The sequence below is a fragment of the Stenella coeruleoalba genome (assembly GCF_951394435.1).
Source record: "Stenella coeruleoalba genome assembly, chromosome: 2".
In the NCBI taxonomy this organism is placed as follows: domain Eukaryota; kingdom Metazoa; phylum Chordata; class Mammalia; order Artiodactyla; family Delphinidae; genus Stenella; species Stenella coeruleoalba.
The window spans coordinates 178390967-178898390 of record NC_137147.1 but is presented as its reverse complement, the minus strand read 5'-3'; the positions used below and the strand labels follow the sequence as shown (position 1 = coordinate 178898390).

General features: G+C 41.3%; 2 protein-coding genes and 1 pseudogene across 16 annotated transcripts; 2 read left to right on the top strand and 1 right to left on the bottom strand.

Moving 5' to 3' along the window:
• The first annotated feature begins 29231 nt into the window (after window positions 1-29231).
• Window positions 29232-100386, top strand: NSUN6 (NOP2/Sun RNA methyltransferase 6). 4 transcript variants are annotated; one of them, XM_079914403.1, is made up of 11 exons: window positions 29232-29725; window positions 32073-32228; window positions 33406-33506; window positions 50682-50791; window positions 51561-51714; window positions 62512-62593; window positions 65539-65658; window positions 71323-71467; window positions 85060-85208; window positions 94941-95066; window positions 96700-100386. In XM_079914403.1, the coding sequence occupies exons 1-11, from the start codon at window positions 29651-29653 to the stop codon at window positions 96910-96912; spliced, it is 1431 nt and encodes a 476-aa protein (XP_079770529.1). In that variant the 5' UTR covers window positions 29232-29650; the 3' UTR covers window positions 96913-100386. The 4 variants fall into 4 exon arrangements, with proteins under 4 accessions (XP_079770529.1, XP_079770527.1, XP_079770526.1 ...); XM_079914401.1 differs by lacking the exon at window positions 33406-33506 and adding an exon at window positions 36952-37028 and having other exon boundaries at window positions 96700-100378; XM_079914400.1 differs by lacking the exon at window positions 33406-33506 and adding an exon at window positions 36949-37028 and having other exon boundaries at window positions 96700-100371.
• Window positions 100387-100546: 160 nt separating this feature from the next.
• Window positions 100547-502315, bottom strand: CACNB2 (calcium voltage-gated channel auxiliary subunit beta 2). 11 transcript variants are annotated; one of them, XM_079914389.1, is made up of 14 exons: window positions 501438-502315; window positions 491402-491494; window positions 241191-241310; window positions 146060-146182; window positions 144029-144165; window positions 140351-140427; window positions 135158-135291; window positions 131388-131468; window positions 130872-130930; window positions 121943-122052; window positions 106807-106958; window positions 105336-105431; window positions 104142-104327; window positions 100547-102788 (listed from the first exon to the last, which is right to left on the bottom strand). In XM_079914389.1, exons 1-14 carry the CDS (start codon window positions 501555-501557, stop codon window positions 102321-102323), a joined length of 1956 nt encoding a protein of 651 aa, XP_079770515.1. In that variant the 5' UTR covers window positions 501558-502315; the 3' UTR covers window positions 100547-102320. The 11 variants fall into 11 exon arrangements, with proteins under 11 accessions (XP_079770515.1, XP_079770523.1, XP_079770516.1 ...); XM_079914397.1 differs by lacking the exon at window positions 501438-502315 and adding an exon at window positions 501027-501096; XM_079914390.1 differs by lacking the exon at window positions 501438-502315 and adding an exon at window positions 500563-500653.
• Window positions 468899-471898, top strand: LOC307182593 (signal peptidase complex catalytic subunit SEC11C-like; annotated as a pseudogene). Its single transcript has one exon. The product of its transcript is annotated as a signal peptidase complex catalytic subunit SEC11C-like (transcript).
• Window positions 502316-507424: the final 5109 nt, after the last annotated feature.

Sequence of the window (507424 nt, the reverse complement as noted above, 5' to 3'; positions counted from 1 at the left end):
TATTTTGAAAAGACCCATGCACCCCAATGTTCATGGCAGCTCTATTTACAATAGCCATCATATGGAAGCAACCTAAGTGTCCAAAAATAGATGAATGGATAAAGAAGATGCGATATACACACAATGGAATATTATTCAGCCATAAAAAAAGAAATCTGTCATTTGCAGCAAGGTGGATGGACCTAGAGGGTATTATGCTTAATGAAATAAATCAGAGTAAGACAAATACTGTATGATATCACTCATATGTGGAATCTAAAAAATTTTTTTTAATGAATGAATATACCAAAACAGAAACGTACTCACAGATATAGAGAACAAACTAGTGGTTACCGTGGAGAGAGGGAAGGGGGGAGTGGCAAGATAAAGGTAAGGGATTAAGAGACACAAACTACTGTGTATAAAATAAATAAGCAACAAGGATATATTGTACAGCACAGGGAAATATAGCCATTATTTTGTAATAACTTTAAATTGAGTACAATCTATAAAAATGTCAAATCACTATGTTGTACACCTGAAACGAATATAATGTTGTAAATCAACTACTCTTCAAAAAAATATCGTACTTACTAAAAATATTTCAGCATTGCATGGATTTATGAGGTCAAAAAGGGACTGGAATAGCTGTAGCAATAGAAACACAGTTGGTAAAGCCTCTGGATTAAAGTATGAACCTGGACAATCATAGAGAGAGAGACGAGAATTTTCTGTAAGAGATCACTACAGCTTCCATACAAGAAAGACCATTCACTGTCATGGAACATGAATCATTATTGGAATAAAAAAAGCGTCAGCAAATAATTCAGGCCTAGGATGACAAAGGAAGAGCAATTTAATAGGATCAAATTGTAAATTATTTCCCTAGCTCTATCTAGCTAAGAATTCTTATGAGTCCTTCGTGTGGAGGGAGTAGGGTGGATGTTAACGACAGAATCTACACAGGGGGTTTATTGTATCTTAATATTTGGTCAGTTATTCTTAATGGATCCTACTCTCTATATTGTATAGCATTAAAAGAACACGATAGGCACCGTCATAAGTTAGATTTGGGAACTGAAGAACTCTCAACTGACAACTGCAATCAAAATTCTGGTGCTCAGAGTAGGTGGTGAAGAGACCAGCACCTCTTACAGAAAATGTGCTTTTACAAAGCTTATTCCTGTCTGGCTGGGTTAACACCTTACGGGGCCTTACACTGGAAACAGGGGCCTTGATTTTGCTAATTAAGTGTAACTAGTAAAAGAGAAACAGTTTTTGCAAACCTGGATTGCTAGTGTGATAATTCATTTCAATCTTTTGACCCTTGAAAGAATCATTATTTGACACATATGTGAGATAAATAAGTAAATAAATAAATATATATATATATTTATATTCAACAGACTATTATCCAATCTCAAATCTAGCTTTCAGATTTTCTTATTGATAAAAATAAGCAACAGTCTAAGTGACCTTTACTCTTTTTTGCATATTATTCTCTTCCCTTGTATTTATTTTCTTTCCCAGATGGTGAAAGTAATATAAACTCATTACCAGCCATTTGGAAAAGGTAGAAATGTGTAATGAAGACCATACTAACCACCTGCAGTCCTGCTTCTTTGGGTCTCTTTCCAGTGTCTTTCCTTGTACTTCTTTTTGTGTTGGCAAACTTTCAGAATAAAGGGTGCCAAATCAGAGATCCCTATTATATAATTGAACAAGTATATATAACAGCAGTCACAAAAATAACTCAGACAGAAATGATTACATAATTAACACAGTTGCACCCTGCCTTGATAAAGGGCAGAGATTTTGCAAGAACTGTCCCTTCTATAGTTCTAAATCATTTGTAAAATCACAAGTATAAACTACTTTTTTTTTTAATGTTTATTGATTTGTCCATTTTGGCTGCTCTGGGTCTTAGTTGCGGCATGTAGGATCTATAGTTGCAGCATGCGGACTCTTAGTTGCGGCATACATGTGGGATCTAATTCCCCACCAGGGATGGAACCCAGGCCCCCTGCATTGGGAGCATGGAGTCTCACCCACTGGACCACCAGTGAAGTCCCAGTACAAACTACTTTAAAAGAAATAATCAGATTGCTCTTTTGCTTCCTAATCATTTACCAAGATCATCTGAGCTGAATGAATGGGGTTACATGGGAGTGAATGTTGAAGACAGGGCTAACTTTGGGGCAATGAACACTTGGCAAACAGGGAAAGATAGCCAATGGACAAAAATGAAGATACGGGATTCCTTGGGGATGAGGGAGAAGACGTGTCCGGAGAGGGAGCTGGGGCATAAAATAATATGGGACGGTGCCGAATAGGGTGACCAGATAGAGTAAAACCCAGAACATTTTCAAGAGTGAGAACGGGGGCTTTCCTGGTGGCGCAGTGGTTGAGGGTCCGCCTGCTGATGCAGGGGACCCGGGTTCGTGCCCCGGTCCGGGAGGATCCCACGTGCCGCGGAGCGGCTGGGCCTGTGGGCCATGGCCGCTGGGCCTGCGCGTCCGGAGCCTGTGCTCCGCAACGGGAGAGGCCCCAACAGTGAGAGGCCCGCGTACCGCAAAAAAAAAAAGTGCGAAAACGGCACCATCGGGCTTCCCTGGTGGCGCAGTGGTTGAGAATCTGCCTGCCAATGCAGGGGACACGGGTTCGAGCCCTGGCCTGGGAGGATCCCACATGCCGCGGAGCAACTAGGCCCGTGAGCCACAACTACTGAGCCTGCGCGTCTGGAGCCTGTGCTCCGTAACAAGAGAGGCCGCGACAGTGAGAGGCCCGCGCACCGCGATGAAGAGTGGGCCCCGCTCGCCGCAACTAGAGAAAGCCCTCGCACAGAAACGAAGACGCAACACAGCAAAAATAAATTAATTAATTAATAAACTCCTACCCCCAACATCTTCTTTAAAAAAAAAGCAAAAAAGAAAACAGTAAAAAAAAAAAAAAATGGCACCGTCAATAATTGCACTGGGACAACAGGCTGGATTACACAGGGTAAATCAGGAAATGTGGTCATTTTATGTAAACTTTAAAAAAACAAACCTACAGCTCTGGTGGCAGTCAACCGTTGGCTGCTCTTACCATATATAGGACAAGTTTGATATTACCATCCTTAATTTTTAAAATAAATTTATTTATTTATTTATTTATTTTTGTCTGTGTTAGGTCTTCGTTGCTGTGCTTTCTCTACTTGTGGCAAGCGGGGGCTACTCTTCGTTGCGGTGCACGGGCTTCTCATTGCGGTGGCTTCTCTCCTTGCGGAGCACGGGCTTAGATGCGTGGGCTTCAGTAGTTGTGGCGTGTGGGCTCAGTAGTTGTGGCACACGGGCTTAGTTGCTCCGCAGCATGTGGGATCTTCCCGGACCAGGGCTCAAATCCGTGTCGCCTGCAGTAACAGGTGGATTCTTAACCACTGCGCCACCAGGGAAGTCCCACCATCCTTAATATTTGACCCCCCATCATTCACCTCTTATCTATTTTCACAAACAGAAGGAAATGCCAGGTGGGTTCTATAGATCCTCACTGAGGGTTCTTTAAAGAGATTGTTTTTCTAGGAGTTATTGTAAAAGGTTGACGAGGCCAAGATCAGGTTTCGGTCGTCAGGAGAGTGGGTTAGAGTCCCTCTATTTTAGGGTCCAGACTTCACTCTCAGAACTGCTGGTAAAGATCTGTGCTATTAGCTCTTTATTTATGGTAATTTTAAGCCGGAAGCTGGCATGATGGACTCTGTCTTGGCCTCTCTGTAGTGACTGTTGCAATATATTCAGTGTCATCATACAAGTCTTAAAATGTAATGTCCACTAACAGATATCTTAAGCTGTTTGTATTTTCAAACCAGTTTGCTGAGTCCATTGTGCATGTTTGGAAACCAGTACATCAAACCTGAGTTTGCAAACCATAATTTGAGGGATACATGCAATTGGAAACAAGACTAAATTCTCTTCTGCTTTGAACCAATCCTGAAGCAGTGCTTCTGGACCAGATTTCACCCTGGGAAGTTGAGGCATAGGGGCTGAACTAACAGGGATAGGGTTGCAATAAGTACAGAGAGGTCCTCAGGTCACCTGCTTTTTTAGGAATACCCTGTGGTGGGATTTCTCATTGAGAGCTGCAACCCGTTAGGATTGGGACTCTGAGTAGACTAGGATGCTGGGAATTTGCTGTTGCCAAAAGAACCCCAAAGAGCCTTCGGGAAGCCCGAGCCCCCTGGGCCAGCATGTGGCTACTGGTACCATCAGAAGAGATGTATTGTACACGTACCTCTTCCTGCTGTTCCTCTCTTTCCCCGGTGGTCTGTATCAAACTAGCACTCACTCTAGCTGGATTCCCCACCTCCAGGTGCCCCAGAGAGCCAAGGGTACACGAGAGAAAGGGCTGGAACCTTGAAGGAGTGTGGGTGGTACTTGGGAGACTTTCCACTCTTACTAGCTGGAGATGCTCCAGGGCTTCCTGTCAGGCAACAGACTGGGATAGGATTGAACATCAGATTATTTAGAAGTCATCTGCTCACCTGCTTTTTAAAGAATATTCTGTAGTGGGATTTCTCAAACTAGAGATTCTGGTGTCTGTGAGCTCACCGTGAAAATTTTTAAATTTTTCATTTTCATTTAAATAATAACTTAAAAGATAATACGAGCAGGTTCTGGATCATCTAAATGATTTCCCTATAACCAAGCGCTACCCTGCAAGTTTAGTTTTGGGTTTGTGTTTGTAATTCAGTTAGCACTGAGCAGTTCTATTTTAATCAGGGAGCTAATGAGAAAGAACCAAAGCAGATTTAACATGCAAATGATGCGTTTATGCCAAGCGAAGGGCACATAATATCACAACAGGCTGCAGGAATAAATGGTTTACAGTGATTTGAATGAAAAAAAAGTGATAGAGAATTGTCATCTCACAGTACCTGGTCGTCACCTGGTGACGACGAAATTCATGCTACAACTGTTGATGAGGAAAACAATATCATCTGTCACATTAAATTAAACTTTTAAAACTTTCTGGTTTTATTGCTTGGTGTATATTCACTTTATAGCCTGATATTTTTTTTTGCGGTTCGCGGGCCTCTCACTGTTGTGGCCTCTCCCGTTGCGGAGTACAGGCTCCGGACGCGCAGGCTCAGCGGCCATGGCTCACGGGCCCAGCCGCTCCGTGGCATGTGGGATCCTCCCGGACCAGGGCACAAACCCGTGTCCCCCGCATCGGCAGGCGGACCCTCAACCACTGTGCCACCAGGGAAGCCCTAGACTGGTATTTTTTATAGTCACATAAGCTCTATAAGTAGGAGTTTACATCTAGTTGCATGTGAGGACCGGGATGGTTAAAGAGAATGAACTCGGGGCCAAATTTCTGGATATCAGTCTTAGCTCTGAGTAACCTTGGGAACGCTCGACCTCTTTGTGCCCCAATTTCTTCATCTGAATAGGGATAATGATGGTACCTACTATTATTCCGAGGAGTAACTGAATGCATGTAAGTTATTAGTGCAGTGCCTGGGCCTGCTAGGTATTCCTATGGTAAAAATAATTTAGCTCATTAGCATGCTAAGTGAAGTAAGTCAGAAAGAGGAAGACAAATACCAGATGATATCACTTATATGTGGAATCTAAAGTATCTCACAAATCAACATACCTGTGAGACAGAAACAGACTCACAGACACAGAGAACAGACTTGTGGCTGCCAAGGGGGAGGGGAGGTGGGGGAGGAGGGATGGAGTGGGAGGTTGGGATGAGCAGATGTAAACGATTATATATAGAGAGAGAATGGATAAACAACAAAGTCTTACAGTATAGCACAGGGAACTGAGGTCAATATCCTGTGGTGAACCGTAATGAATATGAAAAAGAGTGTATATATACGTATAATTGAGTCACTTTGTTGTACCGCAGAAATTAAGACAACATTGTATATCCACTATACTTCAATAAAATAAATTAAAAAAAAATTTAGCTCAGGGCTTCCCTGGTGGCGCAGTGGTTGAGAGTCCGCCTGCCGATGCGGGGGACTCGGGTTCGTGCCCCGGTCCGGGAAGATCCCACATGCCGCAGAGCGGCTGGTCCCGTGAGCCACGGCCGCTGAGCCTGCGCGTCCGGAGCCTGTGCTCTGCAACGGGAGAGGCCACAACAGTGAGAGGCCCGCGCACCGCAAAAAAAAAAAAAAAAAAAAAAAAATTTAGCTCAGAAATAAGTGAAGATCCAACAGTGTGAGAAGCCTTCTTTATTAGATAAATTAAGGTATATAAAATAGTAAGTAACACTTACAAATCACATCACATTTATAAGAAAAACTTCTCCAAATATATTATTCTACTTAGCCTTCAACGTCTACCCTGGAAGCTAGATGATATTTTTGTTGTTGTTATCAAGATGAGGAGACTAAAGCTTGGACAGTTGAAGTGATATGCCCTGAAAAACGTGTTTGCCATGAGCATTTGATATTTTTTTCCCTCATGGAGAATGAAGGAATATTTTGTAACTGAACATTTTCCCCATTTTCTTTTGGGTTGCTAGGAGGCCCAGAGCTAATTTCGTAGTTGGTCCACATTAGTACTTGTAGGGTACTTATTGCTGTGGACAGCTATGTTAGATTTTCTCTCCTGGTCTTGATTTTCTATTCTAATTTATATCTTCTCTGATTCTGAAAATGTATGCATTGTTTTATTATTTGGAATTCTTATAATCTGCCTCATGTCCATATTGGAAAACTTTGAGCATAAACCAATAAACTGACCCGTGGTTACATAACTAGGAAGATTCAGATCTTGACCTGAGCGCTTTCGGCTTCGTGGAGAAGTCACATTTATTTAGCATCTAGTATGTCCTGGTGCTTTACATGCACAATCTTATGCAATCCACACATTAGCTGGTGTGAGGTCGCTCAGTCACTGCTGTCTTTATTTTCAGATGAAGATACTGAAGCTTATAAAAGTTTGAAGACGTTCCCAAGGTTAATAAATGTTGTTCTAACTTCTGGTTCTGTAAATTGTTAACAATTTAAACGAAAACACACAGTTCCTCTTCTACAGCTAGATCTTTATATCCATCTCCCCCACCTCTGTGCCCCCCGCGCCCCTCCCCTACCCCTGCCCCTCCACCACAGGGCTTTTCCTCTTATGGCTTTGCCAAGAACAAAATTACCATTCCAACTATCTGCCGCTTAGATAAGCTATTTATCATTTTTTAGTTAGATTAATACTTTCTATGACAGCAGTAACACAAATATCCAGCAAAGATGGTCCCCAGCTTACAGTAGCCTTAGTGGACTTTCAGGGTTTCCCAGAGCACTGCTCTTTTTGTCACGGTTGTACACTTGCCCAGGACACTTTCTAGAAAGAGCCGGAAAAAGGGAAACTCAGAGACTGGGGTTCCAAGGGTGAGGTGGCATGTGAATCTATGCTCCCTGATCCTGGCCAACTTGCCTGTTTCTTTATTAGGGTTAATTTTCTGGCCTTTACAGGGCTTGAAGTCTGTCACCCAGTTCGGCCCCTGTCAATGTATTCCCTGGCCGTTGCAAACCTGTGATAGGATTTCTTCTCTAATCGCCAGCCAGCGACGGAGGGTGGTGAAGTCAGCCCTTGGCTGGATTAAGGCAGAACAGAAAGTGTAGGATTGGCTCTTGCCATTGTGACCTAGATCTAAATCACAAGGAGGCACAGGAAGTACCATTAGAGAACAGAGTAAATGCCAGTGGAATCTCAATAGCACAGCCATAATTATGCACCAGTCTCTATAGTGTTTCCCAGGGAGTGAGGTTTCACAGACTTCAGTCATTTGATTGTCAGTTTTTTGCCATATCCTCATATCATCTTTACTATCATATATTTCAATGTTCTTAAACGATAGTTTTACTTAAATATGTTATTTTAAAGGGAGACTTTATGTTGCCACCATTAATGAGAGAACAGTTTCACTTATTACGATGATAGAAGATTATCTTAAAACTAAATATAATGACAATAAAACAATACTATTAAATCCTTTGCAGACACAGGGATTAGGAATTAGGAGGCCTGTTGTTTATTCCTAACTATCACATAAACTACTACGTAAACTATTGAACAGTATGCAAGCACTATAACTTTCTGTGCCATCGCTTTCCCCATTTGAAAAAGCTTCAAAACCACTTGCCTTTTTCATTACAGGCCATTATCTGTGAGGAAAAGCAGAGAGAGTTCCCTTTGCCAGTTGCAAGAAGTAACTGGAGACTGTAGGGCATGAGGCTATGGAGGGAAGGGGCCAGTAGAGGTTTGAAACCACAAGGGTGCCTCAGCAGCTGACACAGAGCTGAGTCCAGAGGATACCATGTTTGGTGAACCCAACTTGCAGATTCTGAGTAGTAAGACCAGTAGAGAAATGCAAAAACAGTGTCAGTTTAGAACAAAGGGCTTAGAAGCTGTTCAGATGAGGAGAGGAATCACAGCAGTGGAGAAATTAAAAGTGGAAGAAAGAAGGATAATACATGTTCTTGGTGGAAAACTGACAAGTCCTGATTCCTAAGCAAAATTCTGCTTCATTTCACATTCATCTATTGATTTTGGAAATATACACACATCCTGAAGGGTTTCTTTCTTTCTTTCTTTCTTTTTCTAGCCTCGTCATGCAGCATGCCGGATCTTATTTCCCCCACCAGGGATCAAACCCGTGCCCCCTGCAGTGGAAGTGTGGAGCCCTAACCACTGGACCGCCAGGGAAGTCCCTCTTTACTTTTTTTTTATAGGTTTATAAAATACTACCTGGGTTGCTTAGGTGGTAGCTACACTTGTGGATATTATTGATCACTGGATGAGCAAAGAGAGGCCAAGAAGTCTCTTAGGAAATGTACGCAGATCATAGTACCATTCAAAATATAATTTTTTATTCAAGGAAGTTCAAATAAATCATCTATTGCCCAAATATAGGGATTGTTTTATGAGAGCCCTGATTAAAATGCAATTGGGAATGAGTTTCAGACATATTCATTCAAGGGTTGCGCTGCCAAAAATGAAGGAATATAACTTGGTTAAACCTTGGATAACTTGCCATGGAAGAGGCAACTTGTGATTTATTTTGGAAGAAATAAATGGAGAACAAATGAAAATTGCTAGTTAGATATTATAGCAATTCTATGAATTGGGCTGAGAATAAGGCATGTTTACATATAATTATGAATGGAAAAAGAGCTGCAAAGATGACAGAGTAGCAATGAAAAAACGTTAGTAAGTCTCTTTAAATCAGTTGAGTAAGATCTGGGTGTGGGGACTTCCCTGGCGGTCCAGTGGTTAAGATTCCGTGCTTCCACCGCAGGGGGCACGGGTTCGATCCCTGGTCAGGGAACGAAGATCCTGCGTGCCGCCCACCCAAAAAAAAAAAAAAAAAAAAAATCTGGGTGTAAATAAATGTGACGATAATAATGATAAGAATAAGTCATCAACCTTGAGCACTTTATTACAGAGCAGTGCTGCTGTGAATATATCAGCAGCCACATAACTCCATTAAGTATGGATCTAGAGAACAGTTATGTACATGTTACTTCAAGATTAAATTGCTTCCTAGAAAGCTAAGTGAGAGTTCAAAAACTTTTCTGTGATTAACATTTTTTGCATCCTGTGGCAAAGGACGAGATAAAGAAAGAAATCTCATTTTTCTTTTTCCCCTTCTCCAAAGTGACAAAAATCCAAATGTCCCCCACCAGTTTAGGTCCCATAGCTATAAGTGTGGTTGCAGGCTCACATCATTTTGAAGGGGCAAAGAATCTCTTGGGGAATGGGAGGCTTTCAAAAATATCTGCTACGTAAGACTAAAAGATGGGATACGAGCTCAGGATCTCAGTACGATTGAATTTAATCTAAGGTTCAACATTTTAAAGAAGACAGTTGACTTTTCCTGCCTTCTGGAGGTGGACACCTGTCATCATTGGGTGTCACCACCTCCTCGGGGTGAGCAGGGGGCTTTTAATCACATATCAGCAAATTTGACTTGGGTCAGTTTTCTCAAAAATATGGGTATAAGCATGGAGGCCCCTCACCTCCAAAAGTGCTCTAGCCACAGAATGGTAGCCACTTGGTATCAGAGGTATCTGATTCAAATATATAAAGCTAAGGCTTTCTGGAGTAAGCTGACATTGGGACAGATGAAAAGACCACCACCATAGCCGGGGACATAAAGAATTCTGACTTTTCCTAGATATGTTAGCAAGTGACCTATGAATGGTCTTTTGTCCCTCAAAACTTGCGGATACCCTTAAGGGTCGATGGTGTTTCACTCAAGGAGTCTTTTGAGTCATACTTACTTTACTGAATTTAACATACCTACATATATATATATACGTGTATATATATATATATATATATATATATATAAATTTAAGAGTATATCTTGATGAAATTTTTAAAAATGAACAAGACACAGATGAAGAAATAAGATATTATTAGAATTCTGGAAATCCTCATTACAACCTCTTTCAGTTACTCCTCGACAAGTAACTACTATCCTTACTTCTAACACCAAAGACTGGTTTTGTCTATGTTTGAACTTTATGGAAACCGAATCATACAACGTATACTTTCACATTTGGTTATGTTTGTGAGATTCATTTGTGTTGTTGCATTATTCATTGCTGAATAATATTCCACTCTGGAATCAATCACAATTTATTTATCAATTCTGCTGTTGGTGGACAGATGGGCACCATTTTGATCACTTACTAGATAGACTTGGCCCAGAAATTTGACTTCGGGACTTTAAAGAAACACTTCTAAAAGTTGGCTTAGATAAGGTATTGTTTGAGGAAGGCTTAGATGAAAGATTAGCTGTGAGCCAAGGAGGGATCCAGATTACCATCAGGATTTGCTAAGTCCTCTCTGTCTAAGAGGAAGTAAAGAATATTATTCATATATTGGAATTCTGCTGAGGTCTTCCAAGCATAATCAAACATTCACACTCCACACATGTCTCTAGGGTAATTTCCTACCTTTCCTCAAAAGCAGTCATGCGACCTTTAGCATTTTGTAAATTGCAGAGCCTGTTATACATCATCACTACCCTGAAAAAGTCAGAAACTATCACTATTTATGTCTAAAAAGAATACCAAGACCTTTCCTAGGGAGGATGAGGGCCTGATAACCCTTTTTAAAGGTATTCTTGTCTTTATATTTGGTCCCCAAGAGCCTGAGCTCTCATTAGAAAAGCTTCAGTGGGGAGGCATTGTTCTTGGCCTCTTGTGTAGGCTTCTTTTAACACAGCTACGGTGGCAGGGTGGTTGATCACGGACGAGCACGTGAGTATGAATTAGGAGATACGTAACTGTGGAGCCCAGATGGGGACACTGCGGTGGCAGCGGCCACAGCATCCTCAACCATAATCTCATTGTCTGTGGAAGAGCCTCCATAGTTCTCCTTGAGACTGTAGTGAACAGAGGCTTTGCGTTGCTGCAAGAAGCACAGACAGTTGACTCTCCATTTCTCTTCCTATTTGGCGTTGGGAAACAGTATTGAACCCTTCCCTTTGAGTAAGCCTTGGTTTTTCTTGAACGATCTGTAGGTGAGAAGCCTTTAGATGGAATTAGTGCCTTTCTCCCTCCCTCTCTCCCTCCCTTCCTTCCTTCCCTCCTTCTTTTGTTTGTTCATTCGTTCTTTCATTCGTCCATTCCTTCCTTCCTTCCAATTCTGTCACTCTTTCTACCCATTCTCCTCCCTCATGGAATCCCTGAGGCTGAGGGGGCAGCTGGCATGGTAGACAGATCAATTACACACAGGGACATTGAGCAAATAAATACACACCGTTTCTCACTGTTGGAGAAGGGACTGACAACTATGGAAGGAGAGGGACTTCGCTGGTGGCGCAGTGATTAAGAATCCACCTGCCAATGCAGGGGACACGGGTTCGGGCCCTGGTCCGGGAAGAGCCCACATGCTGCGGAGCGACTAAGCCCGTGAGCCACAGCTACTGAGCCTGAGCTCTAGAGCCCGTGAGCCACAACTACTGAAGCCCACATGCCTAGAGCCTGTGCTCCACAATGGGAGAGGCCACTGCAGTGAGAGGCCCGCGCACCGCAACAAAGAGTGGCCCCCACTCACTGCAACTAGAGAAAGCCCGCACACAGCAACGAAGACCCAATGCAACCGATAAATAAATAAATTAATTTAAAAAAAATATGGAAGGAGAGAGGCTGAAGAGAACCCTGAGGTGCTGGATTGGAACTGAAAGCACTGGTGTGTAAACTAATGAGTTTAAAAAATAGACACACTGAGAGGTAGGGAAACATAGCTGTCTGTGGGTCAGTGTGCACACATGCAGATATTTCCTAGCTCGAGTCTCTGAGAGGTTTACAAACGACAGCCCAGTAGAAATAAACGTTCTGAGTGCCCAGACCTTGGTTTCCAAATATCAACATCCACTAAAAGGAACCAGGACTTGTTGGAAATGGTTGGCCTCAGGGTTGAAGCAGAGGAAGTACAAGATGATTGTGGCTCTCAAGAAAGTAAGGAAGGGCTCAAAGAATCATGGACACTTGTCAAAGAACAGAAGCCAGCTTGAAGGGATCCCCACTGGCCAAATCTGGATCATTTTAAGCATCAAAGTTAAGTAGTGGTAGTAACAGATGACAACACATTAAATAAAATGGGAATCCACACATCCACACAGAGGTCAACACACACATATGTAGGGAGAAGGAAAGCTTTCCTTACAGTAGAATGTCAAATTTTCTATAAATCTGAAATTATTTCAAAAAAGGTAATCTATGCACTGTAAGCAAATATTCTTTCTAACGCAAATAGAGTTCCAAAATTGTACAGTCTTAAAAAGACAACAAAGTGAATCTTGGCAGGATTACAAGAAACACAGCCACAGAAAAACAACTCTTAGATGAGATAAAGGGGCGTATTTTACTTTTTCAGGAGGAACGGGGGTCTCTCTTCCTTTCGCACTGAGAGGTCCCAGCAGAGATTCCTTCCATGCAGCCCCCCACTAACACTAGTACCCGGCTTTCAGCAAACATCACTCATGGTGAGAAAAATGAAGGGCTATATTATCATTTCCTTTAGACACATGAGGGAGAAGGCAAGTAAACATTGAGCTATTTACTTATTTTAAAAAAAGGAGAAGTTGCCGGACTTTGAGCTAAACTAGCAGGAGAGAGAGAAAATGAGAGCAAGAGAGACAGAGCGAGGAGAGGGAAGCTTATTTCTTCTTTTGTGCCCTGAGGTGCAAATATACAGGCCGTACTAGTTACAAGTCCTGATGTGGGTGTGGACCACTGGGGTTCAGGCGGTAGCTGGAAGAAGCCTGCTCTCTCCCCACCGGCGGAGGCTCTGTTTGGTGCTACGAGTCGGTGGAAAGGGGGAGAGAAGCACGAGCTTCCAGCGGGTAGTGCCCCAGCGCCAGGAGGCTGCATGTCGTCAGGCAGAGGTCCACCGCCTCGTGTGCAAAAGTGTGCGAGCTCTCGTCCCTGGGTTGCCAGGACTTCCAGAAGAAAGAGTCCCCGCATGCCTCGGTGTATTTTTGAGTAATACTTGCTGTCTTCCTTACTGCTGAGGGCCACCACCCGTCTCGACAGCCTATGCTGAGTTCACCTGGGTTCTGCTGACTGGGACCACGAGCTCCCGTGGAACCCTGCGCCTCTTAGGGCACTTCCCAGGCCTTCGATTACTTAATATCGGTCTTTGCCTTGAGCTCTGGGAAAGCGATGACTGCCTTGTTTCCTACTCTGGTTTTAGGCTTAGCACAATACCTGTGCTACGGTATTATGACAGATATTCAATGTGGACCGAATTTTCTAGTACCTGAGGAGGGATGTGTTCTTCCACTGTCTGTCCCACATCATTGATGGTTGGGCTCCAGATGCCAACCTTCTCCAGTCTGTTGTGCTACCTGGAGAAACTGACTTACCTGGCTGTGTTCTGTAGTCGGAAAGCTACAAAGACGGCATCCGAGATCAGATTCTGATTACCTGAACCACTACTGTAGTTTCAAAACAACAGACTTCTGGAAAGTAACCCTGTGATTCTTTTTTAAATTTATTGATTGATTTTTTGGCTGCGTTGGGTCTATATTTGTGGTGGGCGGGCTTCGCATTGCGGTGGCTTCTCTTGTTGAGAAGCACGGGTTCTAGGTGTGTGGGTTCAGTAGTCGTGGTGCGTGGGCTCTGTAGTTGTGGCTCGTGGGCTTAGTTGCTCCATGGCATGTGGGATCTTCCCAGACCAGGGATCGATCCCGTGTCCCCTGCATTGGCAGGCGGATTCTTAACCACTGCGCCACCAGGGAAGTTCCTACCCTGTGATTTTTATTAAGGCTGAAAAGGATGTTTGCCAAGAGATTCAATCTGATCAAGAGGATGTTAAACTGAATATTAAGGGAGAGAGAGAGAAAAGAATTACTTATTAAAATAGTTAACTAATATTAATAGCTACTATTATCCAGCGCTAGGTTCTGTCCGAACTGATTTACATGCATTAGCTGTTTAAACCTTGCAGTAACCACATGAGTTGGGGATTCTTATTACGCCCATTTTAAAGATGGAGAAAACCAAGCCATTTGAGTAACTTGTCCAAGGTCAAGTCAGATGCTAGTTGGGATTCAAATTGGGGCAGTTTAGGGTCTGTGCTTGTAACCTCTGTACTAGTCTGCCTTTCAAAACTGCAAAGCTTAATGCTCTGAAAAAAACATTGTATGAGAGAGACAAAAAAATTAATATTTCTTAGAGAGAGATAAATACTGTATGATTTCACTTATATGTGTAACCTTAAAAAAAAAAAACAAAAAAAACTTGTAGTAGCAAAGAGTAGAATGGTGGTCACCAGGGGTTGGGGGATGGGGGAAATGAGTAGATGTTGGGCAAAGCGTACAAAGTGGCAGTTGAAAGTTCTGGGGATCTAATGCACAGTACTGTGTTCATAGCTAATAAGACTGTATTATATACTTGAAGGCTTCTAAGAGAGTAATCTTAAACATTTTCACTACAGAAAGGAAATGGTAATCATGTGACATGATGAAGGTGTTAGCTGAGGCTGTGGTGGTAATTATAGTGGGGTGTGTAAGTGTATCAATTCAATAGATTGTGCACCTTAAAGTTACACAATGTTATATGTCAATTAGCTCAGTAAAGCTTGGGAAAAACATTGTAACTATAGTTGTGCAGCAAGGAAACATTGATCATTAAAAATCTTTCAAAATCATCATTAATATGTTTTAAAAATTGATCTATTCAGCTGATGATTTAGAAAAGGCTATGTGATAGCTTTGAAATAGTAAGTTACTAGGCTATGACGTATGAACTTTCATTGCTTTCATCTTTTCTAGATGCTTTCGGCAGAGGCCTATACCTATACAAGAAGGGACATACAATATGCTTTCAGGCTGGTATTTCTGTTAATAGTGTTTACAGTCACTTTTTAGTAATGTAGAAGGCAAATGTGATCGACAGGGAAAGTACAAACAGTACCAGAGGATACTTTAAATAAGAAAAAAAGTATATACCTAGAAACAGTTAATGGAGTAAAATCGATTTGCAGTCATAATGCCTGGATGCTTCCATGTAAAGCGTATTTTCAGGGGCAGTTTTACCAAGTATAATATATTAATTATTATTCAGAAAATATTCACTCTACCCATCTCCACTCTCCGCCCATTGACTTTCTCACTCCATTGACATCGGACTTGGTCAAAAGTCTTCCCCTGGTTGATTCAATAGGGCGAAAGTGATAGCCCCCCAGTTCCAAGTACAAGTTGAGAGATGTTATGCTTACCGTTTTTCCCCTTGGGCTCCTACCACCTGCCGCGCTCTAGGTAATCACCGATCATTTAACCTGAGCTCTGGGATGAGAAGATACGGGAGGCACGCTTGATCCCAACCTTCAGCCTGGAGCCACGTCCAGATAAGTTAGCCAAGTGTATCTGAACCAGAACTGACCTGTGGACCTGAGAGTGAGAAATGAGTGTTCGTTATTGTAAGCCACTGCAACCTGGGGGTTGTTTGTGACGCAGCATCATCACAGCAAAACCTGATGAATGCATTTCCCCAAATTTAGTAGTATCTTTTCTATTTTTATTAAAAGAAAAAAACAAACAGAAAAACAGAGGACTGTGGGAAACGGTCAGCCTTGAGAGCAAGCTGCAGACATGCCAGGCACGCCGCCGCCGCTCGAAAGGACTGTGCCTACTTGTTCCCCTCCTTGTTCCATTCCATGGGAGATAAACCACCGGGGCCCAGAGATCAGAAAGAATGTAAACTGAGACAAGCAAATCTGTCTCCCCCCGGCACGTGCAGGTTATTTTTGATGATTCTGGGCTTATGGGTTTTCTCCCAGGGAAGTTAACCTTGAGACGAGACAGTCTGTACATAATGTAAACCATCATCTGGCAACCAACCTCCCTTTTTCTAGTCTAGATAATCTGCAACTGTAGCGCAATAAAAGTTGCCTTGCAGCCGTCAGTTGTCTTGGCCCTTCTGACCCCATTCATCGGTGCTACTTCAGTTCCTTACTCCTTCCCTCCTGACCCTGGGCGGTGAAATCCTCTTTCTCTGGCTGGTCCGCGGCAGAGGACTTGTTCCAGTTGCTACTTCTTCCTTAAACTTATTTTCACACATGACCTATAAAATATTAGTCAGTCTTCTCCATGCTGGATACCATCTGTTTGCCCCTCCGAATGCACTCTCCATTCTCTCCCACCAGGCTCTGCGCTTTAAGGGGCTTAACGTCACGTTTGGCCAATGGGGAGCATTGACAGAAGAGCAGAAGGAGAAACAGAGTGTGGGAGTGGGAATATTTAATTCCCGAACCTTCTCCCTGCTGGGTCGCTGCAAACTGGCTGCTTCCAGTGGTCAAAGAACATAGCCTCAGCCAGGCAGCCCTCTCTCTGCATTTCAGTCACAGCTCACTCCCTTTGTCTCCACGGGGGCCTTGGGGTGGGTGGTTAAATCCTGGTCACTAGCCCCAAGGTACTGCACTGTCCCTTGTGGTTTCCTCATGCCCTGCCCTCACCTCCACGAAGAACCCCTTCTTAAACTTCCTTCAAAGTGCTCAGTTTGAACGTGACATCTGTTTCCTGCTGTGATCTTGACAATACAACTTCCTTGGTTAAATTTTATAAAAAGGATTGAAGTGGCGGAAGTTCAATTTAATCTGGTGTTCTGACTGACACACTTTATATCAAAAAGAAAACTGAAACCCACCTATGTGGAAAATGTGCACGGCTCCCAGCCTTATTTTATTTTCCCCTGGAGACTCATTTTGCACCTGGTCAGGTGCATGAGACCTTTTTCAGGGCCCCCTTTTCTGTCAGGCACCTTGATATTACTTCCAGCTCCAAAAGTTTATGCTAATTCACTCAAGAAACTCTCATAGCTTTTCCCTGTAATTTCCTCCATAATCGCTAGACTAACTTAGCTTTCAAATTTCTTCCCAGGATTCATAAATGAGAAAGACAAGTGAAACTAGAGTGGGGGAGGTAGAAGAATAGTTCTTCTCTTAATTCTCTAAACTTTCGTTGTCATGACCCTCTTTTTTTTTTTTTTTTTTTCCAGTAATAGGCAATTCTATTTGCCTAGACTGCTGAGCAGCTGTGAGACCTTAGACAACATATTTGTCCTTTCTATACCCCAGTTTCCTCAGAACTAACATGTCAAAATCCGTACTAGAATAGCTACTTTCAGGTTTATTGTGAGAATTTAATACAACATATGTAGAAGTGATGAACCTGTATGGGGACCCAACAAATGCCCATTTATTCTTTCTTCCAACTGCATACTTTAAAATAATGCATTTCATGTACTTTTAAAGTTCATTCAGTCCTTCTGCAACTGCTTTTCAGAAAGTCTGGGTACTTGGAGGATTTCCTTTTCCCCCCCTTACTTAATATATATTTTTTAATTGTGGAAAAATATACATAACATAAAATTTACCCTCATAAACATTTTAAAGTATATGGGTTCAGTATTGTAAAGTATATTCACATTGTTGTGCAACCAATCTCCAGAACCTTTCCATCTTGCAGTTTTGAAACTCTATACCAATTAAACAACAATTGCCCATATCCCTCTTCCCCAGCTCCTGGCAACCATGACTCCACTTTTTTTTTCTCCCCCAAACTAGAGTCTTTTTTTAAAAATACTGAATGGTAGTTGATTTACAATGCGGTGTTAGTTAGTACAGTGCAGTGTTTCAGTTATACATATATATAACTGAATATATGTATACACACACACACACACACACACACACACACTTTTTCAGATTCTTTTCCCTTACAGGTTATAACAAAATATTGAGTATAGTCCCCTTTCTATACAGTAGGTCTTTGCTGGTTATCTATTTTATATATAGTCGTGTGTATCTGTTAATCTCAAACTCCTAATTTATCCCTACCCCCTCCCATACCCTTTGGTAACTATAAGTTTGTTTTCTATGTCCGTGGGTCTACTTCTCTTTTGTAAATAAGTTCATTTGTATCTTTTTGTTTTTAGAATACACATAGGAGTGATATCATATAATATTTGCATTCTACTTTCTGTTTCTATAAATTTGACTATTCTAGATGCCTCAGGTAAGTGAAATCACAGAGTGTTAGTCTTTTTGTGACCAGCGTACTTCACTTATCATAATGTCCTCAAGGTTCATCCATGTTGTAGCATATGTCAGAATTTCCTTTGGTGGACTTCTTTTTTTTTTTTTTTAATTTTTTGGCCGCATTGCACGGCATGTGGGATTTTAGTTCCCCCACCAGGGATTGAACCCACGCCCCCTGCATTGGAAGTGCTGACTCTGAACCACTTGACTGCCAGAGATTGGTGGGCTTCCTTTTAAAAATGAATTTTCTAAGATATACTTACCAAAGTTCCTATGTATCATTTAATATTACGTTTCTCCATGTGTTCAAAGTGCCCCCAATGCTGCATTATGGTGAAACTGCAGAAAGTGTAATATGTCCTTAGAAAGCATCCTTTAGTTACTAATATACTCCTTATGAATATGGTAAGTGTCCACATGGGGATATGTATTATCCTGAATCAGCCAGCATTCACTTCCACAGCCTCTTCTTTGTCAGCACTCTTGCTTAGAATTGTTTTAAGAAGTTTAACGAACAGAAAGGATTGCTGTAAAAAAGCATATTTCAAACATTAACTATATAGACCCTCCATTGATTCTGGAATTCCTGAGCAATTTTAATTTAAAACGCTCATTTTCCGCACTCGTGCCTCCAGTGACTAGATTCCTTTCCAGGCTCCACTTCAAGCCTGGATTACTGTGTTCTTTCTCCCCGTTTGGAAAGTTCAGCTTCCCAGAGTTCCTGGATCTCTTCCGAATGTAAAGATTTGGGTCTCTTCCAAGACCTTCGCTGAATGCAGATGCGCCGCTAACTTCTCCAGAGCCCGCCCCTGGGAAACAGGCACAAGGCAGTCTTGGTGGTGAGTAGAAAATACTCTCTCGGAGTCAACCTAGAGCAACTGTTATTCACTCTTTGTAGCTGTGGGAACAATTTCTGTTCTCTCTCTGCTTCATGAGGAAGTGGAGGTGCAGTGTGCAGAAGGAGGGTGACCCAGCTGTGGAGAATGCCCCCAATAGGGTCAACGTTGCCCCTTCCCCAGTTTTATTGAGATATAGTTGACATATATCATTGTATTACCTTAGGGTTTGAACACGATGATTTGAAATATCTGTACATTGTGAAATGATTACCACAGTCAATTCAGCTAACGTCCATCGCCTCACATAATCACAACTTCTTTCCCTTGGGATGAGAACCTTTAAGATTCATTTCCTTAGCAACTTTCAAATATACAAGAGTATTGTTAACTACAGTCACCATGCTGTACACCACATCCCCAGAACTTATTTTTCTTCTAACTGGAACTTTGTACCTTTTGACCCCCTCCACGCCCACCTCACGCCTCTAAGCACCAATCTGTCATCTGTTTCCATGAGTTGGATTTTTTAAGATTCTCCATATCAGTGAGATTGTACAGTATTTGCCTTTCTCTGTCTGACTGATTTCCCTTAGCCGAATGCCCTTAAGGTTCACTCATGTTGTCACAAATGGCAGAGAAAAAAATCGATGTCACACACACACAGAATCTCACATTTTGTTTATTCTTTCATATGTTGATGAACACTTAGTTGTTTCCATGTCTTGGCTATTGTGAGTTATGCTGCAGTGAACCTGGGGTGCTTGTATCTCTTGGAGATAGTGATTTTGTTTCCTTTAGACATACACCCAGAAGTGGGATTGCTGGGTCATATGGCAGTTCTATTTTTAACTTGTTCAGAAACCTACCTGCTGTTTTTCATAGTGGCTGCACCAATTTCTATTCCCACCCACAGTGCACAAGCTCCCTTTTTCTCCACACCCGCACCAACACTTGGTATCTCTTATCTTTTTGATGACAGCCGTTCTAACAGCTGTGAGGCCATATCTCATTATGGTTTTTTATAATTTTTTTTTTTTTTCTGTTACGCGGGCCTCTCACTGCCGTGGCCTCTCCCGTTGCGGAGCACAGGCTCCGGATGCGCAGGCTCAGCGGCCATGGCTCACGGGCCCAGCCGCTCCGGGGCGTGTGAGATCCTCCCAGACCGGGGCACGAACCCGCGTCCCCTGCATCGGCAGGTGGACTCTCAACCACTGCGCCACCAGGGAAGCCCTCATTATGGTTTTGATTTTTGTTTTCCTGATTACTAGTGATGTTCAGCATTTTCTCATGTACCTGTTGGCCATTCGTATATCTTCGTTGGAAAAAAGTCTATTCAGTTTTTTAATCAGATTGTTGTTTTTGTGTGTTATGGAGTTTTATGAGTTCCTTATATATATACTTGGATATTAACCCCTTATTAGAAATATGATTTGCAAATATTGTCTCCCTTTTCATTTTGTTGATGGTTCCCTTTGCTGTGCAGAAGGTTTTTCGTTTGGTATGGTCCCACTTCTTTTTTGTTTTTGTTGCCTTTGCTTTTGGTGTCATATCCAAAAATCACCACCAAAACACATGTCAGGAAGTTTACTCCCATGTTTTCTTCTAGGAGTTTGTGGTTTCAGGTCTTACATTGAAGTCTTTAATCCATTTTGAATTTGGGGCGGAAGGATGATCTAGCTGTGGAGAATTTTCCAAGTGTATGTCTCTTATACTTTATGTCTCTTAAACTTTCCTAAGTTTCCCAGTTTTAAAAGTTAATTTATTTTTAAAAACTTTTTTTAAATGAATGACCTTCATCCCTGGCCCTCTTCCATAGCCCCACTTTTCATTTTCTTTTAGACTTGCCACGAAAGGTATTTTCCTCATCCAGAATGATTTACCCAAGTCCCTCTCTACCATTCCATAGGTTTCCTGTCCTTTAAATTCATCTAAAACTCACCTACTTCAGGGATCTTTCCCTGATTAAAAGGCACTGCTCTCTGTAGAAATCTGTTTACAAGGAAGTGCATTGTAATTTATATAAGAGAACGATTCCTGAAATGCTTGCAAATTACTTTCTTTATAGATGCAGTATTTTAATGCACAGTCAAGCTCTGTGCTTAAAAGAGCTCTATAATGGGATTAATCACCCTTTTAATTTCTCTTTTGTGTTGTAGGAATGTATACATATGTATATATAACTTAAATATAGATGTTTATACGTATATATCTTAAAGTGAATTATAATGAAAATTAATTAGTAGTACTTGTGTTTAATACTCTTAAGATAAACTGCCTTGCAAGTATTTTGGTTGTGATATGTGATTAAGTGCAAGGACTCTGCTACAATTTTGTGTTCCTCAAAAGCAACAGGCACACTGCTCAGGCTATGGTGGACGCCTAATCCCATAAATTTTGTGTTAACAGTTGCTTTATTTTAACCAAGTTTTTTAAAAGTTTATTTATTTATTATTTATTTATTTTTGGCTGCACTGGGTCTTTGTTGCTGCGCACGGGCTTTATCTAGCTGAGGCGAGTGGGGGCTACTCTTCGTTGTGGTGGGCGTACTTCTCATTGCGGTGGCTTCTCTTGTTATGGAGCACGGGCTCTACGCGCACGAGCTTCAGTAGTTGTGGCACATGGGCTTAGTAGTTGTGGCTTGCGGGCTCTAGAGCGCAGGCTCAGTAGTTGTGGCCCAAGGGCTTAGTTGCTCCGCGGCACGTGGGATCTTCCCGGACCAGAGATTAAACCCACGTCCCCTGCATTGGCAGGCGGATTCTTAACCACTGCACCACCAGGGAAGTCCCTAGATTATAACGAGTTGAAGGTAAATGACAGGTAAGGAACTCAAGATGGTAAGTGTAGATTATTCTTTGGATTATAAAATGAAAAAGGCATATAAAGTATTAACTAGAGGAAAACTGAAGTTGGAAAGGAAGGGGTGTGTTAAGGTAGGAAAATTCCTGAAGAGACAGAATAATTGAATGAGTAAATGATCAATGTTTAGACTCTCCAGTCACGAATAATTAGGTTGAAATAGTCCTCTGCCACTTACTGCTTATATAATGTTAGGCAAGTTATAAAACCTCACGATAGCACAGTTTTCTTATTTGTAATATGGGGATAAGAATAATAATATTTACCTCATAGGCAGGCATAGATCCCGGTTTTGTGGGACCTTGAAATTCATACAATTTGGGGGGTCTTTTAAAGAAAAGGAATAAAAGATAAAAAATTAAAAATTAGACAATGCTTTGGATGACTTGTACAATCGAATGCTTTGAAATTTAAGTTTCATTAGTCTCACAGTAAATCTGCCACTGCTCATAAAGTTTAATCTCAGAGGATTAAATGCTATAATGAGGTAGACCATAGCCTAATGCCTGGCACCTAGAAAAGGCTCAATAAATGTTGCTGTGACTATTATTTGAACCTGTTTATAGAGTGGTGGGTAGAACCTCTTTAAAGGGAGAGCATGAAGATACAAGTGTGAGAGAGAGAGAGAGACAGAGACAGAGAGAGTGAGTGAGTGACTGAGAGAGAGAGAGAGAGAGAGACAGAGAGAGAGAGAGACAGAGAGAGAGAGAATTACCAAGGGAGGAAGACACAGGTGGAAATGAGATGTTAGAAAATAGAGGCAGGTGAAGAGAATAAGTTTTCAGAGAGCAGAAGTTCTTAGTTTGCTGAAAAGGAGGTTACATGTATGCACAAACAAAGTTTTTAGGTGTATAGGAGCTCTTGATTCAAGAAACTCACGATTAATTGCCTCTGTCTTATCTGTAGGTTAGAGGCAAAATCACCTATTGTGCGTAGAAGAACCCAGGTTGATGATACATTGCTTTAAAGAGCACCTGCATTAGTTCCTTATTGCTTTCATAAGGAACTACCACAAATGTAGTGGCTTAAGGCAACACAGATTTAATATTTTGTAATCTGCAGGTCAGAAGTCTGAAATGCATCGGCAGGGCTGTGTTCCCTCTGGGGGCTCAGGGGAGCATCTGTTCATTGCCTTTTCCAGCTTCTAGAGGCTGCCTGCATCCCTTAGCTCGTGGCCACATCACTCTGACCTTGGCTTCCATCATCACATCACCTTTTCTGATTCTGACCCTCCAGCCTCCCTATTATAAGGGCCCTTATGATTACACTGGGGCTTCCTGGTTAATCCAGCATGTTCTCCCCATTTCAAGGGTCCTTAACTTAATCTCACTTGCAAAATCCCTTTGCCATTCACAGGTTCCAGAGATTAGGATATGGACATCTTTGTGAGGGAGAGAGGAGGCTCTTATTCAACCTACCACATCATCTAGCTGAAACAGTAATCAATATTGATTGACTACTGACCCACTAAAAACGTAACCCAACAAAACGGCTTGTTTGTAAACTTTCCATTGGTGTCCTATTTGTCCTTTTTTAAAATTGCCTTCCAAATGTAAATAAGCCTATTAGAGAACAGTTCTGCTCTAGCTCATTCTTTGTTGCAATTTGCAAAAACTTTCATATGTAGTACATAATCTTATTTAATTCCTAGGATAGAACTCCATTGTCAGAAGAAACACACACCACAAGTATAAAATTCTGGAAGATAACGAGTAATGCATAAGGCTCCCCAAAGACAGAAGTATTCCAGACAATTCTAGAAAAGAGTTGAATTAAAATGATTACAATAACAAATCATCTCCATGATTTATGTAAGTTGATAGGTAGGAAGGCAGAAATATGGGTGCAAATGCTGGTGGGTCCATAGAAAGTTGGAATTTCTTCTTGATTCTTTCTTCCCCTGTCCTCATGCATCCACCTAAGTCACTAGGTCCCACCGAATTCCATGTGTTAAATGTCTTTCACATCTACCCACCTCCCTCCGACCCCATTGCCTGGATTACTGGAACTGCATTCTGATAGGTTTTTCTGCCTCTGTTCTTGCATCAATTGGAGACCTTTTCCAACAATCATCTGGCATGATCTTTTAAAAATGTTACATGAATCTGAGCCTGTTACTCTTCTGCTTTGAAACTGTTTAATGACTTGCCATTGGCCTGAGGACGAAGTTCTTCCTTGCTTACCAGGGCTAACAGGAAACTTCAAAAATAGGGCTGGGGCTCTGTCTCTCTCTCCATGCTATACTCTTGCCACTCAACCCCTCCCCTACTATGTACCAGTTTTGTACACGATAATTCCTTCTGCCTGGAATATTCTCATTTTGGTCTTTTCCTCTTCTTCCCCAGTGTCCCTCACCCCTCCTCCCTGGTTAACTCCAAGTCAGCTTTCTGGTTTTAATGTAACCATCTCTTCTGGAAGGCCACGTCTCCTTTCTGAGAGGTTTTTGTGCTCTTTGATTCAGTTTTAGATGAGATTAAATTAGATTTTCTTGCCATTTCCTCTGCCTTGCACCCCATATTTCCCTAGTTTTAACATTCATCATATTTTTCACTGCTTAATAATTTTCTCTACTTCCAAAATAGACTGTGAGCTCTATGACGACAGTTGACTGTTTTCTCTGGCCCCTATGCCTGAGTACCCAATGCAATGCTTGTTGCTTACTGACCCTAAATAAATACTTGCTGGATATGAAGGATAAACTATTCTTATAGGTTCAGTTATTCACCTATCAATATATACCGAGTGCCTAATATGTGCTAGGTACTGCCCTAAGGCTGGGTCTACAAAGGTAAGTAAGACTGACGTGGAACTTAATGTTAGTTTTCATCGTAGCCTAACCTGTATTTTGGGTAATTATTTAAGCGACTCCATCTCTGCCACTGCGACTACTTCTTTCATGTGCCCATAGTGCCAGGCATGGGGTGGCTGAAGACAAAGGTGGGCTAATATCAATGGGCTGAATCATTCTGTCCACTAAGTTGTTCAGTGCTTCCTCGGTGGTGGATGCCTTCTAGTAGGCAATTACATGTGATGTGAAAATTCTCATATGTCCATCCACATGCCTCTGCCTAAGATCTTGTCTCTGACCTTTAAGCCTATTTTCTTCCATGCCCTTGATGAGCAGGCCAAGCAATTTGCTGCCGCCCAGGAGTCAATATATATTCTCATCCTGAGCCATTTCCTCCATGCAAAGTGGGTAGCAAATACACTGCTCACAGATTCTCTCATCAGGAAAAATTTCCCTTGACACTGTCATTCAAGGTCACCCCTAACTATGACTGTAGTCCCACCACTATCTAGTTTTGTCTTCTACCCACATACCTAGACAACTGAACTGAAAACCAACCTCTAAATTTTTTTTTCTCATTCAGCTGGTAGTAGAAAACCCCCATAGAGCCAGAGATGTGAGCTGAGGCAGAAGCAACTGTGGTGGGTGCAACTGTGGTGGGTGACATGGGGGTACAGGTTACTTCCTTATGTAGATTATTCTTGTTCATGCTTAATCCCAGATGTACCTTTTCCATCTCATGATGGGTTGCTGCTGGGTTCACGTCTATTTATGACTTGGTGGATCTAACAGAACCCAGCTTGTGATGGGCAATTTTTTTTTTTAATTTGCTAAAGGAAGGTTTATTGACTACCAAGAATTGACAACATTTTCTGTAGGGTAATCAGATGGGTCATCATATTGTATGTGACATTCTTCCAGATGAATGGGAAGATACTATCCATAATGCTATTGATTGCCCAGATAGAGATTATATTTCGGTAACAGCAAGACAAGAGGACAGACCTTTTTCTCAGACTTGCTCACTTTTCCAGACAGATATTTAATGCCTTCTCTTCTCAGAGAGTATTTGGCACATGCTCTGTCTTGTGTATCACATTAATTGCTTTGAGATCTCTCTGCCACGGAGTGCAGCCTGGTGTAAGTATTTTGCTGCATTGGTCTAACCTCCTCAGGACCTCTCTTAACCACTAATTTGGTTTCCCACAAATCCAGGTCCATAGTCTTTCGACTTGTAACCTCCAGACTTGCAAGCTCCATCATCTCCATCGATGAGGAGAAAGTAGGTCCCAGCTTCCTTTTCCAGGTGGACCTTGATGTTGAGGGGCTGCTCATACTGCAGTTTCTGGCCCTCGGTCTCAGTCCTGACCTGGTACAGCTGCTCCTCCAGGGCCCCGATCTGAGGCTGGATCCGGGCGAGCTGAGCACAGTAGTTGCCCTTGGTGTAACAGGCGTTTTCTGACACTTACTGTGCTGGGGTGGGTGGGTGGGGAGATAAGCTCTTCGAGACTCTGGGACCCACCACTTCAGTAAATACTTTAGAGGTCAGGGGCATGTTGGAACATCCTTTTCAAGGGATGTCATTTTTTGTTCCGTCTTCCCTTACAATACATTGATTTTCAAGCTTGTTGTCATTAATGCCCTGCTAAGGAAACTTTTAAGGTATTTTTTTTTTGTCTAACAACTTCCCCATAATGGAATATTAACAGTACAGGTATACTGTATATTTGTTGAGGTTACTGTGGCCTTTGGAGGACCACAAACCATTGTATTGTATACATTTTTTGCCCCCTTAGAACCACCTTTTGCCCCCATTACGATGACATCACCCCCAGTAATAATGCACACCCTACTACAAAGAAGGAAGTACAGTATCTGGCTGGTCTCTTTGGCTTCTGGTGACGATACATCCCACAACTTCGAGTACTGACCCAGCACGTCAAGCATGGGATGTGGAAGACGGCCACATTTGAGTTGGGCCTTTGGCAGAAAAGGGGTTTGCATCGCAGGTCCAGGCTGTGATGTAAGCTGTATTGCTGCTTGGGCAATACAATCTGTCTTTATTTATGGATTTGGAGCTGTCAGTGATGGCAAAAGATGCAGTGTGGAGATGATGGCGAGCCCAAGGGAGACAGTCACAAATTTGAGGGGGTGCTCTCAGGGCTCACACGTGAGAGCGAGGGCCTCCTTAACGGTGCACACTAGGGGCCTCTCTTGCCTCATCATAATCCTGTCCCGGGGGTCAAGTTCTCTTGACTGCTCCTCTGACCTTGTTGGCTGTAGGGTAACTCTGGTTACTCCTATGTTTTATTCTAGAAGCTTTATAGATTTTACATGTAGGGACGTCTAGGATCCATTCTGAGTTAATATGTACTTATGGAGGTTAGTCTCCAGATGAATTGAGATTGATAGATTTCCAGCCTTTCCTAGACTTTTTTTCCCAAATCCTCTCATGCCTTCTTCATGAAATTAAATATTGAGAAATAGGGTTTTTATGTTTTTTTGGGGGGGGGGATAAAAGGAAAGTTTTGGAGCATAACAAATTGAGATTAAGATTATATGATTATATCTAAGATTTTGTTTTGCTCTCCCCACATTGGGGGCCATATGACCCCATCGAGAATACAAAACCCCAATGACCCTTATATGGGTGTATTCTTATAGGGGTCTTCCTCGTTTTTTTAAAGCTTACATTTTCTTTTTATTTATTTATTTAGGCCATACTGCACGGCATGCAGGATCTTAGTCCCCCCCACCAGGGATTGAACCCAGGCCCCCAGCAGTGGAAGTGTGGAGTTATAGGTGTCTTCTTTTGCTTAGACAATATGTATTTAGTATGCCAACTTCAGATCTGTAATATGGACCAACTTTAGAACACCAAGAGACCTCATCATCAACATAACCGTCACTTCAGTGATGTCTAGCCAAAGATTGTCTAAATGTCCTCAGCACTGTTCACAAGTGCTGAACTAGTGAACTAATGTCCAGCAGATATCAATATATGCTTTATCAGCACTTCCTTTCTCTGGTTTACAGAGCTGTCCATCCACTTATTCATCTACTCCTTCAATATTTGAGTGCTTCTTACGTGGTAGGCACTGGGTCTGCAGCAGTGAGGTAAAGTCTCTACCTTCTCAGAGTTTACAATCTAGTTCACCTTGTTCCTTCCTCTCCCTTTTCTCCTTGATATCGATTCCAAACATTATCGGTGCTGTGGTCACAATCTTGAGGTTGCAAAAATTCCTTTGGAAATGGCTGGACTAGACATTTTCCTGATCACTTTCAGATGATTTAGCCACAGAAGAATTCCATAAATTTACCAAAGAAATAGGCCGTGGTGGAAAAAGTAGGTATTGGTTTTAGAAGCCAGGTGGCTACGGTCTTTATCCTGACGTTCTCACTCATTGTGAGAGAGTGTATCGTACTTCTAAAAACACCTCCGTGTGAGATTTAAACAGAAAAAGACTTAAGAAAAAATTTCCTACAGTTCTGTATTAATGACAACGGTGTGTTTCAAAAAACACTGTCTCGGAGACAGAAGAATTATTTCTAGTTTCCTATTTTAATCACAGGAAACTAAGCGACTTTCATTAGGTCCCTTCTCCCTTTGAATCTTTCCTCACCTGAAACACACAGATTACGCCAAAGGTCTCCCGAGCTTTAAAGTAGAAATCAGCACCGATACAGGGAACCTGTTAGTCTTATTCAACTAATTGTAAAAACTACCTGTGCGTTTTAAGGTTTTACCTGAGCATGTATGGATATTACAAGACCATTAACCCAGCTTTTAAAAATGTGAATAATGTTTTTTCACAACTGAAGTCAGACCAGCAAGCCTAAGAGAGGGAAGGTAATTTCAGAAAATCAAAGGGTGGATGATAGGCCCAAATAAATTCTGGTTTCATTCTTGCTTTGGAGATCACCCAGCAGGTAACTAATTGACTCCTCACCTTATTCAGGTTAGCACGACCCAACCCTCCCCAATTAGCACCCAGCTCTGCCCGCCCAGCTCCGCCCAACAGCTGGATCTGTTTGCAGGTCCCGGAGGCAGCTCCGCCTCCATCCCCTTAAAGCACCCGCCCAGGCCCGCTGCACGTGGATGCGCCGCGGGCGGAGCTGGGAAACTCCGGAGACGTGACGTAGCGGCAATCTGCGGCTGCGGATTGGAGGGCAGGGGAAGGAAGGGTGGGCCGCATTGCCGGAAGTGACGCATGCCGGAAGCGGCTTTCTGCCGAGAAACTGGGGCCGAGGGACTGGAGGTTAGGCCGTGGTGATCCCAGCCTGGTTTCCACATCTCCGCCCAGTTCACGGCGGTTTCACTCCTCACGGTTTTTTGTTTTGTTTTGTTTTTTTTTCTCTGCAACGTGAGTGGCGTTGCCTCGCAGTGATTTCCGTGGGCGTCGCTAAAGAAGGACCTGGGAGGAGAGGAAGCCGCTGCAAACTGGCCAAGCTCCAGAAGGCGTGGAAGTACCTCCGCGTTTCCCATTTTAACTCGGCGTGAGCAGCGCGCTCTTCCCGGGCATCGGTGGTCCCGGCACGTTGTGGGTGGTATTCATTGCCCAGACGCTCCGTGTAATTAGGAGAGAGAAAAACCACCGTTTTCCAGCATTTCTCGTGGAGGAGGAGAACTAAGCGATAGGAAAATGTCTATTTTCCCTAAAATATCTTTGAGACTTGAGGTTGAAAGCTATCTGAAAGCGGGCTTTATGAATGAGGAGGTAGGTCAGATAAACACGTTAGATGCTATTTGCAAAAATTCAAATATTTACACGCTCTAGAGAAATAGAAAAATAATCTAAAAGGCAATCAAATGTGTACAGCCGTTGTTTCTTAGTATTCGTCTTTCCGAATGTAAAATATGCTAATATCTTTCTGCAGGTATTTAATGTATGCTTTCCGAGCTAAGAGGTGTATGGGGTGTATGTTTTAACATTTAGGAATGGGAAAGGAGGGAAGGGTAAAAAGCGGTTGTGTGTCTGGCGGCAAGAATGCACTGAAGGGATTACAAGGGGCAAGACAAGATCCCCGTCTCCGAGAATTTAAGTCCCGAAGAGAAGAAACGCCTGTACTCTTAGAGCGCCTGCCCTGGCGCTCAGGTGAAAGGTTTACTATCGTTCCGTGAGTGCTGCTTAAATGCCACCGGTTGTGCTAGATGAACCGCAGACCTTTACATCTTAATCTGCGCAGTCTTGTTTTGGTAGAGATTTCCTCCCCAATTTTTATAGATGAGAGAACTGAGGGTCCAAAGAGCGACGTTAAGTGAATCAAATTGACACCGCTGTCATGTAACAGTGTTGAAATGTGAAGGTAAAGAGCTCAGGTCCAATGGGAAAACGAATGGATTTGGGACCCCAAGCCCCTGGTTTGCATCCTAGTGCTTTGAGTGAATTACTTCACATCCCTTAACCTTTCTTTCCTTTTCTGTGAAATTTGAGGACGGTTAACAGTACTAAAATTTCAAGGTGGTTGTTTTAACGTATTAATCGTAAGTGCAAGCACCTGGCATCGTTTTGGCGCCTAATGGGTCCTCCACAAATGTTCCTTCTGTGCGCTGCTGGCAGTGCCGAGCCCAGAAGTCCTCAGTGAATGTTGATCGTCTTTGATTGCCAAGCCTGTGCTCTCTCCACCTTACCATCCCGCCTGCAGGCAATTTTGTATTTTCCAACTCTTTGATTTTCTATTCGAAATGAAGCCGCATAAATGTTACTCGTTTTCAAAGATTTTGGTGAAGCCATGACTTCTAGGTTTGATTTCTACATTTTATTTCCAGAGGTTATGTTAAGGGGCAAGACAGTACGGAAAGAGAAAATACCTTCTTGATTTCAAAGAACTTATAGTATAAGGGGCGTATTAAGAGAAATAGAGGCAGTCAGCAGTTTTTTTTCCCAGCAGTTTTTAAAATGGTTAACATTGTTTTATAAAAAAAGATTCAAATGTCTGTCTGACACCACTTCTGCCGCAAACCCACTAACTATACGATTTTACAAAAAGAAAACCCATCCCTTTGTAAAAAGTATCAAAGGTAATGGAATATTCAGTTAAAAAAAACAAACCTTGAGAGAGTACGAATATTTTTAGGCTAGTGGATTATTAGGCTGGCAAGTGGTTTATGAAGATTCTGTGAGGCTGGGTATAGTCAAAGATGACAAAAAAAAGGAAATACTTGTCTCAAAAGCTTTAGTTAATTACAAGGAAACTCGGTTGTTTGAGTCTTTATAACTTTATTTCTGACAGGTATCTTGCTACCTGTCTTTTTTTGGACAATATCTTTTACATTTAATAATACTATATTAAGAAGCTGATGTTATGGGGGCTCTTTGGGTGACGGTATCAATGTTACTTACTGTTCAAGTATTGGTGTTTTAAAACGTTACTAACCAATTTGCTCTAGGATACGGGGTTAGCAAGGAACTAATTCTACAGAAGTGATGTAACAGTTAATGTTTTTAGAAATAAGTAGAATGAAATCCTGAATTTATATGAATAAATGTAGCAGATATGTTAATAATGCTTTTTGGCTGTGTTGGGTCTTTGTTCCTGCGTGCAGGCTTTCTCTAGTTGCCGCGAGCAGGGGCTGCTCTTTGCCGCGGTGCGCGGGCTTCTCATTCCGGTGGCTTCTCTTGTTGCGGAGCACGGGCTCTAGGCGCGTGGGCTTCAGTAGTTGTGGCTCGCGGGCACTAGAGCGCAGGCTCAGTAGTTATGGCGCACGGGCCTAGTTGCTCCGTGGCACGTGGGATCTTTCCGGACCAGGACTCGAACCCGGGCTCGAACCCGTGTCCCCTGCATTGGCAGGCAGATTCTTAGCCACTGCACCACCAGGGAAGCACGAGGCAGCGTTTTCTAAGCCCTTTTTGTCTGGTGTTTCACTATGTGTTTATTAGCATAACCCTGTGAAATAGCGCGATTCCCGTAGCGTTATTAACACATAAACAATGCAGAAAAGTGAAATGGAACCGAATAATTGCCGAATGATGTTTCATTAGTTGGAACAAATGTATAGACATATATCTTAATACTTTTAGTTTGTATAATGAAACTGAAACATTGTTCTTTTCTTCTTTTCAGGTTGTATCTGTTTTAGGTAAAGAAGCAGCAGAAAGGAAGTTTGAAACTCTGTTACATAAGTTGTCCCACCCTCCATCATTCACTACTGTCAGAGTAAATACGCATCTAGCCTCAGTACAACATGTGAAAAGTCTGTTATTTGATGAGCTTCAGAAGGTTCGTGCACATTTTTGTCATTATGTACAGAATTAGATTTCTACAATCTGTGTCATGTCACTCCTCACTAATATCATGTGAGCGATATACTATTACAAGTTTACAAATAAAGAAATTGAGGATCATGAATGTTGTTCAAGATTATGTAGTGAGTGCTCATGCTAGAGCTTGAACCTAGTACTTCTGATTCTGAATTAATTTAGTGACTGGATAGGTCACTCGACCCCTCTGGGCCTCCGTTGCTTCGTCATTAAAATACATAAGCGGTCCATTCTAACCCTAAAAGTCTGTGATATTGTAATAAGCAGCATATAACGACCATGAGGGCAGATCACGTAGCCAAGGTGAACCCAGAGGTAAGGAGGTGCCTACTGATTACCTGTAGGATTATATTTTTTATTTTAATATAATAATTTAATTAAATATAATAAAAGGAGGAAAATAATGTAAAGATATGTTTTAAAGAAAACAACACAAATTTTTTTTTGTTCAACCAATAAAATAGTTTTGGCATAATACTAATTTTCTGTAAGTGAAAACAGTATTATAAAATGGCATTTTTAAAGTTCCATGCAGAAAAATAATATTGGAATTTTCTTGTTTATATTGTCTTCTTTGCTTTCAAAAGCTGTACTTTTTTTTTTTTTTTTTTTTGCGGTACACGTCGCCTCTCACTGTTGTGGCCTCTCCCATTGCGGGGCACAGACTCCGGACGCGCAGGCTCAGCGGCCATGGCTCACGGGCCTAGCCGCTCTGCGGCATGTGGGATCTTCCCGGACCGGGGCACAAACCCGTGTCCCCTGCATTGGCAGGCGGACTCTCAACCACTGCGCCACCAGGGAAACCCCAAAAGCTGTACATTTTATAAGTGAAATAAGTCAGATAGTGAAAGACAAATACTGCATGATATCACTTATATGTGGAATCTAAAAAATACAACTAACTAGCGAATATAACAAAAAAGAAGCAGACTCAGATACAGAGAACAAACAAGTGGTTACCAGTGGGGAGGGAGGGGGAGGGGCAGTATAGGGGTGGGAGTGGGAGGGACAAACTATTGGGTGTAGGACAGGCTTAAGGATGTGTTGTACAACATGGGAAATACAGCCAATATTTTGTAGTAACTGTAAATGAAAGGTAACCTTTGAAAATTGTATTAAAAATTTTTTTAAACCAGAAAGAAAACCCCAAAGCTGTGCATTTTGTGTTTCATACACTGTGTACTGAAACTTGCCTCCAAAGAAATGTAAGATGGAGGAAAACAGATGCTTGGAGAGGGTACGTCAAGTTGTATTTTGTAGTTATTAAATCTCTTCTAACAAATAACCATGATGGGTGTCAGCAGACCTATTTCTACGTAATTGCCTAAATGAAAAGGAAGAGGTAAGCATGCTTAAAAGACTTGGATTTGTATATCACAGGCTGTGATCAGTTTACTCTGGATATAACTTAGAGAAATTTTCAGAGAATTTTCACTGGTATTGATTCTTTTTTTAAAATTTTATTGATGTATTGTTGATTTACAGGGTTGTATTAATTTCTGCTGTACAGCAAAGTGACTCAGTTATGCATATAAATATTCTTTTTTTTTTTTTGGTACGGGGGCCTCTCACTGTTGTGGCCTCTCCTGTTGTGGAGCACAGGCTCCGGACGTGCAGGCTCAGCGGCCATGGCTCACGGGCCCAGCTGCTCTGCGGCATGTGGGATCTTCCTGGACCGGAGCACGAACCCATGTCCCCTGCATTGGCAGGCGGACTCTCAAACACTGTGCCACCAGGGAAGCCCTAAATATTCTTTTTCATATTCTTTTCCATTATGGTTTATTACAGGATATTGAATATAGTTCCCTGTGCTGTACAAATAGGACCTTGTTGTTTGATTCATTTATTTTTTGTCTTTAATCTCATTACATTTATGGAATGTTTATTGTACTCTCTTTAAGAACAATTCTATGAACTTCCAGTTGTGAGGAGATGACCAGGTTATAAGAACCAGCTACGATTTCTGGCTGTATGAGAACAAAACTTAGTATAATAATTTTAAATAAGACTTGTAGAAAGGTTAATCTGATTTTTAATAAGAGCAGTAATTTTGTTGAGAGTAATGGCATTAGGCATAAAATATAAGCAGTTCCTCTAAGCAACTAAGATTATTACTTTTATGTAGTCATGCATGTAGGTTTTCAGTATGAAGGAAACTGTTCTGAGTCCCGTAAGGTGTCCGTAAGTCAGGCAGATCCAGATTGTTTTCTTTTCTAGAAATTATTCCTAGAGCTTAGGTAATCTAGGATCCCACTGTGATGGGAATAGAAGAACTCAGGAGTTGCATCTAAGAGCAGGCAGACGAAGTCACTCTGGGCTTTTGAGTCCCTTTCCTTGAAGGTTAAGATAAGACTGAGGAGGTTGGGTCGTGGGCACTAGGTAAGTATCTGGTGGTTTGAGCAGTGCCTGTTTGCAGCAGGAAAGGAGATTCGCAGGAGGTTTTAGATTGTACATCTCCTTTCTTTTGCCATGTCCCAAGCTCGTGTGTGTCCTAAAGACATATCCTGAATGATATATGAGTGGGTGCTTTGTCTCCAAATATCTCTGTGTCCCATGTTGAAATTTAATCATTTAAAATTTCATTTGACTGGTGAGCGATGTGGAGAAACGGACCTTTATACGTTGCAGATGGGAAAGTCAAGTGGTTTGGCTTCTTTGGAAGACAGTTTGGCGATCTCTTAAAAAGTTAAACATAAATTTACTGTACAACCCAGCAGTTCCACTCCTAGGTGTCTACCCAAGAGACATGAAAACATACGTCCATGCAAAGGCTTGGGCATGAACATTAATAGCAGCATTGTTCATAATAACCAAAAGGGAGAAGCTGTGCAAATGTCCATCGACTGGTGAATAGAAAAACAAAACGTGGTATGTTCACACAGGGGAACAGTACAGCAATGAAAGTGGTGAACTGATACGTGCTACCACTTGGGTGAACCTCAAAAACACTATAGTGAGTGAAAGAAGCCACACACAAGACAGTATGATCCTTTTTATATGAGATGTCTCGAAAAGGCAGATTTCTAGAGAAAGAAAGTAGGTTAGTGGTTGCCTGGGGTTGGAGCTGGGAACAGGCATTGGCTGCAGATGGACATGAGGAATCATAGTGTGTTGATGGACAGGATCTGAAATTGGATTTTAGTGGTGGTCACACAATTCTGTAAATTTACTAAAAATCATTGAATTGTGCATTTAAAATGGGTAAATTTTATGGTATGTAAATTAACCTCACTAAGGCTGTTTTAAAAAGGGCACGGGGTAGAAACAAACAGAAAGACAAGCAGGTGATATGCTTGGTTTAAAAAAAAGTTTGTGGTGTTTTATGGAAGTTACAGACGTGTGGTTTTATAAAAGTTTTATTTCTGTATCATTTTAATATCTGATAAAAAGGGAGAGAAGGGAAACCTTGGCCTGAGGAGGATTGATCTCTCTGTAGACTATTTCTATAGTATAAAGAAATAGTACTTCCAAAGCAAAACAAAAACAAATGGCAAAATTCATTCTCTTCTCCTTGGAAGGATCCATAGTCTGGATGCTGTAAGGTATCAAACTGAGAGCACATGAGGGAGAGAGGGAAAAAAAAGGGAGAGAGGCTTGTCTGAATGAGTTTGCCCTTAAGGTTTCTTACTATTCTGTTGGATGTGGTTAGTTCACAGTATCCTTTGCCTGGAGGAAGCAGAAGGCAGAAGAGCTGTTGACTTGGTAGAAATATAGTCAGATTTCTAAAATCTGAAGAATTTTTTTTTCTCTTTCCATCAACTTAGAAATAGGTTGATTTTGGAAGTTTTCTGTAGGTAGTGTATGGATACTACAAGGCAATGCAAATATCTGTTATGGTCACTGCTCTTTGGTGTATTATGTGAAAATGAATGAGTTGATAATCCCTAGCTTACATGGCAGAGACTTGTTCTCCACTATTTGCGTGCTGCCCTCCGATAGGGTACACAGCCCTTGCTGTCCAGTCCACTGTTCCGCGTGGAGTGCCCGGTTGTCTTCCGCCTGCAACGGTGGTGTGCTGGTGCATACTGCACAACCCACTTTCTGGGAAAAATAATGCTGGTGTGTGGTGTTTGCTGAGTTTTGCGGTGTAAACGCTCCCACTCTGGTCGATTTCAAGCTACCAGCATGACCATGGAGTTGGGAAGAGCTGCAGAGTTGGCTCCCATGAGACTGGGAGTTGGCCCCAGCACCTATGCCACTGGCCCTGCACTTATTTCCAGTCTGAAGGCCAAGTACGGTAGAGGATACTGAAAATCCTGAGCCTTTGCCAGGAAGCATCATCCAACTGACATGGCATCCAGTGTTGATAATATATAATAAATAGCGTTTAGTAATCTCAATCTTTAATGTCCTATTCATGCAATCCTATATTGGATATGTGTTTTCAGAGTAAGTCACGTAAGGTCAACAATGGTTCGTGTTTCCAAAGTCAAAAACAGTAAGCAAAATTGAGCCTTTTACTTGTAAAGAAGTTAAGATACTTGAGAATCAAATTATAGAGAAAACGTTGTTGTTTTGAAGTCTTTGATTTTTTATAGTATCCCGTGGAATAAAGTGAAAATACCCTAAATCAAGCTCATTACCGTGCTCTGCTAGGTAATGACACTGAAAAGCTCTGTAACTTGAAATTTAACCAATATACTGATTGCTTTGTAATCCTGTGTGTTTATTTTTAACAGCAGTTTAATGGATTAAGTTTTCCTATTCTTCAGCATCCAGACCTTCAGGATGTCTTACTTATTCCTGTTATTGGACCTAGGTTTGTAACTATTTCATTTTCAAATTATATTCTTCTAAATAAAAATGTCACAGGTTCTTTTTTACTGTTAGTGACAGTACTAAGTTTCTCCATTATTAAGATAGGAATTCACAAACTTGGTAAATGCTGACTCTATAGTCTTTCATGGAAAATATTACAAAAGAACACTAGGAATGGGCCCAGATACCTTGAGAGTAATGCATTGTACTTGCGTTTAGTGCAGTGATTGATTTTTTTTCTGTGTTATATCATGTTTTCTTTTCTTTTTAAACATCTTTATTGGAGTATAATTGCTTTACAATGTTGTGTTAGTTTCTGCTGTGCAGTGATTGATTTTTTTCCATTCTGTAAGAAAATTACTTTTACATTTGTTTACTTGTATATCTTGATTCCACTGCTCAGTTAAAACTTTATTGAGCTACAACAAAAATACAAAGCACCGTTTCCTACTTTAATAATTGATATGTTTGTAAAATTTTATTAATTCACAGTTATGTTAAATTACTGTGTTTGTTCTCTGAGTAGAACAGACACTATGTGTTTGGTGGGATGTGTTTAAAATTTGAAAAAATCGGCTTTCATATTATAATGGGTGTTGTATTGAAAATCCCTAATTGTGATAAAATTTTTTTAATACCCCTAAGACTTATAATAAACATAAAAATGCTCATTTTGTTAAAGCTTTAAAGTAATTTAGTGGTCAACAGTAGAGCAGTGGTTTTTGGTTTATCCACGCAGTGGATTATTATATGGCCTTTATTATTATTATTTTTATATGGCCTTTAATGTGGGAGAATTATATGTACAAAGAAAAGGTGATGTTCTCGATAAATTAAATACCAAAAGCATGTTGCTCTGTGTAGGAATGTAAGAAATCACATTTCTTTTGCGACTAAAAAACACACACAACTACAGATTTATATATATATTTATTTATATACGGAAAAAAGTCTGGAGGGTATAACATACCCAACTGTTGACAGGGATTAACTCTGAGGAAGTTGGATTGGGAGAAACTGAGTAAGAGGAGATTTTCACTTGTAATATTTCTGTCTTTTTTTTTTTTTTTTTTTTTTTTTTACCATAAGCACGTATTACTTCCGCAATTAAAAAAGTTGATTTTGTAAACTCCCCCCTTTTTTTTTTTTGGCTGTGTCGGGTCTTAGTTGCGGCACGCGGGATCTTCATTGAGGCTCACGGGATCTTTCGTTGCAGCGTGGGGGCTTCTCTGTAGTTGTGGTGCGTGGGCTCTGTAGTTTGCAGCACGCGGGCTCTCGTTGAGGTGTGCGAGCTCCGTAGTTGTGGCGCGTGGGCTTAGTTGCCTGTGGCATGTGGGATCTTAGTTCCCCAACCAGGGATTGAAACCGCATCCCCTGCATTGGAAGGCAGATTCTTTACCACTGGACCACCAGGCAAGTCCCGATTTTGTAAACTCCTTCTTCTAGCTCTTTGTTAAGGGGGAATTTGCAGTAGTGAAATGCAGAGATCTTAATTAAGTGTACTATTTGCTGAGTTTTGGTAAATTCATACAACTGTGTAGTCAAGACTCACCCCCATCAAGATATACACCATTTCCATCACCCAGAAAATTCTCTGCATTCTGCCCCTCTACCAGGAAACCAGTGTTCTGATTTCTTTCATCTCCTAGTTTTAAACCAGTTAGTTACTACAGTTGATGACAGTCACAGGTCTTTTGAGACCTGTGATTCATTTCAGAATGTACTGTGGCCTCCGTAGTTTTCCATAATCCTATATAACACTATTTCATTCTTTTTACTGGCTATGTAATAATTCTTTCATCTGTTCTTTGTAGTGAGCTAAATTACTCATTAAAACATTAGTGGGGACTTCCCTGGTGGTGCAGTGGTTAAGAATCCGCCTGCCAATGCAGGGGACATGGGTTTGAGACCTGGTCTGGGAAGATCCCACATGCCGCAGAGCAGCTAAGCCGTGTGCCACAGCTACTGAAGCCCATGCCCCTATATCCCGTGCACCACAACAAGAGAAGCCCGAGCACTGCAACAAACAGTAGCTCCCGTTCACTCCAACTAAAGAAAGCCCGCGCACAGCAACGAAGACCAAAAACGCAGCCGAAAGTGAATAAAAAGTTAAAAAAAAGTTAAAGCATTAGTGAACTATAAAACACAAACGGTGAGTTACTACAGGAAAGCACTAAGAAATCTTTTAGCATTGTGGATTCATATACCTACCTTTTGTTTCTAAAAGGAGCAGTTCGGCTCTTTTTTGTCTTTTAAACTCATCATCACTTTTATTAGGTATCTTTTGACTTTCCACTATGAAAATGGAAGAAATTCTTATGCTTAAATTTGCCCTAAAACCTCCACCAACCAATTTTTATTTACTGTTAGTTTTTTAACCATGTAAAGCTTTGTAACATTTTTATTCTACAAGCATAATACAAATGAATGCAGTGCTTGCTTGTAGCCCTATTGGTAGTTTATTTCTGAGTTCTTTATCTTAATTGATCTCTTGGTTGATCGAATAGCGTCATGTAGCAGGTCTCCAGCACCTGCTTCCCTTCCCCCAAGTATGTCTCTTGTATGCTCTGTTTCCTTTCTCGCTTGAGAATTGCTTGTTGCCTTTATATTTAAACAACAACTTATGGGCTGATTATAGTCATTTCAAGTCACATGTTATTTCCCTCAGCCCTTTGTAGACACTGCTTCTACAATCTTAGGGCCCCACGTGTTGCTATGAAGAAATCTGAGGCCAAAAAATATTTTCGCCCCTTACAACAGAATCTTGATTTTTCACTTGGAGATCTATGGGATTCTTAGGCACTGGACTTTAGAAACTTCACTGGGGTATACCTTATAATAATAATAATAATTGTTATTAATATTTATAATAATAATTATTATTCTCCTTAGTTTTCATTGAAATGCAATGTAATTTTTAAATTACAAGTCTTCTGGTAGTTCTTTGAATATCTTTGTTACATATTCCTGCCCGATCTGTTAGGAGGACACTGGTGGTCCATGTGTTGGTTTTCCAGGACAGATGCTCCCTGTGTTGGGACACCCCCAGACAGCCCAGGGTCTTGTGACGGGCTGGAGGGACTCACAGGACTCAGCATCTAGTCAGGCTCATGGCGGGGATTTATTACACGAAAGGGGTACAAAAGCAGAAACAGCAGAGGGAAAAGGCATGTGGGGTAAAGTCTGGAAGAAACCAGGCGCAAGCTTCTGGGCGTCTCTCCCCACGGAGCTACCAGGACAGGCTTCATCCTTCAAGCAGTCAGTTGTGACACGTATAGAATCATTGTCTATGAGAGGAGCCCATTAGAGACCCAGCACCCAAGGTTTTAGTTGGGTGCTGGTCATCTGGGCGCCCTCTGCCTGGCATGTAATGGAATTCCAGGCTCCCAAAAGGAAAGCAGGTGTTCAGCATAACCACACAGCTTGGACGAACAGTTTAGGAACAGTAATTCACTCTTAAGAGGTGGTTTTATGTCAGTGCTGGGAACCGTTGGCCAGTCAAGGTTCCAGATGCTGCCGAGGGCCAGCCTTCCCAGCAGGCCTTTCTAAGAATAGCTGTCGCAGGCCTGTTACATTAACTCTTGAATTTCACAGGGTTTACTATCCTTTACTTGCTGAGCTGGGCTAGTTCACTTTTGTTCTTTATTTTTTAATCTTGTTGTTGTTATTATATCCCTTTTCTAAGGTTCTTTTTAGTTTCTTTGAAAGTATGCAGAGGTTATTTGAAATTCTGCCCTTTTTTGGTCTGTACATTTTGTACTGCCTTTTGTTTATTACAACTTTGTTTACTACTACGGATGTCCCTTGGTATCCATGGGAGATTGGTTCCAGGATCCCCCGCTCCCCGCCAACATACCGATAATCACAGAGGCTCAGGTCTCATATGCAATGATGTAGTGTTTGCATATAAGTCATGCACACCCTTCAGTATGCTTTAAATCATTTCTAGATTACTTACAATACTTAATACTGTGTGAGTAGTTGCCAGTGCACAGCAAATTCAAGTTTGCTTTTAGGAATTTTCTGGAATTAAAAAAAAATGTTTTTTCATCTGCGGTTGGTTGAATCCATGGATGTGGAACCTGAGGGTAGACAGGGCCATCTGTATCTACACGTAGTTCCCAGTTGAATGAATCCTTGAATGAAAACTTTCACATAGATTCACCTAGTTTGCACTTCGGGTCAAGTGTATACCTGGACAACTCATCAGATGTGTCTTTCAAGATACTTTCACCAGGTCTTTCCTAGTGGCACAACTCTAGTCCTGGTGAGCTGAGCTGAAGAAGACTAAGGCTCTGTGAGGGGATCCGGCTCATAGCTTCTTTGTTGGGGGCTTTAATTTTTGTTAACGCTTAGTGAACTCAGGGGAGGAGTGACAGAGTTGCTTGCGCTTTCCCTTCTCTTCCCTTAGCTACTTCTAGGCAGTTTGTCCAGTTTTGTTACAGAAAGCAGAGATTGTCTGCTTGTGCCAATTTTGCCAGTCCAGTCCTCTTTCATCTTTATCTGCAGGGCACAGGACACTGACAAGACGCTCCCAGATTCTCCTTTTTTCTGTCTGACCCTCTGGTCCTGGATCTAAGCAGTAAATATTTGTTTAGGCACCCAGAAGCCTTTCCTTTACAGAAGCATTCATACCCTGTTGAGGAACTAGGTTTGATCCAAATTTTACTGTGTTAGCTAATTATTCTTAATCATTTGGGTAATAGCTGTTTCTTAGTTTTCTTGCAAATGGAATTTTCTTTTAGGTTTTTCATTCTCCATTTCTGTGGGCTTTAGAAAAAGGAATATATTTATACTTTTATTCTTTGACTAATCTTTTACTAGAAGCTCAACATCATCCAGTTATTTAAGTTATCAAAACATAGGTTACAAGCAGCTCATGCAGCTTAATAACAAAAAAACAAACAACCCAATCCAAAAATGGGCAGAAGACCTAAATAGACATTTCTCCAAAGAAGATATACAGAGTGCCAACAAACACATGAAAGAATGCTCAACATCACTAATCATTAGAGAAATGCAAATCAAAACGACAATGAGATATCATCTCACACCAGTCAGAATGGCCATCATCAAAAAATCTAGAAACAACAAATGCTGGAGAGGGTGTGGAGAAAAGGGAACCCTCTTACACTGTTGGTGGGAATGTAAATTGATACAGCCACTGTGGAGAACAGTATGGAGGTTCCTTAAAAAGCTACAAATAGAACTACCATATGACCCAGCAATCCCACTACTGGGCATATACCCTGAGAAAACCATAATTCAAAAAGAGTCATGTACCAAAATGTTCATTGCAGCTCTATTTACAATAGCCCAGAGATGGAAACAACCTAAGTGTCCATCATCGGATGAATGGATAAAGAAGATGTGGCACATATATACAATGGAATATTACTCAGCCATAAAAAGAGATGAAATTGAGCTATTTGTAATGAGGTGGATAGACCTAGAGTCTGTCATACAGAGTGAAGTAAGTCAGAAAGAGAGAGACAAATACCGTATGCTAACACATATATATGGAATTTAAGAAAAAAAAAAATGTCATGAAAAACCTAGGGGTGAAACAGGAATAAAGACACAGACTTACTAGAGAATGGACTTGAGGCTGTGGGGAGGGGGAAGGGTGAACGGTGACAAAGCGATAAAGAGGCATGGACATATATACACTACCAAACGTAGGGTAGATAGCTAGTGGGAGGCGGCCGCATAGCACAGGGAGATCAGCTCGGTGCTTTGTGACCGCCTGGAGGGGTGGGATAGGGAGGGTGGGAGGGAGGGAGACGCAAGCGGGAAGAGATATGGGAACATATGTGTATATATAACTGATTCATTTTGTTGTGAAGCTGAAACTAACATACCATTGTAAAGCAATTATACTCCAATAAAGATGTTTAAAAAAAAACAAAAACATAGGTTAAACTATTTATAGGCAGTAAACAATTTAAAAAGTAATTTCTCACCATAAAATTCAGGTTCCCTCATTTTATTTAACATGCTATTTAATTTACTGATCAAATATATTTTAATGTTAGGAAGGTTTTATCACTGGTAATTAGATTGAACATAAGGTTGTAATGCTGATTTTGATGGTATCAGTGTCAACTTTATTGAAAAACTTAGAGAAAATTGAATGCCAGGCTTTTCTTAATGCAAGAGTTTTTTTTTTTTATCAAATTATAGTTGATTTACAGTGTGTGGTTAGTTTCAGGTGTACAGCAAAGTGACTCAGTTAAATATTCCTTTTCAGATTCTTTTCCCTTATAAGCTGTTACAAAATATTGAGTAGAGTTCCCTGTGCTATACAGTAGGCCCTTGTTGGTTGTCTGTTTTATATATAGTAGTGTGTATATGTTAATCCCAAACTCCTAATTCATTCCCCCCCACTCCCAACACAAGATTTTTTTTTAATTGAAGTATAGTTGATTTACAATGTTGTGTTAATTTCTGCTGTACAGCAAGGTGAATCAGGTATACATCTACATATATCCACTCTTTTTTAGATTCTTTTCCCATATAGGTCATTACAGAGTATTGAGTAGAGTTCCCTGTGTATACAGTAGGTCCTTATTAGTTATCTATTTTATATATAGTAGTGTGTGTATGTCAGTCCCAATCTCCCAATTTATCGTTCTTCTCCCCCCATGACCATAAGTTTGTTTTCTACATTGATACAAGAGTATTTTTTTTTAAAGTTTTTTTTACTATTTATTTTTATTTTTGGCTGTGTGCAATTAAGTACCTTCTTACTATTTTTCCTCCAATCTTTATTACTGTTCAATTGGAAAATCATCTTTCTTTAATGTTGCTTCACTCCTTTATTTAGAAACAGTTCAATAAAAATCAAGCTTTTAGTATTTTTTATGGCCCTATGTCAACTTTTACATTTCCTTGCTGAAATTTCCGTGAAGCGGACATACACCCTGACACTTGCATATGCTATCTTACATTTTTATACGATTACTTCTTGTGTTGAGGGATCCCCAAGACCACTCCCTGGCTCTGTGATTCCCTAGGAGGGCTCAGAGGACTCAGCATATAATCATATGCGTGCCTATGATTTAATCAGTGAAAGGATCTGAAGGAAAATCAGCAAAATAAAAGGTGCGTGGGATGAGGTCTAGGGAAAACCATTTGCAAGCTGTAGGGTCTTTTTCCAGCGGAGTCATACACGGTGCACTTAACTCCGTCAGTAAACGAGCTTGACAACATATATGTGAGATGTCACCAGCCAGGGAAGCTCTAATGAGACACGGCATCCAGGATTTTCATTCAGGGCAGGTTGTGTGGGTACCTCCTGCCTGGTATTTACCCAGATTCCAGCCTCCCAGAAGGAAACTCAGTGTCCACCGTAAACCATATTATTTGTTTACAAATACATTGTTACAAACAGTGTAGGCACAGTGAGCTACCCTTATCAGTTCATAGTGGGAACTCCCCTGATTCTAAGTTCCAAAACACTAGCCGAGGACCAGCCTTGTCACCAGGCCTTCCAAAGAAAGGATAGCAGTTCTGGCCCCCTGTGTTAAGACTCATCTTTGTGGTCTCCCATTCTCTTCTCGCCGTGAAATGGTTATTCTCATAAAAACTTTCTGATTAACACTACAGGGTTCCATTTCACAAGATATTTTTTGAATTGGTGCTATGCGTGAGACCCAAAGATGTTATAAAGATGGATGAAACATAGTTTCTAAAAGCAGGGACTATTGGTACAAGTCAAAATGCAATAGATGCCGTGGTAGGGGTATGAATTAAATACCATTAGAGCATAGAAGAAGAAGGGCTGAGTGCAAAGAAGTGGGTAAAGGTTTTCTCCAAATAGATGTAACTTCAGTTGAGCCTTGAAGGTGAGTAAGAATTAGGTGGATGAGGAGATAAAGTAGGTAAGGGTATGTGAGATAGAGAACATATGCAAGAAGTACAGAGGTGTGAAAATAGATGGTGGTTCATGACAAAAGTGATCAGTTTGGCTAATCAGTTCTCAGATTGGTGAAAGAAGATGCTGAAGTAGTTAGGAGAGGTAGATGTGAAATGTAAAGGGTTTTTGCTTTTAAACTAAGGAGTGTTTTTTGCATAGAATATAGGAGCCAAATAATTTTTATTACAGTCATGATTTTAGAAATACAATACTGGTAGTAGCATAAAGGTATGTTTTCCAAACTGCATGTAGATCATGACCCATTAGTAGGTTGTGAAATGAATGTAATTGGTTTTTTATGGGCTTTTTTTTTTTTTTGCGGTACGCGGGCCTCTCACTGTTGTGGCCTCTTCTGTTGTGGAGTCTCCGGACGCGCAGGCTCAGCAGCCATGGCTCATGGGCCCAGCTGCTCTGCGGCATGTGGGATCTTCCCGGACCGGGGCATGAACCCGTGTCCCCTGCATCGGCAGGCAGACTCTCAACCACTGTGCCACCAGGGAAGCCCTATGGGCTTTTTTAAAAAAAAGAAATGGGGTATTTTATAATATATTGGATTGTACATAATAAGGTATTTTGTGAAATGTTTGCTATAAATGTATGTGTGTGTATACACATGTGTACTGGGATGTGATTTAAGTGCATTTCTTACCCTGGGTTACAGCCAGAAAAGCTTAAACACTTTTTTCAAAAGAAGGTGAATTGCAAAACTGGAGCCAATTTAGGGAACAATTCAGTCTTTTATTCCCAGCAGTACAGTGAACTAGATAACTTGAGGATGTTTCTGCTACATAGGACTAGGAATACTGACTGAAAGGTCATAAAATGCACAGTGGAGTGATTAAGAACGTAAGTGAAATATTCAGTGGTTAGAATGAAGAGTAACTGAAAACAGAGCAGTAAGTGTGTGAGCTAAGATTAAGGGTTGGGGGATTTGAGGGAGAAAATGCTTGGTCCCCTGAATTTAGGGGCTTTGGCTTTTTAAAAAAATTTAATTAATTAATTTTTGGCTGCATTGGGTCTTCTTTTGCTGCACACGGGCCTTCTCTAGTTGTGGTGAGAGGGGGCTGCTCTTCGTTGCGGTGCACGGGCTTCTCATCGCGGTGGCTTCTCCTGTTGTGGAGCATGGGCTCTAGGCACACGGGCTCGGTAGTTGTGGCTCGCAGGCTCTAGAGCACAGACTGAGTAGTTGTGGCGCACGGGCTTAGTTGCTCTGCAGCACGTGGCATCTTCCCGGATCAGGGCTTGAACCCAATGCAGTCCCCTGCATTGGCAGGCGGATTCTTAACTACTGTGCCACCAGGGAAGTCCCCTGGTGGGTGTTTGGTTTTAACAAGAGGATTCTGGTGCTAGGAGGTGAGAAACGTCCAGCAGTCAGTACAAGGCAGTAATTAGGATTTGGATCGCTCTTGCCTTGGAGTTTTTAGTTGGAGGAAAAAAAATCTCTGAGATGCAGAACTCAGAGGTTTCATACCTATAAGGGCTTGGAATTCAAATTCATACCACCCAGGTGGTCTGGAAACCTGCAGTTTGGGAAATTAACATAAAAATTGGATCCTAAGCTAGTTCCTGGGATGCTTGAAACCACTCTGGAGTGACACCCGTCAGCCCAGGCCGTGCACCTTTGAGGACCAGTGTATACAACAAACTGAAGGGATTAGATTCCCCCAGAACTGTAGCAAATAGAACTAACTGGTAGAGACTGTAAAATCAGTCTCCTTGAAATGATAAAAAACAAAGGAAGAATCTAAAACATAAAAGACCCTAAGAGGGAAAAAAAGAATTGAAAAAGAATTTCTAGAAATAAAAATAGCATTAAAATTAAAAACTCATTCAATGAGCCAAACTGAAGATTAGACCCAACAGATGAGAGAATTAATGAACTAGAAGATGACTCATAGGAAATTACCCAGAATGCAGCAGGTAAAGAAGGTAAAGCAGTTGAAAGTATGAAACTGAGTCATGGAAAAAAGAATGAAAAGGCACTACACGTTTCTAGTGAATCCCAGATGTATAGATTAGAAATAATGGGGAAAGACAGTATTCAAAAATATAATGACAAAGAATTTTCCAGAATTGATGAAAGTCAGATTTAAGGAATACAGTGTCTGAAGCCAAAAGTAAAGATAAATCCATATCTAGGTACTTGAGAATGGAACTGAAGAACACCAGAGACATCAGGAGCATCTGAAAGCAGCCAAAGGTAAAACGTGGAAGCTAGCTCAGTGATCAGGTTAAGAGGTGACGCACGTCTGATGTCAGGGGATGGGCCCGGAAGACCTGTCAGAGAATTAGAGGTGGCATCACTTGGTAACTCAGTGAATGTTAGAAGTTTTAGGAAGAAGAGATTTAAGATGATGCCAGGCTTTCCAGTCTGGCTATTCAGATAGATAATGGCACTTTGTTCAAGACTGGAAACATAGGAGGATGAGAAGCATTGGGGTGTTAGCAAGGATTTGAGGAGTGGGTCAGAGAATCATAACGTTGTTCAGGACTTGCTGAGTTTGAAATAACGGTGGGACATGTATATATAGCTACCTGCAGGTAATCAGTCTGGAAAGGCTAATCATTAGAATATGTGGGTTAATAACAAGGTCCTGAAAACATAGGAAGAACACTCTTTGACATAAATCACAGCAAGATCTTTTTGGATCCACCTCCTAGAGTAATGGAAATAAAAACAAAAATAAACAAATGGGACCTAATGAAACTTCAAAGCTTTTGCACAGCAAAGGAAACCATAAACAAGACAAAAAGACAACCCTCAGAATGGGAGAAAATATTTGCAAACGAATCAATGGACAGAGGATCAATCTCCAAAATATATAAACAGCTCATGCAGCTCAATATTAAAAAAACAAACAACCCAATCCAAAAATGGGAGAAGACCTAAATAGACATTTCTCCAAAGAAGACATACAGATGGCCAAGAGGCACATGAAAAGCTGCTCAACATCACTAATTATTAGAGAAATGCAAATCAAAACTACAATGAGGTATCACCTCACACCAGTTAGAATGGGCATCATCGAAAAATCTACAAACAGCAAATGCTGGAGAGGGTGTGGAGAAAAGGGAACCCTCTTGCACTGTTGGTGGGAATGTAAATTGATACAGCCACTATGGAGAACTGTATGGAGGTTCCTTAAAAAACAAAGTAGTGCTACCATGTGACCCAGGAATCCCACTACTGGGCATATACCCAGAGAAAACCGTAATTCAAAAAGACACATGCACCCCAATGTTCACTGCAGCACTAGTTACAATAGCCAGGTCATGGAAGCAGCCTAAATGCCCATTGACAGACGAATGGATAAAGAAGATGTGGTACATATATACAATGGAATATTACTCAGCCATAAAAAGAAATGAAATTGAGTTATTTGTAGTGAGGTGGACAGACCTAGAGTCTGTGCTACAGAGTGAAGTAAGTCAGAAAGAAAAACAAATATAGTATATTAACGCATGTATGTGGAACCTAGAAAAATGGTACAGATGAACCGGTTTGCAGGGCAGAAATTGAGACACAGATGTAGAGAACAAACGTATGGACACCAAGGGGAGAAAGCGGCGGGGGTGGTGGTGGTGGTGTGATGAATTGGGCGATTGGGGTTGACGTGTATACACTGATGTGTATAAAATGGATGACTAACAAGAACCTGCTGTATAGAAAAAAAATGTGCTGTGTTGATAAAGTGTTTAAAGAAAAATAACAGGGTCCTACTGTATAGCACAGTGAGTTATATTCAGTATCCTCTGATAAACCATAATGGAGAAGAATATGAAAAAGAATATGTATGTGTATAACTGAATCACTTTGCTATACAGCAGAAATTAGCACAACATTGTAAATCAAATATACTTCAATAAAATTAAAAAAAATATGTGGGTAATTTTTGTGATTATTGAGATCATGAGATTGCCAAGGTTTAGGATTCAGAGTGAGATGAGCTGCTTGGCATGCTTTAGAACCTGGGGGAATGAACCTCTTCTAGAGATAGCTAGAGAATGGGCAGTGAGTGTGGGACCAGGAAGGAGGATAAAGCTGAGAAGTTTACGGAGGTTTGATCATTTGGAGATCATGGGAAGAAAATGCACTTAATTCCCCCAGCAAGGAGTTATGACAGCACATGTGAAATGTTGCCAACCAGGGAAGCCCATCAGACATGCAGTGCTCAAGATGTTTGTTTGGGGTAATCACATAGGCACTCCTGACTTTTGAAAAAGGCCGCTCTGAGTGTTGGAAGTGAGACCCAGGCTTCAGTGATTTGAGGAATGGATGGGAGGTGAGAATTTGGAGAGCACTCAAAAAAGCTGGATAGTAAAGGAAGAAAAGAAGACTTACCTTTGTCTAGTTTAAAATATTAATAACTTACTGTGCACCAATCTACCACTTTAGAAATACTTTTGAATGCCTTGTATGTTGTTTGTTTTAGTCTTTGAAGGCAGGGACTTTATTTCTCTTCTCTCCTAATGCTGTTATGAAACAGTAATGCTTGTTAAACGATGAAGCAGTTTTTTTTTTTCCTTTGGGGGTTGTGATTTTAATCCACATAAAGCTTCATTGGGTGATTAGAATAGAAACACTTGATCATGTCCATTCTAACATGAAACGCATCAGAGCTGGGCCCCAAGGGGTCCCTTTTCCTGTTCTAGCCTGTGTGTCATTTCCTGTGACCTCAATCCTGCCTAATTATTTTTAAATTGAGGTATAGCTGATGTAGAATATAAGTTACAGGTGTACAGTATAGTGATTCACAATTTTTAAGGGTTATGCTCCATTTATAGCTATAAAATATTGGCTATACCATTGGCTATTTTGCTGAAATAATGCCATTTGCAGCAACATGAATGGACCTAGAGATTATCATACTAAGTGAAGTAAGTGAGAAAGAGAAAGACAGATACCGTATGATATCACTTACATGTGGAATCTAAAAAAAATGATACAAATGAATTTATTTACAAAATGGAAATAGACTTAGAGACATAGAAAACAAATTTATGGTTACCAAAGGGGAAAGGGGGTGGGCGGGATAAATCAGGAGTTTGGGATGAACAGATACACACTACTGCATATAAAATAGGTAACAACAAGGTCCTACTGTATAGCATAGTGAACTATATTCAATATCTTGTAATAACCTATATAGGAAAAGAATCTGAAAAAGAAATATCTATATCTGTATATCTATCTATATAAAACTGAATCACTTTGCTGTACACCTGAAACTAACTCAACATTGTAAATCAACTATACTTCAATAAAGAAAAAAATACTGGCTATATTCCCTGTATCATATAATAGATCCTTGTAGCTTATTTTATACCTAATAGTTTGTACCTATTAATCCCCTACTCCTTTCTTGCCCTTCCCCACTTCCCTCTCCCCGCTGGTAGCCACTACTTTGGTCTCTGTATCTGTGGGTCTGCTTCTTTTTTGTTATATTCACTAGTTGTATTTGATGAAGCAGTTTTTGGTGCCACTTACTATCTTGCAATAGGATCCTCTTTCTGTTTTCTTTTTCTCAAGTGTCCATCTTCTTTGTAATTTTTTTAAAAAACTATTTCTTCCGTATTTATCTTTTTTCAGCTTTTTCTCATTTATTCATTAGTGGCATGCCTATGGGACGGTGAAGACCAAAGAGGTTATTTACTTAGGGTTCAGATTGAAACTGAAAAGGTTGATAGGCGTTGGAGGTGTATCACTGTTCACTTTCTCTCATCTCGCATCCCTAGGAATAATATAAAACAACAGCCCTGTGAAGTTATTGTTGGAGCCCAGTGTGGCAATGCAGTCTTACGAGGAGCCCACGTCTATGTTCCAGGAATTGTGTCAGCCTCAAAATGTGAGTATAACGTTTAGGTTTCTCTGTAGAACAGCCACTAAAATTTATGTGTATCATCAAATGGAAAATTTATTAAATCATCACTCAGATACATTTCAGATTTACTTTAATAAAGATATTTTCCAAGTTTTGCATTTAGTATAGCCGGTTGAGAGAGATATCTGATAAGGACTAACAAGTTAGGCATCCGTATATGGGTTTTGTGCCCATTTCTTTTATTCCCTTTGAGGACGTGTGTGATGATGTTTACAGGATCAGGACTGATGAATAGAGCGTAAGATGTCAGTGAAATTTTGTTTTGTATTCTTTACTCTGTTGCCCTAAAACCTCAGGCTGCTGTCCTGTCATTTGTGAGGGGAACATTCGGAGCCTAGAATCTTAAATATTGGGATGAATCTTAGCATTCTTAATTTACCCTCTTAGGGAATGTTAGGTTTGGGAAAAATAATTTAAATAGAAGATATCCTTCCTTTTCTGCTCAGCTAAAGACTTCCAGCTGAGGTCAGATGTTTTGAAGACTGTTCTGTATCTTTCTTTTCCTAGGGAAAAAAAAGCATCAGTTCGATTTATTGTTGGCAAACGTTTGAAAGTAAAAAGTTACATTTTCTATTAGGGGTTACAGTGAGATGGGTCAGTCTGCTTCATGCCCACTACTGATGCCCCTAGGCGTCCCCAGTCTTAAAGCTTGAAGACTTAAAGCTTAAAGAATTTTCACTATTCTGCTACAGTACAGATAGATCAGTGTGATATGATTTTCTTCTTTCTCTAGTTATGAAAGGTGGAGATGTTGTTTCCGTGTACTCTGATATTAAAGGCAAATGTAAGAAAGGAGCCAAAGAATTTGATGGAACAAAAATATTTCTTGGAAATGGGATTTCTGAACTAAGCCGCAAAGAGATCTTCAGCAGGTTCCCTGAACTGAAGTATGTCAGCAAATGCCATTTGGGGGAAATAAGCACCTGTGGTTCAAAGAAAATGAAAAACAACGTAAAAAATATATCTAGAAAACTTTAATGAGCAAGGGGGTTTTTAGTCCAGATATAGATGTGACTGCGTTAACTCTGTTTTCTATTAATGGAAATATACTTCACTGACCTTAAAAAAATTTATCTATCTGTCTATCTATCTAGCTGCATTATATGAATGATTTTTTTTTTTTAGTATAAATTCAGCTGGAAAATACTTTAACCCATATTGCCATTTTTGAGGGGGAGATATCCTTTTAGGTAAAAGAGTAAATGCTCAGGTTAAGGAGCCTATTGTATATTAAGTTGAAAAGTTTTGTATCTTTGGAAAACATTGCTTATCTTGATAAAGGATGAATTAGACCACCTCTCCAGATCTTTTTTTAACAGTCTGTGGGCAAAGAAAAGCTTATGGCTTTAATATTAAAAAGAGAAAAAATATTTAACTAAAAAATTTACCAGGAAACCAGTACTCACATGAATACTTGTGGTCCAAAATTAATGTTCGGACTTACACCGAATTAAAATCCAAGTTATGTTAAAATCATCTCCAGTTGCTACAGGTGCTGAATAAATTAAATTGGTGGACAGTCCAGTTACTTATAATTTTTAAAAATTGAAGTATAGTTGATTTATAGTGTGTTAATTTCTGCTGTACAGCAAAGTGACACAGTTATACATATACATTCTTTTTTATATTCTTTTCCATTATGGTTCATCACAGGATGTTGAATATGGTTCCCTGTGCTGTACAGTAGGACCTTGTTGTTTATCCATTCTGTATGTAATAGCTTACATCTGCTAACCCCAACCTCCCAGTCCACCCCCTCCCCAATCCCTGCCCCCTTGGCCACCACAAGTCTGTTCTCCATGTCTGTGAGTCTGTTTCTATTTTGTAGGTAGGTTCATTTGTGTCTTATTTCGCTTCGTGTTTTCAGGCTGTTTTAGGAATTCTGTGGACAGCTCTGTTACTCCAAAGTTGACAGCTGATGGAAACATGCTGAAAGCTGTGAATTTATCCTGCTCGGACAGAGCCACATCCCTGATTCCTGGGACAGTTTTTTATATTAAAACCGTTTGGATTTATAGTTGAAATTAATTCTTCTAAGGAAATAGGCTATTCTCTCCACCTAGAGATAGCGGTACTTTCCAAATGGCCAAGAACAAATACTGTCTTCTCCTTGGAGCGCCTTCTGAAGATTATGCATACATCTGCTGTGTTAACCTTTGGGTCTGTAATGGGGAGTTGATAGCTTGACTGCTTCCTTTAGCTCGTTATTAGTGGTACTTGCTTTATCCTCTTATTTGACGTGGTTCCAGTAACTGGGTCCACAGATTTCTGAGTACTGTTTTCTTTGTTGGTGGGAGTAGGAGGCAGCCATCTTTTAAGAAACTGTTGAGTTTAAAAAAAATTTTATTTTTTATTGGAGTACAGTTGATTTACAATGTTGAGGTAGTTTCAGGTGACAGCAGAGTGATTCAGTTATACGTATACACATATCTATTCTTTTCCAGACTTTCTTCCCGTGTAGGTTATTACAGAGTATTGAGCAGAGTCCCCTGTGCTATGCATGCAGTAGGTCCTTGTTGGTTATCCGTTTTAGACATAGTGATGGGTACATGGTAATCCCGACCTTCCAATCTTTCCCTCCCCCCACACCTTTCCCCTCTGGTAACCATAGGGCATTCTCTAAGTCTGTGAGTCTGTTTCTGTTTTGTAAATATGTTCATTTGTATAATTTTTTTAGATTCCACATATAAGTGATATATGAAATTTGTCTTTCTCTGTCTGACGTACTTCACTTAGTATGATAATTTCTAGGTCCATCAATGTTGCTGTAAATGTCATTATTTCATTTTTTTTAATGGCTGAGTAATATTCCATTGTATATATATGCCATATCTTCTTTATCCATTCATCTGTCAGTGGACACTTAGGTTGCTTCCATGCCTTGGCTGTTGTAAATAGTGCTGCAATGAATATTGGGCTGCGTGTACCTTTTTGAAGAATGAGTTCCTCCAGATACATGCCCAGGAGTGGGATTGCTGGATCATATGGTGGCTCTATTTTTAGTTTTTTAAGGAACCTCCATACTGTTTTCCATAGTGGTTGCACCAATTTACATTCCCACCAGCAGTGCAAGAGGGTTCCCTTTTCACCACACCCTCTCCAGCGGTTATTGTTTGTAGACTCTTTGATGATGGCCATTCTGACTGGTGTGAGGTGGTACCTCATTGTAGTTTTGATTTCTCTAATAATTAATGATGTTGAGCATCTTTTCGTGGCCATTGGTATGTCGTCTTTGGAGAAATGTCTGTTTAGATCTTCCCATTTTTTGAATGGGTTGTTTGTTTTTTTGAAATAGAGCTGCATGAGCTGTTTGTATATTTTGGAGATTAATCCCTTGTCGCATCATTTGCAAGTATTTTCTCCCATTTTGTGGGTTGTCTTTTCATTTTGTTTATGGTTTCCTTTGCTGTACAAAAGCTTTGAAGTTTCATTAGGTCCCATTTGTTTATTTTTGTTTTTATTTTCATTACTCTAGGAGGTGGATCCACAAAGATATTGCTGTGATTTATGTCAAAGAGTATTCTTCCTATGTTTTCCTCTAAGAGCTTTATAGTATCAGGTCTTACATTTAGGTCTTTAATCCATTTTGAGTTTATTTTAGTATATGGTGTTAAAAAATGTTCTAATTTCATTCTTTTACATGTAGCTGTGCAGTATTCCCAGCACCACTTATTGAAGAGACTGTATTTTCTCAATTATATTGTCTTGCCTCCTTTGTCATAGAATAATTGACCATAAGTGCTTGGGTTTATTTCTGAGCTTTCTATCCTGTTCCTTTGATCTACAAGTCTGTCTTTGTGCCAGTATCGTATAGCTTTGATGACTGTAGCTTTGTAGTATAGTCTGAAGTCACGGTGTCTGATTGTTCCAGATCCGTTTTCCTTTTTCAGGATTGCTTTGGCTATTTGGGGTCTTTTGTGTTTCCATATAAATTTTAAAATGTATTGTTCTGGTTCTGTGAAAAATGCCATTGGTAATTTGATAGGGATTGCATTGAATCCATAGATTGCCTTGGGTAGTATAGTCATTTTGACATTATTGATTATTCCAAGCCAAGAGCATGGTATATCTTTCTATCTGTGTCATCTTCGGTTTCTTTCATCAGTGTCTTATAGTTTTCAGAGTACAGGTCTTTTGCCTCCTTAGGTAGGTTTATCCCTAGATATTTTATTCGTTTTGTTGCAAGGGTAAAGGGGATTGTTTTGTTAATTTCTCTTTCTGATCTTTTGTTGTTAGTGTATAGGAATGCAAGAGATTTTTGCATATGAATTTTGTATCCTGCAATTTTACCGAATTCCTTGATGAGCTCTGGTATTTTTCTGGTGGCATCTTTAGGATTTTCTATGTATAGTGTCATGTCATCTGCAAACAGTGACAGTTTTACTACTTCTTTTCCAATTTGGATTCCATTTATTTATTTGTTTATTTTGGATTCCATTTATTTAGTTATTTATTCATTCATTCATTCTTCTCTGATTGCTGTGGCCAGGACCTCCAAAACTATGTTGAATAAAAGTGGTGAGAGTGGATATCCTTGTCTTATTCCTGATCTTAGAGGAAATGCTTTCAGCTATTCACCATTGAGAATGTGTTAGCTGTGGGTTTGTCATATGTGGCCTTTATTATGTTGAGGTAGGTTCCCTCTATGCCCACTTTCTGGAGAGTTTTTATCATAAATGGGTTATAAATTTTGTCAAAAGCTTTTTCTGCATCTATTGAGATGACCATATGGTTTTTGTTCTTCAATTTGTTAATGTGGTGTGTCACACTAATTGATTTGCGGATGTTGAAGAATCCTTGCATCCCTGGGATAAATCCCAGTTGATCATGGTGTATGATCCTTTTAACGTATTGTTGGATTTGGTTTGCTAGTATTTTGTTCAGGATTTCTTGCATGTATGTTCATTAGTGATAATTGGCCTGTAATATTCTTTTTTTTGTGGTATCTTTGTCTGGTTTTAGTATCACGGTGACGGTGGCCTTGTAGAATGAACTTGGGAGTGTTCCTTCCTCTGCAGTTTTTTGGAAGAGTTTCAGAAGGATAAGTGTTAACTCTTATGGAAATGTTTGATAGAATTTGCCTGTGAAGCCATCTGGTCCTGGCCTTTTGTTTGTTGGAAGTTTTAAAATCACAGTTTCAATTTCAGTACTTGTGATTGGTCTGTTCATATTTTCTATTTCTTCCTGGTTCAGTCCTGGGAGATTGTACCTTTATAGAAATTTGCCCATTTCTTCTAGGTTGTCTGTTTTATTGGCATAGAGTTGCTTGTAGTAGTCTCTTATGATCCTTTGTATTTCTGCAGTGCCCATTGTAACTTCTCCTTTGTCATGTCTAATTCTGTTGATTTGAGCCCTCTCCATCTTTTTCTTGATGAGTCTGGCCTAAGGTTTATCAGTTTTGTTTACCTTTTCCAAGAACCAGCTTTCAGTTTCATTGATCTTTCCTTTTGTTTTCTTCGTCTCTATTTCATTTATTTCTGCTCTGATCTTTATGGTTTCTTTCCTTCTATTAACTTTGGGTTTTCTTCTTCTTTCTCTAGTTGCTTTAGGTGTATGGTTGGGTTGTTTATTTGAGATTTTTCTTGTTTCCTGAGGTAAGATTGTCCCTCTTAGAACTGCTTTTGATGTGTCCCATAGGTGTTGGATCGTTGTGCTTTTGTTTTCATTTGTCTCTAGGTAGTTTTTGATTTTCTTTGATTTCTTCAGTGATCCATTAGGTTGTTTAGTAACATATTGTTTAGCCTCCATGTGTTTGTGTTTTCACAGCTTTTTTTCTTGTAATTTATTTCTAATCTCATAGTGTTGTGGTCAGAAAAGATGCTTGATATGATTTCAATTTTCTTAAATTTACTGAGGCTTGATTTATGGCCCAGCATGTGGTTAATCCTGGCGATTGTTCCATGTGCCCATGAAAAGAACGTGTGTTCTGCTGCTTTCGGATGGAATGCTGTGTACATAATCAATCAAGTCCACCTGGTCTAATGTGTCATTTAAGGCCTGTGTTTATTGATTTTCTGTCTGGATGATCTGTCTGTTGGTGAAAGTGGGGTGTTAAAGTCCCCCTACTATTACTGTGTTACTGTCGAGTTCTCCTTTTATGGCTGTTAGCATTTGCCTTATATATTGTGGCGCTCCAGTGTTGCGTGAATATATATTTACAGTTGTTATCTCTTCTTCTTGGATTGATCCCTTGATCATTATGTAGTGTCCTTTTTTGTCTCTTGTAACAGTCTTTATTTTAAAGTCTATTTTGTTTGATATGAGTATCACTACTCCAGCTTTCTTTTGATTTGCATGGAATATCTTTTTCCATCCCCGCACGTTCAGTCTGTATGTATCCCTAGATCTGAAGTGGGTCTCTTGTAGACAGCATATATATGGGTCTTGTTTTTATATTCATTCAGCCAGTCTGTGTCTTTTGGTTGGAACTTTTATCTACTTACATTTAAGGTAATTATCGATATGTATGTTCTTATTGCCATTTTGTTAATTGTTTTGTTTTTGTAGGTCTTTTTTCTTCTTTTGTTCTTTTCTCTTGTGATTTGATGACCGTCTTTAATGTTGCGTTTGGATTGCTTTTTCTTTTTTGTGTGTGTATCGTAGATTTTTGGTTTGCGGTTCCCATGACTTTTATATATATATACAAGATTGTTCTAAGTTGCTGGTCTCTTAATTTCCAGTGCGTTTCTGGTATCCGGCATTTGTACTCTCCTCACGATTGCTGCTTTTGATATCATATTTATGTGTGGATGATTTCCTACCTTTATGTTTGCTTTTACTGGTGAGCTTTTCGATTAGTAATTCTCTTGTTTCTAGTTGTGGCTTTTTCTGTTCCGTCTGGAGAAGTTCCTTTAGCATTTGTTGTAAAGCTGGTTTGGTGGTGCTGAATTCTTGTAGCTTTTGATTGTCAAATCTGAATGAGAGCCTTGCTGAGTAGAGTATTCTTGGTTGCAGGTTTTTCCCTTTCATCACTTTAAATATATTGTGCCACTCCCTTCTGGCCTGCAGAGTTTCTCCTGAAAAATCAGTTGATAACCTTATGGGGATTCCCTTGTATTTTATTTGTTGCTTTTCCCTTTTTACTTTTAATATTTTCTCTGCCTTTAATTTTTGGCAGTTTGATTAATATGTGTCTCGGCGTGTTCCTCCTTGGGTTTATCCTGTATGGGACTCTGTGCTTCCTGGACTTGGGTGGCTGTTTTCTTTCCCATGTTAGGGAAAGTTTCAGGTATTATCTCTTCAGATATTTTCTCAGGTCCTTTCTTTCTCTCTTCTCCTCTGTGGCCCCTATAATGTGAGTGTTGGGGTTTTTAATGTTGTCCCAGAGTCTCTGAAACATTCTTTTTTCTGTTCCATGGCAGTGTTTTACACCATTCTGTCTACCAGCTCACTTATCCATCTTCTTCCTCATTGTTCAACTCTGTTGTTTAAATCTCTTGGCTCTTTCTTAAACATTTCTTGTATCTTCTTGGTCTGTGCCACCATTCTTTTTCCGAGATCTTGTATCATCTTTACTCTCACTACTATGAATTCTTTTCCTGTCTCCACTTCACTTAGTTGTTCTTCTGGTGTTTTATCTCGTTCCTTTGTCTGGAACATATTCGTCTGCTGTCTCATTTTGTGTAACCCTGTGTTTGCAGTCCCACAGGCTGCAGGATTGTAGTTCCTCTTGGTGTGTGCCACCTTGTGGGTGCAGCTGGTCTAAGTGGCTTGTGCAGGCTTCCTGGTGGGAGGGACTGGTGACTACCCACTTGTGGGTGGAGCTGGGTTGTGGTGGGTAGGGCATGTCAAGTGTTGTGTTTAGAGGTGGCTGTGGATTCAGGAAGACTTTAAACAGTCTGTCTGCAGATAGGTGGGGCTGTTTGTTTTTTGTTCCCACCCTGTTTGTTTTTTGGCCTGAGGAATCCCAGTACTATATCCTAAGGGCTGTTGGGTGGGGTCAGGTCTTGGCTTCAAAATGGTGGCCTCCAGGACAGCTCATGCCATTGAGTGCTCCCCCGTACCTCTGCCACCAGTGTCCTTGTCCCCACAGTGAGCCGCAGTTGCCCCCTCCCTCCCCAGGAGACCCTCCAAGACCAGCAGGTAGGTCTGGCCCAGGCTCCTATGAAGTCACCTCTTTTTCCCTTGGGTCCTGGTGTGCATGAGACCTTGTGTGCGCCCTCCAAGAGTGGCGTTCCTGTTTCCCTCAGTCCTGTGGAGTTCCTGTGATCAAGCCCCACTGGCCTTCAAAGCCAAATACTCTGGCTTCTCCTCTTGATGCCAGACCCCCAGACTGGGGAGCCTGACGTGGGGTTCAGAACTCCCACTCCTGTGGGAGAACCTCTGTGATATAATTATTTTCCATTTTCTGTGTCACCCACCCAGCGGGTACGGGATTTGATTGTATCCTGAACGTGCCCCTCCTGCTGTCTTGCTGTGGCTTCTTCTTTGTCTTTGGAAGTAGTATATCTTTACTGGTAGGTTCTGGCCCTTTTTTGTTGATGGTTGTTCAGCAGTTAGTTGTGATTTTGATGTTTTCATGAGAGAAGGTGAGCTCTGGTCCTACTGCTTCTCCATCTTGTTAGGAAACCAAGAAACTGTTGATTGTTAAACTCAGCATTCAGGTAGGCCATTATGATTTCTTTCTCTGCCTATGTGAGAAAAAGTGTGCTTCCACAGCAAAGAAATGTGGCATTTAGACACCGTTTATTATTTATATTCTTTTAAAACTTAGGACCAACTCTTTTAACAGTACATTTGTACAGTCAGTGAATTTGTGCCCTTTGGTTTCTTGAATGCCAGCTGAGTTGAATCATTAGTAGACTCAGAGATAGATTAGTTTACTAACAGATTGTTCATCCTATGGGGTGTTATATTTTGCAGTATTATGTGGAGATATATGGTACAGAAATAGTTGTAAAGGAAACATGTCAGCCCATACCTGAACAATAACTGGCTTAAATTATTTTGTCACGTTACTTTAAATACTGTACAGATGGACACTCTTGTGCTGGTAGGCGTGGTCAGAGGGAGATAGTGCAAGGGGAGCCAGAGCTTGAAGCACTGGTGGGAACTGGGTTAGGAAGGCAGGTGTATAAGTGTTCGTTTCAGTGTTTTGCAGAGGACTGGAGCCCTGCAGGATAGAGTCACTTGAGCGATGATTCAAGGCATTCAGTAGTGGGTCTAGATGCTTGCACTGGGGGCAAGGTGTTGATCAAGGTAAGTGCCCCAGTTGTCTCAACAAAGGACTGACTTTTGAACGTGAGGCAGTGACATTTCATAAGTTTCTTTTGTGTATTTTCTGCTCAGGGGCAAGAACTATTTAAGAAGTGGTTTGATTTGATCCTGACTGGAGCAAGGACGAGGCTTAACTCTGATGAAAGGTGCAGATTTGGAGATACCAAGTGTTGCACAGATGAGTGAGGGTAAAAGGCATGGGAAGAAGAAGAAGGAGTTAACATTGGTAGTCAGACCCACTGCAGTGACGGTCCACAAATGCCTGCAGAAATTATTTCACTCTTAAGGGTCAGCATAAACTTACTCTGCTGTGGCATAATAAGAAATACATAAATAATTGGATCTAGGTCCCGGGTTGCTGGCATACAGCTCCCAAAGCCCTTGGGATCTCAGGAGCGGTAAGAGTGCCTCTGTACCCCCGCCCGGCAGCTTCAGCACGGGGCTGTTGGCCGGAGCAGCCAAGCACGTGATCAGAGGGTGGCACGTGTGCCTCATCCCAGGCCTCCGGGAAAGAGAGAGGGCATGGAGACTGAGCTAGCCACCAGTGCCCGTGATGTAATCAGTCATGCCCATGTGATGAAACCTCCCTAAAAGCCACTGAACGAGGGGCTTGGACAGCTTCCAGGTTGGTGAACACATCTAGGTTCTGGGAGGGTGGTGGATCCATGCCCCCTCTCACGCCTTGCCCGACGCATCCCTTCTGTTTGGCTGTTTCCTCAGTTGTATCCTTCATAGTAAACTGGTGACCGCAAGTGAAGTCATCAGTTTTTGTTTCTGTTTTTGTTTTTTTACAGAAAAGAAAGTCAAACTTATTTAATGAAAAACTAGAATTAATAAAAATTAGCAAATACACACACACAAAATATACACACACAGCAGCACTGTGTATTGACTCACACAGGGGAAAAGCAGTGAGCCAAGACCTCTCAACATGGCTTGTCAGTTAAAGAAAAAAATACCCAAACACACACACACGCATGCGCACACAAAAAAACAGAACAGAAAACAAGAACCCAATATTTTTCAGCAGTACACTCAATCTACAACCAACACAAATTCAGAATTATTTTACAATGCTTCCTTTCTTAATACAAAAGATGCCCATCTTGGGTGTGTATATATATATATATATATATATATATATTTTTTTTTTTTTTTCAGTGGTTTACTGTTGACTTATTTTTAAATATATTAGTGTTACTACATGTGACTGTTTCCCGTATTTAATAGCCTTTCCTTTTATTTACCTTCATGTGCCCCAAGCTTCCGGTTGGTAGGCAGACAGGTAAATTGTTTTCCTGAGTTCTGTGAGTTATCCTGGTGAGTTGTCGAAGCTGAGGAGGGAGTCTAGGAGCCTCCAAATTCATAGGCAGTCGGTCACAAGGCCAGGTCGCAGCCTGGGAGGTGCAGCTGGCACCTGGAGCGGGGCCAGTCTTGTTGAACCTGTGGATTCTGATGATGACCCCAGGCAGTCTGTCAGAAGTTAAGTGAATTGTGGGACACCCACTTGGTGTCCAGAGAGGTGGAGAGTTGGTGGGTGAGAGAGAAGCCCACACGTGTGGTGTCAGAAGTGTTGTGAGTACGTCACGTAGGGTACACACGTCTGTGTAGGTGCTTCTTTGCCACGGTCAGTTCATAAACTCCGAACTTACCTACGTGCTGTGTCTGCGGGCCCCGTTCTCCTTTCCGTGCCCCTGTAATCCCTGAACAGCACGTTGACTTTCCCGTCTTCTCGCTCGCTCTCGTGGCCTGTGCAGCTGGCCACGCTTGGCTTTTCTCTAACAGTGTGCTTGTGTACCTCCTGTCCCCTTGGACAGCCTCTCTGACTGCGAGGTTTGTCTCAGTGGATCCCCGTCCACCAGGCCATCCTGGGCCCTGGCCCTTCCTGCTCCGATCAGGTCCACTGCCACTCACAGTTGGGGACAGAGGTGGCAGAGGTCATCCTGTGGATGGTGTCAGTACTGGGCAGTTACTCCCTAACGAGATGAGAGGGAAGCAGTGTGGCACGTTTGTCATGGCTTATTACCAGCATGATTCTTAACATATGTTTTTATTTTTCATACAAGTACCGAGCATAGTGCCTGGCAAACTGAAGGGATCACAAAATGTTTGTTGAATTGAAAGGCTCATCACAGTTACCAGAAAGATGAGAATGCATCAGTGAATAAAGACTCAGATGGTCTTCACTTTTTAGTCCGTGCAGATCTCTAAAGGAATGCAGTGGTGCTCAAATGAAAATTTTATGTGACTTTATCCTTTTTAGTGCTTCCAGTGGCCTACTCTACTGTGGGTAAAAATCCAGAAACACTTCACGGGAATACTTTAAAGTATTTTGGTGTTGAGTAAAAAAGGTTTTAAAAAGGCATAACATCTTATATTTGACTTGTTACTTGCGTATATTCTTAGAAATGGAGATTGTGTAGATCGTCTAATTTATACTGAGTAATGTTAGATTTCCTGTTTTTCAGAGGCATTGGCGTAAGAATGACAGACCCAGTGTATCTGAGCCCCTCATTTGACAACGTACTGCCTAGCTACTTATTTTTACAAGTAAGTATTTGTAAAAGCAAAATACTTAGTGACACTGAAATATACTTCAGCGAATTATTTGAAATCTAAGGGTTTGTTTTTTCGCTTCTATTAACTTTTTTTTTTTGCAGTGTATTTATGTTTTCTGATCTACCTTTGGTTAAGTAATAAGGAAAAGCTTAGTAAGCACTTTCTCTTTTTCTCAAGTGATGAACTACCTTTTCTCCCTTCATTTGCCCAGCGGTGCTTATCGTAGGATAATAAGCACAGTACGTAGGGTGAGAAGGCGTGCGCAGGGTGCTGCCGCGACTCCGGCTCACCCTTAGGAAAGGAAAGCCTCCACCGTGTGAGACGGCGGGGTCTGTGTCATTTCTTTCGGGCACCAGTTCTGAGCTGTAGTTTGAGAGCTTCTTCCTGAATGTGCTTTCCTTCCTCTTTCCTACCCTCAAGTTTAATAAATATGGTTGTACTTTTCTCATTATAAAATGTCTAATTGCTGTAAAAAAAAAAAAAACAACCTACTTAGTGTAGCTTATTGTAATGATTGCTTTCCATTTCCACTATTAGCCCCTAAATAAAGCATGCATTTGCTATACATGGAAGTGTTCCATGTGTAAGTCTGAGTGAGATTCACATGGTTTACTACTAGCAGATTTTGGTCAGATGGTTATCGATTGCTGTGATATAACAAGTAATTTATTTTCCGTTGTCCAGTTTATGATGTACTTTCATGTACATTAGCTCATATGATTTGTTACAGTCTGCTTGTTAGGTGGCATTTTTATTATTTTATTATTATTACCAATGTAACATGAAGATACTGAAGGCCGAATCTGGTCAGGTTCTTGAATAAGGTCGCACAATGGGTAGGTAGTAGCATCTGTACCCTAACTTAAGCGTAGATGACATTTGCTTTCTACTCTGATTAGTATGTAACCAAAAGTCATTTTATAAATCCAGAGGTTAATTCTGGGGTGAACAAATAGAAAAACAGATTTACATTTGTCCTCTGATTCTACATTAGTGATGATGTAAGCCGTTAGGATGCATAACCTAATATAAAGTCACACACGGTTACGTAGAATCTTCAGTAGTCTCTGCCAGCCTTTTTTATTACTTTCTATCTTTTATTTAATTTTTATTTTTAAATTTTTTTTAGAGAAACAGTTCCCAAGAGTGCTTTTCTTCTTTTTTTTAATTAATTTATTTTATTTATTATTTATCTTTGGCTGTGTCGGGTCTTTCTTGCTGCACACGGGCTTTCTCTAGTTGCGGTGAGCAGGGGGGCTACTGTTCGTTGCGGTGCCCGGGCTTCTCACTGCGGTGGCTTCTCCTGTTGAGGAGCTCGGGCTCTAGAACACAGGCTCCGTAGTTGTGGTGCACAGGCTTAGCTGCTCCGTGGCATGTGGGATTTTCCCAGACCAGGGCTCGAACCTGTGTCCCCTACATTGACAGGCGGATTCTTAACCACTGCGCCACTAGGGCAGTCCTGCCAGCCTTTTAAAAAGTGTGGTGTTGTGCTGGGCTCTTCGAATATATTATCACAAGCCTGCACTGGCTGTAACTGAAGAACACTGATACCAGTTCTTGACTTGTGAAGATGAGGTAGTTCATAGGGTGATTGGCTGAATACCTTGTAAGCCCCAGAGTTAGGCAACTAATACTTTGTCCATTCTGTGCGATTATTGAAGGTACTTTACAGAGAGGTAGAGTTATATACTTGGGAAAATCCCTGGTGAAATTTGTGGGTTTTTTTTTTTTTTTGATGCCTCTTGCCTTGGCCTTTCTCTGGAAACCATTATCCCCAGATCTGTACTGTTACTTGTTTGCAACAGCTAACGTGGAAGCTTCACATTGTGGGTTCCTTGTTGAGGAGAGGAGGTTGTAAAGGGCTGGTGATAATTGATTATTTCTCATGTAGCAGTTGAAGTTACACAAGGATGTACTTTATAAAGTTAATTGGAGTGTCGCACACAATCATTAAAATTACGAATGTGCAGTATTATTTGGTTTTTCAAAACCACAAAGGAAACTTTTGATTTGTCTGACCACAATCCACAGAACTGCAGAAACACCTTTGATGTCTTTCACGATTGAAATGATTGACAGTGAAAGGTTTAATACTTAAATATTTACAACAGCTGTTTTCAGTTATATTCTAGTTGCATTCTAGGTTATCTGGAATCAAAAATGGTGCTCCAAAGTTGATCTTTTCATTGCCTGGTTTCTTGGAAATAATTGATTTAAAAGCCAGATGAGGTTGGATAATCTGAGAGCTTTAAATACATGCTGCTGCCTGGACTCTACCACGTGAATGGGCTTTAGTTGGTCTGGCTGGGGTGGGGCCTGGGTCAGGATGCTGAAAAGCTCTCCCAGGTGGTTCTAGTTTGCAGCTAAGGTTGAGAATGGCTGTAGCAGTAGCAAGGGTGCACAGCTAGCTGCATGTTAGAAGCACCTGGGGAGATCTTAAAAACACTGATGTCTGGCCCTATTGCCAGAAATTCTGATTTAACTATTCTAGATGACTGCGCATTAAAAACAACAAAAGACAGAACTCACCAGGTGATTCTGTCGTGCAGCCAGGATTGAGAAATACTGTAGAGAAAGGTAGTAGATGAAATTGTTTTAGGGAAACTTTGTCATCATTTAAATATTTAATGAAGCCTCTTCACTGGGACTATTTCATGCTTTCAACTGATTGCATACCAGAAGGTTCTTAACGTATTACGTTGGATTGGAAATTGCTGTCATCTTTGGCCATTACGTTAACGTTATCTTTGTTAGGAGTGAAGCGTCACTGTCATCTCTAGATGGAGAACCACTGAATCTTCAGTGGCCACATACGTGTTTTAGTGTCTTTATATTAGAGTTCAGTTTTTAATGTGTCGTGTCTTTACGTCCTCTGATTCTGAAACTTAAAATGATCTTGAGTCACTGATAACAAATTAGTTTTTTTTTCCTTATAGAATTTGCCGTCTGCTGTAGTAAGTCATGTTCTGGATCCTCAGCCTGGAGAGAAGATTCTAGATTTGTGTGCGGCCCCCGGAGGCAAAACAACACACATTGCAGCGCTGATGCGTGATCAGGTGAGGCCGTCTTGGTGCAGAGCTGCTCTTGATACACTGCATGTCTCAGTGATGGAGGTGGAAGTATGTGTGACTTACGGAGCATTGTACAGACATTCATAATCTGGTCAATTTCGATTCAGCCAAAGAGAAGGCCGCTCAGTGATGTCATTCATCACATATTAAGTTCAGTAGACCATTGTTATTTGGGAAGACTATCTCAAGACCTTCTTGAACCCCAGATTTGCCTAATACATTTATGGAATAGAATTTTTCCCTCAAATGATTAAGTCTAAATGAAACATTTAAGAGATCTTTTCATGTTCTTAATTACAGGACTTGACACTTTTTAAACTATTCAAATAAATTCTACCACTGAAAGTTAACTTGGCAGCCCGTTATTAAAGTGTCCAAATATATATTGTTGATATATATGCAAATATAAAGATGATAATAAATATATTGGGTTGGCCAAAATGTTCGTTCGTGTTTCTCCATAAGATGTTTTTGGCCAACAGAATACATGCACACGTACTGAACGTCTACATGTGTCTGTGTTCTTCTTGCCTTGGGGTTCGTAAAAAGCATGATTTGGCTTAATTAGTAAAGCCTGCTTCATTGTCACAAAAGAGAAGTCTGTCCTTGGATAACTTTAGCTCAAATGTTACTGCTTTTCCTATGTATGCATATTTGCCGATGTGTTTTCTTGCATCGTGCGCTAGTTTTATCTGTGTTCAAAGCTGTGTGGCCTTGTAACCACTGTGCTTCAAATGGGATTGTTCAGCTTGAGAAGGATATGGCCAGTTGATGCTATCCTTCCCGTTTGTTTCAAATTCTGTAAAACCAAATGGTTCCTAAAATGTTTGCACATGCTAGTAGCTTCACCTACAGTATATTTCTTGATCTGGAGTCAGATTTTAATTGATGGACTGATTAAAAAAATACTGATTTATTCTTACTGTGTGCCAAGTACTGGCGTACAGCAATAAACCATAGTGACCACAGTTTCCTTCTTCATGGAGCTTACGTTGCAGTAAAAGGACACAGATGAGAAACAAATGAGTGAGTACAAGATAAGGCATATATAACTGTGGGAGGGGTATGGGATTGGGAACACTGGGGAAGGGAGAGTGAGTTTGCAGTGGGTGGCGAGGGAGAAGCCCACTGGGAAGGTGGCATTTAGGGAAGACTTACAGGTGGGAAGAATGTACCAGCGAGAGGAGACGTAAGTGCAAACGCTCAGGCTGGACGCTGCCCGACTTGCTGGGGAAACCGGGGTCGGGGGAGGGACCGTGGTAGTTTTGCGGCATAGAATAAGTGAGGAGCAGGGTGGGGGAGGGGGAAGAGATCAGAGAGTGGGGGCCGGGGCATGGGCTGAGCAGCTTAGCGGGCTCTTCCGGGACTTCACGTCCGCTCCAGCGATGGGACGTCCTTGGAGGTTTGGGGCAGAAGAGCGACATAAGCTAGCGTGCTCCTTACCTTGGCCGCGTTGTTGCAGACAGGCTGCAAGAGGGCAGCGGCGGAAGCAGAGAGACCGCTTAGGAGACAGCAGTTCAGGGGCGTCATGGAGGTGGTAAGAAGTTGGTCGGATTCTGGGTGTGTTTCGAAGCTGGGGCTGTTAACAAAGAGCTGCTGGTGGATTGGACGTGGGTTGTGAAAATGAGAGGCCAGCGCAGCGTGACTCCTTAGGTGTTTGGCCAGAGGACCTGGAAGGATGGAGCAGCCGGGTCGGGAGGGGCACGTTTTGCAGGGAGAGATCAGCCGTTTAGTTTGGGTTATACTGCAGTGCGGTCCCATTAGACATCCAGGAGGTGGCGTGGAGCAGGCAGTGGGGTAGTTGAGTCCAGGGTGCAGGAGAGAGGTCGGGACTGGAAATGGAGGTCTGGAAGTCGTCAACACGTGGATAAAACATGCGAGGCCGTGAGGCTGATGCGGGCGGAAGAAGTAGGGGAGGCCGGAAGGCGAGCCTTGAGGCTGCGGTGCGCCGACGCTCGGGGCTCGGGGAACCAGGAGGAACGGCCACCGATGCGGCAGGACCACAGAGGCCCGTGATGCCCTGGGCGCCGCGCCAGGAAGGGGTCGAAAGGGGACGGAGCAAGCAGCTGGGTGAAACGTCCCGGCGGGGCCAGTGAGGTGAGGCCCGAGAACCCCCTCCCCGTGGACTCATCACCTCGTGGGTGATGGCGGTGAGTGGAAACGCCTGCTTGGATGGAAAATGAGAGGAAGCGAAGAAAGTGAATCAGGACAACTCCTTTGCGGGGGCAGGGCACGTTTTTACCGGAGGGCAGAGAAATGGGGCAGCGCTTGGAGGGTGGACTCAGGGAGCCCTTCTTCAAAGATGAGGGAAATAGCAGTGCATGCTGATGGAGAAGAGCGATTAGAAGGGGAAATTGGTTACCCCCGAGGGAACGGGAAAATGGCTGGAACAGGATCTTGGGGTAGGTGAAATGGGACAGGATTTGATGCACAGTGGCTTTAGATGGTGGCATGAGACGGTTTATCCGTGGAAGTAGGAGGTAGGGCCGAGGCTATGGGCAGAGGTGTTGGTGGACTGGTACACGTGGTGGGAGACTGGGAGTTGGCTTCTGGTTGTTCCAGTTTTCTCTGAAAAGGAAGCAGGGTCTTCAGAGGGGAATGGGGATGGGGAAGGGGAAGGGCAAGGCAGGGGGTCAGGGGTTTGAGAAGACAGGAAGTGTCGATCTAGGATAAGGAGTGAGGATGGCCTACGGACGCGTCATGAGAATTCAGTTGTGCGCCAGGGCCCCATGAGTACAGCAGTCATGGATTTAGAGTGAGATGAGTTGGGCTAGTGATGTGCTCTTTGGCTGCGTCGGGGGGATAGACAGGAGGTTGGTGAAGGCCTGGGTTTAATCACAGCTGAGCTTTTGTCCCTTGGATGTGCGAGAAACAGACGCACGTGAGTTGAGGATGTATATAAGGGAGTGTATGTAACGTGCCGTAGAATCTCAGCTGGGGAAGAGCAGAGCAAGGACACAGGAACAGTGAGGGCCGTGTGTCCGTTGTCACTTTTCTAATTTAGCTCAGATTTATACAGCAGTAAAAATGCTTATGTGCCTAGGAAACTCAGCGGTTTTCTTCCTAGTACTAATTTATAGATAAGAAACAATTACCTACTGAGGTAAGACTTTCTGGCATGGAAACCTCCATGAGGCTGATTTAGCAAAAGCCTTTCTGCTCCAGCTAATTTGCCTGATAAAAGATACAGTATTTCCCACTCTCGCAAGTGCCAGATGTTGGACTTTTATCAGGTGATACGTTTTTGATCTATATTTGATGACGCTTAGGACTGTCAAGGTATTTACAAGCAATCTTGCACAGAAAATAGTTGGAAATTGTACTGTGTCAAGGATGAAATTATAACTTTTCCCTTTCATTAGTGTAGATAACTTTAATTGTCCAAAGACTTATGATGAAAGTTGTCATTTCTTACACATTCATATTTGACACTATTAGAATTTCTGAAACATTCACAATGTCACAAACGGGGATAAAAATATATAAGTATAAAATTTTATATTTTCAGTAAATACGCTGAAGGCCTAAACCTGTCATCTCTGCACGATAAATGTGCGTGTGTAAAATCCATGCACTGTGTGCTCTCCGCATATACATAGACACTTGCAGTAGCACTAATATAACCTCAATGAGCAGCCTTCAATCTAAGAAAGATCTCCAATAGAAAAAGGTATTTGTCGTTTAAATATCGTGGAATTGATAGTCGTGGTTCATTAGAGGAGATACACTTGCCTATTGACTTACACTACTCTTTGTCAAAAAAGAATTTAAGGTGGTAACTAAAAAAAAACAAACAAAAAAACTCTTTAGGGAAAAAATGCATTAAATACCACCAGTGTGTAAAATGAACACAAAACAGAAGGGTTCATTTTATGGAATTGTGGTATTTAATGCAAATCATTTTTCAGTTTTCCTGAAAGCTCAAATGTAAAGATTATATGCTTTGAGGAAGTGATAATTATCCCCCTCACTTACGGTATGATATTTATTGTGTTTGCTTAAAAGTGTATTCACTCCGAGGTATTTTCTGCTCTCCAGGAGGAAGTCTTTCCAAAGAGAGGCTGGGTATTAGAGGCATGTGCATTCTCTGCTGGTTTTATAACGCGGTGTGAAAACAACCACACAGCCTCGGTGGCCCTGCATCCCCTCCGGAGTCTGGGATTCAGTCGATGGCCGCCAGCCTGACTGTGGCACCTGGTCCCTGTGGGGTGGCCGGAGTTTCTCATGGCCTTGGCTGGGCTCACTCACTTGGGTGAGGCTCAGGTCGGCTCAGCTGAGGCCACTGGAATGTCTTGCCTCTGGTCCCTGCATCTCTTGCCCTCCTGTGGGACTAGGGCACTAGCACAGCAGAGCGCAGTAGCTGAGGGCCAGCAGTGGCAGAGGACAAAGCAGAGCAAGGCCAGCGTTCCGCATCTCTCCTTGCATCACTCCTACTGTCATCCCATCAGCCAGTGCAAACCAGGTGGCCGAGCCCGACTCGGACCAGCCGGGTGTTGCAAGGTCAACGGCAGAGGGTGGGGATACATGGAGACTTGAAGAATTGGGGCCATTTAGGCAGTCTCGCAGCGGGCCAGCACCCAGGAACCTGAACAGAAATATTTGAGCCAGAATTGAATCCCAGATTTTGTTAATACTTTCAGTTTGTCATTGTTGATTTTTTTTGTTTGTAGTTAAGCAGAATTTTGTACTTTTGTAAGAGCAGCCTTCGGCCAGTGCAGTTTCTCCTTCACTGTAGTTGCAGTGGAACCTTATTCTGGTGGGTTTTGCCTACTTTTCCAGTTCAGCTCACTCGAAATGGTTTCCCTGTCCGTCGAGGTATTAACTGGAACTATGCCGGCCGCTAAACCTAGTGTCACATTCAAGAACACAATCAGCAAATCTTCAGTATTGTAGTCTATGCCGTCAATGCGTATGTCACAACAAGGAGGAACAAAAGCAAAAAAAAAAATACACTGAAACGTTTACATCACCATCTCTGCAGAACATTTCATAGTATGTTTTAAAATACCATGTGACTGTCACAACTCATTCACAAAACTGTAGCCTCTTGTCTTTATTGACTTTGACTTAATCGAAGTGTTCCCATGTAAAATTATTTTTGAACTACTACCAGTGCAGAACATTTGCTGTGATATACAGGCTTCTATTTTTCTGTCTTTAGTTGTCAGAATTCACGTGAATTTTGTTACATGTATGTATCTCAGAAAGTATTGGGATGAGGATTCATTTTTTACAAGTAACATTCATCTGTATCTCAGAGGACCAGAAGGCAAATGTCTCAGAACGTTAGTTGATGCTCTTCCAGAGGTGAGCAAGGCACATCAAATTGGCGATTTTTTAATATTTATCTCAAATGGGTATTTTAAAGTTTCTTTAGAAGATTGCAAACGCTGCTTTTGCTTTTGAGTTTTGCGGATTAAAAGTAGATGGGTATTATAAGAAAATTATCTGGCAAGATTGTGTTCTTTAAAAGGTAAGACTTAAGTATTGGATGTAAATTTGATATTCATTTGGATGATGACTTCAGCTTTAAAACTAGGGGTAGGAGGAAAGTGGGGAAGACTATAATTGTCCGTTTTTCTCATTATTAATAACTTTCATGACTGCTTTGGATTTTCACTTTTTTATGTGTTTGTTTTGTTTTTTTAGGGAGAAGTGATAGCACTGGATAAAATATCCAACAAAGTAGAAAAAATAAAGCAGAATGCGTTATTGTTAGGGCTAAATTCCATCAGGGCATTTTGCTTCGATGGAACAAAGGCCCTTAAACTTGATATGGTTAAGGACACAGATGGTGAGTTAAATTTTATCTTTTCAAGGCTTTTATAATTGGCTTTACAAACAGATTGTCAGATTTTGCTACCTGTGTTCTAGCCCCTAAATATCCACAGGGCCTTGGCATGGATCTAAGGTATTTTGCTGTAATAGATGTCTTCTTGCTTTTCATCTCATCTTTGAATATCAAGTTTTTAATACAGAATCAAACCTCCAAGACTTGGTCAAACTCTTTGTTCTTAACCTATTTATTTTATTTTATTTTATTTTTTTATTGAAGTATAGTTGATTTACAGTGTTCTGTTAATTTCTGCTGTACAACAAAGTGATTCAATTATACATATATATACATTTTTTAAAAATATTCTTTTCCGTTATGGTTTACCACAGGATACTGAATACAGTTCTTTGTGCTATACAGTAGGATCTTGTTGTTTATCCATTCTATATATAAAAGCTTACATCTACTAACCCCAATCTCCCACTCCATCCCTCCCCCAACCCCTCCCCTTTGGCAACCACAAGTCTGTTCTCCATGTCCGTGAGTCTGTTTTGTAGATAGGTTCATTTGTGTCATAGTTTAGATTCCACATTTAAGTGATATTATATGATATTTGCTTTCTGACTTATTTCACTTAGTATGATAATCTCTAGTTGCATCCATGTTGCTGCAAATGGCATTGTTTCATTCTTTTTCTATGGCTGAATAGTATTCCATTGTATATATGTACCACATCTTCTTTATCCATTCCTCTCTCAGTGGGCATTTAGGTTGTTGCCATGTGTTGGCTATTGTGAATAGTGCTGCTAGGAACATAGGGGTGCGTGTATCTCTTTGGATTAGAGTTTCCTCTGGATATATGCCCAGGGATGGGATTGCTGGATCATATGGTGGCTCTATTTTTAGGTTTCTGAGGGATCTCCATACTGTTCTCCACAGTGGCTGTACCAATTTACGTTTCCGCCAACAGTGTAGGAGGGTTCTCTTTTCTCCATATCCTCTCCAGCATTTGTTATTTGTAGAGGTTTTAATGATGGCCATTCTGACCGGTGTGAGGTGGTACCTCATTGTAGTTTTGATTTGCATTTCTCTAATAGTTTAGCAATGTTGAACATCTTTTCATATGCCTACTGTCCATTTGTATTTCCTCTTTGGAGAAATGTCTATTTAGGTCTTCTGCCCATTTTTCGATTGGGTTGTTTGTTTTCTTTTTGTTGTTGAGTTGTTTGAGCTGTTTGTATAATTTGGAAATTAAACCCTTGTTGGTTGCATCATTTGCAAATATTTTCGCCCATTCTGTAGGTTGTCTTTTCGTTTTGTTGATTGATTGTTTGCTTTGCTGTGCAAAAGCTTGTAAGTTTGATTAAGTCCCATTTGTTTATTTTTGTTTTTATTTCTGTCACCTTGGGAGACTGACCAAAGAAAACATTGGTATGACTTATGTCAGAGAATGTTTTGCCTATGATCTTTTCTAGGAGTTTTATGGTGTCATGTCTTATGTTTAAGTCTTCAAGCCATTTTGAGTTTATTTTTTGAGTATGATGTGAGGGAGTGTTCTAACTTCACTGATTTACATGTGGCTGTCTAACTTTCCCAGCACCACTTGCTGAAGAGACTGTCTTTTTCCCATTGTATATTCTTGCCTCATGTGTCAAAGCTGTGTGATTGACCGTAGTTCTGTGGGTTTATTTCTGGGCTCTCTGTTCTGTTTCGTTGATCCATATGTCTGTTTTTTGTCCCAATACCATGCTGTTTTGATTACTGTAGCTTTGTAGTATTGTCTGAAGTCTGGGAGGGTTATACCTTCTGCTTTGTTCTTTTTCTTCAGGATTGCTTTGGCAATTCTGGGTCTTTGATGGTTCCATATGAATTTTAGGATTATTTGTTCTAGTTCTGTGAAAAATGTCATGAGTAATTTGATAGGGATCGCATTAAATCTGTAGATTGCTTTGGGTAGTATGGCCATTTTTTTTTTTTTTTGCGGTACGCGGGCCTCTCACTGTTGTGGCCTCTCCCGTTGCGGAGCACAGGCTCTGGATGCGCAGGCTCAGCGGCCATGGCTCACGGGCCCAGCCGCTCCACAGCATGTGGGATCTTCCTGGACCAGGGCACGAACCCGTGTCCCCTGCATTGGCAGGCGGACTCTCAACCACTGCGCCACCAGGGAAGCCCAGTATGGCCATTTTAACAATATTAAATCTCATCCAAGAGCATGGGATATCTTTCCATTTCTTTGAATCATCTTCAGTTTCCTTTTTTAATGTTTTATAGTTCTCAGTGTATAAGTCTTTCACCTCCTTGGTCAGGTTTATTTAGTATTTTATTTTTGGGGGTGTGATTTTGAAAGGTATTGGTTTTTTGTTTGTTTTTTTTTACATTCCCTTTCTGCTATTTCGTTGTTAGTGTAAAGAAATACAGCTGATTTCTGTATGTTAATCTTTTATCCTGCTAACTTCTTGAATTTGTTTATCAGTTCTAGTAGTTTTTGTGTGGAGTTTTTAGGGTTTTCTGTATATAGCATCACGTCATTTGCATATAATGACAGTTTTATCTCTTCCATCCTAATTTGGATACCTTTTATTTCTTTTTCTTGTCTGATTGCTGTGGCTAAGACTTCCAATACTATGTTGAACAGAAGTGGTGAGAGTGGGCATCCTTGTCCTGTTCCAGATTTTAGTGGGAAGGCTGTCAGCTTTTCACTGTTGAGTATTATATTAGCTGTGGGTTTGTCATAAATAGCTTTTATTATGTTGAGATATGTTCCCTCTGTACCCACTTTGGTAAGAGTTTTTATCATGAATGCATGTTGAATTTTGTTAGATGCTTTTTCTGCATGTATTGAAATGATCATGTGGTTTTTGTTTTTTTCTGTTGTTGATGTGGTGTATCACATTGATTTGTGTATGTTGGACCATCCTTGTGAACTTGGGATGAATCCCATTTGGTCGTGGTGTTTGATCTTTTTTATGTGTTGTTGGATTCAGTTTGGTAATATTTTGTTGAGAATTTTTGCATCTATATTCATCAAAGATATTGGCCTGTAATTTTCTTTGTTAGTGGTTTTCATATCAGGGTGATGGTGGCTTCATAGAATGTCTTTGGGAGTGTTCCCTCTTCTGCAATGTTTTGGAAGAGTTGGAGAAGGATGGGTGAGAGTTCTTTGTATGTTTGGTAGAATTCACCTATGAAGCCATTTGGTCCTGGACTTTTATTTGTAGGCAGTTTTAAAATTACAGATTCTATTGATATTTCACTTCTAATGATCAGTCTGTTCAAATTATCTATTTCTTGATTCAGTTTTGGTAGACTGAATGTTTCTAGAAAGTTGTCCATTTCTTCTAGGTTGTTGAATTTGTTGGCATATAATTGTTCATAGTATTCCCTTATTTTTTTTTGTATTTCTATAGTGTTGGTTGTTACGTCCCTTTTTCATTTCTTATTTAGTTTATTTGGGTTCTCTCTCTTTCCTTCTTGGTGAGCCTGGCCAGAGGTTTGTCGGTCTTGTTTATTAACCTTTCAAAGAACCAGCTCTTGGTTTTATTGATTTTTTTTTCCTATTGTTTTTAATCTCTGTTTATTTCCCCTCTGATCTTTATTATTTCCTTCCTAGTGCTGACTTTAGGTTTTGTTTGTTCTTCTTTTTCCAGTTCTTTTAAGTGTTAACCTATTTGTTTTAGTTTCATATTACAGCTGAGAAAGCTGAGATTTGAGACAAACCTTTCAGTTTTATGATTCTTCATTTTTCATTTTTCTTGAGGAATTGGGGATATAGAGCCGGAAGGGAAAAACTGCCACATATCTTGTTTTGGAATAAAATAATACAGTAGTTAAATTACTCTATTTCTCTCTCTTTGTCTCTATTTTGATTTGGTTTCATAAAGTATTCGAGAAACTTGCATATTTTAATGAAGTAATTGGCATTAGTTTCTCTAGAATGTTCACTGATTAAAGATGCTATTTGATTCATGATGACTTTTTAAAAAATGAACTTATTTTTTTATTTTCTTTTATATTGGAGTATATTTGTTTTGTTGTTGTTTTTTTTTTTGCGGTACGCGGGCCTCTCACTGTTGTGGCCTCTCCCATTGCGGAGCACAGGCTTCAGATGCACAGGCTCAGAGGCCATGGCTCACGGGCCCAGCCGCTCCGCGGCATGTGGGATCTTCCCGGACCGGGGCACGAACCTGTGTCCCCTGCATCGGCAGGCAGACTCTCAACCACTGCGCCACCAGGGAAGCCCCTATATTGGAGTATATTTGATTTACAATGTTGTGTTAGTTTCAGGTGTACAGCAAAGTGATTTAGTTATACATACACATGTATTTATTCTTTTCCAGGATTCATGATGACTTTTAAAATGCCTGCTACATCAGTAGTAATGTGAAAATCCACATACCTTTAAGAAATTATTTTGTGACTTCTGCCTAATATGTAGTAAGTCACACGTGATTAAGAAGCCAAAACAAATGAAGCACATGGAATACTTGCCAGAAAAACAGGGACTATCCTGAAGAAGAGTGGGAGCAGGTCGGGTTGATTGCCTGATTACATGACAACAGTGTGTCATGATCAGTGGCTTGTCAGCCCTGAAGTGTTAGCCAGGGGTTTGCAGTTTATATCAGTGTGTAGGCTAGGGGGCTGTACCAGAGAGACCCAAAATACAGTGACTTAGAAAAGATAGAAGCGTTTTTTGGTTTTCTTGTTTATTTTTGTCTCACTGAAAAGTTAAAGAGGTGGACATCCAATGCTGGGAGCTTCATCTCTGGGTCCAAGACAGCTGTTCCAGTTTTTATTCCAGGGCGTAGGAAGGGACTGGGAGATGCACAAGACCTGGAAGTGGGGTGCATATCCCGCTGGCCACAACTTAGTTGTTTGATTAACTTAGCTGCAAGGGGGGCTGGAAAACGTAGTCTTCAGCTGTGTTGCCATGTGCCCAGTTCACACCATTTCTATAGAAGAAGAGGATAATTGTTATTGAAGAACGAATAGCAGTCTGCCAAAAGCTTTGTACTATTAAAAGTGGAGATGGGGCTTCCCTGGTGGCGCGGTGGCTGAGAGTCCACCTGCTGATGCAGGGGACGCGGGTTCGTGCCCTGGTCCGGGAGGATCCCACATGCTGCAGAGCGGCTGGGCCAGTGAGCCATGGCCACTGAGCCTGTGCGTCCAGAGCCTGTGCTCCGTAGTGGGAGAGGGCACAGCAGTGAGAGGCCCGCGTACCGCAAAAACAAAAACAAAAAAACAAAACAACAAAAAAAAGTGGAGATAGTGACTGTTTCCATTTTTTTCTTTTATTCATCAGTAGAATTTTTCTTCCTCCTTTAAAGTAAGTAAAAGAGCTTGAAAGCCTCTGAGTGGGTAAGTGAGATGCATAGTATAAGGTGCAAGGAGTGACCCAGTAGCTGTATGCTAGCATCATGCTATGTGGTAGTTTTCCTACACAATTTGTTCTGATTATGTTCTGTTGTTATCCACATCGTGCCACCACTTAGTGATGAAAACCACAGTAATCATTTCATTATTATTCTTCACAATTCTGGGGGCTGACCAGACCCTCAGATAGATGGTTCTTACTTGCAGTATCTCGTGCAGTTGTGGTCATGTGGTAGTGGAGGGAGATGTCATCTTGAAGGTACTCTCTTTCACATACACATCGGGAGGATGATGGTGGCTCTCAGCTGAGACCTCTCCACGTGTCCTGGATACTCTCAGCGTGTTGGTTGGGTGGGTTTCGAGGGCGAATGTTGGAATAGCCCCAGGCAGCAGCCATGTCCCCATTTATGACCTATTCCAGAAGTCACTTAGCATCGATTCTGCTGTTGCCCAGAATAAATGAGAAGTAATATTACATCCCACCTCTTGTGTCACTGTGGTGTCAGTGTCAGACTGTAAGAATGTATGGAATGGACAATATTGTGGCAGCCATCTTTGGGAAGTATAATTGCTTTCACAGCCGTAAAGTATTTTTATTAAAAAAGAAATTATTTATTTGGCTGCGCCGGGTCTTTATTTGCAGTGCGCCGGGTCTTTAGTTGTGGTACGCAGGATCTTTAGTTGCGGTGTGTGGGATCTTTGGTTGTGGCATGCGGGATCTTAGTTGCGACATGCGGGATCTGACCAGGGTTCGAACTCAGGCCCCCTGCCTTGGAAGCATGGAGTCTTAACTGCTGGACCACTGGGGAAGTCCCAGATTATTTTTATTTTTAGTCATACATTTTTATATGCATAGTGGATTGTTAGCTGAACACAGGACTACTGTAATGTGTAAAGTATTACACTTGTTTATCCTTTGTGGCCACCTTTACACACTTTGCTTCATAAAGAAGAGGCCCGTGGAAGCACAGCACTCTCTCACCCTCCTGGAATTGAGGCTTCGGGTCCTGCTTCAGTGCCATTTATAAGTGATCGCTGCTGCCTCCTTCTCCTGCCATCCCCGACTGCTGCCCCTACTCTCGACCCTGCCCAACTCTGTGTCAGACTTGCCGTCAGGCACTGCCAACTCTACATCCTGGGCCCTACCACATCTTCTTTATCCATTCTTCTGTAGATGAACATTTAGGTTGCTTCCATGTCTTGGCGATTGTAAGCAGTGCTGCAGTGAACACTGGGGTGCGTGTATCCTTTTGAACCATGTTTTTGTCTGGATATATGCCCAGTAGTGGGATTGCTGGATCATATGGTAGTTCTCTTTTTAGTTTTTTAAGAAACCTCCATACTGTTCTCCATAGTGGTTGTACCAATTTACTTCCCACCAACGGTGTTGGAGGGTTCCCTTTGCTTCACACCCTCTCCGGCATTTGTTTGTAGACTTTAAAAAAATTTATTTATTTGGTTGTGCCGGGTCTTAGTTGTGGCAGGTGGGCTCCTTAGTTGTGGCATGCGAACTCTTAGTTGCGTCATGCATATGGGATCTAGTTCCCTGACCTGGGATCCAACCTGGGCCCCCTGCATTGGGAGCATGGAGTCTTAACCACTGGGCCACCAGGGAAGTCCCTGTTTGTAGACTTTGATCATGGCCATTCTGACTGGTGTGAGGTGATAACTCATTGTAGTTTTGATTTGCATTTCTCTGATAATTACTGATGTTGAGCATCTTTTCATGTGCTTTTTGGCCATCTGTATGTCTTTGGAGAAATGTCTATTTAGATCTTGTGCCCATTTTTTGATTGGGTTGTTTGTTTTTTTGCCATAGAGCTGCATGAGCTGTTTCTATATTTTGGAGATTAATCCCTGTCGGTCACATCATTTACGAATATTTTCTCCCATTCTGTGGGTTATCTTTTCATTTTGTTGATGGTTTCCTTTGCTGTGCAGAAGCTTTTGAATTTAATTAGGTCACATTTGTTTGTTTTTGTTTTTATTTCTATTACTCTAGGAGATGGATCAAAAAAGATACTGCTTGAATTTATGTGAAAGAGTATTCTTACTATGTTTGCCTCCAAGAGTTTTATAGTATCCAGTCTTACATTTAGGTCTTTAACTCATTTTGAGTTTATTTTTGTGCATGGTGTTAGAAAATGTTCTAATTTCATTTTTTACATGTAGCTGTCCACTTTTCCCAGCACGATTTATTGAAGACACTGTCTTTTCTCCATTGTATAGTCTTGCCTCCTTTGTTGTAGATTAATTTTGATCATAGGTGCATGGGTTTATTTCTGGACTTTCTGTCTTGTTCCGTTGATCTGTATTTCTGTTTTTGTGCCAGTTCCATACTGTTTTGATTACTGTAGCTTTGTAGTATAGTGTGAAGTCAGGGAGTCTTATTCTTCCAGCTTTGTTTTTCTTTCTCAAGATTGCTTTGGCTATTCAGATATTTTTGTGTCTCCATAGAAATTTAAAATCTTTTTGTTTTTAGTTTTGTGGAAAATGCCATTGGTAATTGGATAGGGATTGCATTGCATCTGTAGATTGCCTTGGGTTGTATAGTCATTCTGACAATATTGATTCTTCCAACCCAGGAATATGGTATATCTTTCCTCTGTTTGTGTCATCTTCGATTTCTTTCATCAGTTTTTCATAGTTTTCAGAGTACAGGTCTTTGTCTCCTTAGGTAGGTTTATCCGTAGGTATTTTATTCTTTTTGATGCGATGGTAAATGGGGTTGTTTCTTTAATTTCTGTTTTTGGACTTTCATTGTTAGTGAATAGAAATGCAGCAGATTCTATGTTTTAATTTTGTATTCTGCAGCTTTACTGAATTCATTAATGAGCTCTAGTAGTTTTCTGGTAGTATCTTTAGGATTTTCTATGTATAGTATCATGTCATCTGCGAACAGTGACAGTTTTACTTCTTCTTTTCCAATTTGGATGCCTTCTATATCGTTTTCTTCTCTGATTGCTGTGGCTAGGACTTCCAAAACTATGTTCAATAAAAGTGGTGAGAGTGGACATCCTTGTCTTGTTCCTGATCTTACAGGAAGTGCTTTCAGCTTTCCATCATTGAGAATGATGTTTGCTGTGGATTTGTCATATACGGCCTTTATTATGTTGAAATGAGTTCCCTCTATGCCCACTTTCTGGAGAGTTTTCATCATAAATGGTGTTGAATTTTGTCAAAAGCTTTTTCTGCATCTATTGAGATGATCATATGGTTTTTATTTTTCACTTTGTTAATGTGGTGTATCACACTGATTGATTTACAGATGTTGAAGAATTCTTGCATCCCAGGGATAAATCCCGTTTGGTCATGGTGTGTGATCCTTTTAATGTATTGTTGGATTTGGTTTGCTAGTATATTTGTTGAGGATTTTTGCATCTATGTTCATCAGTGATATTGGTCTGTAATTTTTTTTTTTTTTTTTTTTTGGTGGTATTTTTGTCTGGTTTTAGAATCAGGGTGATGGTGGCCTCATAGAATGAGCTTGGGAGTGTTCCTTCCTCTGCAGTTTTTTGCAATAGTTCCAGAAGGATAGGTGTTAACTCTTCTGTAAATGTTAGATAGAATTTGCCTGTGAATCCATCTGGTCCTCTACTTTTCTCTTTTTTTTAAATAAATAAATAGATTTATTTATTTATTTATCTTTATTTTTGGCTGCATTGGGTCTGCGTTGCTGTGCGTGGGCTTTCTCTAGTTGCGGTGAGCGGGCTTCAGTAGTTGCAGCACGCGGGCTCAGTAGTTGTGGCTCGCAGGCTCTAGAGCGCAGGCTTAGTAGTTGTGGTGCATGGGCTTAGTTGCTTAGTTGCTCCGCGGCATGTGGGATCTTCCTGCACCAGGGCTCGAACCCACGACCCCTGCATTGGCAGGCAGATTGTCAACCATTGCGCCACCAGGGAAGCCCCTCGACTTTTGTTTGTTGGGAGGTTTCGATCACAGTTTCAATTTCAGTACTTGTGATTGGTCTGTTCATATTTTCTATTTCTTCCTGGTTCAGTCTTGGGAGATTGTGTTTTTCTAAGAGTTTGTCCATTTCTTCTAGTTTGTCCATTTTATTGGCATATAGTTGATTGTAGTAGTCTCTTATCCTTTATATTTCTGTGGTGTCCATTTCAACTTCTCCTTTTTCATTTCTAAGTTTATTCATCTGAGCCCTCTCCCTTTTTTCTTGACAAGTCTGGCTAAAGATCTATTCTGCCATCTTGTCTCAACACCCCTCAAAAGTTGAAAAAAAAAAAAAGTGCTTGTTACTGGTTCTTGTTTCCTCATCTCTCAAGCTGAGAACCAGTTTCCAGTAGGGCCTTGAGCCCACTGGTCAGGGCTACATGGTTTCCCTAGCTGAGCTTTGAGGTGAGAGGGAAAATGCACCCTTCTTCACTCCTCTATTTTCTTCCCCACAACGATTGTGGTGTGGGGTGATTGGCACTGGGGTTGGAGACACACCTCTGGAGCCCCTTTTACCCCTGAGAGCCGCATGCCAAACTGAAGTGACTGAGGCCCTGGCGTCGGGGGAGCCTCTCTGCTCTAATTTTTATTATTTTATTCCTCTGCTTCATTTTTAGTTTGCTCATCTTTTTTCAGTGTCTTAAGAATGGAAGCCTAGGTTATTACTTTGAGACTTTTCTTTCTTCTTTTTTTTTTATTTTAATAAATTTATCTTTTTATTTTTGGCTGTGTTGGGTCTTCATCGCTGTGCAGACTTTCTCTAGTTGCGGCAAGCGGGGGCTACTCTCCATTGCAGTGTGCAGGCTTCTCACTGCGGTGGCTTCTCTTGTTGCAGAGCATGGGCTCTAGGCGGGTGGGCTTCAGTAGTTGTGGCACACGGGCTCAGTAGTTGCAGTACGCGGGCTCTAGAGTGCAGGCTCAGTAGTTGTGGCGCACAGGCTTAGTTGCTCCATGGCATGCAGGATCTTCCTGGACCAGAACTCGAACCCATGTCCCCTGCATTGGCAGGTGGATTCTCAGCCACTGCACCACCAGGGAAGTCCTGAGACTTTTCTTTTTAATGTAGGTATTTACAGCTGTAAATGTCCCTCTAAGCACTATTTCACTACTTCCCATAAGATTTGGTACATTGTGTTTTGTTTTCGTTCACGTCACAGCATTTTAGGATTCACCTGTGATTTCTTTGCCCCACGGTTATTTAGGAGCATGTTTTTAAATTTCCACATACTTGGAATTTTCCAGATTTCTTTCTGTTACTAACTTCTGTTTTCATTCCATTTTGGTGGGAGAAGAAACGTTGTGTGAGTTTAAGCTTTTTCAGAGTTACTCAGCTTTGTCTTATGGCCTTGCATATGGTTTGTCTCCACGTGCACTGCAGAGGAATATGCGTTCTGCTGTTACATAGTGTTTTCTATTAGGTCTAGTTGGTTTATAACGTTGAAGTGTTCTGTTTCCTGTTGGTCTTCTGCCTCTTTGTTCTTTTCATTAGTAGTAGTTCTGTTTTTAATTTATGAGGAACTTCCATACTGTTTTCCATAGTGGTTGCACCAGTTTACATTCCCACTGGCAATGCATGAGGGTTCCCTTTTCTCCACACCCTCTTCAACGCCTGTCATCTCTTGTCTTTTTGATGACCTGTGGTTTTGATGTGCATTTCCCTGGTGATCAGTGCCGTTGGGTGTCTTGTCATGTGCCTGTTGGCCATCTGTCTGTCTCCTTTGGAAAAATGCCTGTTCAGGTTCTCTGCCCGTTTTTTAATCAGGTGGTTTTGTTTTTTTGATATTGAGTTTTGTGAGTTCATTATATACTTTGGGTATGGTATTAACCCTTATCAGGCAGATCATTTGCTACCGTTCTATAGATTGTCTTTTGGTTTTGTTGGTGGTTTCTTTCACTGCAAAAGCTTTTAGGTTTGATTAGTTGTGTATTTTTGCTTTTGTTTTCCTTGCCTGAGGTGAAACAGAATTGCTAAGACTTCTGCAAAGGAGTGTGCTGCCTGTGTTTTCTTCTAGTTGGTGTATGGTTTCTGGTCTTACATTTAGGACTTTTGTTCATTTTCATTTTGTTTTTATATATGGTGTGAGAAAATGTTCTGACTTCATTCTTTTGCATATAGTTGTCCAGTTTTCCCCAAATCTCTTATTGAAGACTGTCTTTTCCCCCATTGTGTACTTTTGCTTCCCTTGTCATAGATTAATTGACTATAAGTGTGCGGATTTATTTCTGGGCTCTCCAGAAGTTCAGGGGCGAGGCTCCCTGGAGCTGGGATTCAGAACTCTAAGGAGGGGGTTTTACCTCGCTGCTGTGCTGCGCAGGGTCCAGCTTGAGAGAGGGGGCTCTGTCCACTTCGTACGGATACTTAAGGGAAAAAGCTGGAAACTGTACCTGTCAAGGCGAAGGGCTGTTACTAGGCTTGTTTTTTTTGTGTGTGTGTAGTACGCGGGCCTCTCACTGTTGTGGCCTCTCCCGTTGTGGAGCACAGGCTCCGGACGCGCAGGCTCAGCGGCCATGGCTCGCGGGCCCAGCCGCTCCGTGGCATGTGGGATCTCCCTGGACCAGGGCACGAACCCGTGTCCCCTGCATCGGCAGGCGGACTCGCAACCACTGCGTCACCAGGGAAGCCCTACTGGGCTTGTTTTGACAGAAACAGCAAGCCATCAGGAAGGATCAAGTCCTGTCCTCTACCCCTTTTATCTTTCATCCTCTTCCCACCCCCATCGCTTCTCTGCCTCCTGTTGGTGAATCTTGAAGCCAACAGGCAAAGGAGAATTGTAGTTCACAGAGTTCCGCCCTCAGCATCACACAGCAGAGTAGAAGTGGGTAAACTTGGAGCTCAGAAGAATATAGCTTAGTAACTAGCATATTTGGAGCAGAACAGATAGTCCTTGAAATAGGTTCAAATGTATACTAAAATTTCGTATATGATAAAATTAGCATTGCAAACCTAGAGGGAAAAGTAAATTAATAAATGGCTCTAAGATGATTTTTTTGTTTGGAGGGCTGGGGGAACGGTTTATACACAAAAGTAACTTCAGGATGGATTAAAGTTTACTGTCAGGAATTAAATGGAAAGTAACTAGAAGCAGGTATAGATGAACATTTATTTGACTTCATAATGGGGAAGATTTTAAAGCATGAAAGCAAAGCTAGAACTCAAGAAAAAAGATAAATTTAATACTCAACATTTATGTATGTAAAAAAAAGCGTGGCAGATGGCAAATAGTGGGAAATATTTGTAAAATAGTTAAGATGAGATCACTATTTTTGATGTACAAAGAGCTCTTCTAATCAATACAAAAAAGACAAGTCTCAGTAGAAAACCAGCAAAGACGATGTGACCATCTAAACAAAAAAATACAGATGGTCAATAACATAATTATCAACTGATGAGGATTTTGGGGAAAGTACACTCATGACACTGGAAGTGTAAATTGCATATACTCTTTCTACAGGATTTTATCAGTATGTATTAAAACCCTTAATAATTGCTTACTTTGGAAAGATATTTCTTTGGAGGCAGTCGATAAGAAAGCAAGGATGGTTGTGGATGGAGATGAGTTAAATTGATAAGAGCTTGTGTCTCACAGTTTTGCAGTCAGAAAAGCAGGTTATCTTGGGGTGAGACCCAGAACGCTGCTGTGGGCACCGTAGGAAATCAGCTAGCTTTGCATGAAAGCAGTCTGCAGTAATATCTTGCCTACAGTTAGATACCATAAATATATGAGCAGACCCGCTTGGTTTCATGATTTTCTCCAGTAACCCTAAGTAGATGAGAAGCTGGAGTGGAGAAAGTTATGTAAGCAAATGCAGAGGGAAACCTGTGGAAGATTGGATTCGGGGCCATGTAGACTCATTCTAGAGCCTAGCCTTGCTGATGGCCACAGAAGCAAGGAAGCCGAGGAACCATAGAACCAGGGTGTTTGCCTAGAAACTAAAAGGTAGTCTCTTTTTCTGGGGCCGTCTGCAGTAAGATTTACTAAGAAAAATACCAGCTCTTAGAATGACTAGAGTTAATTTCATGTCCCAGCCCTGATGAAGTGTGGCTTCTGACATTGGGGGTAGTGGTCTTGTTTGATTAGGCCTTGGCTTGCGCTATATCAGTTAATCCTATAATAATCACATCTTTAACCTCTTTTACCTGTAAGTCAGTTAGCTGAGCCAGCTACCTGATGGAATTGTTGTGCATTACTTTCTGTTCTAGATGATGATGTTAAATTCCAATAATTGCATCTGTTTCAGGAGTTTTCTGTCCTAATAGGGCAGAGAGCAAATAATGTTTATAATTCTCTTTATAGGAGAACCTCCATTCTTACCGGAATCTTTTGACCGAATTCTTCTGGATGCTCCCTGCAGTGGACTGGGACAGAGACCAAACATGGCTTATACTTGGACTTTGAAGGAAGTGACATCGTATCAGCCATTACAGCGAAAACTCTTCACTGTGGTATGTGATAATTTTTTGCTGTGGAAGAAAGGTGACCTTTACTAGTTTGATCTTTTAAAGACTGAGAGCAGTATTCATAGCAGCATTATTCACAGTAACCAAAATGTGGAAAAAACCCAGGTATCCATCAACAGATGAAGGGATAAGTAGAATGTGGTATGTACATACAATGGAATATTACCCAGCCTTCAAAAGGAATGAAATTCTCATACACGCTACAACATGGATGAATTTTGAACACATTATGCTAAGTTATATAAGCCAGACACAAAAGGACCAAATGGTGTGTGATTCTGTTTATATGAGTATCAAGAATAGGCAAATTCATGGAGACGGAAAGTAGAAAAGAGGTTGCCAGAGGCTGGAGGGACAGGAGAGCGAATGGGGAGTTCCTGTTTCATGGGATGATGAAGAAGTTCGGGAGATGGGATAATGGTGATGGTTGTAAACAGTGTGAGTGTACTTAATGCCATTGAATTGTACACTTAAAAATGGTTAAAATGGTAAATTTTACATACACTGTACCACACACACAGAACACCTGGTTTTCCTTTATGTTGACTCACTCTTTCATCTCAGGCAATAATAGAATTTCTTCTCTGAGACATTTAAGGAATTTCAAACATTCTGCTCTGTCTTAAAAATAGAGCATTGTTGGGACTTCCCTGGCAGTCCAGTGGTTAGGACTCTGCGCTTCCACTTCAGGGGACCCGGGTTCGATCCCTGGTCGGGGAGCTAAGACCCTGCACGCTGCACAGCGTGGCCAAAAATAAAGGGGGGGTTGTTAACATAGTTGCTAATTGATGTAAAACATTTGGGTATAAAATAAATTACCTTTTTATAGGGTTCTTGGATCATCTTAGTGAATTAAAAGTGGGAAATCCAATAGAGGCAAACACATTCATAAGATTGGGAAGTGACAGCATCCAGTGTCAGATATAGAAGGACAGTAAAAATGTAGCAAATCTAACTGGTCTACAGTATGTTTCAGAAGAAGCCCAGATAGAACATGTGAGAATTTCTGTCAGTCTTGCCAACGTGATTCCATAGGATGTAGACAGCATTTTATCAGAGATGATCCCACCATTTCCTCTCAGTTCTCTAATTATAAATATACAAGCTACAGCAACAGTGGGTATGCTCTGATGATTCCATCTCTGAAGCTGTTTTTCAGTACATTTCTTTTCAGCACTGCTGGTGTCTCCTTTCCTACACAAAAGCGGCACTAAGAGTGGATTGTTTAAACTTTTATTGTATATGGTCTTCAGAGAACACATCCTGGAAGTTAAAACAGCAAGCAGCAAAAAAAAGCAGCTTTGCTTCTAGCTGCAGCCCAGTTTGATGTGAGGGTAAAATTAGGACCTGTTTTAAGAGACATGGCTTTTTGTTCTTTTTAGCTCATAGCGAAAAGACATTTTAAGAGGCTACTTGGGAGGAGATGTGTTGGTCTCAGTGACAAGGAGCATCTGACCGTGTGCAAGAGAGAGTGTAGGATCCAGTGGGTGTGCCACTGGGTGAGGGTAGGGGTTGAGACTGTGGACCCAGTGCCTCCACATACGTTACTCTGGGTACCTGGGTTTCCATATGGGAGAAGTGGGTAGGGTAACTCCCCCTGATGGGGTACCGTTCTCATGGCGGTTATAAGATTTGTTGAGAAAAGCTGTGTGATGTGCTTAGAACAGCAGCTGGCACCCAGTAGCAAAGTTTAAATTTTGATCCGTGTACTAGGATTAAGAAAGCATAGTATATGCTTTTTTTTTTTAAGATTTTTATTAACTTTTTTTTAAAAATCTGGGGATTTGAAAAGAGAAACTTTCGTTATTTGGGACAAGTTCATTTTCATATTACACCTTATTTCCTGGACAAATACTCATTGGGCACCTCCTATATGTAATACACAACTCTAGGTGCTGATGACATGCTAGTCAACCCCTGACCTTTTACATGGGGTTTCTGTTCTAACTGGGGAGGAAAATAAACAGCTAGTTGAGTTAGAGATTTCTTGTATTCCAAGGCAGTGCCCAGTGAAGCAAACTTTAGGGAGGAAGGGGGATGGGAGCGCCTGATTGGAACAGTTGAAAATTGTACAGGGGCTGGGCAGGGAGGGCGCTGCTGAGACGCTGATATAGAAACAAAGATAAGAGGATGGTGAGGAGGGAGCGAGCACTGCAGGGAAGGAGCAGAGCTTTCCGGGCTGGTGCAGAGGTCCTGAGGTAGGTGTGCGCCATGCACTTTCCAGAGCAGCAGGGGCAGGTGGTGCTCAAGCAGGGCAAGCCAGGCACCTGAGAAGGGAAGGCTGCGAGGGGCCTGCTGTACGCAGGGCCTCGAAGGCCACTCGAGGACGTGGGCTTTGACTCCAAGGGATGACGGGAACATTGGAAGGGCTTTTTTGTTCTGTTTTGCTTTTTGGCTGTGCCATGCGGCTTGTGGGATCTCAGTTCCCTGGCCAGGGATTGAACCTGGGCCGCGGCAGTGAACGCCTGGGATCCTAACCACTAGGCCACCAGGGAGCTCACCATGGAAGGGTTTTGAGCTGAGAAGAGACAGTTCTAAAAGCACCGATCTGGCTGCTGTGTTGAGAATAGATGGTAGGAGGGCAGGGAATGAAGCAGGTAGGAAACTGTTTGAATAATCCAGGCGAGAAATCATGAAACTTGGAGCAGAATGATAGCAGTGGAAGTTGGTGAGAAGTAGCCAATCTCTGGATATATTTTGAAGGTAGAGCCGATGGCATTTGCTGGATGACTGGGGAATGTGAGAACAAGAGGCATAAAGGATAATCTGAGGTTGGGGCCTGCGCCCCGGGGAGGACGGGAATCCGGCTCCAGGAGGGTTCAGAGGAAGAAGGTAGGAGTTTAGTTTGGGACGTGTCACGTCTGAGGGTAAAAATATTGAGAATGCAGTTCAACATATGAGTACAGAATTCAGAAAGGAGTCTCACCTAAAAATGTAAATTGGTGAGTTTTCAGTATAAAAATGGTATCTAAAGCCGTGAAACTGAATGAGCACATTTGGGAAAGTCTTGGTCCAGATGGACTAAAACAGCTACAAGATAATGAAATGCATCTGGCCTGGAACACTCTAATTAAAGAGAGAGTCCTGGTCATACAGACCATCACTTATTTATCCCAGACACTTGAAAAAGGTATCATATATGTATATTTTTTTTCTTTATACACCTTTATTTTGTACACATTTATAAATGTTGTGTGTTACAACAAGCCTGACTTACTCTTCCCATTTAAAAAATAAACCATAAATAATATAAAGGAATCATGGTCTTTTTCTCCTTTATAAATCCTACCCATGAGTCTTTTTGTTTTTAATAAATTGTTTTGGAGTATAGTTGATTTACAATGTTGTGTTAGTTGCAAGTGTGCAGCAAAGTGATTCATTTATACATATACATGTATCCATTCTTCTTCAGATTCTTTTCCCATGTATAGGTTATTACAGAATATTGAGTAGAGTTCCCTGTGCTGTACAGTAGGTCCTTGTTGATTATCTATTTATATATATGGTAGTGTATATATGTTAATTCCAAACTCCTAATTTATCTCTCCCTGCCACCTTTCCCCTTTGGTAACCATAAGTTTGTTTTCTATGTCTGTGAGTCTGTTTCTGTTTTGTAAATAAGTTCATTTGTATCATTTTTTTAGATTCCACATATAAGTGGTATCATATGATTTTTGTCTTTGGCTTATTTCACTTAGTATGATAATCTCTGGGTCCATCCATGTTGCTGCAAATGGCATTATTTCATTCTTTTTTATGGCTGAGTAATATTCCATTGTATATATGCATTGAGGTTTTTTTCATGTCCTGGCTATTGTAAATAGTGCTGCAGTGAACATTGGGGTGCATCTGTCTTTTCTAATTATGGTTTTGTCCAGATATATGCCCAGGAGTTGGATTACTGGATCATATGGCAACTCTATTTTTAGATTTTTAAGGAACCTCCATACTGTTCTCCATAGTGGCTGTATCAATTTACATTCCCACCAACAGTGCAAGAGGGTTCCCTCTTCTCCACACACTCTCCGGCATTTATTGTTTGTAGGCTTTTTGATGATGGCCACTCTGCCTGGTGTGAGGTGGTACCTCATTGTAGTTTTGATTTACATTTCTGTGATAATTAGTGAAGTTGAGCATCTTTTCACGTGCTTTTTGGCCATCTGTATGTCTTCTTTGGAGAAGTGTCTGTTTAGATCTCCTGCCCATTTTTTGATTGAGTTGTTTGTGTTTTTGACAGAGCTGCATGACCTGTTTGTATATTTTGGAGATTAATCCCGTCGGTCACTTTGTTTGCAAATATTTTCTCCCATTTTGTGGGTCGTCTTTTCGAGTTGTTGATGGTTTCCTTTGCTGTGCAAAAGCTTTGAAGTTTAATTAGGTCCCATTTGTTTATTTTTGTTTTTATTTTCATTACTGTAGGAGGTGGGTCCACAGATATTGCTGTGATTTATATCAAACAGTGTTCTGCCTTTGTTTTCCTCTAAGAGTTTTATAGTGTCTGGCCTTACATTTAGGTCTTTGATCCATTTTGAGTTTATTTTTGTGTATGGTGTTAGAGAATGTTCTAATTTCGTTCTTTTACATGTAGCTGTCCAGTTTTCCCAGCACCACTATTGAAGAGACTGTGTTTTCTCCATAGTATATTCTTGCCTCCTTTGTCATAGATTAATTTTCCATAGGTGTGAGGTTTATTTCTGGGCTTTCTGTCCTCTTCCATTGATCTATGAGTCTGTTTTTGTGCCAGTACCATACTGTTTTGATGACTGTAGCTTTGTGTCATGTTTTGAAGTCTGGGTGTCTGATTGATTCCTCCAGCTCCATTTTTCTTTCTCAAGATTTCTTGTGCTATTCGGGGTCATTTGTGTCTCCATACAAATTTTGGTGTCAGGGTGATGGTGGCCTCATAGAATGAATTTGGGAGTGTTTCTTCCTCTGCAGTTTTTTGGAAGAGTTTCAGAAGGATAGGTGTTAACTCTCCTGTAAACGTTTGATAAGGTTCACCAGTGAAGCCATCTGATCCTGGACTTTTGTTTGTTGGAAGATTTTTAATCACAGTTTTAATTTCAGTACTTGTGATTGGTCTGTTCATATTTTCTATTTCTTCTTGGTTCAGTCTTGGGAAATTGTATCTTTCTAAGAATTTGTCCATTTCTTCTAGGTTGTCCATTTTATTGGCATATATGTGTTCATAGTAGTCTCTTATGACTCTTTGTATTTCTGTGGTGTCCATTGTAACTTTTCCTTTTTCATTTTATTAACTTGAGCCCTCTCCCTCTTTTTCTTTTTTTTTTTTTTTTGGTACGCGGGCCTCTCACTGCTGTGGCCTCTCCCGTTGTAGAGCACAGGTTCCGGACGCGCAGGCTCAGCGGCCATGGCCCCCGGGCCCAGCCGCTCCACGGCATGTGGGATCTTCCCAGACCGGGGCACGAACCCGTGTCCCCTGCATCGGCAGGTGGACTCTCAACCACTGCACCACCAGGGAAGCCCCTCCCTCTTTTCTTGATGAGTCTGGCTAAAGGGTTATCAATTTTATCTTTTCCAAGAACCAGCTTTTAGTTTCATTGATCTTTTCTATTGTTTTCTTCATCTCTGTTTCATTTATTTCTGCTCTGATCTTTATGGTTTCTTTCCTTCTTCTAATTTTGGGTTTTGTTTGTTCTTTCTCTAGTTGCTTTAGGTGTAAAGTTAGTTGTTTATTTGAGATTTTTCTTGTTTCCTGAGGTAAGATTGTACTGCTGTAAACTTCCCTCTTAAAACTGCTTTTGCTGCATCCCGTAGGTTATGGATCGTCGTGTTTTCATTGTCATTTGTCTCCAGATAGCTTTTGATTTCCTCTTTGATTTCTTCTGTGACCCATTGATGTTTTAGTAACATATTGTTTAGCTTCCCTGTGTTCGTGTTTCTTACAGTTTTTTCCCTGTAATGGATTTCTAATCTCATAGCGTTGTTGTCGGAAAACATGCTTGATATGATTTCAACTTTCTTAAATTTACTGAGGCTTGATTTGTGGCCCAAGATATGATCTATCCTGGAGAATGTTCCATGTGCACTTGAGAAGAAAGTGTATTCTGCTGCTTTTGGATAGAATGTTCTATATATATGTGAATTAAGTTCATCTGGTCTGATGTGTCATTTAAGGCCTGTGTTTATTGATTTTCTTTCTGGATGATCTGTCTGTTGATGAATGTGGGGTGTTAAAGTCCCCCACTATTATTGTGTTATTGTCAATTTCTCCTTTTATGGCTGTTAGCATTTGCCTTATATATTGAGTTGCTCCTATGTTGGATGCATATATATTTACAGTTGTTATATCTTCTTCTTGGATTGATCCCTTGATCATTATGTAGTGTCCTTCTTTGTCTCTTGTAACAGTCTTTATTTTAAAGTCTATTTTGTCTGTTATGACAAAAGTAGCAAAAAGTATTGCTACTCCAGCTTTCTTTTGATTTCCATTTACATGGAATACCTTTTTCCATCCTCTCACTTTCAGTCTGTATATGTCCTTAGATCTGAGGTGGTTCTCTTGTAGACAGCATATATATCAGTTTTGTTTTTGTATCCATTCAGCCAGTCTGTGTCTTTTGGTTGGAGTATTTAATCCATTTACATTTAAGGTAATTATCGATAATGTGTTCTTATTGCCATTTTTGTTAATTGTTTTGGATTTGTTTTTGTAGGTCTTTTTTCTTCCCTTCCTCTTTTGTTCTCTTGTGATTTGATGGCTATCTTTCGTGTTGTGTTTGGATTGCTTTTTCTTTTTTGTGTGTGTCTATTGTAGATTTTTGGTTTGTGGTTCCTGTGAGGTTCTGATACAGCAGTTTATATATATACAAGGTTGTTTTAAGTTGCTGGTCTCTTAATTTCCAGTACATTTCCAATATCCTGCATTTCTACTCTCCTCTTCTCATATCATATTTGTGTGTGGATGATTTCCTGCCGTTACTTTAAGTTTGCCTATGCCCGTGAGATTTTCCATTTGTAATTTTCTTATTTCTACTTGTAGCCTTTTCTTTTCTGTCTAGAGAATTTCCGTTAGCATTTGTTGTAAAGGTGGTCTGGTGGTGCTGAATTCTCTTAGCCTTTGCTTGTCTCTGAAGCTTTTGATTTCTCCATCAAATCTGAATGTTGTATCTGAATGAGGGCATTGCTGGGTAAAGTATTCTTGTAGTAGGTTTTTCCCTTTCATCACTTTAAATATATTGTGCCTCTCCCTTCTGACTTGCAGAGTTTCTGCTGAAAAATCTGCTGATAACCTTATGGGGATTCCTTTTTATGTTATTTGTTCCTTTTAATATTTTTACTTTGTCTTTAATTTTTGTCAGTTTGATTAATGTGTGTCTTGGCATGTTCCTCCTTGGTTTAATCTTGTATGGGACTCTCAGCGCTTCCTGGACTTGAGTGAGTGTTTCCTTTCTCACGTCAGGGAAGTTTTTGGCTATAATCTCTTCAGATATTTTCCCAGGCCCTTTCCCTCTCTCTTCTCCTTCTCAGACCCCTATAATGTGAACGTTGGTTCATTTAATGTTGTCCATTTCATTTATGGACATTTAATGTTGTCCCAGAGGTCTCTGAAATTGTCCTAATTTCCTTTCATTCTTTTTTCTTTATTCTGTTCTGTGGCAGTGATTTCTACCACTGTCACTTATTTTGTTCTTCTGCCTCATTTTTTCTGTTATTGATTCCTTCTAGTGTAGTTTTCATTGCAGTTATTGTATTGTTCATCTCTGTTTGTCCTTTAAATCTTCTAGCTCTTTGTTAAACATTTCTTCTTGTCTTCTTGGTCTATGCCTCCGTTCTTTTTCCGAGATCTTGGATCATCTCTACTATTGTTACTGTAAATTCTTTCTCAGGTAGATTGCCTGTCTCCACTTCACTTAGTTTTTCTTTTTGGTTCTTATCTTGTTCCTTCTTCTGGAACATATTTCTCTGCTGTCTCATTTTGTCTGACTGTATGTGTTTGTGTCTCTGTTTCTCAGGCCGCAGGACTGTGGCTCCTCTCGCTCCTGGTGTCTGCCCCCTGGTGGATGAGGTTGGTCCTGGGGCTTGTGCAGGCTTCCTGGGGGGAGGTGCCTGCCCACTGGTGGGTGGAGCTGGGTCTCGTCCCTCTGGTGGGCAGGTTCATGTCAAGTGGTGTGTTTAGATGTGGCTGTGAGCTCAGTATGGCTTTAGGCAGCCTGTTTGCTGATGGTTGGGGCTGTGTTCCTGTCTCACTGGTTGTATGGTCTGAGGTGTTCTAGCACTGGAGCCTATAGGTTGTTGGGTAGGCCTCGGTCTTGGTGCCAAAATGGCGACCTCCTGGAGAACTCAGGCCAATCAGTATTCCCTGGGACCTCTGCCACCAGTGACCTTGCTCCCATAGTGAGCCACAGTCAACCCATGCCTCCCCAGGAGACCCTCCAAAACCCACAGGTAGGTCTAGCCCAGGTGTCTACGGAGTCACTGCTTTGCGCTGGGTCCCAGTGCATGTGAAATCTTGTGTGCACCTTCCAAGACTGGAGTCTTTGTTTCCCCTCGTCCTATGGAGGTCCTGCACTTAAGCCCTGCTGGTCTTCAAAGCCAAATGCTCTGGAGGTTCCTCCTCTTGTGCCAGACCCTCAGGCTGGGGAGCCTGACCAGGGGCCCAGAACTTTAACTCTTGTGGGAGAACCTTGCACTGTAATTATTTTCCATTTTGTGGGTTGCCCACCTGGCGGATATGGGATTTGCTTATATTGTGAAAGCGTCCCTCCTACTGTCTTGTTGTGGCTTTTTCTTTGTCTGTGGATATATTGTAGCAAACTGTCTTTTTTGGTAGGCTCTGATCTGTTTTTGTTGGTGGTTCAGCATTTCGGTGTGATGTTGGTGTTTCTGTGAGAGGAGGTGAGGTCAGGTCCCTCTACTCCGCCATCTCATCTGGAATCAAGGGCTGTGTAGTCTGGATGCTTGCTGCCTCTCTCCTCAGTGTGTGCTGGCCGTTATCCACTTGATACGGGCTGTGCAGGTGCGGTGGCCTGTGCGTACTCCCGGTACGGCTGGGGCAGCCGTTGGCACCCTCTCCCACGTCTCCCAGTGGTGGCAGCGGCCCGCGTGCTCCCGGGGATAGCGGGGGTGGCGACGGGAGCCCGCTCGTGGGTCTCTTAGTGCTGGTAGTGGCCTGTGCCTGCCTCTGGAGCCCATGATGGCGGTGTCGGCTCGTGCCCGCCCCCAGTGCTTGTGTAGGCTGTGTCCTGCTGCCTTGGAGCGCGTGTAGGGAGAGACGCCCCTGTGGTTTTCCCACCTCCCCCCAACGGTGGTGCCTTGCCGTCTCTCATGGGCCCAGGCTTCTTCTGAGTGCAGCCTCAGTTGCCCTTCTCCAGCCTCCTCAAGGTGTCTTCACACAGCCAAGCCTGGTCCTTTCCCGGGACTGTCTCTGAAGCCCAAGCTTCAGCACCCAGCGCCCCACCCCCCCATACTGGCAGTTGCAGGAAACTTTCCTTCTGCACAGCTCCCTCTCAGGGCCGCAGGTCCAGTCCTGATTCCTTTCTCTCTCTCTCTTTTTTTCTTCTGTCCTGGCTGGTTATGTGGAGGTTTTCTGGCCCTTCTAGAAGTCTGAGGTCTTCTGCATCTTCATGCAGTAGATGTTCTGTGAGAATCGTTTCACTTATAGATGTATTTCACGTATATATTTGTTTATATACATTATATTAAAAATGTTCACTTGCTCTTGCGATACTCATCATCGATCACACCTGTCTTTAGGCAGTGGAGCTGCTGAAGCCGGGGGGCGTGCTGGTGTATAGCACGTGCACTGTCACCCTAGCAGAGAATGAAGAACAGGTCGCCTGGGCCCTCAAGACATTTCCTCACCTTCAGCTTCAGCGCCAGGTGAGGGCCATTGCCGTTGTCTCTGGGTGATCCGGTAAGTCTTGGAAACTTAAGCATGTTGATAAACACAGAGAGTGATGTGAAGAGACGCGGTGCACAAGGTTTCTCTAATGAGAGCTGTTCCAGACCGCCCTTAGAGGATTTCCCATCCTGACCCAGTGTTTCCAGGCCATCGCTGTCTGCGGTTGTGTTAAGATGCCACAGAGCTCAGGGGTTTTCTGTCACATGTTTATTTGACTTGTGGCTCTTGTTCGTGTTACTCAGAATTTTGTTTCTAAAACCCTTCCTCCACCCCTCGGTCCTATAACTTTCCTGATAGGGCAAATGTTGAGCAGTTTTCTAATATCACACCAAAGCCCAAAGAGGCTTTAATAACTGGGATGTCAGAAGACTAGCCAAGGGGGGAAATGGTTCAGGATTATTGCTTCCTTCTGGATCCTTATATAAGATAGGGGACATTTCAAAAGGTGTCTTGTACTTTATTTTACCTAGCACTGTCTTTCCGTTCTGGTTTTTATTAAAACTATATTTATTGACTAGATTTTTTAGCCCATGATGTTTGAGATTAGGTTTAAATCTGTGGTAATGCTCACATTCATTCAGATAAACTGAACATCTAATGTCAGTTGTTCCAGTACAGAATTCTAGTAAGTAACTGGAATATACAGACAGAAGGCAATCTAGAGATGGTTTCTAGACTCAGAAATTAAGATAAGTGCATCGTAGATGAAAAGGAGACTTGAGAATTCACTTGCATTTGATGTGTGTGTATACACATATACACTCAGTATCTACCTAAAAGAGATGGAACTCCCCCCACACACATGGGTTAATAGACGACAGGGTTTCAGATATAAACCTAAGAACATATATCTTCAGTAACACAAGCGTTTGTGAAATGGTGACAAGTTAGGCTTATGCATCTTTTGTAGTAGTGGTTTGCACAGATCGCTCAGTTCCTTATGATTCTGTATTCCTCTAAACTAATCGAGGCAGCCTTAGTTTTCTCGTCTCTTTTAATATTCTAGTACATTTAAAAACAACAACAAAAAAAGAGAACTTTTATCATCCAATAGGTGTGGGCCAGAGAGAGGCATCTTCAGATGCCCAAGAAACTCCTGTCAGCTTTGGGGAGTCTGACAAATAAAGCTGGGTTTTCATCTCCTGCTGTAACTGATAATAATGTTCCACTTGCTAAGTGCCCACTCTGTGCCAGGCCCGATACCACCCTACTTATTTAAGCCTCAGATCAGAGTATTTCACCTGTTTCATAGATGAGGAAGCAGGTAAGGTAAGTTACTTTCCTAAAGTCGCACAGCTAAGCTGTGGCAGAGCTGTGATGTGAATCCACGTGCTTCTAAGTGTGGAGCCCAGGTCTCCTGCATGTCGTGGGCCTTGAGAAGCATAAGGGCCATCCTAGGGACTCAGTCGTCAAGTGGCTGCATGTTACCACCCTCCCACTTTACTACCCGGAAAAGCAGCATGTCCATTTCACAAAAATAAAAGGTATTTACTCATTTTTCTGTTTCTGGAATTGGTGGTAGTTACAGCTCAGTTTGTCCTTTTACGTAAATGGTACACAGGCAGACTTCCCAACGCGAGGATGGTTGTGTTTATTTGTCTCCCCGAGCAGGACCCACAGGTTGGAGGAGAAGGGATGCTGGGAGCTGGCCTGTCGTCTGAGCAACTGAAACGGCTGCAGCGATTCGATCCCTGTGTGGTGCCGTCACAGGACAGTGACACTGGTTCTCTCAGAGACGCCAGGATAGAAGACACGAGTTGGCTCGCAAATAAGGATTGTATAGGCTTTTTCATTGCAAAATTTGTAAAATGCAGAAGCACGTAGGAGAAGGATCCTTAGAAATGAAAGTTCCAAACATTTTCCGTTTTTTTTAAACCAAAAACTGTTGTCAGGCCACGTGATTGATGCCGTGGTTGCTGAGGAAACAGAAAAGGCTGCCGGCTGTTCCACCAGGAATCAAGAGACTGTACTTCACAGAGGAAGTAGCCGGGGGGGTGGAGGGGGGGCACTTGTGTGTCTAAAATACTTTCCCTTTATGGATTTAGCAGAGTATAAAGAAAAGGAGATGCCTGAAGATGTCTGGAACATTTCATTTGAGGTCTTTGTTTTAATTTGTAAAGAATGCAAGTCATTTTTAATGTTAAAATAAGTGGATTTAACAAAAGGAATAAAACTAGTGGTATTTAATTTGGTTATAAAACACGTTTTCCGTTATTGAGCTCCTTCAGAATTCAGGGTGTGGGAACTATAACTTATTTATCAAGTGCCGGGAACGTAGCTGGGGATTTCACCTGACTTTTTCTGTTTACTATTTGGTAAGTCAACCCTCTTTCAAATGAATTCTGGACTACTCCCAGTAACAGTCTCCCTTCACTATGTTGACGTTTTTTCTTCTGTCATATTTTAAACTAAAAACTAAAATGAATTTTTTTAAACTCTGTAGATTAAAAATGAGACTATTGCACAATTCGGGTACCTTTTAGCATCTAATGGAATACATACAAGTTCCTAGAGACGTGATTGGTGAGAAAACCATCTTGTGAGAGCTGGGAAGTGGCCGGGTGCTCACAGCTGAGCCTTGGTGTTCTCCCTCTGAACAGAAGCAGCTCCACAGAACACCTTCCCCAGACCAAGCAACTGTGACTAGGTCAAGACGAAACAAGACCACTTCACCATCAGACCTGAGATCCCCCAAACTGCAGAGGTGACCAAACACCACCCATGGCGGCCAATATAAGAGGGCGGCCTTTTCAAGATGAACTGTGTAGCTGTAGGCTTGCTTTTCATCCTACCTGCTTTTTAGATAAAATAGATTAAAATACCCAGCCATAGTTTAAAAGCTATCTCGTGTTGTGTTAAGTACATCTATTTTGTTAATTCAAATCACCTCAAAATGCCTGAGCCTCGGACAACTGCCTAATATATTTTTTTCCCTTCATAGGTCTCCATTAGGAACTTCTTGAAACTTCCTTGTATCCCTGAAGAATGCTCATCTCATCTCAGATCAGGTGAGATCCTCAGAGGCCTCTGCTCTGAGGAAGCCTTTCTTGCACACCCTTCTCGGGGGCTGGGTTGGGCGTGTCTCCCTCTACACCCCTCGTGCCTCTGTCTCCTCCTGTCACGGCACTTGACACATCACTCTAGTGTACGAGGCATGCCCTGGACCGCTGCCCCCAGGCTTGGGAACATTCTGGAGGCAGGACTGTGCTTTCTGTACGGCTTCAGAGCAGATCATTGTTACACGCTTATTGAACGAGGGAAAAACCCCATCAGGCTCCCTAAGATTCAGACATGTGACTGACTTCTTTCCGTCCCTCATTCTGCCTGATAGCCAGTAGATGTCATCTGCCTAAAGAGAAACGCTGTTGACCTGTGGTACTTCTGCTTCTAGGGCTCGGCATACTTCCTTGAACTTTCAATATGTTTTTGAAAAATACACAAAATCCATCCCTTCTCATGCTCTCTGCAGAGCCTTAGGTGCTAGGCTGGGATGGAAATGGTAGGGAAGGAGCCTAGTAGCAAATGTGTAAAGTTTTGATTAATACCAATAAATATCAAAATACAAGCAATGCAGGCAAAACAAAAGAAAAATATTTGCATATTGAAAACAGTAAGGACAAATAAAAAATATTGTTAAAATTTGTTTCTTTAACATAGACATTTTTCAGTGGGTTTTTTTTCTTTCAAAAAATAAAACAAATTGGAAAATAAAGCATTCAATCTTAAGGAACACAGACATATAAGAAAAAATATGATAAAAGGACAAAAATCAGGGAAATGTGGAAGAGAATGAATATATTCTCTTTTAACATATTTAATGTTACCATAGTTGTATCTGTGAAACAGAAGCATTTTAATTCAACAGTGAGTACATTTTACTTCAAAACCGTGTATCACATTTTAAAGTACAAATAGTTAAAAATATAACACGATTCAACAACTGACCCAGAGCCCTCTGATTGCCTGTTTTCTCCAACAGCATGACTCTTGACGTGTTAGTAAGATTATCCAGGAGTAGCAGCATTGTGTCACTGAGCAAAGGGCGAGGAACTGAAGATCCATTCTGATGACAGGTTTATTTTAGAAAGGAAAAGTACAGTTCAAAATCGGAGGCAAGAATTGCAGACCATATAAGATGAAGGTGGGAGAAAGTTGGCTTTGCCGTGCTCAGGCCTTCAGAGGCCTTTGACCTGCCGGAAGCTGTCACTTTTCAGGTGTCGTGGGGAGATGACCACAGCCCATCAGTGACGGGCAGCACCCCCCAGGATGATGCGCCCCACACGCGAAGTGCAGGTGAGTATTTAACATACTTTGAGCTGTAAGAATCACTCCTAAAATGGCACTTAATACGACTAATAGTAGACAGTGCAGAAGCCAGCTCTTTATTTGTTTGCTATGAATGAATGACTTTAAACCAGGCTTGTTGAACAGTTCAGTGTAGCTGACAGTTGAAGGTTTAACATGAATGCAGAGCAGACCATGTTAAAATGTGGCATTGTCCCAAAGTACAGAATAACTAAGACATCCTACGTTTAGCAGCACCTTTTTGTAACAGTAACTTAAGTGAGCAGTAGAGAAAGAGCAGAGGAAAGGCTGAAATGGGTGTGACGAGAAAGACACAGAACTATTCAGAACTTTTCCAGCATTTTCTAGGTTAACTACAACAATCATGATTCTACGACTGAGTCTGTTAAGATTAAACCTTTGCTGTGTGAAAAGACTAGAATTTTACATTCCACAAGTCAGTGAATATCCCATTGTCCTTGGGATTATTTCTTCAGTTACATATTTAGTCCACACCGTTTACACATATGCCCACTCTACAGTTTTCACATAAGCGTGCTCTTCTGTCAAATCCTGCAACAGAGATTTTGCGGAATACTCTGATTTGGACTAGTGTGTTTCACAGTAAAGTGAGAAACGAAGAGTCCAGGTCAGAATTTAAAGAATGGAATCCGTTAGCGTGATTCTTTGCAAGGGATTAATGGTAGCAGCAAAGAAGGTACATACCAGTTAGACTTCAAGAATTTACACATTCCAAAGCCATGAACTGGCATGAAACTTCGTATAGGAAGGGTCGGGGCTGGCGATCAGTGATGTGGTACCGTGATGGACAGCTGACTGGAAGTATTTTATAAAAGTAACTTTAGCTGGAATACGGTTTCCCAATGATGTGAATATTTTACATCAAAAATTTATATATTATGCCTACTGTTCTTATATTCAATAAATAAAGGTATGTCAACAGCACAGAGCTAATTAACAAAGAGATTGAGGGAAATGGTTCCTATATTAGCTGATAAAACACTATATACGTTAACTCATTTTTACAACTCTGAGTTTTCTTTGGGGGAGAGGAATAAGGAGTTAGATGTGAAACAGTTGTACTTATAAAGGTCCAAGATATATTTGGCAAGAACCTGGAATAATCAAAGAAGCGAAACAAAAAATAGCTTAACTTATTTAACAAAATAATAATTTTTAATGTCCAGGTCTGAAGGTAGGCAGTCAAGACAGGCGTTTTCCAGGGACAGACTTCAAGTGCCAGGTACTTGCACGCCTAATACTGTCTGTCTTACCTGTCCAGTCTTAACTGGACAGACGGACACTTAGGAGAGACAGGGAAGGTTTCAGGCTCAGCGTGACCACCACCTCGTGGGCCGCGTTGGGCGGTGTCCCTGACGCAGGGCCACAGCATCTTCTGGCTTCCCCTCAGAGCAGGTGTCCGACGCAGGAAAACCTCAACGTCTCGTTCACTTCAAGTCACCTCCTTTTGCCCTGATTTCTTGCGAAGAGCAGAAGCTTTGGTTATAAGAAGCACTTCGAGGTTGTGACGGACAGTGAAAGTGTCGGAGCGGGGGGAACACAACGGGCACGGCGGGCGAGGCGAGGTGAGGAGATGGGGGGAGTCGGGAGCATCTGTGTAAACGCTTCTCTCTCAGACGAGAGGTCGTCGGACATTTCCAGTGAAACACTCATCACAGTGGCCCGTGTGGCCCCTCTCCAGGAGCCAGCGGGGGGCAGCTCTCCGGGGCGTCCCCTCTGGCGGCGTGTGCCCTCCTGGCCCCTGACGGCTCGGCGGGCCACAGCGGCGCAGCGAGCCGCGGAGCCAGGCAGGTGGACGCCTCGGCCCTGGGCTGGCCGCCGCTGTTGTCAGCGTGCACGCCCGTCACTGGCTCGTGTGCACGCGGCTCCCAGACTCCAGGGCCGTGACCTGAGACACTGGGTACGCAGGACGTGGCCGTCACAATCAGTGTGAACGGCACGGAGCGGAGCAACCCTTGGAGTTTGGTTATATTTCCCAGAATTTATGGTCACAATGATTAACGTACAGGGATGGAGGAACATTCAGAAATCAAACCTTTTCAAGTCAGGCAGTCACACGTATTTACAGTATGTACAGACTCTCTACTAGAACGGGAATAGGTGTCTAGACGACGTTATTACAAATTTCCTGAAGGTGGGCATTTCTAGTCCCTGTAATTCAGAAAGCAGATCTGCTGGCTTGGCATTAAGACTCTGAAATAGTGCGATCAAACTGATACATGTATATATATATATATATATATATGTGTGTATATATATATATATATATAATAATTATATAATTATCATAAGAAGGTGTTTGCAGAAATAACATTTACAAACTGTCTATACAGTACACGATGCTAGTACATAGAAAATAGATTCTGACTTTGATCCCCTTGGCGTAAGGCAAGACAGTCTGTCCCCAGGTTTAGTCAGTCAGCCAGAGGTACAAGCGAGAAACAGTGGTCCACGGATGACGATGCAAATCGGGCGCCTACATAGTAAAGGTCGGGAGAACCAAGAAGTTCCACTTTTTACGTGGGCCGCTTGATTCTGGCCCGCTGGATACATCAACCACATTTTCGAAAACATCAGCTATGCTTCTTAAAATCCTGATGCCACCTGGATGGCAACAGATGATATTGTTCAAGTGGCAGCGATCCTAGACCGTTTTCAAAGTGCAGTAGACAACCAGAGGACTGCAGCCTTTCCAGGCGAATTTATATAGCACTTACTTACAAAAGGAAAATAAAAAGTATATTGATACTCTATTTCCTGCTGTTGCTATCCAAGCAACAGCAGTACAAAATATACAAGACAGATCACATATGATTGCAATGTAGACCCCCAAGATTGAGTTGGAGGGTGGTGGTATACAAGACTTACTTAAAAATAAGAAAACCAACGACACAAAAGGGCAAAAGTCACTGGCGGATGTAAACCTCCCTGTTCCAGTCCCCAGCCTCATGCCGTCTCCTGGACACCCCTTCCCCCTCCCTGTCACAGCAGCGATCCTTGGATTTGTGGCGGCTCCACTGTTTGTCGCCCTCGTTGTGGTCCTGCTCTCGATCCGGGTCCCGGGAGCGGTGCCGAGACTCCCTGTGTCTGCGCTCCCCACCCCCGTGGGGTTCCTCTCTGTGGCTGTGATCTCGGTGCGGGGCGCAGTGGTCTGCATGTTCGTGGGAATAATCTTCCTTGGGCTCCGCGTATGCGGAGTCGCGACTCTCCTGCGTTTCTGAATCCAAGGTCTCCTGCCTGGAGAGGCCGCGGCCGGCCCCGCTGCGATGGCTGTGGTGCTGGGGTTTCTTGACTGGGTCTGGGCAGGGTTCTTCTTCAGCTTGGGAAGCAGAATGGGTGGCAGCCGTGCGATCGGTCCTCGAATCATGAGAAGCCTGGAGGCGAAGGAGCAAACACAGGCCTCAGCCAAGGTCGGGGTCTGGGGAACTGTCGCAAAGGCAAGTGTCTAGTCCCTTTTCACAGTCTCTAAAGTGCTGAAATGAAATCTGACCTCGCTCGGGTGCTTAATGTATTCAGTAACATCCAGTAGCATTTACATTGTATTGGACTTTCTGTTAATTTGTAAGCGCCTAGAACAGCACAGAGTAACTTTACAAATTTTTTAAAAATGAATGAAGGAGAGAGGGCATTCTTTTATATGTTCTCTTGTGGTTCAAATATAGATATAGGTCCCTGAGATCTGTCTACACATGGGTGGACACTTAACCACCTCTGCTCGGATACAGGTGGGAAGATTAAAAATTCTTAGGATGTTGGCTTTAAGGGAAAAAATGATAAAATGTCAAATACTTAAATGGCACTTACTGTGAGACCAGCAGTGTTATGAGACTGTCACGTATACTGACTGATTAAATACAACAACCCTGTAAGCCAATCTCATGAGAAAAGTCCCATGACAGCCCCACAAGGTAGGGTCGTTAGTATTCCTGAGGCAAAGGGCAGGTAAGGATTTTATCCAAGATTAAACCCCTGGGAAGGGGTGGAGAGGAGAGGGAATTGAACCCAGGTAGTCTGAGTCCACAGTCTGTGCTGCCGGCCACATAGAAAGTTCCTCTATCCTGGCCCGAACAGAATATGGGGAGAGTGGATTTTACGGTTTATAATACAGTAAGTCCCCTACATACGGACCTTCAGGTTGTGAACTTCCAAAAGATGCAAACATAGCTTCGCATGTCAAATCACTAGGTTAGATCATTTGTCTGGCGTACATTGTCGTGCGTGCATCCTCTACCAGTGGTTGTGCTTTTGTGTTCTTTACCGTATAGGGTACGGTGGTACCGTATCTTTATTTCAAGCTCAGGATGGTCGGAAGCGAGCGTAAAAGCAGTGGTGACCTAGCGGGTACGACTGTCCTTTTTCAAGGGACTGTACTGTAAGGTTAAAAATGTTTTAACTTTTGTTTGTTTCTTCTGTATTATTTGTGTGCAAAGTATAATAAACCTGTCACGGTACAGTACCATATAGCCGATTGTGTTAGTGGGCAGCCTAGGCCAACTGTGCTGGACTTACGAATGCCTTCTCGGAACGGAACTCGTTCGTATATGGGGGACTTACGGTGCTTCATAGGATGCTGTTTACACTCCTCTTACGGGCGCACAGCTCACGCTGGAGACACTTAAGGTACTTGGTGTTCTGTCTCATTCTGGACAGGGCTGCCCGACTGGAACGAGCACCGCCCCGGAGCCCTGGACCCCAGTGGCGCGAGCGAAGGAGGGAGCGCTGCTCACCTGTGAGCTGGGGGCCAGAGCGGGGCTGATGGGCAGGGTCGAGGTGGCCAAGGTCCGGCTGAGGAGAGGGTCGGGGCCACTGCTGCAAGGCGGGTGGGCGGCCTTCCAGTAGGCCTCCAGGTAGTCGGCGAGGTGCTCGCAGGCGTCCTCCAGCTGGTTCTCGTCCAGAATCACGTCGAACAGCTCCTGCAGGGGCAGACAGTGCAGACGGCGTGCTTACGGCACCTTGCCCGTGCTGCCCCCGGGCCTCCCGCACGCCAGGAGCACGAAGGGTGCCCGAGGGCTGCGTGCTGCATCCCTGCCGTGGCGCCGGACTCCTCTCTTCGCGGGGGCTGACCGCCTGCTATGGCCTCACTGCTTCGCTGTGTGAGTGACCAGGAGTGAACAGGTGTGATAACAGTTGCTAGGGGCACCAGAGAAAAGTTGCCCGTAGTGAAAAAAAAGGAATTGATCCTATGTTAGGGGCGAGATGTACAAAAGAAAATGAGAATATAAGCCAGAGACTATGAAAAGCTGAACCTTGGAAACGACTGAGGCAAGGTGAGGATGTGAGGAAGCCGAAGCCACTGACTGGATGTGGCCCAGACTTCATAGTAGTTCAGAGTTCTTACAAGTGTAATGTGCTCCCGGCAATTAGAAGTGGGTCTGAGCCCAGTTCTTAAGGCTTCTGATACACCTTCATTAAAAACAACAAAGCCAGAACAAAAGCCGGAAGCATACAGGCCGAAAGCGTGGTATGCAAAGCAGGGGATTCGCGGTAGGGATGTGTTCAGGTGTCAGAATCTGGTTACTGAGTGCTTTAGAAATGGTCTTAGATCAATTTCTTAGACGGTAATGAAGAGCCAGCAACTCGCCCCCTGAGTAGAAGTGAATAATAAACCAACCCCAAACAGCCATCTTTTCAACCAAAGTTTTGAAACAATGATTGTGTTTCATTGAAGATGACTACTGAGGTGTTAGATTAACAAAGCGAGGTCACCACGGAACACACCGTAGCTGTTCGTAAGCGACGACCATGACCTAGACAAGTGCTCGTGGTAAGAGGTAGACTCTACCGTTCCCGTCTTTGGGAGGAAACCCACCGTTAATGGGCAGGGTTCTCCCTGGACAGGCGTTTACCTGTCCGTCTGGTTTTTGTTAACAGAATGTGGGTGTGAAGCCTTCAAGTGGATTATACTGCATAGAGAGACTTACCGGAGGGCACTGAGCCAGCTTATCTGCTGCTACCATCTGAACATTGAGGTGTTTAGCTTGAGATTTCCCTCGAGATTTTATTAACCTTTGTAAAACCTGTAAAAGACGAGATTCTTCAACTGGGGTATCTGCACTCAGGTGAACAACAAGGTTCGTTATTCGTTCCTTTCTCCGGTGTCCTCTGCATGCAGCACTGATGGTTTACAAATAGATTACGCTAGAAAACAATCTTCAAGATGGTCAGCAAAATTAACACGTTGACATAAATCTCAGTCGCAAGCTTCGTAAGTCACCAGCGTGGAGATGTTTCTGAGTCTTGTCTTTTTTCAAGGCTAGCAGTTCTCAAACTCTGTCTCATGATTTATGTTTTTAAACACTGTGGAGAACTCCCAAGAGCTTTTTATGTGAACTGTAATAGTTATATATTAGAAACTAAAACTGAAAAATTCATTTAAGAATGACCAGTAACCTCTTATATGTTAACATGTCATGCATTCTGATAAAATAGCTAAGTTATTTGCAGGTTTCTCTACCGCCTGGCTCCACAGAAGACAGCTGCTGTGCCCTGCTTCTACAGTGAATCTGCTGCGGTGTATTGTTTGAAACAGGCAAAGAAAATCCAGTCCCCTACAGATACGTAATTAGTAGCCTTTTCAGATAATTGTGGGTATCTTTCTTTGATACTACAGTAAACAAGTGGTAGCTTTTTAAAGACTAGCTCTCATATCACTCAATGAACTTTTCTTACTCTGTCACGTTAAATTCCATTGATCTGTCCTGAAATTTGAAGGACGTGTCAGTTGTTCTTTCCAATAAAAATGGTGTTCCAGGACGAAAGTGGCTACTTTGGTTTATGACTTGAAGAACACACTGGTACCTGCCCTCAAGAAAACGGACTTCGAGTACATAGCTAAAGAACTTGAAGTGTACTTCCCATTTCGTTACATAGAATATTAAAAAGGTTTGTACTGGAGTCAAAATTTAAGCATTTTTACTACATCAGGACATTCTTAAGTGAAACTGGGTTGTGTGGCTTTTTTTTTTTAACCTGGGAGTGCATGGGGAGGGAGAATGCCACAGCTGCTACTGCTACTGTGGTCTTGATTCCTGCTTAGACATCACCCAGTGCTGCTTCTGCACCGCTGGTGCAAAGGTCAAACCAGTGAAAAAGGGGGAGGATGTCTGAGTATTAGATAATGCTTAGATAATAATCATGGAAATGGTTCTGACCTCATGGACCCTCTAAAAAGTGTTTCAGAACCTCCCCCACCAGGAATCCATGGACCACTTTGGGAATCACTCACGCTCCTAAGCCATGAAACTTATCATCACGCTTGCTTATGTGAATCTTAACAATTCTCGGCTACCACGTCTCTCTTCAGACCCTTTGTGATGGATAAAGACACAGCCCGTTTCTAATTGGAAAGCAGACTAGTTCCATTACAGAGCAAACAGTAACCACCCTACTTACCTTAGGAGAAGAAATCTTGACATACACTATAATAGGGGCCAGAGAGGTTTTACTAAGCTGGGCTGGATGATTAATAGTATCTGCATCAAGGACCACCAGTTGCAATGTTCTTGCAAGTTCAAAAATCCTTTCAATTTCACTCTGAACTTCGGCTGTAAAAGGTTAAGCAGAGTTTGATTACTTTACAGCATTTTTAAACCAGATTGAGACAAAGTAAAACGGTACTCAGGTAGGTGAGGTTGCTGTCTACAGGTAAGAGAGCTGGTAACAGGTGTCCTTTGGAGAGAGCCGTTCCTTCATAATACCTCTAGCATTTAGGGAATTCCTCTCTCAACCAGACATCTAACACAATGTCTGTGAGAGTCAACGTTTCTGGCTCTCTGTGCTGACGTGTTTTTGGTGCTATAAAACTTCACTCCATGAAGTCATTTCATTAAAATGTTGTGAAATAGAAACTTGAAGAGAGGTCTTCCCTGTGTGTGTTTCTGACCACGCTAGCCTAGCACCCATCACCAGCCTTCCTGTCACTGCACGGGCTCCTCTGTGTTTATATGCCACCTATTGGTATGCCTTCTGGAGATGATTGAGAGTCTAGAGATGCTTATTACCAAGCTGAACTACAACAGAAAACAGGAGAGATTTTAAGAGTGTTACAACAAACTTCTCCAAAAACACACTTCTCATATTTTCCACCAACAAAAGAACCGCCCTGCAACATTCATGCTTTAAAAGGGCGGTTATATATTAGAGGCAGCATTACAGGAATACAAACTATATAAACATCCAAAAATCTACTTGAATGCCAAAGAAATTTCATGCATTTCATCTGCTTCTCCATTTCTGTACCACTGCTGTCCAGTACGGTAGCCACAACCCCCATATGCCTGTGGAGCTCCTGAAGTGTAGCACATGTGAATGAATGAATGAATTTTTGAAATTTAATTTAAATAAGAGTTAAATAGCCAGAAAGTACTTTACTAGACATCATAGGTCTATAAAGCATAATACGTATTTTACAGTGCCCACCACAGTCATGAAGGGCCAATTCCATGAGATTCCTAGACCTACAGAATACCATTTAATTCCTCTTATGCATTTGCATCCATGCAGAAGATTCCTGGAGATAATTTTAACTAGTACATTATTCCAGAAAAGGCAAGTCACTATTGTCTGCCTTACAATATGTTATGACTAGAGGCCTTTCATTTAACCTGGGTGTCTTTAAAATCAGGGCCCAAACCACTTGAGATACTGGCTTTAAAATAATATTTGGTCACATTACCACCCATGACATAGTTTTGCTAAAAGAAAAAAACAAACCCGTTAAGCTTCTGGATCTATCAGTTTATAAGAAATACAGGGAACAGACATATATAAACTACGCCCGTGTAATGCAGTTAGCAAAATTCACTCTCTGAAAACCCTGCAGAATAAGTGACCCAGTTTCTTCAAAAAACTACAAGGAAATAAAAAAGATCTATGGAAAACGAGATTAAGAGATTTAAGAACCTAGGAAACATTCGCAATGTATGGACTTTATGTGGATTCTGATTCAAACAAATAGTAATTGATACATTTATAATGCATAAAGTAAGTGGATAAAATGTTTATATATATAATGCTTATATATAAGATGTATGTGTGTATATGTATAATACATGACAGCTGGGAAATGATACGTGGCTGAGTGGCAACCTGATATTTGGGATGTACTGTTAAGGTCTGGCGATAATGGCGATATGGTTTAAATAAAAAGAGTCTTCAATGTTTAGAAATACATACTGAAACATTTACAGATAACAACATATGATGTCTGGGATTAGCTTCAAAATAATTCAGAGACAGGAGAGGAAGGCAGGGGGAAGACTGGAAATGAAACAAGATTGGCCATGAATAGATGATAGTTGAAACTAGGTGATGAGTACCTGAGGTTTCCTATAACATTCTTTACTTCATATATATTGGAATTTCCTTAAACAACAGTTTTAGAAATCATAACAGTGTTCTAAAACATTACTGACACTCTTATTTGCTCTCTTTTCTCATGCTCCTTAAAATTTTATTCCAATATAACCTTGCTTCTCTGTGCCCTATAAATGTTTTCACAGCCAATGATCCCCAACAGTCAAGTTCCGATCTAAGTTAATATTTATTGTAAGCATTAAGAAATTTGATTAGTCTACGGCCAACACCACACTCCATGGAAATGCTGAAAGCTTTTCCTCTAAGATCAGGAACGACACAGGGATGCCCACTCACCGCTTCTTTCAACATAGTATTGAAAGTCCTAGCCAGAGCAATTTGGCAAGAAACAAATAAAAGGCATATAAATTGGAAAGGAAGTAAAACTCTCACTGTTTGTAGATGACATGATAGTATGTACAGAAAATTCTTAAAGACTCCCCCAGAAGACCATTAGAACTCATAAACAAATTCAGTAAAGTTGAAGGATACAAAATTAGCTTACAAAAATCTGTTGCAGTCCTATAAACTAATAATGAACTATCAGAAAGAGGAAGGAAGAAAACTATTATTTACAAATTGCATCAAAAAGAATACCTAGGAATAAATAAAACCAAGGAGGTGAAAGACCTGTACTCTGAAAACTGTAGGACACCGATGAAAGAAACTGAAGACACAAATAAACAGGTATTCCACGCTCATGGATTGGAAGAATTAATATTGTCAAAATGTCCATACCCAAGTGATCTACAGATTTATTGCAATTACTATCAAAAATCTAATGGCATTTTTCACAGATACAGAACAATCCTAAACTTTGTGTGGAATCACAAAAGACCCCAAACAGCCAAAGCAATCTTGAGAAAGAAGAACAAAGCTGGAGGAATTATGCTTCCTGACTTCAAACTATATCACAAAACTATAATAAAACAGTATGGTACTGGCGTAAAAACAGATCCATAGATCGGTGGAACAGACTAGAAGAGCCCAGAAGTAAACCCATGCATATATGGCCAATTAATTTATGACAAAGGAGCCAAGAATATACAGTGGGGAAAAGGACAGTCTCTTCAATAAACTGTGCTGGGTGAAAACGACAGCCATGTGCAGAAGAGTGAAACTGGACCACTGTCTTACACCATACACGAAAATCAGCTCACAAAATGGATTAAAGGCTTAAATGTATATCCCAAAACCATAAAACTCCTAGAAAAAAACAAAGGTGGTAAGCTCTTTGACATTCGTCTTGGCAATGCATTTTTGGATTTGACACCAAAAGCAAACACAAGAAAACCCAGAGTAAACAAGTGAGACTACATCAAACTAAAAAGCTTCTGCACAGCAAAGGAAACCATCAACAAAATGAAAAGGCAACCTGCCAAATGGAAGAAAATATTTGCAAGTCATATACAGGCGTACGTCAGAGATACTGCAGGTTTGTTTTCGGACTACCACAATAAAGCAAGTCACATGAACTTTTTGGCTTCCCAGTGCATATAAAAGCTGTGTTTACACTAAACTGTAGTCTATTAAGTGTGCAAAAGCATTGTCTTATAAAATCAGTGTACACACCTTAATTAACAAATACTTGATTGCTGAAAAATGCTAACCATCATCTGACCCTTCAGAGAGTCACAGTAGTAACGAAGATCACTGATCCCAGATCACCGTAGCAAATGTAATGAAAAAGTTTGAAATATTGCGAGAATAAGCAGAATGTAACACAAAGACATGAAGCGAGCGATGTTAGAAAAATGGTGCCAACAGACCTGCTCAAGGCAGGGCTGCCGCAAACCTTCAATTTGTGAAAAACACAACATCTGCAAAGTGCAATCAAATGAAAAGCACAATAAAATGAGATATGCTTGTATAGGATGAGTTAATTTCCAAAATATGTAAAGAACTCTTACAGCTTAATAGCAAAAAACCAAACAGTCCAATGAACAAATGGGAAGAAGACCTGAATAGACATTTTTCCAAAGATGACTTACAGATGGCCGACAGGTATATGAAAAGGCGCTCAACATCACTAACCATCAGGGAAATGCAAATCAAAACCCCAATGAGATACCACCTCACACCTGTTAGGATGGCTATCATCAAAAAGATAATATAACAAGCACGGTGGTGATAATGTGGACAAAAGGGAGCCCTCCTGCACTGTTGGTGGGAATGTGAACTGGTGCTGTCACTATGGAAAATGATGTGGAGGTTCCTCCAAAAATTAAAAATAGAACCACCACGTGATCCAGTGATAGAATCTTGACGGAAATGTGGAATCGGAAAAGAAAAAAAAAGCATAGGTAAAAAGAACAGGTTGGGGGTAGCCAGAGGTGGGAAGTGGGGGGTGGGTGAGGGTGGTCAAAAGCACAAATAAGTCCCACGGATGTGACACACAGCATGGTGACTATAGTTACTAATATTGTATATTTGGAAGTTGCTAAGAGAGTGGATCTTAGGAGTTCTTCTCACAAGAAAAAAACTTGTAACTGTACGTAAACTTGTAACTAGACTTCCTGTGATCATAACACAATATATACATGGGTCAAGTCATGTTGTATACCTGAAACTAATCTAATGGTATGTCAGGTATGTCTCAAAAAAAAAAGAAATTTGATCACAAAGATTTTCATCCATGTACTCAGTTAATAATAACGGTTAATCACAGAGTCCCACACCTTAAAAAAACTTCCTTTTTCTTAGCAGTTTGAGTCCTATGAAAAAAAAAGATTATAAATGTAATGTTTGTTCATTGCATAAAATCTGAGTAACAGATAAACATAAAAGAAAATAATCCATTATCTTATTATGTATACAAAATTACTTTATCAACAAATGTCAAGTGCTTAATATATGTATCATGTATATATGTGTATATATATGCAAATATTTATATCTTCTAGTATTCTTACATACACAAATATCTTAACACTTTTTAAATTAAGGGGGGAAATGAGATATTTAAAAATTTAAAGGAGATTTTTTCAGAATCCCAGTGCAACATATTAGTAAGTAAACCTTAAAAAAAGATGACCAATAAATTCTGAAAAAAATACTTTTAACTTCCAAGTAAAAATGATGCTTCGAAAAGAAATGTATCTGTACTAGCGGTTTTTCTTTGACAGAGTACATCATGCTTAGAACTTATTTCAAAAAAGAAATGTCAAAGACAGCTGATGTTCATTTCTGAAACCGAAAAGCCTTATTGACCTGTCCAAATCCCAATCACTTAACAGCCGTTGAATTAAAACCGGTGCTGATACTATGGAAAACAGTATGGAGGTTCCTCAAAAAGCTAAAAATAGAGTTGCCATATGACCCTGCAATCCAACTCCTGGGCATATACACAGACAAAACTCTACTTCAAAAAGAGACATGCGCCTCTATGTACCTAGCAGCACTACTCACAATAGCCAAGACATGGAAACAACCTAGATGCCCATCAACAGATGCATGGCTAAAGATGTGGTACATATACACAATGGAATACTACTCAGCCATAAAAAAGAATGAAACCATGCCATTTGCAGCAACATGGATGGACCCAGAGATGATCATACTAAGTGAAGTGAGTCAGAAAGATAAAGACAAATACATATGATATCACTTACATGTGGAATCTAAAATATGACACATGAACTTTTCTAGGAAACGGACTCACAGAACAGACTTGCAGTTGCCAAGGGGGAGGGGGTGGGGGAGGGATGGACTGGGAGTTTGGGATTAGCAGAGGCAAAGTAGTGTATGTAGGATGGATCAACAACAAGGTCCTCCCGTTATAGCACAGGGAACCGTATTCAATATCCTGTGATAAACCGTAATGGAAAAGAATATAAAAAATGTACATGTATGTATAACTCAGTCACTTTGCTGTACAGCAGAAATTAACACAACATTGTTAAATCAACTGTACTTCAATTAAAAAAAAACTCAGCTCAGAAACAATCATGTTTTCTGGAAGATGAGAAAGAAGGGAAGTGCCTTCGTTTGGAAAGACATTTCTATAATTGAACAATACTGTAAAAACAGAGGCGGTTGTTACACGTCGTAGCTAGCGTTGGACGACATCCAAGCGGTCAGTCGAGAATTAATAAGACTTGCGATGGCTCTGGTATCAGTGATGTAATGGTAATTCCAACGCCATTTCATAATCACTAAGCACAGAATTCTAGTTTTGACAAGTTCCTTACTTATCCTGAAAAACGAAATCTGTAAAGCCCTCTCTAAGCTTCTTTTCCTTTCCGCAGGCCCAGGGAGGTCTGCCTCTGGGCACCCAGTCCCAAGCACCAAAATGGCTTCCTCACTTCATAGAGTGTGTGATCCTTGGGTAACAGGCTTCATTTCTTGGAGCTCCCTAAGTGTTCTTCTTTGGAAAATGGAAATGAGGGACTAAGTGAATCAACATGCAAAGCATTTATTGTGGTGCCTGGCCCACAGTAAATACTTAACAAATGTCAAGTATTGCTTTGTGCCTACCTCTGTTAACATTTATTGCATTGTATTTTGATGATACGATTGAAAACTTTTCCGACAGGCAGTGAACTGACAGAAAACTGGCAACAGTACATAATTACTTCCATTCCTTCCGTCAGTACAGTACTTGGTACACGCTTGGCACTCAAAAACTGTGTTGAAGGAATGAATTAAAAAGGCAAAGAAAAAATATAATCATTTAATATATATATAATGTAACATATTTTTGCCTTTTTAATTGACTATATATGTATTAGGTAGAAGCTGTTGTAGAAAAAAAATCATTAAATCTTCAAAAACATGAATAAGGAATTTGCCAAAATATATTTAGATGAAGAACTCCCTTTGGGTAGAAATATTGCTATAGCTGGGCCATTGGAGCAATCTTGTGGAATAAAAAGTGCTAATTTATTAAGACAGACATAGCTACGCTGGTAATGGATAGGTCAACGAGGAGGGAAGAAATGAGATTCAAAAGATCAACAGTCCCGTAAATTCCACATCGCGTCGATCTGCAAGGCTAGTTTTAGAGTCTATCATCCGCCCTTCATTCTCCATCAATTATTTTTTTCTCTTCCTCAGAGAAAGCAGAGATGTAATTAGCATCACGACACGGCGCAATGGACTAAATCCTGGACTGGTAGTCGGGACACCCAGGGTCTAGCCTTAGCTTTATTCGTTAGTAGGTGCCTCACCCACACCACACAGGTCCCTTCACTTCCTATGGCTCTCAGATCCTTCACTGAACAGTGATGGGCTTGAACAAGATCGGTAGTTCTCAGACTCTGGCATATGGTAGAATCACCAGGCAGCCTTGTTAAACCAGAGATTGTAGGGTCCCACCTCCACAGTTCCTGATTTTATACGTTTGGATGGGGCCTGAGAATGTTCAGTCTTCACTAATGCCCCCATGATAATGATGCTGTTGATTTGGAGACCACACCTGAGGACCAAATAAGGGGTGCTCTCTCTGGTGTGTCATCCCCGTTCCACAGTCCCTGGTGCTACCAACATAAGTGATGAACTTTCCTTTAATCGATGCTTCTGTTGAGATAACTGTAGGTTCCCAAGCAGTTGTAAGAAATAACAGAGAACACTGTGCCCTTTACCCAGTTATCCTCAATGGGAACATCTTGCAAAACTGTAGTGCGATATCACAACCAGGACATTAATATTAATACAATCCACCCATCTTATTCAGATTTCCCCAGTTTTATGTACTCATCTGTGTGTGTGTGTGTGTACTGAGCTCTAGGCAGTTTTATCATGTGTAGGTTCCTATATCCATCACCACAGTTTAGAGACAGAACAGTTCCATCAGGACAAGGTGAAAGAGACAGACTTTTAACAAATTATCTCTGCTGACTCCTCAATTGCACTGAAAACATTTACCAAGCTGTAAACATTATCATCTTACCACCTAGTTGCTAATATACAAAGTAAATGCCTTCCCCTGCTCCCTGTGTGTTATCTGTCAGTTACAGCTGTTGCCGCGTGCACGGCTAACTCCAGCTTCACTTCCTTTACTGTCAGTTACAGCTGTTGCCACGTGCACGGCTAAATCTAGCTTCACTTCCTTTACTCTCATTTGCTGATATTTTCCCACTTTCGGTACATAGTTTTTGCTATCGTGTGACACAAGTAGATCCCACAACTGCACAGTTGTGTACAAACGGGTGCAAAGATGTAGCATAGTTTCCTAAACTGATTTGTCCCTGGAAAATTGCTTGGGGTAAAACCAAGCCACAGTTCGCAGACAGTATAAAGTTGGGCAGATTAAAGAAACTCTGAGGTGAATTATTTCATAAAGCAATAAGTATCTGAGTTTATTAGTTTTAAAAGTTTGGATTTGGAATTGGCAAATAACTGTATTACCAGGCCCTTTATTATTTTAATTTAAATAATATTTTTGCTTCTAAGACTATAATGTAATTTATGTGCATAGCTAATGTAGATATTTTAAATTATGATGCTTGACCAATATTGCAACTGAGAAAAAAGGTGAGAAGTTTTATGAGCCCATATAAAGACATCCATACAGGCAAGGAAGTCCTGTACCACTCCCAAAACCTGAGTATGTACTTAAAGCTACAAAATTTTCAGGTTTTTTTTTCTTCATGTCACACAGTGGTACATTAGCATAATCAACTCCAAATGCAACATACTATACTTCTGTTTATGCAATGAAAGTTTTCTAAAATCTCATGCATAAAGCAAATTTTTACCTATCAAATTATATCTTCAATATACAGGATCTTTCATCCTTTCATAAAAGAAATAATTGCTATAATTGATCTTGTCTATTAAATTTGAGGTCAATTTTCTCAAATTTAATTTTTTACTAAATGTATACAAGAAAACAATGCTTTTGAAGTAAGCTCCCTGGGACTTCCCTGGTGGTCCAGTAAGACTCTGTGCTCCCAATGCAGGGGGCCTGGGTTCCATCCTTGGTCGGGGAACTAGATCCCGCGTGCCGCAACTCAGAGGTCACGTGCCACAACTCAGAGCTCGCATGCTGCTACTAAGAAGTGCACATGCTGCAACTAAGACCCTGCGTGCTGCAACTAAGACCTGGGGCAGCCAAAACAAGTAAATATTAAAACAAAAAATAAAGTCCCCCAGTTTGCCCCTACCTGCCCTTGGGTTGAAAGACCTTCCAGGATAATAAGTAATGCTTGAAAGAATAAGTTCTTAGCAGTGGTTTCTGCCCCCAAACTCAGTGTCTGGTTTACCTTTCCTCCAGCATACACCTTCCAGCAGTTCACAAACACTGGAAAATAATTTGACTTAGATCTTTGAAATGCTAATACTCTTTAAAAATAAAGCAACATTGCAGAGAACTTATCGTGCAGACTGAGGAAAACATGCTACATAGAAACTGGTTTAAAGGGTAAGAAAAACTGACTTCAATAAAAGCAAAGATTGGAGTGTTGATACTTTAATACAGACAGTTTATCCTCTTATGGGGCAATATAGCAGCAATAATTCTCTCCCCCCCCCAACTTTAATATATCCTTAATGTCAGCACAACTACAGCTTAAAAGAATACCACGATAACTTGTTTTCCCTGGAGAAAATACAGATTTGTGATGTACAACAAACACTGAATGCAAAGCCATTTTCCAAGTCTGCATAAACACAGAGGACAGAAAATCAAGGTGTGGCGCGTTTGGGGAGAGGTTCAGTGTCAAGGTGTGACTACCCACTTAGCCCATATATTCTTACTAAGCACCTACTTCGCGCCAGCCAGTGTGGGGTGTACCCGGGAAGCAGTAATGAGCCAAAAGAGACCCAATCTCTGAGCTCACAGGGCTTATCTTCGAGTGGGGGAGACAGGCATCAGTGATGCACTCACGCAGTGAGGGTAACATGGCGGCCCTTCCCGTGATTCAAAGGGGGAGTCAGGTGAGGAGGGAACGGCAGGTGCAAAGGCTCCGCGGCAGACAAAGGACTGAGTGAAAGGCAATGTTATGGATTGAATTGTGTGTCCCCCCCCCCACCACCAAATTTCCTGTGTTGAAGTCCCAACCCCCAGTACCTCAGAATGGAACCCTATTTGGTGATAGAGCCTTTCAAGAGGTAAAGTTAAATGTGGTCCTACAGGTGGGCTCGTATCCATGTGACTGTATTTGGCCACAGGGCCTTCAAAGAAAATGAGGCCAGTAGGATAGGGCAGGCTACATCAGTATGACTGGTGTCCTCATAAGACGAGAGAGAGAGAGAGAGAGAGAGAGAGAGAGAGAGAGAGAAACACCAGGGAGGTGCAGACAGGAGAGGTCATGTGAGGACACAGCGAGACGGTGGCCGTCGGCAAGCCAAGGAGAGAGGCCTCAGGAGAAACAGACCTGCTGACCCCTTGATCTTGAACTTCCAGCCTCTAGAAATGTGAGAAATAAGTTTGTTTCCGCCTCCTGGTCTGTATGATTTTGTTACTGCAGCCGTGGAAGGCGAGTGCAGACGGCATGCGTGAAGTGGAAGGAGTGAGGCAGAGCAGTGTGAGGTGAGGCTAAGAGCTGTGGACACCCGGGGTCCAGGTCCAGATCGAGGAGTTCTGCTGTCGTCCAAGAACAATGCAGAGACATTTTCAGTTTGGAGCGGGGATGTGTCCGGAACAGATCTGCTCTTTGAAAAGATTTCTTCGGCTGTGGCATGAAGAACTAAGGGATCCGGGTCAAAATAGGTGTGAAGTACTCACAGTGCCTCGGGGCCCTTGGAATGGAGCAGTGGTGTAAACACTGCATGTGATGAGACAGATGGGACAGAAATTCAGGAGGTGAAACTGACAAGACCTGGAGATGTGCTGGGGAAGGAAGTGCGGGTGCTCACGTATCAAGAGGGCCACAGAGTCTCCTGGTTCTCCAAACGGAGATGAGTATCCTGACTGTTAGGACTCAGATAAGAAACCCTGGGAAATTATCAGAATACAGGAAAGCTGATAAATTCTCTTTAGCATGTGCTAAGTTTGAGGAATACACAAGGCAACCCCGTCAAGTAGGATGTGTAACTCTGGAGTGGAAAGGCACTGTCCAGCTTGGGGTACAAACTGTGAGCTGTCTGCATATAGGAAGTAACTGGAGCGATCGGTATGAATAGTTTTGCTGAGAGAGAGGGACCAGAGAGAGGACCCGAGAGGGACAGTTAAGAACCCCTCACAGTCTAAAGAAGATGTGGTCTGTATGTATATGTACATATGACTCCGCCATTAAAAAGAACGCAGTAACGCCATCTGCAGCAACATGGATGGACCTAGGGATCATCACAGTGAGTGAAGTCAGTCCAAAAGGGAAAGACAGAGACCATACGATATCACTTCTATGGGAATCTAACGTACGACGCAAATGAACTTATCTACGAAACAGAAACAGACTCACAGCCATAGAGAACAGACTGTGGTTACTGAGGGGGAGGGGGGTGGGGGAGGGAAGGAACGGGAGTGTGGGATGAGCAGCTGCAAACTAACTGGTATATATGGGATGGATAAACAACAAGGTCCTACTGTGTAGCACAGGGAACTATATTCAATATCCTGTGAAAAAATATAATGGAAATATGAAAAAAAGTATATATGTATAACTGAGTCACTTTCTGAACAGCAAAATTAACACTGTAAATCAACTCCACGTCAATAAAATTAAAAAAAAAAAAGAACTCACATTCAAAAGCCACAGAGCATAAGCCTGCAAAAAAAGGAAAGGCAGGAGGGCCAGAATCGGTGCTGTTGAGGAATCCAAGGGGAGGGGTGCTTCAAGGAGAGGGGGACAGATGTCCTCCAAATGTCACTGCAACGTCACGTAAAACAGACTGCAGTATGTCCACTGGACTAGTGACAGGGAGGTTACTGGTAACTTCTTTATAAACAAATTTGGAGCCAGCTGGAGAGTGAATAATAGTGACTGAAATGGGGACACTAAGTTTGGAAAACTTAGATTTTGGGGGGCTGTGTTCAGCCGGGTGGTGGGGACAGAGAGAGAGGTCGAGGCCACTGAAGGGACTCTGTGGGTCAGGGCAGGGTATTTTATGGCATTTAAATTTTTAAATGGAATTAAATTAATTATGGGAAAAAAATCCATAATTTAGGAAAAACCCCAGATGATAGCACCAAAACACTGAGAAGCTGGCAGGGGATAGGGAAAAGTGAATCTTCTTCTCCAACTGCTTTTCTTACAATGCTCATTTCTCACAATTCTATAGAAGCAGCTTTAAGTATGTTTTGATGTTAATTTTAAAATTAATGTGCAGTGGGGAACTCTCTGGCGGTCCAGTGGTTAGGTGCCTGCGTTCTCACTGCCAAGGGCCCGGGTTCAGTCCCTGGTGGGGGAACTAAGATCCCACAAGCCACACAGCATGACCCCCCAAAAAAAATGTGCAGTGAAATTGACTTTTTGAGGGGTATCCAGCTATATGGATTTTCGCACGAGTAAACATTTGTGTAACCTCCAATTCCATCGCTCCCCAAACTGCTATTCCTTTGTGCTCACACCCTCCCCCCCAGGTAACCACAGCTGTTTGTCACTAGAGTTTTGGCTTTTCTAGGACATCATATACATGGAACCATACCGTATTTGACCTTTCCAGACTGGCATCCCACCTCGGGACCTTTGCACCTATCGCGCCCTCTGCCCAGAACTTCTCTCTTTTCTCAGGTAGCTGCAAGGGTAAAGAATTCACAACACAAAAGATTCTGCTAAAATGGTACCTTCTCGGGGAGCCCTCGCCTGACTCCCCATATAAGGTCACACTCTCCTCCTCAGCTGACTCTACCTGCTGCTTCTACCAGGAATCACCAACCACTGACTGACTAGCTCTAACTGTTATCTGTCTACAGCTACTTCTATTAGCTTCTGTCCACACCTCCTCTGTGGAACGAGAGCTGTATGAGCGTGAGGATGTGCTGTTCTTCACGTCTGTGTCCCCGGCACTTACAGTGATGCCCAGCACATGGGTGGTTCTCAAGTGTTCATCAGTGGATGAATACATGCCTAAAATCTAGTCATGGTTCCGTCGAGCCTTAAGGATGAGCCCCAAATTCCTTAATATCCGCCCCCGTCTCCGCCCTTTATCTCTCTGGTGTCATCTCCCACCTCTCTCTTTTTTAAACCATACACTCCATCAAAGTAAAGCATGTATGTTTTCTAGAAGCCTCTGTGGCTCTTGAAATCCCTATCATACCCTTCACTCTTTCGCCCTTTTTCCTTGGCTAAACCCTATCCCGTTTTAGATCTCAGCTCGGGCTTCGCTCCTTGGAGAAGCTGTTCTTGGTGGATACGCCTCCCTGCAGCCTTAGGTCTTCACCAAGCAGTGCAGTGCACGAACAGCTTTCTCAATCACCCTCCATTTCAATGAGCTGACAACTTATTGGCCTCATTGCTACAAGCTCCTTCATCTTTTTTGTTCCCTGACTTTGACAGTCACTGTCCAGTGTATGCTCACTCTATGGAGTGCAAGAGTCTTGAACAGTAATATATAGTTGGTAGTTTCACAAAAGCCTTGGCAACCGACACGAAACTGTGACGCCATTGATTCAAACGATGAGTCTAAACAAATTACCTGACTTCGTTCATCAGTTGAAACAATGGAACGAGCATTTTGTAACGATTACTGTGAGCATCAAAAATGTATACAAAGAGTTTTAAGGGTCACAGACGATAAGGACAGGAGATCACCCTAAACAAAATGTAGGATTCCATCCCCCAAATATGTTTCTAAAGCTTGATGACTGAAGTTTAGTTAATGAGGGACTGCTGGGGGAACAAAACTGGGTTCCATAAGGTATTATACTCATCACAGATAAGGGTTATTGTTTTCAACAGTTTCTCTATTTTTTATACAATATACTTCAGAGTTAACTAAAAAGTTTGACGTTAAAAGCCAGTCTCTCAAAGATCAAAGATCTCACACAACCATGAAAAAATTTATAAGAATAGAAACCTAATGCCCAGTAAGTTACATGTGTAACAGCGATTAACCTAAAACTTCAAGCAGGTGCCAAACGGATGAAATAGTTGCCAAAGCTCTTTCACTTGATCAAATCAGTGCGCGATAACGCACAGCGTTCAAACGCAACCCTGTAGACACGTTAACTGAAATCTCCAAATTGTTTTTACAAATGAAACAAAAATATGGCTATCAATATTATACAATTATAATTCTTGATATAATTCAAGTATTAAGGGATTTGGGATCATAGCCATTATTTATGGAAGTCATACTATGTTTAATCCTTCTAATAATCCTACAGTTAGTTACTACTCTCTCTCTTTTGCTGTTTAGATGAAGAAATGACACCGTATACAAGCCCCATGTACCTGTCCTTTGAAGTCAAAGGCTTTTGCTTCAGTCTCCAGGCCTCCCTTGAGTCTCTAAAGGCTGGCTCAAGAGTTAATCATTAGGAATGTCAAGATGTAAAAACAAAGGACAGCTGTTAGGCTGGAAAACTGGTAACAATTTAGACTATAAATCCACCACAGAGTCATCAAACTCCCAGTTCCCTGAAAAATAGAGATAAAGGCCTGACACACATCCCTTAGTTGTTTTTAAGGAAGCAGACCCCCTCCGGATGAAAACTGCTGACAGCAAGAACGAGAAGGCTGAAACCAGAAGGTTGATGGTGCTTGAAGCTTGATGCCAACCAATCCAAGAATTGTGCATGAGCCGATCACACACCCTAGGGCCCCCTCCGTCACACTGCCTTTAAAGCCCCCTCCCTGGAAGCCATTGGGGAGCTCGGATCTTTTGAGCATGAGCTGCCCGTTCTCCTTGTTTGGCATCCTGCAATAAATGCGGTACTTTCCTTCACCTCAACCTGGCGTCAGTAGACTGGCTTCACTGCATGCAGGCGAGGGGACCCAAGTTTGGTTCGGTACCAGAAACTGGGCCTTAAAGAGGCTGATGACATTGCTTGTGGTAACAATGATGCAAAGCCAGGAGTTTAGAGTCTGCAGACACCAGGGCTCATGTTCGTGAAAACACAGCCAAAACACTCATGCTGACAGCCTGTGGAATTTTTAACTCAAAACTTTCAAAACAAATCCTTCCATACCATGAAATCACTAAGACGGCAGCAGTGGCTACTGGTGACACGTGTCTGTAGTGTCTCTGCGCTATGACACATGGAATTATTATCTAGTTAGACCTGCTCACCAGCAGCCTCAGGAGAGAAGGGTTTAAATGGCTTCAGCTCACTGGCGAAGCACACACTTACCTAAACTTGACCTTGTGTTGGATCTCTCTATTATGGCATGTTTACTGGGATTGTTCAAGACAGAGCGTTTGGCCAGCGAGATGTCAGCGGTGACCCTTGTGATGGAAATCCTGTTGGGGAAAAAGCAACAGAGGACTCTGAGGTTATTCATTGAATAAAGGGGGACAGAAGTGCATGCCCCAAACTCATCCAAGTATTTTACACACACACACACACACACATACACACACACACACACACACACACACACACACACACAGTGACCATATTTTCAACCCAAAAAATGCTGGGGCACTTAATCATTCATTTTTTGAAAATCCTGCACCTACCTGACTTAGCATCTGCTGGTTGCTTATGAAGTGCCAGGCGTGCACCCCGCATTACCTCATTACCCAGACCACCTCATTAAATCGCTCCAAAACTTTATCTATTTAACTTTGTTAAAAAATTATTTATTTATTTGTTTTTATTTTCGGCTGCCTTGGGTCTTTGTTGCAGTGCGCGGGCTTTCTCTAGTTGCAGCGAGCGGGGGCTACTCTTCGTTGCGGTGCGCGGGCTTCTCATTGTCGTGGCTTCTCTTGTTGCGGAGCATGGGTTCTAGGCACGTGGGCTTCAGGAGTTGTGGCACGCGGGCTCAGTAGTTGTGGCTCGCGGGCTCTAGAGCGCAGGCTCAGTAGTTGTGGTGCACGGGCTTAGTTGCTCCGCGGCATGTGGGATCTTCCCGGGGCAGGGATTGAACCCATGTCTCCTACATTGGCAGGTGGATTCTTAACCACTGCACCACCAGAAGAGCCCTATCATTCCAAAAACTTCAGCAGAGAGGATATCCTCCCACGTTTGCTGATGAAAAAAAAGTGACCCATAGGTAGATTGTTTCTCCATGGCTATATATTTATGAAAAGTGGTGAAGCTGGGATTTGAACCCAGAACTACTGAGAGCCTATATTCTTAGGCCCTGTGCTATAATCCCTCCCACAGTATGGTGCTGTGATAGCCATGAGGAATAAATAAGAACAAGACAAACAAGGTCTTCCTCAGTGCTGAGAGTCTAGTAGCAGATATGGGTCATAAATAAGAAATTAATAAAATGATTACAGGTTAAGATGGCTGTTCTGAAGAGGACACAGGGGGTGCTGTGACAGACAGTCATGAATTGTGGGGGTCATTTTAGACAGGCTCAAAATGAGAGCAACAAAATCTGGGAGCTGGAAAGAGTAGATGACTTAGACTGGAGACTTAGCCGAATAAACAAGCCAGCAGTAGGGAAAGTGCGGAGCAAAACAGAGGACTCACAAAACCTCTGAAGAAGAAGGTGAAGGGGGGACTAAAAACAAGAGATTTGGTTAGAAGTCTGTTTCACAGTTAGATCCCTCCACCTCCCCTCCACTACATCAAGCCACAAGGTGGCCATCCTTTTCCCGTGTGGTGTGAGACCATAAGTTTAGTCTCTCTAGGCAACAAAACAGAGGGCATCTGACCAGGGGATGCCACACAGAGCAGGGACAGAGAGAAGAAAGGATGCTAAATGTTGAGCCCCTAGCCCTCTTCCTCATCCTAGAATTTTGGTAGCCAAGTTTATATCCTCCAGGTGTCAAGAATGGAAGATTCTTCTCTGGGGAATCTGACCACCAAACAGAAAAGACCCAAAGATCAGGACTTTGGTGGTTTCCTATGAAGATCGTCCAGTGAGGTTGTCCTACAGGGAGACCCAAAGGGGACAAGCTGTACCTATCAGCACAGAATTTCCTTTGATGCCCTGTTCTTAAATTTGAGCACAGCAGTGTTCCTTGGGCATCTTAGGGAAACTTCTAACATGAAAGACCAAAACAAACAGAAAAAAATCAACTATGACTAACACCTAAAGTTGAAAGCTATGAGATGATTATATCTACAAAACCAGAACAAACTTCTATATAAAGACTCAGACTAAGAAAGAGTTTTTGGAAACTAAAAATATAACAGTAGAAATGAAAATTCAAAAGAGGGGCTTAGAAGACAAAGTTAAGGAAATCTGCTAAAGAGTAAAACAGAAAAGACAAACTGATGGAAAATCAGAGAAGAAAGGCATAAAAACTAGAGAATTACCCAGGAGGTTTAACTTCCAAATAACAAGAGTTACTGAAAAGAGACAATAAAGAAAACACAAGAGAAGTAAAAAAAAAATAAAAAATAAAAAATCTAGAATTAAGAGTTTGATTTTCCAAATGGAAAGGGGGAGTCCAGCACAAAGGATGAAACTTCCGCATCCAGACATATTCTTATAAATTTCATGACGCTGGGGACAAAGAAAAACCTAAAAGCTTCCAGAGGAAAAGGCAGGTCCCATACAAAGGTTCAGGAATGGAAATGCTTGTGCTTCTCAACAGCAAGAATAATTAACACAACACTGTAAATCAACGGCAATAAAAAAGTATTAAAACTGAAAACAAAACAAAACAAAAAGCACAGCAACAATGGAAGACAGAAAGCAATGGAGCAAAAATCCTTGAAAGTTCTGGGGGAAAGTTTTCTAATCAGAATTCCGTAACTATTTTAACTATCAATTAAATGGGAAGGTTGATCAAAGGCACTTTAAGACATTCAGGGTCTCAAAAAGTTTGAATGTCCTCTTTCTAAGGAAACTGTTGGAGGATGTTTTTGACAGAAACGATGGGTGTAAGCCTTGAAAGAGATCAAGTGATCTAGGAAAAAGGGGTTCACACCCCAAAAGAAGGTGAAAGGCATCCCAAGGAGAATGAGATGTCTCCGAATGACAAATGTGCACTCAGCACAGAGACACACCATCCAGACCCGAGCAGGACAGAACGTTCCTGGAGAGAAGGTTCAAAAAGGCACAGCTGAGGGACTATCGGATGTGTATGAATATATCGCGAGGAACTTGAGACAACCAGGGGAGAATGTGGGGCTTGACTGGTGCCCACTATATAGAAAATTAAGCACATGTAAAAAGCAAAATTATTAATTGCACAGAAACCACAAAGAAAACACACAAGAAAAAAGTAATGTGAGTATACAACATGGCTCATTGAAATTGTATTTACATGGTCATCATGCATCCAGTATACGGAACCAGCCAAAATTATGCTTTAACCGTTGGGAGACTGGAGGATGAGACGGATGCAGGTGCGTGTATGTGAGAGCGAAAGGAGGAATATGCACGAGAGCGCTAAACAGTCTGCACGGCAGGAAGCCCAGAGATAATGCCTAGCACTGAAAACTCAAGCAGCAAATGAAGCACACGATTTAGAGGCAAGAAATAAATACCAAGGGATCCAGTTAAAAGAGGTAAAACTAGTTGCCCTCTGAGAGCAGGACATTCAGTAAAGTGTGGAAAGGGAATCACTGGCTTTTGCAAAAAAAAAGAAAAAAAAGATCTCTTGATCTATATACTGTAAAATCCATCCTTTACTGTGTACACATCCCTGAATTTGGGCCAATTCATGAAGTCCTGTATCCACCATCACATTCATGACGCAGGACAGTTCCATCGCCTGCCCCACCCCACCCCTGTCAACCACGGAGCTGTTTTCCATCTCTATGGTTTTGCCTTTTCCAGAGCATCACTGTAGCCTTTTGAGCTGAGCCTCTTGCACTTTGCATAACGGATCTGAGATTCGTCCACGATGTTGTGTGTATCAGTAGTTCATTCCTTTTTATCACGGAGCGGGACTCCTATTTATAAAAAGTAAGTCTACTTGATTAAGCGTTTTGTACTTTGATGACAGGATTACTGAACGTGGAAAAAACGATAACCAGAAAAGAGATACTAAACACATCAACTTAAACATATTTAGTTTCCTTATGACTTCCCAAGGCATTCCCAAGTGAAACCAGACTGCTTACGTGGTTCTCTCTGTAGGCTGTGGAAGACAGCCACGGTTCTATTGCAACTCCTTAAGTCATTACTAGAGGTTCCGCCAAAAAAAACAGACCTTGAAAGTCCTAAGGGCCAAATTCTGGGGACAATTCAGTGTAGAGGAGCGGTCCTCAACCCTCACGGTGTATCGAAGTTGCCAGCAAAGATTTTACAGTTACACGAAGTCCCATCCTAGACTCTAGGTTTCGCTTAGTCACAGGTGGGATGTAAGTCTGTGGTGGGTTTTTTGTTTCTAAACCTCTGCAGATGATTCTAATATGCAGCCAGGGTAGATAACCACCGGTTTAGAAGAAGCTGTCTCACGTCTAAGTACATTTCCCACCTGACAAAGTGATGTAATATTTTCCAGGATGACTGATTTCCAGGAAGATTCCTTCACACAAGGTCACGGACCCATCCCTACAGAATTCAGTATGCATTCTGAACGCTTCTGTGTCGAGAGCTGACATGTTCAGAATCACTGGAGAGGACAACCGAATTCATCACTGATGGTGGCTTTCCTTCTTGCCCCCGACTTTCTTGTTAATTTACCTGTCGTGCTACTAGGTGAACAGGAAGATTGCTTTGTTCACGGGATGACACAGTTGTTTAGGGTGGATCCGACTGTAAATGGGCTCCTCTACTGCACATAACAGAAAGGATAATGGTTCATCATCTCTTCTTCGACCTGACACACTTAGTGCTATTTTAACAACCAGGACCATGACCCTGACAACTCTCCAGGGCTTCCACAAACGAACCTAACCGGGTTTCAGATGGAAAAGAATTCCTGTCAAGAATCTTTTCATCCTCAGCCCTTCCTTTCCTATTTTCTCCCTCTTGGGCTTTACATTTTTAAAAAAAAAATAAATTTTGTTTATTTAATAGATAATTCAGGAGTCATTCACTTTTCCCTTCTAGAATTACAGGTCTATTTAGAATTAGACACACCTGATACCTGGGATGAATTTCCACCCTCTGCTGCTGTCTGGTGACCAAAAGCAGACACCGAATGATTCAGTAACTCTGCGTGTCTTGCCTTGAATAAAAGAGTTAAAGTTTTGCACGGCTTTTTGAAATTCTCCCTTATGGACCCTCTTGCTTCCTTTGAGGGTCTTTATTTGGTGATCACAGGTCTAGAGTGTTGAACCCCAGTTTTATGAGATCAGATGAGCCAGGGCAGATCCACCCATAAAGCCATATGGAAATTACTTCTGGCCAGAAACAGAAGACGGATACAACATTGAGATATTGCCTTTGTTTGTTTCTTAAATGAGATCAATCTGGATGGCTGATACTTTAGAACATGGGTCCAAGATACACCCTATGGCTGGAATCTATCTTCCAAGTTCAAAACTTAGGTTGAAATAGAAGTGGTAAGTCAGGACACCCCACCTCACTTCCCCATCTTCGGCATTTAGAAAAGGGCAGTAGGTTAACTCAGGCACGGAAAGCAAAGTGCCTATTCTAGCAGAATTTTCTGGGTCAGCACGCTCGTGTAGACAATTCCAAATGGTGATAAATGACAAAGTCAAGAATAAAGAGGGGGAGGCTCTACATGGGCCCGATTAGAGGTATGCCTTTCATACGTGGCCAGAGCCTGATGGCCTTGGATCAAGCCAAGGACCAAGCTGTGTTTCCTGGCCTGAAATAAATTATATTTCATAAAGTTATGAAAAACCAAAGTATCCAATTAGGAGCCTTTGGGTAGGCAGACTTTGATTCTAAAGTCTTTTATTGAAACATAGATTCTATTTTTTTCTTGAAACATAGATTCTACTTTTTGTTTTCTATCTCTGTCCGTCCTTTGCTTGATGACTAACAATACTTATCCTGCTATAAAAGTTGCCCTCTTTGCCCGCCTCCCCTCCTGACTCCCACTGTGGAACAGCTGGAAGAAGGACTTTGGTTCTTGTCTTCTCTGAAGAAAGAATTCAGCAAAGAGACAGTGTTTATTAGAAGCAAAGTACGTGTGGAAGAGCACACGGGCAAACTGGCCGTGAGCTGTGTGCAACTGGGGTGGCTGAGGTCGCTTATATGGGGGCAGTTTTCTGGGTTGTCTCTGGCCAGTCATCTTGCTTGTGCCCATCTTTGGTCTGTCAAAGGGCAGCGGGCAACCAATTGCAGCTGCTCAGCCTAGGGCCTGTCTATCTCCTACCTCATGACCAGAAGTCAATATAAATCAGAAACACGTGTAGGAGCCTGTGTGGTCAAGGAAGGGAGTATTCAACTGAGAAATCTAAAAGAACAGTGCAACCTATAGATTCCATCTACTGTCCTTGTAACTGTCAGGTTGGAGAAGAAAGGGAATGTGGAGAAGAGAGGCACCCAACTTGTCTCATTAAAAATACAGAAGCATACCCTCGCTCTCTGTGCTCCCAGGTCCCTGCTAAGCTATTCTTAGTTTAAATTTGGAAGTTTCCATGTTAGACTCCAGTCCTATCTTTGGTGCTTCAGAAGTTGGCTTAACCTTTACTATGGTGCCCACTGGTTATTCGATTCAAGGCTTCCTTTCAATAGACCCTAAGTAAACTCCACGAAGCCAAGGCTGTCGTCTGATTTTGCGTCTCACGATGCTTGGCTCATAGAATATGCTCAAGAAGTATCTGCTGAAGGGATGGAGAGGCAAAGGGCTGGATTAAGTCCAAGCTGATTAACACGACACACTAAAGATGGGCCCGGCTTTGTTACCGGTCACCCCCTACCCTAGGGACTTCACCTGAAGACCTCTAGGTGGCGTTCAGGATGCACCTTCATGCCTGCACACACTTTAGACCCTCTACTGGACATGCCCTTCTCCTCCTAACTCACTGGTAAAATCTTAGGTACCATTTAAAAACCCTTCCTGGATGCTGACATCCCTAAGTCAGTGTCTTTTCATCCACTTGATGTTTTACTGCTCAAGGTCTCAGTGTATGGTTCACACATGAGCTCCTCACAGGCAGACACGGTGAATGGCTTCCACATCTCTGCATCCCTCCAGCAGACGTGTTTTCAACACCCATCCATTCATTGTTCACGCTGAGGACTGTTCTAGGCCTTGAGAACTGACCACCGTTCACAAAACAGACTAAAACCCTTGCCCTCGTGGAGCTTATATTCTAATTGTGGGAGAATGACAACAAAGGAAATGAATAAATAAAACTCATGAAACAGTTACGGGGAAAAAGTCAGGGAAGGAAGAGAGAACATGTGCTTGTGTGTGTGTGCGCGCGCGTACACCAAGGAGAATATCTGAGGGAAAGTTCCTAGCACAGGGGCTGCAAGTGCAAAGGCCCCGAGGCGGGCATGCATCTGCTGTCTGGAACACTCATAGGACAGCAAGGAAGTGAGAGGCAGGAAGAGCATGAGCAAAGGGAAGTGGAGTACGACATACAGTCAAAGAGAAGGAGCGGGTGGGATGTGGATGGTCAGACCACACAGGGCCGTGCAGGCCACCGGAAGGACTTTGATTTTCACTGAGGGGAAGAGAAGCCACCTGACGGATCCGAACAAGGGAGTGACGAGATCCAGCTCACAGTGTGACAGGGTCGTGAATTGAGAGCAGACTTGAAGGAAGCAAAGCTCGAAGCAAGGATACAAGTTAGGAGGCTGTTTACTGCACTAATCTCGGGAGGAGACGATGGTGTCTCAGACCAAATGGATAGCAGAGGATGCGTGAGAAGTGGGGAGATTCTTGATATATTCTGAAGAGACAGACAACAGCATTTGCATGTGGAACGTAAGGGGAAAAGAACAGTCAAGGACGAGTCCATGTTCCAGGGCGGAAGGTCTTGGACTGAGAGACGAAGAGGTATGGATGGAAAGGTGGAAGACGGAAAGGGGCAGGTCAGGGATGGGGGGAGTTGGGAGGTCAAACTTGAGAAGTCCATGAGACACCTCAGTGTCAGACACCTCAGTGATGATGTTGCACAGACAGTAGGACGTATGGGTCTGGGATTCAGAGGAGAGACCAGCAAAGAAATGCTATTTAAAAGCCCGACATCGAATGGAATCACCAAAGGAGGGAGTGTGGATAGAGGAGAGAAGACAGAGGACAGCCCTGGGCTCTCCAAGATGTCAAGCTGATGAGGAAGAGCCAGCCAAGGAGATGACGGAGCTGCTAGTCAGATAGAAGAAACCCAGAAAAGCATGGCTCTAGAAACCAAGCAGATGAAGTATTTAAAAGAGGATGGAGCAGTCCGCCATGTTGATTAGGAGGAGGGCTGAGGATCCCCTCCTGGATTTATCAACGTGAAGGTCACTGGTGATCTGACGTGACTAGTTTGGGGTAAGTGATGGGGAGGTAACTGGAGTAGGTTCAAAAGACTCAGGAGAGAGCAAGTACACACAACTTGTTCAAGGAGAGTTGCTATAAAGAAAAGAAGGAAAACGGGACAGCTAGAGGGGCATATGAGGTCAAATTTTGCCAAAGGGGTAACAACTCCATTTTTATGTGCTGATGGTGTTTCCATTAGAAGGAGAAATACTGCCGAGGAGAGAGGGAAGGGCTGTGATAGCTGTGTTGGTGTGGGGATGGGGAACTGGGACCTAGCACCCAGGTAGGGGTCATTGCTCACCGTAACAGGAGAAAAGGCGGAGCATTCAGGCAAATACACAAGGGGGGATAGGTGTGTGGTGGGATCGCTTGGACCGTCTCCTCTGTTTGCCTCTGTTTTCTCAATGAAATAGGAAGCAAATTCCCGGGAGAGCTCGAGAGGAGAAGGGTTTGATGAGAGAGGAAGTGGTATGAAAGCCTTTTAGAAGAGTAGAGAAGTGCATGGAAGAGGCATACAGGGTATGATTTCTGGGCAGCGTTGAGGGCCAGCTGATCATGAATTTAGGGTGAGATTCGTCAGCAGGGGTTTGGCCAAGTTCAGCTTACGGATGCAGGTGTAAGAACAGAGAGCTGAGGAGGTGCCAAGCAAATACGACAAATATTGACTGAAGCCGATCGAACTGAACGGAACTTTCTTCCTGTCACCACAGAGACTTCAGAAGTGAGTTTCCTCTTGGGATCACATGCCTGTCCCACCCAGGTTTCATCATCTTCACAACAAAAATCCACAAAACCCAGAATTCTGAAATACTCACCGCCCTTCGAATCTGTGTTTTAAAAAATCGAACAATGCCTTTTGCATCATATCTGTGACCTGCAATTGAGTAAGCAATAAGAGACAATAAAATATTACTAATTATGATAAAACAATTTTACTACCCTTAAGAATGTCTGAAAACCTGGGCTTTCCATTGGGAAAAAGTAGCATGTGAGGTCGCCCCTGTTTTCCGTCGCTGAGCTCTGATACAGTAACAATCAAAAAGACAAAGTTCCCCAGACTAACTCTGGGAGTGACAATTAATGACATCGCAAGGGGTTTCAGTCACTCTCCAGTTGATACTCTCTCTCCAGACTGAGTCAACTGTAGCTCACAAGGCGACAGCCAAGAAAACAAAATAGAACAGGACAGGTAGCAACGTACACTGTGGCTTGAGAACAACATGCTTTACTGCCGCAGCTCTTTTCTAAGTTCAAGAGTCAGGAGAGGGAGGTGGGGTCGCAAAGCAGTTCGGCATGCAAGGTCCAGGGTACTCCCGAGGGCAGCTACCTACCTCGTACCCCTTCAGAGAGGGGCCCACCAGGACCACAGGTCGCATAGAAGGGACCACGTCATAAGGAGGGGTGTGCTCTGTCTGCAGAGAGAGAGGAGATGCCTTCAGACGGTTAAAAGGCAGAAGGAACTCAAATCTTTTATGTATAAACTGTTCTGTCTCAACTCTGCTATACGAGGCAGTACCTTTCCAGACACTTCCTTTTTTTTTTTTTTTTTTCACTTGCCTCTTTTTCTAAATAAACCCAATCCAAGACCGGGTGGGTTTATTTCCTTCACGTTTCGAAGTGACTGAGCTCTCTACAGTTTTCTGGCTCTCCTTAAAAAATGCTCCTCACGTTCCTAAAGCAGGAGGGGCCGCTTTTGAACAGAAGCTAGTTGGTAGGACAGAAACATGCCTCATGCAGGAGAGGTGCTCTTAGGCTTGACTAGAGGTTAATATTGCTTTTCAGGTGGCATTTGAGTTTTCTCAAGAGTCGCGTGATCAGACCTCACGTGGTTAATTACAAGGACAAGAATTTGGGTCTTAGATGTTGGTCTTACCTGGATAAAACCTCATTTCAAAACATTACCAAATACTTGACAGTTTCTGTTTTGCTGTGAGAGTTTAGATGAGCCTGCATGCTTGTTCCGGTAGAGGGAATCACGATCACTATTCACAGCTGAGGGACTCACATTTTTAGATTTTTGGTTTCTATCCCTTGGAACTTAAACACTCGAAATGTAAGGTTTACGTGCCTTGGAGGGAAGGTGGTTTCTGTGTGTGAGATAATATATCCAAGCAGGCCTCCGTGGCCTCAAAAGGTTCATTGTCATCTTGCACATCTCACATGCTTCTTAAGAACTGTTTAGGAGGTGTTTCTGTTACATAACTAATTCATGCCCTCCCACAATAATTTATTTCTTTTTTAGAAGAGCAGGGGGAGGACCTAATTTTGTAGCAATTTCTAAAACTTGCAACAATTTTCAGCTCTCCTGCTTCCAATAAAATAACGAAAATAAAGCTTTTTCCAAAAATTAGATAACTCATTTGTTTGATAATCTTAAAATCCCCTATTTTAATAGCAGAAAATGTTAAAGTGACCCCAAAAATGACTTTTTTTTTTTTTTTAATGTAGAAGAAAGAGCTATGGCCTGAGACACTGGGATAAACAAATCATGGTGACAGGAATCTTCCTGCATTGAGGAGTGTCTGAAAAAATATATATTTTAAGAATCACACAGACCCAAAGAAAAATTTTCTCCAAACTATTTGGAGAATTTGATCACATCGCAAATGTGAACGTCATTAGTGTACCAGGCTGTCGCATGACAGAACATGTCACTGTTGCTTAAAATGGCCCTTCACGAACTTTCTGACTTTGATCGAATTTAACTCACTGGGGGGAAGGGGGAGGGGATGAAAAAGCATTTCAAATTCAAAAGGTTCCATCTGAGCTTTTGCCAAGAGTCACAGACAATCTAATCCAAGGCGACAAAATATTACTGTGACTGGGCTGTCAGATTTTACTGCTGAAAACTTCAGTGTTCAAAGTGAATTTTTTTTTTCTTTTTTTTTCAAAGTGAATTTTAATAGACACAATCAAGGTGGAAGACATTTTTAAACAGAAGAAAAAAAAAAAAACCAAGACAAACATAATACAGTGACAGCACAAATGCCACGCAAGCACCACTCTACAAGCAACTTAAAACGTGGCAAATAATCTCATCGTTGCATCTCAGGTTGTTTCTTTTGGTTTCTGAACTCTACATCGAAGCTGACCACGTCATCAGTAACATAAGAAGAATGAATACCGGTGCCGAAGGCATCATAAGCATATTCGTGAAATGATTACATTAAATTCATTCATCAAATTCATTCATGAAATTATTGCATTTATACCACCTGAGATCATGTTGAAAGTGTTTAGAAACCAAGTCCTTATAACTATGCCGTCTAAGAATACCTTTTCCACTGTTATAAGTTGCACGCACTTTAGGAACAGCTCCCAAGAAATTTTATTTCAGGTCTTTAAATATGCAGTGGCCCAGTATTGGACGGGTCTTGGGTTCCTTTGATTTGTGACTGCCGACTAGCAAAGTGTTGCCCGTGCTGCTAAGTCAGCCTTTTTATCAGTAGGGTAGCAGAAATGACCTTATTTGATGGAATATTGGTACTCTGTGCTCTACGGACCATGACACCATCCTTTTCATCTATCCTTTCCTGCTAAGTGTAATGTGTTCCAATTATTTAGTGGAAGAACTACGATAAACATTTTTCAAGTTCTGGAATTTAAGAGTCAGCAAACTTCAAAAACCTATCAGCGAACGTGGTTTTCGTTCCTGTCGCTGTTCTGTAAAGCCCAGAGCAGCTGAGCAAGGCTGCGTTTCTAGGTTTCTGCTGCTCTGAACACTGAGTCACCTGGCTGCACGTTTTAGCCGTGACAAGAAGACAGGACCAGAGACACGGACCCACTGTCGTGGATGGGCATCCAGCTGGGGCTTCCGGTGTTCACACAAAAATCCAGGTGTTTTAGTCTGTGCCTGGAGTGGCTAGGTCTTCCATGATGAAAGCAACCATAATTTACTTAAAAAATAAAACGAAACACAGTTCAGCATCGGACACCTCACTGATGACTCAGAGTTCCTCCACAGGGCAGAATCCTCGTGCACAGAGAAGAGCTCAGGGCGTGGACAGTCGAAGGGGGAGTAGATTCTACTCCACCCCTGAGTGTCATGAGAGGTTATGCCGGACTTGCTGACGTCACAAAGAATAACTCTAAAAGACAGCACAGCACAGCAGGCGGTGGGCAGTGGCGTGTAAAAGAAGGGAAGGAAAGAAGGGGATTGTAGGGGGGGTATCCTTAGAAAATAACGCTTTGGAGCTACAAAATGTGCTGGAGGAAACAGACTTTGGAATCAGTGGAGCGCAGAAATAGCCTAGTTTCCAGTCAGGGGACGGAAAACATCACTGGGTAGCATGTTGGTCGGCCAGCGGCACAGGCTCTACGCACGCACAGCCACCGTGCCGCCATCCGACGGGGGGATGCTGAGGTCTGAGTAACACTGGGAGAGGGTTTACACGTGACAACAGGAGAAACTCAGAGTAAACCGCCAAAACAAGCCTGCAGTTTCCCACCGGTCTTGTTCATCGGCAGATTTTGCTCCTAGTGGATCAGAAGTTTAAATGCTGACTAAATTAAAAATTGAAGAATTGAAAAAAATGTTTTAGTACAAGCTATGTCTCTGGATATCCTAAACCAGAATATAATGATGGTTTTAATAGGCTTGATTATCAGTTAAATTTCTGCAGAAGAGAGAGAAAGAGACAGAAGCATGCACAGGAGAGGTGCATTCCATGGAGTTGTCAGCGTTTGACGTTCCTTGAATGTTGGAACGAATGCCCTTGGGGGGGTAGATATTATTCCATCAAAAAGGCTAAGTACTGCAATGGTGATTTCACAGGTCACTCACCGAATTTAGTTGGTTGGAAATGCATGGACTCAGTTAGCGGCTTGATAGGTTCTTTTCATAGGACAGAACTGATTGTATCGAATAAAACTGTGGGATTGAATGCTAATGATGCCAGGGGCAGGATAAACACAGCTTATGTCAATGTGAACTTACCGATTTCTGCTTCTGCTTAGCTACAGCAGCATGGAAAAGAAACAAAGAATAACAAAGCATGCATGTTATTGGCTTTATCAAGGACGCAGACAGTCCACAGGACTAGAAATGTGACGTAGTGCAGTTGGGCACGTGGACAGACGCAAGCTTGGAAGTTCATGTTACCTTCTTAAAGAAGGGCATTCTTTTCTCTTTGGAGTGGGGTGACGTTACACTGTTTGCACTGGGTTTAGGGGAGCGGTGGTTTGCTGGAATATCATTGTCTTCTGCATCTAAGCCAGTAGCATCTATGTCTATAGCTATATACAGACAAACAATTCAAAAATCATCAGGTAGACAGGAGAGGAAAAATCGGTTATCAAAAAAATAAAACGAAAAGCAAACAAAACTAACCACAGTCAAAGATCTATCATGAGTGCTCAGCACAGTAAACAAAGTACAATTTCAAGGTAAAGCACATGAAGAATGTAATCAAATCAAACAGAAAGATGCTCTCATAATATCTGTGTGCTTGGACACATCAGTTTCACGCTACATCTCTCGAGTAAGATTTTTCAGAGAAACAAGTTTTTAATTTGTAGTTTTGTTTCAAATATACTATGATATTTTCCAAATCAACTGTCTATGAGTAACAGGACAGAACACCTTCACTTCTTCCCAGAGCTTAAAGCAGCTTTCAGATAACCAGCAACTACATGGGAAACCTTTATCACATTGTGCCTCTGATATCTTATTGCGCTTGGTTTTGTGTGAAAATAAGGGCAGTGTGAAAAGGTTCACCGAAATCACAACAGGCACTTGAGGGAAAGAGAGAATAGAAAATCCTAAACCCAGCAACACAAAGAAGTTATACACAAGGCAAATGATTCTGGAGGGACCAGGATGGACCAGATTAAAATGATTTCAGATGATGTGAGCACCCCCGAGGCAGGCCTGATTGAAGACTAATTGGAAACCCCTGGATCCAATGATGTCCAAATGAAATGAATCTCATACAATGATCGGCGCCTCCCGATGATTTGATATAAACTCACTGGATTACATGAGAGGCAGTTGCAGAAGGGCAGGCAGACCCGAGAGAATATGCCACCGACCTCCTCATCTGGAGAATGAGGGGTTTCGATCTGTGGTTCCACATGTTTTCAACTTTATAACTCTCGGGTCCTGAAAACAGAGCCCTGGAGAATTAAGTCTCCAGTGAAAAAAGATCCAGCATCTCACTGTGACGTTTATACTGTGCATCCACGCGCGATCACGCGCGAATTCGATCCTCGGTGGAATCAGAGCTGGAAGGCATTTGAGAAAATCAACTGCAACTCTCTTGCTTTTCAAGATCGAAAAGAAATTCTCAGAGTTGAAGGGACTTGTTTTTGGTGAAAACTTGGAATCTAGCTCTTCTGCCTCTGTGATGCTGTACGACTCTCCGGCCGAGGTCCCGCCACAATCCCGGTACCCTCATCCAATTGCCTAAGCTTCCCAGGTGGGCTCGTGTCCTCAGCGTCAGGATTCAGGAAGATATTACAGAGCTGAGCTCACTAGGAAGTTATTGTGTCCTTTAGGTGAGGTCACGTAGAAGAAGAGAGGAAGAAATCGACTCGCCCCGGGACAGCATCATATCACACATGTAGCTCTCTTAACAAAAACCACAGTACATTCAGACGTAAGGACCAAAATTACTATTGCGAAAGGACGGACGGCTCAGTGTTGCAAAACCTTAGCTTCCATTCCCTGTGAAACATAAGCTGCCCGGGTGCTCCTGACAGCCGCCTGGAACCTTTCCAAATGACTGGAGATCATCTGACAGGCATCACGTTATTTTTCAGTGTTGAAGTTATTACAGATATTAGATGATTCACTCAGCCTTTCGAAAACTAGGCTCTCCTGTTGAATTGTTCCTCTGCATTTGATTAGGTCGAATCTCTAGGATGGAGCGAACACCTGACATCGTTAGCACAGCGTTGCAAATGTCAGCTCTTGCTTGCATGAAGATGAGGTAAGAATGCTCTTTCTCCAGTGACAGTCATAACACAATGAGTTAATTTCAGGTATATAGTCAGGCATACCTAGTAGGTATGCCTTTCTCTTTGCCCCATCTATGCCTTTGCATAAGCTAAGAGGTTCCGCACGCGTTGTAGAATGGAAACGTTATGAAATGTGCCTAGTGGTTTGAACTGATGCTGACTTGCATACCACCCGATGATGCTTTTCCCTGCATCTCAATTTAGGGAGCATGTTATTCACGTCTTCCTGGGTGAGACGGAGAGGATCTGGCTCAGTTTTTCATTATCCCTATAGTATGCCTTAAGTCAAACCAAATAAGCTTCCCTTCTGGTGCTCAATTCCCATATGCTCCTACCTTTCTAGTCTTTTACGGGGCTGATAAAGGCCACATTCAAGGGACAGTCCCCTTGAGAGCCTCTCTGAAACTGAGGATACCTAATGGCCTGTCACTGTTGACAGGACCCTGGGATGGCAAAGTTCGTGAACTGAATTTTATGATCTGTCCATTGGGTTTTTGATTTAAAGGAAGAGTGGAAACGTGTAAAAAGGTGAGCTGTACCATTGCCCAGATATTCGGCTGCCCCCTCACATAGCCTGAGTCAGGTTTGAAATTTACCTGTATTTGGACACAAGGGCTCAAAATCCTAGATTGAGGACTTTGCCATCTACTACTGATTTTGGCTAACTGAAATCTAAAAGCATCTGGGTTTGTCCTGAGACGCAGAATCCTAAAACACTTGGCTACCTTCAGGACACGTTAAAGAAATGTACTGTGCGTTAAGGGGCGCCTTCAACTCTTTTCATAGTTCTGTATATACTTTATTAGGTTCAGATGGTTCTCCTCGTGCTGAGAGAGGTGAGATGTTCCCCTTTCTCATTTCATACTTGCATTGGCATACCTTGGCAAACCTTAGTATTTACTTGGGAAAAACCGCTTCCTTTAAAAAATAGCTTCTTTTCTTCACTAGCACGCTTTAGTTTAAAAATTATTTATTTATTTGGGCAGAGACCCTTGGGAACATTTCTTGAACTCTAAATTTAGATGTAATCTTAGACAGTTGGGTCGAGTTGAGTGGCATGCTGGGGCAGAGGGTGCAGACACACATGTGTAGGTATGGGGTACGCGCTGTGCAACCAACTACTACCTCATTCCCCAGGGGTGAGGTGGAAATTTTTCCTTTTCCACATCCTGGAGAACCTCCAGTTATATTTCCTCTGGGCAAAGGCTTCTGTTCTTTAGTCTCGCAATGAGTGAGGTGAATTGTAGGTAGGGCCTCGGGAAACAAAGATGACGATGATGATAGGGGACCTATCCACATTTGATAGATTAGGCAGGGTTCCCTGCAGGCGGGGTGGAAGACTCTCTCTGTAGAATTTTCTGATGTCTTCAGTTCAGTAAGTTGTAGTATTGATACGAAAGTTATAGCAGGAGCCTGATGGACCCATTATACATTTTGCAGTTGGTTAAAATTTCCCGTTCACTTAGTCACAGTGTTTTCTACTCTTGGGATTCAGAAAAGTGATTCCAAAGTCCTGTCTCTGTATAAAACTCAGGGAGTGAAGTTTACAATCTCTTTTTTATCTTTACACTGTGGTTTTAATTTTTTTTACCATGTCAACACTTCCACATTGTAAGGCCAAGATGATGGAGAGATTGTTTTCCGAAAACAAAAATTATCCGTGTTTTAAAGAACATACTTCGTAGTTAACTTGTCTTTTTTTAAACTGAAGTATAGTTGGCTTACTATGTTGCGTTAATTTCTGCTGTACAGCAAAGTGATTCCATTATACATATATATATATATATATATATATAACATATATATATATTCTCTTTTATATTCTTTTCCACTATGGTTGATCTCAGGACATTGAATAAAAAAATCATCTGTATTATATGAAACTCTTAATTGAACTTGATGCTTAGGAATGCCTAACATCTGGCTACAAAAATGAAATGTTATTTTCCAGACACACTGACTTATTCTTCAGGAAGCACGTGCCAGGTCTCGTGATGTGGCCGAAACGGTGAGAAGGCTACATTTCGGTTACAGGGAATGGAAAACCCCTCCCGGTTGACGGAAGTGGGGTTGACAGTCTGGGGCCAGAGCTGCCACTTTATCACAATGTGAACTGGCGTTTTCCCATTTCTGGAGCCTCGTGACCGTCCTCAGGACTCTCCGGGACAGTTTTGAAGACACAGAGGAAGAGTATAAGGTTTGTATCATAATCCCTGCAACTCCACCCATTGGAGAAAGGGCACAGATAAGCCCCCTGTCGCCTGGGCACTCAGGGAACATCTACTCAGCCACCATCAAGAGAAGACACCAACCTCACACCGTACCTAAAGGATTTCGATGCTTCCTTTCAAACATATCATTTGACTTAGTTTGGGGCAACTTAGAATTATTGCGAGTTGTCAGTACCTGGTTTTGGAAATCAGTACACCTTCTAAAATTACTTCTCATTGTGCTCAGATTTTGCTCGCTCAACAAGTCCTCTAGTTTTTCCTAAGAAGCCCGGCATCGTCTCTGAAAGCTGCCAGCATCCAGGAACAAGGCATGATCGTCAGCAACGAGGGGGGTCCTGCTCTTGAGGCAGTCAGAGTGCAACTACGTTGTTCCTAGACTTCTCCACGGATGCGTGCTTCTCTGTCTTTGACCTCGTCCCACTTCCAGCTTCCTAGAAATCCACAAAAGCTCCACTGGCCACCCCTTATCACGTTACTCTGGCTCTCAATTGCACCTCTTAGCGAACGAAGACTCTGATCATGGGTTTTCATCCAATTTGACCAATTCGTCTCCTGTGTACATAGAACTCCAAGTTCAACACGGAATGGCAGAGTTGCCAGATTGAGCAAATACAAATTCAGTTAATGAATTTCAGCTAGACGATGAAAAATTTTTCAAGTATGTCTGGTACAATATTGACTTCTACTAAAAGTATGATTCATTGTTTATCTGAAATTCACATGTATGTTGGTGTCCTTCTTCAGCACTTTGGAAAGAAAACAGTACTCACTCTTCCTACCAGCGTGGCTGTAGTGGACTTCCATCCATTTACTGCCCATGACACTGCCGGGGACCATGGTGGTGGTCAGGGCTAGAAAGTCAAATCCGCTCACCACTTTGATCATCTAAGCAGTGAACACACTGACACCGTTTCTTTTCTTTCAAAGCCAGAAAGAAAGTTGCCCCAATGGTCCCTAACTCCAGGTGGCCACACTCATTTCTGATCCCTCTGAACACCTCAAGGGTTAACCTAGTGATTCAGTCTATGGAAACTCACACAACTAGGTAAAGACGGAGGAAAGCATGAAATGCAGTATGTACCGTTCAGCACTTACTACCTACTTACCAGATGACGGAGGTGTAGATTTTCTGGAACTAGGTACTATGTCACCCAAACTGGATGATGAATTTCCTCCTGATTTACTGGAGTAAAGCAAAAATTTATATTACAACTGACACTTATTTCGGAGATTAAAACATCTGTAATGCTCAATAAACATGATTTACTCATTATGTTTTTATTGAACTTTAAATCTGTCTTGCCTCCAAGGAGGCAAAGAGTAATTTCCCAGTGGAGACTCCTAGAGCGCTCGACATAGCCGTGTCAAGGTCTCTGTTGCAAATTCAGGGATTAATTTGAAAAGGCCCTGAGAGAATGGAAGAAAACTTGGGTACTTGCTGCAGTCCTCAAATTCTCTGCCAGGATCCCAGACAGATAAGAGCAAAGATTTCCTCTGCTTCTTATTTTCAAGACTTGGAAGCAGTGTGCAAACCTGCAGGCTAACAGCCAAACGTCTTGTTTAATTCTTGTTGGGTTTCTGCTCCTTTGTCTTAGCTGGCTTCTTTTTTAGTGTACCAAGATGGAACGTATTCAAGTTTTTACAAGCAACCTATTAAAAAAATCCCCAACAACACAGCTATGCTAAAACCTGCCAACCTTTAAAAGACACACGGGGGAACACGAGAAAGTGTTCTATGATTTAACCCTCAGAGTGTATCTGGAACATTCCTCAAGCATGGCTAAACGTGGAGGATTCAGCTTGGTTCATTTAGGAACCATCTGAACAGTGTATACTTCAGAACTACCAAATTCTATCATGAATCCAAGACACGCCTTAGTGTCTTAGAAACTTTGGGGTTAATATTAGAACGGTGGCATTTATGTTTTTACCAGTGGCCAGCATGCTAAATAATACACCACACGGCCCCTTCACAGAGGTGGATAGAAAGGAACATTTTAAAAGAGTGACATGGAATTTCAGCAAGACAGTCTCATGGCCAAATGTTTATTGTCATAGCCAAGCCAGGGTCTAGTGGAAAGAATCCGCTACAGTGTCTATGCATCCAAGGGTGATAATTAATATTCTGTAAATATTTACATGGATTTACTATTTCATGAATATTAGTATGAAAATATAAGTTCCACTAAAATACCAGTGACAGGCTGAATTTTATTGCTACCATTCTGGCATTTTAATGTGTAAAAAAGACAAACATCAAAAGCTTTAAGCAAGACCAGGAGGCCTCTGTATCTTTTTCAGGTTCTTAAAAGATATCCCAGCACGTTTAATAAGGATACCAGATGATATGTAAAAGTAATAAAAAGTGGTATTTAGAGAAGCCATTTCTGGCAGTTATACAAGAATGCCCATTACCAAGCCCAACGCGTTTTCTTCCACAAGTTTTTTTTTTTCTTTTTTTAAACTGCTAAGTCTAATTCCAGTTCAAACTTGGGTTTGTTTTACATTCGCTTCGAATTTCCGTAACAGTCAAAGTATTATTTGAATTGTGTAAAATTGTGACAAACACTGCAAAGAGTTAAAATGTTCAGAATGCAAATTTGCCCTTCATGTTTAATTCTATAAAAATGCTACGTTCTTGAGCTGTTCTCCAATTCTACTGCCTTTGATTTCTGCTGATTTTTTTAATAATTTACACATCTGAGTTTTATAATACTGCTGAATTCTGAGTTTTATAATACTGCCTGAAAGTTATGCCCTCAAAACATAAGTGTATTTAAAATGTTTGGAGACAGATGTAAGAACCTCTGAAAACAAGAAGAAGTATTTTCACCTACTTGGGCAAAAGCTTAGGTAAAGAGACAGGACAAAATAAAATCCAGAAAAATCAAAGGAAAATGAATATGGTTACAGGAAACGTAAACGAGTTCCTTAGAACAGGTATGAGGTGTTACACTACTCAAATACAGATAATTTATAGTTCTTTAAGGAAAAAATGCAATAGCAAAATAACACAGCTAATACAGTAGATAAGAACAATAACGATTCGTTCTGTGCTTGCCTGGACAGGCCCTGGTTGCACGATTTCACAGCACATAGGCCTCTGAAGTCAAGCTACAGACAGATGGATTTTGGTTACCTCCTGATTCTACCTTACTTGCTGTGCAACCTTGGTCAAGTTCCCTAAATTCTCTCAGCCTGTTTCCTCATCTGCGAAGACGAGGCCCAAATACCTACCATTCCTGTACGTTCTTATAAAGCTGAGCTGATCGCTAATGGCTAGACCAGGGATCCCCAGCTGGGAGGCAAAGGAAACCCTACCTTCTTAACAATTTGGCAAAATGTCTCCCATCCTACTCCTTGAGAAGTAGTTTTCCTTTCTCAGTTTGTATATGAAGAAGCAGAGAAAGATTGTATTAACTAGCATTAAGAAACCATTCTCAATACAGAGAATAGAAAAAGATACAATAAAGCCAATACAAGACTAGAAATCAAAAAAATGGCATCAGATCTTCAACGTCCTACAAGAAAGATGCCCGGCTTTGTATATCTACACGAATCTACTTTTATATGACCAAATGCATTCACAGTCTGAGGGTCCCCAGTAACCCAGGGATTAATAAAAGTCAAATATGGGCTAGAGGTCTTGAAAAAGGGAAGAATCCACCTGAACTAAAAGAGCCTGAGAATTATAAAATACTAGTGAATGAAGATGGATGTTCCAAACCACAAAGCATCTTTTTTTTTTTTTTTTTGCGGTACGCGGGCCTCTCACTGCTGTGGCCTCTCCTGTTGTGGAGCACAGGCTCCGGACGCACAGGCTCAGCGGCCATGGCTCACGGGCCCCGCCGCTCCGCGGCATGTGGGATCTTCCCGGACCGGGGCACGAGCCCGTGTCCCCTGCATTGGCAGGCGGACTCTCAACCACTGCGCCACCAGGGAAGCCCGCATCTTCTATTTGACTTGTTTGTGGGCACTTGGAAAAATTCTTGCTAACACTGATATATGGTCATTGACAAAGGATTCTGCATCACTATGGGAAAAAATAAGATGTAAGCTTCAGAAAACAGAAGCCTAGCTATTCACATTAAAGAAAAGACTTGCCAGTAACACACCCTTTCACAGGGAAAAGCAAACCATGTTCCTGGACTTGTCTGCGGGGGGCTCAATTTAATATTCACTCCATATGTGAGGAGCCCTTCTAATGATTCTAGCGAGGGGCAAACAATCTCAAGAATTCTAGGGAAAAAATCAATTGGCCCAGCCTATTACATAACTCATCTAATTGCTACCTCCAGTGACAATTTACTGAGTTTCCCTTTAAGTGTTGAGCAGTGGGGCAGAACTGAAAATTGAGTTTCTTAAGTGAAAATGAAATTAAAAGACCACGAGAGCTGCTCTTTGCTGAAATCTGAGACGGTCATTTCTGAAACGTCTTCCGGCCATGCCAGGCGGCTGCGGACACTGGGATTAGTCACCGGGATTGCTCCATGCCAGGGTATGTTCAGCAAAAGATTAAACTTCAGAATTTCCTCAGCACTGAAGCCTGAATTTAATACTCTATGACCTTAGCTCTTTTCATTCATGGTCATACTTAATTTGACTCTCTCCAGAAGGGGATGAAAATGAGAGGCTGGATGAAGTGTTTTAAATGCAGGATTTGTGATGCTCTCACCAGTCTGCTTTTGAACGCATAACAAAGACTGTAGAATCCGGCAACTGACAGTACACGCATGACAGTACAGTCTGGACTCTGACGCGAGCACTTGGTGCTTTGCTCCTACCTGGAGTAGAACCTCCCTTGCTTGGCCCTCTGTTCATGCTGCAGCCTCGTATTCTCGAGCTTGACTGGGCTTGGAACGAATCCGATTTCACAGCCTTCTTTAACCAATCGCCCTATCCACCAGTCATTGTTAAATTTCTGAACGGAAAATCAGAATTGTCAAAATCAGTGCACAGAAGTTAAACAAATCTTCACATCCTTTTTCTTCCCCATTGACCATTTTCACTGGAGATAAGTATGGTGGCAGTGACAGCGAACTCAAATATTGCAAGTCAGGAAACCCTGTTCCCGTGTTGAGTGTGTGCTAAGAGCAAAGTATTTTCCGGGAGCTCAACAATCCCTCTCCCGCCTGACTCTGCCCTCACTCTCCTGGCCTCGAGACCTTCCTGAATTCCACTGCAGCTGCTGGCACCATGAGTAGGATAAACTCTTCTTGTTCAAAGATGAACGGGTCTTCCTGACAAGAGACTAGCAGGAACTAGGGAGTGTTACAGAGGTCCTCCTCTTATATAATCAGATTAATTAGAAGTATTAAGAGTGAGTGAGAAATATTGACATCGACATGAGATATCTGATGTCAGAGCAAAATTTACCTTTGTGCAAACAGGTGTGTAATGACCACAGTCTGGCGTTCACAAATGACTTCTCCACTTACGTGGATGTCGGCCATTTCTCTCTTGTGCCTGGACTGTCTGTCCTAAATCTTTAGGATACGGTTTGATGTCCCTCGGCTGAAAAGTAGTTTTCAAGCCTGTTCTCGAACATTTCAAAGAAGGGTGGCCACTCTGTTTTTCTTTTCCTTCTTCTCTAAGCATCAGCCCTTGGGGATGAGAGCCTAGATTCATCTAACTTCCTGCTGTAAAGTGAGATTCTAGGCATGCCATACTTCAGAAATTATTTTCTGTCTTCCCTTCCTGGCCAAACAGAAATAACAGCTCTTTTGAAAAGTTAAAGAAATGGCAGGCTCTACATTCTCTCGTCTCTTTTCATTGGCAGTTATCACCACTTGCTCACAGCCTTTAGTGCCTGAGCAGTTAAACCGGCATATGCTCCATCCTATATATGATAGTTTGCCTCTGCTAATCCCCAACTCCCATTCCTTCCCTCCCCTACTCCCTCTCCAAGAATATTACAAAGAATATATATATGTGTATAACGGAATCACTTTGCTGTATGGAAGAAATTAACACAACATTGCAAATCAACTATACCTCAATAAAATTTAAAAAAAATCCTTAGAACCATAAAACATTTTTTTACAAATGCTCCCTAGGAGAGGCCGTCCCCCAGCTAGAAGTGCTCCAATTGTAAATTCCTGCAGGCTCAAGAAAACCTCAGACTCTCGCACCTAGAACACGTAAGGGGAATTTCTGGCCACTTCATACAGTGTTCTGCAAAACAGGCACTTGATAAATGTTGACTCAAAATAAACCTTAATTAAGAGTGAATTTTTCCAGTTTACAGATTGAGTCACTGTTAACAAAAAGTGGAGGCTTTTGGTATGGTGGAAAAGGGATGTTCCCGACATCTGGTTCTTGCCTTGTTGGCTGTGACTGCATCCGTTCCCCCTTCCCCTGCAGAAATTTACCACCAAAGAAGGAGAATGGGCAAAAGTGGCCTGAGTTTAGACCCTGCTAGCAGACAGGAGAGATCATGAATTCTAGATACTATTATTAAACCCTCCCCAGATGGTTAAACTTGGGACACGAGGGAAAAATGTCACACGGTCAAGGTTAAACCTTAACACAAAAAGTACAGGTTAAGTATAAAAAAAGGATCATCTACCCCAGTGGTTCTCAATTTCTGGGTCACAGAGCCCAGGGGAGCCTTGAGGTTATTCCAAGAGGCCTGTGACTTTTTTCTTCTTTAAAAAGGTTATATTTATATTAGAAAAGCTTGAGAGGCACTGATTTCACGTGTATGTTATCCAACCGCAGCTACACGCCATGCTATTTCACAGCAATGAGAAGTAAGAAATGATGCTTCAAGGTAAAAAAATCATGTGGATAGAAATTCCAATTATTCTCCTTACTTCCTTAACATGCAGAAAATCTTTTGCTTCGAATGAGATGGCCATGCCTGGCACTGGGACGTCGTCTTCATGGGCTGCACTATAGCTGACATTTGTCCGGACTGCAAATGCAACGGGCTTTGTCTAAAATGGGAAAAGGAAGGGAGAAAAAGATTGAAAAAAAAGAAAAAACAGCATTCCCTCTCTTTCCCCCTCAAAGTACAAACACACACTGAATAACTGTTGTCACTGCTGTTGCTTTTCCCAACTTTGGTTCTTTATCACAAAACAGCTTATCAATATTTACAAACCTTCGAGCGCTCAGCTATACTACCCATTTCCGAACTAGAAAAAGGCCACTGTGCTCTTTGAAAGCATAACAAGTAATGAAGGTGAAGAGGAACTACTGAAATAGGAGTTTACAACATAATAGCTTGTAGCAAATGGAAATCAAGAAAAAGACACAGGATTGAAATGCCCACTTCTTGTGTTTCAGTGAAAAAGACTTAGCCACTGCCATCTCCACCCCAAACATGTACTTTAATTAATAATAAATGGCATAATTCCAAAAGGTACAATGTTTTGGATGAAGAAAGAACCACGGAATGTATCTTATGACCACAAACACTGTATTCATGGCGGCCGAGCATCGTGAAAGCAATGACCTTTTATTCTATTATTTTCCTCCTTGAGTTCACTCAGCCACTAAAGATGATAACGTTCATTAAGCTATCCTTCATTATTTGATGCTTTGCAAATATACAGATACATATTTGTCCTCTATCTAGGCAACACCTGTTTAATCACAAGGTGAAAAAATAGGCAAACTCAGAAACGGTGAAAAGAGGGATTGCTCTAACTGGCATTGTGTTTCTTTCGCATTGTGGGCACGTGGATTTCTTCTGAGCAGGTTCTTCCTATTCAAAGAGCTCTTCATCGGGACTGCTCATGAAGGACAAGAGGGAATTAGAACAGAAAGAACCCATCTTCACTTCCGAATCTTCAGAGTTAATGCATTCTAGCTGACTACTGTCTGGGTTGAGGACTGAGCTCATAAGAGCCACGGAGTTACTCAGATCCATCCACAACATGTAGAGTGGGAAAGGAGGACCAGGTTCTAGACATGGGCACAGTAGGCAGGAAGTGGACTGAAGACACGAAATGCATTTCTGGGCATCCCTTACGATTTTTTATTAAAAATGTAAGAGGGGCTGCTCCTCATATGGAAATACAAAACTTAAAAAAATAGAAATAAAAGTTGCCTACAGTTCTACCACTGAAACACAATTCTCGATTGTGGGATAGTATTTCCATTTTTTCCTGAAATTAAAAAAATTTTTGATTCCCACAGCTATAATCATAATATTTTACCCAATTCGTACCCAATTTTTACCCAATTCTTAACACAGTTTTTCAGGTGATACACTTTTAAAATTTTTATTTATTTTTTTTAGGGCATCATTCTCTATTTTTAACAAAAATAACTGAGGGCATATTTTGAAGACAGGGCAGAGCCACTTATCATGCATCTGGTTTTAACAGATGATAGACTTTTAAAAATCTACCATTTAGAAAATGACCTCAACCATTCAACACTTTCTGGTGACATCTAGGTTTAAAATTTTTTTCACTATGATAAATATTCTGCTTTGAAAAATCTCTGTATGAAAAGCCTCTATTTAGAATTCTTTCCTGGGGACACATTCCCAGAGGTAGCATGAGCAAGCCATGGGTCATCAAGACCTTTTAAACTTCTGTTCCAAACTACTGCCCAGATGAGCTGTGCCGTTTTAAACTGCAAGCAGCAGTATAGGTTGGTGCCTTTTTCCATAAGATGCAGTCTTAATCAGACTCAGTTTTACTACTAGAAATAGCATTTTCTTGAGTATATTGATCCATTATTCAAGAGAGTTTCTGATCCCAAAAGTATAAATCCAGGATTTTTTTCTATGACATGATCTCTCGTCTCTCTCACGGACCTTTTAAAAAATTTTAAAAAGATAACAGAGTTTAAGTGTATCCTATATATGTAGCACATACATATTTTAAAACCACTGGAAGACATAAATTTTAAATGTACAACTCTAAAGAGTATCCCATGAAAATCTCTTGTCTTTTATCCAAAGACCAACTTTTCAGACACTAGAGTAGGAAGAGGGAACAGTGAGAAAAAAAAAATAAAGGGGTGGTAAAGTTAGCCTATAATAAGCGGGGCCACAGGTAATGATTTTATGCTCTTAGATTAAGACTTCAGTTCAGAATGTGGAATTCCCTTCTGGGCTCACCTCCTATAATCGACCATGCTCCCCTTAGACAAGGAGCTTCATATAGGAACCGGCTTTACAGAGCATACGGGTAGGAGAGAAGCAAGCAGAAGCCCGTCCCTCAGTGTCTTTACTTCAGGAACTATATTTCTAACTTACAATGTAGAACAGACAGGGTGGAGGGAAGATAAGAAGGCTTATCAGCTGGAGAGAAAGAGGCAGGATGCTGACCAGGGGGGATCAATGGACGCCGTCATTTTTGAGTCGCCGAACTCACTTCGGCTCCATCTAGCTTAAGCAGCACATCTAGGATATGGAAGATATCGTCTACATCAATTCCACTCACGTGGGTTCAAGAACAGAGGGTTTTAGATGAACCTGGATTTGAACGTTGATTTATTTACAGGGAGCGTAGTCTGAACAAATTCCTTTAATCTCATGGAGTGTGTTTCCAAGGCTAGGCTACTGTTTGGTACACAGAGTGAGCTCAGTACATGAGCATTTTCTCTAGACTAAAAGAACGACCGTACATACATGAATGTTTCCCAGTAGTCACTCACCTATGAAGGCTCAGCACATGGTTTCCTTTGTGGTCTGCACTGTAACCCACCTCACACCAAACTAGTTAACACAGGTTAATGCCTGCCATGAGATGCATGCTAAACCACTCTTACATTCAAGATATAGCCAAGAGTTCTCTCCAGCATGGACTCTCTCACATTGTCTCAGGTATGAGAAATGGTAAGGTTTCCCATATTCATTTTGCTTATAGGATCCTCTCTACTTGCTGTGTCCGATCTGTCTAGTTCTGATTTTCTTTGTTAGTCCTCAGACACAGAGGCTTCTTTTTCTTTGAAACCAACCTTAGGTCCCAAGGGAACATCCCTCATAGACTCTTTGAATTTTTAATCCCATGAAACTATTTTTTATCAGACGTATCCCGACTTAAGTCGACATCTGCGTTTTGGGCCGACTCTACGCCCAAGTCTTCATGGGACTCTTTCCTGCCGTCATTCAGGGCTCTCCCCCGTGGCTGCCCCTCCCTGGCTCACGTTCGGTCCGGAAGCCTGCTGTTCTGTTTTGGTTTTCCAGTGTCACTTTCCTAATCAGGGCCCTGGGACCACTTCCCTCTCATGTCGTCCGTCATAACAATTTGTGACTCTCACGGACACTCGGGGCATTTATTTTTTAGGCCAGTGGCCATTTACTCTCTTTTTTTTGCTCCCTTATTAAGATAAAGCAAAGTCCTGAGAAGCAAGAACAAATTAAGAGCTCAGAAACCTTGGGTCCTTACAGAGGTCTCACGGGAACACCAGGTCAGAGTGGACCATGGTGACTGACCAGAGCTCTAACACGTGCCAGGACCCAGAAGGTGTTCTGGGCACCGAGGGAAGCGAAGTTGGTCCAAACCCCAGGACTGAAAGTAACCGTGTGCTCCAAGCAGTGGGTTCTGCCCCAGGTCATAGGTTCCCCCCTCTTCAAGAGGTCCTTTGTTCACCCTCTAAAACTCCAGGGCTTCCCAGGTTTGTCTGAAAGGCCTGATCATGGCTGGAGGGGAAGAAAGGCAGAAAACGTCAATATAAAGATGGCTCGCAGCCCTAGGCAGGGTCCCATCAGGACTGACTATTGTGAATGGTACTTAAATCCAAATTCAGATTCAGATCTAGATTCATCCGACTCCACAGAATCATTAGGGTCCCGAGGAGACAATATGACCGCCTTAATTCCACTGTCTTTCTTTTCAGTCGACTCCCTTCATATCCTGGGAACCTTATTCTCAGGCCAGTGCTCTAGCCGGAGTCTGTTTTGCTCTCTCCTTCTACCTGGGTTCCTGGCTAACTTGTCTTGTAGCCGTGGAGGACCGGATACGTGATGGAGACGCACACAATTCTACCAGCCTTCGCTTCTCCCTCTCCTGTGCCAACGAAAAGGGGAACAGATTGGTTCTCTGCCTTTTCTGGTACCTCCCATCCAGTATACGCTACGTAGCCTCAGGGTGGTTGGTAAGCCACCTACCTGTACTTGGTAGTCTACCTTTTGACACAGAATTAAACGCTCGCTGCCACTTAGCTTGTAGACTCAAGTGCCAATAAGTACCAACTTATAGAAGAGAAGCATCTCGTTATCCGCACAGTCATGCAAAAGTGCTTTAAAAACTCTAAGGCTGTGTCATTTCACCCTGGTGTCTGCAGTCTGTTTTCAAGTAACATTTCAGAAGAAGGCAATGAGTGAGCGACACAGGTGTGTCATGGGACAGCAGAGTGACGATAACCAAAGACATCCTCACTCTCCTCCTCCAGGTCCTTCTTCGTCTTGGACGTGGCACGATTTGTGATGAAATGATAAAAGCTACTACTTTGGATGTCTGTGAAGTGCTGTGCTGGGTATTATGCACAGCTTTTTGCATTTAATTTAATCCCAGCAACAACCATTCCTCCCAGGTGAGGAAGCTGAGGTTCAGAAAAACTCCTCCAGGGCCACAAGCAATGGAGGGGATATTCAAATCCGACTATCTCATCTGAAAGCCTGAGTCCTTTCTGCAGTCCTCGCCTGCTTTTCATTCAAAGGGGTACATGGATGGTAGTGTTTGAGCATTTAGATGTCTGTGTGAAATCTGTGAATACCGGAAAGTAATAACTTACAAAATTCTACAAATTGTTTGGTACCAAAAAAAAGGTAAAAATGTAGGCCTCAGTCTGCCTTGTAGCCTAATTTAGTCCACTTTTTCAAATGTAAAACAGTCAACGAGCAGCGTCACATGTTAGAACTCCAGGCATGCATTATAAAGGTCATGTATTGCTGTATCTTTGCCCTTCAATCGGTTTGTGGTCCAGTAAATCGTAACAATATCAAATCATGATTTTTATTTATTTAGATGTGACTTTTCTTTTTTCACGTCTCTTTTTCATAATACATAAAGCTCCCTTTCATTCAAAGAGGGCTGAGATAGTAAAATACACGTGGTTTCATAGTTTCTAAAAATGCCACCAAGGATGTTGCATTGGGAGAATTAAAGCCCTCAGCTACTACAGTCCTAAAAAGGTGAGGAAACGTCGCTCCAAGCTCCTTACGGTGAAATGTTTCGTGGGCTAACTTTAAGGGTTTTTGAGTAGCCTGAGAGTTATTTGGGGAACATTCCAAGTTGGCTTAGTCCGTTCATGACTCTTGGTTTATGGTTCTCAGGATGGACTTCATTTGATGGATGACTGAACTTACTTACAAATACAGCAGGAGGCGGCCGAGGGTGCTAACCACCTGCTTTCCTCACCTCCCTCCTCCTTCCGACTCCAGCACCACTATAGTCTGGCCCAGCAATGCCCACTGAACCCTCCCAAACTCTCCTGATGTTTCTGCTCTGACTCAGGCCCTCTAGCCCCCATTCTGACCCTCACCACGCTGCCACTTGCTCTACTCTGCCTAGAGATGGACATCTGGGCTGGTCATTAACAGACGTGCAGGGGACCCCATCTGGAAAGTTCGGGGGGGATGCTTGTAGACAGCTCTGGGGCCACATGACTTGCTATTTCTCACAACCCAAAGAAGTTCCATCAGCACCATGGAGGCCCGGCCTATGGAAGCTCATAGGCTCCTGTCAGATACGTTTGAAGTTTATAGCAGGAACCAACTTTATCTTTATTTTCTCACAATCTTCTAGAATCACTAGACCTAAGGCTGTCAGAAAACAATAATTGTAAGTAGGAGATAATTAACTTAAAAAGTCACTTTGGATCCAGCAATTCCATTTCTGGGCATATATCCAAAAGAAACAAAAACACTACCTAAAGCAATATCTAGACCCCATGTTCACAGCAGCATCATTTACAACAGTCAAGACAGGGAAACACCCTAAGTGTCCACCAACAGATGAACGGATAAAGAAGATGTGAGATACACACACACACACACACACACACACACACACACACACACACACGAATATTATTCAGCCATGAGAAAGAAGGGAATCCTGCCATCTGCAAAAGCATGGATGGGGCTTCCCTGGTGGCGCAGTGGTTGAGAGTCCACCTGCCGATGCAGGGGACGCAGGTTCGTGCCCCGGTCCGGGAGGATCCCACATGCCACGGAGTGGCTGGGCCCGTGAGCCGTGGCTGCTGAGCCTGCGCGTCTGGAGCCTGTGCTCGGCAACGGGAGAGGCCACAGCAGTGAGAGGCCCGCATACCGCAAAAAAAAAAAAAAAAAAAAAAAAGCATGGATGGACTTTGAGAGGATCATGCTAAGTGAAATAAGAGAAAGACAAACACTGTCTGATCTCACTTATATGTGGAATCTCAAAAGCGAAACAAAACAAAACCCCAAAATTTCTGGTCGTGAAGTAAGATAAAACAAATTATCACAAATTCACGGCACTCGAGTTTTCTTCCTAAACAACGACTTAATGAGTTAAGAGGGAAGCTAATCATCTTAATGGATACAACAAATGTTTACCTTTCTTTCATTTATTAAAAATGTGCTAATGAATGATGGAATACTTACTGTTAAAAAGCAAAATGAAATTCACTCAAATAAGAATAAGACTAGAATTCTGATCATGATGAATAGCTACTGAATTTTCACGCATCGATTTCTTCATTTCTTAATACAGATGCATTTTAATATGCTGAATAGCAAAGTGTGTTTTTCCATTTTCATTCGGAGGTCATTAATAGCTAATAACATACAAGGAAAATCCATAATTTGTTTTAATGTCTACAATGGATTGTCTTAAATATTAACTACTCCCAACTTATAGTATTTTCTTAAAGAAATTGAAAGAAAAATGTAAAGAATTTAAATGACCCAGGTTCCTATTATGAGAGACTACAGAAAAGAGAGCTTTAAAATCTAATGAGATTTTGATCCATTTTCTTGCACATAATAATTTCCTATAAAACTTGCTATGCTTTTCTATGATTTTTTTTTTTTTTTTGCGGTACGCGGGCCTCTCACTGCTGTGGCCTCTCCCATTGCGGAGCACAGGCTCCGAACGCGCAGGCTCAGCAGCCATGGCTCGCGGGCCCAGCCGCTCCGCAGCATGTGGGATCTTCCCGGACCGGGGCACGAACCCGTGTCCCCTGCATCGGCAGGCGGACTCTCAACCACTGCGCCACCAGGGAAGCCCGTTTTCTATGATTTTAAATGACTCAAATGAGAGTACAGCCATTGAGTCTTACAATGGAAATACTCAGAGAAAGAGAAGGTGAGGTACTTTCAGGAATAAGGTCAGAGCTATCGGCTTTATTTATTACATATTAATACTTGCCAATCATTGAACTTTTTGAAAATTTTTGCTTAATTTATTATAAAGTGTCAAGGGTAGTCTGAGAATTCTTTAATAGTAAACCAAAGAAAACCACGGTGATAAAAAGAATGTAACAACCAATTACGCATCCTGCTAACTGAACACTGAATCAGACTGAATAAGCAAATAGTCACAGATTTGTCATAAGATAAAATTTATACAGGCAGTTAACTGATTTGAGAAATTCAAATTTCTTGTCTAGAATGGATTCACTTAATGAATATTTATTAAGTACATGCTTACTATCTCCAGTTCTTATGCTCACATAGCTTAACTTATATTCTAGTAGAGGAGATATAAGTAAGATAATTGATAATTTCAAATACTGAATAAAGTAAAACAAAGTTTTGTGAGTAGAGGGGAACCACAAGTGAAGGATGGATTGGCAATGTGAAATGGGGTGTTTAAGGAAAGCCTCTTTTGAGTTCTCAATGATCTCTTCATCCATCCATCCATCCATCATTTATGTTTCAGGTACTGTTTTAGACAGTTGGGCTACATCAGTGACCAAAAGAAACTGAAATTCCCTGCCCTCTAAGAGCTTAATTCGAGACGGGAGAGACACATCATAAGTAACAGACATAATAAACAATGTATATAACATGTTAGGAGGTGACAAATTCTGTGGAAAAAGGAAAAGAAAAACAAGGTAAGGAAAGCCATAGTAGCAGATGACAGGGCAGGGACAGTTTCACATGGGAGTGGAGGTGGTTTGCCTTGAGGAGGTAACATTTGGACAAAAGCATGAAGAGGTGAGGGAATGCAGGTGCCTGAACTGTGGGCAGAGGGAAGAGCCAGTGCTGAGGCCCCAACATGGGAGCAGGCCAGACGGGCTGGGAGAGGACAAGGGGTCAGAATGGCTGAGTGGAGGGGACCAGAGAAAGGAACAAAAGATGAGGTCAGAGCTCTCAGGTGATGCCTGGCTTTGCAGCTCAGAGTCAAGACTTGTGGCTTTTGTTCTAAGTGAGATGAGAACTCACTGGAGGCTTTCCAGCAGAGGAGTGATGTGGTCTGACATGTTCAAAGGGCTATGATGGCTGTTGAACTGAAAAGAGGCTTTGGGGACTTTGAAGAGGAAACAGGGGAATCAGCTGGAGACGCTTACAGTGACCCACGTGGAGAGATGACGGTGGTTAAATCAGGGCGACGGTAATGGAGGTGGAAAAAATAAATGGTCCCATTCTGCATACGTTTTCAAAGTCGAGTCAACCAAATTTGCTGATAGATTTGATAAGGGCGTGAAAGAGAGTGAACGACGATGCCAAATGTTCTGGGTCTGAGTGATTAGAAGGATGATGTACCCATCAAGTGATACGGGGTGGGGGTGGGGGGCGGGAAGAGGGCTACAGTGCTCAGAAGGCAAAAATAAAAAATTTTACATTTCTTTTAAATTGAAGTATGGTTGACTTACAACATAGTAGTTTCAAGCGTACAACACAGTGGTCTGATATTTTTATAGATCACACAAAAATGTTACATGTTTTGAACATGTAAAGTCTGAGATCCTATGAAACGTCCAAGTAGAATTTGGAAGAGGGCTCAAGTTTGACAGAAAGATCTGGGCTAAAGCTATAAGGTGTCAGGGACTTTCCTGGCGGTTCAGTGGTTACGACTGCACTGCACTTCCACTGCAGGGGGCACGGGTTCGATCCCTGGTCAGGCAACTAAGATCCCACATGCCACGTGGTATGGCCAAAGAATAAAAAAATGGAAAAAAAATATAGTAGTAAAGTCTTGGGCACGTTGATGACGTGGAGATCAACGTACCTGGTGGCACTCCAACTACAAAAGAGCCTCAGCTACAGAAGAGTGGAGAATGACTGCTAAGACCGTGGTTTCCAGGAAGTGTCTCAAGGAGCAGGGAGTGGCCAGCTGTGTCAGATACTGCTAATGGGTCAAGTAGGATGAGGGCTGACACCTGCCATGTGGGTTTCACAACCTAGAGGTCGCTGTTGACAAGAGCCCATTCAGATGCTTGCTGGGGATGAAAGCCATATTGGAGTTAAAAGAGATTAAAAGGAGAGGAATTGGATACAGTTAAGTGTAGACCATTCTTTTAAGGAATTTTGCTATAAAGGGAAAGAAGAAATGTGATGGGTGGTAGGAGAAATGAGTCAAGATTCTTTTCATTTAAAGTAGGAGAAATAGGCTTCCCTGGTGGCACAGTGGTTAAGAATCCGCCTGCCAATGCAAGGGACACGGGTTCGATCCCTGGTCTGGGAAGATCCCACATGCCACGGAGCAACTAAGCCCGTGGGCCACAACTACTGAGCCTGCGCTCTAGAGCCTGCAAGCCACAACTACTGAGCCTGTGTGCCACACTACTGAAGCCCACGTGCCTAGAGCCCATGCTCCGCAACAAGAGAAGCCACTGCAGTGAGAAGCCCGCGCATCATGAAGAGTAGCCCCTGCTCGCCACAACTAGAGAAAGCTCGCACACAGCAATGAAGACCCAACGCAGCCAAAAATAAATAAAAATACATTAATTTTAAAAAAAGGTAGGAGAAATAACAAAAATCGAAGCTGATAGGAATGAGTAGAGAGGGAAAAAACACGATGGTGTAGGAACCAGTGGATAGAACTGCTAGAGCAACGTTTCCGCTTTGGCAGGGGAGACAGTGGGATCCAGTGTTTAAGCACAGGACGTGGCCTTAGACGGAGGCAAGGAGGCAGCATGAACAAGGGCAGATACCAGCTATGGAGGTGATGGAATGTCCACCTTCCCAGTGGAACAGGAAGGTGGGAGTAAAGACAGGGAAGAAGGTCTTAGAGGCTGAGAAGGGAGGAAAGAACTCAAGACAGTCATCCACGAGTGCGGAAGATTAAATGAACAAGGGAAGTATGGTGGGCTTGCTCGGCAGTATTAAAGGCCCGCTTGAGAGTCAAGGTCATGGATTTATAGTAAGCCAGCCATGCCATGTGGGAATGTCAGGAACGTCATCAGAGAGGTAACGGGGTTAAGCCATCATCCTTCAGCTTGAAAAGATCATGGCCTTCACACTACCTTTTTCCATCTTGCTTTGATTCTTCTGCAGCAATTTCATAGAAATGCCTATTACACTCTATAGTTTGATACAAATAGAGTCTATATATTTGGGAGCATTTTAACCTACTTTCCTGATTGATCTCTCAACCAGGTTATAACCCTTTTCAGGTAAATGATTTATACTCCTCTTTATTTTTTATGTCAGCCTCCAAGCCTTTACCACAGTGCTAGGTATACATTAATAACTGTTAAAGGACTCATTCGAGGGATTGATTCGTTTCAGTTAGAGGAATCAATTATCAGGAGCTATCCAGCACCTACTCTAGGCAGAGTTCTGCTACCATGGCTCCAGGGCCCACAAAAATCGAATGGCTGAGTTATTATATGATTAACACGCATGTATGTAAGTGCAAGTGTACATATATATTTATGAAATTGAAAATAGCTCTATTAATTAAGAATCAAGCAAAGGAGCAAATATTTAAAACAAAATTTGAAATAGTATCATCCTAAAAGCTACTGAAATGACTTACGATCTCTATATAAGTTAAATTTATGTGTGAAGCAAAAAGATAAGCATATCTGTTCTTTTTTTTTTCTTTTTCAGTAGATGATTAAAAAGTAGATAAGCTCTTACGAAAGTGTTTTGGGGAGTGAATAATGGTAATTTAAAAAATATTATACCCACCTTAAAAAGCTGAATTGAAATACAACATTTATGAATGCTGACATCAAGGTAGTACTCAAAGTTACAGAATCAACATGCAACGTGAAGATTAGAATAATAATGACATATAGATCTATCTATCTATGTAGAGAGAAACACAGCACCCTTCCAATTTGTTTATCAGAGAATTCTTCACTTGGGATCTGAGGTCTTCAACTAAGGTTTATAAAGGATTAATTACCAGTCACCAGGGAAAGCAAGCATCCATGGAAAAATTTACCAAAGGAGAAACCCTATACAAAGAAGAGAGACACTATCTGAGATTTTGGTGCTACCTGCTATCATTTAGCGTTAGAGCGTTCTCTTTCAGCAAGAGAGTACTGGGTTCATTTCCCCGGTGGAGCTGTCTCTCCCCAGAGCAGTGTCTTCAAAAGGCATTGCAACTCTTCCAGGCCACTGGGAAAGAAACCAATACGGCGAGAAAGTGCTTGATTTTATTTATTCTGGGTTATGAATATCTGTCTCCTTGCCTTAGAAGAAAGGTGAAGTCATTTTCAATCAAGTCAGCCTCTTAAGAAGAACAGAACTGTTTATATTTAATTTTACTACTGATTAGTCTTACCAAGCAGGATAACAGCAGGTCTCAGGTTATTTAGGAGCTAATGGTATAATTCAGGGGCAAGCAATTTTTACTTTAGCCATGTTGTAAAAACAAAACAAAACCCCAAAGCCCAGATGTGTTTTCTTCTTCAGTCGTCGTTATGGACTCAGTGTTTGATTAGAGAAGGTCATAGGGGTGCGGCCTTAATCCAATGGGATTGGTATCCTTAGAAGAGGAAGAGGAGACACCAGAGACGTCTCTCTGGGCGCACACAGAGGAAAGTCCATGTGAAGATGCAGGGAGAAGGCGGCCACCGACAAGCCAAGGAGAGAGGCCTCACCAGAAACACAGACTGTGGTCAGAACTGTGAGAGTATCAACTTCTGCTGTTGAAGCCACGCAGACTATGGTATTTTTATGGCAGCCCAAGTAGACTAAAATAGTGACCTTCACCAAATCAATATGATGGGTCTATATTGCTAATGAAAAACACAGGATTAATCTATATTATTTTGATATCAAAGTCATTCACAACCAAAGATTACTTCTTTATCCAAAATTCCTATAAATGTTTCAGAGAAAATTAGGAAAATGTCAAGTCAATAAAAATTCACTCCTTGTTTCTAACATATGTTTACTTAGCATCTGTCTTGTTTAAAATCCAGCACTGGACACTTCAAAGGACAGGATGCTACAGGATACAGGGTTTCCTTCCTTAAGCCCACTGAGACGCCAGTCAGGGAGCTTATGTCTACACCAGACCAAACAACTTCAGCTAAGAGGTGGCTGAGTTCAAACAGGCGTGTTTACACTCTTTGGCTATTGTGTGGCGACATCGTTTGTGCAGCTGCTGCTTCCAAGTCCTGAATAACAACCTCACATTTCCATTCTTTCTCTTTGCTTATCTGTTAGATTTCACACACATAGCTGTCCCATTTCTTAGCTGTTTTTCCCTAATTCATACTAGTTCTATTTTTCTGAAAGTGCAAAAATTTTAAAAACAAAACAAAAAGCGTGGTGATGTACGACCACCTCAACAGGGACCAAGCACAACATTCTATGAAGCACTTCAGTCCACAATGGACAGCTCAGCAACATCCAGAACCTCTAAATCCAAGTGGTTTTACGTGTCGCCATCATGGTCCTGCTCAGTGCTTTTGTTCCACGACAAGGATAGGAATGAAAGAATTAAGAGGAACCAACAGGGGTATCCCTCCCAAACTACTGCATTGCATTTATTTATTTAATTTTTTAACATCTTTATTGGAGTATAATTGCTTTACAATGGTGTGTTAGTTTCTGCTGTATAACAAAGTGAATCAGCTATACATATACATACATTCCCATATCCCCTCCCTCTTGCGTCTCCCTCCCACCCTCCCTATCCCACCCCTCTAGGTGGTCACAAAGCACGGAGCTGATCTCCCTGTGCTATGCGGCTGCTTCCCACTAGCTATGTTACATTTGATAGTGTATATATGTCCATGCTACTCCCTTACTTCGTCCCAGCTTACCCTTCCCCCTCCCCGTGTCCTCAAGTCCATTCTCTACATCTGTGTCTTTATTCCTGTCCTGCCCCTAATGTCTTCAGAATCATTTTTTTTTTTAGATTCCATATATACACGTTAGCATACAGTATTTGTTTTTCTCTTTCTGTCTTACTTCACTCTGTAGGACAGACTCTAGGTCTGTCCACCTCACTACAAATAACTCAATTTCATTTCTTTTTATGGCTGAGTAATATTCCATTGTATATATGTGCCACATCTTCTTTATCCATTCATCTGTTGATGGGCACTTGGGTTGCATCCATGTCCTGGCTATTGTAAATAGATTTGCAATGAACATTGTGGTACCTGACTCTTTCTGAATTATGGTTTTCTCAGGGTATATGCCCAGTAGTGGAATTGCTGGGTGGTATGGTAGTTCTATTTTTAGTTTTTTGAGGAACCTCCATACTGTTCTCCATAGTGGCTGTATCAATTTACATTCCCATCAACAGTGCAAGAGGGTTCCCTTTTCTCCACACCCTCTCCAGCATTTATGGTTTCTACATTTTTTGATGATGGCCATTCTGACTGGTGTGAGGTGATACCTCATTGTAGTTTTGATTTGCATTTCTCTAACCATTAGTGGTGTTGAGCATCCTTTCATGTGTTTGTTGGCAATCTGTATATCTTCTTTGGAGAAATGTCTATTTAGGTCTTTTGCCCATTTTGGCATTGGGTTGTTATTTTGATATTGAGTTGCATGAGCTGCTTGTAAATTCTGGAGGTTAATCCGTTGCCAGTTGGTTCATTTGCAAATATTTTCTCCCATTCTGAGGGTTGTCTGTTCGTCTTGTTTATGGTTTCATGTGCAAAAGCTTTTAAGTTTTATTAGGTTCCATTTGTTTATTTTTGTTTTTATTTCCATTTCTCTAGGAGGTGGGTCAAAAAGGATCTTGCTGTTATTTATGTCATAGAGTGTTCTGCCTATGTTTTCCTCTAGGAGTTTTATAGTGTGTGGCCTTACATTTAGGTCTTTAATCCATTTTGAGTTTATTTTTGTGTATGGTGTTAAGGAGTGTTCTAATTTCATTATTTTACATGTCGCTGTCCAGTTTTCCCAGCACCACTTATTGAAGAGGCTGACTTTTCTCCACTGTATATTCTTGCATCCTTTATCAAAGATAAGGTGACCATATGTGCGTGGGTTTATCTCTGGGCTTTCTATCCTGTTCCATTGATCTATATTTCTGTTTGTGTGCCAGTACCATACTCTGTTGATTACTGTAGCTTTGTAGTATAGTCTGAGGTCTGGGAGCCTGATTCCTCCAGCTCCGTTTTTCCTTCTCAAGATTGCTTTGGCTACTCAGGGTCTTTTGTGTTTCCATACAAATTAAATTTTTTGTCCTAGTTCTGTGAAATATGCCATTGGTAGTTTGAGAGGGATTGCATTGAATCTGTAGATTGCTTTGGGTAGTATAGTCATTTTCACAATGTTGATTCTTCCAATCCAAGAACATAGTATATCCCTCCATCTGTTTGTATCATCTTTAATTTCTTTCATCAGTGTCTTATAGTTTTCTGCATACAGGTCTTTTGTCTCCTTAGGTAGGTTTATTCCTAGATATTTTATTCTTTTTGTTGCAATGGTAAATGGGAGACTCCTTAATTTCACTTTCAGATTTTTCATCGTTAGTGTATAGGAATGCAAGAGATTTCTGTGCATTAATTTTGTATCCTGCTACTTTACCAAATTCGTTGATTAGCTCTAGTAGTTTTCTGGTAGCACCTTTAGGATTCTCTATGTATAGTTTCATGTCATCTGCAAACAGACAGCTTTACTTCTTCTTTTCCGATTTGGATTTCTTTTATTTATTTCTCTTCTCTGATAGCTGTGGCTAAAACTTCCAAAACTATGTTGAATAATAGTGGTGAGAGTGGACAACCTTGTCTTGTTCCTGATCTTAGAGGAAATGGTTTCAGTCTTTCACCATTGAGAAGGATGTCAGCTGTGGGTGACCTTTATTATGTTGAGGTAAGTTCCCTCTATGCCTACTTTCTGGAGGGTTTTTATCATAAATGGGTGTTGAATTTTGTCGAAAGCTTTTTCTGCATCTATTGAGATGATCATATGGTTTCTCTCCTTCAATTTGTTAATATGGTTCATCATACTGATAGATTTGTGTATATTGAAGAATCCTTGCATTCCTGGAATAAACCCCACTTGATCATGGTGTATGATCCCTTTAATGTGCTGTTGGATTCTGTTCACTAGTATTTTCTTGAGTATTTTTGCATCTATGTTCATCAGTGATATTGGCCTGTAGTTTTCTTTCTTTGTGACATCTTTGTCTGGTTTTGGTATCAGGGTGATGTTGGCCTCATAGAATGAGTTTGGGAGTATTCCTCCCTCTGCTATATTTTGGAAGAGTTTGAGGATAGGTGTTAGCTCTGCTCTAAATGTTTAACAGAATTTGCCTGTGAAGCCATCTGGTCCTGGACTTTTGTTTGTTGGAAGATTTTTAATCAGAGTTTCAATTTTAGTGCTTGTGATTGGTCTGTTTATATTTTCTATTTCTTCCTGGTTCAGTCTCAGAAGGTTGTGCTTTTCTAAGAATCTGTTCATGTCTTCCAGGTTGTCCATTTTATTGGCTTACAGTTGCTTGTAGTAATCTCTCATGACCCTTTGTTTTTCTGCAGTGTCAGTTGTTACTTCTTCTTTTTCATTTCTAATTCTATTGATTTGAGTCTTCTCCCTTTTTTTCTTGATAAGTCTGGCTAATGGTTTATCAATTTTGTTTATCTTCTCAAAGAACCAGCCTTTAGTTTTATTGATCTTTGCTATTGTTTCCTTCATTTCTTTTTCATTTATTTCTGATCTGATCTTTATGATTTCTTTCATTCTGATAACTTTGTGGGTTTTTTTTTCTTCTTTCTCAAATTGCTTTAGGTGTAAGGTTAGGTTGTTTCTTTGAGATGTTTCTTGTTTCTTGAGGTAGGATAATTCTGCTGTAAACTTCCCTCTTATAACTGCTTTTGCTGCATCTCATAGGTTTTGGGTCATCGTGTTTTCATTGTCATTTGTTTCTAGGTATTTTTTTCTTTTCTTTCTTTCTTTTTTTTTTTGCAGTTCGCAAGCCTCTCACTGCTGTGGCCTCTCCCGTTGCAGAGCACAGGCTCCAGATGCACAGGCTCAGCGGCCATGGCTCACGGGCCCAGCTGCCCCGCGGCATGTGGGATCTTCCCGGACTGGGGCATGAACACGTGTCCTCTGCATCGGCAGGCGGACTCTCAACCACTGTGCCACCAGGGAAGCCCTCTAGGTATTTTTTGATTTCCTCTTTGATTTCTTCAGTGATCTCTTGGTTATTTAGTAGTGAATTGTTTAGCCTCCATGTGTTTGTATTTATTACAGACTTTTTACTGTAATGGCTATCTAGTCTCAGAGTGTTGTGGTCGGAAAAGATACTTGATACAATTTCAATTTTCTTAATTTTACCAAGGCTTGATTTGTGACCCAAGATATGATCTATCCTGGAGAATGTTCCATGAGCACTTGAGAAGAAAGTGTATTTTGTTGTTTTTGGATGGGATGTCCTATAAATATCAATTAAGTCCATCTTGTTTAATGTATCATTTAAAGCTTGTTTCTTTATTCATTTTCATTTTGGATGATCTGTCCATTTGTGAAAGTTGGTTGTTAAAGTCCCCTACCATGATTGTGTTACTGTTGATTTCCCCTTTTATGGCTGTTAGTATTTGCCTTATGTATTGAGGTGCTCCTTTGTTGGGTGCATAAATATTTACAATTGTTATATCTTCTTCTTGGATTGATCCCTTGATCATTATGTAGTGTCCTTCTTTGTCTCTTCTAATAGTCTTTAAAGTCTATTTTGTCTGATAGGAGAATTGCTACTCCAGCTTTCTTCTGGTTTCCATTTGCATGGAATATCTTCCTCCATCCTGTCACTTTCTGTCTGTATGTGTCTCTAGGTCTGAAGTGGGTCTCCTGTAGACAGCATATATACGGGTCTTGTTTTGGAATCCATTCAGCCAGCCTGTGTCTTTTTGTTGGAGCATGTAATCCATTTACATTTAAGGTAGTTATCAATATGTATGTTCCTATTACCATTTTAATTGTTTGGGGATTGTTATTGTAGGTCTTTTCCTTCTGTTGTGTTTCCTACCTAGAGAAGTTCCTTTAGCATGTGTTGTAAAGCTGGTTTGTTGGTGCTGAATTCTCTTAGATTTTGCTTGTCTGTAAAGGTTTAATTTCTCCATCAAATATAAATGAGATCCTTGCTGGGTAGAGTAATCTTGGTTGTAGGTTTTTCTTCCTTCATCACTTTAAGTATGTCCTGCCACTCCCTTCTGGCTTGCAGAGTTTATCCTGAAAGGTCAGCTGTTAACCTTATGGGTATTCCTTTGTATGTTATTTGTTGTTTTTCCCTTGCTGTTTTTAATACTTTTTCTTTGTATTTAATTTTTGATAGTTTGATTAATGTGTGTCTTGGCGTGTTTCTCCTTGGATTTATCCTGTATGGGACTCTCCACATTTCCTGGACTTGACTATTTCCTTTCCCATCTTAGGGAAGTTTTCAACTATAATCCCTTCAAATATTTTCTCACTGCCTTTTTTTTCCTCTTCTTCTTCTGGGACCCCTATAATTCGAATGTTGGTTCATTTAATGTTGTCCCAGAGGTCTCTGAGACTGTCCTCAATTCTTTTCATTATTTTTTCTTTATTCTGCTCTGTGGTAGTTATTTCCACTATTTTATCTTCCAGGTCACTTATCCGTTCTTCTGCCTCAGTTATTCTGCTATTGATTCCTTCTAGAGAATTTTTACTTTCATTTATTGTGTTGTTCATCATTGTTTGTTTTCTCTTTAGTTCTTCTAGGTCCTTGTTAAACATTTCTTGTATTTTCTCCATTCTGTTTCCAAGATTTTGGATCATGTGTACTATCATTACTCTGAATTCTTTTTCAGGTAGACTGCCTATATCCTCTTCATTTGTTTGGTCTGATGGGTTTTTACCTTGCTCCTTCATCTGCTGTGTGTTTCTCTGTCTTCTCCTTTTGCTTAACTTACTGTGTTTAGGGTCTCATTTTCACAGGCTGCAGGTTCGTAGTTCCCGTTGTTTCTGGCGTCTTCCCCCAGTGGGTAAGGTTGGTTCAGTGGGTTGTGTAGGCTTCCTGGTGGAGGGGACTAGTGCCTGCGTTCTGGTGGATGAGGCTGGATCTTGTCTTTCTGGTGGCCAGGACCGCCTCCAGTGGTGTGTTTTGGGGTGTCTGTTAACTTTGTATAAGTTTAGGCAGCCTCTCTGCTAATGGGTTCCTGTCTTGCTAGTTGTTTGCAGGGGGTGTCCAGCACTGGAGCTTGCTGGTCATTGAGTGGAGCTTGGTCTTAGTGTTGAGATGCAGATCTCTGGGAGAGCTTTTGCCGTTTGATATTACATGGAGCTGGGAGGTTTCTGGTCGTCCAATGTCCTGAACTCAGCTCTCCCACCTTGGAGGCTCAGGCCTGACACCCGGACAGAGCACCAAGACCCTGTCAGCCACTCGGCCAGATACATGGGGAGTTTCTTGCCTTTTGGGAAGTCTGAGGTCTTCTGCCAATGTTCAGTAGGTATTCTGTAGGAGTTGCTCCACATGTATATGTATTTCTGACGTATTTGTGGGGAGGAAGTTGATCTCCTCGTCTTACTCCTCCGCCATCTTGAAGGTCTCTGGAAGCTACACTTCAGCACCGCTGCGCTTGCCAGGCCTGTCCGAGCTCCCGGCCAGCTCCCGGTCCTTGCATTTAAACTTATAAATATAAACTTATAAATGTTATAAAAATGTCTATTCTGTACTGATTTAGAAAATTATACGCTACAAAGAATTTCCAAAGAAGTATTCTAAACAAATGCAAGGAAAGCCTTTACAAAGTACAGGCTGACAAACAAGGAGAGACATGTTACATTTTGTTTTCATCCTGCAATCTTCACTCCAACAGCTGTGATTGTAGCTAAGGCCACACAGTTCTAGGGATCAAAAGTTATGCAACCCTGTTTTGTGCTTTTGCTTCTCTTCAACAGAGAAGAAGAAGAAAAAACAACCCACAACAGAGCAGAGAATCTCTAGGACCGAAACCAAATGTTTTGGCAGTTCAGAGAGCTGTGGGTGGCAAGTTCTAAACATGAGACCCGGTCTGATCACTCTCTAGAAACTTTGAAAATGTTTGCTGCTACCCGTACTTCACTGCTGTAAGACTCTCCAAAGTAAAGCTTTGTGGCCGACTGCAGCACTGTGCTGGAGAGGGCAGAACAGGGTCCTAGGGGCTCCTACTGAAGGCACACAGAAGTCAGCTTAACGGATGAACATTTTTCTAATCACGAGAAATGCTGACTATTGACTGTCTTGTCTTTTTAGATGAAAAGTTATCATCTGAACACCTACTATTAAACTCTCACAGTAACCTGTGTCACAAGAGAAACTGAAGCACATCAAAATTTTCAAGGTGTTATTTGAGCAAACATCGAATCAGATCAGGTAGCACCAAATCAAAAGTGATTAGGGGCACTCCATCAATAGAAGCTAAGGGAAAGGCTTTTAGAGAGAAGACAGAGAAGCAAAGCAAGGAAATTATCTGGTTGGCTACAGCTTTAGTGGCTGCCTTGTTTGGGAAAGCCTAGCTGGCTGTTTGTGATTGAGTGTTCTTAAATTTTATTTTCTGGGAGAGCCTGCACTCAGAGGTGTGAGGCTCTGGCTTAGGTTTTGGCGTGCTTACGTCGCTTACCAAGGCATTAGAGACACCCCCGTCTAATGCCTCCTGGTTTACTTACTTTAGCACCTGTAATTACTCTAAAGGTCTTTACTAAAGGCACCTCAAATATCTACTCAAGACATTTTCAAGCAAGTCAGGGGATATATCCAACTTCCTGATGGCTTTCTGTGAGTCAAGGTTTCAGAGAAAGCAGCTGGCTCTTGGGTGCAAATGAAGAAGTACCAACTTTGGTTTACTTGAGCATATACTTGGCAGTAGAAAGATGGCTTAGCTTGGTAAACAAACTTATTTTCTCAAGTATTATCAGACCATAATAATTAATAATTGCCTGAATTCATTGAATACTTACTACACAGAAGCAATTGGGCTTAAAGGTCTCTTTTAGTCTCCGTAAAAGCCCCATAGTCATGAGTCTAGTAAGTGAGGATCCAGGATTCCAATCTAGGTATTTGTTGGCTACAAAAGCACATGTTCTTACAGCCACGGTACTGCCATCAAGACAGACCACAGCCTCTTTCATTTTCATTTACTTCTACTCATTCTTAAAATTTCCCTGAGATCCTATTATATGTCCCAATATCCCATGGAAATACTGTAAAGTTTACTTATTTCGTAACTTCTCATAAAGTTTCACTAATTCGTATTTATGATAACTCAATTTAAATTCAGTGTTCCTTCCTTAGGGCTTTTACATTTGTTTCTATTTCCCAGTTGAAATTCTTACCAAAAAAATACACAACTGAATTTTCGCTTTAAAAAACGTAACTGCAAAACAGTAAACCAAAGAAAGTAAATGTCATCTATAATTCAATCACATAGCTAACATTTTAGAGATTATACAAAAGCTTTTTAAAAAACAAAAATACTATCATACTAAACATACAATTTTGTAACTAGTTTTTTTCACTTCAAAAGCTGTTGTCTTTCCACATCGTTTTTAATGGCTGTAAAAATCCACTGAGTAAATAATAGGTCTTATTTAACCCATTAGATAACCTCTCAGTTCCCCAGGAAGCAGGAGCTGAGGCTAAGTGTTTATAAAGGAGAGCAATTCCAGGGAACAGAGGTGAGGGACCGGAGTAAAGCAAAGAAGGAGAGAACGAAACAAGAGGACCCATTATTGACTTGGCCGCCACTAGGTATGATGGATTGCTCAGTCCTTCTGGACCGACCTCTGAGAAGCCACTTTTACCATATCTTGGGACAGTCTGTCAGAAGGAGGGGGCTATTTAACTGCTCTGATCATCCACTGGTCAAAGGTGTGCCCCTTAGAGGTGCGACTCCCCTGTGGTTCCATGGACCTGACACGATGAGGACGATGATTCTACCCTAGGACACCTTGCTGTCATCCAAACGGACAACCTGGAGTGGGGACAGAAGAGAACACCAGGAAGAGTCCTCTCTTCTTCTGCATGGCAAGAGCCCATGCAGAGGGACTGCCACAGAGATGGACGGAACAAGACGCAGGTGAGGCTGAAAGCATCTCCAGGGGTACAGAAGAGGCACATACACTATTAGCAGACGTTTTTTTTTTTGCTGTTTAAAAAACATTATCTTGGGCTTCCCTGGCAGCTGCTGTGACAAAATACCATAAACTGGGTGGCTTATCAACAACAGGAATTTATTTCCCACTCTACTGGAAGTTGGAAGTCTGAGATCAGGATGCCAGCATGGGTGGCTTCCGGTGAGAGCACTGTTCCGGTGGCAGACGGCCATCTTGTTTCCTCATGTGGCCCAAAAGAGGGCGAGAGAGCTCTCTGTGGTCCCTGTGATAAGGGCCCTAATCCCATTCACGAGGGCTCCACCCTTATAACCTAATCAACTCCCAAAGGCCCTACCTCTTTTACTTATTTATTTAATTGGAGTAAAATTGCTTTACAATGTTGTGTTAGTTTCTGCTGTACAATGAAGTGAATCAGCTATGTGTATACATATATCCCTTCTCTCTTGGACCTCCCTACCATCCCCCCACCCTCCATCCCACCCGTCTAGGTCGTCACAGAGCACCGAGCTGAGCTCCCTGTCCTTTATAGTATGTTCCCACTGGCTATCTATTTTTACGCATGGTAATGTATATATGTCCATCGTAATCTCCCAATTCGTCCCACCCTCCCCTTCCCACACCATGTCCACATGTCCATTCTCTACATCTATGTCTCTATTCCTGCCCTGCAAATAGGTTCATCTGTACCATTTTCCTAGATTCCACATATATGCGTTAATATACGATATTTGGGGCTTCCCTGGTGGCGCAGTGGTTGAGAGTCCGCCTGCCGATGCAGGGGACACGGGTTCGTGCCCCGGTCCGGGAAGATCCCACATGCCGCGGAGCGGCTGGGCCCGTGAGCCATGGCCGCTGAGCCTGTGCGTCCGGAGCCTGTGCTCCACAAAGGGAGAGACCACAACAGTGAGAGGCCTGGGTACCACAAAAAAAAAAAAAAAAAAAAAAATATATATATATATATATATACACACACACACACACACACACACACACACACACACACACACACGATGTTTGTCTTTCTCTTTCTGGATTACCTCACTCTGTATATCAGACTCTAGGTCCATCCACATCTCTACAAATGACCCAATTTCATTCCTTTTTATGGCTGAGTAATATTCCATTGTATATATGTACCACATCTTCTTTATCCATTCATCTGTCATTGGACATTTAGGTTGCTTCCATGTCCTGGCTATTGTAAATAGTGCTGCAATGAACATTGGGGTGCATGTGTCTTTTTGAAGTATGGTTTTCTCAGGGTATACACCCAGTAGTGGGATTGCTGGGTCATATGGTAGTTCTATTTTTAGTTTTTTAAGGAACCTCCATACTGTTCTTCACAGTGGCTGTATCAATTTCCATTCCCACCAACAGTGTAGGAGGGTTCCCTTTTCTCCACACCCTCTCCAGCATTTATTGTTTGTCGATTTTTTTGATGATAGGCCCTACCTCTTAATCACTTCACACTGTGGATCGAGGGTTTCAACATATAAATTTGGGGAGAGGGGACAAAAAATTCAGTCCGTTGAACACACCTAAAGTACTCCATCCTTAATTATTTCCTTACATACATTTTTAGATCGAGGGGCATTCATATCCAAAAAGATTTGATGCACATTAACAAATTTCCTTCCAGAAAGATGTGTTAATTCTCTTGCCCAGAAACAGGGGATGAGATTATCGATTTCCTCGTAGCCCTGACTATAGATCCTAAGCTCTAGGAATCAAGATGATAGGCTAGAGATATAAACATTCTGAATTCTGTTATCTGCCGCTGAGCTACTTACACTTCATAGAATTAGCTCAGTAATCAAAAAATTTCTTCCTTAACTGATCATGTATTTATTGAGTTCTTCTATGAGCAATATGCCCTCTTTACGGGAGCTCAAGAGAGAGAAGGCTTTTGCTCTGTGAGGCTGATACCCTAGCAGGGGAGAAACAATGAAGTAGTAACAACATTATTCGCGGCACTTGTGATAAGTTTTAGAAAGGAGCTGCATTATATGTGATGGTACATACCACAGTTAGCGCTTCAACAGAAGGATTTACCTTATGCTAGAGGGTCAAGGAGAATCAGCCTTTTAGTAACCAGATTGGTAACCAAAAGAGAAAAACAACCCCCCACACCTCTAATATTTAAAATACAAATAAAAAAATGAGCTGCGATCCTCAAATGATCCGAGTAATTTTTTTTCTACTCGAGCATATATAAACTATCCAAGTTAGCTGTGGCACCTTCAAGAAGGTATTCTTGGAAAAAAAGTACATTTATTCCAGGGTTCCTTGCACTGTTTGAAATTATTTAAAATGCAATTTTCGAAAGTGTCAACAAAATCAAACGTATACTATTTTGAATGCCATAAATATTGATAACTCACTTTCCTTTGTGGACAAGTTTGTTTATCTGGAACCCAGAGTCATTCAAAGCCAAGTTTAATGGATTGTGATCAACCTGGGAGATAAACTTTTAAAATGAAAAACAACGCTTGACTCTTCAAGTAATGAGTCTTCCTTGTGTATTTCAAGCGTTGCCTCAGAGCACAGTCCTAATAATCTGTCAACACCTTTTGAGAGAAAGTCAGTCCCTACCATGGGTCCCTGAAGTTTTCTTCATTTTTTATTCTCATAAAGCTGTCTTCTTGGGAATTTTTATTAAGAATTGCAGGTTTGCCTGCAGAAATTTATCAGCACAGGGGATCACAGACTCTTGTGGTTATCTGTGTTTACTCCTGGCAGAAAAAAAATCAGGGAAAGCGTTTCAGAAATATACATATATAAAGAGATCTACATCTATATCTATACCTTTATCCATCCAACAAAATTACATCTTTCTACGTTTAAAAAGAAATGCTAAATATTAGCCGCAATTTTAAGCGTCCAAGTAGTCATAGATTTACAGGATTTTTTACACCTCCCGGGTGCAATAGAAGAATTTGGGAGAAGTAGTCATGAAGAAACGAATTACAAAGTACGTCTTTCCTTTTGTGTATCCTGCTCATTTGATTTAAATTCAGGTGTACTAGGTTTCTCATAATTGTTTAGGCTAATAAGGACTTTGTAGTGCACCCATGGAGGGAACAGCCTTGAAGAGAGTTTTCTTTTCTAAGCACCTCTTTATTTAAAATTCCAGCTTTACTGAGGTATAGTTGACAAATAAAATTGTAAGATGCTGAAATGATTTGATATACATACACACTGTGAAAGGATTTCCCCATCAAGTTAATTAACACACCTATCACCTCTCATATTTACTTTTTTTTTTTTTTTGAGAACCATTTAAGTTCTACTCTCTTAGCAAGTTTCAACTCTACAATACTGTGTTGTCGACTAGAGTCGCCATGTTATACGTGAGACCCTCAGGCCGTATTCAACTCGCAACTGAAGGTCTGTGCGCTGTCAGCAACCTCTCCCTATTTCTCCCACCCCTCACCCCCAAATGGTACTTCTTAATGGGTGGGCCCACTGTGAGCTCCGGAAAAGCTACTGATAATCCTGCAGGGAACTTTTAACCTGGATCTTCCTACAGACAAGAAAGAATGAAGAAAAACGGAGTCTCCATTATCGAATGCAAAATATGTCCAACATATCTCGTTGCAACGTAAGAAGGATTATATGTAAGTAAACTACAAATGGTGTATTTCGGGGTTTGATATTAATTGCCACTTATTCCTTCTACGGGCAGATGGCTCAGAAATCTTCTATCCTGATCCAGTATAATGCTGCCTTTTCTCACAAGTCTAGGCTCAGCTGACACATCTCTGTCCAGGATGACAGCTCTTCTCTGTCTATAAGGCCTCTTAATACAACAGCAGCCTGTCTGCAATTGTCTGAAGTTCACTATAAATCTACACTTTAGCAAATTTATGCAAAAAAGGTGTTTCCTTCCAGGGTTCTCTCTTAAAAAGCAAAAGCAAAACCTGATCCAATTTCTCAGAAACCAGAGAATGTCTTTCTTTTCTACTGTGGGGTCCTTATCTCTTCTTCTACTCTGTGTCCTTCCCATATTCCACGGTCTGCCTCAAGCTTAAAAATAGCCCTATTTGTATCCAGATGCTGCCTGTCTTGTGGGAAGAGGAGATTCCCAACTGGGTCACACATGGATTAAAATACGGAGGCCACCATCGCAGGGCTCCCAGCTAACAGCCTCCCCTTACGAGAGGGTAAACAAAGTCACTGCTCATGCAGCGCACGCTCTAAATCAAGTGACTGTGCCAGTGTGCCACCTATCATTCACTGTAAACGCTTAAAATACCCTAATGGAGACCGGAAAATACCCAGCAGTCCCACTCCTGGGCACATATCCAGAGAAAACCATAATTCGAAAAGACACCTGCATCCCAACGTTCATAGCAGCACTATTCACAACAGCCAAGACCCAGAAGCAATCTAAATGTCCATTGACAGAGGGATGGATAAAGAAGATGTGGCACATATACACAATGGAATATTACTCAGCCATGAAAAGGAAGGAAATAATGCCACCTGCAGCAACATGGATGGACCTAGAGATTATCAAACTAAGTGAAGTCAGTCAGAAAGAGAAGACAAATACCATATGATATCACATATGTGGAATCTAAAAAAAATGAAATAAATGAACTTATTTATAAAACAAAACCAGACTCACAGACTTCAAAAACAAACTTATGGTTACCAAAGGGGAAAGGGGGGGAGAGGTAACTTAGGAGTTTGGGGTTAACATACACACACTACTACATATAAAATAGATAACCAACAGGGACCTACTGTATAGCACAGGGGACCCTACTCAATATTCTGTGATAATCTGTATAGGAAAAGAATGTGAAAAAGAGTGAATACATGTATATGTATAACTGAATCACTTTGCTGTACACCTGAAACTAACACAACATGGTAAATCAACCAGACTCCAATATAAAATAAAATAAAAATAAAAAAATAATAAGTATAGCCCTACTTCTAGAATGTGAACCAGGGAATCCCCAGTGGTCCAGTGCTTAGAAGTCCATGCTCTCACTGCCGAGGGCCCAGGTTTGATCCCTGGTCAGGGAACTAAAATCCCACCAGCCGCATGGGACCAAAAAAAAAAAAAAAAAAAAAGAATGTGGTCCCTGGCTGAGCAGCCACCCCAACATTTAGTGGCATCACTGGGCTAGCAAAGCCAGCACTGAGTCTGATCTTCCAAAGGGGATGTCGGATGCTTCCCTCTGCTTCCCAGCTACAAGCCCATCCCCCACCCCCAGGCCTTCTGTCCTGGGACAGTGGCACAGTCCCCGAGTAAGAGGGCATGAAGGGGGAAGACGGGGTGAGCTGGCATCCTCACCTTCGTACAGCCTGACAGTTCACACTGGTTGACTCACGGTGCACGAGCTTGACTAAGCCCCTGGCCTGGTACCAGGAACCGAGCACAGAACAGAGTCCCCAGTCCCTGGCTGTCACCCTGCCTCTCTGTCCCTCATGTCCCTGTATGTGGGGTAACAGCTCTGCGGGTGCTCCTGAATTCTACCACGAGCTGATCCCGCGAGCCGTGGCCAGGTGCAGGTTCGCAAGGTTCCTCTCCCCCTCCGCGACAGCTCCTTCCTACCCAGACAGTCTCATTATATATTTTTCAAAGGCCCGTTTTCTACATGAGAAATTTCAGTGAAATATCTTGACACATAACGTTTCCTCATCTTGATGTTTAGAGCTAAAAGGGCCTTTGTCCAGCAAATCCAAGCCTCTCATTTTCAAAATGAAAACACGAAGCACAGCAATTTGGGGTCTCGCTCAAGGTCACAGATCGTCGCATGGCAGGAAGCCGCGTCTGGGGCTCCGAGCCCCTCGTCCAGGGACACCCCGGCTCCGGTTAGGACAACGTGGAAAACACAGGAGAAACCTCAGGAGATGATTTTTAACTTCACGTGGTAGTTTTCCACTGCTATTTGACAGTCAGAAAAAGATAAGTATTTTGAAGAAGCAGGAACAACTGCAAAGTCAATCTCCTTCCCCACTCTGGCTATTTAAAGCAAGCTGTGTTCATTCTCCACGCGGCTCTGTACTGACAGGGAAGGCACACAATTCTGGCATCACTTCCTAACACACCAGTGCCCCGGATGAGCACTGACTGACAGCTTCAGACAACTAATAAGTCCAGGATCTGTTCCTAGGAAAACGCTTTGCATGCGTCATGAAGGCTATTTTAGGGCTTTGCTGTCTTGAACTGAATGTAAACTAGCACTGGTGACTCTGAATTTAGATGTGACTTCATTGAGGGAAGAAACAAGCATAAACTACTATTTTCAGGGACTGGTGGTAGCAATACTAAAAAAAAAAAAAAAAAAAAAAAAGAACTGGTAGTAAATCTATAGACTTGTATAAGATATTACATCTATACGTCCTTTAAATAACAACTCCAGTATTGCCCTTATATTTACTAACGTATTAACTTAAATCAAATTGGAATACCGCTATCCCAAGCATGCATTTATTTCTACTGAAGATGTATCATACCATAGTATGCCACAGAGAATCACCTGTGGTATTCTTTTTTCTTTGTATTTTTTTATTGGAGTAAAATTGCTCTACAATGTTGTGTTCGTTTCTGCCGTACAACGAAGTGAATCAGCTGTATGTATACCTATATTCCCTCCCTCTTGGACCTCCCTCCCCCCCACCCCGCCCCGTCTAGGGCATCACAGAGCACCGAGCTGATCTCCCTGTGCCCTACAGCATCACCTGTGATACCGATACTTTTAAAAACCTAAAGGTGCCGGACCCCACCTGAAAACCACTGCACTGGCTTGCCAGCAGGTGGAGCCACACCGCGGACAGTTTCCATCAGTGACCCTTAAGAGCACCGTGGCCGACCCTCACACACCTCCAGCTATGTGATCCTTAGAACACAAGGCAAATTCCCCTTTACCATGTTACCATCTCCCCATGTTCAGGGATGGGACTCCCCACTTGAAGAGAGAACGTATTCTACGGCAGTGACGCTCAAATTTTGTTTTGCATCGGATTCAGTTGCTGGGGGGTGGGGCTTGGTAAAAGTACAAACGGCAAGTCTGCCCCAAACCTCAAAACCTGCGTTTTTAACAAAGCTATACAGAATACTCAGAAGCACACGGAGTTGAAGGACGAAAACTTTCTGGAAGATTTCCTAAAAGGCCACATGGTTTCTAAATATTTAAACGAAGATAGTAAACCGAGAAGGCTATGAAGGAGATGTAACTGTCAGACCTAACTGAAACCAAGGTCGCTAAGGCTCTGCTGTCAATTCCCCACATCCTCACTCTCTGTGTTAAGAGGTTAAGGAGGTGCTGGTATCACGGAACCAAGGGGGGCAGGTGGAATGGAAGGATGGTTTGAGTGTCAAAGAAATTGAAACTCCTTATTCAAAAATGGCTCAGCTGGTCAATCATGGGGTTTAAGAAGGTAGAAAAGGAAGTGAAGCCAGGAATGTCTGTTCCATCCAAGGAAATGGAGGAACCTGTACTTCTAAAGTGCATCTGAAAAAGAACAGTTATGGGGCTGCCCTGGCAGTCCAGGGGTTAAGACTCCGCACTGCCACTTCAGGGGGCGTGGGTTTGATCCCTGGTTGGGGAACGGAGATCCCACAAGCCGTGCAGTGGTGTGGCCAAAAAAAAAAAAAAAAAAAAAAAAAATATATATATATATATATATATATATATAAATGAATCACTTTGCTGTACACCTGAAACTAACACGACATTCTAAGTCAAATATACTACAATATAAAATAAAAATTAAAAAATACAAAAGTAAAAAATACAAAAGAAAAATGAGAGTCAAAAAACCAAGTACATCTGAGATCCAAGAGCTGATGTAATAGCCAATGGGTGTGAAGGAGCCATACAGAGACAAGAGGGTAGCTAAACAGGGAGATACTAGAGTTTAACACACCTGGGCTGGGACATATTTCTATTTTACAGAAAGCAGTTATGGAAGTACTCCAAAGGCAGTTAAGCAGAAAACAAATGTGTCGCGTGTTATGATGTTGGGATATGATGTCTGTAGAGGAACTGGGACTCCTAAGACATCTTACCATTTCATCCTTTACTATACACATCTCTGTACCCAGCCATTTCTTCTGTGCCTCGATTGTGAATCGCAAACTTCAAGATCCCTTCTGGGTCAGAACGTCAAACGCTTTTGGTGGGTAAATGATGTATTATTACTTCCACTTTGCAAATGAAGAAAATCAGAGGGCAGGCCTAAAATTGCATGGCTTGATGTGGCAGAGATCAAATTCTAACCCATAATTCCAACTCCAGTGCACCATAATTTCTGCTAACTAGCGCTCCAGAGGAAGTGGAAAATGCAGAGGGTTAAACTAAGGGCGGTTTAATAAAGACCAGTGATAGCCAGATAACGGCTTCTTATCCTGCAGCAGATAATAAATGCTAACAAGAAGAAATGGTTAAGACGTTACGAAACATATTTTAATAACGTTTTGTAAGGGAAAAGGCAGTTCTTTTTTATCGTGTGCAAAGAATTCCTTACTTTTAAGGTCTTCCGGAAATACTCATTTGACCAACTTTCCAATCCTTACACCTAACACCTTACTGTTGGCCACGTGATGTGGGCGGGGCTTTGAAGTGGTGTCCGTCCTACTGTGAAAGTTCCTAGCTGGACTTCTCGACCAGACTGAGTGCCTTTAAGGGCCGATGGTGTTTCCGTTATCTTTTCTTTCTGCCACCGCCACTACCCTCCGCAACAGCATTCAGCAAAGATTTCAACCAACACTGACTCTTGTGAGCCAGACCCTGAAGACGAGCTCAGTGCTTGGGAAAATCAGTCTAAGGAGTGAGCGGCCACAGGGTCACAGGATCTGCTGAACAAACAGAAGGAGGCTCAGAGAAGAAGAAAAGGCCAGAGGAAGAAACTCTGAACCATGTTACTGTATCCAGCCTGTGCCACATTTGAGAAGTCTACATTTAATGTAATGTATATTTAGTGGATATTTAATGTACACATACATACATAAATAGTAGACACAGATGTGCAGAAATGGAGACGGCAGTTTTAAATACATGAAACAAAGTACTGAACCTTCATTTGAAAAAACCCAACAGGGAACTCCCTGGCAGTCCAGGGTTAGGACTCTGTGCTTTCACGGCCAAGGGCCCAGGTTCGATCCCGGGTTGGAGAACTAAGATGCCGTGAGCCGCGTGGAGAAGCCAAAAACAAACAAACAAAAAACAAAACCCAACAAGTCGTAAGATGAATATTCACATCATTACTTAGCATCCTCGATGTATCATTGGCATTTTACCCCCCAAAGATGCTATCTTTCACTGAAAATTTTAAGCTACACTTTGTATTTATGTTAAGGCCATTCATAGAGTCATAAAATTTAGAAGTTTTTCTCCTGCATACACTTAAAAAAGAAAAAGCCTGGACTCTTTTGCCTAGTGTAAGCATCTAGCTTCCTGAAATAAAGAAAATGCATTCCATAAATTTATATCCAGGTGGCAATTCCTAAGATGAACACTTCAAATGTTCATTTATTAATTCACGTACATTTCTGACTGCAAAATGGTTTTATAGTACGACAAGGCAAAAAACACTAAGCACATTCTATGCTGAAGTTGTTGGGCTCATACAAAAATCAACAGATCCCAGACTCTCAACCTCAAGATACCTGTGACTTGTCAGGGTGGAAAAAAATGTTCATCAGTGAGCACAGAGGTGATGAAAGAGGTTTTAATAAAGCACACGGGCAATTGAGAGAAATTGCACCAACCAGTAAACTGATTCTTTTTCTTTAAGAAGGCGCTCTATAGTTACTGAAAAAACTACTGAATAAATAAGTGAAATGAAGGAATAAGGCATTTCCATACTAGGAAATATTCGTTAGAAATTTTGATAAATTTCTTTTCCTTCAAATCTAAGCCAGAGTCCCCCTCCATCCTGCCTGTTCCTTTCCCCAGTGTACAACTCCTTCACTGAATTCATAAACTCCTCCACAACACTCACAGCTTCATTTTTGCTCTAATTGCTCCATATATGGCTTATCTGCTCAAGTAAATTAGAAACTCAAGAGCAAGAGTCATGTTCTGGTTTGTCAATCCTCCCCCATGACTGGCAGAGAACAAAGCACACCAAAGGTATTCAGGAGATAAATGCTTCTTGACTTAATTCCATCTCTACATTTCATGATCCCTCCTATATCATTCTCACTATGATTATCTATGTTACTTTTCTTTTTGAATTTTATTTTATAGTTTTTTAAATAGCAGGTTCTTATTAGTTATCCATTTTATACATATTAGTGTATATATGTCAATCTCAATTTCCCAGTTCATCACACCACCACCACCACCCCTCCACCACTTTCCCCTCTTGGGGTCCATATGTTTCTTCTCTACATCTGTGTCTCAATTTCTGCCCTGCAAACCAGTTCATCTGTACCATTTTTCTAGGTTCCACATATATGTGTTAATATACGATATTTGTTTTTTCTCTTTCTGACTTACTTCGCTCTGTATGACAGTCTCTAGATTCATCGACGTCTCTACAAATAACTCAATTTCGTTCCTTTTTATGGCTGAGAAATATTCCATTGTATATATGTACCACATCTTCTTTATCCATTCATTTTGTCGATGGGCATTTAGGTTGCTTCCATGACCTGGCTATTGTAAATGGTGCTGCAATGAACATTGGGGTACATGTGTCTTTTTGAATTATGGTTTTCTCTGGGTATATGCCCAGTAGTGGAATTGCTGGGTCGTAGGGTAGTTCTATTTTTAGTTTTTTAAGGAACCTCCATACTGTTCTCCATAGTGGCTGTATCAATTTACATTCCCACCAACAGTGCAAGAGGGTTCCCTTTTCTCCACACCCTCTCCAGCATTTGTTGTTTGTAGATTTTCTGATGATGCCCATTCGAACTGGTATGAGGTGATACCTCATTGTAGTTTTGATTTGCATTTCTCTAATAATTAGTGATGTTGAGCAGCTTTTCATGTGCTTCTTGGCCATCTATATGTCTTCTTTGGAGAAATGTCTATTTAGGTCTTCTGCCCATTTTTGGATTGGGTCATTTGTTTTTTTAATATTGAGCTGCGTGAGCTGTTTATATATTTTGGAGATTAACCCTTGGTCTGTTGATTCACTTGCAAATATTTTCTCCATTCTGAGCGTTGTCTTTTCATCTTGTTTGTAGTTTCCTTTGCTTTGCAAAAGCTTTTAAGTTTCATTAGGTCCCATTTGTTTATTTTTGTTTTTATTTCCATTACTCTAGGAGGTGGATCAAAAAAGATCTTGCTGTGATTTATATCAAAGAGTGTTCTTCCTATGTTTTCCTCTAAGAGTTTTATAGTGTCCAGTCTTACATTTAGGTCTCTAATCCATTTTGAGTTTATTTTTGTGTATGGTGTTAGGGAGTGTCCTCATTTCATTCTTTTACATGTAGCTGTCCAGTTTTCCCAGCACCACTTATTGAAGAGACTGTCTTTTCTCCATTGTATAGCCTTGCCTCCTTTGTCATAGATGTGTGGGTTTATCTCTGGGCTTTCTATCCTGTTCCACTGATCTATATTTCTGTTTTTGTGCCAGTGCCATTCTATCTTGATTACTGTAGCTTTGTAATATAGTCTGAAGTCAGGGAGCCTGATTCCTCCAGCTCTGTTTTTTTTTCCCCTCAAGACCGCTTTGGCTATTTGGGGTCTTTTGTGTCTCCATACAAATTTTAAGATTTTTTGTTCTAGTTCTGTAAAAAATGCCATTGGTAATTTGATAGAGATTGCATTGAATCTGTAGATTGCTATGGGTAGAATAGTCATTTTCACAATATTGACTCTTCCAATCTAAGAACATGGTATATCTCTCCATCTGTTTGTATCATCTTTAATTTCTTTCAGCAGTGTCTTATAGTTTTCTGCATACAGGTCTTGTGTCTCCTTAGGTAGATTTATTCCTGGGTATTTTATTCTTTTTGTTGCAATGGTAAATGGAAGTGTTTCCTTAATTTCTCTTTCAGATTTTTCAACATTAGTGTATAGGAATACAAGAGATTTCTGTGCATTAATTTTGTATCCTGCAACTTCACCAAATTCATTGATTAGCTCTAGTAGTTTTCTGGTGGCATCTTTAGGATTCTCTATGTATAGTATCATGCCATCCACAAAGAGTGACAGTTTTACTTCTTCTTTTCCAATTTGTATTTCTTTTTCTTCTCTGATTGCCATGGCTAGGACTTCCAAAACTATGTTGAATAATAGTGGTGAGAGTGGACAACCTTGTCTTGTTCCTGATCTTAGAGGAAATGCTTTCAGTTTTTCACCATTGAGAATGATGTCTGCTGTGGGTTTGTCATATATGGCCTTTATTATGTTGAGGTAGGTTCGCTCTATGTTCACTTTCTGGAGAGTTTTTATCATAAACGGGTGTTGAATTTTGTCAAAAGCTTTTTCTGCATCTATTGAGATGATCATATGGTTTCTCTTCTTCAATTTATTAATATGGTGTACCACATTGATTAATTTGCATATATTGAAGAATCCTTGCATCCCTGGGATAAATCTCATTTGATCATGGTGTACGATCCTTTAAATATGTTTTTGGATTCTGTTTGCTAGTATTTTGTTGAGGATTTTTGCATCTATATTCATCAGTGATACTGGTCTGTAATTTTCTTTTTTTGTAGTATCGTTGTCTGGTTTTGGTATCAGGGTGATGGTGGCCCCATAGAATGAGTTTGGGAGTGTTCCTTCCTCTGCAATTTTTTGGAAGAGTTTGAGAAGGATGGCTGTTAGCTCTTCTCTAAATGTGTGATAGAATTCACCTGTGAAGCCATCTGGTCCTGGACTTTTGTTTGTTGGAAGATTTTTAATCACAGTTTCAATTTCAGTGCTTGTGACTGGTCTGTTCATATCTTCTATTTCTTCCTGGTTCAGTCTTGGAAGGTTATACCTTTCTAAGAATTTGTTCATTTCTTCCAGGTTGTCCATTTTATTGGCACAGAGTTGCTTGTAGTAGTCTCTTAAGATGCTTTGTATTTCTGCGGTGTCTGCAGAATATTATTTTCATTTCTAATATTATTGATTTGAGTCCTCTCCCTCTTTTTCATTTCTAATATTATTGATTTGAGTCCTCTCCCTCTTTTTCTTGATGAGTCTGGCTAACGGTTTATCAATTTTGTTTATCTTCTCAAAGAAGCAGCTTTTAGTTTTATTGATTTTTGCTATTGTCTTCTTTGTTTCTATTTCATTTATTTCTGCTCTGATCTTTATGATTTTTTTCCTTCTAGTAACTTTGGGTTTTGTTTGTTCTTCTTTCTCTAATTGCTTTAGGTGTAAGGTTAGGTTGTTTATTTGAGATGTTTGTTGTTTCTTCAAGTAGGATTGTATTGCTATAAACTTTCCTCTTAGAACTGCTTTTGCTGCATTCCATAGGTTTTGGATCGTCGTGTTTTCATTGTCATTTGTCTCTAAGTATTTTTTGATTTACTCTTTGATTTCTTCAGTGATCTCTTGGTTATTTAGTAACGTATTGTTTAGCCTCCATGTGTTTGCGTTTTTTACATTTTTTTCCCTGTAATTGATTTCTAATGTCATAGCATTGTGGTTAGAAAAGATGCTTGATATGATTTCAATTTTCTTAAATTTACTGAGGCTTGATTTGTGACCCAAGATGTGATCTATCCTGGAGAATGTTCCACGCGCACTTGAGAAGGAAGTGTAATCTGCTGTTTTTGGATGGAATGTCCTATAAATATCAATTAAATCTATCTTGTCTATTGTGTCATTTAAAGCTTGTGTTTCCTTATTAATTTTCTGTTTGGATGATCTGTCCATTGGTGTAAGTGAGGTGTTAAAGTCCCCCACTATTATTGTGTTTACTGTCGATTTCCCCTTTTATAGCTGTTAGCAGTTGCCTTATGTATTGAGGTGCCCCTATGTTTGGTGCATATATATTTATAATTGTTATATCTTCTTCTTGGATTGATCCCTTGATCATTATGTAGTGTCCTTCCTTGTCTCTTGTAACATTCTTTATTTTAAAGTCTATTTTATCTGATATGAGTATTGCTACTCCAGCTTTCTTTTGATTTCCATTTGCATGGAATATCTTTTTCCAGCCCCTCACTTTCAGTCTGTATATGTCCCTAAGTCTAAAGTGGGTCTCTTGTAGACAGCATATATTTGGGTCTTGTTTTTGTATCCATTCAGCGAGCCTGTGTCTTTTGGTTGGAGCATTTAATCCATTCACGTTTAAGGTAATTATCGATATGTATGTTCCTATTACCATTTTAATTGTTTTGGGTTTGTTATTGTAGGTCTTTTCCTTCTGTTGTGTTTCCTGCCTAGAGAAGTTCCGTTAGCATTTGTTGTAAAGCTGGTTTGGTGGTGCTGAATTCTCTCAGCTTTTGCTCGTCTGTAAAGGTTTTAATTTCTCTGTTGAATCTGAATTAGATCCTTGCTGGGTTCCACCATTCTGTCTTTCAGGTCTCTTATCCTTTCTTCTGCCTCAGTTATTCTGCTATTGATTCCTTCTAGTGTATTTTTCATTTCCGTTATTGTACTGTTCATCTCTGTTTGTTTGTTCTTTAATTCTTCTAGGTCTTTGTTAAACATTTCTTGCATCTTCTTGATCTTTGCCTCCATTCTTCTTCCGAGGTCCTGGATCATCTTCACTATCATTATTCTGAATTCTTTTTCTGGAAGGTTGCCTATCTCCACTTCATTTAGTTGTTTTTCTGGGGTTTTATCTTGTTCCTTCATCTGGTACATAGCCCTCTGCCTTTTCATCTTGTCTATCTTTTTGTGAATGTGGTTTTTGTTCCACAGGCTGCAGGACTGTAGTTCTTCTTGCTTCTGCTGTCTGCCCTCTGGTGGATGAGGTTATCTAAGACTCTTGTGCAAGTTTCCTGATGGGAGGGACTGGTGGTGGGTAGAGCTGGCTGTTGCTTTGGTGCGCAGAGCTCAGTAAAACTTTAATCCACTTGTCTGCCGATGGGTGAGGCTGGGTTCCCTCCCTGTTGGTTGTTTGGCCTGAGGTGACCCAACACTGCAGCCTACCCGGGCTCTTTGTTGGGGCTAATGGCAGACTCTGGGAGGGCTCTTGCCCAGGAGTACTTTCCAGAACTTCTGTTGCCAGTGTCCTTGTCCTCATGGTGAGCCACAGCCACCCCCCGCCTCTGCAGGAGACCCTCCAACACTAGCAGGTAGGTCTGGTTAAGTCTCCTATGGGGTCACTGCTCCTTCCCCTGGGTCCTGATGTGCACACTACTTTGTGTGTGCCCTCCAAGAGTGGAGTCTCTATTTCCCCCAGTCCTGTTGAAGTCCTGCAGTCAAATCCCACTAGCCTTCAAAGCCTGATTCTCTAGGAATTCCTCCTCCCATTGCTGGACCCCCAGGTTGGGAAGCCTGACGTGGGGCTCAGAACCTTCACTCCAGTGGGTGGACTTCTGTGGTATAACTGTTCTCCAGTTTGTGAGTCACCCACCCAGCAGCTATGGGATTTGATTTTATTGTGATTGCGCCCCTCCTACCATCTCATTGTGGCTTCTCCTTTGTCTCTGGATGTGGGGTATCTTTTTTGGTGAGTTCCAGTGTCTTCCTGTCAGTGATTGTTCAGTAGTTAGTTGTGATTCCGGTGCTCTCGCAAGAGGGAATGAGAGCACATCCTTCTACTCCGTCATCTTGAATCAATCCTCTCTTAAACTGATTCTTACCAGCAACCAGATAATTCCTTCCATGGATGTAGTTAAGATTTTATAGTAATTGCTGGTTCAAACCATGAGAATTCTATTGAATTTGATTTATTAACAGTAATTCTCCAACTTAGGAAAGTCATTAAATCTAAGTCTCAGTTTGCTTGAATGTAAAATAAAGGGTTTAGAACCAAACTATTTGCCATCTCTTCTAAAGTAATTCTATGAAGTCCCTACTTAGGGTCAGACTTCTAGGTTTGGGTATGTTTTGGAAATTGGCCAGAGTAAGCAAAAGAGCCTTAGGGCACCTAAAATAGCTTTTAAAAGAGCCTCTCAAATCCATGACTTTGATTTTCATTCCAAATAGATTTGCTAAGAACATTTCCTCACACCATATACCAAAAAAACTAAAAAATGCATTAAAACAATAAATACTGGAGAGGGTGTAAAAAACAAAACAAACAACAACAAAAACAAAATATAGTTGCTAACATGTTGGGTTATCTGTTGTCCTAGCCAATGGCACATTAAAAGCAATATAATATATGGTGACGGAGGTTAACTAGATTTGTCACGGTGATAATTTGCAGTATATACCAATCCAAACATTACGTGTATACCTGAAAATATAACGTTATATGTCGATTACACCTCAATTTAAAAAAGGCAGTATGTAAGAGGTCACAAGAGAGGCAGAAATATTAGTGACATAACAGTGATGTCAGGAGATAGGTTAGCTGACATACTGACATGAAGCAAGGAATGAGAAAAACCAATACATCCAATGGTGATGTACCTGGTGCTGACCCTGAACTCCCAAGAGCAAGATCTAACTACGCAAGGCACTTTTTACTTAAGAAGGCAGGAGGGAATTTTACATACACTTCCATCAAAATTTAAAATACTTATATGCTTGTTCACAGCCGCCAGGACCAGTTATCTATAAAACCAGTATGGAACACCTCATTCCCAAAGATGTCAACTAAGTAAGATATCCTTTTATAAAAAAATTTTTAAATTTTATTTTGGAATATTGTTGATGAACATAAATCAGATATTCTTGTCTGTCAGTGATTCTCAACCTTGGCAGTACATCACCTAAGTAGGGAGCTTGAAAAAAAGTCAGATACCCAGGTCTTACGCTTTGAGATTCAGACTTATTAAGTTTGGAGTGAGTCTATGTTATCCATATATTTAGAAGTTTTAAGTAACTCTGAGGCACAGTGAGATGTGAGAACTCCTATTCTATGGGCTACTTAATTTTCTTTATTTCTGACGACGATGTGCCTGATAAAGGTCCTTGTTTTACTGATATAAAAATGCAAGGTTGCAACCTTCCTTCAGGGCTCATCTTGTATCTTGTGAATTCATCCATTTTTCTATTCACTCAGGCAAGAAACACTTTCTGGGGGGCCATTCACAATATTCTAGGTACTACATGGGGCAGGAGGGCTTCAGAGATGAACAGGACAAAACCTACAGTCCCCATGAGATCCGAATCTCGAAAGAGAGACAGATGTACCGACAACTGCCGCGCATCCCAGGTTCTTCAGTACAGTTAAGAAGAAAGAACAGAGGTGTCAATGTTGCCAAGAAGGGATTGATCAACTCTGCCTGGTGAGGGGTTTAGAAGAGGAGCAGGTTGATAGAAAAGCTCCATGAGGTGAAGCCACTTGAGTGGGGTGAGAAGTCCAATGCACAGGGCCCCCAGGCACCTGGCTGCTGCTTCTGGATGGAATAAGTCATTTCCCAACCACTCTTACGTAGCCCAGCAGATTCTCCCCGCTGGGAAATCCTGTAGCATTTAATATGTATTGCTACTCCATTGGTAGCTGACACTGACCTGTTTGTAGTGCTCTGTATCTTCTATGCAGGTCTTGTCTTACTAGACTGGAAATGCACCGGACGGTAAGGCTGTAGAGGTAGGAACCACCTCTTTTTCATCATTGTGTTCCCAGTGGCTGGCACAGGCTGGGCACTCCGTTAATATTTCTTGAGCTCAACGTTAGACTTAATAATCCCTGAGAATACGGATGGTCTTCAAGGATGAAGCATCTAATATTGAAGTTTAAATGCGAGTGCTGACCACCATCAGTAAAGATTTGATGTTTGTGATCAAAGGAGATCGCAATGTGAATTTATCATTTCCTGATTCCTAAATCAATCCATTCAGGATGGATTATTTCAGATTCCCAAAAAATAAGAATGCCTTTCTATGTCATCTTCTCCCACTTAAAACACGATGTCACCATTATTTGGATGTTATGTAAATTCCACATTTTGTTTAGACTTATTTAAACCTAAACTTATTTAAACTTAAAGAAAGACTTATTAAACTTAAACTTATTTAAGTTTATGAACTTAAATAACCTAAAGACTTATTTAGAACCTAAAGACTTATTTAAACTTAAACTTATTTACGTTTATGAACATGTTTCTAATAGTTGTTGATCTAGAACTTTCCCTACCACCAGTAAACCAGAGATTTTTTAGATGAAGATTGTGAAGTCCCATTAAAGTGAGTCTCTTACTCCTTCAGCAATTGCTAATAGCCATGGTGGATGACCAAATTAAGTGGCTACAAAGGAATCTAATTTTCTTCCTTCTGCCCAAACTCCAGGATAGAACCTTCCAGGTGGGACTTTCATACAATTCAAAACTTAGCAGCCATACTCACAAAATGAAGCTTATCAGGAACGTGGGCGAAAGAGAAAAAGACACCCCATCTTAGTGCCTGGATGTTAGAGTTACTTTGACGGCTGGAAGGTTTTGTTTGCCGCTTCGAGATTCTTGGCTTCGTGCACGGTAACGAGAATGTCAGATAAGTCATCCCCAGGGGAGGGAGGTGTAACTGTATTTGTTTGTCAAGTGCTGTCACTCTCCTGTTAGGTCTAGATAATTGAAGATGATTGAGCGCCAAAGTGTTCAACAACAAAACCCTTATAAAGAAAGGGAACGTACGTGCTTATCTCTGTGAATAACAGGCTGGAAAGGTACACGGGACACTGTGTTTCATTTTGCACGCATCCTGGGGAGGGGACAGCCAGGGGTAAATGGAGGGGGTGTGCAACTGGGAGGAGAGGAGACATGGGGACTTGGGTCTGAAAGAAGAAACAGAGGAGAGATAAAAGGACGCAACCACAGGCTCAGAAGCAGGGCTGGCACTGTTTTTTTCTCATCTATACATCTTCCCCAGGTGATTTCATCACTTCCATGGCTTTAGGTATAAACTGTAATGGATGATTCCTATGTCTGTATACTCAGCCCTGAAAGCTTGGTTCTAGTTGTCTATATCCAACTGCTTCCAAGAATATCCATCAGCTTACCCACAGCTTGTTATGTCCAAGGATCAAGTCATCTAGTCAAAACCTTCATAATTACCCCATGTTCCTTAACAGCACCTTAGCCTGGACTCCTTCCTCTTAGTTCTTTCCCACTCCCCACTGGCTTACTATAGTCTGTCTGTCCTACTTGCTAAATACATACATATATATATTTATATACATAAATATTTGTAGTATATACACTATAAATATAATAGATAAATATAATTTATAATAGAAATATATTAACCATAATATATATTTATTAATATATATTCATTGCATCACACTTATATGTTAATAAATACATATAAATATTAATATAATAAATATAATATAACAATATATAAAATATATTATATATTTATAATTACATATATAATTATATATAATATATAATTACATAATATAATAACATAATACATCAATTAATTATATAAATATAAATTATTATTTTATTTGTAATAATATAAATATAATAAATATTAATAATATATAAAATATATATTATATATATATTTAGTGTATCCCTCTCCTCTCCTATTCCTACTGTCCCTGCTTAAATACAGATGCCGCCAATTTTCTCTAGTTTTACGTCTTTAACAAGGTGGAAAGGAGCAAGAATAGGAGTGGAACCCAGACAAGAGATGAGATGAGCGATGACGGCGACTTGGATTCGTGCGGCAGTGGTAAAGCAGGGTACAGAGACGAAAACGAGAGGACATGCTGGGGGCTGAGGCCATTCCTGAGACAGAGAACTTGAGAGAGCAACCCGTTGGGCCGTAGAGGTGGGCGATCAAGTGCTCTGATGTGGACAAGTTGAGTCTGAGGTCTGTGTGAACACGTTAAGTGGAGAAGCTATAGAGGAACTTGCGAAGATCAACTGGAACTCAGAGCGGAGAGAAAAGAAAGAGGCAAGTTCTGAGTGCTGGAGAATTCCAACCTTGAGAGGCCGAGAAGAGAGGGAGGGGCCCACCCCACCGCCCAAAAAAAGAAAACTGGCAAGCGATGGCCAAAAAACATGGTGTCACAGAAGCCAAGAGCAGACATTTCAAGTTGGAGAGCGATCAACCGTGCTGAAGGCTGCTGACAGCCTGAGAAAGGCAACACAGAGCTTATGACATTCGACAGCACAGAGATTGCTGACCTCGCTTGGAGCAACCTGCTGGGGTCGTTGCCACTGCGGGGGTGAAGTGTGGACTGGTGAGGGGCGGGGAGGGGAGAGGTTACGTGCACACCGCTGGTTTGAGAAAGTCTGGCTGGGAAGGGGGGTGGAGATATGAAGCTGTAGCCGGAGGGTCTGGGATGCAGGGTTTTCGACTTTTAGGATGGGCGCCTCCGTGCCACGTCATACGGATGGAACGGTCCAGTAGAGAGGAAAGACTGGATGCTGCAGGACAGAGAAGACGCTGAAGGCAGGAAGTTCTCGGAAGGTGGGAAACAGGACCAGAGGATTCTGACTGCAGGAGAGATGCCTCTTCTGTTCTCGCAGGAAGGAAGGAGGGAAACACGGACGCGGAAGGAAGGAGGGAGACACAGATGCAGAACGAGACTGGTGGTGATAAGATGACGGCGTCACCATCTGCGAACTTGTGTTTTCTCAGTGAGGTGTGCGGTGAGGGATGAGCTAAATAAGTGAGAAGTATTAAAAAAACAACCAAACTGAAAGTGAAGGAGCGTAAGAAGACTGAGGAGAGAGGAGGTGGGAAAATCATCTCGAACTACATGAAAGTGAACCATCTTTGCTTAAATTAATAAAGAGCTCTTATTTGCTGTCTTATGGGCAGGGTGGGAACTATTTCTGTTGTTATACATTCTCATAGTTTCCTATTGTGACTCTCCTGTCCCAGGAGCTTTGGACGTTGTGCAGAGCTCTGGAAAAAGGCCGTACCATCAAGGCTGCTGGGAATCTCATGCTTACTGGTTTCCGCACGTGGAAAATGGCCAAGATGGAGCATTAATTCCCCAGAACTGGATGAGTTCCTGACCGTGAGGGTGGAGAGGTATCTCTTTCTGGAATAAGTGAACATCCCAGATGGGAAGAAAATGAAACCCGAGCCCTCTCTCCAGAGCTCCAGGAAGATTTCAGCATTCTGAGAACGGCTACGTCTGAACTCCTTGCTGGGATGACACGGGCTAGATTGGGACCATTGGCTTTTCCCACCCGTTCTGTCTGAGGAGTTCCAGACTTGGGTAGAAGTATCATGACCCCAAAACAGAGATTTTTATCAATATGCTGAAAACCAAGGACATACAGTCTGAAGATCTAAATTTATCTAATTTAGATAATTAGATAAATTTGGGCACTTGATTCAAAGGGAACTAGATAGGGGGAATGCTCTCAGACAAGGAAGTAAACTTTTAAAAGGGGTCAATCCAGAGAGGAATATGTCCACACCCGCAACATCATTCTGGACAAAGGTCAGAGGGGATGGCTGGACCATCCCCAGCACCCTGAGGGGTGTGGTCTGTAGAAATGAGGGTCATTGGAGAAGGGACTCTAGGGACGAGAAGTAGAACAACCACGGGGGTCCAATCCCAGGAGAGGGTTTCAGACACATCATCATCTGCTGAGAAGAGAATTCTACCTGGAATGACGGCTGAACTCAATCCCCACACGTGTGTGCATCAGAACTCCCAGAGGAAAAAAAGGTGAATAACTTGAAATCTTCCTACAGATATTTTTAAAAACAATCAGTCCTACTTAAACATCAGAGCTGTGACTGCATAAATCCTATATAGTAATGAAGTTGGGAAAGCCTTCCCTCAAAACTAATTTCTACCCAACCTCTGAGAACTCATCACTGAGATGAAGACTACAGATGTGGAAGCAGAGTCGAGCCTATCAGGCTCGAAGACCAGCTCCAGTTCTTCTCAACCTGCTTTACGTTAATATTTCGAGAGCCACAAACAGGGAAGTAAAACGTGAATTAACACAACTCTCCTGATTTCTCTCACACCCTCCTTTTATGCCTTAGGGATTTCCGTGATTTCATTTGCCATTAGAGAAGACATATATATGTACGTGTGTATCTATACATGTGCATATGTGTATATGTACATCTGTATATATGTGTATGTACATGTGCGTATACATATATTTTATTTATATATATTACACACACAATAAAATGTGATTTTCTGAAAAGAACCCCTGAATATGTTACTACTCTAATTTTACAAAATGCTGGGGACTAAGAACTGCCCAATTTATCATGCACAGTGTCTAGAATATTATGGCTATTTTAACTTAGGAATAAATGGATAACAACGTAAAAGGGTGAAAAGATTATTTGCTACGTTTGGTGAATTTCATTCTAACCTTGGTCATGGAACACTGCCCAGGTAAAGGATTTTTGTCTCCTGGACTGGCAGCATTATTGCATGGCCCCCCAAAACCTGAAGGATTTGGTATGCCATGGCCCAGAGGTGACCTGTCAGCTGGGGTCGCCTGCCCCCCGCTTCTAATAAAAAGGTCAGAGCCCAGAAAAGTACATGTTCAGTTGGATGATCTGGGCCACCTCTTTCCTTTAGAACTGTTCCAGAGGACAGTGACATTTCTGCAGAAGAAAGAGCCCATCAGTAGTGTTAGGGTTAGCAAAGTTAGCTGGGAGGGGCACATGACAATCGGTCTCAAGTTCCTTATACCATTTTAGTATCCACAGCTGCAGGGGTGAACTTAAGGTAGCACCCCCTCTTTTCAGAAAAGCCCAAACTATAGGTTTTTTTTTAAAAAGTCACATAAAAATTCATAAAGAGAATCAATCTGCAATGCTAAGTCACCATCAAGAGCAAAAAATTTTTAAAGAGCTCAGTAAAAGTTCACCTTCTTAACTTCTTTCATACGAGCAAGAGTAGGCCTTGAACTAGCTGGTGATCACAGGATGATAATAAAAAGTGGAAAAAAAAATCCATTTTATGGGTATTATTACTTAGGCCCTTTGTAATTTGGGGGTCTTATATAGGACATTTCTTAAAATTCTGTTTATTAATTTCACTTTAAGGCATATAGAAAGTCTACAGAAGAGTTTCCAAATCACACTGCTAGGATAATTCGTTGGTTTGTATCCAGGATCTAATTAGTACCTACTGTGTGCAATAAACGAAACAGACAAATCCCCCTCTTTGTGGAGTTTACACAACCACTTAGAATCAACACAAGTAGAAATTCACTTACGTGCAAATGAGTAGTGGAACATGAAAGTGGTTGTTAGGTTAAAGTTGTCACATGTTTTCTAGACTTACACACTTACTTGTTTTGCCAAATATTTTCCAATAGGAGCTCAATATTTTATCTTGAATTGCTACTGTCTAGGAGGATATGAATTCGCCTGCAACTGAACACCTTACCGGACTTTTTAATTTTTAAATGTAAATGTTTGCACAGCCTAAAATGCTTGTACACACTTAAAGGGAATGCTTCATAAAAGCCAATAAAGTTCCCGAATTGGTAAAATGGTTCCCTTCGGCATCATTAAAATATTTCAAAAATAGTTTGATGACTCAGTGACATGTATTTGTAGTCCAAGATTGGTCATTAACTAGAACAATCAGCCTGTGTTGAGAACAATATAATCAACTAAAAATAAGTTGTTTTTTATATTTAGTTCTCCTAACATTTTTCCCTAATTTTCTTCCACTCTATAAATAAGTGGCTGAAAAAGATAATTATTCTGCCAGGGAAGCTGGTACATATTTAAATTGAGAAGTACTGTTACCTAGCGGCGTTTTAAAATGAGGCATTACATTGTGTACGAGGAACTCAATTTACGCCATACAGTCTAAGGTAAGATAGCCTAACTTTAATGAATATAATTAATAGAGTTTCCTTGAAAAGTGCCCGGAGGTATATTTGTACACTCATGTTCACAGTAGCAATATTTACAATCGCCCAAAAGTAGAAATAACCCAAGTGTCCGTTGACAGATGAATGGATAAACAAAATGTGGTATATACACACACAATGGAAGATTATTCAGTTTTAAAAAGGAAGGGAATTCTGATACACGCTAAACCGTGGATGAACCTTGAAGACATTATGCTAAGTGAAATAAGCTAGTCACAAAAGAATATTGTAGGACTCCACTTATATGAAATATCTAGAATAGTCAAATTTATGGAAGCAGAAAAAAGAATGGTGGTTGTCGGCTGTCAGCGGGGCGGGTAGGGGAGTGGGGCGTCAGTGTTCGATGGGTACAGGGTTTTAGCTGGAGAACACGAAAACGTCTGGAGATGGACGGAGGTGACGATTGCACCGCCATGAGAAGATACTTAATGGCACTGAACAGTATACTTAAAAATGGTTAAAAACATAAATTTTGTTATGTCTATTTTACCACAATAAAAAATTGCACCCCCAACATTATAGAAAAATGAAAAAAAAATTCTTTTCTCTTTTTTTTCCAGCCACGCCATGCCACTTGCAGGATCTTAGTTCGCGACCAGGGATCGAACCTGCGCCCCCTGCAGTGGAAGTACAGAGCCCTAACCACTGGACCACCAGGGAATTTCCGCCCCCTCCCCCGAAAACCTTCTTAGAGGTGAGTCATCATGTTAATAATCTGTGAACTTGTAAGCAAGGGGAAAATTTTCCTAAGGGACAAAATACTGTGTCTAGACGCTCATCTAAACAACTGTGGTCCAATGTCGTTTCTCATTTGTTAGTTAAGTGCTCAAATAACAAATGAGATTTATGTAACATCCATTTATTGAGTGCAGCCACCACGACACATACCTAGTGTGTCAATGTACACAGTAGCAAGCCATCCCAAGGGCTGCAACACTGGTTGTGTTAAAACTTGCTAAGTCTTTTTTTTTTTTTTTTTTTTTTGCGGTACATGGGCCTGTCACTGTTGTAGCCTCTCCCGTTGCGGAGCACAGGCTCCGGACGCGCAGGCTCAGCGGCCATGGCTCACGGGCCCAGCCGCTCCGCAGCATGTGGGATCTTCCCAGACCGGGGCACGAACCCGTGTCCCCTGCATCGGCAGGCGGACTCTCAACCACTGCGCCACCAGGGAAGCCCAAACTTGCTAAGTCTTGAATGAACTCAGGAGGTTAATTTATATAATATCAAAGAAAGACTAAGTAGGGTGACAACTGCAAATTCAAGCCCTGCTAGAACTCAGAGTAAGGGGTGTTCACTTTGTTTTGAAGTTAGTATGAAAGGATTCATTACATATGTAATAAGCCCAGATCTGTACATAGAATATGCCCAGTAATAGAAGGCAGAGGTCGGGGCACTAGAAGAAAGAACAGTAGGAAGGCTATAAACATGTGATCGGGGAGACATTGGGGGTACAGCTAAAGGGAACAGGCATTAAGGAAAAGAAACAGGTTGGACCTTAGCGTTTGTGTTTGGAAAGAATAATGAAAAGGAAAACCTTCATTAGAGAGTAACGTGGGTCCGCCACTTAATGAGTTTAGCAGTCTGCAGGCAATATGGATTAGCAGGAAGTAATCATCACCTAAGTGATGATTTACATTAATCTGTCCAGAAAGTGACGATGACACTAAATAGAAGAGGAAGAATAACTGGCAACAAGGAAGCTGATTCAGTAGGAAATGGAATAAATTAAAGGATGTAGGAACTCTCCTACACTGTTGGTGGGAATGTACATTGGTGCAGCCACTATGGAAAACAGCATGGAGGTTCCTCAGAAAACTAAAAACAGAGCTATCATATGATCCAGCAATCCCACTCCTCGGCATATATCTGGACAAAGCTATAATTTGAAAAGATACACGCACCCCAGTGTTCATAGCAGCACTATTCACAGTAACCAAGACTTTGAAGCAACCTAAGTGTCCATTGACGGGTGAATGGATAAAGAAGGCGTGGTATGTGTATACAACGGAATATTACTCAGCCACAAAAAAGAATGAAATAATGCCATTTGCAGCGACATGGACGCAACTACAGATTATCCCACTAAGTGAAGTAAGCCAGAAAGAGAAAGATGAAAACCATATGATATCACTTACACGTGGAATCTAAAATATGGCACAAATGAACCTATCTATGAAACAGAAACAGACACAGAGAATAGACTTGTCATTGCCAAGGGGGAGGAGGGGTGGGGAAGGGAAGGACTGGAAGGTTGGGATTATCACATGCAAACTATGACATACAGAATGGATAAACAATGAGGTCCTACTGTACAGCACAGGAACTATATTCAATATCCTGGGATAAACCATAATGGAAAAGAATAAAAAAGAGAATGTATATATATATATATGTATAACTGAGTCACTTTGCTGTACAGCAGAAAGTAACACAACATTATTTCAATAAAAAATAACACAACTATACTTCAACAAAAGATAAATTTAAAAAAAAAGCAAATGACATATATATCTGTAAAACCAGTAAGTGTCTTGTCTCTTGGAGAACTGCAAAAGCTATCCTTGGTATAAACAGGAACATCAGCTTTAAAGGAACTAAATGTCGCCCTTGCTGAGCACCCTTCATGCACCATCAGGCTAAGTCATGCCTCATCTCACTGCACATTGGTAAAGTCCACTCCACTTGGCTAATGAAAAGAATTCTGCTAAAGGGACAGAATTAGAAGCCCATCACTTCTTGGGGGTTATGCCCTTCTTATTATGAGAACGAAGCAGAATCCATTGGCAGGTGCAAAGTAACAACCAGAATACAAACGGAGCCTACTACAACGTTCCACCGTTTAACCAACCTTAAGGCTTCAACCTTCTTAAAATTCCTGCAAGATAAGCTAGTGGAAAGCGCTGAGATATAATTAGCCCTTGGGCTAACTTGCACGATTAAAAACTCCTCCCCCACCATTTGCCACTCTGACGCTATACAATCTTTACCCTCCAAGGAACAGCCACTTGGTATTTACCTGTTTTAATGAACAGAATTGTTCCAAACAGAATTCACCTCCAGCTATAGTGACAGGAGGGTGTAAGCCAGGTTACCTGCTCTGTCTCTGAAAATGTTTTCTTATCTCCATGTACCTTCCACACAGAGCTCTCCTACCCCTAATTCTTCCAGGTAACTTGAGCAGCATTCATTTACCGAATAATTTAATTACTACTTCTAAATCATCTCTTAGGCAACACCTTCTTACTAAGTCATCTTCCCAACATATCGCGAAGGGCTCTCAGATTCAACCAGCCCCCATGTGTTCCTTTCCAAACTGTGATCACTGTGCATTTGTCTGTCACATTTTCCCTAAAAATACAAGTTCCTCTGATGCAGCCTTTAACGCTCTTGTTCATATACTGGAGGATATTATTATGTGAACGCTTGTTATGATTTTAACAGCGACTTTCCACTTCAATGAGCACATATATCACATTTAAAAAAAATTTCATCTCTTTGTCCTCCAATGGAAAAAAACCCCACTTTTTAAAAAAAAAAAAAACAGTACCTAGTCCGTTGGACATTTAAAGAGCAAGTACTACAAAGACGTATCAACTGCATTTTCTTCAAAACTTGGTCCTATGATTTATATTAAATGGTCTAATATATACATTTTTAAAAATAGATCTTTATTGGAGTATAATTGCTTCACAATACCGTGTTGGTTTCTGTTGCACAACAAAGCGAATCAGCCATATGTATCCCCATATCCCGTCCCTCTTAAGCCTCCCTCCCCCATCCCACCCCTCCCCCCCAATCCCACCCCTCCCCCCCATCCCACCCCTCTAGGTCATCGCAAAACACTGAGCCGATCTCCCTGTGCTATGCGGCTGCTTCCCACCAGTCAACTATTTTACATTCCATTCAATGGGGGAAATTTCACCTATGAGAGGGTAAAAATTTGGTCTTAGCAGATGAAAAAAATTACTCTTTTTCTGTATAACGCATAGATCTACACAGAATACATAAACAGATACACAGTATATTTGTGGTATAAAATTTCAGTGGGAAGAGGAGTTAGTGATTAGGGAACAATTTGTCCAGAAAAGCCTCCTCCTTAAGGGGATAATGAAAAAAAGGCTGAAAAACACTGCTTTGTTGTAAATATTCTGAGAAATTCATTGGTAACGCTGTAACCTCCAATATAGTTATTTATTTTTGAACCTTGAAATCTCTAGACAGCATTTCCTCTCGGAAGCTTCCTCTCACTCCTAAGTATTTGGTGCTGCTTCTCCAGGCCACTCTAGGAGGCTGTATCCTTTCCCCATCACAGCACCCCTCACACTATATTACAACTGCCCACTGGACTTCATCCCCTCATTCCTCTGTTTACTTCAAGAGAAGGGAGACCGTGAAGAGAGTCTATTTTAAGAAAGGCGCTGGGCTCAGCCCTGGAAGTACAGTGACAAGTGAGTCACATTAGAACACTGGCCTCTTTAAGCATCTTCACTACCCACATTTCTTTATCCCAATGAAAACAGCATGGTTTCTAGAAAGAGACCTCTATGTTAATGCTCAGTTCCGTAGAGCTAGCAACTGCGTTAGGTTTTATTTCCCCCATCCATGACACAGAGATAGGGTCGCCAACCCTGCAGGGATAACGGGAGGATCAGGTATCAGGTGTGTGTGAGCCGTGGCAAAGGTGGGCGGAGGCAGAGCAGTTACCAGAGCCATGCGACTGCAGGGTGGTCCGGCAGCAATCACCGCTTAGTTTTCTTTACATAGCTCTGTACTACTTGATGTGTGAAAAAAATTACTTTCATAATTTACAAAAATTATATAAATTAAAAAAATCAAATAAAGGAAGAAACATGTAAAAAAAAAAAGGACACTGGCCTCCTGGCATTCACATCCTACTTGGGACCAAGATAGATGAGAAAGGAGGGGAGAGCCACACACAGGACATGATCATAAGCTACCCTGGTAAGGTTCTGTGGCGGAAATTACAGAGTGGGAGGAAAGTCAGTGCTGGAGAAGAAACCTCTGAGGTGGCAACAACTCGATGGGACGTAGAGGACAACAGAGCCGGCCGTGTGACAGGGACAAGAGACTCCAAGCCTGAGGGACAGAGTCTGGGCAGCTGACTGTGGAGACAGGGACGGGAGACCGCTGCCGCGGAGGGTGATATAGGGGCTGAGAGGCAATGACACTGGACGGTCAGGCTGACAGAAGCCTTGGAGGCCACGGGAGGAGTCCTGACTTACCTCGGAGCAGTGGAAAGCCACGGCAGGATTCAGGCCGGACAGAGACAAGGTCCAGCTGGAGGGTTAAGAAATTCCCTCTGGCTAGTGTGGGGAGAAAAGACCGGGGGAAGCACCAGTGGAAGCAAGAGGCCGGGTGGGAGGCTAGCCTCGTGCTCTAGCCTGGGTGGCAGCAGTGAGACGCAGAAAAGTGGATGGACGCCACCAGCCCGAGCTGAGGAGGGGGACAGAGAGGAATGGAGGAGGCTGTGGGCCTGAGCAACTGGGTGGTGGCAGGGACATTTGTCGAGATGAGGTGTTTGTTTTTTTTAATTCAAAAAAAATTTTTATTTTATAATGGAGAGTAGTTGATTAACAACGTTGTGTTAGTTTCAGGTGGACAGCAAAGTGATTCAGTTATACCTATAGATGGATCTATTCTTTTTCAGATTCTTTTCCCATTTAGGTTATTACAGAATATTGAGTTTTTATTCTCAGTTTTATCCCTAGCACACTGCCTGACACACAGCTAGCATCCAACACAACTTTCCTGACAGATGAAGCATTATGTCATGGCATCGTCCCAAAATCTAGAGATAGTTATTATTTTTCTGGTCTTAAAAATCAGGAAACTGAGGATCTAAAAATAAGTAACATGTCTCAAATCATACACTTAGCTAATCAGGGCCACAGCCAGCATTTCAACCCAGGCCTGTATCACACCCCCGCTGCCCCCATCTCCTGGCCACGGCCAATCTTTCTTCCCCCTATAAGCCAACCAGTGAGTTGATATATTTATGTGTCTCAGACAAAGACTCTTGGCTGTCTAGGTTTGAGCACTTCCCCGGAGTGTTCTGGGCTTCTCTACCAGACTCTCCAAAGCAGGGACTTATGTATATTTGGATCATCAATACAAGTTGACCGAACGTGACGGAATTCTCTTCAATCGTAAGTGAGAGAGTTTATTAGATGAATTCTTAATTTCTCACCAGGTCTTAAGTTATATTTTTTACTCAGTATGCTACTGAGGTCACCTTCTTCCTAACTCTTAATCCTAAAAGAGAACGGATAAAGCTGTTTGATTTTCTAATTATTTGAAAGTAGATTTCTAAATGTAAATTTTGTTGACTTTCCTGATTGACGCCATGATTCTTCTACGTATTACTCTTACAGCAACCTGACCCCCTAAAAAGTCATTCTTATTCTAGGGACATTCTTATTCTAAAGTCCTAGGGACTTTCTGACAAGGAAATTCTGTTAAACATGGCGTCTTTAAATGATATCAGTAGAAATGTGTGCATTAAGTGGCTGGGATTATTTGAAATGCGGTAATTAAATATTTGGCAGAAATATCTCAACTTCTCCCTCCTCCCAACTATTAATATAACTTCCTTACCAATTTATTAGGGAAATAAATCATCTGCAAAGCTTGCAGCAGCCTATCTCAAAGGCAAGCAAGCGATTGAAAAAAAATACTCTGAAATTTGAAAATTCAATTAGTTGAGGTGGTGAAGTTAAAGTTGAATTTTATGAAGAGATGAAGTTGCACAATAAAGATGACCAGGACCAGAAGATACACAGGGCAGTCACTTCACTAGAGGAGCGCTTCCCAAACATCGGTGCGGATTAAAATCCCCTGGAGGGTTTGTTAAAACACAGAGGGCTGGGCCTCACCCCCGGAGTTCCAGCTTCAGTAGACCTGGGGTGGGGGCCCAAGAGCTGACATTTGTAACAAGTTCCTGAGTGATGCTGAGGCTACTGGTCTGGGAGCCACACTCTGAGGAGCGCCGTACTGGAGAAAATGTTAGGTTGAGGAGAAACATCAGTTGAACCACTGTTTTGATTTGAAACCACTGTTTTGGTTTGATTTGATTTTGTTCCCTAAAAGGGAACATTGCCAGATTGGTACTATCGAGTTGTTTGACCAAAAAGCTCATGTGCACATGCAAAATGTATACAACTGCTGAATTTCAAAAAAAAAGTTTTTTTGTTTGTTTTAAATGTAGTCTATGATACAGGAACAGAGAAGAAAAGGATATTTCTTCTTTTTCTTGAGGTTTCCTTTGTTTCACGATATGGGATCTGCTGGGCTTTTCCCCAAAGTATGAATTTCTGTAACACCAAGGCCTGAACGTAATCCAAGGTACAGAGAAGATAAACCTGGCAGTCTCTGACTAGGTTGTCTTGGTCCCCTCACCGAGCCTGATGTCAGGGTGAAGCCCTCCTGAACGAGACTAGTGTCTTTATAAGCGACCCCAGAGAACTGTTTTGCCCTCTTACTGCCGTATGAGCATAGAATAAGGAAATGGCCATGTGCAGCCCAGAAGAGGGTTCTCACCGGAACCTAATCATGCTGGCACTGAGATCTCAGACTCCCAGCCTCCAGAACTGCAAGAAATAAAGGTTTGCTGTCTATAAGACACCCAGTGTATGGTATTCTGTTACAGGAGCCCAAACACACTAAGATACAGGGGTTAGAACAGGAGTACTGCTGGAAAAAAGGTGTTTATGTGTGTGTGGGGATAGGGGGCAGTAAAGCCAGATGTGAGGTTGGACCACCTCTTTTACCCTTGGTGACCTGAATTTATACAGATGCTAAAAAGCTGAAATGAAAACCACAACAGACTACAAAAAACACAAAATGCTATAACAAAGTGAGCCCAATCTGGATGCTGACCACGACATTATGACCTGGTATTCGATTTGATACATACATGCCTTCAAAGCTAAATGCAATGAAAATGCAGGTTTCACTAGCCTGTCTGTATCTGTCGTGCTGGTAATGGACTAGGCGGCCATCGGTGGTTGTGAGGGGCAGAAATGTTTCCCCGACAGACAGAGCTATGACAAGGCAGAGTATGTAGGTGGAGGAGACTTCGGGGTGAAGGGCTCTTACTTGTGTTATCATTTGATCCTTATTGATCCGGAATAAGGATCAAATGATAACACAAGTAAGAGCCTTTCACCCTTGTTCTATGGAAGAAAAGGTGTTTTAGTGGAAGAACACAGTTTGAAAGCCATTTGGTTTCTTAATAAATACTGAATCAAGAAAACTTCACATTGAACAAATCTTACTCAATCCAGTTTAAAACAGTGCTAAGTCGACATGACAGATTGGATGTATCTTGATGACAGAAACACTCAACCCAGGACCACACCGTCTACAAACAAAATTGGAAACAAAGTTGGGGACAAGTGGGAACTTTTGGGTCTAATTGCTTCAGTAATGCTAGACCCGCTAGAATGACTGTAAACCATTTCTTAGCCTCGCAGCCGAAAATTTATAAGATTAAACCACCCAGATGGCTGCTTCTTCATTTCTGATTCCTCCACTAAGCAGGGTGGGATGAGAGGCGAGGAGAATCTCAAGAAGATGGAGGAACTGCTCAGCTCAAATGTTCCCAAGTCCTACTCATCCCTCAAATCCCTGCCCAACGGGAATCCCCCCCACCCCCTGCAAAATTGAATCCAGGACACAAATGATCTCTTACCACGTTTAGGATTGAGATGACAACATTTGCCACTGATTCCCTAACTATGTGCTACCACAGCTGCAGAAATATGTCCCACTTTCTATGTTGAAGTACCAGGAGTGATTCTTTTTCCCTTCAAAAAAAAGAAAACGGGGGTGGGCTGGGGGAGGGACGGACTGGGAGTGTGGGATTAGCAGAGGCAAACTATTACATATAGGATGGATAAACAAAAAGGTCCTACTGTGTAGCACAGGGAACTATATTCAACCTCCTGGGATAAACCCCAATGGAGAAGAATACGAAAAAGAATGTATACATGTGTACAACTGAATCATTTTACTGTACGGCAGAAATGAACACAACACTGCAAATCAAGTGCACTTCATTAAAAATAAAATTTAAAAAACAAATAAACAAATAAAAAACATTATTTTGCTCCCCTTCCTGCTTACGCTGAAATGCTTTCATAACAGGAAGTGAGAAGGGGCACCCAAATCTTGGGGCTCCCTTGCCACCCACATTCTATCTTCAGCTGCAGCTCTGTGGGCTACCTGATCCCAGGACTCACCGCATCCTCTACGTACTCTTTCTCAATAAATTCCTAAAAGCACCGGTTTTTAGGTGAGGAGGTAAAAATGCATCCAAAAATCCAGCAAGAAAATGAGAGAACGGAGGTAGTGAAAGAGACTACTCTTCTCAACTACTACCAGCTGAAATGCTCTCAGCCTCGTTCAATGCGCTGCTGGCCCCGGGGTAGGAAGAAGCATTTTCTCCATTTAAACCCTGTGATTCAGTATCGCTGGACTTTTATTTTCAAAAGGGCAGATATAAAGAGAAATGTAGCACACGGGTGTGTTATAAGCCAGTCACTCCTTAGGACTGTAGGAGTTGTGTGTTAACAGTCCAGTTCTGGAGTTTACAGGCTTCTTAACTTGAGAAGTACATAGACGCAAGGAACAGACAGAGAAAACAACAGACGTTTTTACACTGAAGAGAACTGGTGTCACTGAGTGGATGAAATGCTCCCTTACCTAATGCCCCTCGCCCTGCCCTTCCATTCTGGTGAGAAGCGGCCCTTTCGAGGGCCCTGGATCTGTACCATGAGTCATTCTGTCCCAACCTGCCTCCTGTCCCAGACCCAGGCACTGGAGTGTGACACTGCAGGGGACCCTTCTCTACTCTGATGGTACATGACAACCAATCGTGTGCAAGTAACTGCAGCTCTGGAACAATCCAGTAAGATGGGGCGCAGCCCCTGGGGTGCACCCCAAAGCCAGCCCCTGGGGCGGGCATTCTTCTCATCAGGCACTGGTTCCTGGGGAAGGGGCCCAGCAAAAGGATGATGCAAAGTCAAACTGCCGAATCAGCTCAGTGAGGTTCTGTCAAGCTCCCCAGAGACTGCGCTTCGATTCCATGCCTGGCTTCGTCATTTACTCATCGTGTGAACTTGGCAAACTACTTCATTTCTCAAGACCTCATTTCTTTAACTGTACGATGGGTATAACAGTACCAACCTCAAAGGGTCCCTGTGAGGATGAAAAGAGTTAATACATGCGAAGTGCGGGGGAAGGCCTTCCTCGTCTCCTCAGACCTGCCTCCCACTCCGCCTCCGCTGAAACACTGATTCAGCCTGATCGCATCAATTCCCTCTTGACTTTCTGTAGTAAAGGCTGTGTGCTCTCTTATGCTTTTTAACTACAGGAGCTTGGATGGTCTTTGCTGCCCCTGATACCAATCCTAAGTCCACAGGACCCCACGATCACGGCCCATTTCACACAAGACCCATTCCTTTCACTCATGCCCACTGCAGGGGACCAGAACATGCCACCCTGAATATGTCACGCTGGCAAAAGGGCTCCTTAGAGCTCGAGGTACATGAGAGTCAAAAGAGGCAGAAAGATGCCTTCTTGCAGCTTCCCTGAAGTGACTGAAGGTAGAAACTTTGGAAAAACAGGGCCTGCCCTAAACCCCCTCTTCCAGGGAAGCTCTAGGGCCATGAAGATGATGGAACGTTGGTGCCAAAATGGACCTGCACAAACAAACCTTACTGCATTAACCTTTCCATATATATTTACCTTCCCACAATTTGTCACCCTAGAAACTCAAACCCTTTTCCTCTGTCTTGTCATTTCTCTGAAAATCTATTGTTTTTTGGTTCAGATGCCATTTAAGCCTAAGTTCTTATCACCCCTTGGAGTTACTCTTCACTGAGGTTTCTCCCTTGTGATGTGTACTGCACATGTTTTCCTCTCGTGAATCTGTCTTCTGTCAACCTCATTTTATAGGGCCCCAGTGGGAGAACCTAGGAGAGTGGAAGGAAGGAGAATTTCCCTCCCCTAAACCAGCTTCCGTAATGGTTTCAGCACTGGGCTCAGAGCATCTTCTTCTATTCCGTCCATCTTCATGGTCATAACTTCAAGATCCACAGTGTCAGCTTTCTGGATTCTACTACGGATTCTTCAATTTCAGAAGCTGGCATCACTGTTCTTTCCCTACTTCAAATGTTTATGTGTCTTTTCTTTTTCTTCAAATTTTATGTGACTTTATTCACTGTTTCTTCCTTCATTTCTGGTCGTTTTCTGACAAAAATGTGTCTTTTGTCTCTCCCAAGGCTCACCTTCCACCTGCAACCTGGGTTCTCCCTTCTCCCTTTTCTAGAGCAGAGGTTCGCAGACCGTGGTCCTCAGATACACAGCATCAGGAGCACGTGGGAACTTGTTGGAAATGCTAATTCTTGAGCCCCCAGATCTACTGAATCCAAAACTCTAGGGTTTGGGGGCTGTGGTTTTGTTTTTGTTTTTTTTTAAAAAAAGAATGTGATTTTATTTTTATCTTTTAAAATATTTACTTATTTATTTATTTGGCTGTACTGGGTCTTAGTTGCAGCAGGCTGGCTCCTTAGTTGCGGCTCGCCAGCTCCTTCGTTGCGGCATGCGAACTCTTAGTTGTGGCGTGCGTGTGGGATCTAGTTCCCTGACCAGGGATCAAATCTGGGACCCCAGCATTGGGAGCGGGGAGTCTTATCCACTGCGCCACAAGGGAAGTCCTGAGGGCTGTGTTTTTAACAAGACCTCTAGAGATTCTGATGCAGGCCAATGTTCAAGAACTACTGATCCCAGGAATTTACTGGTAAAGCAAGGATTTCCCCACCCCCACTGCTCCTTCTTTTCTTCTGCTTAATCATGTTCAGGTCTCCCACATCCTTAGAGAAAAGTCTGAGTCCTACTCCTCCTAAAACGTCCATTAAATATTTATTTCATTGATGACATTCTCTACACAAGGAATATGATGTACTTTCTATTCATGCTTTCTCTTTAAGTCACTCCAAGACTCCTTAAACAGAGCTTCCATCTCTATCACGTTCTAGTCAAACTGTTCTTTCCGAGGCCAGTAACTTATCTTCCAAATTAAAGCTCTCCTTCTTCCTCAATCTCTCTGCAACATTTGACACTGCTGAACACTTCCTGAGCCTTGAAAGTCCCATAGAGTTCTCTCTTCCGTACTGATCTCACCTCTGTGGATTCAATGATCATCTCTAGAGGATAACTCCAAATTCATCTTCCTACCCAAACCTCTCCTCTTAGCTGAAGTTCCAGGAAACACGCAAGCTTCCAGATGCCTCCAACCCGCTTGGTCTCTGGCGCCTCAAATTTAACACCTCCTAATGTCAATGTTATTTATCATTCTAGTCCAACCAAATTCTCACTCCAATCTTCCAGTTTTTATTAATCACATCACCATTCTCCAAATGCAGTAGAGCACGTCCCAAAATAATGTTTCCGAAAATGCAAGATTTTTTAAGAAATCCATTAAAAAAAGATGCTTCTATGGATGAACAAATTTAGGGGATGGGACAAGGCCATCTTCTTCTAGGAGATTCGTAGTGCATGTTAGCGTATTAGAAGCTCTGAGAGAGGCGACAGAGAAGAAAACATACAGGCAGCTGCAACTTGATTTGGGCAAGGTCTTAATTTCTTTGGTGATGCTAAGTAGTGTCTTGGAGAACATCTACTAATACACATTCAGGAAGGCTACCTTTATCACCTGTCTCGTCTCTGCCTCTTACATCTGATTATTTGCCCAGGCTGGTTGATCTTTCCTTGCAGAGATCTCATTCCCAGTCCTGTGGCTGCCTCCCGAGGTCAGGCCTCTGCTACTTAAGCAATGCATCATCTCACTGTCATCCCCTTGAACGTTTAAGGCAGCCTCATGTTTTAAGGTCAGATTACTTTGCTTCAAGTACAACTTAGATCATTTCACTTCCTGGTTCGACGTCTTCTCTAGACTAAAGAATAACTGTCATCATACAGAGAGTACGTTCACGGTCCTTTCTAACCTAGGATAACCCCTGTTTGCCAACCCTGTCCCTCCCTCCATCCTTCAGTTCCCTGTGTTTCATCTAATATGGACCCTGACCTTCACCTTTCCTCACATCCATGCTCTGGATCACACCGTTCTCCTGCTGCATGGTGAGAAGCTCTCCAAAAACATCGCAGTTTCTCAAACACGACCTCTTCTCCCCGCTCAGCTACAACACCGCCGCTTCTGGGAACTTTCCTGATGCCCCCGCCATCACCTGTCACTACTCCTTCTGAACTCCCATAGCACTGTGCTCATTGCTCTTGCTCTATCTGTCTACTGTCCTCAGACAAGGCACGGTAAGGACATAAACTCTCTCTCATACATATTTATCTCCCCAGCTGTATCTAATGCGGTGCCTTGTTCAGAGAGCTCTAGAAATAACCGGAATAAGGATCAAATGATAATGATCTGTCCATAGAAAAGGAAAGGAACGCTCTTAAATTCAGAACCAATGACACTGGAAACCCCTTTACCAAAATGTGACCAGAACACGTGTGATGGAAAAGAAAATTCTCCACGTTCTTCCTTCAAGTGCAAGCCTCTTTTGAATACTAAGTCCTCAATTTTGTTAAATTGAGGCTCTGTTGCTAGCTGTAAACACCATAGCTCAAGATAAACTATCAGACACAGCAATTTGCACCAGTTCTCGGAGTGCCAGCTGCTAGGCAATGTCCTTTCCTGTCCCTGAGAGGGATCGGATGGGGTCAATTTCCCAATAAAACTTGATACTAAACTGAAAAAGAACAGAAGCATGTTAACAGATTATTTTGTACCAAAACCCCCACGGGCAGAGGCAAAACATATAAGTGATTCCACCTTTATCCTCACTACACGAGACGCTTCTGATATGGAGAAACTGGGACGAATTCAATGTTATATAACAAACGAGCCACAGATACGAGGGTAAAAACAAAACCCCAAACTTGGAATTGGTAGTTCAACAAGAGTTTTGAGTCTTTCTAAAACACAAAGGGTCAAACAAGGGAAACTTAGTTAAACGGTTAGACAAAAGTCCCAAGAAGTCTGCTCTTTTTGGTCTGTCTCTCATGACGTCAGTGTTTACGCTTTGCTCCCTCAATTTATGATTCCAAGCACCGTGACCTTTCACCAATACTTCAGCCAGTATATTTGTCACTTTATCCTGTAAATCTATATTTATTTACATATTACATACATCCTCCAAATATATATATATTTATAAATATACATATTTACATATATAATATGTACATATTATATATGTATCTATATTTATACCTATCTATATATGAATTGATGAAATATAAGGCGAAAAGGAAGCTAACATTTACTGAATTCTCACAACAACCACTGTCAAGTAGTTATTATTTGACAGAGTCCAAAAATCCACACCAGAACAGCAGGGTGGATAAGTGCACTGACTCTGGGGGCAAACACGTGGATTCAAATCCTGCTTACTTAGTTACCATATGTGTGATTTTAAGCAAGTCACTTAACAATCCTCCTCTCGAAAACCAGAATACTAAAACGTTAAGTAATTTAACTGCTAAGTATCTGAAATATTTTTCTCTTAAATCACATTTTGGAGTAAAGGTAAAATTTACATGGGGTTTTATTTATTTATATTAATTAAACATTTTAATTAATTAGTTTCTGAATTGAAGTATAATTGATTTGCAATGCTGTGTCAATTACCACTGTACAGCAAAGTGACTTAGCCATACATATATATATACGTTCTTTAATATTCTTTTCCATTATAGTTTATCATAGGATACTGAATATAGTTCCCTGTGCTCTGCAGTAGGACCTTGTTGTTTATCCATCCTATATATACTAGTTTGCATCTGCTGATCTCAAACTCCCACTCCATCCATCCCCCTGACTCCCCCTCCCCCTTGACAACCACAAATCCATTCTCTATGTCTGTGAGTCCGTTTCTGTTTCATAGATAAGTTCATTTCTTCATATTTTAGATTCCACATGTTAGTGATATCATATGGTATTTATCTTTCTCTTTCCAATTTACCTCACTTAGTATGATAATCTCTAGTTGCAGCTATGTTGCTACAAATGGCATTTACATTTCATTTTTTTATTGAAGTACAGTTGATTTATAATGTTGTGTTAGTTTCCAGTGTACAGCAAAGTGATTCAGTTATATATCTACCTATCTATATATATCTACTCTTTTTCAGATTCTTCTCCAATATAGGTTATTACAAGATATTAAATACAGTTCCCTGTGCTATACAGTGGGTCCTTGTTGGTTATCTATTTTATATACAGCAGTGTGTTTCTGTTAATCCCAAATTCCTAATTTATCCCCTTCACCCTTTCCCCTTTGGTAACTGTAAATTTGTTTTCTGTGTCTGTGGGTCTATTTCTGTTCTGTAAATAAGTTCACTTGTATCATATTTTACATGGGGTTTTAAAATGAAACACTTCACAAGGAATGAACTCTTTCAGGGGGCCCACTCCCTCTGTGTGTCCAGTCCCCGCTGCTCCTCTGCTTGGGTCCACACATCCGACAGGTCTGAGGCGCCACAGAGGAAGGCGCGGGGATCATCGAGGGACCTCAGAGAAATGAAGAGGGACCCTTTTCCAGGGTCTGGGCTAATGAGATGCATACACGAGCGGAATCATCTCGTTAGTTCCCTGCACCCAGGTGGGGGACAGAACAGTCTCTTTTTGTTTTTTTGCGGTACGCGGGCCTCTCACTGCTGTGGCCTCTCCCGTTGCGGAGCACAGGCTCCGGACGCGCAGGCTCAGCGGCCATGGCTCACGGGCCCAGCCGCTCCGCGGCATGTGGGATCTTCCCGGACCGGGGCACGAACCCGCGTCCCCTGCATCGGCAGGCGGGCTCTCGACCACTGCGCCACCAGGGAAGCCCCAGAACAGTCTCTTTGGATGTTATACCGAATTTTCTTGGAAGGATAAAGAGCAAGTTCGTTCTCACCAGGACGATATTTACTCAGATGAGTTGATGCCCTTCAAGGCTACCTAGAGAGTTGGGTCTACTCCTTCCCCTTTGGCTGTTCTGGAAACACAACAAAACAACAAACAAACAACAGCAGAAGCCCAGGAGAGACACACAGTGCTAGGAAGACTCCCTGCGCCACTGCTGGTACCACACGTGACTCCCCACTTCTCCGAGGCCCCAGGGGTCACCCAGTCCACCTGCCAATGAGCCCGGGGGACGCCAGGTCAACTTTGCTGGCGGCCATCACGGTGCCTCTCACCTGGAAATGCCTTCTTCCTTCTGCTCTGCTGGGAGGCTGCCTAACTTGCCACTGGCTGCACAGACTCACTGATTCACCCTGAGTTCAGCACCTGTTATGACTCAGCCACTCCACTGGGGACACAAACATCTACAAGACCTACTTCAGCCCCCTTGAGACCTCGCGGTCAGGTGAAACGCAGGCTCCAGTAAAAGAAAAACGGGTAGAAAAGGAAATAAGATTTGTTGAGCCCCGAAGTTGCAGGCACTGAATATACTTAAGCTTTAAAATTTTCTGCATTGCATTTATTTCTCAGAGAAACACTGTCACCTTCATTCTACGCACAAGAAAACCGAGTCTAAAAGGAAGAGCCACATTCAATCCAGGAGTGTCTGCCAGCAAGGGCGGGCCCTTTCTGCTCCCTCACATTGGCTGCGTCCGCGCACCTCATTCAGAGGACTGGTTTTCCAATCACAGAATGTTCCAGAAGGAATTAGGAGGAGACTAGCTTGAAGGTACTTAGAAAATAAAATCACAATTGCTAGGCGTCAGCAAACGCTGATGAACAACAAGTCTCACTAAGCAAACCTTATTCTCTTTTTGAATGGTTACGCAGTTGGTGGGTCAAGGAACGTGCTAACCATAGTTGTCTGGACAACGAGTTCGATGCTTGACTGTTTCCTGCTCAACACTTGCTCCCAATTCCACAGGCTTTCCCACAAAACAGCCAGCGCTTTGCTTTGCTCTTTCCTTTCCCTCCCTCCCTCCGTCCCTCCCTTAACATTTACTAATTAAATCAAATCACATCCCTTTCTTGCTCAACACCTTCCACTGGACGCTCACAGGAAAGCCCGAAGGCTTCCCCTCAGCCTGCGAGTCCCCTTGTGACCTGTGACCCGCCTGCCTTTGTCGTTCCCTCTGCCCCTAACACCATCCTCCACACACCCACACGCACACCCTCACCCCATCCAGGTTTCTGCTCAAGTGCTACCTCCTCAGAGAAGTCATTTTTGATCATTCCCTGAACTCCTTACCCTCTTGCTTTTCTTAATTTGGTTTTTAGCACTTCCTACTAGATCACACTATGTATGTATATGTTTGGGTGTGGCCTGCTTGTCCCCAGTAGACCGTAATCCCCCCGAGGGCAGGGACTTTGTTTAGTTTACAGCTATTCCTGGTGACTGGGGCAGGGCTTGGCACACACTAAGCTGAACGAAGAATGAATGAGTCTGCATTTCAGTCAAGTGTCAGATGAGACCTCTTAGCCTTGTGGAGAAGCTGACAGAAGCTGAATGACTGAATAATCAAGCCGATATATAACTGTAAAAACAAGAGAACCTCCAGGACCCTAATTCGTGCATGATGTGATCATCTGAAGAGAGACTCAGAGCACGATTCTGAAGGCGGTAGTGAGAGGCTGGGGACTTATGCCCCCAGAGGAAAGCAGTACAGAATAACTGGAATGGGGGGCTGGGTGGGGGGCTGGGGGGAGCAGGTCTCAAATTATACCTTGAAGGGAATCAGAAGATGCTGCTCCAAAATACGCCGCTTTGGCAGAAGGATTATCGCGATATGAAGGCAATCCCGCATCAGCAGGTACGGAAGCACCAGCTCTCTGCTCTCCCCTTGCCTGCCCAGACTCAGGGTGTAAATTCTCCTTGTGAAGGTGTCTCCCCCTCCCGAGCCAGGAACAGGAGAGATACTCACCCCCAGACATGGAGATTTGGCCCCAAGATGAGTCCACACAAGCAAACCCGACTAAAATAGCCTTTCTCTTCCATTAGGGTCCCCTATTTGTTTCCTAGTCACTTGCCCCTATTTTATTGGGAGCCCCAACCCCCTTTCCTTTGTTGAAAATGGCATATAAGCCCTTGAGCCTGACCACTTCTTCGAGTTTCACTTTTCTGTGAACTCTCACGCACGTGAAATTAATAAAACTGGATGACTTTTCTGTTAGTCTGTCTTTTGCTACTTTAATTTGCAGGTCCCCAGAATGTAACCCTAAGAGAGGAAAGGTTTTCCCTCCCCAACAACCTTCACTTCATCACCCTTCCACGTGCCTTCCTCGTCCATTTGATTTCGTGCTTGGCCAGATGACAACAAAAGTACTTAATTCAACGTGTGCTCTGCTGTGCGAGCGGTATATATTATAGCGCATTCAGACAGCAGGAATCAGCAGAGGGGCACAGAAACACGTCATAGGAAGACCTGGGGACCTTTAGCTTGGAAAAGAAAAGGTCTAAAGAAGGAGGGGATCATACACTCCACAGGCCCACAGGGGCGAGAACTGCCACCAAAGAGTTTATGTTAAAGCAAGTCAGACGTCACTGTACAGAAACCAGAACCTTCTAACAGAACTGTTGCCAGAAGATCCTGGCCCCTGGCCAAGAGGAGAAGCCATGACCTTTTGGAGAGATGTGGGGCAGGACAGCAGATGGATGACTGGCCTGGATCACTGAAGGTGGACAGTGTAAACACAAACAGTGCACAGGTGGTGCACTGTGCAAAGGTGGGGTCTCAGCTAACACACACTCCCACCATCAATCTGGGCATCAGGTCCCTCATCACTAAAGCAAGGTGGATTTTTTTTTTTAAACTACTAACGTTTACTTAATTTTTCTTTAAGTATTTATTTATTTATTTTTACACTTACATGTATCTATTCTTTTTCAAATTCTTCTCCCATGTAGCTTATTACAGAATACTGAGTAGAGTTCCCTGTGATATACAGTAGGTCCTTGTTGGTTATCTATTTTATATACAGCAGTGTGTACATGTCAATCCCAAACTCCCAGTCTATCCCTCCCCCATACCCATTCTCCCAAGAATGGTAAGTTCATTCTTTAAGTCTGTTTCTGTTTTGTAAATAAGTTCATTTGTATCATTTTTTTGAGATTCCACATATAAGTAATATCATATGATATCTGCCTTTCTCTGGCTGACTTACTTCACTTAATATGATAATCTCTAAGTCCATCCATGTTGCTGCAAATGGCGTTATTTCATTCTTTTTTATGGCTGAGTCATATTCCATTGTGCATATGCACCACATCTTCTTTATCCATTCCTCTGTCGATGGACATTTAGGTGGCTTCCATGTCTTGGCTCTTGTAAACGGTGCTTCAGTGAAAGGTTGCTCTATTTCAGTGGCTGTCAAACCCAGTTCCTCAGAACCCAAGGCTCAGAGGCAATGGCTCAGGGATGCTTTAGTTGTAGATGGACAGAGGAATCCAACTGGACAAGGCTCCAGGCCCTCTTCCCTGAGTACAGCCATCTTACCTGGTTTACCATCGGAGGTTTCATGCGGAAGGGGGAAGAAAAGTATTATACTAACAAGAAGAGTTTAAAAACCACTGGAGTAGATCTATGTCCCTTTCACTTCTGAAATTCTATTCTTTGATGTCATTAAACCAGGTAACAGTTTTGAAAGAATATGGAACTTAAATAATTATTTTTTGAAAATAGAATTTAAAATAATTAAACAGACATTCACTCATTATAGTTTAATGCAACTATATTGAAAAGTCAGTTTTACTACATTTTCATGTTAGTTCTAGGTCAATTTCTCTTGATTACACAAACCCTTTTAAAACCTAGTCATAAATGATTTTCTATGATTTGAGAGTTTTGAGGCAACTGTGATATGTGATCGTGGAGCAGTGGTTAAGAATCTGCCTGCCAATGCAGGAGACACGGGTTAGAGCCCTGGTCTGGGAAGATCCCACATGCCACGGAACAACTAAGCCCGCGCGCCACAACTACTGAGCCTGCGCTCTAGAGCCCACGAGCCACAACTACTGAGCCTGCGCTCTAGAGCCCATGAGCCACAACTACTGAGCCTGCGCTCTAGAACCTGCAAGCCACAACTACTGAAGCCCGTGAGCCACTGCTGAAGCCCGCACACCCAGAGCCCGTGCTCCCAACAAGAGAAGCCACCACAATGAGAAGCCTGAACACTGCAATGAAGAGTAGCCCCCGCTCGCCGCAACCAGAGAAAGCCCGCGTGCACCTATGAAGACCCAATGCAGCCAAAAATAAAACAAATAAAATAAATAAATTTATATAAAAAAGATACTGTGATTTATAATAAGAAATATTGATATGTATTTGGTTTTCATCCCAGTTCCTGGCATGGAGCTCCTAAAAGCCTTAGCATTTTCTAAGTGAAGAGCAGTAACTATGCCTTTGTTAGGTTAATGAGGTGACTTCTGGAAAGACCCAGGAAATCTAAGGATGGAGACTGGTTGCCAAGGGTAACCAGTCAGCCCCATCCCTCCTGACCACTAGGTAGAGGAAAGGGGCTAGAGACCAAATTCGATCACCAATGGCCAATGATTTAATCAATCATGCCTCTGTCATAAAGCCTCCATAAACCCCCCGAATAATGGGGTGTGAAGAGTTTGGGGGCTGGTGAACAAGTGGCAATTCTGGGGAAGAGCGGCACTTCTGGAGAGCACGGAAGTTCCCAGCCCCTCCCCCACCCTTTGCTCTAGGCACCTCTTCCATCTGGCTGGTCCTGAGTTACATCCTTTTGTAATGAACTGTTCATCTAGTAACTAAACTATTTCGGATTAATCAAACCTGAGCGTGGGAACCTCTGCTCCACAGCCTGTTGGTCAGAAGCACAGGGGACAACCTGGACTTGGTCAACTAGCATCTGATGTGAAGGGGGTTGGGTGGTCTTGTAGGACTGAGCCTTGAACTTGTGGGATCTGATGACATCTCCAGGCAAATAGTGTTAGAGCTGATTTAACTGCTTGATGGTGTTGAATATCACCCCCCACCCCCCAACACACACATACATACACTGGAATGCCCAGAGAATGAAATTCCAAGTGTGGGTTCACGTTTACAAATGACCAATTTAAACCTCTTCTTGGCCAACGCTTAGCATCACAGAAGACAGTCAAATGCTGTAACAGAGACTCTAGATGTCCCCTGACCCCCGCTTTCTTCCTCAGAATCTGAACAGCTCCATTTCTAGCCTTCCTTGTAGTTAGGTGGAGCCCAGGTGACGGAGTTGCAGCCAGTGGAATGTGAGTAGAATTGATGTCTGCTGTTTTCCAGCCTGGCAGTAAAATAACTCATGGTCTTACAAGTTGTTTCTCTTTCTTTATAGCAGGTCTGGAAGCTGTGTGTTAAAGATGGCACTGTTGCTGGAAAGATATCCCATGCTCTTGGATTGGAAGAATTAATATTGTTAAAACAGCCATATGGCCCAAAGCAATCTACAGATTTAATGCGGTCCCTATCAAATTACCCATGGATTTTTTTCACGGAACTAGAACAAATAATCCTGAAATTTATATGGAACCATAAAAGACCCAGAATTGCCAAAGCAGTCCTGAAGCAAAAGAACACAGCAGGGGGTATAACCCTCCCAAACTTCAGACAATAATACAGTAATCAAAACAGTGTGGTAATGGCACAGAAACAGACATACAGATCAATGGAACAGAATAGAGAGCCCAGAAATAAACCCACACAACTATGGTCAATTAATCTTCGACAAAGGAGGCAAGAATATACAATTGGGAAAAAGACAGTCTCTTCAGCAAGTGGTGCTGTGAAAGTTGGACAGCTGCGTGTAAATCAGTGAAGTCAGAACACACCCTCACACCATACACACACACACGAAAAAACTGAAAATGGCTTAAAGACCTAAACATAAGACATAACACCATAAAACTCCTAGAAGAGATCATAGGCAAAACATTCTCTGATATAAATCGTACCAATGTTTTCTTAGATCAGTCTCCCAAGACAATAGAAATAAAAGCAAAAATAAACAAATGGGACCTAATCAAACGTACAAAGTTTTGCATAGCAAAGGAAAGCATAAATAAAACAAAAAGACAACCTACAGAATGGGAGAAAATATTTGCCAACAACGGGACAGACAAGGGCTTAATTTCCAAAATATACAAACAGCTCATACAACTCAACAACAAAATAAAAAATAACGCAATTGAAAAATGGGCAGAATACCTAAATAGACATTTCTCCAAAGAAGAAATACAGATGGCTAATAGGCACATGAAAAGATGCTCAACATTGCTAATTATTAGAGAAATGCAAATCAAAACTACAATGAGGTACCACCTCACATTGGTCAGAAATGACCATCATTAAAAACTCTACAAACAATAAATGCTGGAGAGGGTATGGAGAAAAGGGAACCCTCCTACACTGTCGGTGGGAATGTAAGTTGGTGCAGCCACTATGGAGAACAGTATGGAGGTTCCTCAGAAAACTAAATTTAGAATTACCATATGATCCTGCATTCCCACTTCTGGGCATATTCTAAACTCTAATATAAAAAGATACATGCACCCCTACGTTCATAGCAACACTATTCACAATAGCCAAGACATGGAAACAACCTAAATGTCCATCAACAGATGAATGGATAAAGAAGATGTGGTACATATATGGAATACTACATAGATGTGGTACATATATGGAATACTATGGTACAATGGAATACTATTCAGCCATAAAAAAGGAATGAAATAATGCCATTTGCAGCAACATGGATGCAACTAGAAATTATCATACTAAGTGGAGTAAGTCAGAAAGAGAAAGACAAATACCATACGATATCACTTATATGTGGAATCTAAACTATGCCACAAATGAATCTATTTACGAAACAGAAACAGACTCACGGACATAGAGAACAGACTTGTGGTTGCCAAAGAGGAGGGGGTTGGGGGAGGAATGGAGTGGGAAGTTGGGGTTATCAGATGCAAACTATTATATATATTGATAGAACGGATAAACAACAAGATCCTACTGTATAGCACAGGGAACTATATCTAATATCCTATGATAAACAATAATGGAAAAGAATATATAAAAAAGAATGTATATATATATATATATATATAAATATAAAACTGAATCACTTTGCTGTATAGCACAAATTAACACAACATTGTAAAACAACTATACTTCAATCAAAAATAAAAAAGATGGCCGTATTGCAAAACAGAGACTGCACCCCCATGCCAATGCTTGGAGGAGAGTCACTCAGTGGATGTTGGACTGTGACATACATGAGAAGCTAACCTTTACTGGGTTAGACCAATGAGATACCTAGGATCATTTGTTAGAGCAGATAGCGTTACTTGTCCCACCAGAAATGTCTACTTAAAATACAGTTACACACAACACTATTTAAATATCACATTATATATAAATATACAAATATAGAAATATTCATCTTTCCAAACTCTTATTCAGATTTCATAAAACAACCTTTTTTAAACTTTACACCTGTCTCATGGACCTCAGTAGAGACACAGACTCCTCTAATCCCTTTCCAGAGGAAACTTCCATCCAAGTTGTTGGAAACAATACTTTCTGGAGTCCTGAAGTTCACCATAGCCCATATTTATCATTGTGAGGTCATATTCCCAGAAGTAAATGTTAAATTTCTATTTAAATTTTTAAGTCCAATTTATCAGGTGACTTATATAAACACCCCCGAAAAAGATTGATTCAGGCCAATGTATCTTCAGCAAACAATGCATTGTTATTCAAAAGGAAGTAATTGAGAATGTGCTCCCTGCACCAGGAGAGTTCGTGAGGGTTCAAATATAAGGTGACTCTCTTTTCTGAGGAATAATTTTCTGGGAAAAAGCTTCATCTTATATCCAGGGCATATGGGGTAACCTTTGGCAAATTTATATTTCTGAACATTTATTTTTGCAAATTCTCTAAGCGCATATGGGAAAAATAAACACGATGTGTTTTTGTTCCGTTGTATAAACTCAATTTGTTTTGGCAGCTCCATGGAGTGGGAACCTAGTAACATTACGTATGTATAAGAATCTCTAATTATTTTGTCAGGTGCCTTTGTGTTTAAAAAATACCAAATTTGCTGTGCAAGCAACAGTACTTCTGATTATAAAGCCAATATATGTCAGAGAGAATTAATTCACACGTGTATATGGTCTAAGTAGCCCTTTCAAGGACCAACTGTTACCCACAAATCCTGTTCTAATTTTTCTTTACTGGTAGAGGGCAGGCAATGATTAACAGAAAGGAAATAGCACTATTTTGGCTGGGTGATTAGTTTTTATTTATTAGTTAATCTCTGCTTTGTTCACCATGAATAAATTATTCCTGAAGTTTCAAATTTATACTTTCCTGCCAAAATTGCTGGCTTAGCAGAGTATGCGTGAAATGGTTTCTAACATTTTGTTCAAATTTGAAATTAAATAGACATGTCTCAACTTCTCTACCAAAGAGAGGAAAACTCTTTTTTTGGTAGACTAATCATCAATGAACATACAATGTAAATTAATTCACTACCTGTGCCTTACGCTTTTATTGAAACTGGCTTACAGTTTTTCAAGGTAATATCTATTTAACTCTTATCCTTTGAAACATTCTTCATCAAAGGTATGATATTCATTTTCATTCTGAAATACTCTTTTTATTAACCTTACTGATTCTCTAAAAATGATCTAAGAACACTCTAGATTTTTATGATGCTTAAAGAGTTATTCTACACTCAAGGCCTAACCTACAGGACAAGGGCTAATATTCTGGCCTCACCGATGCTACAGGTTCTCGAAATAGGACCAGAATTTGTTGGGCTCTAAGCAGATCTCGATGATTTTCATGTGTGTCTGCAGCACATACACAAATACGTACACACAAAAACAAAATTTCAGGAGAGATAAATCTACTGAAAATTTTCGGTGAAAACAGTGAAAGATTTATTAGGTCATTATTTCATATCTTTATTTCTGTCAAAGACTGAGGCAAAAGGGTGATAATTGGGAAGTACTCTGGGAAATTTATGAAATAGCAAGGATCCTACCCTCATAGAAATGACCCTTCACGTAGCTGCTATAGTGCCAAATCAGGTGGATTTTCTTGGCTTTAAAATGAAATGTTGTGTTGGATTATCTGTTGCCAATTCAGCCGTTCCCCATACTCTCCCATATATCAAAGGGCATGGATGCCTGGGAATTATATTTACAGAACTTCTGCCAGCAAGGAACCTGGTTGGATTCCCGCAATGAAAGGTACTTGTGTGAGACGCAGAAGGCAGGAGAGAAGCCGTATTATTGTTCTACCACCAGCCACTGAGAGGTTTTCCAGGAAAATAGGCCAGCAGTTCTCAACATGTGGCTCAGGACCCCCAAGAAGTCCCTGAGACTCTCTTAGGGAGTCCACAGGTCAAAACTTTTTCCTAACCACACTAAGACATTATTTGCCTTTTTACACTTTCATCCTCTTCCCACTGTACAGTGGAATTGAGACAGGCTGGAACCTGGGATCCTTTGCTGCAGTGCTTGCACCTGGACAAACGTCTCCTCCAGCAAAAAAATACAAAGAAACTGTAAGGGACTAAAAGGGACAACTGTGTGCATTCACAGTTGGGACAAATTATGGACAAGAAGATACAAAAAGACCAAAACCCCAACTGCCATTTCTGAGGAGCCGGGAGCAAAAGCGGGATACTGAGCACGCCCCCTGCACACAACACCACCAAGGGGGTGGGCAGACCACCGAAGCCACCCTTCTGGCCCAACCCCTGGACACACCCCTACCCTCATGCCATACAGGGAAGCAGCTCACCCCCCTCGGGGAGCGAGCGAGCAAGGGAACCTGTTACTTGTTCTCTCTCCCCCCTGCTGCAGCAGGAGCCCCAGGAAAACTTTGCCTGAATTTCTTGTCTGGCCTCTTTTCAATTTCTGTTGATTAGGGAAGGCCAAGAACCCGGGTCGGTAACAAAATTTTCCAGAGGCTACATGACCTGTGATGACATCTCGCCTCTGAAGGCTATGGGGATGGAATGTATATTTGTGTTTTCTTTCTTTCTACATTTTTCTTTTCATTTTTAATGCAATCAATATCAATAGATGTAACCTATATACACAAAAGTTCTTTGAGGTGCTCAGTTTTTAAGATTATAAAGGGGCTGTGTCCTGAGAATCACCCACTTGGTGCCCAGGCAGCTGCAGTCATCAGCAGTGATTTTCTGCTATTTCAGCAATTCCTTAATTCTCCCACAGCTACTAGCAAACCTGAGAACTGGTAGCTTTCTCTAACTTCATTTCTTTAGTTCCTTTACATTTTGTAAATTTTTAATTCCCTGTATTAACTTCTTCCCTCCATGATATATTTAAAGTGGTTTTTGTTTTCTTGACCAAACCATGATAGGATTGAATTGACGCTCGATGCAAGATACTATGAATTTATTTTAAATAAATCTATAACATCATACCATGTGGGAAATCTCTTTCCCTCCTCCACCTCTATCCCCACTACGAATTAAAAGAACCTCCCCTCAAAACATTTCCTTTTCAAGTTGATGGCCCAAACTCTCATTGTTCTCTGTTTTAAAATGGTTATTCTATATTAAACACTCTATGTGCCTATTAGAGGAAGCTCAAAATTAACTGAAAAGCTTTGCAGGCAGGCAACTCTACCAGAGTTCTTGTTGAAATGGATATGAATACTGTAACACAGTGTGTTCTAACACGGTAGTTACATTTCAAGTCGTTCCACGCTACTAAAAAAACAAACATCTGATTAAAAACAATAGTTTTGATTGTGGAAAAAAAACCTGAGGCTAGAAAGTGTCAAACTTGCCATAACAAATTTATTCTTCCCAGTGGGTATTTATATGAGCTTAAAAGTTAAACCACAAATACCACTCACAGCCCATCATCTGATTACGTCTGTCATTTGCACAAGAAAGGGCTTTTCTTGGCGTATCAATACCAGCCAGCCTCCGCATCTATGGAGCCTTAGACGTGCTTCCCACTCTTGACCCATTTTCTGATAAACAAACCCAGTTCAAACAAAGCTGCTGAGTGGTAAAAACAGCAGCTTTTTTTTTTTTTTTTTTTACATGCTTGGTCTTGATCACCACAACAATACTACCAAGAGGTATCTACACAATGCAGACCTCGATGCTTCATCACATGGTTTCCAATAAAATTGAGTTACGAGAAACGTTGGGTAACTTTACAAAAAAACTGGTTCTTGGGGTCTCTCACACAGTTATATTAAACTGCTGTTCCTAAAACCAGTCTTCCTCTCTTGGGGGCACACTGGTCCCCTTGCATGAAATATACTATCTTGATCATCTTTGTAACTATCTGCAGCACTGCACACTGCCTAGTAACAAATAGACTCTCAAATAAATAGGTAAATGTACACACATACACATATATGTGTATGTGTGTTTGCATACATATATATTTTTAAAATAAATAAATAGTATTATCTAAACAGTTACACTCTAATGAGGTCAAAAAATAACAAGTACAGCATCATGTAGCCCAAAGGGAAGAGATGCTTGGACAATAGTATTAAGAAGAGGTTGACACAGGTCATCTTTTCTCTCAATGGCGTTAAAACATTTATTTTGGTTGTATTCCCTGTTGTTTTTGAAACATAGCACCAATGAATTTCTTCTTCCTAGAGACTCCTGAAATTGTTGTTTTTGAAAACTTATTTTTATATTTTTAACAGTTGTACTGAGGCTTAAGTGGTGTACAATTACACACACACACACACACACACACAGTACAATTTGGTAAGTTTTAGCTTGGAGCACAGGCTCTGGACACACAGGCTCAGTGGCCATGGCTCACGGGCCCAGCCGCTCTGTGGCATGTGGGATCTTCCCAGACCGGGGCACGAACCCGCGTCCCCTGCATCGGCAGGCGGACTCTCAACCACTGCGCCACCAGGGAAGCCCCAGCTTTAACTTTTGTGTCTAATACATGTAACTACTGCAATCAAGATAAGCATAAGGTATCAGGAGGCGCAAGAAGGAAGGATGAAAAAGGAGCAAGAGGAAACTTCTGGGGGTGACAAATAATGATCATTTTTATATTTAAAATTTTAAATCTGACTTCAAATAGAATATATGTGGTATTTTTGTTCAATGTGTGGCTAGTTTCAGAGTTAAGGGAAAGTCCTAGTGAGTAGCTTGACATTTTGGCTGATTAAAGAGTTTTCATTTTTTTCCCCACAAGGCTTAGAATCACATTCATTCTAAAATGAATCTGTTCTTCCTTAAAAAGATAAATAATGGTCTTGTGACAGATACATGTCCATAGAAAGGAGATGTTACAGGATTAACAAAAGTATCCTTGGGGCTTATCCATGTTGTTTCTCGACTTTTATCAGATGCACAGACAGTAGTTTTGTCTCGGTTAATTTCCTTGACTTTTTGGCTTTTTCAAGGAGCAAAATATTGCTATTTATGTGTCAAGCTTTTAAGCAAAGGGAAAAAACATGGTTAGCTCTTTGTCATATCATGGATTATCAGAAGGAAAGCCTGTATTTAAGTTGACATTTTCACTAACTCCATGGAAGTACATTCCTGATTTAAATAGAATATATTTGCTCTTAGAAGCAATAACCATAGGAAAAGGCCAAATGGGATTTTTAGGCAGTGTTGGGAAATTGATAAAAAGAGCTCAGGGCCTACTGCAGGCATCAGGATAGAAGGAGACTCATTTTATTGCCACAGACAAATGTAAGTGGATGGGGAAGGCAAACAAGACATTGATGGTAGGTTGTTAAAAGTATATAAAATCTCAGAAAAGGACACAAGCACATATAAATAGAAACATAGAAGCATCTGACCAAACCCAGATATAAATGATTAAGAGATTATCTACTTAAATTCTCCATTTGGTTAACATGAAATACAAATTTACAAATGCTTTTCATGGGGATAAACAGGAACCAAATACATATGTACGTAAACACGCTCCCCCAGCTCCTTTATGCATCGGAATTCCATCTCCTCTTCTTGGTCAATTCTGTTTGGAAATATGTCTCAACAACTCAGATCACAGGTCATAGCACTTCATACTGCCTAGTGCCAGTTGAGACACTGAACTCTAATGAAATACTTTTAGAAGGTGACCAGCAACCATTAAAAAAGTAACTCTTATATGTAAACGTTCTGTGCGACTAGGAAGTTCGAAGGCAGGTTTATGGATTCCTCTGACTTGGACTGATCATTTCAGAGCAGGCTTGATCTCTCCTCATATTACTCCTGACCTACTTAAGAAACAGTTTCTTTTTCCCCGTTTTTTGGGGGTACTAGGACCCTTTTAAAACATATCCTTGATTTTCTGTTTAGGCAGATAAATAATTATAAAATAAAAAGAGGATTTTACCAAAACTCAGATGTAATAATGTAGCATTTCTCCCAAGTCTGGCAACGAGACAAACTTGACATTTGGACAACCATTCCACCAAAGAATAGCTAATAATGCTAGATTAATTATTATTTTCTTGAACTTTCTAGAGATAACTGTTGAGAATTTTCCATTAGTAGAATACTTGAATCCTCTGATTTAAGAGAACAATGAATCCCAAACAGAATTGAAAAAAGAAGGAAAATCTGCATCTTGACAGAGCAGAGTGACACTGCAGAACAGCAAAGACAGGGAGAGGATCTCAGAGCAGCGAGGAGAAAAAGAAAGTGCATACAGAGAATTGACAGTCACGCTGAGAACTGGCTTCTCAACAGCCAGAAGCCAAGAAATGGTAAGATAGCACCATCCAAGTGCTAGGAAAAAATATCAACCTAAAATTGTCTTCAAGCAAAACTATCTTTCATAAATGATTTTTTTTTCCAGAAAAATAAAGAGACTTCCCCATCAAGAATGTTCTCATGGAAGAAACTTAGAAATGATCAACTTCAAGAATAACAATGGTATCAGAAGAATCCTTAATACCCGAAGAAAATGATGAACAAAGGCAGGAGTAGTGAAATGCATAAATCAAAACAAATACAGAATTGTTTTTAAAAGATAAATAGTACTACTACTACTATCTATTATGTAGGATTAAAAAGCAGATAAGGGGCTTCCCTGGTGGCGCAGTGGTTGAGAGTCTGCCTGCCGATGCAGGGGACACGGGTTCGTACCCCGGCCCGGGAAGGTCCCACATGCCGTGAAGCGGCTGGGCCCGTGAGCCGTGGCCACTGAGCCTGTGCGCCCGGAGCCTGTGCTCCACAACGGGAGAGGCCACAAGAGTGAGAGGTCCGCGTACTGCAAAAAAAAAAAAAAAAAAAAAAAAAAAGCAGATAAAATGAAATTATTAGCAGAAATATGTCAGGAAGGAGTTATCAGGTTTAACTGTTCTAAAGTCCTTATATTGCCCAAAAGGAGGGCTAAGTTACTGATTAACTTTAGATTATTTTAAGAATTCATGCTGAAATTTCCAAGGTAGCCACTAAAAAACCAGAACTATAATGTATAACTGCCAAACTAGTAAAAAGTAAAATCAGATTTAAAAAAGAAATTCAATCATCTCAAAAGACAGAAAAAAATATTGAGATGGGAGATAAAATAGAAGACTGAAACATACTAAAAGCACAAAGTAAGATTGTGGTACAAAATAAGTATAAATATGTATAATCTCAAAGTAAGAAGATAAACTGCTATACATATATATATATATATATATATATATATATATATATTTTTTTTTTTTTTTTTTTTTTCTGGTACGTGGGCCTCTCACTGATGTGGCCTCTCCCACTGCAGAGCACAGGCTCCGGACACGCAGGCTCAGCGGCCATGGCTCACGGGCTGAGCCGCTCCGTGGCATGTGGGATCTTCCCGGACCGGGGCACGAACCCGTGTCCCCTGCATCGGCAGGTGGACTCTCAACCACTGCGCCACCAGGGAAGCCTAACTGCTATGTTTTAAAAAGACAAAAATTGTCATGTTGAACCAAATAAATAAAACTGAGCCACGTCCCATTTGAAACAGACCTAAAATCAAAGGACAGAGAAAAGACAACAGTAAGATAACCTGCACATATGTGGGAATTAGCAAATTTCTGAATAACTCACAGCTCAAATAAGAAATCAAAACACTTAAAACTGAACAATAATGAAATACTACACGTCAAAATTTGTGGAATACAGAAAATACGGTTCTTCAATAGAAATGTAAAAAGCATATATGATTAACAGAGGAGAGGATGAGAAATAATAAGCTAAGTGCCTGACTTGAATTAAAGAAGAAATTAGAAGGGAATTTTTTAATAGGGAGAAATTAATGAAATAGAAAACAGAATTAGAAACTAAATTTTATTCTTTGAAAATATTAATCAAATAGATAACTATTACTGAAATTAAGTAAAAAATTGAAAGGGAAAAAGCAAATGTAACTTTAGATACTACAGGGATTAAATAAAATAATGAGAATATTACAAATAAGTTTATGGCTAAAGTAATCTGAAAACACAGATGAAGTGGAAAAAGAATTAGAAAGTTTCTTTTTAACAAAAGATAGATTAATTTTAATTAGAAAGATATTCTATAATAAAGAATTTAAATCAATAGTTAAAAAATCTTCCCATCAAAAAACAAAAACCATAGCATGTGTAGAAATTTTCCCAGTGAATTCTAGAAAATATTCAAAGAAGAAATATCAGAACATAACATACATGCTTGCAGGGAAGAGAAATTAAAAAAAAACAAACACACCAAAAAACAAACCAATTTCATGAGAGTAACGAACTTCAATCTCAAACACATAATAACAGTAGAAAATAGGGGAAAAAAGGGGCGTTTCCCTTGCAACCACACATACAACAAATGTACACACGCACACACACCTTAGAAAGTTAAATCCAGTAAAATATTAAAATAGGTAGAACATTGTAAAAATGTTGTTTATCCCAGTATGCAAAGTCACTTTAATGTAGAAAATCTATTAATATAATTAACTATGAGAAATTTAAAGAAAAATATCATATAATGATTATCTTAAAAGATGCAAAAAGGGGCATTTGATAAAATTCAATACCAGGGCTTCCCTGGTGGCGCAGTGGTTGAGAGTCCGCCTGCCGATTCAGGGGACACGGGTTCGTGCCCGGTCCGGGAAGATCCCACATGCCGCGGAGCGGCTGGGCCCGTGAGCCATGGCCGCTGAGCCTGCGCATCCGGAGCCTGTGCTCCGCAACGGGAGAGGCCACAATAGTGAGAGGCCCGCGTACCGCAAAAAAAAAAAAAAAAAAAATTCAATACCAATTCATGATTTTTTTTAACCCAACAAACTAAAACCAGAAGAAATCTTCCTGTTAAAATCTATCTATAGAAAACCCACAACAAATATTTTACCTAACAGTAAAATAAAAGCATTCCCTTTAAAAACTCACAAACACCAGGATGCCTATTATTACCATGTAGAATACAACCAACAATGCAGTGGAGGGTCTAGTCAGTGCAGTAAGATGAGAACAAATTGAAAAGTTAAAAGAACTGGGGAGGAAGAAACAGAATTTTCAGTATTCATACGATAAGACTGCCCTATCTATGTCTGATAGAAAACCCAAGAATCTATAGAAAATTTATTAGCATTTATTAATTGCTAGAAAGACTGATGAATGTAAAGATTTTTCATAGAAAATCAACTACATTTCCATACATTAGCAAACAGAAACTACAGCTTGAGAGAGAGAGAGAGAAAGGGAAAATGTGAGATGAAGGGAATGTAACAGTGACTAAAAAAAAAATACCTAGGAACAAATACAAAAAGTGTAAGCATGGACCTTTTGACCTTTATGGACAAAATTATAAAACATTCAAGAACTGAGTTAATGGAGAGATATTTCATATGCATGGATAAGATGACTCAATATTATAACAAAGGCATTTTAACCCAAATTAATCTACAAATGCAATCTCAAATCTCAGTTGAGTATGTTTGTATTTGTTTCTTTTTTCTTTTTCAGCTGAATTTCATACATGTTATCTAAAATTTATATAGAAAAGTCCAAGAATAGCCAACTCTGTCATGAAGAATATTAGTGGGTTGACATGCCCAATATTTATTTTAACACTACAGTAATTAAGTAGTATGGAGCTGACACAGGAAAAAAAGCCCAGAAATAGACCTACTCATATGTTGAAAATTGATTTGTGACCAAGCAGGCATTTTAGACCAGCAAGGAGAGAATACACTCTTCAATAAAGAGCTCTGGAACAAACAGATGTCTTAAATGAAATCAGATCCCTATCTCATGCCATATACAAAAGTTAATTCCAGAAAGATTAAGAGCTTAAATATGAAAAGACAAAATTTCAAAACCGTTAGAAATAAAGTTAGAATTCTTTAGGAATTCTTCAGGGTAGGGAAGAATTTCTTAAACAAGATCCCCAAAGCACAAACAGTGACAGACAGGATGAATAAACCTCAATTATAATTAAGAAAGCTATAAAAATGTAAGATGAGCAGCTATAAGCCAAAATCTTTCAGCAAAATAAATAACCAATAAAATAATCAGATACCAAATATATAAAATACTCCTATAAATGAACAGAAAAAGACAACTTGATCAAAAGTCCAAAGCTATGCACAGCCACTTCATAGAAAACGGAGGTCAATAAATATATTTAAAGTATTCCATTTTCTAAGTAATCATGGAAATACAAATACCACCACCCTGAGACTTTTAATTTTTCACCTGCTGGATTGGCAGAAAATAAATATATAAATCTGATGATATTAAATGCTGCAGAGGATGTGGAACAAAAGGAACTCTCCTACCACAATGGTAGGATTGTAAATTAAGACAACCTCTTTAAACACCAACTGCCGCTATCCAGGAAAGGGAAAAACACACATACCTTATAAGCCAACAATTCCACTGCTAGTTATACATATCCTAGAGAAATTCTTGCACACATGGACCAAGAGACAAGTGCAAAAATTTCCACAGCAGGACTGTTTGTAGTCACTTAAATGTCCATTGACAGGCGAACAGATCAACTCAGGCAATTCCTATACTGGGATACCATATATTGGTAAAAGTGAATAAATTACTGTGACAAAACAACAAGGTCCTACTGTGTAGCACAGGGAACTATATTCAATATCCTGTGATAAACCATAATGGAAAAGAATATGAAAAAGAATGATATATATGTATAACGGAATCACTTTGCTGTACAGCGGGAATTAACACAACATTGTAAAACAACTATACTTCAATAAAACTTTTAAAAAAACTTACTGTGACAAAAATCAACATGAATGAATTTTACGTAGGTAACCTTGAGCGAAAAAAAGCAAGTTACCAGAAAACCACCATAATAGGATGCCATTTAAATAATGATTCAAAAGCACAAAAATGAAGCAGTATATTGTATGGAATATAAACATAAGAGATATGACAAAATACAATGAAAAGAAAGAGAATGAGAAACACCATGGGTACATAAGTTTTTACCTTACTGTTGTATGTACTTTTATACATACTATTATTTAATTTATTGAAAAATATAATTGAGAATCTGACATCTATTTTAATACATGTTTATTTTATGATCATATATTTATAGCTAACACCTGCAAAAAATGTCACTATTGCATATCACTCTTCAATTAGAGCATACTTATCAGTACATAAGGGACAAACTCTTTCCAATGACCATGAAGTCACATAATTGTAATTTTTTCATCAGCTGTATTCCCACATTACAGAAGCAAATTGAATTATCTGATAGGCTGCACATGGGAGTACTTAGCCATTTTAATGTCTTATGTTTGAGTCCTTTATATTATTGTCTTTCCTCTTCACTAATTACTCCAAAAAGGAGAACAATTAGACTTCAAAGGGACCAAGAATTCTGGACATCTGTTTGTGGAAGACACACAGTAGATTTTATATATAGACCTCATTTTATAGGAAAGATACCCCGATTTATAGTACAGGACAGCTCCTTGGAAACTGAGCTGGAATACACCCTTGCCCAAGACAGGGAACAGAAAGCCTGAGCAGCTGCTGGTTGGGAATCTGGCTTCGGAGAGGGACCCCTTTCTCCTGCGAAGACCACCTCTGCTCAGATGTGGTTCCTGCTTTCATCCCATCTGTTTCTCTATGAAACAGAAAATTTTCTGAAACGTCTTCTTCATGTTATCTTCAGCCAAGACCAATGATTGTTATTTACTGAAAACTGCCCTAAAGTAACCCAAAGTCATTCTTCATATCACTCACTATACTACCTGGAGGGAGACAGAAATGAACTATACATCCTGATTCCCCCTCCGAGGTCACATGTAGTTGTAGAGACAAGACAGAACCTCATAGAATAGTTACGTTACAAGATGCAGGTGGCAAAATGTGATTACATCCAAAGCTTAGGGTTCCCTTCACACATTTCCTATCACTCAGTAGATCATGTGATTCATTGAGTCCACAAACATTTATCCCACCTCTACCAAGGAGCCAAATTGCTAAGTGTCAACCGGGTAAGTCTCAGTCCAAGTTGCTCCCAGTTTACATGTTGGAGAAGAGAAACATATGGTCTGATAAAGGCCTCAAGAAGCAAGGACAAGTTATTTGCGGCAGGAGGTGACAGGTGAGGACACAGGGAGGGTTGATGGGACAGAGCAATGGACCACACCAGACCAGAGCACACAGCCGCTGAATAAAAGGGAACCTCTCAATGGAATCCTAAATCTTTGGGCAGGAGAACGTCCTGCTCCTGGGAACATTTAATATGTCGTTTATTCTTCCAAGAAGCCAGAAAGATGGCAGGAGATGTCTGTCTAATCAAGGGAAACAGGACAATCAGGCAACAGAGAGCCTTAATGTTCTGTAATCTGCAGGTAGGGTCTCCTCCACACATCTAGTCAACGTCCTGGTTATCCCAATCCAACAGGTAATCTAAGCAAGAATAAACAAGAGCCAATACGTAGATGATATTTTGAGAGTTAACACAAGACAAAGCACGTCAGAAACTCACAGACCAGTACATCAACCACAGAAAGATTCCTTCCCACTATCCGCTAAACTTGAAAGGACTTTTCAGTTCTGAGTCCCTTCATACAGGCCATTGGAAAATCTGAAAACAAAACACAACGTTGAAATCACTCACCACTGACAACTGTTTAAACTAGAACATCCTTCATGGCTCTATAGCACATGAAAGTATTTACAGAGTATCATGTATCTGCCCAACCTCCACTTCCACACTAGACTAAACACTATAGCTGAAATAAGAATCCCAAGAAGAATGTATGTGGTCATCGCCCCAAGTATCTGAGAGCAAAGGAAAACACTTCGCAGATTTAGGGCAACGTCCCACAGTTTTTAAGGCATCAGCCATTCTAACTGGAGGAAGACTGGGATTCTTAACAAAGGTTCTTGTATTTTGTAAACCCTTAGGGTACGTGGATTTGTTTCAGGGGTCTATGAAGGTCACCATCAATTTCCTCATTTACAAAATGGGGTACACATATCTGTCCTCCCTTCCCCACGAAGTAGTTGTAAGGACCAAGCAAAGTAAAACACAAGGAATTTCAACACTGAGACATTGTATAAACATGAGTTACTACTTGCTGATGGTACATAAGCTGACTGTTCCTCTGGAAAAGGCTTGAAGATTTCATCATATATTCAAAGGCATTCATGATCCAGAAAAGATGAAGAAATAGTTTTTTAAAATCCTTAAAAAACAGGTTCCATGTTGATGATGTTAACAATAAACATTTTTTTTTCAGCCAAGGAAATACCATATATATTTCAGGGAAATATAAAAAAATACTTCAAGAGCTAAGATTACAAGGTACCCTACTTGTCTAAGTCAAATGGATAGTTTTTCTTGGACCACAGTTAACAAGTGTGACTGACCTTTATTAATATCAACACATTTTACGTAGATAGGAATTTTTAGGGAAAAAAAAATTCAAACTCCTTTTTTATAGAGTTACTACAATTTACCAAATGCCTGCTTTTTCATTTTACCAAAACATTTAGCAAAGTATAAGAATGGAAACAAATGGTTCATGTTTTGTAAAACTAAGGTATTCCGGAGAAATTTATCGTTTTGAGGTATAAACATGACTATGTTTTTTTGTTTTTGTTTTTTGTATGGTGCGCGGGCCTCTCACTGTCGGACACGCAGGCCCAGCGGCCATGGCTCACGGGCCCAGCCGCTCCGCGGCATGTGGGATCTTCCCGGACCGGGGCACGAACCCGTGTCCCCTGCATCGGCAGGCGGACTCTCAACCACTGCGCCACCAGGGAAGCCGCATGACTATGTTTTAAAATTAAAAATCCTTTTCAGTTCCAAATCCCTTTGGATAGGGTCAAACTCCAACGTCAGACTAAATTCTATACTGAAGATGGCTGTCTGGGTGTAGCTGAGACTTCAAGTAGCTGACTCATGCTCAAAGAACCGGCCTTGGTATTACAGCAAAATATTAGTGAAGTGTACGTTTCTTAATGTGTTAAGCTTAAATAAAATATTTAAGGTTGGGACACATCCCTTTAGCGGAGTTTTGATCACTTGGATAAGAGGAGGCTGAGGCAGTGCGCCCTCTGAGATGCCGATTCAGATGCAAATCACGTGGTAAAATGGACACAAGACATCAGGCGGCTCGTGAACTCTAGCGCACAGTCCGGAGTCGCTGTGGGACCTGGGCTTCAGGGTGATCAACTTCTCTCTTTCATTTGAAAGTGAGGAGGTGAAGAAGACAGTATTGTACATTACCACGGGGCTACTAGTTAAATGTCCTTTTAGACTGCACTCCTGATAATTAGGGATCAAGGCTTAATCATTTTATATCCTCTAGCATCACCCATATGGCAAGGGAGGGGATCAAATATAGGTGTGTTGAATGAATAATGCCTTCATTTAGCATGCGGAGATTTCTGTCTATGCAAAGGATTTTTATACTTCATTGTGTATATCCATTATAGGATTATTATATGTTTCAGATTACTTAACTGCACAGAATTGAGCTAGTAGCATATGCCAATGATCTGCTTTAATTCTGCGTGACTATGTGATACAGGGTTGCCTTGTAAACCAAATGTGTAACTTGACTTGCATCTGCAAGGAATGCTGGTTGACTCAAATGTAGGGTTACAAGGGGTCCAATAAATATTTCATCTAGGGATGACCACAGTTCCTCTAAGAAGACAAAAGTAAGAGTTAAGGTGTTTAAAATCCAGGGAATGGATGTAGAAAGCAGAAAGACTGGACAACTTAATTGATGATTGACTGCCGACATTTTTGCTTCCTTCCTGCCAAACACACTTCCTGGTCCCATCTTGGGAGGTAGGGTGAGCAGAGTATTAACCTCACTTTTTTTTAAAGTGAGGAGAAGAACTGACTTTTTTTTTTTTTAAAGCAATCAATGTTAATCCTGCAAATATCAGTAGAAAGGATTCTTACTAGGGAATCACTAGATCAAAAATAACTTTCCCAGCTAATGTCATCCATCTTCCTTCCTCAAGACAGGATTTAGTTAAAATAAATGAACACTTTCTCAAGCCACACAAGTTTCTTTAAAACCATCACTAAGGCAGTTTCCTAGTTTTTCTTTACAACACATTCTCATCTCTCTCAAGTCAATTATAACATCTAACTTTACATTTTTGGCTGGTATAATTTTTAGACCATTCCTTTCACCATTTTTTTTTCCTTAGGAGGAGACAACACTTATGAAATCTTTTTTCACATAGTTTCATCGTGATTTCAATCCTCTCTTCCTCCCTTGACCTACTTAAACTCAATTTCTTCAGCATTCTTCATCCAACCTGTTTCCTAGATATTTGATTATTTTTCCATTTCTCTATAGGAAGACCCTATTCAAACATTTTTAGGCACATCCCATCTGCATCTCTGTTTAACCAAGAGTACAGTACACAATATATCCTGAAAGCTCCCTTTTTTTTGGCCACACCACGTGGCATGAGGGATCTTAGTTCCCCGACCAGGGATCGAACCCAGGTCCCCCTGCAGTGGATGCATGGAGTCAACCACTGGACCACCAGGGAAATCCCCTGAAATCTCCTCCTTTAATAACATATTAGACTGAAGAAATTTTAGCTCAAAATTTTTGTTTAAAGGGTATTAAAATGTAAAAAAGCATTAATTCCAATCAGTGGCATAAGTACCATAAACTAAACTCTAACTGTACTATCTGGATGCAATAGCTAAAAAAGAAAAAAAAAGAAGCAGAGGTGGTGTTTTTATTTTTAAATTTGTTTTAATAGTTGCCATGCTGGGTTTTTTTTTTTTTTTTTGCTTTTGTTATTTAAGAAAAAAAAAAGTTTTATTCCTTTAATCCTTCCAGAACATGTAAGAAAGAGGCAGCGTTAGTACACTGTCAGTTTATCCTTCGAAGAGGGGCTCACTGATTAGGTGAAAGAACGAAGGACAGAATTCTACCAAACAGAAGCCTGGGTCCTTGTCCTACTTCTGTCACTTAAGAGCTCAATGAGCTTGAACAAGACTCTTCAATATCCACCATCCATTTCTTCATAAAACGGGGTAACCATACCTGCCCTCCTTTCCCCACCGAGTAGTTGCAAAGACCAAGCAAAGTTATACTTTGGGATACTGGGGGCTGCAACACTGAGACACTACATAAACATAAGCTGCTAATGGCTATGGTACAGCTTAACAGCATCATTAAAAAGAAGTCCAGGATACACACACGCACACACAAATTCTTTACAGCATTATTCACAGGAGCCAAGAGGTGGAAGCAGCCCAAATGTCCCTCAACAGATGAACGAATAAAGAAAATGTGGTCTACCTACATAACGGAATATTATTTGGCCTCGAAAAAGAAGGAAATTCTGTCACATGCTACAACACGGATGAGCCTTCAGGTCATGATGCTAAGTAAAAGAAACCAGTCACAGAAGGACCAATACAGTATGATTCCATTTATATGAGGTACCTCGGGTAGTCAAAATCATGGAAACAGAAACTAGAATGGTAGTTGCCAGGGACTGGGGGGAGGAGGAAACAAAGAGATATTGGCCAACAGGTAGAGAGTTTCAGGTTTGCAAGATGAGAAAGTTCTAGAGGTGCAACACAACCACCGGAACATCGTCAACACGACTGAACTGTACACTTCAAAATGGTTAAGAGGATTAATAAAATCCACTTTGGTGTGGTTAGTTTAAGGTAAATTGGAATTAGATGGGATTTAGACAAAATTAAACCAAAATAACAGCCTTTGTTGGACCCTCAGTTAGCAATCTTGATAACCTTAGAAAAAAGCACATCACTGGCTAGCAAAGGCTCTATCCACAAAGAGACATCCACTTCATGGTGGGGCATCTATAATCCCCGTTGCCCTGATTCTGGTCTTCCAGCCCTCTCCCACCCCAGCAGTACCTCCCATCCACCTGCTCCCCATTCCTACAGCCTTTGGCTCACTGCTGTTAGTCTATCACTTATCACCTTATGCTCAGTCAGGACACACATGTCTGGCATCATCATTAATTGGACCAGGAGCTTCTTGAGGGAGAAACCACATCGAGCAGATCTTTGATACTCCTTCTTCTAGCTCCTAGCTCAATAGCACAATACCATCCATCAAATGTTTGCTAATTGAATAAATTCTACTGTCTTACAGTTTTCAACATCTTTCCTTTAGTTGTCGGTGGGGCAAAAACTCAAGAGCAGGGAGAGGTTGAGTGTTTTAACTGCTTAAAGATCTTTGTGTTGTTCCCCGTTCATATCCGGTAGAGAGAAAAAGAGGGAAGAATCATGTATTTATAGCTGTGCTTATAAAGATACCACAAAGATGTTCAGTTACAGCTCTCAATGAAAAAGAAGGCTTGAGCAGCAAAGTTTATAATAATCCTTCCCCAATCCATTTATGGTTTTGAAACAGCCAGAAGTCTGTATTATATTAACAGTCCTTAAAAGGGTTCTTACACAAGAGTGCAGTTTGAATGTGGGCAAACCTCAGCACCCTAGAACTCCCATTAATAAAAACCATAAATCCACTGCAAGAGACTGTTGAATTAGAGTATCGGGTTCCCTTTAAAACATGTTAACTCTTATCCATTGGAAACTTAAAACTCACTCCTGGGTAGACTGCCAAGATAAATATAACCATAAGGAAACAGGGAACGATATGTAATTTTATTCCTAAAATACTCAGGTGTTACTCAGAAAAGAACCCGTGAGAAGAGCAAGAGAGCATTGTGTTAACTTGCTCTTGATAACAGACGCACAAACCTACAGCCACAAGATTAAGAAGCACAGAGCCTGCCTTTACTCTCAAGGGGCTCAAAGTCTAGTGCAGGGGACAGGACACCGCCTCAGTCCCGGGGACGGATAGGAGTGCAATTGGACCTGATCGATGAGCTGCTGTCAACATCACGTAATAGTGCAAATGCCACTCAGGGCAGCTGTCACTGGACAGTACAGATGTGCCACCCAGCACTCACCACCGAGTCAGAAACAGCTCCAAGACAGTAGTGACCATGTGACGGAGCAGAGCCCTATGGGGCCTTCCCAGAACCCCCCACCCCAAGTCCTCCGCCTGCCTCGTCTGTAGAAAAACTTGAGCCAAAGAATACGTTTCAACAGAGAAGTAAGAAAATGCAGATACGAAGGAAAACCATCAAAGAAAACAAAATAATAATAGTTTAGTCATTAAACAAAGTCAAGGACCTTTAGTTCCTCTTCAAGGGCTATGGATAATATTCTGAGCCATGTCCTGTGAGCTGTTGTGCAGATACTGAAACCCCACCAGGTGGAAGAAGTTAACTACATGATGACCAGACTGTAGCTATGTCATACGCTGCCACAATTCCAAAGAAACAGGAACAAACCGATCCTGGAACTGCAGACTAACTGTACTTAAAACAATCAAGATGATGCTGCTCAGACCACCCCACGACCAACTACAAGATGACGGTCAGAACTGACTGTGCTATCCCGCATGAAGCCCCCTCCCTCTACCTACACACCCATGAAACTCCCCTTGAAAAGCTCTTGCCCCCGACTGGCAATGGGGAGTTGGTTCTTTGGGACGTGAGTCCACCTTCTCCCCAGGATTGCTGGCCTCCTCAATGAAGCTATCTTTCCTTTTACCCAACACTTGTGTCTCAGTGTTGGATTCTTGAGCAACAAGCAGTTGAACCTGAGTTTGGTAACAACCATATATAATGGTGTAGGGTGACCTTGCACAACTAAAATGGGAATGAAAATAGTGGTTTCATTGCTTCTAATACAGACTCCCCATTAGACACTGAATTTGAAGGCAGGAGCAGTGTGTTCCAGCCACCTGTGCCCATCCCAGTCCCCTATCTGGGAACTCTGGACTGGACGTGTACAGCTCATGCAGTTATCACTGGAACCAAGAGTGTCACATATAACTTATCAAAAGGTCAAGCAGTCAGTCTACGGCAGAGATGGAATCCAAATCCAGACTTTCCTGAGTTGAGTCGTTGTGACAGAGACCACGTGACCAGCAGCACCTTAAACGTCTCCTATCTGACCCTTTACAGAAAAAAACCTGCTGACCCCTGGACCAAGGCTTTGAGCTCGGGAGGATGAAATTCACATTGACGGAAATAAGAAAATGCAGAGAAGAAAGGGTTTGAAGGAAAAACATGGGGAGCTCCATTTTAAACGTCAGAACTGATAGAGGTGCCGTAAAAAGGAAGATGTGAGATACTAACACTAGGGAGAGAGGCCAAGGGCAGAGGTTTAGACTTAATGTGATGATGTAGCAGTGAGAAGGACTAGATGGTAAAAGGAAAGATGGCAGTGGTTTAAAACTCGTTATGGACGTGAAGCTCTCTATTCAAAAGGAGAGCTTACACAGAAGTCCCAATATGTCAAAAAAGAAAAAAAAAAAAAAAAGGAGAGAGCTGTTTTGTCTGAATCTAGGAAGAATGAACCAGAACTCGAGCTGCTGGACAGCCCTCTGCCTCTGTAGCAGCTCCCAAGAATCCACCAGTTTGAAAACCAAAGGCATGCCTCCAATGATAAAAGCCAGAAGGTCAAGGTTGGTGCATTTGGCTGGATGAACTTCCACACTTTGGTGGAGGGAAACAGTGGAAGATATTGAAAAGGAACAACCAGAGAGGTAGCAGAAATAGGCTTATGTTGTAGCCAGGACCTGCCCGACAAAACTGACTCAGTAGAGAAGAAAAACCCTGAGACCAGGGTGAGCAAGAGCCAGCCAGCCTGCTGGGGGATGAGAGACCACCCAGAGGAAAAGGAGCCACCCAAGCTGACAGCTGCCAACCTACAGACATGGGCAAGAGTCCATCCCAGATGAGCCAGTCACCAGCTCACCTGCCAGCTGGCCAGTGATGCGTGGAAGAACATCGTGACCTAAGCCACTCAACAGAGAGCAGTTTGTTCTGATGTAAAAGACAGTACAGGAATTGATGCTGTAGGTACCGCATGATCATAACTGCTCTAGAGGATTTCAAAAAGCTTTGCTTTTTCCTCTTCTATCTTTCAAATTGGCTATCATGAACAGTAATCACTCAGCAAGTGTCGTCAGTACTGTGTTATTACTATTATTGTCAATTAACACTGGAGATGGGTGGAATTACAGCGCCAGCGTGTATGACTGTACATACCCAGTCATATTTATGAGTTACGCAGACGCCTAACAGGTGCACAGGGCTTTCACATACTTTTGCTTTCTTACAGGTAGAAAATAATGCAACCTAAGTTAATATGTATTTCAACAATAAACGAACTCATGATGTTGGAAATTAGATATATTTTGCCAATTTTCTAGCTGTATTTGGAAGGTAGTTGCTATGAGCAAAAGAGGGCTGACAGTGTTTCAATGCAAAAATTAAGAGACATTAAAATCAACAATGGGAAAATAATTGAGCCTAAAATATTTTCCAAAGAATGTCTCCCATACTTCATGTTTTTGGTGATGAGACCTCTCTGCTGGATTTTATTTCTTACCAATTAAATGTGTTATTTTTCCCCCTATGTGTATAGTATGTGATAAGAGAGTATATAATACAGGCATATATACACACTTCTCTCCTACCTCCCACGTGATTTTCCCAGTAAGATTCATTTTTAAAAACATGTCTAATGTTTCTTGAAATAAAAAATTCATGTTTGGGTTGAAGGTGAATAACCACATTCCTGTTTCTTCTTTCTTCTGAAAAGGCCAGGTAGGGGAATATTTCCAACTGGGTAGGATTCTCCCAGTGTCTAAGGCATTTATGGACTGAGGTAATATGAGAAACATTTCTTTCCTCTTTTATAGTATGTTTATTGATAAATGTGGAGAATAAAAACATGGTCAACTGAACAAATGTTTCCTCCTGAAAGTTTTTTTTTTTTTTAAGTCTAAACCCATAGATGCAAAGAACAAAAAATGAGATGGGAGTAGACAAAAACGTAGGGCAGAGAAAACAATAGGCAGTGGCAATTCACAGAGTAGAAAGAGTGAAAACTAAAGCATCTAGAGACTGTGGACTCTTTTGGGGACACCAATCAGATAAAAAGAAAAGCCCCCCCCACTACCCTATAAAAGACCAGCAGTCCAGAAGCTTCCGGTCAGCTGGATGTCATGCTCTTAATCATGAATGGATAACCCCAAGTCAAACTTTTGAAGAAAGTCTCCAGATGTAAGAATAAAATCCAACTAAAAAGTTTAAAAAACACCGACAGTACAGAAAAATCTTTAAAAGATAATCTTAAGAGATAGAAAATATCATAGCCATGGAATAAGGACAAGAAGCTATAAAAAGGGAGACAAGAGGAAAGTTCTTGGGAATTAGACATTTTCAAAAATAAAAATTTCAATAGGTAGTTTAAAAGTGGAGAAGAACTCGATGACTAGAACAAAAAGGGAGAGGGACGGTAGGGAAACGTGAGTGGAGAAGAAAACTCTAATCAGACACGTGAAAAACTAGAGAACCAGAAAAAAGAGGAAAGAACGGGAGAAGAAATGATCAAAACCAAATAAAGAGACAAATAAACAAATAACACACTTTCCAGAAGTGAAGTGACTGGCCCTTCACACTGAACATTCACACGAAGAGCCGGGCACAAGAAATAATAAGCCTCACACCAAGGCGAAAGTTCAAAATTCCAAGGGAAGAACAGTTCTCAAAATATTAGAGAAAATTATACAGAAATCGAGCTCAGAGACAGAATGACATGGGCAATCACAACAGCAGTGCTGGATGCCAGAAGAAAACAAAACAATGCCTTTAAAATTCGGAAGAAAAACGCTTTTCATACATCAATACTATACCCAGCCAAACTAGCAAGCAAATGTGAGGCTACAATAAAGACATCTTCCAGTTGGTACCTTCCTCTGGAAGGTTCCATGTTTTCTGGCTGCTGAGCCTTTCCTAATGTTAGCCATTACTCACATTACTTATCAGGCCTTCCCTCTCCTCCACTCCCCACTTTCTACTTTACAAGCTAAACTCCATCCTGGAAGGTATAGTTCGAAGCCGTCACCACCTCCGGGAAGGATTTTCTGTTTCTGCCAGAAGGGGGCAGTCTATTCCTCTGGAGACTCACAGACCTCTTTACTCCCCTAAAACACTTCTCCTCTGCTTCTGACTAGTGTGATTTAAGGCCACGACTTTTCTCCCTAAACAAATACTAGAAGTTTTCTACAGCAAAATATCTGCCTGTTTTTCTCTTGTGGCTCTGGTCTTGCAATGCCTTCCCTACTCACCAACTGTGACCAATACACTTTCTTCAATATAGTAGACATTTACTAATAAGAGAGCAATTGACTTAAAATTTAACATTAATCCATTCTGCTAAGAATACCACACCGAACCCATTTCATCTCTGCTCCAATGCCTTCCACATCCAGATTTCCCAACTCAGAGTCTCTGCACGTAGGGCAGGAAGGATCATTTTTGGGGAGTGAAAAGGAAAAGAAAAAAAAAATTCTTTCAATTGAAAAAAAAATGATCTTAGGAACCAGCAACATCCATGCAAAAATGTGTACATGAATGTATGTAAGAGCATTATCCACAATAGCTTAAAAATGGAAACAACCCAAATGTCCACCAACTGATAAATGGAGAAATAAAATGTGATCTATACAGACGATGGAATATTACTCAACAAGGAAAAGGAACGGAGTACCAATACATGCTGTAACAGGAGTGAACATTGAAAATGTTACATAAGTGAAAGCAGCCAATCACAGCAGACCTCCTATTGCATGGTTTCATTTACATGCAATAACGAGAACAGACAAATCTACAGAGACAGAAAAGTCGAGTAGTGGTTGCCTAGGGCTGCGGTGTGTGGGGAGAATGGGACATGACCACTAATTTAGAACATGGGACTTCTTTAGGGGACAATGAAAATTTTCTAAAGTTGGTTATAGCGATGGCTGCACCATGCTAAATATTCTAAAAACCATTGAATTGTACACTTGATTTTTTAAAAAAATTTTATTTAATTTTGTCTGCTCCGGGTCTTAATTGCTGCACGCACGATCTTCTTTTTTTTTTTTAGTTGTGGCACGTGGGCTTCTTAGTTGTGGTATGCGTGCGGGATCTGTTTCCCCAACCAGGGATAGAACCTGGGCCCCCTGGATTGGGAGCACAGAGTCTTAACCACTCGACCATCAGGGAAGTCCCACATTGTACACTTTAAATGAGTGAACTATATCTCAATAAACCTGTTCTAATAAAAAGATCAATGTGGGAATAAACTAAATTCCTATATCATTTGCGTTTAAGACAATATCATTTGTGTTTAAGAGCACTAGCTTAAATAGGGCAGGCTTTGCAAAGTACGGCAAACCTGAACAAGATCAAAATGTGCACCTGGGATCAGAAAACACCAAGTTGAAAGACAAGGTCATATCAGTTACTTGCCTCAAAATAAATATTTAATCTGTTCACTGTAGAGTTTACTAGTTTAAGAGAAGCCATACTAAAGCAGTAGTGAAAACTATTGGGTTTTATGGGAATCACAGACGGCCTGGTTATATAACCTTACGTAGGTCACGTAATTTCAAAAGGTATTTTCTCTAGTTTCACTCCTTGCCAATCACCTTATTTCATGGGCATATTCTTGGCAATTAATGGATAATATATTTCATATTTACCAGGATCTGAAAGCACTGTTGAGGTTTATTCCAGGCATTTGCACACACTTAGGGCACATGATCGGCAGGGTTGGTAAGTTAAAGCACCCACTTAGAAAGGCTTCCTGTTTGAGGGATACTATCATAGTTACAAAACAAATGTAGAAAACGTTTTGAGTCTTCCAAAATGAATGGAAAAAGTGTCTGAAAGTCTCTTAAAAGTAAACAATGATTTCGTATATTTTTGAACTTTAAGGTTTCATTTTGAAATACGTCCCACAAAGGCACAATGATCTACTGGTGGAGGAGAGGAGAGTAAAAATAGCCTAATGAATGGCCCATCTACAATCCTTCTTTTGTATGCCTTCTTCAAAGATATCAGAGTTAAGAAATCAGGCCTACCAAACCATGATTTTAACTAAAAGTAAACTTAAATCCTACTCTCTGTATCTTCTTTCAGAACATATTCCAATTCTCACTCACCCTAGTGTAACTCATTTGAATACATCAGAGGTTTAAGATGTGGGCCTAATTTTAAAGAAGAAAAATGGATGTAGGTAAACTATTTTCATTAAACATACGATACAGCCCTTCAATTATTTTGCCTTTATTTTAAATTCTCTTCATTTTCTTTCATCCCTACTTCACTTGTAACTATAAGCTTTTTAGTCTGTATGACACATAACACGAATCTGGTTTGATTTAGGAACAATATTATGATCCACACTGGGTTGAAAAATATTTAAAAGTTCTATGCAGCTGTGTCACTGAACTCAGAACTTACAGCAGTGAGAGACAAAAATGCACCAATCAGATAACTAAAGACTTTGTGGTTTGTGAAAAGCAAACCTGCAAGACACTGGGTTGGGTGATGATGTGATATGAGCCTGTGAAGCTGTTTAATTTTGGTATGTGAAAAAATCACAATGAACGAGTGCAAATAGAACACTCTTATTTCTGGAATACAGACTCATTTATTTTTCTTGACTTTTCTTTTCACCCAGGTGCAAAATATAGAGTGTAGAATTCAGATTCTAAATTGCAACTTATATTAGCTACACCGCAAATGTGGGGCAATTAACTTCACTAGTCATACATTCATTATTTAATTTCAACGTCATAATTTTTCTATTGCAGTAAGAACATTTGACAAGAAATTTATCCTCTTAATTTCTAAATGTAGATTGTGAACTGCAGGCACAACGTTGTACAGGAGATCTCTAGGACTTAATCATCTTACATAACTGAAACTTTCTCTCCATGGAATAGCAGCTCCCCATCTCCTCCTCTAGCCCCGGGCAACCACCATCCTGCTCTCTGCTTCTAGGAGTCTGACTACTTAAGATACGTCATGTCAGTGGAATCATAAAGTGTCTGTCCTTCTGTGATCTGCCCTCCACTTTCATCCGTATTGTCACAGCATAATGTTTTAAATGGTTCACTTGGGTAGGGCAGATTAGGTGGTGGCAACTGGGCCACACCTTGCTTTATCAGTTTCCTGCCTCTGCCCTTTATGAATCCTCTCACAGTCAAGACTGTGTCGCACCTGGAGATGACTTCCCTGCTCGCTGAGGTGAGAACACTGTTTTGGTGTCCGGAAGTCCTGCTTTTCTTTTTAGAAGTCAAGGTCTCCTGGCAGCTCCTCTGCAAACTACTATGGCAGCTGGGCTACAGGTCACATGCATATTACATAACGGCAGTCCATGCGTTCAAACGAGCATCTCCAAGCCACGATTCCCATAGCAACACACAGAGATTTTACTCATCTCAGAGATGAAGCAGCCAGCAGAAGTATTCTAATGTTAGTTACCCTCGATTTTCTTTCTTTTTTTTTTTTTTAGCAAGATCAACACGGCACTGTTTTCGAAGCAGTCATTTTTTCAAAAGAAAACCGATGAAGACTGTGTTAAAATATGTTCACTTAAAAGTTACCGAGTTACCACACACACCAAGGCCCTTTGAACATGAACAACAGTCGATGCTTTAGAAATAGCTGCTATTTGAACGAATGCATGGGAAAAAGAATCCAAGTCATGGCCATTAGTGCAATGAAACAGTCTCAGCTGAATTCTGTACTTCTATGTTTCGTATGTCTTTTCCAGTCCCCCCTTCCATATATATGCACTTTGTTACTGTGGGATGGAGAAGAAAGTGCTCCAAGGGAACAATTTTAATGAATAAAATCCTTTCTTGCTTTATTTTTGAAAAGCATAATGCAATCCATTTTGTAAATATAAGAAAAATGCCATCATAAAACACCTAGGGAGTAAAATTTGGGAGAAAAATTGTTGTCTAAGAGAATAAACATTAGCTTGAAGAATGTCTGTTTTTCTGAGCAGAGAAATGGTTTCCTGAAAAAACTGAAGTAAAATCCTTTTGATATTAGAAGGAGTTTTTCCTCTTTGCATATTCAGGGATCCTTTCTGTGTGTCTAAATAAACCATCCACCCACGGAAACAAGTTGCCTGGATTATAAAACAACATAAAAGGCAAGACCACCCATATATCACACTGCCTTTCTCTGTCAAGGGAAGAAAGTACATTCCATTTCTCGTACCCCTCTTCCGCCAGAGAGACCACATGTGCACTTCAGGAGGAACTGCCACAGGTGGCCCATCACGGACCCAGCACGACATGCAAAGAGCCTGGCGGAGAACGGAGGGTTTTACCTTTGCTTTCTCCAGCTGGGCCTGGGCCTGTCGTCGTGCTTCTCTGCGCACCGTCTCCCGATCTTCCTCCAAAGAAACATCTGAATCAGAGGGACGGCTGGTGTAGGAGTCTGCCGAACCCTGGAGAGAGAAATCGACCTTTTAAAAGAGATTGCATCGGGCTTCCCTGGTGGCGCAGTGGTTGAGAGTCTCCCTGCTGATGCGGGGGCACGGGTTCGTGCCCCGGTCCGGGAGGATCCCACATGCCGCGGAGCGGCTGGGCCCGTGGGCCACTGAGCCTGCGCATCCGGAGCCTGTGCTCCGCAACGGGAGAGGCCACAGCAGTGAGAGGCCCGCGTACCGCAAAAAATAAATAAATAAATAAATAAAAGAGATTGCATCTATGAGGTCTGCAATGGCCACGTCTCACTGACACGGCAGTCAGCTTCCTAGACTGTGCTATCCATTCCTGAAAAGAGGAGAAAATAATCCACCTGGTGGCAAACCAGCTCCACACATGGCGCTCTGGTCTGCAGACCACGCACTAGGAGAGCTGTGCCTTCCAAATTACCATTCCTTCCCAAACCTTATGGGCCAGTTAGCAGCCTTTCTGGAAGCCAGAACAAGTTCTTTGTATCATCAAACCAGCTCTGTGCTGCAGTGCACCGTAGGGCACAGGCGGGTTTCAAGGAGAGCTTCAAGAACAGTCTACAGCTACAGCAAGAATTTCCAATTAGAAAGAAGACAGGCTAATAAAACATACAGGAAAGTCGAGCGAGTTACCAACTTGAACTCTCTGAAATGTCACTACCATAGATGTCACCCACTTTCATCTTAAGCATCCTTTTGTACCTACCTCCGTATTCACCTGATAGCTCCTCTGACAAACCTGTAATGCAATAGCCGCCAGCTTCCCTCAGTCTTTAAGCAACACATTGTTTTTCAATCCCTTTAAATAGATATTTCATCAAAGCTGTCTACGGAAAACACCTGCCCGGGAGAGCTCCTAGGGCAATAAATCACAGCATAGGAAAAGGAGCTCGGAGGCTTAGAGGACTCTCTCCCGTTCCCTCTCCAGCAATCAACATATTACTCATCACGGGCGCCCCGGACAATCCTCACTGTACCAGCAGCAGAAACAACGACAAAATAACGTCTCCCCTCAACGAGAGCCCTGGAGCTTACAGAGATGTCCGAATTCTTCAGCCTTCCTCCCTTGGCGCGTTTCAGAAGCCTGACCCAGGTGGCCTTCATCAGCCAGACAGCGCCCTTCTCGTCCGCAGCTGCAGCCCCGGGCACCGATCCTCAGTGCGCGCTGAGCCCCGCAGAACCCCTTCTCTGTTCCCGTCCATGCTCTGGGCAAACCCCTCCTCTCCGTCCCTTTCTGCCTCCGGGGCTTTCACTTCCTAGCCCGGAGGACTCCAGTCCAAGGAGATTCTTATTTTCCCATTCCAGCCAGTGGGGAGGGGAAACAAACACTCGAATGATTTCGATTGCTTTAAAGATAACACTTCAAGTGCATCCAAAGGCATCAACTCGTCCTAAACTTCATGCATCTTATTACCCTATTCTCTTCCCGACTCTTGGATCGTTAAAAGACATCAGTTGTAAGAGAGCCTTTAAAACACACACACACACACACACACACACACACACAAACCAACCTAGTGCAAAACGTATGCAGTGACATTTGCAAGTGCAAAGGTCAAGCCTTATCTTCAGAGATCTGGAGGGGGAGGGCGGAGGACGCGCTCACCGCACTGGGCATGCTCCGTGTGTAGCCTTTTTACGCAGACGCTCACATCACATGGTTAGTCTCTGTCAGATTGCCATTTTGCATCCAAAGTGTAAACATCTGGAAAGGGCTTTTTGCTTCTATAGTAACAGGCACCTGTAATGTTTGGCGTGTTTCTATTTCAGATCATTCTCTCAGAAATAAAGTGTAATCTCTCCCTCTTTTTTTTTTTTTCATTTAAGGATCTCTTTCCATTAATGTGCTGCAGAAAGTATATCCTATGCCACTGGACAATTCGTAGATAATAAATACGATATACACTGATGGGCGACCAAAATCAAATCGTGCGCATCCCTCCTAGTATCAAGCCGCTCTTGACGGCTCTCAATTTCCTAAACAAAATGCGAGAGATCTGCCCATTGCATTAGGTCTTGAAAGTAATCACAGCGCTAAGCAATGCGTTTAACGGAGCTCAAAGTGACTTCGAACTGCTTCTGCAACTGAGAAACTACCCTTCCAAATAAAGTCACTGGAATAAATAACAGTGTGAACTGTTATCACGTAATTACGAAGAAATTTCAAAGCCTGGTTGATTTATTAGGTGGCGTTAAGATTCACAGAACAATCTGGTCCAAACTCTTCTTACAAATAAAGTGACTGGGGCTTGGAAAAGGAAGTTACTTATTAATTTCCACTACTAATGGAACTACATTTTCGAAAGTTTATGAAGAAGCACACACTTCCAGGTTTCTTAAAGTAAACATAAAATACTACCACTGCATTCCGAGCTACATTTTTGTTTGAGTGTCCTGGTGGCGATTGTTTTGTAAAGTCTCATGCGAATGAAAGAAAGGATTCTTATGAAAACCTTCCTTACTTTCCCTCCCTCCCTCCCTCCCTTCCAAACCCTCCCCACCCCCATTCCTTTCATTTCTAGGCTAAGACCAATCTTCATGACTTAAACACCAGAAAATACAGTAGAATAGAGGCTTTAGAATAAATGTTGTAGATCAAATGCACCCTCATTGTGGTATCATAACATAAATCAATAAATAGATTACTTACCTTGTTATCAAGTGAATGTAAAATGCATGAGGAATAGGAAATGCATTGCAAGTTTTTCATTCTAGTACAATTCACAAGGGAGATAGGGGTTTTTCTACACCAACACACAGGCTAGGGGATTCCTAATTTTCCCAGAGGGTTTCCTATAGCAGGGATAGCACAGCAGAAAACTACCATGAAGCATGATTATATCCCATAAAAGACATCAGGCCCCGTAGTCACAAGTGCCGGCATTTTAAACCCAGTCACCCTGTCACAGGATCAGGTCATGCCTCAGTGAAGATACAAAGTTTCTGTCATTAAGAAGCCCATAATGAGAGGAAGAGAGTAACACACACACACACACACACACACACACACACACAATTGTGTGTGATCTCATTCCCTTTTGAACAAAATAAGCTTTAAAAAATCCTTTGCTCATAATCAGATGTAGCTTTTAATTACACGGTCATTTTGAGACCTGTTTCCAGGTTGAAATAATTAAGCAGTTTAAGAGCCCCTCTCCACTGAGTTTTGGCAATGATCTTTTTTTTTCTTATAATTTTTTAAACATCTTTATAGGAGTATAATCGCTTTACAATGGTGTGTTAGTTTCTGCTTTATAACAGCAATGATCTTTTGAATACTTGCAACAATATATTAACCTTTGACAATATGATGTGTGACTTCAACTGATGTCCATGTGACCTTCATTCCTTGGATATGTGAAGTACACACTTTCCAACTACTTTTCATTGTAGAAGTTACATGTATCCATTACAGGACAAGAGACACACAGATAACATTTACTTTAAATTCTCCCATCCAAAGAGAGTCACTATTAAATGGTAGCGCTGTTTAGCTTCCAGAGTTCTTGCATTTTTGAAAGTCACCCTCCAAACGTGCGCCTTACAATTAATCTCCTTCCTTCTGGGAGTGTGGATTTATGCAGTCAGAAGTGGTGTATCTAATTACGCTTTTGCCTTTGGTACCATATGGACTTTCTGGGTCATTCTGACTCAAGTAGCCTTCAATCAGGAAGAGCTGGCAGTCACTTCCGTAAATCCAGAAAAGGTTAGCACAAGAGGTACCCCGATCTCTCGGGTTCCTGCAATATGATTAGCTGAACTTTTGTAGTATTTGTCCTGGCAGGTACATCACAGATGTCCTTTTCCACATCTTCATATTCTCATTCCTCATCATGCAGTTCTAAAATGCAACCTGCAGCTAATGTCTACCAATAGCTCACCTGGGATCATTTATTTTTATCCTCAGGAGTCTCACTCCAAATTGTGTTCTTTGCTTACTGGAGACTTGAGTTAATTGGATTAATTGATGCTTCTATCTATTATTCAGTTTCTGGCGTTTTCCAATTTATGCCAAATATTTACACACAAAGCGTCCCGCTTTTCCTTTAACACTTTTTTTTGTAGTTATAATGTTTGCTTTTTTCATGCTGTTCTCTACTGTTTCAATCATGTCTATTTCCAGGACGGTTTTTCTTGAATGTTCTTGTACTTCCCCTCAGCCTATTGAGGACCACCATCTTGGATCCCAAGTGGGTCATCCATTTCTGTAGGAACTCTTCGTATGAAGCCTGAAGCAATGCTCTTGGGCAAAATCAATTTCTCATAGTATCCCAAGGCTACCTCAGTTTTAGACAAAGCTGTGTCCCATCCAAAATACTCAAGACTTCAAATGTATAGGACTCATGCATAAGACTCCTCGTGTACAGGACTATGCTAAGTTCAAAAATGACACGGGCTATTCAGAGGAAGCCCATTTTCATTAATATTGTATACTTTGGTTTGCCAGTGTCACAAAATTACTATTCAAATCCATTCAATCACGAAAATCTCAGATGTGACTCGCCTGCCACTTGGCGAAACTTGAAAATATCAACAGAGGTGACGGTGATAAATCTATCACCATCCCTGTTGTGGGGATGGTGTTCATCCAAGTTCATCCCTGTTATGATTACGTAAAAGCTAACATATTAGCTTCAATTTTCTCAAGAGCATAGGAAAATTTGTAAACTTTGTGTAAGTTTCATAAGTACTGGTGAAGAGATTAAATTTTGCCCTGAAACTAAACCAAACCAAACCGAACAAAACCACACACCACATGCATCTATTCAGTACTTACTGTTTTGGAACCATAAGTGCTACAACTGTAAGTTAAATGCTGGGACTATGACTTAGTTTCCATCATGAAGCTTGATATTCCAGTGAAGAGACCAATTAAAATAATTATCAGAAAAATAACTACAGCTGAGAAAACAGTGAACAGGCTGAGACGAGAAAATGACGATGGGAAGATGCTACTTTAGCTGGGAAGACAGCATGATCATCTGAGATGACATTTAAGCTGAAATATCCCAAAAGATAAAGAAAAAACAAGTTAGCCTTTGGATGTGCTGAGAAAAGCAAGACAGGAAAAGGGAATGGAATATGCTAAGGCCCCGAGGACAAGGAATGCTTCGCAGTTTGAGGAAATGAACAGAGATCAGTGAGGCGAACGTGCTATCTTGCAGGTGTACTTATTTAAGCCTTCTCTCCTTTCCCTTCTTTTTCTCTCTGCAGGTGACACACCTGGAATATGTATTCTGGGAATCCTTTTCATTTATGTGGCATCACCTCACAGAAAAAGTCCTTATACATGTTTGATTTTCTTAATTAGGAGCGGTATTTAAGTTGTCAGTAAATTCCACATTATTGGGAAAATCCTGTCTTCTGAGGTTTAAACACAGTTCTCTGAATTTCTTCCTTCTAAATCCAGGGCTATCTCTTAAAGGCTAACATCGGTATATTTTTGAGATTGTTCTATATTACATTAATTCGAGCAATCAATTTATTAAGGCTAGACCATGTAGACAAGTGATAATAACTGCTAATTTTTAATGAATGCTTACACTGTACTAGGCACTGTGCTGATTCACCAGTGTTACATAATTTAATAATTAATTTTCTCCATTTTTCACTGATGAAGAAACTGACATAGAGAAGTTAAGTTACCTGAGTGAGGTTACAAAGCTAAAAATCGATGGGGGTAGGAATTAACCTTCAGCAATCTGAATTTAAGTTCCACGTGTGCATCAGTTCAGAAAATTAAAAGTCAGAACAAATCCCTACATGCAACTGATGTTTCTATTAATCAAAACCATTTTTCTTTCTTTTTTTTAAATTGAAGTATAGTTGATTTACAATGTTGTGTTAGTTTCAGGTGTCCGGCAAAGTGATTCAGTTTATTTATACACACACACACACACACACACTATATATATATATATTCGTTTTCAGATTCTTTTCCAGTATAAGTTATTACAAGATATTGAATATAGTTCCCTGTGCTATAGAAAACATCTTTTTCTGTCTGCCAGGCACACGTATAAACTTTTCTAAAGGTCGTAATGTGTCACGATGACTCCCAAGTTCTCACCTCTATCTCTGCTGAGCTTGGCACCCTCCCCCTCCCTTCCTTTCTGCCTGTCCCGGTCCCTTCCCCATCCCCTCACTCACCCCCCACACATATACATCCTCACAGATTCTCAAATTTTATCTTCCTCAAAGGCACAATGAAGGTGCAATGAACCAGAGAGTTTCTCATTCATCAGTGTAACACAGTTTTGTGAAAAGTTGCCTGATACCCTGAAATTTTCCTCATTCAGAGTATCTCAGTTGTAAAGTATTCTTTTTTTACTTATCTGCAATGGAACGCAGGTAAGTAGAATAGGAAAACAATGGAAGTCAAGATGGCAGGTATTTAAGTTTTCCCCTTTTCCCTGAAAATGAGCATAACTTTGGCAAGCTGGCCTTCAGCAGCCTCTTTGGTAGCTACTCCGGCCTGAAGCTGGCTGGAATTCAAGGGTCTTCTGACTAATCTTTCAGTGCAATAGGAACAGTTGCTAGTTTTCAGCACTGAAACTAAAGTTACTACAGAGTAAAAATGATAGGTCCAAGTCTCAGAGATGTGACTAACTTACATATTTTTAAGAGTAATATATTAAAACACCGTAATTACCAAATTATTCCTCGAATTGAGGGTATGATGGATGTTTACGTTTCGTAGACGAGTCCAATATTTGTAAAACGTGACACTGTTAAAAAGAACCACTATGAAAAAGCTAATATTAGATGGGAAATTTAACATTATTTTGAGTTTTAGATTTCAAGCATAGGATAAATAATTTCCCTTCACAATTACAACAGTGTTTGTGTATGTTGGGGGAGTTTTTTAGCCTATAATATATATTTACTGATGGTGATAGATTACAAGTGTTTTTTCATGCTAATATGATTTCTTAAAAATTTATTTTTCATTCATGAGAATAAAAATGAACAGGTAAGAAGAAGAAAATTAGTGGCCTGGGAGAGCTGGACTTTCCCAAAATATTGCTGAAAAAAATTAAAGCAGTGAATGAAGCCACATAGAAAATTCTGGGTATAGGAATTCATGATGGGTATGGATATAGCAAGAAACTCTGAGTGGGCATCACTACCTTTAGTCTTTCTACTGAATCATTCCACTCAGCATACACACATGTTATTATTTCCCTCTGCCTATCAATCAATGTGATACACCACATCTACAAAAGAAAAAAAACCACATGATCATCTCAACAGAAGCAGAAAAAGCATTTGACAAAATTCAACATCCATCCATGAAAAAATATCTTACCAAAGTGGGTTTAGATGGAACATATCTAATAAAATAATAGCTAAATAGATATAAAATAATAATAGATAAATCAATATAAATAAATAGATAATAGATAAATAAATATAAACTAATAACAGGGAAATAATAGGAAATATTAATAATAGGGAAATAACAGGAAAAATAATAATAATAGGAAAATAATAAAAGCTATTTATGACAAAACCACAGCCAATATAATGCTCAACGATGAAGACCTGAGAGCCTTCCAGCTAAAATCCAGAATAAGACAAGGATGCCCACTTTCACCACTTCTATTCAACATAGTATTGGAAGTCCTGGCCACAGCTATCAGACAAGAAAAAGAAATGAAAGGTATCCAAATTGGAAGGGAAGAGGTAAAACTGTCATTATATGCAGATGACATGATACTATTATTTCCCTCTGCCTAAGAAAACCTCCCCTGGACTTCATTTTCTCTGCCAGCTTTCACCCCATTTCTTTGCTCTCCTTTGCAGAAAAAAAAAAAAAAAAGCCTATAAGAAGTTGCCCACGCTCACTTCAGTTCTCTACGGATCTCTCTTAAGCCTACTCTCTCCCACCGCTGTCCCCAAAACTGCTCAAGGTCATCAGCAATGAATCAAATCCCAGGGTCAATTCTCAGTGTTCATCTTAACCTATTGGTAGCATTGAGCCTGGTTGTTTAATATCACTCACCACCCTTTATTCACTCACTCAAAGTTGCTTTCTCAAAGCACTCTCTCTCGGTCTTTCTCTTACCCACTGGCTGCTCCTGAGGAGTCTGCTTGGCTGGGATCTCCTCTTCCACCTCTCCTCCATCCTCCCGTCTCACATACAACCTCCTTCTTTCTGCTCCAACCTCACTGATGCTCCTCACAGGCACCAAGGAAAGCTCTCTCCCTAGATTTCCACACGATGATCACTTCCTTCAAGTCTTTGCTCAGCTGGCACCTTTTCAGTGAAGACTTCCTCCACCATCCAATTTAAAACTGCAATCCCCACTGCCCTCCAGCATCACTCATCTCACTTACCATGTTCAACTTTTTAAAAATAGTGCTTTTACCTCCTAGTATACAATATAATTTACTTATTATGTTTATTGTTTAGTGTCTACCTCCCTCCACTAGAATATAACATCCATGAGGGCAGAGATTTTTTTTTTCTGTTTCATTTACTCATTTATCCTAAGTGCCTAGAATAGTGCCTGGCACAGACTACATGCTCTATAAACATGTGTTGAATGAATGAATAGGGTTACCAGAGAGAGAGAGAGCCTTTTCTTCCTCACATCCTAGACCCTGAAGCTATTCTGCTATACAGGGTCCTCCTTAGCATTCCTGAACATTTCTAAACATTCTTAAAACATTCCTAAATATTCCCACGTCTCTTCCTTACTAAAAAAACCCAAACAAACAAAAAACAAAACAAAATAAAAAACACCAACAGCAATCTTACCCATAGTTAATGTCAATAAATATTTGCTATGATGAGTAGAAGAATAAAACAAAAACATCAGCCTGAAGATATACTTGGGATTTTATCATAAACCTCAACAAATACCAAGTTCATTAACGTAGTGTAAATGTCAACTGTCTGATGATTAAATAAACATGTTCCACAACAAGCAAGCTACTAAAAAGAAAAGTCATTACACTTAAAATGTATATAGCATCCTTCCAAGAAATGTAAGAGAGATTTTGACATTTTAAAAATGTAATTAAAGCTTATTTTCTATAAAGCGTCTTCTTTTCCCATTAATTGCACTTCTTCATTCCAGGGACTTAAATTTCCAATTCTAACACTGCTAATGACTCACTGCGTAGCCATAGGCAAGTCATGCAAATATTCCCCAGGCTAATTCCCCCTCTGCAAAATGAGTACCGTAAATCAAAGCTACCAGAAAGAATATTCTCGAGCATTTCCTTACAGATGGTGGAAAATACATTGTAAATATGACATATTCAAATAGACTGTTTACAGACTGTTTCTTCTCATACACTGCTCCTGCTGGTCCTATGAGAATAGAGTTTAAATTCACAGCATTAAAAAACGTGACTGTACATATAACTTCTAGTAAGATGGAATGTTTAAAAAATCAAGTCAGCACAGGAGGAAGATATTTCTTCAAGCAATTTTGGATCATATATTTAAAAGGAAAGCACCTATTAACTGGACAAATACACAACTCTGGAACATCTTAACAGGCTCTCTACTACTAAATAAAGATCATATCAAAAGATATGTCCAGCTGCGAGCTTTTTCTTGAGTGGCAGAACAATCAAACAATGAACCTTGGATCCTGCCTTCCAGAGAGAATTCTCCCAGGTGGCAATGAACCATCAATCCACAGACATTAAAGGACAGTCAGCACATGTATCCTCCAGGGAACCCCAGAGCTGTGAAAAGGGATATGGCTTCAGTCCTTAAAGATTTTACCCTCTAAAATTTTCTTTGCATATACATAAGTTTTTCTCATTGATACGAAACACAGTAAGAGAACAACAGACATAAGCAGACAAAGGTTATGGATGCAAGATTCACAAAAAAAATCAGTTACCCACAAGCATCTGGAAAAAAATTTTCAGTCTCACTAAATTAGACACAATACCATTTCCTCATTAAACGAGTACTCTCTGCAAAGTGCCAATTCACAATGTTATGAGGACGCATTACAACCAATGCTTTCACATCTTGTTCATAGTTTTACTTTAGTACAACCTTTCGGGAAAACCAAGTTCTTTTTGTTTGTATCTAGATATGTATCTAGACTAATATGTATCTAGGCTAATGATTTCACTTCTGGGACCTGTCTTTAAAAAATTCTTAGATTATGGTTCATAAACTTAAACTATTATACAACCTTAATAATAGTTACAGAGACTAAAGGGCATTATAGGCAAATGTTTATCATGATCGTATTTGGTAAAAAAAAAAAAGAAAGAAATTAAAAAAAACCCTGAATCATTTCTATAAATACATACATTCATGTATGTAAAAATAGTGGGAGTACACAAAAATAACAGGAGATAGAGGACTAGATTCATTGTTTTTTAATTCAGGGGACTAATTTTAATTTTTTTCTGTAATGTTACCATTTTTGTGATTAGAACTAAAAAGCTCATGCTTGTTGCAATTGAAATGTCTAACAAAACACTCTGAAAATACTTTTGGTGTTGTAAAAAGAGTGTTTGCAGATTCATATTTTCCCTAATTTTTTGATTTAACCTTGATAGTTTAAATCAAGGTTAAACTAGGGAAGCAAGTTAAACTAGGTTTAACTAGCAAGGTTAAACTAGGGAAGCAAACTTGGGATCTTCTGAAAAACTCCTGATTCAAGTCAAAAAAAAAAAAAAAGAAATAGAGTAAATGTTGATGCAGGAATTGTATCAGGAAAGAAACAAGAATTAATAGAAAAATACTTTGGCGTGAAATGTTAACATTTTAAAGTATTACACTTCTCTGTAGACAATGTATTAAAATGACTATTTGAAGTCTCCACTGAAACACTGGGCTTTTCTCATATGACTGGTTAAATGATTTTTGGTACTAGGTTAGATACTTAAGCAGGCCAAATGACTCAGTAATTGGGTAATACATTATTAATATACTGCTCTAAAAGTCTAACCTTCCAGAAAGATATGACTTTGGTTCAGAGAGATTTAATATTAAAAATAGGCTACACGATCAGGGAGTTGACAGGAAAAGGGCCGGTGGCGTGCAGCACTTGGTGACAAAGCACCACAAAGTACCCTACTGACCTAAAATAGTTAATGCAGCCTTTAAGCAGCTAACCTACCTTCAGGGGGTGATTTAAGAACTAGAGACAATTTGGTTCATTACAAATCTATGTTTAGAAATATGCTGCAAATTTCAGATTGGTTAGCTGGAGATGTGCTGTTGGTTATATTAATATATTATTGTTAGAAAATCCAGACTCTATTCAGACTGTTTCCCAAAACACTGGACATATACAGTTGGTAAAAAGCAATTTATGTAATATTTCCTGTCGCACAAATAAGAAAGCTTTTTTTTGGCCATGCTGCGTGCCTTGCAGGACCTCAGTTCCCCAGCCAGGGACTGAACGCAGGCCACAGCAGTGCAAGCCTGGAACCCTAATCACTAGGCCACCAGGGAACTCCCAAGAAAGCATTTTTTTAATTGCAAATATTCAATACATGGTGCCATTCGCTGAGTGCTTGTGTCCCCCCCAAATTCATATGTTGAAACTGGATCCCCAAGGTGATGGTATTAGGAGGTGGGGCTTTGGGGAGGTAAAAAATCATGAGGGTGGAGCCCTTATGAGTATGATTAGTGCCCTTGTCAAAGAGACCCCAGAGAGCTCCCTTGCCCCTCTAACAAGTGAGGACACAATGAAAAGATGGCCGTCTATGAACCAGGAACTAGACTCTCTGCCAGAGCCTTAATCTGAGACTTGCAGCCCTGAGAACTGTGAGAAATTTCTGTTGTTCATAAGCCACTCAGTCTGTGGTATTTTGTGATAGCAGCCCGAAGGGACTAAGACACGTGGAAATACATGCTCTGCTTTAAGTTTAAAAGTATAATGAACTTCAACGATGATAAAACTTCTATCAGGCAGGGCAACATATGGCTTGACAGTTTGGTAAGAAGACAGTTTGGTAAAGGTTAGAAAAGACCTGCTGACTGCTGGCCATGCCTCTGACCCTTGACCTTTGGCCTGGTGACACTGTTTCATAGATGCTACCGCATGCTTATGCTACATGCCAGAGGCTTCTACTGTTAAAACAGACAGCAAACTTGGGCCCTCCAAGCCAAAGCTAAACCGACTCTGCCTTCCACTTCATTTAAATGACAGTCATTCAATACTGTAGACAGTTAAATGTTATTATCTTCCCTCTCCAACACACACATACATTAGAATGTAATGTCCACGAGGAGGGCAGGGATTTTTTTTTTTTTTTCACCTCTGTATCCTCGGCACCAGTGTTTGTGAGACGAGCTGGGACCTGGGACCCTTGGCTGCAGTGCCTGCACCTGGACAGACTCCTCCTTGAGCCACAAAACACAAAGAAACTATAAGGGGCTAAAAATAACTGAGTGCATGTACAGCTGGGGCAAATTATGGACGACAAGATACGAAAAGACCAAAACGCCAACTGCCGTTTCTGAAAATCCAGGAGCAAAAAGCAGGATGTGCAAAAGCATGGTACTGTGCACGCCCCCTGCACACACCACCACCAAAGGGGTGGGCGATCACCTAAGCTGCCCCTGCAGCTCAGCCCCTGGACCTGCCCCTGCCCTCACCCTTTATAAGGAACCCACTCGCCGCCCCCCTCCCCCCAGGACAGAGTGAGCCAGGGAACCTGTTACTTGTTCTCTCTCCCCGCTGCTGCAGCAGGAGCCCCAGTAAAGCCTTGCCTGAATTTCTCGTCTGGCCTCCTATCAATTTCTATTGATTAAGGAGGCCAAGAACCTCAGTCGGTGACATATACATCCGGGAAGAAGACAAGATTGGGGGCCTTTACATTCCAGTGAGGGAGACAGATGTGACACAGGTAAATAACACAGAAATTATTTTATGACTAGCATGTCATACAAGGTAGCGCTACATGGTCTGGGTACTAGAGACCCTGGGATTCTCTGGCCAGATGGCCATGAGCCCATTTCTCAGGACTGCCTGGGCCTCTTCTCACATTCATCCTTCTCAGGATATACTTCCCCACCTGTGTGCGCACCCCGAGACCCAGGGGTGGCCGAGGGCAGCTGTCTGCTGAGGGGGGAGTGATGAACGGGAGATTGAACGTATAGGCTTGGCTGTCCACTCACATCACGAACCTTGACCGAGCCCACGGGGATATGGGGCCTGTGTGCTGGCTCTCTCCCCACTGCCACGTTCCCACGGAGAACTTCAAGGACAGTTCTGAACTCAGACTGGCCTCCTCAGTCATTAGAAGGGCGTGCACTCCGCTGGTCCTCTCTTGCCCCCATCCAGCAGAGGCGGTCTACCACAATGCCATGGACTTTGTTGTGTTAATATCTGGATCTTCCGCTCCTGGCTGATGACCGGTCACTCACCCTGGTGCGTACCAGGTGCTCAATAAGTTATTCTGGGTAAATGAATACAGTGTATGTCTATCATATCAAACTCTGGGTGATACTGGGTGTTAAACAGGTACAAAGTTAGCCTCTGTGACCTCGGTAAATGTTCCAAAGATTGTTTAGCCAATAAGATCGCATCTATAGTTCCTGCCAATGGGGCATCCAATCATGGGTAAAACAACAGCTGCACCATCCCGTGGTCTGAGAAAACACAGAGGAAAGACACCAAGCAAACTCAACAAGGAATCTTCAGTGCAGAGAAAAGAGAAAACTGCAGTAAGCGGAGAGGAAACCAGTTCCCGAGGTGATAGGCATTTGCAAAGCCCATCAGGGGAGACAATCCTCCTGAAAAACCTGGCAAAATCTGGAAGATGCTAGAAGACAGGAGATCGGCTGAGGCTGGGCATGGTCTTTTCCCTTTCCTTTCCTTTTCCTTTCCTTTCCTTTCTTTTCTTTTTTCTCTCTCCTCCCTCCCCTTCCCCCCTTCCTCCCTCCCTCCCTCCCTTCCCCCCTTCCTCCCTCCCTCTCTCCCTTCCCCCCTTCCTTCCTTCCTTTCCCTAAGAGTTTTAGCCTTCTTTAATACGCTTTAAGAAGGCTTTAATGGCCTTCTTTAAAACACAAATTACTATCAGAGCCCCACTTTATATTATTTATACTTGTACGTAATTTTTTTTTGAGGACCATATGCTCAAAATACACGAAAGCAAACAAACAAACAAACAAATCGAAAGCCTCACTCCGTAATGGAAGTTCAATCCTTTGCAAGTCATCCTTTTGTGATGTCCATGAAGCACTAAAGAATGTTTCCACATAGTATGCAGAGAGATGCCTGGAATGGGCAGGGCCTCTGTGCCTGAGGCCGGCAGGATTTCAGAGCCCCGGGTGACCACACCATGAACGCGTGATTTCAGAGCCCCGGGTGACCACACCATGAACGCGTGGCTGTCCATGTAAACTGTGTATGTTTCCTGAAGGCCAGGCTGACTAGTATGATTCTAGCCCTCCACCTTCCAACCTCTGCAGGCAATTAAATCACAGTAAAACCAACCTCCTCTTAGGGAGGAGGGGTGCGGGCTCCTACCTGTTATTCCCGACAATGCAACCAAAGGACAGCAGCCAGCAGTATAATTTCCCCAGTGGGCACTGCCTCCGAAGATGTGGTCTTAGCAGTGAGGATTAACAGCTCTGTTGATCTCACTTCTTTCTACTTTCAGAGGACCCGCTGCTCTCATTCTCAGACTGGCTTCTGGGGGTGCTTACAAGTAAGGCCGCCCACCATGAGAGGGAAATGTGCTAATTAATATAAAATTTGGATTGCATGGAGAAAAGTCTATACATTTTCTAAAAGTGGGATTCCCCCAGTTGGGATATTATTTCTTGGCTTCCCTATTCATCTTTTCTTTAGTGATCTAAAACATTAAGAATATAGCCTCATGCGTCTTCCTCTAAAAATAACCTGCAAAAATTAGTTTTTCTAATGAATCATTTCTCACTTACTTTGAAAAATAATTCAAAGAGGAACATCCTCAAAAGCGTTCTTGACCCCCACGCAAAGAGTGAACTTTGATTTTCAGAGTTAGTTGTAACACTCAAGGGTTTTCAACCAATAAATCCTTTCATTTTTTTGGCTAAAGCAAAGACAAAATGAAAATGTGGCTTGGTGATTCAGTCAACATTAAAATGTATATATATATTTTAAAGGAATTAGGAACACTGTTGTTCTTGAGATAAAGCTTGAACCGACTGAATTAAAACTAAAATTTTTAATTTAAAAAATTAAAAAAAAATGTAAAAACACAGCTTTTTGTTTGTTTCTCTTTTTAAAATAAATCTTGAAGCTATTATGCTGAGTGAAAGAAGCCAATCCCAGAAGGGTAAGTGCTGTATGGTTCTACTTCCACGAGGTACCAACAGTAGCCACATCCACAGGGACGGAAAGTCGAATGGAGGGTGTCAAGAGCTGGGGACAAGAGGGGGTGGGGAATTCGTGTGTAGTGACGGCCATAGAATTGTACACTTAAAAAATAGTTAAAATGGAAAATTTTGTTACGTGTATTTTTACCACAATAAAAAAATTACCAAAAAACCCCCAACGTGGTTTCTGATAGGGGAATCCGCCCTTAAGCTTCCAAACTTAAAAACAAAAGTGACGGAGAGCGAGAAATTCTATTAAGCCCACACATATAACGAAGTCAGCTCCTGGGATTGACACATACACACTATAGATACTCTATAAACTAGACAACTACTGAGAACCTGCCGTAGAGCACAGGGAACTCTCTACTCGATGTTCTGTGGTGACCTAAATGGGGGAAGGAAACCCAAAAAAAAGGGGGGTATATGTGTACGTATAGCTGATTCATTCTGCTGCGCAGTAGAAACGAACAAAACATTGTAAAGCAACAATACTCCAATAAAAAAACAAACCCAAAAAACCCCCCACCAAAGTCAGCTCCAGGAAAGCAAGGCCTGCTCTCTGCTTTTTTCTTCCAGGGGATTCGGAGGGGAAGGGAGGAAGGGGAGATATTTTTGTGTTTTCTAAGTTGAAGTGTGAAATTCCAATCAGCCTCCAACGGTTCCTACACTGATTCAGGAAGATTCTTACTACCAAAGTCACCGTGGCATCTAATAATTACGGTTCTGAATTAGTAATTGATCTAAGCATGGGCCTCAAATACATTCTGTATAGAGCAATCACACCTAGAGAAAGAAATTCTGCATGTGCTGTATAATTATAAAAATCAGAGCCCTTCGGGTTGTGTCAGTGTTTTAGGTAACAAATAATTTCAGCACTAAGATACCCAATTAACACTCATTCAGAATTAAAATGTTGACATATCACCAAGTATGCTGTCGGGAGTGGAGGAGAATAATTCAAATATAAAAATTGACACTTTTCAGGATTTGTACTCAGGCCTACAAGGAAGTTTACTATAATTATTGGCTGGGTTTTCTTTGTCACTGGTCCCTGTAATTTCAGCCTTCCAGGTTTCTGCACCTGCACAACCACTCCACATCCCCACTCCGCCGTGAAACGCACACACACACACACACACACACGCGCGCGCGCGCTCTTGACTAGACCATTTCTCTAACAAGAATATCTTCCACAAGCAGGGGAAGCATCATGTCCCTGGATCCTAATTAACATAAAGACAATGACACATTCAAACAGCCAAAAGAAAAGAGTTCAAGGATGCTGTGTATTTCATAATCATCATTTTCATTCAGTTCCCGGATCTGGGTGGAAACTGACACATAACATCTGAATTAGGAGCAAAGGGTGTTTGAGTTGGCAAATGTAATTTTCAGAAACCTCAAAGAAATAGCTATCTACCGAGGGACATCTATAGTACCTTCCCAAATTTTATACCAGGCTCAAGGAGAAAGCATGCCACGTTTCCTCATATAAAAATATCTTCAGGGCTCTAACCACACAGATTCTAGCAGGGACCAGCCAGCCCGCGCCTATTTTTGTTCGCCTTGTGAGCTAAGAATAATGTTCATGTTTTTAAGTGGCTAAAAACAATCAACGGAACAATATCTCATGACATGTGAAAATTACATGAAACTCCAAGTTCTGTGCCCATAAATAAACACTTTCCTGGCACATAATCACACTCAGTCAATTCCACATTTCCTGTGGCTGCTTTTGTGCTAGGAAAGCAAAGCTGAGTGGTTATTTCCTATCTGGCCTTTACAGAAAGTTAGTCAGCTTCTGTGTTACGGGATACGCCAGGCTTAAAATTATATAGCTTGCAACAGTAGTGATACCTAATTAATCAAATTATTCTGTAATCCAATTACTTATTTATTTTTTTTACAAGAGCAACTGAAGGGTTTATTTTTGGAGGACATCTATGTGGCACAAGAAATGTCCTGCCCTTTACAGATATTCCCTAATCGAAATTATTTATACTTAAACTAGCATCTTAGTACAGGTGGTTTTCAAACCAGTGACTACTTCAGTGGATGAGAAAAGAGTCTTCTTCTCCAAATCCATGTCCAAGGCATGTGGAAGCAGCTTCATGGTAGTTTTCAGCACTTTAAGAAACCAGGAAAATTAAAGCATCCTTCAGAAAGAGATACAGGCAACACCATTCATTCAGGCATTCGCTATCCCCATCTACTGATAATCATGTCCACGCCCCTGAACATCAAGGTCATCACTCAGAGCAGGGGCCCCTGTGCATCCCCACTAAAGGTCAAGGAGAACTGAATTTTCACTTGCTCACTAGCAGTATTTTGTGACGAATATTGCCTTCCATTTCCCAGTTTCAAGGAACTAGAATACTGAGGAAAAAGTTTTTGTTTGAGGTCTTGATCGATTAAAAGCTGCGTTTTCTAATTTCAATTGCCTGACATTTTCCCAGTGCACAGCTCTGAAAGCTGAATCCAAAGAGTAAACATCTCTCAGAGGATTTAGAAAATGATTCATTTAAGGATGGACTTCATCCCCATTAGCACGTGGAGATTATCTTTACTTTAATAAACGTACCTTTCTCCTTTCCTGCACTGATACACAACGGGGGGTAGGGGTGAAATCACAGGACAAAATAAAAGAGAACAGGATGCATCAGAACACTCACCTCTCTATTACTTTCAGTCTCTAATATCACGGAAAGTAGGAACTGCTCCTCAGGCTACCTGTGAGACACAGCCTTTCTGTCTTTACTAAAGGACCTTTTTTTAATAAAATTTTATATTGAAGTACAGTTGATTTACAATGTTGTGTTAATTTCTGCTGTACAGCAAAGTGACTCAATTAGACATATATATATTCTTTTTCATATTCTTTTCCATTATGGTTTATCACAGGGTATTGAATATAGTTCCCTGTGCTCTACAGTAGGACCTTGTTGTTTATCCATCCTATAGATACGAGTTTGCAGCCGCTAACCCCAAACTCCCACTCCATCCCTCCCCCACACCCCCTCCCCCCTTGACAACCACAAGTCTGTTCTCTATGTCTGTGAGTCCATTTCTGTTGCATAGATAAGTTCATTTGTGTCATGATTTTAGATTCCACTTATAAGTGATATCATATGGTATTTGCCTTTCTCTTTCTGACTTACTTCGCTTACGATGATCATCTCTAGGTCCATCCATGTTGCTGCAAATGGCATGATTTCACTCTTTTTTATGGCTGAGTAATATTCCATTGTGTATATATATACCACTTCTTTATCCATTCATCTTAAAGGAACTTTTCTTTAAGGGGCAGTGTAACAAATGTTAAATCTGATACTTCTTTGTTGGGTGGTGTTGGACAAGCTATAGAACATCTTTAAGGCTGAGTGTCTTTATCTAGAAAATGGGAAGGAGACAGCACTCCAGGCAAAGAGTTGTTGTGATGCTAAATAATACTTGAAAAGGGCAGTGTGGGTGCAGAGGTGCTCAGGAACTGAGTGCCATGCAGCGCTGCTCTGCTCTTCTTGTACAGGACATGAAAGGCGAAGGGAGGTATCGAGAGCGCTAAGCACTTTACACAATAAAGAAAACCTACCTGGGTGACAAAGGATATCCTTTGAAAGACAGCTCAGCAGTTCATGAGCTTTGACTAATTTGATATGGCCTCAGTTTTCTCTCTCAAGCCACCCCATTCTCCTTCACTCCAAACCAAGGAGACACCTCCCTTCCTTATTGATTCAGGATTAACCCCTCAGTTAAGGGTGATCTTGTGACTCTGTCTGCCCCCTACCCCCCAGTTCTACCTGGCGTCTCTTAGCCATGGACCTTCCCCTAAGCCCTCTCTACCTTCTGGAAACCTGAGATAACATCGCGTGCTCAAGTCTTTCTCATTCATCAACTGCCCTGCTTATTAGTAAGGCATTCTGGGTGATCTCTGCATCTCTTTTAATGTCTTCTGAAACATGACTTTATGTTTTGTGTCTCTATATAGTTTCCTTTTCCTCTGTCGTTCTGTCGATCCTGAGTCATAACTCACCCTGATGTACCTGTAATTATTTGTTTTTTCTCTAAATCAATGCAGGCATTAAGATGAAAATGGGGGTAGGGAAGGAGGGAGGCTACTTATTATTATTATTTATTTAGTTTTTACAGTCACTTCTATTCCTCTCAGGGTTGAACACCAGTGTCATCTTGGAGAGAACACCAATGTGAGTGTGTACCAATGACACATGGACTTCTTAGAGCTCTATGGGATAAACACTTCCCCCAAAGGAAATCACAGACCGACTGGCTTAACAATTCTAACACCTTAACTATTATATAACAAAACAAACTTTCTTCAAAAAGGAAGAATCTGAAGGAGCATATCGGCTAACCCCAAAGGCTTAAGAAAGCAAATGGAGAAACCACGAGAGGAGCCGCACAGAGCAATGGAGGGCTTGGATTTTGCCATCAGGTTGACTCAAGCTTGAATTCCGGTTCTACCTCTTACTAGCTATGTCATCTTGGGCACCTGTTTAAACTCTCCAAACTCGGTTTCCTCATCTGTAAATTGTGGATGGTAAAAAGAATTGTTTTGAATAATTAATATATGGAAATCACGTAAATCAACGCCTTATAAATAAACATTCCATTAATAATAGCAGCAGGGCTTCCCTGGTGGCGCAGTGGTTGAGAGTCCGCCTGCCGATGCGGGGGACACGGGTTTGTGCCCCGGTCCGGGAAGATCCCACATGCCGCGGAGCGGCTGAGCCCGTGAGCCATGGCCGCCGAGCCTGGGCGTCCGGAGCCTGTGCTCCGCAATGGGAGAGGCCACAGCAGTGAGAGGCCCGTGTACCGTGCAAAAAAACAAAACAAAACAAAAAATAGCAACTGTCTTTCTCCCCGTCCTCCCCCTCCCCCTTCCCTTCCTCCTCCCCCAAACCAAACCAGTGGCTCTAGGGTGCTTCCTGCACCATCCACAGTGAAAACCTCCAGGGAGAGCTGCACACAATTTGGACTGATGGTGGCCCTGTTAAGAGGGCGCTCAACGGCTCCCAAGAAAGAGATGGCTGTAGCAGAGGATGCTGGAGGTCCCGTGGGTAGGTTCCTTCCCTCGGGAATCATAACAGCAAAGTATGGTGTCTCGGGAGCACTGAGGGACTCAGAAGTTCTGAAGTCAGTTGCACAGAACCAAGTCAGAATTGGGAAACTTTTCATTTAACGAAGTTTCTTTCTGGTTCATGCGTCATAGGGTGGGTAAAAGCAAAAGTTCTCAGCCCATTAGGAGACACCCCCCTCCCCCCCAACCCTACCCGCCCGCTGCGTGGTGTGCAGTCATGGAAAAGGCAACACTCCTGGGAGTGTGAGATTAGCAGATGCAAATTGGTATATATAGGATGCATAAACAACAAGGTCCTCCTGTATAGCACAGCAAACTATATTCAATATCCTGTGATAAACCATAATGGAAAAGAATATGAAAAAGAATGTATATATATGTATAACTGGGTCACTTTGCTGTACAGCAGAAATTAACACAACATTGTAAATCAACTATACTTCAATAAAAATAAATTTAAAAAAAAGATAACAGTCCTCGGGGGGGAGGGATAAATTGGGAGATTGGCACTGACACATACACACTACTCTATTTAAAACAGATAACCAACAAGGACCTATTTTATAGCACAGGGAACTCTGCTCAGTATTCTATAATAACCTAAATGGGAAAAGAATCTGAAAAAGAATGGATATATGTATAACTGAATCACTTTGCTGTACACCTGACACAACATTGTAAATCAACTTCAGTCCAATAAATCAAAATCAAAAAAAAAAAAGGCAACACTCCTACGATGTCAGGTAGGCCTTCTGACCGTACATGCCCCTGATGACCGGGATTACGATCATAGCAGCCAACATGTAACACCTGCCGCGTGCAAAATTACTGCCTACGTGGTTTACACGTTGATTAACTACCTTCATCCTCACAACAACCCATCAGGGAGGTACTACGACTGTCCCTGTTTTACAGGTCGAGTGAGTGTGCCTGAAATGTCACACAGCTCGTAAGTGACAGAGCCAGGGTCTGAACTCAGGCCAGATGGCTCCAGAGTCCACTTCAACCACCACGCTTTCATCAATCTATTTAAAAATTGATACATAATTGACATGTAAGATCGTATTTATTGTAAATGTACCACATAATGATCTCATATACATATCTACTGTGAGTTTAATTAACATCCATCACCGCACGTTGTTACAATTTTTTTCTTGCGATGAGAACTTTTCAGATCTACTCTCTTAGCCAGTTTCAAACAGACAATAAAGTATTGTGAACTAGAGTCTCTATGCTGTACACTATACCCGCAGGACTTATTTATGTTCTAACTGGAAGTGTGTACCTTTGGACCACCTTCACTCATTTCACACCCCATCCCACGCCTGCACCCCACCCCCACCCTGCCTCTGGCAACTACCAATCTGTACTCTCTAACTATGAGTCCAGTTTTTTGTTTTTTTAAGACTCCACATGTAAGTGAGGTCATTTGTCTTTCTTTGTCTGACGTATTTTACTTAGCGATTTCCTTTTTTATGTATGAATATTATTCCATTGCTTCAAATTAACCTTTTTAAAAATGATAGTCTGATAAAGAAGATGTGGTACATATATACAATGGAAAATTACTCAGCCATAAAAAAGAATGAAATAATGTCATTTGCAGCAACGTGGATGGACCTAGAGATTGTCATACTGAGTGATGTAAGTCAGACACAGAAAGACGAATATCATATGATATAGCTTATGTGTGGAATCTAAAAATATGGTACAAATGAACTTATTTACAAAACAGAAAGAGAGCCACAGATGTAAAAGAACAAACTAATGGTTATCGGGGGGAAAAAGAGGGGAGGGATAAATTGGGAGATTGGGATTGACATATACACACTACTGTATATAAAACAGATAACTAATAAGGACCTACTGTATAGCACAGGGAACTCTACTCAATACTCTGCAATGACCTATATGGAAAAAGAATAAGAAAAGAGTGGATATATGTGTATATATAACTGTTTCACTTTGCTGTACAGCAGAAACACAACACTGTAAATCAACTATACTCCAATAAAAATTAAAAAAATAAAATGACAATGATAGTCAATATTACAGTGACATGAACTCAAACACTGCTGGCGGACATCTAAATTAGTGCAACATTTCTGAAAAGCAGTTTGGAAAGACATACTCCTCTTCTAAAAGTACATATTCAGTAAATCTGTTTTTTAGAATCTACGTGAAGGAAATAAAGATGCAGAGAAAATAGTTATATACGAGAATGTTCACCATGGGATGATACACACACACACACGCATGTGTGTACATATACGTACCCGTGTATGTGTGTGCAAAGCAACCTAAACGTGCAACGAGAGAACGGTTAAATTATAGAAAGTACTTTGAAAATTATATTCGATAAGCATGGATGACTTTTTTAGTGCCAAAAGAATGATGGGAATTTTAAATAAGTATGAGCTTTTATTTTTAACTAGCAGACTACTCCCACCCTCACTCAGACTAGCTCCCTGATGAAGCTCTGTTTAATAGAGATGAAAACGTGTGACTAATAGCTTGAGCTCACCCTGGGTTCATTCTTTTTAAAATAGAATTTGCTGAAAAGGAAATTCTGGCTATATTCCAAAGAAGGCCTGCCAGATACATCCTTCCACATTTTCCAAGCAGGAGGGCAGAACTTCACTTTGCTGTGGCCCCAACCATGAGTTACACAGGGGGGCAGAATTTTTAAGACATTTACTGGCTGTTTGGGGGACTCCATAAACTCTAGGAGGGGAAAGCAAAGAGGAATTTTAAAGGAACCGAGAAGAGGCTGCTACGTTCTGGTCTCCCGTTTAAGCACCCTTTGATAGTTCAAAGAGGCTGAGTCATTATTTCTCACTTTCTTTCTTTCTTTCTTTATTAACATCTTTATTGGAGTATAATTGCTTTACAATGGTGTGTTAGTTTCTGCTGTACAACAATGTGAATCAGCTATACGTATACCTATATCCCCATATCTCCTCCCACTTGCGTCTCCCTCCCACCCTCCCTATCCCACCCCTCTAGGTGGTCACAAAGCACTGAGCTGATCTCCCTGTGCTATGCGGCTGCTTCCCACTAGCTGTCTGTTTTACATTTGGTAGTGTATATGTGTCCATGCCACTCTCTCACTTCGTCCCAGCTTACCCTTCCCCCTCCCCGTGTCCTCAAGTCCATTCTCTACGTCTGCATCTTTATTCCTGTCCTGCCTCTAGGTTCATCAGAACCAATTTTTTTTTTAGATTCCATATAAATGTGTTAGCATATGGTATTTGTTTTTCTCTTTCTGACTTACTTCACTCTGTAGGACAGACTCTAGGTCCATCCACCTCACTACAAATAACTCAATTCCGTTTCTTTTTATGGCTGAGTAATATTCCATTGTATATATGTGCCACATCTTCTTTATGCATTCATCCGATGATGGGCACTTAGGTTGCTTCCATGTCCTGGCTATTGTAAATAGAGCTGCAATGAGCATTGTGGTACACGACTCTTTTTGAATTATGGTTTTCTCAGGGTATATGCCCAGTAGTGGGATTGCTGGGTCGTAGGGTAGTTCTATTTTTAGTTTTTTGAGGAACCTCCATACTCTTCTCCATAGTGGCTGTATCCATTTCCATTCCCACCAACAGTGCAAGAGGGTTCCCTTTTCTCCACACCCTCTCCAGCATTTATTGTTTGTAGATTTTTTGATGATGCCCATTCTGCCTTAACCCAGGGATGCAAGGATTCTTCAGTGTATGCAAATCAATCAGTGTGATAAACCCTGTTAACAAACTGAAGGAGAAAAATCATACGATCGTCTCAATAGATGCAGAAAAAGCTTTTGACAAAATTCAACACCCATTTAGTTCTCACTTTAATCCTAAATATATAATATGCAAAAAAAAATCACACCAGAAGACTTCAGACCCTCTTTTCTTTAAGACAGGTAACCTCCATTTGAGACTTTGCGTCAATTTAGATTTGGAAGAACAACATACCCAATCATCTAAGCCTGCTAAGTTTAGCCTGCCTGCCTTACTTTGAAAGGCACAATGTTATGTAATATGCATTAACAACAAGACGAGTTAAAACCATCCTTTACTGAGGGTTTACTCTGTGTGTAAACACTTTGCAAACATTAAGTCAGTTCATCTTCCTGGCAGCCAGACAGGTACCATTTCATGAGCATCCCATTCTTACAGAAGGGGAGCTGAGCCTCCTACAGGTTGATTTACCCAAAGTCACTTAAAGCCAACAAGTGGCATAGCTGGGTTTCATCTTCTTGTCTAACCTCAAAGTCTATACTCTTAACCTCTCTTTGAATGCCAGTAATTAACTTCTCCGAAATGAAAGCATTATAGACCTGAAGAACTTGGAACGCTCATGGCATCTAACCATCCAGTCTGTGTAAGGATGCCTTTTAGACCAGCTCTGCTAAATGATAACGCGCTTATGAGTCGCCCGGCGAATCTTGCTAAAATGTGGATTCTGTTTCAGTACGTCTGGGGTAGGGCCTGAGATTCTGCATTTTTAACAAGCTCTGAGGTGATGCTGAAAATTGGTCCACGGAGCACACTCGGAGAAGAAAAGAGTCTAGTAGAAGCCATTTAGATTTACTTAAAGTTCAGTTCTTCAGCTGCCACATTTCAGCTGCTCAACAGCCCCGCGTGGCTAGTGGCTGCCATATTGGACGGCATCAGTATAGAGAATTTCCATCATCAGGAAAAGTTTTATTGAACAGCACTGGCTAGAGCATGACAAAAGCAGGATACAATACTTCCTAGAAATGGGAAGTTGGTGGCTCATTTCTTAGTGGGTTCACTTATTATTTTCTAAACTGAAAAGTGACACACCTTCCCCCTTCCTCCAGCTTCCACTAGTGGCCCCAGTTCCAACCTCTACCAAGACACGACAAGGAAATATACCTTCCTAAATCAGGTGGTCCTCTCAAATGCAGCATCTTAAGATATTTCTTATTAACATATGGTTCTTATTAAAAATAAAACCACATTTGGGAGGTTGGGATTGACATATACACACTATTATATATAAAACAGATAATCGACAAGGGCCTACTGTATAGCACAGGGAACTCTACTCAGTATTCTGTAATAACCTATATGGGAAAAGAACCTGAAAAAGAATAGATATATGCATATATGTAACTGAATCACTTTGTTGTATACCTGAAACTAACATAACATTGTAAATAAACTATACTCCAATATAAAATAAAATTTTTAAAAAACACCATATCATGGTCTTAAAGGAAAATGGTAATATCACTTTCTCACAAAAATAAAAATTCTGATATGGATGCATTAAAAATATCAAAGTTTAGACTACTGCTACCTATACAATACAAAGCACAGAACATGTTCAATAGTAATGACTCATCTGCAAAAAACCATATTAGCGGCACAGGCAGCATATTTGACTCACAGGGAGAAAAGCAGAAGGACTTCGGAATTAAAATAAATGGAAAATAATTTATTTTTTTAATGCATATAACTGTTCTTTATGACTTCAGTAAAATTGACCAGTTCTGGCAAATTATAAAACCTAGAAAAATTACCAGGGTCCATTTTTGAAATAAGTTATGTAGGTCTCATCTTGCAGAACAAACACACTCAAATCTAAGTAGTCAAAGAATATTCTGATCTAGTTTTCATATTTTTAAAAACATTTCAATACTTAACACAAGAAATGTTCCAAATTTGGTCTCAATAACCAAAGGAGCTTAAAGTAATGAATTTACAGTGACTTTAAATTAATAGCATACTTCAAATGAGCATTATATCCTTTAAGTCTCTGTTGTCACATTTAGAGCAGCATTTTAAAAAAAAAAGAGTGACTCATGCTGTAACTGTTCAACGTGATTGCATACATTAAATGTTTTTATCTTCAGTGCAGAGCATACGGTTTCTTAAATTATGTAAAAAATGATGCAAATTATTCATGAAAAAACTGGCATCTGTGCATAATCACATACAACAGGTGTGTATTTTAAACACATGGTGGGTAATTCATGAATGTTTATGTTCCTAAAATACTCTTTGGGGTGTATTCTAGGAAATAACTTCTGCATTCATTTGTTAAATGAATAATGAAAACCCGGAACTCCTTTTCAGGAATGCTTTCTTTAAAATGTTACCATCGTTCCTCAAGATACGTTTCCTGTTTGACAGCACATGCTTGCGTGCAACACTTAGGTAGCTTGAAAATTCTGCCTGAGCCACGTGCAATGAAGACGGAAACAGTGGAAAGTGACCCTTCAATACTGGACGCAGTTCTGCATTATTTATTTAGTAGGAGTTTCACACGTGTCATTCTGAAAATTTTTAACTTTGCAACCACTTTGAATTCCTGGGAGTATTCGAATGAAGCCATACCCCAGTCTTTAAAAAAAAAAACTTGCTTATTAGGATGGTGACTTGAGAGCAAAGAACAAGAGACAAAAATAACTTTTCTTATTTATAATAATTTATTATGTATTATAATTTATAATGCGCTATACATAATTTTTTTATTATTAAAAGTAATGGCCAGGGCTTCCCTGGTGGCACAGTGGTTGGGGGTCCGCCTGCCGATGCAGGGGACACGGGTTCGTGCCCCTGTCTGGGAGGATCCCACATGCCGCGGAGCAGCTGGGCCCGTGAGCCATGGCCGCTGAGCCTGCGCATGCGGAGCCTGTGCTCCGCAACGGGAGAGGCCACAACACTGAGAGGTCCGCGTACCAAAAATAAAAAAAAATAAAAAAAATAAAGTAATGGTCATGTCAGAAAAGACCATTTTGAAATTTCTAACAAAAACCCTCAACTCTCATTCTGAAATGCTATCTATCGTTAAGAATCCTATTCCGAGGGATGAAAGGAGGAAATCCCATGAAATAGGAAAGTGTGTGATTTCAACTTGCTATGTTTAGAGTTCAGTTGCTTTTCGGGAAATTTCTTCCCTCCTCCCTATCTGACAAGAAGTGAAATCACCTCCCTCTGTTGTGCTCCTACACACACCTAACAGGGAATTTGGACAGTGACCGGAAAGCCAAAATTCATTTTTTCATACAGGGTTATTTCTTGACAGTTAAACTGCGGTATTCTTAACTTTGAGCTTATACGTCTTTCTAAAATTAGATCAAATTATCATCTGAATTCATCAAGATATTAAGGAATCAGTTTACTCTTTATAAACGATCCAAAGAAATCTAAAAAAATGATACAAGTGAACTTATTTTAACACAGAAACAGACTCACAGACATACAAAACTTAGAGTTCCTAACAGGAAAAAGTGGGGTGGGAGGGATAAATTAGGAGTTTGGGATTAACATATACACACTACAATATGTAAAACTGATAACCAACAAGTACCTACTGTATAGCACAGGGAACTCTACTCAATACCTTACAATAACCTTTAATGGAAAAGAATCTGTAAAAGAATAGATATATAATATATGTATAACTGAGTCACTTTGCTGTACACACAAAACTAACACAATATTGTAAGTCAACTATACTCCAACATAAAATAAAAATTAAAAAAATAAATGATCCAAAGAAAGTTTTACCACATATAAAGATTCTCAATTCGATTACTTTCAATTATGTTTAATAGATACAATTTCACCAGGGAATCAATTTCCTTTTTAAAAGAATCTAAATTGCCTTATAAGGACTTTTGAAAAAACCTTTTTAAAAGATGTGATAAGATATTGGGCTTCCCTGGTAGCGCAGCGGTTGAGAGTCCGCCTGCCGATGCAGGGGACACGGGTTCGTACCCCGGTCCGGGAAGATCCCCCATGCCACAGAGTGGCTGGGCCCGTGAGCGATGGCCGCTGAGCCTGCGCGTCCGGAGCCTGTTGCTCCGCAACAGGAGAGGCCACAACAGTGAGAGGCCCGCGTACCGCAAAAAAAAAAAAAAAAAGATGTGATAACGATATTGATAAGTATTTCAAATCCAAGTTCAGGTACAAAAACAAGCTCAAGTACAACAGATAATAAAATTACAAAGTATGTTCGTTACTTTCAAACTTTGTTCTGAACTGTTTCAACATTTGTGCTAGTCCCTCAGAAACAGGCTATTTGTTTTATATTACTGTTAGTGACACCAAGCACTTGGGAGGAAAGTTTAAAAACAAATTCTGAAACGATTAAAAAAACTGATGAAAAATGCTAGACGTCAATGAGCCGGAAAAGAGTTTCTTACCACTTCAGAATGCTCACTGCCATCATGGTGCGCGTTTCATACACACCGTGGCCACAAAGAAGCCCTTTTATAGGAAGCTCGGGTGGATTGTCACAGTGATACTGTTTCCACAGCAGGAATACAGTGCTATTAGTTTCCCGTGCTTGGCAATGCTCTTCAAATAGGCTCTCAGACACCAAAAGGCAAAAAATGACTATTTGCAAGCACTTCGGGAAATGATGGTCTGGCAAACCGAGTGAAAATTCCACAACCAAACAATTCAGTTTCTGATGTAATATATCCACTGATTCCTAAAAGCAAACAGACCAAAAATACTGCTGGGCCAGGGGACATTCATTCATATTTCTGTTAAGTGGCTTGATCACATGACCCAGTATTCAATGGAGGGCTAGCCAACATTATAATAATTATAAAACATTACAGTAAGAATGTACTGAGCAAGATTAATTTCTCATTTATTAAAAGAAGTAGAAAGGGTTTCCCTGGTGGCGCAGTGGTTGGGGGTCCGCTTGCTGGTGCGGGGGGCGCGGGTTCGTGCCCGGGTCCAGGAGGAGCCCACGTGCTGCGGAGCGGCTGGGCCCGTGAGCCATGGCCGCTGAGCCCGCGCGTCCGGAGCCTGTGCTCAGCGGCGGGAGAGGCCGCGCACCGCAAAAAAAAAAAAAAAAGAAACCACACACACAAAAAAGAAGTAGAAAGAGTTTCTAGGAATTTAAAGGAAATTTGAGTGTTAGTTTGGGTAAAATGAAAGGACTTAGTAACTTACTGGATTTTATATCCCGCACAAACCAAATTATCTAACACATTCTTATCTCCACAAAGATACTTGTATACATTTCTTTTCTTTCTTCATCTGCATTTGCTTCAAACTGTGAATAATTTGTGTGGGAAGGCTTACAAAGAACCCCATGAATGATTAATACTACACTCACTGGTCCTCAAACAAAGAAGAAAGTGACTCCTTTGTCCCCTTTCAGGTATGATACAAATGTCACCCTGTTCTGTCTCAGCTTTATGATCCAAAGAAAACATTTCAACAAAACATTTCATTTTCCTACAGGCTTTTGAAAAATAGTAACACACATCTTGCCAAGCACCCTTGTAGTACAAGGACAGGATTTCTGCCAAGGAAGCTGTCACGTTTTAATTAGAAATAATTTAACCAAATACTGGACAAGCTTAATTGGTTGTACAGACTGAAATACAGTGATGTCGCAAAAGAAGTTCAATCTTGGGTGGCATTGAAAGAAACACAAAAGCAAACCACGTGTAAGAATCCAACTCACCCTGTACTAGTAAATAATTGGCCATCAGAGAGTTGTTAAATATGATGAAAGAAGTTTGAGAATTATAAAGATGCCTTGAAGAGGAGATGGTCCTCTGACGAGGAACTCAAGGACAGGGAGGTTAAGTATCTTCTCCAAAGCCAATCAGCTAGACTGCCTGCTGGGAACAAACTAACCCCTAGATAATGTCCTTAATAAACTCTAGGATGGGAAGCACAATACAGTGGCTAGCAAAAGTGAAAAGAAACAAGCGTGGGCCGAACTCCCAAAACAGTCTTAACTATCAACACGATCGGTAATTAACTTTGAGATCCAGGGCAAGTCACTTAACTCCGGACATTTGCTTTCAACCCTAAACCAAGTAGATTGGATTTGAGTTTATCCCCCTCCGGCTACCTCTAACCTTCCAAAATTCTGTGCATACAAATAAAAAAGCACTTGCCTAAAATGCTACCGTAAAAAAACAATATAGACGGAGTGGGAGTTTGGGGTTGGCAGATATAACCTATTACATACAGAACGGATAAGCAGCAAGGTCCTACTGTAGAGCACAGAGAACTATATTCAGTTCTGAACTATATTCAGAACTATTATCCTATGATAAACCATAATGGAAAATATAAAAAAAGAATGTAAAAAAATAATAAATAAAAATAAAAGGTCATTGCCAAACACACACCCCCACACACACACATGCGATAAAACTGTAAAGACTTCCGGATTTTATGGGAATTCTTTAATCTCCGGTCAGTTTTAAACCCTATTATTACATAACAGCAAGAAAGAAAGCTAAAGAAGAAGAAGAAAGAAATACTGCATGGGAAATGAGATTTGACAGAAAGGAAAACTGGGAAAGAAGAAAGAGAGAGAGAAAGCAAGGAGACGAAAGTAGGTAGACACACTTGGGGAAAAGAGGCAGGTCACAGGCAACAGTATTAGAGCAGGCAGGGGAGAAAACATTAGGCTGAGGAGGCAGAAAGAGGAGAGAGACCAGAAGAATAAACTGCACTGAAGGCCACTTGATTTCAAATAGCATTAACAAAAATACTGCCAGTATTAACACTATACAGCGGCTTGTGAAGGAGCTTGTATAATACTTCCTCCAAACTGTTTCCTTGTTCTTAAACCAAACGTACTCATTTGGTATTATTATCCTTATTATTCTACAAAAAAAGGAATTGATGTTCAGAGGTTTTAGATATCGTAGCCAAAGTTGCATACAGGTTCTTGGAGTACATTAAGCAAGGATGTGAGTTCAGACTTCCTAGCTCAAATATTTGAGCTACCGTATCATGCTGCCTGTCTAGTTATATCTTTTATGAAAGCATGCTCTTAAACACTATATGACTAGTACTTACTAGTTAGTAGTCTCAGGCTCAGTACTAGTAGTATTCAGTAGCCTTCAGAGAATACACACTCTTTGACAACCCGAGAGGGAAACATGCAGGCAAATGACTAGCGAGACAAACAGTAAATAGAACTCAGCATCATAGGATGGGCCTCCATGGCGAACAGAGAAGATCCCAAGAAGGAATAGAATTTGAGCCAGACCTAGGGAGAAAGCTAGGGTAATCGGTACAAGATATTGTTAAGTGAATAGACTTGCTGGGTAGTAGCCAATCATTCAATCAAACAGTCAATCAGTTAAAGTCTGTATAGGAACCACAGACATTACATCTGAAAAGCCTGAGCCGCCCCTCCTGGCGAGAGCCCAGAGTGCCACCCTAAGCTTGAAATTTATCCTATAAACAATAAGGAGCCGTCCATGATTTTAAAACAGGGGGTTGAGACATTAGAATCTTTACTTAGGAAATCTATTCTGCTGTTTCCAGGAAAAATGGCCCACGAAGCAGAAAGGCCAGGGAGGAGACTCTGAGATGTGTCAGAAACCAGATGGGGGAAAGGAGCAATGTGTGAATGTGAACAAGAAAGGGGACGGGCAGTGAACTCAGACCAGCAGCCTTTTCCTCACTGGCAAAACCAATCAGCAGCTAGTTTATGAACTCACTTAATGAAGGGTTCACCGAAGATTCTATTCTCATTAGCCGTATTTTAGCAACATTTAGCAATCCTATGCTATAGAAATATTTTTATGGACTTTATTTCTTAATTATAATTGCTTTGCAATGTTGTGTTAGTTTCTGCTGTATAACAAAGTGAATCAGCTATACGTATACATCTATCCGCATATCTCCTCCCTCTTGCATCTCCCTCCCTCCCGCCCTCCCTATCCCACCCCTCTAGGTGGTCACAAAGCACCGAGCTGATCTCCCTGTGCTATGTGGCTGCTTCCCACTAGCTATCTATTTTACATTTGGTAGTGTATATATGTATGGACTTTATTTTTTGTGGACTTTAAAATCTACTACCTCACAGGTTATTATTTTTGCTTTTTTTATTTCAAGAATTTTAAGATCATTCTCTTAGCAATTTTCAAATATACAATGCAGTTATTTTTAACTCTAGTCACCATACTGTACATTACAACCCCAGGACTTAGATATTTTATAACTGGAAGTTTGGACCTTTTGACCCCCTTCACCCATGTCTTCGCCCATTTATTGAGAGAGTATATCTTAAAAGTTCTCACGGCAAGGAAAAAGAAATTGTTACTATGTGTGATGATGGGTGTCAACTAGACTTACCTTGGAGGTCATTTCACAGTATATACATATGTAATCGTTATGCTGTACGCCTGAAACTAATGTAAGGTTATGCGTCAAATATATCTCAACTAAAAAAAATTGTTTTTAATCAATTCCCTTAAGGCTACTTCCGTGTTAAATCTTTAAAATGACTAGAATAGAGTCTTCATATAATCACTTAGGGGAAAAAAAAAAAAACGAGAAAATTGTCATCACAGAGTGTAAAGGAATAATTAGATAAAACTAGTCAACGTTTTATGAATTTTACAAGTATTTATTGCTACTAACAAAACATCTGGAAGAAAAGGTCTTCAGATAAACATCTTTTAAGGAGTTATTCAAAACAAAAATACCCACAGTGCTAATTGGATCAGTATTTTACTGAAACACAAATTAAGTTGATTTTTTTTTTTTAACAAACAAGTTTACGTCCTTCCAAGCGCAAAAGATGGCTGAAAAGAAGAGGGTACCTGGATGGATACAGAAACAACACTTCTTAAAAAGAGGCTTAAATCATTAGGTGAACCACCATCAGACAAACCGATCATTCTTTGTTAATGAAACTGACCTAGTCCTGGGTAAACATGTAGTAATAATAATAATATAATAATACGGAGTCAGTTTGGGATGATTCCTGAGTGTACCCTTCCTGCACTCAGTGGAGCCTATTGGGAAAGAACAATTAAGAATTTTACCTCAAACACGCTAACATGGAGCAACCATGGAGAGACGTATAACAAGCCATCGCACTTATATGACCGATTTATTGTTTTTAAGTTCTATTAAAGGCAGGCTATGTAAAGGTGATGGCCGAATCCAGGGAGTAGATGAGAACTCCACAAGACAGGTTCCCACAGCAGATAAAAGAATAGTGAGTTTAAGATGAAACTTCTGGGAACACTCACAGTTAGTAGATGGCGGGAAAAGCCAGCCACGAGGGAGAAGTTATTCCCAGAGAAGGAGGCAAGAAAAAACAGAACCTGGGGGCTTCGGTGGTGGCACAGTGGTTGAGAGTCCGCCTGCCGATGCAGGGGACATGGGTTCGTGTCCCAGTCCGGGAAGATCCCACATGCCGCAGAGCGGCTGGGCCCGTGAGCCATGGCCGCTGAGCCTGCGTGTCCGGAGTCTGTGCTCCGCAACGGGAGAGGCCACAACAGTGAGAGGCCCGCGTACTGCAATAAAAATAAAAAAATAACATAAAAAATAAAAAACCAAACTCTTTAAGCCTCAGTTTCCTTCTTGATACAACGGAGAAAAAAATACCACCTGTTTCTGAGGTTGTTTGGAGAACTGACATCAAAGACATTTCAGTTTTCATTCTCTTATCCTTCCAATGTTGACTCATCATCCACTTATTAAAGTAATACATCTTTGCTGAGCGTCCATCCTGCAACGCACTGCACAGCTTCACGCTCCCGCGATGTTGCTACCCCCAGCGTAAGATCCTGTTCTGGTACTGATGGCTCACTTTGAATACAGAAGACTTTAGTTTGCCGTTTGTGCTGGAGAATCAAATTTACAACCCTGGGCTCTTCAGTGCCACTCACAATGGCAGGAAGCATAAAAGTCAATCTCAGCATCAGAAGAATTCAGGGAATAATATTGAAAATTCAAGAGCTGTAGCCAAGAGATATGCCAGTTTAAGGGGAACGTGACTTGTCAATTCCAATCATTTGAAACTGACATCTACCCTTCAGTGGGGGCAGGGGGGCTTCTTAAAGGGCTCTGGCAATTTCAGTTGTAGGTGGTTCCAGCAAAATAGGTCTAAAACAATCCACAAGTGAGGAAAGGAACGGCAGCCAGAGTTTTAAGGGGTTATTAAGACCCCCAAAATGTTTCTTTTCAGTTGTGTCATTTTTTTTTCTTTCAGTTCCTTTAGGGCATACAGTATATTAAAGCTGACCTAACATCTCCCACTGAAGTTTCCAGAATTGCAAGCAAGAACATTCAACTTCTAACAGTCGCATTCAGCTATTGCCAACCTCCCTCAGTACCTTTTGGCTCCCAGACTGACTGCCACCTTGCTGAGTGACTGCTTCACCAGAGGACAGTGGTGAGTCAAAGCAAATACTATATAAATGTGAAACTAAAATGCCCAAATGGATGCCTTTTAACACTCAGGTTTACAACTTAACCTAATTTCAAGGAGGCACGTCCACTGCGTCTAACACACTGACTATGTAAAAGGTATCGTGCAGGGGAAAAGAGGCACTGAAAGCACTTCTATTATTGTACATATATGAGAGCAGTAACAGCGTTTTCTGGATTTAAATGCTTTGGTCCTTGATAACTAAGTGATTTTCAGGCTCTCATTTTATTAGATTGTTTCTCAAGCACCATATTCACAATTCTGTCCCCAACCTGACTTCCTTCCACTGCCTTTTATCCCCTACCCAGCTTTCTTCCCTCAATTGACTTAACTGTGTATAGTCAGCATTCTGAATTAGAGAAAACTGGACGCACCCAAATTACAGTCATACAGGATATCTAGGTGTACTGCAGTCATAAAGGAGTTCCATATATGGAGACAGAGCAAGTTCATTAGAGCAGGGCATTTGTCTCATTAACCGCTGTGTTCCTAGGTCCTAGAACAGCACCTGGCCCATATATGAGTTGCTCAGTAAACATTTATTAGTTGAATGGATGAATGCATTTCCCTGTTTGCACGTTTTCCCTTTCATTTATCCATCCAACCACTCTTTCACTCATTCCTGCCTGCAATATTTGTCCTGCACTGCTATCATATACAACATCTGCTAGATGTCACGGCTTCTACAGTTCAAGGCGAACATGGTGCCTGCACTCAGTGGAGATTAGAGTCTAGATGGGTCATTCCAAAAAGAACGTTCCAGAAATCTGTTGCAGCATGTTTGGTTGTCTCAACAATTGAGGGACATTACAGGCTGTTTGTGGACAGTGGCCAAGAATATAAATGCCCTGCACTGGGCACAATAGTCCTGTGTAATAATAAAATGGGTATACATCCCTCGTGCCCTTTGCCAGTCCTGCTGGAGTTCAGGTACGTGAAAAATCTGTTTATAAAGTGACCTGAACCTAGAATCTAACTCTATTTTGCATATAGGCACGAAGTTCTGTACAGTTGTTAAATATACTGAATTTTCTACAGATGAAAGTACTGTGTAAATCGATGGAAGACTGGCTTTTGTTTGGAACTTTACCAAGAATTGTTAACCGTGGTCTCCCATAGCCACATACCTGTCACACACCTCTGTTAATGTGCACTTACAACTGCCCCATCCACGCTGCCTACCTATAGGGGCAGGCAGGTGACTACCTCATCCCGTCTTTCAGAGTGGACATGCCTGCACAATCACAAATTGAAAAAAGTGCTACTCAGAATAAAAAAAATAATTACTTTTTGAGGTTTACAAGTTTTGTATCTGTTGTTTGCATTAACTAGGAATTTCATTTGAGGATCAGGAAGGACCTTGTGAAAACCTTCCAGAAAGGTGGTTGTTTTGTTTTGCTTTTTCATAATTTACCTGTGAGTTAGTTAATTCAGACACCACAGAAGAGAGAAAAAATCAGATCAGACTCTGGGAGCCTCGGTAGCTGGGTTTGCACCAGATACTTCTTTGATTATAACTAGAGCTCTTGGCTTGAGTGGAGGCTCTGCTGTAGTATAAAAAGAAATAAAATCAAGGCTACATTTATCCCAGTGTTCTACTCATTCGTGTGATATCACTTATCATCCCAAGAACAGATCGTATGTAAAATTAATGCCAAATGGTGAGTGACATGTGAAAACCCCAGTTTTTTAAAACTTTTCTTTTTTTTTCTTAACCTAATGACTTTTCTAAGTAGATTCATACCTAGAAATGAAGAGCTAGAAGTCAGATTTACAAAAGGTAAAGCTCCTTATCCAGACTCGCCACATCAGGAAAGTTCAAATACCATGAGGTGTTAGAAGTATTACGTTAAGCACCGTGAAACACTGTAATATCTTCCCTTCAGAAGTGACTTCTGCAAAAAGAAAGCACGTGTGGTTCTAACAGTCGTGTTATATTTTCACTCTCTGAGCTCTCCCAATCCCTGTGTAGAATATGCAGATAACTAACCTATGTTCACATTCAAAGAAGCCAGTTCCTGCTCTTTGCTCTCCCTCACTTCTTGTTAAGTACCCCGTTCCTCTGCTCTTGGGCCTTTGGCCCCATTGTGTCTTGAGACAGTTCTAAAGATGGTCCCCTCCTCCCTGGGGCCCTAATTGCAAAACAAATGACTAAACATTAACAGCGTCAGCAAAATACAAATAAACAGAATGACTCTGGCTTTCTTTTCAGCCTTAATCCTCTGTGGCCTCGGTTGCCCCCAACACAGCTGACTACCCTGTTATACTGTTCAGTCCACCCTCAGGCCCCATTACAACCGTCTCGTCGTGGCCGCCATTCTTCTCTCCTTAGGACCCTTTCAACAGCTTTTGGGACTTTTCAAAGACTGAGCGAACTGGTAGAGGGATAGAAGGGACGGAGGGTGAATTGGGGGTTGGGACCAGGCACAATGGAAGTTCTCATGGGACTTTATGGAGGGAACTGTTCCCAAGAGAGGTCAGATCTCCAGGCAGGAAGTTTGTGCTTTACTATTTTCAAGGTTTTCACATATATTAGATTCGATCCTTGAGGTCAAGAGGCCTCATATCATTATTCCTTCAATCGCAAAGATAAGGCAACTGACTGTCACAGATACCGGGGAATGCGTCCAGCGGCACTCATCTCATTGAGGCCTATTCCATTTTCTTTTTTTAAAGAAACATAAATTCCACTGTAATGGAATTCCAGCTTACCAGCCGCTTGCTGGTATTAATAAATATCAATAACCAAAATATTAACCAGAATCCTTAAGAGTTTGACCAGCACCTAGAAAGATTTATTGCTTATCCTAGGAATACAGCTATGCTTGTAATATTTCATAATCATGCCTTTGGGCAAAGAAAAAGATAATGGCCGTTGTCAGAGTTAACAGGCTAAGCAGACAGACATTCTAGGATGAATATGATGAACGCAAAGCCCTCACCTTCCACAGAGCAGTATAAGGGAATCTTTCTTAAGAACTACGTGGGAAATCTAAACTCATACTATCAATCTAGATTCCTGTGAATAAGAAATGTCAATAGTTCACAATCCCTGGAGTATTACATTCTCTCCCACCAAGCATTTGCTTTCTTTTTCCCTTCAATTAGTTTTAGACGTCTTTGTGGTTCATTTTACTTTGATGTGGACCTTGTACTGAAGGAACACAGATCAGTGAACTGTCAAGAAAAGAAATGCTTACACAGTTCATAGCGTAAAATTATTAAGCGAGAAACAGTTGAGAAGAGTCATGCCCTTAACGAAGATTTTTCTAAGAACATAAAAATAGAGATTTCCTACACGATCATAAAATTTTTGAAGCCCAATGCTAATTTTAAAACATAAGATCATCTAGAATTAAAGTGTAAGCCATATTATTGTTTAGCAATCATATTTCTCTTAAAAAAACAAGACTTTTCTTTCATTTTTTTTTTTTTTTAACTGAACAGATCACATTTTTGTCCTACGGAACATCTTGTAATATTCATGAATAAGAAAAATAACCTTATTAAAATATTATAGTAATTTACAACTTTACTAGAGATGACATTCATATGTTTGATATATTCAAAATATGCCAGGGCAGGAATAAAGACGCAGACGTAGAGAATGGACTTGAGGACACAGGGAGGGGGAAGGGTAAGCTGGGACGAAGTGAGAGAGTGGCATGGACATATATACACTACCAAACGGAAAATAGATAGCTAGTGGGAAGCAGCCGCATAGCACAGGGGGATCAGCTCGGTGCTCTGTGACCACCTAGAGGGGTGGGATAGGGAGGGTGGGGAGGAGACGCAAGAGGGAGGGGATATGGGGATATACGTATGCATATAGCAGATTCACTTTGTTATACAGCAGCAACTAACACAACATTGTGAAACAATTATACTCCAATAAAGATATATTTTTTAAAATGCCCCCATATTCCATTGACAGATTTTATTGATACAAATGGACATGTTCCTTCTTTTGCTCAGAAGATGAGAATATCCAATATACTAGCTGATCATTTCAAATGGTGTTAAGTCTTACATGTAAACACTCTCCCTTGAAAACAGCTATGAAATGCTATGAAGAAATGGCTCCTTTCTGTATGACTTGAAACACAGGTCTGCAACTAAGCCCACGCTTCCCCTTGTCCTTCGTATAACAATTAGTACATACTTTAAAAAAATGACGACTATAATTAAGAGAACCTCTTCCACAGCAACAAACAGGGAGCAAAACAAAGTAAATAAGAGTTCTGATAAATGAAACTCCAGGAATGCTTTTAAGCCGTGTACTTGCTTATCATTTGCTGACTGTTACTGGCTTCTCTTCTCTTTCACAATTTATCAATCTGACTGTTGGCTATTTCAGTACACATCCATGATAACGTTAGTCACTGACCAAATTCCATAACCTAAGAGCATTCATACAGTGATGACATGTGCTATCTTCACTGTCCCTTGTGATAAACCAATTACATCCTCCCGGTGTTGTTAAGAATTAACAGCCCCAGATGCCATGTTTTCCCTGCTTCACAGAAGGAGCTCTGTAATGGGACATGATGCCTAAAAGTCACCTCAATTCATGTCATTGGAAAGAACACATGTATACCAAATAAAGAGGCATTATCTTTCGTAAGGGTAAGAATGAAGTATAATGAGATTGACTTGGGTGCTGAAATGGTCCTTTTAGGCTGAATTCTCCATCGGTGAATAAGGCCCATCTGGCCTGTCCAGCTCGGGACTTGCACTGAATACACTGAAAGAACAGACCTGTAAAAATATCATCTGTCAGAGCTCGGCAAGCAGGTCAAACGCCTTATTAGGAGAAACTGAACTGGCCTTGAGAAAGCATCAGGAGAGTAGAGGATGTGAAATTCTACGTGTCTATTTTTGTATTTTAAATGTCATAAGTATTTTTCGCAGGTTTGTGGAAACTGTCAGCATTCTGACTGGCTGAATTGAACTCATCAGGAAAAAGCTGGGAGTAGAAATCACATTTTACAAGCGACTCAACGACTTTGAAAGGAACATGAGCGTGGAATCTTTGATGTTAAAAAGTTTCCTAATTCTGTAATTAAGAACTTGATTTAATTCATTATCTTGGCCTATTCTTTTGTATTCAAGTTCATCACCTTGCCCAACTGAAAAATATAGGTAGATGGGACTTCCCTGGTGGTCCAGTGGTTAAGACTCTGCGCTTCCACTGCAGGGGGCCCGGGTTCGATCCCTGGTTGGGGAACTAAGATCCCGCACGCCGTGCAGCGTGGCCAAAAAAAAGAAAAAAAAAAAAAGTAGAGAAATGTAAAGAGGCAACAGTCAGTAGGTAGCAGAATCAGCAAAATCTCTGACTCAGTCCAATTCCCCATAGCACCTCATTCCTTGTTTTATAAAACTAATTGTATCACTGAATGGTCTTCTAATCTGTAATCCAACAGGATCATGGGATATAGAACATACCTGGTCCAAAGCCAGCACTTGCAAAACAAACGAATCGAAACAAAATAATAAAAAAAAAATGAACCAAAAAACCCCTCAGGTGAAATCTGGTTAGAAACACAGATTTCAGCAATGAAAAACGGAAAAGGGAAAGAAATGGTACATATGCATTCTTTATGAAAATACCCTTACTTGGCTTTCACATATATTCCCTTTTGGAAATGAGTTTATGCTCTGTTTTTTTCTTTTTCTGAAACGCAGCTGGGACATATGATAAGGGGGGAAAAAAAGCTCTTCTTAAAAAAAAAAATTCTAATGGACCTTTCTAGAAGATAAAAAACACCATTTTATTAGAAGTGGCTTGTTTAGAGAGAGTTAAGTGATTTTCACAGCACAAGTTCATTTTGAGAACGATCTCGGGAGCAAGCCAATTGGGTGATTTTCATGGATTCTGCCTAAGAAGCCAGGACGCAGCTGGCTTTGGGGTTTGTTGCGGGAAAGGCTGGTCGGGCCTGGCTGAATTCTGGAGCGCTGGGGGGAATGGCATCACCTGGACACAGGACACTCAGGGCACAAATGTCAAGGAGGGGCCCCGAGAACCCTGGTCCCTCTTCCTAAAGAAAGGCAGCAGTAGTGGTGTCAATCTGAACACTTAGAGCCCAATTATCACAGGGGGAAAAAAAAGAAAAAAAAGAAGCCGTGCACAGACAAGTGTGTGTGTACATGGCAGGCTGACCACTGGGCTGCTATCCCAGCTTCCACCACCGTCCCCTGAGTGGACCTAGACTTGTGACGTTCCTGGCCGTGCTCAGACCAGATTCTTCATCTATAAATGACAGATAATAACGTGTCTCCTTCACTAGGTTGCTACAAGGATTAAATAAGATAATACAGAGAAAGCACCTGGCCTCACGCAACATACATACGCACTAAAGACTTTTTTTAATTGATTTTTAAAAACTGTAGTAAAATAGACACAACACACATGTGCCCTTTGAGCTGGTTTTCGGTGTACAGTTCAGTGGCGTTAAGTCCATTCACACAGTTAGGCAACGTCACCACCAGCCATCTGCAGGACTTCTGCATCATCGGAAACTCTGTCCCCCTTAAACGCTCACTCTCCATTGCCCACTCCCCACAGCTCCTGGCAACTACTGTTATACTCTCTGTCTCTATCAGTCTGACTCTTCCAGGTACCTTGTATAAACGAAATCACAGAGCATCTGCCCTCTTGTGACTGGTTGATTTACCATAGCATAATGTCTTCGACTTTCATGGCGTTATGAGTGCTAAGTGGATGCTGCTAGAATGAAAAACAGTCCCAGAGAAGGCAAGTACTCTCACTCGGCTATAGAAATTAAACAAATACATATTTTCTCAACGCAAGAGCAGATACTGCATCAGGAATGGGGAACCTTTATCGTTCACACAAATGACCTCTTATTATCTCTTATTAATGTGGAGCTCCATGACAGCTGTCCTTTTGGGGACAAAGCAGAGGGAGCAGGTGGGAGATCTGTTTAAACTTCTACTGAGCTCTGATCCAGCCACGTAATCATCCTGGACCTCCGTATTCTAGCTCTACGTAGTTTAACTAAATCATATTAAAGAGACAGTTGACAAACCTATTCTTGCATGGTTGTTAAACTGAACTGAATTCCGTAACTTCTGAATTGTCAACCACTCCTTGACCCTGAGAATTCTCTAAACATGTGTGCTGACCGTCATCTAGAGATTTATGCTTCTTTTCCTCAATATTTGCACAGAGGCGTACATACTTTTTATCTTATGTTATCTGAATAAATAATAATTTCCCCAACAACAGAGACCACGTTTAATCTCCCCGGGTAGTACTCAACACAGACCATGTGTAGGTGATCTTTTTGTTCAATATCATTAAGTCACTTCTTTTTCATACTGCTATATATGAGTGCATATGGAAACTTAGAAAAAAATACCCAAACATCAAATTAGCATTCATTATTCACAGCCTGCTGTGAAAGCCCATTGTAAAAGCCTTGGAAGCAGAGCTGTGAAGGATGCGCAGAACCCGCTCGTGTGGAACTTGGCCTTGGAAAGCTCCAAGCATGTACATGTTTTTAGTGAGCATTAAACCTTATTAAACTAAGTCATGAAAATGGTCATAAACCTGGACCCAACAGGAAGGATCTTGGGCTCATCAGGTTTCAGGCTGCAGAAACAACTGTGTTGGTACCAAGACAGGAGAGGCCCAAAAAGAAAAAAAAAAAAAAGAAAAATGCAAAGAAAAAGACCTGAGGTTAAAATACTTGACTGAATACATACTGATATTGAAAGTACATTCTTCAAACAGTGACTAGGGCTTCAAAGGAAAGACAAAACTATAAACAGCTGTTCTGAGATGCTTTGAGAATTTAGCATCACCCCCCATGGGCCTTCAGAGGCTCCCATAAAGAGTGATGGAGAGATAAGAATGATGACTTTCATTTTCCAGGTGATAAAGCAAAAGCCTAGAGTTAACTAAGAAGACTAGGAGACCCAGCATGGGACAACACCGACTCTGTAAAGGGGGCACTGGCATCAGAGGCTGGGGAACCTTCTGGGCTGTGGCAGATCTATTTCACATGCTAGTTGCACGATAAGGATCTTAGATATGACTGCGAGGGTCAGATTTTTCTCTTTTCTGATGCCTAAAATGCCACTAACAGGTAACAAAACTGCTATATAATTGGACAAAGACTTAAAGGCATGTAACTAAATAACAAATGCTGGAGAGGGTGCAGAGAAAAGGGAACCCTCCTACACTATTGGTGGGAATGTAAGTTGGTGCAGCCACTATGGAAAACAGTATGGAGGTTCCTCAGAAAACTAAAAATAGAGCTACCATATGATCCAGCAATCCCACCCCTGGGCCTACTCTAAACTCTAATTCAAAAATATACATGCACCCCTATGTTCACAGCAGCACTATTCACAATAGCCAAGACGTGGAAACAACCTAAATGTCCATCCACAGATGAATGGCTAAAGAAGATGTGGTACATACATACAATGGAGTATTACTCAGCCATGGAAAAGAATGAAATAATGCCATTTGCAGCAACAAGGATGAACCCAGAGATGATCATACTAAGTGAAGTAAGTCAGAAAAAGAAAGACAAATACCATATGATATCACTTATATATGGAATCTAAAATATGACACAAATGAACTTATCTACAAAACAGAAACAGACTCACAGGCATAGAGCACAGACTGGTGGTTGCCAAGCAGCGGAGTGGGTGGGCAGAGGAATGGAGTGGGAGTCTGTGGTTAGTTGACGTAAGCTTTTATGTATAGAATGGATAAACAGCAAGATCCTACTGGATAGCACAGGGAACTATATTCAAAATCTTATGATAAAGCATAATGGAAAAGAACATTAAAAAAAGAAGATATATATGTATAACTCAGTCACTTTGCTGTAAGGCAGAAATTAACACAACATTGTAAATCAGCTATACATCAATAAAAAATAAAAGAAATAAAGGCATGTAAGTACCGTTTGTAAGGCTCACAAAGGACATCAGATTACATTAAGGTCAAAGTGACACGTCCGGGCTTCCCTGGTGGCGCAGTGGTTGAGAGTCCACCTGCCGATGCAGGGGACACGGGTTCGTGCCCCGGTCCGGGAAGATCCCACATGCCGCGGAGCGGCTGGGCCCGTGAGCCATGGCCGCTGAGCCTGCGCGTCCGGAGCCTGTGCTCCGCAGCGGGAGAGGCCACAACAGTGAGAGGCCCGCGTACCGCAAAAAAAAAAAAAAAAAAAAAAAAAAGACACTTCCCTTACGAAGAAAGAGTATAGAAAATTCCAGTTCTCTAACCCAAGGGGAGGGGGAGAGAGAGGCCCTTTATGACCACTGGAAGGGGAAGCCCCAAAGGAAGCTATCGGGGGCAGGGTCCCTTCTGTGCTGCGACAGCCCTGATGTGTAAACAAAGAAAACGAAGAGCGTTGCCCACCACCCAAGTTCTAGGAGGACTACGTCATTTCCACTGCAGCCGCCGACTGACCACGCTGCACCCTGAGAAGAATTCAGGACGAAAAACAGACTGAGGCAACATGCGCTCTGGAAAAACAGGCCCTTTGGACAGTTAGATGTATCCTTCAGGGATAATTTTAATGAACACAGATTCTTGCATCTTCCCGTACATAGGTGAAGCACTAAAGTCATTGACTGGAAATACCTGTTGTTTGTGACTAGCAGTAATCTTTTACCAAGATGTATGCTTAACTGTATGTATCCCTGAGCCAAAACTCACATAGAAACTGGCTTCTTCCGCACCTCTTTGAAGCTGTCTTTTGAGGCACTCTCCCAGGCTACAGTCCTCAGTACGGTCCCCGAATAAAACTTCAACTCACAACTCTCCTGTTGTGCATTTCTCCTTAGGTCAACAGAATCAACAACAACTTGACAATCCTGCTGTCCTTAATGCAAAATCTATGACCCTCAAGGTGAGACAAGACACACTTTTCAATACTGTAATCGAAACACAGGAAATCTAATAAAATAATTTACACAGAGATACAAAGAATATACACATTTCTGATAAATACACACCTTTACTAGTTAATCTACTAAACAGAAATTCAAGTGATGCTGTGCAGTTATTTACATTCGAAGGCAATTTTAACACCTAATGTGGGGTGTATTGTGACAAAATTACCGTAATAATAACACTATGTTCTTACTGTCGACTGATATAAACATTTTGAAAAGAATGATGGAAAGGCAGAGCATAAGAACATTCAATCCCACTCACTTGCACAAATAATTCCACATCCGAGAACTTAAAGAAGTTATTTGTTAAAAACCATATGCTCAAAATTGTTATGACAGATTTACTTATCTATAAAAAAAATACGGAGTTAACTAAAAGTCTAACAATAAATGTCCACTCTCTTTGGAAGAGCTATGGTAAATCCACACCATGCTGAACTGTTCTGTGATTAAAAAGTGATTTCAAAATACAGCTGAAGGAAAAGGGCAGAATCCTAAACAGTCTGTGCACTGTAGTTACAACTATAAAAGTATGTATGCTTGTGGAAAAGGAATGGGATGTGATTTGCTAGAAGAAAAAATATCTGACCCAAAGCAGTGAGATTCTGGAGTGTTCCTACGCACATTGCCTTTAACATTTCTTGTATTTTTAATACGAATAACTTTTAATTAATTACTTTGACATGGAAAGCTCTCTTTCAAGAGTTTTCAATCTTGGCAATAAAAATAACTTGGCTAAATCTCTTCGGTATTTCAGAAAACTTTTATTTCCACAAATTGATTGTTTTATGTGGGCAAACATTCTGGCATTTCCAGGTGATAAAGCACACGTTCCCATGTTCACCCTTTAAAGAATCCTTACCTATACTAGCCCCCAAGCCTTTCTAACATTATACATCCATTTACATACAAGGGAGACCTGAAAAATGGTGCAGAAACCTGTAGCTTTAGACCACGATGTGTTTCATAATACATGGGAATACACAGACTCATGTCAGTTTCCTTTTCTCCCCCTAAACGGATGAACAAAATAAAGGTAAAGAGAAATAAAGAGTTTGAAAATTATTAGACTTCTTGGAATATTTAACCTCCATCCTATTTTTTGTTCTCTAGGGCTTATTCCCATTCAAGAGCTCTGGTTCTTGACCATTTGGGAGTTGAGGGCCACTTGGAGAACATCCTGCTGCTAGAAGACTCTATACACATAGACTCAAATATGTGCACATAGTTTCGGAGGGTTTATACTTGCCATCTGCCTTAGCAGCCCTCTGATACTGGATCCAGTTAGGAGTCCCACTTCACAGGGTTGTTATTTACTTTAATCTTTCTTTCTTCTAATATGCAAACGAGAAACAACGCACAACTTTCCCTTGCTGCCTCTCCTAGATATCATAGTTTGGGATCTTAGAGCTAAGTTCTTTTATTACTAGCCACTGCAGAAAATGTAGGTGGGTAGGTGCATTCCCTTAATAACTGTAGGTATTATGCTAAGCAGTCTATATGCACTGGGATTTTTAAAAAATTCTCACAAATATCTAGAAACATCGATATCAATTTTCCTAATTTTACAGATAATGAAATTGAGGCTCAGAGAAGATAACACTTGCCAAATCAGAGCGTTGTTAAGGGGACGGTGTAGCACTCAAAGTCAGTTCTCACTGTATCTAAGCACTTGCTTTGTTTTTTTTCATTTTAATACTTTTTATTTATTTATTTTTTAATTTTTATTTTATATTGGAGTAGAGTCGATTAACAATACTGTGTTAGTTTCAGGGGTACAGCAAAGTGATTCAGTTATACATACACATGTATCTATTCTTTTTCAAATTCTTTTCCCGTGTGGGTTATTACAGAGTATTGAGCAGAGTTCCAAACACTTGCTCTTAATCACAGTCAGAAAAGGCTGAAATCATGGGTAACAGAACTAAATAAATGGAAAAACCTGCACAAATCTGAGAGGTCATTTTTATTTGGAGGAAGGAAAGGAGATAGAGGGAGTGGCCATCTTGGTCTAAAAATAACAGCACACATTTTAGTCATAAAGGATATTATGCTGAAGAAACTTACAATGCAATACTACCAGCATGCATAAAAAGATAACAAGTATACTTAATACTAGTTGGAGTCATACTTTTTTAATTTGAATTTTATTTTATTTATTTTTATACAGCAGGTTCTTATTAGTTATCTATTTTATACATAGTAGTGAATATTTGTCAATCCCAGTCTCCCAATTCACAGTGTCATATTTTTTTTTGCCCTTGGCAATGAAAAAGTAATTACCTCTACCAAACTGCACTGGTTTATTCATTTTATTTTAATGCAAGATGAGAATTAAATGTATAATTTCTAAATGTGCTTTTTATGCATTTGGGGTTTGCAGTGACTTCAGAAAGTACAAGTGATAGAAAAACTGAAACCATACGTGATTAGAACAAAAAAAAGACCACCAGATTTATTCAGCATCCTAAAAAATTATTCTATAATACATGTACATACACACATAAATATACATACGTGTATTTTAAAAAATTCTCTCTCATTTATATTATTGTCCGAATTGAAAGAAAAGTCTCTGTCCTTGGGGAACTTTGCGAATGACTAAATGAAAGTGTTACATGGGGACAGAATAAAGTCTTTACTTATTCAAGTACAGTTGACTTAATATACTATATTAGTTTCAGGTGTACAACACAGAGATTCAATACTTTTATAGACTATATACCATACAACATTATTATAAAATATGGACTCTATTCCCTGTGCTATATATTATATCCCTGTGACTTATTTTTTTTATAACTGGTACTTAATACCTCTTAATCCCCTAGAATAAAGTCTTTATACAGACTTATTTTACACCTTAACCATTAAAACAAAAATCCATGTATGTATCAGCCCTATTCAAACACAAGTGTTAGTTAAAACGAGGAGTGACTAGGCCTTAGGAAATAAAAATCTAGATTTGGGAAAGAGGAGGTAGCTTAAAAGGGTAAGTGTTCTTGTGCAGATTCTCCATAATACTTCAAGACTGAACTGAAATTAACCAAAGGATAAATTATTCAGGTAGCTATTCTAGAATCATATAGACTGACATTCCAATTTTAAAAACTGTGACATTTTTTGTGCCCAGCTTCATGGCTGAAAATATTCAAAATGATGGGTGGAATAGATCTGGCAGTTTGAATACCTGGCAGTCTGGGTTATGGATTAAACATTTTTCGAATTCATAATAGAAATCCTCGGAAGAAACGACTGTAGCAGCTATTTAGTGTCTGATAATATTCTTAGAAAGTGGGCAAGTTTATGGAAAACGATGATTCCACATGTCCTTCAAAGCAAAGAGGTACTGAACAATTTCTGAATTAAACTTGAGTGGCACTTGAAAAGCTCAGAAACTTGTGAAGTATCTAACATCCCGAAATCCTTTATCATTAGTGTATATGTTGCCAGCCGTGTCAGAGCCTAAAGAAATATAACTGAGGTATACAAAGTCTAATGGGGGCCAACACAAGCAAGGAAAACTGTGTCTCTGGAAAATTTTAAATTTTATATATATATGAGATAAACAACAAGGTCCTACTGTATAGCACAGGGAACTATATTCAATATCCTGTGCTACTGGAGAAGAATATGAAAAAGAATGTATATATTTATGTATGAGTGACTTTGCTGTACAGCAGAAATTAACACAACATTGTAAATCAACTATACTCCAATAAAATAAATTTAAAAAATAAAACAAGGGCTTCCCTGGTGGCGCGGTGGTTAAGAATCTGCCTGCCAATGCAGGGGATACGGGTTTGATACCTGGTTGGGGAAGATCCCACGTGCCGCGGAGCAACTAAGCCCGTGCGCCACAACTACTGAGCCTGCGCTCTAGAGCCCGAGAGCCACAACTACTGAGCCCATGTGCCACAACTACTGAAGCTCGTGCGCCTAGAGCCCGTGCTCTACAACAAGAGAAGCCACTGCAACGAGAAGCCCGCGCACCGCAATGAAGAGTAGCCCCCGCTCGCCACAACTAGAGAAAGCCCGTGCGCAGCAATGAAGACCCAACACAGCCAAACAAAACAAAAACAAAAACACACGAAATATAATAAAAGATCACTGAAATCCAACAGATTAAGCAAAGCATCTCACCATTTACTGACTGTGCTATACTTTTATATGATCTAACCCAAAACAAATGATTACCAAAGTACAGATATTTTTCTCTGCAAGCATTTTTTTCTCTGTTAAACTAAATTTAGTGCAGGTTGGTACAACTGGAAACAAAAGAGGTAACCTGGAAAGAATTTTTAGAAAAGCTGTACTTTATTGATTCTACAGTGATACTTCCGTGTCCAAATAGCACAGATATCTGTAACTGTATGAGTTTTATAGGCTACGATTTACATTTGGTTTCTAGAATTTTTTTTCCCCCCCAGAGCCTTCCCTGGAAGGGTACCAATAATGATAGGATCTTTTCTTTAAAAGTTCTAAACCAAGTCCAAAGACGCAAACATCCAATCTTTGTGAGGTAAAGCTCTCTGCTTAAGTATTTTAAACAGTAGTCTCTCATTTCTGTACTTCATTACATTAAAAAAACTTTTACTGTGACAAATAGCAATCAAATCTTAATTTACAGCACCACGGGAAGTCACATCATTCTGAGTTACACAGAAAAACCTCAGAAACAAAAAAAACTCAGTGGCTGGGCCGTCCACGAAGCGACAAGTGACAGCCGACAGCTGCAAAAAGCATTTTCAATTTCCACCAAGTTTCCCCGCCTCCCTCTTTCTCTTCCCAGCTACTAAGTTGATCTCAGTAAGACACACTTTAAAACCAAAGCTCCAGTTTTACTTGCTTCGGCTCCCTGGACATTTACGTATTCACCCTGTGAACGACAGCATCTCTGGCAAGCTAAGAAAAGCTTTGAAAAAGTGAAGCCACCGACGTGATTTGCTCTCGAGTCCCTTCACAAGGCAGTACCTCCCTGCTTTCTTTCCACCGCACCGTGCATCTGGCCTGACTCCCTGCCCACAAGCTTACCCCGGGAAGAAGGCACTTAGTTTGAGGAGACATGAGGCGTCTGTCAAACATAGCAGCCCAGTTCCAAATGAGCCCAGCTCTCCAGAGGCCTTCACAGGAGCAAGAACCCAGTAACAGAAGCTCCAGGCAGCCAAGTCTTGTTTTGCTGACCAGCATTGCAACTGCTCTCCTTTTTCCTCGCTGTCTTGGGGGGTGTGCAGTCTTGGACAGGGTGACTTTCGAAAGTTCTTCAGATTACAACAGTGCTCTCTGGTCCAGAACCACTTAGCCAGGCAGAGGAGCCCATCAAAGTCAATTAACCAGTGCAAGTGGGAGGGGCTTTTTCTACTCTGAATGACGTCAGCTGGCTTGCACTTGAGAAGCCTGCAGACTTGTGAAAGCCAAGTAACGTTTCATGAATATCAGATGCGTGCCTTTGGGCAGTTCTGTTCAAGACAGCACTTAAAGGACACTGCCTTCACTAGAGAACGACAGGTTGCAGAACTGTTATCCTTCAAGGAAATGAGTGGAACTGAAAGAGAGTCTGGAATAGAAGTGAGGAACATTCTACTTCCGCCCAATGAAGAAATAGCTCCTCTTTTCGCACCCAAGAGAGTGGTATCTTCCTTTTGTGGTTACCTTTCACGTACCCAAGGTGTGTGAAAAGAATACATTTTTTTTCACAGTGGAGTAAGTATCACTTGGATACATTTAGGTGTTTTTTTTAATTAAAAAAGTTTTCATTGCGAAAAAACTCCAAAACAATTACAATGGTAACATTAAAGATCGCGGATCACCATAACAAATATAGTAATAATGAAAATGTCTGAAATATTGCAAGAATTACCAAAATGTGACACAGAGATACGAAATGAGCAAACGCTGATAGAAAACTGGTGCTGACAGAGTTGCTCAATGCAACAGCTGTGCAGCACAATAAAGCGAAGTGGGATAAAACTAGGTATGCCTGCGGCTGTAGTCCTACGCTTATCTCACTATTAGCAGTCCTTGGTCACAGTGAAGCCCTCCAGACAAGATGTTAAAACCTCTCCTGGCTCTCAGTCACTTCAGTCTTAAGATTCCTATTTACTACCCACCCTTAAAGGCAGCATCCCACAGTATAACATGTTTAAATGTCCTCTAGTTTCTTCGTGTGCTTTAGTCTTCTTTTTTTGGATACATTTAGTTTTAATTTGAAAACTTTTCATCAAAAGATACCTTTCAAAAGTGAAATGAACCACAATACTCTGAGAACATTTGCAAACCATACCACAAAGGATTCCCAGCCAGAGAGTAGAAAGAACTCCTATAAGTCAATAAATAAAAGACCCACAATCTAAAAAATATATATATGGGGAAAGAAAACCCCACAAAGAGATAAATCATTGAAGAGAAAATCCTAGTGGCCAATGAACATGATAAAATGCTTGACTTCACAACTAATCAGGAGTACAAACTAAATTCACAATTTACCATTTCCTACCCAGGAGAGTGGAAACATTGAAGGTATCTGAAAATTCCAGATCTTGGAGAGGATATCAAGCAGGGGTTGGCAAATTATGACCGGGCGCTGAATCTATCCAGCCATCTGTTTTGCATAACCCACAAGCTAAGACTGTATTTCGTATTTTTAAATGGTTGGGAAAAAAAATCAAAAGAATTGTATTTTGGGACACATGAAAATGATATGAAGTTCAAATTGCAGTGTCCTTAAATAAAGGTTTATTAGAACATTGTCAGGCTCATTTACCTAGGAATTGTCCATGGCTGATTTTGTGTTCAACAGAAGAGTTGAGTACTTGTGACAGAGAACATGTATGTAGCTCACCAAGGCTTAAAGCTTTCCTACTCGGTCCTCACAGAGAAGGTCTGCCAACTCCTGACGGAGGGCTACCAGACTTCTGTGCACTGTTGGTGGGAGTATAAATTGGTACAGTCAGGTAAAAGACTTAGCAGAATGTTGTAGAGGGCAGATGTGAGTTCCCATTGGTGGGTATCCCACTCCTCAATTATGTACCCAGAGAAACTCTCACACAAGTACACAGGGAGACGTAGGTACAGTGTCCCTAGCAACACGGGGGTTATAGTAAAAAATGGAAACCAACCTCAATGTGTATCAACAGGAAAGTGGGTAAACACAGTTGTAGACAGTATCCAGCACTAAGAGTGAATGAATTCTAAGTGACTACAGGGATAGATAACTCTCCACAAACGTAAGGGGGATAGAAAAAAGCAAGTTGCAGAACCTTAATACCTTAAGAACCTGTGCTATAATTTGTACAAAGTTTGAAAACATGCAAAAATACCATATACTTTACGTAGGAGCTACAAGTATAAAGATAAATAGGAAAACAAGTACCAAACCCAGAGCAGCGGTCCCATCTGGATAGGAGTACATTTGGAAGGTATTTAATTGGGGGAGGGGGCAACTCTGTGAGTGCTATTTTATTTCTTAAACTAGGTTGTATCTATACCATTGGTCATTATATTGCTGTCTACGCTCTTTTGTATTCTGAAAAAGTTCATGATAAAGAAATGAATGAGGAAAAACAGTGAAAAGAATCATGATGCAAAAAGTGCCCAATCATTATGGAGATATTAAAATCATAGATATAGGATATGATCTTTGAGAGTAAGGAAGAGAAAAAAAAGTAGCCTGCCAATTTTTTTTCACAATAATCACTCTACTGTTAAAATATTTAGAGGGGCTTCCCTGGTGGCGCAGTGGCTAAGAATCCGCTTGCCAATGCAGGGGACACGGGTTCGAGCCCTGGTCCCGGAAGATCCCACATGCCGCGGAGTAACTAAGCCCGCGAGCCACAACTAATGAGCCCACGTGCCTAGAGCCCCTGTTCTGCAACAAGAGAAGCCACCGCAATGAGAAGCCCACGCACCACAATGAAGAGTAGCCCCTGCTCACCACAACTAGAGAAAGCCCGCACGCAGCAACGAAGACCCAACACAGCCGAAAATGAATAAATAAAATAGATACAACATTAAAGAAATTTTTAAAAATGTTTAAAAAATATTTAGAAAAACAGTTGTAAGAAAACATATGAATGCTATTTATAGTGGTTGCATCTGGGTAGTGGTTTTGAGCATGGTTATTTTCTCCCCCTTTTAAAAACTTAGTGTTTTTAAAACTTTCTACAATAAATAGGCTTATATTACTTTTCCAACGTCAAAAAAAGTTTTCTTAAGCATTTAACAGGCAACCAAGGATTGTCTAACGTTTGAGGGAAATTAGAAACATTTGTTTAGCTCAGTAATTACTATGGATTAGTGAGAGTAGATATTAACTTGTAGAAAACTGATAGAAACACAAATGAATTTGTCCAGCAGACGTGGATCTGTCTAATGCTAACGGTTTCTGTATAAAAGATAACCACCCAAATTATTATTTTATTGTCCTGCAGAGCATCAACCAGTTGTGTATCTAATTTAACAATCTTAGCCCAGTATTCTTTCTTAGAATAGCTGTAAGTACTTATGTCTCTCCCATAGTCTTTTAAACGGGCTTTACCATCCTGCTGGTTCCCTCAATGAATTTAGAAAAAAACAAACTTTAGCTCATATTCATTCTCTGTTTGAGAGAAATGGTCTAAAATTTTGGGAAAATTATACTTATTATATACTTATATATACTTATTATACTTATTATATACTTATTATATACTTATTATACCAGTTTTCAATTTGAAACATAGTTTCTTTTGTGACAATGGCATATATGATGGCTAGCTGTCCAAGCCTTGCCCCACATTAATATATAATGCCACTAAAACGTCACTACAGTGGAAAAATATCTAACCAACATTGATGTCAGGCAAGCAAAAAACACCTGGGGTTTGAATAAGAGAAGGATGAGGATGGAGATTATGAATGGACCATACAGGGATTTCAATGCCTTTCCAAGCGTCTATAAACTTTGTAATACAAAACAACAGCATTTTCTTGTTACAGGTATAGCATCCTTTTCACACATTAAACAGGACTTTTTTCTTGCTTTCAAAATGGGATTGAGGGATATTTTCTTGTGATCTCTGGAAAGAGGATGAAGAGAAAAGCCGAAAAAGAGATTAAGGAAGCAGGGTAGACATCAATGACAGACAGACTACTGAGAAAGAAAAACAGGTATGGGGATAATTGAGGTATAAATTAACGGGAGTAACTGTGAGTAATTTCTCTGGTTATAATCCATTTTCATTGTTGGCTACTAGAAAATAAAGAAGGACCCAAAAAATAACACTGAAAAACACCACCACCACTATCCTTGCCATCCCTCAGGTTTCCAATCTATAAAAAGGAGATAAAGGCTTCAAACGATAGTGACCTGGATTACATAAAATATCTAGTCTATATCTGGCACATCGGAGATGCCAGATAAATATTAGTTTTCCTTGCTATAACTCACTGGTTCTCAACTGGGAGTGATTTCATTCCCCAGGGACATTTAGCAATGACTAGGGACATTTCTGATTGCCACATGGGGAGGGGTGGGGAGCTTACTGGCATGTGGTGGGTAGAAGCCAAGGATGCTACGGTGCCCGGCTCACTTCCACAACAAAGAATTATCCGGCTCAACAGGGCAACAGTGAGGAATTGGAGTAACTTGAAGGTGCCCTTTGCGTCAACGCCGTGGATGTGAAGAACTTTAAATTATAACCCAAGATGACACGATGTGAGATCCCAATCAGGTTGTCTGAATGCGGGCGAGGGGGCTGGAGAGGCAAAGGGGAGGGACAGGAGAAGCAGACCACTGTGACTTTGCAGCAACTCAGAAGCAGCCCCTGCGCGCTCAGCCTAGTGCCCGGTTATCCTACGATTCTCCCTGGAGTTGCTCGGCGTCAGATTTCAGATGGAAGGACCCGAGCTTTCTGCAGTCCCTACCGGCACCCACACCCCTAACACTTTGCCTTAAACTTGCTTCCAATCCCCTTCCACCGCGCCCCGAGCTTGACCTCCAAGCCTTTGCTAAACCGTGAAAGAAGCTTCATGAAAATGACATTACAACCAGAGAGCTCCTCAAGTGCTATTTTTATAACTAAAGAGGCATATGCTCACTAATCCTCCAGGAGAAAGGTTCCTTTTATTGCTGCATTTGTATTTCAAATTGTTATTGTCTGTCTATGTAAACAGAAAAGGCAGGGGGCGTAGCTTCAGCGGCACCAAATCCTCATTCGGAGACAACTTTCCCATGTGTTGTTTTCAAATTTAAAACAGCAGCAGACCTTTCTGGATGAGGAGGTGGTGGCCAAAGGATAAATATGTTTTGTTGCCAGGAGTCAAAAAACCATGCGGAGTTTTTCAGGTCACATATTTCAAATGGCCACTCCAAACTTCAAAGTCCAGACTGTTTACCTAACGGGCAAGGACTGTGAAAAAAAATTCCCTTGATCACACCCCAGTTTAGAGCTTCTGCCTGCAACTGCATTGTCTTTGATTACAAAAGGCCATGACATGTGTACAAATACGGATAATTACGGCATGCATTAACCAGACAGTGAATCGTAACAGCAAAACAAATCTCTAGCGTGTGTGGATATTCTAAGCCTCACGATGTGTTTTCTGTTAATAAGAGCCAAACACATGGTTTTCTCAAGAAGTAAAAATAGCAAACAATTCCAAATGTCAGAGTAAACAAAAAACCCCCCAAAACGAAAAACAAAATGAAAATAGTCACATCGACAACTGAGTTTTCTTTCCACCTAAGAAGTACTAATAAATTTTTTAAAAAAATTTTTATTGGAGTTAGTAATAAATTTTTTTTTTTTATTTCATGGGCCAATTCCAACAGAGCTATCGGTTATTGACTGAGAAGACGGTAAGCAAGAGCAAATAATTTTGTCCCAAAGCTATACTATTTAACCCAAGTACCTGTACTATTGAATTTCCTCCTTCAGATTTTATTCTTCTAAGTAATCCATTATTAACTTTCATCTAACTGCAGATGAGGGGAAAATCTTTATTTAAATCAGAACCACTCAAATAAATAAAGGCCTTCTCTTTTTATTTGATAAAAAATTTAGCAGTGAGAAGAACTCAGCGGGCTTTTGGCCCCTCTTTTCACTTTGATAAAATAGCTGTCTTTTTTCCATACCATGGGCTTAATCACTAGTTAAGAATTTACACTGGCTGAACAACTTCCTTTCTGAGACATGTTAATTTCGAACATATTACAACCAACTGACTACAAGCAGCGAAAGGGACTCTCTCCGGCAGCCCCCCTCCCACTTCCCTATGACTAGATAAGATATACTTGAAAACACTTGAGTATTGTTATTAATGAGAAGCCACAGTAACTTTAAGTCAAGCCTGCCACTTTCAACAATTCTAGGAATAATGGAAGGAGGAGAAGGTGTTGGGGGGGCCCTTTGACCTCTTTATCCCTCAACGGATCTGTTCCATTGTGAACCTGACTCTGAAAGGTATAGTGTGTAATTTTTTGGTACTTACAATCTGCACTGAACATAGTGAAACTCCCTTCCCGTATCATTAAACGTCCTTCCTTGGATAACGATAAAAGAAAAATTGCTACCATTATTTATGATTGTCAAGACATGGAAGCAACCTAAGTGTCCATCAAGAGATGAATGAATAAAGAAGATGTGGTACATACATTCAATGGAATATTACTCAGACATAAAAAAGAATGAAATAATGCCATCTGCAGCAACATGGATGGAGTTGGAGGGTATCATGCTAAGAGAAGCTAGACAGCGAAAGAGAAATACCGTATCATATCCCTTATATATGGAATCTAAAAAATACAACGAAGTAGTAAATATAACAAAAAAGCAGCAGACTGAGAGACAGAGAACAAACAAGTGGTTACCAGTGCGGGGGGAGGGGCAATATAGGGGTGGGAGTGGGAGGGACAAACTATTGGGTGTAGGACAGGTTCAAGGATCTGTTGTGCAACAGGGGACTATAGCCAATATTCTGTAGTAACTCTGAATGGAAAGTAACCTTTAAAAATTGTATAAAATTTTTTTAAAATTCAGGAAAAAAAGGAAAAATGGCAAGTTATTTTCTCTAGTAGTTGAACGCATCTATGTGAATCAGTGTCCGATGCTGAATGTTTCAGTATTTCCCCTTAATACAACTGTCATTGAATTATTCACTGTGAGGTGTGTCCTGGGGGGATTAGGAAGGTTACATGACCTGTTGGTTTTTTCCCCACTGTTTTGAGCTATCCCTTCTGGTCCCACTTCCCACTCCTCTTAACCCAGGCCTTCTTTATCTTGCTATGTTAAGGGTTTTCCTCCTGAAATTTCCACTTCTCATCTGTGTTGAAGGAATAATTATTTCCTACTCCTGGATCTCCTTCTCTCAGTTTCTGGGAGGTGTGGTCCTAAATACTCCAGCTTCTGAGTTCTAGGTTCTTGGACGTGATACCAACTAGATACCTTCCCATGGCTCTCCAGCAGCCTTCGCAAACCTTACGTGCTTCCAGAGGAACTACTGATTCTTCCCCCGACACGGCAGTCTTGCACACTGCAGTGAACAGAACCCCTACCCACTCCTGTGATCCAGACCAAAACCTCATCAGCGAGTTCCGTCCGCTCTAGCGGCCAAGCTTCACCATCTCTCTCATGATCTCCTTAGCGAGAGCCCCTAACTTACTGCAGGGCTGCTGGTCCGATCCCCATAGAGCAGCCAGTGGTCTTTTTGAAAGCATGGATTCACTTCTCTCACTCTGCTGCTTAAAATCTCCTAATGGGGGCCTTCCCTGCCGGTCCAGTGGTTAAGATTCTGCGCTTCCACTGCAGGGGACATGGGGTTCGATCCCTGGTGCTTGGGGAACTAAGATCCCACATGCTGCACTGCACGGCCAAAAAAAAAAAAAAAAAATTCCTAATAGCTTCTCGCTGCAACTGATAAAACCATCATGTGCAGGGTCCGGTGAGAAGCGGCTGCTGGCCACATCCCTGCCCTCATCTCCCTCGGTCTGGCCTGTCCTTGCCATGCTGCAACCTCACCAGCCTTCCTTCTATCTGCGGACCACGCCAAGCACGTGCCTGTGTCAGGGCTCTGCTCTTACTCTTCATCGGCTTGGAAAGCTTTCCCTGTTGACATGAGCCTGGCTACCTCCTTTTCACACCATTCAGGTCTCACTTCAAAACTCACCTCCTCGAAGAAGCCCTGAGCTCCAGGACTCAGGTGGAGCTACTCTCCATCACTTTACCTTATTTGATTTTCTTTACAGCAATAGCAATAGTTGAAGGCACCGTATGCACTGATTTCTACACCACGTTTGCCTTCGTATCCGGATGAGGGTAAAACTTACAGCCTGTCAGCTACGCTGGTTTCAGCTTTAACGTCCCCACCACGAACGCGCTCTCGTATTGCTGTTATGGTTACGATCCCGCGCGCAGTGCAGCGAAACCTGGATGTACGTTCAGGACAGTGGAGAGTATGCTGGACTCAGAGACAGGAGAACTGAGTAAGTTCCCACTCTGCTGCCACGAACTAAGTGGTTAAGTGACTCGACACGTCTGAGCCTCAGTCTTCCAGTGCAGACAGAGGTCGTTCAACTAGTCACTCAAACCAGAGGTTAATCACGTGGCCCACTGTTAGCAATTCTAAAACTATTATTCTGTTAAACGTGTTGGATGAAAAAGACTTCAGGCGATGCTCTCAGAACTGCCAACGATAATCTCTAGGACATTCACAATCGAGTCAGGTTAAAAGAAAAATTGGTCAGAATAACTAGTACTTGCTTGGTTAACTGAATTTTCACCTAATTTTGATTTAAATGAAAGCTCTTGTAAGTCAGAAAGAGAAAAACAAATATCACATGCTAATGCGTATATATGGAATCTAGAAAAATGGTACAGATGAACCCAGTGGCAGGGCAGGAATAAAGACGCACAAGTAGAGAATGGACTTGAGGACACAGGGGGGAAAGGGGAGGCTGGGACGAAGCAAGAGCGTGGCATGGACCTATATACACTACCAAATGTAAAATAGATAGCTAGTGGGAAGCAGCCACATAGCACAGGGAGATCAACTCAGTGCTTTGTGACCACCTAGAGGGATGGGATAGGGAGGGTGGGAGGGAGACACAAGAGGGAGGAGATATGGGCATATATGTGTAGCTGATTCACTCTTTTAAAAAATTATTTTATTTATTTTTGGCTGCGTTGGGTCTTCGTTGCTGCGCATGGGCTTTCTCTAGCTGTGGCGAGCGGGTTTCTCACTGTGGTGGCTTCTCTTGTTGTGGAGCACGGGCTCTAGGCACGAAGGCTTCAGTAGTTGTGGCACGCAGGCTCAGCAGTTGTGGCTCGCGGGCTCTAGAGCACAGGCTCAGGAGCATGCAGGCTCAGCAGTTGTGGCTCACGGGCTCTAGAGCACAGGCTCAGGAGTTGTGGCGCACGGGCTTAGTTGCTCTGCGGCATGTAGGCTCTTCCAGGACCAGGGCTCGAACCCACGTCCCCTACATTGGCGGGCGGATACTTAACCACTGCGTCACCAGGGAAGCCCGACTTTGTTGTACAGCAGAAACTAATCCAACATTGTAAAGCAGTTATACTCCAATAAAGATTAAAAAGGAAAAAGAAAAAGAAAAAAAAAGCTGTTGACATAGTGAGCCCTGAAAGGAGTATACCTGATGTCTAGCTGTGTTTGCGTTTGATTAGATAATATATACGCATATGGAGCCCGCCAAACGTTTAAGTAGTAAATAAGGAATGTTATTTTAATGATTTATTTGCATTATCATTAAAAAGAACCTCGAATTCTTTTAAAATGTCAGCTTTACTGACGTATAATTGACATATAAAATTGTAAGATATTTATATTGTACATCTTGGAGATTTGATATAAACAGACTTCTTTATTGAAATATAGTCGACATACAATATTATGTTAGTTTCAGGTGGATTACAGAGTGATCTGACGTTTACTATCACACAGTGATTTGACCATTGTGAAATGGTCTCCGCAGTAAGTCTAGTAACCATCTGTCCCCATACAAAGTTATCACAGTATTATTGGCCATATTCCTTATGCTGTATTTTATATCCTATAGGCTTATTTATTTTATAACTGGAGGTCTGCCCCTCTTAATCCGCTTCGTCTATTTCTCCCAGCTCCCACTCCCACCCCTCTGGCAACCACCTGTTTTGTTCTCTGTATCTGAGTCTGTTTTTATTTTGCTTGTTTTGTTTTTTAGATTCCACATATCAATGCAATCATACAGTATTAGTCTTTCTCTGCCTGACTTATTTCACTTAGCATAGTACCTTCTAGATCCATCCATCACGTCACATATGGCAAGATTCCATTTTTTGTTTCTTTTATGGCTGAGTAATATTCCACTGTATATATACACCACATCTTTTTTTTTTTTAATTTTTGTTGGAATATAGTTGATTTACAATGTTGTGTTTTTTCTGCTGTACTCAAAGAGAATCAGTCATACATATACATGTATCCACTCTTTTTTAGATTCTCTTCCCATATAGGTCATTACAGAGTATTGAGCAGAGTTCCCTGTGCTAGGGAACTCTAGCACAGGCAACAGTAGGTCCTTATTAGATATCCATTTTATATATAGTAGTGTATACACCATATCTTGATCCATTCATCTATTTTTTTTATTTTTTATTTTTATTGCAGTACGCGGGCCTCTCACTGTTGTGGCCTCTCCCGTTGCGGAGCACAGGCTCCGGACGCGCAGGCTCAGCGGCCATGGCTCACGGGCCCAGCCGCTCCGCGGCACGTGGGATCTTCCCGGACCGGGGCACGAACCCGTGTCCCCTGCATCGGCAGGCGGACTCTCAACCACTGCGCCACCAGGGAAGCCCCATTCATCTATTGATAGACACTTAGGTTGTACACCAATGTTCTCTGCAGCACTATTTACAACAGCCAAGACATACACAAACATTGTGAAAGGATTCCCTCCACCAGGTTAATTAACATATCTTTTCCCTCTCACATTTACCTCTTTTTTTGGGGGGGAGGGGTGAGAACATTTGAGTTCCACTCTCTTAAGAAATTTCAGTGATACAATACAGCTCTATCAACTATGGTCGCCACGTTTTACATGAGATCCCAGGCCTTATTCACCTTAGAGCTCAAAGTTTGTACCCTTTTGCCAACCTCTCCCCATTTCCCTCACCCCCCAGCCCCTGGCAGCCACCATTCTACTCTCTGATGAACCTCTAAGTTTTGAAAGCACGAATTTATGAATCCAATATAATCGAATACAATAAAGACAAAGAAAACAGAACTGGGGGAAACTGAATTCGGAATAAAGGTACTGCAAAAAAGAATATATAGGACTGCTGAAAATAAGCTCATGAGCTAAAATGTAACCGTTCTTACCATGTGATTTCATTTTACTAATTCTCCAGTGAGGTAGTGAAACTAATCCTACTTTCTAGACATAAATTTACGTAAATCACAAAAATGTGATTGTTTGCTCCCTGATTTTGACTACAAACACATATATTTTTTAAGCTTCTGTCTCCCCCATACCACTATTTTTATAGTAAGAGATGATTTAGGAGTACCAACTCTAAGAAAAAAAATATTCCAACCATATTTCATCAATAAAAACACTAGGGACATGATTCATCATTTGCTTTTTTGAGAAGAAAAACTTGAGACTCTTTGTTTTGTTTGTGGAACTTTGGGATGTATTACAAGCTGAACCTTTCATGTTTTAAAATGTGATGAACAACTGCTTAGGACCTCATTTGGGCGAATGTTTTTTCCTGAGTGTTGATCATTCTTTTTTGTAATACAGTTGTGTATCCGCATCAATAGTATTTATTTCTAAATGGCCCAGAGTACACACATTTAATCTGAATGTATCCCGGACCACTGCTGAGTGAAGAAAGGCTTAGAGAGGCAATTAAAAATAAAACTAAAACCCTCACAAGTGAACGACAGAGCACATATTCCTACCACAAGTGAAAACTGGAAAATTTTTCTGTGCGTGGATTTGGAGTCCTGCCTTCTTTCAAGATGCACATCCCCCAGGTCAGTGGTTCTCAGAGTGGAACTGAGGCCCCTGAGACCATCTCAGAAGGTCTGTGGAGTCAAAACTATTCTCTGAGTATCAGATGAAAAACTGGAGATACTGTAAAAACAAGTATTTGGGAGATGTGAAGGATTTTGTTTCTTTTTTCTCTAAATATCAAATGAGTTCATATATTACATATCTCCAACCTAGGGTTGGGGCCATACAAATAGGTCAGGAGCCCTGCAGCCTGCCTAACCCCAGATAATAGTGATGTATTTCATTGAACCCCAGACCTGCTTCAATATAAGGAGTCTGTTAGGATAAATGTCTTAGTATCCACACTGGCCTTTTTTTTAAGTATAGGTGATTTACAATATTGTATTAGTTTCAGGTATACAGTATAGTGATTCAGTTATTTTTTTCTGATTATATTCCGTTATAGGTCATTACAAGGTACTGAATAAAATTCCCTGTTATACGGTAAATCCTTGTTGCTTATCTGTTCTATATATAGTAGTTTGTATCTGTTAATCCCATACTCCTAATTGGTCCCTCCCCACCTCCCCTTTGGTAACCATAAGTTTGTTTTCTGTTTGTGAGTCTCTTTCTGTTTTGTATACAGATTCATCTGTATTATTTTTTAGACTCCACATATAAGTGATATCATATAGTGTCCGTCTTTGACTTACTTCGCTAAGTATAATATTCTCTAGGTCCATCCATGTTGCTGCAAATGGCAATATTTCATTCTTTCATATATATATGTGAGATATATATATACATACACACCACATCTCCTTAAACCACTGGTCTGTTGATGGGCACTGGGTTGTTTCCATGTCTCGGCTAATGTAAACATGCAGTGAACATTGGAGTGGATGTATCTTTTCTAATCAGAGTTTGTGTTTTTTTTCAGGATATATACTCCTTTTATATTAGGGTGTCCGATGAGCTGTTTCTTACAGAAGTCCCAGTCTTTCGTGATGTGTGTTGAGACCTAGTTAGCACAACTCCTTAAGCATATGTGTAGACCAACCACGTAAGTGTAACAAGTAAAAGTATTCTTAAATATAATAGCCGTCAGCCTGTGGATTACGATGCATGTGATACACAGGTGGATAAACCAGGCCAAAAGAACCCAGGTAAACACTCCCACTTGCCTGAAACCCGTGGTTCTCAGCCTGGTTACTAAGCGGAATCACTGGTGCCTGCATCCCAGACCCTGAGGTTCTGACTTAATTGGTCTGGGATGCAACTCGGGCAGGTGGAGTTTTCAAAGCTCCCCAGGTCAGTCTGATGTGCAGCCGAGGTCGGGAACTGCTGCTTCAGGGCCAGGTAACTTCTCCTGGCCTTTGCGGGGTGCAGTGCAAAATGAAAATATGGTGCCCTTTGTTCAAAATTATTAAGAATTTCTGAAAAGCACTAATAGAGTATCAACCCTCAGGTAGGACCTTTCTAAACAAGCACAGGTCACATACCTGGAGGCACTAACTGTACATCGTTCATGGGGCTGGTGTGAGGAATACATCAGTAACATATGCAAAGTGCTAAGCACGATTTCTGGCACCCATAAGTTCCCACTCAACAGTAACTATTTAAAAAATATGACTTCTGTTGCTCTGTATTCTTCTTCCCGATGGGCTTACTTACTTCTCCTTGAATATTCCTTTATCCCAACCATCCATTCATTCCACAAGTATTCGTGATGGCAATGACAGCAACATTGCTTCACCGTAGGACGGACCTCCCCCTCGGACTCCCTGGGCTGAGGCCAACCCACATTTTAAGACCCAATTCAAGCTTCGCTCCCTTTCAGAAGATCTCTGATCTTCTCAGAGAGAGAACTTCCCTCTGTTGTCTACTGCATATTCCTGTCATAGCACCAATTACTCTGTATAGGTAAACAGTTAGCTCATATGCTTCTCTTCTCCATAAGTCAGTAGCATGTCATGAGGAGAGACTCTGTTTACACATATTAGTATCGCTGTGGTCGAACACATGCTGGGGCCTAATTAATACACGATGAATGAATGAATGAATGGCCTATTAATTCTTTGTAAGCTAGAGTATTATCCAAGATGCATTCACCTCCCTTGCCATTACCTCCACTCATGTGCTCAGTTAGACGTTTAAACTAGCATTTCTTCCTACCCTTGTATATGGCATCTTGTATATTTCCCTACATTGTACTATTGCGCACAATGTTCTGTCTGCTACGTATAAGCAGGTGATCGATGGCATGTAATGTGTTGTTTTCTATAAATGCCTTTAAGATTGAGATAACTGGATTGATGCTGTCTGACCTGGATGTGTTTGAAGAACTGTGATCATACTGCAACTCCTTAAAAACATGCCTGAAAGAAATTCAATACTATGATTTTCTGGGTGGAAAAATAAAAGGATAGGAAAATCTATTAGCAAAAGGCAGCTTCCTAGCCTTCTGCTTCCCAGTGCAGTGTAGTTACTCCATGTAATTACATCTTTTCATCAGGACGTTCTAAGTAAGCGAACTTTCTGGTACTGAGTCACTCTCTTACGTGCTCAAAAATATCATGTTTAGATGTGTTCTAATGTAAATAATCTCCAATGCCATATATCCTTATACCAAATATATGGAAACCGAGTGCACCTTTTCTTGATGACTCAGGTTCATAGTTATAAACATTAATTATTGCACTACGATTCTATTAGTCTCAGAAACTAGAAACAGCTCAAATGTTTATCAGCAGAAGTGGATACATAAATTTTCTGGTGAGTTCCCTGGTGGCGCAGAGGTTAAGAATCTGCCTGCCAATGCAGGGGACATGGGTTCGAGCCCTGGTCTGGGAAGATCCCACATGCCGCAGAGCAACTAAGCCCGCAAGCCACAACTACTGAGCCTGTGCTCTAGAGCCCGCGAGCCACAACTACTGAGCCTGCGCTCTACAGCCTATGAGCCACAACTACTAAGCCCGTGAGCCACAACTACTGAGGCCCACGCGCCTAGAGCCTGTGCTCCACAGCAAGAGAAGCCACCGCAAGGAGAAGCCCGCGCACCACAACCAAGAGTAGCCCCCGCTCGCTGCAACTAAAGAAAGCCCGTGCGCAGCAACAAAGAACCAACACAGCCCAAAATAAATAATAAATAATTAAAAAAAAAGATATCCATACTTTATTAAAAAATTTTTTTCTAATATAGGTTCGACAATGGAATATTTTGTAAACAAACATCATAGACCAATCTTGGAAATGTAATATTTAGCTGAAAAAAAAAAAGAGCAAGTCTTCAAAGTATCTATACCCAGAGTATGATTTCATTTATATAAAAAGTGCAAAAAAGGGGCAAAACAACTCTATAGTGCCTAAGGCTGTGTGCAGGAGTGGTAAAGTGACAAAAAGTGAAGTGTTTATCACCATGGAAGTCAGGATCGTGATTACCTCTAGGCGGTGGGGACCTCGTAGTGATTAGAAAAGATAAGGAGGTGGAGGGTGATTACCGAGGGCTAACGGGAAATGTCCTATGTTTTAGATTTTTTAAAGGTGAAGTTACATGAGAGCTATATTTAATAAATTTATGACTACTGCACATATAAAAACATTAAAAGTGTATTAACGTAAATGACTTAGCCAGCTGTGGTCTCTAATGCAAAAAGAAGACATTTAAAGCATGTATTCCTTTAATGTCATGTTTAGACAATGTGTCATCTGCTGAGGCTGTAGGCTCACAAATACAGTCATGACTTCTCTCATGTTGATTCATTTTTGAAATCAGAGATTAATATAACTAACATAAAATACCATTCCATTTTCTTTAGAAGAAATAAAACCATGCAGTAGTTAGAGATATTTCATAGCCCTCAAATCACTGTTTCTAATCTGCTTACCCCATTTCATCCAAGGTCATTTTGTAAAATTAGAGACATGTAGGATATTTAGTAGGCCTGAGGAATTGTGACAAATAAACAAACGAAACACTGGTGTTGAGTCAGTGAACAGCAAAGAACCTTAATAATCAACAGATACGAACCACAAGACATCTGCCCACTGTCTGCTCATCATAAATCCTGAGGTTTCAGCCGTGACAGATGAGTCACATTCTTTTCCGGGTGTTATTCGGCTGCTAAGGATTCCTGCCATTAGCTTTGCTCTCTTGGAAAGCAAAGCTTACTACCCTCAAGGGACTTCTGTGTTCTAGAAAGGTCTCTCACTATTGACAATCCCCAACTCCCCAAAAATTTAAAAAGAAAGAGCAGAGAGCAGAAGGTGCTTAGTCAAGCAGCCAAAACGCCTAAGAGGTCGCGGCGCCTGTTGTCAGCCCTCATCTGGACTATTAAAGCGACAGAAACACGGAAAAACAATCGCCTTCTGGGTCACTAATTTGCCACACTCCTGGCAACTAGTGGAAGAAATTCATTAAATTCTCAAGGTACAGTGGCATTCCTGAATGCATGCAAAGACCCAAAAAACATGCTAAGACAATCTGGTCTGAGAAAATGTCTTCAGACCTGCACGGATGCATCAGAGTTCCGCAGCTCGAAAACAAGGGCCATTCTTGCCTTTCCAATTCCCTCTGTCTCTAAGACACATTTTCCTCCAGGCTTGCTCTTTTGGAATTTCTGCAGTTTGTGATACGTGCAGCAAAGAGTTTACTAACAGTCTCCTTAGAAGGAAAAATGTGAGCTTCCTGTTGCCTTTCAGTGCTGTCAACAGTAGTTCTAACCACAAATCATGTAAATTGAGTGAGGCGATGATTCTTTTAGTCAAACCCTTAGTTTCTTGGCTACGGTGATTCTACTTGTAAAGAAACGACTTTTGAGGGCACTCCAAAACTTGCTAAAAATCAAACAAGGATCGCTCGACACGTACTTGAAAATCAAGTACACTCCATTTATAAACTACCAGTGTGCAAAGTTTTTCAGCCTATCAGTAAAGAAGAGCCAATCGCTATGGAGTTCTATGTTCTTTTCTAGTACTTCATATGCATTTAATCACTCAACCTAAAGAAATAACCCTATGGGATGCATACAACTACCCTTATTTTACAGATGAGAAAACAAAGGCATGAGAGGTTAAGGAACTTGCCCAAGGTCACAGTCAGTCAGTAGCAGAGCTGGGATTTTGTCCCAGAAGTCTAGGTCCAGATTTCAGCTCTCAAACATTATATTCTACTGTTTCTCATCAACATGTCCTTTTTATGTGTGCAAGGACTTAATTTTGTAAGTTATGTTTGAAGCACTAGTTTTTTTCATATTTTGCCAGGACAACATTCTTTAAAGACTCACTTATTCAATTAAACAAACACATTAAAAAAACATTCATTTTGTACTTGTATATCAAAGAACCAAAACCCAAGAAGAACAAGAAAGCCATTGCCCCTGCTGAAGAATAAATAAGATGAACTCCTGTACTCAAGAAGCTTCCAGGATGATTGAAAAATTGAAGAGTACATAAGGTCTGGGTATAAAAGGGTCAACAGAGTTTTATGTAAGAACCAAAGAGGAGGAAATTGATTCTAACTGATGAGTAATCGTTTTATGGAGAAACTGACAGGGTCTTGGGGGGAGAGCATAAAGAGCATAAAGAGAAGGACCAGGGCCTGACGGAAGGGAAGGACATTTAGTAGAAGATGCCCTTGGAGGAGACTAAAGAGCAGAGCTATAGGAGTGGAACCACAAACCTAACCGCTGCCCGCCTGTCTGACCTCATGTGCTGCCAGCCCCACCACTGGCCTTCTACTCTAGCTACCCTGGCCGTTCTGTTCCTGAATTAAACAAGGCTCGGCCCTCCTCAGAGCCTTTGCACTTGTGTCTACCTGCAACACTCTACCACTTAGATCAGTGAGTGATGACTTGTCCTTGTCTTTCAGGTCTTAGTTCAAAGGTCACCTCCTTAGAGAAGCCTTCACTTTACTAAACAATTCGTTGATTTTTTCATTGTACTTATTTGCTATCTTTCTCAGTTAAAAGAGAACCTTTAAGAGACAAAGACCTTGTCTGTCTTATTCGTGGCTGATTTCCCAATGTCCAGAGTGATGTCTGGCTCTGAGGAGAATTCAGTAAGTATTTGGTGAATGAGCAAACAGTTAAAAGTAGGAAATTGTTGGGACTTCCCTGGCAGTTCAGTGGTTAAGACTCTGTGATTCCACTGCAGGGGTCGTGGGTTCGATCCCTGGTCAGGGAACTAAGAACCCGCATGCCACACAGCGTGGCCAAAAAAATTAAATTAAATTAAATTTAAAAAAATGATACAGTTTTTTTAAAAAGTAGGAAATTTTCAAGAAAGAATGGGTGTTTGTTAGGGTCAAACGCTAGGAGGAGATCTGGTAGGATGTAGCCTGAAAGAAGTCATTAGATTAAGCAAGAACAGGCTTGGAGACCTTTGTGAGGACAGCTTTGGTAAAGTGAGCTGTGGGGTAGACGGGGAACAAAAGCACATTGCTGTGGGTTCAAGAGAGCTTGGGGGAGAAGGTTGTTGCCTTCAACTCCTACTAGGTTGAGGAAGTGGCAGAAGTAAAAAGGAGCATTTGTTCCTGGAAAGCAAGCTCACCTTATTTCTTCTTCACTCTCCTAAGAAATGTGGCCTCCCTTGGCGGAGGTAATTATCAAAATTAACACCTCAGAATGAAGTTGGGAGCATCTGCTGGAGCCACTGGTCCCTTTAGACTCTGCATGACACTGGAAAGGAAACGTGCGGACAATCTAGGGAGGGCCTTTGATTTATTCTCATGGGATTCGTATGCAGGTTAAGACCTTCTCTATTCACTGATATGGATTAAAAAAAATTTCTTTTTAAATTTTTATTGAAGTATAGTTGATTTCCAATGTTGCATGAGTTTCAGGTATACAGCAAAGTGATACTGATAGAGATTTTTAATTCAGAGATAATTTGAGGTAATACCAGCAGGGGCAAACTGAACTTTCCTTTGGTTTACTGGGCCTACTGTTCACATTTTTAAGATCAGTCAGCTACCCAGCATTTATTGAGAACTTAATACATGCCGGTTCCTTTTTTACGCACTAGGCCTAGAGAAGTGAACAAACGTACACTAAGAATGCAAGGAAATCACTTTAAAATATTTGGGAAATAGTTGTTTCAAATACCTATTAACCTTTTAGAAAACTTACATATAATTGGAAAAATCTTAGTGTGTTCCTGGAGCTGGACTGAATGATTGTTAAAATTTCAGGAATTTTGAGGGCCAGCTGTCAAGTACAGTCATTACTGCACATTCAATGATAAAACTTACAACTATTTAAAATAAATAAAAACAAAGACAATACTCGAAACATAATTTCATGATTATTTTACTACACTTTGCTACTATCTATACTCTTAAGGTTATGTCTATTGTACCTGTATGATGGAAATACAATAGCATTCGCAGCATTAGATGTAATGTGTGCTAGTGAGTAACTCTTTTCAGCTCCATTTCAGAGAAGTCACAACTGTAGCCTGAAAGTGGCCACAGCGGGAGTGTTTACACCATGGAAATTGGCAAATGCTACAAATTAGAACTTTTTTTGGATAGCTTCATATTAAACATTTACCAGCACATCACCGTCCCTACATAGAAAAGGCTTTTTATTATATAGTAATTTTTTTGTTGTGTTTGCTGTTGTTTTTCTGTAGGGTTTACGTGTATTGAGAAACGTGTTACTTTATGGTAAGAAGTACTTGAGAGGTAACTGAGAGCAAAGGTAACTCATTGGTTTGGTAATTTTGGATGAATGTTTAGTGGCTCACATATTTTTTTCCCATGAATGTGGGAAGATGAACTGTGGTGTTTCAATTGTCTAAATATGTTTTCACCTCTCGGCAAGCAATTTTTCAGACTTGAACAAGGAGGAAAAACAGAAAAAACCCACAAACCTGATCTTCACTGATACAGCAATTTCCTGAATAACATCTTTGAAGTCTTCTTATCCACACTGAACGATTTTACTAACATTCAAATTCACTGACAAGAGAAATATTCCTTGGGATAATTTTATAATGGGTTGATCAATTAAATCATTCTTTCTTTCCCCACATCCCAATTTTTAACAGTGGTACACAATGCTTTTATAACAACTCCCTTTTCTAGAATGCAGTTAACTACACTATTGGGATTATTTTATGGTAATAATAAAGAGTTTCCGTGTGATAAAATCCAACATATACTTATGTTCATTCATTCATTCACTCAATATTCAATATTTACTGATTATAAAAACCTAATAACACTCTAAGGCTACTGTGTAATCATAGGATGTTTTACACTTCAAATTAAAATATGTATTGGTTGTCTGGAAGCCTCTAGTTAATTGATTCCCTTCGTCAAAAACTTGCAGTATTTCAATGAAGAGGAATTAATTTTACTATAAATAGATAACCTGCAGGCCATTATTTCTGTAATAGCCACAAATAGAAATAGCTCTTTGAAAATGATTAACTAGAAAAATAGAACGTTTTGCTTTAGTGTGGGAACTTACCACCTCCCTCAATGGAATATATCTGCAATTCTCTTAACCAGCAACAAACTTGAGAAGCAAAGTCAGACTTACAAGAAGAAGTGCTACCTGATGGGTTATGGGAAACATTTCCCCCAATAGGTTGATTATTAATTTAAATAAAGCTTTGAATTTAATCTCAATTACACTCTCATCTTTAGACCCTGAGCTTGGGAGAAAAAGGAAGTGATGACAGATTCCATACCGCTTTTAGGGCAAAAGATAGAACGCTCCAAAAATAGACACTGAGTTCAGAGAAGCAAAAAGGAAAATACTTTAAAAAAAAACTACACAAATTGGTACCATTATAAAACAGTGGCTCCCAACCAGGGGTGGTTTTGCCCTCTCCAGAAGACATCTGGCAAGGTCTGGAGACATTTTGGGTTGTCACAACTAGAGAGGGGTTGCTACTGATGTCTAGTGGGTAGGGGCCAGGGACGCTACAGGGCAAGGGACAGCCCTCCACAACGAAGAACTATCCAGCCCCCAATGCCAACACTGCTAAGGCTGAGAAACTCTGCTAGAAAGCTACATTGTTATTGTAATCATACTAAGTTAATAAAATATAACTCAAAACAAAGGAGAAGATACGGGAGACATAAAACACCATCTAAATAGACACATAAAAGTTTCTCTCTCATCTAAATACGAATAATTTTTATCGACAGCACTTTACCTAACATAGACAGAATAAATAAGAGTCATTATCAGTTGGTAGTCCTTAGTACGGAACACATACTGCGCTATGCACTTGACTTGCATTATCCTGACTCGAATTCACTAAAGCCATATGATGTCAGTGCTGTTATTAATATAGAAAAAATATCATTTATTGCATTAAGTATCCTCTAGAGGTCAGCAGTCACTTGCTCTGTTTCTTTCAGTAATTGTCAGCAGTGTGACCTTGGACATTGTGACAGAAAAGTCAGTGTTATGAGAGGTCTCTAGAACTCATTTGGATATCATTTGAACACCCTCCAAGAGTTGTGTGGTCCTAAGTATTCTAAAGTACGTGAAAGGAGGAAGGTTTTATCAAAGGTATTTAGAGTTAGATGGAAAGGCATACACAAATCTCAAAAGCTACAGAAAGGCAAAAATCCAACCCCATGCACACAGGAGGTACACCAAGGAGCAGATGAAGGATTTGGACAACGTGGGTTCTAAGAACACTTCCCCTATGTCAGACAGAAAAAGACAAATATCATACGACAGCGCTTCTATGTGGAATCTAAAAAACAAATGGTACAAATGAACGTATTTACAAAACAGAAATAGAGCCACAGATGTAGAAAACAATCTTATGCTTACCGGGGGGGGGGGGAAGGGGAGGGATAAACTGGGAGATTGGGATTGACATACACACAGTACTATATATAAAATAGATAACTAATAAGGACCTACTGTAGGGCACAGGGAACTCTACTCAATACTCTGCAATGACCTATAATGGGGAAAGAATCTAAAAAAGAGTGGATATATCTATATGTATACATGATTCACTTTGCTGTACAGCAGAGACTAACACAACTTTGTAAATCAACTGTAATCTAATAAAAAAAACAAAACACTTCCACGTCCTATCCCACACCCTCATGCCCCCAAACACATACATTTAAAGGACACTGATAAAGTGACCTAGAAAGCTAAGCATGTCTCATTGTAATTGTCGACAAAGATTCATTTAGAATCTGGGCCAATATTCCTGGTTGTTATATAATCTTAAGTGGTCAAGATGGGATGATGTAAATTATTTTCTTGGTGGGTGAACCTAGAAAAATTTAGAATTCAAATGAGAATCATTTCACTGACTAAACAAATATAATTAATCTTTTGTTGCAAAGGAGGCTGTGCCTATTTCATATTGTAGATATTTTCAAAGTTTAAGAGAATTTGACTCAGTACAAACAGATGAGCCTTTTCATTCCAATCTAAAATATACAACTGAGTAACTGGTTTAGACTTGGGATTTTGAGTTGAAAATTTATTAAGTTTATGGACGACACTGGATATTTAGGGGACCTTAAATGTCTCCATATTTATAATTTTACTGTATTTCGTAAGATTTTCTTGGAAAGTTTGTGGCAGACAACTTACATACTTAAAAAAGACAAGGGGTATTAAATATATAAATGCGTTTTAAAAGGTGTTGGGACGGAAGCAGTTTAAGGTAAATACTGACAGCCTCAAAAGCGTGGAAAAGCTCTATTGTAGGGGAAGAAAAAAACAGGTCTTCCCAGGAGTGAACTACACTAAGTGCACCGCCTCCAGGAGTTAAAGCCTTCCTAACTTGGGCGATTGTGGGGTTCCTCCCTGGTGGTTCCCTGATTACACACCCTACAGGGAAGGCTGACTGCCACTGAGTCCTACCTATCATTGCAGAACCCCAGCTGGCCCTGCCATTCAGAGATAATGGGCCTATTGGGGAAACAAAACTAAAAACTTACAGGCATACCCTGGAGATACTGCAGGTTTGGTTCCAGACCACTGCAATAAAGTGAATATTGCAATAAAGCAAGTCACAAGAAATTTTTTGTTTCCCGGTGCATATAAACGTTGTGCTTACACTATCCTGTAGTCTATTAATGGGCAACAGCATCATGCCTAAAAAAAAAATCAATGTACAAAATTAAAAAATACAAATCAAAAAATCAGTTACCATAGTAACATAAAAGATCACAGATCACCACAACAAATACAATAATAATGAAAAAGTTGGAAGTACTGCAAGAACTACCAAAATATGACACAGAGACAGGCAGCGAACAAATGGTGCTGGAAAAAAGGCACTGATAGACTTGCTGGAGGCAGGGTTGTCACAAACCTTCAACTTGTAAAAAACGCAGTATCTGCGAAGCGCAATAAAGTGAAATGCAGCAAAACGATGTCTGCCCATGCCACCTGCCTATACGAAGCAACGGACGTAATCACTCACAAACATGAATGAGTGAATAAGTAAAACCAGACACGTGAAATATAAAGAAAAAGAACAGGCTAAAAGAGACGATGCAAAATAAACAAATAGGAAAACTGACCTTTGTGGAAACATAAATAAAGCAAAGTTGAACATAAGCAGATTTAAACAAAACAAAAATGCCAAATTAGTATCTTCAGAGTCAAGAGATGATTGCATTTATAAGAACAAGAAGCTATTAAAAAGTGCCAATGGGGTTTCCCTGGTGGCGCAGTGGTTGAGAGTCCGCCTGCCGATGCAGGGGACACACGTTCATGCCCCGGTCCGGGAAGATCCCACATGCCACGGAGTGGCTGTGCCCGTGAGCCATGGCCGCTGAGCCTGCGCGTCCAGAGCCTGTTGCTCCGCGACGGGAGAGGCCACAACAGTGAGAGGCCCGCGTACCGCAAAAAAAAAAAAAAAAAAGTGCCAATGAGGCAATAAGAATATCCTTGGAAAGTAAAGTATACTTGCCAGCATACAAAAATTCAACAGGATAATTAATAAAATGGATGTGTTTGAAGATCAAAGTGGAGGTATGTAAAATCATAACAAAAATTGATAGAAAATATGAAAGAGATTAAGATACATGGATAGCTCCTGGTGTGTCAACATTTATCTTCTGAGTGAATGAAGAAAATGTAAGAAACACAGATGTATTTGACTGAAATCTCTACCCAATGCTAAACTGAGAAAAACACTCATGCCTAGACTTGTCCTGATGAGAAGGTGAAATTCAAGAATTAAAGGTAAAATATGAAAAGCTCCTAGAGAGGAAAAAATAAAGCAACAAACAAAAGGAAAGGATCAGGTTGACGTAGGTTTCTTATCAGCAACCCTGCCTCAGTGAAGAAAGACAATGAAAAAAAGTTCTGAGGGAAAAAATATATTTTGAAATTATAATTCTACACCAAGATAAATTAATCAAGTACAAGATCAAAAGGAAACAATTTTTGAAAGTACACACACTATATATTTAATTTACATATAGTCTAAATATACATATTTACATACAAATATAAACATATTTTTAATTATTAAAGGCTTTCCAGCAAACCAAAAAAGAATCCAAGAATAAAGACCTAATGGGATATCAACCACATTATTAGCTGAATGGGACTAAGTAGAGGAAACTTGAAAGAAAATAAAAGAGAACCTGGCTGGAGGCAGCTTTTAATGACATTAGATTACATTTCCTTCTCCAAGGATCCCACATATCAATGATATTCTCATAATCATGATCTTGTCAATGCTGGCTATTAGTTTTCAATTAAAAACATCATACAACAGAAAGAAGCTAATGGCTTAATTCCAGTTTCAAAACAGTATAACTGATATGAAAAAAATAACTCCCAGAAACTGGGAGTTATGAGAAGTAGGAGGTAGTATATTTCAAATTCCTCATCTTCCAAAGTTGTCTGAAGTTAGTAGATTACTAAGCGGGGGATAAATGATAATATATTTTTTTATTCTGTCATTTTTTTGAAATATTTATTTATTTGAAAATTTTTATTGGCGTCTAGTTGCTTTACAATGTTGTGTTAGTTTCTGCTGTACAGCACAGCGAATCAGCTATACGTATACATATGTCCCCTCTTTTTTGCGTTTCCTTTCCATTTAGGTCACCACAGAGCACTGAGTAGAGTTCCCTGTGCTGCACACTAGGTTCTCACTAGTTATCTATTTTATACATAGTAAATGATACTATTTAAATCTATGCTAGTCATTACTATATGAATTAAAATTTATAAATAATTGTATAAATTATGAAATTTATAAACAGTGTTTTTTTTCCCTGAGGAGTAAAACCGAGAGAGGGGATTGTATGGTGAAAGGAGATACTTGCTTTTCATTTCATATCCTTTTGTTCTATTTGGACATTTTCCTTCCATTGCATGCATTGTGGCCAGAATAAAAAAAAATAGGCAAGTAAAAAAATATATAGTGCAAGAACAGCAAAAGTTGAGAGACAAAAACTTTCAGAAAAGGGTGACTGGATAAATAACCCAGATATTTTACACATCTAACTTAAATGTTAAAAAACCCTTTTTCTATGGCATGTTTTTCTTGGCCTACACAGAATAAGCCTAATCATTACCATGAAAGTCAACTTAATTTCAGAGAGAATACAAAAATGTTGTTTTGGAACTATAAAATCCAACCGTAATTGGCAAATTCTAGAATTTCCAAGATTGAGCTTTAAAACACATTTCTGAAAATACAGTAGAAAAAAAGAAAAAGCTGTACTACTCAAAGTTCAGAATAAACTATTTGAAAATAAAACAGATATTCGAAACTTATAACTCAGTATTCTACCAACAGGCTTGGAATGAGTCACACTGCCATCATTTTGGAATATTATCAGAATCATGCCTCAAATTCCAGCTTCCTGGAGCAAGCGGTCCGGTGTGTGGTCAAATGGTACCTTAGCAAGAGAGGCCTTCTCTGAATAACCTTTAGAGAAATGCATCCCAAGCCCCCCGCCCCCGTCATCATTTTTAATCTCCTTACCCTGCTTCCTCTGTCTTTAATACCTGCCATACTACATATTTACTTGTGTGTTTCTCTCATGCCTTCCCCAGCCCGCAGAAGAATGTCAGCCCCTTGAGAGCCAAGACTCTGTCACTGATTTCTCAAGACTCAGGTACTCAGCAGTTATCAGGTGGAAGGATAAAAGAAATGTTCTTAGAATATTTCTTCATATAACAACTAGTCTCAGAGATATCAGGATAAAAGAAATGTTCTTATAATATTTCTTCATATAACAACTAGCCTCAGAGATATCTCTCTGTTTTATTTACTTCAAGCTGGCAAATCACATGTTAATTTAAGATTCCTTTTCTAGCTCCATCCTAATTGTCTAACCAATAATCCATATATTATATGCATGATTAGAAACAGATGCCTGCCTCATCCTCAGTGCACTGTTTGTCAGGACATCCATTCTGAAACACACAGAAATTCCTGGATCAAATAAAATCAGTGGCTTCTTAAGGGTCTACCATGTTCAAGGCCTTGGATGGGGGATGAGAGCCCCACGTGGCTCTGACCCGGAAGCTCTTGTCTTCCGATTCTAGGGGAAAAGCCTAACTTCCTAGTCAAGTTCTATCATCAATGCAGACAGTCTTGGTAGGTGGTATTAATGGAACTGCTGGGGATATACTGACATTGTCTCTCTCCCTGTTTCTGCATATTCCTCTATCTTCCCTCTCTTTAGAAAATCCAGGACTCACTCTCATTTCTCCCTTATATATATATAAAGCATAAAAGACTTAGTCTTGGGCTTCCCTGGTGGCGCAGTGGTTGAGAGTCCACCTGCCGATGCAGGGGACACGGGTTCGTGCCCTGGTCCGGGAAGATCCCACATGCCGGGGAGCGGCTGGGCCCGTGAGCCATGGCCGCTGAGCCTGCGCGTCCGGAGCCTGTGCTCCGCAACGGGAGAGGCCACAGCAGCGAGAGGCCCGCGTACCGCAAAAAAAAAAAAAAAAAACAACACTTAGTCTAGAAAGTTACCATCCAATATTGTAAAATTTGGGGACCAATGTCAGACAACAGTTTTATACAGATGGCCAACAAACACATGAAAAGATGCTCAACATCACTAATTATTAGAGAAAGCAAAACTACAATGCGTTATCACCTCACACTGGTCAGAATGGCCATCATCAAGAAATCTACAAACAATAAATGGTGGAGAGGGTGGAGGGTATCCAGCTAGGTTCTTTTGCACTATTGTTGGGAATGTAAGTTGATACAGCCACTATGGAGAACAGTATGGAGGTTCCTTAAAAAACTAAAAATTGAGCTACCATATGACCCAGCAATCCCACTCCGGCGCATATACCCTGAGAAAACCATAATTCAAAAAGATACATGCACCCCAATGTCCACTGCAACACTACTTACAATAGCCAGGACATGGAAGCAACCTAAATGTCCATCAACAGAAGAATGGATAAAGAATATGTGGTACATATATACAATAGAATATCACTCAGCCATAAAAAGGAACAAAATTTGCAGAGACGTGGATGGACCTAGAGACTGTCATACAGAGTGAAGTAAGTCAGAAAGAGAGAAATAAATATCGTATAATATCGCTTATTTGTGGAATCTATAAAAATGATACAGATAAATTTATTTGCAAAGAAGAAATAGAGACAGAGACGTAGAGAACAGATGCATGGATACTGGGGGCGGGGGGGCGGGTGCAGAAGGGGGTGTGGGATGAATTGGGAGATTGGGATTGACATATACACACTACTCTACATAAAATAACTAATGAGAACCTACTGTATAGCACAGGGAACTCTACACAGTGCTCTGAGGTGACTTAAATGGGAAGGAAATCCAAAAAAGGGGATATACGTATAGCTGATTCACTTTGCTGTACAGCGGAAACTAACACAACATTGTAAAGCATCTAGACGCCAATAAAAATTAATAATAGTAATAGTAAAACAGTTTTACTTTAATCCTGAAAGTGCTAGTTTTAGTGAAAAAAGTGGTTGACAATAAGGGGAAAAATACAGTCCTATCACTCACAGGGCATAAACTTAAATAAAAAAATAAGTAAAGGCAATTCTGCTATGCTTTCAAACCAAATGAGAATCGGAGTAAGTTCATGGGCATATATTACTCTTGTGTTAAAATGACATTTTAGAAACTGCTTCATTCTCTGGCTGACATCAGCAAATACATATTTGTAAGCTGATGACATTTCATACAAAAGGGACAACTTGTTCACCCAAAAAAGTTGTCAACTCATACCCTTGACTCATTTTGCCAACAGCCAAAGGTGTCCAGCATACCGTCTGCTTCCTGTAAGTTTGCTGTTCTATACTTAGGGTTGTTTTTGGCAGGCTGGTAGATATCCAACTCACATTCATTATGACCCCGACAACCAGATCCCATGCATTGTTGAACGTGACCTTGGGGCAAAACTCAACGGTCACCCAAGAAATCCCTGTGACTGCTTCTACAGAGTAACAGTTTAAAAATATATTTCTCATTTTATAATGATCTTCCAAGGATGTGAAACTCTAAAATGCTGGTGTATGGCAAATATCTGCAGGGTAGCAAATGTCTGAATTCATCGTATTTCTTTTCCTATAACTGATTTGGACATTTTTATCTGTTATGTTTTTATCAAGAGACAAGCTCTTTCCTGTCGCTTCCACAACATTTCCCACCCCTTAAAGTCAGTGACCTCACATCTTTTTAAGCCCATGACATCAAATTATATGACCCTCCCCCCCCTTTCCACCTCCGTTGCTGCCTTTTAATTTGTGTAACATATACTTATTGGCCATGTTTGCTAGGAGCCATCACTGTGCTGGGAACTAGGTATTATATTCAGTGGTGAAAAAAATAGATAAAGTATAATCTTTGTCTCCAATTTAGTAGATAAGAGGTATATAAAAAACGAACAATTTGTACATGGCTGCAAATTATGTCCAGTGCCATGAAATAAAAGTATGGTGTCCATTTACCAACTTTGGAGGCATTTCCCCAGGTTTTTCAAACACTGTTTTACTTGGCTTGGTTTTCCTCTCCACTACGTTCTCTGTCATCATCCACGAGGTCCCAGGCAAAATTCTGTGCTTAGGTCCCTGGCTCTACTTTTCACAGCCTCACCCGAAATCCACTTCGCATAACTCTTACCTCTTCTTTTTTTTAAATTGAAGTATAGCTGATTTATAATATTATATTAGTTTTGGGCGTATATCATAGTGACTCAGTATTTTTACAGATTATACTCCATGAAAAGTTATCACAAGATAATGGCTGTATTTCTGTGCTGCACACGACAGCCTTGTTGCTTATCTACTTTATACACAGTAGTTGGCTTTTTTTTTTTTTTGCGGTACGCGAGCCTCTCACTGTTGTGGCCTCTCCCGTTGCGGAGCACAGGCTCCAGACGCGCAGGCTCAGCGGCCATGGCTCACGGGCCCAGCCGCTCCACGACATGTGGGATCTTCCCGGACCGGGGCACGAACCCGTGTCCCCTGCATCGGCAGGTGGACTCTCAACCACTGCGCCACCAGGGAAGCCCAGTAGTTTGCATCTCTTAATCCCATACCCTTATCTTGCCCCTTTCTCCCTTCCCTATCCCCACTCGTTTATTCTCTATATCTGTGAGCCTGTTTCTGTTTTGCTATATATATTCATGTGATTTATTTTTTAGATCCCACATATAAGTGATATTATACAGTACTTGTCTTTCTCTGTCTGACGTATTTCACTAAGCAGTCGTAAGTGAATACTCAATGAACATGTGGTTGGTGTGTGTGGCTAACGCCGTGAACCTTGAGTTGATATTTGAATTGACGTGTCTTATCTGCAGTACTGTAAGTCCCCTACATACGGATTTTCAAGGTGTGAACTTTCAGAGGTGTAAACGTGCGTTCGCATGTCCAATCATGTAAGTTAGTTCACGCACCTGGCGTATGTTGTCACGTGCGTGCATCCTCTGCAAGGGGTCTCTAGGTCCATCCACATAGCTGCGAAGGGCAGAATTTCATTCTTTTTTATGGCTCAGTAAATACCTCTTCTTGATTTTACCCCACACTGTTTTCATGAAGGGACCTCAAACCCTGAAACTTTCTCTGATCATAACCTGTTTTGCTTTCACCTCGTCTGCTCCCCCTCTTACTATAAACTTACCCTTCGCCTTCCCATGACACCGAGTCCTTTCCCATCTCTGCAGTAGCTTCGCTCTCCTAACCTCCTCTTAGAATCGCTTGCTTCCCTCCGTCACTTCCAAGGTCCAACATTGCAGCAATTACAATCTTTAGCCACTCAGGAGCCCTCACTCCTTAACTATCTTCAGCTTCTACCTATTAACCATATAGAAAATTTCAGTCATTTCCTCCAGGGTTACTGCGAATTGCTGGAGATATTCAATAAGTATCATCTCACCCAATTTCCCCACGACCCTCCATGATGCTCACAGTGACTTCGTAACAGACGTTTGCTTCCTATTCTTCCTCCTACTTCACCCTCTTCCCCTCATTTCCCAAGGACCTCACCTCTACATAAGTCCCCTACATACAAACGAGTTCTGTTCCGAGAGTGTGCTCGTAAGTCCAATTTGTTCGTAAGTCCAACAAAGTGAGCCTAGGTACCCAACTAACACAGTCAGCTACATAGTGCCGTACTGTACTCTTCACACAAATAATACGTAAAAAACAAACACAAAAAATAAAGAACACATTTCTAATCTTACAGCACAGTTCGTTGAAAAGGCCAGTAGTACCAGCTACATCATCGCTGCTTTTACGCTTGCTTCCGGCCATCCTGGGCTTGAAATAAAGATACTGTACTCTGTACAGTACTGTACAGCAAAGTACACAAAAGCACAACCACTTGTAGAGGATGCACACACGTGACAACGTATGCCAGACACATGAACTAACTTACGTGACTGGACAGGCGAATGCACGTTTGCATCTTTGAAATTACGCACCTTGAAAACCTGTGCGCAGGGGACTTACTGTACTCCAAATAAAACATGTCAACTCAAATGTCAACTCAAAATTCATGACATTAACCACACACACAAACTTCACATATTCATTGATATGTTCTGCTTCCCTTTACAGTCTTAATTCTTTCAAAGATTAACCCTAGACCTGTGTATTTGGTCTCATCTTCTGTTTGCTCCAGAAATGTGTTCTCTGTCTACAGATATGCCCACATCTTCCCTGAAATTACTTCCGCTCCAGTGACTGTGGTCCACTTCCTCCTTCTGGAAAATGTAAAGCTATATTTTGCTTGTTTCTAGTCTTCATCACCCACACATTCTTTGTAACTCATTGCATTTGTACTGGACTGTCACCAACCCCTTGAAATTCCTTTTCTAAGATCACCAGTGATCACCAACGCCCTTTCACTGAAGCCCAGTGGATTCCCCCCCTCTTCCTCCTGAAAACTCTCCATCCTTAGTTACTATGGTGTCAAAGAGGATCCTGTTTCTTGCCTTACCTCCCTCAGTTTTATTGGCCACCTCTTAACATGTGAGAATTCCTTACGACTCCCCCACCAGCCCTCTTCTCTCCTCCCCCCACATCGGGGGTCGTGAATGGCAAGCATGAGCGTCTTCTGGCTTCGTGAATCAGGGTTGTTAGTTTTTACTGACGTCAACACTTACAGATTAGGAGACTGCACATAAAATCTGCACTTCCAGCTTGTCTTGACAAACCATAATACATACCGACCACAAAATAAAGAAAAGAAAGAAGAATGTCAAATAGATATAAATGACTGTTTGACAGCTAAGTAATAATAAAAGACTTGCTTCCTCTATCACATGGGAACCAAAACGCGTGTTCATTGCAGACGCTGAGGATTTAAGCTGCTTCCCGCCGATATTCTAAGTTCATTCTATGAGTGTTCTAGTCCCATCTTTGTCAGACTTTTCCCATCTTCACTTCAATCGTCACAGTTATTTGCTTTATCTTATTCTCCAATCTTATTTCAAAGAGGACTTGATTCAGAGTTCTTTAGTTTACTTTTCCTCGGAATATTGAATTTACCTAATAAAGTCTGAACAATGAAACAAGTGCGATAATAAAACAGTAGAAGATATAAGTTTTAAACTCCAAATTCTTTTCCAGTTGCATAGTCTATTTAGTTCATGAAGTAAGTGATAAGGAAAACCTTTGGATTACATACTCTTTTATTAAAATTTATTTAATTTTTTTAATATCTTTACTGTAGTATAATTGCTTTACATTGTTGTGTTAGTTTCTGTTGTACAACAAAGTGAATCAGCTACATGTATACGTATATCCCCATATATCCTCCCTCTTGAGCCTCCCTCCCACCCTCCCTATCCCACCCCTCTAGGTGGTCACAAAGCACCGAGCTGATCTCCCTGTGCTATGCGGCTGCTTCCCACTAGCTATCTATTTTACATTTGGTAGTGTATATACATCCATGCCACTCTCTCACTTCGTCCCAGCTTCCCCTCCCCTCCGTGTCCTCAAGTCCATTCTCTACTTGTGCGTCTTTATTCCTGCTCTGCCACTAGGTTCATCAGTACTGTTTTTTTAGATTCCATGCACATGCGTTAGCATACGGTATTTGTTCTTCTCCTTCTGACTTACTTCACTCTGTATGACTCTTCACTCTAATGAGTCCATCCATCTCGTTACAAATAACTCAATTTCATTCCTTTTATGGCCGAGCAATACTCCATTGCAAACAAGTGGCACATCTTTCTTTTCCATTCATCCGTCGATGGACACCTAGGTTGCTTCCACGTCCTGGCTATTGTAAATAGTGTTGCAATGACCGTTGTGGTACATGTCTCTTTTTGAATTATGGTTTTCTCAGGGTAGATGCCCAGGAGTGGGATTGCTGGGTCATATGGCAGTTCTACCTCTAGTTTTTTAAGAAACGTCCACACTGTTCCCATAGTGGCTGTTATCAATTTACATTCCCACCAACAGGCGAGAGGGTTTCCTTTTCTCCACACCCTCTCCATCATTTAGTCTTTGTAGATTTTTTGATGATGGCCATTCTGACTGGCGTGAGGTGATACCTCATCGTGGCTCTGACCTGCACTTCTCTAATGATTAGTGATGTTGAGCATCTTTTCATGTGTTTGTTGGCAATCTGTATGTCTTCCCCAGAGAAATGTCTATTTAGGTCTTCTGCTCATTTTTGGATTGGGTTGTTTTTTTGATATTGAGCTGCATGAGCTGCTTATATATTCTGGAGATTAATCCTTTGTCTGTTTCTTCATTTGCAAATATTTTCTCCCATTCTGAGGGTGTCTTTTCATCTTGTTCATGGTTTCCTTTGCTGTGCAAAAGCTTCCAAGCTCCATTAGGTCCCATTTGTTCATTTTTGATCTTATTTCCATTACTCTAGGAGGTGGGTCGAAAAAGATCTTGCTGTGATTTATGTCAAAGAGAGTTCTGCCTATGTTTTCCTCTAAGTTTTATAGTGTCTGGCCTTACATTTAGGTCTTTAAGCCATTTCGAGTTTATTTTTGTGTATGGTGTTAGGAAGTGTTCTAATTTCATTCTTTTACATGTAGCTGTCCAGTTTTCCCAGCTCCACTTATTAAACAGGTGGTCTTTTCTCCATTGTATATTCTTGCTTCCTTTGTCAAAGATAAGGTGACCATATGTGTGTGGGTTTATCTCTGGGCTTTCTATCCTGTTCCATTGATCTATATTTCTACTTTTGTGCCAGTACCATACTGTCTTGATTACTGTAGCTTTGTAGTATAGTTTGAAGTCAGGGAGCCTGATTCCTCCAGCTCCGTTTTTCTTTCTCAAGATTGCTTTGGCTATTCGGGGTCTTTTGTGTTTTCATACAAATTGTAAAAGTTTTTGTTCTAATTCTGTGAAAAATGCCATTGGCAATTTGATAGGGATTACACTGAATCTGTAGATTGCTTTGGGTAGTATAGTTATTTTCACAATGTTGATTCTTCCAATCCAAGAACATGGTATATCTTTCCATCTGTTTGTATCGTCCTTGATTTCTTTCATCAGTGTCTTATAGTTTTTTGCATACAGGTCTTTTGCCCCCTTAGGTAGGTTTATTCCTAGGTATTTTATTCTTTTTGCCACACAGACCATTTTGGAATCCCACTATTATGTTCTATGCATACAGCACATTTCTTCAGTGAAGGATCAGACAGGGTCATCTGCACAGTGCGGTGCTGTGTAAGAACAGAAATTTCAGTACCACTAATGGCAGAATAACCCTGCATAGAGCTTACCCTCTACTTCTACCTTGAATAAAGAAATTCATTACATGTCAGAATTGAAGAAATTTTAGAAAGGAAATTTTAGACTTTAAGTCTGTGGGCCATATATTCATAGACATTTTTGTGCATTATATATTATTAATTTTGGAGGCGATAGAGTTTCCACGGGGAAGAATATAAGAAAACGGTGGAAAGGTAGAAAACTCTGCATACAAAAAGTCATTTTGATCCATTTTCCTTTTTACTCCCTTGTACCAGATTCAAAAATCTGGCAGTAATTAATCCTAAACCTCTACTTCCTAATGTTGACATGTCATTTCCATTACATCTTATTCCAAGAATAATGTATACATTTCTCTGCAGAGGAAATAAAAAGTGGGAGTGAAAAGTACAACAGGACCTACAAGGAAAAGAACTACCCCCGTTTTAATTAAGGAAGAGAAGAGAGTGATTTCTCCTTTGTACTTATTCAACCACATCAAAATGTTACCTAATATGCCATGATTTTAAAACTCCTAATAGCACTGAGCTTACATCTTGAAAGATGTACTTATGTTTTGAAAATAAAAATCCACGCAAAACACATGGAGAATGAATTTTCTGCCCAACGGAAGCATACATCAGTTTTGTTAGCTGCATTTGATGTCTTCCTTTGGTGCCTTGCTAGCCCACTAAGCCTGGTTGCCAGGCAACCATGGCAGCTTTGCTGAATATAGATATTAACAGGTTTAGGTTATACTGAAAAACATGGAATGGAAATGAGCACAGACTTATCCTTCACCTGGAAATTTGGGGGAAACGAGCATCTTTTCAACTCAATATTTGAAACAAATGCATTTATTAGCTTTTGTTACACTCCATTCTCTGAGATGGTCATGGGAGCTCATTTCCTCACAGGAGGGAATACATTTGCCCACTGTCTATTAAGAAGTAACCTTGTCCACTGCCACTATGACTTGCAATTCTGTGTTTAAAAACACTGGTAGTTTTTCTTGAAACACAGTCTCATTTTCATAACATAAGAACACGTTTTTAATGTTTTACAGTGTCAAGACTCTCTCACAGAGATCATTAGGCACAATCTGAGGTGAACAGGATAGAGATCACTCCCCCCGTGGATGAGACTAGAAAACTGTCTTCATAAAGATGAGTAACTAGTGCCCCAAACGGTCAAGGGCAGAGCTGGGATGTGCACTCAAAACGGATAGCCTGTCTCAAGAGGCAGTCCTCTGACAGAGCCCTCTGTGGTATTTTTACAAGATTATTGAGAAAGTGGCAGGAAATGAAGACACTATGTGAACTGTCAACAGCTCCTGAGGCTTCAGTATCAGCTCTTATGGAGAGAAGCAAGTGTGTTATCTGAGACCGGTGGCATTGAGATGTGTTTCTTCTTTATTTTTTCCCTCCTTCTCTCAAACATTTCTCAGAGCCCTCTTTTTCTGTCTGTCCTCCTGCACAGCCTTTAGGGAAAAACAAAAACATAAATAAACTCTCTCGATTCCTGTATCTCCGGAGGTGGCAGCAGTGGCCAACAAGGTCGATGACTCAACTTCCTTTACTATGAGTCCACCATGGGACCAAGGACACCAGAGAGACCCCGTGAAGTTTCAAAGTTTGAAGGACACCTGTTTACGGGTATGGACCTATAAGACAGCTTATGACGAGAGCAGGCTGTGTCCATTTAACCCAGATTGCACCAGGCTACAATCCGCCTGCCAGTCTAGAAAAGTCTGCCTCACAGCTGACTGTCACTCACATTTAAAAATATGTGTTTTCTGCAGCCATTATGGAAAAGAATATGGAGGTTCCTCAAAAAACTAAAACCAGAATCACCATATGATCCAGCAATCCGACTCTGGGGCATGTATCTGGACAGAGCTGTAATTCAAAAAGATACACACACCCTATGTTCACAGCAGCGCTATTCATAATAGCTAAGATAGGGAAGCAACCTAAATGTCCATGGACGGACGAATGGATAAAGAAGATGCGGGTACATATATACAATGGAATACTACTCAGCCATAAAAAAGAATGAAATGATGCCATTTGCAGCAACATGCCTGGATCTAGAGATTATCATACTAAGTGAAGTAAGTCTGAAGAAGAAAGACAAATACCATATGGTATCACTTATATGTGGAATCTAAAATATGCCACAAATGAACTTATCTATGAAACAGAAACAGACTCACAGGCATAGAGAAAAGACTTGTGGTTGCCAAGGGGGAGGAGATTAGGGAAGGGATGGACTGGGAGTTTGGGTTTAGCAGATGCAAACTAGTATATATAGAATGGATAAACAACAAGGCCCTACTGTATAGCACAGGGAACTATATTCAATATCCTGAGATAAACCATAACGGAAAGGAATATACAAAAGAATATGTGTGTGTGTGTGTGTATGTGTGTGTATATTCACACATACATATATATCTGAATCACTTTGCTGTGAAGCGGATATTAACACAACGCTGTATATCAACTATACTTCAATTTAAAAAGAAACGAATAAAAATGTGTGCTTACATTGCTGCTGCTGCTGGTCACATCTGCAAGCAGCTAAGAAGATCGCTGTGGTAACAAGAGCCCAGCCAACTACGCCGACACAGTTGTGTAGGTTCCGGGGATCACTGTGATAAGATCTCGGAATCCTAATTCCATTATGATTTCCCTTGTGTCAAGCTGGGATGCCTGATGCTGGTGATTTTGAGAAATCTATGACAATGTGATTTCTTCCTTCCGCTTTGATAGGTCGGGAGCATTTTTAGTTCCAGCCTTTCTTGAGCCTATGCTAATTTAAATACGAGGCATAACTTGGGTTCTTTTCTCGGGCCCCAGGAAAGGTGAGATGTTCACATCCTTTCTAGGCACCAGGTCGAGGCTCCCTAAATCCAACGTGTGGAGCTTGTCTCACCAGTGGAATAGACAGACGAACCTTGTCACCCTGGCGCTTTCCTTCACGCGAGCAGGGCTAAGTCAGCTCACTTCACTCTCTTGATTTGACTTGGGAAGTTAATGACGATCACAAATGTAAGAGCTAAGAAAGAACCAACTGCGCCAAGATAAAAATACCAGACCTCCACGGTGAGGCGAACGCTGATACATTTGCACTCCTGAGCTCCTGAGCCTCCTTTTAGGAAAGGCTTGGGGGCTTCCTCGGCATTTTGAGAGTCTCTATCTCACCTTAATTCTTTTGGTAGAATGCAAATTGAAATAGCGCTCTTTCCTCACTTATCGTCTCATTTTCTTGGATTAGCCTTAGTCCTTAGGAGGAATCCCACTTTTCTTTCCTCCCCAGAGTATTCTGAATAACCTGTTATTTTTTTTCCAGAAGTCGTTGCATCATTGCTGATGATAAAAATGAACAGATTTTGATTGCATTTCAAACGTGTCAATTATCAATGACATAATAAACACGCAGAATTTTGAAATTTGTTGGAGTATGTTCTACCAGTATGAATGACTTAAATGCAAACTTCCTTTACACAAGGGTGAAGGTAACTCTAACGATCTCTTTTCCTTCACATGGCCTTTGCCAACAAGACTTAGCTTGGAACTTGGCTCAGAAATAGTAGCAATTAAATTTCAGGGGTGTGACAGTCAACGCAGCAGGGAGCAGAGGCACAGCGGTGTGAGTGCACCACGTGCATTCCGGAAAGTTGAGGTGCTGTCTATGGACGTGGCAGGGGACTGGGCCAGAAACTTACATTGAGACTGGACTAGACCTGACATTCTTCAAGGTCAGGCTAAGAGACCTAGATTGGCAGCAGAGGTGATTTCATGTAGCACGGCCAGGTAAAAATCCTTGCCAACTCTCCTTTCTTATTACGTGGCCCGTCCCCATCGCATATATTCCTTCATTCTTAGGAGTACTCGTCACAACCACGTGAGGTGAGTATACTCCTCATTCTGCAGGTAAAGAAAGTGATCCCTGAAGGGTTTAATTCACCTGCCCAAAGACACAGGGCTGAAGCCTTCCTGTCCGACACCAGCTTAGCCCATTGGTGTACCTGCACTTCCCTCCTCAGACTGAACTGATCATTCATTCATACTCTGTTGTAACGATGAGAGTGGCCGTGTAATGTGTTGTCCAACTCAGAATACTTCTGAGGATGAAAGAAGACACGATTAATCACTGTGGGGCAAGAGGCCTAATTTGGGACTTCTGTTCACCCTAGTTTGAAGGAAGCCTTGAAACAGGGTTAGCATTGATTTGATAACTTAATTTGGAATCGCTCACACTGGAATCTCTCCAACCTGTTCTCCAAAGGTAGCATCCCTGAACTTGACTCCATCTAACCGCTCCAAGGGGCGGCCCATCTCCACCCCACACAGCAGTTTTCTCGGGGTGGAAGTAACCCCCCCCCATCCCCATCACTTCCGCTTACCCTTGACTTGTATAGAAGGAGGGCTGCCACACTGGCCATGCGAGTGCAGGGCTGTGGCATGTTCTCCCTGAAAGGCCTGCTGCTCACAAAGGCTGTCACTCACAGCCAGCTTGCACTGAGGCCAGGGCAGTAAGAACAAAATCCCCCAACTGGGCACCGACTCAGATCCCTGTGAGCAGACTGGGATTTGGTAACCCACTGCAAATTACGTCACCTCTTGATCTCAGGGAACCATTCACAATTGGCCCTCCCGTTCGGCACCCGCAAAGCCTCAGATGTGGCATCGAAGATGAACTACGATATAGATCAACACCTCCTCCCTGAAACGTCACCTTCTTGTTGAGGATGGATACAGCACTCCCAAGCTTAGATTTCCATGATACCTTTCATGCACCTGCTTGAGCACGCTTTCTCTCTCTCTCTCTCTCCTTTTTAAACTTTCACCCAAACAGAAAAAGGGGACGATTTCATCAAAAATACTTAATGACTTGCAGATAATTATCTGATTTTCCTCACCCTTCCCGAACCACATTCTGTCGGCCTTCATTCATGATGTTTAGACTCAGGAATACCTAGGCAGAGATGCTAGCCCCGAGTGCAGGGTGAACCTCTGCATGCAGTGATGGTGTGCCCCAAACGGAGCTGAGTCTCTCCCTCACTCTCAGACATTAGCTCCGTAAGGACCGAGGATGTCCTCCCGTGAAGAGAAAGAAGTTCCACCAGCTGGAAGCTCATCTTGTCCAAGCCCAAGGCTCAAACCCACAGGAAAGGAGCCAGAGGAGCGAGCAGAGGGCCCTTGGGCTCCTTCCTGCCCCTGATTCGTAGTGAAAGGAATCAGTTGACCTCAGGAAGGTTTAACTTTATCCATGGATGGTGAGGCATCTATAAGGGATTTGATCTGCCAGAGAACTGATGAAAATCTAGGTTTAAGGGAGCTTACTGACTAGGAGAAGCATTTGGAATGGACTGGAGGGGGGAAAGTTTGGAAGTTAGTGCTCAATATGGAGGCTGCTATGGGTAAGGATCTAGTAGATATGAAAAATCCCTGAATTAGTGCTATAGCAGTGGGACTGGAAAGGAAATGACAGAGGAAAGGAGGAAACTGGAATTGAACACATTACTTGTGAGTACTAGCAGTATGATTAGCACTTTATACACATTATTTTTAAAATACTCCTAAGGGAAAAGTTTTATTATCCCCATTTTATAGATAAATAAACTAACTCTCGGTGGTTAATAACTTCTTCAAGATCTCACAGCTAGTGGAAGTACCAGAATTTAATAGAATATTACTAAGCCATGAAAAAGAATGAAATCATGCTATTTGCAGCAACATGCCTGGACCTAGAGATGATCATACTAAGTGAAGTAAGTCAGAAAGAGAAAGACAAATACCATATGATAGCACTTATAGGTGGACTCTAAACTACGACACAAATGAACTTATCTACAAAACAGAAACAGACTCCCAGACATAGAGAACACACTTGTGGTTGCCAAGGGGGAGGAGGTGTAGGGGAGGGATGGAGTGGGAGTTTGGGGTTAGCAGTTGCAAACTAGTATCTATAGGATGGATAAACAACAAGGTCCTACTGTATAGCACAGGGAACTATAACCAGTATCCTGTGATAAACCATAACGGAAAAGAACATGAAAAGAATATATATGTATACTGAGTCATTTTGCTGTACAGCAGAAATTAACACAACACTGTAAATCAGCTATACTTCAATAAAATTAAAAAAAAAGAACTGGGAAACAGGAAAGCTGGGCAAAAGGGTTAGTTTAGAGGCAGCAAATGATGATTTCCTCCCTTTTAAACGTATGAGAATGCTCTAAGATTATTTTTAAAGGGTATGCATTTTAATATTAAAAAACATAATTAACAATAGCAGGCTTCACGCAAGTACACCCTTTTTAATGCTTCTTGGCTCACTATAGAAAGCACCACACATCCATATTTACTAGAACCACCTGGTGGAATCTCTCAGCTTTCCAAGCCGAGATACAGAGTCCATTTATTGAGTGAAAAAATATTCATTGGAAGAAGAAAAAAGTGTCCTCACGTGTGAATTTCTGGAAGAATCTTAGCAGCTGCGAGCAAATGTAAATAATTTATCTGTATCACCAGGCACCCTGACTTCCTGTCAACTGTGAGTGAAGTTGAAAAAAATTAAAGCCTGCACAGGTGTTGGAAATACGTTTAGTAAACCCTTTAATGTATCCCAACAAGGAAGGAGAGGAGAGAAAATAAAAGGGAAAGAGTATTTCTGATGACACTGGTACATGTTTGGAGCAGAAAAAGGAAAAGGTAAGAGTGGATATTTTCAGAAACTGTACTGTCTGAAACCAGTGATCTAGATGCTGCAGGGAAACATACGTATCCCATGAAGCACAACCAATGAGAGGTGAACCTCTGACAGCCATAACTTAACGCCATTCACCCTCAGGTTCAAGACAGACTCACATATCTACAGTGACCAGAAGCACAACCAATGAGAGGGAAATCTCTGACAGCCATAACTTAACGCCATTCGGCCTCAGGTTCAAGACAGACTCACATATCTACAGTGACCAGAAGCACAACCAATGAGAGGGAAATCTCTGACAGCCATAACTTAACGCCATTCGGCCTCAGGTTCAAGACAGACTCACATATCTACAGTGATCAGAAGCACAACCAATGAGAGGGAAATCTCTGACAGCCATAACTTAACGCCATTCGGCCTCGGGTTCAAGACAGACTCACATATCTACAGTGATCAGAAGCACAACCAATGAGAGGTAAATCTCTGACAGCCATAACTTAACGCCATTCGGCCTCGGGTTCAAGACAGACTCACATATCTACAGTGATCAGAAGCACAACCAATGAGAGGTAAATCTCTGACAGCCATAACTTAACGCCATTCGGCCTCAGGTTCAAGACAGACTCACATATCTACAGTGACCAGACAGGTTAAAAAAAATGAGAGGAACAGTTATTCTTGACAATCTGAGAGACACATCTACATGGAAATAAGATGAAACATCTATGTTGGAGTCAATGACCAAGGAAAGGAGGTATTCCTTCCCTGGGGGACACCTTTTCCACTTCAGAAATGAGCCAGTGTCCCATCCTACATGCAGAGTGTTGAATTTTCATGTTACTCTTTTGGCCAATTTCTCGTAACATCTATTTTATAACAGAATAACATGCACGTAATAATGCATTTGCTAGAAGCATGTGTAGAAAGCAGACCCCAAAGTGCTGAGTTCGTATTTAACCTCAAGTTCTCGGTTATAGGATTGTAATTCCTTTACATTCTTTATAGCCTCTGTTTTCTGAAATGAATTTTATTAGTTTCTTATGGCCCATAATCAAAAATGGAAAAGCAGCTAATGAAATATACGATACACAAATAGTAATCATTACATATAGGACCACAGATTTGGAATACCAGGAAGTTCAGTATGATTGATTTCAGATCTTGAGGGTTAAAAGAACAGCAAGGGAGTTTGCACCGCGACAGGATCCAAAATGGGATCTGTTATTTTTGTATTTCCAGGGTGAAGTGACTTTTCAACAAAGTAGGTCAATCTGGCATAAAGTCCGATCTACAGTCTTAAGGGGACCCCTACAGCTTTCATGAACAAATGTCCACAAGACCATGTCCCCCAAAACAGACTTTTGGAAGGGCTTTTTACGGTCCAAGAATACATGGAGATTCTACGATAAAGTTCTGTACAGCATAATTGTCCTCACAAAAGTAAAAATTGCTCTTGGAAAAGCTGTGTTCCCTAAATCTGGATCCTTACTCCCAAATCCTCTTTCTTTTTTTTTTGCTGTACGCAGGCCTCTCACTGTCGTGGCCTCAACCGCTGCGGAGCACAGGCTCCGGACATGCAGGCTCAGAGGCCATGGCTCACAGGCCCAGCCGCTCCGCGGCATGTGGGATCTTCCCGGACCGGGGCACGAACCCGTGTCCCCTGCATCGGCAGGCAGACTCTCAACCACTGTGCCACCAGGGAAGCCCCCCTCTTTCTTAATTCTACCTGTAACATTACTTTAAAATTTATTCTAATTTCTGTTATTCCAAAGCAGTATCACACTCTTCCGTGAAACTGTCTCAACAACATTAAAAAATAATTAAAATACAACTTGTCAACTCTTAAGGGCCACATGTAAAGCCTGAGTATGTCATGATGATCCGTCCTCTCTCCGTCCTTCCTTCTGCCTGTCACCTTGCTGGTTGTCCCGTGAAGCCTCTACGTACCTACTCTCTGGGGATTGGAAGGGAGGGATGTCGCTGTGCCTTGGAATCCCCAAGGAAGCAATTACAACAATAGGCAAATGCATACAAGAGACTCAAGGAAATTCCAAGAACGTAACCACAGTCCGGCCACACTGGCCTTCCCACTCCTCACACGCTCCAGCCTCAGGACCCCGCACCTTGAAATCTTCTTTGCTGGAAATGCTCCATTGCTACGTTTCCCCTATGGCTGACTCTGTTACCTACTTCAAGTCTTCGCTCAAATAGCTGGACCAACAAATGTGCAACGCCCCCTCCCAATTCCCAGCACTTTCTAACCCATCTCCTGTTTGACTTTGGTTTTTAAATTGAAGTATAGTTGACTTACAATGTTGTGTTAATTTCTGTTGTACAATAAAGTGATTCAGTTACATACACACACACATTCATATACACACACACAGTACATATATGTATATACACACACCTTCTGTTTTATATTCTTTTCCCTTATGGTTTATCACAGGATATTGAATATAGTTCCCTGTGCTGTACAGTAGGACCTTGTTGTTTATCCATCCTGTATATACCTGTTTGCATCTGTTAACCCCAAACTCCCAATCCATCCCTCCCCTATTCCCCCTCCCCCTTGGCAACCACAAGTCTGTTCTCTATGTCTGTGGGTCTGTTTCTCTCACAGATAAGTTCATGTCTCCCGCTTGACTTTATTCTCATGTATCTCCTATCTCCCTTCACTAGAACGTCGGCTCTTTGAGGACAGGGATTTGCGAGTATCCTACTCACTGCTGTTTGCTCAGCGCCGAGAATATCATAAAAGAGGCAATCGATAAACATCTGTTGATTGACTGTTGAACCCTTATAGCAAGATGGCTTGCCAATCCTCACTGCATCTCAGAGAAATAGGTAGTTAACTACCCTCTTGTTCATCTTACAGCCAGGAGACCTCTCAGTCACGTTTAACCAGACACCCAGATGAGATACCATGCTGCCAGAGAGTGTGCACCCGGAAAACAAAAGTCGTGTTTCACCCCGAGCTTGTGATGTTCTTATTTGTGATTATCAGTGCGGGCCAAGTATGTCTAAGGAATATTCTAGAGGAACCAGGGATAGAGAGATACGTGACCTATTCTCACCACTGCAAGGTTCACGATGTAGTTCGAGATGAGATGAATCATTTCATTCTCCTCTTGGACTCAAGTCTAAATGAATGTTCAAATGAAAACTGGCAATGGCAAAGGCAGGAATACCGGGTACATTTCACTCCACACAGTCAAAGAACTCAGAGAAATGTCATTCAACGCCTAAAACAACCACAACTGACTGAAATTGAAGCGATGGCCAACATTTGAAAGTGTCTCTCTACACCCTCTGTTCAAAATAAGGCATTTTATAATATTCATAAACATTGATTATTCATTCCTTGCACAAAAAACACACACCACCTAAATTACAATATTCCCTGTAAGGCAACAGTCATTAAATTTCTAAACTTTGCTTTTGACAAACTCTGGTACAGAGACAAGTGTAATCAAATGGAATACACCAGGAACATTCTAACCTAAGAAAATACAAGTATTCTGACTCTATTAAAAGAAATGCTTCCAAAATTTTAGCCAACAACTTGAACTTTTCAAAAAATATTAGCATCATTGAGTCCAAAGGAAACCAAACCTAATGGTGGTCTAAGATTCTAAAATGTTTCAAGTTTTGCCCTCATGGCAGAAATCCTCCATTGAGCAGACACTTCTTTGGGAGAATTAATCTTTTACGAGGATTAAACAGATGAAGGAGGGGATATACTTTTGAAACTACTCCTTTCTTTGGTGTTTATATACCAGGAGAAAGTGGCAGACACCCCTACGGGCATCAGAATTAGCTGCGGAAGCCCCTGTAGAGGGAGGGAACGAAAACTCACTGGTTAGGCCAAGGGTCCCTGAATCCTATCTCTCGATTATACGAGGGGGCAGGGAGGATAAAAAAGCAACCAGTAACAATAATATCAAGACGAGAAATATTAATTTTTAATAATAAATAACATGGAAAATTTTGGAAATAATTTTAGGAGTTGTGTTCTAAATTAAGATACATGTCTTTTCATTAAGTACTCCAAGAATATCTACCCAGAGTAGAAAAAATCATCATCACTGTTTTCAGACAAACTGTGCTATATCATGTGAAGTAAGAATAAACCTAAATTGTGAATTTCAAGTTAAGGTAGTCAAAATGATTTCTTTAACCAAAAAGATGGAATCATTTATTTTTCTGAGTTATCTTAAGAAAACTGTAATCATAATCATACACGTCAAATTCTGTGACAAGTGTGGTTGGGTTGTATGTACCTGTACCAGCTACAACATCGGTGTTAGAGACGCAAGTTTATTTGGAGAGTACAAGGGAATCCATTGGTCTGTTAATTTTAATATATCAAGCTCAGTACATATGATAGCAGGGAACTAAAGCCACTCTTTTGTTTCTTTTTTTTTTTTTAGGAGTTTACAGACTGTTCTCATTATATTGAGCTCAATCTATTTTATATTTTTGGTAGGAAACTAACTTGAAACAACATTAAAGAGTTAAATTTGATTAGGATTAACAAATTGCTATCCCTGGAATGTTAAAACTTTCACTATACATGTCTATCATGGATTGACAGAAATTAGATGTGAAACTGATAAATATCTACTGCTATCTTGTTCCTAAGATAACAGGAACATAACAACAATATCCCCAAATAATGAAAACTCTGCACATCCTACCTTTAACATTGGACCTAATGATCCCCAAAGAAATCGACACTATCATTATTGAACCTAAAGAATTCTGGAGTTAAAAACATCTTAAAATAATAACCTTGATGTTGGATTCATACATTTTAAGTTGTGTGTGTAGATGTGACTATGAAACAACTTAAAAATGCCAAAACAAGAGTTTACGTCCTATAGTTTATATTTTAGCAAACACGCCGTCATGTTTTTCCAAAGGGTTTCTAACAAGTATAAAGATCTTTATATGCTTTTCTAAGGCAAATACTTTCTGAAGGTCTCTCTGCCATGAAACTCCTAGATGTCTTTAAGTTCTCAAATTATGCGTTTCTGCTCAAAATATATTTTGAAGAGATAGGAAATCATCCTCTACTTACCCAGGAGACATTTTTACCCTTCGGTGTCTTTAGCATGGCAACATGCAGGGCTGAGGTGGCCAACAGCAATTTCACCCACATGGACAGTCCAATGAAGTAGATTCCAAAGGTCTCTGTTACCCAAATGCAAAAAGTTCCCTGGTTTGCCAGACGCAGATATCATAAGTAACAATAAAGATCACCTTCAGAGAACCCATTTTTCTTCGCAGGGTGAAGCGTGTAAACACACACATCACAGATCACCGCTGTAATCGCCCAGTCTATGGAGGCAGACGCTGTCACATGGGTATCTTCTCTACCTCCGCAAAATCCAGAGTGGAGTCTTTCCTTCAAAAACTGACTTGATTCCAGGTGGAAACGTCCCAAATCACAGAGGAATTCTTCCCTCCGCTCTGCTAAACGGCAATTCCCAAGGACCCCCCAAGACTGAACAAAAAGCTTGGTAGTGATGTTTGGCGATTACTTCGCAGGAAAAAGAGGAAAAGCAGGTAGCATTTAGAAGACTTCGTAGGTTAGCTGCTGGTGGCATCCATTTTAAGAGGCGCCTGACTCCAGGGCTGCGCCGAGGATAAAGAGAAAGCCGAGCTCAGTTTCAATAAATAATACATAGTCTCAGGTACAGCGTGTACCTGGCGGGACCTCCTGCGCAGCCTGAGCCGGAGGGATCGCTCTGCGCAGCCCCGAGCCTCGCCGTCCACCTGCTGTCGGTGAGGATGCGCCGTGAAAAGCTGGTCTCCTAACAACCAGGAACATTTGTTTATAAGGGAAGAAAAAGAAAAGCCCCAGAGGGGAGCAAATGAGAAGCTCCAGATGGAAGAGCAAGGCTGCAAATCAGTGCCGGTCTCCTCCCCTTGCTTCTGTGTCCTTGTGTCCCGTTTCTTCTACCTCCTGTCAATCTAGATTAACTAAGCAGATCCAGGCTAAATTTTGCTACTATCAGTAGTGATTAGTTTGAGTTGATGAAATCGGATTATGCAGGCGGGCCTCTGCCTTCTCCCCCGGCAAGCCACACCACGCGCCTGGAAAGCCTGTTGTCCTCCTCTTCACCGGACTGGAGCATTCTGGAAGGTTCTGCAGGGGGAATCGGCTCCCAAGGGAAAACCTGGCCACGTGAAGCTGCTCAGACACAAACAGAGGGGGATGAAACCAGCTATCTCACTTTGTACTTTGGTATTCTTCCAAATTCCAATGTTCTCTCAGATGGAAGGTTAAATTACTACAGAAAAAAAAAAACACCGCACAGCATTTTTCCATTTCGTCAAAATTATTTTTCCTGGCAGGGTGACTACTTTGACCAAGAGATGGAGGTCATGGGAGACCATGGAAGGTGCTTCACTGGAAGTCACTTTTTTTGAGCAGCTATTATATGCCAGGAACGGCCTCAGGAAATTTATATATTCTCAGACCAAGCAATCCTGGAAGTAGGTATAGAACTTTAAAGAGGAAGAAACTAAGATTTAGAGATGTTAAATGCCTCTCAAGGACGATGTGTTGAGCCAAACCAATGCTGTTCAGATTCCTCTCTCAATGAAATCAAATGGCATCTGGATTTTCTTCTTTGGATCTTTTCCAATCTACTATTTTATATACATATATATATTTTAAAAGATTTTTTTTTCCTTCCAGTTTTATTGAGATATAACTGGCATACAACACCGTATAAGTTTAAGGGGTACAGCACAGTGATCTGACTTACATATACCATGAAATGATTACCACAATGACTTTAGCGAACACGCATCATCTTACATAGATACAAAATTAAAGAAATAGAAAAAAAAGGTTTTCCTTGTGAGGAGAACTCAAGGGAAACAAAAGCAAAAATAAATTGTGTGTGTGTGTGTATGTGTGTGTGTGTGTGTGTGTGTGTGTGTGTATTTTAAGGACCATATGTTGCCCTTAAGTATTTAAGAATTCTCTGGAATTATGGTTCCTACTTACTTTGAAAATAATAATGTTGTAGGGCTCATCATAAGAAATATTTTGGGGGACTTCCCTGGTGGTGCAGTGGTTAAGAATCCACCTGCCAATGCAGGGGACACGGGTTCAAGCCTTGGTTGGGGAAGATCTCACATGCCACGGGGCAACTAAGCCCATGCACCACATACTACTGAGCCTGCGCTTTACAGCCTGTGAGCCACAACTACTGAGCCTGCGTGCCACAACTACTGAAGCCCGTGCACCTAGAGCCCATGCTCTGCAACAAGAGAAGCCACCGCAATGAGAAGCCTGCGCACCGCAAGGAACAGTAGCCCCCGCTTGACGCAACTAGAGAAAGCCTGCTCACAGCAACGAAGACCCAATGCAGCCAAAAAGAAATGAATTTATTTTTTTAAAAAAGAAATATTGTGGATCAAATTTTTGTAAAGTATAAAATAGCTCAAGTGGGGCTATACAGTTAACCATGTAAATATCAGTGCTGCAAGCAGAGGGTGTGACTGATGATTTAGTGCTAGATCATCAACAGGTATGTCAATAATAATTGCTGACATTTACTGAAAATGTGGTAAGTATGTTACCTTTCTGATCTTACTCAAAACAACCACCACCTCATGAGGGGGATTTCAAATGATTTTGGTAAAGTTACTATTAATCGATATTGAATTTTAAAAAACCCTGATATTGCAATTAAAATTACAGATATGAACTAAAATTTCCACCCATTCAAAATCAGAAGAAAAATTAAAATAGACACAGAAGTGGAGATAAAGGGATTTTTTAAATGAAAGATTTCCTTTATTGTGAATACCGTGTGTGTGAGTCTGTGTGTGTGTGTGTGTGTGTTTCTGTGTGTGTGTAAATCCCATCTGCCTTATGATGCTAGAACTCCTTAAGGACATGGTCCATGTCTATTACATTTTTTCTCTTACGGGAAATAGTACTCACTGTTGTTCAGTAGCTGTTGTTGACTAATTAGTTGCTGTTCCATTATGAATTTTAAAATGGTTCTTTGAATATAATTCTCTGTTAAAACTTTCTGCAGTATAATACTATGGAGAAACAGATAAAGCAATGTGAAACCCAATGTTTTGACTAAGACATGAACACTAGGGATTCCTTATTTAAATCTGTGTTTTTATATTTTATATTTCCTAAAACTCATGAAGGGATATTCAGCACAAGTTGAGTGCTGGAGAAGGGAGTTGTAGAAAAGTAAGACCAGACCATGTAACTCCAGACATATTTAATTTCAGATCCACCTAGAAATATTTGGTTTCAAAGTGAAACCAAACTTTTGTTCTTTTGAATCATCATAGTTTGATGTTGTTATGGGTTGAATTATGTTCCCGTAAAAAGATATGGTTAAGTTCTAACCCCCAGTACTTCACAATATGACCTTATTTGGACATAAAGTCTTTACAGAGGTAGTGAAGTTAAAGTGAGGTCATTAGGGTGGACCCTAATCCAAAATGACTGCTGTCCTTACATAAAGGGGAAATTTGAATGTAGAGACAGACATGCATGGAGGGAAGATGATGGAAGACACACAGGGAGAAGACAGTCATGAGACTGAAGCGAGGCATCTCCAAGCTAAAACATGCCGAGGATTGCTAGCAAACACCAGAAACTAGAAAAGGCAAAGGAGGGTTCTCCAGAGCCATCAGAGAAAGCGTGGCCCTGCAGATAACGTCAATTTCAGACTTCTAGCTTCTAGAACTATGAGACCATATATTTCTTACTGTTGTAAACCACCCAGTTTTTGGTACTTACAAAAGGCTTAGCAAACTCATTTAGATGTCAATTCAATAATTCTTCCTTTCTTTTCAATGACCCTTTGGAGTATTACAAGCTTCTTTCATTAATTTCCCTACAAAATGCTAAAGGTAGAAATGTCCGAATTTATTTTTAAAACTTGAGTTTTAAAGTATACCTATATTATTTTACATAGTTGACTTCAATTTTCACTTGATTTGCAGACTATCTGCACATTCCATACAGTAGGTCTCCTTAACCTACGGCCCTTAGATCCCAAGGAGTCTACGGGTAGAATTTAAGAAGTTCACGACCTTGAATGGAAAAAAAACACATCTTATTTTCAGTAATAAACTTCAGACAAAAAATTGGCATTTCTTTCCATTAGGAATGTCAGCAAAAAAACATAATAATGTTGGCAGTCCCTATAAGGCCAGCAATAGAAATCACAGATATTTTCATATCAGGTTATAATTATTTCAGATAGCTTGAAATATGTCCATATTCTAGTTGATGATATACATGCTGAGTTATTTAGGGGAAACCTGCAATTTGCTTTGCAATTTACACTGACATGCATAAAAACATTAGGATGGTTTGATGATGCGAGGCTGGCTGGCTGGCTGGTTAGATGGATATATGATAAAGCAAGTATATTAAACGTTAATGGGAGAATCTAGAGAGAGTACATGAGTATTCTCTGTAAGATCATTAGTATTATTATTTAATACATAATAATAAGTACACACATTATCATATCAAAGATTTCATTTTTAATATATTTTGCAAACTGTATCATCATATGATTAATTTCCCTTGTAATTCTACAAATTTCATATTATGCGCTTAAAAATACTGTTACAAGAAATACTCCCTTAGGATTGACCAGACTACAAAGGGTCCAAGGCACACTAAATTTAAGGATTTCATCTATATGGCCAGTAGGCACATGAAAAGATGGTCTTAATCATTGATTATTAGAGAAATGCAAATCAAAACTACAAATAGAGCTACCATAGGATCCAGCAATCCCACTCCTGGGCATATATCCAGAGAAAACCATGGTTTGAAAGAATACATGCATCCCAATGTTCAATGCAATGCTGTTTACAATAGCCCAAGACATGGAAGCAACCTAAATGTCCATCGACAGATGAATGGATAAAGAAGATGTGGTACATATATACAATGGAATACTACTCAGCCAAAAAAAGAATGAAATAATGCCATTTGCAGCAACAAGGATGGACCTAGATATTATCATACTAAGTGAAGTAAGTCAGAGAAAGACAAATACCATACAATACCACTTATATGTGGAATCTAAAATATCACACAAATGAACATATCTACAAAACAGAAATAGACTCACAGAAATAGAGAACAGACGTGTGGTTGCCAAGGGGGAGGGTGGGTGGGGGAGGGAGGGACTGGGAGTCTGGCATGAGCAGATGCAAACTATTACATACAGAATGGATAAACAACAAGGTCCTACTATATAGCATAGGGAACTATATTCAATATCCTGTGATAAACCATCATGGAAAAGAATATAAAAAATATATCTATGTATAACTGAGTCACTTTGCTGTGCAGCAGAAATGAACACAACATTGTAAATCAACTACACTTCAATAAGAAAAGAATTTCATCTATGAAGTTATCATGAGGAAACTGATAAAGCAACAGTATTATTCCACAAGGCTATTTCAAAGGGTTGACTTTAGGGTAAGTAAAATGTAAGAAAATTGAATCTTTAAATTGTCATGTAACAACCATGTGTGAAATTAAATTCTGGCTGATATCTAAGAAATCCTTGATTCATATTCTGTGCCAGTTAAGAACCGATGTTTAACAAATATTCCAAAACTTAATGGCTTAAGCAACAATTTACTCTCTCTCATGGTTCTGTGGGGTCATGGGGCTCAGCTGTGCAGTTTCCGTTTGGGGGACTCCGATGTGGTTATGGTCAGTTGGTTGCTGGGCTGAGTCAGCTGAAGCCTTGACCAGGTTGGACATCCCAGATGGTTCACCCACATGCCTAACAGATGACGCTGGCCATCAGCTCGGACCTCAGCTGGGGCTGGTGACCACAGAAAAACATGTGACCCCTCCATGTGGCTGGAGTGTCTCACAGTATGCCATCTAGGTTCCAAGAGCAAGCGTTCCAAGATACCCTGGGGGGAGCTGCAAAGATTCTTTCCTAGCCTTGAAAATCACACAACACTACTTCCACCACAGTTTACATGTCAAAACTGAGTCACAGGACCAGCCCAGATTCGGAGGGAGGGGACTATCTATACAAGGGCATGAATACTGGCCATGTGGCTCACGGTGAGGGCAGAGGGGCATCTGTGGACACCAGCTACAACACATCCAGAAACCACCATACACAGCTGGGTGAAGAACTGAGGATGATTCTGTATTTGGTTAGCATGAGACTTCTGCAAGTCGTGCTCACCTGTGTCTCCAACTTAACTAATTGATATTTAGCTAATTATTTCTCACAGAGCCCCAAATGAATTCCTTTCCTGTTGAATTTCTTATTGTGGCCTTGGATAGGTGAAAATGGGGCCAAATATGTGATTTAGTACTCCCTAGTTCCCCATTACCTCTAAAAGTTCAACCATTCTCATTTAACTCCTTCAATAAGTGCGATCTGTCTTGAAGACGAGAGATTCAGTATTGGTGGTTGTTTTTTTTCTTCTTCATACCCTTTCCATAGGAAAGACCAAGCATACTGCCTAGTACACAGAAGTCCCCCCAAAATAAACAATGTTCATCATCATAAAATTAAGATGTGCAAAGCTCTTATGGCCTTTGGAAGTGGGTTAGGGGAATAAAACAGAAGTTATCATCAATATGAACTCACAACCCGTATGAACTCACATGCCAACTCTCCTGGCTCTAGTTTCTGAGGAAAGAATGAGAGGAGGAAGTTTCACCCTTGATGGGGTTTAGCATTTTCCTTTCAGGGCATATGTATTTGCAAAAAAGGATTTGAACTTCATTGTGTCCAACCGGGTATATCCCATTGGTCAAGGATACTTCAGCAGATTAATCTCTTAATGGACCTTTTAGTAGAATTTTAAAAAGTAGAAACAGATAAACTAGGTGAATTAACAAGTTAGACTATAAAGAAAAAAGAAAAAAGAAAAAGAAACTCCTGTTCCAGTCAATACAGGTCTTTCAGGGTCTGCATTTCCCCAAAGATTCAGAACTAAGAATTCTATAAAACATTATCTCATTGAATTAATTAGTCTTCTTAATAAACTATATGGCAGGGACTGTTACTCTTTCCAGTTTATAGGAAATGTCAGGTGACCACTGGCAACACCTGTACAGTCTGATGCCAACATCTGCTCGCTTGGTTGGTGTATATTTCAGTTATAATAAGAACAGTTATAATAAGAACTGACCAGTGCTGCCACGCACTGTGGGCCCTGAGACAGGTTCACAGCATCCCATTCTCTCAACCCACCTCTGATTTCAGCCACAACTGCCATTTACTCTGTGTCCTACTTCAAGTCCAAGACAGGCAACTTCCCACTCTCTGCTCGAGTCTTAGATCCTGCAAACATCCGCTCAGTCTGACAGCCAGCACAGAAGTGTGGGGGGACTCACTGCCCCTAGAGTCAACTCTCAATGAATAGAGGACAGGAGCTGGTGAACACATGCTCCTGACTGCTATTATCCTGAGAGTGGACAATTCTGGGAGGTTTTGGTATAGCTCTCAGGGAGGTTGGAGGAATCTAGCCCCCTTTGCCTACAACCTTGATAATGATCTTTTATATTGGTGTTTCCTCCTTCCCTGTCTCCCAGAGACCACCAGCCCAATAAACTGCCTACACTGAATCCTTGTCTCAGGCTCTGCTTTGGGGAAACAAGGTCTGTTATTATTAGATGCATCCACTCTATTCAGTGGCGAGAATGGAGTACATATTCCAAATCTGTGTTTCTTCTGTGAATTCATTAAGTGAGCCCCTCCTGAGAGAGGTATTTGGAGATTACTGAGTAGCTGTAGTTTTCACATCCATGCCCTTTAGTTATCTCTCTAATTAGATGGTGATCCCTTTGAGGATAAGTGCTTTGACTTTGAGTCATTTCTCACATTGCACACAAATGGCAGCTTGGCATTTAACAGGTGCTCGATTAGTACAGGCTGACTAAGTGGCTCTCCCCCTTGAAAATATTACCTTTTTATGTCCTAATCTATTAAAAATGCAAGCAGTATCTCCCTAGTGTATCCTAGGGAAATTTTCTCTGACTAAGTAGTGCTTTTTCCTAAACTCCAACTATCCAACACTAATGAGTGTTATTTTGTAAGGACACGACTAACAATCAGATAGACTCAACAGAGATGAAGTAAGTGTGGCAGAAAGAGCATAGATTTGGAGTCAGACCAGGGTTGCATTCCAACACCTCCATTTACAAAATATGGAAACTGGGGCAAGGTAATTAACATTATTGGACCTGGGTCCTATCCACATAAAGATTCAAGTGATACCAACCCTGCAGAGCTTTTGTGAGCATTTTATGAAATCACGTGTAAGGAGTGTTGGAAAGTAAAGCACACCGTAGCCCAGTACCTGGGATCTACCTGCTCCTGGGTTCAGGCTTGGTTTTCATGAGGTACTTATTGTGTGATCAATATATAAACCTGTTTGAGTCTTAGATTTCTCTTTTGTAAAGGAAGGATAATTAAAAACTTTCATGTTTACCAAATATGGCTGAAGCCAACATCAAATAAAATCATGCATGTGAAAGTTACTTGAGATTTGCAAAAGTAATGATGGGAAGTGGAGGAAGTGGGGGTGAGGCTGTCATGCACAGTGGTACAATCTGTGCACTGCACAAAGGCCCTTCAAAATTGATTACTGTGAATTAATCTTTCAACATAAAATTTATGTCTATTCAAAACGAATCTATGAGAACACATGTTTTTTGAGTGAGGCCAGTTAACAATGTATACATTTGTTTTTCTTATTAATGAATAGTATAATGAATAAATTGATGGACTAATGAAACATACAAGTTATAAAAACTTGGCTCTGATGATTTGAAACAGCTGTCAGAATTGTTTTTTCTCTTCGATAGGAAATTGTTTCGTTTGGCTCAAGTCAGGGCTGTTAGTACCAATGACTTTGAAGAGCTCTGTATTTAGTTTAGATCAATCTGAGTATTTCTTCCAATGTTTACTTTATTTAAATTGGGGTTTTGTCACAAATAGATACCCAACTATTGTACAAGAATCTCAGTTGTGTTCATTTCTTGCATATCTGGAAAAAAAATCATTTGGAAGGGAAATAAAATCCACCCCTAATTATGGTAAATGCACCCATTTATTTATTCATCCAGCATGTAGTCAGCATGCCATGGGCCAGGCCTTTCCAATTGGAATACTAATAATAAGTTGCCTAAAATTCTGTCAGTTGGTCATGAGACTTCTTACAAGAATTTGTCATCCTCTGATGACTTATCAACTAAATGCTGACCTTCTGTGGATGACAAATTCTTCAAGGGCAAGAACCATATTCATCATTTTTATATATACTACTATGACATATCATATACAAAAAAATGTTGGCTGAAATGATAATCCAAGAGCCTGCCAAGTGAACTTCAAAGACGCATCCCAGTAGAGCGCTCTGCAGTTACATCACCCAGAGAGGACAAGGACATGGAAAATGTCATAAAACAATGACTTCTTAAGCAAGGGTCTAACCACAGCATCCTGTCCCCTTGGAGGGACTCATCAATAATGACTTGTCATTTGATAATGGTCACAAAGCCATTTTCTGGCTCTTTCTGACAGAACACTGGCAGGGGAGGGGAGAAAGGGAAATGGGGGAGGGTCAGGGAGGGAGGGGGTGTCTGAACTTCTTCCAGGAAGAACAGAACCATTTGTTTGTACCAGTTCTGGGACAGCTTTCAAAAAGAGAGCCAAAGCCATTCAGATTTTATTAATTTGGCCAACTCAATTAAAACGTCCTTGATAAGAAAAAGGTGAAGGAATGGCTATAGAGGATTCATTCGCTTTGCAAGCATCCTCCATTTCAACCCAAACTTACTAGGGATTTAAAAAAAAAAAACACCTATTTTCAGAGGCAATTAACCCAAAATACATTGTGAAAAGCAGAGCGACTATCTGTGGCTACCTTAGCCTTTATTACAGATGCAATTTTATCTAAATAAACTATGTTTCATGAGTAAAAACAAGAAAAATGAGAATCACCACATTTTAGTTTCATTTTTCTTCCTTCTGTTAACAGCCCCCATCGCTGAGACTCTTATCTTTTTATCATGTCATCTCGAGAACATACGAGAGTGAGGTCCTCCTGACCTTCCCCATCCAAATCTCACTGTCTAAGCTGCCAAAAGAGCCTTCCCTGAGTGCCTCTGTTCACATCAGTGTAGATTTACGATCTAATAAGGCAGCTTTTTATTTCTTCCCATATCAAGTCTTAATCCAAATCCTCCATCTCTTTGATTGTGATGTATACATAGCAGTTCTATGATTAGGCTTGAAATTAATCTGTGTAGTGGCAGTAATATGAAGAACAATCATTTTCTTCACAAATCTTTACAGTAGCCAGAAAAGCATCTATTTCTGGGTAGGACTCAGGCTACGGACTTAAATCCAGGAGTTGAGACAAAACTTAAGCATCAGGAGCCACATTATATTAGAACTGGTTACAGGAAACTGGTTCCCAAATCCCCAGAGAAGATCTGCCTTAGTGAGGAGAACCGTCTGGGGATTCAAAAACAGTGTGTTTTTTTTTCTTTGACATGAAAGAGATGTTATTTTATTCCATGTTATATATCATAAATTCTTTGAGGAAAGGGACTATTTAATTCATCTTTATATTCCCCCAAATAACAGAGTACCTGATATGTGCTAGGCACTAGATAAATATTGAATAAATGAATAAACCTAAACATCATTAAGCTAAAAATTAAATGTTTCGATCTGCAGTGCATGAGATACCATGCTTTGATTATCCTCCTTATTTTTTGAAACTCTTCATAAATATTTCATCTCTACCTCACAGGTCATATCTTTTAAGTTTATGCTAACATTTGGCGTTCACTCTTATCTCCTCAATCAATCAAGTTTTTTCCTTGTTTTATTTGGTTGAAAAGGACAGAGACCACTGAAAGCTCCATGCTGCCCCCCAAGTGGCGGGGCCTTAATTAAGGGATACACATTGGGAGGAACTCAGAAAACCTGAACAATCAGACTTCAGCAAGGCCAGGAACCATTGCAGATCTTCAATCTCACGCTTCCACAAAGCTCTGTTTTCCCTACCCTGGGCCACTATGACCATTCGCTCCTTTTCCTACATATGCTCTTTCCCACAGAGCTTCTGCCTCCTTATAGGATCAATGCTGTTACTAAACACTTGGGCTTGGCCACGAGTCCAAATGACTATGACTCTCATCCGTGACAATTTTTCAGCTCGTGCTCCCAATGGTAACTGAATCTGTGGGTTCCCCACTCAAATTTCTAAATCAAAGTTCTCACCTTAATCCAACACATTCTGGCTTCCTGTTGGGGTAGGGGGAGAGTGCAGTCCATGTGGGTCACAGGGGGCTGCCCTTTGGCAGGAATGACGGGTACAGCAATTTCACATCGTCGAAGGCTATAGGCTGGCAAGTACATGATTGACATTCTAATAAGTTGACATAATTATTCACTTCATTATATTGCTTCTATCAGTTTCACTCTTTGCTTCTAAGATTAAGTTATTATGAAATTGTCTGAGTTCATTGTTTTTGTGCCCTACGTGTGCAACTGTTCTAATCTCTCACATCATGTGAACCTGGAAACAATGCATAGAACACTGATGCTGTATTTACTGATGAGTTATTATTTGGAATGACTATAAAATATGTTTTAATACTTTGACTTATTGACATTTATGAAGGACTGGCCAAGAACGAAGAAAAGTTGAATCATAAGTTCTTGATTTAATCTGAACAAAGTCTCATTCTCTGGTTGCAATTAAGTCACATACTTTGAAACCAGAGAAATCAGTTCATATTACTAATAATAAAAGCCGATGGGGAAGCTTTACTCTGAAATTTAAAATCTTCAGCTTAGCAGGACTGCATGGTAATTTAGACACCACTAATAAAAACATTTACTGTGTTAGTCTAGGTTTTACAAAAAGCAGAGCCATTATTTAAAATCAATAAAATTGAAAAACCATTCTTGCATGGGAGACAATGAACAGACTTCATTTCCTTCCTGCAGCAATTCATCTACCATGAGAATACTTCTCTGTGCATACCCTTTCATCAGCTTCTAGAAGCTGAGTTTCAAAAACACATGTGTCTGCAGTCTCCTGTATCGAGTCCCTTATTAGGAGGCTAACCTTTCCCCTTAATGATGAAGTACTTTGCATTAACAGGATAAGGTTGGGAAATGAATTCGGAAAGCTAGTATTTAGATGGTACATCAGTGCTTACATCTGACCCTTCAAAGCTCTAGCAGTTAACTAAGACCTATAGCCCGAAATCTAACCACAGATGAAACTGTACCAATTCCAAATGAATGCCGTTTTCTCCAGAAAGTAATGGAGCAAAGCTGTCAGAGAGAAATCCTCAGCGACTTAATGAGAATATAAAATGCCATGGAGAAGTGCTAGTCTTGTCAAGGACTTAAAAAGTAGAGTAAATATGGAATATCTAGTCAACTCAGAATAAAAAGTCAGATTGTCATCTCATTTTTTCATGAAGCTGTAACGTGAAGAGAACCCAAATCAGTGTCTTTTAAGAGTATTCTTTAATCCAATTGTACTGCCAATCAGGGCTTAAGAGTCAAGTTCAATGGAAAAAATAGTGCAATAAGGGATCATACAAGAAAATTCAGAGAAGTACCCTCCAGCAGTGATGGCTTTTCCCTTTGAAGTGGAGACACATTTCAAAATTTTAAGTGCTTCTTGGCTGGTAGAAATAAGAATTCTATTATTTTTAAATGGTAATGAGCACATAATAACTAGAGTTCAGAAATGAAAATTCTATGAAATTGGTTGCATCAAGAGGGATTGACCAAAAGTTCTTTAAAAGAATACATTTTTAAAACCAGAAGAGGGACTTCGCTGGTGGTGCAGTGGTTAAGAATCAGCTTGCCAATGCAGGGGACAAGGGTTCAGGCCCTGCTCTGCGATATCCCACATGCAGCGGAGCAACTAAGCCCGTGCGCCACAACTATTGAGCCTACACTCTAGAGCCCAAGAGCCACAACTACTGAGCTTGCGTGCCACAACTACTGAAGCCTGCACACCTAGAGCCCGTGCTCCGCAACAAGAGAAGCCACAGCAATGAGAAGCCCGCGTGAAGAGCAGCCCCCGCTCTCAGCAACTAGAAGAAAGCCCAGGCACAGCAACGAAGACCCAGTGCAGCCAAAAATAAATAAAATAAAATAAAACATTTAAAAAAAAACAGAAGAATTTAACTGAAGTGGAGGTCTACCCTGTAAGATTAAAAAAAAAATACACAGATTTTTATTTTAGAATGTTTGTGACCCCAAAGGAAGAGAGGCCATGACAGGGGAAGCTTTGACCTCTGTACCCACCTTCAATCAGACAAAAATTAATAGACAAACTTTGCAGAGAGCCCTCATATACAAGTTCTAAGGTCTGTCTGTATTGCTGTCTTATTCAAATTTGGGGAGTAGACATTTGGAAGTTGGTTCAGGAAACTTCTGCATGTAATTAAATCACTCTTTAAGACATATTCAGTGCCTTACAGAAAAAAAAAAGATGCTGAGATACTGACTGTTACTCATAATCTGAAACACTTTTGTAAACTCTCTTTCTTATGCCTTCCCAGTTCAGATGCCTTCTCTCCCTTCTCTATTTTTCTAGAACTGAAATTTATTTTCATCAAAATAAGTGGACAGGTTGGAAAGCTGCCCATACGTTTTCCCAGTGTAGCCCATCACACCAAAAATAGATATCCTATTTCTTTCTGCGGCATCTACAATGATTTCACAATTAGAGGTCATTAAGACTCCCAAAGAGAAGAGCTTCCTAGAAATACAAAATCCACATTATATCTTTCATGGTAGACATTTACCAAAACTGCGTCCGCACAGACCCACGGTTCCAATAAGGTCAATGGTGCACAAGTAGAAATTAACAGCATGAACCGGATCAAGCGATAAAAGTTGTACCTTAGAGGGAGATAATTAATATGTTATTTTGTGTTAGGTCTTTTACTGATAGACTCCTCACAGCATTGCTTAACTGATTCTATAAACTTCAATTGTAATTGAATATTATAATTCAATAAGTTGCCAATATTTACAGAATGTCTGAATAAAATCTTTACTGTCATTATTAGTTATTTAGATCGATTCAAATATTAGGTCTTTACTCTTGACAAGTTGTTATCAGGCACTAATTCTCCTGGAAAGGCAATTCTGGATTTTTCCTACAAGCTCGCATTGCCATGAGCTACCTTGTCCATAATCCCCGTTAATGTAACTGAGAAACGTCAGCACCGCTAAGCTTGAAGGGGGTCACGCTTTACTTTCTAAGCTTTAACCACAGGAGAGGGTGGTTCGTTAAAACAAAAATCTTATGACTGTGTCCTCTGTATGTGTATACATCACCCGTGGTTTCTACCATCCAGGATCTATTCTTTTTTCTAGAAACAAGACGTGGATTTTCCTTTGGAAATTCTCTTCCTCCATCGTATGCTGGCTTGATGAGAGTCTGTCAAGTCATCTCCGCCTCTTCTGGCCTGAGAAGATCCTCTGGGGTCATCTGTCTCAGGAAGTGAACCTTGTGTAACGTGACACAAATCAACTTGAGGTGAGTTACACTCATCTCAGAGGAAGGACTCTGAAGAGCGCAGCCATGATTCCCGACACTCCAATCCTGACTTTCAAATGTTCTGGGATTCTCTGAGCTCTCCACAAACAATTATGTGCACAGAAATCCCACTGAGAGACTGAGAGATGACCAAAAATTAAGTGAAGACGATCCGTCCCTGAGATGCAGATTCTATGGGTCTGGGGTGGTTCCCGGGATCTGCATTTTTTTGGACAAACATCCCCAAGAATTCTTATGCCAGTGACTCAAAGAACACACTGAAAAACACTGGTGTAAACTGCCAATGAATTCTAGGTTTAAATTAAAAAGAGGTGATTTTTATTGTGTGTCACCAAATGATCTTAATCACTCTTTATAAAGCTTTGAAAAGTGATGATTATTATAGAGGTGTGTTACCTTGGGAGAGAAGAGAGATTCCAGATCTTCTGGTGGATTCTTTTTTTTAAACTCCCCCTTCCCTGCCATCCTGCCGTTTCCCCCTTCAGCCAGAAGCCTTGAAAAATTGTGAAGAAGCTTCTATTCCTGATGAGAGGGTGTCCTATTAATCTCTGTACAGAAAAAAGGTTGCAATCCACCACCTCTGAATGACTATCACTTTGTATCATAGTCTGAAATCCACCCAAAAGAACAACCTAATTTTCCCGATAATGAAACTACCAGAGGACTCAATGACTCATTTGGGGAAAGCTTCAAAGAATCACTGAGACCATTACCAAAAAAAAAAAAATAGTGAGAGACAGAAACTTCAACATACCCATAGCCTCAGAAATGGCTTTGCCTCTTAGTCCTTTATTCTATTCTACATTGCTGTCTGGAAATCAGAGTGGATTATATAAATTATTCCTTTGGTGATGGAGAGGAGAAAGGTGATTAGCTCATCACAAAAGTGCAAGGGGAGAAGATGGTTGAAGAGTAAGATGCGGACATCGCCTTCCTCCCCACAGATACACCAGAAATACATCTACACGTGGAACAGCTCCTACAGAACACCTGCTGAACGCTGGCAGAAGACCTCAGACCTCCCAAAAGGCAAGAAAGTCCCCACGTACCTGGGTAGGGCAAAAGTAAAAAGAAAAAACAGAGACAGAAGAATAGGGATGGGACCTGCACCAGTGGGAGGAAGCCGTGAAGGAGGAAAGGTTTCTACACACTAGGAGCCCCTTCGTGGGCGGAGACTGCGGGTGGCAGAGCGGGGGAAGCTTCGGAGCCGCGGAGGAGAGCGCAGCCACAGGGGTGCGGAGGGCAAAGCGGAGAGATTCCCGCACAGAGGGTCGGTGCCGACCGGCACTCACCAGCCCAAGAGGTTCGTCAGCTCACCTGCCGGGGCGGGCGGGGCTGGGAGCTGAGGCTCGGGCTTCAGTCGGAGCGCAGGGAGAGGACTGGGGTTGGCGGCGTGAGCACAGCCTGAAGGGGGCTACTGCGCCACGGCTGGCCGGGAGGGAGTCCGGGGAAAAGTCTGGACCTGCCTAAGGGGCAAGAGACTTTTCCTCCCTCTTTGTTTCCTGGTGCGTGAGGAGAGGGGATTAAGAGCGCCGCTTAAAGGAGCACCAGAGACGGGCACGAGCCGCGGCTAAAAGCGCGGAACCCAGAGACGGGCATGAGACGCTAAGGCTGCTGCTGCCGCCACCAAGAAGCCTGTGTGCGAGCACAGGTCACTATCCACACCCCCCTTCCGGGGAGCCTGTGCCGCCCGCCACTGCCAGAGTCCCGGGATCCAGGGACAACTTCCCCGGGAGAACGCACGCCACGCCTCAGGCTGGTGCAACGTCATGCTGGACTCTGCTGCCGCAGGCCCGCCCCGCAATCCGTGCCCCTCCCTCCCCCGGCCTGAGTGAGCCAGAGCCCCCGAATCAGCGGCCCCTTTAACCCCGTCCTGTCTCAGCGAAGAACAGACGCCCTCCAGCGACCTACACGCAGAGGCGGGGCCAAATCCAAAGCTGAACCCCGGGGGCTGTGCAAACAAAGAAGAGAAAGGGAAATCTCTCCCGGCAGCCTCAGGAGCAGCGGATTAAAGCTCCACAATCAACTTGATGTACCTGCATCTGTGGAATACATGAATAGACAACGAATCATCCCAAATTGTGGACTTTGGGAGCAATGATATATATATTTTTTTCCTTTTTCTCTTTTTGTGTATGTGTATGTGTTTGTTTCTGTGTGTGATTTTGACTGTATAACTTTGCTTTTACCATTTGTTCTAGGATTCTGTTTTTTTTTTTGTTTTTTGGTTCTTTTAGTATAGTTTTTAGTGCTTGTTATCATTGGTGGATTTGTTTTTTAGTTTGGTTGCTCTCTCTTTCATATTTTATTACTTAAAAATTTTTTTAATAATTATTTTTTAATAACTTTTAAAAATTTTCTTTTTTCTTTCTCTTTTTCTCCCTTTTCTTCTGAGGCGTGTGGATGACAGGGTCTTGGTGCGCCGGCCAGGTGTCAGGCCTGTGCCTCTGAGGTGGGAGAGCCAAGGTTCAGGACACTGGTCCGCCAGAGACCTCCCAGCTGCATGTAATATCAAACGGCAAAAGGTCTCGCAGAGATCTCCATCTCAACGCCAAGACCCAGCTCCACTCAATGACCAGCAAGCTACAGTGCTGGACAGCCCATGCCAAAAGACTAGCAAGACAGGAACACAACCCCACCCATTATGAAACTGGCTGCCTAAAATCATAATAAGGTCACAGACACCCCAGAACACACCACCAGAGGCGTACTTGCCCATGAGGAAGACAAGATCCAGCCTCATCCACCAGAACACAGGCACTAGTCCCCTCCACCAGGAAGCCTACACAACCCACTGAACCAACCTTAGCTACTGGGGGCAGACCAAAAACAACGGGAACTATGAACCTGAAGCCTGTGAAAAGCAGACCCCAAACACAGCAAGTTAAGCAAAAGGAGAAGACAGACACACAGCAGATGAAGGAGCAAGGTAAAAACCCACCAGACCAAACAAATGAAGAGGATATAGGCAGTCTACCTGAAAAAGAATTCAGAGTAATGATAGTAAAGATGGTCCAAAATCTTGGAAACAGAATGGACAAAATACAAAAAATGTTTAACAAGGACCTAGAAGAACTAAAGAGCAAACAAACAATATAGGACAACACAATAAATGAAATTAAAAATTCTCTAGAAGGAATCAATAGCAGAATAACTGAGGCAGAAGAATAGATAAGTGACCTGGAAGATAAAATAGTGGAAACAACTACCGCAGAGCTGAATAAAGAAAAAAGAATGAAAAGAACTGAGGACAGTCTCAGAGACCTCTGGGACAACACGAAACACACCAACATTTGAATTATAGGCATCCCAGAAGAAGAAGAGAGAAAGAAAGGGACTGAGAAAATATTTGAAGAGATTATAGTTGAAAACTTCCCTAATATGGGAAAGGAAATAGTTAATCAAGTCCAGGAAGCGCAGAGGGTCCCATACAAGATAAATCCAAGGAGAAACATGCCAAGACACATATTAATCGAACTATCAAAAACTAAATACAGGGCTTCCCTGGTGGCGCAGTGGTTGAGAGTCCGCCTGCCGATGCAGAGGACACAGGTTCGTGCACCGGTCGGGGAAGATCCCGCATGCCGTGGAGCGGCTGGGCCCGTGAGCCATGGCCGCTGAGCCTGCACGTCCGGAACCTGTGCTCCGCAATGGGAGAGGCCACAACAGTGAGAGGCCCACGTACCGCAAAACAAAACAAAACAAACAAAAAAAACACAACTAAATACAAAGAAAAAATGTTAAAAGCAGCAAGGGAAAAACAACAAATAACATACAAGGGAAACCCCATAAGGTTAACAGCTGACCTTTCAGCAGAAACTCTGCAAGCCAGAAGCGAGTGGCAGGACATATTTAAAGTGATGAAAGGGAAAAACCTACAACCAAGATTACTCTACCCAGCAAGGATCTCATCCAGATTTGATAGAGAAATTAAAACCTTTACAGGCAAGCAAAAAAGCTAAGAGAATTCAGCACCACCAAACCAGCTTTACAACAAATGCTAAAGGAACTTCTCTAGGCAGGAAACACAAGAGAAGGAAAAGACCTACAGTAACAAACCCAAAACAATTAAGAAAATGGTAATAGGAACATACATATTGATAATCACCTTAAATGTAAATGGATTAAGTGCTCCAACCAAAAGACATAGACTGGCTGAATGGATACAGAAACAAGACCCCGTATATATGCTGTCTACAAGAGACCCACTTCTGACCTAGGGACACATACAGGCTGAAAGTGAGGGGATAGAAAAAGATATTTCATGCAAATGGAAATCAAAAGAAGGCTGGAGTAGCAATTCTCACATCAGACAAAACAGACTTTAAAACAAAGACTATCAAAAGATGCAAAGAAAGACATTACATAATGATCAAGGGAGCAATCCACAAAGAAGATAAAACAATTGTACATATTTATGCACCCAAGATGGGAGCACTTCAATACATAAGGCAAATGCTAACAGCCATAAAAGGGGAAACTGACAGTAACACAATCATAGTAGGGGACTTTAACACCCCACCTTCATCAATGGACAGATCATCCAAACAGAAAATAAGGAAACAAAAGCTTTAAATGATACATTAAACAAGACGGACTTAACTGATATTTATAGGACATTCCATCCAAAAACAACAGAATACACTTTCTCCTCAAGTGCTCATGGACATTCTCCAGGACAGATCATATCTTGGGTCACATATCAAGCCTTGGTAAATTTAAGAAAATTGAAATCTTATCAAGTATCTTTTCCGACCACAACGTTCTGAGACTAGATATCAATTACAGGAAAAAAATTTGTAAAAATTACAAACACATGGAGGCTAAACAATACATTACCTAATAACCAAGAGATCACTGAAGAAATCAAAGAGGAAATCAAAAAATACCTAGAAACAAATGACAATGAAAACATGACGGCCCAGAAGCTACGGGATGCAGCAAAAGCAGTTCTAAGAGGGAAGTTTATAGCAATACAATCCTACCTTACGAAACAAGAAACACCTCAAAAAAACAACCTAACCTTACACCTAAAGCAATTAGAGAGAAAAGAACAAAAAAACCCCACAAAGTTAGCAGAAGGAAAGAAATCATAAAGATCAGATCAGAAATAAATGAAAAAGAAATGAAGGAAACAATAGCAAAAATCAATAAAACTAAAAGCTGGTTCTTTGACAAGATAAACAAAATTGATAAACCATTAGCCAGACCCATCAAGAAAAAAACAGAGAACACTCAATAGAATTAGAAATGAAAAAGGAGAAGTAACAACTGACACTGCAGAAATACAAAGGATCATGAGAGATTACTACAAGCAACAATATGCCAATAAAATGGACAATCTGGAAGAAATGGACAAATTCCTAGAAAGGCACAACCTTCCGACACTGAGCCAGGAAGAAACAGAAAATATAAATAGACCAATCACAAGCACTGAAATTGAAACTGTGATTAAAAATCTTCCAACAAACAAAAGCCCAGGACCAGATGGCTTCACAGGTGAATCATATCAAACGTTTAGAGAAGAGCTAACACCTATCCTTCTCAAACTCTTCCAAAATACAGCAGAGGGAGGAACACTCCCCAAGTCATTCTACGAGGCCACCATCACCCTGATACCAAAACCAGACAAATACGTCACAAAGAAAGACAACCACAGGCCAATATCAATGATGAACAAAGATGCAAAAATCCTCAACAAAATACTAGCAAAGAGAATCCAACAGCACATTAAAAGGATCATACACCATGGTCAAGTGGGGTTTATCCCAGGAATGCAAGGATTCTTCAAGATATGCAAATCAATCAATGCCATACACCATATAAAAAACTGAAAAATAAAAACCATATGATAAACTCAATAGATGCAGAAAAAGCTTTCAACAAAATTCAACACCTATTTATGATAAAAAACCCTCCAGAAAGTAGGCATAGAGGGAACTTACCTCAACATAATAAAGGCCATATATGACAAACCCACAGCCAACATCATCCTCAATGGTGAAAAACTGATACCATTTTCACTAAGATCAGGGACAAGACAAGGTTGCCCACTCTCACCACTATTATTCAACATAGCTTTGGAAGTTTTAGCCACAGCTATCAGAGAAGAAAAAGAAATAAAAGGAATACAAATTGGAAAAGAAGAAGTAAAGCTGTCACTGTTTGCAGATGACATGATACTATAAATATAGAATCCTAAAGATGCCACCAGAAAACTACTAGAGCTAGTCAATGAATTTGGTAAAGTAGCAGGATACAAAATTAATGCACAGAAATCTCTTGCATTCCTATACATGAATGATGAGAAATCTGAAAGTGAAATTAAGGAACACTCCAATTTACCACTGCAACAAAAAGAATAAAATACCTAGGAATAAACCTACCTAAGGAGACAAAAGACCTGTATGCAGAAAACTATAAGACAATGATGAAAGAAATTAAAGATGACACATACAGATGGAGAGATAAACCACGTTCTTGGATTGGAAGAATCAACATTGTGAAAATGACTATACTCTCCAAAGCAATCTACAGATTCAATGCAATCCCTATCAAACTACCACTGGCATTTTTCACAGAACTAGAACAAAATAAAGATGCAGACCTACTAGAGAATGGACTTGAGGACATGGGGAGGGGGAAGGGTAAGCTGTGACAAAATGAGAGCGTGGCATGGACATATATACACTACCAAATGTAAAACCGAGAGCTAGTGGGAAGCAGCTGCACAGGGAGATCAGCTCAGTGCTTTGTGACCACCTAGAGGGGTGGGATAGGGAGGGTGGGAGGGAGGGAGACGCAAGAGGGAAGAGATATGGGGACATATGTATATGTATAGCTGATTCATTCTGTTATAAAGCAGAAACTAACACACCATTGTAAAGCAATTATACTTCAATAAAGATGTTAAAATAATTTAAAAAAAGCGTGCAAGGGGAAAAAACCCAGTAAGGAAAATTGAGGCTACTTCTAATGATTCAAACAGAAGGGAACTGGCTGTTATCTCAATGTAATACCAAGAAAGAGAACAAACAGAAGACTCTGGCTCAATGGGAAGCAGATCTATTCAGCAGAAAGGTCGTCTGGCAATAGAAGGTCTCTAAACCAACAACACAAAAGGCTGCATCAGAGCACTGCTACCTGAGCTTCGACAGGGGATGTAGGAGGAATGAGGCAGCTCCTAAAACAGGTGCCCCTAAGTTACATATGGGAAAGATGTTAGGGCAGCTTTCAGTACATAGAGCTGTTAAAGCCTTTAATTCAAGGCTTCAAAAAATAATATGGAGGTATTTTCATTTTTTAATGGCTGTGCTTAAAGATACTTTAAAAATATTTTTTAAAACATATCTACCTATTTGGAACCAGTGGTTTTTGTTTGTCTGTTTTGTTTTTGTCTGTGGAGCTTATAGGATCTCAGTTCCCAGAGCAGGGATCGAACCCATGCCCCCTGCAGTGGAAGCACGGAGTCCTAACCACTGGACCACCAGGGAATTCCCGGTAACCAGTGTTTTTAAATGAAGCTAGTTTGTAGGTTTGGGTTAATTTCATCATTGAAATCAAGCTCAGATCTCTGCGGCACTGGAGCAGGTCCTTGCCATGGGTAAATGAGCTGGTTCTTGCTTTAGATCCTCAAAAGAAATACGCAGAATCTAATCTAAACAATGAAGAGAGGTCTAAAGGGTAAATGATTACATAGTTTCAAACTCTTGCAACAAAACTTACCTTCTGCTTCGTAAATATGGAAGAGACCAAGGAACCTAACTATATCACAAAACCCTATTGTGTGTGTGCGCGCGCACATGTATATGTGTGTTTACACACGCGTAGACACATACATAATGAACTTTATGTAAATATAAAATTAAAATTGCATGTTATAATGGCTAGTGGGAAGAGAAGGGCGTTCATGGAAAAGTAAGAATTTGATAATATTTCTCCAGCAGCATTTATTTATTTATTCAACAAATATGTCTTGAACACTGGCCAAAGGCCAGGCATTCTTCCTGGACAAGAGGGATGCAACGAGGCAAAGGGAACTAAGGGAACGTAGAGTTCAAAGGAGGGGGGCAGACAAGTAAAGGAGTCATTATGAGAAGGTATAGGAAGTGCTACCGTCGGAAAAGAGGAAGGATGCCTGACCTGGACTTGGGAACAGACTCTACGAGGAGCAGAGGCAAAAGGCGTTGGGAGGTGAATGACAGTCAATGCCATTGGGACTTCAGAGTGTGAAGGTGCTACGGGTTAAGGCCCAGGAGGCAAACAAAGGCTGGATCAAGAAGGGCCTTGCAACATGTTGCCTGGATTGTCCTGATAGTCTCAGAGAATGGGAATCCACTGAGGATTTTAGGCAAGGAAATAACATGATTGCCTTTGAGAAAAATCACAATGGCGGCTGCAATGTGGAGAAAGGATTGTCGCAGAACGAACACTAGGCCGGGGGACCATTCAGAAGGTTGCTGCAGCAATTTGGGAGGAAAATAACGGGAGCCTCGACTAGGGTCAAGCGAGGTGGAGTAGAGGAGAGCACAGATGCCAGAGCTCTTGAGGGAGAAGTGATTGAAAGGGATGAGTGACTGGATCTGAGAGTCAAGAGAAAGGACGATGATACGCTTCTGGCTTGGACAACTGGGAGGATAGTGGTGCCTTTTAATCTGACCAATACGGTGGAAGTAGATACAGGTTTTGGTGGGAGAGCGGAAGGAAGCAGCAGAGATGAGGAAGACCAGGACAAAGACGACTGGATTCAGTCTTGCACTGGTTGTGTCTGCAGTGCCCGTGGTGTCTCCAGATAAAGATATCGAAAGGCTTTTGCATGGTTATACGGGTCTGCAACTTGGAAGAAGGATCTGAGCTGGACATTCCGATTTAGGGGCCATCAGCAAAGACGTGGAACAGTTTTCCTTCAGTCATTTTGGCCGTTTCTTCTAAGGCTACTTTTCTTTACGTTTTCCTTCTTTTAACCATTCCTCAGATGTATGTTGGTGTTCATCAGCTTCTCTAAGAACTGACTACCTGACGGGATACCAATATAAATCAGAAAATGAAGATATCGTCTGTATAGTAGAGAAAGAGGAAGAGATATATGGAAACAGGCAAACGAGGCAACACAGAAGCGAAGAAAAAGATGGTTCAAGACAGCCGGATGGGGCCATGACCACTGGATCTGACTCTCTTGACCACTTTGTCTGGAGGGAGATGACTCACCGGGCCAGCATAAATTAATGGAAATATCTCCTAAGATGATTTATGTTCCTCTGCTCAGACCTTATACATCCCTTCAGACCTTCATTTACTTAGGAAATATGCTAACAATAAAGGCATGCCGGAGTGCAAATGAATTCAAAAGGATGTGACCATCCTTCATGAGACAGTTCTCAGCCTGCAAAGCAAAGCATTCGAACGCCCTCCCATATTTGAGCACATGTGCACATCACACCCCTGACGGACAGGCCTAAAGAACCAGCCAAAATCTACCCTTCTTGTTTCAAAGTACCTGGAGTACGTGTGAAAACTTCTCAACTAACAGATGCCTCAATTTCTGGATTATTTTCGCTGCACGCGTTTCAAGTTGAGTGCTTTCTAATGAGCAAAGATGTGTATTACATACACTGGGAGAAAGTGAGGGAAAAATTAATTTAAAGGCATTTGCCACATTCAGTGTTTATTACAAAAATAAAACATACTTATTGTAAAACGTCTAGTGATATAAACAGCAAAATCCCACCTCGTCCTTGATAAGCCCACTTCTGTAAGACGCCCGTACATTGGAAGAGCCTTCTAGACCTCTTCTTAAATACCCATAGAGACATAAACACAAATACCCATAAAGAAAGAAACACATGTACAGTGTAAGTGATTATACTATACACAGTGCTCTGCAACTTAATTTGTAAGTAACATATTCTCAGAACGCAGACCTCCGTCTGTGTTGGTCTGTACAGATCCAGCTTTCTCTCTAATGCCGCTGTGGTATTATTCTCTGGTACAGGTGGCATGCCATTTGTTTCCTTCCTACTGTTGGATATTCTCGTGAGGTCAGACACTAATATTCCCATAAACTCATGTATCTCCGGCATCAAGCTAGGCCTTCCTGAAGGTGGGGATTAGGGGTTCAATTCCTCTCTGTATTTTGAACTTTCAGGATAGCCCTGGGCAAAGAGCTGGCGCTGAGTAACTGCTTCACGAATGAATGGGAGGATGACGACTATCACAGCTATTCGTAATTAAATAAACTTTACAGAAGCTTTCTTTTTTTTTTTTTTTTTTTTTTTTTGCGGTACGCGGGCCTCTCACTGTCGTGGCCTCTCCTGTTGCGGAGCACAGGCTCCGGACGCGCAGGCTCAGCGGCCATGGCTCACAGGCCTAGCCGCTCCATGGCATGTGGGATCTTCCCGGACCGGGGCACGAACTCGCGTCCCCTGCATCGGCAGGCGGACTCTCAACCGCTGCGCCACCAGGGAAGTCCTACAGAAGCTTTCTTTTAAACAATGAACTCACCCTTCCAAAAGTGATGGCTCTTTCTCAACCATTTTTTTACCCCAGGAGAAGTAGTGCTCACATGCAGAGGGAGATGGGAATAACAATAATTAAAATAGTTCACACTTAATTGAGTACATACTACAAGCCAGGTGTTTTCATCGTTTAACCCATGTAATGTATATGGCCAACCTGTGAGTAAGGTTCTGTGGTTATTCCTCATTTAACAGAAAGGGAAATCGAGGCAGAGAGTAACGGAGTGACTTGCCCAAAGGTCTACAATGTACAGAGCCTGTGCCCGTGCTCCAGTCTTTCAAACACATATTAAACCACATCTTCATGCTCCCATGTTTATTGCAGAATTATTCACAATACGCAAGGTAGGCAACAGCCTAAGTGTCCCTCAATGGATGAATGGATAAAGATGTGGAATATATATGTACACACACACACCACTGGATAATTAAGATGTGGTAAATATATATATACAATAGAGTATTACTCAGCCATGAGAGAGAAGGAAATCTTGCCATTTGTAACAACACAGCTGGATCTTGAGGGCATTATGCTAAGTGAAATAAGTCAGACAGAGAAAGACAAACACTACATGGTATCACTTACATGCGGAATCAAAAAAAAAAAAAGTCAAACTCACAGGAACAGAGAATAGTAAAGTGGTTGCCAGGGGCTGGGGGGTGAGGGAAATAGGGAGAGGTTGGTAATAGAGTACAAGCTTTCAGCTCTAAGATGAATAAGCTCTGTGGAGCTAATGAATAACATGGTGACCTGAGTTGATAACACTGTACTGTAGAATTGAAATTTGCCAAAAAGAGAGTGTAACTTGAATGTTCTCATCAAAAAAAAAAAAAAAGATAAATATGTGATGGATGATGTGTTAATTAACTAGATGGAAGGAATCTTTTACGATGTAGACTTTGGTTTTTTTTTTTTTTTTTTTTTTTTTGCGGTACGCAGGCCTCTCACTGCTGCAGCCTCTCCCGTTGCAGAGCACAGGCTCCGGATGCGCAGGCTCAGCGGCCACGGCTCACGGGCCCAGCCGCTCCGCGGCATGTGGGATCTTCCTGGACCGGGGCCCGAACCCGTGTCCCCTGCATCGGCAGGCGGACTCTCAACCACTGCGCCACCAGGGAAGCCCACACGATGCAGACATTTATCAAATCATCACGAGGTACGCTTTAAATATCTCATAATTTTATTTGTCAATTATACCTCAGAAAAACTGAAAAAAAATTTAAATGCTATCTTCCTAAAAATAAGTACATAAACAAAACTGCCTCTCCAGTGGGAAGAAAAGCATTGAGTGACAAAGGGATGAGCTAAGAACACTCGAAAGCAACTAGAGGGTCCCACGTCTCTGAAAATTCAGCAACAAGCTTATTTTCAGTACACGCCCAGAGGTTGCAAACTGCTAACTGAACTTCATCTCCCCCCTCTGCACTGCTTAACACTTACAGGCCTGCTCATCTTTCTCATTTTCTATTAATAAAATGTCCTCATGTACTGAAGCGTATAATTAAAGCAAAATTTAAAGCTCTGAAAAAAATGAAGTCGTCAAGTAGCATTTTTATTATGAAATATCTTAAATACTCATGGCCGTCATTTCTGAAGCTGTGGTCTACTGCTCTGATGTAAGCATTTACCGTCTAAGGATATTTTCACTTCCTAGAAAGAGGCACATGAATTCAAATTTTTTTTAGAATTAATGGCACTTGACAAATTTGAAGGATGGAATTAAGGGTTTTAATAGGGCCAAAATTAAAAACTATCAAAAGCACATGCAGTCCCAAATGTTGAGAAAATACCTTTAAGAGTAGGCCAGGCAAAATATGTATAAATTTGACTTTTCAAGACACAGGTTTTATAAGCCAAATAGTACCCTTCAAGGATATCTTAAGACATGGCTGGAAAAGCACCACGTTATTTAAGGTATATAATATATAAATATGGGTGCAATATATACGTATGTATATATATACACCTATATTAAAACCACTAATGCACATGAACCTTACTCCTTTATCTGTTGGAGAACAAAATTGATGCCTCTCAAAACTCTTTAAAGAGTCTTTTGCCATAAAAATATATTTTCCAGAACATATATAATAAGTGTATAGCTTAAACTGATTTCCCCTAATAAGACAATTATGATAATTTGGAAAAAAGTACGAATTGTGAGAAGAAAACTACAATTCATAAAATATATTACCTACAATTCTGCTAAGCAGAAATCTCTATTGCTGGCACTTTAGTACAATACTTCTCAAGCTCAACGACAATTGAGTTTTATACTCGAAAGCACTACAAAAATTTAGCATTAATTAAATGTAATTATAATCCCATTATTTTAATTTAGAACTACATTCCAAACAAGATGCACAAAACGTGGCACGTGGAATAAAAATAAATTTCAGTTTGAATCTCAGCTTGGCCCCATCAGATCCTGTGGCCTGTGGCGATACAGTTTACTTCTCTCGTCTGAAGTTTTCTCATCTATAAAATGGTGTTATCATCACCTGCCTTGTTTTTTTGTACTCTTAAACACTGTGGTAACATCACATGACACAGTGGGCCTAGAAGTATTTTGTGATGGATAAAGAACATGTGGGGGGTGTGTGTGTGTGTTTGTATATGTGTGTGTCTGTGTATATATACACACACACACATACAATGGAATGTTACTCAGACATGAAACGTTGCCATTTGCAGCAACATGGATGAACCTGGCGGGTGTTATGCTCAGTGAAATAAGTCAGACAAAGACAAACACTGTGTTATCACTTATATGCGGAATCTAAAAAATGAAAGAAACGAGTGAATATAACAGAGCAGAAAGAGACTTACAGAGAACAAACCAGTGGTTACCAGTGGGGAGAGGGAAGTGGGGAGGGAAAATGAAAGAGTAGGGGACTAAGGGGCACAAACTACCACATATAAAATAAATAAGCTACAAGGATATATGGTCTAGCACAGGGAATATAGACCATATTTTATAATAACTTTAAATGAAGTATAATCTATAAAAATATTGAATCACTATGTTGTATGCCTAAAACTAATATAATATTGTAAATCAGCTATACTTCCATGTTAAAAAGAGCCGTTATCTACCATTTTCCTCCCTAACGTCCCCTCCTACTCTCTTCCTATAGTTTCTCCATCTCATGATCCGGTAGGGGCTGACAAACAACATTTCAGTTTTTTAAAAAACTTTTTTATTGAAGTATAGTTGATTTACGATGTTGTAGCACAACATTTCACTTTATTTATTTTTGTTTTTTTTTTTGTTTTCTTTGGTTTGTTTTTGTCAACATTTCATTTTAACTTTCAAAAAAAACCCTTCAAGCTTGCCCTATTTTCCCGATTATACAGATGAGAAAGCTGAGACTAAGAAAAAAAAAAAAAAAAGCAACTCCCCACTATCACGCAGTAAATAAACAAGAACACCAAGAATCCAACCTAGATTGGCCTGATTCCACATTCTAATTATGTCTGTATATACCATTTTGTCTCTAGTCATTTTATTATGCTAACCATCAATACCTTTTTCCTTGTATGTCCGTTTTTGAACAAAAAACCTCAAAAGACAGAAAGTCTAACAGAAAAAGAATCCAGAGACTCAAACAGGGACTTCCCTGGTGGGCCAGTGGTTAAGAAACCGCCTTCCAATGCAGGGGACGCGGGTTTGACCCCTGGTCAGGGAACGAAGATCCCACGTGCCATCGGGCAACTAAGCCCGTGCGCCACAACTACTGAGCCTGTGCTCTAGAGCCTGCGTGCTGCAACGAAAGATCCTGCATGCCGCAACGAAGCTCCCACGTGCCACAACTAAGACCCGACGCAGCCAAATAAATAAATATTAAAAAAAAATCTTCAAAATCTCTACTGTATGAAAATTCCAAAATATATTAAAAGAAAGGAAGAAGAGAGACTCAAACAGGTACTTCACAAAAGAGGCTATCCAACTGGCCAACAAATATATAAAGAAGGTACTTGATTTCAATAGTCATCAGAGAAACACCAAGTCAAACCATACATTGGGTACTTGGACACATTTACCAGACTGGCTAAAATGTAGAAGGCAACATCAAGTTTTGGTGAGGCACTGCTGGTGAGAGTGTAAATCGACTGAACCACTTTGGAAAGCTCTTTCCCAGTACTGACTTAAGCTGAATATATGTATAAGCCCCACGACTTGGCAATTTCATTCCTAGTTTATATCTAACAGAAATGCATACGTCAGCATCAATAAAAGAACATGGTACAAACATTTATAACAGCAGTATTTACAATAGCTCCTGACTGGAGACTCCCCAAATGCATCTCAACAGTATGGAAAATTAAATTATGGTCTAGTCACATAATGGACTGCTATGCAGCCATGAGAGCAGACTACTGCTGTAATTCAGTGCAACCACATAGGTTAATCTCATAAATAAAATGCTAATAACATCAGCTGAACAAAAAATACATATGGAATGAGTCCATCTGTATAAAATTCAGAAACAGGAAAAAGCCAAATTGGGGGTACCGTGGAGGAGGGGGGGGCTGATTGGTGAGTGCAAGGTAGGATGAGAGTTCTGACATTGCTTGGTTTCTTGATTTTCGTGTTGGTTACACAAACTTGCTCACTCTGAGAACTTTCATCAAACTCAACACTTAAGATTTCTGCACTTTTCTGCATGTGGGCTATCCTTCAATAGAGTTTACCCCAAAACAGTTAGTATCAATCTCTGCTCCCCCAAAGCATGGAAATGTCAATATTTTAGACGTGTTGCACAGAGATGCACACAGAACTTATCAGCCTTCTAGATCCTTTTAAGTGTAGGAGTATTTATTCAGCTGACAGATTTTCATGTCATTTAATAAAATAAAAATAGCAGGACAGTTGAGAGAAAAGTAGGAATTACGTCTAAGATGCGAAGCTGGGTTCTAAAAGAATGATTGTTTGGTATAAATAAAATAACGAAGACTAGCTCTTGAGTTCAAATACTCAATAATGCCAAAAAGAGAGGCTTATGAATGGCGTCTTACAGAGAACAAGAGGGGCCACAGCCTACAGGGCGCTCATGGGACAATTTCTGAATATGAAGGCAACGTGACATGAGCTAGGGGCGGGCACCTAACAAAGGTGACAGCCACGGAAGGTGAAAACCTAGAAACAAAAGGACTATGGAATATGTACATGACTTTATTCAGAACCCACAGAACTTTCATATTCTTTCTGAGAGACGATGTGAGACTAGGAAGAATCCTTGAGAAAACTGTCGTACTAAAAAAAGGTATAAGAACTAGTGGATGGTTACACATAGACCGTGCCAATTGAATTATATGTTATACCTCGTACATATATATATATTTTTATATATACCCGCTATTAATTCCTAAACTTTAGTTGGCATTTAGTACTAGCCTGATCTAAGTTATCATTCCATCAAATTGATGACAAATTGGAGAAAGGACACTGAGACAGTCCACTTAACGGACAAGGCCCCCATCACTTGTGCTACACATGGGTTTGGGCACCCTTTGCCCTGCTGTCTACCTGTTTATTCACCGAGCAGCTTCCAGACTCCACGTGTTGTCTGCTTTGCAGTCAAACGAGAGTTCTCATTGCCAGATATATACTTAGAGGTTCTTTTCCTCCAAGGAAATGAAATATGTTTCAGATTTAACATACTACAGCATTCGGTTGACTATCTATAAAGAAAACTGCAATCCACGTGTTAAACTACCAGAGAAAAGAGGCTGAAATAGCAGCAGGTGGGTTACAGGTTAGAGTTCCCAAGAGATAAATGTTCTAACATAAAGGAAGATCTGTTTCTAGTGACCAAGATATATGAATTTCTTTTATCTTTAAGGTATATTTGTGCTATATGGTTTGTAGTTCCTTCACCAAAACACAGGGTAAAAAAGTTTGAGAATTAGCAGATGAATCAAATCTTCTAACCTTTCAGTCAAGACTCCAGAGAGCACAGTTTATGCTGTCTCTTCTATTTGTTTACATGTTCAATGCCAGGAAAAGGACAAAAATAAGTTGGGTGAAAAAAGACTGCTTTGTTTGAGGCTTTCTTTCAGAATTCCTCTAGCCAGCAGCTACATAACCACAGATTTCCTCTAATTTATTGTATAAGAATAAACAGAAATATGAAACTATGGAATTATCAATCTTCATGAATCTATAAAAATACGGATTTTAAACTTCAAAGGATTTCTATTTTTAATTTAAGATTTTTCTTTATGTGGATAATTTTAGACTTTAGAAACTTTCTAATACTTATTCCCAAGTCCTATTAAAAAGCAATTAATTTTTCTACGGGAAAAAAAATCTATTTCTGCAGATGTTGTCTTTAAAAATCTTTGCTGGCTACCTCACTACTACATTTATTTCTCACATGTCAACTGTTGCATTCAAAAGACAAATGACACTGAATAGATAACCGTTACAAAAATCTGTAAGTTAATGGGGCTTTTTACGCTTTTAATTATTTAATAAAATTGAATATTCTCTTTAAGATTTGATAGGAATGTAATTATCCCTTTCCCATCTTCCTGGTCTCCAACTTTATATTAGGTAGATTGTATCAGATTTTGACCTTGTTTGTCCTGGAAGTGTCACATATATCTCTTATAGCGGCCAGTTTTCCAAGGTCACAGATTTCTCTACACTATACCCTTAGGTATTGATTAGCTCTCTTTGTAGATTTTCGATTTGTTCTGCAGCCAGGAATCTCAGATCAGTGTTAAGCAATTCAGCACTGCAGTCTGTCCAGCCTGAATAAGCCTCTTGCTCGCTTTCACATCACTCCGTGAAAATTAACTAGCCACACGTAAGAGGAGGGTGAAAATAAAGTGAGCGTTTCCCCCCCCCCCCCCCGAGCTTGTCAGCTAGCAGACTGTGCGGCATCTTTCAATTAGCATCCAATCATTTTAACTAGTGATACTTCAGTGTTTGTGTAAGCCTGCCTTGTAGAATTTAAAACTCAGACAGCCATTTTGCAAAACACAGCAGGTCCATGAAATAAGGGCTATTTCAGTGAAACAGTCATAGAATGATAAAGCTGCTGTACATGCTGGCGTAACTGCAACAGCTGTGTCATCCATCTCCTATTTTTCTAAAGCTGTTCAAAACAGGATTTAAAGGGAGCTTCTGTGGCTATCTTTAATTTGACAAACTCCGTGGTATTTCTCCCTAAAAAAAGATTCTTTTCATGCCATAATTCAAAGATGAAAACAGGACTCTACGTAAAAGAGAATATCAACTGGTTTGAACTGATACAGACCTCTGAGACAATGCACTTCCCAAGCGATCCCAGGGCAAGTTATTTTCGACCTTATCCAAGTAACACCGCACGAAAGATACATAAAAAAAACATCTCCGGAGAAACTCAGAATCTCCGATACCTCAGGTGGCTTGAAAACTCGTTGTACAAATGGTTGATTGTCTGACTGATCCCCAGCACGGGGATTAAAAACATCTGAAAGAGGCACCACGCACCAGACAGACACGAATAGTATTTTCAGCCCCTAGCTGCAATGTACAGCAACAGAAACTTACATAGGACACCCGGGCTCGCCTCCGGTGCACCAGCCCACAGCACTGCATGAAGAGCCGTGCAGAACGCAGTCAGCGTGTGGCTTCACCAAGCTGCACTGTACCTCCTCTTTTGAGCAGACCCACTGTCCATTTCTTCCCACCTTCCACTCCCAGGTAGGAGGCACGGGCAAATCAACACTTAGCTTCTGCCTCCCAGGTAGTTTCTAAAGATACCGCTGTTCCTGCGGGCATGCCCAAACTTTGTTCTTCCCTGTTTTTCTTTGCTCGGGAATCCGATCTCTTCTGCTTCAGGGAAGAAACTGACCAGAAATCTACCCAAAGTATCATTTATTTTCCTGAAATGACTATGGCTAACATACAGTTGTGACGGTCTGGATCATTAGAGTTTCTTGGCAACGTTTGGACGGTAGCCATTCTCACCTGGGGAGATTTTCAAGGAGCAGAGCATCTTTGCCTTTCCCAAGCCGGCAGTCTCCTGCTTTGTTACAGGAGGAGGCCTGCTCCTGATACACTGCCCCTAACCCTCTGAGGACGCAGCTGCCCTGCCATTACTGCCTTGAAGCCTCCACACACTGGCAGCAGCATCCTTGCTTCAGTGTTGCCTCCGTATCACTTTGGCCATATCTGATCTGTGATTTCTCCCTCCTCCCTTTCCTCTGGAAAATAACAGAGTCTAGACTTTAATTCACTCCAGATTCCTAGGACTACAGAACCAGCCTCCAAATGGTCAGACGCTTCATCTTGCAGTACGTGTTTCACATGAATTGTAGGAAGGACTGGCCTCAGGACCCAACTCACTCAGCCACTACAGCTACACAGGTTTTTGTGTGCTTTTTATTTTTGCTCACTGCCAAATACTCATTTTCTACGTGAAAGCACATTAAATAAACATAAGTCTGGCAAAAGCAAATCTGATCTGAGTCAGACTGCATTCATTAATTAGCTAATATATCACCTATGATTAAATACAAGAAACTCAATAAGCCTGCTTTCCAAGCCCCAGATCTCACAAATGAATACTCCTCGTAAGCTGTAAGCTGTGCTTTACATCTTTTTTCTAAAGACACAGTTTGCAGAGAGGGAGCTGATCGCAACATTCTTTCTAAAAGGCCTTGTACATGTCACACCTGAAAAGATGAATGATTAAGGCATTTGGGGATAAAACTATTAATTTATATGGTATCAACCATTCTAATATGCAATGATTTATATAGCCACAGCTATTGCTCCACATTTGTCCCCATGCCCACACGTCATTCCATATACTGTTGCCACCGGAGAAGATATTTTAACTATTTCATGTCACAGATTGAGATCACACACCATTATGTTCTTTAGGCCCATGGAAAGTGCAAACCCATGAATTCTCAGCACTTTACCATTCTTTCCTGAAAACCTGTGATTTAAAGTAACAACTCTTATTATTATTCATAGTCTAACAGGCTGAGCTGAAAAACCCTGCCTTAGTTCAATGTTCTTATTTGACTAATAAAAGAACTGAGGCCCAAAGGGTCGAGTGCTTTGTCTGTAAGTAACATAAGCAGTCATATTACTACTATCTAGTAATTCATATAATTGGAATAGTCTGTGAAAATTCTATGGTTTTTATCCTATACTGATTAACCTCCCACATAGCTGAAGATCCAAAACGGAATCATGGATAGGCTACGGACAGACAGTAAGGTTCCTTTTGGGATTACATCAGGAACCCAAAGGAAAATCAAATTTTTGAATCAGGTTGTAAATTGCCTTTTCAAGTAAGTCCTGGAAAAAATTCAACATTTCCTGGACCACACAAGATTGATTTCTAGTAAGCAGGATATCACTTTGGTTTTTGAAATCAACTTTAGTGAGAAATACAGTTAAGTAATATAAGAGAACACATCATTCAAATTCAAGCTTTTTCTTAAGACCCCTTCATCACCCTCAGCCAGAACACATTTACTAGCATAACTGAATAAAAATAAAAGCAAACTCAAAGTTAGAATAAGATGAAAGCATTGGAAACACGATCTCCTCTATGAATTTGATTTGGAATTCACTTAACGTCTTATCAACTGTTATTTATCAAATGTTATTATACACCGTATGAGAGAGTTCCCCAGTTCATTAGAGTCCACTCATTTTGCCTTCCCAGAGTCCACAACAGGAGGCCAAGCACTAATTTGATTTGGCAAACATTTATCCAGCATCTTCTATTTGCTTTGGCACTGTCCTAGGTGCTGGGGATAGGAGACGAATAAAACCATGGTTCATACCTGCCTCCAAGCACTTATAACAAAACAGGGGAAAGAGAACACAGCATCTAAGCACTATGGGAACACTAATGACACAACTCCTACCTGTCTCTGGAAGGAATGCTGAAGGCTTAGCAAAGGTGGGAACTCTTGGGCTACTCTTTGCAGAGTGGGGAGAATTGCATCCAGTGGAAAAGGGGGCAGAAAGAATCCAGGGAAGGGGGCAGAAAATGCAAAAGCACAGAAGATTATGTACAGATTATATACAGAGTAAATTCTGTTTATATAGAATGTAAAGAAGAATGTATACAGATTCAGTATCTATGATACATTGAGACAACAGGGATTTACCCCAAATCTCTCCAACTGTACTGGTTTCTCCCCCAAATCCAGTCCCTATTCATCTCTCTATCCCTAGCACTTAGCGCAGTAACATAGACATGGTAGGTACGACAAAGATTTGGACTCCCCTCATCACACATTCTCTAGTTCATCTGAAGTAACAGAAATGGACCTGGGGCTGCTGGGCTAAGTTAGAGAAATATCTCAGGCTCCCTTGCAACTTGGTACAGCCATGTGACCGACATGTGTTCAAGAGGATAGGAGCGGCAATGACACATGCCAACACCTTAGTCATGTGCCTTCCCCTTTCTCGTCTTCCCTTTCTTGCTGGCTTGAGTGGAGGTGCACTGCTGGCAGCTGGAATAGCCGACTATATGGAAGGATGCTGCGTATTCAGCAGAAAAGAGCAACAAGACAGAAAGAGCCTGTATCTTGTAGGACACAGTGTCGCTACCAAGGTACAGGTAGGACAGAGCTGCTACCAAGCCAGTTCTATATCACTTACACTTGGACTCTATTTTCTTTTTCTTTCTTTTTTTTTTTTTGGTTAGTTTTCGTTTGTTTTATTTTATTATTTTTTATCAAAATTTTAAATTGAAGTATAGTTGATTTACAATGTTGTTTTAATTTCTAACGTACAGCGAAGTGACTCAGTTATACATATACATATCTATTCTTTTTCAGATTCTTTTCCCATATAGGTTATTAAAGAGCACTGAGTACAGTTCCTTGTGCTCTACAGTACATAAAACAGAAACAAACTCCTATGCAGGCAGACCTCAGAGATATTGGGGGTTCGCTTCCAGATCACCACAATAAAACGAATATGGCAGCAAAGTTAGTCCCAGGAGTTTGTTGGTTTCCCAGTGCATATAAAAGTTATGTTTACACTACACTGTAGTCTGTTAAGTGTGCAATAGCATTATGTCTAAAAAGCAATGTACGTACCTTAAAGAAAAATACTTTATTGCTAAAAAATGCTAACCAACATCTAAGCCTTCAGTGAGTCATAGTCGCAACATCAAAGATCGTTGATCATACGTCACCATTAACAGACAGAATAATAATGAAAAAGTCTGAAATAAAGTGAGAATTATCAAAATGTGACACTGAGACACAAAGCAAACGCTGTTGGAAAAATGGCACCAATAGACTTGCAAGGTTGCCCCAAACCTTCCATTTGTAAAAACGCCATATCTGTGAAGTGCAATAAAATGAGGTCTGCCTGCATCGTTTAAGTCACTTTGAGTCTGACCCCAGTTACAGAAGCTAAACCTGTATTTAAAAGTACCTCATGGGACTTCCCTGGTGGCGCAGTGGTTAAGAATCTGCCTGCCGATGCAGGGGACACAGGTTCGAGTCCTGGCCCGGGAAGATCCCACATGCTGCGGAGCAACTAAGGCGGTGCGCCACAACTACTGAGCCTGCGCTCTAGAGCCCACGAACCACAACTACTGAGCCCACGTGCCACAACTACTGAGCCCGCACGCCTAGAGGCCGTGCTCAGTGACGAGAAGCCACTGCAATGAGAAGCCCACGCACCGCAACGAAGAATAGCCCCCGCTCACCCCAACTAGAGAAAGCCCGTGCACAGCAATGAAGACCCAACACAGCCAAAAATAAATACATAAATAAATAAATTTATTTAAAAAGTACCTCAAATTGTTTCTGGAATGAATGCTTAATTCACAGACGCTAAGATTGTGGAGGAGGCTGGGGAAGTAGGAGCAGGAAAAAGTGACAAGAAGCCAGGGGAGGGACAGGAGAACAGGCTGGGACTAGACCGTGAAGTTCCTTGAACGTCACAGCACAGAGTTCAGACTTTATCTTGAAGGACACACAGAACCACTGAAGCCTTTAAATGTGAAAATTTCCGTGGCTGTATTAAGAAATAGGGAAAAAAAAACCCACTCCATACTGTTAGTTTGTAAAAGCTAGTCAATCATTCTCTGTTAGTGAGAAATTTGAAGTTATTGAACTTCTGTAGTTGTCTGAAATAAATGTCTGTCTACTCAATAATGAAATCGAATCAAGTCAATAAAACTAGCTGTTTGGTTCATGCAGCCGAATCGGAAACCTGATGAACTGTTAAATTTGCCAGGTTGTTAACATGCAAGATATATTAAAAGTAGACTATTACAAAATGACAACAAGAGGTAGAGTAACACAAGCAACACGTTCAATATAATTACAGAGAAGTGCCTATGATCTCAGCGTCAGGAATTTTAAAAGTCCCAAGAGATGTATTTCTGGGCCGTCTTTATAAAGGATGAGAATTCAAGTTTATTTACGACTCACTTTCTACATTACTAGTAGTTATGAGGGAAAAAGTACACAGAGGGTGTTGAACAGGATAAAGCGCTTCCTTGGAGCACTCTTTGATGACAAAGAATGAAACTGTATCTAGAGGAGCCTTTGGCAGAGCAGGTGAAGGTCTCTTGTCAGGGCTGATGCTGCCTGAGTGCTTACAGTTCTCTGGGGGGCTCTGGTTTCAGCAAACAAGAGCCCCTCCTCTCACAGACACTGCAGCCCATATACCTACTCACTGAACTCTTTCTTCAGAGTATGTTGTTATAACTGCAGCCATGCAGAGCCTAGTGTTCTTAAGTGCACCAAAAACTTCTCCACTAATTTCTTTTTTAAATTTTTAATTAATTAATTATTATTATTTTTTTGCGGTACGCGGGCCTCTCACTGTTGTGGCCTCTCCCGTTGCGGAGCACAGGCTCCGGACGCGCAGGCCCAGCGGCCATGGCTCACGGCCCCAGCCGCTCCGCGGCATGTGGGATCTTCCCGGACCGGGACACGAACCCGTGTCCCCTGCATCGGCAGGCGGACTCTCAACCATGCGCCACCAGGGAAGCTCTCTGTCCTGGTTTTTAGGAATTCACCAATTCCGAACTCATTGGCAGCATAGAGACCTATTTCTAGGCTTTTAAAAAAAAATTTATTCATTTATTTATTTTTTGGCTGCATTGGGTCTTTGTTGCTGCATGCGGGACTTCTCTAGTTGTGGTGAGTGGGGCCTACTCTTCATTGCGATGCACGGACTTCTCATTGTGGTGGCTTCTCTTGTTGCAGAGCACAGGCTCTGGTGCGTGGGCTTCTGTAGTTGTGGCACGTGGACTCAGTAGTTGTGGCTCGTGGGCTCTAGAGCACAGGCTCAGTAGTTGTGGTGCACCAGCTTAGCTGCTCCGCAGCATGTGGAATCCTCCCGGACCGGGGCACGAACCCGTGTCCCCTGCATCGGCAGGCAGATCCCTAACCACTGCGCCACCAGGGAAGCCCTTGATTTTTAATTTTTAAAAAAGTTTAAAAAAGTTATTTGTTTTTATTGAAGTGTAATTGATTTACAATGTTGTGGTAGTTTCAGGTACACAGCAAAGTGATTCAAATATATATGTATATATACATGTGTATGTATATTTATATACATGTGTGTATATATGTATGTATACATATATGTTTTTTAATCGATCTTTATTGGAGTATAATTGCTTTACAATACTGTGTTCGTTTCTGCTGTACAACAAAGTGCATCAGCCAATGCATACATATATCCCCATATCCCGTCTCTCTTGAGCCTCCCTCCCACCCTCCCTATCCCACCCCTCTAGGTGGTCACAAAGCACCTAGCTGGTCTCCCTGTGCTATGCGGCTGCTTCCCACTAGCTATCTATTTTACGTTTGGTAGTGTATATATATCCATGCCACTCTCACTTCGCCCCAGCTTACCCCTCCCACTCTGTGTCCTCAAGTCCATTCTCTGTATCTACATCTTTATGACTGCCCTGCAAGTAGGTTCATCAGAACCTTCTCTTTTTTTTTTATGATTCCATATATATGTGTTAGCATACGGTATTTGTCCTTCTCTTTCTGACTTGCTTCACTCTGTATGACAGACTCTAGGTCCATCCACCTCACCACAAATAACTCAGTTTCATTTCTTTTTATGGCTGAGTAATATTCCATTGTATATATGTGCCACATCTTCTTTATCCATTCATCTGTTGATGGACGTTTAGGGTGCTTCCACGTCCTGGCTATTGTAAACAGTCCTGCAATGAACATTATGGTACATGTCTCTTTTTGAATTATCGTTTTCTCAGGGTATATGCCCAGTAGTGGGATTGCTGGGTCATATGGTAGTTCTAGTTTTAGTTTTTTAAGGAACCTCCATACTGTTCTCCATAGTGGCTGTATCAATTTCCATTCCCACCAGCAGTGCAAGAGGGTTCCCTTTTCACCACACCCCTTCCAGCATTTACTGTTTCTAGATTTTTTGATAATGGCCATTCTGACTGGTGTGAGGTGATACCTCAATGTAGTTTTGATTTGCATTTCTTTAATAATTAGTGATGTTGAGCATCCTTTCATGTGTTTGTTGGCAATCTGTGTATCTTCTTTGGAGAAATGTCTATTTAGGTCTTCTGCCCATTTTGGGATTGGGTTGTTTGTTTTCTTGATATTCAGCTGCATGATCTGCCTGTAAATTTTGGAGATTAATCCTTTGTCGGTTGCTTCTTTTGCAAATATTATCTCCCATTCTGGGGGTTGTCTTTTGGTCTTGCTTATGGTTTCCTTTGCTGTGCAAAAGCTTTTAAGTTTAATTAAGTCCCATTTGTTTATTTATGTTTTTATTTCCATTATTCTAGGAGGTGGGTCAAAAAAGATCTTGCTGTGGTTTATGTCAAAGAGTGTTCTTCCTATGTTTTCCTCTAAGAGTTTTATAGTGTCTGGCCTTACATTTTGGTCTTTCATCCATTTTGAGTTTATTTTTGTGCATGGTGTTAGGGAGTGTTCTAATTTCATTCTTTTACATGTAACTGTCCAGTTTTCCCAGCACCACTTATTGAAGAGGCTCTCTCTTCTCCATTGTACGTTCTTGCCTCCGTTGACGTAAACTAGGTGACCATATGTGCGTGGATTTATCTCTGGGCATTCTATCATGTACCATTGATCTATATTTCTGTTTTTGTGCCAGTACCATACTGTCTTGATTACTGTAGCTTTGTGGTATAGTTTGAAGTTGGGGAGCCTGATTCCTCCAGCTCCGTTTTTCTTTCTCAATATTGCTTTGGCTATTTGCGGTCTTTTGTGTTTCCATACGAATTGTAAAATTTTTTGTTCTAATGCTGTGAAGAATGCCATTGGTAGTTTGATAGAGATTATACTGAAACTGTAGATTGCTTCGGGTAGTACAGTCATTTTCACAATATTGATTCTTCCAATCCAAGAACATGGTATATTTCTCCATCTGTTTATGTCATCTTTGATTTCTTTCAGCAGTGTTTTATAGTTTTCTGAGTACAAGTCTTTCGCCTCCTTAGGCAGGTTTATTCCTAGGTATTTTATTCTTTTTGTTGCAATGGTAAATGGGAGGCTTTCCTTAATTTCTCTTTCTGATTTTTCATCATTAGTGTATAGGAATGCAAGAGATTTCTGTGCACTAATTTTGTATCCTGCAACCTTACCAAATTCATTGATTAGTTCTAGTAGTTTTCTAGTGGCATCTTTAGCATTTTCTATATATAGTATCATGTCATCTGCAAACAGTGACAGTTTTACTTCTTCTTTTCCAATTTGTATTCCTTTTATTTCTTTTTCTTCTCTGACTGACATGGCTAGGACTTCCAAAACAATGTTGAATAAAAGTGGCAAGAGTGGACATCCTTGTCTTGTTCCTGATCTTAGTGGAAATGCTTTCAGTTTTTCTTCATTGAGTATGATGCTTGCTGTGGGTTTGTCATATACAGCCTTTATTATGTTGAGGTAGATTCCCTCTATGCGCACTTTCTGGAGAGATTTTATCACAAATTGGTGTTGAATTTTGTCAAAAGCCTTCTCTGTATCTACTGAGATGATCATATGGTTTTCATTCCTTAATTTGTTAATGTGGTGTACCACATTGATTGATTTGCGTATATTGAAGAATCCTTGCATTCCTGGGATAAATCCCACTTGATCATGGTGTATGATCCTTTTAATGTGCTGTTGGATTCTGTTTGCTAGTATTTTGTTCAGGATTTTTGCATCTATGTTCATCAGAGATATTGGTCTGAAATTTTCTTTTTTTGTGGTATCCTTTTCTGGTTTTGGTATCAGGGTGATGGTGGCTTTGGAGAATGAATTTGGGAGTGTTTCTCTCTCTGCAATTTTTTGGAAGAGTTTGAGAAGGACTGGTGTTAGCTCTTCTCTAAATGTTTGATAGAATTCGCCTGTGCAGCCATCTGGTCCTGGGCTTTTGTTTGTTGGAAGATTATTAGTTACGGTTTCAATTTCATTACTTGTGATAGGTCTGTTTATATTTTCTAATTCTTCCTGGTTCAGTCTTGGAAATTGTACTTTTCCAAGAATTTGTCCATTTCTTCGTGGTTGTCCATTTTATTGGCATATAGTTGTTTGTAGTAGTCTCTTATAATCCTTTGTATTTCTGCAGTCTCAGTTGTGATTTCTCCTTTTTTGTTTCTAATTTTATTGATCTGCACCCTCTCCCTTTTTTTCTTGATGAGTCTTGCTAAGGGTTTATCAATTTTGTTTATCTTCTCAAAGAACCAGCTTTTAGGTTTATTGATCTTTGCTACTTTTTTTGTTTGTTTGTTTGTTTCTATTTATTTCTCCTCTGATCTTTATGATTTCTTTCCTTCTACTGACTTTGGGTTTTCTTTGTTCTTCTTTCTCTAGTTGTTTTAAGTATAGGGTTAGATTATTTATTTAAGATTTGTCTTGTTTCTTGAGGTGAGATTGAATTGCTATAAACTTCCCTCTTAGAACTGCTTTTGCTCCATCCCATATGTTTTGGGTCGTTGTGGTTTCGTTGTCATTTGTTTCTATGTATTTGTTTTATTTCTTCAGTGATCTCTTGGTTATTTAATAGCACAAAGTTTAGCCTCCATGTATTTATGTTTTTTACAGTTTTTTCCTGCAACTGATTTCCAATCTCATAGTGTTGTGGTCAGAAAAGATGCTTGATATGATTTCAATTTTCTTAAATTTTCTGAGGCTGATTTGTGCCCCAAGATGTGATCAATCCTTGAGAATGTTACGTGTGCACTTGAGAAGAAAGTGTATTCTGCCACTTTTGGGTGGAATGTTCTATAAACATCAATTAAATCTATCTGGTCTATTGTGTCATTTAAAGCATGTGTTTCCTTATTTATTTTCTGTTTGGATGATCTGTCCATTTGTGTAAGTGGGGTGTTAAAATCCCCTACTAGTATTGTGTTACTGTCGATTTCTCCTTTCATGGTTGTTAACATTTGTGTTATGTATTGTGGTGCTCCTGTGTTGGGTGCATAAACATTAGTAATGGTTATGTCTTCTTCTTGGATTGATCCTTTGACCATTATGTAGTGTCCCTCCTTACCTCTTGTAACAATCTTTATTTTAGTCTATTTTATCTGATACGAGTATTGCTACTCCAGCTTTCTTTTGATTTCCACTTGCATGGAATATCTTTTTCCATCCCTTCAATTTCAGTCTGTATGTGTCCCTAGGTCTGAACTGGGTCTCTTGTAGACAGCATATATATGGGTCTTGTTTTTGTATCCATTCAGCCAGTCTGTGTCTTTTGGTTGGGGCACTTAATCCATTTACATTCAAGGTTATTATCAATATCTATGTTCCTATTACCATTTTCTCAATTGTTTTGGGTTTGTTTTTGTGGGTCTTTTTTTTGTGTTTCCCACCTAGAGAAGTTCCTTTAGCATTAGTTGTAAAGCTGGTTTGGTGGTGCTGAATTCTCTTAGTTTTTGCTTGTCTGAAAAGCGTCTGATTTCTTCATCAGATCTGAATGAGATCCTTGCTGGGCAGAGTAATCTTGGTTTTAAGTTTTTCTCTTTCATCACTTTAAGTATATTCTGCCACTTCCTTCTGGCCTGCAGAGTTTCTGCTGAAATATCAGCTGATAACCTTATGGGGATTCCTTTGTATGTTATATTTTGTTTTTCCCTTGCTGTTTTTAATATTTTTTTCTTTTCTTTTTTTTTAACATCTTTATTGGAGTATACTTGCTTTACAGTGGTGTGTTAGTTTCTGCTTTATATCAAAGTGAATCAGTTATACACATACATATGTCCCCATATCTCTTCCCTCTTGTGTCTCCCTCCCTCCCACCCTCCCTATCCCACCCCTCTAGGTGGTCACAAAGCACCGAGTTGATCTCCCTGTGCTATGTGGCTGTTTCCCACTAGCTATCTGTTTTACGTTTGGTAGTGTATATATGTCCATGCCACTCTCTCACTTTGTCACAGCTTACCCTACTCCCTCCCCATATCCTCAAGTCCATTCTCTAGTAGGTCTGTGTCTTTATTCCTGTTTTACCCCTAGGTCCTTCATGACATTTTTTTTCTTAGATTCCATATATATGTGTTAGCATACGGTATTTGTCTTTCTCTTTCTGACTTACTTCACTCTGTATGACAGACTCTAGGTCCATCCACCTCACTACAAATACCTCAATTTCGTTTCTTTTTATGGCTGAGTAATATTCCATTGTATATATGCGCCACATCTTCTTTATCCATTCATCCGATGATGGACACTTAGGTTGTTTCCATCTTCTGGCTATTGTAAATAGAGCTGCAATGAACATTTTGGTACATGACTCTTTTTGAATTATGGTTTTCTCAGGGTATATGCCCAGTAGTGGGATTGCTGGGTCATATGGTAGTTCTATTTGTAGTTTTTTAAGGAACCTCCATACTGCTCTCCATAGTGGCTATACCAATTCACATTCCCACCAGCAGTGCAAGAGGGTTCCCTTTTCTCCACACCCTCTCCAGCATTTATTGTTTCTAGATTTTTTGATGATGGCCATTCTGACTGGTGTGAGATGATATCTCATTGTAGTTTTGATTTGCATTTCTCTAATGATTAGTGATGTCGAGCATTCTTTCATGTGTTTGTTGGCAATCTGTATATCTTCTTTGGAGAAATGTCTGTTTAGTTCTTCTGCCCATTTTTGGATTGGGCTGTTTGTTTTTTTGATATTGAGTTGCACGAACTGCTTGTAAATTTTGGAGATTAATCCTTTGTCAGTTGCTTCATTTGCAAATATTTTCTCCCATTCTGAGGGTTGTCTTTTGGTCTTGCTTATGGTTTCCTTTGCTGTGCAAAAGCTTTGAAGTTTCATTAGGTCCCATTTGTTCGTTTTTGTTTTTATTTCCATTTCTCTAGGAGGTGGGTCAAAAAGGATCTTGCTGTGGTTTACTGTCATAGAGTGTTCTGCCTATGTTTTCCTCCAAGAGTTTGATGGTGTCTGGCCTTACATTTAGGTCTTTAATCCATTTTGTGTTTATTTTTGTATATGGTGTTAGGGAGTGTTCTAATTTCATTCTTTTACATGTAGCTGTCCAGTTTTCCCAGCTCCACTTATTGAAGAGTCTGTCTTTTCTCCACTGTATATTCTTGCCTCCTTTATCAAAGATAAGGTGACCATATGTGCGTGGGTTTATCTCTGGGCTTTCTATCCTGTTCCATTGATCTATATTTCTGTTTTTGTGCCAGTACCATAGTGCCTTGATCACTGTAGCTTTGTAGTATAGTCTGAAGTCAGGGAGCCTGATTCCTCCAGCTCTGTTTTTCTTTCTCAAGATTGCTTTCTTTCTTCAATTTCTGACACAAACAGAAACATCAGAAAATTCCCTTCCCAGGCTCTCAGTTTCCTTATTTTCTCTCCCTCAACCTGCAACCCCCAGTCTTATATTTGGCAGATCTGCTTAATTTCTGTAGCTTTTTACTCTCTTTCAACCTTGAATACGCCAGACACATTCTCTTTATATTGGGAGGCAGAGGAATTGAGGAAGGAGAACGGGCAAGAGCATTTACGCGTTAAATTTTTCCATAAAACACTATTCTTTCAGAAAACACATTTGATCGATCAATTTCTTTCACTCACTATAGATCTAAGGAAATAGAACACGTATATAAGAAAGAAAACACTGACGCTTGGGTGGAAAAAGGCAAGACACACTATCCATGGTGTCATGCTTCATGAACAAATCTATGATGCTAACACGATAGAATATTTCACAGAAGCTATTTTGCTTTCCTGTTTGTTTGGAAAGACCAAGAAAGAAAAACACACATTTTCTCTGAAGTTGCCATGAACCACTCATGATAGATTTGGGAATTCTGTGGCATATGTATAAACCACATATATATTTTATTGCCATCACCAATCTCTGACCAGCCCTACTATGCAATATATTACAAAACTGACAAGATGTCTTTTAAAAAGACATCTTTTTAAAAATCCTTGGGCTCCAGTGGAAAAGATAAAGAAGAATAAGAGTTAATATGCATTGACTCCTACCGAATGCCAGTCAATATTCTAAACTGTTGGTACGTGTATATTATCCTTTGATTTCCCTGAGAACCCTATGAGGTAAGTACTAGTTTGATCTCCATTTTCTGAACAAAGAAACTGAGGAACAATGAAGTTAAGTAAATTGCCCAATAAATGGCAGAGCCAGGATTTCTATCCAGGAGTTTGACTCCTGAGTCCACAGTCGTCCTATGCTCTCTATGAAAGGTTAAAAATTCTTTTTATAAACTGACCCTGGGGTTGTACACAATGATTAAGTTAATTAACTAATCCAATCATACAAGACACTTCTCCACCAAGAGCTCAGTGGCTCCCCTACTGGTTTCCCGAATCAAACTTATCTTCCAGCAAAACATTCCCATCCTTGAACCGATTACTTTCTCTTTCATGCAAAATCTGAAATTTTACCCATTGGAAAATTCTTTTTCTATAACAAGTATCTTCTTACAAAAGCTAAACATCTTTTAGATATACAAGCTACAAGCCATTTACACAGGTTAAATTATTGAAAGCCTTAGTTTATATATCTATTTTTCTACCTATGTATTACTCATCTTGCTTCAGAAGTAATTTTAGGCAATTTACAAGAATAAATTTTAAAGTAACATTTAATTTGCATGAAAGAGAAGAAGGATTAAAAGAAAAAACAGAATGAAGACAGAGACACAAAATGCATCCCGTAATAATTGACGCACCGCCAACAAATGAGCCATGCGTTTGGCTCTAAGCTTTCTAGCAGCCAACTCAAAAAGGGAAACTCAGTCGGTTATATAATTTACTGTCCATGAGCTTCAAATAAACCAAATGCTCAAGAGAACGTCTCTGCTTGGCACTGACACTGGACCCTGAATTTTCCTGGAGGTCCCCATAAAAAGCAACATTGTTGGAAAGTGATAAAGAGTGCTCCCGACGGCGTCCTTATAGGAAATGCTACCATGGGTGGTAAAGGGATGCTTCTTAGACTGACCTTCCCTGGAAACTAAGTCTCCCACCACAGCGACGTTCAAGAAAATAATCCAGGGGAATCAGGGGAGGCTGGGCTCCACCAGATACCTCAACCCATACAGATGTGTCTTGATCCATGACTATTAACAGCAATAACGAGAAGAGTTAACATCTACTGATGCAGACGTGAGGAAGCACTATTCCTTTAATCCTCATACCAGCTCTGAGGAAGGTATGGTTATTATTTACCCCTGGGTTACAAAGGAGGAAACAGACAAGAGTTTAGGTCCCACAACTCATAAGCAGTAGAAATCTGAATTCAGATCTGTTGAACTCCAAAGCACTTGCTCCTAAACACTAGGCCTCCAGAGTTTTAGACAGTGATGGACTCTGTGTCCTTCAAACAATTCCACTGAATATTGTTTCTCACTGAAGAGCTTCTGATAAAAATGAAATGACAATGACCTTAAGACAGATTTTCAGTGGCTTGTTCAACACAGATCCAATAATCAAGCTGGAAGTACAATGAAGGACGAGAACACTTAAGACAAGGCCACCCCCCTCTGTTTGCAGCTGTAGTTGAAGCCAGTGGCTTTTCTTCCAAATACCTAATTATCATGGAAACATTTCAGAGAACGGAAGAGGAGAAGCAGGTGGCTTCAGTGAATGGACACCTGGAGAATAAGAACAGACCCGCGAGGAGCTGGAGCATGATGTTGGGGCTTTGGATGAGGGCTTCAGAGCGTAGACATGGGGAGATGGAAACAGAGGAAGCCCAAGATCAATGCCATCTAGTTCAAAAGCAATTTGCCTGGTTTTTTGTTCTACGCTCAACTATGGTGTGTAGTTGTACGATGCTCACAACCATCTGGGTATCTTTAATCTTTAGTTGGTCCAAAAGTAGAAGACCTTCTTCTGCAGCCGTTGCTTGCTGAAGGCTCTCCACATTTGGAACGGACAACTTCAAAAACGATGAGCTAAAACCGAGGGCAGACTGGCCCGAAGGACTAGTTCAGAAAAGATGTGTTAAGATGGTCAAACAGCAACTGCCTCGCGCGTGTCATTAAATTGGCCAGTTTTTCGCAGCCCTTTAAGACTGTTTATGGAGGATTAGACAGGAGCAGAAGCTAAAAAAAGGCACAGCAAAGTGTCTGTCTGCGTTTTAGGAGAAATGAAATTACGTCAAAAATTACTACCGAGTCTATATTAGAATAAATGTTCAAAATCGCTCAGCAAGTTCTCTAAAAAAACAGACTACTGTATTAGGCGTTAATATCAGCTTGGGTTCATTTTCTATTTAATGGTTTTAATGTGCTCTTTTAGTTCATCTTCCCCTCAAAGGAAAGCATGTCGTATTATTCTTTTCTATCCTAATATGAAACTGAGTGCTTCCAGGTTAATTTAATTACGTTAGAAGATGAAAGGATTGCTCTGGTAGGCCCCATCCAGTTCAAGAAGATTACTGGGTACCTCCTATGTACGTGAGCCAAGAAGAGGTGATAATTGGCCAAATGGGGTAGCCAAGAGTCTGTATATATTCACTTAAGCGAGACTTCAGATAGTTCCCCAAAATCCAAATTTTTCCATTTAGAGACAAAGTAAGAAAATAACATTTAGAGCCAAATTTTGCATAGACTCTGCTAAGAGTTTGTTGAGGATTTCATGGAAATATTCTCGCAGGTTGCCAGACTTTCTGGTTTCTACTAAGCTCGAGTCTGGAAATAAATGGGTATTTTTACTATTATTGTGTCCTTTTCAAATTATGCTCTGAGTACATAATAGGGTTTCAATAATTGTTTTTTTTTTGGTTACATAAACGAATGAATAAATACCCTGAAATATTCCTTGACATTGAAAACACCAGGCCAATGTCCAGACATCAAGAATAATATACAAAACAACGTTAGTGAGAAAAAAAATCCCTTTAGAGAACATACGTGTAAAAAAAGAAGAAAGGAAAAAGATAAAGAATAGTGTTTATATTAAAATACAGAGAATAGGCAGAAATGAACTGATAATGGGAAATTTTAAAAACCAGAAAATTTGACATGTCCATAAAAAATACAGGAAAAATTAAGACAACTGGTTAGATATTGGTCTAATGCTGAGTTTCCTAACTTATTCCTAAAAATATTCAAAACCTGGGAAGAGATTAGGGAAGAAATGCAAAGCTGATGTTGAAGAATAAGGCTTTGGGGAAAGACAAAATTAACTGGGGTTACCAACCTAAGCTAAGACTTAATTGCTGTCTCCAATTATTTGCTGAGCAAATAATAAGAATGTATTAGCTCTTTCCATTCACTCAACTACTATCTCGTGAGTACCTTCTGTGCATCAAGCCCCATTCCAGACAGTGGAGTTACACTGGTGAAAACTCAAAATCTCTACCTTCATGGAACTAGGCAGGCAATGGAAATGGAAAGAAATGTTAAGAAGTGTCCACATGCATCTTTCTGCATTGCGTGAAGTGGGATAAAGAAGTGGGGAGGGGTAAGTTTCTACTTTATATAAGTTGGTCAGGGAAAGCCTTTTAGAAAGATGAGCCTTGAGCAGAATAAAGGGTTGGAGCGAGACATGTCACCACCTGGGGGAAAAAATCCAGGCAAATGGCATGAGAGGGAATGTCCTGGGCCCACAGGAGGAAGAGCGAGAAGTCGCCTGCAGCTGGAGCCCAGTGAGTGGCCAGGGGTTTGATCGCTTAGGAGCATCAGGTCAATGCAGGACTGGATTTTATTCGAACTGAGAAGAGAAGCCACTGGAGGGCTTTGAAAAGAACGCGTGATTTGATTTACATCTTACAAGTGGCCTTCCGTCTGCTGTATGAAGACCCCAGGGAGCTAAGGCAGAGAGAGATCATTTCTGAGATTACTGCAAGTCTAAAGCATTGGTCTAAAGCATTAGTGGGGGAAAATATTGAGAAGCGGTAGGATTCTGGATATATTTTAAAGGTAAGGTTTTCTCTGGATATATGTCTAGAAGTGGGATTGCTGGATCATATGGTAGCTCTATTTTTAGTTTCTTAAGGAACCTCCATACTGTTCTCCATAGTGGCTGTACCATTTACATTCCCACCAACAGTAGAGGTTCAAAAGGATACATGCACCCCAATGTTCACTGCAGCACTGTTTACAATAGTTAAGACATGGAAGCAACCTAAATGTCCATCAACAGACGAATGGATAAAGAAGATGTGGTACATAGATACAATGGAGTATTACACAGCCATAAAAAGGAATGAAGTTGGGTCATTTGTAGAGACGTGGATGGAATTAGTGTCATACAGAGTGAAGTAAGTCAGAAATAGAAAAACAAATATCGTATAATAACACATATATGTGGAATCTAGAAAAATAGTATAGATGATCTTATTTGCAAAGCAGAAATACAGACAGAGATGTAGAGAACAAATGTATGGATACCAAGGGGGAAGTGGGGGGTGGGAGGAACTGGGAGACTGGGATTGACACATATACATTATTAATACTCTGTATAAAATAGACAACTGATGGGAACATGCTGTATAGCACAGGGAACCCTACCTAATGCACTGTGGTGACCTAAATGGGAGGGAGGTCCAAACGGGAGAGGATATCGGTATGTGTCTGGCTGCTTCATTCTGCTGTGCAGTGGAAGCTAACACAACATTGTAAAGCAACCATACTCCAATTAAAAAAAAAAAAGATGTGGTACATACATATACTATGGAATACTACTCAGCCATTAAAAAGAATGAAATAATGCCATTTGCAGCAACACGGATAGACCTGGAGATGATCATACTAAGTGAAGTAAGTCAGACAGAGAAAGACAAATACCATATGATATCGCTTATATGCAGAATCTTAAAAAAAATGATACAAATGAACTTACAAAACAGAAACAGACACACAGACTTAGAAAACAAACTTATGGTTACCAAAAGGGAAAGATGTTGGGGGAAGAGATAGATTGGGAGTTTGGAATTGACATGTACACACTGCTATATGTAGTGATAACCAACAGGGACCTACTGTAGAGCACAGGGAACTCTGCTTAATATTCTGTAATAAACTAAATGTGAAAGGAACTTGAAAAAGAATACACAGTTGGATATGTATAACTGAATCACTTTGCTGTACGCCTGAAACTAACATGACATTGTAAACCAACTATACCCCCAATATAAAAGAAAAATTAAAAAATAAAATAAAGGTAGTGACAGAATGGACCTAGAATGTTGTGTTGGAGGGGGGAAAAAAAGGAGCCTGGAATGAGCCCAATTTGGGAAGGGGGGCAGATGAGGGCTGGGCAACTGTGTGAGTGGTAGTTCCATTTACTGAAAAGAGGAACACTTAGGGAGGAGCAGGCTTAGAGGAGAGAACAAAAAATAGTTCTGGGGTATATGAATTTTGAGAGATCTATAGGACATCAACATGGAGATGTCAAGTAGGCAGTCTAGTATTAATGAAAGAGTTTTGGCTTGAGCTACAAACTTGGAAGTCAGCTTATAGATGGTCTTTAAAAAACATGACCTTTAGTGAAATTCCCTAGAGAATATGGACAGAGGAGGGGTCTGGAAACTGATTCCTGGGACATTGCACCATTGAGGGGTCAGAAGAAAAGGAGAAGCCAGTAAAGGAGCGAGCAGTGAGAGAGGGAGAAAACGGGGGAGAGTGGTGTTCTGTAAGGAGGGGAGTGATTGGCTTTGTCCAACACCAACCAAGGTCAAGTTAGACATAGACTAGTCTGAGAACCGACCATCAGATCTACTCAGGTGGAGGCTCCTGGTGACCATGAGAGATTGGATCTGATGGAGGGGCTCTGTCAAAAGTCTGATCAAAATAAATTCAATCGAGAGAGGGAGGGAAAACTTGACACAGTGAGTAGAGAGAACTTTTTCAAGGAGATTTTCTTTAGCAAAGCAAAATGAAAACACAGCTGCAATAAAATGTGGGAATAAGGATTTTTTTTCCCCTTGAATGGGAGGTATTACAGGAAAGAGAAGGGGGGGGAAGGATGCTTCAAGAGAAACCACAGTTAATAGTAGGAGCAAAGTCCTTGGTTGGGCTAGAGGGGATGGGACCCCGTGCACAAGCAAGGCGGTTGGCTGAGATGGACTCTTGGTCAGTTCACCTACTGTAACAGGAAGGAGGACAGAGGGTTTGGGTTCCATTAGATTTAATGGAAGGAAAGTAGGAAGGACTTTTGGGAGAGTTTTATTTTCTCAATGAAATTAGAATAAAGGCCATTAACAGAGTGAGAAGATGGAGAAAGTGTTGGAGATTGAGGACCAGGTAGAATATGAAAGCGGCATCTCAGGAGTAGTCAAGTGGGAGGACCAGGGAAACAGGAGTGATGGGTAGTTCTGACGGCAGGTTGACATTTGTGTCAGGGACTTAAGGAAAACTGTCCCTATAGCGTGGTTCTTCCCTCCACCATATTCATCTGCTAAAGTTCAACGGCAGAGTCCACGAGAACCAGATTCAGCTTGGCTTGGGAGTTCCCAGGAGTACTAGACAGAGGGGGAGAGAGAGAGTTGAGAACGTTTGCAGGGATAATGGCGCCTACACAGTCAGGAGGAAAGTGAGGACAATGGAGGGGGTGGTGGTGAGGGACTATGAAAAGATGTTGGTTATAAAGATATAAAATTATAGAACAGAATGACAGGAAGAATTTCAGACATGTCAAATGAGATCACAGACATTCTTTTCTAAGATGCCTTCAAATGAAGTTCATCTTTCCATATTACCGCACTAACAATGGAACAACATGGAGCGAAGAACTGGATGAGACAATCTCATTTTTTCCCCTTTCCCTGCCTGATTTAATTAGTTGTGAACCCTACAAGAAAGCTAGATGGAACAGAAAAGCCGTCTTTCAATCTTAAGATCAGAAAGAGTGAAATCTGGGGAGAGTCATCTGGTTAGGGATAAAGTACTTCCAAAAAAATCATGTATTTGCCCAACAATTTTTTTTTTTACCATCAGACCACAGAAGTATTTTATTCTTCTCATTTATGAACCAGACAGTTCCAAAGGCAAAGTAATTGAACTATGAATTTTCCTGTTTTGAAAGAACCAACTCATTATGTTTGATATAAACATTTTTCCTCTTTCATAAGGAATAGTTCATTTGGGTCCTAACATGAACTTAATTGGCTCTGGAGAAATGAGGCTTTCTACTGGCTTTCTTTCTTTCTTTCTTTTTTAATTTTATATTGGAGCATAGTTGTATGACAATGTTGTGTTAGTTTCAGGTGTACAGCAAAGTGATTCGGTTAAACAGATACATGTATCCTTTTTCAAAATCTTTTCCCATTTAGGTTAGTACAGAATGTTGGGCAGCGTTCCCTGTCTACTGACTTTCAAAGCTTAAGTTTCTAGATTTGAATTTCATTTTTCTCATTCGGTAGATTTATTTTGGAAAGTACCAAAAGATATGCCTACAATCTTAGTGTCTGATGTTTTTAAAAGGTGGGCTGGAAAGAATGGAATCGTTTGAGCTTTTTGGCATCCCTGACAATCTTCCGATGTCCAACACTTCGTATCCCAAATTGGGAAACTCTAAACCAAATAAGTCATTGACTTCTCTGTCCTTCGGTTCTATTTGGCTTATTATGATGGGGAGAAGCAAAAATACACTTCAATGTTCTTTGACTGGGAGTTTGTATTAGTTGGAAAAGAGGATGCAGGGGGTCTGAGGGATTTGGGGGCTGATCAAAGAGAAAGATATGACCCCAAGGTCACACAAACTTTATAAGTGACTCTGACAGATTTGCATTTGGGGGATGTCCCTCCCAGCAGGTGTTAGTCGAGAGTCTGTGGCACACAGGGGTTGTTGCTGAGAAGGAGAGGACGACAGGGGAACTCCCAAGGGAGCGGGGGATGGAAGAGGGCTTACAGTGCCTGGGTGATGTCTCTCAGAGGCACGGCGAGGAGTCTCTGGGTCAGAGACCTCCTAGGGCTGTAGCCTGCTGGAGCCTTGTAACCACAAGGCTCTATCTTATCTATGGCCAGCAGATGTGGGGTGAGATTTCATCAGTTATGCAAACCAGGCAGGCCCGAAAGGGCTAAAAATCTGCTCTGTGGGCTATGTTTAAAACAACTGGATATATAAAAATCTGAATTTGGCACCAGCCTGCGTTTGAGCTAACAGATTTCAGCCCTCGGTGAGGAAATAAACAACGTTGGGGTCAATAAACGAGGGCATCTTTGGCTCATTTATGTGACAGAGGAAGTAGGGAAAATATCGTAAAAAAAATTTTTTTAAAGAAATAGAGGACTAGAAGCTTATTGGTTCTCCTTTTCAAAACACTTTTTTTGTGTGTGTGATCAAGAAGACTTTATTCAAAAATCACAACTTTCATGCCTGGCAAGTCTTGTCCATCTTGAGATCAGAGATACATTTGTCTATCTTTTCTCCTAAACATAGATACTGATCTTTCTGTCAAAATTCTGATGTTGCCTAAGGATGTCGTAATTATAGTAATCGTTTAACATTTATGGAATGCTTACTATGTACTGAGCACTTCCTCTTTTTTTTCCTTGTAATTTTCACACCAATCTTTCAAGCTAGTATTTTTGTACCCATTTACCCCATGGGAACACTGAGCACAGAGAGGTTACCTAACTGCCTTAAGCTCACACAGCGAGGGGAAGTGGAGTGGGGCTTCAATGCCAGGAATTCTGAACGGAGAGCTGGTGTGTTTAACCACTAGAGAGCTAGCCACTCATCTAAGACTTTTTCCCTTTGGGACCCAGGGGACACTGAAGTTTTTGACTTAGAGCCATTCTCTGAACTCTTGGAGCGGAAGAGCCAACAGAGAATCCCTTCTGAACATTTGTTCCTAGGGTCACAGTGAATGCTCCCTCTCCACATTTTCTCCACCAGCCCCTCCCCAGGGATGCCCATAGATTGCTTCCCAACTCCTGATTAATATAAGAACAATGCATATTTGAAAGCAAAGTCAAAATAAAAATAAATGCAGGGCTTCCCTGGTGGCGCAGTGGTTGGGAGTCCACCTGCCGATGCAGGGGACGCGGGTTCGTGCCCCGGTCCGGGAGGATCCCACATGCTGCGGAGCGGCTGGGCCCGTGAGCCATGGCCGCTGAGCCTGCGCGTCCGGAGCCTGTGCTCCGCAACGGGAGAGGTCACAGCAGTGAGAGGCCCGCGTACAGCAAAAAAATAATAATAAATAAATGCAAGTTCATGTTGTATTAAGGAATGCAGGAACACTTCCTACCCCATACCTTTACCTCCTCAGGATTCTGAACCTCTCTTAAATTAAAATTCTAGGCTCTGCCCCAGAAGATACCTTGCTGGAGAGGATAATGCCTGGTAGCAGGCGACCTTCTCACTTCTTGGTGGAGGAGAGGTAACCACATAGCTAACTCCAAAGACGAAACACATTCTGTATAGTTTGGGCAAAAAAAAAAAAAAAAAAAGGAACACGGGCAACAACACTGCAGGTTTACATCTGGCAGTTCCAGCCTGGTTCACCTAGAAACACACAACAGACACACAGTGGGCGGTTTTACAGACCGTGTGCTTGTATTAGTTTCCTGTTGCTGCTGTAACAAATGACCACAAATATATCGGCTTAAAACCACGCAGATCTATTATCTAACTATTCTGGAGGTCAGAAGTCTGAAACGAATCTCGCTGGGAAAACATCAAGGTGTCGGCAGGGCTGTGTCCCTTTTGGAGACTCGAGGGGAACATCTGTTTCCTTGCCTTTTCCAACTTTTAGAGGCTGCTGCATTCTCTGTCTCCTGGTCCCTTTCTAGCTTCAAAGCCAGCCATCACATCCCTCTGACCTCTGCTTCTATTGTCACCATCCCCTTCTCTGATTCTGAGTCTCCTGTCACCCTTGTGATTACATTAGACCTGCTGGGATAATCCAGGATAATCTTCCCAGTTCAAGATCCTTAACTAGATCACAACTGCCAAGTCCCTTTGGCCACGTAAGGTAACATACTCACGGGTTGAGGGCTTTAGCTGTGGACCTCTTTGGGGTGACATTTGTCTGCCACTGGGCTTGTGTGTGTTGGGTAGGGAGTCCTTCTTTCTCCAAGGATGCTTCTCTGTCAAACCCAAACAACACTCAAGTCTTCCTAGATAAGGTTGACAAAAGGATCGGGAAAGCTGTTCAGAAATGTGACCTTAACTAATGAAATCAAAACGCCCAGCTAAAACTCCTGAGGCGCACTTAACGGAGGTCTCTGCTCTGGGAGTGAATGAGTATCACGTTTCACCTGCAGAAGCATAGAGATTTTTTTTTAAAAGAGACATTACATTGCACATCAGGAACAGTCACATTCTTCAGGGACCCCCATTGCCACCAACATACGGAAATTAGGAAATGGTTTCACGATTTTGAGTTTTCAAAAGATTTTTGTTCAAAAGTAAAATTTTGATGTTTGAAATTCATTGCTGAATTCCATGGTCTTACTTCATATGGAACTCAGCAAAGAAACCAGACATCTGTGGTTCTAAAGGAACTCTTCTGTGATGGGGTTTTGAAAGTCTTAAAATCCCTTTTGATGATGTAATAGACTCGTAGCCAAGGTCACTGCAGCAGACAGCAAGGACATCGTACTATGGAGAAGCCAGTTGGCTCTTCCTAATTAGCACATTAAAACAGTCAGTGACAAAAGCCAGCATCTTCCACTGTGCATCATTTCTCTCCCCAGCAACGCAGCCCTGCTGGTAGTACTAACTCAGTTTCACAATTGAGGAAACAGGATTCCGAGGGCAAAGTGGTAGGTGTAATGACACACTGCTGGTGAGTGTCAGAGCTAGGATTCCAGCTCAAAGCCCTCGGACACCAAAACCCTTGCTCTTTAAACTCTGTCAGGTTGTCTTAGGTTGTGACCTCTTTCACCTTCCTGCTTCCACAATCTCCAGTGTGGTCCCAGTAAGGAGCCAGGTTGGCCTTACTGCTAAACACAAAATTTCCGCACTAGCTATCTAGAAGTCTTATAAATCACCATTTTTTTTAAACTTAAATAAATATTTTAACAGCAACTTTGTGTTTATTCTTTGTCATAATTAATACAACAGTGAGTCCAGATTGCCCTTGAAGTTGAGGGAATTTATCTTAGTAGTCCTGCAAGTTCTATAACAACTTCTTTTCATAGCTACCAGGATGTCTGATAAATTTGCTTCAAGTTTATTGAAAGTATAACAATGTTGATAATTTATAAAGTCAAAAAATATTTGTCTGTATCTCAATATATGGAGTTGGAGTTTTTTTTCATATTAAAAAAAAAATTTAGCTATTTTTCCTCAATTGCCTTAATAGCACAGATACTTTTGAATTCAATTCCCCTGTTGCTGCAGCCTTACCAATTTATGGAAACGACTGATGCGATGTTCTGATTCACTTTCCTGAACTATCTTTTCATTTTATATGTTTTCTTGTTATGCAGCTTAATATTTTAAAATAACCGTGTGATAGTCTTTGTGATTTTTTTTCTATCACATCAAAACTGAGAAAGGAGGGCTGAGTCAAGATGGCTTACTAAAAGGACGTGGAATTTATGTCTCCTCACAACTAGGGCACCTACCAGGCACCGGTGGGGGACCACGGATACCTAAGGGGATGGGAGGACCCCCAGCGACCGGGTAGGACGTGGGGCGTGGGGGGAGTGAACGGGGAGGAGAAGTGGAGGCGGGAAAGGACTGGCGCCCCTGAGGGGCGGCTGGGGGAGGGGCAGGGATCCCACGCCTGAAGGGGGAAATTGGGGAACCACTGGAAGGGCACAGGATCAAAAGGGAGTGTGGCCAGGTTTCCCCTGCCCACTTGGGCCCCCAGGAACCTGCTGAGATCCCAGGCCTGGTGCTCTGCCCACCGAGGCCCCCTCCAGCCACGCGGGTCCTGAGGGAGTGGGAGGGAGGGAAAGGGGAGCAAAAGTAAAGGCCGGACCCCCGGGACCGGCATCCCTGAAGGGCGGCTGGGGGAGGGGAGGAGTTCCTATACCCAGCGGGACCCACCCACGGTTAGGGGTCCAGCGGGGATGGGGGAGACCCTGGGGGAGGGGCATGAAGGAACGGAAGGGAACGGGGCCAGAGCTTCCCCTATCCACTTAGGCACCGGGACACCTGTTGGGCTCCCAGGACTAATCCTCTGCCCTGGGAGCCTCCCTCCGGCCGCACAGAGCCCAAGCTCTGCCCCAGCACCAGCAGCCAGGGCCCCACCTCCACACTCGGAGACCCCCTCCCCGCGCTCGGCCTAAAACCCACCCACACACCCGCACTCAGGGCCCGACCTCCAAACTCTGGAGAGACCCTCCTTTCCACGTGTGGCCTCTCCCCTTCTGTGCAGGTCCTAGGCAGAGGCCCCACCCCATGATCAAACGTCACCCCCCACCCGCCTAGGTCCCGCCCCACCCTAAACCCCACCCCTGTCTAAGTTCCACTGCGCTTAAACTCTGCCCCCAGAGCAGCACAAGAGTACAAATCCAAAGAGAAACATGCTGAGACATTAATCAAACTATCAAAAATTAAATACAAAGAAAAAATATTAAAGACAGCAAGGGAAAAGCAACAAATAACATACAAGGGAATCCCCATTAGGTTAACAGCTGATTTTTCAGCAGAAACTCTGCAAGCCATAAGAGAGTGGCAGGACATATTTAAAGTGATGAAAGGGAAAAACCTACAACCAAGATTACTCTGCCCAGCAAGGATCTCATTCAGATTTGACAGAGAAATTAAAACCTTTACAGACAAGCAAAAGCTAAGAGAAGTCAGCACCACCAAACCAGCTTTACAACAAATGCTAAAGGAAGTTTTCTAGGCAGGAAACACAAGAGAAGGAGAAGACCTACAAAACAAACCCAAAACAATTAAGAAAATGGTAACAGGAACACACATATTGATAATTACCTTAAATGTAAATGGATTAAATGCTCCAACCAAAAGACACAGGCTTGCTGAATGGATACAAAAACAAGACCCAAATATATGTTGTCTACAAGAGACCCACTTCAGACCTAGGGACACATACAGACTGAAAGTGAGGGGATGGAAAAAGATATTCCATGCAAATGGAAGTCAAAAGAAAGCTGGAGTAGCAATTCTCCTATCACACAAAACAGACTTTCAAATAAAGACTATTGCAAGAGACAAAGAAGGACACTACATAATGATCAAGGGATCAATCCAAGGAGAAGATATAACAATTGTAAACATTTAAACACCCAAAATAGGAGCACCACAATACATAAGGCAAACGCTAACAGCCATAAAAGGGGAAATCGACAGTAACACAATCATAGTAGGGGACTTTAACACCCCACTTTCACCAATGGACAGATCATCCAAACAGAAAATAAATAAGGAAACACAAGCTTTAAATGACACATTAAACAAGATGGACTTAATTGATATTTATAGGACAGTCCATCCAAAAACAACAGAATACACTTTCAGTCAAGGGCTCATGGAACATTCTCCAGGATAGACCATATCTTGGGTCACAAATCAAGCCTTGGTAAATTTAAGAAATTTGAAATCGTATCAAGTATCTTTTTGGACCACAACGCTATGAGACTAGATATCGATTACAGGTAAAAAAAACTGTAAAAAATACAAACAAATGGAGGCTAAACAATATGCTACTTAAAAACCAAGAGATCACTGAAGAAACCAAAAAGGAAATCAAAAAATACCTAGAAACAAATGACAATGAAAACATGATGACCCAAAACCTATGGGACTCAGCAAAAGCAGTTCTAAGAGGGAAGTTTATAGCAATACAATCCTACCTCAAGAAACAAGAAAAATCTCCAATAAACAACCTAATCTTACACCTAAAGCAGTTAGAGAAAGAAGAACAAAAAAACCCCCAAAGTTAGCAGAAGGAAAGAAATCATAAAGATCAGATCAGAAATAAGTGAAAAAGAAATGAAGGAAACAATAGCAAAGATCAATAAAACTAAAAGCTGGTTCTTTGAGAAGATAAGCAAAATTGATAAACCATTAGCCAGACTCATCAAGAAAAAAAGGGAGAAGACTCAAATCAACAGAATTAGAAATGAAAAAGGAGAAGTAACAACTGACACTTCAGAAATACAAAGGATCATGAGAGATTACCACAAGCAACTATATGCCATTAAAATGGACAACCTGAAGAAATGGACAAATACTTAGAAAAGCACCACCTTCTGAGACTGAAACAGGAAGAAACAGAAAATATAAACAGACCAATCACAAGCACTGAAACTGAAACTGTGATTAAAAATCTTCCAACAAACAAAAGCCCAGGACCAGATGGCTTCACAGGCGAATTCTATCAAACATTTAGCGAAGAGCTAACACCTATTCTTCTTAAACTCTTCCAAAATATAGCAGAGGGAGGAACACTCCCAAACTCATTCTACGAGGCCACCATCACCCTGATACCAAAACCAGACAAAGATGTCACAAAAAAAGAAAACTACAGGCCAATATCACTGATGAACATAGATGCAAATATCCTCAACAAAATACTAGCAAACAGAATCCAACAGCACATTAAAAGGATCATACACCATGATCAAGTGGGGTTTATCCCAGGAATGCAAGGATTCTTCAATATATGCAAATCAATCAATGTGATACACTATATTAACAAATTGAAGGATAAAAACCATATGATAATCTCAACAGATGCAGAAAAAGCTTTTAACAAAATTCAATAGACGTTTATGATAAAGACTCTCCAGAAAGTAGGCACAGAGGGAACTTACCTCAATATAATAAAGGCCAGATATGACAAACCCACAGCCAACATCGTTCTCAATGGTGAAAAACTGAAAGCATTTCCACTGAGATCAGGAAAAAGACAAGGTTGCCCACTCTCACTACTATTTTTCAACATAGTTTTGGAAGTTTTAGCCACAGCAATCAGAGAAGAAAAAGAAATAAAAGGAATCCAAATCGGAAAAGAAGTAGTAAAACTGTCACTGTTTGCAGATGACATGATACTATTCATACAAAATCCTAAAGATGCTACCAGAAGACTACTAGAGCTAATCAATGAATTTGGTAGAGTAGCAGGATACAAGATTAATGCACAGAAATCTCTTGCATTCCTATACACTAATGATGAAAAATCTGAAAGAGAAATTAAGGAAACACTCCCATTTACCACTGCAACAAAAAGAATAAAATACCCAGGAATAAACCTACCTAAGGAGACGAAGACCTGTATGCAGAAAACTATAAGACACTGATGAAAGAAATTAAAGATGATACAAACAGATGTGGAGAGATACTATGTTCTTGGATTGGAAGAATCAACCTTGTGAAAATGACTATATTACCCAAAGCAATATACAGATTCAATGCAATCCCTATCAAACTACCAATGGCATGTTTCACAGAATTAGAACAAAAAATTGCACAATTTGTAAGGAAACACAAAAGACCCTGAATAGCCACACAATCTTGCGAGAGAAAAACGGAGCTGGAGAAATCAGGCTCCCAGACTTGGGACTATACTACAAAGATACAGTAATCAAGACAGTATGATACTGGCACAAAAACAGAAATATAGATCAATGGAACAGGATAGAAAGTCCAGAGATAAACCCACACAGAGATGGTCACCTTATCTTTGAAAAAGGAGGCAAGAATATATACAACGGAGAAAAGACAGCCTCTTCAATAAGTGGTGCTGGGAAAACTGGAGAGCTATATGTAAAAGAATGAAATTAGAACACTCGCTAACACCATACACAAAAATAAACTCAAAATGGATGAAAGACCTAAATGTAAGGCCAGACACTATAAAACTCTTAGAGGAAAAGATAGCAGAACACCCCATGACATAAATCACAGCAAGATCCCTTTTGACCCACCTCCTAGAAAAATGGAAATAAAACCAAAAATAAACAAATGGGACCTAATGAAACTTAAAAGCTTTTGCACAGCAAAGGAAACCATAAACAAGACGAAAAGACAACCCTCAGAATGGGAGCAAATATTTGCAAATGAATCAACTGACAAAGGATTAATCTCCAAAATTTATAAGCGGCTCATGCTCCTCAATATCAAAAAACCAAACAACCCAATCCAAAATGTGCAGAAGACATAAATAGACATTTCTCCAAAGAAGATATACAGATTGCCAACAAGCACATGAAAGAATGCTCAACATCACTAATCATTAGCGAAATGCAAATCAAAACTACAATGAGGTATCACCTCACACCAGTCAGAATGGCCATCATCAAAACATCTACAAACATTACATGCTGGAGAGGGTGTGGAGAAAAGATAACCCTCTTGCACTGTTGGTGGGAATGTAAATTGATACAGCCACTGTGGAGAACAGTACGGAGCTTCCTTAAAAACCTAAAAAATAGAACTACCGTACGACGCAGCAATCCCACTACTGGGCATATACCCTGAGAAAACCATAATTCTAAAAGAGTCATGTACCACAATGTTCATTGCAGCTTTAGTTACAATAGCCAGGACATGGAAGCAACCTAAGTGCCCATCATCGGATGAATGGATAAAGAAGATGTGGCGCATATATACAATGGAATATTACTCAGCCATAAAAAGAAATGAAACTGTTATTTGTAGTGAAATGGATGGACTTAGAGTCTGTCATACAGAGTGAAGTAAGTCAGAAAAAGAATAACAAATACCATACGCTAACACATATATATGGAATCTAAAAAAAAAAAAAGGTTCTGAAGAACCTAGGGGCAGGACAGGAATAAAGATGCAGACGTAGAGAATGAACTTGAGGACATGGGGAGGGGGAAATTAAGCTAGGACGAAGTGAGAGAGTGGCATGGACATATATACACTACCAAATGTAAAATAGATAGCTAGTGGGAAGCAGCTGCATGGCACAGGGAGAGATCAGCTTGGTGCTCTGCGACCCCCTAGAGGGTGGGATAAGGAATGTGGGAGGGGGACACAAGAGGGAGGGGATATGGGGATATATGTATGCATATAGCTGATTCACTTTGTTATATAGCAGAAAGTAACACAACACTCTAAAGCAGTTATACTCCAGTAAAGATGTTTTTAAAAAACCCATAATTCTCAAAAAAAACCACCAAAAAACGAGACTTTTTAATCTTTCCATTGTCCTGATAAATCAACACTTTTATTCTAATCCTGATTTATTTTATATTAAACTCTTTCCCCAAGGACTGTTCTATTCAACTCTTAAATTGGTTTTGACATAAGGTGCGGATCTAATTTTTTTAAGTAGCTAACTTATTATTTCAACACAGTTTTTACATTATTTGTTAAATATTCTTACTCTCTTGTTTTACTGTATACTTTTTAATATATTACATAAATTGAAGGCTAGTTGGGCGTTTTCTTGAATGTCCTATTGGTATATTATTTGTTCAAGGCAGCCCTCTCTTTTGTGTTTTGTTGCTTGAATATATTAGAATAACCAAAAAGAGGAATCTGATTGCTACTCTCTTCTCTTTCAAAATATTACCTGATATGGAAGCCCATTTTAGCTGATAATTACTATTTGTTTAAGCATTTCAAAAGTCATTTATCTGGGTTTTCAGTAAAATATACATATAAAATTAAAAATTCAGTAGAAGTAGATATAAATAAAAGTAATTAAAATGTCATGCAAATTGCTCAGTTTGACTGCAAAATCTAGTTAGTGAACCACAGAAATGTACCAGGTAGTAAAGTAGGACACATTTCCCTTTGTGTTTTAGCTAGAGAAAAGGATCTGTGTTGCTAAATGCTTGTAACATTCCTGCAATTTCTGAGCTGTGTTGTTATAAAACCCGTGCCGCCTGACCCACCATAAGAAGCGGCACTGCATAGATCATAGTGGTTATTCACCTAGAGCCTAGAGCAAGAAAAACTCTGCCCACTGATTAAACAAATTAAATAGCATAAATGAGTAACTTCCTGCTCCACTACCTTTATATTCTCATATTGCGAAAATATTTCAATTTTTAGAGATTTTAATTTTTATTTTATGAAGAATACCTTTGTGATTTTTTTTTTTTTTTTGCTGTACGCGGGCCTCTCACTGTTGTGGCCTCTTCCGTTGCGAAGCACGTGCTCTGGACGCGCAGGCTCAGTGGCCATGGCTCACGGGCCCAGCTGCTCCGCGGCATGTGGGATCCTCCCAGACCGGGGCACGAACCCGCGTCCCCTGCATCGGCAGGCGGACTCTCAACCACTGCGCCACCAGGGAAGCCCTACCTTTGTGATTTTGATAGGGGTGAACTAAACCTACAAATCTACTTGTATGCAGTATGATCTCTCTATTTAGTATTCTCATCTAGGTTCTTGTAATACTTCTCTATGCAAGTCTACCTGTATTTCAATATTTTATCTTTATAATTGAAAAAGTAAAAAGAATAGAATAATAATTATCTATAATTCTACCACCCAGTTACCCATCTGACATCTTATCGTATTTACTTTCAGTCTTTTTTAAAAAGTAGATTTCTCCCTCTAGCTTTTGTAAAAATGATACTGACACATTAAAAAACAATTTTAATACGTAGAAAAGTACAAAGATGACACATTAAAAAAATCAATCTAAATACCAGTACCCATAAAGAAACAGTGTAATCATTTCAGACAATGACTTTTGCAATTAGATGGATAGAAACAAATGCTTCTAAAATAGAATCAACTTAAATGCTATTTTTAATAGAAACTTTTAAACTGAATTTCACTCATTTCAGTAAGTTAAGAAAAGAAACAAATAAAAATACATGAACTGTTGAACTTCAAATAATGATTGCTTCACACAATAGACAGTATTTCCTAAATCCCTCTATAGTTAAGAAAGAAAGTAGGGGGAAAATAAGACATTCTTCTTTTGTAACTACAGGCTTTGATTCTGGAGAGCAGAAATCATCGTCTTTTCATATAACCTGAGGCTATTAGCAATCTTATACTTCCTTTTATTTTCCCATTCCTCACTTTTTATTTCTTTATACTATTATTTTTATATCCTAATGCTTAATAACATACTTTCTGTTGTTATGTAACATACTTCTCTTTGGTATCAGCTCTACATTTAAATTAATTCAGTGCTTATTATAGACCTTTTCCCATAGTGTCTTTTTTTTTTTTTCTTGAGTTCTCTCTTTTGATGCTAGTATGAAATGGCTGGATTTTATTGACAAAACGGTTTCTCATAAAAGGCTCATGGACAATATATTCTTCGAGGCTTGTCACGTTTGGCATTATACTGGATGGACATGTCACATGGGAACAATATACTTTGATCACATGCTTTCACCCTCAGAACTTTGTAGAGAATGTTCCACTGTTCTCTGGCATTAAGAGGCATATATTTCTTTAATCCTTGAAGTTCAGCAGGTATTCTGTATAATATTCTTATGGAATACAACGGACTCTTGCAATCTCCGTATTTTTCTTCATTTCAAGTGATACGCCTTGTGTCCTATTCGCTGGGTCCCTTCCCCCAGCATCAATTATCCTTGTGCTGGCTCATCTTTGTCTGCCTTCTGCATCTACTAGTTTCTCTCTAATTGCTTTCAATATTAGTCTTTTTCATCTGCAGTCACTGTGATTAGCCCAAGCCTTTCCTCTGTGTCAGTAATTCAGTTTTCAAGGGTATGTCACCTTTTCTTTGCTGATCTGATTGATACACTAGTTTGGAAATATAGTGTTTCAATCCACTATTCCCTTAGAGCTGCCATTTCCCTTTTAAAAATTCTATTGTTTTTTCATGTTTTCCGTGAGTGTCTATCTTATTAAATCCATGTTCTTCTCAGTCACACCACATATGAGGTAGGTAATTGTGAAAAATTTCTTTCTGCACCTTGATATTTCTTTGGCTGTGGGTTCTTTTTCTTTTGCATTGTATGTCTGTGTGTTTTTCTACATGGTTTTGGATGTACTCTTTTGCTTGATTCTGGTTTTTTTTTTTTTGGTTCATGCTTAGGCAGCAGCTCTGCCCAACTATTTTATATTTGTTATAGGGTGAGCAAATTGACTCTTTTTCTACGATACTTCAGATCAGTTTGTTTTTACCTCTGAGTTATGCCTCAAGGGGTAGGCATATCATATTATTTATGAAATTATAGCATGTGAGTGTTTGTGTGTGGTTGGGATAGAGGTCAACTAAGTAGCAGGAAGTCTCTTATAAATTCCTGGGCTCTGTTCTCCCTTCTGAGATTTTGCTACTTATCACACGATGGAGTGACCTTAATACCTATCGTTCATTATTTTTAAATTTCTGTTTTCCAAGTATCTTTTTATAGGTCACCTGTATATTTAATGGAACAAGGTAGAGCACACAGTAAAAAGTAAACATTTTCTGTTGTTACTCCAGATGTAGCGTTTTCAGTGAATTTTAAAAACTCCATTGCAGTAGTATCTCATATACTTTTTCTTACATCTATCTCTGTTGAAACATTTTTTATTCTAAAATGCCTTTCACTTGACGGATTTTAGTTTTTTAGTTTTACATATGGTAGGATCATCCATGTCTTTCCGATATTCATTTTTATTTGTATTTCATGTTTTGTTGCATTGTCTGAAATTTCAAAATCAGTATTAAAGATAATGACGATTTGGGGTAGCTTTAACTTTTTCCTAGATTTAAATAGAGTGCCTCTTGTGGGAGAGTACAGAGACTGGGTTCACATCCTAGGTCTACCACTTATAAGCTCTGTGACCTTGGACAAGTCTCTTTACCACTCTGTTCCTCAGCAGTTTCATCTCCAAAACTGGGGGCTAAAATAACACCTACCTTACATGCTTGTTAGGCTGTTTTTTTGTTTGTTTGTTTTTGCTTTTTGATAACAAGCATATAAATGCTTTCAAGAGAAACCAAGGTTATCAAGAATGACTCTCAGGTTCATGATTTGTGTAACTGTGTAACGGGTTAGTGAGAACTTCGATTTTCTAAGGGAGAAAAGACTGTAAATGAGCCAGGTCTAGGGGAGACAAGACCACAGGTTCAGTTTTGAACATGACTAAGTCTGAGGTGTCTTTGAGAAAAATCAAGAGGAGATGTCTAGAAAGCAGTTAGATTTGTTCCCAGAACAAAAGATGAACAATCAGTTACCTGGTTATGCCCTCCACTTTCTCATCATCTCACTGCAGGCAAGTTATCAAACTGCAGAGCAGGGCAGTGATCCTTTTGAGTAGGAAACAACTCTCGGCAAAGACTTTAATCATCTTTTTGGTTAAATTTTACAAATGCAAGAAAAGATGTTTAGCTATTTGAGTCACTGCAAATCTTTTGCAAAGTGTTTTTTTGGACTGTTGACTGATGCTTTCCAAGAGAGGGGTCCAAGTGCAACCAAGAAAAATGTCGAATAGAATATGGTTTTAGGCATGTGTCTAATGTCAGTAATACACATACTATAAGTATTCAATACTACGAGTATTATGATCTATTCTTATGATTCCAGTCATTCAATATTTTTATGAAGATAATACTGGACCCTTCATGCTTAAAGTTTTCAAATACTTTTTAGAATCTGAAGCTACTCAAGGGTCATGTAAGGCTGCTGCAGAGACGACACAGCCGTCTACGTCAGACTCCAAAGGGATCCACAAAGCAAAGATAATGTACACACGCCCTGACACATGACTCATGTCCTAGAGTCACTAGGACTTTCTATTCCTTCTCTGAGACTTAATAAGATTTGGGGCGGGGGGGGGGGGGGAGTGGAGAGGGGGTTGTCTAGAAAGTAAAAATAGAATCTGGAAAAGGGAAAGATCCAGATTCACTGGTACTTCGAACAGTTTCCTACTTTTAAAATAGACTCAGGGTTTTAAAACTGAGTATAATAATTGTACTCGATGGTCAATTAAACTTAGTAAGGGGTTCAACTGTATAAAGACTTTCAGTCTTTGTGGCCACTAGGTGGCAGACTTTGCCAAAGAATATGGCCACCATTGAAAAGATTTTTTTTTACAAGGTTCAAACCTTACTAAAAGCATTTGGGTTATAGCTGTCATCAAATGTTAAAATATTTCCTCGGAGTTCACACTGCTTCTGTAATTAACAAAGAAACTCAGGATTGCACAACTGTAGACTTTAGAAATACCCTAATTAGCCCCTCTTTCGCTTTCTGTAAAACTGAGGCCAAAAGAACGGTTTGCTCTTGTGTTAGCTGATGGCAGAAATGGGGTTCAGACTCTGGCCTCTGCTGTCTCCCTTTAGTACTTTTTTCCACACTGTTTTAAAAATTATAGCACTGTAACAGTTACTATTATCTGAATGAAGCTATTCTGGGCAAATATGATGTCATTCTTAGAGGAGATCACGAAGGAATTTCCACTCTACTGCCCTACCCCTTGGCAGTCAACTCATTCATGCCTCACTATTTGGAACAACTTAGAAACGGTCCTTTCAGAAATTTTAGCAAATAGTTCCTTAGATTCCGTTTAGGTTTTTTTTTCAGGTTCACGTTAGGTGGAAAATGTATTAGAAAAGACTTGGAAATATCATTAATCAAATAATGAGAAAAATGAAAAGACAGAGTGGGTTTTTGATAAGAAAATAAGTATTGAAAAACTGAACCGAGGTAGACCTCACAACCCTGGCTTTCAACAGTGCAGAATAAGCGCACATGTAGGACGGCAACTCTGGAAGACTAGCTAGCAGATGTTTTGGTTTTGTTAAGCGAGGCCCGGACTAGAATTGGAAGTGTTTCATGAAACAGCGCCAAGAATCTGAGAAACAAAACAGATTTTAATCACGGTTTGCATCTCAGCACGCTCTATGCCAATCATAAGGCCGTGTCTGGGGTGGACAGGAGTTGCTTATATCAAACCTGATGCCAAATGCAAGGAACTGGCATGTTTCAGAAAACAGTCTCCATATTTCCAGTCTGAAAGTCAGCCTACATCTGGCCCAGCCTTCCGTCTGGAAGAACTCGAGGGCAAGACAACATCAGGTCCAAACTAGGATATGCTCTAAGCTACAGAACGAGCAGCACGTGGAGTGAGAGGCTGCGAGCGTCTTTTCACAATCATTCAGCCACGAAACCCTCGGTGAATCAAGTCCAAACTGCTAAGCGTGGCATACACACCCTGTGTGGGCTGACTGCTGCCTATCCTTCTACCACCATTCCCAGTCACAGCTCCGCTCTGGCCTCAGTACCAGAGGGTACACCAGTGGACTCCAGTATCCCAGTACCCCAGTGGGGCACCCCTTTCTGAGCAGCTCTTATTTTTCCTCTGCCCCACATCTTCCTGTCTTTGCTCATCGCCTGCAGAACTACTCTCTCCAAGGGGCGAAGGGGAGAATCTATTCCACGCCTTTCTCTTAGCTTCTGGAGTTGCCCGTGGTCCTTGACTTTCCGTGGCTTGTAGATTTCTGCCGCCATCTTCACGTGGCCATCTCCTTTGTTTGCGTCTGCACCTCAGTTTTCTCTTCTTGTAAAGATGTTGATCACGTTGGATGAGGGCCCACTCGAATGGAGTATGACCTCATCTTAATTTGATTACAGCTGCAGAGACTCCTTCCAAATAAGGTCACATTCCCAGGTCCTGGGAATTGGGACTTTGACACATCTCTTTTGGGGGACACAATTCACATAGTGTCTTTCTCTATCTCTCTGCTCAATAGTTAGTGGCTACTTTTTTGCTCTGGGCCTTTCTTCATATTCCTGCAGCATCTGTAACCATATTACAGGTGCCCACACCCCTTAGCCTGTGACATCCCCAGGTCAGCAGGGCCTCTTTCTTTCCCATTTTCCATTTCTGTGTCTGCCTTGCTTGGCACTGTGTCTGACGCCTAGTAGTCTGGGCCCATGAATGAGCATAATTCTCAGCAGTTGGGCTCTGGAATATATCCAGTTCCTTGGCACGTTCTCTATTTGATAAGCTGCAACGTCAGAATGAAACACTCCCCTCAAGGACATCTTAGCTGAAGGATGGGCTCAGCCTGCAAAGTTCTGGGTAAGAAAGAGTGAGGGTGGGGAAACAGGTGTCTGGATCACTGAAGACAACATCTCCAAGGGTGCTGATGGCCTCAGGGCGTAGCAGGGAATGCTGGAGGGTGAGTAGGCTGCAAGCCAGAGCCTACCATTTTGGGGGCATTGGGTTTTTTTTAAATTTTATTTTGTAATTGGAGTATCATTGATTTGGTACTAGTTTTGCGTGTGTGTGTGTGACATGAACACACGTCTCCTAAGAGAATATGTCTTTTCTGCAACAGCCTGATCCCAAACGACTAGACTTCATTCCCTTTATACACTTTAACTAATACTGACGCTTGGCTTTCTGTAGAAGGTGGCCCCTTGCTCTTGGGGGTACCTACTGAGCTGGCTCTGGACATAAGGGTTAGATGAAGGATTGTCCGGGGAGGGAACTGCGGGGCTCTAAAACCCCTGCAGCATGCCTGTACCTCCTCTGCTCCTCATGGATTCATCACGTCTCACCCATACAGAAATGTCTACACGTTGTTCACCCTCATCCCCTCCATGCTAGGGATCTAGGTGGTGCTGTAGCAACCAGGCTTGTACGCGGACTGAATGATGTGATGGTACAGACCAGGATTAGAGTGGGGATCAGAAGCCCTGACCAGTGGACTACTGCCCAGCCAGCATCCCACCGCCCCTCTTGTTGAATCAGTCACAGCAAGAAAACCTGAGGTCTGGGGCAGCTCAGGGCGGGACCGAGCAGGGCCAGCGTGGTCCAGCTGACGCGCCTTTGGCTGTTCACAGGTACAGAGCGGCAGCGTCCCCCCAGCCTGAACCAACCTCCAATCTCCAGCAGTTTGTATTATGTCCGTTCAGTTTAATCAGAGAGACCCCTCCTCTCTCCTGGAAAAGGAGGCTGCATTCTTTTCTGAATCCACCCTCCTGTTTTCTTCCTCTGTGAATCGGACTGCTCTAGGTACCTCATAAGAATGGAATCATACAGCATTTGTCCTTTTGCGACTGGTTTATTGCACTGAACATAATGTCTTCAAGATTCATCCGTGTTGTAGCCTGTGTCAGAGTCTCCTTCCTTTTTAAGGCTGAATAATATTCCACTGTATGGGTGGACCACATTTTGTTTATCTGCTCATCCAATGATGGACACTTGGGATGCTTTCAGGTTTTGACTACTGAGAATCACGCTGCTATGAACATGGGTGTCCCAAGATCTCTTTGAGTCCCTACTTTCATTCTTTTGTGTGTACACCCAGAGGTGGAACTGTTGGATCATACAGTAATTCTATATTTAATTATTTTGAGGAACCACCACACTGTATTCCACAGTGGCTGCACCATTTATATCCCCACCAAGGCTGCATTCTTTTTTTTTTTTTAATAGTTTCCAGTATAGATTCTTTTTTTAAAGACTTTTAATTAATTTATTTTTGCTGTGTTGCGTCTTCATCTCTGTGCGAGGGCTTTCTCTAGTTGTGGCAAGCGGGGGCCACTCTTCATCGTGGTGCGCGGGCCTCTCACCATCGTGGTCTCTCTTGTTGCGGAGCACAGGCTCCAGACGCGCAGGCTCAGTAGTTGTGGCTCGCGGGCCTAGTTGCTCCGCGGCATGTGGGATCCTCCCAGACCAGGGCTCGAACCCGTGTCCCCTGCATTAGCAGGCAGATTCTCAACCACTGTGCCACCTGGGAAGCCCAAGGCTGCATTCTTTATTCTCATTTAAGATATACTGGAGATAAAAAGTGATCCGTACACCCTCACTGGGTACAAAGCACATCAGAAAACGAGACCCTGACCATGTCCTCTGACAACCTCAGGCCAAGGCAGGAGAACATGTGTCTCTCCTAGATAATTTGGATGAGTTATAGATATTAGATAAGATAACCTCTGAGGCCCAGATCTGATTTCACAGCCTGCGGTCCATGGCCAAGCCCTGCCTGCCTCAGGTCTCTGATGTGTCTTTAATGCCAGCCAACAGGGACGCCTAGCCTCCCCTTTAGGTCTGCAGTCCTGTGCTCACGGGAGCAGGGGCCTCTGAAGCTCTGAGCAGGAACAGACTGGAGGTTTGGGGGATTTCGGCTGGTCTGATGGACACCCAGTGACGGACGCCCTCTCTGCCCAGGACATGGACACTGGCTGACCTTCTTGAGCTCGGCCCCCAGCAGGGCACCTGCTGGCCGTGTGTATTACAGGTGTGGAGACAGAGGAAGGGACATGAAAACAATTTTTAAACCCAAGTTACTACTGAAATGACTTTTCAAATAAGATTTGTTGTAATGTAGGCGGCCGACGCGTTGGTGGATAATCTCTGGGAGGAGGGATCTTCTCTTATACTCTTCTGTACCCCACAGAATCTAGGATAGTACTTTTTTCACACATAGTTGAAGCTCAAAAGATGCCTGCTGATAAAAGGCATATATACCTGGAGAAACCCATAATTCCAAAAGATACCTGCACTCAATGTTCACTGCAGCACTATTCACAATAGCCAGGACATGGAAGCAACCTAAGTGTCCATCGACAGAGCATCAGATAAAGAAGATGTGGTACATGTATACAATGGAGTATTACACAGCCATAAAAAAGAATGAAATAATGCCATGTGCAACCACATGGACGGACCCAGAGACTGTGATACTGAGTGAAGTAAGCCACACATAGAAAGACAAATATCATATGATATCACTTATATATGGAATCTTTAAAAAAAAAGGTACAAATGAACATATTTACAAAACAGAAATAGAGTCACAGATGTAGAAAACAATCTTATGGTTACTGGGGGGAAAAAGGGGGGATAAATTGGGAGATTGGGATTGACATATACACACTGCTATATATAAAATAGATAACTAATAAGGACCTACTGTATACACAGAGAACTCCACTCAGTACTCTGTAATGGCCTATATGGGAAAAGAATCTAAAATAAAAAAGAGTGGATATATGTATATGTATAACCGATTCACTTTGCTGCACAGCAGAAACTAACACAACATTGTAAATCAACTAGACTCCGATGAAAACAAAGAACGTCTCGATAGCACGATGCCTACCGCTTAACGCTCAGGAATCGCCTGGCTCTTTTAACAGTGACCCTCAAAGAGCTGACCTGACTCTCATCCCTGGAGCCACAGTGTTGGCAGAGCCTGAGATCAAACCCTAACCCTCATCTCCCAGGGCAGGGTCCCCCCCACCCCCGCTTTTTTTCCCTTTTTTAGGACATGATCCCTTTCTTAACCTAACAGAAAGAAACGTGGACAGACACAGTAATAGAAACAAACAGATGTTTCCACTAGAGACTAGCTCCGAAGTCTCAAGTGCTTACAAGTTTTTAAAGCAACACACAAAAATTACAACTGAAGGTCAGTAAACACATGGAAGTGGCAGCAGCACTAATAAACGGAGAGAGGCTTCATCCTCCAGTGTGAACTGCGGTACGGGAAGCCGCCTGCGCGACTTCAGTGTCCCCTGGAACGACGGTCATCCCCAGAGCAGGGCAGTCGATGCTACTACGATGTGTGGGCGTGGCTGCCATGCCAGGCTCTAGCCAATTTCAGGTCAAAAACACGTGTGGGGAGCGTATCTTTGTGTTTTCCCAAGCCCTACCAACTATGTAAAAGACACTGGGAAACTCGGCCTTAGGTTTTTAATTAATACACTCAAGAATTATTATTTTCTTAAGCTTTCCACAAACTGCAGTAGGCGGAGATGGCATTACATAAGTCAGCTCTGCCACCGGGTGACACAAACCCACTCTGCGGACAACAGCCAACAGTTCAAGTATGAGATTAGTATAATGCTAACCGCCCCCCACCAAAAGCATAGTTTTAAAGATTCACAGGTAACTCAATAAACTTTTTATCCTCACTAAAGCAAACATGGCAAACCACGGATTTGAGATGGAAATGAGTCTTTTCCTATACTTTTTGTCCATTCAAGGGCTGTATGTACACTGGTTAAGTCCATTGCCTGTGGAGACAGGGCTGAACTCCAGATCACGGCTGAGTAACTGTGGATGAGTTACTTGACTCCTTCTCTTTCTAACTTCCTTCTCCTGTAAAATGAGAAGGATAATAACCTTGGGCATAGGGAGGCTGTGAGAATTAGGTGAGTGATTACACAGAAAGTGCTATGGGCAGTATTACTGATATCGGCCCTTCTTCTTCCTCCAGGTTAATTCTTCTTACTAAGCTTTTAAAAATTTCGTTCAATTATTAACCCCCAAAGGAAAACAAAATCATAAAATACGTATCATCGTTATCTTCAAAAGAGAGCTTGAAATGTTTTGTAGAAATACCTTGTGGTCGTTTTTATGTGCTTCGGGAAGGAAAATAAAATAAAACCATTAGAGGAAAACTTCCAAAATAAGGCATTAGTATATTTTATATGGGGGTTTGGTCCATTCCAAGTATGTATTTTTGCAGATAGTATCACTACCGTGGCTGAGAGCTTTACCAAAGAAAAGAAATGTCTCTTGTTGCTTACAAAGAGCTTCATGCTAGGGAAGTATTGAGGGCTGTAACTCCTAGTTTAAGTCTTTTTTTTTTTTTTTTACCCCACTGCCCCCTCCCCCTTGGTATCCACACGTTTGCTCTCTACGTCTGTGTCTCTATTTCTGCTTTGTAAATAAGATCATCTATTAAGTCTTGAATAAAAGACACAGAAAGGAATTAGAACTCCCAGAGAGAGTCAGTGAGAGAATCTGATTTAGAAAGGTATGTCTTCATCATGCTTTACCTTTGAATCACATAGCGAAGGAACATAAGGTTTCTATTTCAAAGGTGCAGTTATCAATCAACAACTAATAAATCATCAAGTTTTTAAGAAGTTACATTACTGTATTTAAAACAGATAACCAACAAGGACCTACTGCATAGCACAGGGAGCTCTCCTCAACATTCTGTAAGAAACTAAATGGGAATCGAATTTGGAAAAGAACAGATACTTGTATATGTATAACTGAATCACTTTGCTGTACACCTGAAACGAACACAGTATTGTTAATCAACGGTACTCCAATATAAAGTAAAAAAATAAAGATGTGCCGCTTAAGGTGCCAGGTAAGGTGCAATGGATAAGAAACAGACTGTAATATACAGCAGAGGCCCTGAAAGAGACGGCCGTCTAGTTGAGAGAGGATCCAAATACATCCCAGATACAACAGGTGACTACAGCACCATGAGCCATGCATTACCAGATCCCTAGAATTTGGGACAGTATTTTTCACTTTGCATTCAGACTACTGCTAACCAGAGCTATCTCCATACCTGTTGTTAGAATATTAAAAACAAAAACAAAAAAAACCCCTGAGGTTCTCAGAAGTATCCTTTCACTCCAGCCAAACTAATCTTCTTCCTGATTTTTCCCTCACTGAAGTTCCTTGAGGAACTTCCAGCTCACATTAACCTCTTCATGTACAGAACTGTTGATTAGAAGCTTCAAAAACATAACGCAACTTGCCCCAACACTGGACCTCTTTGCCCTGGTTTAGTTCCACTTCACAAGGGACTTGAAATGCTAATTTATCATTTTAATTAAGGAAATAAAGAATATCTCCTCACCTAGTGAGATGAGGAGGTTTGACTAAATGATGTCCAAGATTCCTTCTAGATCTAAATGTCTATGATTCTTTAAGAATCACGCGTTTTGCCTGTCATCATTTATAGATTTTTTTCCCCAACAGAAAGCTAGCTTTTTCTCCTGATTTCTCTGTCCCTTATTATTATTTAGTACCATATATCTTGAAAATGTTCTTAAATCTCAAGAAACCAACACATGCACTAATGCTACCGAATGTCTTTATTTACTGGAAATTGTTCCAATCAGACCACAGTTGATAAACTTTCCCCCATATTATATTCATTTGTTTAAGAATCATATAAAAATTATCGGGGTAACAGATGCGTGTGACAGAGGATGGTCTCTCCACAAGACGGAGCTCATTCTCTTTGCTTTTATTTTCTAACTTCAAGGAGATGGTACATTATCGCAGAGATGCATGCTGTTGATTTCAGATGTTTTTGAGAGTTCTACCACTTTTCCCCTACATATTCCATATTGGACGGCATTGCCTGTGTTGGGGAATGAGGGAGTTCGGGACGCTGTGAACTTCTCCCACCTTCCCTGCAATAATAAGTTAGTCCCTTTGAACCTACTACATAAAATGTGATGCCAGCAATTTCCTCTGTTAGGTACTGAGAGTGGCTAGTCTTGGAACATGACGAATGAAGGAAGAATTGGTCTTTGAGGAATTCAGGTTAAAATAACTGTCAACTGAAGTCACACACTCTAGGAAGACAGGAGGCTGACTTGCACAGACTAAATCACAAGATTCTTCTTTGCTTTTAAAAAAAAATTTTTTTTTTTGCTTTGAGAGTAGGTGCCTAGTTTCAATTCTGAAGGAGCTACATTCCATAATCCAGTTTTCCCAAATGGTAGGATTAAAGCTACACCTCATCTTATTTTATTAAACCTTAACTCAAGTTTATTTAACTACAGGAAAAGAAATAACTAGATCATAGACATCCTTTCAAGTGTCCTAACATCACAGCTTTTCTTTAAAATAAAAATCTTACTGAAGTATAATTGATTTACAATGTATTAATTTCTGCTGTACAGCAAAGTGATTCAGTTATACATATATTCTTTTTCATATTCTTTTCCATTATGGTTTATCACAGGATATTGAATACAGTTTCCTGTGCTACACAGTAGGACCTTGTTGTTTATCCATCCTCTACATAATAGTTTGGATCTGCTAATCCCCAACTCCCAATCCTTCCCTCCCCTCCCCCCCACCCCTTGGCAACCACAAGTCTGTTCTCTACGTCTGTGAGTTTGTTTCTGTTCCATAGATACAACATCACAACTTTAACACTAGTCATTGCCACACATAACTACCAACTAAATTATCAGTGTAGAAATCCACAGCTAAGAATTCGGAACGTCTACCACAAAGAGGAGTGTTTTCTTTTGATGTAGCCCATGTGATACCCACTAAAGAAATTCCTTTAAAGAAAAACCTCTCATTTTTGTGAATGTTTTCACATTTAATACATTTTTCACGATGCCAAATATTTTAAGTATCATTATCATAAAAATGTAAATACGTTCTTCAAATGGTTTTGATACCTTACCAAATAAAACAAACCAAAAAACCTGTTTAAAAGTGCACTTTTTATTTGCTTTGTACAGTGCTGCCTTAAACTATTTCACTCCATGAACTTTAAAATCCCACATTAAATTTGGCTGGGTACATATCTGTGGTCTTATAAGACTAATTTTAGATCTCTGCTATTTTCCCAAGCAGAAATACAACTAAAGTTCTGAACTTCTGCCTCAACCCCTGAATATGGGAATAATCATTCCTGTTTTCTAAGAATAAATAAATAAAATCATGTAACTGAAATTGGATTTAGTCTTCAGATTAGCAACATTCTGGTCTTTTCTCTTCATTCATATACCAATATTACCCATACTAATGAATAAAACTAATGTCTCATACTAATCATACCAACATTATTCACATGAGTAGATAAGAAACACAATTGGGGTATTTTATTTTGCATATACGTATTTTTTCCCACTGTAAAAATGCTTTTTAAAAGTACAAAGAAATCCTTTAAGTGAAGAAAGAAAACGGGAAAGGGGTGAAAATTAGGCACTGCATTTAAAGCACAATGGGCAGAGGACTGAACTGTAAGTCACAGATTAATCCTTGTCCCCAAGCACACTCGCAAGTGTTGTGACCACACCGTGTAATATACCCAAGGTCACACTGCGAGCACACGGCAGAGCCGGGATTCCAGTGTAGGAATTTTGTCTCTTGAGGTCCCATCCTTCCTGCTACCCTATACTGCCTTGAAGGGTAAACAGGATGCTTTCCAACTGAGCCTAAAAAAGTCATCAAGGGCTTCCCTGGTGGCGCAGTGGTTGGGAGTCTGCCTGCCGATGCAGGGGACGCGGGTTCGTGCCCCAGTCCGGGAGGATCCCACATGCCGCAGAGCGGCTGGGCCCGTGACCCATGGCCGCTGGGCCTGTGTGTCCGGAGCCTGTGCTCCGCAACGGGAGAGGCCACAGCAGTGAGAGGCCCGCGTACAGCCAAAAAAAGTCATCAAATAATCCAACCTTTGACTGTAAGGTTTGCATGTGTCTCAGTGGGAAGGCCGTCTTCTCTTTGGAAAGAACGTAAAAATGTTGAAGGCTGACATCTCCTCTTTGTGGAAGGTCCCTTGAAGATACCGCTCACCACCTCTCACTCTTGATAAACAGGTTTATTATGACGGAATTAAGTACAGAATTGAGAGAACGGTAGTATCCCATTTCTGGCCTTTCCTCTGTCAGTCAACCTTCCCACCTGGGTCATGATTCTCATCCATCCCTTTGGTCATGTAACCTCTGGCATGGAAGCTTCCGGGGGCTTCAGCCACTCCCCCACCGACACTTCCTTCCTGCCCTGCACTCCTGAACCCTCCCTTCTCTAGCACCCCTCTGAGTGTGTCTCCTATTCTTCCTCTCCCAGGAAGGGACAGTCTTGCCTCTTATCCCCCCTCTTGCTTCAGATAAATCCTGACTCCCTAACTGAGACCCAGTTCCAACGACATCACCTCTGTGAAGCCTTACTGACCCCATTATATCATGAAATATAAAACTCTTACTAAACCTTCAAGAAATGTGTTATCATCATAGTCTTTTCAAAAGGAAGGTTTCCTCTTCTACCTCTAATGTGGCTATTTTTTTAAATTTATGTTTTATTGAAGTACAGTTGAATTACAGTGTTGTGTTTAACGTGGCTATTCACGCCATCCTTAGAGCTCTGGGCGAAGAAATGGTTTCACTGAAGTAGCCATTCTCTTGGTTTCAAAATCACAGCTACTAAGTAACCCCCCCCCCCTTCCCTTCCTTCTTTTCTCTTATTCCCAGGCTGGACAGTAGCATCATCTGAAAGAAACCCAGGAACACAGGAGCGTTACAGTATCATAAAACTTGGGAGTCAGAAGACAGGAGTGTCCTGACCCTACTGGGGAGTCTGTTCTGCATGTGAAGGAGGGTTGGTTGTGACACCCCTGTGTTCCTGGGTCAGATTTAAATGAGATTATAGCTGTGAAAGCTCTTTGTAAACCGTACAACAATACGCAAATTCAAGAGCCACTCAATCAGTGTTTATGGAGTTAATTTACTAGTGACCATCTGACCGACCACACACATTCACGCATCTTAAGAAATGCTGGCAGATGACACAAACAAAGAACACAGGAAGATCACGTTTCAAACCCCACCTCTGCCACTCACCAGCTAGGAAGGGTCAGAGCAAATTAAGGAGTGGGAAGCAGAGGACTGATCTATAAGGAGTGTTAAAACAGGGCTAAAATAATTTGGGAAAAGATCTCAGATCTCTCGGTAGCTCTTAGGAAGCTGACAAAATGAGTCCAACTCCTGCTGAAATGGCCAGTGCCCGTGAATGGAGATCGGAAAGCATCCCTCATCATTGCCAGCCCCGCTCCCTGCTACGAAAATGTGTTAAATCTTTGAATATTACTTGAAGGAGGATCCGTGTCACAAATCCTGAGTCTGTCCCTACTCAGGTCACATTTCCCAGAACCCTCGTTTCCTGTTCTGTAAAATGGGGGACAGAATATTTATTGTGAAAGACTACTGCAATATGTTGAGATGACATATAAAAACACTTGTACTGAGTATGGATTTAATGGAGGTGTTTTTTAAGCTACTTACCGTATTTCTACTCTCTTTACCCTCCACCTGCATCTCACCCTGCTAGGGATTGTGTAATATCCAATATTAAAAAGATCCCATTGAAATGCAAATCAAAACCACAATGAGCTATCACCTCACACCTGTCAGCATGGTCATCATCAAAAAATCTACAAACAATAAATGCTGGAGAGGGTGTGGAGAAAAGGGAACCCTCGTGCACTGTTGGTGGGAATGGAAATTGGTGCAGCTGCTATGGAGAACAGTATGGAAGTTTCTCAAAAAACTTAATAAACTACCATATGATCAGCAATTCCACCCCCAGGGAGATCCAAAAAAGAAAAAAACAAAAACACTAATTCAAAAAGATACATGCACCCCAACATTCACAGCACCATTATTTACAACTGCCAAGATATGGAAACAACCTAAGTGTCCATCGACAGATGAATGGATAAAAAAAGACGTGGTACAGATATACAGTGGAATATTACTCAGCCATAAAAAAGAATGCAATTTTGCCATTTGCAGAGACGTGGATGGTCTTGGAAGGTATTATTCTGAGTGAAATAAATCGGACAGAGAAAGACAAACACTGTAGGATATCACTTATATGTGGAATCTAAAAATACAACAAACTAGTGAATCTAACAATAAAGAAGCAGACTGAGAGAGAGAGAGAACAAATGAGTGGTTATCAGTGCGGAGGGAGCGGGAGGGACAAACTATTGGGTGTAGCACAGGCTCAAGGATGTGTTGCACAACATGGGGAAGACAGCCAATATTTTGTAATAACTGTAAATGGAAAGTAACCTTTAAAATTGTATGAAAAATAAAAAATAATAAAACTTAAAAAAATGTCCCACTGACCCTTCCCAACATGGAGGAATATAATGGATTATATTTAAGAAAAAAGTCTATCCTACAAAGCCAGCGCCTGAGCAATAGCGGGACATGTAAAATGAAGGAAAGAGAACGTCCATGCTAAGTGACCGTCTACCCTTGGCCTTGAGCAGAGACGCTTGGCTGACATCAGAAAAGAACAAAGAACAAAATTATCAATATTCAGTATTACATAAATAGAAGTGTTGAGTAAATGATTAAACTATCATCCACAGGTGAAGACCAGATACATGAAAATTAAGGAAAAAGTATCAAAATAAAAGAATTTTGAAGCAAAACTAGTAATTCTTAGAATCCTAGTTAAATGGTTTCATTTGTCCATGTGTGACGCCCGTAGCAGATGCAAGTGATTGACAGCAAAACATCAGGCATTCTCCAGACTTGCGGTTGCCAGGGGCGGGGGTGGGGGTGGGGGGAGCGGGAAGGAACGGGAGTGTGGGATGAGCAGATGCAAACTAGTATCTATAGGATGGATAAACAACAAAGTCCTACTGTATAGCGTGCAGAACTATATACAATATCTTGTGATAAACCATAATGGAAAGGAATATGAAAAAGAATATATATATGTATAACTGAGTCACTTTGCTGTACAGCAGAAATTAACACAACACTGTAAATCAACTAGACTTCAATAACATTTTTAAAAACTCAAGCGTCTCAAGCTGGGTTAGATGGGATTCATGAATCATATAACATGCGGAACACCCAAAGGGGATAAGTTAACAATGGAGTTAGATGGGATTCATGAATCATATTACATGCGGAACACCCAAAGGGGATAAGTTAATAACGGAAAGCATAATTCTGAGACAAATTTCCCATAATTTGTATTCCATGTCCTTGTTGACTTCAGTACGACTTGTTTTCCATTCATTCATGAATCTTTCAGCATGGATCTCTAAAAGATCGGAGCTACTTAAAAAGAACCTAATAACAACCACTGTCGCACACTAAAAAGTTAACAGTGATCCTTTAACATTAGCAAATGTCCCGTCTGTGTTCACGTTTCCCCTATTATCTCATAACACTTGTTTTTTAACCTTTTGTTTAAATCAGGGTCTAAATGAGGTCGAGACAGTGCAATGGCTGCTGGCTCTGACATTTCTTTCACCTACAGATTCCCTACCGTCCCTTTTCATCATCTCCATTGCAATTTGGTTATAAAGAAAACTGGCCATCTGTCCTGGAGAATTTTACACATTCTGGATTTGGCACCCCTGTATTTTCATCTTACAAGCTCCAGTGTAGACGGCTAGTGAGATCTAGAGGCTTGGTCCGATTCCTATCTGACTTTGGCGAGGATTCTTCACACTTGTACTGTGTACTCCCATCATGCCAGGAGGGATGTCATGCCAGGTCCTCCCTTTCTTTGTAAAGGTAGCAACTACTGGTATCTGGCCTACAGCCCATCAGTCATCAGGACTGAAACACGATGGAACTCAAATTCTTTGATCCCGTCTTCATTTATTAACTGGAATACTTCTACTGATATAAAGAGCAACTCTGTCTCAATGGCGATTTGGTCTGTGCTACTTTTAGAAGGTAAACATTGTATCTTATCTTAAGATAAGATACAAAAGGCAGTCCAAGATTCTGTATTGGCTTCAATGAAGAAAAGGAAAACTATATTAGGGGAGAAAGAGAGAACTTGTTCAAACTTTTTACTTCTTTTTAATGGATTTATAAAGGTCGTTTAAAGTGCTTTTAAGTGCTCACAAGCAAAAAGTGTCCTTAATGGAAACTTGTGAAATATCTAATGAATTCTAAGAGAAGAAAACAATAGTTCCAGGAATTAGCAGATAGCAGTAGGGCATGGGTACCAGTAAATTCTTCACTTCCATATTGCTTCACGACACAGTCAATATTATTGTTACTTCTCCATGGAATGAGTTTTATTCTTGCACTGGAATAGAAACAGGTATCAAGTTCTGAAAATTCTAAAGACTAAAGGAAAAAGGATGAAGACCTTTGGGAGCCTCTACAAGGGACCAGCCAGTTGCCTGGGATTCAGTCTTTCCTTTCTAACTAGAGCAAAGCAGCCCAGCCAGGCAGAGCTGCCCTGTGCCCCATCCAGGTTAATTTCTCTGTATGAAGAGCGAGACTGTATTCTCCTATAAAAGGGAAAAATTCAAACATCGCCCTTTAGGATCCTCTAGACTAGAGAAATAAACGTAGATGATGAGATCCAATAAGGAGATAGCTAAGAAGAGAAGCTAAGATGGAAAGTAAAATTGCTCAGAGAGAAGGTGAATAATAGAAGGTCTTGAACTTCAGGGAAATGCAAATGTGAAAAATGATTAGGATATAATACCTGAATTTCCCCCAAAGTCTTATATTCCAAAGGATGCCCCAACCGGCTATTTAACCTAGATGTGATACACAGAGCCACACAGAATTTCTGATATGTCTTCTGTGCTGGTTCACTTCTGCCTTTGACAATTTGTTTCAGGGCCACAGATACATCAAGAGGAACATGGCAGAAGGGTCAGGCAGTGCACTTTCTAGTAACTAATACTGAAAAGTTGACAATATCCAGTCCTTAGAACCTGACCTTTCTGAGAAAGTCAAATGTCTTTGCCAACTGTACCAGGAAACCGAATGCTCAGGTCATCTGATTCCCTTTTTCACCACCAGCTCAAATCAATTATTCCCGCCCCCCCTGCCCCCCTCCCACAAAGAGCAGTGACTGCTGAGTCATTTTATATTTGAGGCAAAGAAGGAACAAGTTATAAAACAACAAATCTCCAAAACTCACTTGTCTTCTCGTAAGAACACGAGTGGAAAAACACCACTCTGAATTCTGGAGGTAGAATTTACAGTAAGAGATAAATTTCACACACACACACACACACACACACACACACACACACACACAGAGCTGACTGAATGGTTGTGCTGTACATCAGAAAACACACTCTGAGCTACGGAATAAAAAAGTTACAACAGAGAATAGCTCATGCCCCTTGGAATCTATACTTTTACGAGTTCAAATTAATCAAACTGCATGAGACTCAATGAGGATCAATACAGCAGGAAAACAAATCTCTTTGTCTATTTGACTTAATCAATAGGTCATTTAGTTGAACTGATTAGCCAAAAAGATAGATTGCCATCCCATTCATGGCAAAAACAGCTTCAGGGTTCAGTAAGGGAAGCTCTAACAAAGAATTTACATTGCTTACAGGTTAGTCAAACAAGACGTGTTTCTATTAGATGGCTAAGGCCAGGCTTGTTGCCATCCCAGCCCCAGAGGGGACAGTGCCTTACAATTCAGCCCTCCCCCAAACCCTTAGAAGGTCCCAGAAAATGTAACCCAGGGGATAGAAGGCACATCAATCATGACACAGAATGATACAAGACACAAGGGGCTCTTCACACTAATGTGAAATTCCCACTGAAAACTAGAATACGCTCGCCACGTCAAGCAAGGAAAGTCCATTAAAGACGATCTAGGGGCAGGCATTTCCAGGGGTGGAGAGAGGGTAACGAGAGATGTTTCAGCAAATGTGCTGGCCTGGCTCCTTGTGCATCTCATCTCCTACCCGCTGTCTCCCTCACTCTCTCTGCCCCAGCCACGTGGTCTTCTAGGTGTTTCTGGACCCACCGGGCAAACTTCCTCCTTAGGCCTTTGCAGTGGCTGTTCCCTCTGCCTAGATACGTACATGGCTTCTTTCTCATGCCTACCTTTGCTCAAGCTGTACTCTCTCAACCAGGACGGTCCCAGCTTCCATCTGCCCATCCATCTCCCTTATCCTGAGTGCCACTTTTTTCTACAACATTTCCAAGCTTCCACCATATTAAACAATGGACTTATTAGGTTTATGGTTTATTGCTGAATCTCCCACTAAAATGTAAACCCATGTGGGCAAGGAATTTCCTGGGATGGATACAGGATAACAAGACATATTTGTCCACTGATGCATCCCATGTGGCTGGCTCATAGCACATGCTAAGGAAATATTTGTTCAATGAATATATGAAGAAGTGAATGAACATCAAGAATCTATTTACAGCCCAGGAAGGATCTCTTGGTCATCTCTAGGAATTGGAGAACTTGGTCCAAATTAGTGAACTTGGTCCATAAAGAAATGCACCTCCATCCTGACTGGGTTATGTTGTCACTGGCCCCATAACCCAGGCAGAAATCTAAAAACCAATATATGGATTTTTGCTAGCTTTTAGGAAGCTTTTCATGAGAAATCTGTGTTGGAATCTGGAGAGGAATGGCTGAATTTCAAATAATGGATTTTTTTTTTTAACTGCAAGAAGGGTTTTGTGAAAAAAGGGAAGGAACCAGCAGATGGCGTTTCAGCCTGCTTCCCCCAACCCGAACTAACACAAGATGAGCGTTTATGCTATTCTGTACAAGTTTAAAAAATATATATATATGTGTGTGTGTGTGTGTGTGTGTGTGTGTGTGTGTGTGTCTACAACAACTGAATGTAGATGAGACAGTGGCATCCCAGCACTCAGTATCTGACATCACTAACCAAGTCACTGACAATAATGGCTCAAAGAGTTGTCATCCTAAGACATGCCCACTAGTGATGAAATAACTATGTATTTTTCACTTTTGCTTAAAACTGAAGGGACTGAAGAGACCTATGAAAAAGCTTTTCTGACAGACTCTACGAGACGGCCACCCCCAAGACTTATTTTAAATGAAAAGAGAATTCTAGAATGAGAGCAAGTGGGTATTTCAAAGGTCCACATTAGCACAAGCTCAACTGTGTACAGCCCAGCAGGAGTTGCTCTAAATAAGAAACAATAAAAAGATCTCCTTGCCACCAACATTAGACTAAAACCAGAAACAGAAACAGTGGTTTACAGGCCATTCTTAAACATCTATAAGGCCTCAGAGGTGGGTGATGGTGGGGGGAGTGTTCAGGAGTGTGGGGTGGGCAGGATTTGTAGCAAACCTTTCTAAAAAGATTCTTCTCTTTCAATAAACCCTTAGGAAACCATAATTCAAAAAGAGTCATGTACAACAATGTTCATTGCAGCTCTATGCACAACAGGCAGGACATGGAAGCAACCTAAGTGTCCACTGACAGACGAATGGATAAAGAAGATGTGGCACATATATACAATGGAATATTACTCAGCCACAAAAAGAAACGAAATTGGGTCATTTGTAGTGAGGTGGATGGACCTAGAGTCTGTCATACAGAGTGAAGTAAGTCAGAAAGAGAAAAACAAATACCGTAGGCTAGCACATATATATGGAACCAAAAAAAAAAAAATGATTCTGAAGAACCTAGGGGCAGGACAGCAATAAAGACGCAGACGTAGAGAATGGACTTGAGGACACAGGGAGTGGGAAGGGTAAGCTGGGATGACGTGAGAGAGTGGCATGGACATATATACACTACGAAATGTAAAACAGACAGCGAGTGGGAAGCAGCCGCATAGCACAGGGATATCAGCTCCATGCTTTGTGACCACCTAGAGGGCTGGGATAGGGAGGGTGGGAGGGAGATGCAAGAGGGAAGAGGTATGGGATACATGTATATGTATAGCTGATTCACTTTGTTGTACAGCAGAAACTAACACAACAATGTAAAGCAATTATACTCCAATAAATACGTTAAAAAAATTCTTCTCTCTCAAACTCACTCAATTCCTCTGTACTGTGCTCACCAAAAAGTACAAATAAAATACATATTCATGAAGTCCTAGGCATAAAAAAAAATCTGATAATGAGCAGAAAACTTCAGAACACATATAAACATAAAAGATTTTGGTGAGTTTTCATTTTTATTCCTTAAGAGCTTTCCACTCCCATCTAATTCAAAATGACCGTTTTTGTCAAAATGCATTAGGAGAAAAGGCTGGTCTTAAGCCTCTACCCGCTTTTTATTAAAAGTAGTTTTGGGCTCACTTGAAATGCTTTGCAAATCCTCAGATTAGTCCCAGAAGTGCCTTATTCCCAGGGAGCCTCTGAGCTGAGTACTGTGTGGCACGGGGCCAGAATACAAGAAAATGTCTGGCCTCCCAGGCCAACCTGCCCCAGTGGTCATGAAAATCTGCAACAGACGAGGCCCCTGACTTAGATTAATGGGACGGGTTTCAAAAATGGTGAAAGTCAGGCCCCAGATGAAGTCAAGCGTGTAAGCTACTTCTTTGTGTTTTTTTTTTTTTTTTAGGGGCAACTTTTTTTTTAAGACTATTATAAACAAACCACTTTAAACAGCTGACATACATTGTCTGATTTAATCTTTGTAACTACCTGGTGAGTTACGCAATAATATCTCTCTTCTATAATAAGGAAATTAAAAATAAGAGAAGTTCTAATCTCAGTGTTAGAAACTTGATTCAATCCAGCTCTATCTGATTTCTGTTTTTTTTTCAGAGTTATAAACTTTTTATTCATATAGCTGTCTCATAAGGTATCTCCTAGGGTTTTTTTTTTAATTGAAGTATAGTTGATGTACAATGTTGCGTTAATTTCTGCTGTACAGCAAAGTGACTCAGTTATACATATATATACATTCTTTTTTATATACTTTTCCATTATGGTTTATCCCAGGAGATTGAATGAAGTGCCCTGTGCTACACAGTAGGACCTTGTTGTTTATCCATCCTCTATATAACAGTTTACATCTACTAACCCCAAACTCCCACTCCATCCCTCCCCCAGCCCCCTCCCCCTTGGTAACCACCAGTCTGTTCTCTATGTCTGTGATTCTGTTTGTTTCACAGATAGGCTCATTTGTGTCATATTTCAGATTCCACATGTAAGTGGTATCATATCGTGTTTCTCTTTCTGATTTACTTCATTTGGTCTGATCACCTCTAGTTGCACCTAGGCTACTTCTGAAATAAACACTTAGTTCAGAGTCACTGCTGTCTTGGGGTGGGGGGGGGACGACACTAGATGTCACTGCTCTCGTGAAACGGTGAAACGCCAGGAACCTGAAGGGAACATGAGAGGTTCCAACAGACCTTTAATCTCCCACTGTCATGATTTTGGTGCTGCGGGGTTAGCACTGCACAGCCAAGAAGGCCCAAAGATTTTTCACCAATTTTTTCTTTCTTAAAAACTCAAGCCATGGAAGTATAAGGATGACTTTTATCGTGATTATCAGTGTTCAATACCACTTTCCTCCCGTCACAGTCTGGACAAACTAGCCTGGAGAGGATGTGACACGGGGCCACAGAGCCAGTATCCACGGGCCCAGCGCTACTAGCTCCCGCAATATTGAGGCAATTCCTTATCGGTTCATAGAGAGTTACCACTCCAAGCCTCCCCCGCAGTTCTGGTCATATCAGCTGCCCCCAAATTCCTCCCAGACCCAACAGCTGAGTTACAGGCTGTCTCAGCAAGGCTGTGGTGGGCGACCTCCCTGACCAGCCGTCAAATGTCTTTCAGCGCATCTCTGCGTAAGGTAAAAATGGCTGCACAAGTTCAGGTTCTCTGTTTTTAATCCAATCCAGGAAGAAACACTCGTTTCCAAGTGAATTCCAGGATCCTCTGCAATTTTATTTAAAAACAATGAATTTGAGATAAGTCATGGAGGGTGAAATGTAGGTACCTTTCTGGAGAAGGTTGAGTGCTTCCTCGGAAATATTCAAGCAAAAGATATAGGGATGAAATGAAAGTTTAAGTGTATAAATAACAGTAGAAGTGAGAGCAATGGTATGCTTACCAGGGACAAGCAATGCAAGCAAAAATCTTGGAAATGCATTTACGTGATCTCCTGTTTGTCTGCGTGTAGAAGAAGAAGCGGCAGAGATACATAACCTCTCAATCTGGGTTATAATCCTACAAGTAATTCATTTCTCTGGTTCACCAATTTTAAAGTTCTTTAAGAAACCTAGGCAGCTAAATATTTTTAAGGACACTTATAGATACATGCAATTTTACTTTGTTCATCGGAACACAAAATGAACCATTTATTTAAATTTACCCCTACCTACTTGGGGGAAAAAAAGGACGAATTTTAATGTAAGTACAAATATGTAACAGGAAAAATACAACGTACTTAGACTATTTCATGAACGACATATATTTTGAAGTTTGATGTGGCGTTTGGAAAATAACCCACTTTATCATTAACTAAATTCTTCTGTGTTCCCAGGTTGCTAACCCCTAATCAGAGAACGACAGGACATGAATAATGGCTAAGCATATCATACTGCATCTGCAGGAATTAGATTTTTATTAACAGAAACTTAAAAGAATATTTCTTGTTCAGAGAGGAACAGTTAGGATAATCTGAGGAAATTATCAGGAATTAATCTTTTACTTACACATATTTCATGGGCAGGCTTTTATGTACTTAAGTCCATAATACTAGGAAAGAAATCCTTATTAAAAAGTAGTATTAAAAGAAGAACTTAGGACAAGAAAGATTGCATGGAAAATATGCAAGTTTAATGGCAAGGAATCTATATTTACTTGCTAGATAAATCTAATACACAGTTTACTGCGCTTAAATTTAAAAAAATGAAATGTACTATGTTGAATAAAATATGTAATTTTTATGGTTATTTTCAGTGTTTAATAGAGAGTCAACGTAATGTTCCCAAACATCTGCCTCTATAACAAAGGTGACCCTAAATTCAGTAAGTTTCAGTTATAGTACACACATAGAACTGTGTACTATACATCTTGGAAATTTTGCTATTTTAAAAAGGAAATTAAAAATTCTGAGAATGTGAACTATTCATAAAATTATTGACTCATCCCATGTAACTGAGATCTTGTAGAAAGAGGACAAATTTTAATGCCTCTTAAGCAAGAAAAATACAACTTGATATGTAAGAAGGATCGTAGAATCCTTGGAGCTTTCTCCTTGTTTAGTATTTACTGCACATGTGGAACAAATACCTTTAACATTTTAGTCCAGTGTGTGTTTCCTCACACCTGTGTCATTAAATGACAGTTCATATTTTATTTAAATGCTAGCTATAAAAAAGACATACTCCTTTGTATCTTATTGAATAAATGGACTTTGTTTTCATACCCAATTTCACTTCTAAACCATGACATTCACAGGTAAGCAAGCCATCAGGTTCATCCCTAGAACCAAAGAGAAGGTAAAGGATGCTCAGATGTAGGACGTATGCTAGGAAGCCACCTGTCAATCCCGGGTTCCCTCTTTGAACAATTTCTTCCCATCTGATAAACATGTCTTCCTACAAGAAGCTGCACAGGCTCCTTAAACTTGATGTATTCCCTCTGCTTTAAAAAAAAAAAAATCCGCTTCTCCCACTTCCATGTTCATCGTTAGTTTCTTCTTTTATTTTTTTTTAACATCTTTTTTGGAGTATAATTGCTTTACAATGGTGTGTTAGTTTCTGCTTTATAACAAAGTGAATCAGCTATACGTAGACATATATCCCCATATCCCCTCCCACTTGTGTCTCCCTCCCACCCTCCCTATCGCACCCCTCTAGGTGGTCACAGAGCACCGAGCTGATCTCCCTGTGCTATGCGGCTGCTTCCCACTAGCTATCTATTTTACGTTTGGTAGTGTATATATGTCCATGCCACTCTCTCACTTTGTCACAGCTTCCCCTTCCCCTTCCCCCTGTCTTCAAGCCCATTCTCTACGTCTGTGTCTTTATTCTTACCCTGCCCCTAGGTTCTTCAGAACCATTATCTTCTTTTTTTTTTAGATTCCCTATGTGTTAGCGTACGGTATTTTTTTTTTCTTTTTTGTGATATGCGGGCCTCTCACTGTTGTGGCCTCTCCCGTTGTGGAGCACAGGCTCCAGATGCGCAGGCTCAGCGGCCATGGCTCACGGGCCCAGCCGCTCCGCGGCATGTGGGATCTTCCTGGACCGGGGCACGAACCTGTGACCCCTGCATCGGCAGGCGGACTCTCAACCACTGCGCCACCAGGGAAGACCTGTATGATCCTTTTAATGTGCTGTTGGATGCTGTTTGCTAGTAGTTTGTTGAGGATTTTTGCATCTATGTTCATCAATGATATTGGTCTTTAGTTTTCATTTCTTGTGACATCTTTGTCTGGTTTTGGCCTCATAGAATGAGTTTGGGAGTGTTCCTCCCTCTGCTGTATTTTGGAAGAGTTTGAGAAGGATAGGTGTTAATTCTTCTCTAAATGTTTGATAGAATTCACCTGCGAAGCCATCTGGTCCTGGGCTTTTGTTTGTTGGAAGATTTTTAATCACAGTTTCAATTTCAGTGCTTGTGATTGGTCTGTTTATATTTTCTATTTCTTCCTGGTTCAGTCTCTGGAGGTTGTGCTTTTCTAAGAATTTGTCCATTTCTTCCACGTTGTACATTTTATTGGTATAAAGTTGCTTGTAGTAATCTCTCAGGATCCTTTGTATTTCTGCAGTGTCAGTTGTTACTTCTCCTTTTTCATTTCTAATTCTATTGATTTGAGTCTTCTCCCTTTTTTTCTTGATGAGTCTCGATAGTGGTTTATCAATTTTATCTTCTCAAAGAACCAGCTTTCAGTTTTATTGATCTTAGCTATTGTTTCCTTCATTTTTTTTTCCATTTATTTCTGATCTGATCTTTATGGTTTCTTTCCTTCTGCTAACTTTGGCTTTTGTTTGTTCTTCTTTCTCTAGTTGCTTTAGGTGTAAGGTTAGTTTGTTTGAGATGTTTCCTGTTTCTTGAGGTAGGATTGTATTGCTATAAACTTCCCTCTTAGAACTGCTTTTGCTGCATCCCATAGGTTTTGGGTCGTCATGTTTTCATTGTCATTTGTTTCTAGGTATTTTTTGATTTCTTCAGTGATCTCTTGGTTATTTAGTAGCATATTGTTTAGCCTCCATGTGTTTGTATTTTTCACAGATATTTTCCTTTAATTGATATCTAGTCTCAGAGCGTTGTGGTCGGAAAAGATACTTGGTACGATTTCAATTTTCTTAAGTTTACCAAGGCTTGATTTGTGACCCAAGATATGATCTATCCTGGAAAATGTTCCATGAGCACTTGAGAAGAAAGTGTGTTCTGCTGTTTTTGGATGGACTGTCCTATAAATATCAATTAAGTCCATCTTGTTTAATGTATCATTTAAAGCTTGTGTTTCCTTATTTATTTTCATTTTGGATGATCTGTCCATTGGTGAAAGTGGGGTGTTAAAGTCCCCTACTATGATTGTGTTACTGTCGATTTCCCCTTTTATGGCTGTTAGCATTTGCCTTATGTATTGAGGTGCTCGTATGTTGGGTGCATAAATATTTACAATTGTTATATCTTCTTGGATTGATCCCTTGATCATTATGTAGTGTCCTTCTTTGTCTCTTGTGATAGTCTTTATTTGAAAGTCTATTTTGTATGATAGGAGAATTGCTACTCCAGCTTTCTTCTCTTCTTCCATGCATTTGCATGGAATATCTTCTTCCATCCCATCACTTTCAGTCTGTATGTGTCTCTAGGTTTGAAGTGGGTCTCTTGTAGACAGCATATATACAGGTCTTGTTTTTGTATCCATTCAGTCAGTCTATGTCTTTTGGTTGGAGCATTTAATCCATTTACATATAAGGTAATTATCGATATGTATGTCCCTGTTACCATTTTCTTAATTGTTTTTTGTTTGCTATTGGTCTTTTCCTTCTCTTGTGTTTCCCGCCTAGAGAAGTTCCTTTAGCCTTTGTTGTAAAGTTGGTTTGGTGGTGCTGAATTTTGGTAGCTTTTGCTTGTCTGTAAAGGTTTTCATTTCTCCGTTGAATCTAAATGAGATCCTTGCTGGGTAGAGTAATCTTGGTTGTAGGTTCTTCCCTTTCATCACTTTAAATATGTCCTGCGGCTCCCTTCTGGCTTGCAGAGTTTCTGCTGAAAGATCAGCTGTTAACCTTTTGGGGATTCCCTTATATGTTATTTGTTGCTTTTCCCTTGCTTCTTTTAATATTTTTACTTTGTATTTAATTTTTGACAGTTTGATTAATATGTGTCTTGCATGTTTCTCCTTGGATTTATTCTGTATGGTACTCTCTGCGCTTCATGGACTTGATTGACTATTTCCTTTCCCATATTAGGGAAGTTTTCAACTATAAGCTCTTCAAATATTTTCTCAGTCCCTTTTTTTTCTCTTCTTCTTCTGGGACCCCTATAATTCGAATGGTGGTGCATTTAATGTTGTCCCAGAGGTCTCTGAGACTGACCTCAGTTCTTTTCGTTCTTTTTCTTTATTCTGCTCTGCGGTAGTTATTTCCACTATTTTATCTTCCAAGTCACTTATCCGTTATTCTCCCTCAGTTATTCTGCTATTGATTCCTTCCAGAGAATTTTAAATTTCATTTATTGTGTTGTTCATCATTGTTTGTTTGCTCTTTAGTTCTTCTTAAATGTTTCTTGTATTTTCTTCATTCTATTTCCAAGATTTTAGATCATCTTTACTATCATTATTCTGAATTCTCTTTCAGGTAGACTGCCTATTTCCTCTTCATTTGTTTGATCTGGTGGGTTTTTACCTTGCTCCTTCATCTGCTGTGAATTTCTCTGTCTTCTCATTTTGCTTAACTTACTGTTTCTGGGGTCTCCTTTTTGCAGGCTCAGGTTCATAGTTCCCGTTGTTTTTGGTGTCTGCCCCCAATGGATAAGGTTGGTTCAGTGGGTTGCATAGGCTTCCTGGTGGAGGGGACTAGTGCCTGTGTTCTGGTGGATGAGGCTGGATTTTGTCTTTCTTGTGGGCAGGACTGCATCCGGTGGTGTGTTTTGGGGTGTCTGTGACCTTATTATGACTTTAGGCAGCCTCTCTGCTAATGGGCAGGGTTGTGTTCCTGTCTTGCTAGTTGTTTGGCATAGGGTGTCCAGCACTGTAGGTTGCTGGTCGTTGAGTGGAGCTGGTTTTTCACGTTGAGATGGAGATCTCTTGGAGAGCTTTCGCTGACTGATATTACTTGGGGCTAGGAGGGCTCTGGTGGACCAATGTCCTGAACTTGGCTCTCCCCCCCTCAGAGGCACAGGCCTGACACCCTGCTGGAGCACCAAGACCCTGTCAACCACACGGCTCAGAAGAAAAGGGAAAACAAAAGTAAGAAAGAAAAATAAAATAAAATAGGTATTAAAAAAAATTAAAATATATCATTAAAAATAAAAAAATTAAAAAGTAATTTTAAAAAAGAAAGAAAGAAAGGAGCCATCAAACCAAAAAACAAACCCACCAATGGTAACAAGCGCTAAAAACTATACTAAAAGAAAAAGGGTAAAAAAAAATTATATATATATACACATACATATATATATATAAAAGGAAGAGAGCACCCAAATCAATAAACAAATCTACAAACGATAATAAGCTCTAAATACTAAACTAAGATAAACATAAAACCGGAAACAAATTAGATGCACAAACCAAACCCCAAGTCTACAGTTGCTCCCAAAGTCCAGCGCCTCAATTTTGGGATGATTTGTTGTCTATTCAGGTATTCCACAGATGCAGGTACATCAAGTTGATTGTGGAGATTGAATCCGCTGCTTCTGAGGCTGCTGGGAGAGATTGCCCTTTCTCTTCTTTGTTCTCACAGCTCACAAGGGCTCAGCTTTGGGTTTGGCCCTGCCTCTGCGTGTAGGTCGCCGGAGGGCGTCTGTTCTTGGCTCAGACAGGACGGGGTTAAAGGAGCCGCTGATTCGGGGCTCTGGCTCACTCAGGCTGGGGTAGGGAGGGGCACGGAGTGCGGGGCGGGCCTGCGGCGGCAGAGGCCAGTGTGACGTTGCACCAGCCTGAGGCGCGCCGTGCGTTCTCCCGGGGAAGTTGTCCCTGGATCCCCAGACCCTGGCAGTGGCGGGCTGCACAGGCTCCCCGGAAGGGGCATGTGGATAGTGACCTGTGCTCGCTCACAGGCTTCTTGGTGGCGGCAGCAGCCTTAGCGTCTCATGCCCGCCTCTGGCGTCCGCGCTGACAGCTACGGCTCACGCCCGTGTCTGGAGCTTGTTTAGGTAGCGCTCTGAATCCCCTCTCCTCGTGCACCCGAAACAATGGTCTCTTGCTCCTTAGGCAGGTCCAGACTTTTTCCCAGACTCCCTCCCGGCCAGCCGTGGCGCACTAACCCCCTGCAGGCTGTGTTCACGCCGCCAACCCCAGTCCCCTCCCTGTGCTCCGACTGAAGCCCGAGGCTCAGCTCCCAGCCCCGCCCGCCCCGGCGGGTGAGCAGACGAGCCTCTTGGGCTGGTGAGTGCCGGTCGGCACCGATCCTCTGTGCCGGAATCTCTCCGCTTTGCCCTCCGCACCCCCGTGGCTGCGCCCTCCTCCGTGGCTCCGAAGCTTCCCCCCTCCGCCACCCGCAGTCTCCGCCCGCGAAGGGGCTTCCTAGTGTGTGGAAACCTTTCCTCCTTCACGGCTCCCTCCCACTGGTGCAGGTCCCGTCCCTATCCTTTTGTCTCTTTTTATTCTTTTTTCTTTTGTCCTACCCAGGTACGTGGGGAGTTTCTTGCCTTTTAGGAGGTCTGAGGTCTTCTGCCAGCGTTCGGTAGGTGTTTTGTAGGAGTTGTTCCATGTGTAGATGTATTTCTGATGTATTTGTGGGGAGGAAGGTGATCTCCGCGTCTTACTCCTCCGCCATCTTGGAGCTATCCTCAAAATATATAACTTTAACAGCGAAGGTGGCACATGCAGATGAGGCAGAGTTGACCTCTTAGGAGTGGATCCACCATTGTATGATGAAAATCAAGAAGTCTCACGTAACATTATTTTTTGGTCTGAACTCTTGGCTTTTTGTTTTGTTTTATTTGAATCTGCAAAAACTGAGTGACAATTACTTTCTTTTCCTGTGTAGTCACGAGGACACCCCCCACTTGGTCCAGCAGCCTCACCCTGCATGCACCTGTGAAGATTCTTCCCTGTCTACCCGATTACCTGGGAAAGAGGAGTCAGGCCTGGGAGAAACAATAATAAAGAATTTTGTAACATTTTTCACGTGTAAGAGGTGGAGCCTCCTTTATCACACACACATTATAATGTGTCTTCTGGACATCGACCTTCCAAACAATTTATGGATTATGTGACATACAAAATAGGTGAATATTATGAAAGAAGTTTTATAAACTTATCTCTATTTCCAGTCAGTTTCCACCACCTATAAATAATAAAAAGAGGACTCTTCTTATAGATAAACTCTGATCCAGATCAAGTACGTGCCATAAGCCTATAATATTAACCCTGTGTACAGAAACTTAGAGTACTGGGAAATAAAATGGGAAGAGTCTATGGTCAGTGGGTAAAGAGTTCAGTGTGACTTAGATGATTTTTAATTTAATAAAGAAAAATAAGTCAAGAATCATGAAAACACATCAATAATAATATAAGCAGCTAGCCTGTGAGCAAACAACTCAGTGTTTTACACGTGTTACCTTATTGAAAATTCAGAGCCATGTGGGTGAATTACTCTTATTATTTCATAGAAAGAAGAATAAACTAAGGCTTAAAGAAGAAGTTAATTTAGTTCCACAGGGTCCTCCTCCTGGTTTGCAATCATTGAAACCCTGATCTGAGTCCAAATGGTTCTCTTGGCCATTAGACTGTATTTCTTCACAAGGAGCCTAAAAGGTATATTTTGGGGGGGTGTATGACCACAGTGTTATAAATGAAAGAATAATTTCCCACCCCGCTCTCTACAGCAAGGTCACTCAGAAAGTCACAAAATTTGACGTGTGTTGCTGAAAATACATCAGTAAAGCTGAACACATTTCCACCAGTAGAGAGTTTTGCCCAAGTCCTCTTGTTTGCAGGATAATCTCCACTATGGAATGAAGTGGGGAAATGTTTCCAAAAAGTAGTATTTTGGAGCCTTCTAAAATGAACAGTTATTCCAAATGTGACTTCCAGCCATTACAAAATGAAACAGCACCAATTTCTGAAAGCGTAAAGACAACAGATTCAGAAAGCCATGGGACAGCTCCCTGGTTCTACGGTGACCGACGCTATACACAACTGCACCCCACACACTCGCGAAAACCAAAGACATGAGAAAGCAGCTGCTCAGTGTTGCTTAACAGATGGGGAAACCAAGGTCAAAGAGGTTAAGGACTCACTTTACTGAGCTGAGTCCCTGCCACCTCAAGGGTCTGCCATGCCTCAGTCCCCTTGATGGGGCAAAGAGCCCCACAGGTTTCCTCTGCCTCCAGGCTTTCAGCCATGTGACCTGCTACCAAGAGCCACAGATGAACAAACCAGAAATGAGTTCTGACCACACTGCTCCCACACGTGACTCTCCAGTTGCATGAGGTGATCATTCATAGAGGCAGGGTCTTCTATTCCCTTTCTTCCTCGTGGGCTTTACCACAAACTCCCAAAGTGGAGGAATCTGAACTTGGCCTCAAAGCCAAAAAGTCTAACACTTTTGACCTCGATCATATATGCCGTATATACTACGGACAGGACCAGAGCACTCTCGCGCAATCTGGTTCAGAACTCAAGTCTTCCTACTTCCAACCCAGTGATTTTCATTTCAAAAGGAAGAATTCCAGTATTTTCCCTGAAGTTCTATTTTCAAAATCAAAATTTAGCAAACTTAAAAAATAAAATCAGGGGGCTTCCCTGGTGGCGCAGTGGTTGAGAGTCCACCTGCTGATGCAGGGGGCGCGGGTTCGTGCCCCGGTCCGGGAAGTTCCCACATGCCGCGGAGTGGCTGGGCCCGTGAGCCATGGCCGCTGAGCCTGCGCGTCTGGGGCCTCCGCAACGCGAGAGGCCACAACAGTGAGAGGCCCGCATACCGCAAAAATAAGTAAATAAATAAAATCAGAATCGGTGCTTGTTATTTTGACAGAGTTGTCCTTTGCTGATCCAGGGGAGTGGGGGAAAGATGACCATGTGATAAGGGGCCCTGGAACGATTCATTTTCCAAGCAGAAAACATACAATTAGATTCCTACCTCCTATCATAAACGCAAATAAGCAAAAATTGAAAAAAAATTATAAGTAAACATAAGAAGAGTATTTTTATGCCCTTCTATTACTAGGGAAGCATTTCTTACAAGATGAGAAATGGAAAACATAAAGGAAAAACTGTTAAAGTTGACAACATCACAATTTAAAACTTACAAGTGTCCAAAGAAAGTGGAAAACAACTTATCGACTGAGAGCACATATTTGCAGCACTTAGAACTGGCAAAAGGTTACTATAAGCAATATATGACTCAGTGTGAATCTATACACAAAACAGAAACAGACTCAGACATAGAAAACAAACTTATGGTTACCAAAGGGGAAAGGGACGGAGGAAGGGACAAATTAGGAGTATGGGATTAACAGATACAAACTACTATACGTAAAAGAGATAAGCAACAAGGATTTACTGCACAGCACAGGGAATTATATTCAGTACCTTGTAATAACCTATAATGGAATATAATCTGAAAAAAACCTGAATCCCTAAGCTGTACACCCGAAACTAACACAATACTGTAAGTGAATTATACTTCAATTAAAAAAACCCACTACAACTCAATACAAAATGCAAGCAACACAACAGATATATGGCAAAGGATATAAAGGAGAGGTATAAAAGCAAAAGTGGATCAGATGGACAAAAATGGGAAAAAGCCAACATTTCCAAGTATTGATGAGGATATGGGGGAAAGAGAACCTTATGTACTGCTGGCTGGGATGCAGAAATGGCACAGCTATTTGGGATAACAATTTGACGTCTAACAAAGTTAAAAATACATGCACCCTCCAGCTAAGCCATTCCACTCCGAAGTTTACCTTGAGCAGAGCTCCTCAATCAGTCTACTGAGGTCTGGAAGCTTGGGCCAGTTCCTGCAGCTGTGAACAGCCTGCAAAAATATTATTTTCTACGTATCCCATAACTCCGAGAAGGTTGGGAAAGCACTGCCCTAGAGAAACTCCTGCACGTTTGTACCAGGGCTCACGTACCTGAGTATTCATAGCATCGTTGTTCGTCACGGCCAAAAGGAGAAGAAGGAGAAACTACCTACATGCTCACCTACCGAAGAAGGAGTACATGAATCGTGATAAATTCACATCATAGAATACTCTACTGAATGAAAAGGAGTGAACCCTCCCTATGTGTAAAATTATGGATGTTCAGCAGGAAAAGAAAAGTGTTAGAAGCATACTGTAGTATTCTACTCTTTATACAAAACTGAAACATGCAAATATATCTTATAGGAAACCATGTAAGAATACTCACTGGTGTACATTCCTTAAAGACAGACACGTACGTAATAAGAATGTGAAAAATTCATGGAACTGATTTCAGAAATTGAGGGTTGTGATTTCTGCCATTGGGGAAGGGAGGTCTACACAAAGAGAATCAAGTGTGTTGGTAACAAAAACAATGAATCCAGTTTATGAAGCTGGGTGATGGCGATGGCTATACAATATTTTATTATTCTTTATGCCTTTTGGTATGTCTTTAAAATTGCATGATAAATTTAAAACAAAAGAAAGTCAATTATTTCCTAATAAATGTTTATCTAAGGAATAGAGAATTATGCATTTCAAAGACGAACGTTCCAGAGATGATTCCAATGCCTAAGCAGAAAGTCACATGTGCACCTACCGTCCCACTTCAAAACCAGCTGAGCACGTATTCATGGTACACGGGATGCTAACAGCAAACCCAGGAGGTAGAGTCCTTTATTATCGTTGATTTTTAGACAAGGAAACCAAGGTTTAGGAAAGGTACCTAAGTATGACCCAGAGTTACAGATCATGAATTGCAGGGCCAATGCCCAAATCCAGGTTCTCTGTACAATCCAAAAGCCCAGGTTCTTAGTAACAATGACACTCCATTTATTGACTCCACAGATTCACATCCCACCTCATTCTCCACCAACTCTCAAAGACTATGGGGAAAAAGTCATCACCTTTGTTCAAAGAGGACTAAATTAAGAGTGGTGCACAGTAACTAATCTGAACCAATTCGCATGCTATTGATAACTAGTATAAAATTGTTACATGTACACATACACACGCATATATTATGTGTGTGTTTATATTTCTTTCCACAGAACTACAGAGAGCTGCATTATCCCCCTGACATGCTTATGCTGGCTTAAAATGGACTACAGTCACCAACCTGAGTATATTTCAATACAGTCTAAAAGCCTGAGCGCTCGCCTGGCAGGTCCCAACCCTGCCACGCTCCCAAATGGAGCCACCAGAAATGTGCCCAAGGAAGAACAGTTTACTTTCAAACTGAGGGATGAACATTCTCTCCTCTGTAAACCTGGAGGGGACTTTTTTCATCAACTTTAGCAAAGCTTAAGTGCCTGATGGTATTCAAAAAAGACATGCTTTTTTTTCCTCTAACCATCTCAAAGCTTAGACATTTATAAATAGCTCCTGATTGTTTGTCAATGACAAAATACTATTTTCTCTTTTGTAGATCCAAACTAATTTAATATTTTTATCTTCACAAAAAATAAGGTCTTGAAAGAGGTTTTTTTTTCAGATTACATTTGATTTTTCCTGTTCCGTATGTCGGGTAATATTCAGCACATAAACTGCTCAAGAAAATTAATGATTTTGCAAATACTAGTTTCTAAGGTGAAAACAAACAAAAAATATATATCATGTTGCCCTTAAGACAAATTTGTTGGCGCTAATTAAAACAATATAATGTTCAAAACATTAAATTTGAACAGGCTATATATAAATATAAGCAATACCTAATATGTATCAGTTCTCCCCAACTCGATAAAGCATAAATATGTGAAAAGAAGGCCATGTTTTTACAAATTTGCATGTAGATCCTTTCACTGCCAGTGTAATACAGCTCAGAATTAGGTATGAGCTTATAAAATCACTCAGTTCACGAAAAGATGGAAACATCTGGAAAAGCACATCCTTACTTCAATTTCCTGCTGTAGAAGTCAAAAATAGGTAAACTTGAGAGTTAAAAGAAGGCCTTCCTTGAAAAGTGTAATAACCATTTGTCAGTTAAAGCAGAGGGTCCCTCCAGAACCGCATCCATCCACAAAAGAACAGTTTTAGGGCTCCACGCAGGTGACCTCGCCATTGAACTCTTTCCTGCCCGAGGCACGTGATTAAAACAAAAAAATTGAGCCACATTTTTTTGAGTGTGATGAAGGGTCATTGTTAAGGCAGATCTCCCTGGAAACATGAATAAGGCATAACGTTTACGTTATTTTTCATATGCGGTCAAACCCAAGACCCACACAGGCAAAGGAAGCAATTCTATAGGTCATGTGAAAAGGCAGCTAATCTGGAAGATACTAAGTTGGTTTCGCACGGCATATTTCGGCTTCCGTTTCAATACGGGCCTTCTCCAGTTGAGATCAAGTGATGTCATTGTCAACAAACAAAACAATGGCACATACCGTGGAATTCCGCAGAGGAGAAGCACCCTGGGTTAGTATGCAATGGTCCATTTATCCATTCCTTAGAATTCCTGAGAACTTGTCTGTGTTCAGTGGCTTTCTCTCTCTAAACATGGTACCTTCTGCAGTTTAGACCCTCTCAAAAATAGTAAGCTTGAAAGCTGCCTTTCCAGTAGCTAAGATAACTGTGGGAAAGGCCATGCTGGACTCCAGTCTATCTGCTGACTAAAATCTAACAAACGAGGTGATCAAAAAATAAGAAATGAAGATTAGCAACAGATTCATTTAAAGAACGGCCTTTTGGGAGCACCTCATAAATGATCAAGAAAAAAAAAGCTTACTTACCCATTTATATGTCTGGATCTTAGTATTTGTGTTCAACTGTTATTTTAGTGTCCTTCTGACTTTAAAATGCATCTAATATTTGTATCTTTTAAGAATTCAGGGCTTTAAAAAGAAACAAGATTTTTTTGAAAAAGCAGCACACACAAAACACGCATGCACCAGCTTGCTACGCTGAATCTGACATCAAAGCAATTAATAATTTGCTTCTTTCCCCCCTGCTGGTACAATGATAACTCTGTTTCACAGTAATTATTCTTAAGTGACAAATGAAGCTGAGGTTCTTTCTATATGAAATGCAACATAGTGTATCATGTTGATTAGAATGTACATGTTCAATATATTTGAAAAGACAGAACACTGAATGAAGAGCCAGAAAGTAAATGAATGTGTGCAAGCGATTTTCTAAGCTTTCCAGGACTGCAGGTGCTTTTGCATTAAAGCTTTAAGGGCCATACGGCTTCCATATGTTATAACCTTTAATTTTTGGTACAGGATAACTCTATGTGTTGTAACGCCGTAGGATACAATGTTTACTAACTAAGATATACCAGTCCCTGTGCAGAATGGATTTCTGATATATATATGTGAGCACGTCTTACTTGACCTGCCAACAGGAAAAGGAGATGGGCATCTCCATCCTGCGCCTTTGCCTGCCCAGGGGCAGGGCCAGCAGGAAGCACCTTCCCCCATCCGCACCCCTCCACGCACCCCCTTTGGAGAGGGGCACAGCGTGTTGGGGGATTCATGGGAGAGTCCGGAGATTGGGGCAAGTGCATGGACACAGTCCGTGTCTTGCTTCTACATTTCCATGGAAATGTCTTTCTTAAAGGAGGAGGAAGGCATTTTGGAGCAGCTGTTGCCAACAGGGAATAAAGAGAACATGGCAGACAAGGGGGGCCAGGGGAGAGGAGGAACAGGGCTGCAGGGCAGGACCAGTTCCCTGGTTCCATGTTGGCAGCTTCTGGAAGGATGCCTTAGCAGCAGCCCAAGGAAGTGGATTTCCACTCGGGGAGAAAGTTGGGGAAGGAGACTGCTTGCAGGAGGCAAAAGGAGAGAGCTGCCCTTCCTGAGAATCCTCGTCTATGGAAGAGACATGGGGCAACTGCAGACCAGGCGTACCCTCTCCCTGGGATCCACCCGCAGCCCTCAGCCTCCGCAGATGGAACCAGACCAGACCACGGCAAGACCAAGGACGTCTTCCCATGTCTCAAAGATGATATAAAATCTTCGCTACCCTGAGTTCTCATCTAAACCACGGGAGTCAGGCTTTGATGAGGGACAGGAAAGAGTTAAACACCACCCTCTCCCCACAACTCCAAGGAGCTGGAGTGGAGGGAAGAGTAGATGAACAGACCAAGCCCCATCCAATTCCAAGACTCAGGAGTCTGCGCTGGAGGTTACAGGGACCAGAGTGAAGCCCATCTGGGATTTTAAACCACATGGGACTTTTTAAAATAGCCCCAAATGACTGGTGAGTTACGGAATATGCCAAAGGTTATTAAGAGCTCCTTACCCAGTGGAAAAGTAAGAGCTGGCACGGCACAGTTAGAGACATTGAATAGAAACATGAAATGATAAAATCCACGGATGTGTGACTTCTCAACAAGCTAGATGCAAGCTCACCCTCTCTGCACACACAGAGAACAACAGCTACCATTTATGGAGCTCGCACTCAGCTAACTGCTGTACTTAGTACTTTATGAATCTCGTTTAATTCTCACAGTAACTGTAAGAGGTAGGTATTATTATTCCCACTGTACAGATGAGAAAACAGAGGCTAGTGGTGGGAAGTAGCCTTCCCAATGGTGCAGAGGTAGTCCATTTACACTTGAGTCTGTCTGATTCAAAGTTTTGTGCTTCTAGCCTTAGATAAACAACTGTCTTGTTAATAATGTACCTTGAAAAGAAAGATCAGGAAATTTATATTCAAATAAGCATACCGTCACATGCAAACCAAAAACAAAACAAAACAATCACTCGAGATCTACAGATTAGTAAAAGAGAATTTGGAATACAGAATCGCAGAATCTCAAGGATGAAAGTCAAATCTTTGTAAAGTGTACAGAATCCAGCCAGAAGTGAAGCATTTTACCACTATTAGGAATTCAATAAATATTTGTTGAATTAAAATGAAACAAGGCATATTCTTGCAATTGTTTCTTGAAATTAACACAGAAACTTCAGCAGGAGATGCCGGAGTGATCAGAAGCCATGGCATGTGTATTCATTCACTCAACAAGTACTTTTGAGTGTTTACTATGTTCCAGCCTCTTTTTCTAGATACTGAATTGGGCTCTGAATGTATAAGGATAATCAAAACAGGCCGTACATCTGCCCTCCTGGAGCTTACCCTACCTACATCTATTATGCCACAGTTTCATTATCTCATTAAATCCAGAGGCTGACTGGCCTAAGGCCACACATCAAATGTCAGATCAAAAATTACAATGCAGGAATTCTGAATCCTATTACAGATTTAACCTTCAGTAGATCTTATATCTTACAAGAAAAAACTATCACTTTTAAGAAAAAAAAAAAAAAGATTCCACCTCTGTGAATTTGAGCAAGTTTTCTTTGTCACATTAAAGTTTCAAATAGCCCAGTTAACAAACGCACAGTGATATCTACAAATGATTTTAGGTTCACCTATTCTACTTAGTAACTGATGTTTAGTGGTCATGCATCATTTCATGCTACACTGCTGGTTAATGCGTAATCGACAGGCTTCATTATAAGGTCAGTCATGAAAAACATAAATGACACTTGATACAGAAGTTTACGTGCGGCAACGCCAAACACACCATAGCAACAGAGAGAGATTGATGAAAAAGGTTTGGTTTCTATAGCAACTATCGCGTGGACCATCTGTAAGCCGAACCGGAGCGGTGGAAGCAAAATGAGCACTTGTAACATCTACAGTAGGTCCCTTTGTCTATTTCAACATAAGGTTAAAATTTAATATTTTTTTCTCCTATAAGGATAAGCTCCTCCTGTATTTGCTGTTTTGCAATCTGACTGCTTTTTTGTTTGAATGAACCTGTTTTTATTGAGTCTTATAAACCTAACCTTTACAAAAATGACTGTGTTTTCCTGCTGAAACTTTTATGCATAAAGGAAAAAGCACAAACATAATGGATAATTGGCAGAAGCAGAGAAACACGGATTGTGAAGTTTTTATAATGTTTCCAAAGAGTCTATAAAAGGCTATAATAAAACGACAGTTCTTTGTTTATTTAGTGTTTTATATTCCAACAACCAGCTTTTCATAATAGCTGTCACTTGCAAAAATAAAAAAAAAAAAAAGCAGAGTAGGGAAATTACAACACGATTACCGTGCCTTCTTCATTACCATACACGTAACTGTGCTGCTTACTCTCTAGGCTCTGCTAAAATAATCGACGATCGTTCACATGTCACTTTTAAATCTCTCTCTCTACAGATACACATACACATGTACACTTGGATTTTGTACATATGTGTGGGTCCTCACTTATTCATGCTTTCTCCCTCACTGCGTCATCTTTTTTTTTTTTCCGAAGGAATTAGTTGAGGTCATATGGAAAGTAACAAAACCTTTCAATCTCGAATAAAACTACTACCTTTGTAATGAAAGCTTTCCTGCCCTCACTCATGTGTTACCCAAAGGAAAGGAGAAAGCCATCAAACAAGGAAAAAATAGTTATTTCAACCCCATGGATGGACCTTGAGGATATTAAGCTAAGTGAGATAAGTCAGACAGAGAAAGACAAACATACTGTATGATATCTCTTCTAGTTGGGATCTAAAAAACCAAATTTGGCACTTTTGCCTTCCAAGACAGACGGCATTCTGCCTTTGGAATATGTATCTCTCTAAATAAACTTGCTTTCACTTTAAAAGTAAATAAATTAAAAAACTAAAAACCCAGCGTGAAAAAACAGAGTGGAATGGTAGCTACCGGGGGCTGGGGGTGGGGGGAACAGGAGAGACATTTTTTTTAAGGGCATAAATGTGCAACCGGTAGATAAATAAATCCTGGAGCTCTAGTACACAGTGCAGGGATGATAGACAACAAATTTGTATTATGAACATTAAACTTGCTAAGTGACTAAATCTTAATTGTTCCACCACTAGAAGAAATGATAATTATGTGACTCCACAGAGGTGACGGATAAGACTACAATGGCAAACATATTGCAATACACATGCATCACATCAGCCTGTTGTGCGCCTTAAACTTACTGTACGTTCCATGTCAATTACATCTCAATAAAAAAGGGAAAGGCTAATTACCAGCCAAGGTGCAAACCCCTTTCTCAATCGCGGGTTCAGGCTTAGCCCCATCCCCATCCATCTGCTGGCTTGTAGAGGTGCTGTGCCTCTGGCCCCAGCTTGCCCACTGTGCGACTTCTCTGTGGTCCCACTCCATCACAGTTCCCCCCTCTCTAGGGTCAGCCTGACTACGTCTACCTCCTGCAGTTGAGTGGAATACAGAAGAAGGAGCCAAGTTTTCACTGAGAATCAGATCTGGATGCTGTGGCCAGAGGGCACGTGCTCATTTCCTGGTGCCTCCTGTGTACCCACGAGACACTGCAGAATATTGCCAAAGCCTGCTCCCGCGCTGCATGGTCTGATATTTTCAGAGGGTGAGTGACAGAAGCTTAAAGCATCAATGGAGGCAGTGTTCAGTGATGGCTCTGTTAATGAGCACCTTGTTAACAGCTTTCTAATCAACAGAAACCTTGTCTTATTTAATAAGAGACAATATGAAACCGAGGTAATCACAAGGTCAGTATATATGTCGAGACAATGTTTCAATGTAAAAACATCATAGGATACAAGGTGAATGCCTCTTGAGACAAAGTCAGCAGGGGCAAAGAACCTCCTGCTTCTAGGAGCCGCAGTATTTCAGATAGAGGTTACACTGCACAGGCGTCACACAGCACGGATCAGCATCCCCCAGGGCCACCTGAATGTGATTCTGGAGCTGTGGACTCTGGTCCAACCTTCTCAGCTCATTCTCTTTGGCTGCTGTTTACGGAGCGATTCTCTGTTCTAGGCACTACGCTAAATCCATAATCTACATTATCTCTATTTTTGGAAATCCTTAGAGACTGTGTATTGCTATCTTCCCCTTACAGAGGAGGAAAGGAAGGCTTGGAGGGCTTAAGAAATAACTTCCAGTAAATGGCAGAGCTGATTTTTAGACCAGGTCTCTCTGACTCTCAACATTTATAGCATTTTGTGTTTTCTTAGTCCATTTAGGGGCTGCTATAACAAAAATACCAGAGACTGGGTAGTTTATTTCTACCAGTTCTGCAGGTTGGGAAGTCCATGATTGGGGTGCCAGCATGGCCCAGTAAAGGCTCTCTTCCTGGTTCACAGTCAGTCTTCTGTGTCCTCACATGGTAGAAGGGGCTAGGGAGCCCTGTGAGTTCTCCTTTATAAGGGCCCTAATCCCATTCATGAGGGCTGCATCCTCATGACCTAATCACCTCCCAAAGGCCCCACCCCACGTATTAATACCATCACCTTTGGGACAAGTTACGGTTTCAACATGTGAATTTTGAGGGGAGAATTCAGACCACAGCAGATGCCACACTTGAGAGCTGAAGAAACTTAAGGCACAAGGAAGATAGTTATAAGTACTCAATCATCACCAGGGAAGAAACTAGAAATTAGATCTGTTCACCCTGAGAACACTTGTCTTCCAAACCATGCAAGATGACCGTCTTTGCAGTCCTGTTCGATCCCACCCAAAGGAATCAATAAAGTTATACTGGCAATGTTGTGAAGCCATCCACAATCAACTTTTTTTTTTTTTTTTTTTGGTCTTGTCAGGTAACTGTTTCATTGACTTCCTTCACCCAACAAAAGTAAATCTACCTTCTATTTCAGGAGACCAAAGCATGTACTCTCCCTTCTCCAACCCAATCACCACCAAACTGGGGAACCATCTATGAACACTGATCAGGTGAAATTTTCGTGAAAGACTCCTTCAATCCAAATTAGTATTTTAATCATTTTCTATTTTGCGATATAATGAAGGGTTTTGTCACTTGTCAAAGAAAATCTGAGAATCAAAGCATATGAACAGACACAGAGCAGGGAGGCTTGAAATTCCACCTGTTCTGTTCTACCTGGTCCTCAGGTTGTACAAGAGTTTAAAAACGATACTTGAGCCTGTTAGAAGGCAGTAGGTGAGAAATCTATCAGGCCCACTGTTTTGAAAGTTCTAATAAACAAGCAACCACAGTCGCTAGAAAAAGATAGTCCTCAATACCGAATGAATAAAATAGTAATAATGCAGAGATAAACTGCCCCAAGAAGTTAATAAGTAAACAAATAATAACTCCCCTAAAGGGACATCAAAAAATTATCATCCAACAGATAGAGTTTGGCCATAAAACCACAGCCAGTGAACCATCAGCCTGATTATCCCATCAAAACCAAAATCTTACCCCATCGTAAAGGGTCTGTCTGAATGTCATGGAGGTGAATCTCAGTGAAAAAATGTATGTAGTGCAAAAATCTGCTGTTTCTAGAAGCAAAGTGTTCTAGATGGAGGTTACCGTGGGCATGGAGGCATGAGGAAACAATTTCTAAATGGCATTTCCTCATCTCTTAAATTGCTGAACAGAACCTTCATATTTTCAATGCCTTCACCATGCTTCTTTGCTACCACTTTTCTCGGCGGGCACATGTAAAGTACTCAATGAGCACTGACCAATTGCAAGACAGTAACTTAGATATTAGGAGGATCGTGAATGCATATATTTCTTTGATTTTACCTTTAGGGAGAAAAGAAAGAGAAATTCCAATGAAAAATTATTCAGTGTTACAAAGCAACATGTGTGGAGTACCATGCTATCTTCATAAATGCTACAGATTTGAGAATAGAGGAAGATTGATTCAGAGCAGAGTGGTCATAAAATGCTTCAGAGAGAACAATTTATGGTGGATCTTGAAAGCAAGGTTAGGACTTTGATATGCACAGAGGAGAGCAATTATTCCAGGTGGAGAAAACGAAAGTTCAAGAGCAACGGTATGAAGCAACATTATCAGAGGATAATTAGCAAACCCATTTGGCCAAAGCCTAACCGTCTTATCAGTTCAGGCTGCTGTAACAAATTATCGTAGACTAGGTGACCTATAAGCAACAGAAATGTACTCCTCGCATTTCTGGTGGCTAGAAGTCTGAGACTAGGCGCCCGCCTGGTTGAGTTCTGGTGAGGACCCTCTTCTGATTGCAGACGGCCTTCTTCTCATTGCAGCCTCATGTAGCAGAAAGGAGACTAGATAGCTCTCTGGGGCTTCTTCCATAATGGCACTAATCCCATTCATGAGAGCTCCACCCTCATGACTTAATTATCAACCAAAGGCCCCACCTCCTAATACCATCAAATTGGGGGTTAGGATTTCAACATATGAATTTGAGGGAGACACAAACATTTGTTCATAGCACCAGCTTTAGTACGCAAGAGAAGTGGGCGATGGATCTGCAAGAATAAAATGGGTTTATCTTCACTGGAGGCTTAAATGTCAGAATATTTTCCAGGAGGCATTGGGGAATTAGTTAACGTCTTCATCAGTGTTGTATCATAAATGTCATGTTTCAGAGAGATTAACCTAGTGGCTTTATGTAGAAAGGACTAGAAGGAGGGAGGATCCAGAGGGAGGGACACCAATTAGGAAGCTTTGCAGAGCCCAGTGGGCTGAATATTAATGGCTACAACCCCCCAAATCCATTCCCCTTCTCAACAGTACCCCCAAGTTTATTCAGCTTTCTATCTATCCTCCATAAGAGGCCAGCTTCAGGAGAAGTGATCCAACTGTATTTTTATCTCACAGTAATCCCTTCCTTCATGCCATGGCCTGGTTCCCAAATCCAGCTGTAAATGATTCAGAATTCGGCAATCCTCTGGCTTCAAGAACCGGTTCATGGACAGATCTGTGAGCCAATCCAAAGCAATGAAATGCAAAGTGATACTTCCTAGACGTTTCCAGGAAAAGCGCACCGTGAAGACACAGGTTGGAAGTCGCTGTGGTTGGATTTGAGGATCTGAATCCTTATAACCACCACACTGCTGGCCGAAGGAGGACAGGGCCAAGAGAATCAGAAAGAAACACTGCAGTGCTTGGATGAAGCCCATCTCGGAGCCTGCTTTGTCTCTGGACTTCCAGTTCTGTCAGCCAATAAAATTCCTTACTGCCTAAGCCAGGTTGAGTTGTCTTTGCTGTTACTTGCAGGCAACAATATTCTAACTTATATACCTTCGGCATGAAATAATAACCAGTGTCTGGAGTAGGTTATTGGCAGAGGAAAAGAAGGAAGGGGAAGGAAGGGATCTGCTCGTTCAGTAAACATTTACGGAGTGCCCCCTATGTGCCAAGCCCAAATGCTACGTGCTAGATGAACAAAGAAGCTGAATGAGACACGGTCCCTGCCATCAAAGAACTCTGAAAATTCCTGACCAATGTCACGATCATTATCATAGTGCAATGCCTGGGTAGCAATGAGGCAGAATGGGGTGCCCAATAAGGAATGAAAAAAGAGAGGAAAGGGAAGGGGAGGGAATCCTAGTAGAGCATCCTAAACCCAGGAATAGGAAGAAGGACTCAGAATAGGAATGGAAACAAAAGCCTCTGTACTGGAAAAATCAGGAACATAGAGAAACTGGTCACTTAAGCTTGGCTGCCTGGAAGACAACCGTTCTAAAGCCTTCCCCAATGAATTTTAGAACAAAGTGGGCCACACATACGAAGGCATTTCATTCACAGTGGTGGCATAAAAGAAGAGAGAGGGCACCCCTCTGTTGGGAAGATGCGTTTGTTTCAGACACCCATGAGATGAGATGACATTGACAAAGGCAAGTCGTGCTTTACCAGGTGATCGACACCAGGGATGCACTCAAAAATGTGTTCTTGTTGTCGCTGTTTTGTGTGGTTGAACAGCTTTGTACAGTGGGTGCAACTTCACATCAGATTGTGGGATTTTAAGCCATGGAATCTCTGTGTGTCCCATCTGTAAACGAGGATGGTCATACTAATCATAGCTTCCTTTGGACAGGGTTCCTTTGAGGGTCAAATGAGTTAATATATATAAAACCTGCAAAACCCAGCCTGGAATGTAGGAAGTGCTTAAAAAGTATCAGCTGTGGGCCTCCCTGGTAGTGTAGTGGTTGAGAGTCCGCCTGCCGATGCGGGGGACACGGGTTCGTGCCCCGGTCCGGGAAGATCCCACATGCCGCGGAGCGGCTGGGCCCGTGAGCCATGGACGCTGAGCCTGCGCGTCCGGAGCCTGTGCTCCGCAGCGGGAGAGGCCACAACAGTGAGAGGCCCGCGTACCACAAAAAAAAAAAAAAAAAAAAAAAAAAAAAAAAAAAAGAATACCAAGGCACTTTAGTTAATGAACAAGGACCAGAAGAGGGACTCACGTGGTCAATTCAAGTTCATGGATGTTACACAGGAAGCAGCAGTAGCTTTTACTCCGTGTTCCTTTTGCAGCAGCAGCTCTGGGAGAAACTGGCCATCGTCAGAGCCAGTCGTCATCGGGAGGAATGAGCTCCCAAGCTCACCACCAAAGGCAGGTGTCACTCTCAGCAAGGGCCGTCCCCGCCGCGTTAGGCAAGGACGGTCTGAATAGAGGACGCTCTCGGCCCGCCTGTCCCAGGGCTGTGAAGCTTCCCGCTGGCCGGGAGCCAGCAGCCCGTGATCCACACTGTCTTGTTGAGTGGAATGGTTTATGAGCTAGTTACCAGGATCTGAGACATCATCTGTGACCGCAGAACCAAGTGAATCGCGCTGACCCCTGGGGACGTAGAAGCGGGACCTGGCCTCTGGGCCCCTCCCGGTAACCTGGAGAGATGCAGCACCCAGCACTCTCTCTAACCGCTGGGGTGAGTTGGCTTGTGACCTCGTACATGTAAGCACTTCCTCCCCCGGAATGAGGGACCGCGCTGGGCGCTTCCGTTTGAAGCACCGATTTTGTTCTCCTCTGTTTACACTGGAACTTCTCCTGTGGCATTTAAATCCTCCAAGTATGCAGCTTTATATAAACTGACTAAACTGGCTAACAATTGTTTAATGACTGCCTGAAATAACTGAAGTGAAAAAGAGCAAACCCCATTACGTTTTGGGAAAGTATTCGGAGAAGATCTTGAACCCTTCCTTCGCAAGAGCAGGATATTTAAAGAAACGATATTTAAAGCAACATCTTGTCTTCATTATATTGAGCCATATCTTTTCAAATTCAAAAGAATTCAATAAAATTTAGAGACCACAAACATACTGATCATCAGACTACACGCCGTTCTCTACATGCTGAATGTCAAGCTACAAGTTTAAAATGGGAAGCAAATTTTATTTACGAAACGAACCATCTTCTGACAGACTCGAAATCAGCCATCGCTGTAAAGCGAACCCACATCATGAAATCTATGTCCTATCCCACCGCTTCCCAGGATGGGGGCTGCTAAAAGCATCATGATAGGTAGGTTCATTTCGCAATGCACACATGAACATTATGAATGCATGTTCAGTATAGAACAGTGGAAGGTCGGCAAAGATGAAGTCCAATCTGGATACAGCCTCAGAATCCTCTTTCAAGTGCAGTCTCCTGATGACAACATGATTACAAGCCCATCTCTGCCATACTCCCCACACCTCGCTATGGTCTCCTGTCTCAAAATGAACGTGTAAGGAGGAAACTGCACGGAGAAACCCGGCCAGCTTCAAGCCTTTGTTGGGGGCCCTCAGGGCACAACACCAGAAGTGCTGGGGGCGTCTGAGAATTACACGTGATCTGAACTCTTAGCTGTAAATATGTCCAAAATCTTCTAGAAGTTCCTTCCAGAGAAGAGAGTAAAAACAAAAACACACACAAAAAACTCAAATCCCTAGCAAATCCAGCGATGGCCTACAGGTCTTTACAACTCTGAGTCTCCACCTCAGTTAAACTGGGAAACTTTTGTTCCTTCATACCTGGCTTCCTGCATCCCAGGGACCTACGGTTGCTCAAGGCCCTGAGGTGCTCAGTCTTCACCATAGCTTATCAGTTTGTCATAACTAGAAACACCTGTGTGTCAGCTGAGCAAGGTGGGGCAGACAGATGAGCATCAAAAGATGACTGAGTCCATTGACACATGAATGGATAAAGAAGATGCGGTACCTATATGCACTGGAATATTACTCAGCCATGAAAAAGAATGAAATAACGCCATTTGCAGCAACATGGATGGACCTAGAGATTATCATACTAAGTGAAGTAAGTCAGACAAAGACAAATATCACATATCAGTTATATGTGGAATCGAAAAAAATGACACAAATGAACTTATTTACTAAACAAAAACAGACTCACAGACACAGAAAACAAACTTATCATTACCAAAGGGGAAAGGAGAGGGGAGGGATAAATTAGGAATTTGGGATTAACGGATACACACTACTATGTATAAAATAAACAATAAGGACCTACTGTATAGCACAGGGAACTATATTCAATATCTTGTAATAACCTATAACAGGAAAGAATCTGAAAAAGAATAGATATATATTATAACTGAATTGTTTTGCTGTGTACCTGAAGCTACCACAACATTGTAAATCAACTATACTTCAATTAAAGAAAATATGACTAAGAAAATGAAAAACCTGAACAAGTGGGGACAAAGATGTCACTTACTAGCGGAACCAGAGCAGCAGGGAGGGTCTCGGACCATCTGGGTGAAGCTCTGGATTCAGAGAATCACTGCACACTCAGCTCCTTCCAGTCTGTGCTCAGTTGCCAGCTCCTCAAAAGGGTCTACCCTGCTATCCTATTTAGTAGTTCAAACCGCCCCCCATCCCAACTCTCCAGAACCTTCTTACCATACTCTACTTTTTCTCTTTTTTCCATAGCACTTATCACCTTCTAACAAACTATATAATTTACTTATTACATTCAATTGTTCTGTGTCTATCTCCCTCTACCAGAATGAAAGCTCATGAAAGCAAGGAAATGTATCTATGTCAGTCACTGATGGACCTTGAGCAACTAGAAGAATGCCTGGTACATCACAGATGATTCACAAATATTTACTGCATAAATGAATGAATCTAAGACGACCTGTTTGTCCAGAAAGCTTTGGCTTCCTTCCTACAAACCCTCCTCGCTTGTCTGCCAACTCATCCCACCTTCAAGGAGAGAGAACAGGAGTGAGTCCCTTACAGGCGAAACCTCCACCCTCCATGCTAGAGTGGGGAGATCACAAGGTCAGACCAAGGGACTGAAGTCCTGAGTTCCAGAAGGAGTTCTTTTTAGGGTCCTTTTGGATCAATCTCCTTGAAGATTTCTTTTCCTCCTGGCAAAATAAGGTTGTCCTTATTTCCTTTCTGCTTTAAGGGGGCTCTTTCCTCAAGTAGAAAGCAGGAATGGCTTAATACAAAGAAGCCATTTATACTTCACACCCACTATAATGACTATTAGAATTAAAAACAAAACAGAAAATAACAAGTGTTGGCATGATGGCGAGAACATGGAACACTTGTACGTCACTGTACAATGTCCATCCACCATAAAAAACAGTATGGTGGTTCCTCAAAAGTTACACATACAATTACTATACAATCTCGCAATTCTATTCCTAGGTCTATACCCAAAATAATTGAAAACGTGTACTTAAACAAGTATACGTACTCGCATGTGCATAGCAGTGCTGGTCACAATGACCAAAAGGTGGAAACAGCCCAAATGTCTATCAACAGACAAATGGATAAAAAGACACTGATACATCCATATAATGGAATATTATTCAACTATGAAAAGGAATGAAATATTCATTCATGCTACAGTGTGGATGACTCTAAACATTATGCTAAATGAAAGGAGCCAGACACGAAAGGCAATATACTGTATGATTTGCATTTATATGAAATATGCAAAATAGATAAACCCATGGAGACAGAAGGCAGATTGGTGGTTGCCAGGGGCTGGGGGGAGAGAAGGAGGATGGGCAGAAACTGCTTAAGAGGGAAGGACTTTTACTTTGGAGGGATGGAAATAAGTTGGAACCAGGGAGAGATGGTAGTTGCACGACACTATGAATGTATGAAATGCCGCTGAATTGTTCACTTCAAAATGGTTTGTTCTAGGTTATGTGAATTTTACCTCAGTGAGTTATTTTTTAAACAAAATTTAAAAAATGAAGCCACTTAGTTAGTACAGACAAAAAGTCCTTGACGGTTCAAGTCATCAGATCCACTGGGGTTTGGGTTCAAAGCCCAGATGAGTAACACAGGGGCCTTTGGCCTTGTTCTCTGCCTCTGGACCCATGGGGCATCCGTGGAAGCAGTGTAGGGATGGGGAAGGTGGTTGTCCAGGATTCAGGATTTAACCTCCTAGATCCCTGCCTCAAGACTAGTTATCGCAAGTGCATCTTGTAGGGAACATGCTAATCCTTTTAACATGTGGAGGTCAAGAAAACCAGATTTGGAAGTGTTTCATTTTCTCCCAACCTCACTCAGTCACTGAAACGAGAAGCACAGGATTGTGAAAGAAGCAATGCACCAGGGCAGCTGCTCTCAAGTTCTAGTTCCTGTACCAGCTCCCTGACATTGACATCAGACACGTCATTCAACGTCTCTGAACCTCAGTTTCTTCAATCATGAAATACAGATAAGAATTCCCATTTTACTTGTCTACAGAGTTATTTCAACTGTGAAACGAGAAGAGGAATATAAAATTACTTTGCAAATACCCAGCTACCCAGTCCTGTCCATTCTTCCTTTCAGTATTTTGCAAACCCATCTATTTTTTTCACCTTCACATTCACTGACCTGTTCATGACATCATCATCATCCTGCACGTGGCTGACCTTAACCTTCTAAGGAAGGTCTCTGCTGCTTCCACTGTGCACTCTTCCTGTGCATTCTCTGCTCTGCCACCAGATGATCTTTCAAAACCAGATCCAAGGATGCCCCACCTCTGCTTAAAACCCTTCCAGAGTTTCCCATTGCCCTTGGGGCAAACTCCTTAACTGGCTTTAAGACCTTTTATGATACATCCAGCATCTTATCTCTCCTGCTCTTCTCTCATTCACACTTAACATTCAGTCTCTGGAACACATTATGCTGCATGAGAGAGTTTCCCCATCTCTCCACCTCCCTCAAATCCCCACACCCCCCACTCGCACTACTGCCACCTTCTCCAAGCCTTTGCCTCGATACATTCTATCAAATTCTAACATAAAGTTTCAATAAGACATTGCCTCTTTCAGGAAATCTTCCATGACACCCTCCCTCCCCTACCAAGTCTCCCACACTTAATCCAGGGGGGTCACCTAGATGGGTTAGATCTCAGAAGCAGATAGAGAAAACATGGTAGGTGGGTGGCTGGACCTTCTCTTTTTTTTTTTCAATTAATTTTTTATTTTTTGGCCACACCACATGCCACGTGGGATCTCAGTTCCCCGACCAGGGATCAAACCCACACCCCTTGCATTGGAAGCGCAGAGCCTTAACCAATGGACCACCAGGGAAGTCCCTGGGTCTTCTCCCACTGAAAGAGTAGCTGGAGGGAATATCCTCGAAGGATTAGAAGCTACTCCTATACCATCATGTTCTTGGACCGTCCGTATCTGGGAAAACCCATGTGAATATGTCTGTGTTATTACAGGGCTCTTCTTGCCCCTGGATCATGGTACAAAGCCAATGTAAGAGTCCCTTTAGTATTTGTTGAGAGCCTGCTATTCTAAGTGCAGAGAATACACATGTGCGTTAAACAGGCTGGGACCTCACAGGGCTCCAACAATGAAGGGGCTCAGGGGGTAAGAAGGTCATCCCAGGGCTTCTCCGTAAGTTCCCACATCCCCACCGCTCATCTGAGCTTTATAGGAGCCTTAACACACACACACACACACACACACACACACACACACACACACACACACACACACACACACACACACACACACACACACACACTTCAAATGGTCTTCAGTGAGGGTCTCTGAACAGGACTATTACCAGTACGTACAGTAGCTTTGTTTCAATCAGCAATGTGGACCCCCTCCAGGGAAACTGATTAGAAAGAAGCAAACCTTCCTTTAGAGCAGCTGGAGGGACAGGTCAACTTCAAGACCCACTTGCGGACCTTAGCAGGTCTCCTGTGTAGGAGCCAACTGGCATGACCAGCACAACCACGTGCAGTAGACAAGCCTTGATGGACCTGCCTGACCCATGTCCCATTTCATCTGTGACCCCTGACCCATAATCCCACACGAAGAGGATTACGTGTGGTGCTCAAGGTTTTCAACCCACAGTTGGAAGGAAAGAGGGACCTGGAGTGAGTCTTCCCTCAAATAGGGATAAAGTGTTATCACTGCCTACAAGAAACCGCCTCGCCTTGTAGACCTATTAATGACGGACACTTGGGCTCATTATGAAAGCTGCAGCTCATTCCGTCTCTTTTTATTCTATCTCTTTTTATTTGTAGGGATGCATTCTGTTCCTGTTGAACAAATGCCAGTTCCTGGAGTTTAACCAATGAGATAAAAATCATTATCTCCATCCTCAGGGCCAACTGTCCTGTCTTCGTTTATATAAGATACAAGAAAACTTGTCCAAAGAACACTGACGCTGACTGCATCTCCACATCACCTGCTTCCTTTCCCAGCACCATGCCTTTCCAACAGTGTTGGACCCAAGTGCACTCCCTAAAAAAGACAATAACATACAAAATACAAAATAAAATACAAAAAATACAATAAACCCAACTAAACTCTGTCTCAGAGTCTGCCTCGCAGAGAACCCAACCAGTGACGTTGACTATGGTCCCATTTCATCAACTCATCAGCTAGTTTGGGAAAAGAACACTACCCTGTAGAATAAGGTCATAGGTTCAAAACCCATGTGAATTGTTCATTTCACATTAAAAGAAAGACTTATTCAAGGAACATAGATCAAAACCTTTTCCAGGGCTTCCCTGGTGGCGCAGTGGTTAAGAATCTGCCTGCCAATGCAGGGAACACGGGTTCGAGCCCTGGTCCGGGAAGATCCCACATGCCGTGGAGCAGCTAAGCCCGTGCGCCACAACTACTGAGCCTGCGCGTCTGGAGCCTCTGCTCCGCAACAAGAGAGGCCGCGACAATGAGAGGCCCGCGCACCGCAATGAAGAGTGGTCCCCGCTTGCCACAACTAGAGAAAGCCCTCGCACAGAACTGAAGACCCAACACAGCCATAAATAAATAAATAAAATATTTTAAAAAAAACAGAAAAAAACCTCTTCCATAGAAGAATGGCTCCCCTCAAAGCATCTCCTCCCACAGGGAGACCCACATCTCTTGTAGGCAGTGGGTCAAGAACATCACCTTCACAGGCACGGGAAAGCCGGGAGGCAGAGATGGCCACATGAAGTGTTGGGAAATATAGGGAAAAATAAATGTCATCGACGACTTCTAAGAATTATGCACATATAAAAATGTAATTCTTAGAAGAACCAGGTGGGAGGAAAAGAACCCTAGGAAGAGAGAAATACTTAAAAGGTGACGGTATCAATTAAAGAATATTTCCACAAGGGTCACCTTTATACCCCGTTCCCCAGCCCCAATATTCACCTTTACCAAAGAGGATGCTTCAGCTTGTTCAATTGTTTTGACCTAGTTTGTCCACATCTTGGGTATATTTGTACGGTGGAAGGGGAGAAGTTGATATCCTTCCTTGCAGGTTGACATGCTCAGCTACAAGGGGCAAGCAAGAGGCGTGACACCAACAAACATACTTGCCTTGGAGCTCTGCAATCACCTCTAACTCGAAGCAAAAGCCAGTTCACTTTTCCACGTCTTAGATTCCAAATACGTGAATATTGGGCAAGATGTCCTAAAGCTCCCCTACTTATAGGATTCTACATCCCTTAAATATGAGCAAAAGCTGAAATCCGGAAATTGAAAAAAATGTTTCATAAAATTTAACTTAAATCTTTTAATGGCAAATCACATAATCTCAAGTTCCAATGGTTACTACTAAACATAGATAGAATATAGATTCAGAAATTGGATAGTTTGTTTGTTGTGTACGATGGGAACACACCCTCAGAAAGAATAAGTTTCCAGTTGAGTGGCATGAACACCCATCATGATGTTGAAGGAAATATGAACAAGTTCAAGTTTCCAACGCTCCCTTTCCCATTCTCCACCAACAGAATCTGAAGTCACCGCCATCTTGTTTGCAACATGTGCTTGGGGTCATCGTCCGAGTGCTGAGGTTTAACAGAATATGCCTCCATGTTTTCCATGAACACTTGTCAAATGAATTGTGTAAAAAATATGGTATCAAAATGAGCAGGATATAGGGAAACTAAAGCCAACAGACATTTTCTTTGCCTAGTAGGTAGGCAAGAATTTAATAGAATGACTACATCCAATGTTGATGAAGATGTGAAAGAAAATGTGGGGGCAGTGTGTCCACCGTTCCAGGAGGATAAGTAGGCAATAAAACAAAAGCTTTAAAAAATATTCGTATTCAAAATGCTGAACAATTCAACTTCTAGAAAGGTATCTCCAGGCAATAATCTGATACCAGTATTCACCACTGCACTCCTTTGTAATAATGGGAAAAAAGGAAGACAACCCACATGTTTTGTTTTGTTTTTTTGCGGTACGCAGGCCTCTCACTGTTGTGGCCTCTCCCGTTGCGGAGCACAGGCTCCGGACGTGCAGGCTCAGGGGCCATGGCTCACGGGCCCAGCCGCTCCACGGCATGTGGGATCTTCCCGGACCGGGTCACGAACCCGTGTCCCCTGCATCGGCAGGCGGACTCTCAACCACTGCGCCACCAGGGAAGCCCAAGACAACCCGAATGTTTTTACAACAAAAATTGCTTAAACTACAGTACTACTAGAGAACCAAATACTCTACAGCCGCTGGAAATCCTAATAGAAAATTTTGTTGAGCGAAATGGAAAAAGGTACACAATATCCAACTTAATGAGGAAAGTAAGCAACAGTATTACGCAAAAAATATGAAATAATTTTGTGTAAAAATACACACATACTCTACATCTGTGTCCTTATTCCTGTCCTGCCCCTACATTCTTCAGAACATTTTTTTTTTTTTTAACCAAATGTAAAACAGATAGCTAGTGGGAAGCAGCCGCATAGCACAGGGAGATCAGCTCGGTGCTTTGTGACCACCTAGAGGGGTGGGGTAGGGAGGGTGGGAGGGAGACGCAAGAGGGAGGGGATATGGGGATATATGTATACGTACAGCTGATTCACTTTGTTATACAGCAGAAACACAACAACGTAAAGCAATTATACTCCAATAAAGATGTTAAAAACAATACACACTCAAATATGTGCATCCGAAAAGTAAGGAAGGATATAAAAATACATTATCTGGGGCTTCCCTAGTGGCGCAGTGGTTGAGAGTCCGCCTGCCGATGCAGGGGACATGGGTTCATGTCCCGGTCCGGGAGGATCCCCCATGCCGCGGAGCGGCTGGGCCCGTGAGCCATGGCCGCTGAGCCTGTGCGTCCGGAGCCTGTGCTCCGCGGCGGGAGAGGCCACAACAGTGAGAGGCCCACGTACCACCAAAAAAAAAAAAAAAAAAAAAAATACATTATCTGAGGAGTTGTGTCATGTGTGCTTACCTCCTTTTTGTTCTATTTATTTTCAAACCCCTCTTCAATTAATATCAATTACTGGTTAAATAATTTAGTAACTATTTTAATGGACTATTCATAAGCATTAAGGTCTCTTCCAAAGTGAGGTCCTCAAAGCCCCCAACCAAACCTATGAAATTAGCCAGTTTGAAAACATCAGAAGATTATCAAAATGGGAAAGCCCAAGCTTTTCAAGATGCAGCTACTTTGAAGAACTGTGTTTTTTTTACTAGACAATCCTCTAAAGTATATTCCTTAACCCTTCCCAGAGTCTATCCTGATACGGATCTGAGTTCAAGTTTTACAATATGAAACACACACGCAGAGCAGAAATAACCCCAGAACTTAACAGTGGCTATCTCATTACATATTTACCTTTCTTTTCTGTACTAAGTATATATTGTTATTTTAATTTTTATTTTATATTGGAGTATAGTTGATATACAAGGTTGTGTTAGTTTCAGGTGTACAGCAAAGCGATTCAGTTATACATATACATATATCGATTCCTTTTCAGATTCCTTTCCCTTATAGCTTGTGACAGAATATTGAGAAGAGCTCCCTGTGCTATGCAGTAGGTTCTTGTTGATTATCTATTTTATATATACTTGTGGTATACGTTAATCCCAACCTCTAGATATTATTTTTATAATCAGAAAAAATAATGAAACTATTTTCATTTAAATGGCCTTTCCATGGGCTATAAGGAGATATGAGGAACGATGTTAGATATCTGTCTCCTTTTACTTTCCTGTATTCCCCAACTTTTCCAAAATAAGCACATACGACTTTCATAATAAAAAAAATTGATCAGAAATATACAAACAAGGTGGTCCCCAGTCTCAAAGTTGATCAAAATTCTGAAGCTTCGGAAAGAAGCATTTAAATAATAATTGGAACTTTGGGGGATGTGTTTGTTGTTGTTTTAACGAATGGAAATCTGAAACTGAGTAGGCAGATGTCACTAGACAAGGTCTGCTGTCTACCTGCATGAAAGGGTCATAATCCAAACATGATGTGAACAGTCCTGGACACTCACACCACCCCCCTCCCCCTGGCATCATTAACCACCACCCCTGGGGTGAGCCCTTCATTTAATACAACTCCACAATCACATCTTGATTTTCCTAAAAAGGCAGAAACACTTTAAAAGCCAGAGAGATTAGGCATTTTTGCACCCTTAGCAAAGGCATTGTTCAGTCTTTATAAAGTCCCTGGACTTTGAGCACGCCATATCAAAACAGTCTTAAAAGTCGATGCACAGCATGAAGTAACTGAATGTACTAGAGGAAAAGCTTTAAACACAGATAATTCATTTTATTAGATTAAAAAACATTCCCTGAGGGCTATTTTGCCTCTAAGAACCATATTGTATAATACAACCCAACGTCTCCTCTAAAATTTCCCTTACCACTATTTTTTTAAAAAAGGAAAGAAAAAAAAAAGAACCCTTTATGCCTTGAGTTATAGACTGTCTTCCTAAAAAGAATCTAGTTTTTTTCTTATTAACACAATCATTTAAAAAACCCTGTCATGTGATCTATCTCTTCTAATTCTTGGCTACTCGAACCAGGAATCAAAAAGTTGATACATAATAGGACATTCTAGTTATTTTTGCAAAATCGAAAGTACACTCTAAACTCCAAGAATGTCCAAGCAAGTCAACTGGATGGCCTTTTTCAGATGAACTTACTTTCGTGTGCTACCATTTACTGGGTATTTACGGTAATCATAAGGATAGCCATTTTCCAGACTATGACGGCCTCAAGTGACGGAGAACTTCCTCTTACTTGTATGGAGCTGATGCTCTAGGTGCTGCTGTCACTGCAGATTTCTCTCATAATTCTCCCTGGTTCCTGGCACCCAGGATCCTTGGCCTTCCTCCCAAGCCCTCTTCACTTCTGTCCATTCCACCTCTTCTGTTGCCTCTCAGTTTGTGTCCCTTCCTCAAGGAAGCCTTCCCTGACCACCCAATTGGACTGGCTTCTTCTCCTCCCCTCTTACGCCTCACAGCAATCTGCGCCCTTCCTTCCCAGCCCTTCTCGCAGTTTGTCACTAAAGGACTTATTGTTAATTAATTAACACCCTGTTCCCACTCAAGGCAGGAAGTTCCTTGGAAGCCAGGACGGTGTATCCTACTGACTATTAAGTCTCCAGAGCAGTGCACAGGGACAGCTGTATATAAACAACTGCATGTTTGGGGACTGATTGTGATTGAATCAACTTCATTCCCAAGAGAACTTCCATGTTGCAGACATACGTTCAGTCAAATATGTATGTGTCTCTGCTGAGATGTCAACTCAAAGAGGTCTTTCTGGAACACAGCTCATGAACGATTCTGTAGCACCTGACCCCATTTTATGCTTTTTCAAACCACTTATTACCCCCGACACACACTGATCTCTTTACTGTCTGTCAACACCACCACTACATCAGCACCATGAGAATCTGGTTTTATCTGCTTTGCTCTTTGCTGCACCCCCAGCGCCAAGAACCGTGTCTGGCACGTGGTAGGCACTGAATAAAGATTTGTTGAATGAACGAACGTGCTGAGTATGCAGGGTAAGATGCACAAACGGGAGTCCCACTCACACCCCCTGATTTCTACTTTCTGATCATCTCTGCCCATCTGTTGCCAGCCTTTCGTCAAGGTGAAAGATGTATTTCCATTTTCCTTTCTGTATTCCAAATGCAAGCTACTCTGACATCAGTACTATTTCAGTTAGTATATAAAAACAAGTACCCTGCTAGAAACTGTGTCCAAAACAGTCAAAGATGCCAGAACAAATTCATTCCTTTCAACATTTCCAGGGTAACAGCAAACCCAAGATGACCTTCTGGGTCCCTTTTGCCAAAATGCATTATAACTGTGCTCAAATCAACGCTCACCAGAAGCAGCTGAGCTCACCATAGAAATGGAAGTTAAGGAACACGTTTCCTATGCGGAAGTACTCTGTATACAATTTAAGTAACATGATTTGGTTAATAAATTTTAAGTTGAACAAAATCAAGCTACCCAAGGACTCTCTTAAATTTAGTTGGCCGTACACTTGAAAAGGGTGACTCTTAATGGCATGTGAATGAAATCCCCATCTGAAAAAATCCCACTCGAGGCACATTCCACAAAATACATGAGTGGCCCTCCTCAGAACCGTCAAAGTCATCAAAAACAAAGTAAGTCTGAGAAACTGTCACAGCCAAGATGAGTCTAAGGCAACTGAACAGAATGTCTCACTAATTCCCTCACAACTCTGTGGTGTGTGGGGAGATGCTGGTATCTGCACTTTACAGAGGAGAAAAAGGGAGAGCCAAAAGGTCCTTCCACCATCAGATAATACTTTGCTGGATTCAAACATAGGTCTGTCCAGATGCACAGACTCTCAACCACCTTGCTCTTCTGTCTCTTATTAGTGAAAAAAATAAAACGATAACTACAGTTCTGTTTGTACAGTTTCCCCAACTGCTACACACGTGTGTAACAATCACATATATGTGAAGGGATGTGAGGGAGAGGTAAAAGGATTTGGGCAGAAAGATCCCATGATATTAGTAATGGTTATACCTTTAGGTGGAGGGAATTCTGAGTGATTTTTATTTTCTTCTTGAAACTTTTTTCAACTTTTCTCACATTCTCTATTATGAGGAATTGTGACATGTATGCTTAGAAAAAAAGCAATATGGCAAATTATGACTGAATGCTTGGAAAGTTTACATTATGTTTCTATAAAATTTTATCAAGCTTAGGGTTTCCCTGGTGGCGTAGTGGCTGACAGTCCGCCTGCTGATGCAGGGGACACGGGTTCGTGCCCCGGTCCGGGAAGATCCCACATGCCGCGGAGCGGCTGGGCCCGTGAGCCATGGCCGCTGAGCCTGCGCGTCCGGAGCCTGTGCTCCGCAACGGGAGAGGCCACAACAGTGAGAGGCCCGTGTACCGCAAAAAAAAAAAAAAAAAAAAAAATTATCAAGCTTAGGTACCTCTTCTACTAATGTTCAAAAATGGTAAGCATGCACTCCAGACACAAGCGGGCCAAAGGGAGGGCAGCCCATGGTCTACTCTGGGTACGCTGCTCCCCCAGTCACCCAGTGGACCCCTACTAGCTTATACCACTGTCACTCCCCCGCAGACCTACTCTTTGATACTAAAATCAGCCTGTCAATTGGTGCAGCCACTATGGAGAACAGTATGGAGGTTCCTTAAAAAACTAAAAATAGAGCTACCATACGACCCAGCAATCCCATTATTGGGCATATATCCAGAAAAGGTGAAAACTGTAATTCGAAAAGCTACATGCACCCCAATATTCATAACAGCACTATTCACAATAGCCAAGACATGGAAACAACCTAAATGTCCATCGGCAGAGGAATGGATAAAGAAGAGGTGGTACATATATACAATGGAGTATTACTCAGCCATGGAAAAGAATGAAATAATGCCATGTGCAGCAACATGGATGGACCTGGAGATGATCATACTAAGTGAAGTTAAGTCAGACAGAGAAAGACAAATATGTGATATCACTCATATGTGGAGTCTAAACTATGACACCAATGAAATTATCTATGAAACAGAAACAGACTCACAGACATAGAAAACAAACTTACGGTTACCAAAGGGGAAAGCAGGGTGGGGGGGGATAAGTTGGGGATTTGGGATTAACAGACAACACACTACTATATATAAAATAGATAAACAACAAGGATGTATCGCAGAGGGACGTATATTCAATATCTTGTAATAAGCTATAATGGGAAAGAATCTGAAAAAGAGTATCTCTGAATCACTTTGCCGGATACCTGAAACTGACACAACATTGTAAATCAACTTACACTTCAATAAAAAAAGGGAAAAAATCAAGTCCAATCAGCCTGTACAACAAAGGCACACAGTGTGCTATCAAGTGCCCACAGGGGCCACTAGGCCTTAGGATTCATTGGGCTTTCGTTTAAGTTAACCTCAAATTTCAAAACTCTGACTCCTGGCCGTGTAAGAGAACGGCAAACCGGCACTCCTGGTAGATTATTTTCTCTAAAGGCTAAAACTTAGCCGAATACTGTCAGCAGAGGTACCAAACGCCACAAAGGGAAAGAGGTTCAACCAAAGCTCTGGGCTTACATCTACTCACTATTAAGATTCTGTTTACCAACTGTGGGAATCTCTTAAAGTCTCAGCTTTGCTTTTACCTGGAGGGAAGATTTATGGGAGATGGGAGGAGACGGAGGGGAGGTCCTCCCAATCTAGGTACTTACTCAGATGGAGAATTTAAAGGACAAGATGACCCTTGGAGGCCAGGTGCAGAGGCAGAAGGGAAATGGGTCCCAAAGATACATTTGGTCTCTTTTTTTCCAACCTGGCTAAAACCCTTAATGTGGACCCTTGAGGAAAAGACTGCCTCTGCTCCATTTACTTTTATGTCTCGGGAGTTTTCAGGATTTGATTAGCACCTGCCCTGTGCCAGACTTTGCTTACGGTTTATATTATCCTTGCCCCTCGTAACTGCCCTGTGAGAGGAGGATGTAAATTTCCCCTTCTGCAGATGACAAAACTGGAGATTGGGGAGACTGACCTTTACAGTGTCACCAGATTCGTGCCTGCAGGGCCCAAGATGAAAGGCCAGGCTTATCTGGCCCGTGTTCTTTCCATGACATCACCCTCCCTGCCCTGGCATCATTATGGGAAATCACTGGCCTCAATGAAAACATCCATGCCTCTGGGAGTGAGCAGGAATTTGAGGTGCTGTCCACCTGCAAAAGGAACGAAAGATTTCATCTAGTGCCACTGACAGCAGCCCTGTTATCTGGGACAACTCCCCTGTCGCTCATCCTTGGGCGATCCTTCTCCCTGTGTAGACTCCGCCTCGTGCCATGCTTACGTCACCTGTGATTTCAGCAAAGCTGGAGTAATGTGTCTTGTCACCCCATTCCCGTTCCAGCTCTGTGTTGGCAAAATATAATATCGCTCTTCTCCATCCAGAATATGCAGAAGGCAAATGAGGCTACTAGGTTTCTAAACTACAGTCTTATATGGCCTCGGAGCTCTCCCTTGCATAAATACACGCTGATACGCTAACTCAGAAGCCAAGAAAAGACACTATAAATAGCCCGGGTTCCAGCTAGCAGAGGAAGCGGACCCCGTAGTCATGCCAACTTGTGCATACAAGCATAAGGATGGGACCTTCAGAACGCGTCTTTTCTTAGAGCCGCATCTATACCCAAGGAGTATCCCATGGAGAGCATCATCTTTGCCAACGATGAGCTAAAGGGGTTTTTTTATGAAACTAACGCAAGTCAGAGAAAGGTAAAATCCCCAAGTGAGACTCCTGGAGGGGAAATGCAGTTTGCATGAGTCATCTGAATGCAAAGGGTTTTAAAGTCCTTCTTTGCTGTTAAAGTACCTTTTAAACACATGTGTGCGTATGTTCATTAATAAGCGCAAGAAAATAACCAGTATCCAAGAAGGCATCAGGCAAACATGTGAGCCCCGAACTCAAACACAAATGCCTCAACTCAAGTACTCGGAACAAATTCTTGAGCTCTGTCTGGAAAAACCTACTGATGTGAGCTTCACTTTGTCCGAAGATGTCAAAAATGGAAGGAAAGGAGATAAATAGGCATGGCTGATTAGGGCACGTTCTAGATCGCAAAAGAGCCTGTATGACCCCAAACACCAAAGTTTCATTCAACAAGAGCGAGCAGGTGTGTTAGAGACTAAATGGAAAGGAGGAGGTGGCGGAGACAGCGTGCAGGGGGCAAGGGCCGTGGGAAGAAAGACCAGCGACGCCAGCTCTCCGCAGATGAGCGGATCCAACCACCACCCTGCACCCCGCCCCTTTGACCCGGAGGCACAGAGGACCCTTCTTAATGGTTGTCGGATAACTAGCCATTCCCTCCAACAATTTACAAGGCAGCAAGGGCTACTGTCCTGGCTCTCTATGAGCTGTGTCACTCCAGACCTCACAGTAAGATCATCTTGTTTTCTGACATTCTGCTAAAAGGAGGTGAGAAAATTAAAGTCCCTGACATTTATTTCCTGGTAATTACATTGCAATGGAAATGCTGGTAGTTATTCAATTGGTAGCAACCCACTCGAAAGCAAAGCCTAGAAAATTATCATTTGTTTACGTGCACCTCTCTACTAGAACACACAGATGCCAGAAGGTCTCTGTCTCTCTCTTTAAAAAGGTAGAGTGAAGGGCTTCCCTGGTGGCGCAGTGGTTGAGAGTCCGCCTGCCGATGCAGGGGACACGGGCTCGTGCCCCGGTCCGGCAAGATCCCACATGCCGGGGAGCGGCTGGGCCCGTGGCCGCTGAGCCTGTGCTCTGCAACGACAGTGAGAGGCCCGCGTACCGCAAAAAAAAAAAAAAAAAAAGTGAAGAGCTCGATGCTGCTCTATATTTTGGTCACTCCCTCGGCCCCTTCCCTGCAGGGTTTGGTAGCTGAAACACCCAAGGAGCCCACCTGGGATCCATTACCGGCCACTTCCCTTTGGCTCAAAGGTTCTCAGAGTTTCAAACAGACTTGCTAATGGTGGCTCCTTCTAAGTCCCTATCCCCATGGCAACACCAAGGCTACTCCTCACCACCTTCAGAAACAGAATGCACGGCAAGCGGAAAGGCTGATTCAGATTTCTCACCTGCATTTCTGCTAGCCCTTCCATAGGAAGGATCTATGCACCCTCACCCCCAATATTCTCACCTTCAGCCAAAGACGCTTCTATCATCCGTGCTAAAGGAAACAAGAAAGAGGGGAAAGACCCCTCCACCCCCATCACGATCTCTGTGTGTGTGTGTGTGTGTGTGTGTGTGTGTGTGTGTGTGTGTGTGTGACCTTGCCTTACCCTGATGCAATAATTGAGAGTAACATGCATTGAAAAAGAAGAGATTCTCTTGGCCAAGCGGATCCTTGAGGACGTGACCCGTCTGACGAATCCCTGTGACTTTCAGGGTCTGGTGTATATTTAAATGATGATAGGCATGTACCAAAGAGATATTTAATGAATGTTTCCTGAACGAGAATGAATCTGAGACGCTTCATTACTACTTAAGCTCTAACAAAGGCTCATAAGGTACGCTTAGTGCTTAAAGTACTGTGTGAAATGGCTTAAAAATCACTATGAAGACCACTGACAGCAAGTATCACACACACACACAAAGAATCGGGTGCCCTGGCTTTATGACAAAGATCACGCCCTCAATCCCTACAGACTTACTGCTGAAAGAGAGAACAAATACAGCAAAGTCACATCCTCGCCACGATGTCCAAATTCAACTCTGCGTCCTCAACAACAACCACTAAACAAAGAAGAGGGAGGAGGATGACGAGTATGTGTCCCCCTGGGAATCTGAGACGGGGGACGAGGTACCGCATCCTGCCATCACTCTCATAGCTTCTGTCCTCCCAGGATGGTCGCCTTGCCCCGTTAGATGGGAGTCTAGCTTCAAAATACACACAGTATGACTCCTAAATACAGGCCAGCTCCTTTCTGTATACCGGACGAATTCAATGCCATATATACATTCTGTATCTTACAGGGGATTTGTAGGACGCTAAAGGGTACTTCTGCTTCTGTATTTTTCTCTTCACCAAATGTCTTTACAACCTAAATCCCAGGTACAGGGAGACTGCGATGTGAGTGGAACGGTTTTCCCCAGTCACTGCCTGAAACAAAGGGCATCTCCCCCACCCACCTCTACCCCCTTTCTCACTGGCATTTTTATCAAGTTCTGGAATCCTCTACTCCTAATCAAAATCCCCACTCAGCCGCTCCCTATTTTCCCCTCACTTTCTCTCTGTCCCCCGAAACTCTGGGCTGAAATGGAGAGATTTCCCCACATCCCTCACCTGTTAAGCGGAAGCATGCCCAGGCTTCTCTGAGTCAAGGCTGCTCCTACCGGAACCCCTCTCTCGCAGCTCCCCGCAAACGGAGAAGGTACTTCCAGACCATCTGTCTCCAGCTTCTAAATTCTAATTCTTTCATCTGGCATTCTATCTGCCCACCATTTCCTTCAACCCACCTTTCTACACCTGCCTGCCACGAATTCTTAGTGTTCCCTGAACACCAGGTAAAAAGATCCCTCACTATTCTTCTACAGAAATCATGCTTCTCCTCCTGCCACATCTGTGTCTCCCTGGTCCCTACTCCTAGAATGCCTTTCCTTCCCACTGTTGGAGGATCACATCTAATTTCTCCTGCACTCCTTTTGTGATTCCCTGGTAGGAACACAATCTTCAAAAAAAAGAACACCATCTTCCAACACTCACGTCCTGAAGCACCTTCTCTGTTTCCCTGGTTAAGGCACTTCCACTCTCTTCTATTAAGCACACTCTGCATATTTTAGCTCCTATGGAAAACGCTAAGTTTCCTGGGATCAGAGACCCAATCAGGCAATGTCCTCTGTTGGGTGTTGGGTGGTAGGTCCTTGTCAATCCCCCTCACAATCACTGAGGCTTTCCCTTTCCTCACCCTGCTTGTACGAAGCCAAATATGCAGACACTCATGGAATAATACGAGGAAACATCGTGTGGTCATGAATCGAAGTACACAATTTTCCTTGGCATACAAGGAATGACTCTGATGAAGACAAGAAATGTGTCCCCATCTCTAATGTGCTGAATTCAGAATTCAATCCAATCTCAATGCTCTGAAAGTGTCTGTTGCAAGTACAACAGCAAGAACTCACTCCCCACCCTAAGTTTCTACTGGAGAAGCACACACTGTGCTTGCTTTCTACTGGACACCACAAGAGTTGGTGGGTGGGGGACATGTTTTGAATTTAAAAAACAAGAAGACTGGAGTCCCCAGTCCCGTGGCAGTGGCTCCGCATATGTATAGATGTGTGTACGTGTGTGTGTGTGTGTGTGTGTGTGTGTGTGTGTGTGTAGAGAGAGAGAGAGATTTCCAAACACTTAGCAAATAGGAACCTTAACTTGAACAAAATGAACGCTCCTAAAACTTTTGGTACTGAATGTTGATTTAACATTTCAATCATTCTCATTTTTTCTTCATACATAATAGCTTTATTCTGACCCAATCCTTTGACTTGCATCCATCTTGCTCATTTAATGTGCAACAAAGTCAGCCAGTAGAGGGTAAGGTGACCAAGGATGTGTTCGAGGGGATAGATCTCTCTGTTCAAGTCTCTGCCTACTTCACTGAGGCCTTCAGTCAAAGGAGACCCCTCGTGACCACACGGGCGCCAATGTGGAGACTGACAGCAGCGACTGACTTCTTAAACATGTATCGCAGGCGGCACGATGCAAAGGCTGACACTGATCTACATAATTACGTTGTGTTTAATACTAAGAGCTGTGGAAAACCCAAGATCCTATAGATTTATTTAAACGGATTTAAAAACAAGACCCTATTGGGAGGTAAATGCTCATCAGCCAGATAGAAATTTTTTTTTTAATTTTTATCAACACATAGCTGATTTGCAATGTTGTGTTAATTTCAGGTGTACAGCAAAGTGATTCAGTGACATACACATATTTTTTTCTTTGTTTACAATCTCTTCCATTATAGGTTATTACAAGATATTGAGTAGAGTTCCCCGTGCTCTACAGTAGGTCCTTGATTATCTATTTTGTATATAATAGCGTGTGTATGTTAATCCCTACCTCCTAATTGATCTCTACCCCCTTTCCCTTTGGTAACCGTAAGTTTGTTTTCTACGTCAGTGAGTCTATTTCTGTTTTGTAAATAAGTTCATTTGTACCATTTTTTTTTTAGATTCCACATGAGTGATGTCATATGACATTTGTCTTTGACTTACTTCACTCAGTGTGATCATCTCTAGGTCCATCCATGTGGCTGCATATGTGCCAATCTCCGGATGAAGATGGTTCATAGAGCATGTTTAAAGGTTATTTTATTGATATATCACATATTAATATTTTATTTATAAATAATTGTATGACACTGATGCTCTAACGCTCTTCCTTTGGATTTGTGTTCCTACATTTGTTTTTTAAGTCTTGAAATCAAAGTGAAAAGTCTCAATTCTCTAAGATGAATTTGTTTTTTTAAGCATTTGTATTAGTCCAAGGGAAAAACAGTCTGAAGGCTGTGCTCGACGAATCTAAATTCTGTTGAAGTCTGGATGAATGTTAGAAAGAACAGCCATCTGGCTCACATACTCACTGTGGTGACTGAATCAGGGAAAACAATAAAGCAAATGTGAAGTCAGAAATAAAAGTGCCTCAGAGCCCCACTTTCTAAGGTGTTAAATTTTTATTCTCTCAAATAATGGCCAAACTAAACAAAGACAAGGCACCTTTTCAAAGCATTTAGAAGGTAACTGTTAGAGAACAGAGTCTCCATTCAGTAGCGATTACAGAATAGTCTCTTTTTCACTTTCTATAACTAAATTTGTACTAATCAAATTCAGTACAAATTTACTCATTTCATAGAGGCCATTCCAGACTCAGCAGCTTCACTTTCTGCTGGAAAACCACCCTGAGCTTACTAATTTGCAAGGATGTTTGTGTCACTTGATGGAAATGTAAAATCCAAACGTTTGAAAGTCTCAGTGAATTGCTAAGCATTTTAAAATCCTACAAAAATGTAACAAGACACAGCCCGACCGGGGGATACCAACATCTGAACATCCACAAGACATACCATGTCCTTGCTTTTCGTGTAAGAAAACATGTCATGGGAAACAAGTTGGACAGTTGGAAGCATGTCTCCCCATATTCAGAAACCTCAGTGACTCATCACTTACCTCCTAATTCAAAGGCAGAAAACACTAAACTACAAACTTGCTTTTTTAAGGACTCCTAACCCACCTCCGAAAGTCAAAATCAAACCTAAAGTTCCTATGGCCCACAGCTCTTAAGAAACCTTTCTTAACATGTTCCAGGCTCCTTCCGTCACAAATACATCTTTCACCTGTGGGTATCCTGTAATGATATGTACGCGGACCTAAAATAAGCCGCTGACCTGAATCTGTTATTAGCGCCTTTCAAGCCAATATTCATCCATTCACCCTGTCCCAGCGAGGGAGGGTGCTAATGTAAATCAGAGTATTTGATGAAGTAGCTTTCCTGCATCTCCATCAGCTTTTCCATTTCTCAAAACAGCTTTCTAAGATAGGTCTTATCATTCTTCCCATTTGAAGAGAGACTGAAACTCACAAAGGTTAAGTTACTTGCTTGAAGTCTGAGAACTAGAGAGTTTGGACTCGAATGCGGGCAGTCCGAGTCCAGAGTCTGTGCTCGAAGTGGCTAGGCAATCCTGCCACTAAGTGACTGAAATAAACACGCCAGTCTTAACACTTGTGGATTAAGACACACGTTGAAGGTAAAGTAAGACGGGTGTAGGCTTTTAGCAGTGAATACTCGTGACACTAAGATGAAAACAGAACCTAACGACCAAGAGAGCCTGGTGTGGTGTGGTGAGCACCGGAGTTAAACCCTGCCTCTGCCCTTTCGTAGCTCTGGGACCTTGGGCCAAACTTCTCTGAACTTCTATTTCCAGACCTTCAGAAGAGACTGTCTAGTTGGAAAGAAATGGTGTATGAAAACAGGCCTGGGAAACTAGAAAGCCCAATGTGAATGGAACCTAAGGGGAAGAGTGAAATCCAAGATAAAAGCATTTTCGATCAACTACTCAGATGGAAGGGCTAGCTTTTCACACCTTGAAAGACGTTGGTTATGTAATTCCCCGAGAGAGTAGATCTTTTAACCTTCCACCTTGCTCGATCCTTCTTCTGGATCTGTGCCTCCAGTGAGGCTCCGTTACTTCATGGGGAAGACAGAGAGTGTGATAAAGGGCCCATGTCTCTGAGATGTCCGCTTTCTGAAGAGGCGCTCATACGAGCATCGTGGGTAACAGAAGTCAACTCTTCCCACTGATAACTGGCTTGCCGCGCACTCCTTTTTGACTTCTTCTGATAGCAACCCCCACCCTCCTTCCTTGGTCTGTCCTTCCCCCACTCTAACCACGCCATCTGCCCACCCTTGACACACACATTTTAGCCAAACTGGTCCACCATGCTACTTCATCCTTGCCCACAGAGACTGGTCCAAAAGGCGGTACCTGAACTAAAGCAGGTCAATGAAGAGTCCTTCTCGGTGGTTCTTTGAAATGGAATTAGAAAAGGGGAACAGGAAGCAACAGCCTTTTATTTGTTATCAAAGATGGCAGGAAGGGAGCCTGGGGCTTCCAACTGTTATGTCCCGGCCTACACGGTGAAATCTGGTCTGTGGTAGGAGAGACTCCAATACCTAGGCAGGAGACAGAGTCCTACCAGCATCTTATCATTTCTAATAACATCCAGGCCTTTGACAGTTATGAGTGGAAACAAGTTATGACAGTTATGAGTGGAAACAAATTCCCTTTTGCTTATGTGAGTTTCAGATGGGATTCTGACATTCACAACCAAAAAAATCCTTACTACAGAGATCTGAGAACAAGGACAACAGTTTTCTCTGGACGGGCGTCGCGGGTACTTTTAATGACAAAGCCAATGGTAACGCACACTGTGTTGAACACCTCACGAACCGGCAAATGAAACCTTCCTTTCCACTGAATTAAGACCCCAAGCAAAAGTTATGATTACTCCTTAAAACAAAATACAATCTCAACCTTAATATCTTAATTTGCCCCAATTAGTAAGATTCTCAAACATCTCATTAAATTCCCTTAAGGTGTCTAGTCTTGTGGTAAAACCTGACAATACTATATTCAAGCTAAAAAAAAAAAAAATCAAGAACACGACTTCTTGGTTTCTAAAACCAGCCAAACTCTCTCCTCTGCCTTGAGCACATTAGCGCCACTCAAATTTTATTAAGACCGTGATAATTCGATTTAGCCAGTCCTCTGGTACCCACATGGGCTTTTTCAACACACATACACCAACACACATAACGCACACATACACCACTGAAACATTCTAATTTTACACTGGTAACTGGAGTGGTTTTATAACAAAGACTAAGATTTGATACTTTCAAAATTATAGGGGCAGCACACATGCTCATGAACACATATTTCTAGACACATAAATGTACATACATATTTCCAGGAAGATATCTTTTCTCAGACTCACTCATTCCCACTAGGAATACACTTGCTTCTAGATGGGAGAAAGCATAGTACGGTTGGAAGAAGGCTTGAGGGGTTGCAATGATTTCTTCGTGCACCTACACCTGGGGTATGGTGTTTTCCTGAGCCCCCCTAGGAACTTGAGAGCTCACAGGTCTAAAGGCTTCATTCATCCTCTGAAGTGGACCTCAGCTCTTTTTGCCACCATCCTAAACCCGTTCACTCTTCCCCTGGTAACAGCTCTTGGATATTCCCCTGGAAGTCGCCACCTTTCTCCCTCCTAATCCACGTGTCTTATATGGAGCTGACTTTTCTCCCTGCCTCTTCATCCTCCCGAGTGAGCATGCGGCTTGGGTCTGGCCCATCAGTGGATCAGAGACCACAGCCTGAGCTCTCCATCCACGGCTGCACGATCACTCAAGTCACAGTCAGTGAGGGGCAACAGAACATGAACTTGGAAGGATGGAAGCCTGATGCTGTCGGGCACCATCTTGCCACCACCTAGGGCTGAGGATGAAGCACACATCGGGGGGAGCAGAGGCGAGAGATGGAGAGAAACCAGGCGCCCAAGGACAGAGGTGCCATTCCAGTCACTGACGCCTGGGCCTGAAAGTTCAATGAGCCCCACACCTCCTTTTTGCTTAAGCCAGCCTGGGTCCTGTGTGCAGGCTCCTGACACAGAGGATTCTAACTGATGTCCCTTCCAGAAAGAAGGATCCTTCGAAGATGAACACAGGGAAACTGGAGGGGAGATGTGAACAAAGGGGAAGAACGGGTCCATAAGTACAAATGGCGACCAAGGAGACAAATGCTGTGATCCAAGAAGGCAAATTTTCTAATGAAGGAGTCGGTCTGCACTACCTTGTATAAAATACCCACCTTATAAAATACAAGCATTTGGTCCAAAGTCTACAATCGATTGAGTAAAGTCCTCCAAACTGAAGTGAACTCAGTCAGAGGACTTCATTCAGAGGCCAATATTGTCACCATATCTTTTATCACAAATTCTCCACATGTTATCTTAAAATGTAAATAGATCTGGGTCGTGGAATCACAAAGCAGTCTTTCTTTTCTGAATTATTTTTAAGTGAGCGTATATTAATTTTATATTCAGAGAAAACCACCTGCATTTAATCAGAAAACAAGAATGATGAAGGCCGTTGGGTGGGGATCTGGCCGGTGCTCCGCAGCTGTCTGTGACACCTGGAGCCCGTGGGCCGCCTCGGCCCCCAGAGAGCCCGGCATGGTGCGCATGGGCACCGTGGGGTCACATCTCCCCGCGTCCGGCTTGGACACCTTTGGGGACCCGAGGAAGATGAACAAGCACCAGCTCTATTACTTGGTCTTAAACTTCGCCATGACTGTGTCTTCTGCGCTCATGGTCTGGAAAGGCCTGATCGTCCTCACTGGCAGCGGGAGTCCCATCGTGGAGGTGCTGAGTGACAGCGTGGGCCAGCCTTTCACAGGGGTCACCTTCTGTTCCTAACAAATTCCCTGGAACACCCGATTAGAGCTGCTGAAATCGTTGCTTTTAAAGTCGAAAGACGAGACATTCCAATAGTTCACAGAGTTATCAAAGTTCATGAAAAAGATAATGGAGACATCAAATTTCTGACCAGGGGAGACAATAATGACGTTGGGGATAGAGGCTAGTACAAAAAAGGCCAGTGCTGGCTCGAAAAGAGGGACATGTTGGGGAGAGCCAGAGGGTTTTCACCATAGGTTGGCATGGTCACCATAATAATGAATGACCATCCAAAATCCAGGTGTGCTCTTTGGGTTGTAATGGGCGCATACGTGTTACTAAAACGTGAACCCTAAAATGAAAGGCAGTTCCTGGGACCAGACTGAAATAAATTCTGTTGAAAAAGAGAGAAGCTAATATATTTGAAATGTTCCTCTTTCTGTATAAAAGGAAACAATGTGGAGACATTTTTGTCTTGTTCGAATAAATGATTCGTCCCTGAAAATAAACAAAAAACAAGAACGATAACAGATATTTTCAGCAGGTTCTAAAAAATACTGAATATTTTATTATTTATTTAATATATCATATAATATAATTTATAAGTATTTAGATCATATTTATCAATTATATTGTATTTCTAATATAATATAATAAATATAATCTAGAAATTGCATTTATAAATTATAGTATTATAAACATATAAATATTATGTTTGTAATTGTATTTTATGATTTATTTGAAGCATAAAACAAGGATGATGATAGCAGATATCTGAAGTGGAATCACCTGGTAAACACGCAGATGTCCTCATGCACAACAGGACATCCTTTTTCTAACACAGGTCATATTTATCAAACAAAAGGAGCTAGTTTTTTTTTTTTTAATTACCACCAATGACCCAGTATTATCACTCCTGAATTTCCTTGAGATTCCATGCTACTGCAGTTATTATTGGTATAATAAGGTTATTTAGGCTAATCTGGGTGCCCAATCACCATTTATCATGTATACTCAAGATGCAGATTCAGAATGAACTAAACAGAAGAAAACCGTTGTTTTTAAAAATCTCGTGGCTGGGAACAGACTGTGGAAAAGTAACAAGTCTCCAGATTAAGTAGGTTTTATCAGGTCTTTGCAGGGAAACCCAAGCCCTGGTCAAATTATCACCACTGGCCTATGTAAAGGTGCCACAGTTAAAAATCATTCTCCAGGTGCTTCCATTTGGGGAAAATAACACATCTGCTTTTCAAACTGGATTTCTATGGTCCAACTAATTTTCCACTAAATCACCTAGGCCAACCTTCCATGGTGACACAGCACCTGAAGAAGAAAGCATGTCGATCAAAAAACTGGAAGCTTGTATTCAATGTCTGAGTAAAATGGGGAAAACTGAATGGACAAAATGGATCCTTGAGCTCCTGAGGCAGAGAATGAAAAGAATGGCAGTGAAAAGTGATTGATGGATTCTAAATAGAGATTCAGGGGGAAAAAAAAGAGAAGGGGGGATTCAGATCTAGACTAAGATATCACCCAGAAATCACATTTTTGCTGAACGAAGGCCCTCTGATGTAAAATGCTTTGCTCAAAATCAGTTTCTGGGGAGAAAACATCACATTGTCTGTTGATTGAAAACCCTCCTAGCAGCTGATTTATTCAGCAGCCGCGCCTTCCGCCTGATTACCAGCCTCCAGAGCAGCCTTTGACAAAGGAAGTAAACAACAGGCAAACAACAACAATTGAAAACAAATCCAGCTCCAGGAAATACGGAACGTCGGCATGATTTTTTCTTAGATGTGGAGGCATCACAAATGGTTCTCCCAGAACTTCCACACCGAAGGCGCTTACAACAAACACTGCTTGGAACAGGTGGTGGGTGGGGACCTGGGGGAGAAGCCTCATTTGCTTGGCTAAGCAGGTAGTTTTGCACTCAGGTCCTTGGCTATGACACCCGGCTTAAAGCTGCCATCACTGAGTGGATGTTTTGTCTTCCCTCAGAGAATAGATGTGTTTGTGACCAAGCTGAATGCCTGCTTCCCCTACCAGTTCTGTATTATTGTCCTTCTTCCCAGAGGACCTGAGAGTTCTAGTAACTTTACCAGGTCACAGAGGTACTGAGTAGCAGAGCCTCGATGAGAATAAACATATAAATATTATATTGGTATTTTATGATTTATTTGAAACATAAAACAAGGATGATGATAGCAGATATCTGAAGTGGAATCACCTGTTATCCTCATGTACCACAGGACATATTTTTTCTAATACAGGTCACATTTATCAAACAAAAGGAGCTAGTTTTCTTTTTAAAAAAATGACTACCAATGACCCAGTATTATCACTCCTGAATTTCCTTGAGATTCTATGCTACTGCAGTTATTATTGGTATAATAAGGTTATTTAGGCTAATCTGTTCCACAGTCGACTTCCACAGTCAACGCAAGCATTTCTGAAATGAGCTGCAGGGTTGAGTAGTCAGTGAGAAAGAAAACACCGGGTGTGCCCCCCAGTCTCTGGCAATCCCCTCTCCCACCATCCCCAATCTGTTCCATTGTTTCCTTAGCGAATGACTCTAGGCAACTTTCCCTTTAAAAACAGGATGGGGGTGGGGTAACGGGATTGGGGAGGTCTGGCCTCAGGGCTCTAGAAACTTTCCGGTTTTAGTCTCGGTAATTGGGAAGGAAAATGGGAAGCCACTGGGATCTAGAAGTTTGAGAGAGAATTCAAAGCACTTCCCAGCTCTGTTCAATTCTTTCCTTCTCTCTGCCCCTCTGCGGAGGTCTGGGGACCCTCAACACTTTTTGCCTCCTCTTTCCCGATGGGGACTAGACCTCTTCAGGCGAAAGAACTGGTGCACAAATAACTATCCTCAAAGTAAGAAAGTGTACATAATTTCCTAAACACATATCCAGGAAGAGTTATGTTTGCAGATTAAAATAAAGGAGCTCCTAAAGAGATGTGCTTATCAATTAATTCAGATTTGAACTGCCTGGATGCTTTACGATTGATCACTGCCAACTTACAACAGAAATACTTATGACCTTAATAATAATGTTAGAATATATACATTACCCCGAAAGTCATACATAGAAGGAAATGTGTACACATTTATACATATATATGTACATATATAGTCACATATTACGGATATAAGGTCAACTCCTATTCAGAGACCGCTTTTTAAATTATACAACTTTCTCAAGAGATCGTTTTTGACATGAAATCTAAAACAAAGCACATTTTTGACCCAGAAACCTACAACTCTTCAAACCACAGAAATGTAAACATCCAGGGTCAACCTGACATCAGTTTGAAGGTAAGTTCGAAGGCATGTGGCATTTGTTAATATCCATCTTGCCCTTTAAAATGCCCCCCATGTAAAGAGAGAGCTAAGAGAGAAAACCCTTATTTGGTGCTTACTGAGATGGAGTAGGTTCTGAACAGTTTAGGCAGAACCGATGGATGTGAAGAAGGTATTGGAAAGATGCGGAAACGTCTCTGGGACAGAAGCGGTCCTGGAGGGAAACGCCAGAGGACCCACAGGTGTGCTCCAGGGGGCGCACGGGGCAGGGATGCTGTGTCCTCCATAGACCTGTTTGGCCTCATCTCCCGCCCACCAGTCACAGCAGATGGAACATGTCATTTTTCTGCCCTTTTTTCTGCCTTGACACAGGACGAGCTTTCTCAGCCTGGCGCATCCTTCCCAGTTTCTCCCCCTAGAACATTTCTCCCCATCTTTCAACATCCAGCTCAAACCAGACCTCCTTTGTGACATGTCCTCCATTTCCCATGATAGAATTCATCAGTTCCTCCCCCATCCCGCCCCACGGACCCAACCCATTTTGCAAGCACCTCTATTACCAAACTCCTAACAGTGGACTTTAAAGCACTAATACATTTAATAAAATGCTTTAGTATTTTAACCTAGGTACCTTGTTATTTTATTGAGATATAATCGACACATCACATCGGATTCATTTTAGGGGTACAACTTAATGATTCGATGCATGTATACATTGTGAAATGGTCACCATAGTAAGCCTAGTTAACATCTACCACCACATAAAGTTACAACTTTGTTTTCTTCGTGATGAGAATGTTGAAGACTTACTGTTAGCAGCTTTCAAATATACACGACGGTATTGATAATGACAGTCACCCCGCTGTACATTACATCCCTAGGACTTACTTATCTTAAAACTGGAAAGAACCTGGTTATTTTATTCTCTGTCTGGCCCGGTGCCTGGCAAAGACATGCCACACGTTGGTGAATAAATGAATCAATGAATGAACAAGCAGCTTTGGGTAAATGAGGGCCAGTAAAGAGAACTTAGTACAAATAAAGTCTAGCAGAGTCAGGAAGTACAGATATATCAGTACCTGGTCTGTTTGCCATGTAGTTTTCATAAACAACCAAAAGTTAGTCAGAGGCATCACTTCATAAGAAAGTGTAGATACCTTCAAACCTTCAATCCCCAGTTGCTCTTCTGCTTTGAATAAAAAAGACTAAACACTGGTGTGTGGTCCTGAAACGACTGTGTTTGAAAATCAGGCTACATGCAATCTTCTTTTTTTTTTTAATCATTAAAATACAGTTTATTATATTTTTATGACATATCACATCTTCAGGATGCTGACGCTTCCTGTATTAACTGCGATGGAGAGCAACTGTGGAAAAGGCTAGTAAAACTGTTTTGACCTGTTTTATGGGAATATTGTAAACAGCTCCCCAAAGACCATTAGCATGCAGAGCTGTCTAACAGACACTAAGCAATTCTTCTTCCAAAAGAGGGTAATTAAATAGGGCAAAGGGCAGTGTCTCTCGGTAACCAAACAACCTAATTTTCTCAAATGACTGCTCTCTGCAAACAAACGGCCTGAGGCAGAGAGAGAATGGCTGATTCTCAACATCTAGGAGCTAACTACTTCTACTCCGGGGGGAAAAGACCGCAGCACGGGTTTAAAAGGGTTTGCACACATTCACTGAAAAAGCCACAACATGACATTAAGAGAAGCAGCTGTCTGGGGCTACCATCCCTCTAACCTCCTTCAACTTGGTGATGATGAGGAAAACCTGTTTATATTGTGTTGGCGTGTGGTTTTATTTTATCTACTGGAGAACTCTTAACAGATTTAAAAAAAATGCAAAACGCTGATAAGGTTGCCGGTAGAAAACATCAGCCTCTGCCTCTAGCTGTGCTCTGTCAGGTCCTTCAGCCCAGAAACCTCTCTGGAGAGGCGGGCAGGCAGGCCGGCCACGGCTATGGAACCTCTGAGAGTGCGACACTGCCCGTTCTCTGTGTGCCGGTGGGGCAGGTGTTCACTGAACACCCCCTCTGAGCCTCACCCTGGGGTCCTCGTCTCTCTCACAAGAGCTTCTGCCCTTCACTTTACCTCGCACCCCGCCCACTCCCACCCCCCCTACGTCTTCCTCTTGCCCCTAGCTATTTTGAAAATTTTCAAACCTATAGAAAAATGTAAAGACAGGTACAGTTAGTAATACCTGCATAAATCAAAACCACAAAGAGGTACCACCTCACATCGGTCACAATGGCCATCATTAAAGAGTCTACAACTAACAGATGCTGGAGACGGTGTGGAGAAAAGGGACCCTCCTACACTGATGGTGGGAATGTAAATTGGTGCAGCCACTACGGAGAGTAAAAAACTAAAAACAGAGCTACCCTAGGATCCAGCAATTCCACTCCTGGGCATATATCCAGACAAAACTGTAATTCGAAAGATCCATGCACCCCTTTGTTCACAGCAGCGCTGTTCACAACAGCCAAGATATGGAAACAACCTAACTGTCCATAACAGGTGAATGGAAAAAGAGGTGGTACATATATACAATGGAATATGACTCAGCCATAAAAAGGAATGAACTCATGCCATTTGCAGCCACATGGGTGGACCTAGAGATGATCATACTAAGTGAAGTAAGTCAGAGGAAGACAAATACCATATGATATCACTCATATGTGGAATCTAATGTATGTCACAAATCAACATACCTGTGAGACAGACACAGATTCACAGACACACAGAACAGACTTGTGGTTGCCAAGGGGGAGGGAGGGTGGGGGAGGGATGGCGTGGGAGTTTGGGATGAGCAGATGCAAACTAGTATATAGAGGATGGATAAACAAGGTCCTACTGTAGAGCACAGGGGACTATATGCAATATCCTGTGATAAACCATAACGGAAAAGAAGATGAAAAAGAATGTATGTATGTATAACTGAATCACTTTGCTGTGCAGAAGTTAAACACAACATTGTAAACAACTATGCTTCCATAAAATAAAAAAAACACCTGCATAACCTCCACTCAGATTTCCTAACTGTGAACACCTCTACCTCTCTCTCTTCATATGTGCTCAGTACTAAAGAGGTGACCCTCCCGAGTCTTTGATGGTGCTGGACCCTGAGGCCACCTCAGCCCCTGGGACTCACTCCTATGTCCAGCCCTAGCAGAGTCGTGGCTCGGTGGCTGGACCCCATGCCTTCCACGAAGAGTCAACAGTCACAGTCGCTGCCCTTGGCCCCATGACCCAGAACCGCCATGCCACCTTCTCCCAGATTTTCAGTACCATCACCATTGTCTGAAGTTTCTCATTGCGCAACAAACACCTAGACATTCCCAAGAGGACACCGATTTGACATAATAAACACTGCGTCCTTTTTAAGTGTCTGAACTTGAGCAAGTTATTAACCTTTGTAGGCCTGAACTCATCATCTCTTCAATGAGGATTCTAATGGTGCCCACCTCAGCGAGCTGTGCTAATGATGAAATAAAGTGCTTATCAGAGTGGCTGGCACAGTGTCAGCAGTCACTATCATTTTTACTCAAATAGTTTCTTTGACACCAGTTGCTCTTCCAATGAGCCAACCCATTAGTGCATTCTTGCAAACCTTTCCCCGCCCCAGGACGTTGCATCACAACCCATCATGGCACAGAGGCGTCTGGGATCTGGTGGCCTCCTGAGGCGGGAGTTAGCTGGGCCCCAGGCTGAGTAGCTGTAACCAGTCTCTTGTTGACACTTGGAGATAAAGATACCACAGGGGCAGAGCCCTGCTTGAGTAAAAGATAAGGCGACCACATTTTTCTCATCCTCATGGTCAAGACCTCCCAGACCACACGTGCACAGAAAAGGTCCTCAGGGGTCAGAGAAGGGAAGGGGTGCCAGCCCATAATATGTCCTGCCAACCTCCCAGAAACCCTTGCACTGGAATCCATCTTGGCTGAAAGATGCATGTGCCAATCGGGTAGGGCCCTGAGTCAGAACAAATATGGGCATGAATGAGATAAGTGGCCAAAGGGAACTCGGAAAACTGCCCCCATATAAGCAATCACAGCCACCCCTATTGGGCTCGACTCACTCCAAGTCTGCCTGTGTGTCTTCCACACGTACTTTGCTTCCAGTAAACACTTTATCTGCTGCACAATCTCTGTCTCTTTGTTGAATTCTTTCTTCAAAGAAGACAAGGTCCTGCTTCAAGCCACCACACCCCATGGCCCCCCAAGATCACTCCTTTGTTCCCAACTTCATCTCCCATCCATCTCTCCATACGCCCCGGTTCCACGCACATGGGTACTTACCACCCCAGAAACACACCGCACACTTACCTTTTAAGTTTCAAATTATTCATTAAAAATTTCAATTTTAAATTAAGTTGTTACATTTAAATTGGAATTTTAAACTGATAACTATTTGCGGGATAAATGCTTAGATGCTATCTCTCCTTACTATTCAGATTAAAAGGTCACTTCCTCAGGGCTCACACAGGACTGTCTTCTGTTCTTCTACTATAGTATATACTTCAAGTTCAGGAATGGTCATTCATAAGTCAGTAAGTCATGCCTTGGTTTACTACTTCCCTAGTAGCCACTAGCTACCTAATTTTTTTTCTTTATGATACATTCTGATCCCTTGATCCCTTTCAGGTAATAGTGCTTAATCATAAGTGAGCATTAGAATCCCTTGTGAACTGTTTCCAAAATGCACATGTCTAGCCATTGATCCTAACAACACACTTGACTGTGAAACCTTTCATAGAGATTTCTAGTCTGGACTCCTTAAACACAGCCTGCTTCCTAAAGGAACATCACTTGAAATAAGACCTTGAAAAGAGTACTGTTCTTCTGTATAAACCTCACCTTGGAGAACCAGGAAGCACCCTCAAATAAATCAGCAAGAGACAACCTATGATCTTTGATTTTTTTTCCCCACAAGTAACTAACACATAGCAGGGCATCCTGACCCACCACGGGTTTTTCTCCTTGCTGCAGCTCTCCTTGTAATTGTCAGAGAGAAAGATTAAGTGAGGATGTTATTTCCTCATTCTTCTTGCTATTAAACGTCTATAAGCTTGAAGTCATAACTGCAAGAACGCAATGGACAGTAATTCACTGTGAGAAATTCAAGTACAAAAATTATTTTAAAACAGTAGCTCCAATCTTGACATATATGATTTAGGCATAAAATTACGTTTTAAAATACACCTCTGTTTTTAAATATGAGAGGGAAAAGGGTAAAAGAAAAACTTCGAAGCCACAGAATACACACTCACACACACATCTATGCATAAATGTCCGTATGTGGGTGGACTCGTGGTTGTCCTGAAGCTGAGCGCAAAGAAAACATTTACTGCAGATGTGCGACAGTTCATATGCTGAAGTGAGAACCAGGTTCTGGATTACGCTGATGAGTTCAATGTTTAAAAGCCTCGAGCCTTTCAAATGTTTTACAAACCTCTGACCTGTCCCCGGGTATAAGTGATCAAGGCCTTAGGAAGAGCTTTTATACTTTGAAGAAACGGAATATTCTAAATAAAAGATCATATGATAAAGAAAATCAAAGTGGGTTCATAACTGAGATATTAGTTTAATGAGCTGTTTACAAAAATACATGGTTGTTTCATCTCTATGTGGATCACTGACATATGTGAGGGAAAGGCACCTTTTTATTCTTTTAATACTCTAGTAAAAGATGTTTTTCTGTTAATTTTGGGGTCAGTGCTTTTCAGCGTAAGTCTATCATCAATGTTAAACATTTAAGGTATAAGAAAACAAATTATATATGATGCTTATTATAACAGAGTGACCACCTGTTACGGGTTGGATTACACCCCTGCCAAATTCATATGTTGACGTCCTAAGCCCCAGTACCTCAGAATATGACTTTATTTGGATATAGGGTCTTTATAGAGGTACCTAAATTAAAATGAGGTCATTAGGATGGGGCCTAATCTGATAGGACTGGTGTCCTTATGAAAAGGGGAATTGCAGACACACAACAGAGAGAACACCATGTGAACACGAAGACAGCCACCTACAAGCCAAGGAAAGAAGCCTGGGACAGATCTTTCCTTCCCTGCCAGTACCTTGATCTCAGAGTTTTAGCCTCCAGAACAGGTGACAATAAATTTCTGCTGTTTGGGACGTCCCTGGTGGTGCAGTGGTTAAGAATCCGCCTGCCAATGCAGGGGACATGGGTTCGAACCCTGGTCCGGGAAGATCTCACATGCCACAGAGCAACTAAGCCCGTGAGCCACAACTACTGAGCCCGCGCACCTAGAGCCCGTGCTCCGCAACAAGAGAAGCCACCGCAATGAGAAGCCCGCGCACTGCAATGAAGAGTAGCTCCTGCTCGCCGCAACTAGAGGAAGCCCACGCGCAGCAACGAAGACCCAATGCAGCCAAAAATGAATGAATGAATAAATAAATAACTTTAAATAAATAAATCTCCGTTGTTTAAGCCGCCCAGTTTGCAGTACTTTGTTACAACAGCCCTAGTACACCATCTACGTTATTTTTCTTTCAAATGAAAAGTTTGCTTGCTTTGGTTGGCGGGGGTTGCTTTCAAGAAGTGGTTGGCCAGTTTTCAGATACAGCACCTGGGCCAAAGAAAAGTGGACATATCCTTCCATGGGAGCGAGACATCTGAATGGGAGTAAACTTCAAGGTCACACCTACATGAAAAAGAGGACCCCTGGCTCAGAGAAAATAGCACCTTCTAGGAAAGAACTGGTGAGGTCACAATGCCCAGACACTCAGGATGGAGAGGAGAAAGCAGAGTCTAGGCCAAGTGTCCTTGTCAGAAAGTCCAAACAGTCAAGCTGTCCCCTGGGCTCTCCTGTCACCAGGTGTCACGTACAAGAAGGAATGGAAGCTGGTACTTTTCTACGTGTATCAAGGACATAAGGAAATAGGAAGGGAAATGTAAAGCTCGAAGCCAAGATAAGTCTCTTAAAACTCAAGGACCATTTTACAGGAATGACACAGACGGTGAGATGGTAGCAAGGGACTTCCTGAAGAACTTTATATTTTCTCCCAGTTATGAGTCAATAGAAGACTCTATAAAAGTTCTTCCCTCCCACAGTGATCATCTTCCTGTTGTTTTTTTTTTTCCCCTCCTTTACCCTCAAACTCTAAAATAAGCAGAGGGTGACACTGGGATCAATGACAAAGGTGGGGTAGTCCTAAAGTCTCTCATTTACTGAGCACCTACTACATGCCAGGCACGGGGCTAAACGTTTTAAAGACACCATCTTGAATACCTGCAACCCTCCTAAAAGTTCTCAGCATTATACCCGTCGTGTACATGCAGAACAGAGTCGCTGGTCCCCTTGCTCCCTTTTATTCTTGTCTATCTTCACTCTGAGTGGAGAGGGAATCTTTAACATAACACATCGAAGTCACACTAGCTAATATAACATTTATCAGGAGCAAGGCATTGTTTCAAATCAGGGTTTCTCAAGCACGTCACTGTTGACATCCCGGGTTGGAGAATTCTTTGCTGGGGGGCCGTTCTGTGCATTGTAGATGTCTAGCAGCATCGCTGGTCTCCACCCACTGGATAAATGCCAGTAGCATTCCTCCTCCAGCTGTTAAAACCAGCAATATCTCCAGACACTGCCGGATGTTCTTGGGGGACAAAACTGTCCCCAGTTGAGAACCACTATTCTAAATGTTTTACAAATAAATTCATATAAACTCTAAAGAAAAAATAATAAGCAGAGGGTGAAAGGAAGCATCATGATAAGATCTGGGGCGGGGGTGGGAGAAACCGTTCCTTTTCTCCATCTCAGGTCTTTGCAGTAAAGACACATGCTTGGTCATGAATGTGGAAAAATGATGCGATAAGATGGGAATACTTGTTGAATTGAACTATTGCAAATATTTGAGACATCAGCCAAACTCTCAAAAAGGACTTCTTTAGCATCTGATAATCATCGGCGTGAAGATTTCCAGAAACAAATTAATAGAGAACAAAGAGAAGCCGACGATATTTACATATAGGAAAGACAGAATAGGAAAGACAGAACTATTCCTTGGTTGGATCAGCCTACTATCTTGGGTATGACGCCTGTGAAGACCTGAGACACGTAAACAGTTAACCTGGAAGGAAGTAACTGACCTTCACTTCAGCACGACTCGGAAAAGTTATTGGAAGTTCACTGTTTAATGGAACCCCATTTTCTTAGCAATCCTAATTACTCCATATTGGATCACCGGTACGTTTTCAATTAATTTAGTGGGGCTAATTTAGCTAGGACTTTGCATGGATTGGCCAAGCAGAAGATGAATAATAATGGAAGAAAATGGGGCATAAGTGGAAAGTATATTATAATTTGAAATATATCTGAGAGTCTAAAAACACCTACAGAAATGATTCTGGGTTGTAAAGTGATATTTTTTTATCTCAGTGGAAAAAAGGTAGGCAAACATAAAAAAATGCATCAATCTCCAAAATTATTTTAATAATGAGGAAACCTAATCAAAACTAGTTTACAGGGTCGGTGTTCCAAATAGCTGAAAACGAGGAAGGTTGGTATATAACCACGCCCTTGTTCTCCTACAAAAATTATGTTGAAAAAGACACGTTAAAGCTCGTGATATGGTGAAGGACAAAATAGAACTTTAAAAAAATACTCTGTAAAGTACTCATGTCAACTAAAAGAAAAAAGTAAAACATTCTCAGTAACATAAAGGCCTACACCACGGAAAGAACAGTGGACTTTTTGAAGAGCTCCATATTTTTATATGATATATTTAAGAAGAGCTCTTCAGAGGACTCAGGACAGATTCTGCCATTCACAAAATCTAAATGAATGCCTAGTGAGACAGAAAGACATTTACAGGAAATCACAGTGGCAATAAATCTACTGCATTATTATTTATAGTTGTGTTTGTGACGAATACAGCCTAACACGGCAACAAGCCAGTATGTAAGGGCTGAAAGATTTATCCAACCTTAAACATATCCGTCTATGCAGGCCTGGAGTCTGTAATCATTATCACAGTTTAATCTGTCTTTTGCAAAACAAAACTAAAAAAATAGACCGTGTGTCTCTGTGATTAATCATTTGTATTTAAAGCCAATCTGAACGAAGAAAAGGTCCAAAAAAGCAGCCCCAAGAACATGGTACTGGAAAGCAGTGGAATGTGTTTAGAATACCGTGTTCTGAAAAGTGTCGCGCAACCTTCTGCTAAATATTTGGTTCATTCCATTTTGTCATTCCGATTTGTATCCTGGAAGCCCTTAGATGCAAAAGGATTACTTCCTGACAATCGCAACATAAACTGGTGAGCAAAATCCCAGATCAGTGGCAAAGTTCTTCCCCGTGAACCCCACCAAAATAACGGTGCTTGCAAAGTCCAAGAAGAGTTGTTGACTTCTAAGGCTCAACTTTGGGCACAAAGGACGCCAGCTGGTACCGTTGGGTCATCTATCAAAATGATCAGTGGAGACGGTTGGCGAGTCCTGGCTACACTCAGCAGAGCATAGAAGAGAGCTCAGATCACGGGGTACCCTGAACACTGAATGAAAGCTGCCAGGCTGTGGGATCATCGAAATAAAGCAAACTGGCAGTCATCCCCTTAGCATTTGTTGTTCATCTTAGGAATACCGCCAGGTACATAAACGTAGCCAGGGCGAACACATCTTTAAGGAAATGAAGAAATAAAAAAAAGAGAGAGAAGAGGAGAGGAGGATAGAAGAGGGAAGTAATGGGACTGAAGAGCAGTTACTAACATTGCCCTCACCGCACCCCACAAGCTGCTTTAACTTTGATGATCGGCTCTTCTTTGCAGATGTACATAGTTTCCCTGACCTTGGCAGAATCCAAGAATTTATACAGTTAGCAGTTCTTGCACAATCTCCTGAAAAGAACAGCACAAATGTTCTATCCTTCAATGCCAGGTGGGCCTTGCTACTCCTAGCCTCCTGTTTTCTTCCAGTAAATTAATTTACTTGCTTAGGTACTGGTGCGAAAAGAAACATCTAGTTCACCTCTTCTCTCTCCTTCTCCATGTCTGACAACACATCTCCGGGATTCTTTTCCCCCTTTCTTTGGATGACGTTGGGGGGAAGAGCTAAATTCTATGAAAACTGAATTATCTTCATCAACTAGAAATTTACGCCAGGCACGAAATGCAAAGGACTTTAAGACCTGTAGCCTTTCCGGGTTTATTATTATGAGAAATGAAGTTCTCTTATTGTTGGATCTATTCACAGCACAGAGCCAAAGACTGCAAAGAATCTATCCTCCAATCAAAGGCAGCCTGGATATCTTTCCATCTTAATAATAAATCCAAGATAACCACAGCTTGATGTATTAAATACCTTTTAGGACATGAACAATTTGAACAAGAATCTTCATTAATTCTAATTACGGTGCCTATAAGTCATGTTTAACACTTTCCACCCCTCAATAAATTAAAATTAAAGTGCCTATTTACGAAGCACAAGCCCTAATGAACCAAAAGCTCATTTCTAAAGGGGTCTGATGTTACGCCCAGGTGCTGTATATACACGTCTCACTTTACCCAGATTCATGGGCCAGCATCAGTGTCAGTCAAACCTCGAAACCAACCAGTGTGACACCGCAGGGGATGCAGACTTGAGTTCACTTCCAAGTTTATTTAAAAAAAAAAAAAGAAAGAAGGGACTTTCACAATTCCAGAAAGTGTGTGTTTCTTTGACTTTCACGGGAGAAAGGAAAAAATAAACACTCTTCCAATTATACGTCTCTACTTCTCAGGACCAATAACAATGACAGAGTCTGCTAAAATGGTGACACCAACTGGGAATCTGAGCAACTTCTGATGAAAGAAGTAAAGAACTGATACTTCATGTGTTCTTTTTAAAATCACGATGCCAGGGAAAACTGTCAGCGCTAGAGACATCCTCAACTTCCTACAAGGAAGGAAGTTAAAAGAATAACTTTGTGTTTGTCCTAAGAACACTGGTAGGAGTCTTTCTCCAAGTCTTTCTTAGCTGAAAGAACTAAACATGTGAAATTGATTTTCATTTATTCGCGGCATTTGTTACAAAGGAGTGCAGCATAACCCAGGACAGCAAGGATCTAGTCAGCCCCCTGGATTCAAATTCTGACTCCAACTTTACTTGTTGTGTGACTGTGGACAAGTTACTACTCTGTGTCTTAATGGTCTCGTCTGTAAAATGGAGCCACAGACAGAAGATACAGCAAATAACCATAACAGTCAATAACCATTATTGTTACTTCCTCTGCCATGGTCTACTTCCTATTCAGGTTTTAACTAACGTTCTAAGTAGGTAATAACATTTATAAGTAAGAATAACACACTCTTAAATAGTATTAATTAGGTAGCGGGTACCGTTCTAAGCAATTTACAAGTTTTAACTCATGTAATCCTTACGACCAACTTTTGAGGGGGCCACTATTTCGCAGATGATGACGCTGAGATGGAGGTACGGAGAGATTACGTCACTTGTCCAAGAGCCAACTAATAAACAAACGGCAGAGGCAGAATCCAGCCTCAGGTAGACCGGCTTCAGCGTCCAGGCTCTTATCACTACGCTGCTTCTTGAAGAAAAACCTTTGAAATAAATCTCCTAACATCATAATTTACATAAAAAAGAACTATGGAAATTCTAAGTTCAGCACGTGGTGAACCTATATTGCATCTAGGTGACATTTTAAGCGCAACATAAAGGAACGAGACTTAAAAAGCAAACAGATAAACCACAATGAACTTTCTTTCTAATTTATGCTCCTCCTTGCAGCTTCCAAAAATAAGTTCTGCCTTTGAAGCATTTGATATACCAGGTGAGCTAGGCTGTGACTTCGCAACAACCTTACGTAGAGTAGAACCAACAGCAACCTGGTTTCCCACAGTCCGTCCACGGGAAGCCCCATGAATATCTGCCACACGCAGCGGCAATCCCCGCGGACCGTGGCCATGATGCAACACTCACTGCTCAGGACTCAGCCCCTCCCCCGAGCTCCAGGATGGAAACCACGTCCTGGGGGAAATTAACTAAGCTCATGAGGGAAGGCATCCTCTCATCCCCATCTTTGAAATATCACTGACTTCAAGTAGGCTGCTGATGTGAAGAACCAGAAGATGGGTTATTTGGTGAGCTTACAATGATCTGGTCAACTACCAAAATGGAACCTTGATTAGAATACAAAAGTTCTTTTACAGCAGCTGCTGTCCTGCTTGAGGGCCTAAAGCAGAGACATACCTATAAGCAATCTTCCCTTAAGACTAATGAATCTTCTGAAAGAATTAGAGCGACACAAACACATGATGGCTAGAAATACAGAGCTAAAAGGTTGGAAAAAAATGAAACCATGCCTTTTACCTTTTTACTTGTAGCCTTCACTCATGCTCATGTTCTAATGGATTCAGTATGTTCCAACATATTCCAACCTATAGTTATAATTTTCTAACAAAGAGCGATAGGCCAAATTACAATGACTAATGGACTATTTACCATAGAGAGTAATAAAGTACTTTCATATCATAAGATCTTTCAGAGCCTAAATTTACATATATATTATATATTTTATACAATATATATACACTTATAAATATATATATTATATATCACACAATGCTCCCTAGATCCAGCCACACGTAAACTGTAGCTTAGTTATCAGGGAAATGGATATTAATACCGCAATAAGTTATGACTACACTGTCATAAGAACGACTGAAATGAAAAACCATCGACAGTACCAAGTGTGGGCAATATGAAACAACTAAAACTGTTCTCCACTGCTTGAGGGAGTCAAAACTGGTTCACAACTTTGGAAAAGTGTTCTGCAGTGTTTACCTGACTTGAACACACGACCCAGTGTTCCACTCTATTCACTGAACAAAAAATGCATTCATATGTAGACCACAGGTAGGTACAAGACTGCATGTCACAGCATGGCTCTCAACAAACCCAACTGGAAAACAACTCAATGTCTAGCAACAGTAGGGGGATAAATCAGTTGTTGGATGTTCACCCAACGGAAGGCTGTCCAGCAGAGAAAATGAACCAGTTACCGAAACATACAACATAGTTGAACATAACAATGGTAAGGTTGAGTGAAAGAATTCAGACATAAAATGATACCATTTCTATAAAATCTGCATAACAGGCCAAGTGAATCTATGGTCTCAGAAGTAGGGACAGTGGTTGGTTCCCTTTAGTGAGGAAGGAGGGAGTAATGATTGGCAAGGGTCAAAGGGGGCACCTCGGTGCTGGTAATACCTAGTTCTTGACCTGGCTGTCGGTTATATAGGAGTGTTTACTTTGTAAAATCTCATCAGACTGCACACTTCATAATTTGTGTATCTTTTAGCATATATGTTATATATCAAGAAGAATGTTTATTGGTTTGTGGATCCCACAGCTTGTGGGATCTTAGTTCCCCAATCAGGGACTGAACCCTGGCCCTTGGCAGTTAAAGTGTGGAGTCCTAACCACTGGACCACCAGGGAATTCCCAAGAATATTTTAAAAGTTAAAAAAATTGGCCTACTTCCAAGCCCAATTGTGTACATATCTGTATAGGGCTGCCGTAACAGAACAACAAAAATATATTTTCCCACAGTCTGGAGGCTTGAAGTCCAAGGCCATGGTGCTGGCAGGGTTGGCTCCTGGTGAGACCTCTCTCCGTGGCTTGGGGTCAGCTATCTTCTCCCCCCGCCGTCCTCTCAATGGCCTATTTTTGTGTTCATGCACATTCCTGGCGTCTCTGCTTTGTAGGGACACTGGTTCTACGAGATTAGGGCCCCATTCTTATGACCTCATCTAACCTTAACTACCTCTTTAAAGACCCCATCTCCAAGTACAGTCACATTGGGGGTTAGGGCTTCAACATATGGATTTGGGAAGGGTCCCCTATTCTCGGTTATTAAAAAAAATAAAAATTCCTTCTCTTTATGTAAACTGTTCACATTTTCAACCTCTAAAATATTTAAATCTCATTAGTATTAAGAGCACCTAAAAGGACCAAGTTTAAAAAGTCTTAATAATATACAGTTTGTGAAAATGGAAGTCTAAGATTTTCAAAATTATATGGAAAGTATTTTTAATTCAAGGGCAGGAATAAAATCGAATTATATTTTTACATAGAACCCAGTGATATGGATCAAACACCATTCCAATATCAATTACACACATGCCCTAGCCACAGACGAGTAATATACACAGACGCATGTCACCTGTTTAACAAATCAATTGCTGGTGATAAAAAAACATTCAAAAGGAGGGCTTTCAAATGATTTAATCTAACATATACTTGTTGTTACTACCTACCCCGCATTTCTGCAGATCCTCTGATGAAACCATAACCTGTTAAATATTTAGCTACACCATAGTGGCTTTTGCTTATTCTTCAAATGATAGCAAAATATGAATGTGGTTCTAACAGAACAGAGATTAAATTACCAAAGGAAAAATACAGTGTTTGACTCAGCATTCTTGCCAAAGACTCTGGTTTTCCTTCTGTGATAGAAACAAGCTGGCAGTTCAGGGTTCATGATGCCTGTATAATCAGAACCCCAAATCCAGGCCACAGCAAGCACCTCATTTTACTGAGGTCCAAGGAGCTGGGTCTTTGTTTCAAGGAGACGGACCTTTGTTTCAAGGAGACAGACTTTTAGGATAGATTTTGTTTTCAGTCTTCTGACATGCCAAAACATGGCAATAGGTATCTAAATTGATAGTAAGCCGTTCCGCAGCTCTCTTTATCGTTTATAACTGTGTTTCACGCACAGAATCTCATACGTCACCGAGAACACAAAGTCAGAAGGAAATTATCACAAGGAAAAACAAATTCCAGTTACCATACCCAGTGTAGCAATCCCTCCTAACCTTCTGGATTAAGTTATCAAAACTCCAGGACCAAAAAAAAAAAAAACTCCAGGACCAGGGGAATTCACAGCCAACAAGACAATTGGAAAATGGTACCCGGCGACTGCCTTTAAAAGACATTTTTACAGAGCTCAATGAGCCCTAATTTATTTCTATCACAATATCTCGCTCACTTGAAACACGGCGGTTTTTCTTTCCACGCAGTTTCAACCAGCTGCCTGTCATTTTGTGTGGCTTTGCTGCAGTCTCTATGTGTCCTAAAAAGCTTACTTGTTTCTGCTTCAGGTACTCCAGCGTTCAGTCCTGAGATGATTACTCCCCAGGGTCAATCTCCCTGTCCCAGAGGCAGAATAAATATGGAGGCTTGAAATGGGAAAGGCCTTGAGCGACCTTCCTTTAAGAAGCTCACCTTAGCTAAGTCACTATTTCTCAAGGCTCTTCACTCAGACCGAGGACCCTGATGCCTGAATTCTGCCCACGACAAGACCAGGCCCACGCACACACCTTTAGTGCCCCTCGCACCCCTCCCAGCTCCTCTGCCACCATCAGAACATGGCTCCAGGGTGGGCCCTCACGTGGCTTCATCTTCCTTTCTCCTTCCAAATGTCTCTTAGCCACACAAAAGCTCCTCTCCTTCTTAACCAGCTGTCTCTTTCCACCTTCCCACAACCGAAACAATCCCAACGAGCAGAGACCACACCCAAAGTTTTTTCTGTAAGTTACTCAGACTTACCGTTGGTGCCCTTGGTGTTGCAAGGAGGGAATGGATGGCTGGAGGCGGATCATCGTTTGTCTGTGCTGGGAAAATGGAAGGAGGCAGCCACAAGCCAAGGACAAAATCCTCACGGACGCTACAGGTCGACATGTTTAGGCTGAACTGCCGCTAACTAACTGGGGGGAGAGACGCGGGGAAAGGACCCCCAGAGCAGTGGGGAAAATGCCTTCCTTCCAGTAGAGAGGAAGCAGCTCTTGCAGTTGCCAGCCATCGTCTTGAGGAGCCAGCGCTCACAGACCAGAGATGATTTATGAGCCTGCTAGCCAAAAAGGGGTGGTCCTTCAGCCAGGAAAGCAGGTTCTCTCTAGCACGCTCCTCCCCCACTTCCTCTCCACCCAGAAGCATCAGATGAAGATACGGCACACCTACGCCTGATGAGACTTTCGCCTCACCTGGAGCCTATTATCCTCCGAGATCTGGCTGCCTCTACTCGTCCTCTGGGAATGAAAGTCCTTTCTGTAACCACGGATGAGAGCGTTTCCATGTCAAGGGTCCTGACACTGCCTAGGGGGCAGTTCCAAACTCCTGGGCAGGAATCCACCTTAACTAAGATGAAGGCTCTGTCTCCAAAGCAGTTTCAGTTATGCCTCCAAGATACCATGTGCTCTATTTGACCTTACTAGCCTCAACCGACCGTTTCAAGAGCAGAGCCAATCTTCTCTTCTACAATTCAAGCCCCAGGTGGGAAGAAGAAAACTCCTGCTGGAGGAAGACCAGTATCTCAACTTTACAGCTGGTGGTACGGATGCCCACCGCCTGTCTCCCTACCCCCACCCCCCGCAAACCCCCCAAGCCTGGAATCATTTCTCCTGGGGTTCATTCATGCTGTTCTGAAGAAATCCTCTGTAATGAAGTTTGCGTTTCTCTTTCCCCAACTTGCCAGGAGAGTGTAATTATGACACATATGGTCTCACTTAAAATTTAAATATATTAATTAGGACATTCAACGGCACAACTTTCACTTCAACTAAAAGCAAGTACAATAATACTATATAAATCATAGGGATGACGCTGTAAGACCACCTCTAAAAAAACCAAAAGTGAATTCATGTTCATAGACTTCTCCAAACCATGAATTTAAGAGCACCCTTACCTGGCGAACGAAACTATTTGAGGTAGTGTCAGAAGAAGTGCTCCCATCGGATCCTTTAAATCTGTTTTTCCTTCTGGCTCCTTTTCCATATGACTACAAAAAAGAAGACAAAAAGACAAATGAGATTATTATTAGACTCTCACCCAGGAATCTAGACCTAGCTCTAGACAATGTTCTAGATCAAGACAAAGAATGATTGTCATCATATGGGCATGATTATAAAGTTACTGGTGACCATATGATATCACTTATATGTGGAATCTGAAATATGACACAATGAACTTATCTACGAAACAGAAACAGACTCACAGACATGGAGAACAGACTTGTGGTTGTGGGGGGTGAGAGGGGTGGGGGAGGGATGGAGTGGGAGTTTGGGATTAGCAGAGGCAAACTATTATATGTAGGATGGATCAACAACAAGGTCCTACTGTACAGCACAGGGAACTATATCCAATCTCCTGGGACAAACCATAATGGAAAAGAATATGACAAACAATGTGTATATATATATATATATATATATATATATATATGTCTAACTGAGTCACTTTGCTGTAGAGTGGAAATTAACGCAACACTGTAAGTCAACTCTACTTCAATAAAATAAAAATGTTAAAAAGTTATTGGTGGAATCACAAATATTTATTTCAATTCAGTGAGTTGATAGGGAGGAGAGGTTTCTGGAAAAAGCAATTCAGAACTGGTGAATTAAAACAATTTATGCTCTCTGTTAGCATATCTGTGGTTAAGAGGCAATGGCCACTAAAGATAAGGCATTAAAAAAAAATAAGCATTTCTGTGCAGGAGGGACTGTGGCCGTTGTACTGAGAGAGGAGAGTAACTGGTCAGAACCCTTCAGAGAGCATGAAGGCAGTAGGTTCGTGCATAATGAAGTACTGTTCCCAGGGGCGCTCAACAGCCAGTGTTTGCTTCTTTTCATGTCTTAATTTGTAATTCCACAGGTGTTCCTATACTGGGGTGGTCCTTGCACACGGTGGCTGTGGAACATCTGGCAGTATGAATTCTGATTACCTTTACATAGGTAAATAGATTAGATAGTTGAGAGACAGATGATAGGCAGACGGATAGATAGGTAGATAGATAAGTTGATAGACAGATAGACTGATCTAGATGGAATATGAATGAAGCCTGGTGCCAACTCTTCACATTATTGGATGGATCTAGAGAATGTTTTGAGAGATGTTGAAACAGCTATAGAAGTGGTAGCGAATTATACAAAATTAAAATACTTTGTACAATTTTCTGGCCCATTGGTGTAATGTTTGAATATGAAGTGAAAAGATTGTGGGGTTTTTTTTATTATTATTAATAGGAGTAGAAAAGAGTTTTATTTGAGCCAAACCGAGGACTATAGCCTGAAAGACAGACAGCCTCTCAGATAGCTCTGAGGAACTGCTCTGGAAAAGCATGGTTTTCAGCACAGTTTATTTTTTCTTAATTTTATTGAAGTATAGTCGATTTACACATTGTGTTGGTTTTTGCTGTACAGCAAAGTGACTCAGTTATACATATACATGTTCTTTTTCATATTCTTTTCCATGATGGTTTATCAGAGGATATTGAACTTAGTTCCCTGTGCTAGACAGTAGGACCCTATTGTTTATCCAAAAAGCTTGCTTTTTAACCACTTAATTATTTTGCTGAGAAGGCAAAAAATAAATGTTATGGAATAGTAATAATAAGAAGAAGAAGGTAGCATTTAAGAACAGGATGTTAAAGGTAAGACAATTTGTCTCAATAACAGGGTAGGGCCAAGCACAAACATCTACAAATGAACTTGCTTCTTCTAATATACCTACAGCTTACACTGAGAGCAACACGAAGACTAAACTATGCATTCATCGACGGTTAATTCTAGGCATGGATAAAGTTACTGAGAAAATTACACATTAAAATATAAGTGAAAAATAGCTCAACACCGAGCTTTCCAGATAAATATACACAGGCGGGAATCCTACTATAGCTGACCTTAAAAGTGGGGATATTGGGCTTCCCTGGTGGCGCAGTAGTTGAGAGTCCGCCTGCCGATGCAGGGGACACGGGTTCGTGCCCCGGTCCGGGAAGATCCCACATGCCGCGGAGCGGCTGGGCCCGTGAGCCATGGCCGCTGAGCCTGCGCATCCGGAGCCTGTGCTCCGCAGCGGGAGAGGCCACAACAGTGAGAGGCCCGCGTACCAAAAAAAAAAAAAAAAAAAAATGGGGCTATTAAGGCTTGCCTCCCAGGGTGGTTTTAGGTATTAAATGAAGGAATGTATTTATAGCATTTAGTATAAGACCTAGCACACGGTAACGACTCAAAATAATATTTTAAAAAGTGATACCCACATAAGAGTGAGAAGAGCGGAGGAAAACTGGGCTAAAATGTATAACGTGTTTAGAGGGATCTGGCCCACAGAGACTTCATTAGACGATCAGAATTTACAAGTTTGCTTTTTTGAAAAGCACCATGTCCAGGTTTTACAAATGAGACTTTTGTTATATTTTATACATTCGTATGGTTTTCATTAAAATGGAAATATTTTATAAACCATAATATACGTAGCACTTAGGCAAGCCGAAATCTCTTACAAACATTTGTGTTGTGAGCAATTTAGATGAATTTGCACTCAGTGAGGGGGTGGTATAATTTTAAAGCAAAAATTTGTCTTAAATATGTTTGTTCTCTTCCAAGTATCGAAGCGATTTATATAATACAAATGTGTTTCCATGGCATTTAATTAACTCGGCTTCATAAAAGGAAAGACAATCTAGGCTGGGCTTTCATAATACAAGGTTCTCTTCACGTAACAGCACATTCTTCTTACTTCTGTAAACATTATTCCGTAAACTGTTGAAAAATAACATTCTTTCAACAATGGTCTTCCTTTTCCAATTTTTACAGAAAGGTTTAGACAAATGTGTCTTCCAAGGCCTACAACGTTTAAAGTCTGAAAGTTTCCTTAAAATTAAAAGAAACCTTTTTTCTATTATTCCATATGGAAAAATACTTATTACCTTGAAAGCATTTTCAAGGCCTAACGTGTTTCCTTGGGGGAAGGTGAGAGCAAATCTGTGTCAAGTACACTATGTACCTTCATTCGGAGGTACATAGGTACATACACTATGTACATAGGTACATACACTATGTACATACACTATGTACCTTCAATAATAATAAATTATTTTTGAGAACAAAGACGAAATATTCTCTCATCCCAATATCCCCGTGTCCTTCCAGCATCATTTGGACATGGATGGAAAAAGCTTCTTTGAAATTCCATCATTATCACTTATTTCGGATTTTTAATGATAAGTATGTTTCTACTATTCAGCTGCTTTGGAGTATAAACTTTTTCATGGCTGCTGACATTGCCCGGCAGGCACTGTGAGAACCACACAATATTTAAGACAGCCAGTCCCAGGGGAGGCTGCAGTTCTCTGCAAAAAAATGAGACACATTTAAAAAGTCACTTTAATTTTTCCAGGCCCCTGGGAACACTGTTCACAAACATGGTTTCAGGTGTACTTAGCTACCAATGCAATGTGTCTACATTGGATTATTACAGGTTTCAACTGTACTAAGAAACAGGTTTCAACCGTACTAAGAAACAGAAAAAATGATGGCATACGGAATTGCACACAAACTGGTGATAGTTCTGAGAAAAAATATCTTGTTCTTCAATCACTGAAATGCAGGAGGGATGATTTATTCAAAGTGTTTCTGCTTAACAGTGTTAAAGCAAATTCCTATTCATTATATATATTTATTTAAAACCAAAATAGATATGCTTAATTACACCTCTATTCTATTTACTAATTTCAGCAGTAATTTCTCTCTTATAGTCTCCTTTTTTAAAAAAAATTTAACTGTCAAAAATGACACCTCAAAGACTAGTTACTTTTTATAACAATATCCAGGATCAAGAAGAAGCAAAGTTAAAGCAACTTTTGCAAACTTAATAGTCCATTTCTATGTACTTTAAAAAAGGCTGGTGAAAATTTATACCACCATTACCAAATGAAGTTGCCTTTAATTCCATGCATATTTAAAATCAAGTCCATCTGACTAAAATGACTTGTGTATTGGTTATTCAAAATTCTGGAAAATAAGGACCAGAGTGTTTCATACGAAGGAATTTTTTTTAAAAAAGGGAAGCCCAACCCTCACCCAAATAATAAAAGACAGGAAAGATTAAGTATTCAAATATTTAGTTGCCTAAATGGGGAAAAGAAGTATAGTTTTCTTAATTGGCTACTTCAAATGCCGCTACTTTTATGACTAATGGGGTTTCTAAAAATTTTTTTTAACAACACTAAGTATATAAACATCTGATATATGAAACAATTAATAATTAGAGCCAGAGTTTCAGGAAGTAAAAGGAAGAAGAGACAGGGGGTATGTCCGGAGGGCTAAGTGTACCCCATAATACTCTCCATGATGTATGCAGACCCCTACATCCTTATGGAACACAGTCTGAAAAGTCACTGATTCCCACTCAATTGCCTCTTGGTTATACACAGCTTAATTAAAAAAACCAGTGAAGTCACCACAGCAAATAGGAAAAAAGAAAACCATACGTTTGAATTCCTTTACTCCTCCTAAAACATCAGCCAAATTAAGTAAGATTTCAGAAACCAGAAAGAAATGGCCACAAATATATAAATGACTTATTAAAAAGATCTCCACCATTCATCCGGATGTTAATATCAGTTTCATGTGAATGACTGTCTTCTTTGACACTAAATACTTTTCAAATTGGACTGTAATCTTAAAAATCAACAAATAAATGGCCACACTTCCACAGGTGGTTGAAATCTCATTTCTGTATGACTGAAGTAGACGGTAACAGTTAATTACAGAAGCTGCCAGTTAAGTGGAGACTTCAGCCCAGCCTTGCACACAAAGTTGGCTTGGCGGCCCCTGGGGGCAGCTTTAAAAATGTCGCTTCTGTGGTTGATGAATAAGGTGACAGTTCTCCTACCTATGAATTGCTCCCCATGAGCAAAATGCGGATGCCTGAAATTAATTTCTATCCCTCTTGATCAGCATTCATTGATATTTATCCCTTCGAACTGCAGACTTTCCTCATTTTAGAGTCGGAAGCGAAGGAAGCCGAAACTAACTGGAGAGGAATATGGAGAGGAATCAGACACGAAATGTCCTCATCTGTCAACAGTTTAGCGTGAATGAGGCTGTCAGATCTTTCACTAGGGGAGAAGTCACTGAGATTCTTTCCCTAGAAAGAGGGGAATCAAGTTCTCTATATGGATCAGTTTACACAAAAGCAGAAAGGACTCAAGAAGCAGCATAAATAGCGCTCTTTTGGGGGTCTTGCAGGTAGAGAAGGGAGGGGGGACGAGGCCAGGGCGGGAGATGCCCGGGGCCAAGCTTACCTTCTTCACAATCTATACCTCCAGCCAGTTTTGGAAAGAATTCTAAGACAGACCCAGTCACTTCATTAAGGTGTCATCATTAACCCGAACTCCCTGTTACTGTGAAAGTCCGTGTGTGCCACAGACTCTTGGTAGGATAGAGACATGTCCCCATGGTCACAGAACCAAAGAGGGCCACCCGCTACCCACCCCCCTCAGGGTTAACATATTTTGCTCAGCTTCTCTTGAAAGGCCCGAGGCTACAGACTGCATAATTCAATGCCATCAGGTAAACTAATTCTTCACACAAAAGGAAAGACAAAAAGAACGGGAACATAAAACCACACGGCTAACTCAACCTCCAATCACTCAAATCATCAGATATTATGTCTCGCATTTTAAAACACACTCGGAAATTCTGATGAGCAGGTTTTAAAACTTCTCCCGGGCGGCATCAGAGCAAAATCCCACTGAAGGGGCAAGTGATGGGGGTCAGGAGAAAAGGGGGCAGCAAAACCTAAAGCCCAGTACCCACGTGCACTGTGCTGAGAGACCTCAGAGACTGAACTGGACCCGGAAGTGTCTGGCAAAGTTTCTGGAAAGTGGTATTGACCTGGGGGGAAGGGCTGCCGCTCTCTTCAGATAAAGCACCGCCTGGCTCCACGATTCAGGCCGCTGCCAGGAGCAAAGCAAACAGGCCATCTGCTTACTGCCTGTTCACCTCCAGGTGCGATGGCAGGTGCTGGTTACCGTCTCTTTAAGGCCTGAAGTGCTGAGCTACCGCTCTCCTTCTCACTCTTTTCCTCCTCTGCTGCCATCCTAGACTCAGTTCCCTTCACCCGGATTTTGCATACACCCAGCCTCCATCCAGATCTGGCCAACTCCCTGGAGAATTCCCGGGGCTGTACTTTAGACTAACGCTGTCCAATAGAAATCGAAGTCATATACATAAGAGGAATTTTGTAGTAGCGCTGTGAAAAGGCAACAGGTCAGATGAACTGGAATAGTGTATTTGACTTAACCTAATATACCAAAAATATTACCCTTGTGACGCACAGTGGATGTAAGTGTACTAATGACATGCAGAATGATATTCTTTGTTTCCTATGAAGTCTCTGAAATCTGTATTGTATATTTTTAGTTTACCTGCATTTTTAGTTGATCTGTAATCTGTGTACTTATTTCACCTGTATTTTTCTCTATTTTAAAATGTGTATTTTATATTTACAGCACATCTCAGTTCAGACTAGCCACATTTCGAGTGCTCAGAAACCACGTGTGACGAGTGGCTACCGTGGTGGACAGTACAGACTTGGAGGGACAGCGTTCAGTTAGCACCTCGACTCTGGAGGCAGACTGTCCACATTTGCACTGAAACTGTTCAGCAGGTTACCTAAAAAAGGGATGCAATGTGTTTAGACCTGAACTTTCCGGCTTTGCAGTTAGATTGTCACTCACTTCTCACGTAGGAAATAGATCTATTTTGTTTATGACCGTGTGCTGGGGGGGAAGGGGTTGGAGTATATGAGGGTGCCCCCTCCCTAGGCAGGATTTGTGACATAAAAAAGAACAATGGGCAGTCTGGGAAGCTCCAGCTTTTGCTTTGCTCATACAGGACTCCCAATGTACTCCAGAGGTGAAAGAGAAAGGATTCTTAAAACCCATGATTGCTGAGAGACACTGTCTGCAAATGAACATTCCATTTCTCAGGAGAATTACTATGACTTGGTGTCACAAAACAGAGAGATGCTCCAGAGACAGCCTCTTCTTCTCAGGCCGTTTTACTGCTGGCCTGGCCGGCCCAGAGACATGGAAGACGTGCCTTGCCAAGTTTTCACTGCGCTGTGATGTCACGAGTTATGAGGTCTCAAATAAACAAGGCAATGTTTCCCCCAAATAATGGCTGTGATACGAACATGATTCAAGGAAGATTGCTTTCATTTTTGGAAGGTAGAGAGAGCAAGGAGATGGACGCTGATGCAGCTGAATATTTATACCTCTTCCCCGCTTCTAATATGCATTCCTCCCTCCCTCTCTCATTCCATCACTTGCAATTCCTGTGGCCTGGGTCTCTGGAATGCGTCCATCTGTAGTTCTGTCCTATCTATTATCGTTTCTCTCTTTTCAGTTTAGACCTTATCACCTCTTGTCCAAACTGTTACATCAATCTCCGTTCTGGCAGCTCCACCTCTAGACTCCCAAGACCCCAAAGCACCTTACAGAACACTCCCAGGAGAATCTTCCCCATGAGCTCTTATACTGCGCCTTCCCTGAACCTCTTCCAAGGTTCTCTGTTTTTCAATACGTTGCAGGTTCCAAAGCCTCCAAGATGTGGCCTCAAATTGCCACAAACTGTCAGACTTCTGCTTGATTATGCCCAATCTGTACCTGTCCACGCTCTTTCCAAACTAGGGATTACAAACGTATCAGACTTCTAACTGCTGTGACTTGGTGTCCTGAATAGCTCCTTACCATCTCTCTGAAAGTCTGTTGAAATCTGACCCATCCTTCAAACCCCTTCTCAAATGCCGCTTCTTGCATGAAGCCCTTACAGATTACTCCAAATGGAGTACTTGTGTTCTCGACTCCTTTGCAACCATCTAAGATTCAGTACTTCTCTTAGCGTCCCATGCTGTACGACTGTCATCGCTTTGTCACCCTTGCAGCTCCTGGAAAGTACGTTCTTTGGAGGCAGAAAGTGTGTCTTCTCGTATCTGAATCATTTCCGTGTGGCAGCTGCATCACAAATACTTGTTGCCTTACGTTTAACTACATAAATCACAAAGTAAATAGTATCTCTTATCTGAATGCAGTCATGCTTTCTGTCTGCCCTAACTTTGATCTCCAGGAATTCAGGAACTCTATTTTTATCCTAAGAATAAAAACTCAAAACAAAACCCCCAAAAACCCTTGAAGGAAGATCAAAGAGAAAAGCGGGTTTAAAAGTTCTTTCCTCTATCAGTATTCAAGACCTTCATCCTAGAATAACAGAAGTCCCCGAGTACACTTCTCTCTCTCTCACGTAACCTGGTGAGTATCTAGATAAAATCAGGAGTCTAGAACAAACGTGACAGGGGTTGGTAAGAATTCAGGTCCCCTGGCAGAGGCTAGATGGAAATGTAGGTGGTTAGTTACATGCCCCCGCTGGGCTTGTGCAGCCAAACAGCCCGAGGCTGACTAAAATCTAGCTGTTTTACCTCTAGGAAAGAAAGGAATTCCTCTATGAAAGACATGGATTTCTGAGGATACAAGTGATTGCCTTCTACATTTTTCCTCCATCCCAAATCCAAATGAATGATGTGCTTTAAGTCTGCACTCTTAACTCCCAGTGGTAAAAGGAAGTTCAACAAAGCTCCAAGATCATGCCACCAGAACCAACGTTATTAACAGTGTCAACATAGCTATAGCAGTCTATTTCTACCACCTACCAAAACAACAAAGCAGCAAAACACTTTATCATCACTGTGGCCCACTCCTGCCCCCGTAACTACAGTAAAGAAGACGGACACGCTCTCTCGAGCATATACAAATATAAAATATATAAATTACGTATTTAGAAATTTTACATAAACATAAAGCTACACAATCTTCCCACATTTTCCGATCTAGCAAACGGAGGCTTGAAATCAACAAGGCAGTATCACTAAGCAAAGAAGACACACTTCTCCAAAAAGTGATGCCTGAAAGGTAACCGTGACCTCTTCACCGCGACTCGCCAAGCAGCCCACCGTTAGGAGTCTCAAGTCTTGTTTCCCTGCTAGGATAGAAGTTGAGAGACTCCTTACCGCTGAGAACTGGAGGCGTCTGTAATCCAAACGGTACCTGCCAAAGCCTTCCGTAAAAGCCACCTTATCCGTGCCCAGCGCCTGCAACTGACATCTCCTATTTCACGACGAGCAGCAAACCGGAATCTCCCCAGAAACCGCTAATACTGAAAGTGGTCCCGGAGCTCCCCGAGACGGCTCACATTTCAGGGCCAAGGGAAAAATGAAAACTTTCGCGTCCCCAGCGCGCTCTCTTCGGCAGGGGCCGAGGGGTCCAGGCAAGCCTTGGCCAGGGCCACGAGGGGAGCGGAGCCGGCCGCGCGGCGCAACGCCCAGGTGCCGAGGCGGGTCACGGGGGAGGCAGGGGCGGAGCGTCCCCTCCCACGCCCCCCACTCCCACCCCGGCTCAGAGCCGGTCCGGCGGGGTCGGCGTCGGAGCGGAGCTGCGGAAGCCGAGCCCCTCCCGGACCCCGCCCCGCACTCACGATCTTGAGCAGGTCCAGTCCGCTCGCCTGGTCCATGGCTCTCCATGTGCCTCTCCCGGGAAGGGGCGACGAGGGCTGGCCGCGGCAGCCTCCGAGGACCCCGAGGTCTCCCCCGCCCCTTCCCTCCCTCGGGCTTCGGGGAAGCCGAGGAAAATGGAAGCCGGAGAAGAGCCCGGGGCGCGGGGGGGGGGGGAGCGGGGGGAACGGGAGGCGGAGAGGGGCAGGGGCGCCGGCGCCCGCAGGGGAGAAGGGGGTGGCCACGCGCGGGGGGAGGAGAAGGCGGCGGAGGGGGAGACCCAGGCCGGAGCGAGCGGCCGGGCGAGGGATCCGGGCAGAGGCGGCGCCGGGAGAGACGGAGCTCGGCGCCCGGGCGGCTCACAAAGAAAGGGGCGGGCGCGGCGATCTCGCTACCTGTGCGGCCGCTCCGAGCGCCCCCGCGGGAGCCGCGTTCTCCGGCAGGTCCATCGGGATCTCTTGCGCCACCGCCGCCGCCGCTGTGGGAGGCGACTTGGACAGGTCGCTCTGGACCATTGGCGAACGGTCGGCCGGGAGCCAGCAGCCGGCCCCCGGCGGCGGGTCCCCTCCTCCGTTCCCCGCCCCCCGCTGCAGGGGCCGCCCGGGGCTCGCGGCGCTCAGGGCGCGGGGCGCGGCCGGGCCAGGTTGCGAGCGAGGCGCGGGGCAGCCGGGCGGCGGGGGGCGCGGGCAGGGCGAGCGGCGAGCGGGCACTGGAGCCGCCGGCGCTGGGGCAGGTCCTCGCCGAGAGGGAGGGCGCTCCGGCCGCGCGAGCCCAGGGGGAGGCGCGTCGGCCGGCGAGAGTGACAGGCCACCGAAAGGCCGAAAAGTTGCCCGCGGGAGGCGCGGGCCGCCGGGGCCCCGGCGCAGCCGCTGCGCGTCGCCGTGGCACGCGCGCTGGAAAGTTTTCAAAGCCGCGAAAGCCAGGCCTCGCTCCCGGGGGCTTCCTTTCTCCGGCGGCCGAGCTCCAGCCCCTCCGCGCCCCACGAGCCCGCGGGCGGGAACAGGTCGCTCGCCTCGGAGACGCGGGAGGCTCCTCTCCGCCCCTGCACGCCCGAAATCTGTCAAGGCCTCGCGCGGCCCCGGGCAGCAAGTGTCTACTGAGGACCTCCCATCCCCATCGACCGCTGGAGGCCCTGGACGGCGGCAGTGACGAGGAGCCAGCAGAGAAACGCCGCCGGTGACCCGAGGATTGCGGCCCCGCCCGAATCTGCAGCTGGCCTGGGCTCCTGGGTCCAAATCGACCCACTTCCAAATCCGAAGTTTTCCCTTTATGGCTCCGGGTTGGCTTCATCTTTGCCAACTGCTTCTTCCCTCTTTCTGTAGAGTTGAGAAGTCTTAATATCCCATTTTGGACGTGCAAGCATTTCCTTAGGATTCTGAACTCTTGATAAGAGAGTAGCAGCCGTAGCAAGAATGTTTCCTTTACGGCATAACGTTCAGCTATTCCTAATAAGACGTATTTTTTGTATTACAGGGTAGCTCGTATTTCAACAACTTTTACTACAGTGGAACTTTATGTAGAACAAGTTTTCCCGGCATCGGTGTGGTTTTTGTAACAATTGAATGTAGACAGTTCTGGATACTGAAATATACACACGGAAATTTACTACCATAGGCTTCAGCTGCGTTTTATATTTTGCCATGGTGTATTAAATTATTATGGGATACAGTCCTTGTTCTTCTCAAAGATAAATGCATCCACCTCCATCATACAGTGATCTGAGTCAGGCTTAAAGAACAGGTGTTGGTTAGGCATATCCAAAATGTCATTGATTTTCTTAATCTTCGGGGTTAAAATTGTCATTTTTATTTAAGTGTGACTGAAGGTTCAAAAACAAACTCACAGAATAAGATACTAGATGTGTGGTTACCAGAGGGTTAGCTGAAGTCAGTCAAAGGTAAAAACTCCCAGTTATAAGATATCTAAGTACTAGGGATGTAATGTACAACGTGATAAACGCAATGAACACTGCTGTCTGTTATATACGAAAGTTGTCGGGAGGGTAAATCCTAAGCGTTCTCATCACAAGGAAAATTTTTTTCCTGTTTTTTAAATTTTGCATCTATACGAGATGATGGATGTTCACTAAACTTATTGTGATAATCATTTCATGGTGTATGTAAGTCACATCATTATGCTGTACACCTTAAACTTATGCAGTGTTGTATTTCAATTAAATCGCAATAAAAATGGAAGAAAAATACATACATACATATTTCCAAAATAGGGGGGAAAACCTGACTGAGTGTTAAACAGAAGCAGTGAAAAATTGGTTAACAACAACGACGATAATAGTAAAGTCACATTTTGAAAAGCAACAGACAGGGGAGCTGGAAAGCTGTTGTTTAGGATGTGGGTGGGTGGCCGGCCAGCCAGCCAGGGAAGGGGGCACCCTCTGCTTTGTAGCCATGGCTAGTAGCCTTCCCAAAACCTTGGCTAAGATTTGTTAAAAAAAAAAAAAAAAGCAATCAGCAGTGCTTTTGCATGTGTGTATATATATATATGCATGTATGTACATACAAAAGTGGAAGAGACATTGTATTTAAAGTTCTGGAGTTATTATTTTAGTTCCACGATTTGCCGATGGCATCACTCTTCTAGGTCAGTTAATGAAACTTCAGTTTTTTTAAGAGAGTGTTTAAATCTCTCTTAAGAGCATTAAAGACTAGGGATAACATTAAATCTGGTTCTAGATTAGAGTGTAAGCTCTGTGTGGACAGGAGCCATGGTTATTCACCAGGGCACACTCAGAATCTGGCCCGTTTCCCCTGAATTCTTTCAATATCCATTCAATCAAACATATATCAAGCTTCCTCTGTTGCCACTGGATGAGCACAGACAACAAAACCCAGAAATCTTGGAGCTTAAAGTCTAGTTAGTAAGCACGTAGAAACCAGTTAATACATTCTTGAATGAATGAATGACGGATGAATTCTAACACTTAAAAAATGCCAGGTTTGCTGAAACAGTGTTTCCCCATGACATGTTTGACTTCTCATAGTATACTTAAATATCCGTGCATTCGCTTTCAATTTACGACCATTTGGGAAGTTAAATTTTATCTTTCATCAGATTTTTTTTTTACAGAGACCACAAAACAGCAAAACAACCTTGAAAATCATTTAAAATAATGCTTATACTTATAGCCAAGCCAAGTTTGAATTAAAGGTTCAAATGTGATAGAGTATATTTTATTCATTTCATTAATGTTTGATACTCAACTCTTTGTTTTTATGTTTCTCTCTGCCACTAGACAGAGTTCCTTGGGGACAGCCGATTGGGTCTTACTCATTTTATCATCCCCCATCCAGCATGGTGTCTGGCACTTAGATGGAGGCTGAAAACTCCTGTTGCACAAATGAATGAGTGAATGACTGAATGATCTGTCTTCACGTGCCTTAAAACATAGCATATAACTTTGCAAGTTTTAACAAAGACATTTACCTAATCACTACTCCCCTGAAAGGATTATATTAATTCTTTCCTTAATAACCTGCGCTCATTTAATTAGCCTGCATTGAGCAGTAACACAATACAATGTACGCATTCAGACTCTAGTCTGACTCGTAAAAGTTTTCAAGTAAAAAGTAACACAATGTTACCCCTACCTGAAAAAGGGAACAATGTCAGAATAAATACAGAGGGATAAATGCTTGGGAAACTTATGGTGGATGTTTTCTATTATGGTCAGTTTTGTTTGTAACCTACCTTGGCTTGGGCAGTACTTAAAAGCCACGGATAAAAGCTAAAATTTGATATGGAACGCCTAATTCTTTTCAATGTTAAAAGGTATGCAGATGCACCCCAGGAATAATGGATGTACAATCATCAGCGAAGGCATTTAAATGCAGATGACTAATTTGTTCAAGCTGTACGTGAACTCCGGTATGCTCATTAGTCTTTGTAATGGACAGGCATATTCTGGGCATTATTAATGCTCTAAAATGAGAACAGAGGCTGGTAAGAAACTTTGGCCAAGGAAGCCAGAAGTTTAAAAGAGTTGGGGTGTTTTTTTCCCCTGTAAGTAGAAGAACCAGTGATTATGATTACTTTACTTCTCCTCTCTTGCTTGTAGATTTGTGATTGTATTTAAGACCTTGGAGTAAGAGTTCTTTAGGACAGATATGCACCAGTGTGATTTCTTATCTTACTTAGTAAATCATTTTTCACCTCATTCACGGTTCTGGATCTCCACCATTATTAACAGCATTTTCATAAGGATATACCTGTATCAGCCACTGGCCTAACTTGGTATGATAATTCCACTAAGTTGTACATTTGCTTTTTGGAAATGTATGCTATAAAATGAATTCCCTGAATTACAGATTGTTATTTAAAAGTATATAAAGTAGCAATGACCTATATACAGTACCAAATGTAGAATGGATGGCTAGTGGGAATCTGCTGCCTAGCACAGGGAGATCTGCTCTGCGCCTTGTGACGACCTAGAGGGGTGGGATAGGGAGGGTGGGAGGGAGACGCAAGAGGGAGGAGATATGGGGATATAGGTATACATATAACTGATTCACTTTATTGTACAACAGAAACTAACATTGTAACAACACTGTAAAGCAATTATACTCCAATAAAGATGTGGGGGAAAAAAAGTACATGAAGATGCAATCACATCCCGTGTAAGAGGGTTGTGTGTGTGCACGTGTATGGTGAATCTCAGTGTATACAACTGAGATACCGAAGTGGTCAAGGAAAGCTTAACTTCACTTCCAAAGTAAAGGCTTCACAGAAGTAATAAGATTTCATGAGTTCCTAAAATTACCCAGGAGACAGAGGTTTGGAATATCCAATACTGTATAGCACTTTTTAGTTTCTAAAGCACATTTATTTATTTATTTTTGTGGTACGCGGGCCTCTCAGTGTTGTGGCCTCTCCCGTTGCGGAGCACAGGCTCCGGATGCGCAGGCTCAGCGGCCATGGCTCACGGGCCCAGCCGCTCCACAGCATGTGGGATCTTCCCAGACTGGGGTACGAACCCGCGTCCCCTGCATCGGCAGGCGGACCCTCAACCACTGCGCCACCAGGGAAGCCCAGCACATTCATTTATGATTTGACTGATTTCTCATCCAAATCATAACTATAACAACTGGTACTTTGGTTTACGTACAAGGTGCCAGGCTCTGTGCTAAGGTTTTATGTATATCATCTCATCTATGAAGTAGGTATTAGGACAGGTCACATTGCGGTAACAAATAAGCCCTATAGGTATTTAGTGGATTAGGGGACGAGAAGTGCATTCCTTTGATGTTGGGTAGCTGTTCGCCATCAGAAGGAGCTCTGCTTCATGCTGACATTTAGGAACCGAGTCCTGAGTTACGATCCACTGTTTTGAAAATGTGGCCATGGAACGTACATTATGGAAGATGGTGGAGCTTGCAAATTTTTTATTGGCCAAGCTTGGAAGTGGTATAAATCTCTCCTACTTATTATGTTTTACTGGCTAAAACTCTATCCCATGGAAAACCTACAAGCCAAGCTGAAAACCATACTCCAGTCAGGTGCCTTAAGAAGAAAAAGAGAGTGAATTTTGACGAACAGCTAGCAAAGACTGACTTAACCAAGCATGAATAGCTGATGAGTGGCAGGACTTAAACACACGCCCAACTCTAAGACCTGATTTGAGTTCAACACAGTTGCCTGTCTGGTGGACTTCAAAGAGCTCTGCCACCCAGGTTAAGGCTGCATTTCTGGTCGGAGGGACAGATTTACATATTTCTATTGCTTGCGCGCTGTGATGACTACATTCATGTACTTGCTAGAATTAGGCCTGCTGCGAATAGCAGAAACGATATTAATCCAAGTCATTGTGTGTGTGTGTGTGTGTGTGTGTGTGTGTGTGTGCGCGCGCGCGCACGCACGCGTGCATTACAATCCAGGGCAATAGAGAGATTGGCATTGAACAAGGTATGGCTTCTGTACTTATTGAATACACAGTAGATTAGGCAACATATGGATAAATTATGACGAATATGAGTGAAAAATAATTTGGGAAGAACTTGAAAAGATCAGGGGAAAATGTTCCAGGCAAAAAGAATAGAGAATACAAAGATGGAAGGTGAAGAAATCCAGTACAGCCGGAAAATAGGGTTGGGAGGTGAGGGGGCAGGCAGATAACGATAATGAAAAATATGTCATTGACTCTTTTGCTCTCCTATGGCCCCATTCTTTTGATAAGAACGCCTCACTTCTAAGCAAAGCCTTTGGCCTCTCCTGCCTTTGCTTTTCACTTCTTTATGGGAGGCACACACACGTATGTTCATGTGTCGTAGGACTATAGAAAATGAGACCTGCTCTATCAAGAAACGCATCTGAATTTACGCATTCACAGCAGTCATCTTCTTTGTAGCTGAGATTGCTCGCTGCCCAC

Bases quoted from the DNA above. Each gene is read 5' to 3' on its own strand.
- NSUN6 (XM_079914403.1), top strand. From the start codon at position 29,651: ATGTCTATTTTCCCTAAAATATCTTTGAGACTTGAGGTTGAAAGCTAT. The intron at 51,715-62,511 runs GTATGTCAGCAA...CCTGTTTTTCAG, and splicing joins AGCAGGTTCCCTGAACTGAA to AGGCATTGGCGTAAGAATGA. The intron at 65,659-71,322 runs GTGAGGCCGTCT...TTGTTTTTTTAG, and splicing joins CAGCGCTGATGCGTGATCAG to GGAGAAGTGATAGCACTGGA.
- CACNB2 (XM_079914393.1), bottom strand. From the start codon at position 493,546: ATGCGCAGGCTCAGCGGCCATGGCTCACGGGCCCAGCCGCTCCGCGGC. The intron at 135,292-140,350 runs GTAAGTAGGTAG...GTCTGTATATAG, and splicing joins ATCTACACCTCCGTCATCTG to CTATAGACATAGATGCTACT. The intron at 104,328-105,335 runs GTAAGTCTCTCT...CTGCCCCTGCAG, and splicing joins AGCTGGCTCAGTGCCCTCCG to GAGCTGTTCGACGTGATTCT.